General features: G+C 39.5%; 1 protein-coding gene across 7 annotated transcripts; it reads left to right on the top strand.

Moving 5' to 3' along the window:
- The first annotated feature begins 68,795 nt into the window (after positions 1 to 68,795).
- NCKAP5 (NCK associated protein 5) lies at positions 68,796 to 487,197 on the top strand. 7 transcript variants are annotated; one of them, XM_069861526.1, is made up of 20 exons: positions 68,796 to 68,872; positions 118,416 to 118,550; positions 223,855 to 223,932; positions 266,005 to 266,064; positions 293,839 to 293,972; positions 342,251 to 342,341; positions 358,722 to 358,871; positions 383,297 to 383,365; positions 388,866 to 388,904; positions 394,974 to 395,093; positions 417,464 to 417,568; positions 420,749 to 420,940; positions 421,455 to 425,308; positions 426,003 to 426,180; positions 430,462 to 430,540; positions 451,271 to 451,585; positions 453,758 to 453,894; positions 455,976 to 456,105; positions 458,744 to 458,931; positions 485,590 to 487,197. In XM_069861526.1, the coding sequence occupies exons 2-20, from the start codon at positions 118,482 to 118,484 to the stop codon at positions 485,869 to 485,871; spliced, it is 6,270 nt and encodes a 2,089-aa protein (XP_069717627.1). In that variant the 5' UTR covers positions 68,796 to 68,872; positions 118,416 to 118,481; the 3' UTR covers positions 485,872 to 487,197. The 7 variants fall into 7 exon arrangements, with proteins under 7 accessions (XP_069717627.1, XP_069717633.1, XP_069717629.1 ...); XM_069861528.1 differs by lacking the exon at positions 68,796 to 68,872 and adding an exon at positions 98,116 to 98,282 and having other exon boundaries at positions 342,251 to 342,332; XM_069861529.1 differs by lacking the exon at positions 68,796 to 68,872 and adding an exon at positions 98,116 to 98,282 and having other exon boundaries at positions 426,060 to 426,180.
- Positions 487,198 to 489,589: the final 2,392 nt, after the last annotated feature.

Genomic DNA, 489,589 nt, shown 5'->3' with positions numbered 1-489,589 from the left:
TCTCCATTCTGCAGGGGCAAATTCCTTTGTGTAATTTGGTTCATTGGTTCCTGAGGCAGATAAGTCACTGTTCCAAGTGGATAGAGACAAGGGAGTGCTTCTAGGTGGGGCATGCTGAAGGAAGTATACCTGCAGAGAAACATGGCAAAGAAGGTGAATGAGCATTGCTCCAGCAAGGTTTGTAGAGCAGAGTATGAATACTCCTCCAAGAACTGCCTCAGTGACCTGGATGCTTTCCTTTTAAACATGAAAGTCCAGTTCCAGTGGAGAAAGTTAAGTGTATAAAATTAAAGTGTATATTAAAGAGTATAAAAGAAGGATATAAAAACAGGGAAAAAGGTGAAGTTGCAGGAATATTGCGTCATTCTCTCTAAGTGTACTATTATAGATACCTTGGTCAGAGATGACAGCAGCAAGCCCTTTGCCTCTGTATCTTCTAGACTCTGTGTATAAAAATGCACGTGCTGGAATATCACTTACTATGGTAATTTTATTTCAAATAATCTATTTCCAGGGTTCTTCTGATGAATCAATTATACTTAAAGATAGCACTGGTGCAAGTTACTTCTTCAGTCTCACAGTCTGGATCGAACCCTAAACTGCTGTTTATATGGTATTCCTACTTTGTTTCCCTGCTACCTAGTCCTTTGGCATAAACTATTATATGAAACAACATCTTGAGCTCCTAAGAGTGCTCTGAAATCATATTATTGTCATGACCACCTTCTTCAACTGAGCTGCCTTTTTAGCCTAACAAAACAAACAAACAAAAGCATTCTTTGTCTTGTAAAGGATCCCCCCAAGCCATGATCAATGCTGGATCAGCATCGTGCTAGTCCATGGATGTTAGTGGTTCAGTTAGGCACTGCATCTCTGGAGTACCATGTCTTTTCCAGTCATTGTCTCTTAGTTTTCTTTTTAAATCAAGCAACATCTCTTTCTCATACAGATAAAATTTTGCCAGATAGCCCCAGTTTCTCTTGCTTTCCATAGTTCTGAGGCTATAGTTTCTATAGTTCTGAGGCCCTTGAGAGTTTTCCAAAATGCAGTTTTGATTTATAAAAACCCTTGAAGGCTCTAGAATCTATTACTGTATTTTCATCAGAAGAACTTCTTACAGAATCTTCTTCATGTGCAGCAAATCACCATTTTTATGGTTTGGGCAATAGTATCTTATAATAAGAAAAGTATATGAACACCAAGTTGCAGACCTGGAAGAGACTTGAGGTAGAACATGTTATATTTACATAAACTTACCTGTTAGATAATTTAGAAATTGTTATTATTGTAAGAATTATAAACAGATTTTAGGAATGGCCTAGAGCACCACAATTAGTATTAAAAGGAATTTATGTTGAAAGCAGAAATGTAATACTGGAGAATGAATAATAATGAAGGTCCTCAGTTGAGGTATTAACCAGTTTTATTTCGTCTTTTTGATAAGAACTAAGAGATAAAATGATACCCCAAAGATAGAAAAGATTGAATTCCCCAAAGAGACTTGCAAATGTATGCAAAGAGCTTGCTTGTAGAAATGGAATTCTATTTAGTGATATAAAATGCAAAGTCCTAATTTATGTAGATAAACCCAAGGTTTTCTGCTATCAGCTGGGAGATGTCAGCTGTTCAAAATGTCAATAGCAGAGAAGACTCAAATATTAGTAACAATATAACAGAACTGACTGTATGATGCAACCATGAAAAAAAAGTCTGTTATGAATTGAGTGGGTAGAGATGAGGAGGTGTGGATCCATTCTGTAAGACCTGGGTACAATACTATATGTTGTTCTCACTATCTACAGGTGATCCTGTTTGAGAAAGATTAGTTAATAGTGGAATATAACCCAGAAAAAACTTACAAAGGCAAACAGTCTATAATGGAGTCTTTTTATCCTAAAAAAGAAGGAATAAGATGACTTGGTTTGTTTAGCTTACCAAAGCAAAAGCTTAGAGGAAATGCAGTTACTGCATGCAGATGTATTGGTTGAAATACACCAAGGAGGGAAAACAACCCTTTATCTGAAAAGCAAATTTGGCATAAGAACAAATTGGGTCATCATTACATTTAGGCAGGAAATCAGAAGTTTCTAAATGCCAGATGTTTGAGGTTCTGCAATGTCCAGGAAAAGTAATGGGAGTAAAAATCCCTCTTTCCCCGGCTGGTTTTGGGGATATTCTTTAATCAGCTTATGAGGAGGACTGTGTGACATAGCTGGCTGATGGTGGGGGCTGAATTTGTTAATTTAAGAACACTGTTCTAGTATCTTGTCATGCGTATTCTTCTGGCTGCCAGAAGCAGGTAAGTGCACCGTATTAGCTGTATAGCAGGTATTTATACTGTCTCACCAAGAGCTGTCATGCTGTCAACATTATCTGTAATGAAACCACTCGTCACTTAGAAGGTTCAGAAATTGCAATTGTAATTGTTATAACTCAATATTCAGTTTTCCACTGCTGGGAAGAGTGCCTTATCTTTAGTACTTAGCATCTGGAAGCTTTTAGCCTAATCAGCGTGCTTAAATGAAGTGTCATTTCTTTTTCAGTTTTTCCATTTTTCTGGCACATTGGACATTTTGCTTCTAAAAGAGTCTGAGAGATACAATGGGAGATGAGGATTCCATATAACCAAGGAGGCAACTGCACCTTTTCCATTTAGTGTTTTAGTCAGACTTTTCCTTGGAAAGTACAATCTGTCTTAGAAGGCCCAAGATAAGCGCACAATGGCTGAGGAATGTCTTTCCCCCGCCTTCTTTTGTTTTTTTTGTATTAGACTCTTCCTTGTAGCACCACTGTTTAGTAAACTTCGGAAAGCAATGTCTGCTTATATGTACAGGGAGAGATTTACCTAAAAATACCTAAAAATCCAAGGTGACTAAACACAAATGCTCTCGACTTATTCTATTATCTGTGCAATAAGTTCAGTTATTTTCATCAAATGCTTTTCAGAGAGGAGCTGATGCCGGGCACCTTTAGCATGACAGTGTTCCAGAACAGACAGTATGTCTGGGCTGAGGTCTTCATCAGGCAGCAGTTTGAATATCCTTAGAAATGATCTCAGTTATGTAGATGAATGAGGGAAAACTTGTGAGTGACTAGGCAACCGAATTGTATTGTCTGGGTTCATTCCCCTCTCTATTAGAAATTAGCAAAGCAGATTTTTAATAGAATGCTTTTCTATTAAGATGTTCTGAGTGGAAGCACAATCCGTTGTGCTAAAGAGGTTGATAGAAGGTGGAGTGTGTATTCGAGGAATGTAGAAAGCGTTCTTTGTAGGTGCTTGTCAAGAGAAGCTACATTACTTTCATCTGCTGGTTTTTCCCACTAAGCCGTCCCTTGTGATCAGAGCAAATTCTTTTGCCCTGTATTTAAGTTGGACATTTGGATGTCTCGTCCACTGGGGTAACTTGCTCATTAAGTTAATTTGCTAATGGCAACTTTGCTTTAGTCAAGGGAGAGATTTTTTTTTAAATATGTAGTTCAGTTTATATAAGTGGCGTACATTAGATAAGGGGAGAAAGAAGAGTTAACAGGTACATAGTCAGGTGAGGTTATTCAAAATACAAGCTTTATTGGAAAGTAAGAAAATATTATCAGTGGCTGTAGTCAGGTAGCACAATGCTGAACAGACAGAAAAATTGACTTGTAAATAGGTCTTTGAGAGATTATAACTCAAGTTACATACATTATTCATGTAGTAATAAAGCCTGGAATCTCCATTTGGAGATAAATATTTCATTGTGCAAGGCACTGCACAGGTGAAACACGGGCGGGTGTCCTCTTTCCTGACCGCCTTTCAATCTAATGAGAAAATGTATGTAACAAAGAAACAATAGGAACATTTTGAAATTATATTTTAAAATTTCCAAAGACGTGGTAGTAGCTTAGGAATTTTTGTTTCTTTTAGCATTATGTATGTCCTGTTAGTGAGCTGTGTCTTTGTTTTACAGGAACTAAACAAAATGTACCTCAAAGGATGGCCAGGTGCAAGCATGATAGGTGTTTCCAGGTAGGTGATCTGCAGAATACCTATTCCTTTTAGGTCAGATTTTTTAGAAAATCCAAGTCCACATCTATTGGCTTTGATTTAGTTCAGCATATAGATGGGTTATCTTTATTTCCTGAATCATTCTAAATCCAGGGAACAGATAATACAGTGTGAGTCAAATGTGCAGTGACCCTGCAGAGTGTGATTCACCTGCTTATATTCTCATCTCTCAATGATTTGCATGGATATTCTGCTAAGACATCACCTGGCAGCCAAATAATTTAATCCTTGTCATTCATTTTGTGGCCTGATGGATGTTAAAAGGGAAGGGAAAATGAAATAAGAATGAAAGGAGGTAAGAGCTTTGGTTTTGGTGGCTTATTTTTATTTCTTTCAGCTACTGTTACAAGTATTTTATTATTCAGCCCAGGCAGCAGAAATTTGTAATTTAGGACCCATGACAAGGGCTGACAGGTAATCTACATAAGAAACACACGGCATCACCAAGAGTACATTCTATCTATAGTGATTAATACAGGAAAAATTACAAAGAAGTAGACCACTATCTTGGCTTTACCTCAAGTTTTTCATGGGAGAGGCACGTCAATAACCTAATTTTTCACTCACCATCTCTTTCTGTTAGCGATCATTAAAAGTAGCTTTGGGTGATAATTTGAAAGTATAAACACTACTAAAACACAGAAGCTTTTTCCTCCTTTTCACCAGTCTGTGGGAATGGTTCAGGTGAGTTACCTAATTACATTTGAGTAAGCAAGACTGCAATCCCTCTGTCCTCAGTTAGTAGTGGAGGCTGGGCAAGGGTGATTGCAGTTCATGGAACACTGTGTGTTAATGCACTCCCTCCTTCCATTGAATGGCTTAGGGTGCAGGGATTATAGGGCAGGAAAATGAACTCCTCTCTTGATTGCTGCACTTCAGTGTTTCTCTGGGGTACTTATTACACCAGAAAATACAAACCGTAATCCGAGAAATATAGCAATATAAATAAATCCCTGGAGAAAGCTTTTGCTGTTGTCTGCAAATAGTGCTATTATCCATAAACGGAGGAAGTAAATGGAGACTTGCATGGGTGAAATACTCTGAGGTTTTTCAGTTTTAGCACCATGTATGCCTATCTGTTCCCAGTCTCTGCCACGATGATTGCAAGGAGTTACTATGAATGAATCATCAATTCCTAGATATGATTGAATGTGACCAGTGTAGGGAGCAATGTTGATCATTTGTCTATCATGTGTTTCATGGCAGTATGAGACCATGAAAAGAAAAAAGATGTGGGTTTTTTTTCCTTAAAACAAGACACAAAGATAGCTGGTACAAAGGCATGGTATCAATTACTCTAGTGCCGTGGCAGCTCTATAAGTTTCCATTTAAAAAGCTTTTGCGTCCACTCACATGATGCGTAGCTGGTAGTTGTTAGGCAACTCTTGCAGATAAAAAGTTATTTTGTGCTTTTAACTTTTCTGTTTTTCAGGAAGAGGCATAACCACATGCCTCCATGAAGCTTATTTTGCTATGCTGATGGCTCATACAATGCTGCAAATTGTTCTATTTACCGAAGCATCTTTGGCCTCAGCATCTGTGGGCTGCTGTCAGTGACTGGCTGCATGAAATATACTTCAGTGATAACATCAGACTTTCTTCTGTTGTTTCTAATTTGGCTGATGTGTACTTACAAATGCCCTGTGACATTTATACCTACTCACAACTGCAGAAGTTGTTTTCAACTATATCAGAGATACTGGTTTAAGTAGGATTGGCATAAAGCCTTTTGGATAGTCTTTTGAAACTACTTCCAAGGTTTTTCCTGTAACAAAGAACAGAGCAAACAACTTCCAAGTGTTCTAAATGTAGCACAACCATCTGTTGACTTCAGAAATGAGCTTAGTAACGGTAATATCTTTTCTGCTAGATGTCCCGGAACCAGAGAATGCTTAAATTGCTTTTCCTTTTTTTTTTTTCTTTTCCATTTTTTTTCTTTTTTTTTTCAAATTTCAAGTGAATTTTGATGCCTGTATTTTGGATTTGAACACATGTCAAGGCGCCCTTCAAACAGTCATTTTAGCTGTGTCTAGGAAAGGAGATAGAGATTGGAAAGAGGGGTGATGGGTATAGGGAGGGAAAGAACAAGATTATAGTGTCACTATTCTGGTCTGTAAAAATCTCCAATCGCTGACTATTTCTTGTCTGCCTCTCTCCTGGTAAATGTCACTGTGCAGACACTGAGCAGACAGTTAGAATGCTTAGTAGTTTATTTCGAGTTAATGGGCCGATGGAAGTCGAAACTGTGCAATGTGATTAAGAAAGCTATTTTTCTTTGCAGAAGCATCAATTATTCAGAACCTGGTCACACCTTAGGAAAAGAGGAAGAGAAATGGACTCAATTTATGGGAAGCTCCTATACACAGTTGCCAGGAACAAGGACGGAGAAGAAAACAAGTACAAACCCTATTTGCAAAAGTGTGTTTTGGTGTACCTTCCGTATCACAATGACTGTAGCTCCATATAGAATTGATTTACACCATCCATTTGAAAAGGAAACCCTGGAGAGTAAGCATACATTTTTTTTTGGCCGAATGTCCCAAAACACTGCTGATAAGAGACTTGGATAAAAAATTCTGTATACATCCCATCATCCTAAAGGCAATGAAATATCAATGAGAGTAATGCAGTAGAAACCGTGGCTTGAGAGGAAAAAGAATATTTCATTCAAAGCTCATAAGATCTCTTCTCTATTAAAATTCAGCACATTTTCAGAAAACAGACTGAAGAAGGAATCAAATAGAGTTTTATGACTTCATAACTTTTACAAGTCTCTTTAAAGCTCCCCATTATTATTCATTCTTCAAAGAAGGTCTATGGCATTACAGAATATCAAAGGAGCAGTCTGAAAAAAAGCAAGCTTTGAGAACCAATTACTAGCAAGTGATAGTACAAAATGCATTTAGTGGTTAGCTTATCAAGACTCTGATACAAAGATTGATTCAGAGAGGAGCAATGTGCCTTCACGACATTCACTGATGATAAATCACCCCTCAGAAGTCCTTGGGGAACAGACCTATAAAATTAGTAGACAAATCCTAGTACAAATGACGTCTGTGGCTAACGGTGGTGGAAAACAATGTGCTTACGTTGCTGTGTCTTTAGATAAAGTCAAGGTAAGTAATGTATGCCTGCACACCCTAGAGTCCCAGATTGCCCCTGAACTGTGTAGTCTCTGAATAATATCTTGTAGTTTACCCAGCACGAGAAGTCCCTAAGAGGACTACACGATATCATCCTATTTCTCCCCTTTTCGTGGCCAAAGCTCTGCTTGAGAAATTAATGTGGAGTATGATTTTGCCTTCAGTTTTTAAAAATTTTTATGTGCTTTACTGCAATGCTCTAAGGATTCCATTGAAAATGTGTTTATTCCCTTCCCCCCACTCCCTGCTTCATTGCCCCTTGCTGTAGATGTGTTTGTGTCTGAAGCAGGGATTGGTCAGTATTGTGGGAGTCATTCATGTCATGGGTAGACTTATTTAAAGGAAAGCTTCCAATGCCATCTTCTCTAAAGATGCCTGGACTCTGAAATCATCTGATCTCCTCTACAGTATTCATAGCTGGATCCTTCTGAAGAACTGTAGTCTATCCTTAGCTCTCACGTATGTCGTCCTGACCTCTGAAATCTGTCTTATAAGTCAGCCAAATATAACACCTTTAAAGGAAAGGTTTCAGTAGCAGGAGGAGCAACGTAAGAGTATATATGCATGTGCATGTGTGTGTTGTGGGAGACACGGATCAAAGGAATTAAGTGATACCCAGTCTCCTATCACGAAAAGCAAGCTCTGCATGTCTCAGGAGCTACCTTCCAGCCCTTTCCGTATTCCTAGTTCGAATGACAGCTTCATCTTACAATTCTGTAAAAACAAACATTGGCATAAGGTTACATTTTTTTAGCACTAGCACATTAACACAATCATAATAGCAGCTTCCTCAGGGAAGTAGAAGTCTTTGTTGCAGAAGAAGCTGATTCGTGCAGTTTGCTGTAGTGACTGACAAATGGATTGACTGAGGCAACAAGAAAACCATTTGGGAAGAAAAGTTTAGAAAAGGAGAATATATTGCTTAGACTTTTATGTCTACAACCCTTTGACATCCACTGTTCCACCATGTGCCAGTGGGGCAGGGAAGGAAGGAACAAGATGAGATTGTCCCCACTGTGTACCGGTAGCGTAGCCAGTTGTTGGGCTGTAGGATGAGCTCTCTGAAAAGTTTTGTCTGTAGGATCAGAGCTAAGGTCCTTGGAATGCTTCTAGGTGAGCGTGGCTCAGCTGGTGGCCTGTGCAATGCTTTCATCTGGCTTATCACCACTTCTCTGGAGGAGAGAGGGAGCATATTGGGTGTGGAACTGGGTTTGGTGGAGCTCAGAGACAGCCATGTCTGCAGATAGGCGGGTGAGGAGAGCCTTACTCCCCAAACCCTTAATCTGGCCACAGTAGAGCTGAAGGCTGGAATGCTCTCTGCAGTATCCTGCCAAATGTGTCTGAGGAGACAATGTCATTTCCGTTCTCTTCTTTTGTCACATGGCCCTGTCAGACCAACAATCCTCACAAGTAAAAAGAAGCCCCAGGAGGTAAGTCTTGACTGACTTCTTGTGACCACCGATTAAGTAAAGGCAATGGACACTGCTGATCTGTGCACAACCTGTATGAAATCAGTGGGAATCAAGGATTTGACACTGCATGACTGATTTTCCATACTTCTTGCTTTACTACAACGTGGCCAGGGTAGGAGCCTCAGCTGTCAAAATGGTTTCTAGAAGGAAGAGCCTACACTTTAAGACATCTCGTCCTTGGTGTCCAAGAGTCTTTTTTGCTCTGCTTTGCTCTGCTTGTGCTTGCTAAATGCTAGACTGTAATAGTAATAGAAGCTGTTACACAAAGACATGAATTTGAGTGATTCACTGTGGACTTACTAGGGTCTTGTGGAATCTGTGCACATCCTGAAGCTCCAGATCAAGGTAGATGACAACAGTTGCTGTTAATTAAAAATATGAATCCAAGACACAAATGAAAACTCCTCTTCCATCTGCAATCTGGACTGGGAAACTAAAAATGCGGAAAAAGAGGAGATATTGTTTTCTACTTAATAACAGGACAAATACTCTTGGCTGTTTGACACAATTATTTGTTTTCCTTAGTATTCCATAGATATTTCTAAACCTTTGAACAAAGGGCTTGATTGCAGGTAGCTTTCAATTATAGCTCTACACATTATGAACAGCAACATCAAGCACTAGTCAGATGAAAAATACATAGCTCTCTATTTATTTTAGACTTACACAGTCATATTCACATGGTCAGTCCTAATAATTACCTGTATGTGCACACGGATATGCTATATGTACATAGATTGTATAATGTTATATCTATCGACTAGCATCACAGCAGGACTGAACCCACTGGATGCTTTGCTACTTGTAGCAACATCACTGGTTTTATTATAAAGGATTTGAAAGGCTTGATCTTTAGGCTAAGAAAGGAAGGAATTAAAATTATCTTTTGTTTCTCCCTTCTTTTCCTCCCTCTCTTCTGTCTGTCTCTTTCTAAGGATTTATATTCAGATTGGAACCATAAGTGGTTTCTTTCTGCCCTCAGATCACCCTGCCCTAGAAATACCGTGGCAACTCACAAAAGCTTGAGATAAAGTGCTTGCATTCAATAGTGCTATAAATTAGTGATGCATTATGATAATAAAGAATAAGGGATGAAAATTGCATGTGTTAAAAGAAAAATAATAGGAAAAAGTTCTCAGATCTAATAAAACCATTGCCCTGGCACAGCCCCTGCGTCCGTCTTTGAAAAACAGGAAAGCTAAGTCCTTTTACTTTATAACAGTTTTTATCTAAAGTGAAATTGCTATAGTTATTTATTTCATGACCAGAATGTTTTAATCCAGTGTATGATTCATACGGCTTACAAAACAGACAAGTACTAACTCCCTACCTTATTAAATAATTTAGAAATCATTTTATTAACTTTATAAATTAAACAGTAACAGTGCCTTCTGCAAATAGGAAAATCTCTTTAAATTCCCTTTGGGAATATTTCCTACAAATTTATCTGTTTTAGTCATTCCATAACAAAAAATGGTCTTTTACTTGTAACCAGCTGCCACATAGAGTAGTACTGAAAGCTGCTTCTAATGTTTCCCAAAGTTGTTTATACACCAATGACTGAAAAGAAATCAGTCCTTTGTGCCTATCTCAAAAATCTATTTTAGATAATGTAGGCTATATATATCTATATCTATTTATATATATTTTACATAATAAAGATATAGATGACTCTGTCACATTGTTCTAGGTTTCAAAGATAGTCATCTCTCTCTCATATTTCCAAAGCAAAAGCTTTATCTGGCGATTTAAATAGAAGTAATGTGTCTTCTTTTAAGATCTTGGTCACCAGGGTGTTAAGATTAAGCTTTGAACAATTCCTGTAACTTTTGTATGCACAACAGTTTTAATTGTCTTACAGAGTAATTTCACAGTATTCATTTTCCTATGCACTTACACTGCAGGTGGCACATATTTAAGGATTATTGTTTGTCTCTTCTGCTGCTGTGTCAATATATGGGAAGAGTTTTCATTCCACCAAATCAATCCAAAGTTTACTGGAACACTGGCAGTGAGACCTGAATTTTCCAGGATCAGTAGCTCAAAGGCAGACCTGCCAGCTATGCAGGCTTGGCAACCCTGAGAATCCAAGCAGACTTTTTTTTTCCAGAGACCTCAGGATTTCACTGGGAAGCTTAAGAGCCCAGTTCTAAGTAGCCAGTAGCCTAATGCTACCGGGAGCAGACAGCTTATTTCATATCTGAAACCTGTTTTATATTATTTCTGAAACAAAATTACTGCCAAATTTCCATAGTTCAGGATTCTTGGATTTGGTCCCAGTGGGCTGAAATCTTGCTGCAGAAACCAAATGCATCCTAAACCTTTGTGTGTAACACAAACTTTCCTTCTCAAGCTGCTCTGTTTCTGCTTTGGAAGCAAATACAGCTGTGTTGCCTAAGTCAAAAATCTCCTGTCACCAAGTCAGTTGCATCATCCAAACTAGACATACATTTCTTCCTTTGGATTTTTCATTAAATGCTTAGAGATTTTTTTTCCAGTGTCTTAAGATTGGAATGGCTATGTTTAAACAATCTATTTAAATTAGTACCAGGGGACTTAATGCTTATCAGCGACCTCATGAAAAAGGTTGCTTTATGATCCCTTAGTTTTAAAGTCTGTAGCTTTCTCTAGTGGACAATTATGTCTTCTCTACCCTTCTTCTTGATGATATACCCTGCACGCTCACCCTGGCTTACAAACCTGCCAGCCTGGTTTCTTTTCCTAACTCATGCATCCTCAGTGATTCTACTGAAAATATGTAACCCCAAACTAAATGGAGGTTGCAGCACTAGCCTTGAAGGTCTGACAAAGTTTGCTGGTAACATGTTAGGGTCTTTATCTTAAAGCTGACTGGTCACAGGCTTCTGTGGAGGTACAACACACAGTAGAATTCTATCTGCTTAATTCACAAGGCTGCACAGGGTGTTATGATACATAGTTCAAAAGAGCATCAAGTGATTTAGTCTGCCAGTTTGCCTCAGCTGTCAGGGTCAGACTTCCTATACAATCTGTGGTGAGATATAGTCCTGACACCAAAACTAAGCCAGCCAGACATGGTACTTAAATTAGGCACTCCAGCAATCCTGTATCCCTAGTTAAGAAGCAGTGACAAATATGCTTCCTGTAGGTTTTATTTATTTGTGTTTTGGAGACAGTATTCCTCAATGCATGTGAATTACAGAGACATAACCTGCTGAACTGGGTGGAGAAGTCTGCACAGATTGTTTGTGACGTCTTCCAAAAGTTAGTTTTGAAACATTTTTTTGTATATTTTGTATAGAGATATGAACTAAGAAATATGTGTGATTTGTTGATTTTTTTCAAGTTCTGGGATCCATCCTGAAGCCTTCATGCAGGAACATTTCTAGTAGTTTTTGTTTGTATGTGGGAATTAAAGTTCACCAAAGGTAAAATGGTCCTACAATATAAATTTAAGTCTTTTTTTTTTTTTAGCAAAATAATGTGAACTTTCCCACTGTTCTGCTTGGTAGAAATGCCTCAAGCTCAAATGACTTTTAATAATATTTTGAAGTGACCTGGGGAAGAGCAGGGAAAAAGAAAATTAAAATGTACATTAAAATTTAAGATCACATAAAAGTACTTAAAATATAAATCATTGAAAGATCTATTCAAATTTATATAGAGAATGATGATCTCTATTTGTGGCAATAAATGAACACTGTGGGGTTTGTAGCATCATGGCCCTGTCAAATACAGAGCCACAGAACCAGAATCACAAAACTGTTCAGCAAATCCACTATGAACAAGCTCCTAAATCACAACTAATCCAAAATTATTGAATTATTGCAGATTATTTTGTTTATTAATATAGATGGAGGAATCCAGAAATTGAAGTCCTATTTCCTTTTTTCTCTAGTGGTATAAACTGATAAAAATCCTAATCTTGAGACCAGTGGGAATTTTACTGTTGATTGCAGCAAGGTTATGGATTTGCCCCTGATTCTTGCTGCTGTGAAAGGGCCTTAAGTCCTACTGAGTCCAGATGCTGGAACTGCCCAGGCAACAGTGACTGTGATAGAATTTCTGAAAATTGAGCAGTTGGAGAAGCACTCAATGAGGAGGAGAGACAGGCGTAGAAACTAGCAGCTGTTCCATCGAGTAGATGGATGCCTGAGGAGGGACGGAGAAACTAATGTGTTTTCAAAAGAACTGAGCATCTTCCACTGTAGGTGGGAAAATAGGAGAAACAAGTTTGTGAGAAAGAATCAAAACCAGTCGTTTACATTCTCTCTGGAAAGTCAAGAAGTGAAAGCAAGGAGAGAGAAGTAAAGGAAGGAATAGTGTATTATAAAATAGGAATAGTATATTATAAATTCATTATAAGTTAAAAAAAAGGGGGAAAAGGAGCTCCACTTTTATATAGGCAGCAGTGAAATATTCTGTGGGAAACAGTGCTATGGAAGGCTGAATTTCCATCTCTTTATGTTTATACCAGCAAGCTGTCAAAGAATGTTTAATCTAAAATAAGAAGCAAGGATTTGATCTTTCTTTTGGGTGGGGTGTGAGGGGAGAGGGAAGCCACAAGAAGCTTCCTGTTTGGTTTATTAAAGTGAAAAAACCCAAAATACTACTTCTCCTAGTTGAATCAGTCCCACAAAAAAATTGTTGCTAGAAGGGGAGTACCGTGGGAATCACATTCTTAATGAAGAAACTAAAATTTCCACCTAATGATGTAGAGTAAAAAGCAGTAGCTAGAACTGTAGACATGATGGCATTAAAGATTTGCTTCTGCAAGAGGGTTGTCTAGAATGCTCTCTCAGGGAGGAAACAAGCTTAATTGCCTTGACTTCTCATGAAGTGCCTAACCTCCAAGTGACTATGTTGTAGCTGCGACTGAGCATTCCTGTTAGGAGATAGTTTAATAATTTAAAAAGATGCAATTTCAACAGTGGCTTTTGTGGTGCTTAGAATGAGATAACCGTGGCAAAAGGTTCAAGGTAGACATTTTATAGGTGTAGAGTGATATTCAAAGATTTTAGTACAATGCATATGAGCCACCTTTGACTGACCATTTTGTTTCCCATCAATACTCTACATCAATGAAGAATGCATGGTGCTAGCTGGGAGGACCTGCATGGTGTTGACCAAGCTTACTGACAAGTATATTTTTATCTCTGTTGTGTTCGATACATTTTTACAGTGACATCTAGTGACTGGCTTAGTTAAATGCAGATACGTACTGCAGATCTAATTTCTGTCCTTGTTAACTGTGCTTTACCTCCACTGAGGTAAAAAGTCCATAATCTGAAGCCAGGGACTTGCAAAAGCACTGTGGTTTCTCCTTTTCTGGGATCTTCCTCCTTCCTCCTCTCACTGCCTCTAGATGGATGCTTTGCAGAATATCTGGATTTAGCAAATTGGGCTAGAGCTGCATCAGGTTTTTCACAGTCTTCACCAAAGTCTCTACATTCTACATTAATAACTTGTACTACCTGTCTAGTGTAAATACATTTAAGGAGCAAAGGAAAATCATAGAACCATAGAATAGTTTGGGTTGGAAGGGACCTCAAAGCCCATCTCGTTCCAAACCTTCTGCCATGGGCAGGGACACCTCCCACCAGCCCAGGCTGTTCATGCCCCATCCAACCTGGCCATGAACACCTCCACTGGCACTGATTTCAGAAAGACACCCCTCTTCTTTCCAATAATATAAGCAGTTATAATATCTTTTTCTTATCTACCTAGTAGTTATTCTTTTAGTCTCAATTTATTCCACTTTGATAATTAATCTCCCTTGAGGCAGCAAAAACAATTCTTGGTTTTAGTCTACAGAGATTAGTTCCAATACATTGAGCTTGTCTAAAAAAACTGGTATCTTACTGAAGAGTCGCTATGGGCTGCCACAATCTAACTTGATAAAGCCATATTTTCATTTACCTTTCTGTCCTAGATTTACTTATTCTACTGTAATGGTACCAAAGTCTTGCAAAATTCCAGTTATACCTCCTCACTTGCTTCTTTTAAAAATGCACATAGCATTTTTTCTTTTTTTTCTCTGAGTATTGCTGTCAAATTATAGGAAAAAAGATCCTATCTGCTGTACTGGTGATTTTTTTTTACACCCTTGGATGCAGGCTATTTACCACTTTATTTACAGTTTTGTAGTGATTGTCCAAATTTTGTTGTTTCACAGGATGTGGTAAATGCTTCACTCCCAAGAGATGCTATAGGCGTATTCTCACGAATGCAATGATGGCTGTTGAAAACAGAAGAAAAGCCGTATTTCATTGCTAGGCCAAACCTAAATTATCCTTTGACTCCACTGTGGTGTGATTGGGTAAAGGCCTTACTTGTTCCCTCTATAACCTTTCTCTACTTATGAACTTAAGAGCCAGGATTCTGTTTTCTTTTTCAGTCCATCTGAACCCTTCTGTGTGTGTTTCTGTACCTGTCATGTCTGAAGAAGGCTCTTTGCCAATGAATCCCCTTTCCATTCCTGTACTAGCTCTCTACTTAGTCATATTTTATATTGACATGTCTATTTTGATGAGTTTTCTTTTGAGATTTTATTTCAGTTTTTTTCATTATTTATGCACCGGAGTTACTCTAGAAAACCTTGCTGATTAGTTTCCTCAGCTTCTCAAAGTCTGTGTTTTAGAGACAAAAAGGTAATAGTAAACTTATTATCACTTATATTGAAATTTTAAGATATATTGAAGCAGCTGACGATTGCTTCATTGTAAAGGAATGTGGATGCACCTGAAAACAGAACCATTTTCCTGGAAGTGCTTTTAGTTATGCATTGGCAATCCATTCCTTATTAGAACTAGATTTTATATTTTTGATTTTCAGGTCAGGGGCAACACACAGATCTGCTTGGGCATCTTCCTCTTGGATATCATGCACTAGCTTACAAGGACTTGCTTACAGTCTTTCAAAGTTATAGAAGCAGTGTAGTGACCACAAGGCAAGTTGTAGGTTTAGGAGTGGGAAGTGTTATGAAAGAGAAAGGGAGTGGGAGACCACCACCAAAACAAAACAAAAGTATAATTCAGAGTGGTATCTCAGGTGTGTCCTGAATGCAGAGAGACTTGAGATAGCCCATAGGAAATGATGTTTGTATCTGAGATCTTTGCCCTTTTGTAGGGATATTATGGCATCTGAAGAAAGCTGATGCCCTGAAGTTCACAACATTCTCCCCCGTAAAGTTGCCAGTGACTTGAAGGTCTGTAACTTCCCAGTTCTTTTTCACCAGTCTTTCAGCATTAGGCTGAGGAGAGAGGAATCTCACACACAGTGTGATTTTCCACATTTAAAAAGGGGCTCACTGAGCAGTGCTCCTGGGGCCAAGAGGAGATCAAACAGATGAAAATCCCTGTGGCACCTAGTGTTCAAGGTGCTTGGCTGGAATGGGAAGCTCCTGGGTCTAGACTCTGCTCTGAGGTTTATTTGTGGTGTTTTTTTATTTTTCTTTTCATCTAATGATTGTTTAATGTAAACTGAGTGCACAGTATTGAGAGTTGAGACTAGGATCAAATGGAAGTTGTTTCCTTCTATGTCGCTCTTTGCTTAGTCCTGCAAGTTCAGTGCTGAGATGTGTAGGGCAGAGCAGTCCCGTGCATTTGCTTTGTACAGAACCCTGGAGAATCAACAAATTATTGCTTGAAAAAATGGAATTTAGTGTTTCTGATTCTTGAGTAAGCTGTTCTGTATTAGAGTTTTTCATTTGAGCTGGTAAAATCTCTTTTATAGACCAAAATCTCACCACTTGCTTTATTTAAGGTATCTATAGATTCTATTCAGTTAAATTTTAACCTCCTAGGGTTCTCTACAGCAGTTCAATCCATAGGCATCACTCCAAATCCATGTTTCTTTAGACAGCTACTTTTATGAAACATAAAAGTATAGAGCAAGCAAAGGAGGACGTATTCACAACTTCCCAGGCTCCATCAAAACTTTACTTACTTATGACAGGCTCTTCACTGAAACCTTCAGGCATAATACAAATGCAGTTAATGCACTGTGGGTTTTGACAAATATAAAAGTTTCAAACTAATTAAGAATGCAAACTACAGATTAAAGAGTTTTTGAAGTGCCATATCAGTTTATGAATCATCTGCCCATTGGTCATAATATACAGGAAAACTAAATATTAGCTGAAGGATATTAATTAAAGAAGATTAAAAGAAAAATGCTACTTATCATGCAAGAGACTGGAATGTGCTCATTGTTGAAGTGAACCTCTAACACTTTAATATGTATATAAGCTTGTGATGGGTGTTTCACTCATTATTGCAATATCTGGAATTTTAAACAAGCGGAATATATTCCAGAATTGGCAATTTCTTACAGGATTGAGATTCTTTTGTCAGCAACTGCTTTTTGAAGTGTGCAGCCAAATTCAGAGCTGGAGACAAGTTCAACTTTCTTGATGGATTCTTTAGCTCAAGATTTTGAATAAAAAACGTTCTTACTTTATTTGCAGTCTTTTAGAGAGATCTGTCCATTATGGTGGGGATATTTTATTTCTATGTGAGCTCTTAAATATTATTGTATGTGGAAGCTTTTCATTTTATAACAGAACCACCCCCCTATTGTTTAGTGTCCAGAAGCAGAAAATCCTAGATGTTGTGGGCAAGAATCCATTTGATTTGGGGTGGTCAAACAGATAAACATTTGATTTCTCTGTTTCTGTTTTCCATTTGCTAAAATGGGATGGTACTATTTGAAGTATGTAGCAAAGGTGTCCTGGGTTTACCATCTCTCTATAATGAATAAATTTAAGTACTGCCGTCTGTTAAACCAACTTTCATTAAAGCTCCAGATAGCTTATAGGAAGGAAAATCTGTTTTGAGAACCTCTTGTGAGCGGGACAGAGAAGGAAATGAGCTCTTTTGGACACCCCTCCTTCTAGCAGTGTGGCTGTAAACTTTTTTTCCTGAGGAGTGAAAGATTCCCATTTGCTTCCCATTCATATACTTCAAAATGTTTGGAAGAGTAAATTGCCCTTACCAACAAAATCTAATACGTATTAGACCTGTATATCAGTGCGGCAGAATCAAACTCAGATCTTGGGTGCATTAGATAACAACAGGAGAAGCTGTGACAGATCTCCAAAACTAATTCTCTACACTGTATCTAGCACTTTTGACATCTTTTTAATCTAAAATGTTGAATCCAGACATACGGATAGGTGGTGGCCAGATCAAGCTTTATAGCTTCAGCACTGGTGTGACTATAGCTTTAGATCAATGGAAAAGCCAGTCAAGAAGACTGCCCTGGCTTTGCTTCACCAGTCTGTGCTGGACTGTATGTGGAGCTGGAGCGTTTGGAGTGTATGGAGAGCTGGATAGCAAACGTAATGCAGATACAGAAGCTAGTGTGACTGAGGCTAATGATAACACATTGCAGCAGAACCTGGCTGGTTTAAAAAAGCCCTGTTTAGTTCCCCCTTCCATAACAGCGCAGAAGGGTGACTAATGGAGGGAACTATTTCACCTATCCGCCTGCAGTGTGGATGAAGGATGGGCTGCCAGGCAAGGAGTGCTTGTCCCACTGCCACGTGACCTACTTTACATGCAATAATGGCAACTGCTGGATGCAGTAAAGGGTTCTATTACTGGTGAAATCTGAAAGGAAAGGAAACAAGAGACTGTTATGCAGAAATGCATGTCAGAAGGTTATCACTCCTTGCACTGCACGTCCATCTCATCCATTTCTATTCCAACATGCTTGTGTTCTGGGGACCTAAACACCTCTTCTACCAGGACAGTGACATTTTCCAGTAAAGGAAATGAAAATTGTACAAGGTCATAGAAAAACTCATGACTAAACAGGTAGATAATTCTAAATTTCTTGTATTAGGCTAGTGGTCTAACTGGTGCCCCATGCTACCTTGATGGACAGGAAATATCCCACAGATATCTCCCTCAATATCATCTGGGGAAGGGGCACCCAGAAAATTAGCACCTCTGTAATTGATGCTGATTCAAATCAGTGAAGAGTCATTTCCTCAAATGGAACATTGCTTGCAGAGTGTGAGTTGCCAGCAATGTACTGGTTTGCACTGAAGGAGCTCTGCTTTTTGGACTCCTGCAGCTCTTACTGCAACAATCTATAGAGACAACAGAATACCTACAGGTTTTCCCATTTGTCTTTTTCACTGGTAATAAAGGGCTGAGAATGTTGCTGTGAATCAAAAGATTAGCTACAATCACACAGCTGTCACAGTGAACTGCTCTGCATCCTGTTGCAATGGGATCGCTTTCTGTTGGGAGAATGAGTTGTGACGTGCAGGGACAGGTAAAGCCTGTTGTTGCTTCAGAATAAATGAAAGTGCTTACGCATGAGTTGGACAGGTTTCCTGGATTGCCAAGGAAGGGAACAAATGAGTGGTAAAAGAGAACTTTTCTAAAATATCTATGGCAGCTTGGAGAATTCTTATTTAATATCGTTATAATTGCTGAGACCTAGAGCTGGTTGAACGGTCATCCCATTTTAATATTTTGCCACTGAAAAATATTGATTTCAACAGTCTAGCTATATCTCTGTTTTTAATGTTGTCTGTGATATTTTTTTTGAGGCTACTCATCTGAATAAGCTTGTAAACATGCAAGAATAAAGTTATTTAGCTGTTGGAATATGGATATTTTCTATGGACTGTTTGGAGTGCTAAAAATATTTGTCTTGAAATAAAACATTTAGCTCAGAATTCTGAAATATTTTGCTAACCTGTGTGGGATGAAATTATATCCTGCAATGTCAAACTTTCTCTACAGATGTCTGCAATTAGAGCTTCCCTATAGGTCTAGATGACATTGCTCTGTCACCTCTCTAATAAGAAAATGAGCATGGAGAATATCAGGCTCTTCCCATCCTCGTACACACTTGGCCACAATCTCCGTGGATCTTGGTTGTCTGCAGTGCTGCTGTGTTGATGGGCTTCTCAGAGCTTTGTCAAGCGCTAATTTGAAATTTTTGGATGCCAAGTTTGTTTTGTGACAAGAAATTCCATTTCAGCTCATCAGAGGACTTACTGCATATCTGGCTTCAGAGTAGGAGGATGTACATGAGAAAATTCTGCACTGTTCAGGCTGTTGTGGCATTTCCTCCCTCCGATCATGAAGAGCCTTCAGTTTTGACACCTGGCTTTGATCCAGCTTCTCTCTATGCCAAACATATATCATTAGTGCATGTTTCCTACATTCAAAATTTATCTCTAAGAAAGCACTAGGGTATGCCGGCATGATTAGACAAAAGATGTAGTGATTGGAAGCTCCATCACACATAGTTATCAGTATACCTATGTGTTTGATGATAATATGTGTTAGTCTGTCTGCAGTATTAGTCAGGAAGTGGTCTCGGATCAAAGTCTGTCATTTCTTTAAATACCTTCCAGTTGCTTCTGCTTCTATGAGCCACTCTGTTCTCTTGCAGTTCAAAGAAAAGCTGGTTGCTTTTTAACCGTTTGTTGTTTGTACTGAAACAGAACAGAGGAAGTGATCATAACCCATTGCTTGTGCCTATTAATGGACAATTTTTGGATGGAGGCAGGTGTTACAGAGGCATCTCACCAGTACAAGCATTCTCATTCCAGTGCTGAGTATCTGTTCTTTCTAAAGAGTTTTTCACTATATTATCTGCAAAGCTGGAGCCCTTCTGAGTGCTAGAGCTGCTGTTAGTGCTGTCTGTTGCATTAGTCATAAGCTTTTTGCTGTCACCTTGTTACTCTCACCAATTGTCTTTCTCTGTATAGTTCAGCTGTGAGAACAATCAGCAGGCAGTTTGTGGGTGCCTTCCCCACAAGGTGTCAATCTAACTCCCCCGTGTCTCTCTCGCTGTAGTGATTCAATGTAAATATTATGAAACCATATCAATGCTTAAAGAGCTTTCTCTCCCCAAAATGCTTTGCTGCTTTTGAAATGTGCTTCCTCACTCTGAGGAGACTCCATCCAAGGTTAAGGACTTTTAAGGAGAAGCTTGGAGCCTTTTGCTGTCTGGCTTGAAAGAAGGATGTAAAAGAGCCATGGCTCTTGGTACTCTGGGCCAGGCTTAATTAAAACTATTCTTCTTAGATGTGAATGTTTAATTCTTAGCAGGAGTCACCCCAGTCACTCCTCATTTAAAATCATGTGAGACACCATTTAGTCTCTGAATGATAATTTTAGAGTTTCTTCAGTTATTCTGAAACCTTTTCTAATCGTATCTTGTTTTTCTCTAGCTAAATGAAGCATAAGGGGGGGCTGATATTCCAGAGAGAAGTTAGCTGGCCTACATTTCTTACATAGTGAACAGGTTCTAAGATAGGTCTCTGTGCAGTCACTCTGCAGCAGAAAAGCCTCACCAGGTGACACCATGCAAGTGGTTTTGGATCAAAAAAATTCCCTTCTTTCAAGAGGCTCACGAGGCTGTTTGCTCAGTGGCAGGGACTGGTCCCGGTACAGAAGTGTTACAAAAAAGGGGATGTTTTTGTCCAGCTAACATCTATGGCAGACTGTAAAGATAACTTTAGTGGCCTATGACTTTCATCTAAGAGCTTTTCTGTGAAGAACCCATAATATAAAGTCAGCCCCCATGGACAGATTATGGGACCTCTTTTTGCAAGCCCTGCCAAAGAACTGTGAAGCTGTCCAAGGCCTATGATTGTTCCTCCATGCTCCAGTGAGGGTGCAAGCACCTCTTAAAGGCTGTAAGTGAAGTGCTGCACTATAATGGGCAGGTCAGTTTTAGGAATTCCCTTGGTCCTCTGTCTCTGAGAGGGGCCGGGCTTCTAGAGAAGGTATTGTCCTGCTCTGCACTGTGCCACTGGGACATGTTGTACTCTTCAAGTATGCAGAAAGCTGAGATGCAGCAAAGGGCAGTAAGGACAAAATACGTTAAAAAGATCTGAAGTACAGAAGACTTTGTACTCAGTTTTCTGTGAACCCATGTAATTGCAGGAACTAAAATGATTGTGATGCATGCTGCTCCTTATGGTGAATTACTGGGATCCTTTGCGTGTGACCTGGCTTAGCTCTAGTTACTCCTGTGAGGTTCCAGGAATTGCCTATTATTTGACTAATCTGGCGTTTGAAACAATCACTTTATTATTTATTCATTTATTTATCTACTGCCTTCACAGTGAATGCCACTTCCTCTGGCAGCTGTCTCATGCTTCTGCTACATCACTTTGCTATCATTTTTAAAAAATTTTTTAATATATAGAACTTTCACAACAGCAAGAAGGGTACAAAATTTATGTGGGAGCAGTGGTACCTGCAGTCCAAAAAGGCGCAGTACATCTCATAGTAAAACATGGCCAGCTGGCCTGGCCATATGAGTCTGGAAATTCTTTATAAGCTTGTCTGGAGCAATCTTGAAGGTGACTCTGATGAAGTCCTAAAAATTAACACAGACTTCTTGCTGCAAAATAAACTCTTACCACCTTTTTGTTTCTTGGCTACAGAGCCACCTGAACTCAAACCAAGGTGGCTGTTTTCACCTCTAATTGGAAACCTCAGCTGAGTCACTTCGTTGAGGTCAATCATTTCCAACTTGGATAATGATATGATGCCACCTTCCAGCTTGATTGGTCACTTTCTCCATAGTAAAAGCACCAGTAAGTAACGGCTTTAGACAAGAGACTGATTTAACACTGCAGGTGCTATTTCTGCCTTCTGCAGAGAGCCCTGATTTTGTTCCGGCATTGCTGTTTTGACACAATTTTATCCAAGCACCTCCTGTATGCATGCACTAACAGCAACAGAAGATGGAACACATCAGACCTCTCTTTTGACAGAAGATACCTTTTAAAATCTTTCAAGAGAGTATTAGCCTTGCTCTGAATCCCTTAGCCCTCAAAGAGATGCATGGGAAAGAACCTCTTCTTTTAACCCATTCTTCTCTTCAGTAAAGTGAATTTTGTAACTCCTGTTTGTCCCTTTTCTCTTGTGCATGTGCATGGCATTGCATTTTTCTGAAAATAATATGTTTGGGGTTAATTTTTCCCGATTTTAAGTGTTGTGAAATGCTCCATCTCATCCTTGACCTGTGCCTTGCTGTTGCAAAATTGCGCTAAGAGCCTACTGCTGCCTGTGGTCCTAATGTGTCATTCTACAAAAAATCCCTCAGCAGGCTCCTGTATCATCAAAAATGCCTCCAATGAGGCTATCAGGTACGACCATCAGGCTGTGGGATGCCTGGAGACCATTAGCCAAGTGGCAGGAGCACAAGGACAGACAGACTGAGGCTGTGGTCTGACATCTCCCTCTGTGTAACCACCCAACCTGGGGTTCCCAGAAGGAGGTGGTGGATTTCTCGTCCCACCAAGCTCCCAGCCGCTGCATCCGCATGAGATTTTTTTTCAGGCAAACTGTGGGAGTTGCAGTCCTGCAGGAATATGTCCCAGAGAGGAGGAGGGAGGCTGAAAGTACGGATCCCAGAGAGCAGCGTACTGGCAGTGCCACAGCAGCTTCGTGCAGTGTCGGGCTGATCTGACACAATCCCAGTAGGGATAAACTGAGAAAAAAAGGGGTTTGAAGCAGTTTTCTTTTCATACTATCAAAACCTTCTGTTAGAGATGAGTGGACAATTCTAAATGTTTTGCTGGTGTTAGTAATAAATCTGCCACCCCTTATTGCTTTCATTTTAACCCTTTCAACACCAAACTCGCAGCGATAGTTTTTTACATTTCTTTCTCACTCTTTGGTTTAATTTATACAGCTAACAAGGAAGGAAAAACTCCTTTCCTTTGCTCTGATGTGGTTGGAGCTGCCGGTTGTTTTCTTGGGTGTTTGTTTTCTTGTTTCCCCGGTGCCGGGACCCCCGTGAGCCGGAGGGTTCTCACCACGTTACTCCTCTGTCTCGCTTCTCGAGGCTCTTGTCGGGAAAGCGCTGCCATTTCTCATGCAATAAGAGCAGACAGGGGAATGGAAAGCAGGAAAAGCAAAGTGTGATTAGTTTGAAAGGATAGCACAAACAATAAATGAAAATGATGACCAGTAGTGAGCAGGAGAAGCGTGAAGGACTGAGATGAATTTATACTCTTCAGGCTCCCTTCCACATGAAAAATGGGCGTCGAATCCTCCGTGTGCTGATTTGCATGCATGGGAAGAGGGGTTGGCTGGGTGAAAAATAGCCTGTAGCGCCCATCCCTCACTTGTGAAATAACGCAGGCAGAGGATAAGAGAGAGATTCATCGCTCGCGTGTTGCTACGTGAGCTGGATTAGCTCACGGCTGCAAACTGCCCCAGCCCCTCTGCACTGCCCCCAGCCACACCGGGGCCACCAGCACCGCCTGGTCCCATCGCGGTGGTCCAGAGCCTCGAAGGGACCCCCCATCCTCCCCGAAGAGGAGAGGGGACACCCAGAGAGGGGCAGCCGGGCGGTGCGAGGCGGCTGCTGCCCGCCGGGTGGCAGCAAAGGGCTGGGAACGCCTGGGCTGGGGGCGGGGGAGCCGGAGAGGAGCAGGGACAGCGCCTGCAGTGGGGACATCCGAGCCCGGCCTCGCTCCGCAGGGGTCAGAGCACCATTAGAATCATAGAATCATAGAATCACCAGGTTGGAAAAGACCCACCGGATCATCGAGTCCAACCATTCCTATCAAACACTAAACCATGTCCCTCAGTCCCTCATCCACCCGTCCCTTAAACACCTCCAGGGAAGGTGACTCAACCCCCTCCCTGGGCAGCCTCTGCCAGTGCCCAATGACCCTTTCCGTGAAAAATTTTTTCTTAATGTCCAGCCTAAATCTCCCCTGGCGGAGCTTGAGGCCATTCCCTCTTGTCCTGTCCCCTGTCACTTGGGAGAAGAGCCCAGCTCCCTCCTCTCCACAACCTCCTTTCAGGTGGTTGTAGAAAGCAATGAGGTCTCCCCTCAGCCTCCTCTTCTCCAGGCTAAACACCCCCAGCTCTCTCAGCCGCTCCTCATAAGACCTGCTCTCCAGCCCCCTCACCAGCTTTGTTGCTCTTCTCTGGACTCGCTCCAGAGCCTCAACATCCTTCTTGTGGTGAGGGGCCCAGAACTGAACACAGGGTTCGAGGAGCGGTCTCACCAGTGCCAAGTACAGAGGGAGAACAACCTCCCTGGACCTGCTGGTCACGCCGTTTCTGATCCGAGCCAAGATGCCATTGGCCTTCTTGGCCACCTGGGCCACTACTGGCTCATATTCAGTCGGCTGTCAACCAACACCCCCAGGTCCCTCTCCTCCAGGCAGTTTTCCAGCCAGACTTCTCCCAGTCTGTAGCACTGCATAGGGTTGTTGTGCCCCAAGTGCAGGACCCGGCATTTGGCCTTGTTAAACCTCAGGCCATTGGACTCTGCCCAGCGGTCCAACCTGTTCAGATCCCTTTGCAGAGCCTCCCGACCCTCCAGCAGATTGACACTTCCACCCAGCTTAGAGGACCATTGGAAGACTATTGGAGGACTGCAGAATCCGTGCAACGCTAAATGATTGCAGTGGCATCAGTAAGCATCATATTTATTTAAAAAAAACCCCAAACAAACCATTCATATTTATTTAAAAAAAAAAGACCAAACCAAACAAACCATTTCTTCATATATATTTTGATATTCTACAGATAAGATGTTAATGAGTTGCGTTTCTGGAGTGAGGCTTTCATCAGGACTTGCGTGTCACCACTGTAAATGGGAGCTCCTGGCACTCACACTCTCACAGTGTGAGAATCATAGAATCATAGAATTGTTTGGTTGGAAAAGACCTTTGAGATTATCGAGTCCAACTGCACCTCTCTGCTACTAAACCATATCCCCGAGCTTCTCATCCACCTGTCTTTTAAACACCTCCAGGGATGGTGACTCAACTGCCTCCCCGGGCAGCCTCTGCCAGTGCCTGAGAACCCTTTCAGTGAAGAAGTTGTTCCTGATGTCTAATCTGGATGTTCCCTGGTGCAGCTTGAGGCAGAAATACAGCAAGACCTTTAAAGTGCCTGTTTAAATCATAGAATGTTTCGTGTTGGAAGGGACCTTTACAAGTCATCTAGTCCAACCCCCTGCAGAAGCAGGGACTTCTTCAACTCGATCAGGTTGCTTGGAGCCCCATCCAACCTAACCTTGAATGCTTCCAGGGATGGAGCCTCCACCACCTCCCTGGGCAACCTCTGCCAGTGTTTCACCATCCTCATTGTAAAAAAGGTCTTCCTTATATCCAGTCCAAATCTATTCTCTTTTAGTCTAAAGCCATTACTCTTTGTCCTATCACAACAGGCCCTGCTAAAATGTTCCTCCCCAGCTTTCCTGTAGCCTCTTCAGGTCCTGGAAGGCTGCAATAAGGTCTCCCCAGAGCCTTCTCTCCTCCAGGCTGAACAAGCCCAGGTCTCTCAGCCTGTCGATTGCATGTGTCTCTGCCTAGTTGTTCCTAATGAAGTGCATGAATTCATAATGCATATTGAGATAACATTAAGATTTGTAGCCTGAAGCAAGAAAAAGTAGAATGGCAGATACTTGGCCTTTGCTGATGACTTGGTTAGTTGTAAAGGGAAGGTCAAAATTCATATGCTTTGCAATAAATATCTAGCAACTGTCAGCTGCTTCCCAAAACCTCATGTTGCACTACTTCCATGTGATTTTCATACTTAACTTCTACATTAAAGAATTTATGAGAGTTCCAAATCTCACTCTGCTAACCATGGGTGATGGGCTGTCTCACAGCTCTTTAATCCTTCTGTACCAGTCTGTGCTTTTCTTAAGTTGTGTAGATAGTTCTGTATTAGCATAAATGTGTCTGTTCCCGCTCTCCAGTCTTATGAGAGAACATTTTGGAGGCTGGACTGAAACTAAGAAATGCTTTGTTTTAAGAGATGCTCTGACAGGCACCACAATCACACATTTACAGATGTTTTAAAAATACACTATTTTTTTTTAAACCAGGAAAGCAGTAATGCCACCGAGCAGATATTTATTGAAACTGTTTATTTGCAGAAATTGCTTAGGTGTCTGGAAAGCTATCTTATTAGAAGACAAGGGTGATGAATAACCACTGTCCTGCATATCTACTTTTGCACCATAGCACTTTTCATTTGCAGATCTCAAAATGCTTTCTTTTCAGCAACTCAGGCACGTCCATTTTTCCTGTCTTTCATAGACAGTTGTGTCAGATGAGTGATTCCTTGTTAATAACTGTCAGTGCTAGTAGGAAATGGTGATACTGTAGGGTTTAGGAAGGCAAATTTCTCCCTTTGAAATGAAAATGCATCTTACTGTTGTCCTTGATGGGATATATCTTCTTTGAATGTGTTCATGTATGGTAAATTCCTTTATTTTCAATGAGCAGAGGGAGAAGTTAGCTGCTTACTCATTGACACAATCAGAAACCATTATTGGAGATCATTGGATAGGGCTGTTTTTGTGTGCATCGGGTTGTCATTCAGCCTGAAAGACTGCATGACAAACTCCGGAACAGAAAAATGACTTTGGGATACAGGTGAATCAAGTAAGTCAGCCTTCACTATGGTGTTCGGTTGTTTGTTTTCAAGAGAGCATTTCCCAGCCATGAATGTCCAAACCAGTGCTCTTTGGTACTGTATTGCACTATGTTGTGATTTTAAATATTTTAGATATGCCTATAAACTGCATATGAGTTGGAATGGGTTTGCACATCTATGTAGCCCAGCTGATTTCCTTATAGAGTTGCTGGGCAGGCACCTGGAGGCTGTGTGGCTGCAGGAGAGCCGTGATGATGCTCTCAGCTGTGCTCAACAGCCTCAGTGCAAACTGACTGCAGCTGCAGCTCTTCAGGCCCTGGCATCGCCTCACAGCTGAGAGCTGACTTGGGAGAGGTAGATATTTCCCTTACCGTAACTAGAGCTACGCGGAAGAACCTGGCGCAGTTCTTGGGACTCACAATGCATTGCTCTTCTTTTCCTGCTTGGCCAGGTAGCTTTGTATGTGGGTCAGTACATTGCAGTGTGGTACAGAGCTGTGCGTCTCTAAAGGGAAAGTTGTTCAGGGACCTCCTCTGTGGTTACCAGAGATGGAAGCAAGCCCCTGGCATAAATGTAGAGCAGCTGAGGTGCTGCCCTTGTCTAGGTGCTCCTGCCTTCCCTGTGGAGCTTGTTTTCTGTGGGGAACATGTCAGAACTTACTTCGATATTGAGACTTTTCACTAAATCAGTGAAAAAAAGAAGAGTTTTATCATCTTTCTGTAAGCAACAGGAACAGGGCTGTGTTCTCACATTCCCCTACCTAGCTTCCATATCTCTTCTGCTTCAGTCATACACTTAAGGACCATCTAATTAGCCTTTTGTACATATTTTTCATTATTTTTTGCTTAAGTGCTTTGCTCATCAATGTTTGCATTCAAACAGAGTCAGTACTTCAGCTGATCATTCTATTGATCTTCTCCAAAAGATCCGTACCACTGAAAATTGATTGAATTTAACTGAAGTGGCAGAAGATTTGGAAACAAGATGTAATGAGGTCTCAGCCTTTTTTCTCCCCCTCAGGTTTTATTTACTAAAATCCTAGTATCTTGAGTATAAGTGAGAGAAAGGAAGATGGATAGGAAAAGGAACTATAATGTCATAGAATTAGTTTGTATTTCCTTCATATAGCTTCTGTGGGCCATTTTGGCATCCTGCTGTGTATGTTTAGAGGATGGAATACCAAAATAAGCTGAGCTGTTTCCCCTTCTCATTGATCCAATAGGGTCCAACATAACCCATCACCTGTTCAAAAGCTTGTTACTGTGTTCCTTGAGTCAGCTGATACAAGCAGTTCTCCTGCTGAACGTGCTGATCCTACGAAGCTGTAAGTGATTTTGAATCTCCTTTTGTCTTAGACAGAGAAATAAGGACACATTTATCACTTCTGTGCATTCATGAGTTTCTTGGGGTTCACACAAATCAGTTTACAAATGAAGTGTAAGGGCAAGTATGGCCCTAACTTCCTTGCTGAATCAGTAGCAGTATCTGGTTGTTTGAAGGGAGGAGAGGAACAACAACTAATACTGTTCCAGGAGCACTGGTAAAAGGGGGAATCTTGGTAGTGGTACTGGGAGGTGTGAGCATGGAGCTAAATGGGAACACTAGGGGACAAGTAAACTGTTCCCAAAACAGAGTTGGCCCAGCTTGTAGCTAGCTCTGGCCACGTCTGTCATTTATTGTGTCTGGCCTCAGGGCAGCCCTAGGAGGAGGGTGGTCAGACCATGCAGAGGCCTGTGTGCCCGGGCACATCTGGCACTGTAGTAGGCATCTGGCACTTGTACTTAGACTCCAGCGTGGTTAGGCTCGTCTGGCAGCTCTGCAAGCAGGAGGCTGGCTCTGAGGGCAGGCGTGCCTACAGCTGTTCTGCAGTCTGCCTTGTGCATTCAGTTTCAGATCTGTTCCTGTTGTGCTTCCAGAACTACGTGCATCCCATCTTTGTGACTGCGTGTGAGATGAGTAGCTTAAAAGCAATGGGGAGTCAGCACTTTGTCTAAGCATAAAAGCTTGTATAACCGACTTTTAAAGGGCTTCCCAGTGTGTCTCTCATAAGAATCAAATAATGCCTGATGATAAGTCAGTTTTCACAGGGTTTTGAGGTAGGTATCGTATTGCTCAGAGACAGGTTGTTCTGATTACTTCTGCAGGGAATAATGTACATTTTAGCTACCTTTCTGCCAAGAAGCTCTGGTGGAAAACTGCATAGATGATTGACAAACTTGTGCCACTGGAAATCTGTGAGAGCTTGCCAGGTATTCTGTTTAGAGCAACGGCATTATGCAGTCTTGCAGCTTCGTGTGGTGGCTGCTAAAAATGAAACCTGACTGTTCAATTAAAATGTTATTAGATGGTATTTTCAGGCAAATGCTTGTCCTAAGTAAAATTGCAGCTAGAGGTCTCTGTTTACATGTAGGAGGCAGCAAAATGGCAGGCTAAAATGTGTATCAGAACTTGTTTGTCACTCTCGGAAGTTTGTCTGATTATGTGATGGAAGGATTTTCTGATTCCAGATAGGTAAAATACAGGCTTTATGTTTCTATGGCTTATTTCGACTAACACCTTTCCTTTGTGTGACTGCATTATACATCTACCAGCACATAACTGATTGTTGTGGTTTGTTGTTCATTGTCTTCTCTGGGGTTTAAGGTGCTCCTTCATGGGTTGCCTGGCAAGGAGGGGCAGGCTATGGCTGTGTAGTTGAGTTTGCTGTACAGCTGCCAACAACAACTACCACCCACTGTTGCTACTTTGCCTAGGAGTGTTTTGCCAGCAAGTGTAATCTAATGTGACAGATTTTAGCCCTGTGTTAGTGGTATAGTCTCTTTCTTTCTGCAGGTCTCCATATCTTTCCCGCTCCAGAGGGCTTACAGCCATTACAAAGACAGAGTCTTTGGCCAAGGCTAGTGACACTTCCTCTTTGGATAGTATTTGTCTTCAGAAAAACAGCTCAACTGATCAAAGTGCAATATTACTAATTGGGACCCGTTTCAGTAATGAAACATAGTGTAAAAAAAAATATATATGCACTTGTGTAGGAGTGAGATATGTGGCATGGGCGTAATTTGCATGGATCCAAGGCACAGACAGGAACAGAATCTCTGTTGCCTAATCTGGAGGTCAGTGTGGGTTTAAGAGAGGCAGTCTTCCCTGTTAATATCTCTTCCATAGCAGCATCTGTGTTTTCCAGATTGAAATGAAAATGAATTGTTAAAAAGTGCCTGCATTAGAGAATGTGATGAGTTCCCAAGAGTGAACAGAGAAGCCACGTAAATCTCCTGGATTGGTTTAGCCCTCAGTGGCTGAGATTTTTAAGGTCAAAGAAATGGAAAAGAATATAGAAGTAGGAACATGACAGCTCCCCAAATGTAACTGCTCCAGATTTCTCTTTTTGCAGGGGTGCTGACTCACAATGGAGAGAATGTGTTTGTTCCTTTCATTCTTTCTGTGTTTTGGATCTGAAGATTGTTAGCTTCTCTTTGAAGAGTTTATTTTATAGCTTCATGATGAGCTGCAGGTGGCTTGTGGAATCAGGGTGACAATATATCATTCATTATGACAACTTTTGCTGGCTAGGAGTGTCTTTTAAAAATTAATTGTTTGATTAATGTGCATTTTTATTAACATTATTAATTCCCAGCCTACTTTGCACATGGAACTGACCTGAAAGAAATTTAGTCAAAAAAGCATCGAAAATTCTATAGTAGCATAAAGTGAAATAGCAGCCTTCTCTCTGCTGCGTGCAGTCAGCGCAAAGGAACTATAAAACTTAGCAGAACCGGGTATTGCTCATTCTAAAATTAACAGTATAGTTTTTACTGAACAAGGTATGTGAGGAATAAACGTTTTATGTGTTATATGTGATCTAGCTCATAATAACTACAGGAGAAGTTATCCCTGTTACTAATACAGAATACATATGGGAAACTGCTGAAACAGTAATAGGGGTTGTGCCTGTTGTAACTGACCAACTCCTGCAAAGTGCTCTCTACTTTCCTTTCTCACAGAAGTCCATGGGAGTTGAAAGGCATGCTGCACTTTGCAGTAGGCACTTAGCACATCTAATCTAATCCATTTTTAATGTGACTTTCACTTTGAAGCATCATGCTGCGTATGAAAACCTGGTACAGCAATGTGATGTTATTGTTAATGTTTCTAGATGCAGTGAGGTCAGAAAGTAAAGTCTTATAGCGACTACCTCCTTTGACTCTAGATTGGGAGCTGTAGAAGTTAGCAAGATAGACAAAGTTGGTGGGGTTTTTTTCACAATTTTCAGCATGTCAATTTAGTTTAAAATATTCTCATGTCCACTTTGCAATAGCAGGATGACTTCCCTATCAGCAGAAAGTAGACTTGACTCTTCTTACACTGACATAAAAATACTTCTGTTCTTCACTTTGTTGTGGCAATTTTAAGCATTGCCTCTGATGTTTCTAAAAGATGAAATCAAGGGACTTGTATTTATAGGGTAAGACTGTGGTTGTACTATTGGACCTCTTCTGTTCATGCACCAGAGTACACTTACAGCCTTATGTAACTGTATTTTGTTTGTAGTCAAGGTCTTCTCTGTCTGCCTAGTTAGGATAAGTCTAATATAAGTGTTCTGGATGTACTCAGTTGTTTCCCCATATATTTATGGGATACAGGCAAGCAACAATAACAAACACAGCCAAAGATGGACTTCTTACTGGGATCCAGTCCTGCTGCCCACTGGTTAAAACATGCAAAGGTTGTACATATGTGGAGTGACATGCTAGAGGATTGGAGCTCTTTGATGTCTAGCTGGCATGGCTTTGTCCTGCAGAGTCCCCATCTGAACATAGTTTGGTTTCCCAGTCCACTGCTTCATGATGCTTTGAAGAAAAAGGAAACAGAAGCTTGGGTAATTATGAAAGGCTTTGTCCTTACTTCATTGCTCATAACTCTTCAAATAAGCTGCTTTTTCCAGCCTCCTTTATTGGTTGAAAAAAATATTTGGGCTTACCCTGCATTAACTACAGCTATCGTGATCATTCCTTGATTTGCAAGCTGGTTTCATAGAAACAAGGAGGGCCCATTTTCCTTTTCCACATCAAAGCACACTAAGCTTTTTGTCTGCGCCTCATCAAAGGAATGATTTCAGCACATGTATTCCTCAGAAAATGACAGGAGGAACTAGGGAACAAAATTGAAATGAAACATTAATTTAAAAGAACACAAGCATCCTAATTGGAGATTTACTTTAACAGATTTTTCCATATCTGAAAAATGATGGTTGGGAGCATAATTGAGTTTTTTGGCAGGGGCTGTCTCTGAATTGTTCATAATAACTCTTGAATCTGTTTGTTGTGATTTCGAAGTGAAATTAGAAGCCATCATCTGTGTGGGTAATCTAAGGGACCACATCTTGATCCTTTGCTCAAGAAAGATGTATTCGTTAAAACTGCTAAAACCCCGGAGAACAGAAGGCATGTCAAGGTCAGTATGATATTCTTGTTCTGAAATTACTGCAGTAGTCTGTACAGCACATATATAAATCATATTTGGACCAGCTAAGTTCCACGGACTCAGCTAATGTTACACCAGGGGTGAAGTGGCATAAGGAGTCAGTGCTTTCTGCAAGAAACCGAATATAAAGTGTCTCCAAATCATGTTCATCTCATACAGTTTGAAAACCATTGCAAAATCAAACATCCCAAATTCTCATTGCTCGGGGTGCGCAGTTGATATAAAGACCACTCCTTGTAGCTGAGGAGTATGGGCTGGGACAGTACAGCCAGCAAAGAGAAGCTGTTACTGCATCCTTTATAAAGAAAATAATTGTCTCACTAATATTAATGAAAAATACCCAGACACATTCATCTGGTTAAATTCAAGAATGTATTGTGAATGTTTGAATATATTGCAGCTTACACGTGCGAAGTCATCCAGTACAAATTCTTTTAGAATACCCCGATGATGGATTTTTGAGGGTTCATAGGCGAGAGATTAGAAGAGCCACGTGTGGAGAGTGACAAGGAGACAGACGGACAGACAAACACAGTGTCTGGGATGGAGGAGCGTTTATTAATAAAAAGAGACATCCGTACAGTGCTGACTGCTTGCGAGTAATGCACTCCCATGGAGTGGGTGTGAGTTTCCCATGGAATTAAATTAAGTTCCATTTAATCCCATTTATTATTTAATTAAAAGGCAGGGTAGCGGGAGACCTGCACCTCCTCTGCTGGAGCCCTTCACTTTTTAGTGCTCAGCTTTGTGTCATGCAGAACAAGATGGAAAGCAGCTGCCCAAGCAGTGTCCTGGATTTCAGGGCACAGTGACACTACTCTGTTCCTTGAAAGGATGCGTGTTATTGCATCTGGTTGCTTCATGACTAATGCTCAGGAGAAGGAAGTAAGGAAGGCAGACAAAGGACTTGTTGTTAAGGTGGACAGACACTGTGATCAGGCGGCTGTTGGTACTGGGGTTTCAAAAACCTCTGCTCTCACTTTCTTTTTTTTTGGACTTGGGCTGTACATTGATCCAGAGGTACTGCAAGCTCTAAATCTGGAATAGTGGCTGCAGCAAGGCTAAAATTAAGCTCTTTTCTCCATTGGGAGAAATAAAAAAAGGGGGGGAAACGGGTTACCTGGACTCTACAAGAGGATCAAGCGAACTTGATGTAGGCCTCTGAAGTTAGACTATAGGTGATGGATGGCAGGAGGCATGGAAACAGTGTTTTACACAGCATTAAAGGTCTGGAGGCTTATTCTAGGACTCCATCTGTTTCCTTTTGAATCTCTGTATTTCCTTAAGGAAAATGCTATAAAATGTCTGTGTTCTTTGGTGGGTTTCTGATTAAATTCAGGATCTGCAGTTTAATTTGAAGCAGTTAAAGAATCTTCCTATGAATTTGAAACTACTGCTGCAAGTACTTTAGCAAAGTAACATTTGCATTAGGTTTTTTTTTAGATATTTGAGCTTAGGAAGTTAGCAAAAAGGAAGTTAGTTTAGTTCTTCAGTACAGAGGACAGCTTGTTGTGCTACCTCAGTATGTGCTCTCCGTGTGCGCAAGGCAGTTGTGGATAGATGGAAGCACAACAAGCCTGGCAGAACAGAGTTCTTCCTGCTGACTGGGGTTTTTAGGTGCAACTGGAATGCAAATACCAGTAACAGGCTACTGCGACAGACAATGAGATATGTATCTGGACAGCTGGGAAAGCTGATCCACAGCGTTCACTGTCATCACAGTGCAATGATGCAATCTTGCTGCTTTCTCAGCACCTGATTTAGGGACCTGACTGAAAGCAAGCTTTTCCAAAGATTCAGTCAGACTAGACTGAGATGATGCAGGACAGTAGGACAATGTGGTAAAAGGAATATCTTTTTCCAGAGGAAGTCCCCTCCGTTAATGAAGTTAGCGGCTTAAGAGGTATTTTGTCTTTGGGAGTAACGGGAAGGTGCAGACTCCTAAGGCAGCAGAGGCTTGAAATTAGTTTGAATTTTGTTTGTCTTGGAATTTGCTGGTTTTTTTTTTATATACACCATATGATAACTGCCTGTATTCTGTTTGACCTCGGGATTGAAGATACTCTGGTCATTAGTTTTTGTGTGGTACATCTCTTTTTACTTCCTCTGCTTTGCTTTCTGTTTCCAAACACAATGGAAAATGATGACTAATCAGCAAAGCTGAGGCTACCTTACAGACTGTCACTCCCTTTATTCACCCTCTTGAAAGAACATCTGGGACTCTTCTTCCAACAGGGCTTTGATTTTTAGCTCAGGAGGAATGGGAGCAGGATGTTCTCTGTGAATCAGCCCTAACCCCTGTTTGTCTGACAAAGTAAAACCAAGTTTTTTGACCTCGTTGGCAAGTCTTTTCTGTTTATTCATGAATTTTACTGTGGTCAGGACATGGGAAAGATTTTTGGCTTTACATGTTTGCACTGGAAAATGCTCCTGCTTTTGTTCATTCAAATGGAGAAAAGGTTTTTGTTCTCTTCCTTGTACTGCGAGTATAAGAGGAAACTGCCTGTATTTCCATTGCTGTTTCTACATTGCCATGGGAACAGATTTAAAGTGCTGCATCCATTAAGTCACTTAACTGAAAAATGGCACGGTTAATCCATTCAAATGACACTTTTGCCACTGCTCTGTGTACGTCTACATGGCACAACGTAGTTTTTGAGCTAGTTTGGTCCCAAGAGCAGTATAGCTGCATTAACTGCAGTTGGGTATGGTGGTTTTGGTTGGGATAAAGAGCACGGGCAGGGCATCATGCTGACATAGCCATGCTGCCTTCTCAGGGTCCTGTGAGATGATTCAGTTAGGTATATACACTGACAGAATGTAATGCAATGTAACACTGTATTTCACTGCACAGGATTTGTCATAAGACCTCTCATAACACTTTGCATTCAGTTACTGTTTACTGGTACAACCATACAGTGACCTACCTCCTTTTTCGTTCAGTTTGAGGTTGATTTCTGATCCTGGGATGCTAAGTTAGACTTCATCTTACTAGAATAAAACTTTCAAATGCAATTCTTCTGCAGTATAGTGATTACTGCTTGTTAAGCATGGCAGAGTCAGGAGAAAGTTAGCCACAAATTGAGGGAAAATGAGGCTTCCAGAATAAAGTGCAGTTGCTTGTATTCAATATCATAAAATCCATCAAAACTGTATGAGCTTATGTATTCTTAACTAGTAGTGTGTGGATTTGTTTTTTTCTTTTCTCTTTTAAAACCTACCTCAATAAGGAAGAATAGAGGAATAATCTTTGAGTACGTTCATATTTCAAATGAGACTCAATTCACAGCCTTTTAACCTCATCTGTGGGATCTGCTGGTATGAGCATTTTCTATGAGGAATCACATTACTGTTTCAGGTTCTCCATTTGAACAGAAGGAGAATGTAGAATATCAATTACCGAAGTTTAGAGAGGGAGTTGTAAGTACTTGATAAATGCTGTTAGCATTCTGCTGCTTTGTGTTTGTCAGCTTGGTGCTGTAGGTGCTTCAGATCAGGTTGTTGGCCAGGTTCAAAAGGGCAGTGATTCTTCAGTCAGGTTGGAGAAGATGGGCTGCTAGGAAATCATACTAACATCAACAGAGGAGTCAAGGAAGGAAGAAAGGCAGAAGAGAAGATTTTTTCTTTTCCTTTTTGCCCTGCATTACTGTTGGCAGCTCCCTTTTTATTTTTTCAGTGCTGCCAGCCTGCTTCTAGCAGGCAGTGAAATATTATGTCTCTCTATCTCTTGGGCAGACACTTGTAGGTTAATTTCCAGATACCTGGCAATGATAAATAATTTAAAACTGCAGAGAATTGATGGTTTTTAAAAAACTGTTTAAGCAGTTACTTTAGAATTTATGAAGAAGGAGCTGAGTATAAGTGAGAAGCCCGGTAGTTGTAGTTAAGTATTGGAAAAGATTGAAGGAAGCTCATAGGATCCTAGAAGGCAAGAATTTAAAAACCCTAACCCTGAAATAGCAGTTGAAGTACTTTCATACACCCTGCATATTTGTCGTAGAAAACACGCATTACACTGATTCTAGAAAACATGGTGCATTTTGAAGTGTGGGGAAGGGCATGATTAAGTCTAAGCTTCAACTTTTTAACAACAAGGTGCAGGTTAGAGTGGTACTTTATGCGTGGTACAAACATCTCCTTTGAGCTTTCTGTAGTGGGCTCTGTGTGAGGGGAGTTACCTTTAGGAGCTGATGAACTGTTGCTCCTGTGAAATCTACTTGAATCAAGGTGATCCACAGCAGATATTTGTCATTAGCGTGAGAACAAGTGAGTGTTTGTTTTGGACATGTCTTCAAAAAGGTTTTATGGATTAAAATGAGAACTACCTGGTTACCCCAGTCTCAGTCACATTAATTTTATTTAGTGAGATGAGTCCTGAGTATTTTCCTTGAGGCTGTAAATGATAACCAGTGGGTTCTGTGACTATATTAGGAATAAGGGAAGAAGAAAAAAAAAACCAAACAACCAAAACAAAACAAAGGAAGAAAGGAAATAAAGGGTGAAATGGCAAAACAGATAAGACTGCAGTAGTCAATGCCTTCTTTTTTGGTTTTCACCAAAAAATAAATTGTGATCTGATGCTTGGTGAAATTAATTTTAATGACGAGATAGTTGTGCAGGCCAATGCAAGGAAAGAAAATGGTTGTGTTTCCTAGTTAAAGGACTCGATGAACCTCAGAGTTGGTCTAGAGTACCTCAGGAGATTGCTGGGGCCATTTCTCAACTATTAGTGGCTGGCTACAAGATTTTGTGAATTATATCCCAAGGGAGACATGAAAAACGAGCATAGTAATTATCTTTACAGTGGAAAAATGTGGAAGATTCATGGAATACCAGAGCAGTGAGTCAAATTTCGATTCCTTATAGATTCTGAGCTAAGACAATCCAGACTTTTATGTTGACAAATAATGTAATTGTGGCAGAATGACTGAACTACTGACAGTGTGGAAGCAGTACATTTGATGTATCTTAGAGTTTTAAAGTACTTCTTAGGTAAAGCTTTTTTTGACAGTCCCAAATGCTATTTCTAAGCCAACTAGGCAAGCTGCTCTAGAAGTCATTGCCATGACAAAATGGCCTTTAAAAAAGAAGCCAATTGTTCACTGGTCTGAGTGGTGAGCACTGGTTTAGTGTGGAAGTGGGAGGGCTTCTGGAGCTGGAGCAGACCAGATGTGTTGTATCCTCAGTTCTGGTCAGCATTTTCCTGTAACATCTCTGATAAAGAAGCAGCAAGTGTCATGACTCAAAATGAAGAGCAGGAGGGGAGTGAAACATGTTGAAGGATGGCATTAGAACAGAGGCTAAACTGGAAATAAATTGAATTTCTGGTTTTGGAAATACATATGTACCACAAGACTGCAGCTACTTATCTGTGTGCCAACAACATGATGCAACTGTAAAAAGGCAAGTATAATTCCAGAATGTCATAGGATGTAATTGCCCTGCTTGCCTCGTGCTGATGAAGGCTCAGCTGGAATCCTGCCTTCGGCTCTGGGCACCACACTTCCAGAAAGAGTTAGAAAGAGCTGAGAAAAGAGTAGTGAGAACAGCAGGAGATTTAGAAGACACGGGATTGGAGATAAATGGTGATTATTTCTTCCCCCTCAAAGAAAAAAGGAATAACTTAAGTTGCAGTGAAGATTTGCACAGGATTTGATATTTCTAGATTTCTAATTACTGTCTGAGGAGGGAGGCATTTTTAGGTAGAGGTGAGGTGGTGGAGGTGCAGCCACAGGCTCACTGCTGAAGAGCCTAACCCCTCATGGGATGACTTTCAACATGATTTTGTGGAGTTTGATTGGTGTCTGATTGCCTAAATGTACTGGGCATGGAGGACCATTTCATTGGTGCTTTGGTGGGCCGTTTAAATGACAGAAAGCCTGTGCACCTTACCTAGGGAAGATACGGTCATGTTTTTGGTTTTTTCCCTTGGAAAGATCCTAGGCTGTTCACAGAAACGTAGAATGGTTTGGGTTGGAAGGGACCTTAAAGATCAGCCAGTTCCAACCTCACTGCCACGGGCAGAGACACCTCCCACCGGATGAGGTTGCTCAATGCCTCATCCAACCCGGCCTTGAACTCCAGGTATGGGGCATCCACAACTTTGCAGAAAACATTTTCTCACCTAAGTTGTTCTGTACAGTGTAAAACAGATGTTCTTTTACAGTTTATATTGAACGTACAGGGTTTTCAGGTAGTACCTAAATTCACATTTATGTATTTAAACTGAAAAAGGACCTTGAAAGTATTTCTCTTACATACATATTTTAGTCTCACTTACCTATCCCTCTAGGCTAGGTAGGCTGTTACCGTTATCTCAACAGTTGCCATAGAAACAGTTCTATACTCTCCTTTCTTTTCAGTTTGTTTCTCTCAGACATTATCTGTCTCTTTAAAATTGTGGCCATGCTAAAATGAAAGCAAAAGTCTGATGATTAAGCATGAGACTTACTTCACCAGCTGATATTGAGCAAATAAATTTGTTAAAATCAGTGAAGCAGTGTCAAATGACAAGGTGAAAACCAATCCCTGGGTTTTCAACCTTTCCTCTCTCTTTTCCTCCAACATTCAATATAGAACTGCTTTGAGGTCGAAGCCAGGTGTTTGTAAGGTAGAGGTTTTACAAGTGATGAATGGGCTCTTTTCAACTGTGGTAGGTACATCTTCTTCATCCTGTTGCTGTTCCTGGGTAGTGGCAATGGTTTATGCAAGTATAACTGCCAAAAGTTGTTAATGATTCTAAATTTTGAAGAGTTTTCAATGAAGAGTTTTCAAACGGAAGATGTTCCACTTGGATAGCATTTAAATACTGGCATATGCATATGAACTCCACATGGCAAGCAAGTGTGAGTGTCCCTCACTAAACTGAAAAATGCATCAGAAACAGCCATAATTTGTATCCATCAAAGCAATTGTACAGACCAAAATGCATTGAAGGGGAAATGGCTTGTCTTCTCCTTAAAGCTCAGTTTTCAATAGGGAAATCGGACCTAACATGAAAGGATCAAGAAAGCCTGTATTTATATGATCCTTTATCTTGGGGGGGAACTTCTGCCAGGTCCTGCTGAAACAGGCTCAGTAATATCCCAACAAAAAGTTAGGACTGCATATTTGCAAGGTGAACTCCTAACTGTAAGGACTGTTTGACAGAAGAGAACTGTAGTGAAGGTAACCAGACAGAAAATGAGAGCCATTAGTTCAGCCTGTACCCAGTCTCAGGAGGACTGATATCCTTGTCTCGTGTTTCCTGATCAGGCAGTGGCATCATAGAATAACCAGGTTGGAAGAGACCCACCGGATCATCGAGTCCAATCATTCCTATCAAACACTAAACCGTGCCCCTTAGCACCTCATCCACCCGTGCCTTAAACACCTCCAGATAAGATGACTCAACCACCTCCCTGGGCAGCCTGTTCCAGTGCCCAATGACACTTTCTGTGAAGAATTTTTTCCTAATGTCCAAGAATTTTTTCCTAATGTCCATGGTGGTTAGTTATTGGAATATAGTGATTGCCCTTGTTGTTTCAGGTTTATCTAATGCCAGCCTTGTACTGTATCAGCATGATTCCAAAATAGTACTTTATGCAGCTTCTGCAAGGCTTAAGAGAAAGCAGAGACACAGCAACCAACCTTGACTGAATTTCTTTTTATTTCGGGAATAATTTTATAGTGCCTTTAAAGCTGAATGATACAAAAATGGGCTCAAACTACAGAACATGGCCTGGAGTATGTGTAGAACACATTAAGAATTAAGAGCAGGAGGCAGAGCTGAAGGTCACAAAGACGGATGAACTAGGGCTTGTTGGGACAGGTGCAAGACAAATGCTTTCAAGAATTACCAGTTATCACAGGGACAGCATTAAGGACAGAATACACACTGGCAGAGTCTGATGAGATAAATTTGTTGATGGGGCTAAAAGAGGTCTAGGACTTCTGGGCTTCTTGGGTGGTGGTATGTGTTGCTGGAGGTTAGTAATGGGCATCAGGTCTCATTTTAGGGCTGTTGCTTGACTGTCTCGACCACCAGTTTAGATCTAGGTTAGAAAGAATTACCGGAGTGGATAAAGGCAAAGCTTGGGCTGGGTTTGGGATTGCAGCTAGGGTTGTTACTAGTTCAGTAAAGCTGCTAGTCTGAGTTAAATATCTTTAGATCCTGCAGCCTTTTATGTGAGCATTATTTCATGCAGACCAAAATATGTGGCACTTTTGGAAAGAGACTGAAGTTCAACAGGTCATTCGTGTCCTTACAGCTGCCTTGTCATCATGTTGCAAAAGAGGACATAAAATAAATCTCTGCCATCAGATATTTATTTTTATTGCCTTTATGAATCTTTTAATTGGTATGTGACAGTTGCAGGTGGTATGCCTGCATGCATATCTGAGCTGTGCTGAAGTCTATTGATTTCAGCTTGAATATCTCCAGCTCTACAGTTACAGCTGACTTAATTTCTATAAAAATCATCCTGCCTTACCAAAGCCTGTAGTGAGACTGCATTGAAATAGAACTCTGGTAAAAGCTATCCCCACACTCCATACGTAGTAATGAACTAAACATCTGTTGGATTTCAGCAGGTTTAGAATTGTGTTTGAGGCAACAAAATTTTTAAGGCAGGATGATACAAATTTTGAGGCCATGCTATGTATTTATGTAAAAAAAGGAAATTAAAAATAACTAGTGCAATTAAAGCCTGTCAAAATATTTACAACAATGATAGGAAATATGACAATTTATCTGCTTATCCCTAATGTAAATGAGAAGACTAGGTAAGAAACTCAGCAATTGTGAGAGTTCTAAAAATTAATGCTCTAAAAAAAAAAGTCAGAGGATCTATCCTTAAAGGAGGTTTCTTTCTTTCATCTTCTTCTGACTATGTCTATTCATTTAAACTTGTATTGTATTATACAAACTTCTTTGTGTGGCGCAGTGTATCTCAATTAAGATTTTACTGGCCTGTCATAAAGCTTATCACAGGCTAAAAGTTTTCTTTTATTTCTCTTTTTGTGAAGCCTGCCAAGTTCTGTGCAAGCTGTCACTCACTGTGTTACACTCAGTGGGTGAACAGAAGTTTGTTCACAATGAAGTTGTCCCAAATTTCGCAGGGCTTTTTTCAGCCAATCCTATCTTTCTAAATCCTCTGCACAGAGCTTTTGAGTCAGAAATGATATCTCTGCGGTGCACCAAAACATCATACAATGGGCTTGAAAAAAAACCAGCAAGACCATCTGCCATTTAACAGGTATTTCTAGCAGTGGCTTCATTTTGGTGTCTTTTATACATGTAATTTATAATCCAAAGATATGGTACGTTAATGACCGAATACAGAAAAACTGATTCACCACTTTAAACTGTAAATATGGAATGTTAGGATTCATACTAAGAGTGCTGTCTCTTCAACCCAAGACTAAAGCAAGAGTTAAGAAATCAGTAATAGTTTCTAATACCTGTCATCCTGACATTACTGCAGTGACCACTCTTATAATGTGCCCCTGGCACCTGTAAAGCCCTAAACAGATTGCACCGTGTCAGTGATACAGGTAAGGGACACTGAGAAACATCTGCTTGCTTACGTGAATGTAGATAAGTACCTTGCAGAGAAGCTTACACCAGGTAATAGGTCTTTCTAGTGTCTTCATTCCTGAGGTAAATAACATTCAGTTGTGAACGATGGGCTCTGAATGCACAATGGAGGTTTTTTGGTGCTGAATTGCATGAAGGCATTAGGCATGAGTTACAATTTAGAGTATTACTAGGGAATTTGCATAAATATAAAAATATAAAAGAGCAGAGGGAGATTTTGACAAAAGGTTTACAAAGATGCTTACAGTTCTCTTTGGATACAATGGAATGTGAGTGCTCCAGCCCCATTGCCATAAATGAAGACACAAAGCCAGGTTTAAAACAAGGCAATATTTCAGTGAGAGAATATCTAATGTCCGAGGAGGGAGAATTTGTGAAAGTGTCATCTGCATCTGTTCTCTGCCCTCTGTTAAGGTGGATGAAAATGTAAGGAATTAAATGTTAAATGACTGAAAAGGATGAGTGGTCTTTCTCCTAATGCCAGAGTGCATTGCACACTGTACCCTGCAAGTCTTGTCTTGTGGGCAAATAATGTCTCTGATCTCTTTAGGTTCTCATTTATTTGGGTTTGTGCTGTTGAGTGTACGTGTACCATGGGGTGAAATTAATGCCCACATTGTCTAAGTAAGTTAAGCCATTTACAGTGTTTCATTCAACTAGTTCTCTTTTCCCAGCATTACACAGAACCATGTCAAAGAGCTGTTATTGGGACATGTTTCAATCTGGCTGTGAACGAATGAGTTGAAATGTGTTTTACAATTACAAAGTAGCAGGAATGAAAAGGCGTGCTGCAAAGATCTTTGCTAAACTTTTCTGAAGCTTTCCTGACATCTGTACCTGGTCTGGATTGGATATTTTGGTGTGATTCATTCTGCTTTCATCTGGAGCACATTGATCATATTCATTATTAGTGCTGAAAATCAACTACTTTTAGTTACCTTTGATTTTTGGGGGGGGTTGACCTTTTCTTTGTGTCAGCATCTCGGTGAGATTCAAGCTAAAATTCTGGTTCTTCTGAAGCTAAATGGGAGGTTCGGCATTGACGTCAGCATGTCCAGGATTTTCACATGATTTTTTATGACTGTAATCTCATTATACTTAAAGGTCATGAGGCTCAGCCTGATCTCAGCAAAGAGAGTTCGGTACTGCTGGAGTTTAGCAGTATGATTTAAAATTGAGAAGGATGATAATGAACAGGTAACCCTCATAGCTGAAACTTTTCCTTTGTGAGGACAGATATTAGTGTGCTCTGTATGTGCTCCCTTATGCACACACACAGATACTTGGGGTCACCGGAGCTGGAATAGTTCTTGTACCCTGAATGAGAAAATAGAAGAGGGTGTGCCTTTTTTTGTTCTTCTCCCATCCCTTGCCTGATGAGTTGTCAGAATCTGACTCTTGGCGTGTTGTCATAGTATGACTCAGGGCAAGTAGCCCTGAAAAGAAGGACTTGGGGTGCTGGTGGATGAGAAGCTCAACATGAGCCAACCGCATACTGGGCTGTATCAAAAGAAATGGGACCAGCAGGTCAAGGTATATGATTTTCCCCCTTCTACTCTGCTCTTGTGAGACCTCACCTGGAATATTGCATTCAGTTTGGGAGTCCTAAGCTCAGGAAGGTCATGGATCTGTTAGAGCAGGTCTAGAGGAGACCATGAAGATTATCAGAGCACTGGACCCCCTCCCATATGAGGACAATATGAGAGAGGTGGGCTTGTTCAGCCTGGAGAAGACAAGGCTGTGGGGAGACCTTATAGCATGCTTCCAGTACTTAAAGGGGGCTACAGGAAAGCTGAGGAGGAGCTTTTTATCAGGGATGAGACAAGGGGAAACAGCTTTAAGAGAAAAGCGAGAAGGTAGCGGGAAGAAATTTTTGACTGTGAGAGAATTGAGGCACTGGAACAGGTTGCCCAGAGAAGTCGTGAATGTCCCTTCCCTGGAGATGTTCAAGGCCAGGCTGGATGAGGCTTTGAGCAACCTGATCCAGTGGGAGGTGTCCTTGCCTATGGCAGGGGGGTTGAAACCGGATGATCTCTAAGGTCCCTTCTGACCCAAACCATCCTATGTTCTATGATGCTGCAGCAGACTGCTGAGATTCACGTGACAATTAAAGGACACACTGAACACACAAATGTTTATTTCTGCAGTTGCACTGCAAGACCGTGATCCTTGCTTGCACTGAAAGGATGTGGTCCCTGCTCTCAGGCTCATGCCGCACTGAGCTACGGAAAACTACAGTCATGTTCGCAGAACAAGTTTCACACATTGTGGTCACTTTGAACAAGTATTCAAGCAGAAGTAACCAAGTTTAAAAACAGTCAGCAGTAACGCTTCACAGGCACTCTTCCAAAACAAAACCATTGTGCTGTTAAATAGCATCTCCTGCTATCAGTTTTAAATTCTTCAGTGTCTTCTTTCTCTTGATTCCTACTGGAGGAATTCTTGAACAATTTATCATAATTTCTGTATTATTTCCCTTGTGAAAATCAAATGCCTGGTCAGGGCCATAAAACATGAGTGTCTTTTTTTTTTTTTTTTTTTGTTTTGTTTTTAAAACCACCAGACATTTGCTTAGGAATGAGAGCTGGAAATCAGATGGAGACTTCCCTCTTCAGTCCTTCAGTGTTTTTATTTCACACAAAGAAATCTATGGGGAAACCACATGCAGATTTGCAAGGTATTTGGGCTGAACTGGATAGTTGGGCTTGTAAGATGTTTGGGTGACACTGAAACCTGCAGCATTAAACTCTGCTGGGTGACAGAGTGTTTGGCTCTTCTGGGTTAAGAAGGCACATGAACTCTCTGAACTTGGGGACTGGGGTTTCCGTGGCTTCTCCCAGTAGGGAGCATGTGCTTAGTGCTGTCAGGGTTATTGCTGTGTTTGAGCTCTCAGGAGCTGGAGTTGCTATCCTTACGGGGCTTTGTGGTTCTGTGGCTGCAGCTTCATCCTAGTTTCTGTCTACAGAAAAGTGCTACGCACTCTTGGGTTTTCGGTTCAGGTGGACCAGTCAAGACTGAGGTCATTTGATCTCTCTAATGATTTGGCTTAGGACAGGAAAACATTTGTGAACTGAAAATGACACAGACAAAAATCCCCCTAGAGATATATAATTACATGTAGTAGCATTCTATAAATTAAAGTGTTATGCAGGGGGGATGGCTCTGAGCCATCCTCCCACCCTGGAAGAGAGCCCTTAATGATTTGGATGGAAATTTGTCGAAGAATCTGCATCTTTCATCGAGTAGCAAGAGATCTATATAAATGCCATTATTTTTATTTTAATTACTGATTATGATAAATGGGAGGTCTGTCTGGATCATTTTCCTTGGGCTTTTATGCTTCTTTAATTACATTTTTAATAGCACTGAAGTATCTAGAGGAGGGGTGCAGTGAGTTTCCAACCATGTATTAGTTGATAGGACTGACAAAAATATTTGAAGCTGTATTTCTTTAGTGGGGGATAATAAATATATTTTTTTACAAGAAAGATATTTTCCTGAAAACTGTTGCTCTTTAATATCCGTGACTTCATCCTAATTTCTGAGCATTAATAATGTGCTTTTTAATAATTCCACAAATATAATAAGAGTATAACTTAAAGTTGTAGATTTTTACATGGAATTTCATTTGGGTTTAAAATACTTTTAAAGAAGCTTCAAAAGGAAAACTACAGGAAAAAGCTTGTAAAAAAATTTAAAATGTAATTACCTGTTTTGGAAATGTAAAAAAATAACGTTTACAGACTTCAAAACTCTTAGTGAAGGTAAATTTACCCTTTAGATACGCAGCTCTTCTGTGAAAAGTTTGAGAGAGGCAGCACTTTACTTTTTTTGTGATAATCTCTATGATCAATACAGCTCACTTTGTCTTTACAGACTTCACTTAACAACTGTAATTCTGAAAGTGATTGCATGCGCATAATGACAACAATAGCAAAAGAAAAAAACATTCTGAATCCCATAAGGGACAATGGAAACAGTTATCATTAGGTGTTGCCTTTCATTTGTGCCTCAAGAACACTGAATTTCATTAGTAATAATTCTTTACTAAAAGTTAGGACATAAGTGGTTTTACTCTTAATACCAGGAATCTCAAGTTTGTGTTTTCCTGTGTTTATATGATGTAATTCTGTAAGATGTGTATCTGCATTATTTGTCTGCAGAAACTGAGGGTTCAAAGTGCAGCCTTCGAGGAGCCTTGCAAATAGGTTTTCAATATAATGGATATTTTTAAAGCTCTGAGATGAGAAAGATGATGTATCTTAAATTGATTAGAGAACATCTTTTACAGTTAGAGATGCTGCATGACCACTGAGAGTTGTGCATAAATCTTATTTCCTTTTGGCAATGATTTTTATATGTAGTTTGATTTATATTATGAGGTGGATGCCAAGAGACGAGCAACATAAATCATGGAAAGGAAGCAGCCTAATATGCAATAGCTAGTTACAAAATTCATACTCAGTATTAGATGAAATAAAGTGTAAATACTCAGAAGATGATAGAGTACCTTAATCTACAGAGTTAATCCAGCTCTGCATGCAGAAACTTGACAAGGTGACTGTGATGTCTCCTTTGGGCACTGGAACCTTTAGGCAAAGCCTCATTTGCTGTTAATGGACAGGTGGCTTCCCTGACGCCAAGATTTCACCTTGGACCATGATCCTTCCCAAGCACATTTGAACAGGAGGAGCAGAAAGACGTTTCAGTCCAACTGACCGGTGGAAAACAAGGAGCAGAGAATTAGGAAGAAGGGTTTACACAGAGGCTGTCTGTGGAGCAGATTTTTTATGTTGTATGGTGCCATCAGCCTGTAGCAGTTGGTGGTCTGTGGGGTCTTTCTCTGGGGTGAGTTACAGGAGGCTTTTTTTGCCAGGCTTGGCACCTCTTTCCTGCCTGTGGTCACAGGCTGTTTATTCGGGAGCTGTCTGAGGGAAAAGGCTTTGACAGCACAACAGACTGTGTTCACTGCAAGTCCAGCAGGTAGTACAGGCCAGCAAATTTTTGTATGTGTTGTTTTATATGAGCTTTTTTAGTGCCCATATCAATAAAAAGAATGCATCTCCACCTCTTTTTCTGGTAAGGATAAGGAAGATTGAAATGGCAGCTGTAGGAAATACTGAATATGAAAACGATATAGGCAAAAAAAGCCTGCAGGGTACAGGATTTATGGAATCGCGCAGCTGGTATGAAAGAGCACTTAATAAACCTTATGGGCAGAAAAATGTACGGAGTAGAAAAGCAATCAAAGAAAGTCCTGGGATTTCCAATTGGATTTTGAGAGACTATTGAGGCAGATGAGTCTGATAAGCCTAGAATTTGAACGTAGCTAATGTACAAGCAGATCTAAATAGCACATCCTTTTGTGAGGAGGCTGATAAATGGAAGAATGTGAATGTGAGGAAGGATATTGGAGAGATCAGCTAGTGCAGGAAAACAGAGCTAAGCTGGAGGCGATGGGAAAGGCTACCAGTGCTAGATGATGGAGTATCAAGAAAGAATAGCCTTTCTGAGGCAACAAAAATGAGGAATGAGGGAATTTCTGAAAGACACTGTCTGTGGAATGTACCAGAGAGGATGGTGGAGTTGAATGTGGTGTCAGATAGTATAGTAATCTGTAAGATTACAAGGAAAATAAGTAAAATTACTAGCTGTGCAATAATGGAAGACTTTCATTTCCCAGAACTGGATTAGAAAACTAAAAGACAGGACTGAGATGCTCCTGGACATAATGGGAATTAGGTCTTAACATTGAATAGTTAGTTAACCAACAAGAAGTGCCAATTTTGGCTGGCCATTGACATAAACCTGGGCTGAATCATCACAATTGCATTTTGTTCAATTTTAAGACAGAAAACCATATGCATAAACCTAAGGTTAAGTCCTGTGATACTTGTGGTTAGTGGTGTTTGCAGAACTAAGGAGAATAAAGGTACCAATCCAGAGACAGCCTGGAATTACTTCCAATTAAAAATAAAGGCATAATCTGAAGCTTTTAACCCAGGCAGGAAAAAAAAAAAGGAAGAACTGGAGAATGAGGCAAGTGTCTCTCAGTGATCGAGAACTTAAAGCTGGGCACTAAGAATATGGAAAGAAAGGAGAAAGTGTGAAAACCTGATTGCAGGATCTTGCACAGAGAATCTCAGTACAGATATACACCTGAAAGAGCTATGAGGGCCTGTTATGTGCAGAATTTCAAAGGCAGTCTGTGTGAAATCCAATTCTAAATGACCGTTTAACATTGTTTTCAAAAATATTGATGACATCCTTTAGGATAACCTACATAGTCTCTATTGTAGCATACTGAATGAACTAACAGATGACATCGTGTGGCCAGTAACAAGGATGTTTAATCAATGTGTAAATAGAGAAATATCTGTGTCTGGAATTTTCAAACACTCGGAAGAGGAGAGGAGGCAAGTGTCTGCACAAGCACGAACATGCTGTTCTGTACATTCAGACTATGAAAAGTCTTGGATTTTGAAAGAAAACTGTTCATGACACAGAGGAAAGTTGAATTTGGAATAGCAGCAGAAGCAGCTAGAAGATTTTGTTTAGCCGTCTAGTGCCAGCAATGTTTTTATGAGGTAATCATTCATACTTAACTTTCTGCCACGTCCATGCTGTCTCTAAATGTAGTTGAGGTCTTCTAGTTCAAAGGACACAAGGATTTACAAATGTTGTGTGGTTAACTTTATTTTTGTTTCGCCAGTACCTCATTAAGCCAATAGTAGAGATGGCAATGACACCATCCTTACAGAAATACTTGTTAGATCCCAGCATAAATATAATTTCAGCATCTAATATTTCAACCTCAAAGCCCCCAGTAGATTATCTCCTATTAAGGCTGTCTCAAATCTATAATGTGCAAATTATTTCTTCTGGATTGCTGCCAGCTTTCCTGTCACATCTTGCTCTTTCTCCTGTTTTGGCTCCTTTCAGGGCATAACCTGAAGACTTGTAGCAACTTGAAATAAACCAGACACAAAAGAGTATTTGTAAGACAAAGAATGAGAGATTTTCTTTTATTGATGAGATTTCAAATGGTAGGTGTGGGAAATGTCTCCCTTTCTTTTTTCTCTTATTATTTATAGCTGTTTCATTCCCATTTCTCCAGAGGACTGGCAAGCTTTGTGCCAGTAGATGCGTATTTTAGATATACACCATTGAAAATAACGTAGTTACTGAATGAATGAAAAATACACTGCATGTGTCCTGTGAACAGCTAAACACATGCTTTCTGTGGCTGACCTCTCTGACGGGACCTGTTAGTCAGCATGGGAGCCATTTGGAAGGGCAAGAGACAAACAGTTACAGGTTTTTGTGCCTAACCTTACTGGCAGGCAATATCCTGGAGACATTAATAAGATGTGAGATCACAAAACATCTGGAGAAATATCAGCTGACAAAAGCTAGCTGTTTCTGATTCATAAGGAATAAATTGTGTCTGACAAATCTGGAATTGGAGAAAAGCAGTAAAAACAAGACAGTGGATTGGCACTTTGAAAAGGCTTGAAGGGGAATTATGGCATGGATGTTACGTATAAAGATTTCAAAGTACAGCTGTAGAAGTGACTTTAATAGCCGTGCTCGGATAAGTCGACAGGCACTTGGTCTGGAGGTTCCTTTATGCACAGTCTTTAATAGCGTTTAATTAAATTAAGACTTTAATTCGTCTTTAATCCAGAGCTGTTCTGTGCTCAGTGGGCTCTGATCACTTCACTTGAACTATTTCTAAGTGGACAGTATCAGAAAATGCAACAAGTTAAGATGGAATGAAGACTATGTGATCTTAATTCTTTGGCTGAATACAGCTCTTCATGGACAGGGGCTTTTTGTAATCACTTGAACTTCAGAACAGGTTATGTTCCCCACCTATGTCAGGATCCCAATACATGGTCATTGTTTGTGTACCCACGAATAATGAAATTCTTCCCTGTGTGCCGGTGTTTCAGAGGAAATATAACCTCACGCAACCCACTAATGTCCAACCAGAGGGGAAAAAGTTATGTAGTTAAGGAGAGGGGATTATTCTGATTTTATATAATATCAGATAATCGATTATTATTCTGCAACCTGGAAAGAATTCCATATTGATGGTCAATGTATGTATGTTTGTAAAAGGGCCAAAATTAGCATTAAGCTATTCTGTAATTTGGATAAGTAGCTGATACTGTACTACAGGGAATTAATTTTAACCACCTACCTGCTATTTTTATCTTCCTACAGGAGGCTGTGGGAGATTTTCTATGGTGTCCAGAAACTTATAACGCAGTTCACTATCTATTCTATCTGCTTATCACAGGCTATAATTTATTAAATATGTATAATTTATTATTGAGATTTAAACTGCTGTGCATGTATATATGTTAGTGTTATCTATTTAATCTAGGAACTGTTTGTGGGGAATTATTATTATGCTGCAGGTGAAACATTGACCTGTTATAGAGCCCTTGTATAGAAGTTACAGAAATGATCCATTTGAGTCCTGTAAAAAAGCAGTGTCTCTCTGTAGGTTTTCACAGATGTGTTTGTAATGTTGATTCCCTGATTTTATCCTAGTGACTTCCTTCTTACCCCAGCTAGCAGATGATTTTGAGCAAGATTTGGTGTAAACCTCAAGTCAGTGCATGTTATTTAGCATAGAAACTGAATGGGGGCAAATAGGTATCTACTTTCTAATTTCCCTATTGATAGACATTTGGGAGCCTGAGCTGACTCCCATGAGAAACTTTTCTCTCTCACCCATGGTCCTAGATCAATAAAGTACTCGAACATGTGTTTAGCCTTAGGTAGGTGCCCTAGTCCTGCAGATTTTCATGAACTCTCAAGATTTGTTGTAAACACATGCCTTCTAATTGCAGTTGCTTTCCTTAAGCAACTCTATAAGTCCTGAAGTCTGAGCTTCAATTCCACTTCCAGTTCTGGAGGAGATGGGAGTTCCAGTCTTGCGCCTGCCCATGTTATCTAGTGTCTGAGGGATGCCTCCCAGTGGAGGCATCTGAAAATAGAGCATGCTTTTTTTTTTTTTTCTTTTCTAACTGTGGAAGATGACACTTCTTCTATAATGATGAAGTTTCTCCCATAAATTATAGCAAACCAGTAAATCTGGAGGTTTTTTTCCCCATGTTTTTTCTCCCTGAGAAAAACATCTGCCTACTTCAGATGGTTAGCATAGTTTTTGACATGGGGGAAAGCTTATAATGATGCTATGCAGCGGTAAGAGGGTTGTGTGGTATTTCTCCTTAAATAAGCCTCTGTGTGTCAGTGTTGGAGAAAGCAATTTTCTACATGTGCCTCAGAAAGGTAGTGTTTGAGGATGAATGTGTTTTCCCAGATGATTAAGAGTGAGTATTCGCAAAGCACTTCATTATCTTTGGATGGACAAGGATGAAAATTTAAGAATGCTGGCAATGATTGCTTTGAAATACTCACAGCGATTGTATGCAAACAGCATAAACCAACAAGTGGGACTATTGTTCAGGTAGGAGTGTAATTTGTGAATTTTTTTTTCAGATGATGTCATCCTTTAGGTCTTCTCTTGGTGAAACCACTCCCAGAAGACAAAACAGAGTTTGCATATTAAAGCTGTTCACTAGGTGTCAGATCTGACCATCTGAAATGAAAGCCAATTCCGCAAATGGTCACTGTTGAGCACGATAATTCCCAGTAAACCTGTCTTGACAAACATGCTGTAGTGTCGTGTTATACCCAAACATTAACTGTGCTGGCTTTAAAATCTGTGACACAATACCTACCATTTCAGAAGACCACATCCCTCCATTTTTGTTGCATTTATTCCTGGTTAAATTTCTCCTTCTCCTTTTATTCTCTACCTCGTTATCTTTGTATGAAGACAGTGGATGCCATTTTGTGTCATCATTACACTTTCTCTCAAAAAAGCAGAAATGCCTTCTCTTCTTTATACTGTGGGAAATCAACAGTTACACAAACCCAGAGCCAAAATAATCATATGCTGATAAATACAGACCTAAAATGCTTCATGGACAAATAATTAATCTGGATTTTTCCCCCAAATTGTTCCAGCAAGTGGAGGCAGGCAAAAATCGTGTAAGGAATTATAAATATGAAATGTTAGCTAACTGTTTGCTAATGTGCTATAATGTTAAATAAATAAGATATTAACATAAATTTTGTTTGAAAGTTATATGTCAGTGCTGTGATTTTGAATACAGATACAGTAAGACATGAATTTATTTGGAATTTAAAATATTTTATAACCTGAAAACAAAAAACTCTCTGTATTTTTGTTTACTTTAAGACTTTTTTGTGTAATTAAAAATTAAAGACTATTACATAAGCAAGTAAATTAACTGGCCAGCGTAGAAACCATACCCAGAAGCTCTAACAGGTGGAGTCCTTTCATATTATAGATGAGGGTAAATCAATGTAGTTCAGCGTCAATCTAGATCTGTCTCCAAATTCACTCTTAGGCTCAATATCACTAAAACACATGACTGTCTTGCAGAATCGTAGAATGGTTTGAATTGGAAGGGACCTTAAAGATCATCTAATTCCACTCCCCCTGCCATGGTTAGGGGCACCTCCCGCCAGACCAGGCTGCTCAAGGCCCATCCAACCTCCCCAGCTTTCTTGTAGCCCCTTCAGGTACTGGAAGGTCATTATAAGGTTTCCTCTGAGCCCTCTCTTCTTCAGGCTTAACAGTTCCAACTCTCTCTGTCTGTCCTTGTACGGGACGGGCTCCAGTGCTCTGATCATCTTTGTAGCCCCCCCCTTTTATACATTCAGCATGGTACAGTTACTGATGGGCGGACAGTAAACTTTATGGCAAGCTGGCTCCTGAAGTACTAATGTGTCCAATATTGCACAGTAACATGCACGTAACATCCAAATACATCCTGGTGAGGTGCAGAGTCTGTGTTCAAAGCGATGCATTTGAGAAATACACAGACAGTGGTACCAGTACAGAGATAGCTCTTTACAAGAAGTGTTTCTTGAGATGTATAAATTAGTTTTTCTATATAAGAACTGCTGAATGGGGTCTCCATTTCTTGTTGATCCACGGTGGAGGAATGACTGTCTGGAAGATATTTGGTAACTAAACACATTTTGCTGGCTGTATACAGAAGTGAGTGGGTGAAATGCTGGGGTTTTTTTTTTGCTGTTTTGTTGTTTGGGTTTTTTTTAAGTGCAGGTGCTAGATGAGATGATCTAATGGTCCCTTCTGGCCCTAAAGCAAAGTGCAGCCTCCACTTGACAATATTCATGGAGTGCTCTCAAACCTTTTTTACCAGGCCTTCGGGGAAGGAGGTTCCTAATGGGAAAGTATTTTATAGAGCAGAGAAGTGTTTGCCAGCAGAAATATTTGCTGTTGGCAGTTGATTTTTTGGGGGAGAAGGGAAGGTTTGGCAAGGTTTTCATTTGAAATGTCTTTTAAATCTTCATTAAAGATGCCTGTGGCAATATTCAGGCACGTCTTTGTGCATTTTGCCCTGGAAAAAATAAATAATTTTTTTTTTTTTTTCAAGTCAGAGAAACAGGAGTTCAGATATTATTTTATGGCAGAGGTAAATTTCATCTCGTATTGTGTGTCTCATGGAAAAAAAATGAAAGGAATATGACTAGCAGCTGTCTCATGTCACCTTTCTTGGAAGCAATGCTTTCCAGCTTGCTAAATTCATCCATCTCTTGAGCAAACTGTCAGAGATTGAGAGAACCAGAGCTGTGCTTTCATTAGCTCTGACTCACCTAAGAGGACTGTGCACTGCTCACGTTTGGAAATCATGGCAGTTTTTTAAAAGCAAGGCTAGAAACATTTATAAAGGTAGTACAATATAATGGTGAGATTTGTAGCCATGGATAAGTCATCAAAAACACAACCTGCCAGACAACCAAGGTATTAAAGAGTCCATCGTACAGGTTGCACACAGTCGCCAGCTGGCTCTGTATCTGCAAAGCAATCTGGAAAACTTAGGACAGCTTATGAGTAGGAACACCGACAAAATGTTTGCAAGCCTTTTGCACCGTTAGCACATTCATAATTTATAAATGATAATAGCTTCTTGGAAAATACTTTGCTTCTGACCCGCTCCATTCAGACTGATACTTTGAGCAGAAGACAGTGCGAGGAGCCAAGCTGTGTCGCACAATCTGTCATGGAACTGCATGAATAGTACTCACGTCAACCTTTTGTCCCTGGCCACAACGGAGACAACTGGCTCTCCCGTGTGTAGGTGCTGCTGGGGCGGATTGTCCTCCAAAGAGACAGATGTCATTAGCGAGTGATATACAGCAGGCAGTGCGGCTTGTGGGGCTTACAATGGCTGCAACATCCAAGGGCCATATGTAGTGATCTCATTAGTTTCTTGATTGCCTCCTCCACAGGCTGTTTGAAAAGTTTAAAAGTGCAAGTTCAAAAGGGAAAGTAATGTATCATGTTTGGATATTCTCTGTCAGTCATGCAAAGCAAAATATAGAGCCTGCTGAGTATGGAAGCTTGAATTTTTAAAGACAAGGCTACATCTTAATTGTGGGTCTGTTAAATGGCTTTGCTTCAACCTGTATTTCACCACCACAGTCAAAGAGCCCAAAAAGATATTGAAGACACGCAAAGTCCTTTGGGTATTTTCAACCTGAGTTATTTATCTGCTTTGTTCTGTTTCAGCCTGAGTGGATGTTTATCTTATGCTAGGAATTTAAGGGAGACATCTGCAGAATTCCTGGGATGTTTAGCTTTGGATATGGCTGTGAAGAATAACATATGATGTGGGTAATGATTTATCGTATTCATTTTAGTTTTATTTCTCTGTCCTTGGTTTCTAATGAGCATTATACGCACAGCCCCATTCTGCATCTCAGTGTGGTGGAGTGCTTTACCTGTAGTCTGCTTTGATAACTTTGGGGAACTTTTTGATCTTGGGGCTCAGCAGCGCTTTGTATTGTCTTTGCTCCCTGTTTTCATCAATGAGAAGGTCCCTTCTGGTCCACTTTTTAGCTTACTTAACTATGATTTCCCAGATTCTCAGATGATTCTTTCTGCCTGACCTGGGCAGCCCTTTTACATCAAACTTCAAGTGAAGGAATCTTCCTGGGCATGATTTTTTACAACAGCAACGTATTTGTTTTCAGAAGGATTTAAATTGCAATCGGTAGCTTTGAAACCACAGTAGATGCTTTAAATTGTAAGTGTCAAACCCAACACAAATACAAATTGTGTTTATTACCTATGACTATCTTTACAAATGATGCAAAGTAAAAGCAAAAGCACATTTGATATTTTGAAAAACAATAGAATCAGTAAGCATCTTCCTAATCTTGTCCTTACTGCATAATTTACAAGCTCTTAGATGCAAAGACTGTTGTTTGAGAAGTATGATTAATATTAATTGTTTAGTGCTAGTTACAGACTAGTGGGAATAGCATTCTATAAGGATCCTTTTGTTTTACCTTCATTGTCTTGCTCTCAGTTGATTTTCCTGCTATGTGTAATAGTCTGAAAACTTGATTTTGGATTCTAAACTTAACTGTTCGTGAGGAAGATGATGGTTGAATTGCTAGTGACTGAATTACCAGTTTAGGTTTTTCCTGAGCTTCACTATCTTCATAGCTCTGAGTTCAGAATCACTGTGGTCCTTATTGCTTCATATCTAAGGTCTTTCAGCACAGCCCTGGATTAGTCTCTTTGTTCTTCCCTGACAGTTTTTTCCAGAAGATAGCATTAATCCCTTCCACCCACTTTACAGTGCATTGCATTCCTCTGTCTGCAAATGAAAATGCCTGGGTTGACTGATTAGTATAGGAAAATGATGTGGTTTTATTGAAATATGATAAATAACTCTCTGCCTGGCATATTAATTCATCCTCTAAGTGTTATGTGCATGTGTCTAAGTTGTGGTTGCAGGCCACACTGGAGTGGCTTTGAAAACCATCACTGTAGTGGGAACTTCTGAAGTTTGTGTCTGACTGGCAGAATGCAGCTTAGTGCCCAAAACGTGAGGGGCAGCTCAGCCTTGCATCTTCCAAGTGATGGTAACCGAGGTTGGAGTCAGAGCCCTTGCGTGTGTAGGGATTTCTGGTGGGACATCCCCGGGCAGCGCATTAAGACTGGCTGCAGCATTAGTCACTTCTGGGCTTCTCTTCTCCTTTAAAGAAGACACTGCCTGTGACTGTGACATAAGAATAAATACTTTAATGTAAATATTTGTAATTATTATTAACACAGACAGTTCTGAAGGCAAATACAAACAACATGTGTCAGCAAAAACATTGTTATTAAGGAATTCAGACTTCAAACCACATCATGATTCATAGAGCACCTGACTGGTTTTATGCTTCTCAAGTTCTTTTTTTCCTCTTCATTAAATATGAAAATGTCTTATGGGGCATATTCAATCTAATTATGGATCTGACTGATGCTATACCACAGGATTACCAGAAGGCTTGTGTTGGTGTCTGGTAAACTGGAAGCACGTGGGAGGATTCCTTGGGTAGCGTGTCTGCTCGAATGTTGTGTAAGTGGAAGAGAAATAAAGCAGGTGATGTTAGGTTAACAGAAACTGGAATACAGCTGCAAAAGGTCCACCTGAAATGAAACTCTGTGGTGGGATGGGAATACAAGCGCTGCCTTTTGTTTTGCTATGAAGGAAAGGCTGCAAGGCTCCCCTTCAGTGAAACCGGATTGAAGCTTGCACGTTTTTGTGCTTTCTGGGGTGCAGCCTCAGCTGGGAGTGCCTTGGGTCAGAGACTTTCTGCATTCATGTAAGGCACCGAGAAGGTGGCGAATGTGATGGTGAAATGACGTAGTTAAATAATCATTAAATAAATTCTGATTTCCCTCTTAGTTTGTCCTCAGTCTTTCAGACGGTGCTGAGAAACTCTTGTGGGGAAGGTTTGAGTTTTGGTGCAGGTCTGAACTTCACTGGCAGAGAAGTAGACCAGGAATTCCTCCTGTTTAGCTGCTGCTGCTTTAGTCTCACTGTGCTGCAGAGTACTTCTAAATGTTATTTTTTTTTTCCTTCCCTAAGAATACGTTGCATGCAATCACATCAATATAGAAATAGATTTTTACACTCTTTGGAGTGGGAGAAGAAGAGAGGATGACAGGTATTAATTGTAAATAATTTTGTTTATAACACTTTAAGTAACTAAATTTGTTTGGTTTTTTTTTTTTTTTTTATTTAACAAATGAGTGTGCTGTGCCCTGTGATACCTTCCTGCCTTAGGTCTCTTAAATCACAGATGAATCTCTTTTATGAGGCCTAAGGGAAAGTCGAAGGTTATGTTCCTTGCTTTCTTTTGTAAATATGTTACAGCCCATTTCATCTAGAATCTGCTCTTTTCACAGCTGGTTGTTAAAGCAGTTCTATAGGCTCTACTGTGATTTAAATCACTTAATATCCTGTCTTTGGTTATTTTTTTCAATGTTTCTTTTCCAAATACGAAGAACACTAACATTCATGTAGATGTAGATCTTTAAAAGTACACTGTGGTTCACCAGTCTTCTGAAATGATGTTACATTTCCTTTATAGATCTAATACGTGCAAAATGGGAAAAAAAAAAGTCTTCATCCTAATCTACATTTTTAAACAATGACTACGTAGTCAGGCTTAAGTAGTACTCACATCAAACAATTCTTCTACTGCTTAGTTTGTATTAAAAATACAAGAATTTTGATCAGATTCTTCTCCATCTCAAATGAAGCAAGAGGACAGGAAGGTATATTAAGAATGATGCTTCTTTCAGAGAAATGTATGACTGATACAATTTTCACTGTCTAAATATCTTCATGTTCTTGTTTCTATGAAGTGATTTCCTTCCATATGCTCCCTCAGTGCTAATTAGAAAATCAGCTATCATCAGACCTTATGTGCAGACCCATAAAACAAATGGAGATTAATTTTATCATCTTGATGTTGGTGCAAACCTTATGATTTGAGGAGGTCAGGAATTTTGTTTTCTTACTTCTGCTTTCTAGTAGAAATCATTGTTTCCACAGATTTTGCAGGCTCTGTCAATCTAAACTCAAGCATTTTGCTTAAAGAGCTGGGTTACAACATGTTTGAAATCAAGCAGGTAATGAAGTCTAGAGAAGGAAATAATACCAGTCCACTTACTGGAAAGATCCTCTTAGCGCTTGGGGCTGCTTTACATCCATCAGACATACACTGCAACACTTACTCCTGTCTCAATTTGTCAAAACTGCTTTAAAGTTCTTTGATTCTTGAGCCAAATCCACTAGTTTATGGAGAAAATTGAATTTCTCAGACAGAAAAATATAAAGTTGATGTTTTTTCCTATCTTTAAGACAGAAGAAAAGAAAAAGGAACAGTGAGAAGCACCATGGTCTGGTTCCCAGGTATTTGCCAGCATTTGTAGGGATGATCTAAACTTTGCATGCTTTGCTGTATTTATCTATGAAGTCTAAACCAGGACCCTGTTTTATCTGCAGCTGAAGCTGACAGCTGGTGAAGGAGAGTAAAAAACCTTTGGGGTTTTGGCCCATCATTAACTAACTGCTTTACAGTCAAAGCTTCTAAGCATCTGAGCTTAAAAATGCAACATGTATTCTCCAGTAGTACATGTTTGTTCTTGATTCTTACATCTTTTATTTTCTTGCCAGAGGGGTAGGTGGATTTGCTGTGCTGGGGAAATATGACTGAACTTGGCCTGTAACCTAAAAAGTTGTACACTCTTTTTGCTTATAATTATTAAGCCACAGATTAGCAGATCTATCTTTACATCAGCAGCGACCCTGAAACTCTGCTTTCTGCACTAGGAGATGGAGCAGAACAGAAGGACCAGAACTCTTCTTCATGCAGCTCTGAGGAGCCCATCCTCCCTCTTGTTCATCTCTTGGAGGTCTTGTTTCCACTCAGGTCATTGCTTCATGCTACAGCAGTCTTCCAGTGATCCAATGTATTTTTCTAGAAAACACTGCTTTTCCACTTCTGTCTCCTCCCACATCCACTTTATAGTTCTATGGCTCAGTCAACTTTTCAGCATCTCTTTCTTCTATGATACGACACCGACTCCTACTAATGTCTAGTGTTCCGTTCTTGTACAGTCAGAATAAGTTGGAATTATGGCAGCCGCTCCTTGACAGATAAAATCCACCCCACAACTCAGAATGGAAACAACTCAGAGAACCTGGAGATCCTCAAAGACCAATATAGCTCCTGTGCTGCAAAGCTGTGGCATCACTTGTGCAGTGATTTGTAGTCCTGGGACTTCTCTGATCATTGACCGAATTAATGTATCCTCCTTCTATTATACTTTCTACCCAATGTGTACCTTTTCCATATAAAAACATTGCTAAATCCCTGTAAATTGCCACTGTGTAGCTGCAGGCTACTGCATTGGTGCTGTAGACAAAGCATATTGCCATTTTCCTAGGTGAATGTAACTCCTTATTCCACTGCAATTTGACTTGTTGACAATATCAAGATAAATTCCCTCTCCATTTCATTAGAGCTTTTTCTTTTCTTTTTTTTTTTGAGTACTATTTGGCATTCCCAGCCAACTTCCATCTGGAGTTTTTTAATTGGGAAGAAGGAGGTGGCAAATCTTTCCTTTTAATTGCAACGTGACATTAAAGTAAAAATAGACTATCAAATATGTTATATCTGCTAAGGTTGCTGAAGCTTATAGTCCGGGTCTTCATTTTCAACTGCTTTCTGTGCAATGAGAAGCAGAACTTGTCCTATTTCTTTCTTTCTTTCTTTCTTTCTTTTTTTTTTTTTGAGAAAAGTAATAACCAGAATGTAGTGATGATAGTTCAGGAAAGAAGTGCCATGATGCCATTAAGGCCCCAAGGAGCCCAGGGTCCAGTTACTGTGGGGAGAAAGTCCAAAGAATAGCGGCAGAAGAAGAGAACAATGCAATGCTCCCCACGTGCTCTCGCAGTAGAGACAAGTCAATCCATCATGAGTGCACAGCCTAGCATCTGGGAGATCCAGATGACACACTGTAGTTTTCCTGCATCAGCAGCAGTGTCTCAATTGTTGCCTTTTAAAAGCGCTTTTCTAGCGAGGCCTAGGGCATGATTGAAATGCTTGTTATTGCAATTGCTCTGGTTCAATCAATCTTCGTGCATGATACAAGGCCAGCCTGGGCTCAGCCTCTTTATCTGTCCCTTCTGCCTGCAATTGTTAAGAATGCACTCGTTGACCTAAGAGCTAACAATTTCTTTTATGTGAACCATATGCATGTACCACATAGTGAAGAGAACACCTTTTAATTGTGATTCTAATTGCTCAACGCAAAAATATTTGTTTTAACTGACTAAATCCCAGTCAAGCCTTCATCTTGGTTTGTTTATAGCTGTTTTTTTCTAACATACATTCCTGTGGATTATTTCACAAGCCATCCCATGGGTGTGTTAGGCACCCAAGCATCCTTGCAAACAGTTAGTGCAGATGCATAGCTATAATTCAGGTGAATCATCATTCCCCTTGTTAAAGTTTTATAGCAAAATATTTGGCTAAATACAAATGGGAGAGGTCTTTTTAGGGATCGGAATATAAAAACAACCTAGGTTTGTCATGTAAGGAAGAAAATTGCCTTAGACATGCAGCTTATTTAAATTTACTAAGTGAACAGCTGGACAGTATATTTAAATGTGCTGTTCTACTGTCAAAATACTCAGAGCCTGATTCACTGTCAGTGTGTATTGACACAAGACCCTCAAATAGGATTTCTGGAGTAGAAAGCTGGTGTAAGCAATCATTTGCAGAAACATAGTGTGCCTGAATCTCTGTTGCAAGTGCAGAAGGGTTAAAGTGACCTCAGCATACATGGTACTGACTTGGATAGCTAGAGGATGCATTGACCCAAAGCATTATTGCTGCGGCTCTGGAAACTCCAGCTGCAAACAAACCCCACGTTTGATCCTGGAGACATCCAGCTGGCCTTTCTGTGGCCTGCACTATGAATGTGCTTAAAAGTGCTTTGTCATTGGGAGATTTGTATTATTTTGAAACTAGATAAAACCCATTCATGAAAAGTTGTATGTGGGCTGTGTGATCGAGAAGGCATGGGGCAAAAAATGTCCTGGCACATACCTCATTTGATCTGGTGAATGCTTGGATGTTGTCTTGGAAATAGAACAGAAAATTTGGCTTCTCAGAAGGAAAAAAAATTCTTTAAACCTGCATTTCAGGTCTGGGAAATTGAGATGCTGAACTTGCTGCTTCTTCCCAGACTGTGGCTGTTTTATTCTCATCCTTTGCTGTCAACTCTGTTGCCTTTTTCCTTCTGCCGTTTGCTGGTTCATTGAACAAAATGCTGTTGTTCTGGTTGGGATGTCTATATACGCTCATGTCCACTAATTTGAGTAATTGTAAATACTACTGTCCTACGATAATTTCAGTTTGTTCAGAATTCAACCGCATAATTACTTGGTACAGGAGGATTGACTGTATCATTCTCTGCCATGTTCAGAAAGCTTCGCTGGCTTTTGGAGGAAAAGGGAAGCAATTGGAAGATCTTACAGCTAATATACAGAGCTCTGTGTCCTGCTTTATTTTTATGACCTCAGAAAATTTGGAATTGTTTACTAGTCATGCTGTAACTCCTTGTCCCACTATCTTCCTCAAGCCTCTATAAACAAAGAAAATTATGCTAAAATTTCACCTGTACTCGGAAAAATACAGCAGTGTGACTAGAATAGATTTTTTTTAAAGAATGACATTTTACATGTTTAATACAGTGTTCAGTTCCTGTAACTGCTTCCAGCAGAGGATTTCATAGATAAATTTCTTGCCTCCTGCTACCACGGTTATTTGAGGAAAAGGTTATCCCCATTCTGCAGAGTAAGGAGCTGGAAGGAGAGGCAACCACAGTAAATCTGTGGCTGACTGGCAGATATTAGTTCTCTTGTTTCCACCTCCTGGCCCAGCTTAGCCTTTCCAAGCTGGATTTTGCCTCTGCATCGCCCTGAAACTCAAACCAACATCCACCCCAGACCCTGTGGGGAGCACAAGTCCTCTGCACAGAGCTCCAGACACTCATGTTCATGCAATCCCAATAACAGCCACACAGACCTTTGCAAGCCAAGCCTAAAGCCACCTGGAACATCACTATTAAAGTTCATGCTTTAACACAGACAGGCTAGCTTTCAAAAGGAGTTTTTTTGACCTTGTTAAAGCCTTTCTTTAGTCCAAAGTATTAGTTCTCCAGCAGCCCTAAAACGGACGTAAAATAACCAGCCTTCTTGGTTATATTCCCTTGGCAAAGCCCATGGCTGGTCGGCAGTTTCAGCTGGTGAGGACCTGAGCCGGCAGACTGACCTTCCCTCACCCACCTGCAGCAGAGGTGGAGGTCTGCAGGAGGACCAACACTGAGCTTATATAGTGTTCAGTACTGTGGTGGCTGATGCTGCCTTTTTGGACGTACTTGCTATAGCTACAGGTACTAAGTGGTGAGTACTGCTGTAAAGGAACTCAACTGTTAACCAAGAAAGTTAAGTAACTTGCCCAAGGAGACACTTTGAAGTGGCTTGTTCCACCCAGGTGGATTTTTGTGGTGCACCACTGGAAGCAGGATAGTTTAGCATGAGCAGAAGGGATCAACTGTACGATCTTTTAGCAGTGTGCTGCAAAAGTCAAGTTTTCTCTGCTAAGCAGAATAGGTCCTGACTGTGTTGTTTCAAGGGATTAGAAATTAGTGCAGATTGAAATGGGAACAGATGGAAGCAAACCTTACACCCAACTGTTACTGTATTTCTCCTTTGTTGTAACGAGAGTCTCCGGTTGTGTAATCGTGAGGACAATTTTAGTCTCTTTTATACTCAAGAATACAGTAAGTTATGTTTTACCTGTCTATCTTTGGAGAAGAAAAGCTTTAATTAAATCTTTCTTTAATTATGTCTCATCTGTAGAGTACCTAAATGCACTACAAGAGTATGACATTTGCTATTTGCCTGCCTTCTTGGAAGGTTTAGATGCTGAATCCACTAATACTGTATAAAGTTCTAACTGCTATTATTAAAAGAATGTGTAACACGACTCTTATATACATTGTTATAATAATTGCTAAGTAACCTGAGTGATTAAATTATGATCTGGAACTTTCTTCTGAAAAGAAGAATTCTGTGTTCATATAGAAATTCCCCAACATCAGTGGTCCTGATGATCTGCTGGTACGGCTGCTGTCCTGGATCAGACCCTTATTTCACAAAAATCAGTATTTTACCAGTCTCATCAGTAGCACTGTGCATTACCATTCTGTGCTGTTCCAATACATAGTTTAATTAAAAAAACCCAACCAGTCTTTGCAGGCTGTCTTATCTTAATTAAGCTAATGAGATTGTCATAGTTTCTAATATTTATTGAAAATCATGTCCTTGAAATGAACTTTCAGGCATTATTATTTTACTAGCTGTGAATGCTTATGACCAAGAGATTAATAGAAATGTGTATAAACAAAACATTCAGTTTTCCTAGAGGTCCTTAACCTCCTGTGCTGAGTATCCATTAGTCTCCATCTAACTTAACAGGAATTTAAGCTGATAAAGGTAATAAGAATGAGTGGCCTTGGACTTCTCCATGTCTCCTCCAGCTTCTGTAGCTTAATCCTCAGTGAGAAGTCCTAGAATAGCAGTAGGTATTTTAAATATTTTTAAGTATCTACACTGAGGTGTTACACGTTACCTATGAGGGAAGAGTGACACATTGATATTTTTTCTATATATATGGCTTTTCTATATTCTTTTGTGTCACTTTTCAGGTTATTAAAGCTTGACATGTGAATCTGCTTGGCTATAAGGTAAGCCAGCATGCAGCAACTGAAAATGACATTTGTCTTAATGCATTAAAGTATGTATTGTTCTCCTGAAGATGACACTTGTCTCCAGGGCAGTGGACTGCCTCCCCTGAAGGTGAATGTGCATCGACGCAGGGTGCATGATTTGAATGTTTTTTGCTCCACCTCTGTTTACTTTTGCCCTCCAGTCAGTTGTGTTGTCCAGACCTGTCTGTAATCAGTTGCATTATCCCACAGACTTTGTGCCTTCTGCACACGTCTGTCTTCTGCCTTGAAAATTTGAACTCTTAGACCATGCCTTTGCAAAGGAAGAGTCTGAATTTTTTCATATCAACCATGTTTGGTCTTATTTTCTTCTTCATGAGCAGATTTCTACCTTCTTTGACAGCAGAGATGTGGAAGGCATATGACTCTAGCAATTCTGAATAGGAACTTGTATTTAAAATGCCTTTTCCCTTTTTCAAGTGGTATGAGGCAACAAGACAGTGGTAATGTTTTGCAGGGAAAAATTGAGAAGTGATGGAAAGAAGTCCATGGACACTGATATTACAGTAAGCTTCCAAACTGGTGTTAATGCTGAGTAATACAACACTCTACATAGCCAGATTAGCTGAGACTATGAATTTGGCCTTGGACACAAACTAACTGTTATTTTTTTATAAAATCTTTTCCATATTTAGCACTGTTTAGGGCCGACTTGGAAGCATGTAATAGTCCCATAAATACCTTGACGCAGGAGTGTGTGTAGTGGATAATAGTCCAACAATGCATACATCATAGCTTTGGGAACTGATCTGTCAAAGGGTGTCTCTCTCCTCTGCTCTTGGTATTTCCGTAACATGCGCTGGATTCCTGCTCCAGTATCAGGGGATCTTGTTCCTTCAGAGTAGGTACAGAAAGATGACATTTGAACTCCCAGCAGACTGATGACATGGAAGCACTCCTCTCAGGGCTGCTCACTGTGAAGGAGGGTGGTTTCTAACATTCCTAAATCCCTTAATGTTGCTCTCAAGAAAGTGAAGTTGTAGTGCACGTAGAAGGTGGTTTTGTTCTTCACCCATTGTGCTACTGCACAGTATCAAGGTCTTGTAATCAAGTCACTGCCATCTAAAAGAAAATCAGATCTCTCTTGTATACATTCTTTTTTTTACAAGGCCTTGCCTTTCTTATTCAGAAGTGTAAGACTCATTAATAATTGGGCTTCTTGTTTTCGTTAAGCTGTGTTTCCAAAGGGTGCATGTCAACATAAGTAAGCAGTGCAATGCAGCAGGAGTGTGGAGTATAATTATGCTGAGGACCTGGCATCTATGCTGTGAATGTCATGGTGTTTTTTATATGGTCATCATGAAGATACAGCCTATGCGTATGTAGGGCTGCGTTGGATGTAGTTCCTTCAAGGAAAGGAGTAAGAGATAGAGAACTAGTTTTTAAAAGCCTGTGATAAGCCTTATTTTAATACTTCCAACTACTGGTTTCTGGCGTGCTGGCTAGATGACATATTCTTTCTAGTGTTCTATTCAGAGACATCATTCTTCTTGTCTTTTGACACGTTTCACTAGGACTTTGCTGTGCTGCTCTTTTAATAAATCCTACATGCTTGCATTCTTATCCTGCCATACCTCTCTCATTTTTAACCAGGTATCAGTTACACTAATAGCCTTATATATCTCCTGAAGATGGTTCTGTTAGACTGGAAACTGGTTCGTTGAGGCATAGCATTTGCATGAGAGAAAACCAGGTTTTCATTCGCTGTGGGGTTTCTCCTTTGCCGTAGTTTGTTTTTGCTTGTGTGCACTACTGTAATGTTTTTTTTTTCTTTTCCTCTTGTCCAGCTGACTGCTGACAGCAGTTAGGAAAGGAAGGCAGCAAAGAATTGCCATTAGGCATGGTGAAAGTTTTCTTTACTGCTTGATGTCTCAGCTTTTGAAGGATTGATTATCTTTCCTTTGATAGTGCCCATATTTCTCTCTCTGTCTTTTTTTTCAATAGTTTCTGAAATTTCAAAGTAATGCTTTTCCTTTTCACTGTGCTTAGGGCTATTAACTGTCCTAATAGTAAATGTTTCGTATGCTTAAATTTTGTCAATGCAAGGTTTTTCTTGCAGAACTGCTACCAGAAAAACAGTTTAGTGTACAGCTTTTTGAGGCTTATTGTAGCTGTGACTTGAATCTCACATGAGGCTTGAAAATAAATCAGTCCCTCTCTTTTGAAAATCACACTGGTACCATTTGTTTGAAACATTTGCCAGTGTCTCACATTTAAATAATTGTGAAGATAGATATTGAAGCTAAATAATGGCCAATTGTCTTCGATGTCCTGTAACAATCAATGACACATCAAGGCTTCATGGCTGTCATCACGCAGCCCATGACAACGCACGGGATTCCCAGAGTGACAGCATGAATAGAGCGCTGACCTTTCTCTTCCCAAAGTTTACTGCTTGCGGCTTGGCAGAGGCAGGAGGACAGGAGCAGGCTGTTACGCATGCTGCCGTTTGCCCTCCTGTCTAGAACTCTTCTTCATCCATCACACAGTTCATATTTCCACTTGCCTGGATATTTACACTATAGCACTTCTATTAGGAAGGGGGTTTATTTTTTTTTTTAAAAACACATAAAGCCATGTGGGAAAAGTATAAAATTTTCAATGACGCATGAGTACAGATTCGAACATGGTGTAGTTTGCTTTCTTGTAACAATCTAGGATTTCTTTTCATTTATAGCTGAGGTCACAAATAGTTCTCCAATTCTTCTCGTCTCCCATCCTTATCAACTTTTGAACTTGGCGGGAGACTTGTCATCTGTTTTGGTAGGCTACAGCCTACCGTTACAGAGCAGCTCTTTAATCTTCCATTTCTGCTTGGATGAGGGTGAAAGGAATCTGGATTTAAGCCTTCAATTCTGTTTTCTTTGGCTTTTAAAGATCTAAGATGCTTCCTTGTGCTTTTTGGCTGTTAACGTGAGTCAGCTTGGGTTGTAGCTGCAATTGTTTCTACGTGGGACAGCTATAAACAGATGACCTAATGGAGGAAAGAAGGCATTGAGGAGCAGGGTTCACATCCCAGCTTGGTCAAAGGTATTGTGCCTTCAAAAGGAGGAAGACAAAAATATTTCTGTCTCATGAATATATTTGAGGATGAAATACATGAAATGAGCCCAATACACTGAGTTACCCTCAGAATGCAGAGTCTGGGTAGCTGATTGGCACTCTCAGTGAAGCAGGCTGTTAAAAGGTAATGAGATTGGACTTCTCATAATTTATCATCTGTTTTGGCCATTTCTGTGTGTATATTTGCTTTAAGTGCTACCTCCAGTTCTTCTAAGACCTCAGTACACTGAGTGTTTCCACTTCTTAGGAGAATAAGCCAGTTAACTGTGGAAATTTCCAGAGTTGCATGGAGTCAAATTATTAAAATATGCAGCTCTCCTATACTATAATGGTGTCTCTCTGTGGCATTAATCCTTCTCCTTTTCATACAATGCACTTGAAACACTGCTTTTCTCTGTAGGTGGCAAGTATTGTCATAACTCCACTTCAAGAACTATTCACCTTTAAAATGTAGAAAACAGTTCTCATTGTACTTCGGTTAGAGAATAATCCCTTTTCTTTCGCTCCTTCATCCTCTGTGGTACACTGATGATAAGTGAACTCTCAAGCAGTTACAATTTCACAGGAGCTTTCATGGTTTGCAGAGCTCTGGGTTTTTCAGATACCATGCATTCAATCAGTATCACTTGGAATGTCTCTCTGTTTTTAAATCTGACTTGTTAATGTCACTACATTAATCCTAAATATTGCATTTTACCGTGTGAATTCTTGTGATTCTCTTCTTAATGTCTTCTGATTATTTTTTTTTTTTTTTCCCTGAGCAGCTGTTGGTAGCTCTCTCTGCTGCTGTCAGCTCTTAAACCACTGCATTACAAACTGCAAAGTAGAGTGAACTCACTACATCAAACTAAGGCTCTGGGAAGCTGCCTTCCAATACACATCAGGAACCCAGAAGTAAAGAGAAATGGAAAACTGAAGCCATTCCTAATTCAATATACTAAACATAGTTTATATTTTGGTCCTGGAACAACTAGCAATTTAGAAGCTTTAAAAATAAGATTATATACAAATATCTAGCTGGTCGCACACTCTTGATGTGCTGCAGGTATTGAAACAATAACAGCAGTGTTTGAGCCACATCACTGTTCAGATCAGATAGGGAAACAGCACAAGGAAGGCCTCTCTCTGGAAACACAGAGACACTTGAAAACTGACATTGAGCATTGTAACTCCGCACACTGCCCAGTAAATGTATTAGTTGGTAATTTATTTCTGTTCCCAGCAGAAGCAAAAATTTAGCAGAGAATTATTAATTACATCACCACACCTATATAATAGGGTTCACTGTAGTTATGTAGGAGTCAAAGGTATTAAAGCAGTTTCTTTTGATGAAGTAATCGGGCTGCTTCTGGGGCCTGTTTCAGCTGCTAGGGGCGTGCTTCAAATGTAAATGACTGCCAAATGGATTCCTTCTAAATTCCAGCCAATTAAAATACATTTAAAGTGCAGCTGGTGGAGAGCAAAAGGCTTATAATTGCATAAGAAACGTTTGGGCATGAAAGAAATCCCTGAAGTTTGGCGAATGAAGATTATTAAATAATGCATTTCTGGAGAAGTAAAGCAGTCAACAAAAGGGCTTTCCGAAAGGGCAGTCAGAAGCAGAGACAACACTTTTACCACCACCTTTAAAAGGGACAAAGCAGGAGTGTGTTTCTTAGGGTGTCAGTTTTCTACCCTTGGCTCTTTAAACCATGCAAGTTTGGCAGCCTGCCCGCTGTGGTGCTGCATACAAATATTGACAGAACACTGTGCTATTTGTTATCCCCCCTTCTTGGGAAGCAAATGATTAAAACTCTGAAGGAAGATCTGAGAACCCCAGACATTCTATTTTTTTTTTTCCTCAGTCGCACTGTAATATTTACAGAATGAAACAGAAAATAGTGAATGGGGTGTAATGAATGACCTTCCTTTTCTGCTTTGCCTTGTAAGTAAGGACAGACTTTTTGTTTAATGCTTTAAATGTTATTATAAAAGAGATTTGCAGTTAGCAGCACTGAACGATGCCATTAGCACTTTTGATTTAACCTCATGTTTTGGGAGAATGCTCAGCTGATAAAACAGATGGTGTGAATAGGTGAAAGACTTTACCCAGGAAGTTCTGTGAGCAGTCACTGCTGATCCCGTGTCCAACTGATGCACAAACCTATGCAGACCCTATAATACACAGCTGTGTTTGCATGTTGGTACTTTTCAGACACGTTACAGTCATTCCTGCATCTGCCTAAATGTGAGATTTCAATTTTTTCTGCTTTTAATATTTGTGAAATTTTATATTAATTTGCTTAGTAGATCATTATGCCGGTTTTAGAAATGGAAATGAAGATTTTTATAGACAGAGTGGGTTTTTTAATGTAATATTTTGTCTGAGAATACTGTCTTCACTTGTTTGTTATGAAGCAAACTGCAAAAATTAGGTGCATGAGAATTGTTTCCTACGTTAGCTAAGGTTAGCTCCAGAACTAACAAGTGTTGGTTTCTACCTGTTGTTATATCTTATCATATGAAATCCATATGAACTGATTTGAAATTCCTCATTGCTTCCTATTCCAGCACATCATGGTCAGTCACTCTGTTTTGGCTTCGCTTTTGTTAACTGTAAGTAGAAACTCCTACAAATTTCATAATAACAGATCATATTACAGCAGTAGGGGTTTGGTTAAATGTGCCTTGTTAATGTATAAGTAGCACTGAGCACGTGCCAAAGGCAGGCTCGTAAGAAATAAGCTAATTGCCAAAATAAATGTCAATTAAATTATAAAATCAAGTTTTAAAGGCATTTGTCAAGAATCATAAACATAAGAGCATATATATTTGGAAAATATCTGTAATGCCGTTAAACCCAAGAGAATTCAAGAAAATCAACACTAAAAATCTCTAAATAGAGGGGCTGGATTTCTTTTTCGAATACCCTTATTGACTGGCAGTTATTCACAGAGGGATATCTATTGAATAAATTGAAACTACTTTGTTTGAGTAAGTCAAGTCCTGCTTATCACCAGCCACTGTTAGAAAATCAGGGTCTAGGAGCATTTGATTGCAATAAATATTATGAAAATAGAGAAGTCTGTGTGTTTATGAAATACACAGTATACATAAAATAATAAAAGAAATAATTGGCATAACTTTTAGTGGCACCTGGTCTATAAAAGCATTAAACATCTGATACAAGCCCAAAGGCAGTAGGAGTATAGATTAGTTGGGTGGTCACAAGAAAGCGGGATAGGCACAATCAGCTAAGGCTGCGATAGTTTGCTGATACTAAAACAAAATTCTTTTGTAGGCTATCTGACTTTTAATATACTGCCAGTTTAGGGTGGTTTTGAGATCTGCAGAACAACAGTGCAATACAAGTAAATTTTTTTTACAAAATATCAAATAACCCCTTTCTAAAGCTGGTAAATGAGGAAGATGATAACTGAATGTAGACCCACCAAAAGGCAGTGTTACTTGTCTTTTGTTGATGGAACCTCAGGGCTAACAGTGACAAAACTTGTTTCAAACTAAGACTCTGAGACAGGTTTGGCTCACTCACTATAAATCAAAAGATGAATCTAAGTCCTCTTGTGTAATAACATTTTTCATGTCATTTACTTTTCCTTTATGCATATGTGCAATGACGGATGTATCTCCTAGGTCCAGTGATTCATTTAATATACCAGTTTCCTCAAGGAAAGCAATAGAGATGCTTAAAAAGTATACAAACAAACAAGTGAAGAGGATGTATTAGCACTTCAGTATTTCCCTCTTGATCTCATTGCACCAGTGTTTGGCTGGGGTTTAGCTGTTTGCAAATCAGAGCCTCCTCTGCTGCACAATTAAACAGTGAGCAAGCGTCTCTTCAGGGAATTCACTGACCTGTAGGCCCATGGCTGCCTGGTCTCTGGAGCCTGGTGGAGCTTAAGTGGAGCTACATATGAAACTTTCCAAACTGCCCCACACTTCTGCACAGGTGTTGAGGAAATAGTTTGGGAATACTTGCAAATTTTTAGGTGTCCCCAAGGTTAAATATCCTCTGGAAAGCTGGCTTTCTGGATTGTTTCCTTGGATATTAGCTCTTAAATTCTGCCAAAACATGGGCAGGTTTCTATTGGGCTTTTCCCCAGAATGACTTGCTGAAAAGTTGTACAACTTCGCTGTGTCTCCACGGGGAAAATTACATAAGTCCAATTGAAGGGTCAGCATAATTTATAATGGCAAACAGATGAGAACTTTCCTGGACTTTTCCCCTGGGTGATATTATTCAGTGATTCTACTACAGTAAAATCCTCTACTACTTCATGTCTTTGGCACGTCAAACTCTAAAATCTTTGGGTATCTGAACATATACCCTCCTTTATTAAAAGAGTTGTGTGGAGTCTGTAATGGTAATACTGCCCATAGGACTAGAGAATGGCTATTCTGCTGGTTTCCGGAAAAGCAAAGTGCTCTTTGGTTTCTGCATTAACACATCCATTAATTTTAGGTAGAATTTACTATTTCTTCTGTTATAATTTTGCTGATGCTCTAGAGAGCTTTGGAGGACAAAACCTGACCTCATACTTACGGGAAATAGTACTGCACCAGAGGGATGTCAAGCTGATCAGTGGATAAAGATGAAAGTCTCACCCAACCTGAAGCCTAGCTTGTTATAGAAACTCCTTTTACATAGGCAGAAGGGGGATTTTTCCTAAATATATGATATTCTCCAGTAGCTGTGAGGATAGAAGCCATTGCTTTTCATGTTGTCCTGCATTCAGTTCCTTGGTAATAACTCATGTAGGATGTTCAGGAACAAGTCAAGGCATTGACCAAAGGGACCTGTTGCTGTGTGTCAGCCCTGATAACTTTGATGTTTATGCTTAGTTCTGTGACAGGAGTGCATTAACTGTGCTTCCTGACTGCTGCTTTATCTTCTACCATGGTAATCAGAGCTGGTCCTGAGGTCGAAAGTCCTCCTGGCCGAGGGACATAAGGACAGAGAGAGACTACAAGAGGGGAGCATGGGAGGAGTGTGTTAGCGTGGAGTATATTTGGAGCATCTTTCACAATTCCTTCCTTGTTATCATCCTGGCACACTCAGTCTGTCCTCCAACGTGAGACAGTGATGTACTGCTCTCATTGACCTGTGATTTAAATGTTAGCTCAATGGGCAATGGCCTAAAGGTCTTTATAGGGATCTGCTAAACGCTGGAACTCTCTTGAGTTGACACTGCACTCCGACCAGGTGATAATCACACCTGGCCATGCTGACTGGTGTCTGGGAAGGATCAAAACCCATTCCCCAATCAGTTAAGGATGAGGAAATCTTGGGGGAAGAATGAGAAAAGTGGTTGAAAATGCGATTGCAGCTCTTTCAAGAAACGGCAGGGAGTAAAGGGAAGCGAGTTCCTCAAGTCTAGATATTTTTCCATGAGTGCAGTGTAAACACAAATGTTTCTGTAAAAATGGGTCTTCAGCTGGGAATATAGAATCATAGAATGGTTTGGGTCAGAAGGGACCTTAAAGATCATCTAATTCCACATCCCCTGCCATGGATATCTATGGAATATGAAAATCTCTGATGTTAATTACCAATTAGAATTTTTCATTTACACCAAAACTCTGCCTGACAATTTGCTCATGATCTTGTGACTTGTGAACTCGAAGCAAGTGCAAATACTGCACTGTCTGTTTATAGAGAGGTTTCTGGAAGAAACTAGAATATTACTCATGTTTCTTCAGCTTTATCAACCAGTAAGTTTTGGTCTTCTGTGAAGTGACCAATTCTTTCCTCAGTTTTCTCGTACTAGTAATTTACTTGAAAAGGACAACAAAAGAACATTCCATGTCCCTTGCTGGTGGTACCCTAAAGCCACATCATGGGTTGATGTTGCACTTTGGATGTGTTTGAATTACAAAATAAAGCCCACTGGGATTTCATGGCTGGGGTTGGGGATTTGGTAAGACTTTTTAAAATGTTTTTTCTGGTTTGTTTCATCAATCATTGGTTTGGTTAGTGTTTCCTATGCATCACATGTAGGAAAGATGTGGGACAAGTTGCTGGGTGGACAATTATTTCTGGGAGATAATTATTACCACACATAGAAGTTGTGTAATATGTAGAGGAGAAAAACACTTAAGTCATATAAATACTTGCACCCTTTAGCATGGTTAGTGGAAAACCTGGATGAGAGAGTAGTGTATGTCAGATATGTATTTCACAAAGAGTATAATTTTAGCAGGGATGATTTCCAGCAGGATGCAGTGTAAGGTAAGTAGGGCAGATCAGAATGCATTGAAGGACATTTTTACTGGCAGGGCTGTGTGAGCACTCCTTAGTATTTGTGGAGCTTGTTCTTTGGTAATTTCATTCTTCATGTTACGGCTTTCTGCTGTAAGGATAAGGAGGTTGACCAGTAGTCATTGACTAGCCAATGGCAAATGATCAATAGTCAATGACAAAGCATGAGCTTAGTTTTCCTTCAATTTCCCAGATTATGGGAGAGGCAATACTGGTTCAGGCTGCCTTTCAAAACCTGAAAGCTGTAAGAGCTCTGGCAGATGTGTTTCTCTGCAGAACTTCACCAGAGTGGTGAATCTATCTCTTGACCTATAGTCTTTAAAGTTATTATTTCCAATCTCACACTATCCGTCTGAAAGCCTATGGATAAACTGAGATTAACCTCCTCGAAGTTGCTTATGCAGTTTGTTAGTGGCAGAACAGGCAGCTCCCCAGCCTCTCACCTAAGCAATAAAGCCATCGTGCATACAGTGAAATTGCTGACGATCCTTTCCTCTATAGAAAGCAATCCTAATGAAAACAGTGTTTCCGTTAGCTGGAATTGGACAGTTCAAGGTAGTAGTCCAGAACTTTAATCTTGTTGTGGTAAGTAGAGTTGATGAATGAGAACATTGCACTTAAATGAGATCTTAAGACCTTCGTGATCAGCACAGGTGCCTGTGGTTCACAAAATGGATCTTGGGCCTTAATGAAATTATTGTTTCAGACATACACCCTGCCTGCAGGACCGAAGTAATTTTCCTGTCTAAAGTCAAGTAGTTGTTCCATAGCTTTTCTCTGTGTTAGGAACCACCAAGCAGGAATTGGGGTAACTTTTACATGATGTCTTCTGTGGTAGCCCACATGAATGTTGGCTTTGTCACATCAACCCAGGAGAGCTCCAACTGGATAGGCAGCCAGACTCATTACCATTGGCTTTTGTTTCTCTAGGGCTAGGCTGTGTCTCTGGACACCAATTTGTATAAAAGTGATTGCTCCAAGGAAGGAACTGCCTTTATTTCCTTCATTTGTTGGAAGAAAAGTAATTTACTTCTATTTTCCAGCCTCTCACCCACACTGGCTCAGTTTTGTGGCTGGTCCTAAAGGAAAAGACCTTTTTTTTATTCTTTCCATATAGACCTCCCAGAGGAAATAACAGTAGCTATGTAGTTCCTACTCTTTCCACTCCATCCCCTCTATGCCCATGGGGGATGTATGCAGAGACACTATCAAAATAATACCTGTATTTATAGTCTTCCTCTTTTTTTTTTCAGTCTAGAAAGGCTGCATACAGCTAAAAAAGAAGCTGATCTACTGAAAAAGGTTGTACTGGGGACAAAAAGCGTTCCTGAAGCTGTGTTCATATTCAAAGCAACACACTTAACTTCGGTAGTACTCTGACATTGTGATGTGCAAGGAACAACTATTGCTGTGCTTGTTAATGCAGGTTACTTTTTAAAAATGATTTTCTACTTCCTTGACGCTCCCGTGGGGAAACACAGACTTGATTTTTTTTTTCTTTGCCAGTTTTGTTGCTAAGACCTTACTTTCAGTTCTGCAACGTACATTTAGCTCTTCAGAAAAGCATGAATTGTCACACACCCTTGTAACATAGGAGTGCACGTTACGAGGAATATTTAAGTGTAAAATTTCATGGTTTACGAAATCCTGCGGAGAATAACGTAATCATGCTTTCTTTTGCTATCTAAATCCGGTTGGGCTTGTAAGCACTCAGCTGGTCGGTTTGAAGGATTACCTGGGCTGTGCGGGTACCAGACCCTGTGATCCAACAGCGCACGCCCTGCTCTAACCCAGAGCTGCAGCGTACAGGTGGGATGTGCATTTACAGCTGTTCTGTGAAATAAAGTATTGTAAAGTGCCTTGTGATTGCCTGGCTTGACGTACGGGATGCAAACGTGATGTATCACTATTGACAGTAAAAACTGAAAGAAAATTTTATTGACTAGCTCTCAACAACAGAGTTTTATGAGAACAGAAAGCAAGTCCCCTGTACTGTTGTCAGTCCTCTCTGGAGACTGTGATGGAGTGCCAAATCTGAGTAGTTTTGAAACTAAATATCTGTAAATGGATTCTTTGTTCATTTAAAGGAGATAGAGGGAAGAGTATGGAGGCTTCTCTGGGGAATGTCACGGCTTTGCTGTGCAACACAAAGACTGTGTTTGAATCAAGATGTGCGTACTTCTAACAAGATCTTTTCTAGCAATGTGAGGCATGCACTACAATTTCTCAAAAATCCAATGTATAACCCTGAAGTTTGTATTAGCTCTTTGAGATTTCCTTCCATCTCTTCTTCTAGCTAACCTCTCCTCCATCATGGAGGGCCAGTTGATGAGCTATTTCTTTCATTGATTACTTAGAGTTTCACACAGGTTGTACTGTGAGCGAAGACATATTTTCTTTAATGTTGATCTTTAACTGTTGATCTTTCTGCAAGGCAGCAAGCTGCTCTGTGTGTCAGGACGTTTAATTGAAGGGATTTTTTTTTCCCCTACAAAGCTATTTCCTTCGTATACAGGAAAAAAAAAATAGAGGGAGGAGGAAGAAAAGAGCAGAGCAAATACAATGAAATACTTTATCTTTTTATCATTGGAATGGATCCTAAGGTGGGATTTGTTGTCATTGCTATATTGAACTTGCATGCTGAACCTCAGTGCAGCTGTGACAATTGGTGTCATCCAAGAACATGCTTTATTGACAGATTGAGGTGGCCTTAGAGATCACTTATTCTTCAGTATGGTTTAAGACATCAGAATTTAGATGCAGCTTCATTTGGACTTTGCTAATACTGAGAGGATCCAGCTTCATGCAGCAGGTGCTGGACAGCACGAGAATTCCTGCGGTGATACTCCAGGTGCTTGGTTAATAACTTACTCCCCAGGACACTTAATTCATTCCTGCTTGCACCAGTCAGAATGAACAGAGTTGGAAAAAAGAAAAAACACAGACCCAAATTGTCTTAATTGTTTGTGCTTTAGCTGCCACAACATCCCTGTTCCTCTAAGTCTGAAGCTCTTAACAAATATTGTTCATCATAATGACAGTCCTTATCATAGAACTTCTCCAAAGCTGAGCATGGGTTTGCCCCTTGACAGTTGCACAGATTATTTTCTTTGAACTATTATAATCCTTGCTTTGCAAAAGAAGAACTTCAAGAAATGAATGCTGATTGTATGGAGCTGCTGCTCTTTACCTTCCATAGAGCAGCGGCTTGTGGAACACCTGCTGAAGTTTGAGTCAACAGCACAGTTTGTCTTTTGTAAAGTATTTCTCTTAATAAAGAAAAGGGAATAAAACGTCGTTTTGTTTGACGTCGCTCGCTGGGCAGACAGCTGCATAACACATTCTGCTGTGAAATTCTGCTGATACTCCACAGTGGTTACTTAGGTTGTGCATTTGGTCTTAAGGGCCTAAAAAAGTCTCTCTGCAGTGGGACTACATTTGTCAAAAATTTTAGTTGTTCTGATTTTAGATGCGGGAGGATGTCCAGGAAGAGGGCAGAAATACTTCACTGGCTTTTGTGAGATCAGGATTCCACCACAAGCAGAAAACAAACAGCAATCTGAGAGGATTGTTTCACAAACCCGATGAGTCCAGATGCTTGGCCCAATTTCTCCCCTAGCTCTGAACCAAGACCAGTGCAAGAGCTCCTGCCTCCAGCACATGAGACAGTGGTCACTGCACTGCACCATGTGAGTCTTTTGCAAAACAGAGCTGCTGACACATGCTGGGACTACAAATACTTGACACAACAAGTCTTTTGGGGTCACTCATTATAACGGAAAGTACTTCTAAAAACCAGAAAATGTAAGGTATTATCAGTGGAAAAAAGAAAGAGGAGGTACTCTTGAATGAAATAGCTGGATGCAGTTAAGAAATACAGGACAAATTATACTGGCACAAACTTTTGCTGTCCACCTGTTCAGGGGAGCCAGTTTAGATCAGAAAGGAGCAGTCACCTCTATATCTAAAAAAAATTAAAAATAAAATAAATAAAAAATAAAGATATTTTTCCCACAATGAAATGTTGATCTGCAATTATCAATTGTGATTTTTCTTGGCTTGTCAGAATTGCATATAAAGAACATTGAAATTTCCTTATCTGCAAAATGCATCTTCCTTCATGCAGAGTGAGCAGTAGGAGTACAGGAGTGGAAAAAGTGGCCATTCTTCATAGGGGTCTACTTGTATTAAGATAGGTTTGTGATGCAGACATGGATGGTGGTAGTGAGTAGTGGCAATTTGCAGTAGCTCACCAATGTCATAAACATGATTTTTAGTATTTTCCCACTGAAATCTCTGAAAGAATGGTGGAACTGCTGAAGTTTGAGTCAACAGCATCAGTTGACCTGTTGAGTCCCTTGCTAATGTAAGTATGGTGTAAAAAAAAAGTTTATATGAAAAATTCAACTTGCACAGTGGAAGTTCATCCTTCCTATTTCTACATGGAACAACACATGTTACATAGACAATCTTGTTCTGGGACGTGCAAGGCATCCCATCTGTCTGATAGACCTTTATTGCAGAGCTAAGCTTTGTCCCATGGGTCAGAGAGCTTCCTACCCTCCTGGCCCCTTCCCCCCACCTCTACCCTTTGTATTTTTCTTACCATCTTGGGGAAAATCATGTAAACTGTTGTCCTCTGCAGAAACCCAGTATGCTTGTTTTTTTGACATTTTTGACCATTTTAGAAGATTTCTTGAACAGACATGATCAGGGAATAACAATCCTGAGAACAGTCTGCTGAGACCTCACGGGCAATTTTACTTTATGCACTGGAGGTGGAGGCTTCAAGCCTCTGGCAAAGGCTGTTACAGAACTCAGTAGGGTCATTTTTCTCCTTTGCTTGAGAGAAAACAATAAAATAATTATTCAGGAAAAATATTTGAGAGCTTGAAACACTTTTTCTTTATGTACAACAGAACCACAACTTGGCAAACAATAAACAATGGGAAAGTTTGTCTCAGTAATGCAACTCAGCAGAATAAAAAAGCTGGAATTCTTTCAATCAAGTATATTCTCTCCTTCTTCTCAGATATTGTGAAAACTGATGTCACTTGTAATTCTTCGGAAAGGAAAAAATCCCTACATTTTGCAGTATATCAATGCAGTCTTTTTCCCCCAACTAATCTATAAAAAGACATTGTATACGAATATTAATTTCTCTGCCAGAAATGCATTCCTGGAACTTAATAAAGACTTTTCTGTTGTCGTTCAGTAATTTGGATAATAGTTTCTCCATGAAGTTTCATAACATTTACTTATTACCATACATGACTGGACCAAGTGGTTTCAGCAGTTGAAGCTGGAATCCCTCTGCAATAAGCTTTCTCACTGAATTAATTTTGTAAATATTATGCCTAAAATAATTTCAAATGACAACTTTAAATGAGTAACGTGGATATGAAATACATCTGTAAAGCTCAGGGAATTTTAATGGAAGAGCCGTCAGCTGTGTCGATTCAATTCAGCAAAACTTGTTCTAGTCTTATTGACGGCCCTGGAGGGTTACAAGCATTTTGCATTTGGATCCATTAGATTGCAGTAGTTGTGACCAACGGCACTCTTTTCCTTTGTATCTGTAGTGCCTCAAGAATTCATCTTCCCACAGGATGAGGATTCAAGTTTCTGAAAAGTCCTCCTAGACTGCTGTGAGGCAAAGCCCACACCTTCATTTACTGGCCAAGCAGCAGCAGCAGGGCGCTCTACCTTGCAGTTATCTAAGGAGATCAGGAGTAGAGCAGCTTGTGAAATCTTCCTCTTTATGCATGGACTTGCACATCTTTTGGTGGTGTAACTTGTGGTTTTCCATGAGCGTGGCTTCTGTGCAATGCTGCAGCCGCCTTCCAGACGTAGCTGCGGGAGCTCCCAGAGCAGGTGGGAAATGGCATTTTCCTGTAGTCCTGGGTCAGGCCTGTTAGTTAAGGTGTAATAGAAATGAGTTTGAGGTGCATTTGAGGGGACTGTGCCTCTCATTTGTTTTGGGAAGTGTGAGGAAGAGAAGGAGAGGTGCAACTTGGCTTACTGTGTAAAATATATTGTGCTGGATAACATAAAGATGAAGGGCCTGATATTAACAAGGCTGATGTCTTTTGAGTTGGAATCAGTGCTTACACAGCCAGCCTTTGGGTGAATTACTTATAACCCAGTTTGTGTGTATATCTGCGCTAACTGCTGTTTACAAGGATATTTCAACTTTGCTTTCCTGGTCCTCATTTGTATATAACCCACTGGGAAGATGGTGGTATAATGAGTAAGGCTATGCCCTCTTGTCTTTACGCATGTGACTGCAAGGAAGTCAGGCAGAGCTCATCTTATCTCTCTCTAGTCATGTATCACTCAGGAAAAGTACTTCTGCATGTCATTGTAGCTGAAATTGATAGAATCATAGAATGGTTTGGGTTGGAAGGGATCTTAAAGATCACCAAGTTCCAACCCCCCTGCCATGGGCAGGGACATAATCCACTGGATCAGGTCGCTCAATGCTTGTTTCATTGGCATCTTAACTTCATGTGCTGGTTGTGGTTTAAATTGTTCTCACTGCAAGCATAATTGCTTAAGATGATCAGAACTGTGTGTATTACGGTATTTAAATTAAAGATGATGCCTGCCTGTTTTGTTTTTTCGGAGATCAGTTGTATTCCACTATTTCCTAGTGGTACTCATTTCATCTGAAAGATAAATCACTTGCTGATGGATTTAAGATCCTTCTTCTTGTCCACAAAGGTATTAAGCATTATCCCCCTTCAATCCAATGAAGTTTGAAGTTTTAATTGGGTTCAGGAGGCATGATGAAGTAGAGGTTTAACAGTAGTATATTATATAGTCTTGGGGACTCACTGGTGTGAGACAAGTTAAAAAAATAAGAAGGAGAAAACCCCCTAAACTTGTGTTATCTGTAGGGGCATTATTAATAAGTTAAGAGTGAAGGTCTGTGCATGTGGCAGGAGAGCCTGCGACTCTGGCATGACTCATTCATATCTGGAATTCAGGTAATGAAGAGCAAGTTAGATTTACCCTGACTATATTTTCCAAATGCCTAATGCAACCTGTAGCTGGAAATATTGTGATTATCATCACGCATCTCTCACAATGGTATTTTTCTTAGCTGGAAGCGTAACTGATATCAAAGTTATTGGAGGATGAATATGTTATTTCAAGTTGTGTTTTCAACTTTTTTAATAAAGGTTTTGCTTGATTCTTATCTGTAGGCATATTTTGCCATCGTTTTCGGTTTTATGTTAGTTGAATAATATTATTCCCCAAAGAATCTGCCTTTTTGCTTAAATCAGATGTCAATTTTAAATACATTCATGGAGGCATTTAATTTCTATGAGTGACTTTTAGGTCTTACCAGGCCATATGGGGCTGAGCGGAACGGGGTCCCTTTGCACTCCCTTGCATCTTGCCATTGACATCAGCGGCCGATGGCACTTGAAAGAGAATTAATCTACTGTGTCCAGAAAGTAGGTTACCCTGATATTTTTCACAGGCTTCCCTGGAGGGAGTTTTAGATGTGCAAATCCCAGTGAACTATCATCTCAGAGAAGTGTCACTGAGACGTCAGATAGACAGAGATTACTCCCTTTTCTTCTTGTTGAAAACTTTTGGAAACTGGAAAAGGATCTGCAATGTCCAGAGAGGTCAGAGTGCACGTGTAAAACGTTACTGTTTGCACATCTCGCTCAGTGGTATTCCTAAAATTTCCACTGGGAGAAAATGTTCTTTTTACCTTGCCATTCCAGGGCCATTAGAATATGAAATAAAAAGGAATGTCATCTAAACAGGGCCCCTCTGTAATTTCCTACATTATATTCTGCGTGGAAAGAATGGCATATTGCCTCTCCTTATAGCATAGAAGGATGATAAGCAGTCCATAATCCTTCCCAGAGGATGGTGACAGACACGAGTCTGGCCTGAATAGACAGCTGTATTGCTTTCAACTGGGTGGTTCCGTGTTTACTGAACAAGTGGTTTCTAGGTATTTTTAGTATGAAGAATTTAAATCCCTTTAAAAAAAGAGACACAATAAAGAGGAAGGTAGTTTCCACTTCTGTGAGATTTCTATCTAATCAGGTCTGTAGTCTAATGGTAATGTAAATCATTGGGAAATTTTGTAGATTTTACAGTGGGCTTTGGATCTTATCCTTGATATCCAGGAAAGCCTAAGTCACTTAGGCCCATATCCTTGGAAAGTCTTTGCTATCCTAATCCCCACCTAAATACTTTACCTGCTGCTCCTGGATGCTAAATGCACTGAATTCCATGAACATTTCAACTTTCCTTCACACCGGCGAGAATTAAGCCTTTTTTTTTCAGATGAGGTTTTCATTTAAAATCACCTCTAAATTGAAAAATTGCAAAATTTTTGAGTTTGGCTCATGTAACACACCTGAAGACAAACAACATAAGAAAAGCCATCAAATGATACATTTCAACAGATAATTAAAAACTGTCTCTTTCTTTCACTAAATGAAGTATTTTATAGTGAAAATCTTTGATGACTGAAGCTTTTTAGACTGTTTGGCTTGTATCATGTTAGGATCTTACTCTAGCCAGTTGTTGTAAATGTGTGTTTGTTATCCTTTTAATTATATTTATTCTTTCAATCGTAGGTGTGGTGTCTATTGTGTACATGCATGCAGATCTATTTCTGTGGCTGTGCAGAGACTAGAGAAACACTGAGTAGATACATTTTACGTATGAATTGTGTAGCGCTGCATTCTGCACAGGCGACATGATGTAATGAATTATCTCCTTTGTCAGTCATACAGAATAATGTGTTTTTAATCACCTGGGCTTGCAAAAACACCCGTTGGCTGTGTAAACCTGCTGGTCCAAACACCATCGCTGTGATGAAAATACCCTTGCTGTGATGCCTTCTAACCCATTGGTCTCATTTTCCCTTAGCCCCAAAAGCCTACTGTCATCTTAGTATTCACTTTCCTATCTACAAGTATAAAAACTTTCCCATCTAACAAGCAAATGTCAGAGCCAGTGGGGGCTACAAGCCTGAAACATAATATTCAAAAGAAAGCCTCGTGATGTTGTGGTGTCTGGGGTCTTCCTTTCAGCAGTTACAAAGGGCACATTAACATCTGATCATAGAAAATAATTCTGTTTTATAGTACTGCATATAATTGTAACAGGGCATCAGTCTGCTTTTATTTATTATTTTTTTAATAACGTACAGGTGTGATCAGTTAAGCGGCATCCTCTCCCAACCCTCCTGCAACCCAGCCCCCAGAAAACCCTTTAAAATGAATTGCTGTGATTGAACCCCACTAGCTTTGATGCATTTTCCAACTACCTGCAAAAACAGAGCACAAAAACATTAATAATAGACTAAATGCTGGCTGAATGTATTGAGCTAAGTAGCAGTCAGCTGAAGGCTGGTCTGACTGTTCTCACTGAGAGCTTTTGAGTAATAAGACCATTGGAAAAAGATCTGATCTTTTTCTGTAACTTGCCTGAACCAGACATTGAGGTGTTTTGATAATCGATCCCTTCATCTCCATCATAGTCTTCTGTGCCCTGTTAGTACCATGTAACAAATAATGTATTTTTTTCTCTAGTGCCTTTAAAAATAGATTTTGCTGCAGTTGAAAAAGTTATTTTGCAGTTTAATTTCCAAAGTCACAGGCTTTTCATTAGCATTGCTTCCTATGACATGAGTTTATTCTATGTGTAGTTGAGTTACATTATGGAAAATCACGGCAGTAAATATCTGGTAGGTATACAGGTTGCTGCAATCAGCCCCTGACAACATCTGTCAAAACAATGTGGGAAAATCCTGGCTTGCTTTGTCATTACAGAATGGGACTGTTTGTTTATTCAATAGAATAAATAAAGCATATTGAGAGGAGACCAGAAGAGTCACACTGACTTGGTTACTGAGACTTCTAGCTTCCAGCTACAGGATATTTTGGTTCCAGCATTTCACGTCAATAATAAACAATCTTTATGGGAACAGTTGAATGATAAAAATGAGATCATGAATTGGGAGCTAGGCTATATATTTTTGATCTGTTGTATGCTGGAGTTTACATTAGGGTTGCTCTTGAGGCTGAAAAGAGGCTCGTTCTGTATCACAGCATTTCAAATAAACGTTTGCAAGCTATGGGAGATACCATCAATAATTCATGACTGTAGTTCTTCCGAGATGGTCTGTTGATGCAGACTGTCAGAGCACATGGTAATAATACGAGTGTTTATGTGATTTACAGATCTACAAAATAGCAAATAACTAGAAATTTCTTCAACTGACAGTATGCATAGGCTCCGTAGCATCAGAAATAGTGTGTGTGACAGCTGCAGCCTGTATAAATCAGGGTTGACTATTTAAAGTGTTCTCTGGGTGTAAGTACATGCACTTACACTGGTGTCTTCATAGTCCATTTCCAATATCTGATTGACAGATTGTATTTTATGTAATTATGCATTTTCTTATGTTTTTATTAACTCTTTAATCCCCCAAGGTGCTCAGTGGTTAAAGTAGTGTATCCCGGTGAATAGAACTGAGAGAGCTCAAAACACAAATGTTTCCTCACCATGCAATGTCACCTGGACCTGTGGGGATTTTAGTAATTTAGGTCTTTGGCAAAGTACTGGGAGCTGTGTTGCACAAAGGGGTTTGTAATATTTTTGTGTGTGGTCTTGTTCAGTAAGAAACCTAGACATGGTGACTCATACAGTAGCTTATTTTTGCATTTTAACAAAATTCAGGTGAATTCTTTGGTTCCAGCTACATGAGTAAGTGCCAGCAGCCACAGGAAGAGCTTCCTCATGTCTTAGCTGAATTCCCATCTTTGTATGAGCCTTGGTCCTGGAGCTGTTCAGGTCTATACAGTGCAAGAAAACATTGCTCGGACAACAAACTGAAATTATTCCCACTTGCCCACAGCTTCCAGTTCTGTTGGCTGATATTTTAGCAGTGTAAGTCAATGTTGAATGGGCTCAGTATTTATCAGATCCTGTATGCAACCAGCTTATGATTGTGTGATTGGGAATGTGAGATCAGAAAATGTAATTACACTAAAAGGAGTGAGGAACACTGGCTTTTCTTTTTTGGCCTTTTTTTCTCTGGAAGTAGTGTGTATGTAGAGCTTAATTCATCTTTTTAGCACCATCATGGTTGCCAAGTGCTACAGAGGTAGAAAACCTATTCCTTAAACTGTTTTAAGGATACTTAGCAGCTTGAAGCATTTTTAAAAGCAGCATTTTTACGATGAAGAAAGTTCCCTTCTTCACAGGAGTATGTCCGCTGGGTGCTATCATTCATGCAGGAATGAAGAAAGAGAAGTGGGAATAGGAGGCAGTCTCTGGCATGCAGTTAAGGTAGGAGACGGGATGATATGTTGGATTTCCTCTTGTTTTGCTCTTTTCCCCTGTATAACCCCATGAAGGCATTTGTATAGTAATTATCTAACTGACTGAAAGCTGTAAATGCTGGACAGATTTCTGATGGTGCACAGGTATCCGAGACTTTAAAGCCAACCTGTGCAAAAGAATTGCCTATAACCCTTTTTCAGTGGGTATTCATGGGCTTGAGATGTCTATACACATGGCTCAGTATAGACGATAAATTTGATTTTTGTATGGGGAAAATGTAATAGCTTTATCTCTTTCATTATAGTAGGGAATAAAACCAATATTCAGTAGTTTGAAGGTATTTTGTGCAAGTGCAGCACACCTCAGTGCACTGAGTGATGTGCAATGGAAGATTCCTTAGCAGCCTTTTTCCTGGAAACCCACCTGAATGTTAACTTCATTTTAATCTAGGATAGCGTGGCTACGTATGCCAGTCCCGCAATACCCCACCATTCCCCACAGGTTTCTCTTCCTCTCCTTCTTTATAGTGTCCTGGAGTTGTGAAACCGCTGCCATGCCTCATTGTTTCTGCAGTTTTGTCCTGAAACAAAACTGGTTTTGTATGCCCTCCACGGTGTGCTATGGCTAAAGGGTTTGTCTGCCGTTCCCTGGAGGCTGGGAGATTTGCCATTGGAGACAGGACTGTGCGATAGGGATCAGCCACAAGCAGGGTGTGACTCGCCTCTGTGGTTCTGGGTCTTGTTTGGGGATGCTTTTGGTGGAGTGCCCCTCCTTTGGTGGTGCTTGGTGCGGTGCGGCTCACGATACCTTACACAAATCCCACGGAAGGGAGTGGATTCCCATGGACACCAGTGGCCTTTGGATCAGGCTTTGAATCGTGGTACAAAATATATGGACAAGAAGTAGTTTCTAAATATTTGTAATACAGATGCTAATGAAGCAAGCTCCGTACCTCCCATGGAGGGGCCTTGCCCAGCCCTGGTGTCTCATGGCATTTTCTGAAACTCTGGGCTGCAGGTCAAGTTTTTTTTTTTGAAAGGAGGGAAATTTCACCTAAGCAAGTGTGTAAATGCATGCCTTTAGGAAAGCTCTACTAAATAAACCCATTATGCTGTAGTTTATTGTAGTCTGTTGATATCTTGTTTTTAAATACGTTTTAGAGAGGAAAGAAGGGCAGGTTTCTGTTTGGGATTGTTGAGGGGGAAGCAGCAGGGCTGAAGGCAAAACCCATTAGTCTGCTTTGGGAAGGGCTGCAAAAAAAACCCGAAGAATTGCACTTAGATATTTATTTAAAAGCTGGCTCTAGGAAATGCTCTTATTTTGTTTCAGCATCCTGCTAAGAACAACAGAATTTCTGAGTTGCTTTCTCAGGCTTTATATAGGTTGAAGGTATATGTTTTGTTCGTGTTTTGATAAATCTTCCTTCCAGGCATAAGATGTAGAAACTTTTAATTAAAGCTTAAATTCTAGAGCAAGGGGTAATTGTTGTGGTAAGGCACAGACATTTGGTTGTTGTATAATTCCCATGCAGGAAGATAGGATTCCTGTGAAGTCAGTGCACAGCTCAGGTGGCTGGTTAGACTGCTCGAGCGTTCATGTGTACTCAGGTGGAAGATATTCCAGGTGAGGATCTGTCTCTGAGAAGTGTCTCTGCTGCTGCCTTGCTCCCAACACGCATGTTGTGTTCCTCAAAACTATTTTCAGAATATGCCATCTTGACAGCAAGACTTTTCCATAGAGGTATCCATAGAAAATGAATACTTCAGAGCTGGATGACGTGGCAGTGATCAGGTTGAGGTGGCTTCTTGGCACTCTGAGGAGAAGCCAGGCACTGCCTGCTACCCAGCCAGCCCAGCAGGGGGGACGGGAGCTGTGCTGTTTCTCCTCTGCTTTAGCATCATTTGGGACAACTGGTTTCCTAATTGATAGCACCAGCCAGCACTACTATTCTCTGTGGAAGCAAGGGAATTCCTATAAGATATAAGGCATGACCATATCCTTATTTTGGACATTTTGCTGGCTTGAGTGGCTTGAGAGACTTGTGCAGGGGTCACAAGTGCCTGCCATCAGATAGCCTTGCTCCAGTGCACTGCCCTGCCTTCCCCACAGCCGTGGGCAGTGTGGGCATCTCCTCCTAAGTAGCTGCTTGGATAGCGAGCAATTGTGGTTTCAGCTTTTGACACCAAATATCGCTGAACAAAACCAGCTCTGTAGGGAAGATCTAGTGGAGCTGTGAGCTAGAGTCATTTAATCTCTCCTTAGAGTTCGACTCTCCACTTAATTTGGGGAGAATTATGCCTGAGTCAGGGCTGTAGGAAAAGCTAAAATCAAAATTCTTCCTTCTATTTCTTGAAAACTGATGGTAGTATTTCGATAACTGTACAGAGAGCCTGAATATGTAAACTATTTTACAAGATGTATATAAAATGTATGTAACCTTCAAGGGACTTGATGGACGCTGTCACTTGCTAAATTGGTCATTCTAGGTGATAAAATCAAATCCTGCATATGTATTTAAAAATTGTTGTGGCTGCAGGGAAAATATTGGAGCAATGAGGACATTCTCACTAACCTGGAGATTAGAAAGACCTGTTTAGCAGGAAGAAAGTGTAGTTTGCTTATAGCACGTGCATATACTTGCATGTCTATGATCTTTTAGATTTTACAGCCTGCGGTGTCTATTCTTTCCTTGATACATTTGCAAAATTCATATGATGTTCTTCTGCAAGTTCTGTTGGGTGGAGAGGAAATACAGTGCCTAGGACAAACAGTTCCTTGTGAATGTTGCATTCCTACAGTTATCTGTCATTTAGAAAAAATGCAACTCAATGACCTATTTTTAGCATAGCTTCTAACAGTATTAATTAAATATATTTTAAAAAATCATAACATGTAATATTAAACCATTTCCTGTCATTATATTTACCACTTCTGGTACATAGTTCCCATTAAGTTAAAGTGGCATTTACTGTTTATCTTGCCAACTATCTGATCATTGAATCTTTCTGAGGAGAGGAGGGAAAGAGAGGAAGGAAGATACAAAGCTTGCTTGCATTCATTTCCACTATGTTTTAACAACATTGTTTCAGCTTAGTCCTGGTTTTAAATTTCTATTTTAATAGAAATTTAATGTAATGCATTTGAGTATTTTAATCCTTTCTCAATCTGTTCAGAGTACAACGGCCAGGATTCTGAGTGTGGTGGGAATTTTCAGGTATGTTAGGTAGCAGCTTGGAAACCACAGTTAGTGAAGAGTCCTGTTGGATCCAGCAAACATGCTAGGATTTAATTCAGAAGATTCCTAATGCTGCAGGTGGAAAAAAACAAGAAAAAAGAACTGTAGAGTTAATTAGGAGGCAGAGTCACCTTATCAGTTGCCCAGAACTGCTAAATAATCACGGCAAACTTCTCATGAACAGGGCAAAGTTCAAAAATTACTATAGGCATTTCAACTGTTCATGAACTGATTTTTCCAGGGAGAAGAGGTAACCCTGGAAGTCCTGCTAGATGAATAAGCTGTAATTAAGTTATTGATCTGTGATGTTTTTTAAATACTGTTTTTCATTGGTATCATTTTAAGTAAAAGCTTCTGAAATGCTTAAGCTTTGGAAATAGAAACATAGTTGTAGGGCTTTGCCTACATGGAGACCTTACTGCAAAATTAGCAGTGAATCACTACAGAATAGCTATTCTACATCAATTCTCTGTGCAGGTACTTCTAGTGCCCTCTAAGTGGTAAGATTGCACAGAGTGACAACTATACTGTCCCATCCTATTTTGCAGCAAAACTTTTAGGGAGACTAGCACAAAGACTAGGTCAACAAAATGACTGATTTGAAACCACACAAAGGTGTAATGCTGACTCTGAAATGGGAAAACGAGGAGTCTTCTGTTGTAGATATTTTTTGAACCTAAGTTGCCCATAGAATAAGAATGACAATTGTTACTTATGTTGATATTGGTTTAGGTAAGTTTAGTTAGATTATATCATGAAAGCACACATCAGCGTAACAGTTCTGGCTGAAATCCTGATATTTTTAAATCCTTTGAGCAGCAGAAAGTCCTAAGTATTAATTGGACCTCATTACAGAAACAAAAAGAGATCCTGATATGTCCTAAGGCTGCATAACAATAGTTTCCATCTGTTTAAAGACATGTGCCAAAGTTAGAGCGCTGCAGAAATTACTCATGTCCTGGACATTTGGAAGAACTCTGAAGGAAAATTGTCAATACTGTGGACAACAAGCAGAATGGGCCTTGTTTAAGATTCTTTAACGTTGTCCATTTACTTGTGGCATCATATAAACAACAGTAACTGATAATACCCACTCAAACAGAGTAAGATACACTTATGCATGCTGGGAACTGCAGTATGTGTCAAGTTGGATGGGTATGGAAGCAGCAACAGGGCAGGAGCAACGTCAGAGAAGCTGTTCCAGGTGTCTGCAGTTGCTGACCTCTTGGTCCATGTGCAAGACATGATCCAAGTCATTCAGCAAAGCAACCTAGACCGTAAAGCAGAAAAAGAATTAAACAAGGATTAAACTATAAAGTAGAACAAGGATTAAAAGTATAAAGGCTTTGTATTTTCAGGATGTACCCAGTATACTAAGCAAGCGGTTCTGGCTAGTACCAGCTAATCCTTTCATTAATATATCTACCCATGACTGTATGCAAGCTAAATGCATGGCACTTAAGTTTTGAAAGCAGGTTGGAGTTGCTCATTTGGGTTGCTAAGATTGTATTTGAAATTAAAGGAACACAGGGCAGGCACTAGCAGTGCTGGTCACTCTGCACTTAAGTTTCTCAGTCTTCAACAGGCAGACAGTTAACTGGCCTGAGCCCTAAGCCCTTCAGCTGATCAAAAAGCAAGGGTGATTCTTGCTTCATGTTATCACAGATCATTTCAAAGTTGGGGCTCAACCTCAGGGCTGCTTTTATTCTTCCTGCTAAGAATGGTGTTTTAGTATGTTGACTCATGAGCTCACACCATGATGAAGAAAGCCTTTTCACGTTGTGACTTACACAGTGAAGATAAAGCATTTTCCTAGTTTCTCTTTCTGAAAGCAGAACAGACACTTTTGATACTTCTGGTGGTCATATGGCAGTGTCATGTGAAGGTAACTGAGCTGGTGCTGGATCTGGTTGCTGAGCCAGGGCAGGGCTGTAACCACACCCGCGTAGGGCTCTGCTCGAGGTATTTCACGCGTTCTGCTCAACACCTGGGAGCTAATGTGGCCAAGTTGCTTCCCAGAACCAAATGAACTTATTCACAGCCATTTCAAACATCTCTGCAAGTCATTGCACCGCACAGTGTGAATGTCATCTAGTATCAGTCTTCTGCACTTCCGTGCACTTTCCATAGTCACACATGTTGGCACAAAGGGAATGGAAAATGCAGCTGAGTTGGCTTGCTAATATGCTACAGGACTCTATCATGTTTAGTTCCAGATGAACGAAAATTTATCACAGATCTACTGTTCTCTCTTAGTCAGCTTTGTGTTTATACTAATGTCACTGAGCAAAATTTGGATCGTAGGATTAAAGTAAACACTGAAGAACAAATATGCAGGGTCCTGTTGAAGGATTTGAGAAAAGTTTCATGTGAAATAGGGGACCAAAAGTTGGACAGTTATTTTATTTAGGTCTAATTCGCAGGAAGTCAGCGACATCTGATTGCATTTGTCTATTGCGGTTGTTTCTTTTAGCCATGGATTCCCATTAAAACAACTCTTTGACATCAAAATTATTTATTTTATTACAATGTGTGGCATTAAGTAAGCTGGGTGGCAAATTGTCTTCTCAAACAGATTGACTTGTTTTACCTGTGGGGGAGGAACAGCTGAACAGCTAGGAGGGAAATCTGCCGGTTCAGAAAATTTATTGTAACTTAGATAACAGAGACAAAATTGTTTGGTTTTGAATGCTAGTTTGCTTTTGATGCTTTTAATCTAACTGAAGTCTTTATCATACCATTTGAAATTATCCTCGGGGGTTGAGGCTATCACTGAAACTTGCAAAAGTAATTGATACTTATTCTGTGTTGTTCACTGTGTTTATATGATTACAAGATGAGTTTTTCCTCTTTTATAGCATGCAATAAAATCTTCAGTGCTGTAGTAGAGAAGGCAGTCTGATAAACCAGAGCAGCCTTCATTTGATATACCTGCCCCTTTCTACCCAGACAAACAGAACCGAGGGTTTTCTCTCACAGGAAGACTTTCTTCTCACAAAAATAATTTCAGGCTATTTTGTCATCCTTTTTGCAAAGATACATATTGGTCTCCTTCCCTGGAAGGTGTCTAACTAGCTGTTATGAGTTGTTATATTTCACAGATTTAAAGTACTCACAGCACATTGTTGAAATCGGAGTGTGTGTGCAGTTTATTACTGCTTTCTGCAACAACCCAGGATTTTTCAGAGGAGAGCAGAGAGGGGGCCTGAGGACTTGCACTGAGGTACTTTTGGGTAGGACTTCCTGGTATTGTCCAGGGTTGTGTTGACAGCACAGCACTGGGAGCAGTAACTCCTAGACTTTAATTTGTTAGTGGCTCCACTTGGGCTCTAAGCAAGAAGCTTAACCCTGGGACCATGGTACGTGTGACACGGATCAACTTGCTGTGGATCTTAGGGGTTTTAAGGGACCAAATGACTGGCAATGTGTTTTGCGTAGACTCTTCTTGATAACAGTCACTCAGAAAAACAGGATGCTTTTATCAACTTATATTGTGTATCATGATATGGAACTGTATGGCATTAAAATGAGGCATGTTGATGCAGCTCTTACTAAATAAGTCATATGCTGGTAGTGGTTCTGCCCTGCCCTGTTTTGAAGATGGAATTGAAAGACCCAAAGAGAACTTTAAATGATACTAATATATCTCAGATTTAGGATTGTTATTTCCTTACAGCCTTTGGGAAATGATGGAGCTGAGTGCCAATTTTGGTCACTCTGTTTGGCTACACATGACCTGGTGTGGTTGGGACTCACGATGACACTGACGTATCATTTTCACAGACATCATTTGAGCAAAGCTACCCGTGGGTACTGATTAACTGTGTGTGTGCTTTGCCAAATAGAGTGGATGATAGACCTGATCATATTGCTTCTACATCCTCATAAAGCAATCAGTGAAACACATGAAGGCAGGTAGTTGGGAAGGTTTGTCTCCACAGCAAGATACCTCAGTGATAGGAGCAGGACTTAGCCTATTTGTGCAGTTTCCCTGTTCTGGCAAAGGTAAAATTACCAGTAGTTGCAGCCCACAGAGTAAAAGCCTGGCAAGGGAGAACAGAGCCTACTCAAGTCAGTTCATTACTTATTTTATGCCATAAGCAGCACTATATGGGGGAAAAGGGGGAAGGATGTCTATCGCAGGGAGACACAGATTATAATTCAAAAAGAAAAGATAAGAGATGGGCTTACAAATGGCTGAGAGGTAGCTGGCAGCTTTTGATCTTCATGGTTTCCCTGTGAGAACTCCTTTTTAATATTGTGTTATCGCATTTGGTGTTATGAGTGCTGTCTGCTGATTTGTTCAAGGGAACTACTTGGAACTGCTTGTTGTAATGTGGATTTGCATAATATATTTAAAGGCAATTTTAATAAAATTTAATTCCAGTTTATGTAGTCTTCTCTGAAGAATTTTGTCTCTTAATAAGTTGATGTGCTGCTACCTCTGTGCTGCACAGCGTAAGACTAAAGCTTCCAGCCAGATTCTTATCTCCATCTGGTGTGTGCACATGGGAGGACAGTTTATAAAGCCATCTGAAATAAATAAATTGTGTTCCTTATTTGCTCTGTTTGATCTAATTACCATCTTCTGTAACAAAGCAGAGGCTGTGAAATCCTATGACTGAGGGATGAAGAAAGGTATTCCAGGGCTTGCTCTCACTTTGGGGTGATGACACTTCTGTTGGTGTGTAAAGGAGTCAGACTGAGCAGGGCAAGGTTAAGCATCAAGTCAAGAGCGCAGGGATGTATGGCTGGCAGAATCCAGGCAAGAATTTCTGCTCTGACATGTACAAAAATGTAACTGATGATTGTAATCCAGTGGCCAGTTCATTGATTAAAAGGGCAAACGGGCTTTCATCCAGGGCTGCAGCAGAAAACAAACAGCAAAGCTAAAATACAAGACTATTTAACCATCTGAAAGAGCATGGAGCCATCACAGCTGCTGCAGAACCTGTCATGACTTGGCTGCCAAGAAGCCAGATGCTTGCATCAGAGGAATGTGTGTTTCACAAGCTGATACCTCTGCTTCCTGACACACAGCGACACGTCCAAAAAGGCAGGAGGAGAGCACAAATTAGTCAGCCTTCCCATTAGGTGGCAACCTTGCTGGAACAGTGATGTTTTCATCAGAAATAGGTTACGGAAATAATCTCCTCTTAATAGAGACCACTTTCCTTTAACAGCAGGGGACCACTGCCCATATGTGAAGTTAAACACTGCATAACTGATTTAATGATTGGATCCACTGGAATCTGAATTTGCGGAGGCTACCCGTGTGATTAAGGAAATAAAAAAGCCCTTGAATGCACATTGTTTTTGGGCCTGCTCCAGCATCCACTAATACCATTGATTTCAATTAACTCTGGATAAGGTCACTGGTGGCTGAATCAATTGCTTGATTCGAGAAACAACAGGAAAGGCAAAGAAGGAATAACGGTTTAAGCCGTGGAATTAATGAGAGCCAGTCCTATGTACTTACATTTAGTAATCACATTTAAAACGTTTCTGAGTTCTCTCGTAAGTCTGAAATACAGCTTCTGCCTATGTCTTCCAGTTTCAAGTGGCAACACTCAAAACAGGATTTGTATGATTTGCTTAATGTTGTATTTTACAATGAGGCAATTTATAGTGAAAGCCAATGTCCTTTAAAGACAGCCCATCATTTTTCTCCAATGAATGCTTTTCATAGAATTCTACTAAAGCAAAAATTATGGAACTGAAAAAGATTTAGAAATTGATTGCAAATCACTGCGATGACTGGAAAATTCGTCTGTGCTCATTTTAGTTCTCAGCTCATCTAAATAGGTTACATTTCATTTTAGCCATTATTTTTCGTATGTGTCAGAATAGGTTGTCAAGGTTTCATCTGACCCTTAAGGACAAGATCTCTCATAGCATAGGATGTGAGTTGGAGGGAATGTTTCTATATAAATGTCCTCTTCCAGGAGGTAGAATATAAGCATTTTAGAGTGACAGATTCTGGGGAGCGTACAGGCCATTACAGAAAGCTGGGAGCTTGTGGAAGCGGGGAGCAGGCAGTGCCAGGCGTTGAGCACAATTGAAAAGGACAAACCAGACTGATAATATCGCATGACCCCCTCTGTTGCAGAATGGCCGATTGGAAGGCAGTTGTTGTTGTTATATGTTATTTGCTGCTTCCTCTGAAGCTTAAATTCATAAATGTGACAGAAGAGAGAGATATTGTTTGTTCCAGCAGTAAAACCTGCCTTTGCTAAAGACCTTTCCCCTATTCCTGACATGCGGTGAAGGTAAAAAGCTTTGAAAAATCACCTAGTAAGGTTAAAATCTTTGTGATCAAAAGCTTACCAGCTTGATCAAACTACTTCAACTGAAGGCCCCTTTTGACAGTATGTGTGGAGATTCATACACTGCCCCTCATGCTTTCTTCTATTCTCTCTATATATTTTTACTTCAGTTGTTTATCCTCTTTCCCAGCTACCCTAGACTTAGAAAAGCGTTTACTGTATTAACTTGTGATGGTCCCACATGCTTGTAGGTATTTGTTTTGTGCGACATACTTAGCTGTGATTTAAAAGTGGGAATAATGGTAATTTTCGAAGAGCATTTTGCTCTTCAGTACACTGGTGTCATCCGGGAGAAATTTCTGTGATATTTTAGGAACCAGCTCAAGACTTCCAACCATGTGCAATTCCAAGGAGGGGGAATTCTGCAGCCTGCGATTTATTTTACTGTTTTGTAAATTTGCCCTTCCAGTGATCTTTTATTGTGGTATAAAAATGTAACAGTTTATGATGATATGATATGATATGATATGATATGATATGATATGATTATCTTATCTTATCTTACAATCTGTTTGGAATGTAATGTTGTGCAATTTAGTCCTCCTAGGACTGCTCTTCAGTCTGTCAACTTGTCTGTCCTTGCCCAGGAGCAGTATTGGGGGTAAACCCAGGGTTTTCTGTGGCCTGCAGGCTCACCCTCTAAGGCTGTACTGAACCACATGGAACTTAAGGGACAGCTTGACATCCCTCAGGGGAAATACTCTTAGTTCTTACCACCTCCCTTTCAACTTGCCGGGCTGTGAGGCTCCTCATGCTGCCGCTTTGTGGGTCTGTAATGAGAGAGTGAGCCTGCAGGCACCAGGGTCTGAGCTGTTATCTGCTCTTGTGATGGGAAGAAGAGAACATGCATGTTGGGCGAGTGCAGTTGCAGGGACCTCTGCAGTGCTTCAGGAAAAATGGTCATTTTAGGCGACTCTATCACATCTATTTACTGCATTTTCTGAGAAGATCAGAATTTTGTTTTAGCTTCTTCAATGCAGAGGAACTTTCTAAGTCAGTAATAAAAAAGCATCAAATGCAGCCAGTGAACCTGAAGATAGTATAGATTTCGTGTTAGTGTGAGACACTGGGTCTTTAAGAGATCCTGGCTGGACTGTGATATGGTAATTGACAAAATTTACTAATATCTATGTTTTTTATGTTTCATCTTGCCTTTTTGCCCACCAAAAATGAGGCAGTATGAAGCTGAATTATTTCCTCAAATGCATGACTCGGTTCAACCTGCCACGCATTGGTGCAGGAGCAATTACTGCAGCTCACAACTTCAACTTCTTTTTCTTTTCACTCAACCTGTACCTAGTCAAGGACTGACTGCTGTAATGAATTTTGTTCTAACAAAAGCCACAGCATTCCTGCCAAAAATAAGCTGTATCTCTACAGCCAGTAGCAATGTCTTAGAATGACTTAGAATAGAAATTAGATGGATAAGTGCACTGACAGGGTAAGCTAATGGCCACTCCCTTAATAAGGGCTGTAATTTGAAGTATGCACAATCTGTTTGTCCACTCACATGGGAATTCTCCTCTTGGGAAGAATAACTTTCCGGTTAAACCCACAAATCTCAATACTTATTTCTCTGTATGTTCATTATTTTTTCAAGATCCACAAGTTCTGAAGTGGGTTGAGATAGAACTTACTTAGGATGGAAGTCTCCAAAAACTTGTTTTTAGGCAATTGAAGTCACTGGCTCTGCAGTGCTGCCTGACCAGAGAGAGGTGGGCAGTGTGTCTGCTCTCCTGATCCTGCTCACCTGGGTATGCTTAGCTTGGAAATGCATTAACATTGTCTAGAAAGTTTAGTAAATGCTAAATTTTGCTAAATAATCCAAATTCTTCCTCAGAACAGTCTGCAGTTTTCCTTAAGACTAGTCTTTTTCTTTATTTCATTAGATATTTGGCTTTCTCAATTAAATCAGTGGTTTCCTTATTTTATGAATCTAGACACTCATCCTATCTTCTATGTGCGTGTTTGCATTAGTGCCACAGCAAAAGCCACTTTTGTTATTAAGAGAGGGAATATAACCTGTGTTTTGCAATTTTATAAATACATCTAATGGCAGGGCAAAAAATGAATCTTATCCTCTGTCTGAGAAAGCAAACTGTAAATCAGCATTAAGTTTAAACAAAATCTAATTCTTCTGCTAAACTTATGGATGGGCTTGCTCCTGCTGGGATGAGCTGAAGCCTTATTGAGCTGTATATGTGAGCACATGGGCTTGTTCATGTTTGCTTAAATAAAGTAGCTGCACTTTGGCACTTGTGAAGCTGGAATAAAGCTGTATATTTTGAAATCCATGTTACCGAATATCATATGCTGGTACTTATTGCTCCCATAGCCCACTTCATCTTCAAAAAGTAGTTTGAAGACTTTCTGGATCAAACTAGCAAGCTCTTAATGAGCAAGAGATAAAACCTTGCTGACTGCAATGGATGAGGAATTCACCCCTGTATGGTTGAAGCAGGGTAGTAAATATAACTCCTAGTTACACAGCATGGTGTTTCTTGTGTGCTACAAGCTGATTAGCCACAGGAATAAATGTAGGGGGGATTTATAATGGATCTCCTTCAAGAGCACAAACTTATGGTTTAGAGGCAGTGAGCAGCAGAGGTAACGATTACCAATGTGAGCAGTTCCAGTGAGCTCAGTGGCACTATGTCAGCACGGTATTGCTGCCACTCAGGGCAAGTACCAAGAAAATCACTCTGTCATTCGGGTCACGCTAATTTTTCTAATAGCACCTTTGCAGGCAAAAGTAAGATCTTCTGCTGGTGCTGACTGCTGTTGTTCAGTGTCACTTCATCTAGCTTGATTTCCATCAGCTGAGGATCTGACCCCAAGGTCAATTTGCTTTCTATAAATACAGGCAGAATTTGGGTTGATGCTTTTCCATGTTGCAATTAAAACCATGGTAAAAACTTGGCTTCAGCTCATACTGAGCTCAAGTTTCGGTTGTTTTGTTGTTTGTGGAATGTGCAGTCAGGGGTGTTTGGATGCAAGTGGCCAGGTGTTTCCCAATATTGAACCTCTTTGCGTAGAAGTGTGCACAGATAACAGAGCTTAGTCTGTCAAAAGCCTTGGTGGTACCCTTCCAGCGTTTGAAGTTTGGACTTGAAAGGACTGACTTCAGAGAAATCAAGGCACAGAGTCCCAGCCCCTCTCTTTCAGCAGGAATGCTCAATGACAGAGGACAGATTCAGATTAGTAGCTGCACTAGTTCTCAAGTGAGTACCCCGAGCCTTGCTGGGAACTGAGTGGGTGTTTCAGCTCCAAAGCACTACTTAGCCTTGGACCTCCGCCTCTGAGAAGGAAAGGTCAGTATTTATGCCCTTAGCACCTAGAGAAAAACTATGTTTCATGGTGTTTCTTCGTTTCTTATGTTTTTGTCTTTGGAAAGTGAGAGAGTTGTCTTCAAAACACTTTATCTGAAGCTGAGCTGTCTTAAATCTTGCAAAGATCACAGCTCGTGATTCTGTAACTTTTAAAATTAGAAATAATTTGAAACTTTCATTTCAATTCACTAGGGTCCTGCACTCTGTGCTTTAAAATCCATGCAGAACTGCACCCCTAGTGACATAGTTTCAAATAAACAAAAGAATTAGGAGAATGCAGGGATAAATTCTGAAAAAGGCATGGCTGGGATTTTTAATTTTTCTTTTTTGCTCTGCATTCTTTCCATGTTGAAGCTTTTTAAGTTGTTCTTACTTTTCTGCTTTCCCTGCAAACAGTGTTAATTCATTTTAAGAAAACATCAGTTGGGTAAACAGAAGTATTTATATGTGTAGCACTGCAACTCCTACTAAGATGCAAATTGTGCTGCAGGGAAGATAGTTTGTGCTTTTCTTTCCTCTTTGCTTTTCTTTTTTGACAGTCGGTTAATAAAGACTCAACAATAAGCAGCTGCCTGTGATGTCATTTGGGACTTTGTCCACAGAGCTTGTATTTACAAGTACTGAGCAACTACATAGCAGCAGCAAACCCAACTATCAGCAAACTTCATGTCTGCTCTTACTGGAGGACTTCAGTAGTGCTGTGGATGGTGCAGAAAGCTAACTCTGTTCTTCTGACCACAGACTTTTAAAGCTTGGTAAATAAACACTGGATAAACTCAAGAGAATTTCTGGACTGCAAAGGCTTCTTACGGTTCTGAGTTCTCCAGGGCTGGCATGTTTTGACTGAACTGCTGCAAGTAAGACTTTTGGTGTTTTTTATCATCTCTGTAAAGATTATTTTCTCTAGGAGTGTGTCAGCATTGCTATTTGTAGTTTTGCTTTAATTAAAAGAGCAGCAAGTAGGTAGTTGTTAGGAGTAATTGCAGGCACACATCTGACTGTGGTTCAGAAACAGATTAAAGGACAAATGAAAACTTGATTCTGGCTTTTGTTTGTGATATTACTGAAGTGGCTCTCTCTTAATTCAAGTGAGGAAACTGTAAGATTCTTAAAATCTCGTGGGTACTGCCAGTATCTGAATGAAATCTAGTCTCTTAAGATTGTTCTTTTATAATTTTATAGCATTTATTTGAATGCTCAAAATTAATTTGAATATTAATGTAATTACCTTCCAGTTTTTAGTACAGTTTTCTTTAAAAATTGTTTTGCTCCTTACGCAGGCATTGATTTAAAGTAAAACTTGTATAATTTTACTTTTAGCCCCTATTCAGGTTGTAGGGGTGTATAAGTTTAAAATAAAGAATCCTGGAGTGCTTTGAAATCTATTGAAATGAGTTGTCAGTTATGTAAGAAAGAGTAATTTTTCTGAGTGTTTATGTTAGAAATCCAATAAATCCTGGGGCATCAGAGCAGAGACACTAGTACACTGGAAGCTGCTGTGAAAAAGCTGTTTCTGTGCTGCCTGCTGTTTGTGGGACAGAATGGTGTTTTTGACCACCGGTTAACTTATTTTCAGGACAACTAGCTGTGATTGTCATGGAATTACTCCTGTTTTACAGAGGGGGAAACTAACCCATTGATGTGGCTTATTAAAACTTAGTTTACCTGCTTCAGAAGCTGGTAACAAACCCCAAGCCTCCTTTTTCTTGTTTCAGTCCTTCACCAGAAGCTCATTCTAAATTACTGCAATTTCAGTCACAGTGGCTTTTCCAGGCAGTAACCTGATCATGGTACTGCGTGTGAGGAACTCTTTTATTGCTGTTTACCTCTCTTTAATGATCTGTCTTTGTGGAGACAAAGCACGTTTCTGAAGAGTGAAATCACAAAAACTATGATTAGGTATATGACAGTAAGTCAGTACCAATCAGTCACATAGGAATTGGAAGAATCCTTCTCAATTATTAGCACTATCAATTCTATTTTGATTTTCTTGCTACTGACTTTGTTTACAAGGCCTTTCAGTCCTACACATCAACTGATTTTTGGGGCTTCCCTTGAGGTTTGTGTGGCTACAACTGCAGATGGGCCTTTCAAGTGACCCTGTTTATAGTAGATCAGAACCTGCATCCCTTGATGTTATAATGTGGCTTGGCATGTCAAGGTATTGTGCATCTTAGAAGCCCTTGTTCTGCCTTTGGAACTGAAGCATATTCTCCTGGGGAGAAAACACCAAACAAACCCTAACTGTAGCTCTGTGTTGATGCCATGTGAATGGTAAAGGCTTTGGAGGTTTTAAACGGGCACTTAAAGAAGAGCACAAAGTTTTATTCTTTAGGTGTTCATCCTCCTTCTTAAGTAACAGCATTAAAGAAAAGTTGATGTGTTCTTTAAAAGGCCTTTTTCTAGCTCGGAAGCTTCCACTGCCTGCAAGAGTGGAGAACAGAGAATTGCGATAGAGCCTTTCCCTGGGGAGAAGGAATGGGTTTGAGGTTGGGTGGTTTGATCCCTACCACACTGACGCCAGTGAGACAATCTCTCCTCTCCTCTGGCACCTTGTGGCCAGTAATGGTGATCTACCATGGCTATGAACCGATAAGGGTGTTTACACTTGTGAAGCATTCAGGTATCCCATTGGCAAATGCCTACAAAAATCTTTGAAATAATTAGAACAAAGCAAGTTTAAAAAAAAATGTCCAGGTCTCACTTCTGTTTCTCACTGAAATTAATTTTAGGTGCAAGTCCTAATCTTACTAATGTAAATTTTACTGCTTCTTAAGAAATCTTCGTGGACTTCTCTGCTATTGTTCTTGTGCATGAGTTGTGTGTAAGTGCTTAGAGGCTTAGATTTAAACAAGTAGAAATCCTGTCCCAGTAAATATAAACTGGTAGGGTACAATTCAACTTCCACTTCAGACAAGAGCAAATCTTCAGCTAATTACCTTAAGAGCAGAAGCAGACTCTCAAAATATGATGAGCCTGGAGACATTTGATTTTAATTTTCCTCTCTTACATTTTGCTTCCCACATTTACATTTTATTTCTTAGATTCCAACGTAGCAAACAGAGCAAACGAACTTTTCAGTAGAGGGATACCTTGGATGAATTTGCCCTGGGTCTGAGAAATCTGCCCAAGGATACAGTGTATAATCTGATAACATTCTGGGGTGGCATTGAAAGGGACAATTGCCAGCAGAATGTCAATTCTTTGGGCTTTCTTGCCATCTGAAAAGAAACAGAATAAGTGCAGGCTCCAGCCTGTCATCATCTGACAAGCAGGGCTGAGGTTGGGATAAAAGCCACAGAACAAAGGTGCCAAAGGGAAGCACAGTTGGCTGAGGAGCTTTGCACAGCGCAGCCGGAGCCAAATGCGGCGCGATGCTCTGCAGCTCCTGTGTGGTTCTGCACTTGTTCAGCTCCTGGCAGGACTGGAGTTATGCTTAAGAAAACTCCAAGCCAAAGCTGCCAGAGCACCTTTGGAAGTTATAGCACGTAATATGCAGCTTTATTACTAAAACAGGATAAATGTACAATGTAAATAGAACATGAACCATTAACACTTGTAATGCTCTGTTCTGTGCTGTCTCATGAAACCACTCATGTAGCATGCAGAAACCTGAATTACATTAGGTGTTCCCCGATGGTTACATGAATTAGTCATGATGTTTTGGGGATGAAAAGTTAGATAGCTATTATGTGAAAAATACTTGGAATCTTTTATGATTCCATTGACTGGCATTCAGGTGGATCCCATAAACGTGTTTTTTGCAGCAGCAGAGGCTTCTGGAAACTGGCAGTAACATCATCTGTGAGCCCTGAACAATGCAGACCCTGAAAAGCAGGCTGGGTCATAAAGCAGTGGATAAAAATTATGTTGATTAAAAATGATCTATTAGTATTAAAACAAATCCTATTGTTAGACTATGTGTTTGATAAGCTTTCCACAGGACAACACTATTTGTTTCCCAGAGCCAAACAAGCATGTGTGCACAATAGGGCTGTGTGGAATCAAATACATGTCACAAATTACTTTCTTTGACAGCGCTAATTGATTATTATAATTAATCGTTATCTAAATTGTTAAATTCAACAGTTTACTGTATCCTTTTGTTTCTTTGTTGCTCAGACATAATAGAAATAGGAAGAGTTAATTAATGCCTGCGACAACAGAGGCAAATTTCATTGTCTGCTTCACTTTGATTGAAGCTGTGTTGAATCACCACTTGGATTTTCAGTAATGGTGGAGAAAAGAAGGGAGCAGGAATTCTTTTGCAGTGAAGTTGCTTTTTTGGTGGTAGTTAGCTTTTTTATTTTGAATAGAATCCTTTTTGCAGCTGGACTATATCGCGCTTGCTTTGCCTGTACTAAGTATTAGCTAATTGTGCAAACTGAAATCACATGTGTGCATTGATCCTGTTGGGAATGAGTGGCACTCCTTGAGGAATACGGCACAACTTGACATGAGTAAAAGGATTGCATTTGCTTCTACAATGACTTACTCCATCAGATGTGAGCACTTGGCTTTTTTTTCTTCAGTGCCCTGGGATGGCCAGAGCTGCATCTGCTGGGTGAAAGGCAGCAGTGCTCTTGGGAAGGGAGCTACCAGACTGATTAAGTGATGGCTTAATTTATGCAAATTCCTAAAGCTCCAATCTATGCTGCTATCTTTTAAGATTAGGTGTAACTTGACTATAAAATGTAGGATCTTCTCAGTGGCTCTGAAATGATCTGACAAAATGGTTTGTAGTGATAAGATTTTGGGGGGTTATTTTACCAGCAGAGGGCCATGTTAAACTGGATAAAATAACTCCCTCTTGGTCTCAGATTTTCAGTGAGCAACAGCCTAAAGCATATGGTTGTTTTCAAGGGCAAAATGAGTAAATGATTGGACTTTCTAGAAGCTACTGAATGATTAATTATTTAAAATCAGAATCACATCACTTCTACAGTACAGCACAGTCTGTGTCAGTCTAATTAAACTGAATTCTGGTCTTTGAAATACATCATACCTACCGGTTTATTCTAAACTGTTCAAGGTTGATAGATACAGCCCTAATAAGTCATTAAGCTGACGTGATATACAGCAGCAGCATGTGCTTTTGCTATAATGACACAAATGAGAAAAGAATTGTTTTTCAGAGGTACAAGCACGTTTGTTTTTGATATGGCATCTAAACCAGCAGTCATTATTCAGGCTCTAGTGCTGCAGGAGCTGACCTTTGGCAAAATATTTTGTTATCCTCAATCTTTTATACAGGCCTTTTGTGAACTCTGCGCAGCTCTCATTTTGCTGATTGCATTTAAAGTCATTTATTGCTCAGTGTTTGCCCTTCTAGCAGATGTTAAAGGATTCCCTGCCTCCCCCTTAAAGGCTACTCCTCCGCAGCATCTAATTATAACCTACACAAAAGATTAACAGATGTTATAATTGTCTTTACTCATTGATTAAATAGTTTCTGCATGATTTGCTCTCTCTTCCCCCCATTGCTGATTTGTGAGGTCTTTCTGGATGAGTCTCATGCATCTGCAGTTTGTTAACAGTGGCTGTCTTCAGTTTTTAACTTTTTGGGGTTGTGGTTCAGTTTGAGCAATTTATAGATGCTCCTCTGCACGTGACAGAAGCGTGTTAAAAACGGATGTGTGAATACTTGCTTTGATTCCACGCATTCCTGTTTTTCCTCTTCCTTTTAACCATTCTTTCTGAAATGTATGTACAAAGCAGACTAACCTTAATGTGTATGAATGGAGACTGGAGGGGTAAATGCTGAGATTTGCTTAGCAGTAGTGTTGTCCCCGTACTTCAGCTGCCACTTGCAGAGGAAATTAGTGGCTGAGGAAATGAGTTTTATTAAAAAATCCCTAGTAGGAGAAAAATTGTAGTAGAATTTCCCTATTAGGACCTGGTAGGTCTCTAGTAGGGTCATTAGAACACTTAGGGTTTGCTTGGGGTTTTTTTGTGTAGTTCTTTTTTCTTTTCACCTTCTCACAAAATTAAGGTTACTCGATTCTTCAGCTAACTCATCTCTGGTGTGCTCCCACATTGACATAAAGATGCTTTTCTTGGGTGGATCTGCACTCCTCCAACAGCACAACAGTGCCAAGCTTAGCAACCGTTCTTTTATTTTCTTACTAACCTTTTAATGTCCTGAATGAGGTCAGTTCTTTTTCAGAGAGGTGAAACATCTTGCACATGTATTTTCACTACTGGGGACTGACTTGCATTTAAATGTCCTTACCTAGTGTTTGCATTCCATATAACGTTTTCCTTACTGTTTTCATTGATACATATGTGAGTCACTAGCAAGTCCACATAGATTTCCTTGATAGTTTCTGAACATCCCACACTTCTACAAAGCTGCATCTGTCGCGGGGCCTCAGCCTGAAGTGTTCTGCCTTGCCTGGCTCAGTATTAGTATAAGAAGAAATCAAAGTTGACGGAGAGCGTTTTCTCACATATTCTCTGACAAAACTTCCATTTGGGTTAAGAAGAGAAACAGATTAAAGGTTTGAGGCTTGAATTATTTGCTTGATAATTCAAATGCCATAAAATATTGTGCTGTTCCCCCTGCCTATCCTGCAAATCCTGCTCAAACATAGAACTGTTGGCTTGATTCCTGTCTGAGAAACCATCTCATATTGATACTGGCCGTACCTTCTCCTATCAAAACTCTTTTTGTACTTCTGGCAAGCAAAAATAGTCAAGTTCTGTGTGAATGTCTGGGGATATTGACTCAATTAATGTAGATTCATGAATCTGTGGGAATGTCTTGGGTGATTCTCCTTTGTTGATACTATGTGGAACTATATCCTCTTTACAGTAAATACCACACATGGTGCCGACTGTGAGATTTTGCAGTATATTCTACAGAGCTCTAGGACTTTATCAGTTTCTAAAGTTAATCCTTTACTTCTAATTCTTGAGTTTTATTAGCCTGAATAATAATCTTTGCAGTGCACAAAATCATTTGTCTAAGGACTCAAAACTGCTTTACAAACAGAGGTACCTTGTTTGTGGTATTAACAAAGAACACTGTATCCTCCTTGGTTTTAAATGACATCTCAGTGCTCCTGAATATTTTCTATTTATGAGCTGGGGGAAGCAGTTTATATATTGGTGATAAGAAAACTCCAGGGTGCCAACTATGCTTCCAAAGTGTATTTTAATTATATAGACACTTGTCCACTACCAAATTGTAATATTTCATAGAGGTCACTGAACAGCCAGCTGATGGAAATGACTTTTATTCAATACCAAACTTGCCTGAGTTTGAAATGCTGATCTGGAGGTAAAAAGGATAAAATCCCAGTTACGAATAATCAGACCTCTCCAATCCTCCTATCATTGTGGCGTTAAAAGGCCTAGGTGCTCTTTGCAGTTGCACATGAGAAAAAATTAGAAATTACAACAAGATTGGCTAAGTCATTAAAGGTTTTTAACAGCCACTGCTACTGCAAGACAGTATTAAAGTGAAACCTAGTCTAAGGTTTTAATAAACAACTCTGTTGTGTCATTGGCTGTTAGCCCTAATGTTTGAGAATAAGATCTTCATCTTTATTTTAAGGTTGCACAAGTAAATGAAAGACGGCACAAAATGAACTGAAGAAACAACAGTAGCACAGTCTACAAAGTCTCACGTTGGCTGTCAGCCTTGTCTCTCTGCTTGAGAACCTGTAGACTTGTATTTAATTATGTGCCTTTCCTAAAACTAATAACTTCCTTCCCTTAAGCTGCAATTCTGTCATGGTGTTATTGATCAGGAATATATCACGATGTTCATAGGAAACCTTTTCTGTCATTTATATTTACCAATCTTTAATCAAGTAAATTGCTTTTCTTCTTGATTACCACAAAAATCTCCTGCCATAAGAAAAAGCTTTAAACAGACATTGATAAGAATTTATTGACTAGATGATTGTTCTCAGCACAGTCCTGAGGAAGGAATTGTTCATCAGGTACACAGCCATGGGCAGCGTGAAAATGCAGAGGCAGGTCTACACCACAAACCTTAGGAAATGTTTTCCTTGCTTTTGGCAGGGATTTAACCTACAGAAGGATCCTGTCTCCCTAGTAAAGCCCTACAGTTTCTCTTTCACCCACTGGCTATTGGCTGTCGTGAAAGCAAGTGATGGCAAGAAGACCCATGAAAACCCCACCTGGCTTTCTTCTTTCTTTCCTCATCCCTTCTTGGAGTCCCATTCAGAGGTTCTATTCTCTTCAGCGGCTCCAGGTAACATCACACAAAAGAGAAAACCAAAGGTGAACGGCACTGAAGGCTGCAGCATCCTGATTAAGCCCCTCAACCATTACAGCAAAAAGGGAACTCATTCTAAATGTTTTAATGTAAATGCTGCTTTAATGCTTCCTGGAAGGAATTGAGGATATATGGCTCATTGTCTACATAGTTACTTTTTGTTGAGTTTCATTCTGTCCCAGCTGCATTTCTACAGTCAGATTCATTTTGACAGAATAGTCAAGAGATGAATGAGAACTGAGTGTCTTCTGCTGCGTCACACAGAATTTGGAGAATCGTCCCCCTGTTTGGATGCACAGTGATGTACACATCTGGTAGACAGAAGAGTACTTGTGTAGAGCAGCAGCACTAGTAGAAAGTTTTACTACTAAAGACTTTGACATAGAGGTTTTATTCTGTAAACAGCACTTATATATACTATACATTATTATCTTCACAATATAGTGGAGAAATTGAGACAGCAGAAGTCAGTGAATCAACCTAAACCACCCACGCAAGAGCAGGGATCCAACTCAAAGTATAGGCAAACACTTAGGGCTTACCTGAAATGAACCAACTACACTTTCTTTCTTCCTTGCTTATGTCTGAAACAGTTTTTGACCCCCTCCAAATTAATAAAACTTATGCGGAACAAAATACTTTAAAAGCTTATATTTGATCTCAAAATGCACTTTAAAATTCAAAGTGGATCATTTAGAAAATGTGAGCATGTTAATGCTTTCCCCTTCCCCACTAAAAATTCTTTTTTTCCCACCAAGATTCAAGGTAAACAGTAATATTGAATAACTTCAGTTGTTCCATGACTGGAGGTGCAAAAACTATTATCTTAAAAGCTTTATCTAAACCTACATGGCGTTACTTCCAAGAAATTATCTAGGAGAAAAAAAGTTTGAGGCATTAACATGATTTCTATAAGAAAAAGTGGAAGAATAACCTTGCATCAACCCAACTGCTGTTACTGCAAGCAAAAATATGTTTCAGATTTTAGTGAATGATGAATTTCTGAAATGTCAGGTCTTTTTTTTTTTGTGCTACTTTTGGTAGTTTAAAGATATTTACTTTGCATTCTAAACAGGCAGATGCTTGAGAGATACTGGAGAACTGTCGTGGTATGCCTCCTCTCTTTCTAATATCTTCTGGATAGCACTGTATCCATGATCCCAGTGTGCTGGATTATTAGCTGTGATGGGAGACTATGAGTTCTCTCATTTCACTTGGTAGGAGTGAGTGCAGATGAGTTAAGGACTGGTTGAATGATATAAAACATAGGAGACTTATGAGCCTTTTAAGCAGGAAATTAATGAGTGTTTTTTAATCTGCATTTTTATTAAGTTCCTGAGAGATGGAAAAATTAGAAATCAGTGTGTGACAGCCGGTCTTCCCACTGAGAAACTGGAGTAAGCACTGCTGGCCGCTGACTGCACAGCAGGGAACGTGCAGGGGCTCTTCTTTTATTCCCGAAGTAAAAGCCTTTCACTCTAATTGCCTCTAATATGAATCAACCTCTCTCAGAGACTCTGAGAAGACAGGGAGACAGGGCTCTTTTCTTCCCCATCAGTGTCTTCAGACAACTCATTCATGGCTGCATCGTCTCTTGCAGTGCATTTGATTGCACTTCATCCTGCCTTATTTTTTCATATGACAAGTGTTCCTTTCATTCTCTGGGAATCAATCTGCATTAGATTTCACTTCAGGTAATTTCTTCTGATACTCAGCATCATTTTCCCCTCTTTATTTCTTTTCAGTCTGTTGTCAATAACCTAATCGATTCCTAACTGTCTCTAGTGTTGGTATGCGTCCCTCAAACTTGCGTAGATGGTTGTTCTTTCCCATTTTAGCCTCCTCTGTCATTGTTTGAAACTACTATGAAGGAACTTGTTAATAATTTCCCACAAAGTCAATACTTTAATTGTCTTTGCTGCTGTTGTCTGAGTTCCATCAAGTTTGTCTATATCCTTTTGGCCCAGAACTGATTTCAGATTGTGAGATGGGATCGCTCTACAATTGCAGAGAAAAGAGGTGAAGGGCTGTTCCATATGCCAGCGCTGCTCAGTGTTCTGTCATGATATCTGGAAGTACCGATAAGGACAGAACATCTTTCATTTTTAATGTTTTAGTAAGTTTTCTTGGCCATAAGCTGAAGATGGAGTTTAATCAATGTACATCTGTTCCTTTCAGTTTTATGTTCTTGATATCCCACAGTCATACATGCTCTGTCATGTAAGAGTAAAGTGAATTTGAATTGGCTCGGGGGATCTCTCTGGAGTCTTTCTTTATATGTGCCCATTGATGTATGGGGAATACATCAACAACAAAAATGAAGTGGTAGAGCTGAGTCGTACCCTGTTGCCTTTCTATTATGAGCACAAGCCTGAAGGAGAGATGTCAATGAAGTGTGTTTGGGAATGCTGGAGCTGAATTCCTTTGAGTCTGAACCTTGGATGATGTTAGGTTGGCTGAAATTAGAGTAGACTTCTAACTTCTGCGAAGGCTGAACAGCTGGGGAGCCAGCTGAAGGATTTCAGTGCCCATCCTTACAGGAGCTATGTTAGTTCTGGCACCTCCAAATTCAGCTCCAGTATTGCATCTCTTTAATGTGTCTTGGCTGTAGCAGTAAACAGAGGTGACCACAGAGTCCAAGGAGCTGCAGCTGTAGTTATAGCTGGCCTAACTATCTGGATTGTAGGACTCAGTGAAGGTCAGCAAAATGAGAATATATTAAGAACTTTTCTGATAAAAAACATGCACTGTGTTCCATGTAGTAAGGAACTGGAGCTGCTCAACCTAATGAGGCTGCTTGTTCTCGCTTCATCCCCCTGCTGCAGTCCATCCTGTCAAATCATGGGCTCGGTTTGGTTTGAGTGGTGCTGGAAGAGATTGGTGCTTTCTTGTTCTTCCCCAGAGTGAACTTGAGTCATGGTGGGGTGGAAGAGCTCTTCTCAGCTTATGCAAATAGTTGAGTTGAGCCCTTTCTCAGTTACCCTCTTCATGGATCATGGAGGAATGACATTTCACTGTACCTTATCTTCCCTTATTTTTCATCTGGCAAAGGGATTATGGGCTTGATTCAGCTTCTTTTTCTGGCTGTTATTGAACTAATACCTTCATTATAAAGTTATTGCCTGTAATGTAAGGATAGGCCCTGGCCCACTGGGAGTGTCTGTACAGCAAGGTGAAATGTGAGACAGCGTGTTACAACCCACAAAGCCCCAGATTCATTAGAAACAAATTCTGCAGTCTAGATGTTGAAATATTCCCTCTGATGCAAATTACTTTGGTTATCTAAGGAAGATGTGCAGAGCTGGGTGCTAAAGATGTTCCTGGTAACTGAGGGAATAGTTTTACAAGATTCACTTTATATTGAGAGTTTTCCTTTGAGCCACGTGCACATTTTGAAGTGTTACCCAGTACTCTGTTGAGTAAAACCAGATGTCTGAATGCTACCACTATGTTAAGATGGTTTTAACAGTTCCTTATAACCATTAGCTAGAATAAATCAGTAAATAAATGATCTGTCATTCCTTTAATCTCTGCTGCTGTGGAGGATCAAAACGAGTAGCATTCATTGGGGACGCTTCATTTCACAAAACTGCTTCCATTCACCAAAATGTACTGTTGGAAAAGGTTTGTAGCAAAGTATTGTACACAAACTGCAAAATGAGTTAATGAGAAATAAGAGGCAATAGTGATGAGAAGCTCCTAGGTATATTCGCTCTCTGGTGTCTGAGGGGCTTGCATTCGGATCACTGACCCACCCTGTGACCACTGCTGCCATCCTCCCCTTTAGCAGTGCAGGTGGGCAGGGTGGAGCGTGCACAAAGAACTGTTTTAGTGATCCCCTGGGACTGTGGTTAGGACAGATGGGCAGGCCAAAGAGATGCTGACTGGAATGCATCTGTCTCAAAGAAGAAGGGATCGTTAGGAACATTTCACAAGCTCCTAGTTCTAGTTTGAAAAATTGAGTTGATAATGTACCAGTGCTTCCAGCAGAAACCCCCATATAGGTCTTGCATTGAGGTTTGAAATCCATGGACTTTCTTGACTAGTGCTTTGATTTACACTTATGAAAGAAAAATGAGAAGGAAACACAAATCAAACTTAGTGATCTGTAGGAAACTTGTCTGTATTATTTAAATTCTTCCCTCCAGTTAGTGGGCTGTCAGATAGTTTCAGATGTTGATCTAATTGCATGCATGTTTTTTAGACGTGGCAACATATTAGATGAGCACATATGAATTTAGTATGTTATCTTTCTTGGTCTCTTAAGCCTCTGGTAAAGATTCTTAGTTCAGGGTTTAAAACCTGATGAGATTCCTGTTTGCCTTTCTATGGGAAACAACCAGCTCTAATAATGATGTACTCAATTATGGAAGTTGCATCCAGCATTTCATGTTTACCAGCCTTAAGCCACAAAATGCCAGAGCTGTCTTTATTGGGATGTAAAGGGAACATTTGCTTTTGAACCTCAGTATCTCCACATAGCCCTTTAGGTGGCTGAATTGCAGCAGTTCCACGAGTGAAATTTTCTCAGGTCCTGGAGTTCAGCTTCTCCAGGTGCCTGGAAATGCCTGTTCCCGACCTAAGCTCAGCTGCGGTTCTCAAGGGAGCTAAATGTGTGTTGAAGCCCCACAGGAAGCTGGTGTTGTAGCTGTGTTCAGACCATGTCTTCTGCAGACTAACAGCCTAAATTGCAAAACTTTGCTGGAAAAGGTTCAATTCTTAAGGCAATCCATCTTTACCATACAATAATCTCTATCATATAATTTATAATAATATATACTAATAAATAAAACATAATAATGAAAGGTTAGAAACTCACCCAAGAAATGGGACCTTTGGATCTAATGTTTCCTTTAGCCTGAATAGCCTCAGTTTTGCTTGGATGTCCTTTTCTTGGCTACAGGTCTTAAAACGCTCAGAAGGATTTGATTTCAGCGCAGAAAATAAGTACACACAAACACCATTGTCATAATCTATTTTTTTAATGTTGATAACACTGCAATATGTCTTTCTCTTCCACACTGATCAGTTGCTATCCTGACAACAGATTCATGCTTTCTCTCTGCTCATCCTTCATCATTTTTGTCTCAATAATTTTATCACCTGATATGAATGCTTCATATGTCCCGTAAAACCAAACAGGGGAGGGTAATCCTTTGACCTTTCCAGCATTCTTTGGTGTAATTTACTGGCAATTCTTCTCCTCCTTGCAGCGTGGCCCTGGAACCCCATGATAAAAATGGACAGCCAATCCAAACAGAAAACGCTGAAAAGGTTAAAGCTCTGATGATGTTACTCTATAAATGTTCACAGTCTTTTTTGGCCAGGAAGAAAATTAGAGCTGAAAATGGCAATGGATGAATCATGCTTATTGCAGAGTACGGAAATGATATCGGTTCAACCTGTTCAAGTTAATGCTGAAAGAACGTAATCTTGTGCCCTCTCTTTTTATGTCACGGCAACCCACCTTATCCTCTTAAATGAATGCATGCATCCATTTAATTAACCTGGTGAGATACTGAGATATAAATCCTTTAAATGCTTCTCATGCAATTCATCTTGACAGCTGTCGTAGTAATAACATCTTTAATGCCATATTCTTTATTTTGTGATTTATTGAAATTCCTGGTATTATTTTGAGCACACTGATAGGTTTGCTAGATTTAAGCCCTGAATCTTAACTTGTTTAAATCCTAGAAGCAATGCTATAGAAGGCTTTGCTTGTTGTTTAGTTTGCTGAATTAATGGAAGATTATCCTGCATGAAGAAAGCATAAATGTATTTAGAAAACCATGGTTGAAACAGGGTGGAATTTAGTAGCTGAGACCCTTTATTTTAAATGCTGTTTTTCTAGAACATTGTCCTAAGAGTTTGTTCTTTGCTGGCAAGTGATCACCAGTCAAATATTACATGAGACCATCCTATGTGCTTCACAGATTCCCTTTCAAGGGATGGATAAGGACAAGAGAGATCCACATTTGGCTCTTAAATTAGTTAACCCTCAGCTTCTCTGTAGACTGCCGTGTGTCAGTGTTGTCCTACTTAATTAAAATCACAACAAAGATGGGGAAGCTCCTTGTCTAGCTTCAGCCCTTCCCACAGTTCCTTGAGGGTACTTTATCATGACCTTGTGAATGACCACTGGGCAATTTTCAACCAGAACTAGAGGATCACTGGGTTAGGGAGTGGTTTGGATCACAAAATAACTTGCAGGGCACAGCTGGCTCTATGCACTTGCCAGTACAGCTCCAATAACCTTTGGAACAGTTTTAGAGATTGCAAGGAGTTTGAGGTGTATTAAAATTAATTATCCCACAGGAAAACAAAATAAGAGGACTAGGAAAAAGTCTTTTTCTATCTAGATATTTTCTGACTGATTTGACATGTCTTGTTTTAATGTTTTTTTCCAAAGCCAGTCAGAATATCTAGATGTGTAGGCAGAATGGCAGAGCAGTGCTGTGTGCGCTGCCTTATAATTCCCATAGTATTCTACTTATCTAAGCATTTTAGGTTCCTGCATTGGAATTTTTCTAATTTAATTAACTCATTAATGCTGGCACATGGCACATTCTCCTTCCTTCTCTGCAAAAATGTGGCTCGCTTATCTAAATAGCAACCTAATCCAGTGGGTGTGAATGTACAATGCATACATTAGTGCTAACAAACTGCTGACCAGGCTAAGCAAATACCTGGGAGTATTGGGCATTAGGCAGGCAGGCCCTTCTCGTAGCATCACTATGCAGTATGCTGTGGAGAAAACAAAAAGCATTTAGCTGTTTCAGGCTGCATAAACGCAGATGTCACTTGAAACATCAGCTGAGAGAGAATTTTGGAATTATTTGTTTCTACGTCATCACTTAAAGTCTTGACCAGGCTAAATACCATGACAGGGAGAGACAGGGGTGTGGCAAGGAAACCATTTTCATGGCTCACTTTTACTCACTAGGCAGAATTTTCTCATCTTTTGTGAAGGTGGGGTTTTCTGCTGTTAGAGGAGGACTTCAGGGGGTGCCAGTGGATGAGAAGCTCAACATGAGCTGGTGACAGGCACTTGTAGCCCAGAGAACCAACAGTATCCTGGGCTACATCAAAAGAAGTGTGACCAGAGGGTCAAAGGAGAGGATTCTATCCCTCTAGTCTACTCTCATGAGACTCCACCTGGAGTCCTGTGTTCAGTTCTAGAGTCCCCAGGACAGGAAGGACATGAATCTGTTGGAGTCCAGAGGGCCACAAAGGTGATCAGGGGCCTGAAGCACTTCTGCTATCAGTGATGGGCTTAGCCTTGGCCAGCAGCAAGCCTATCTTGGAGAAGCTACCCCTGTAGCACCCCTCACTACCAGGACCTTACCATGGAAGCTTAATAGTGGAATCTTTTTTTAATTTGAGTTGTGAGAAGGCCCAGACAAACAGCACCATACTTATTTCCACTCCTTCTATAAAGACCACTAAACTAGCAGGTGTATTGATGTTGATGTTAGCACCAGAACTGACTAAAGAAATGCAGCCAGGCAGTGACAGGTTCAGTTCAATTCAATTAGGTTCTCAGGAAACTGAATCAGTAATGAGATGCATTGATGAAAATTTTTACTTTCTCATAGCTGCTTCCTGACCTGTGCTAGTGATATTATTTTCCTTCTCTGCTTGTTGCTGATGGATAAAAAGTGTAATTCTGGTTATTCCCTTTTAGTCTAAGAGTGTGACTGTTGAGCAAGCATGGCTGTCGGAGTAGAAAAAAGTGCTCAAAGGTGATCACTATCTAACTTTGGCCTCATTCAATTACCCAACAGTTTGTTCACATCACAAAACCTGTCCTCTAGTTAACACCTCAGAAGAGGTGTTAACATGCAGGCTGCTGAGAGGAAATTTGTTGATGCTCTTGAGGGCAGAGAGGCCCTGCAGAGGTTCTCTGTGAATTAGAGAGCTGGGCAATCACCAGCCACATGAAGTATAACAAGGGCAAGTGCTGGATTTTACACCTGGGACACAGCACCCTGGGTGTACAGACAGACTGGGGAGCAAGAGGCTGGAGAGCAGCCTTGCAGAAAGGGATCTGGGGTTCTGGTTGAAGGCAAGTTGAATATGAGCCAACAGCGTGCCCTGGCAGCCAAGAGGGCCCAGGCAGCCAAGAGGGCCAGCTGTGTCCTGGGCTCTGCATCACGCACGCATTGCCAGCTGGAAGGTGGTTCTCCTGTCCTACTCTGCTCGGGTGCAGCCCCACCTCGAGTGCTGTGTGCACCACAGTATAAAAAGAGTATGAAGCTACTGGAGAGTGTCCAGAGGAGGGCCACAAGTTGGTGAAGGGTTTAGAGAAGAAGTCATGTGGAGTAGCTAAAGTCACTTGGTCTGTTCAGCCTGGATGAGAGGAGACTAAGGCTTCCTTAGTCTCACTGTGGTCTACAGCTTCCTCATGTGAGGAGGAGCAGAGGCTGATCTCTTCTGTCTGGTGATCAGACTGAGGGAATGGCACAAAGATGTGCTAGGGGAGGGTTAGGTTGGACTTTATGAGAAAGGTTCTTTACCCAGAGGGTGGTGGAGCACTGGAACAGCTCCCCGGGGAAGCAGTCGTAACGCTAAGCCTGACAATATTCCAGAAGCATTTGGACAATGCCCTCAGATGCGCAGTGTGAATATTGGGGTTGGACTCGAAGATCCTTGTGGGTCCCTTCCAACTCAGGACATCCTATGATTCTACGTTGCTGCTGTACAGATGTTTTGCCTTCTGGAAGCGTTAAGGAGTGCGAAGCAGAGGGTGTGAATGCTGCATTTTAGATCTCCTGAATTTAAATGAAAGGACACTAGTTTGCAGAGCTGTCATTTTTGTCACGTGTCATCACTACTAAATTTACATACTAATTTGTAAGAGACAGAAAAATAAATACAATCCGTTTCTAGTTACCAAAGAGATACACTGTGCGCTAGTTCCTAGCTGGCATATGTTGGCACAGCTCTGTTGAAATGTAACTGCAGTTTCAAAGTGTCTGAAAATATCTTGGATGCTTATCTAAGGAATATAATGTTATACATTTTCATCAGCTAAAGCAATATACATCAATCATCCTTTGTTACTACTAGAAATGAAGACGGTATTATAATCCAAGAAATTTCTTGCAAGGATTTTAGAGAGTGCTTTTCTATGTTAATCACACCATTTCTCCAGGGCATAGTTTTAGAGCCATCTCCAGAAGTAATGAACATTCTTGTACTGAGTACTAAAAATACTACACTTCGGGATATATAATCAAGATGATGCCTCTGGCTTGCTGGCTTTATGAACAGTGAGGGTATACTGTACTGAAAGAAGATCCCGCTTAGGTCTTCCCCCGAGAGTTTTTTTGTGTCCATACAATACCTTCTTCCCTGAGCTTAGTGCAAACGTGTGATACAGCAGGCAAACATCTGGGACCTCCATTCTCTTAGACTGATCCCCAAACACTTCTTGGGGATACAGGCTTAATTGCTGTGTTTCTCTAACTTCAGTGCCTTCCCCAGTATGCTCAGCACAGATGATGTCTTGATGTCTGTAGTCCCTTAGAGAAGATTCCTAGAGTGGAAAAAATTCCTGCAGCACAAAGACCTATAAGTTGTGCCCCCCAAGGTTTGGCAATGTACCTGTGTGAGTGCAGTATCAGTGGAGACACCATACGTCAGAAGAGACTTTGCAATAGTTCACAGTTCAGCCAAGCTACATGGGGCAAGAAGGGTCTGAATGCTGATCACTGGGGTCTCTGCTGTAAAGATATCAACAAACAAATTGGGCAGGGAATGCAGATAAATCTCTCTAGTCTGTTCTCTTGGTAACACCAAAATAGTATTTCTGATGATTGCGCAAACCGATTCTCAGTGCTTTTACATTTCAAGACTGTTCCATCTAGACAACCATTCTCCTCTGCTGAGCTGCCCCGGGGATGCGTTACCTCTGTTTTGAATTGTTGTTAGTCTTTTGGTTGGTCTCAGAGGAAGAAAGATTTACCTGTGAGGGAAGTTTTTTCTTAGTGACAAGCAGTATGATGCAAAAAAAGACCATCCCAAGATGGAAACTTGTTCTGTTTTTATTAAGTACTTCACTCTGATGATAATTTTTCTTTAAAGGCTTCTTGAGTTGGGTACTTTGAGACACCAGCATCTGTTAGTACAGGTGATGTATTGCACTATCTTGTCTGATAATTACCTTTGATTCAAAGTGTTAAGTGGGTTCAGCCTTAGGTTGTTAACTCTTCAGAAGAGATCCATGGCAGCCTGCTAATGGTAACATACCCCAGGATCTGAGCTCCTATGGTGTGTGGGGAAAGGAGAGGAGTCAGCAGGTCTGAAGCTGCTTCACCGTTACGCGAGTAGGTACACTAAATCCACTCCTTGAAGTGTCCAAGGCAGCATAGCATATAAGTTATAGGAGTAATTAATAATCCTTTGTCCTTTTGCATATAAAGTAGCTTTTGGGGTGGTTCAACCAAATACCTGCAAACAGAAACTTCAGGCACTTATTAAATACTTGACCTTCTATGTGGATAATTGGCTGCAGCTATAGCTATCACAGGCTCACGCCAAAGTAGTTCCATGCTTACCGATCAACAAAGATTCCCTTGGTGGAAGTCATGCTCTCCAAGCATGATGAGTGCACAGAAGAATGATATAAAGATTACGTAAGGTCTTTCTTTTGCTAATTTCTGGCATAGCCACAAGAACAACATAATACATTGCCCCTGTTTTTGTTCAAAACTATTGTGGTATTTCTTTTGAGACATGATAGCTAATGAGGAAACAATAGTAATTATTGATAGCACACCATCAAGATTCCTAACTAGCAGAATGAAATAGTGTGTGTAGCTTTAGGATTGGTGCTGCAGGAGGGGAGAAAGGGCTTAAAACCTGGAAAAAAAAACCACAAAGAAGGAATGATAACAGTGCAATAACAGAGATTTTCTTGCCATGGCGTGTACATGTTTCCATTGCATGTGTTCTTTAGATGAACGTGTATAAAGGCTGACTTTTATCCATTTTGGAGAAAATGGCCTGGCTTCTGGGCTTGCTGAAGTGTAAACCAGAAGTAGAAAACAAGTGTAGGAGATACCAGGTGTTGTTTAACAGAAGGCTGCATTTACCACTGGATGTCTTGGTAGCTGGAGTGATTACAGTTTCCCCATGGGAAGTGTTTTACAAGAGCAGTCCCTCTTGGGATGCCCACATTATAGCCAGTAATCCCAGTCTGCGTGCCTCTGGGAGTCCTCTGGATTCCATCTGGCTTCAGAGGCTTAGCCCAGGGCATCCTGCTGTCCTTGCAGGCGGCCTGCGCTTGGCCCGTGTTCAGACTCCTGTGTGCCCTCCTGGCAGGGCATTTGGGGACAACTTGGGAAAAGATTTGCGATGGTTTTATCTGCTGGGTATTGCCACGGTGACAGATGGGATCATTCACAGGTGCATGAGAAGTCAAGTCTATCCATCGACATGCAAATACATCTGGAGGGCACATACAAGGCTTCTTTTGGGAATGCCAGCTGCGTTACCCTACAGCCAAGCCCAGTGGTATTCATGCATCGCCGGCTGTTAATGACTGTAGGTGCTGTTTGCAATAAGTCAAAAGGATTAGAAGCAGGCAGATTTGTCTTTATTTCATCTTGTTTCTCAGTCAAATTTAATGAAATACTCTAGGTTTATCATTAAGTAGCGCTGTATGAATATCTCGACCTTACTAGAATTATGTTTATAACTAGGCTTCCACATAAAATCTTGACTAAAAAATGAGGACAGATCCTTGCAGGGAAATCACTTTGTCCTTACTGAGTGTTAGCCCAGATTAAGAGATACAGTTGTTCTCTGGTACAGTAAATGCAGTCACTATGAGATGCAAGAGACAATTCATGTGTTTGGTTCTGTATTTGTGAGTGTATCTGCCTACCTTAGTTTAGCCTAGATTCTGATTTCTCTTATAATTCTACTACTTTCTGTGAAACCTGAATAAATTTATTAGCTTTGCCCATGTTCCTCAATCACACACTCTTAAATAAAATAAAATCAAAACCTTTCAAATACGTATATCATCAGGAAAAAAAGGGAGCTGGTAGTTGTTACTTATAAACTGTGGCTTGATTTTAGTAGAAACTGCCAGGAATAACCAAAGGCTACAAAACTGGAAAGGCTAATTCTCTCTGTGACATCTTAAGGGGGTGAAGTTCCCCAGCCATTCTGTACAGGCAGGGGGAAGGTCTGATTATCACAGCAGCATATTTGACCTTAAAAATGTAAAGAAAGTGCTGAGGGCATTCGTCTCTTATTAAGGATAATGGGAGTGGAAAGCTTTTAGAACTCTTCAGGATTAGGTCCAAAATTTGTACATCATAGTAGCAGCACAGATGTGCCAACAAGCTTACTGAGGAGTGCAATTAATGTGAAACGAACTGTTTCCCTCCCTGCCTCCCCTCCTCGGCCCCAGGTAGTTCTTTGGCTCTGCAAACCCAGCTCCCAACCCAGTGCAAAGGAGACCAGGAAAACATGGGCTGTTGTGGTAAAGACAGGAGTAGCAGATATTTTTTTCTTTGATAGGTGATCCAAGCACGTTAGTAGTATTTCTGTCTGGAGAGTTCAGATCTTTTGGCACAGAAGATTGGTTCCTGGAACACAGCCGGCTATAGACACAAAGTCATTAGCTGCTGGGTTATTACAAAGTTAATGATGAAAGACAGGAACTGCTAAGTAGGATATTGAAATGTCTATTTAATTATTATTATTTTTTAATTTTTTTTTTCAGTGATTCTGGAAACAGCCTGACATTTCTAATTGACCAAAAGGAAAAAAAAAAAATATAACCTCAGCTATGGAGAGAAAGAGACAGCTACAGAAAAGGGAATTTGGGAAAAGACTTTCTCTGGACAGCAGTCTTGTGGTAAGGATGAATATTTACTGAATTTACTCAATATATCTTCTGTTATAAAAAATGTAGTTATTAAGAGGCAATGCTCATAATGAAGTACATTTTAAAGGTTCATCACAACATCATAACCTTTTGTGATTTTTAAGTTTCTCCAGAGCAAAAGTGCTAGAGAAATTTTACAGCATCCTAAATAGAAACATCATATAGAGACATGTCCCTGAATTCATTGAATTTACACAACAAAGCAATCCGGACAAATATACCAAATTTGTAATTAAAATCTTACTCAGCTTCTGTGGGATCACTCTCTATTGCTTTATACTGAAATATGTGAGAGCTGTAGGTAGCTGAGGTCACCTCATCAGAAATGCTTGTTTTACTATTGTGGATACTAGGAAAAATCTGTTCACCGTGGGGATATATAAAGTACTGTAATATTACGTGAAAGAGGAATCTAAATGCCACATGTTGTAAATTAATTGTTATTGCTGTGCACGAGATTTGGATTCATTGAGATTGTATTCTAGATTTATTTTTAGTTAATATTTTCAAATGCTGGCTGAGATTAAAAAGGAGTTTTAGTAGCTGTACTGTGACACGTGGCCAGAAATGCTCATAGTTTTTGAACAGTTGTGTAAGAGAGAATAAACAGCCAGTGTCAGGTACTCAGTATGCTAGTGTAACAACTGCTGAAACAGGGGAAACTGAGAGCCAAGGAAACCCATGCCGTCTCTTTGATTTTCACAGAAGTTGTCTTCTGAAAAGGAAGTTTGTTCCTGGGTGCTGATAATAGAGCTGCCTCTCTTTTTGAGTACTCGTATTGATGGGAATGATGATGGGAAGTGCTGGGTGCAGATGGATTTGACTTTGGTCGCTGCAAGGACTGGCTTCAGGTTCTAGGGGTCACTTAGGAGCACTGGTTTGGCTGCTGGCACAAAAGCCACAAATATTAAGCTTTGCCCAATGAACTGTGCTTCTTCACTCATAAATAAGGAGTCAAATGATTAATGAAAAAGTGCTCGGTTAATGGGAAGAAAGGAAGCAGCCAAGTACATTAGAGACTGATCAAAGGCTCCCTTCCAGAGTGTATCTATGATCATTTGAAGTACTCAGCTCTGGTGACTTCTTGAGCAGCCTGCTCTCATTTCCGTTGACGTCTCTTTACACACTGTAAGGGACTCTGGGGCCCCAGAACCCTGTTGCCTGCTATCCTGGGCAGCAAGGTCTCACCACGCCTGTGCAAACCCCATGGCATGAGCTGCCTACAGCCCACTCTGGCCAATTGCTCCTGCTGCACCTGCACTGCTGAGATGCTCTCCATAAAAAGGGCTACAAAGGCCTCCTAGAAAATGGAAACTCTCCTGTCTGATCTCTTTGGTCTGATTTCTGTAACCCCGTACTCTATTGTGTTGGCCCAATTTGTGGTGACCGTTTGTCTCGAGCAAATTTAGGATGTTTACCTTGAATTTTACATGTTATTACAACTACATAATTACATTTATCTTCTGCTATACCTGTGGGGTTTTGTTTTTTTTCAAAATTAAAAGCCCACTGACATGCTAAAAGCAGCAAATGTGGGCTGAGCAGGTTTCAGTCTGTCCATCGACGCCTTCCATCTGCGGCGCTCTTCATCGGGTGTGAGCAAAGAAGTCCCTCCCTTCATCACAGGTCTATTGCTCTGTAGGCTTTTGAGGACTCTGCTCTTCTCTCTTAAGCCTTAGCTAACAGGTCTGCACTTCTGTATCCACGAGCCAGTGATAAAATGAGCAGAGCACTTTTCACAAGGGTTCCATCCTTTTCCTTGGCTTTGAAACGGCCCTGTTCCTCCTAATGATTCATTAAATCTCTTTATTTTGAAAAATAAAAATAGTGAGAGGGAAATAAATGTGGTGAAGAGTGGAGAGTCCTTCCCCAGACTCCAGGGTGGTCCCAGGACCATAATGAGAAGCTGTCTAAGCTCCCTGCCATTCAGGCCTTGCAGCTCAGCACTCTGATGGCAAGAGGCATCCGTTTTCAGGTTGCTCAGCCTGCAGTGAATCCTACCTGCTCAGCTTATATGTGCTCAGCAGGCAACTTCATGCTCCCAGCGTTATTAAAGCTGTTCCAGTTGTCTTCTAGCTTGTGGGTAGAAAAGGTAGGTTTAGCATGAACTCACAATTTTATCTGAAACACTCAGAGTCAAACAAAATCTGGCAGGTTTTGTACACTCAGAAATGTGTTTATCCCCAGAGCCGACCTCTGTTATTAATTCTAGGCACACACACCCCGAAACAGACTCCAGCCCAAGTCCTGCAGCTAAAATACACTGCTGTGATACAAGCAGTTGGCCATGAACTATCAAAATCTATCTGGAAAGAAGAGGAATGCTTATAGAAACTGGATACTGAAGCTAAGGGAAATGCTACCAGTTGTGAATTTTGCACAAATATATTGCTTAATATGGCAAATCAGTGCTGCTTTTCTCTAAATGTTTTCACTGATGTAATGGAATAGATTCAACCTTCACTTTATGCATTAAGATAGAAATTTTCTTTTCCCTGAGGTGACAATGTGGGCTTGCTGTGTGGATGGTAACAAGGAGCCAGGTATTTCTCACTTCCAGTCCCACCTACTGCTTCTTTGAACTTAATTTATAGCCAAGATTGTGCACTATGCTTAATTCTTACCCTTTCCTGTCAGTAAGGGGGAAACAGAGAAAAACATTTGCCAATGTCATAGGGAGCATTATGTATGTAGAACCATCAAAAGTTCTTTGTGTAATAATCAGTGTTACTTGCATATGAAAATGCCGACAAGAACTGAATTAGTGGAGAAAGATAAACTGTGGCTGTAGGAGAAGGTGACGCTTTCTCCCTGCTCTTCAGCAAGTGGTAAGTAGGGTGGGAACTGTCTTCAGGCACTGGCTTGAGGTCAATGAATTTATATCAGTGTGTGCCAGCTGAAGATCTATGACCGATTAGCCCATACTGGTGCAAAAGTGTTGAAGTGAACATGTGAGGTAAAGAAACATTACAATATTTCAGTATTTTGAATACATAAACTCATCATACTATCAGGCTGATGTATCCAATTTTAAAACAATATCTTCTGCTATGCGTGGTGCTTGCAGGTTAAGCTTGCCTGCAGATTGTCTCCGTGTGTACATCCGTTTCCAGTACTCATGTGTTACAGGTCAGAATCTATCGAAGCTTTATATTGAGTAGAATATGTGTAACTAGATTAAAGAGTGTCATCCATACATTGAATTAGAAGCACGTGGGCGCTGCTTATTATTTACTGCAAGCTATTATTTCATACCAAATTGGGAGAGACATTTTGAGAATCAAGTGCCTTCAGTAGCATGTTAGTAAATCATACGTGATGATGCCTTTTGACTCCGTGAAATTCAGCTGGGAAAAACAAAGGACTTTGTGTTCCTCTCAATTTGCCCAAATTCCCATTCTATCATACCTCCTCTTAATTGCTGCCTTCACTTCGTATGTCCATATTCACTGCCTTTGTATCCACTCCATTACCAAATTCTATCTGAACACTATGTTTTAGTCCAGTCCCTTGCCTGTACAAGTCTTTAGGTCTCTCTTCTCACATCTCTTCCCAAAGGTTTTTTGTTTAACTTCTCAGGCATTCAGGGCTGGACACTCTACTTGGAAAATCTGGCCTTGATTTGCTCAAGAACAGCTTCTCCTTGTTTGGTGGAGTCTTCCAGCGTTATCACATCTCAGAAAGAATTCTGATTTCTGTGTGTTTAAAGGAAACATGTTTCTACTTTTGTACTCTGGACCGTGAGATACAAATAGGCGTTTCTGATAACATTCCTCACCCTGCCTGGCTGTGCTGCTTTTCCCGTCTGCATCAGATTGTAACCTTCTGGAATGCTCTTTTCCATGATTTAATCTGCAAGTATTGCATAATAATGTTTAAAATCCTTCTTCCTTCGTCATCTCTCAGACACTGCATATATAGTCTAGGATGGTATTTGATGGAAGAACTTGTTCTTCTGAAAAACTAAAGGCATGGCTTCAAATTCATTCATGGATCTGAACCATCAAAATATGACCACAAATTGCATCAGAGTATTTTGTATTCAGGTTTATCCCATCAAAGAAGGAGTTTCAGGCTTCAGATAAAGAGGATCCATCTCGGCAACATCTTTCAAACAGTGAGAAAATTTATAGACGTTAAAACACTCTCCTTCACCACAGGCACAGTAACTACTTTTTGATCACCTCAGACAAAGGAGAAGAGCTCGTGTTGTTTCATATCCTACTCTACTCATTTCTAGCTGCTGTCTTAAGGGAATAAGCTTTATAGTGAGGGGGGAAAAAGACTTTTTAAAATTTAAAAAAAAAATGCATGAATATGTTCATAGAATGTGCTTTATGGGATATATTTTTAAGTGAGTGATTATAGCGTTCATGAATATTTGAATAAATGCTATACTGGAAGCATCATAGAATCATAGCCATGTATTTTAACAAGATTCAGAATCCCAGCACTGTTAACAAACACCAGATAATGCAATCAGTACAACTGCTGCCCAAGTCAAGGGGGACTCTTGCTGTTTACTTCAATTAAATTAGATCCCTATCAGCTTTTAGTTATAATATTGCAAGTATTATTCCAGAAATCTCTAGTACAGGCAATGGCTGTTGTTGCTCTGTAGGTTTCCAATATTGGCAACAGGTTGGACATTTTTTATACACCCAGGCGCTCATTTCCATGTGCAGACCAGGCAAGTAAACCTGCAGTGACAATGGGGTTTTATAGCTTTATATTCAGGTCAAACAATTATGAAATATTAACTTCATAGAAATACTTACAGGTAATCCTATGAGATTGGTTAAAGAAAAGAAAATATTTGTAATTTCTGTCTGATATATAAAACCCAAAACATACCATCTAGGAAGGATATACTTTTTACAGTTTCAATATAATTTTATGCTACCCTATCGTTTCATCTGTTGTGCTAGTGATGTGACTGTATTCTGGTTTTACAAAGTTTTCTTCTGCAAATTGATTACAGTCAAAACACCACAAATCTGAAAATCAAACTGATTTAAAACAGGAGAACTAAAGAAGATCTCTGATTGTTTTTTGTTTCTAAAGAACAGATCTCCATCCCATCATGCTTTTATGACATTAGTTAAAGATAATTTTTCGTATAGGAGGCTATAGGGCAATAAGATAGACAACAATTGGTGAACAAGGCAGAACTCTATGTCTTTCTGGATTGCTGTGTAAAAAATTGAGACCAAAGCCATTGCTGTTATTGCCACGTTACTTCTGTTTAGAATTAAAATAAACTGCAAAATACATAACAGTGATGGAATATATTTATTTGGCATACATTTCTTAGCTATCACATACCTCCATGTGAGATTGTGTTCTGTTTAGACTGGGATATATGGCTATTAAAGAGAAATGGTATGAATATTTCATGTTTTAAAATTTTTTCCATGGTAAATCTTTCATGTCAGCATATGTAGTTGAAAATAACTAGTGAGTGAAACTAGGTAAAAACAGGACAGAATGGGATTTTTCTGTATTCTTTTTTCACTTCAGAATGACATATATGAAAAAAAATTAATATGAAAGCACATAGAAAAATAAAAATTGTACATCCATAAAATTAAAGGACATATTTCCTTGATATGCATATACTGAAGATGTTTTTGATGTGACAAGGTTTCTTTGGTAATTGCAATTTATGGTATGTGGGGGAGGCGGCTTAGACAGGGAATGCTATTAAAAAAGCTAATGAAAGGATTGATTGTATTTCAGGTTTTCCCTGCTGAAGTTCTTCAACAAAAAAAAAAAAAAAAGAAAAAAAGGAAAAAAAATCCAAACCTTAAATAGACCCAATCTCTTAAGTAACTTGTGTGGGTGAAGAGAGCGTTAGAACATAACACTGCCACCAGGGCCACACTGGGTGCTCTATTCACTAGGGTGCTCTTTGAAAATTATAAAAGCCCTATCCTTGGCTGATCCAAACTGTCCAGTTGTCTCCCTGACCCTTTTGATCAGGCAAAAGTCAATGTTTCAAGCTGTGCTCTTTATTTATGTGGATAATTCCCAGCCTGACTACACACGAGGTTGGCCCTTCCAGCTGTGGTGGCATTTAGCTGGGGAGATTTGAGAACAGAATATCTTTTTGAAGCAGCCAGCATTTATCAAAGTAAAAGTTTTTGTTTTATTTAAAATGAAGCTTCTACTTCTGAAAGCAAGCTGTGCTAAAGGGCTTCTCTGGTGGCTCGTGAACTGTGCCCTGCTGCTTTCATTCTGGTCGCACGCTCCTCTGGGGCTCTGTAGGATAAGCTTTAATGACACCACTTTGTTGTAATAAGGGTAGCAGGGTAATATAATGAATTGTACTGGGGCGTGGGAGCAATACCTCCGTGTCGTCTACCTGCAGCTGTATTGGCGTCGTGCGAAAACACAATGTTGAATTGGAGGACTTTGTTGAGCACTGTGTGTGTGTGTGTGTTATCTGTGGGTTATCTTAGAGCCAGGCGTCTGGGGGTTCAGCCCAACATCTGTGACCTCTAACCAATTTCTAACTCACTTTAATACATTTCTAATTAGGTTTTCTCATCAATAATTTGAAGGCTATAATAATTTCTTTATAATAATTTCCCCGGCATCTCCACTGGAACCCTCAGAAGGTTCTGCTTTTTACGGTTGGACTCGATGATCCGGTGGGTCTCTTCCAACCTGGTTATTCTGTGATTCTGTGATTCTTGCCTCGTGAGTATTCTAAGAACGGTATGTGTCTGTAACTTGCTTCAATATCTTTAAATGAAAGGTGCCACATAGAAAGCGATAATATAGCAAAGCTGTAAAGAGTGCTGTGCCAGCAAGGCTGGAGGGGAGCTCTTCGTATGTGGGAATTAAATTCAGTGAAGGGAATAGCCCTGAGTTTTTGCTAGTTGACTGTGACATTCACAGTGTGTCTAACATCACTCTGTAATATAACGTAATCTAGCATTTTGAAATGAAAAGTGGTATTAAAAATATTGCCTAGTCAGATGCTGGCTAACATTCCAGCGCTAGCAGCTTGATTATTTTCTTTCCACCTAAAGCTGCTGCCAAATTCCTTACGAATCTTCAAATATTTTCAACCTTTTCAAAACTTGGATTTTTATTGGTGTGTGAATTTATAATGTGGAATTTTGTTCAGCTGGTTACACCATCAGAAGAAAAGCATGTGCCAGGGGCATAATCAGGCACTGCAAAAGCATGAAGCAGCACTGGAAAAGACATGTAGAATGTGAGCCTGAAGCGAACAGTTTTCACAGCGTGTTGCAGGAACGTGCTAAAGCATCCATATCATTTAGTATGTACAGTGGGAGCATAAGGAGAATGGTTTAATAAAGGTGACGATGTGTTGTTTTGAGGTAGAAGGAAAACAGAATACAGAGACAACAGCAATGAAATACATGTAGTGTCACTAACTTAATAGGATGTTTGCACATTTGTAGGGAAAACCCTAAAATACAGAACTAATAAGGACTCAATAATTTGAATTGCTAAGGCAATAGCAGAGAAGTCTATTCCTTATGGCAACGTCAATATTGTTTGCACTGTTCTCCAAAGTTGCCTGGGCAAATGAAGTGCCGTCAACTGTCTGTAGAATAGACAGCCCTCAAACCTGCTTTTCTTGTGGAAAAAGAACATCCCAATGTGGATAGAGTGTGTAAAAAACCATCTAAACAGAAGAAGAATAGATTGTTTTTTGGGCACAGGCAGTGCCTTTGAATATCATGACTTTGCAAAAATGGAGCTATCTATCAATGTTTTGCCAACGGCACCTGCTTGTCCACATTTAGATTTTTAGTGAAGTGGAAATTAGAACAAGAGCCCTGGTACATCAGACACAAGAAAAGACACAAAAGAAGAAGTGTCTGAATGGGTTGGGTCACAGCAGAAGCTGAGAGATGAGGAGAAAAAAGAAACCACTGGTGTGGGACAGTAGTCCTTAGGCTTTACTGATATTAGCATATAACTAATGTTAATATTGTGGGAGACACTGTGGTCTGTGTGGGTTTAAGGACATAATGCACCAGCAAAGGAGTACATCTAGGATGCTAGAAGTAGAATCTACGTTAGCTTGGATAAAGACAGCATAAAGTCACTGGTTTCATGAAGTAAGACAGGTAATGGCACTGCCATGTAGCAGTGGTGGAGATGTCTGGTTTGGATTTAATTTGTAGAAGAGAGATTCAAAAAACTGGATGTCATGGCAGCAGTCAGTTAGTCTAAGTGCCACTCCTGGACTCTGGAGCAGCCTGACAAAACCTGACATCATAACTGAAAAATACAGAGCCGTGAGATCAAAATCACTCAGTGAACCTGGGAAATTACACTAGAAGAAGTAAATGTCAGGCCTGAGGTGAAGAAATGGCTCTATTAGGGGCCAGTGTCACAGAAAGAACTGAAATCTTTGTGATACAGATGGTGACCTGTTACTTTGATTAAAGCTTGTTTATACCAGGAGACACTAGTGAGCCTTTTCAGCAACTGGAGACATGGATAAACAGCGAGCAGTAGGTGCCTAGCAAGCTAGAGAAAATATCACTTAAAGAGAGAATAAAAGTAAAAAAGCTCGTCTGTAGCATTGAAAACAAGGAAATAGTGCATGGAGTGTGTTGTTCCTGAGCAACAGCTGGAACAATATTCCTGCTGGAAAACACCTCAGTGGTTTATTGATCAAAAGCACTGACACCAACACAGGCAGAAGTGTGCTCGGAGAGAGGATTATTTACCATTTGTTGCTGTGCAGCAGAAGTGACATCAATAGGTGTGTATGGCGACACGGTGACAGCTGAAACAGAACCCGAATCCCTAGAGAGCACGCTCTGACAAACTGCTGCCTTTTGCTTTCTTGCGTCTTTGGCACATAAACTTAAAGTGACAAACACGAGACTTGAAGGTTAAAATAAAAGCTTTAAGAGAAATTTTTGCAGCTGATCTGCCCTCGTTCATTGTCGCAGAACCTGATGCAAAAGCAGAGACATGCTAAGAATTCCGGGGAACAGAAGAGATGAATTTACTAGTGCCTGCAAATTAGCTGGCAGATGGACTGAGAAAAACAGAGGGTAATGATATTCTGTGGCCTTTAAAAAAGCAGAAAAATCAATCCATGTTGCTACAGAATCTAGCAAGTTTTGATATGAAAATATTAAATCCCACACAATTTCTGAAAAGTTTTAAGGACCCTGATTTGGCTGCAGAGAGGAACAGAACATGACAATGAAGGAAAAAGCAAGGCAAATTGTCTGCGTCTCTTTTGAGTTCTCCAGGGAGGAAACCTCAGCGTCATACAAAACAAAATTTGGGTGCAACCAAAAGAAATGGATATCAAATGTTCAAGTTGATGAACTCCAGAGATTGAACTATAAAAAGCTTGTGGTAATTTACAGTTGCAGATAGAAAGGCCTGGAAGGAAACAGTCACAGGTTCATCTCAGTGCAGAGGAGACAACTGGCTTTGCAGGTTTTCTTCGACACCATCCAGTTCGGGACATATTAAGGAGAAATCTTGCCATGACAAGGACCAGGCTGCACACACGGAAGAAAAGCTTGAGTGGTGCAAGCCTGCTTCTGGCCGTGATCTTGGGCTGCTCACTCCCTTTTCTCCTCTCCTCACCCATCAATTACAATCTGTAGCTGTGACAGATTAAATCCAGCCACAAAAGAGGAAAGGTCAGGGAAAGCTTTGGATTTAATGTGAATATGCACACATGCTGCGTGGTCGGCCACAGGATTGTGTGTCTCCCTGTGCCACAAAGCCTGCGTATCATTGGACTAGCCAGAGATAAGCAGTTACCAAGGGAAATGGATATACCAGAGACATTTATCTAGGTCTATTAAGCTACCAAATGCACCAGTATAATTGGAGCTTTGCCTGCCCAGATGTTAAGAGCAGAAGGCTGCCTGTAACAAGAGATCTGAGGAGATTGGGGTTAACTAAATAGGGATTTTATTGACAAACCTTTTAAAATGCTTCATGCCTTCAGCAATTAAACATAACACACCCTGAGAAGGACAGATCTCCTCTGTCTCTCACAGTTGCCTGATTGTGCTAGAATACAATCCTGGGGAGAAATGAAATTGTGTCCTGTGTTGGTTTATAGTGTTGATATAATTCCCTGCTCTGCAAGGCTGACAATGAATAGTGAATCTACCCTCTGCCAGTTCAGTCGTGGCATCCTCTCAAATGTCCTGTTTTGAATGTTGTTGCATCCCTGGAAGAATCTACATTTCTCCAAGGACTTCTGTGCATGTTAATGTACAAGTGGGAAAAAAAGGCTTTGCAAAAAGGATTGTAGGCATATCCAGATAGATGTAGTTTACAAAGTTTCCCCGCTGTTCTTGAGCTTTGCTTAGTTTGTCCATTTATTCCCAGTGAATGTGAGATAGCTTCAAATCAAAACAGGTTTGAACTGTCTGCAAACCAGAATTTCTAGCCTGTGTTAAAAATTGTGAGATGTTCATATTTGTTTTAGTCCCAGATGGAAAATCTTGGGTTTGTTCTAAAATATGTATTTATATATTGGCCCTCTAGATCATTTAATTCTATGGCTATAATAGACAGCGTACACTACAAGAGGTAACGTGTGCTGTTTTGCTTACAATTTTTGATCTTTAGAAGTGTTTCTTATGAAAATTTCCATTAAATCACCATACGTTTTGCCTTTATTTTTTTTTTTTGATTAAAAATCAAGCTGCCAAAGAACTGACTAAATCACATGGAAAATATTCTGCTTCATGCTGTCAACAGAGGTTTGCAAAACTCTGCAGTGTAAATATGTCTTTTGCTCAGGAACCCTGGAGGCAGGGACATTGAAGGGTAGATACTCGGATACCAGGCATTTTTCCTTTCTAGGGAGTCTGTAAATGCTTGTCGAGCCCTAATTGCTGTGAATGGCTTTGCTAGCAGTTCAGTTCTACCTGCTTCTGTCCTTGTGCCTCTGAGCTTGCCTGTCTGCTTTTGCTTTTAGGGCCTCCTTTGACCCAGATAGGAAGTGAGCTGGGATCATCGTGAAGCATTTAAAATAATTGGGTAGCAACAGCTGGCTTTATGGGAAGCTAACAGTGTAAATCCAGAGACTTTTAATGATTTCAGTGGGTATTTCTTCTTGTGCGCAAAGCAGATCCAAGTAATTTTGGCTGAGAAACGGTTTCCTAACTTATTTCTACAATAATACTTTGGAGTTTTTCATTATAGTGAAAATCTCTAGCAGGTCTGAAGGGAAAAATTACGTCCACTGTTTCCAGACACCTAGTATGTTTTCCCTTTGCTTGAATTTATGAGTTTTGGCAAAGATAACTCACAATATGATCATGTTTCAGGGTAGTAGTTTCTCGCACTGAATCCCAAATCAACTGTTCAGAAGGCTCCTATGTGTCTTTGGTGATGTACCCATGCGGGACATGGCTCTGCAAAATCCCACCAATCTGTTTTCACCTCCGGTGTGTTATTCACTGCACACTGTATTGCAACTGTTTTTTTTTTACGTGCTATTTACATTGAAACTTCTTTCAAAGTTTTCACAGCATAAAATGCAGCCCTAGTCAAAAAGAGCAAGATTTAACAAAAAAAATCTTTTGTTTGTGTTGCTTCCTAAGTTCAAATATAGCTGTTTTTCAAAGAGCTTTCCTGAATGACAAGTGCTTGAATCAAGTGACTCCGTGAAGTCTAATGCAGAATTTCTCTCAGATTTAAACATTAGACCAGGACAGAATGGGTATTTTCATCGTGGGAAATTTGATTCATTATTTTGACATTTTGTTTTTGACTGAAACTATTTTTTCACTTAGAAATGTTGAAAATATCTCCTTTTAAACTGCAATGCTGCAATGCCTTCGGCGATACACCTTCATTTATACACCTCGTATTCTCCTACTGCCCAGCAGCACTCTGGCACGCGTGGAGCACCAGGTTACCCAGCTGCCATCCTCTGAAGTGCTGTCTCTGGAGGGGAAGAAACCCCAGACTCTAGCTGGTATGTGAGAGGGAGGACGTAGGTAGCAGGTGAACTACAGTGCTCTTTGTGACCTTAAACACACCATGCTTGAGAGTACAAACAAACCCCTTCTGACTTACAGTAAGAGGGGCTCTGTTGGTGTATGCGTGTGCATTCAATTCATGAAAAATGCCCCCAGAAATTAAGCACTTTCTGTTATCCTAAAGGAAATCTGTTTGCTAAGAATTATATTGGCATTTTCCTTCAAAAATTCTGATTATTCTTGTGGAAACTGCAGCCTTCTCTAGAGTTGTCAATAGAAATACAAGATGATGCTTTTACCTGTAACAAATCTATTTATTGCCTTGTTCCAATTAGTAGAAATATCAATGGCACTAATTAGATAAATATCTCAGACTGAAAAGTATATCCTCCATGTAGGTTAAGGTGACAGCATCTGACATTGCAAGTATTTGCATCTTATTTCATTTGTGTCTTTTACATCCCTTAAACTCCAGGCACCTCAGTGGACTGCTTCCTAATATACGTCTATCTAAATTAGATAAGAATCAATGTCCTTTGTTTATTCTGTTGTTATTTTCATTCAAACATTTTTAGCATCTCATACCTGTTTCTCCTGCTGTTACTGAGGGTTGGATAGGACTCCTTTCATGTTTCGTCTTTCTAAATTGGATCTTCTTGTGATACTGAATCATGCTGGTTGTCACTGGCTAAGCAGCAGGTTCCCCCAAACCATCTTCCACATGTAGTTCTATTTGATGGGATTGCTATTTACTTTCCAGCCACCTTGTAATCTGAGTTTCATCTGCGACTTCAAGCTTTTCTTTGAGTACCGCATCAACGACATTGTCAAGGCGCTTTTTTTTTTATCCGTGCAGAAATTCAGCAAAAGCTCAGGTCTTGCTGTCTCAGCAGGACACAGAGAGTTTGATTTATATCTGGATGACAGCACAAGTTGAATTATTGTAGTAGCTGGCTCACAGAGTCCCGGATTGGCTGTTACATGGAATTGTGAAGTTTGTGCAAAATTCACTAAATGTGCTACAGGACATGCAGTTAAATGTGCTCAGAAATCAGCATGCCATACCTATACGTGACAGTGAATTATTTTTGATGTGGCATTGTTTAAATCTAGAAAGTTTTAAATATGCTTCCCTCCTCCCGTGCCTGTGTTCTGGACTATCCCATTGTTTCTATGCCATATGAATGAATTTTATGAGCATAACGTACGTCATTGAAGTGGGTTGTCTCCCAGCCTTTGCTCACTTACTGTCCTTGAGGGATTTTGACACTGCTGGTTATGTTGTTTTGCTGTTTTCCTCTAGTGTAGAAACTGTTTTCTTTCAAAGTTACTCCTAAGTGACCTGGGAATATCCTTCAATGGAGGCTGCGATGCAAAATAATTAAGTTTTCTTGCATTCACGAGTTTTATGACTACTGTTTAGCAACTAAATTATGCTTTTTGTTTATCAAGGACTAGTGACTGCAGGGGTATTGCTTGAGGCACTCAACTTTGGTCACGTATTTACAGAAATGATGGAAATCTTGAAACACAAGCCCCATTAAGTGGGACACTGGAAACTATCAGACACCTTAAGTCACCAGTTCCTTTGGAAGTCTTAACCAGTAAGTCTTCATGTCTCCAAAAATTACATTTACAAAGACATGTTTGACAGGGAGTTGCTTGCTGCAGAAATGTGAGCCTTACCTACCATGCCAAGGTAAAGATTTGTAATTATGCACAGATCAAAGTATTCTTCATCTGCCAAAATTTTGCTAATGCGGATTTGACAATTAAAACTCCTTTATTATCTATAAAGAACAGTTTATGTGGCACCAAAATTACAACATCTACTCTTTTGACTACAGAATTAACTTTCTGAAATAAGCAATTATATTAGTTAATTAATTTATACGTTAAAATTAATTAAAAAATAAATCCTTTAAACATTTCAGGACTGTAGGATAAATTTTGAAATTATATAGAGGAGTAGTACCAACTCTTTAAACTTTCAAAAAAGTCAGACTTACAGGAAGTACACTTAAATATTTTTCACACTGTTCTTCATAGCTAAAAGTTTCTTCTTCAGTAGCCTCATGCACAATATTCTTCTTTCTTCCAAATGGCAAATATGGGCTCCATGTTCTTCCACTTGCAGAAAGCAGAGGGCATAGGTGCTTTCTTGAATGATGCACTATTCAGAATAACCATTACATCCTATTGGGATAAGACAAGACTGGAAAAATGCTCGCTATTAATCCACGCGCACCGTGTCTTTGCAACATGCAGAGGATGGGCAAGGCAGAAGGTCAATTCCAGCACTCCTAGAGCTCGCAGTGGTTTAAGGGCAGGCTGAGCCAAGGCATAATGTGTACCATGTTGACATATCTCATATGTAACATCAGGCATTCCGAAGAAGGAAGCTGTGATGGACTTGTCTGACTGTTTTTAACTATAGGTGTTGCTGATATGGGGGCCAAGGACAGCGTCCCTCACAACTCCATGCAGCTGGTTGGGACTAATTTTAGGTCATGTAAAAGGAAGTCAAACACAGCCTGTAGCTTTCATACCCACCAAGTCCCCAGTGGCACTCACAGGGTGTGAGTTTCTGTCAAAAAGAGTTTTACCCCTTTGAGCCTGAATTCATGAGTTTTGAAGCAATCATAATAGCCTGTGCTTTGATAATACAGTGTAGCCAGAAAAAAAAAAAGTTTTGAAAATTAGAATAACCACATAGAGAGCTGTAGACAACACTATTGCTGATCACAATTATATGCCAAATGCTTTTTATTACTGGAGCTAACCTCTGGACCTCTGAGTTTTATACTCTAGCATGCATCTAACAACTCCTTACATTTTTTATTCTAAATGTGTTATGCCTACTTTTCAAGATAATTAAAACATTTTTGCAACACTCTTGCCTGTAGCCTTCTGCTGATAGTGTCACCTCTAGTTTTAGCCCTTTTGCACTGACAATTTAGTTAGTATAACTATGTGGGTCTGTGCAGATACGTGTCATGTGAGCCCTCACATGGGGAGCTCAGTTGATACAGACTCCGCAGGAGGGATGGAGATGGAGCGTCCTATAAGTTGTTGCTGGGTCAACACACTGATACAAACGTGCATGTTGCATTTGGTGATGTGTATCTGAAACTTCAACATACCTTGCAGAGACAGATGGATTATTAACAACCATAAATACATCCAATCCTTTTGTTAAACTGCCTCCCATATTTATTTCCACTATGGTCTGCAGTCTTGAGATGGTAAGTGTAGTCAGCCGAGGTTAATGGTACTGTTTGGTGGGATGTTAGTCAAGCGTGACCATTGTGCTTTGTGTGTTCTCAGTCAGATACCCAAGAGGAGGAAATAAGACACTTTCGGAAATGAAAGAACTACTGTGGATTAAAACAGTGTTGACCCAATTCCTTGGATCTAAATATTTCTTAGAGGCAATAACTAAGCCAATATATTGTGCCCCAGTGGAATTCAAGATTGCTGGAGGTTGCTGAGGCAAATACTGTGGAGGAACTTCTCAGTGTTCAATAATTTTCTGACCTTGTCTAATGGTGGCAACCATCATTGGATCTCTTGCTGCAGGATATAACATGGTCTCCTGTAAAGTCAGGAGGGAATTTATCCTTTCCTGGTACTTACCTGTCACTAAGATCCCAGGTAACTAGCTCAGCAGGTGTCTGGCTTGATCTGTGTTTTGTCATGTATGTTCTTCTAAGATTAAAAGATAAACAAACATTCACGAGAGAGAGAGTTCAGTGTTTTAATATGTAAGAAATAGAACTAAATTTTATCCTACATTTGTCTCACATTATGGTTAAGACTTAGGACATATTTTGGGAGTTGTCTTAATACATGGAAGTCTGGAGATAACAGGTTTCCAGGTGTACCATATCTGAAAATAGCAGAAAAGAATTCCAATTGTGTCACAAATAAATAAGGAGAAACGCTCTAACTCTTGTTTACCTTGTTTAGACTGCTTGAGTTTGTAATTTCAACCCTTTTCTTCCTTTAGATTGGAGACCGACTGGTCTTTTTATCACGGCCTGTTATGCTTATTAAAACACAAAGTTCTAAGCACACTACTTGCACTTTGAACTCTTATTTTCATTCACATACAATCATGTAAAATTTTGGAAAGTATCAGTCCCTGCAGGCAAGATAGGGAACACATAAGCATATATATATAATATATGTCTAAAATCACCTTTAATGTGATCTTGGAGCACCAAAAGCAAATGTGAGATAAAACATGCAACCAGAACCAGTTCTTGTTTATTTAAAGAGCAGGTTAAATGACACAGTAGGTTAAGACAGGCAGAGGGAGGGGAGGGCAGTTAAGTTCAATGCTAACTGGTATGCTCTCTGCCTTGTTAATCTACATATTACAGATGAAATTTTCTCTCAACCTTCTTTTCAAAATTAGGCTTGCAGCTTGAAGCTTCAATGTAAAGAATAAGGCCTGATTTCACCTCCAGAAGCTTCAGAGTAAATCAGGAATCATTTTAAGAATGTCAGTGGACCAAGCTTTTATGTGATATAAATCAGCACTGATGATAATCAAGATATTTCAGCTTATACTCAGTCAGAATCAGCTGCAATTAAGAGCTTAACAGTCAAGTAAGTGTGCCTAAAAACAGGTCAACAGCATAGACATCTGAAACTTTTCCTTTTGTTAAAGCTGTTTAAGGACAAGTTTAATGCTCTTCCATGAAGGGCAGGCTGGTGAGGTTCTTTCAGATTGATGGTGTCTGAGTGAAGGCAGGAACCTGGCCACACAGCTCTGTGAAACTGCTTTGTTCCCTCAGTGGAAATCTCATCAGCATACTCTTATCTCTGGTTTTCACAGAATCACAGAATCACAGAATAACCAGGTTGGAAGAGACCCACCGGATCACCGAGTCCAACCGTTTTCATGGATCTCTTGTCAGAGGAAGGAGTATTGATAGCTTAAGCACTTGAGCCTTCTTCAGTGTGTTGAACAGTGTGTTGAACAGTGTGTTGGCTTGCATAGCAACTTCAGAAATCAAGTGTTCAGGATGAGTATCCTTCCAGTCATCCTAGGGATTCTGTCAGGGTTCAATGTGTTATAACCCATGGGTTCTACAAGTTCTCTCCCGTATCAGTCAACAGAAAGCATGAATATTTTCACCCTTTTGGCTACACAGTCCTTGTAACAATTTACGGTCTCTTATCTAAACATCTTTTGCTTGGTCTCTGATGTGAGTCAGGAGGATCAGCATCACACAAGATATAAGATGTGTTAAGTTACATTTCCTTTGCCTTCAGGGAAAACCTTACCAGTTTCCAATTCCCTTAACAATGGTAATGATTAGGAAGCTTTATTGAAATAAAACTGAACAGATTCCCTATATTTTCTTAGAGGAAAATATTTCTTTCTTGTGGAAGGTATATGATTTTCAAAGATCAAAACTTTTTTTTACAGGACATGAATTCCAAGACTGTGAGTTGCAGCCACTGGGCTGGGCTTTGCCATCCCTCAGTGTCTGTGCCTCAACCAGTCCAGAGCTCTGGTGCTACTTGCTAGCTTGACATGGAAGAAAGTAAGAGGTGTCAAGATTAATGGTGCTAAATATAACGGAATTTGCTAAGATTTTACCTGATATGTGTCTGTGTTGGTAGGACACACACCATGTCAGATGATGCTATTTTATTTGACCATAAGCTTGACCTGACAAAGCCCTGTTCCCACGCAGTTTGCTGGTAAAGCCTTATCAGACTCCTGAACAGGCTAAGAGGCAGCTCCGTAGCTTTCTCCCATCCCACAAACCCCACAGTGGCAGGGAGCATCTCCCCTGTATCTGTTTTGCTTGTCCAGAGAGCCTGAGGGTTCACAGGATGAAGCTTGGAGCTAAACAGCTGTGATGCTTTCATAAAATATTATGTGTTCTGCATCGACGGGTTGAGCCCATCCCATGATTCTCGGAGGAGTAATACTCGGTCTTACGCTTTCCAAAGTTTATTTCAATAAGACCGAAAAGTAAAGAAATAATGCAACAATGACATGGTTAACATAGGCAAGCTTGTTGAATTTAACAAGTCAAGAAACTGGTGTTGTTTTGTTGCTCAGCTGGTGTTAAATATTCCCAGTGAGCATGCAAGACGTGTCTGAAGCATGTGGTAAGGAAGGCAATTAGTTGCGCAGAGTAGATAAGCAGTGAGCTGCTGCTTGTGTTTGTATACTTAGGGAACAGCGAGGTAATATAATGCATGCTACATTCCCACCTATAGTGCTTCTTACACCCACTAATTTTTGTGTGTTTAGCTTGAGGATTTTTCTTAAGAAACAGACTGATTCACAGGCAGCCTGGGTTTTATACATTACATCCAAGAGGGCTTTTGCACAGGTTGAAACAACAAAGCACAAGGCAACGCCGAATCCGCTGAGCACAAACACGCCTCAGTGAATAGCACTCCCTAAGCTTATTTAGCACTGTACGGTGCAAAATGTGCTAAACAAAGAACAAATTGCTGCTCTAAAGAGCATGCAGACATAAGAACCCGAATCCATATGATACAGTGAATAATCTGTGCCAGATAAGCCTTCTAGCTGAAATGTTCAGAAGAAGCTCTTAATTGGAAGGAGCAAGGGGATGTAAGTGGGAGTTATGTGTATATCATTAGCAAGAGAACAAATGTATCCAGCTTTAACTAATGTTGACTACAATAAATTAAAATAAAAAGGAACAAACTGACACTTTATTTGAAGCTTGAGATGAGTGCTAATTTGAATTTTCTTGCTGCACCTAGCTTGTTCCATAGTTTCTGGATTACTTAATTGGACTCTTTGTACTTCAATTTTTATATTTTAAGAAATGTCAGGTTATTACAAGTTCCAGAAAAAAAATAATGTAAAAAAAATTCCTTTCAAGTCAGATACTGTAAAAATTTGTTATTCTGTGACTTTGAATGGAGCTTGACTCACCCTGCCTAAACATCACCAGCTCAGCCTCAGCTTTTTTTCTATCTAAGCATTGCCTTCAGCTCTTCCTTCAAACATGTTGCTGCCTTTCAGCGTGTGGTTCTTTCTTGGGGATGATTTGCTGCCTTCAAGTTCAGCTTTTAAAAACACTGCAGAGTGGTTGGGGGGGAGGATTTGTGGGTGATTGTCCGAGGAATTCACATGCCATGTTCATGTATTGATGCTCATCTTTGATTGAGGGGCTGAGGGGAAAATAAGAAAGGATCCAGGGCAGGGAAAGTAAATTTAAATTTGAGCCGAAAGCTTTTATGTTACAGTGGCTAGTATAGCATTGCATTAGCATGCTTTGTTGATACTCCTCAAGAGCTTGTGTAGCAGTGCTGCTTAGCCACCCATTGAAATCCATTTTAAGGAATGCCAGGGAAATTATAAGGTGAATTATACTCAGTTAAAGTGCAAACCATTCAGAGTTTGCTTTTTCATATTCCAGTCAGGTAAGAAATTTCATTTTCTAGTGGGAAACAAAATTAACTTCCCTAAGACCTCTTGAAATCTCTTGTTCATTTAAAACTCGCATTGTCTCTGCCCTGATTTAGTGCTCCCGCAAGCTGCAGTTCTTCTCCTGCTGTGAGGAGGAGAATACAGTATTTAGGGAGACACCTAAGACTGACTCTTAACTCTTCATGTTTGGGGAGTCTGCAGGTGAAATGCTACGATGTGTAGTACCCAGCATTTATCATCTCAGCCATTCCCCTCACTGGACCTGGTCTTATCTTTTCACCATAACATATATCACAATGAAGGGTTGTTGTAGGTATAATAAGTCTCATGGCTGCTTTTTCCATAAGTAATATGAGCAACTTGACTAAATAATGTAAAAAATGTGACCTTTGCCCCTAATCCTGCCATTTTCAAAGAGCATTTTGAGGGGTATTTTTAAATGCAACATTTCTATATCCTCCAGAATTGTCAAATTTACAATTCACTCCTTCCTTCTGTAATCTTTTGAAGCAATAACATTGGGAGTTCAAGCAAGCAGAGTTATTCAGTTCTGTGCAGATCCTGGGATACAATGAAATTATAATGTCAGAAAGATTCAAGCCTTGCTTTAATCAACCAAAAATATTGACAGAAAATAAATAAGATCCATTTTTTTCTAGTGAAGCCATGCATCTTTTTCTTGTGAATCCAAGCATTCTTCTTGGATGTGATGATGTGAGTTGAGAACATTGTTTTCTCAAACACTCCAGCTGTAGAATTCCATATAATGCAATTCAAAACACATTCAATATTTCAGTTTCTTGCAATTTTCTATGATGTCCATTGTAGCAAATATTTCTGAAATAAACAAGCAATAAACCTGTCACTGAATGAATTCTGTTTGTTCAGAAATATAATGACTGTCTTGCTACAAAAGCTGTATCTTCAGCTTCACAAAAGATGAAACTGCAGAAAGAGAAATTGCACTCATAATATGATTCTGTAAGCACTTATATTTTAAGCCTAATGTTTTGACAAAGTGTATGTAACAAGTACTATACTTTAGAATAATTTTTCTCTAACGATAAAATACGTAAGTACATGAGCATAGTTTAAAAACTGGAAACTTTATTTCATTTAATTTATTTAATGTATTCATTCAACATACTATTGTGTTAGCTGAAACAGCGGAGTGCTTGATGGATATTAGTGCATGGTTTTGGAGAGTCTATAATTAGACCAGAACTGATGAGGTTAAGGGAGACTTTTGCCATGTTGTCTGTAAGAGCCACTGGGGGGCAAAATACTTAAAATTGGGTCTAAATCCATCCAGTAGAGACAATGATGTTTATTTGCCAGTAATTCTGCTAATTTTATGAGAGAAGACTTGTTGTATTGCAAGTTTTGCCTGTCTTCTTAGAATACAAAATATAAATTGAGGGGAGTTTATTTGGTGAGCAAGCTTTTTTTCTGGGATGCACAAATCATCGAGTCATAGAATCATAGAATCACCAGGATGGAGAAGACCTCTTGGATCATCGAGTCCAACCTCTCCTATCTGCCCCTAAACCATGTCCCTGAGCACCTCGTCTACCCGTCTTTTAAATGGGATGGGACTAGAGCTTTCAAAGGCTTGAGCTATTTTGCAAGTGGAGGAAGCCACAGAGATGACAGGTTGCCACAGGCACCGCTGACCAAAGCAGGCAATTCAATGCACTATTCACCTGACACGCTCCATGTGAGTTTTAAGTGTGCAATAGCTTCATTCGATCAATCTACACGTCCTTGCAGCTTCACGTGTGCAAGCAATAAGGAAAAGAAAACAAAACATCCAGCATCTGTGTAGGGGCTTTCACACGGCAAACAAATGGCTAATAAACCATTGCCCCAAACCGATCCCTGCCAAATGGGCGTGCACAGAGTGCATCCAACAAGTCACGGTACAGACAGAGGAAAGCCCCCTTTATAAAGGTGCAGCATTTCCATACATATGAAGAAGGAAGTAGCTGCAATATTTTAAAAATCATTCTTACGATTTTCTGGACAAGTACAAACCTGTGAGCTATACAGGAGGTGCATTTGATGTGGTAGAATGTAACATTTAGTCAAATTAGGAGACCTGGGGCATAATCGGTTATCATCAAGGCCTCTCTGAAAAGAAGTGAAATTAAGTATTCAGAGGAGACCCCTGGAAAAGTCGGGATGTCAGAGGAAACGCCGCTGTCATCGTAGGCTGCTGTGGGAAGGTGGTGGTTCTGGGATGCCTTGGTGCAGGTACAGGCATGGGGTTTGGAGGATTTTGCTGCCCTGGCAGAAAAGCAAAGGACAGAGTGCTGTGACATCTCATCCACTTGCTGCTTGTGTCTGTCCTCACTGCAGCTTTGGGACACGCAGGATATTTGGGAAATGGACTCTCCTGCTGTTCCTGCAGCCAAGGAAGTGTTTCCAGCTTGGGCATGGTGAAATTGTTCAGAAGAAACTCCCCAGGAGGGAATTAGGAAAACTCTACAGGGGGGATCTCATACTGGAGGGGGGATCTGTTGCAGTGGGCTACTGTTCATCCCCTTAAAAACACAGACGATGTACAGCTTAAGGTGAATCTTCTCATTTGATGAATTGGCTCATGTTCTGGAATGTTCAGCATGGACACTTCTATGTACATACTTAAAGGAGACTTTACTGTATTTTTTACTGTGATTTCTCTCCAGTAAATTTAATGCTATTAGTGTTTTGTTGTTTTTCATTCTGCTCATTCACTATTGTTTTACCCCTATAAAATAAGGATAAAAGTAATCATCAAAGTGAGAATTACACAATGCTTTTCTAGTATGATGTTTTTCTAGTAACTGAGATACAAATCCTTGCCAAATTACTTTTCAAAGACTAATTTCCTCCACTTTCTTTCCTTCCCTACTGAGATTTCTAGGCAGTGCAGAGCTGGGAGACAGGGGTAAGAATAGACAGTGTGTGGTTCATCCCCAGCAGGGTTTGGATCTTTTGCTTCTTCTCTAACTGTGAATAACACACATTTTACTTTCTTCGCTCATGACAAACAGGCAATGTGTGCTACCCTGGAAAACAGACTGGTGTTGGGTCTAGCCTCAGAATTCTGTCTTTGATAAATGCTCCCCTTTAAGTTGTATTTTTTATTCGACAGGGCAGCAACATTAAGTTCAAATGCAACTTTCTTACATATTCTATGATTCCAAAATTCCCAAACAATGTTGGGAGGTAAAGTAATTCAGAATATAAGGTAAATTTGTAGGGCAACTGGCCTTTGTCTCTGCACAAGGCTAACCCTGATTCAACATTACCAAAGCGAGATGCTCCAAGTCTTATTAGAGATGTCTAACATTTCTAGTCAGACCTCGTAGCCCTACCAAAGCTGCTTATATGATTGTGGCCATCTGTGACTTTCTGAGCTCATGGCATATGTTTGTGCATCAAATTTAAAATAGGCCATAGAAAAGTGTATATTAGAAGGGAGATGGTGAAAGGGATCAGCTCATCTCCTTGGTGAAGACTCCAGGACTGGACTGGACTGTGGTTAGGGTCAAGCAAATCTGTTGTAAAGCTGGCCAGTAGCTCAGGGCTCCAGAGTGATGGCTCTGTCCTTGTAGGTACAGCCTGGAAGAATTGATAAATGAGCAGAAAAATGAGGATAGAGACTTCTAAATGAAGTCTGCCAATTTTTATATCTGGACAGTACAGAGTTAACCTAGTTTATACTGTCTGGAATGGAGCTCCCAACAGATAACCTTATCCCCTTTTAACCTCGCTGCTACCTCAGCAGTCTCAAGAGCTGCTTTAGCAGGCAGAATCAAGTATCCCTTATTAATTCTCTCCACTAACTGAATTATGGAATGAAATTCTGTGGCCTTCATTATGCAGGAGGTCAGACTTGAAGATAATGATGGTTCTGCTGCCTATGAAATCTAGTACTTCTGCAGTTCTAGAGGGTTCAGGATCAGGAACTGGATTGTGGTCTTATGCCTTGTCATTACCTTTCCTTGTTTTTCAGCTCTGTGATGCCAAAAAGCCACAATATCACTAGTGTGGTTCTTGGAGGCAAGAGATTTGCTGCAGCTTATTCTTCTTTGTAAGCAAACAACTAGGGAAAGCAAGATCTGGCGTAACTTTTCCAAGATGATGGGCAAAGTAGTGGTGAAAAAGGGAAACCAGTAATTAGTGTTTTTTCCCACTAAGGGCTGTCCTTCTACCATGGCTAATGTGCCTCGGTTTTGTCACCAGTAACCTGAGGCTGATAGTTTATACCTTTCTGAAGTGCTTTGCAATCTTGTGAGAGTGCTCTGGAGGACAGGGTATCATTATGAGATGTCACTTCTGTTTTATGGGTAGAAGTGGCTACCAATAATTTGACGCATGGACAAACTTTCATCATCCCAAGTGGAAGCAGCGCATGAAGAGTAGCTGGAAACACTGCAGGAGAAGTAGCAAGGGAGGTTGTGTTAAGGGAAGCAACGATAGTGAAGGGAAGAACCAAGGCAGAATTGTTTTACCAGCTAATGCAGCAGCCGATTGCCCTGAGCTCCTCTCCTTTCCCTGACTTTGGGGACAGAGGGAAGAGCTAATGTACTTTTAATAGAAATGTACCAGCTTTAAAATTCCTTTAACCTTTTGGCCGGAGGAAAATGCTGTACTCAAAACATTAATTTAAAACCAAGAATTTCTATAAAAAACTATGAATAGTGGGTGATTTGATTCACCAACGACAGGGTTGATTCAAAGAACAAAGATGCTTTTATCTTTATTTTGTGGAAAGCTGGTTTGTAGAAAATCTGTCTCTTCCTGTTCTCTCTGGTCTAACGCATCAGATTGTGACTTGTCTTGTCTGCTTGCACTAATAGCATTGATTTATGATAAATGTTATAACACAATGTGACTCATCTGAGTTTTCTCATGCCTTCAGTGCAAGACTGCCCCAATGAAACCTTAAAGAATGTGTGTCTTTTGATTCACTAATCTGTCAGCATTGGGCTGATCCTCCAGCAATTTTTAGAGCTATTTGTTTTATCTTTGCTGTGTACTGCACGTGCTTTGCTTTGCTTTTGCTTTTAGCATTCCAATGGAATTTTCAAACTGATCTGTCAGACCAAGGTGATCTAGTATGAATAAAAGAAAACAAGGAGAAAGGAAGAAGAAAAGGGGGATGTTTCAAACGTGCCAACTTGTTGCATCATGTTCTTCACACTAGGGCCAAAACTCAACAGGGAAAGATGGGGAAAATCCACAGTTTGATTTTTAACTATGGATTTCCCAAGACAAAGAAGCATTCCAAGGAAGTCCTGGGAAAATGTTTTCAAGGACTGTCCCAACAGTGGAAACCACGTGATGAGGCTCAGGTAGATGCCTTTATCACATTGTATTGCATAAAAGGAATATAATTCATTCTTTTTATGTTGTAAAGTGCCATTTTAAAAATTATGATATTTCTTGCTGAAATGTATAAGATTTCTATTTATAAAGGTCTCTGTCATTTCCCGATTCAATATAGGAATATTCTGAAATCTTGTGTGCTGAGACATTTCTTGCCAAACTCTATTTGCAGTATTTGCATTCTCTTTGGGCTGCCTTAGGTTGTGCCATTGACATATCACATGGAAATTACATTTTTCCTATGAGAACTGGCAAAAAATGATGTGAACATATGCTGAAATAGGAGTTTTCTTCAAAGAGAAGCTATAGGACTCGAGCAGGGTGGATACAGAAACACAAACTAGGAGCTTATTCTGACACTGACTTTCTATCTAGTCATTCCAAATCACAGAAATGGTAATACTTAAGCCATCAGGACCTCTGAATCATATTCAAATGAAATTGCAATGTTTAAATATTGTGCCAGATTTCTATTAGCTATTTTGAAGTTATACATTTTTTATCATATAAAGTGTGCTAAAATTGGTCCAGATCTCCTGCTTGCCTGTTTTATTTTAACCAATGTTGACAGCTAGAGCTGGTAGAAGCACTCTGAATTAAAATTAAAGGTCAGTGCAAAAATAAACCCTAACTTCTTCTGTAAAATAATTAATTCATTTTCTTGATGAACTCCATTTGCAATGCACTCTAAGACTTGTTAAACAAAGATAACAACATAATGCATCTCCACAACATTCATACACCTGAGGTAGATGTTTCTTTATAAAAATCAGGGCCTAGACTGTCCTCTCATATTCTGTCTGTCCCCTTCACTTGCTGTACGTACACAGACACGCATAATTATAAACGACATACCATTTTTTTTCAGGACAGAATTTGGTTTTGAATTAGGTGTAAAGTATTTGTGCAACTAATAGCTATAATATTTCATTTGAAATGCTATACTCTGTCCTCTGTTTCTATTTTTTTTTCCTTCTATGTAAGCAAAAACATTTATATTCAACTGATATCAAATGAGACATTACTGTAACAACTGTATGAGATTAAAAAAACTGAAAGCTGAAGTTAGAATTTTTCTATTATCCTCCGCTCAGCAGCCAGTGCATGTACTGTTCACAAAAGAAGAAATCACTCCACCCAAGATGAGGCTGTTTAAAGGTCTCTCACATACAAGGTATGCATAAAAGTGGCAGAATAATTAGTTTTACCAGCAAAATAGTATTTTTGTCACCAAATCCTTGATGTTGTCTCTTTTGCAGTAATACTATTGCTCCTAAAGCTTAAATGTTAGACTAGTAATGCTTAAATACTGAATATCTAAGGGTGAAATGAAAATCGCGTGCAAGCATGGTATGTGGAGGCACTTTATGCACCTGTTCCTCTTTGTGTTGTAAGCATGATTCTCCACATACTGAGTTAAATATGTGGCAGTGTTTTTTCTGGTATCCTTCATGCACCAGGTGTTATATACAGTGTGCAGTGAAAGTTCTTGGAAAGGACAGGCTGGGAAATCTTCTGTCCCACAGTCTCTGTGCTGTGGTAGGCATGGCATCCCACGGCTGTGGGGATGTATCTGCGTGAATGCCGGGTTCCCCACGTCCCTGTGGGTTTCCCATTTTCAGCTGCAAAGGTGGAATAGATGCAGGATAGAGGAAAGGAAAGGAAACTAAGAGAAATCATCTTGGTGGGCCTGAATAGCTTCAGCTGTCATCGTCCTGTGCTAGTTACCACCCCAATATAGTGTACAGCACCCTGTCTGTGTTTACATGCGCTACTTATTATATTCATGCAGGCTAGAACAGTGAGTCAAGAGCTGCTGGGACTCAGAAAACCCATTTGGGCATTAAGTAATCCTGTTGTCTCAAGTGGGATTCAGCTCACAGTTGGATGGGATGCCAGAGACTCAGAGATTCTGTTCCCTGCATACTTCTGTCTCCTGGTTATGCTGTTTGGTCCAAAGTTCCTGTGGAACTTATCAGTGTAGCTCTGTGAAAGAGAGAGGCAAAGCACATGTAATAGTAATGAAAAGTTCTTCTTACCGTGGCCCTTGAAGGGAGTGTGGAATCTTACGTCTTTATCTTGACCCACTCAATTTATTTCACAGAACTTTAAAAGCTTATTTAGCCTCTTGTCCCAAGTGACAGGGGACAGGACAAGAGGGAATGGCCTCAAGCTCCACCAGGGAAGCTTTAGGCTAAACATTAGGAAAAAGTTTTTCACAGAAAGGGTCATTGGTTGGGCCCTGGAACATGCTGCCCAGGGAGGAGGTTGAGTCGCCATCCCTGGAGGTGTTTAAGGGACGGGTGGACAAGGTGCTGAGGGACATGGTTTAGTGTTTGATAGGAACGGTTGGACTCAATGATCCGGTGGGTCTCTTCCAACCTGGTGATTCTATGATTCTGTGACTACTTAGATCACTTCATTTGTGCTGAAAATATCTACATTTGCATTGGATGTATTTATAAGATATAAATCCATTCAAAACCACAAAAAAGTCTAACTGAGACATGACTTTTGCATCAAACAAATAAATCTGATTTATTTTTCTTCCTGCTTTATGATTACCTCCTCCCCATCTCCTGAAAGTCCTTTCGAAAGTCTCCAGACATACATCCACAAATTTGTACCTCCTGTGAAGACCCAACATCCATTGCTTGGGAACAGAAGGCACTGAGTTAGCAGACAAATGTAGGCTGCCGTCCGAGGCTGCACAACTGACAACCTGATGACAAGCCAATAGCCCGGGAGTTTAAATCTGGACTAGGTACTTCAAGGCCAAAGGAAGTCCATTCATGTGTGCACGTGTGTACATGCTGTTGCAATGGCATACTGCCTTTCTCTGTGCTAATAAATCCTCCAAGTGGGATTCTTCTTCAGTGAAAAGGGAATGGATGGAGCAAGGATGCTGTATGTTAGAGTGAAGCTGTCCCCTGGCACTCCTGCTCCTGTGGCATTTATGCTCTGTAGAAATAAATATGGTGTCAGCATGGAACACGTCACATTGACTTCCACAAGGTGCAGCTCACAGTCACCATTCAAATGATCCAAAGTCATTCCTCTCTCTTTGACTCGATTGCTTTTAGATATTCTTTCTTAAGGAGATAGAGCTGTCTGAAGATTTTTCACCCCTTTCTACTGAAATACTCTGTGTTTCACAGCCAATTTGTGTGAGTGCTGTGTCAGAGGATGCCACTCCTAGCTCCGGTCTACATTCCTCACTGAAGATCCTTCCCATGTCCCTGAAGAAGTCAGCTGTGCTGTAGACTTTTCTGTTTCTAATATAAATTTTATCATTCTTTTTTTTTCTGATACTAATTTGAAAGATAAATGCAGTAAATCTTCCTCTAATTGTTTCACTAGGAAATTGCTTTGGCAAAAGCTCATTATTGCCCATGGAAGAGGAATAAATTATTTGGTTGGAAAGATGATTTTAACTTGTTTTTTAAAAATTTTCAACTTAATTTGTAGTTTAAAAATTAGTTGAAAGTCATTTTTTCTAATTTGTTCTCAGCTCTGGATACAGATCCTGAGATCATTGCTCCATTACAACATCATTTTGCTTGGAAAATATTAAGCAGCTGAGGGTTTAAACTTTGTATTGTACATCTCTCTTGTTTTTCATAAACAGCTAAAAGAAGGCAAAATCTGTGTTCCAAACAGGTTTTTCTCTCTTAGATTTCTTTTCAATCAGGCCTGCAGTTTCATAAATGTATCAAATTAACACAAACTATCTGCCAGTTGTTCTTTTTCCTGTGCAGTTGGCTTTGTATGAAATGATGTTTCTATTGAAACAGTAGCTTCTGGAGTATCATTTTTACAAAAGCCTATTGAATTAGTGAACCTTGGACTGTGAGAACATGCTGTTAACAGTACAATTCTATAGAGACCTCCTACTTTAAAATATAATTGTCACAAAGCTTCCCTGTAATAATGCATGATATGCAGGTTTCACAGTCTTATCACAGTTCCAGAAATATGCAATATCAAACGATAGCAAGATTATTAGGTATTCAGACTACCACATTATCGTGCTAACTCCATTGCCAGGTTTGCAGACCTGGTAATCCAGACCTGCACTGGTGACCTTGTCCCCAAAACTGGGGGATGCTGCCTGTGCCCCTTCTCCACCACAAAAAGGTTGTGTTTTTTCTTTTCCTCCTCCATGCCAGCACTGCACGAAGGCAGAGCTCCGGCAGGGATGAGACCTGTCACTTCTGGAAGAGGCAGCGAAGGGGCTTTTCCTCCTAGGTGACTGAAGAAGAGGCAAATACTGTGACCTCCATCACAGGGAAAATTATTTAAGGGTAGGGCCCTGTCTTCCTTTCCTGTCATAAGATCACAAGGGCTTGGGACCACATACTGTGTGTGTCTTTCCTCACCTACAGTCCTCTAAAGCCCCACCAATCCCTTCCTCCAAAATGCCTAATGGAACTTCAATTATCCAATAACATTTTCATACTTCTGCTGTTAAAGACGTGTTCCTCAGGAGTAGCAGTTGTTTCAGTTTCCTAGAATTGCTGTTTAAGTCTTGCCCGCTCATCCCCCTAAACACTGATTTGGCTGGCGGCCTAGAAACCAGCAGGGTTTTCATGATTTCTGAGGCTGCAGAAGAGTGTGTGCTCAAAATTAGTAATCCGGGGCATAATTTCTTCCTGCTATCTAGGAGGACAGGTTCTGTGCAGAATTACTCGTGGCCTCTGTGCGGTCCATCACAGCTGCCAGTGTTACGCATCCACAGATGATAACTGATGGATAACTCTCCGAGGTGGAGAATCAGGCTTCAGCTAGAAGTCTGGAGCTGAGCCGAGCTCTAGACTTCACCCTCCTGTGGCTTTTAGTGAACTCCTGCCGAGGTTTTCTTTATCTTCTCAAGTTTCTGCTGCCTGGGTGAGAGGAGAGGAAAAATATTGTTGTAGAATAATGTGCTGTTGTAGAATAATTATGCTTTAGGGTAGGGTATGAGATAATCAATAGGATTAAGATACAGTCTTCCAGATGATACGAGGACGTTTCAGGCTTGTGTTTGTAAATAAGCAAAGAAGTTGTGTGAGGAAGCCTGTTGCTTAAGGAATTGTATGTTTGAAGGATAAAATGCAGAAAAACTGGAAAGCCCTCTTTTTTTTCCGTTGTAGATTAGGTTCAGCATCAGCAAGTTTTACCGACATTAGATAGTTAGAAAGGTGATAATAATTTTATTTATGCAGCAAACCACTGAATGCTGTAAATGAGGCAAGATTTGAGGCATGAAGCAAAATGTTTAATTCAATGGGTATTATGAAAAACAAATAGCGTTTTAGGAAGAAGTTGTTACAGGAGGCTACCTTTAAAGAGAAAACGAAATTACAAAAGCTTATAATGTCTCTTTGGCTAAAGTGAGTGCTCTTAAGAATGAATCAAGCAACGTTCAGGAATGCACAGGCCCACGGCAGAAGCAATTTCAGAGTCATTTTATAAGGGGAAAAAAAAAAATCACTGAGGATATGTACATCATCTCTCGCACTGCCCTGCCAATACAGTTGTTGCAAATGATGGGATTTGTTCTGGTGAGCCATTTAGTCGGGGCAGGGACAGTATCTGCAATATTTCTATGGTTTACGGCCAATGAACACTCCTCCTGCTGACATCATTGGGATCTATTTTTCACTGTAGCTTAGCAGTTCCTAGTTCACATGAATTGAGTTGCTCTTCTATTTCTAACCCACCTTTTTACTCCTCTTGTTTAAATCCATGTGCAATAATTTCTTTGTAAATAGATTCAAAGCAGGAAAGCAGATGATTTCAGAGCAACTCAAAGTATTGATTTAAAGCCGCAACCACAGCCTAAGACCGTGGTCCTGTGAGTGACGATTGCTCGAAGGCTAGAAACGCTGACACCAGTTGAGTTAGAGAGTTAGTTTGTTGTTCTGCCTGGTATCCTTTAAGTCATGGCAGTTTATTTCAGAAATATTGCCCAGAGCCAAAAATCTTGAAAGCACGGTGTAAAAAGTGACCTTTCCTGTGCAACTCTATAGGAACAGAAGGAGCTGAATGTTTTAATGGGACTTATCATGGGAACAAAATGGTTGTGGTTTTACTTGCTGTGAAGAACATCATCAGAATCTTTGTCTGAATGAATAAATTATTGAATCTTGGCACATCATAGTGAATTAAAAAAAATAATTGGCAGCCAGATTTTTTGTGGTTCTATGGACTCTTCAAAATTTCTGAGTATTTCAAATGCATTAATTATCTCTGTGCACCCCTGGGACCTCAGCTGGTCTCCTGTCTCCAAGATTAGACTCCTAAATCTGACTGCTGCAAAACCAGGAAAACATAGTACTCTTGAGCCTTTCACCCCGATTTCAGATCGATGTCTCTTAAAAGTTTGTGTGTTATGGTTTAAAAAAATAATAAATAAGATTGATAATATAATTCTTGGACTCATAGCAGACTCTTCCTCCCTTTAGTCATTAGGAAAATATTTTCTCTGACTGATCATGTTGTAAAATGTGTTATTTCAAACCACAGATATTGACAATTATTATAAATCAAGCTGAACAGGGATAATTAAAATTTAATTTTAAGTTTGTCAAAGCCTTTGGAAGCATGTCCTGAGGGCCAACTGTGTTATGGCTTGTTTCCAGCTGACTTTGGGCCAAAAGCTGACATTGTCCCCTTTTGAAAACAATTCCCAGGCACTTCAGAGAGTGAGCGCCTGTAAGAATGCATAAAAATTGAATGGAGTTTCCAGATTTTTTCCTTATATATGTGTTTGGGAAGAAATTGTTCTAACAATTGAGACAATTTTAACCAGTATCATTCTCTAATTACTTCTGATTTTCTTTCTACTGCTAACACATTCAGTGCCTGGCATTACTACCATGCATTTTCTGACAACTTAACTGCGAATGATGAAACATCGAGGAAATAATATGAATCTCTCAGTTTTTTTTCACTATGGTTGACATATGCATCAACTTGGAATTGTAGAATAAAAAAATGGTTTGAGTTGGAAGGGACCTTAAAGATCATCTAGTTCCAATCCCTCTGCTGTGGGAGGGACACCTCCCACTGGATCAGGCTGCTCAAAGCCCCATCCAACCTGGCCTTGAACCCCTGCAGGGAAGGGGCAGCCACAATGTCTCTCCAGTTTGGTGCCAAGAATGTCGTGCAACTTCATCTGCCAGTTCCCTCAGGACCCATGGATGCATCTCGTCGGGTCCCATGGACCTGTACACCTTCAGGTTCCTTGGATGGTCTCTTACCTGATCCTCTCCTACAGTGGGTGGTTCTTTGATCTTACAGTCCCTGCCTTTGCCTTCTGTGACTTGGACAGTGTGTCTTGGTGGTCATGTGGAAAAAAATGAGGCTGTATTTTGAGAGCAGGCTTACGTTCGCGCATTTGCCGTATACTTGTTTGAGCACCTTGCTGAACCTCTTGGTCACTTCTCTAAGACCGTCCCGCACTTCACTGCCTGCTCTTGTCCCACTGTTCAGATTGAACAGAGACAGCTCTTCTGTACCCTTGCAAGAGTATATGGCTTAAAGCAAAACATGATGTACGAGGACAGCTGCATGTAACCAATAAAGCATTGCAGTTGTATTATGAACTTGTGCTAAGATGCCAGTGCAGCTTTTACACTTTCTTTCTGAACCAGAAGTTTACAAAATGTCCTTGAAATGTATGTGGGAACGTACATTTATAGCAAATAGCAAAAATCTATGAGTTGAATGATATTTCTGTAGGCTCTCCTCCTACAAACTCTTATATGTGTTTCACTTCTTATTCCTTGTGCCTTTTCTCATTGACAGCAGCCAGTCTGTTTTGCAGTACACAAAAAGAAGTATGTGCTGCAGTCTGCAAGTCGAAGGCTTTACTGACTCCAGCATAGTTGTACAGATAATATTCTGAACAGGGTTGGCTCTAGGTCAAAGAATACACAAAGTAATTCATTGTAAGCTAAGACCTAAGCTGATGCAGCCCAAAGTCAGTGTAGGTAGATGCCTGTCTAGTTACTGAAGTATGTTATTTGTTTAAAAAAAAACACCCAAACCAACCCCCAAACCCTTCCCTGCATTTAGCTTTATGTTCAGTCTTGGCTACCTCAAGTGCTGATGTAAATTTTCCATATGAGTTTGCTTAGCTACTATTTCTTACGAGATGTAAGTAAATCACTATTATTATTCTTCCTTTTCATATGGGCGTAATCCTCCAATTCTGTCGGAAGAAAGTCTGCAAGCAGAGCAGGGGCACAACAACCTGAAACTTTCAATGGCTCCTGAGCATCAGTGTTTAGCAAGATATGTCTTAATTAATTTTTTTCACTTTCCTTTTGGTTGCGTTAGAACTGTTTATGACATACAATCAAAAAGCCAAGGACCGCTTGATTGAGAATATCGGAGCGTACCTGTGAGCTAATAATTCTAATGCCCACTCTGTGTTTTTGTTGGAAAAAGCAACAACCCAAGAAACCCTCAAAATTCTTAGAATATCGCTTTCTTTCTGCTTTTGAATGTCTGAAAGGAACTAAGAGATCATTGGATGTATTCATTGCTCAGGTATATTCCACCACTGCGTTTTAATTTTTAAAAAGAAATACAATTAATATAGGTGTTGGTGATTAGATAAAAGAATTCAATATATTCAGATGTGCATTAAGTACTATTGTTCACGAATGAGGTTTTATAGTTACTATGGATAGTTTAATGAAAATGTCAGCTCGATAGTCAGTAGCAATCAAGCAAGAAAATTGAATTTAGGAATTATTAGAGATGAATTTGAGACCAGAGCTGTCTGAAAGTGTCCTGTAAGTGTACGTTGATACGCTTGCCATCCTCTTACACTCTCCCTTGGCCATCTTCTGCTGGCCACTTTCAGAACTCATAATCTACCCAGTTTCTGATATTAGAAACTCAAGAGGTATTTTCACATAAAACACGTTGCTGTGAGGTGTTTATATCATATGGTGTAAGATTTCCTCTGATTCTTTTCTTCTTGATCTCTTAAAAAAAAGGATAAATCAAACAATGATGAAAGTAAGGAAGAAAGGGGATACCTCTTGTTGAAAACTTATTCCTAGATATCCTGTAGCAATTCTGGAAGAGGAAAACCACATCTGCACTAGAGGGTAATTTTATGGTTGTGATCAGCCCAACAGAAGTCAATGAAAGTTTTCCAGTGTATAATGTCTGCGGTCACTTGGATGTCTGCAGTAGCTTGTAGAATGCTTTTCAATTATTCTAATAGATAACATTATGTGCTCTTTAAATTTATGCACATTTTGTAGGTAGCAAATGTATGATTTAACTGGAAAGTTACCTTGTAGCAATGAGAAATCTTTATACATCTTATGGGTATTAATGCAATTTGAAAGAAACTCCTCTAAAGCAGCTGTTGGATGTGTTTCTCACACCCTGGATGTCCTGCCTGCAGCCACAGTTCATGTAGCAGAATGGTTGAGAATGTATTTGGTAGGGTGGGTCAAATGAATCACCCTTAGATGATTAAAACCTTAATTATTTTGATTAATGATTATGATTAATTCTACCCAGACTCCTATTGTGTTTATTAACTGTGATAAAATATCACACAGGATGGCAAACTGGTGGCTACTTCTGGTTTGGAACAGAAAGTCACGTATGAGTACATATTTGAAGATTAAGTTCATTAATAAAATCTGTCACCAGATAAGACATTAATGGGATAGGACGGCATCTCTGAAATCAGTGTGGTACAAGATTGCTTATCCTACATTGATAACTGTGCTTGTAACCTAAGAACTTTGTCAGCAGAATTGGCAACTTTAATTACATTGGCACAGCCATTAGAGTATTTGAGTGTCAGATGATTACAATTGATGAACCTTGGTTAATGAAAAGTACTAAAGGTTAGTCAGTCGTATTTATATAATTAAAGACAATCTCAATTAACTGATAAGGTTGCTTTTTTTTATTTTTAAATTTTATTTTATTACTCTGTTAAAGATAAAAGTAAGATTTCACTTTGTGTTCTATCCAGTTAAGAGGTTTATTTAGATGGGACTAGTGAATTAGACAGTGTTTTTCACTCCTTCAGTCATCAACTACAGGAAGCCTGATTATGCCCTTATTTATGCCTTGCATCAGCCCATGGGCTACTCTGGATTCATGTAATTGTACGTGAAGGAAGAGTATGGCTTTATAATAGGAATGACAAATGCCATATTAGTTTGGGACCTAAACTGTTGCCAAAGCGTGCGGGTGTTTCAGTCTTTTCATCGAGTTAACTGCTGTGACAGAAGCGGCAGACATGAAGACAGTAATTTTAGCAATTAAGATGGTCTGGATGTGAAGTGATTCATAATATGCTTGTTTGTATCTCATCAAAGCAGATACTGGGTGTTATTATCTATGAACGCTAAATATAGTGATTAATTACACCGGCATACAAGGAAACAAGATAGCTTGGATTTTTATGATAAGAAAATGCCGATTCCCTTTGTCACTGTAATAAATGGTTCTGTCTTCTCTTGCTTTCCTGTTTAGATGTATTGAGATAATACTAATTACTTTATAATTAGTTATGTGTACAAACGAACATAGACCAACAAATGCAAAGCATTTCAAAGCATCTCTCTTCAGTCCACAGGGAGCAGGGATTTGGGGCTATTAATCTAGATTCATAGAGAAAGAATAGAGAACTTAATACTTTTCCTATGGTGCCAGGTCTCCTGGCATATAATCTAAGTCCCTGAATACTGGAAGAATACTATCACATTATAGACAGTTCAGAAAAAATATAAACCAGCTACCGTCTTTCATTAAGCCACTTAGAAGTGGGGAGCTATAGCCACAAAGAGCTGAATCTGAGAGGCAGGATCCAATAACACTCACACCAGGCTGGCAGGAGGCCACTCCGAGGACCATTTGGGAAATCATGGCCCATCAGTCTTCCCTGGACCTGCACTTCAGCAACCAAAATTGTGTGTAGTTTACATAATTCATGCTGCCGTTGTGCAAAGTTGAGCAAGTTCTGCAGAGCTGGCTGGGTCACCTGCACAGCAAACTTATTCAGACAGGGAAAATGACTAACTTCTCTCTATTGAGGAGATTATGGGCCTGGTTAAATTTTAACTCTGTTCATATATGGGCCCCAGAAGGTGTTATTTTATTACCCTACAGATACCTCTCAGACTGGCTAGTGAGATTCCGGCTGCCTCTGCCACGCGGTGGGAGAGGAGTTGCCTGGGCTATGCCCACCACGGTGCCACCCAGCGCCTGCACTGGAGAGAAAGAGGCTTTGTGCGCTGCAGTTTTACATATTCACTAACCACGTAATCTTTATCTTTGTCCACCATCTAGTTTCTTTGTTAGGAACACGTACTAGAGCTGGTCTTTGGAAAGAATTCAGTTAATGCTATTCTTATGCATTGTATATCCATGGGAAGAACTTTGGTTTATATTCTTGTGGCCAGATAGGACTTGGCTTGCTTTTTATCAATCCATTGTCTGTGGAGGCCAATGTTTCCTGAGAAAGAGGACGCTTCAGAATTTCATTGTCTATTGGAAGGCAACTGTCTCCAGATCTCATTCACATCAGTTTGAAATACGTCCGAATCAAGGCCTATCTTAATAGGCATTAAAACCTTAATTTTGGATTTATATCTGTGAAGCTGAAGGGAAAAATAAAGCAACACCACAAGCAGCAAACGGACTATTTTGGCATGTGTGTGATGTGAGCTTGTTCTCTAAACTATGTCATGCCTCTACCGCAGACTCTCTTTTTACAAAAGATTTGTTTTAAAAGAGGGAAAAATATACAAATGAAGTCTATTAGCAAGACAAATAGCTACCAAATGCATGCTATGGATTTATATAAAATATATATATGTAGAAATTTACCATAATATACTTGCATTTGCAATAACAAATAAAGTGGCCTGGAAGATGACTGAAAATAGAACAATATGATTAGGGGAGTTAAACCCTGATTTGCATCTAAAAAATGTAGCGTATGCTCATTTATGTGCAAATGTAATGGAAAAAGGCTGCAGGTAAAGTGGCGAAAGCCTAAACAAAATAAACACTTAATTTTCTTTTATTGTACTTTGTGACTATTAATAATATTACGGTACTAAGGCAGAAACATTAAACTAAGCAGGGGAGCAATAAATGTTCCTAGACTGTGCAATGCTGTTGATATTAGTGGCTAATAGCTCCAGAGTTCACATAAAACGCAGATTGAAGTACAAAGAAGATGTTTAGTGGAGTCAGCAGTGGCAGTGAACTGTTTACAGGTGAAACTAATAACCAGAGGGCAGACACAGCAGGGGCATTTTCTGCAAAAGATATCTAAAAGGAACTTTTCAAAGCACTTAATCATTCTCTCTCTGTCCTCAGGGAAGAGATTTGATAATCCCAGTTTATTTCTCTTCAAAACTAGCTTCTGAAATCATTAATTATAATGTGCCATGTTCCTATTTATAAATAAAATGAAAAATGCAAGGACCACAGGCTATGTATATATAAGAAAAGTCCACAGTGATTTAAGAACATCACGCTGAAGTTATGAGAGATAACTTGATACCACACTGTTGGGCACATGAATGAGGAACTGGATTTGGGGTTAATGAACCGTAATTAAGTTCACTCACAGTGACAAACAGAAGAATGTAATACTCGGCAGTTGTCATATTGTGTTTTGTTTTGCCTTGCAAATTTGGACACAAACTGCTTCCCACATCTTTATTTGAGAGACCATAAAGAAAATACTGACTGTGGAAGAAATAAATAGCCATATATTCAATAGAAGAAGGAAGATCTCTCCTGTGTCCTTCATGCTGAGTGGTGATGGGCAATAAAGTGCAAAACTGACATAGTGTTAGATGATATTCATCCTAACAGTGATGCACTGTCAGTAGAATAACTGAAATTAAAATGGGTGTAAAATTATATTAATGTGGAAAATGATCATTTAAACAATGAAGTTAAAAGCAGTCAGCGGAAATATGTTTTTCTGAAGTGTTTTTATTCAGAACAGGTAATTTCTTTTGTGAATACTTTATTGACCAACATAATCTGTATTTATTGGCCAGAATGAGAAAGTATCATTGTTTTGCCTGAATATTCACTGCCTCTGATCAGCATATATATTTCTTTAGTTTCTTTCCCTTGATTTGATTTACGATTGGAAGAGTATGGGAAGTTACCGGAGTTATTAAAATAACTGAATGCATTTTAAGGAAACTTAGTTCTCGAGGCCTCTCGTGAAGCGTTTACTTGGCTCTCTGACCCACCATGAGTGTCAAGCTCAACTCCCCACTCTACCTGGAGAGGTACTGAAAGACATTTGTACTGCTTCCCAGGTCTTCCTTACATTTCAGAAAAACATTCCATCAATAACCAGAAGATACTTCACTGCTGTCCTTCAAATCTTTACTGCCCCATGTATTGAAAAAATGTTTTGAGAGGCTCCTATTCTGAAATCCCTCATTATCCCATTGCCCCAAATCCACAGCTTACACAGCAAGAAGCCAGTCAGGGTTCTGGATAATAAGCGGGTCTTCTAGATCCTAAGACAGAATAAAGAATTAGTAGTAATTTCATACAGCAGAAATGGAAACAAAATCCCTAATGGTGGGGGGAAAAGATTCCCGTTACTTTCAAGATCTGCTTCATTATCCTTTGGGTATGAAAACACATCCTGTTAAAAAGTATTTTGTGTTTCCTCAGTGGCAGAAGATTCTCCTTGCTGCCTTTCGGAAGTAGCTGGCTGTCCTTAGGTTACCTTGTGGCAGGACTGCAGTCCATTAAGTTTTTACAGCAGCATGGCAAAGAGCATTTCAGAGCTTCGTTACATGCTCTGGCAAAGTTCAGTTGCCTGGAAACTGCTTGTGAATTTGGGTCAAATTTTCCTTCTCATTTCAGAAAAGTAAAAAAAAAAAAAAAAGACATGAAAAAAAGTAGGAGAGCTGTATTATCCAGGGAGGAGGAAATGATTTTGTCCTCCTTTTGTAAGCTTCAGTTCTCTCCTCTGCCTCAGGAGCATTGTAGCTGCTGAGCAATAGGTCATTATGTTGCACGGGGCATTCACAGTCCCTTCTGTTGACTCTCTTCTATTTTGTATAAATAATTGACTGTCCACTGGTACAGGAATAAGAATGTAAATCTCCCATTGCAGAACAATAAGATCTTTCTGGCTAATTAAGTATTCTGTGCAAAGTGGGGAAGCTTGAACACAAAGGGAGGGAGAGGCTCATTCAAAAATCACTTGTGTCAGGCTTATTCAAATGATCAGTTCCGGCGGCGTCTCCTCAGTTCATCATTTTTGTGCAAACCACGCTATGGTCCCAAGCATGGGATATGTCCACCATTCCGTATCTTATCCTCTCTATTATTCTTTCCTCGGGGTATTGAAATTAATTTCTGGCCTCGCTGTCCATAGAGATGAGATGCTGACAGTGCTAGGCAGCTGCAACACACAATCACACCAGGACAGGGAAGCCTGAGTAAAATGTAATGATGAATATGGAACCGAAATCCACCGGGTTGTGGAAATAAAAGGTAAAGGATTCCTATCTATTTCATCACCATCTCCACCATCGTTTTGATTATTTTGACTATCAGCACAATGAATCTAATTTCAGAGCTCACAAATACATACGTATTTGCATCACGGATAAATGTTGCTGTTAATTATTTCTGGCAGTTGTTTTTTTAGTGTTTGAAAAAGTACAGAGTGGAGTTCTTTCCTGCAGGATTGTTGACTCAAAGGGTTAAAAATAATTGTTTTCTCGAAAACTTAGGCAAGTGTGAGCTCAGATTAAATAATTGGATACACAACTACCCTTACAGTAACTACCCTGCACTTCTTAGTCAAAGCTCCTGTCCTAAGCAACTTGGCAGTGAATGCATTTCAAAAGTCTTCTTGAGGACAGAGTTTTAAACATCTTTGACCAACTACGGAAGAGAAAATTTGTTTATCTCTTTAACATATAAATGCCAGCAGCATAGAAAATTTGGAGTAGTGGTATATTAACTTGCTGCTTCTTTTGCTTATGTATTCATCTTGAGTCTTGTGGCATCTCTGATTCCACATGCCTGGTGCAGCACTTTGGATTTACAGGTACGCAGCTGTGTTTGAAAGTTAGCAAAAGTGTGCTCTGTTATTTCTTACTAGATAGAGTTTCTGTTGGATATATCTCAGAATTGAAAATAGGTAGGAATGGAGACCAAAGCTGTGAGATATGACTGTGGTGTTTAAGTGAAATTCACCCCATGGAGAAGATGAGAGATAAAATGTCCATGAACCACTTACACCCTGCTGATATTCAAGTCTGAGGACAGAAGGGAGAATTTAAACACTTTCCTGCTGGGTTTTGTTAACATTGAATTTCTCACGGCTGAGGACTTTACACTGAACATGTTCATCATTTGGTTCACAGCTTCCCTTTCTACAGAGGTTTCTCATAATACCATGCAGCAAAGAAAAGAACTGAGGGGTTAAGCATCAAAGCAGTGGAGTAAAGGAGGAGGAGGAGAGAAGTCATGTTGGAAATTATAGATGACTGGACTCTGGAAGAATGAGGTGTAGCAGATTATTTATAGTTATACAAAACTGGAAGTCGAATACAGCCAGGAATCTGCCGTCACTGGCTAGGGAAACGGGCCCTGACCCTGCATGAGTAGACCACAGCATCCCATCACTGACTGAATTAATTCGAGTTGTTAGAACGTGGGCTGGCTGCTAAGTCTTTTTTAATTTTGCTTTTGGCTCTTCTGATGCCTTATGAGTCACAAGTCTTTTACTGGCCTCGTTTTACAGATCTGAGAGCAAGGGAGTGACAGTGTTTACCTACCTCATATGGAAAACTTGAGGCTCAATTAATGTTTGTAAAACCTGGTGGATCATCCACCAGAAAAGTTACATCTGTGCTGTGTTATTCTTACTCATTGCATAAAGTTCTCCCTCAACCTTTCCTCACCTTCTAATGACCTCTTAAAACTGAGCAAATATAATAGAAAATGGCTGAGTGTTTTATTTAACACAGATTACCTTGTTTTTCTGGGCTAGTGATGTGAGGGCAGGTGTCAATTCTGGGCCCAATAAACTTGCATTATGGTCCTTTTGTAACAAGTACCGTAAGTTGTCAAGCCCTGCATGAATTGTAGGATGGCACTTTGAGAGTACAAACTTCAGGAAGCACAAACCCGTGAGTCTGGGCTCATGGTGTACAAGCTGAACTCTGAATTCTGTGAATGAGAAACAAAACATGGTTTTTAAATTTCTTTATGCATCAAGGCTAAGAGTGGTTTTTCCAAGGTGTAGTAGAAAACAGGAAATTCTCGTTCAGGGGAAGAAATCTGTCTAATTGGTGTTACTGATATCTTGTGGAAGGACTTGAATTATTTATGATGGTAAAATTATTGTTTATACTGTACTCATAAAATGGAGACAAGGAAGGAAATACAGAGAACAGTGCTCCGTATTAGACACAATGACCATTTACTTTAGGGATATTCTTAAAGCTCAGAAACACAAGGTCTTTGTATCTGATCTATATTTATACATCCATGTGTACGGTTCAATGCACTAATTAGCAAAGCTCAGGAAGTTGTGCTGGCTGACACAGGGATAGAGGGAAGAGATTAATGTCTGACAAACCTAAAAATAGGGGGAGTTGCTCTCTATACACTTGTTAGTACCGTACAAAAAGGAGAATTGTGATTTTCTGCACCACCTTGGTTTGGGATACACATTCTGGGTATATGTGGCATCCAACAGTGCACCACAGGCATTTCTAAAACTCATAAAATACAATTTTCTACTCTTCAGATATCCCCCTTCCCCAGTGTGATGTGTTTCTATTTGAGATGTCGCTGTACTGGCTAAAGATGAATTAATCGCTGGACTGGAAGCTGATGGTTGCCCACAGACCAGTGACCAGATCCTAATTACATTCAGCCTGTGCTCAGCGAGGCCAGTGCCAACCAAGCCTGTGTCACGTCATTGCGTTGGAAAATTGTATCTCTTGTGTATGCCCGAGTGTGAAAGTCTTTTGTTACTGAGGAAAGCTGCCTAAACAAGCAGAGGGCAGGGCTGGTTAAACTCAGCACAGAAACCTTTGGACAATGAAATTAAGCTCTTTCCAAGTGGTGTTTTTTGTGCTGGCCTTACCAAGTCATTCCCCTTGACTGATCAGCTGAAACCACTGGATTTATGATCCGCCTGTGTAAACACTTGCATTGCAGAAGTCAGTCCTGCTCTTTCTTTTTTATTTTTTTTCCTCGGTGAATGAGCCCCGTGGGCCTCCTCCTACCAAACACCCTGTGAAATTATTGGACTATACTCTTTCAAACTGGTTCACGACTGTATGAATGGCATCTCTGTGCACCTGCAGGTGGGGCAGCTCATGTCCCCAGCTGGATTCGGTATAGAGGGAGAGGTGGCAACGGCCCCGTACCTTGCCCTGTGGTGGCTGAGCAGGGGCTCAGGGACAGGAGAATGCAGACTGTTTCTGTTTATTTTAAGGCTGTGCCTCTCTGATCCCCTGTCCTAAGCAGACTTCAGCCTTGTCTTGTGATGTGGGTCTTCTCCAGACGTGTGTTTTTCTTACAAGGTGGCCTATGTTCTAAGACAAACGCAAACAAGTGCTTAAAAGGAAATTATAAAATAAAGACCTTTAACTGAAACCGTGCTAAACAACTATCGCTGCTTTGTATCATTTAATAGGAAATATAGAAAGAGTGTCTTGTATTTACAGACTAGGGATCTTCAGTCGCTCATGAGGCTGAATAAATGTGCTGCGGTGGTGATGGGATTGCCTGGCTGATAGGGCTTGTGGGTAGGAGTGAACTTGGTTTTCTAAACCTTGAAAATAATGAATATTATCACACATTCATAGATTATTTAAGCAGGCTCTCTCCTGATTTACAAACCTTTCAGAAAGTCCTGATCATTAATATTCTTCCAAAAAGAAATTGAGGGATGTATCTGCATTGTGTATAGCAATTTTCATTATCCTCCTATTTCTTGGGATATAAATGATGAGTTGTTTTCAGAGAAGAGCCGTCACAGATAAATTCCACCCACCTCTAAGAGAAAGAGCAGAGACTGTTAAGGAGAGCTTTATTTCCCCAGAATGGTAATATGGGGGTTTATGAGCTAATCAAAGCCAATGCATCTATTGCCCTTTACTGAAATCCTTCCTGGCCTTTCAAAACAGATAAAATTATCTTCTCCTCTTTGCAACGTGCATTTTGCCCCATCCATCTGTATTTAGGCAGTTTCCCTCAGCAGATGGCACTCACCCGAGAGTGTCCCCACGGGCAATGCCCATTACGCTGTGTCGGGAACCCAGGCAGTGAATGGGGGATGGACGTGTACTCGCTTTCACTGTTGTCATTGCTAGGTGAACAGAAAGCATCCCATCTCAGGCAGGTACGGCAAATTGAAAATGTGAGTTGCAAAAAAGCATTTATATTTTAAATAGGAAAAAAGTCTTTGCATACACTGCTGCTCTTGAAGCTGCGGGTAATGCAGCTTTTGTCCCTTCGGTGGGGTAACCCCTTTGTAAGTGGAGGCTGGAGGCTGGTGCACAAGAGCACTTAAGGCCACAGTTAAGCAGTCAAGGAAAACAACAATGTTAGGTTACGGATAAAAAGAAATGATTTTCTTTTCTGGGCCCTGAGGACGTCATCCCCGTCCATACTTATTAGGATATGGCACGGTGTAAAATCTCAATAGGGAACTTTGATCTAAGAGAAGTTTTGATGGCCTTTGAGTGAGGCAGTGGTATTATAGCTAACAGTAAAGTACCTGTCTTCTTTCCATAATGTTCCTATAACCCTTTGAGGAAGAAAATAATCAACTAAGGCCTTTCACCTTGATTATGTCAGTCACCAAATTGTGTTGAGAACAGAGGATGGTTCATCGCTGAGATCTACCTCACTGTGTGTGGCAGCGTATCACTGACAGAGCAGAGTCTAATCTAGAAAAGCGATTCATAGAACTTCACCGAATCACAGAATGCCAGGTTGGAAGGGACCTCAGGGATTATCAACCTTTTAGGTAAAACATGGCTTAAATGAGATGGTCCAGAACCCTGTCGAGCTGAGCCTTGTAAGTGTTCAGTGTAGAGGAATCTACCACATCCTTGGGGAGATTATTCCAATGTTTAACTGTTTGCATGGTGAAAATTTTTCATCTTGGATACAATTGGAATCTCCCCAGGAGCAACTTACACCCATTGCCCCTTGCCTTTGACATGTGACTCCTTGTAATAAGGGAGTCTTCATTTTCTTGGTAGACACCCTTTATGTACTAGTAAATGGTAATAAGGTCTCCTCTAAGCCTTCTCTTCTCGAGGCTGAACAAACCCAGTTCTCTCAGCCAACAGGAAATCATTCAGGATAAGGATTTGTGCCAATTGCTGGGTGATAGGATGAGAGGGGATGGCCTCAAGCTGCGCCAGGGGAGGTTCAGATTGGACATTAGGAAAAACTTCTTCATTGAACAGGTTCGCAGGCATTGGAACAGGCTGCCCAGGGAGGTGGTTGTGTCACCATCCCTGGAGGTGTTTAGAAGACAGGTAGATGAAGTACTTAGGGATATAATTTAGTAGTGGACAGGTACAGTTGGACTTGATGATCTCAAAGGTCAATTCCATCCTAGGAATTCTATGATTCTGTGAAAACTTGCAGTGCAGTTGGTATGCTGAGATTGGAGGATCAGGCTCAGAAAGAACAAGTGTCAAAAAAAGATCAGATTTGTCATGGCTGTAGAGATGCAAATGGATTGAAGAAATGAAGTTCTTAAGCACAGATACATACTCTAGTGTGCTTGTGGTCCTGCAGTAAGACTGATCTTACACATATACTGCAGCAGATGATATTTGATGCCTTCTCCTTGGTTGCAGGAAAAAACCCTTTTACCATTTTGAAGTTTGACAATATAAGTCTTGTAAATATTGCCATATTTTTGAAAGAATTTGATAATTTTGCAAATGCTTGTAATTTGCCTTTTTTCCTGAGTTCCTATAAAACACACTTAGCTGGCCAAATAAAACACAAAGCTCTCAGTAGGGTGGAAGAAAATTTTCACTTCAGGCATAGCAGTGAAGATTGATTTTCTTTTCCTGAATCAGATACATGACTTGTTTTTTTGAGGGGAAAAATAATTATTAAATATTTTGTCCAGCTTTAAGTATGACTACAGGGGTGGCAATGTTTTTTTTCTTTTATTTGTGGAGAATATTGACTAGATTGAAGGTGCTGCAGCAAGAATATATAAAATCAGATCTTAAAGCAGCTGAAAAATCTTTTGACTGTATTCAGGAGCAAGCTCAAATAAAGCTCTCAACTTTGATCACGTAAAGGCTGAAGTGGAGGCTTTCAGGCTCTCCAAACTCAACTAATTGGGTTGGGAAATGCCTCTTGAAATTTCTTGTTTAGTCCACGAGACCAACACTGAGTCAATATTTAGACTGAGGGCTCAGTCCTCAGCTGGCAGAAAATCACAGTTCCATGGGTGTGAGCTGGACAGATTTTGCAGCCCCTCATTCTCATGTTTTTGTTACTTGCCTTTTGGTATTTGATTCCCTGAAACCTAGACTTGGGAAACGACATGTAGTCTCCGTTTGCATGAAGATGAAGTGTGACTAAGTGTCTTGCTGGTCTGATGTTAGAAAGAATCTTGAAAACAATAGCCTAGAGGCCCTTGAGCTATAAGGCAAATAAACCAGACCCCTGATTTATCATCTCAAGTAATATGGTTTATACTATGATGTCAAGGTTTTTGCAAACATAGGGCTAAAGATGCTCTAATTTATCCCAGTGGAGAATCTGATCCTAAATATTAGTCAGGAGTTAAAAATGAACTCTGTTTATCTGATATATATAACATCCCTCTCTTTCTCACTCTGTGTCTCTGAATTGACTGTTCCTATGGAGATTGCCAGTCTCTTCTGCAAGCTCATTTTATATTCTGTCTTAGATGGCTACTTACAGTCGAGAGCCACAGGATGTTGGCTCATTCCCATTTGCTTTGGAGGCAGCAAATTTTGGCAGCAGGACAGCCTCAAGTGCCAGTTGGCATAAGCCTTGACACAGCTGTTGTATTGGGAGAAGAACTTACTGACAAACAAATTTCTGTATTTGAACCCTGTGTTACCATCCTGACAACTTGTGAATGTACTGAAAGGTTTTTTTCTGAACTCAAGGGATGCTCCTGAAGCTAAGATTTGTATGACTCAGAGCTCCAGGAGGCAGCCAGTTAACAAAATGCTTGCTTTTCACTGCTCTTGATGTGCTCTGCTCAATTCACGTTCCCTCTCACAACCCCCTTCCACCTTGTAGGTGTTGAGAGACCCAATAGTAAAAATAGGTGTTTGCTTCACGCAGTTCTGTGTGCTCCTTATTGGAGACCTGGGTGTTGCAAGAATCAACAGTTTGCTTCTGATTGAAGGTGCTATGCCTGCTCTTACGGATTTATTAGTTCCTGGTAGGACCCACTGGGAAGAAGATTAATTATCTAGCTTTGCCTTACATGGCTGTGTTCTGCTGTTTAACTTGGGTGTTGTAAATAACCTTCTGTTTAAAAAACATGTGATGGAGAAGCTGGTGTTTTTGCTTAGATTCTGAGGCTAGAACATGGAAAGCAAAGGATGCAGATCCATTTGTGAATGATCAACAAGAAAAAATATTTCTTTTATTGAATTCAGTCAGTTTGTGTTAAGCTTGCTAAGGGCATTACAAAATATATACTCTAACAATACTGTTAAAATGCATATATTTTCATTGCCATGGATTTATCTCTCTTCTGCTGGATTTTCTAGAAACAAGAGATTAAGAGAATGCAGCTTCATTTAAAACCACTGCCCTGAGCTCAACCCACCCCTTCTGCTTTTGTTTCCCATTGGTAAACCCTTTGTAATCTGGTGAAGCAGCAGAGAGCCTGAACAAGGAACATTTTGTGTTAAACAATATATTCCATCCTCAAAGCTTCTTTAGCTTTCAGTTTTTAATCACTTTCAAATCAGCTTTTTTCTTTGCCTTTAAAGAACAATATTCCAACACTCATTTCTTCACATGGTAGAAGCTGTCCAGCTGCAAATGTTCTCCAGAGATTTGCAAAAAATCAGAGCAGAGCCCTCCCCAAAGGAAAGGAAAAAAAAAGAATCTGAAGTAATTGAGAAAACAGGGTTCAAATTTAGCAGAATTGAAAGCTTTCAGCTTTCTACTCTATAACTGCATGGTTAGAATCAAGAAAAGTTATAATTATCATTACCATGTCAGAAATGATAAAACTGATTTACAAAACAGGAGAATGAAAACATATATTTGAGATTTGTCTTGTTTGCCTTGTTGGCTCAGACCTTTTGGTTTGTGCACGGATAGTTTCATGTTTGCTGAATAACTAAGAGCCCCATATACTCACATGCCTCCCAGGAAAGCAGAGAGCAGCCTGCACATCCCACTCAGCCCCAGGAGCATGGGCTTTAAGAAAGAAGGCAGCTGTCACTAAACAACACCAAACTATGAATAATGCCATGTCTGTTCCATGTGCTTACTGTGGTTTTAGAAAATAGTTCGGTTTCAAACTCTTCAAAGAGTTCTGACTGGTCTTGATCTACGCTGCTGCAGAAACAATAGTCTGTCAGCTAGAGCTGTATTTATTTTTATATATAGGAATCCTAACTTAGAGACCTGTCAAAAGTCTGTCTAATGGACGTCTACTGGTTCCTCCAGTCCCAGGAAGCCCATTTTAAACCCTGTTTTACAGCTTCTTGATTCTCCCCCTCTCAAGGGCAACCTAATAGTGAATGTGGAGTGTATCATAATGGATGTTTTCCCTCACATCCTTCAGCATTAAATCCTTTATTTTTCTAATTCTAGTGTGAGTTCATCTCACACTTCCCCTTTTGTGGTATTATCTGCTGTCTATGGAGACCTAGATTAGATCTAGTAAGAAAGGACTGTGTGTCACAGCAGATACTTTACACATCCTTAAGGCCTTTACTTGGCAATAAACAAATAAACAAAGTCAGCCTTGGAACAACTTCCCAGAGAAGACCAGAATGATTTTGTTTTCCTTTTAACTTTGCAGAGAAGCCAAGGAAGATAATTCAATAGTAACATGTTCATAAACGGAATACACTGTAAACATACTGAAATCAGTGTTTATGTGAATGTACTGAATTTCATTATTTCATCATAGAGGCTCATTGCTCTTTGGACTGTTTCACACATTCTCCCATGATATCCGTGGCCAGAGGTAATAGATGCTTCTCAGCTGATCTGTTTTGGACTTTAACTGATCTTTCCTATTGTTCAGTAGCTTCTAGGGAAAATCAATCCCTTTATGAAGTTTGAAAGAGACACAATCTCAAAAAGACACAATCTGAAACACCTTCCAAAGAAGCTAATTTGTCCTCCAACTATTCAAGTGCATATCAGCATCTCATTTTCTGCAGATATGCTTGTGATGTGCAACTCTGACCAAAAGGTTCATGTTCCCCGAGTTTGTTTCACGAGCCTGCCATTCTTAAATGAATTTACAAGTTAAGTGTCTATAATCTTCTATCGTACAATAGATACAGATCATACGGGTCGTAAGCATTTACCTCAAGGGTTTAAATTCTTTTTCAACATTTGGTTTAAATCCTGCAGATTTCTACTCAGTCCAGCAGTGGAGATGAGGTTAGCATTTGTACTATCGGCAAGCATGGTTTAATTAATATGGGAGACAGTGGTAAAATTAAGCAGATCCTGCTTATTCACATGTTATTTCATGCCACAGTTACCTAATGTGTGACACAGCCGATGGTACCTGCACTTAGGTAGGAAAGCCTCCTCTACTCTTGTAGAAACAACATCCCAATCCCCTCTAGCTCCTGTGAAAGGTGGCTGTTCACAGTCAGCAGAGAGCCATTTGATAGCGAGCAGTTTCACATTTCTTGAAATATGCCTATAAAAGCTGGAAAAGTATCCAGGCCATTCCAGAAAGCTCAGCCTTTTTATAATATTTATGCTGTGAGTGCTCTATCCGGGTTCTGGGAAACTGAGAAGTATTGACAATAGTCACCCAAATGAACAGGGATTTTTTTGTTGTTTTTCTAGGTAATTTATAGTTCATTACTGCTTTCCTTGCACAAATTAGGCTCACTGTGATATTCAGCAAATCAGTTTTCTTTTTTTGAAACAAAATCTTTTAAAATCTGTGTGGTTTTCTTCTTAGTCTACCAACTGGTGAGTATCAGCCTTTCAGAGCAGAGAAAAGGAGAACTGAGGGACTTTCTTTCTGTAATGACCTTCAGCTGACCAACGTTTGATTTAAATTTTATGGGTATAACATGTTGTTAATCGCACAGCTATTTGCATTTATGGCCTGCAGCCATCCTTCCCTGGGCTGTGATCTCTTTCAGTCTCTCTTTAAGCCAAGTTTGGCTGGCCGGTATTTGCATGTTAGATTTTCCAGCCTTTCAATATATGAATGCCATGGGAAATGGTGTTTGTAGCTCTTGGGTGACTCACTCACCTCAGATCCACTACAGAACACCAGAAGGAGCCAATACTCACTCAGCTAGCTAAGATACTATCTCTTGGATGAGATTAGGGAAGCATGGGATGCATAGGGTGAGGTGTTGAGGAGATAAGCTTTTACAAGCATTGCTGCTCTTGGGAAACAGGCAGACATGAGTGGGAATGGAGGGGAAAGGAAACAACTGAGTTCCTCATCTTTCCCCCCTTGACATCCATGTATACAGAAAAACTGAGAAGAGCGAGGTCACAAGAGGGTTTTTTCCATGAGGAGCAAATGAAGATGCTTTTTCAGTGGAAGGCAATGAAGGGCAAAACCCAGAATTGCCCACTGCTCAGGGTATAGAGTAGGGTAGGGGGCAGCAGAAGTTTGGAAAGGACACGGTGACACTCTGCAGAGGAGGAAAGCAGTTTCCTTGTTTTCTCTGTTGGTTTAAAAAAAGCTTTGTGACCTTCTTGTGGCAAATGTCCTTAAACAGAAGAATGACCTTTGGGTCACTGCAAGCTCACAGGCAGAGTTCCCACTCCTGAGAGGGAATGCTGTGCTGCAGGACTAATTACCTTCTGTGCTCTGCATGTGCCATTGGTTTTATCGACATTGCTGCATTCAAAAATATTTAATGTTTCAGAGATTTTTCAACTAGTTGGTTCTTTCTGGAAAGATCAAAATAGAGGATATGGAGAAAGTGTTATGTTATTTCTGGAAATGCTAAACGTCCTGCTGCATTCTGTGAAAGGCAGGTATTTATTTTTTAGCCCAAGGTGATAGCTGTGTGTAGGACAGTAGTGAGGGTCTTCAATTCTTCATGCCTAAAAAATGAACAGTGGATGTTTGACGATGCTTTAAACCAGGCACTGGGGTGTCTGGGCCTGCTATAAGAAAACCAAAATATTTAGTGTGTGTGTGACATGTAGGAAGAGAGACTTTATTTTCACTTATATGCCCTTTTGACCATACATACTGAAAAGAAAGCTTGAATAATTGATGAACATTTTTTATTGTTTCTCATGAAAAAGTCATATTCGGTTTGTTGTGTGGTGGGGCAGACAGGGCAGTGTCAGAACAGCAGTTATGTCAGATGCTGCGTGGCGTGTGCTGTTCAAAGTTTGATGAGCACATTCTAAGACAATGAAAAACATTCTCAGCTTATCAAAAATTGTCGCTTCTTATTCAGCCTTTGGCACTATCTGCAATTTATTTAAGTGACATCGAAAAACAATTGCACTTATTCAGTCTCTTCCAACATCTACTGCAAAAGATGCATTGCCAGTAGAACTGATGGAGAAACCGGGTTATAATAGTGCTCAGGAAGGTATGTTGTTCAATACGTAAAACCTGCACACTTGGATTTTAAAATGCTTAATGTGAGTTTAAAGCCGTTTCCACGGAGGTCAATGGAAGTTTAATCACTGACTGATTTCACTAAGAACAGAGGCCAAAAGTAAGCACCTTTTAAAATCCCACACAACAATTGCTGGCATACAAATGTGGCAGCTACCAAGACAGTTAATTTTTCTTCCAAACTCAGAGCATAGTCAATTTTTATTTTCATTTCTTTTTGGACAAATTTCCACTGGGGGCAATGGAAGTTTGACAGAAGTAGTTCAGCAGTCTTTGTAAGAGAGTAAGACCTTAACTGATACCAGGAGTAAGTTGCCTCTTTACATGAGTGAAACCATTAACGTTAGCTAATGTGTTTCAAGAAAAGGATGAAAAATCTATAGTGAGATCTAAAGGTCAGAGTTTACTCTTATTCCCCAAATAACACAGAATGTCAAGCAACATAAATATAGCCCTCAAGGTCTCCGTTTAACTTAAAATATTTCTTAAGAACACAAAACTGGGGACTTGCGATGGAAGCACCGGGTAACTTCATGACGTGGGTGCTGTGGTGAAGTTTTGGAGGCAGTTGCCAGAAACCATATGACTACTGAAACAGCTGCTTTACACTAGGCTGGACTGCTTCACAGACCCATTTATTAAAGAGCTAATTCTGCTCTATGTGAAGTTTTTGGTGTTTAGCTCTGAATACCATCAGGGGAGAGATCAGTTGGCAGCAGATGTGGAAAGCTATTCATGCTGGCAACCTGAACAGCTTGGCTGGGGAAGCTTATGGAATACTTAAATAAATAAATAATAAATAACCAGCAAGAACTGCATTAAGTAAACAAAGATTTTTCGGTACCAAATTTGTAGTATTTTTTTCTGAGATTCATAGTATTTCATATTACTTAAGATACTAGGCAGTATTTGACTATTTTCAGGTTTTCTGCGCCTCTTTTCATTTGCAAATTTTGAATCCAATTATTTGCAAAAAAAGCAAAAAACACCTGAACTTCAACACAAGCCTGAAAACATAAGTGTTTCAGCTTCATAATAAAAAGCATTCTAGGCTCAAGAATTTAGTCTTTGCTAAAGACTTTTTGACCGCTAGCATTCTTGTTCGCATCTGCAAATTTAAGGTTTTAAATTTCACTCAAGTTACATTCAATTATAGTAGTTTTTTTTTAAATAGCAATTCTATTACATTGAAAAGGGCCTCCTGACAAACTGATGTGTGTTGTCTTGTGATCCCAGCAGGTAGGTCAGTGCCATCACAAAATACTCCTGTGATAAAACTCCCCCGTCCCCAGTATCTGCTTCCTCCCCTTGATTGTATGTGCTGATAGTGATGAGTTGATAGAGTTTCCCCAGTGAAAAAAAACATTTCATAAGGCATAACTGGAATATCTCCACTTTTTTTAACCCATTGTAACAGATGTAAAGAACCATATAAAAATCTGTCAAGTGAGCTCCAATGCATTTCCTCCTGTTGAGGCCAAGTGTGATGATCTTGTACTCAGTGATCTGAGAAGGAGTTTTGCTCTGGGATCCGGCTCGCAGCCCAGCAGCTGCGTGCTTCTAATGATAGTGTCAAAGAAAACTTCCCCATCGCATAGCTCCACGAGTTATGAAATATGGGTCAGCTGCTTTTGCTATCACTATTGCACGTCAGTTAATATTTATCAAAGACAAAAATATCTTGCTACAAGGAGAAGCATTTGTTCCGCTAGTTTCAGAGACCAATTGTGCGTGGTTTGGATTTAGAACTACAAAATCGCTTTTGACTGTTTGAGTCTCAGCATCTATTTCGGTGCAGGCTGTGAGTTTCAGAGAAGCACTAGGGAAGGGGCTGAGGAATTAAGTTGCTCAAGAGATTGTATATAGGTTAAGAATCCCCTTATATCTAGAATAACCATTTCTGCCGTGCGTATTGTATATTACATATTGCATATTTTATTACATGAACTCACTGGCTGATAACTGTAACCTGAAGGTCAGTTGCTGTCTATATGAATGGCAGATGTGAGCTTCTACCAGTTTTAGTGACTTGAAATCATGTCATACTGGACAAGACCCTGTATATCAACCCTGAACCATCTCGTGATGGTTGTAGACATGAAGAGTTTGTTGTCTTGGAGCTGGAGGTGTGGGAATGGCAGTAGGCAACCCTGAGTGCCTCCAGTGTAGGTGTTCTGGTAAAGCCTGGCCCAGCCCAAAGGTCAGAATACGACTGGGAGGGCTTCCAGTTGCTTCAACGGCCTTTGGGTCAGACACAGTTATAGTGATCTTGACCTGATAAGTTATTGTGAGAACTCAACGTGTACAACCGTGTGCAGATAGACCTGACTTAGTCATTAGTAATGGATAAATAACTTTAGATAACTTTAGATAACTTTACAGGGATGTAAATGTTCTGGATTATCAAAGATGTGGGAAAATGCCCAGCAGCTACAAATTTCCAGAAGTTTTGCTGGGAGATACTGCTCCTTCTTGTACCCTCTCTGCTCTTTGTGAGCAGTGTGGATCTCACTTCTCCCGTTATTTGGTTGAACTAGACTCTTTAGCTCAAAATATACCTTTTTTATTTTTGTGAAACATCTTGGAAGGAGGACGGGGAAGAAGAGATCTGTGAGGGATATTTGTATGTTATTCTGAATCCCTTATCCTTTTTGCATCCTATTCGTCTTTGGCATAATCAAAGTTTATTGTTAAAAGTCAGAATTTCCCCCCCTCCAACTAGTAAGTAAGATATTATAATGTTTCCTTAAAAAGTTCTACCTCCTAAGACAAAATACTACAGTGGACTGGTAATAATTGTCTTTTTAATGATAACTACTGTAGCCTGAAGCAGCATATGGGCTTTTTTTTCCTCGTTTTTGCTGCTTGATGTTATTAGTGCCTTTAAATGTGGAGAGAAAAACTTTGTTGGATGGTATTGGCAAATGATCTGTGCCTCAGAGACACACTTAGCCTGCAAATAAATGTACGTAAGCGGAACAAAAAAAATGAATTCTTGCAAGGCTGTTCATAGTAGTCTGTAGTTGCATCTTCAGTGAGCCAAAGAGAAGTGGTTTGTTTTCAATCAGCAGAAATAGCTCTGGTTGTGGTGAGGTCGCTGCAGGGAGAGGGCAGCTGCAGCTGAGGGTGGGATCAGCCCTGCAGAAGCACTTCCTTCTGCCTCCTTTAAAACAAACGTCTGGAAAACCATGTTATTTTACATGAGTCTGTTGAAAAGTATGTGCATATTGGAAATTCTGTTGCTGTGAATGATATTTTAGTATAGTCTTCATTCTGTGGCAAATAATCATGAAGAAATGCTGAAAATCCAACAGAATCCTTGTTTTCTGTGCATGTTGCTATGAACACAGAAATCCTGGCTCTTGTTTACCATGTTGGTTTCTCTGGGGCATTGGTTTGGCATCTGTATAACCTGTACATGATAATGCACTCCGGAAGAAACCTTTCAGGTCAAACAAATGACTTTGATAAGCTATCAATATTTGACTAAGGCTGCGTTGGAGCACACCCACTTAGTTGCAATTAAAGGAGTAGGATTTAGGACAGGCGATATAATCCAACTTGACAAACTAGTTAAATATTGACAAGAAGCGGAAGAGGAGCAACGCTCGGGCTGAAGAGAAAAGCGCGCTCTTGCTTTTCTGATTGAGCACAGGATTTCATGCTCAGAATGAATGACTGCAGGGACACGAAGGATCCAGCCCAGTGTAATGACCTGCGTGGCTTTTCATTCCTTCAGTTGCTAAAGGTGGGTCTGCTCTCCCAGGAAGGCAGCTCCTGTAGGCACAGCACCATGTGAGGAAGCTGGGTGGGTAACTCAAAGCTGGTTTGACTTCAAGGAGATGTTTTTATTCTGGGTCACGCAGCTGCATGCAGGCTTACACAGTTCAAAATTTAGTGAGTGAAAAATAGGCAATGAAACATAATATTGTACATTTTCTGCCTTGTAAATTGGAATGATTATGCACATATGCGTGTGTTCGTTTTAAAATGTTTATTTAGTTGGTAGAATTATTATAAGACTGTGTTTAAACCCGGCTATTAGCTAATGGAGAGACCTCGTTGTCAGGGGTATTAGAAGATTATGGCTTCATTTACCATAATGCACAGCGATAGGCCAAGTGTTCTGCTTTTTGTTTATGTGTTTGTTTAAATTTATTTACATACTTTAACCCATTCCCTAGCATTTTATCTTTCAACAAAATCCTTCTATAATCCAAAACATTGGGCAGAGATGCTGCTTCACATGATAACTGAAGAGCTATGTAAATAAAACCTGACATATTAACTGCCTCAGATTCCTGTATTTTCATATTTGGAAATAAGAAAATGTAGGGCAGATATGGGAAGCAGATTTGTTTGCCTTTCCGATAGTGTAATTAGTCAGCATCTGGAACTTTTGAAGCAAAATAACAGGAGCCAATCACCTTCTCCCTATTCTCACAGCAGCAGTGAAATTAGGATTGAGGAAAATAAAAAATATTTGGCATTTTGTGCTATTAGCACAAATGATTTTATAAACAAATAATATATAAACTAAATTGTACTAAGCATGCAAGAAAGCAAGCAATGAAATAGTCACTGTTTATGTTAACATGTATTCTCCTTGGAAGGCATTTCATAAACGTGGGATGATATAGATGTCAGATATGGATTGTTATGTACCCCCATAACGAGAGCATTGTACTGTAGAATTCCGATGTGCCATATGGCCTGAACATACCATGTAATTCATTAGTGAACATATTACAACTCTATATAGCCTCAGAGAACATGGCAACATGTGATGTAATGCTCAAGGACAGTAGTTTGTTGGCTCATTTACCAGTGCTTTAAATAGAATGATGCTGGGCACATTAAATTTGATGTTTGTTGCTTCTAAAGCTGGGCAATTCCCTGCATTCTTTCTTGTTTTTGTGAGCAGTCCCTCAGTATGACTTGCTATGGGAAAAGAAGAGAGTTATGGAAAGAGGAAAGTCTAACATATATATGTAAACTGATGTACAATTGACAGCGCCTAGTTCTGCAAACACTGGGTGAAACGCTGAATTCTTGTTTTGTTCCTCGGTGGAAATCACAAGCACATTGCTTGATAAAAAGCTTGGAGCCTGTCCCAGGGTGCTATAGCCAAGGTACCAAACTGAGAAGAAAGCTACATGTGACACTTTGATTAAGGATTAATATTCTGTGACTTCATCTCATTAGGAAAATTTAATCAATCCTGCTGCCTTATACCATGATTACCTTTAGTATCTCAAACAGCTTCAGGTCACTGATGTGTAAAGATCATAAACATAAAGATCAGCTTCATGTAAGTTTTCTAAGTGTACTTTGGCATATTGAATCCATGTCTTGCAGGATAATGCAGCCAGCATTTGGGAAAAGATGAAAAGCATTTGTTGATAGTGCTCTTTGGACACAACCAGAACCCCTCCACATGTAGAGCTGCCTCTGTGTGACTCACTGTTGTGTTACTGGAGTTTTCTGCTGCTACAGCTTTATTGAGATCAGGGGAGTTACTGCAGCTTAACCCAGAATTGCACAGTGGTGACATCAGCCTTGTTAATCCGGGAGGGAATTCTGCACATGGAAAGGCTTCCAAACTGAATATAGTTTTTCAGAAAGGGAAAATGGGGCTAGGGATCCAATCCAATATAAGAACTGACATTATTATATATAGCAAACAATGGAATGGCATCTCTTCTACAAACAAATCAGTGGTACAATTCAAATAACCTACTTCAAAGAATGATTAAGAATACATAAGAATACTAAAACCAAATGATTCAAGAATATATATGGGCATGGGGAAGGGCAGATGTGATTTAAGGAAAATGCTCTTAAGATACCATAGTAATCTTCATATAACTTTTGCATTCAAAGTGTTTGTTGTAGTCACTTGGGTTGAATTTGACCCTCTTGGCACAAGTGTCTGACTGTGAGTTATATCTGCTCTGTGCTGCTGGTGGTGACCTTATGTTCCTCCCTTCCTCGTGCTGATGCAGAAGGGAATGCAACTATAAATTTCCCACTGGGGATTCTTAATATAGAGAGGCTGCTTTCACGTGCCCTCATGCTTTCAAAAGGACAGTGACTTTCTTTAAACAAAAATTTCATGTAGAAGGGCAAAGAAAAGAAATAATCTTCAAATATGGGGCATGGGTGAAACTAGGAAAGAAAATCTGTAGATGAAGGATGAAGCAAAATTGCAATTTCTCAGGCATGTTCTTTGCCAGAGCACAACTGCAGAAAGGCAAATTGCTGGGAGAAGTGTTGACACAGAAGACTGTCTGCTGGGAGCAATGCACAAAGCTCCCACATATGCTCCCATGCATCAAAGCTGTACAAATACTTTGGAAACCTGATTAGAAAAAAACAGATTATCAGCCTGTTCTCCAGGGAGGAGTCACAAAGGCCTAGCAGGACAGTGAGTACAATGAGCAGTTACACTTTCTTTCGGCTTTTATTGAAGGAAGAAACATTTCTTTTGCAAACAAAGCCCAGCCGTATGGTGAGTGTGAGATATCCTCTATTCCTTCCTTTGGCAGTTCTCGCACAATGGTGCAATAAGCATTAACCAGGAGGAAGTACATATGTGGGTGGACAAAACATAGTTTAAGATGAAGTTGGGGCAAGATTCAAGTTTTTCTCATTTTTAGTTGCTGTAAGTAGAGGGAGTGTGCCCAGGTTTACATATCATAGGAAGAAAAGGGCTCAGGTAGCGGAGAGCTACTTACCATGAGACAAACTCCTTGCTTCGTGCCTACCTCCAAAAGGACCACAGCACACAGAGAGGTGCAAACAACTTGCAATAGCACCTCTTCTCCTTGGTAACGTTCTTCCCAAAGAGAGCCTGATCAGCTTCCGTGAATGGTTCACATTTTTTGGACCGAGATATCCATCCCTGGGTCTAAAACTGTGTGAATAAAGAGACAAAGAAATCAAGAAGTTGTTCTGAATTGGCAAAAAATGAAGGGAAATATCAGGAGATTTCTGTCAGTTAGAGGAGTCTTATAAAAACCACTGTAGGGACCTCATTCCATGCATACTTGAATTTTAGCTCCGATTCGGCTTTGGATCTGAATGCTGACTCCATTCTCATCCTGAATCCAGAGCCCAAATATATATTCTCTATCCCATTTATTTTCCCAGGCCTTGTTAATTAATAAGATCTGTGTGCATTCCAGTCCAAGCTCCAGAGCTTGACATCCTATGGACTTCAGCTATTTAAAGCACAATTCCCATGAATAAGTCATAGCAAACGAGTCAGCAGGAAGTTATCATTTGCTGCTTAAAAAGTAGTGAGTGCTAAATTAAATAAATACCATGGCTTTTAATGTTCTGTCACACAGACTCAAATCATAGAGCTTTTATTGAATCTGGCCCAGAGGTTATGAAATAAAATAAATATAATGAAGTTGATTTGATTCTCCTGTTCATCTCATGGTAGCTGGAGAAAATGTTTGCTATGGAGGCACACGAAACACTTAGAACAAATCCAGAAGTGCTTTTAATCTGCAGCTCAGGAACTTGTAACAAAGTATTGTAGTTTGGGAAAAACTTAACTTTGAATGATCAGACTTGACATAATTTTTTTAGTCAGTTGCCACTTAATATCATTCCTCTATTTATGCAGTGAAAACCCTGGAGCTGTTTGGTGTGATTGAGCTAAACCAAATGTTTGGCAGAAGAATGGGTATTTTCAAAATTCAGAGATGCTTCTTTTGGTGTCTGGTTTTCTTTAACTATGGAAACAGAAGCTTAAGAGGAACAAAATTTTACTTCGTGATTAAACGGGTGAAAATCAAATTGCATGTAAAGTCTCCTATATGAAGCTAGGAAGTTTGAGTTTTTACACTAGTTTGAAAGGGAATGCAACATCTGTTTTGGTAATGTTTTTCATTGTATTTTTTATCAATTTAAACAAAGCCAAGGAGAAGAGCAAACATGTTGTAAGAACAGTTTTCTAAGCCAAGTTCACAAATTGGCTTTAAAAGTGATTAATAACCACTCATCACAAGCAGGCGATATAATGTAATCACATCTGGGTAGGACACAAGGGGTTTCATCAAGCTCTTCTTGCAAATGCTACAGAAAACAGTTTTATTTAGTTACATTTTGTGTTTCTAGTAAAGTTCCCTTTGGCATCAACAGGAATTCTGCCCTGGAGATGAACACAGATTTTTCCATTAATGCCCTACATGATCATCATGCAGAACCAGCCACCTTCCCACGAATAGAGAGGGATGTCTCCGGTTCTGTGGCAGTGATAGAACACTGATCCAGTTGCTGCACTTTCTTGATATTCCAGGACTGTGTAGTTCTCCCTAATCATAATATCTCTGTGTAGGATATAGTTTCAACTCAGGCTGAGTTTTGAGGAAAGAATCTTGCAACGTGTATTTTCCTTGGATTGTGTTCTGATCCTTGGCCCTGCCTAGGACAGAAAACAAATCACATGGCAACTCCTCCCTCATATTGGGGCTTTAAAATCAAATTTGGGGATTCCAGTTTTGAAATGTGACTTGAATCCTTCTCAAACTTCTCCAACTACTAAATGTGTTCATTTCTCCTATGTAATCCACTATTCAGGCTCCAAAATCTGACATAAAATGATATTTTTTAAAGATGTATTACATGGAATATACTCAAAACTTAAAAGGAAAATAAACTCTGGAAATAGCTATGTGTTTTTAGAAGCAAGAGCAGAAATGCAGATGTTGGCAGTGCATAATAAAAGACACTTCTAAAAATAAAAAGGATGGAAGATTTATTTATTTGTTTGTAAATAAATCTTAACTTGTACTAAGGACACCATATGAAAGTGATGAATAGCTTTGTAAATTATTATCTCATTTATGGAAAACAATCAAGTAGCACCTTACAGGTAGAACTGTTGTCACAAATAACAATCTGACCCTTCAGCATTTTATCCTGGCTAGTGATGGTCCCTTTGTTACCGCAGTTTCCTGTGATTCCATATGGTCTATCTGCAAACTGCCAGACATATGGAAAAAGAAAAGCTTGGATTGCACATACAATGACAGGCCAGCAAAAGCCTTTGGATATTCTGCAGTAAGGTCCGGTTGGCTCAAAGGGTTTGTTTTTCTCTGCATCATGTTTGAATGAGCTGATTGTCAGGTGAGTCACTGCAGACATTTTTAACCTTATCAGCTCATTACTGTATATCTCCTTTTTTAATTCATAAGTATTCGAAAGCAGAGAAGTTATTTACTCATACAAGCACAGAAATCAATCTAGTTCCCCCATAATTTTAATCAAACATCTGTTTGGCAAAATATTTACCAGTCAATGCCAGTACCTAATAAAGCATATAGAGAAAACACTGGTTGAAGGAATTAATGGAAAAACAGGACAGAAAAACAGGACAGAAAAGCAGGACAGAAAAAGACATTTGGTGCATGCAACTGCTAAAAGGTGGATGTTCCCTGTAAATGCTTCTGGTGTTTGGGGACACAATTTTGAAGATGCTTTGGTAAATAGGAAGGAAGTGAAGAGCTGTGCTGGTCTGCTGATGGACTGGGCTGCATGACACAGCAGGAGCCTGCAGACCTCAAAGACCGTGGTGCCCCATGCCCTGTATATGCTCAGCTTCACTGGCATTTAAATATTTTACATCTTTTTTCACCAAACTGAATTTTTGCTTCATGTAATGTAATAGATGTAATGTAATATATGTAATATATTCATGGAAGATGGCACTGATATTATTAATTTTCTCACTCCATTTACCAGGAGCAGTGGTTTTCACTTGTGTATGTTATAAACTGAAGCAATGTGAGATAAAAGTCTGTTCTGCAGAAGGTTGGAAGTCTTGAGGAAACAGGACAGGTAGAGAGACCTGATCTGGGCAAAGAAATTCCCCAATTTAAAACATTTTTGAACTAGGAGCAAGAGTCCTTGCTGGCATGTTTGACAGAGCAATATTCAAAAGTAGACAACTGTAATTCAGACAGGGAAATCTCTTCTGAATTATTTCCTGCTCCAATCCTGACTTACCTCTAAATCCTGGATTTGTCTCTGGTATATAAAATGTGTTTTCAAGAACATTATTATTTTTATGGGTTTTTTTTCTTTTGCAGTCTAAATTGTATAGCACTGCCAGTGCTAACGGCTGTACATACATGCCATTGGGTTCCTGGATGGAGCTCCCGGCATGGCACTGCACTGTACTTCCAGCTCGTGCTGGAGAAGCTCCATGCAGGCATCTCCCTCTCTTTCATGCTTGGTCCTTGTTACCTTTTGTCTCTCATGCTTTTCTATAATTTTTCCTCTCTTATTCCATGTCTTGTGTTTCCTGTGGGATCGTTTTTCAAATTGACATCCTGAAATCACATTTCTGACATCAGCTACACCTCTTTGCCCCTCATCACCTATCCTCACCATCAGTCACCAGCACAGGGAGCCGTGCTACTCGCATTAGTCCACTTCTTCCTTGACTCACATCAATTTACATCAATTCTCTATGTTGCACAAAGTTCAGCTGCGGCTTGACATAAGACACTTATTTAGAAGCCACCAGAATATCTATGAACAACTTTTCTATTAAATATTTTGTTGTGGTAATCAGACCTTCTTTATCTTTCCAGGAAGGCATTAGGAAAGCCAGCAGACCTGCTAACGTCTAGATATTGTGTTGTTTGAGAGATGAGTTAATGCAATGGCATTTTAGATGTAATGACCTAAATACTCTTTCAGCTGACTGTAAAGTAAATGAACAAATGAAGCACATTGTTGTTTATGCTTCATTGTGTAATGTTTTAATACTCTGTCATGTTTGGTGACAAGGACTGCAGCTTAACCCGTACTTTTAATAACTTAATTGAAAATATTAATTAGAATTTTATAATCCTGAGGAAAATCTGTCAGGTAGCTGTGTGTTTTTCAGTAAGTTTGCTGAACTCACCAGCTTGTGATAATAGTTGAGAAGTGCAGTGCTTCTGCTGGGCCAGGGTACATCAAAGGCTGAGCTAGAGCTGAACTTTTCAGCCGGCTCTCAGCACTTAATGTCACTTTTCTGTCACCAGCCCAGGGATGTGTACGGATCTTCTGTCGGTTCCCAAGTGAGAGCAGCCGGGCTTAACACCTGACCCTTAAGAAAGGCTCAGTAATGCCTCATGTCTTAAGTAGGGAAATACATCCTTCAGCTCCTGCTGCTGTCTGAGCTGGGGCTGCAGCAACAAGGATCAGCTCACGCTGAGCTTCACAAGGGAAGGAGGAAGATCTGTTGGGTGAAATTTGCTCCAATCTCCAAGAGGGCATTTAAGTTGGGGACCCATTATAATCCAGGCTGTTACAATGTCTGACCTCCACGGCTACGGAGCGTGGAGAATGGCACGAAGCATGGGGTACTGGGTGCAGCTGGAATAAGGAGAAGAGGTGCCTCATATGGGGCTGCAGAGTAGCCAGCGTGCTGAGAATGGAGGTGCCTTGCTCTACTTACTGTGTGTTGAGGCAAGCACCATCCAGGCACATATAACCAAGAGTCCAGAGCTGTCTGGGCATATTTACTAATTGCTGCCGGTATGTAACAGATTGGTACTTTATAGTTCTGCTTTGGAGGTTTGGTTTTTTTAATTCCGTGGTTATCTAAAGCAAAGACTCTGGCTTGTTCCTTGTAGCAGAGCATCCTCTTGCTCAGGTCCTGCTAACAGGACCATGTTGCATAGCAAACTTGCTGTCTGTTGGCTGACCGAAACTCCCACAGGTATCCATAGTTTGTGATTTTACCTATAAGTTTTAACCCTCGTAAATGCTTCATGGGTTGTAGCAAGGGAACAATCAGTGTAAGAACTGTGGAGCTGGGCTCCTGTAGTAAAATTTGTGTGAAGTACAGAACGTCAAGGATTGACACATTAATGATATATATAACTATAGCTAATGCACAGTATTTATTGGAACATGTGTCAATAAATCTTCCTTTTATAGGATATATAACTAAAAGGAGAAGGGAGAGTGGGAAAATTATAAGTGGAAAGTCTGTTATTTGCCAGAGCTCTGTGTTTTAGACATCTTACATAGTTGGTTATATACTGTACGAAGACAGACTAGGAACTGAAAATCTGGCGAGCATCACTAGGGTTTTTCTGTTCTCACCTGACATTAATCTGTGCATTCTTCACACTCCGATTATCGGTTTTCAGTTAATTTTTGTGCTCCCAGCCTGGAATTAAATGCGATGAACCATGTTTAAAAAGCAGAGTTAATTCTGGTAGACAGATGCACTGGTTACTCTTTCTGTACTGTGCATGAAGCCCTGTGATCTGCTCGGAGGTGTCTCTCATGAGCAGAGCCAAGGCCGCAAATGGATCTGTGGAGCTGAAGATGTGAAGTTGAAGATACTGCCTGTTTAACACCAGAAATAACATGGGCTATTAATAACACAGGTCGCATATGTTATTAATGGTTTCCTTGGTTCCCTCTTAATTACACAAAACAGTCACACATGTTCTGGTCCCCCAGTCCACAGAGTAATTTACAAGCATACAGTCTTTTAGACTGTTTCAAACTCTGCTGCACGAGTAAATAAATGGTGGCAGCTTTATAAAACCCTTGTCACTGTTCCAGCATTTAAAACCTCTGTTTATCCAGGATTCAGCGAGGACAGAAATTACTTTCATGACAGAACTCTAGTAACGCTCCCCGCTAAAGCTCAGCTCCTTGAGATACCATTCATTAGCTCTGAAATTTATGTGTACTGTATATTGGCTTCAGGCAGAATAAGGCAAACACTTTTAATGAAGGAGAACTGGATTCTTCTCCTTGATCCATGTAAGTCAGCGTCTGATGTTATCTTGGAGATAACTAACAAACATTGAGTTTAAAATAGAACGGCAATGAGCTGCTCCCCTCCGGTCAGAAAGCCCTCCAGAGCTTCCCAGTGTGCTGCTCTGCACCCAGGGGGGTTACTCTTCAATGTGAATGTAAATATGTCCAGGGAATTATAAAGAAGAGGAAGCTTAAATGTAAACAAAATAGTAAAAACTGCACAAATAGCATGGCAAGTTACCAGGAAATGACAGTATTTATAAAGAACATGGAAAGAGGAAAAAGATGGAGAGGGCGCAGATGAGTGCAATGTGTCAGCAGACGTGACTTCCTATGGGAAGAAGGATGAGGGTAGGATGGGAGCCCTGAGTCCAACCCTTCTTCCTTGCCCATCCCAGTGACAAGTTCTGTATCCCTGCATGCTTTAGGGAAGCTTTGGTTTTATTTACCGAAAGTGCCCTTATATTTTAAAAGCATGTGAAACTCTAAGTGGTATCAAGCTCACAGAGGACAAATGGATTAAAATGAAAACTTAAAAACTATTTCTGTTTTTGGTGTGCTGTTCCTCAGTTTGGAAGCCATCAGACTTTTGAGGTTAGAGAGCAGTTTTACCTTTGCTAAGGTCAAAGACCTCACCGTAAGGGTCTGTGTGTGCAAATACAAAATAAGATGCAATATCACCATCTCACAGCTAACAAAGTTGTGGTAGCACGTTATGATGTGAGTGTATGCTTGGGAATGAAAGGAATGCCACAGAGTAAAACAGTTAGTTCTTGTCTTCAGAACTTGTGTAAGTTCATTGCAGGCACATTGCAGTGCCTAAATATTGGTTTTAGGCTGAAATAAGTTGCATTTTTTTCTGTATGAAGAGCAAAAGTAAGACAAGTGATAACTTAGAACTCTGTTACCTACTGAGGAAGCGTCCTGTCTGCCTCCTGGAGTCTGGGTCTCCTGTGTGCAATCCTGCCATTTAGTTCAGCACAGCTTGCGGTGATTTTGCTCCCCAAGTACCTCCTGTCGTGTATTTAAGCATCTCACCAGTACAATGTGTTGCTTTGGTTGAATGGCCATAGATCCTGGTGCATCAACAACATTGACAGTGCTCCAGTCACACAGCAAAGGTATTAAATACCAAGTAGGAGGTGACCTTAATAATGAACCATACATACCACAGGATTCAGATTAAATATAAAAATCTTCATTTGATAGCATAGGTAGGTAATGATGAAGTAACTCCTGTGTACTGTTCTGGAATGCGCCAGCAGGCTTTGCCCTGGTAAAGATAGGCACATCTGGATCCCCCAGCCATATTTATCAGTTCACTGATCTGTTCTAACCTGGATAATGAGAGGGTTACAGAATGAGACTGTTTTATATTGAAAATAATCGACTCCATGATGAGTAACTTCTCTGTTCTCATACTGTAAATTATGAGTATCTATGTCAAAACATACTCTACTCATTACAAGTCATAGAGAGACTCGGCAAGTTCTCTCTTAATGTTTTAAAGCACTATTTCAGACATATGTAAACAACTATAACCTGTATTACTGGGTCAGATCTGGTATATTATTTTGTAGAGTAAATAAATCAGACTACAATGCTCTGCAGATGAATTGTGATAGTGGGGCCAGTCTTAAGCTAAAGCTACGAAGAATATCTCCTGAAGTGTGTTTCAGACTGCACAAAAGGTGTGACCTCCAGAGGAGCACGGTAGCTTTACTTACTTTACATTTTTCTGATTTAATTTGAATGAATATGACCAAGTATGCAGTTACACTGAATATGCATGTAATGCTTTTTGAAATGCTGTGTACATGTTTGGTCCAACTCATCCCAGGGCAGGATAGAGGACGTACGTTACTTTGGCTGTTCTTTGTGCCCTGAAAGGTGCTCCTGGAAAGCAGACTGACAAATCAGATCTGTAACAGAGGCTTTGTGAGCTTTTTCCAGCTGCTGTTTGGATTTTTACTGAAGAAAAGCTTGCATGCCTTGGGGTTTTAGTTATTTGTGGCAACCAAAACTCAGATGCTGTATTATCCTGTGCTTGCTTGGCTGCCTTTATAGGAATATTTGTGAGCTTGGCACACCTTTCATTTGAAATGAAGTGGAAAATCTCCAGCTCTGAGTCTAGTTTTGGGTTTCATCACACAACTTTCAAGCTACCATAATCTACAGTGAATGTTCGCTAAAATAAGCTACATATTTCCTTGGAGTTAGTGAAGAGAGTAATAAAATCTGGATTAGCTGCTAAAATCTCTTATGAAAATGTACCTTCAGTATGTGAAAGGGAAAGAAAAGTATTGCTCTGGCTTCATGATGAAATGGAGAGAAATAATCTTAAAATCAACTCATTCCTTTTGTCTCTATATCTCTATCATCCCTGGTACTCAGCACCCTTTGTACTAGTGTCAGAAATAGAAACCTCATGAATGATGTACCTTTGTAGGCACAGCTGCAATGGCTTCAGCCCTACGTGTCTTCCTATGAAGGCTAAATAAATAAAACAAGCGGTCAGTAGCTAGTTCTAGAATTCCTGCTGAAAACCAAGATTTAACACCCTTTCAGCAGTGTAAGGTTGAATTTATTACAAGAGAACTCTGTGATAAAAAACCCCAAACTTTTCTCAGAACTACAGAAAATGAAGATTTTCAGTTCCTCAACTTCTCACAAAGGTCTTGCCTAACTTCAAGAAGCACTGGGCAGTTTTCTATATTTCAGCCTGTCTCAGAATTTTAAAAGATGCTTGGATAACATGTTGCACCTCGCTGTTTGTGGTGATGCCATTAGGCGTTAAAATAAAGTAACATCTTAAATTTGAACTATTTCCCCTTCACAGATCAGGGATCAATCTACAAGCAGCAGAAGCTGAGGTGTCCTACTGGCATTCTTGCTCCTTTGCCTATAAGTTTTCATTTTGTTCCCTTTATTTTTTTTTGTCCTAAAATCCCACAAAGCACCTCCTGGCAATGACAATGCTGTTACACCACTCTTCTATGAAATATCAGAACAATATCATCAGACAGCTGTGGGATCCATCAGTATTTCTTTGGTACCCTTTTACACTAATTTTCTCTGCTAATACACTCTGAAGCATGAAATAATTGCAGGTTTTCATGTGTCCTGATATTACAGGTCACTATAATTTTCTTCTCTCTACTGTGTTTACTTCAGCTTTGTTTGTGAGAAAATTTGACCATAGTTGAACTTATATCAAAAAGAGCATTCAACAAAGCACCACTCGTTAGCCCTTAAATTCGTTGTTTGTTAGCTGACTTACATTCCTGCGCAGCAATCCAAGCAGACAGAGATGCACAGAGGAAGCCTTGGCAGGAATGAAGGAACTCTGCTGGATGACTGATGAATGCACAATTGAGGCTTTCTACAACAGCATGACGGCCTCTTATTTTAATTGCACTCCAGTGAATGGAGCTGCTTTGTGGACCTTTGAGAAGTGCTGTCTGGCAGGTAATTTTTAAGCTTCGTCTGCAACCAGTTCATAGGTTGCAACCAAAGCTATTGGACATACGCTTGGCTAACATGATGTACACATTCATGATTCATAATATTGATTATCACAGTACATTAGATAGAGGAATGAAGCCAGATAGCCTCAAAAATCTACAAGTGGAGAACCAGTTCACATAGCAACACATGTCATTATGGACATCGCTTTGGTTCTCTGTTCCCTGTTCTAATGCTCTGTTAAGCGGACAGATCAGTCCAAAATCTCAACCCATCATACTTAAAAAACATCTGCTTACTGGCTTCTGCTGCCTTTGAGTTTGCTTCCTTTTCCATGACTAACATCTTCCAAACAACATGTACTGGGTTTGCATGACAATGTTTTGGTAGCAGTCAGGGTATCAGTGGTGGCTTCTGTGAGAAGATACCAGAAGCTTTCCCTTTGTCCAGTAGAGCAAATGCCAGTCAGCTCCAAGACAGACCTGCCACTGACCAAGGCTGAGCCCATCAGCTGCAGTGGTGGCACCTCTGGGATAACATGGTTAAGAAGGGAGGAAAAGACTGAGCAATGGCCCATGGAGGTCCACAGTGGCACAGATCTCCACCTGCAGACCACAGAGGACTCCACACCAGACCAGGTGGATGACCAAAGGAGGTGGTGACCCCATGGGAAGCCCACACTGGAACAGGCTCCTGGCAGGACCTGTGGAGAGAGAGGAGCCCACGCTGGAGGAGGTTTGCTGATAGGACTTGTGACTCCATGAGACACCTGTGCTGAATCAGTCTGTTCCTGAAGGACTGCACCCTGTGGTAGGGACCCATGCTGGACCAGGTCATGAAGAACTGCAGCTCATGGGAAGAACTTACATGGAGAAGTTAATGGAGCATTGACTCCTATGGGAGAGGCCCCACACTGGAACAGGGGAAGAGTGTGAGGAGTCCTCCCCCTTAGGCAGAAGTAGTGGCACAGAATGTGTGATGAACAGACCACAGCCCCCATTCCCTGTCACCCTGCACCATTCGGGGAGGAGGTAGAGAAAATCAGGAGTTAAGATAAGCCTGGAAAGAAGGGAGGGGTGGGGTGAAGGTGTGTTAAGATTTGGGTTTCTTTCTTATTATCCTACTCTAATTTGATTAAGCTGATTTCCCCAAGTTGATGATGGTAATTTCTGAATGATCTTCCTGCCCTTATCTCAACCCAAGAGCCTTTTGTTATCTTTTCTCTCCTATGTCCTGCTAAGGAGGGGAGTGATAGAGCAGCTTTGGTTGGAACGTGTTGTCCAGCCATGGGCAACCCTCCAAACAGCTGCATCCCAAGTGAAGCTACTTTTTACCATGGGAAGTTTAAGACTGTAGGAAATACAATTTTTCCAGAAGCCATGTAAAATAAGGATAATATCAACTCTTCCCAGAATTAAAGGTTAAGTTTGTTTCTTCAGTTTTAGATTTACATCAGTAATTTTGTCCCACATGTAAGTCACTCAGCTCGCTCAGTTGAGCACACAAATGGACAAGCAGTAAATTAAGCTGTTTCTCCTACGGAGATGGGAAAGTGGATGGTTTATTTTTTCATCTTTTACATGTCCTGAGTTTCTTGCACAAGCTGGTGGAGGGCACCATGGAGATTTCAGCTTAGGGATGGTGTATGACAGACACCAGAAAGAGCTGCGGTTGAGTGGTTTTCCATGATTTTCAATTCCTACCTGTCAGTGGGCATATGTGCATGTATGGTGTGTGAATAGGGGATGCTAACAAGTCTGAAGAGTGCTTCCTTTCCTTCTTTCTTTCATTCTTTCTTCCTTTCTTTCGTTCTTTCTTTCTTTCTTTCTTTCATGCTTGCTTTCTTTGAAGCTATATGTGTTGCATCACTGAAGACAAAAATATCAAGTCTTGCAAGCAAATAATACATGTAATCCGTTATTCTTTCTTAATTAACCCAAAAGACTGAACTGTGGAAATACTTTCTCTCCTAGTGACATTGACCTAGCAATACGACTGCAGTCTTGACTGGCAAAAAATCTCATGTTTAATTAGAAAATATTTAACCTGCTGTCCTCAATAAGGTCAGTCTCCTTGGATCTTCACGGCAGGGAAGCGCCAGGCAGAAATCCGCAGGGCTGTCACCTCCGGGATAACAGCGCTGCCTATCACCAGGTGCCTAGTGCCACATTGCAGCTGGCATTTCAACATGAACCTTGCAGTGGAAATGTCAGTCTCCATCTTTTCTTTTGGGATAACAGCTAGTCAGAGACTGGCAAGGTGGTCATTCGCAGAGATCTCTCTATTTGGCGTGTGCGTATAGCTATACAAGGTAGGAACACAAAAATATGGTCTCAAACCCCAATTTTGGTGCCCACATATTAGGCATGTGATGTGTTCAGTGGTGTTCAAGTGTTCATTTTCGGTTTACTGCATCAGAGCTTTGTGTAATTCCAATGGAGATAGTGAATCCCCGTACATTTTGGAAGTAGGGTACACGTGTGGTTCAGGCCTCTGGCTGAGCCTGTGTGACATGTGCAAAGACTTCTTTGCTGTCAGTTCGATTTTGTGATTCTGAGGTTTGGAAAGATGATGCTAAGGGACAATGATGCATCCCAGAATGATTGTTCTGTCGTGAGCAACCTAAAAGTTGCAAGATGTTATTAAAAGCTATGCTCTTTTCCAGGTCAAATTTAATGCATATGCAAAATGATAGCCAAAGCCTTTAGCTTCTCCTTATTGTACTCAAAGCACTGAGCTGTGAAATAATGTTTAGAATTGATCACAGAGGCATAACACAGTCCACCTAATGTAATAAAACTCCTTTTGGTATAAGGCACAATTACACAGAACCTGAATGCAAGCACACAATGTGTGTACTTTATAAATTGGTTAATAAAATAAATGTTCGTTGTTACTTTAGGACTCCAGTGTTATTCACAAGTGTCTATAGATCTTAATGGAATAAATGCAGTGTCTGAAGGTGGAGAATACTAGAGCTTATTTTGGCATAAATTGCTTGATTATTGGAACTTCCTAGTACACTTTCCTGTAAAGCTCATTTATGGAAATAATTAGAAACAAACTCTTCAGATCCACTTTGCCAGGCTAATCTTCTTTACAAATTGCCACTCCAAAGTAATTTCTGTCTCTCTGTTCTGAGAAACTTTATCACAAGGAAGAAATGCAATATTAGGTTTGAAAATTAATGTATGATAATCTTCTGATGAGTGTTGGACTGTGCGTAATGAGCTTAGGCTTTCGTAAGCAACTGAGTGAGAAAATATTGCTGAAATGAAGGAGGAGAGCTGGGATGAGTCTAGGTCCTTTTGAATTAAATTTCATACCTTAGAGGATACTTAGGGCTTTAGTATCTGGTTTGCAGTTAAACAAGGCAAATAGTGTTGTGACTCTTTGGAAAGGTATAATCAATTTTTAGGGAATGGGGGTTGAATACAAGTGATAAAGAGTAGATTTTTTAGAGACTTGAAAGAATACTAGAGGGCTGTTCCCTGCTTCAGACTGACTGAAGTATAGAGCCAGAAGTGCTATGTAAACTATTCTGTTCCTGCTGAACACCTTTGCAAATGTAGCTAATTGGAAATGCTGGATACTAGAAGATAGATAGACTTTTATTTTCCATCTCCACACAGAAATACAAAGGGTCAATCAGTACTCAGCTGCAGAGCCACCTTCTTAAGGCACTCACTGCTTGCTACTCTTTTATGCCAGCTTTCATGGTCAGGGTTCACTTGGCTCATGGGACAAAAAACTGAAATACCTCATTTAGAAACAAGTTTCATTGAAATACTGCTCAGATGTGTCTCTGTAGTATTTAACATCTTTAATAAAAATCACTTAAACCTAAAATATTGACTCTCTAATGTGAGTTTGGAGTGAATGTGATGAATAGGTTTTCAGGTGAGATTGAGCATTGCTGCATTCAATGTGGTGAGCACAAAACCGGGTTCTACCTTACTTTTATTTGCTTATTTTTATTAGTTTATCTTGAAGCGTAAGTGTAGATGCAAGTGTACAGCCCTCGCCATAGATAGAATCCTCATCAACAACTTCTCATATCTTATATTTCCTTAGATATATTCTCATAACAGCTAAGTAATTGCCATTTGCTGCACAGCAAAACAAAAGGGATCTGATACCCAATGTAAGATAAGAATTCCAAAGCATAACTGAGTATACCGCTTGAGGAGGAGAAAAGAGTAGCAAGCAATATCGCTGTCTGAGCTTTTAAGGGAATACAGATCTGAATTCTTTCCTTGTTAAAGTGTAGGTCTGTGATTGATGTCAGCGGGTAACATCACTGTCAGTTGCACTGTAACTTAAAACAGACATCACCAGGAGATTTTAAATGTCATTTTGCTTCTGCAGTCATATCATGAAGACCAGTGCCTTCCAGAATAACAAACTGCCCTCTTCATTTGTCTCTGGCGCTCTTCCAGTGTAGCTATTGCAAATCCTTGGCCGTTCAAATTCAGTCTTTCCCCCCTCCTCCCTCCCAGAGCATAGCTTACTTAATAAAAGGTAAATAAAATAAACTTGTGCCATATTCAAGACTTTTTAAGGGTAGAAGTGCCCAAAACTAATTAGGAAAAAAAAAAAAGTGTGCTATCTGGTGAGATGTGCCAAGAGAATGGCCCAAAAAACCTATATCCCCCTATTCAGGGATGAAGTGAAAATCTGAGGTTATACATCTACCGTAAATACCAGGATGATTAAAGGTGACGTGCAAGAACATTTCCCAGACTGACTCAAGACCCTTAATAAAAAGCTCACTTGCTACTGGAGCTGAAGTGAAACCTCTGGTTTCTGACAGCTGGGGTGTCAGCTGTAAACAACCAGTTTTAAAGATTTATTTATAGACAGTGGGTAAACACTTCCCAGAGCCACAGTTCAAATGGGATCCTGCATGGTCCTCACATTGCCTAACTGCACATTACCTGCCTGCAGATTTCTTGTTTAGCGTGGAGCTCGCTGCCTTTCTGTCCTCCCTAGATGTTGGAACAGACTTCAGAGCCTGGATGTCCATTCAGGTGGGTAAAGCAGAGGGCGAGGCTGTCCCTTTCACTGTAATCTGGAAACTGCTTCAGTAAATGATGCAGTTTGCTATAAAGTGAAGAACAAGAACTTCACTTTATAGGGAAGACTTATGATCAGCCAGATAGACTCTGCTTGTGGGAGGTGAGGACAAGACACAACACTGTGACCTTGCTGAGGCCAACAGGAGCTTTGGACATTGATCTATGCAGGGATCAAGATTTCATCCTTAACTTCCAGTAATTCACAATTGCTGACTACAGAAGTAATTTCTGGAGCTGGGGCAGAAGTGGCACAGCCGGTACCTGAAAATCACAACAGATATTTTCTGCAAACAGATGTTGATGCCAAACAACGTACTTTTCTCATTTCTTTACTGTAGAACTACCCGTGACTTAGGTTAAATTATTTCTAATGATGTGTAGATGCCTCTTGTTCATAACTGATTTTCTGCTCACAACTTACTCGTTTAATTTTTTCAATCATCAAGTGACCAAGAATTATTTCTTGGAAATGCACAAATAATATCTTCTGCTTAGAAGTGTGGGAGGATTTTAACTCATAACTTCATTTCTTCATTGGAGGTCAGGATGGGTCTGCTTTCCTATATGAAGGTGCTAAAGTGTAAAAATCCACTCCTGAAAACATGGATATACATGAACATTTATCACAGAATCACAGAATCACAGAATAACCAGGTTGGAAGAGACCCACCGGATCATCGAGTCCAACCGTTCTTATCAAACACTAAACCATGTCACTCAGCACCTCATCCACCCGTGCCTTAAACACCTCCAGGGAAGGTGAATCAACCACCTCCCTGGGCAGCCTGTTCCAGTGCCCAATGACCCTTTCTGTAAAGAATTTTTTCCTAACGTCCAGCCTATACCTCCCCTGGCGGAGCTTGAGGCCATTCCCTCTTGTCCTGTCCGCTGTCATTTGGGAGAAGAGGCCAGCACCCTCCTCTCTACAACCTCCTTTCAGGCAGTTGTAGAGAGCAATGTTTATTTAACATTTGGCCAAATACAAAGCTTTTCCTCAAGGATTTTTTATCTCAATAAGATGACAGTAATAGGATCTGAAAACTGGAAACAATAGATTCTTCAACCAGGCTTCCAAGGGTCATATGGACATATTTTTCAATTGTTGCAGATGAAAATGATGGCTCTGTGCTTCTCATAGGTTTGTTTATTTAAGCCACTGAGTATTCCACAGCAAAGAGACATTCACAATGCAGTTTTAAAATCCTCCAGAAAATATAAATTTCTATTAAATTTCATGCTTTTTTTCAAGAGAGCTCATTCCATAAATGGGGGGCAGGCAAGGAGAATATTAAGGAAAAGGAGCGTTAAGACCTTTTCAGGAAATTAGACTTCAAAGCACCAAATATACATTACTAAAACTTAAAATTGGCTTCATTAGCTTCTCTAAATTATACAGGCAATAATAGGATTCTTATTATTAATTCACATAATTGTTTATACTAGCTTTTTGATAGGGTTTTATATGTTTATTTATTTATTTATTTGTGCTATTCCAGCACTGCATTGATGGGACTCATTAAATGTAATGGCATTTGGCAATTTATCACACAGATTAAAAGCCCTTTCCAGATCACCTCTACTCACCCTTTCTTTTGGAGAACATATTTGGCGTATATCTGGGACACAGAGAATTGCACAATTTTCTTGTACCCAGCGTTTCAAAACTTGTATGCCTGGGCTGTATAAGGAGAGTATACAACTGAGTCTTTAACTGCTGTTCCTTCCTTTTCTCTCATTTATCCTTATTTTGACTTCTGTGTTAATTCTAACTACAAAAAATGTGCTTAAGGATGCATACAGTATTATAATAGCTTTGTTAAAGTCAATAATTGGCTTTACCTGACTGTATTTTACCAACTCCCTTCAAAAGATGCCGTAAAAGAGCTTTTCAAATACTGAAAAGCTCCATTATTCAACTATTGTAACACTAGCAATATACAGAATAATCTATTCCCATTTGTGCATAATGAGGTGGTAAATTCCTTCGAGGCTTCTGGCAACATTATAAACCACAGAGCAAACTACTTTTTTTTTTTTTTTTTTTAATCTCACCAACCAAAGTCGGGACAATCAATTTATGCAGCTTTTGAAGCAGTTATTACCTCTTCAGAGCATGGTAGAGCAGCAATCAAAGTATTGCAAACATCAGCCAAGCTGATCCGGTAAGCGTGCAATCTAGGGCATGGGAGATACAAAAGAATCATTCAAAGTCCTGTTGCTTCTGAAGTCTAAACCGCTGAGTGAAAGGGTGTCATATGGATTATTTTTTTTTTCAAAGACTTGGCTGCAGTTGTTATGTTTTGTAACGAAAGTCAGATTTTAATTAAGGAGCCTCTCCATTTCGGATACATTCTGCTGCTCATAATCAGCAGTCCTGAGCAGTTGCTTAATATCAGATTATGTGGGGAAGGCAGCAGTTGCTGTGCATAAAGACACAGACACCTCAGGGTGTGTTTGTCCTTCTGTTACATGCTGATTCTTAATGTTTTTTTTCTGTTACTGATGATTCGAGAAATGCTTAGGCCAGCAAACATCCATCACTAATTGCATAAAAGTAAAAATTACAAGGTGATGTGTAGAAGGGCAGTAAAAATGATGAGAGTCACTTATGAGGAATGAAAGAATGCCAGAAGATGATGAATGTTCTGAAGATTTTAAAGATCTCATTATTTTTCTGCATCTATACTTTTTGCCCCTTCCCTTCCACCCAGAGTTACCAGGGTAGTAAAGGACATCACACCTGAAAATTTCATGGCAACCACAGGATGATGACCTGAACTGCAGCGTCTGTAACCGTACGAGGCTTTAGATTTTACTTTAGAGTTGTCACCTGAACAGGTTTTTTAGAACAGCTCCTTGCATTACACTTTCTTTATGAAATCCCTGCTTCTGTGAGTACATTTCTTCACTCCCAGGCACTTGTTGTGTTTTGTGTTCTACCTCTGTGTGAAATGGGAGGGATTCTCCTACCTAATCCCTGTAATTTCTTTAGTTGGATCTTCCAGGATGGAAACGCTTAGCGTGTTTCTGTGTTTTCCTGCCTGCTTGCTATGCACATAGGGATGTTTTTTGTGATGGTCCCAGCCTGCGGAAGGAGGAAAATCGCTAGCTGGGGTGAGGAAGGACTAACCCATGACCTTGGTTGAAAGCTGTGTGTAAGCCTCTAGCTATTGTTCAGCCCAGGCTGGATGGTGTGACTGCTGTGCAGTCATCAATCACGCTGTAAGCATTCCCAGCTCCGAAAAGGATACAGCGCAAGGGATGGAGAAGTTAATGATTCAAAGTCCTGTTGTCTACATAATTTTCAAAGTTCTGTCCACTAAACTGTATCTAGTTTGAATTTACACTGCTCTGTATCTTCTTCATGGGAAAACATGAGTATTAACCAAAGATGTTTCTATTAAAGGGAAAAATTAACTTTATGGACACTTTAAAACTTTCTCTGATGCGTTCTTCAAGAACATAGACATCAACATTTTTTGAAACCATGACCTTGCACCAGTTCATATCCATCTGCCTAAAAAAGCTCTTGTCCGCTATGCAGAACACAACCTTTTCTGTTTATAAACTCTCTCGTTTGTAGCTGTGAACAACCAGGCAGGTAGTTCCTAATCCTCAGGGCGGGGGAGAAAGATTTGGCAGTCATTAGCGTGCAGAATTATCTCCAACACAATAGATTTTCCTCATGACAAATCACACATAATCTCCATAGCAACCTCACATAATTATGCACAAGGTTTCAATGTAGCAACAAAAAATAAGCATGGCAGGAATTGTAAAGAACAGCTATATAGCGTGAGACAGATGTGGGAGTAGATGGTGTGTGGAAGACTGAAATGCAACTGTTCTAAGATGTAAAAAAATGAACAAAAGACAGAAAGATTGCCTGCTTTGTATGGAGGAGAGCGGTGATTAAGCCAGTACATTATCTGGAAATTGGAGATGATGGGCTTAAATATCGCCTCATAACATAGAGGTTTCTGATAGTGCCACAACAGTTTAAGGAATGCCATCAGCAGTCCCCCCCTACTTTCACAGGATTATTACAGCTATAAAAGTGATCTCTGAGTTAAGTTGGCAAGCAAGCAGGGCTTGGGTGGGTTTTTTTTCCAAATTTTGTTTCAGTCTGTTTGGACAGATTGATTAACAGGACCTTAAAAATATTATGTAGAGTTTTGTCATCATCCTTATTGATTTCTATCTATGTATCTGTCTATCTATCTATCTATTTATCTGACTGTTCTTTGGAATCAAAAGATTGCTGATACCTTCCACTTGAGCAGGTATCTAGTGAAAGAAGGGCCTTTTCATAGTTTTTTGTTTTCAAAACTGGACATGGATTTAGAGAGAGGATGGGAGCGTAAGGGAAATTATTTTTTTATTCATATGACACTGTTTTATTCTCTCTTACTATGCTCAGAGTACATTGCATTGCATCCTAGATTAACAGCCAACCCACCTGTGAATGTAATCATTCTGTATCAATAGCGAACACATTAACCGTGCAAATGCAACACATAGATTATATATTCTGCTTTTATATTCCTGTGCTGATTAACACAATGATCCCATTGCCGGAGCAGGTCCATCTCAGGAACAGGGGCATCTCAGAGGCCCTAAGTACTTTCAGTTTCAATAGAAATTGAGAATTCCCAGCAGCAGATTCAATAATTAAATTCACACTTCAAGGGCAATAATCCTGTGTCAAGACTTATCTATGATTAAATCATTCTGTTGGTGATTTCCTGTTAATTATCATGGCCTGATCCAGAGCTCTACATCTAACCTAGCCCTTCTGAACTCAGTCAGGTACTTTGACATTGAATTCAGTCAATTTTTACTGATATCATGTAAAAAAATTGGTATAATCACTTTAATTAAAATTTTGGCCTAAAAATATGAGAGAAGATGATATACAAAACTGATCCATACAATTTCATTCAACAATTTCCATTCAACTAATATTATATGCTTTGTTTAAATTCATAGATTTATTTCAATCCAGAACAAATTTAAGCCACAGGAACTGATAACTTACATTTAATATTTTATGCAACAGCACAACTTCTTTCCAAGCTTGTCTTCCTCAAGCAGCAGATCGCAGGGGTAGTAGGGACAATTTTAGTGTCACTCCATTAATGCATACACATTGCTCATTTGACTTGCTGAAGACTCTCAGTTTTGTTGATAGATGAGAAAAGTTAAACCAAAACCTGATCATGATTCCTAATCCTTGCTTTTCTTGTTCCTGAACAATTAATATTTTTTCAATTTGAATATTTTTTAATCCCATGTGGAACTCCCAAGAGAGAGTGAAATATGTCTCTGCCCTTACACTTTCTAGTGTACAAGAGACATCATGTTTTCCTCTTCAGGCCTCCTTGATCTTTCCTTTATTTAAAACCCAAAGGTCTTGTCTTCCAAGAGCTGGTAAATATCTTCACTCCCCTTATGGCTGATGGCAGGTGGGCTGTCACTTTTGGTACCTCAGAAACAAATGTCATAGGATGGCAAACTACAAAGCATCTTCTATAAAAATGAGTAGTAAGCTAACCAAACATTATAGGCAGGTAGTAATAAAAGAGTTGCTTGGACTACTCATGAATCTTTCATGCAGGTGGAAGCAACTCCCTTTTTATTTTGTTTAAAATATCTGAAAATTATCACCAATTGTCTGTCACCATGCAGCCAGGTGGCAGTCCATACTTACATATACAACTAAGACCACGGACAAAGTTTAAATTCTATGTCTTGCAATTCCTTCTTGTCATGGGTATCTAAACATTCGCATGACTGAAGTGTGCAGTGCTGAAGTTGAATACCCTTGGCTGTCCAATGAGGAGCTATGCTAACTACAAGCAAGGTTTGTCCCAGGATTCTCTGCGTTTTGATTCTATTGACTTGCACTAATATGAATTACTTCATCTTAATCCTCTTTTATAGCGCGTTTGAGATTACATTAGCTTCTATTTTCATGTCAATTCTATTAAATAGGTTTATTAATATTAAGTATTAATGAGTTTTAGATATTTTTCTTGCATTTGACGTATTGCTTTTTCTTACTGTTCAGTTAAAATCCTTTCCACATGAAGCAAAGGTGACTAACAGAAAATAATTGAAAGCTTGGCTAAGATTTTCTAGAAACAAGGAAGCAAGTACTGCATCCTGTTGAACTCTATTAACATTTCATACCACAAGATGTTCTGTCTGCTAATATAAAACATAATAAGATGATTTGTCAGGAGATAGATGCCGAACTTTTTATTCCTCTCTCAGTCCATTTTATTTGCATATAAAGTGGCACATTTACACTCAACAATAACTAGTCCTGAAGGAATGATATTTAAGAGGAGAATATAATTAATCTGTTCAGGTCATAAACATTTTCTTCAGGGCAATGGGCAACCATCTAAGACAACCTTCATAATCATTCATGTACATTATTAAAACACTTCAGAATGAGATAGCAAAGCTGGAAGTAGACAGAATGTTGTCGGTTTATTCCAAGGAAATGTTTATGATTATCCTACTGAGGATTTTGAGAATTACCTTAACAAAAGAATTCCTCTGTATTTTTTATATTTGGCTTTGTGTTGACACTGAAGTCTGTTGCATAGTGTGCTTAAATGATATGTGTATTACATTTCCCAGCATTTTATTTCAGAGCTCAAAAACCATATAGGATTTTTGCTGTTTTTTCAAATATTATGAATGATCTGTATGGAATTTTAGAGTTACAAAGCTGCTTAGCAGCTCTAATTATGATAAAAGGCTTTCAGCAGGTCTGCCAAAAGAGAAGGCATTTTCTGAATACATTTTTAAGCAACTTTGTCTTTGGGGTCTCGACACTTTTGTTTTATAAACCTTAACTATTTCTGTTTTTTCCAAATGTTATATAGATTGAAGGGGAGAAAGAGAGAGGAAATTTAACAGTGTATAAAGGACCACTCTGGTCTGCTGCAGTATTCTATCTTCTTGGAGGATTTTCCTGTCCTCTTCACCAAATGAATTAACTTAAGGCACAAGGAATATTCATATTGATTGCAAACTACGTAAAGAGCAAACTAGCACATAGAGCCAGATTTGTATGGGCATAAATGAGATCCAGATTCATGTAATTTTTCCAGTATTCCACTTGCCACACTTGCTCTGGAGAGCAGTGTTTTGCAGCGGGATCTGATTTAAACCTTCTGGCCCATTTCCATAACTCCAACTTCATAGTTTATAGTCATAAACTAATTCATATTCCAGGAGGAAGGATCAGAATATCTGCAGTTCACTCAGCACACTCGGTCTCTGAACTGGAAGACAGCTCTCTCTCCCTTTGCAGGCTGAACACATCCACTCTTTTCCACTTTTAGTTCCTAGCAGATACAAGAACAAGGGCCCAGATCACGTGCTTTTGCAAGGAGGTCTCCTAAAGTTCAGTCCCGTCTGCTGCCACTCACTATGCATGATCTTCGAGAATTTCACAGAAAAACCCTTTACTTCAGTTCTGCTGCTGCTGGCGCTTCCAAAATGAGGGCTATTCGTTCCCCAGGAGGCTATGCCCCTGTGCCAAGGGGAACGTAGCTTGGTAACAGATGGGGATAGGGGGGTAAATAGGCAGAGGGTGTGTAAGAAAACATGGAGAGGCTGTCAAAGCTACTTGAGTTTGCCAGTGTACCAAATTTGATATAATAATAGACATAAAATATGTTTTTAAAAGGAAAATAATGCTAAGTAGTCACAAAAGTCCGTAGTCAACAAAGTGTTTGCTTACACCACTGTCTTCCCATGGAATGGGCTGAGGTCATCATAGGATCATAGAATGGCTTGGGCTGGAAGAGACCTTAAAAATCACTAAGTTCCAACCTCCCTGCCATGTCTATGCATTCAGTTCCCTTTAATGCCAATGCAAATTGTGTATGGAGCTTTGAAGGAAAAGAAAATGTTTTACTTAAAAGAGATTTTGAATACTCATTTTATTTTCTTAAGCATAAAAGGGCCAACAGGTAACGTTTAAGTTCAGTAAGCGGACAGCCTCAGAGCCACTGCTGAGGCACCATCATTACCCTAAGATAGACTGACCTACACCACAGACAAGTAGCAGTCACAAGAGTGAACCTGAAATAACTGGTAATTACTGATCACAGCACAATTACAGATCTTTCATACATTGATTAGCCATAACTAATTATGTGACTTTATCATCTTTATAATCTATTTTCAATATTACATGGAAGTAGCTGACAAAAACAACCCTCTGCATTTATCAGCCAGGAACCACTCAGTTATTGCAGATGCAGCAAGCAATTCAGTCATCTTTAAACTTCAAATTTGCTTTAATCTCATGTTCCCAATGAATTCATACTGCTTTTAGAGCAGCGTCAAAGGACCCGCCACAGCAGAAGATCAATTTGTCATGCTTTTATTATCACTGCGCTTAAACTCAGAGGCAAGCAGAGTTTGGTTTGAGCTTGATAGACAGAGGAATTGATGGCTGTATATCTGTGTCATAAGGCAGATGGATTGGTGTTAGCATGTGCATTTTGCTCTGTGAGAGGAAGAAAAAGTGTACAGTCACTGTATATGAGTCATACCATTTTCTTTGTGATTGGATTTTTAATAGCCAGAATGTAATTGGCCAAACAGACGGCTGCTAAGAGGAAAATGAGAAGGCTGTAGGGACAGAGCTGCCTTTCTGAAGACCACACATCCATTTGGGACTTAAGCCTTCTCTGAAATTGTGTTTCTAATTTTGGCATATCAGTGGGAAAGAAATTCTGGATGGAGTGAAATGTTTTACTTTTTTTAATATATATATAGGGTTCAGGCTCTTGAGTTTTAGTGGCTTTTAAAAATGTAATCACATTTATCCTGCAAGTTCTTCAGGTTCTCTTACACTTAATTTTCTACTGACACCCATACACCTATCTCTTAAGAGGCAGGACGATGCCACTCAGCACCTCTCACTGAGCAGGTGTGCAGTTCCGATACGGCTCATCTCCCGTCAGCGGAGCGACTCAGATCCTCTCATCCTTTCCCTGCTCTCTCTTCTGTGATGGGTTTTTACCTTCCTGACCAAAAATCAAGCCCTCGGTGGGAACACAGTGGAGTGAGTTGCAGGGAGCAAATGGCAGACCCAGTAAGGAGAATGGAATGGGATTTTCTCTTAACTCCAATTCTGCAAATTTCCACTAGGATAAAGTGAGTTTCAGCAGCAGCAAAATTCATTGCATCTGGAGTAACCTCGCAGGAGGAGGCTTTCTGTCTGCGGTATGACAGGAGAGGATGGCCTAGAGAAAATCAATGATGAGGCAATTGAGAGCAGTGAGCTGTTCCTGTAAAGTGCAAACCTATCACCATCGTGGGAGATAATAAGACTCGTTTCATTTACACTGTAGAAACTTGTTCATGGCAGCAGCAGAGGTGTAATAATGGACTTTGCTTCTGGAACTGACAGGAGGGATTGAGGTAATCCTCAGGCAAATACTGGTCCCTGCATTTCCCCGCCTCGTTTTATGAAAGGTCATATTTCTTTCCTGAAACCTCAGGCCTTTTTGAGCTTCTTGAAATCTTGAGCCTGCAGTGAAAGGGCTGCATGAACCAGTGCCCAGGAGTGCTGACACCTCCCGCCTAAAGTCTAAACCTACTCCACATCATTGCCAGCAACAGAGCTGGAGCTTGTAGGAATAAGCCACCTCCTCTTTGCCAGCCCCAGTTCCCCTCCCTTGATGAAAACAGCACAGGCAGATCCAGTTGCTGTAGCCCCAGTTTATTCTGTTCTTTCTCGGGTGGAAGGAGAGAGCAGCACGCCATGCATTGGTGCCTTAGAATGAACAGAAATTTTTGACATGCTTGGATAAAAGGTAAAATTCAGCTGGGTTCAGTGCTACCTTCTAACTATCACAGGCCCTGCAAAGAACCTGTTCTTCTCAAAGATCTGTAGTCAGTACTACTGAAAACAGAGGACCTAGACTTCTCCAGCTTTGTCCTCTCTTCATCACACTTTTTATGCATTTTAATTCAAATAAATGGGAAGAGATCATCTGGCACATAATATTTAGGGAACAGAGGAAGATGGAAAGCTGTCAGGTCATTCCACTTGGAAGTTTGGGGCCAGCCAGAGGTTAAAAGCCTTTCGGAAGAGGTTTGCTTACGTGTGACGGGGTTCTCTTGAGTAATGTAAAGTTGTTCCTGAGATCCTGATGCTCTGTCTTCAGTGTTTCTTCCCGAATGCCTGCCCTTTATTACCTCCTATGAAGATCCCAGGGCTCCCAGTGAAATTTGTTCAACTGTTTGCAATCACACCAAACCATCCACCCATCCCCATGAAGTCATGCACAAAAATTGCAGGATGTCAAATGTCATTGGCATTTCTTCATTGCCTCTGGAGTCCAAGATCCCTCTGCTAGCCCTGACCCAAGCACAGGCTTATTTATGACTTACAACCAGGGCAATGTATTTGTTTTATATTAAGAAAAAGCCCATGAGATCAGTTTTAAAATGAAACTAAAAAATGCACAGGAGCCTAAATATCTGTCATTTTTATAATGTACAAGACTCTCCAGCAAGTCATAATGCAATTGATATGTTGCACAATTTATGCTACAAACTAATCATGTCAAGATGGCTAAAGCGGGCTGTTAATTCATTTATATCCTTTCTTGCATTGTCAAGGAACTAATACACTCACTAACTATAATAAGGATGAATTGCATAGTTATTTAAAAAAGGAAACCACTTTTATTTAATCAAAACAATCTGGCTAAAGTACATTTTTTGAAGTGTTTATGGTCTGGATGGATTGCATGACTGCTGCTACTGTTCTTGCTGTTTCAACCATTTTACTGTTAGTGGAGTCAATGGCCAAATCTGCCATCAAGCAAAACAGAAATTGGACACTTGAATTATTTCTTGTCAATTAAATCGTTATTATTTGTTTTAAACATATGGGTTTGTTGCATGTTAACATTTAACCTAACACTAACAGCCATCAGGATGTAATGAAATATTCACAGGACTCAGCTAATGTGCTTCAGAACCTCACAAGAAGACTTACATCTCTAACTACTGCAGCAATAAAACCTGCTTAAAACAAAGAAGTTCAGAAATATATCCAAAACGGTATTGAGTCCAGATCTTACAAATTCTTGCACGTACTTGTGTTTCTGTTTCTGCAGTTTTCTGCCAACACGGGACAAGAATCTGCCTACCTGGACTAAATGATCCTAAAATTGGCAGTGTCTCTGATTGCTGCGGCCCCCTGACTCCTTCCTCCCCATATAATGATTGCCATGGAAGAAAGGAGTTTTTAATCCCAGGGAAGTGGCCATTCTGTAATTCCAAAGTTTAAGTATCTGACTGGAAATGCCTTTATGAGCCCTAACTTTCGTAACATCTAGAAGTAACAGAAAATCAGATTCATTTAAAATGTTCCAAGTTGTCATTCCCAGAGTGAAAACTTCAGTATCACTCACTCTCTGCTAATGGAAAATTCTGTTGGTGGCTTCTTGACCTGCACAGTTGGGCGGTGGTGGTGGTGCTGTAAAATTAGAAATTTGTATTAATAAATTCTTCTTTCACGGGCCTTATGAGGAACGGCTGAGAGAGCTGGGGTTGTTTAGCCTGGAGAAGAGGAGGCTGAGGGGAGACCTCATTGCTCTCTACAACTACCTGAAAGGAGGTTGTAGAGAGGAGGGTGCTGGCCTCTTCTCCCAAGTGACAGGGGACAGGACAAGAGGGAATGGCCTCAAGCTCTTCCAGGGGAGATTTAGGCTGGACATTAGGAAAAAATTTTTCACAGAAAGGGTCATTGGGCACTGGCAGAGGCTGCCCAGGGAGGTGGTTGATTCACCTTCCCTGGAGGTGTTTAAGGCACGGGTGGACGAGGTGCTAAGGGGCATGGTTTAGTGTTTGATAGGAATGGTTGGACTCGATGATCCGGTGGGTCTCTTCCAACCTGGTTATTCTATGATTCTATGATTCTACTGGTGTACACAAATTCATGTATTTGTGCATATCCAACTGCATCATAAAATAACAAGACTACTTATTACAATATAAGGATTTCTGAAAGCAGTTGAATACACTGGCAAATTTGTTGCCCAAGATAAAAAAACTAGCCTTTGGTTATGCTATATTTGAATAATATAAACAATCTCACAGCTGTTCCCTAAGAACATATTGCTGTTTCTTGAGGGGATAGTTGTCTGCTGTAGCAATTTCCAACTGGTTTCCTATCAGGCTGGGCCTAAGCAGACAAAAAAGGAATGTGGAAGAACTTTAGCTAAGGGAGTGCCTTTGTATTTGCTCCTCCAGCTTGCTTTTAACTCTTAACACACTCTACCTGTGCTTGTCACTGTGTGAAAATTGTGGTATGATGACATGTGGCATCTGCATATAATTCTAAATCTAACAAGATTCATGGAGTTGAAAGATCGTGTGAAATAATGTAACTGCAGCCTAGACTGACTACTCTTACAGGTATGAGGCTGCGTTTTGCCTCATATCACTGGAGTCTTCTTAACTTCTGGACATTTAATGACAAAAAAATTACTGCAATGACATTGTCATTTACAAACTAGTAGAAATGTTCTAAATAATACCCAACATCATGTCATGGTGTGAGTTTAAGCATCCACTTGTTTATTTATGAGTAATCAACTGAACAATTAACATACAGAATGGCAGTCCTCTTGCTTGCACTTTTGATGTTAAATGACGGGGCCAATAATGCATAATGAATGGAGATAAAGCCAAATGAATTCCTGAATTTTTTTGTAGATGAGTACATACATCAGACAGCCATCTGCCCATATAGAAAGGATTAGTGGTCTGGTAGCTTTTTTAACCACAGCTGAGAAAAGAAATATAATACCTCTCTTCTGTTGTATCCAGTACAAATCTGTTGTAGATATGACTGTGATACAAGTTGTGACTCAACATTAGAAGACAATACAAAGTTAGAAAGCAGAGGATACAAAGTGCTATATTCAAGAGCCAGAGTGAACCTCACAAACTTTTGGAGGGCATTCTGACACGGCTGTGATTCCCTGATCAAAGCAGAGATAGTAATGAGTCTGGAATTAAAATTTAGTTTTTCCAGAGTGTTTTAAGAAAAGAGAAACAGAAGAGAAGTTAATTGAGTAAAAATAAAATAAAATAAAATAAAATAAAATAAAATAAAATAAAATAAAATAAAATAAAATAAAATAAAATAAAATAAAATACATATGCTATAGATTTTGCCAACTCATATACCAAATGGTTTGGAAAGAAAGTACCCAGTCTTGTGTTTATATTATCACTGAATCTTTTGCTACGTCTCGGCAAAGACCATACACTGTATTTATTTTCAAAGTCACGGATTAGAAAAGATTTTATAGGTCAAGCTGTTAAATACCATTTTATTTCACGGGCTGCAATTTCAAACAGTTACCTATGCACATGCCACAGTGAATTTGGTCAAATGCTAAAAGCTCTTGTTCTAGCAGATCATGTAAAGGAAATAATGACCTGTGATGTGTACCCTCTGGTTTTTACTGATCTGTTTCTGAGCTTCTGATGAGAAACTCTATAGTGAAAGAGACAAGTCAGGGGAACAGAAAGTTGCTGTTCAGCATGGTGATTTTCCTCTGTCTTTCCTAATAATAAACTGTATTAAAGCACAATATTTAATTTTGTGATAAAAGAATTCACTTAGAAAGGTGTTAAGTAGAACAGAAAGGGAAAAAAAGGGTCAATGTTGTGTATACCCTGTCAGACAATGTTGCTTCTTTACCTCAACTTAATTCTTGGCCAGCAAGAACTGGTTGCTTTTGGAAAGTAGATGTTGAATGTACATGGAGCACCACATACATTTGTGGTCTAACAAAACAGAGGAAAGGCTGTTCATAATGCAAACACTGCAAACAGAATTTGGGATATTTTTTTAAACAGATGAGACATATCTAGCATTCTTCATACAGTTTTCGTTGTATATTTAGTGTAACATATTTATTTGAATCACGGAATCATAGAATCATAGAATGGTTTGAGTTGGAAGGGACAGATGACCATTACTATTATTGGCTGGGATCATACAGTAGTAAAAATTGAGAGCACTTTTATTACCTGAAATAATGCTTAATACTGAGACTGCTGACCCTTTCCCTAGAAGTTATTCTAGACTCACTTCCTTAGATCCTAGGACAGTGATCAGCAGTGTTAGAAACTTCCTCTCACAATCAGTGAAATTTTTTTTTTTTCCTTGAATTTAGTCATATTTGTGCTTTTCCCTTTCAAGAGTTACTATGTATTTTCTTTGCTTCTGTGGAAAAAATAATATTTAAATAGCAGTAGACTCAAGAGAAACTAACGTGTATTAAAAGCTTTCATCTCTTATCATGAACCCACACATCCTTTCATATCTGTGTGTATACATATAAATATATATATACACACAAATATTTTGTGAGTTTGTTTCTTTTATTGCCTTTGGCCAGCTGCAAATGGAAATGTCCAGTTACTTTATTCCACATTTTGATTATAAGGCTTTTCCTGTTTGATAACAGGAGATTGCACAGAGAAATAGTATCTGACAGTGTGCAAATAAAATACCCGTCCCTTTGGCAGACAGGTTTACAGTCACATAAAAACACACAAAAGGAGTGAAAACAACCACACAAATGCGGGGCAGACATAAATCTTGTCTGAGTAAAGCTGAAAAGTATAATCTGACTCCTGGAGTAAGGTGGGAGAGGGAGAATGTAATGTTTTGAGGTGTCCTGTGCAGGAACTAAGAGCACATCATTCACTTTTACTTCCCATTGATTAGACGCAGTTACGGGAAAGGCACTCGGCTTTGGCATCTTTCCCTGTGCTTAACAGGCGCTGAAGGTGACATCCAGGGGGATCCCAGCTGGGCTTCTGAAGTGCCTAACCACTTACACTGGCACAAAGAGGGATGTTTATATTTCAAACTCAAAAGCTCTATACAAATAGGCCCACGATTCAGCGAGAACACAATAATTGCTTTCCTTTCAACAGCAGGTGACACGTTTCCCACTGAGAAAAATATAATCCTGCTGCTTTTAGTCATAACAGGAGCAACAGGAGGAAAATAGACAAGGAAGTGGGAAATGTCGCCAGTGGTGTCTTGTAAAAGCCATTTGCAGGCATGAACAAGCCTCCAAGTACACAAAATTAAAGCATTAATTGACAGGTCTAAGTTTATTGTCTGTGAGCTGCAAATCCCCACATGATATTATTAGTAATTAATTGACATCTTCCAAGTTCAGAGAATGGTGTGAACTCTTTACTGTTCCTTTTCCTTGCTGGTTTTGCCCTGGGTAGCACACCTTGATTGAGCAGGGAGAATGTGTGTGGCCTGGGTGGCATGAGTACAGGCAACAGTCCACAGTCTGGTCTGGAGAGAAGATGAGCATGGAAAGGGCTTTGATACCACTCTTCACATTCAGCAATGCAGACACGTGCTCTTTCACTATTTTAAATGACAGCAGTAATATTTTACCTCTCTTACTGATTATCCAATATTGACATCTGATGGCATCCCTTTTTCTGTTGTTCACATAGACCTGGAACCTGGAACTCATTTCAAAACTCATCACTATCTGCAAATCTGGTTAGGCTGAGGTTTCCCTGGGACCTTGGAGTTGGCCAAGGCATGAAGGGTGCTCCATGTCTGTCTCTCTGGGAGCTAATATATGATGATGAAAATAATGTAAAATGGTAGTAGAAATGGTGAAATCTAGCCTAATGTTGTACTCCTGTGTTGCTGGAATTGCAGTGCTATCCACTGGAAAGTGGCCTTGTTTACAAACATTCCTAAAACTTTGAGGGGATGCAAATAATGAGATATCATTGTGGAACTAATTAGTGTTCCCATATAGATTATTATTATATGTTATTATTACAAACTTCTGGAGTTTGTAATCATGTTCAAGAATTTCCTCTTGGTGGATATCGGTATGTGTCTCATATCTCTGATGTGAGTAACCCTTTTTCAGATAAAGCAGTTAGAGAATATCAATGCTATAAATTAAAACTAGATGAGAAGGAAATCCTCAGATCTCCCAGGAGAATAGTACATTTCCACATTACTCCAACTCCAAGCTATGTTTATGATGTACTATATCAGTTAAGAGTTGAATGCTGCCTTTTTAGAAACAAAGATTTTCCCCATGTAGCACTAATCATGGCTAAATGAATAATTACTGATCTGTGGAAAGCAGAAATCTCTGCTTTGATTAATAACTTAGTATTAAATTGGAAAGAAGAAGCTCTAATCAAGAGCATTTTAAGAGACAAATAGTCTAAATGTCTTTTTCATCAAAATTTAAAAGATAAAGCAATTCAATATGGCTTGAATTCTATCAGCTGATACATTTTAGCAAAGGCAGTACAGTCTGTCAAAGCAGAAAAAATCACTTCTTGAGCCATCGCTAGAGCTGAGTGCATAGTTCTCTTTTGGAAAGGGCCTCTCCAGTTTTCAACACCATAAGATTGAGTCATAGGATGCTAACTAAATCCACACTGTTAGAATCAGCTTATTTTTCATACGTGTGCATGTGAGTACACGTAATGCACACACGTACTTGGCATGTTTCTGATGCCAGGTTAGGGAGACGGGTGCAGTCAGACTAAAGGACTGGAAGGACCGAGGACAGCTTGCTTTCTGCCACGGCCTTGCCACAGTGATTCAGAGAATGGGACTTGTTCAGTGACTCAGTTTCCCTCGGCATGGAGATCAGTCCAGTCATCGTTGTGAAATTCTTCGCTCTTTTGGCATTCCAGGAGAGCCTGAAAAGTTTTGCAGTCTGCAATGGCAGACTCATTTGCTCTGTCTTAATCCTCCCCTTGCACCATATTTACTTTGTGGCTAGACAGATATTCTCATATTCAGCACGTCCTCTGGCCCCAGGCATCTGATGCGTGAATGCGAAGTAATATAAGGGGGAATTCAGCTATCCACATAAATGATTGTGTCTTTCAAATATGTACAGAGGAGAGTTTTTTAACCTTATGTGGTATGAATGCAAGTATCAAAGGAAATGAATTTATATGCTGGGCTTCCTTGGCCTCCCCCTCTCAGAAAGAGAAAAGCAAAGCTGTGGGATACAGCGGAAGGAATGGGGAGACAGATTTGAAAATCTATAAGAAGTCTAAAGGCATTTAAGAAATCTCCAAGGCAGCAGAATGAGCACATTCTCATTAGAATCATTAAGTGCCTATCAGCACCTTTAGATGTTTAAATGTGCCATCCAACCCATTGCTGTTTTGATTCCTTTGTTCTTTGGTCTTCTCCCTTCAACAACTGGAGTGACACAGGTAAGGGTGGCTGGACTGATAGACCTAGGCTGTATTGAGCTCTAAGATATGCTTGTTTAAATAAGCACTGCAGGGCTGGGCATAATCTGATATCCTACCTGGAGCATCCTCATGAGGAGAGACTACAGCAGGAGAACTCGTTGGGATGCCAGGTCCTGGACCTTTTCTGCAGGGAGGCTGCAATACCCACAACCTAGGTGCATGGAAGAGGCATTCTCTTTCAAAGACCTAGTCCTTCACTGCTACTGCAAAAAACTTTTGGTCAAACAACTTGGTTTTACCGGGCTCAGAATTATAAAGGGTGCTTGGAAGAAAGGAAGGTGAGACAAGAGAAACAGCTCTGTTCACCGGCAAAACTTTGAGTGTTTCCCTATAAGTCTCCAACTGTGTAGTGAGGCATCTTCCTGCTAGGAGTGTTTGATGCGCTTTCATAGAATGCTACCATTTCCATATACAAATAGGGACTTTGTGACACTTGAATTTGTGACACTTGAATTTGTGACAAAATTTCCATTGCATCCCATCCGACCAGAAGAGAGTAATGGTGTACAGTGAGGATGTTTGATATCCAAACAGAAACAGTTGGAAAGGAGAAGAGTAGGTATGTTATTATCCAGTGTAAGGGTCTTTTCTTTAAGAGGGGGATTGCTGAAGTACACGCGGTATGCATTTGTATAGAAGTAATTGGAAAGCTTTATTCTGACTAGCTTGCTTTTGTTCTTGATGCTTTTGTAGATGATTTCTGAAAAGTGTTATTTCTACTACTTGAGCATATGAAAAAAAAGCAAATTATCTTATTACATTATGAGGACAGCCAAAAGAAGAGTTAAATGCACCACACGAATTTCTCTTAAAACATTAATTTTCTTGTGTTGTCTTTAATTCCCTTGATAATGAAACGTTCACAATAGCCACTGGGTATAACTGTACGAAAGATAAATTAGATCATTCCCGTCAAATGTAAATCCTCTCCTAGACTTGTCATCAGGATATGATTACTGTAAATTTCTCTATGCATGTGAAATGCCAATCCCAGAAAACATCTCCTGTTGGAAACCAAGAGATTTAAGAATCTTTTCATTTAAATACTGTCAAGTAGATGGCTATGGAAATGCTTTTTAAGTGAATGATTAAGGACTGTATCTAAAGTCTGAAAATTATTTTTTCTCCCCTGAATAAGTTTATTTCTGCAATATCATTGAGACTTGCAGATGCCCTGTACTTTCCACATGGTAGAATCATAGAATCATTAAGGTTGGAAAAGACCTCTAAGATCACCCAGTCCAATCATCAGCCTTACACCACTATGCCTACAAAACCATGTCCTGAAGTGCCACATCTAAAGGCTTTTTGAATGTCTCCAGGGATGGCAACTCTACCACTTCCCTGGGCAGCCTGTTCCAATGTTTCACCACTCTTTCAGTTAAGAAATTTTTCCTAATATCCAGTGTAAACCTCCCCCTGGCACAACTTGAGGCCATTTCCTCTTGTCCTCTCACTTGTTGCTTGGGAGAAGAGACCAGCACCCAGTAGGCTGCTCTTGATGTGAGAAGTGAGAGCTGAGAAGTTCCTACCATTTCTTCAGACTTCCCGTGGGAGCTGGACACTTGCAAGACCTGCCCCACCACCTCGGGTATGGCCTGGGGGGGCTTTCGCTGCTTAAGCCATGAGGCCGGGTAGAGCCTTCAAGACAAATCAAACTTTTCCATAATAATACACATGAAATGCATACTAGCATGGATGACTGAGATTTGAAAGGGAATGCATACTTTATTCTTTAGCACTTTCTGGGCTGGAATCTTTCTTAACTTTTCAAGTTTCTAATTTGTGTGCTTATTTTTCTCCTGTGATTTAATATATGCTCAGTATTTCCAATCTAGAGTATGCATGCAAACATCTTAAAGCTTATGAAAATTAATCTAAACCATCAGCCCCTGCGAGGACAGTACCGTAAATTGTCTGTGATTCATGCATGGAGCACCTACACAGTTCAGATGCAGTATTTCAACCCTTCTGTTGTATATAAATTTTTGCCACTAGTTTTGAATACTCAGAACATGAGATGCTTAACAAATGCTAGATGGCAGCAAGAGGTCAGAGTGGATATGTAAAAGCATTAGTATACCCAAATGACACTTTTTAAAATCCAGAGTTTAAGAATCTTTTTGTGCAATTACTCTAAAAATCACCCATTAACAGTAGAGAGGAAAAATTATTACTTTTGTTTATCTCATCTATCTTCATTTTGGACTGACATGCTCTCAGTTAAATCCAGATGAAGCTGACACATCCCACCCTTACACACTGGTAAACAGGGTGTCACTTTTGTGTGAAAATAAATGCTTTTAGGTACCAGACTGGTAAGAATTTTGTTTTAATTTCTCCTCTGTGTCTCAGACCAGTGAGAACTAAAGCTTCTGCAGGAAATGGTGTGTATGTCTCTGATTCTCCAGAGACAGACGCAGTAACTAAACATCACAAAGTCAGCAGCAGAGCAGCAGGTACACTAGCAGCACTTGTTGCCGTTGATTTTCCAGATGATGATAAAGATCTTTAAAATGTAATTCAGTTAAATATTGTAAAGAGCTTTTCCAGTAAGTCGCAATTAATGACAAGAATTAGATTAGCAGAAATATAAAGGTTTGAGCTTGTCTTCTCGCTGTTAATTCACATTAAGTTCCTCGTGGATTGAAAGGTTCATGTTTAAGAAACATGGACAACCAAACATTTCACTTGCTATTTCACACATAAAATTAAGGGCATTTTTAAAGTCACATTTTTTGAATGCTAACTGGCAAGACAGTCTATAAAACAAAAGCTATCATGTAATCTGAATTGTTGCTATATATTCTTCCTAGCAACCAACAATGAATATTTATATAAACAAGTATTTTCAAGCCTTCCACGCTACAGTTCATGTTTGTTTCACTCTTATTTGAATAAGCAGAATGTTTAGCAATAACTGTAACTAATATCTCTAGGCACATAACATTTGAGATGGATCTGCAGTTCAGCGCAGCAATATTCAACTGCAGAAAAAATTATTAGCGTTAACCAGGAGCTAAATTACGGCTTTGATTTTGCTGGCACTGCATGGTACCTGGGCATCCTGAAATGCTGAAAGAAATTAAAGGTTTGCTTTAATTTTTTAGAGAAGAAAATCTCTTTAAATTGAGTACTGTTCACTTTAAATTGAGTAGTGTCACTATATTTGTTTAGCATCTACTGTATGTAGCATACTGAAGTTACAAGTGTTTGGAGGACAAAACATTAATTATGTGTTAGGCTTCCTAAAAGCACAAGATAATAATGATAATTAATACAATTGTTATATGCAGGAATTGAAGGGGGAGTTCTAGGCTTTGTTTGGAATATAAGCAAGCAGGAAAACCTACCAATTTCCACTCAATGAAAACCTTTACATTATGCTTAGTTCCTCCTACATATTTAACTCAACAATTTGCATCTGTGTTCACCCAAGTGCAGCATCTCCCTGCACCACCTCTGACTGCCGGTCAGTAAGGACCATTCCCCAAGATCCCATCTCCATGCATCGCAGCCGCTCTGGGAGCATGGCTCTAGTTCTCAACTTCCCATCAAAGCAACTTTTTACACTCGCCTTCCCTAGCCGGTGCGCAGCTCTCTCAGCCTTTCAAACAGGCACAGAGGCTCTGCACAGCCACTCACAACAACACCCATCACAGAGGCCAAACGAAGAGCAGGAGCGTTGTGTTCATACCAAACCCCCTGCCTGCAGGGGACTGCACCCGAGCAGCACTCGGTTGTGTCCTTTGGCATCCCATTTGGTCCGTGTGTGCCTTAATCTCGCAATGCATCTCACTGAAACTGCTGCCCCAGACTGATATGCACTCTGTAAGCATTTATATCGTTGGGAGGGATGACAGGGTTAGAATTGCAGCCCAGAAAGAAATTGTGCTTTCGGCACTTTTGTGCTTCCTAGTCCCTTCAGAATTTACTGAGAATTAGTGGATATAACTAAACACCCTGCTTTGGCTTAAGTATTTAACAGGCCTACACAACATAAATACATGCTTGTATGCTGTTTGCTGACACAAATGTTCCAGCTTTTATTCCTTTTCTGGGACTTCACTGAACTTTCTGCTTATAGCTTACCATTAAAGTGAAAATCTACTTTCATTAAATCCCTGATATACTTAAAGTTTATCTCCTGCCAGTATCACATGATGCCGTCCAGCCTATACACTACTTAGGAAATGCCAAACTTCTTACAGTTAATCCCCCGACCCCAGAAAGTCAGGTTGCACAGCGTGCTTCCCTTCTTTCAGGGGGGCTGTGAGCTTCTCTTAGAGCAGCAGCAGTTGGAGAGCCAGAGCAGTTGGGATCACAAATCCTTATGGGAAATCTGTTTTGCAAAACTGTCAGGGAAGGTTTGCTTCCTCACAGGCACTGAACTGCACAAATTGTTCCAATTTGTTCCAATTCTTCCAATGCTTCGCCACTCAGAAAATAATTTTTTTCCCGATATCCAGGCTGAACCTCCCCTGGTGCAACTTGAGGCTGTTTCCTCTTGTCCTGTCACTTGTTGCTAGGTTGAAGAGACCAATATCCACCTTGCTACAACCTCCTTTCAGGTGGTTGTAGAGAGCGATAAGATCTGCTCTCAGCCTCTTCTTCTCCAGGCTAAACAGCCTCTGTTCCCTCAGCTGCTACTCCTAACACTTGTTCTCCATCTCATTTACCAGTTTTGTTGCCCTTCTCTAGAAGTGCTCCAGACCCTCAATATCTTTCTTGTACTGGGGGATCCAAAACTGAACACAGTATTCAAGGTGCAGCCTCACCAACACTGAGTCCAGGGGCACAATCGCATCTCTGCTCCTGCTGGCCACACCACTTTTCATACTAGCCAGGGTGCTGTTGGCCTTCTTGGCCAGTCTGCACAAATCAATCCAAGTAGGGCCAATCCCATTGCACTTATGAATGGTTTTACTTCCTTGAATAGCTCATGGAAATTAGCAGGAATTCTGGTTGAAGGAAGAGCGTCATTTGAGCAACAGTTTACAGGTGACTCATGCCTTAGACTTCAGTGTCCTGTAATCCATTGATACCTCAAAGTGAACCAGCTGCAAGCCCTGGCAATGACAGCTGACAATGAGTGTGCCTTAGGTAGACCATGAGCTGACAGTGCTCCCCACAACCAGGGCTGCTGGTTTGTTTGTAATAAAATTACAAATATGCATAGGTATATTTGTGTGTTAGCTTCTATTTTGTTTCTTTCTTCCCTATACAAACACAGAGCGAAAAAGCAAATCAATGAACAGGGGATGTTTAGGATATATTTCTTTGCATGTTCCATCATTTATCTGTGTATGTGTTCGCGTATATGAGATAGATGGATGCAAGTCAGAGTATTTCCACTGAGTTCAGCATAGCAGAAGGAGGCAGCCTTGAGATTTCCTCAGCATTGCTACAGTTTTAACGCTGAGATGAATTTTTCTTGTCTATAAAAATGCAGGTGCAAGGCCTTGTGAGCAAAGCCATCGACACAGAGATTAATTTTCAAACTGTGCTATAACAAATTCCCTCCTCTGTTTGAAAAAGTCTGGGGTTAGAGCAGAGCGTGCCAGCAGGTGGGCAAGAAAGGGATGGTAGGAGATAGAGAATGAGACCTGTCTGGAAAGGAGTTGTCAGCCTCTGGGGCTGCACATTGTCTTCTCTCTGCTCATCTCCAGTTTCTCTGTTTTCCATCCATACAAATCTTACAGCAATGATAAGCTGCGTTTTGCTAAGCCCCAGGTTACCCTAGTGCTTAGAGCAGGGGATGGAAGCTGGAAATCCTCAGAACTTTTTCTGGCCTTGTTTTGCCCAGTGATGGTTGGAAGCACCTTGAGATCATCAATTCGATATCCCTGTAAGATTTTTATGTGAAGATACACTTGATTCGTGTGTGTGCCTGTGTACATTGCCCTTCATGAGAAGTTACCGGATTACATGTGAGGAAATTGATAACAAAGCAATGAAAGAAAATGTTAGAAAACTTCCAGTCCTGAGGTATTTCACATTAGGATGGATGACAGTGGTTATTCCAAGTGAGTTTACATGTCTAATACATAATGAGAATGATACATCTTTATCTGTAAATCCCAAACATCTGTAATAACCTTAGAATTAGATTTCCTCAACTCTGCAATAGATCCCATGAATGGTTTTCAACCCAGGTTATTACTTCTTCTCTTCTTTAGTCAGTGTGAGTGCAAGTACCATATGCCTACGCACGTCAAATGCCTCCAACCAGCAGTGCTTCTGTGTGCTGTGGCTGATTTATATTCATAAAAAACAACCAAGAAATGATTCAAATTGTAATTACCTGGTAATGTCAGAAATTGATTAATTAAATGCTCCAGTGTTTACTCTGTATCTGTATGGCTGCTAACGTTTCTGGGCATTTTCTTACAGCATCAGTGTCTTTGCTGGGTGAAGTTTATTAATGTAAATTGGATTTGACATAAACAAGACTACAGCTAATTATTTCATGTAAATATGCACATTGTGTAGTAGCAAACTCATAAAATCTGCACATCTTCTTGCAGTCATTTGTCTTGACTCTGAATGCCTGGTTTAACTATAGAGCAAATTCTTATTGCCCTAAATAACACTGATGCCTATTCATTTGTGCAATTGCTGGGATATAAACGTTTCTGTCACTCTTGACACCTCCTTAACTTACACATGGTCATCAATATCTTTGAACAACCAGGAACTGTCACATGTACCACTGTGCTAAGCTTCACTTTGTATGTACATTTTGTATTTCATTGTATAGAGAGGTTTTATACTGACTGAGGACAAGAATTTCCCATATGCTGGGCTAACTGGGAGAACAGCCCCCAAACCTGCCCAGAAGGCACGATCAGGGTGCTGTGGTGCAACCTGCTCGTCCATATGCATTCCTCTTCATGGTAAAAAGCCAGGTTTTCCCCTATTCCTTGACAAATTCTTTGTTTCCCCCCATTCTTTGACAAATCCTTGGCTGCTCCAATGACCTAGTTGATTTTTCTTGTAATTTAGAAGCTTGAAGAGTTCTTGGTGCTTCTCCTTCCTTCGGGACTAGCGTGGGTGAGCAGAGCCCATAATCTTGACCATTATCTGCACCTGCTGTGGCTCCTGCTCCCTGCCTGCTGCTCAGGATCGGGCTCTAACAAGTCTGCTCAACCACCTTCAGAGGGAGCTATGGGGGACAGATGGGGATCCATGGACACTCGACCTTTGTGCAGACTGATTACCAAAAGGATCTCGCAATTTGACTCCAAACACTAATCAAGGGCATCCACCTGCTGATGTTGTAGGACACACTGCTATATGATCTCGGGTTTTGTGTCTGCAGTAGCAGCCTGTACCCCTGAAGTTCTCTTCAATGCCACTGTGAACTGGTGATAAGAACTCCATGAGTCAGAGGATGCTTAATAAATTCAAACTTTTCTGCTATGATATCATCCTTTTTCTATTTTCCTATTCTCGTAAATTCCAGTTAATGCTTTGTATTTGCTTTTACTGATTTATACTTCTTTCAGGGAAAGAAAATCAGCTAAAAATAGCACAGATTTGCCTGTTGGACAAAATGTCCAGTTTCCTTTACTTATACAGCCAAACAGAATAATTTGCTCCATATTTAGTAGAAATGACAAAACTTCCTTAGCCTATTATTTGCATAGAGAGGTTTGGACCCAAGGAATGCTAAAGTTTTGGAGTAAGTGGTATTTGTAAAAAAGAAAATCTGTCATGTTCTAGATGTGTTCATTGTACTCACTCACTCCTGTTGTTCCTCTCTCTGGTTTTAGTTATCCCTTCCTCTTGTATCTCATCCATCTTCTTGGCTTCTGACTTTACTCCCCGCTATCTTACTTTATATCCTCTCTTATTCTGAAAAATATTCCAGTCTGTCAAATAAGCACCTTTTTCCTAATGGATCCCAGTCTGAAATCATCTGGCTAAGTGCCTATTTTCTGTAAAATATTATTTTAATCTATCTGTTTGATCTTTGGAATTTATCCTAGCACTCACCTACTTCATCTTGGGCTCTGTTTCATTGCTCTGAAAGAGGACAGCTGTCACACTGCTTTATAAATTGACATTTGTCTTTTAATCCAGCTGTTGTTTAAACCATTAAACTGATGTGAGATCCAGGTCGGTGGTTTTACCACTGCCAGTGATTTTCTAGGGCCATGGAAAATATAACAATCTGCTGGAGCTCCTCTATTATTTTTACCTTGATCCTAGTGGCTTGGGATACAGACATGCAGCTTCTAAGTGACATTGCAAGGATTGCTGTGAGCTTGGCTTTATCATATGGTTTTGGTGAGGAATCAGGACACTGAGAAATCCTGTACCTTTGAACTGAAGCTCTGTGTTCTTGCTAGAGGACAGCAAGCATTCCTTAGAAGATACAATATTGTATTACTATGAATTTTGCAGCATCCTATGAGATTACAGTGTTCACTTGCATCAAAAAAAGGCAGAGTTCTGCAGAGCCATACTGATTCAGTCCAGCTGAAAACTGCTCTGCTATTTTTTCTGCCTGAATCTGTCATTGGGTTTCTCTTTGGAAAGCTGAAACATGTATCGCTGCCTTTTTAGTTTCACTCTGCAGCATCATGGGGTATCAGCTCTGAGATTCTTTCCTCCACACCCACTACCAAGATACTTCATTGATGTAACACAAATCTACTTTAACGTAATTAACTTCAATTAGGTCAACTTTTTTTGCTTTGGCTCTTCCAGAATTTAAGTCCAGCATCATTGCTACCCTCCTACCTGCTATGACTTATCCTTCATGTCAAGTCTCATGTAGGTTGTAGAACTAATGTGTAAAGCCCCTGTAACCCTTAAAGCGTGATAAACTCAAACCAGCCAAGCATCTGGAAATCTGAATAGTGATGGTGGTTTTCACCAAATCTGTCCTTCGCATTCCAGCTAAGGTCTACTAAATCAGGGAAGAGCCCTCATGGAATACTAGTCCATACATGCTCCTGCACATCTGCCTGAGCCATGAGACTTCCTTGTAGAAAATGTCTTACTAGAAAACATATTTTATAAGCTAGTGAGAGATAATGTAAAGCTACAGCATTTTCATAGAATCATGGAATTGTTAAGGTTGGAAAAGACCTCTAAGATCATCAAGTCCAACCATCAACACAAAACCAACACGCGTATTAAACCATGTCATGAAACACTCCATCTATATGTTTCTTGAATGCCTCCAGGGATGGCGACTCCACCACTTCCCTGGGCAGCCTGTTCCAATGCTTCACCACTCTTTCAGCAAAGAAATTTTAACTTATATCCAATCTACACCTCCACTGGCACAGCTTGAGGCCATTTCGTTTTGTCCTATAACTTGTTACTTGGGAGAAGAGGCCAGCACTCACCTCGCTACAACCTCTTTTCAGTTGGTTGTGGAGAGCAACGAGGTCGCCCCTCAGCCTCCTCTTCTCCAGGTTAACAATCCCAGTTCCCTCAGCTGCCCCTCATAAGACTTGTGCTCCAGACCCTTCACCAGCTCTAGACATGCTCCAGCAGTTCAATATCTTTCTTGTACTGAAGGGCCTCAAACCGAACACAGTATTTAAGATGTGGCCTCTGTTTCCCCGTGTGGGAAAAGGACGAACATCAGGAGTCACTGAGTAGCAGGGTACTCACATTGTTATCCCAGAGCCTGCACTTCCTTGGGGACAAACTGGCAAAAATTCAAACGCAGCAGGGCTCTGGATGCCAGCTGTGATTCTGGATAGCGATCCTCTGCAAACTATAATATATCTGCATCCCTTTTAGAGCACACTGGGTGCAGAATCTATCCATTAGCTAATGAGCTTGTGCTATTTCAGGCTTTATTAAACACTGCTGTCCTCTGTGGATAGGGCCATTTAGTGGGGTGCGGAGCAGAAGCCAAGCAGAAGCAGGAGGAAACCCCAGCTGAATTTTTACGAAAACAACTGGCTTCAGATGAGTCGGTAAATCAGTTTTAATCATTGCAGCTGAGATGTAATATGAGCTGTTCACTGAGGCTTAAGTGATTTTGAACAATTAAGAAATTTGTTCAACGTATTTATTAAAATTATCATTATGGGTTTTACGGTAATGGTGTAATTCCACAGTATGTGCACAAGGGCTCTTGCCAGCCGTCTGCTCCATTGCAGAGGCTCGAAATGTACATTGTTGTGCCAGTCGTTAATAAAACCAACATGTTGAAATCAGGTAGGAAAATTATAAATCAACAGTAATGGCAGTTTTGAAAGATCTTCTTTTCTTAAGCTGTCTGGTTTAGCTTTTATTGCTGTTCAGAGCCAAAGGTGAGCAGTCTAGCCAGGTGTGGTAATGAAGGAAGAGACAGAAACATCTAACGCAAAGAGGTTATATCTTTTTTATACACCTGATCTATTTTTAGTGTGCAGCTGAGTAATGTTGTATAACAGGCAACTCATTCAAATCCTCCATTATAACGCTTTCAGACATGCAAAAAACATGGTCCAGACAAGAATACATGTATATATATCATCTTGGGCTGTGGGAAAAAAAAAAGCCTATTTTCTATCATGGGTTTATGCAGCAGGATGATAACAAAAATAAATATTTTACAAAAGCTATAATATTCTCTGAAGGCACTCACTCTAGATCTAAAGCTTTACCCCAGGGCATTCTTCCAAGATCTTTCAAAGATAACTTATGTCTCTGCACTTAATGTAACAGCTTAGATCTCCCCCTCACAGGTCAATCCTGTCCACTCTTTGCTTTGCTAACATAATTTCCTAATTGCAACAGTCTGCTGTTTGGCTGCAGACAGCTTTGTTGTTTGATTTCTAACAACCTTTCCCTGTGAAAATACGACTTTCCGTATTGTGACAGATGATTGCAGGCTCTCTCTGTAGCTCCCTGTCTCCAGGGCTGGATGGCTCCAGGTACTCGCAGGAACTTGTCTGTGCATTTATGAGGCTGTTCACTCCAAGTTTTTCTCTCCTCCCCAAGGACAAACATCCTCCTCTGTGAAGTGTGAGAGCCCAAATCCACGCTGATGTTTTCCTGCCTGCTTTCAAATACAAATGCTAGTGGAGTCAAGGGGTGGTGTTGCAGAGCGCTGCGTTAGGGCTGTCTGCTCAGCGTCGGTCCCAGCTGAGCCAGCAGTGGTGTTAGATGTGCCAGAGGGAGAAAGCGAAGCTTTGGACTCTGCAAGGCTGTGTATGACTTTACCTCCCAGCCTTGTTTCAAAGCTGGTCTGCAGGAAGATGAGTGCCAGCCTAGGATTTATCAGTGAAGGAGGAGGAGCAGGTGCTGATCTCTTCTCTCTGGTGATCAGTGATAGGACCCGAGGGAATGGCAGGAAGATGCGTCAGGGGAGGTTTAGGTTGGATATTAGGAAAATGTTCTTCACCCAGAGGGTGGTGGAGCAATGGAACAGCTCCCAGGGAAGCAGTTGCAGTGCCAAGCCTGACAATATTCAAGAAGCATTTGGACAACGCCCTCAGACACACAGTGTGAATGTTGGGGTTGTCCTGTGCAGGGACAGGAGCTGGTCTCAATGATCCCTGTGGGTCCCTTCCAACTCAGGACATTCTATGGTTCTATGATTTAAATTTCCCCATATTTTGCACACTGCGGGTGTCTCAGTTGCGCACCCAGCTCCTCTGCTGGGAACTTGTGCAGAAGAGGGAAGGTATCACCCTGCAGGGCAGCTGCTGTGTCCCCATATGCCCAGTTGAGGAGCACGGGTTTCGGATCAGAGGTTTGGAGCTGGTTGCAGGAGCAGGATGGCCCAGTCCCACCAGAGCGCTGCCCGCCTGCCAGGGCCCACTGCCCAGGAACAGCTCTCGAGCACATGCTTAACTTCTGGCACATAAGTAGCCCTATTGAATTAAGTACGTAATCAAGTGATTTGCTGGATCAACGACTGTATCCTTAATCCTTTTCACATATTGCTAAGCTCATTAAACTCTCTTTGATACCAAGCTGTGCAAGTTCCTTAAGAGAGGCAGCCGCTACACGCTATTTCTTTAGCTTAACTGTATCACCTCCAGCTTCCAGCGAGGGACTCCGGTGCTCGAAGCCCAAGGTTGCCCTAAGGGTTTGCTCTGTAACAATGGATGGGAAAATGTTCTGTGTGCTCTATAAGTTTTGATACCCTGCCCAGCACAACAACATGGATGTGCCAGAACAAATACCCACGTAACCAACTAAAATACCGAGCAGTGGATCCCGGGCCTCAGTGGAGGCGCTTCATTTCCTTTCTTTCCCTCTCTCTTTCCTGACAGCCGTCCAGCTAACAAAAAAAGGAGAAAAAAAAAATAAAAATTAAGCATTACAAAGCTAGATATTTAGTTCTGTCAATAAAACATAGGCATAATTGTAGGCTTGTGCTTCAGCTCAAAACAGCAGCAATTTGGGTAAAGCAGTTCTCTAATGCTCTCTAAATTAGATGAGCTTGTTCATGACATTTGCATACCAAGTCCTCCTGCATGCCAGGATCTACGCAGCTGTTAGAAAGATTTTCTGCTTGTTTAAACATATTACAGAAGTTTTTTTTCTTAAAACAGTAAACTTATATAGGATCACAGGATAATAGGTGAAGCAGTGAAATCCTCCTGGCTGGAAGCTTGTTAATGAAGAAGAAAGGGGAGAGTTTTCACCTGTTATTCTGAAAAGGATTAAAAAGATCTGCAACCATGGACTCCTCAGTAATCCTGCAGGGTGGGAGGAATTTCTGGACCAAGACTCAAAGCAGAGCCAGCACAGGTCAGGTTCCTTTGTGAATAACAGCATGGACGGCGATTCCACAGTCAGCCCTGTCACTGTATAATATCATCAGATTTATGAAAATGCACTGATTCGGAGCCAACTTCATTAAAAGTGCTGCACAATTTTGGAAATACTGACTTGGCCTTACACAGCCTTACCCCTTCTACTTTACAGTTGCTCAGTGTTTAGCCTTCACTAGGAACAGGCAGAATTTTAAGCCACTTTTGAAACTCTGGGGCCACTGTGCTTCCACAGCTTTCTCTCCAATTTGATTGATCTTATTAGTATCTAGTATAAGTATCAGTTGTGTCTACTTGCATGATTCTTATCCTTACTCAGTTATTGGATCTCATCTCTTTTCTCGTAAAGAAAAGGTATTTTTCCTACGTACGTGTGGGTCACTTGGATTCTCCTTCCAATAATGCAAACTCCCAAATTGGAAAACAATGCTCCGTGTGTTTTTTCAGACTCAACAGTTAGCTGTGCTACTCAAAACCTGCCTGGTGCAAGCATTCGTATAACAGAGCTCCAAGGAAGCTACAACCTTTTTATATTACTGCTCTCAACGTGATCAGTTGGGTACTTACAAATGTCAGTACTCAACTGAATTGTATATATAGTCTTTGTGAACAAGCGTGATTACTACAGGGCTTTTCTTAGATGTTATGCTTTCACTGAATGTGCCAAGTCATTCTAAATCACAGAGTTGCTCTAAATCTCAAATGACTGTTTGCTATTTGCTTCATGTTGACAAAATGATAATACTGGGTTCTGATCCAGGGTTTGCAGAATTTTGTTTGTTTGGATGGCTGGTAACAGAAAAGAGAAGAAACCTGGGCTTGGGAACAGAGACCTTGCCTGAAGCAGATGGCTTGTTTTGGACACGGCTGGCACATGGATGTGCCACAGCAGCACAGAACAAGGGATGTACTTCTAATCATGATGCTACTATCAAACCACAGCTGATTTTTGGGTTTTTTTGCATCACTTTTACACACTGACTGATTACACAACCCTGAGTTACAGGTCTTCAAAGAGAAATAGAATAATAGTTCTGATTTTTCACAGGAAAACCTTAGCATTAAGGTAGCAGTAACATAGGATAAACACATTGCCTTCTTTTTCCCTACAGTCTTTATTTCTAGACAATACTTTTAAGAAAGTTGCTTCGGAATAAGTTTTTTTATATTATCATGGTAAAATTATGCTGAATAAAACTGCTGATCCTATCCTTGCCTGTAGGGCAAAGTGCATGATGAATAAATCACAAATATTATTTAATATTACATTAAAACGATATAAAGGTATTAATACTAATTTATACCAGGTTCAAGGTAGAAAAATGTATTAAGTAAAAAAGGCAGCTTGTTTAAAAGCACTTGGTCCTGCAACTAATCATCATTATATGGTTTTACAGCATAATTTTTCTAAATTGTAATGTGTTTGTATTACAGGGTGGCTTTACTTGTATTGGCTTAGAAGCAGTTTGCTGCTTAATTGTCATAGTGTACTCCAAGTAAAATTCAACTCAGTTGAGTAAGAGCTGATGCTGAAGCCAGCATCCAATCCAAACAGCTCTGGTAGAAAAGTGATATTAATGCCACTGAAGTTCATGGAGTTTCTCAGGATTTACATTATTTAATGTTTTCTGAAAGTAACACCTACAAGATACATCTACTTACAGCAATTAGATGAAAATTTAAGCTTGGGGCCACCACAGAATTTAAGGGAAAGTTTCACAATACCCACAGGTTTTCAAGCAATGCAGTTTGAACAGGATATGGCTGAGATGCATTTGCACAGGCTTCTCAGGAGAAGTGTCTTACTCTTCCTTCTCATCTGCGCCAAGGACCATTTCTTTGTGTCACGACAGCCTCTTAGGAACCAGTCTCTCTCTCTTTCTCTCTCTCAATCAGAACATAAAAGTAATTACTGTGGAGAGAAATGCAGAATTACTGAGAGCAATTACAGTCCTGGAAAATAAAAATGTACATTTTTATATAAAATGTAACCATTAAAATCAACTGATATTTATATTCACCTTGAGAAGACATCATGATGTAGTCACTGTAGTAGGTATCTCATATTCCTGGTCGTGAAGATAAATGGCTCAGAAGGACCAACTACTTTGAAACAAAAATCCATGTTTGTACACAAAATAAATAATAATACTAAAGAAACAAGTCCTAATACAAACAAGAACCTCAAAAAGTAGTTTTTCGATGAATCCAAAGCTAAAACAGTGGTGCTATAGAAGCAGAGCTTTTGTCTCCACAAAGTGAAGATGGATTCTTTTCCATATAGTACTTGTTATTTCCTGAAATATGAGGTTTGAAAAATAGCTTTTGCTTTGGTGAGATATTTCAAGAGAGTTATTTTATTACTGGTAGGCTTTCAGAATAATAGGAATGTGGCTGTGTTGGTATTGATGTCATACAAATAGATCATATCACATCACATGTTATTCTGTGGGTTCATTCTGAAATATTTTATATAAATAACACTAAAGTTACCATCTTCCTTGAAATGAAGTTATATATTTCTATTACTAAGGTGTTTCTCTGCTGAGAATAAATACCATCTTTTTGCACTGAGTTTAAAGAATAGGCTTCAATAAGAAAAAAACCCCACATTGTTCATCTGATCATGATTCTTTACCAGAAATTCTGTCTAGACACAAATACAGTAGCTTTCATACAGCTGATATTGCAAGTTATAGCATCTGCAAAAGTTGAACTGAAAATTATATAGGAGCTGAGTTATGGTTTCATTTTCAAATAGGGTACATGCTATAATATTTTTCATACCATCCATGAAATAAATATTTGAGTCAAATATTCAGTTCACTTTGATTTATACGGAAAGTAAACAAAATGTGCACCAGAACAGTGATGGCTCTGTTGAGATGTTATTTTTCAGTCTGGATCCAGGGAAGATAATTCTGGGCTTAGAATATAAATATGTATTTATATGTACTCTAATTTATTTGTGCTGCTTGCATATCCTCACCGTCATTTGTCTTCCTCTCAAATAATCTCTGAAAAGTGTATTGGGCTACTGCCCTGTTCACTTGGTATGAATCCAAATTTGGCTTTAATCTAGATTTTTACCTCATTGTCATTTCTGTGTACATGAGGTAACTGTGGGTTCAAAATGAAAATGGACTCCACAAACTCTGACTGTCTTTTAGTCAAAATTTTACAAATGCTTTGAACACTGAATATTAAACTTTTAATCGTTTTTCATTTAGGAATATATGGACTCAAACAAATACATAGAGCATTTGGTGACTCAGCTGGAAGAACAACGCTGGAATTTGTGGAGGCAAGTACTATGCACACACATATTTATTTCTGTTGCTATTTTGGAAAAAAATACTTCACTCCATAGTTTTTATTCTTGAGTTCAAATAAATGATACAGTATTCTGTTTCCCCATTTTCTAATTCTTTGCAGAACAGCAAATCTCACCTAAGTGGAAGAAATAAGGCATCACACACGAGCTGAATCTTGCCTTTGCTAATCTGAACAATTACACACACGCACAGATAGTCTCATGTCCAATTTTCTAAGCAGTGGGTTCTAACTCTACTTCAGATTCTTTTAATTGGACTAATTTAGGAAATGGTCTTATTTTTTCAAGTGTAAGTGTTTTCCCTGAATGGCATACACACTGTAGCTAATACCCAAGCTCAGCAGCATGGGAAAGTGCGAGATTTGAAACTAAAATAAACATGGTTTTAAAAGTTTAAAGTACTCTTGAGGGTGCAGAATTCCTATTTCTGCTCTGTTCCTACTACTCAGGGCAAGCTGCTCAGACGTGACTCTGGTCAAAGCAAAGCAGTGATTTCCACAGGCTAGTGTGCAGCTAGTGGGCATCTCTAGTCTGCAATACAGCAAGTGTGGTAACTGCCTGAGCACTTCTGAGGATCTCCTCAAACACTGCATCCCTCTGGTAAGATGGCTCATAGTACCTTGCAAACCTCTGTGCTTTCCTCTGATCTAGTTATCGTTGTCTACTCACAGGTGGCAGCCGTCATCTCTCTCCAAAAGATGCTCACTTCATTCCAGACATAGTTTCCTCTTTACAACAGCAATTTTAGTACATAATGTATTTCAGCAGCTTTGCTGCTGTGTTACTGTTGATTTCGTTTGCTCGGACAAGAGGTTCTGCATTGCTTGTATCTTTCCAAAATCTACCGAGTGTCATTCATAACAGTGACATGATGGCAAAACATCTAACTCTATAGATTCTTTATTGTATTTCGGCCATACTGTTCTTTAGCTGTTGTTTCAGGGCTGTTCTGGTATGAAATGGTAAAGATAACTGAGAAATTACCTGATCTTCAGAAGCCTCAGAAGTCTCTCACCCTTAATGAGTTAATTATCTCTTGATCATTTTAAAATTCATTCTTCCAGACTTTTCATTTGTGTAAAACTGTTATTATCACAGCTGGTCTAAAAAGTCTACATCACAGCACTTTGCAGTATTTGCTTGTACTTTATATTTTCAAAGTATTCAGTACCTATTTATTAAATGCTTACTATCACTGTTATAGTTACCAGCTAAATTCCTATCTGGGATAACAGAATAGAGAGGAAATGGACAAATATCCATGATGAAACTCATTCAACATTCACAGCCATATATTTTTTGTAAATGCAATATTTAACTTTTTTTTTCTGAAGGCATATGAGCAGTGACAATCTTTATTAATATAGTCAAATATAAAGTGATCTTCAGGGAATAATTTAATCTTCATAGACTAAAACCTATTTCCCCTTAGTTCTGATCAAGGCAGAAATAACGATCTGTCTGATTTTTCAGTTGAATGCCTCTCATGTATAAAAAAAGTAGCTTTGCACATGACAGCACTAGTTGGTATGCATCTCACAAACTTCTTAGCCTATAGGATATAAAGAAGTATTACAGCATTTACATGATACAGCATTTATGATATGGAAATAGTCTGATTTGCAGGTAAAACTCAGAAACTTTGTGTCTATTCCTCCTTTCTTTTAAAAGTAGCCAAAATAATTGGCACAAAAAAAAATGAAGTTTTCACTTGAGATTACAGAATTTGAGAGATTACTTTGGTAAGAGTGAAAGGGATAACATTCTATGTGGATGACACTACTATGGTGAAACATAAATGAATAATAAAAAATGAAAAGATGAAAAAGTCTTTGAAAATTAGCAGGGGTAGTGACTTTATATTATGATCAACAGACATTCAGATGTGTTCTGAAAATTCCGTGGGTTTGGAAAACTGAAGACAGTAATATACTTTTAATATTATTTTTATGGGGTATTGACATAAAAAGTTAAGACTTAAAACGAGCACTACAAGATAAACCCTTCTGGGTTTGCCGGCCTTCTTTGAACACTTTATTTCTCTCTTCTAAATCTCTAAGATGTTTCATGGTGAGGATTATGCTAATGGTTTGCACTACGCAGGGGCAGTACTGGCTGTCTACAGCCAGACAGATGTCCTAATAAATCAGCATAGCCCTCTTCTCAGACTTCATTATGCTCTTGATTTGTGACTACCATGATTTTAACCCAGTGGGTCACTGGGCACTGAACCTGACATTGACCGATAACCCCTGCTTTACTCTAGGCGAGCTAATAAAAAAGACAGACACAAATTCTAACCATTTAGCTCCTTCAGCATTACTCACAGCCGGGACAGATTTATAGCAGCTGGGCTAAAACAGAGGAGACTAAAGCCGATGTCATGGTGCGCATATCAATTTTACATTTCCTTTACATTTCCACACATACAATGGGACCCAAAAAGACATGTAGGGGCAAAAATTTCTTTTCATTTTAGAGGATGACTGTTTGTACACGGCATTAGCATCTGCTGCGGAACATTTATTGCTGTAACTGCCGTCCCGGGAGAACTGACTGTGGTTAGGTCATGTTTTATGGCTTTCTACCAAAGGAGACCTCTAGCCCAGCTTCAGATATTCTGTTCTTTAAAATATTTACAACAAAAAGGGAGGGTACCTCACTAGTACATGGAGACACAGACTTTTTTAACACAGCTTTTCTTACACTGAACATTTTACAATAATTATTTTCACACGAAGAATGATGAAGATAATAGCTTTTTGACTGGTCAGTGGTCCCCCCATTTCTCAAGTTAGAACAAAATAAATTTATCCAATGTGAGACAAATTTGACCCCCGTTGAAGTAAATCACCAACATTTATCACTGGAGATGATCGCTATTGTGCGTCTTACTGCATCAGCTTGAACCAGAACACTGGATTATTTTAGATTTCTCTGTTCTACCCTGTCTGGAAATAACTTTAAATAGGACAGAATTGGGTCAGGGGTAGGGGATATCCCTGCAGCATTGTTTCTCACACAGTCATTTAATGCTCTATCTAATTCAGCTAATGTGTATTACCATGTATAATTTTTATGGCAGAATCACATGGACAATCAACATGAGAAGCAGAAATTTGCTCCTGTGGTCTTTGCTAATTGACCCTGACAGAAGATCATAATTTTTATGTCTTGACACATAGATCATTGACAGTTAATTACCAGTTCCCTTAACAGAAGAAAGAATTTGTATTTCAGGACAGGATGCTTGCCTAAATATGCAAGAATCAGACCCAGTTCTTAAGATTTTTCAAGGGAATTTTATCATTAGTGCTGCTGGAACCAGGACCAAGACATTTAGTGTTTGATAGGAATGGTTGGACTCGATGATCCGGTGGGTCTCTTCCAACCTGGTGATTCTATGATTCTATGCTTTGGTGAAAGCATTAGGATATCCTGCTTTTCAGACATGACAATCATAAAAGGAAGGAAGAGGCATAGAATCATAGAATCACTAAGTTGGAAAAGACTTCTGAGATCATCAAGGACAACTGTACCTGTCCGCTACTAAATCATATCCCTAAGCAAAGGATCAACAGCACCTCATTGCTTTATTGCAGTCATGAAAAACACAGAAGGGGGAGAACCACAAATGTGCATGAGGACTGTGTGGCATTTCTCCAACACTATTTTAAAACCAGAGTTTGTTAAATAGATTTGCTATACTTTCATCACCAGCATTAGCACGCTTCTATGCTCCTGGGTTTAATGCTTGTATACTAAAGAGGTGCCAAGTATTAAACAGGTTGCTTTTGCTGTAATCATAAACTTCCATTGGGAGACCGTAATTGCTAACAAGCAAAATAGCTCTGCGAGAATTCTTAATGGTGAGCACAGATTAAAATAACAACTGTGATTAGCTGTAAACTGCTTGACTAGAAAAGGACTAATCTTAGGGGAATAAGTCGCATGGCAAGCAAATGAAAAACCCTATGTATGATATTACAGTAATGAAGGCTGTGAAAAACCACTAACGCTACTCCAGCTAAATAAGGTCATGCTCTGCACAAGTATCTTTTTCTTCTTGGGGGTTTAGCAACTTGGCCTGAGGGGACTTAAGGTCAAAGCAGCCAAGTTTTGGGGCTGAAACCCCATTTTAACCCTTTCTGGAAATTTCTGATAACAAAAGTGCCTCTGGTCTATGATGCTATTGTGAGTTACAGACTGTATTTGGAATGAGTTCTCCTGCAAAACTGTTGTAGCCCTGGATCAGCAGGCAGAGGTTGGTTTGGTTTGGTTGGTTTGGTATGTTAAAGCATGAGGTGTCTTCTTCGCTTCTTGATATTCAGTCTACCCGCACTGCCACACCAACTTGCCAGTAGATAAAGCCAGGAGAAAGGTGTTCAGTGCTATTAACCACTAAGACCTGCCTCTCATCTCTTTCTCAGAGTTTTGATTTGCTGGGGGGTGAGCGGGGGGGTGTCGGGGTGTTGGTTTCTACAATTTTTTTGCTACCTCTCTACAACACTGCTGGATACGGCTGAATTTGTGAAAACCATGAAAACATTGATATATTCCTTTCCATCTCCTTAGTGTCTGGAGGTGAGGCTGGCTGAGGCAAAGCAGAACGGAGTTTGGCAATTAGGAGTCATTGTCACCACAAGTACTCAGATGTTTCCAGCTAACATTATAACATCGTGTGTGTCTCTCTAAAGCTGGCGCTCCTGGTTTGTGGCTTTACGCATAGAAAAAAATCACAGAAAAATATAAATAAAAAATATATATGGCTACCAAGTTGGCCAACAGACTTGACACGATAGTTTCAGACACACATTTCAACCAAGGATTAGTATTTGAATACGCGCATTAGTATACCAATTAAAAATGTATCTGATTTTTGGCCAAATGTGTTTTTTCTTTAGCTGAGTGTAAATTTGGACGGTTCAGTGAGCAGTGCAGACGTAGTTACAGGCCACAAAAGGCACCGCCATTGTATTATCTGTGAATGAAAAGCGCTCCCTTCCTTTGACTCCCCGGTACAATGCCTATCTTGTTAAAGATACCTTTTCATGACTGACCTGGGTGAGAATAATACGAATAATGAGTATATTGAAAGCAAGTGTTTAACTGTTTGCCTTATAAATCACATTTTTAACAGGATCACAGAAAAGTAAGAGAAAATAGGTTACAGATGACAAGTGAACCTTGTGGACTACCTAAGTCCACTGTAAGCATGGAACTTGTAACCAAGGGAAAAGACTGAATGGCCGCTAGAACAATTCTTGCAGTTGAAGGAAAAGCAGCACGTATTTCATAGAATCATAGATTCACAGAATCATAGAATGGTTTGGGTTGGAAGAGACCTTAAAAATCATCTAGTTCCAGCCCCTACCATGGGCAGGGACACCTCCCACTGGATCAGGGGGGCTCAAAGCGTCATCCAGCGTGGCCTCGAACTCTTCAGGGATGGAGCATTCATGACTTCCCTGGGCAACCTATGCCAGTGTTTCACCACCCTCACAGTCAAAAATATTTTCTTAATATCTAATCTAAACTTCCCCTCTTTCAGCTTAATAGTATTGCCTCTCATCCTGACCCTGCACTCCCTGATAAAAAGCCCCTCCCCAGCCTTACTGTAGGTCTCCATTGAGTACACTTTATCTCAATGTTCAAATCGAGATCGATCATTGTCTTTCAAACAAATAAAAACAGATGCCTTACAGAACTTTACACCTATTCAATTTTTTTATCATTTCCACTAATTTGCCATATAAAATAATTGTCCTCAACTGATTAAAGTTGATAGTCATTTTACATGCAACTCTTTCCCCGATCAATAAGTAAATCTCCTTCAACAGTGAGTCATTTTAACTCAAATAGGACATATTTTTGTGGAGTATTTACTAAGCTGACTTAAAATTAGGCTCAAATTGATGTGTTGTAGCATATAAAAAATATGACCTGGGATGATTTTGGCATTATAAATTCATAACAAGTATTCATTTTAAAGAATATGACTCTCAGCCTGTTTCTCTCAGTCAGAAAAAACTCCCATTAACACTGCCCATCAGTGCCGCACGAGTCAGGAGTCAAGTGTCAAGTCTCAGTTTTTGAAGTCATTGCATAAAGGATTTGGAACTATCTGAATGTAAAATAATTTTGATTCAAGCAAATGTTTCCTATCTATGCTAAACTAGCCAGATTTTAAGACTGTAAGCAAAAGATGGAAAAGCAGTCCTTAAAAAGTAACTTCATATGATCCTGCTTATAAAATTAAATAAATTAACAAATGTTAAACTTCAAAATGTTAATGACATCTTGTAATTAATTAGGGATTGGGGTATTTTTGCACAGATGTATACTTGTCATAATAGCGAGACTGCCAGAGCCATGAATTGATTTGTTTCTCTTAAATTAAAAAATAGAAGGCCTTCAGCAAAATATATTCTTTAGATTTATTTGGTATAATAAGGATCACAAATGTTCCCTACCAAGTTGAAAGGAAAAAAACCTACAGCAGGGAAGTATGTGGAAGGTCTATATGACATATGGATGTTTGTTAAAGCAAAATGCAGGAACAGCCCAGAGTAAATTAGCTCCTCATTTGTATGCTGGGAAATTAAATGTATAATCTTGGCATGGTTCTCTGTTTGGTTTAGATTTTGTATGAGAACAAACTCTTTTGTGTAAGCAGATACACATACTCCTTTAGTGGCAATTTAGGGTTAGGAGAAAAAAAAAAGCTTTGAGCTGATTTTGTCTGGAGCTTAGTGTGTACGGCACGGGTTTGTCTGTGTCTCCTGAAGTGCAGCCTTTGGTTCGAGAAGCAGGTGCTGGGCACACCACGGACACTGCACAACCTCTCCACCACTGCAGGGGGAAACCCAGGGCAGCCCAAAAGGACTGGTATGTGGGGAAACCTCAGACCACCTACTCATCCTAAACAGCACCCTGGTTTTCAGATACGAATCCAAATAACAATACAGCATAACAATGCACATGATATGGATCAGGGTGAGAGGAAATGGCCTCAAGTTGCACCAGGGGAGATTTAAGTTGGATATTAGGAAAAGATTGGATATTACAGAAAGAGCGGTGAACCATTGGAACAGGCTGCCCAGGGAAGTGGTGGAGTCACTGTCCCTGGAAATGTTCAAAAAGCCTGTAGATGTGGCACTTCAGGACATGGTTTAATAGGCATGGTGGTGTTGGACTGGTGATTGGACTGGATGATCTTAGAGGTCTTTTCCAACCTCAATAATTTTATGATTCTATATGAACACAGCCCTTTTTAAAAACCCAAAGATTTCCAAATGGGCACTGTCTGAAGTCTCTTTATAATTTGATACTGAATTTAGTCTTCCATCCTACTAATGCCTAGACACAGGATATGTTTCTTGTTGAAACGTATTTTATTCCTCAGATAATTGCAAAGAATAATTCTTGAGTAACAGTGACATTGCCCTGAAGTCTTCTCCAAGGCTGAACAACCATATCTTTACACAGAGTCTCTCTTTCCTATTTGGCAGAGGGAAATGCATGGATTTACATCAAAGCAACAAATGAGAATTGGGGTCTAACAAAACCAGGATGTCAAAATGTATTATAGGGATGACTAATGCGCAAACCCAGGCTGTGAGATGGGGTTTAGATGGAGTGGTGGGTTTAAGGAAGGAGAAATGGAGAATTTATGAATGTATTATTTTTAAAAGAATGGTACATCACTGATGTGTTTCACTAATGAAGTCTGCAAACAGGGCAGTGCTGATGGCAGTAAGAAAATGTATATGAAGTCATGCAAGTCAGGTTAGCACCTTTCCCTGTAAATCAGTTTCACTCATGAAAGTGAAGTTAAATAATCAAGTTTTGCATTTCTATTTCATTCTGTAATGCTCAACCATTTATAATTTTTCTAAATTACATTACAGCGAGACCTTAAGACCCCAAGTGAGAACAGGGTCTCAGGTGAGAAATGGTTTTCATCTCTTCAGCCCCAAGGATGAAACAAGAAATAACATAATTCCCTTTTTACAGAGAAAAATAAAGTTGTGAATATACTAACTAACAGAGCTTATACAAGACATCTGTCTAAGCCAGAGTTTTTCTGTGTTCCAGTTCAGTGGAACATAGAAATAATAAGGTTTCATTTGTCATGTGACAACACTGTGTGTTGTCAGCTTGTTCACTTCAATTTGGGGTATGAAGTTCCCACATAACTGGTGGAATCTTTAAAATGTTTTAAGCCTTAAAGCTAGCTTGGTGGTAGTCTTATCCTGTGCTCTGTGATGGGAGAGCATTTTCTTGTGTTTACAGTTTACGGCATGACGAGGGGTGGAAGAGTTGACCTGTCATTGGAAGTGTCCTCTCAAAATTCTGTCCTTGGTCCACGGTATAAAAGTCTATGTAAATGATCTCCTCTGTCAGGGGATGGGTAGTGGCAAGGGGAGGAGGAGACAAGGGCTCTGCCCTGTTGTCTTGAGGCAGTTTATTTTACAGTATACTGGTGTTGCTGTGCTGGTGCAACAGTTTTTAATATAAACAAAACCATGGCTGTAGATACCTGTGTCATCCGGCTGGGGCTATTACAGGAGAAATACTGCTTGAGTTGAAAGCAGGACACCCGTGCAGCCAAAATATTCCTGTGACATCACCTCTTCCCCCTAATGAATGTTAAGTGTGTGCTGATCCATCACTGTCATCTTCCCACTCTCTACTGCGACAGTCAGCACCTCTCCCCAGGCTCTGCGTGCACTTGGCAACTCAAGATCTGGAGGTACTGGAGTGTATTTTTGCAAGGAGCAGAGTTTAAGTCTGCAGTTAGCCTTACTGGGGGGCTCACCTCATCTCCTGCTTAGCTCTAATGGTAACTATAATCAGGCTGGAAGAGTTTGGGGAGGTACTTCACAGCTTTCTGAAAGTTTCCCTTAATTCTGTAGGATTTGGCTGGCTTCTTGTCTATGCACGTCGCAGGAGATCAGGGTGCACTTCCTATCAGTTCTGCCTGCTGTATGGAGCGCATTTTATATGAACAGATTATATTTTACATTGCTTTATTTGTTAATAAAGGGGCATAATGATATCTCTAGCAACCCATATTCTGGGATATGGCCGATTCACATGTTACATTTTTGAATAAGGAGTAACTTCCAACGTATTCTGCCGCAGGGAAAGTATTATGCATTTATAGCATAAACCTGTATAAACATTATTGTAATGGGTTCCACTAGGGACAAGGTTTCAAATATAAGGCAGCATTCATCAGCCATTAAAGACCGGAGCATACTTTTTTTCCTACTTAGATCAGCATAGCTCAAAATTTGCAAACTCTTGCTTATGTAGATATTCCCCACAGATTTTAAAAAATGCATAAAAGCTTGAAAAATACAGATCTCTAAGTTTTATTACCTCCTGATTAGCTAAACAGAGTCTAGAATGTGTAACTTAAATAAGCAAAAATAGAAAATCTAGATTGATCTCCAGCAAATGCTTAGCGGTAAGGAGATAGCAGCTTTTTTTTTGCAGGATATTTAGTCTGATGTAACCTACGTAGCACCTTTAAAGATGGCAGAGGGATAAGCCTACCTGCTTCACATGCTGCCAGAATAGGCACATACTTGTACTGCCCAGTACTTGAGCAGGTTTGATGCTAATTTGATGCTACCTCTCAAATGCTTCCCAGCTCAGTTGCTGGTAATGCCACAATAAATACAATATTGGTTTTCATTCAGCAAATTCTTAGTCTAGGCAAGCTGAGAGCCTCTTAAGACCTTTAAAGAGAAACAAGTATATATGATGTGGTTCCTGTAAGGCTTCCTGTATTTTTATGATCTTCCACTCTTCCCGGTTGGGGAAGAGTGATCAAACACAAAGGAAGAACCTGTCTTCCTGCAGAGCCCTGGGAGAGATTGGTCCGGAAACACAGATCAAGAGTTCTGAGCGCTCTCAATCCTTCTTCTCCTTTTCTATAATAATGTTGTTATAAGAGCTTGAAAATATAGGCAAATTCTGCCCTTCTCCCAGTGACAGGAACGTCAGGATTTCTTTTTGGTTTCTGCAATGTGCAAATGAGAGCACTTGGCCCTTTCTTCAGCCAATTCAAAAGATGCTCAGAATTCCCATGAAGGATCTAAATCCTGAATTTTCATTGAGATCAAGAGAAAACTCTTCTAGTATCCTTTTTAGGCTGAATGCAACCAGCCGCAGCAGGAGCTGGCGGTAACAGATGTCAGCATAAGGCAGCAGTCAGATTGCAAGTCTTCATGTAGTCCTGCTTCACAGTCTGCACTGGAAAATATCAACATGGTTACTGGGGACCAGTTTGTTTTGTAACCTCTCGTCAAGCGACTGATCTGTGATTTTCTCTGCCAGCACAGGGTGCTCAGGTGCCCAGCAGCTACCATTTCACAGCTTTTTGGGCAACAGCCTTCCTGACAGCTTTTGCAGATGCACAAGCAATCATTCCGATATCTGAAGTCCCCAAAAGGGCAGCGCTGCCTCAGGTCTCACTGAACAGTGTCCTGTGTCAGGCTGGAAGAGCAACTGTTTCTATGTATGACTTAAGTATATGCGATTCCTACCCCACTCATTTAATAGAGTTTTGGAACACTGCTAGTGTTCAGTGCCAGTAATCTTTAGACAGAATATCTCAAAATCTAATATTACATCATAGCGTCAGTCCTAAGTAAATAAATCACTATTAAAAAATGGTCAAGAAGTGAGTTAAACTTAATAGCTGTACACTTCTGGAGGTTGCTCTGCCAGATGTTTAAATACAAAGTTTCTCCCTGAAGAAGAATTGCTTACTGTGCAAAACAGTCACTTCCAGCTTGTCAAAGTATCTGTTCTTGTCCAAGTGTCTCCCATTTTAAAGGGCTGTGGAATGCATCAGTGGGCAGATGTAGATCACCTCCACAGGCACATCAGGCCAGTTAAGAATCAGACGTCAGTTTAAGAAGCATCTGTCTCTTCAACAGGAGCTTGATGTCTGTAAGGAAATGACAAAATTCCTATACTTGGCAATTTCTGCATTTGTCAGTGCCAGCTGTTAGGTTTCTATATTTAAAACTATGGCTACCTTTAATGAACTGAGCTAATGCTATCATCTACTGCATTTTAGTGTTTTGAAGTACAAGCATTAGTGTTTTCAGTGTTGTTCCAAAGCAGTGGTAAGCAAAGTTACGAATTTTGTTTGCAGACTATTGTATTGTCTAATAAGTGTCTATGCTAGACAAAATTGCGCAAGCCTAGGGACCAGAAATAATTAATGATTTGGAACATGTACTTATTGCTGTGCATGAAAGCGAGATGCTATTAATCGTAAAGAGACACAGAAGAACAGTATCTCGGCTGTCAGGAACAGTACAGCTCAATATGCATAAAAAATACGTTCAAGTTGTAATTATAGCTTCAATTCGTAGATAAATACTGGTTCTTTTTAATTCTAAATCACTTCCAGTTACAGAGTAGGAGACCAATTCCATTGCTCTTGATTTCAGTGGATGTAAGCCTGGGCCTGAAAATAATTACAGAACTGGCAATACATTTTTTTCATTCCTGTAGTCCTGTTGATCTAGCATATCTGGTGAAATCCTCAGATGATTTCACTAGGAATTTGCGAAAGGAAATCAGTGGATAGATGCAGTCTTTAAATAAAAACTTTATATGTAACAATTTATGGACCAATAGATTTGTTGACTAGGCTAGCACAGCATTTTCAGATCTGCAGTATCACACTTACAAAGGGGTCATAATTATGCTGGTGATTTTACTGCATCTCAAATACCACCTGCAGTTGAGGTTCCCACTCAGAAAAGGTGCAAAAGAACTGGAAAAGTTCAGAGGAGGGCAGAAAAGATAATCAGAAGCACAAGATGGTCTTCATTTATGGAACAACTGGGACTCTTGAGGCTGAAAAAGCAGCCACTTAGGCAGGGGAATGACAGAGTTAAAAACGTGAATAGCATTGAAAGAAGCAGATTGTCTGCTGCTTCTTTCAATGCAAGAAATGCAGGGTGCTGGGTTAAACTAACAGTTGGCACATTAAATAAAACAAATGAAAAGACGAGATTTTTCATGTAAGCAACGTTCAGAGCATCTGCAACAGGGTAGCATAGATTTTAGTAGTGTACATGGGGTCAGCTGGAGAATGGACAAAGTCATGGGAACAGTCTAGTGAGATGAACCAAACACAGAGAGGGCAAGCGTGGACATCCCTGAACTCCCAGGTGGCTCAAGCATGGAGAAGTGTTGTATCTTTCCCTGGATGTTTGGGGTTTGCCACTGGAGAGAAATGATACTGAGGTACACAGACCTTTTGGGCAGATCTAGTCTCAAATGTCTCAAAACCCATTCACCGTTAGCAGTTTCAATCACTATTTATAAAGGAAACTGAACAGGTGATTTAGGTTGACTGTGCAAACAACAGGCATTATCATGTGTTTGCATTTTATTGGGATGTTATTATTCCTATTTAAACACAAAAAATGTATTTTAAAGTCAGTGATTAAAATTAGCTCTTAAGAGAGTTGCTTAAGGTGTTCCCCTGCGCAACAAAGCAATTAAACAGGTCAGTAGATATAACTTCAGCACTATGTGACAGCTACATGGTTTAAACCATGACAACCCCATTCTAATGGTGAATTAGGATCCAGGCAGAGACCACAAATTCTGCTGGATTTGGAAACTCTGACCTTTTAGCTGCTGTTCTGCCTAGCTCCTTTCTCATACTTCTTTGCAGCTTTCTTTTGGAATTCAGAACATTGCTGTATCATTTACTTTGATTTACTTTTGACGAACAGCTGAGAGAGCTGAGGTTGTTTAGCCTGGAGGAGGCTGAGGGGAGACCTCATTGCTCTCTATAACTACCTGAAAGGAGGTTGTGGAGAGCAGGGAGCTGGGCTCTTCTCCCAGGTGACAGGGGACAGGACAAGAGGGAATGGCCTCAAGCTCCACCAGGGGAGGTTTAGGCTGAACATTAGGAAAAAAACTTTCATGGAAAGGGTCATTGGGCACTGGCAGAGGCTGCCCAGGGAGGTGGTTGAGTCACCTTCCCTGGAGGTGTTTAAGGGACGGGTGGATGAGGGACTGAGGGGCATGGTTTAGTGTTTGATAGGAATGGTTGGACTCGATGATCCGGTGGGTCTTTTCCTGGTGATTCTACCAAACCGTTTGGTAGGAAAAGATCTTTGAGATCCCCAAACCCAACCATACCTGTGCACCACTAAACCATATCCCTTAGCAGTGAACTGCTGGGTTTAGCAGTTAGACTCAATCCTCGAATCCTGTGTTCAGTTCTGGGCCCCTCACCACAAGAAGGATGTTGAGGCTCTGGAGCGAGTCCAGAGAAGAGCAACAAAGCTGGTGAGGGGGCTGGAGAACAGGCCTTATGAGGAGCGGCTGAGAGAGCTGGGGGTGTTTAGCCTGGAGAAGAGGAGGCTGAGGGGAGACCTCATTGCTCTCTACAACTACCTGAAGGGAGGTTGTGGAGAGGAGGGTGCTGGGCTCTTCTCCCAAGTGACAGGGGACAGGACAAGGGGGAAATTTAAGTTGGACGTGAGGGAGAACTCCTCGGCAGCAGGGGCTCTCGGGCAGGGGCTGCCCAGGGCGGGGGTCGGGTCACACGCCGGGTGGACGCGGCGCTCGGGGTGTTCAGCGGCCGCCGGGGCTGGTTGCACCCGATGATCCCAGAGGTCTTTTCCAACCTGGCGATTCCACGGCGCCCAAGGTCCTTCCCCGCGCGGCGGGGCAGCCCCCGGGCCGCAGACAAAGCCGCCCCCCTGCCCGAGCCCCCGCTGCCGCCGCGGATTTGCCGGAGCCGCTCCCTCCCTCCCCCCGCCCGCCCTTCCCTCCTGCATTCAGCCCCCGCGCCGGCCGCGGCCGCGGCAGATGGGCCGGCGCTGACGGCCCCGCCGCTCCGGGGGCTCCGCGCCTTCGCCCGGCCCTCCCCGAGGCTCATGCCGGGCGGCGGCGAGCGGCGGGGCGGGGGGGGGCGGCTCGGCCGGGACTCGCGGCCCCCGCCCCGCGCCGCGCCAGGTAAGAGCCCTCCCCGCCCGCACCTGCCCGCCCCGCCGCCGTCTCCTCCCCCTTCTCCCCCGGCTCCCTCCGACGCTTCTCCCACCCCCACCCCCCCCCCCCCCCAACACACCCCCACCCCGCCCCGGGGCTGCGCGGGGCCGGGCGGGGGGAGGCACCTGCCGCCGCTCCACGCCCCGCGGGGAGGGAGCCCGGGGAGCGCCGCGGCGGGGACTGCGCTGCCCGGGACGGAGGAGCCCCGCATCCCAGCCCCGCAGCATCCCAGCTCCGCATCCCAGAATCCCAGCCCCGCAGCATCCCAGCCCCGCATCCCAGAATCCCAGCCCCGCGTCATCCCAGCCCCGCGTCATCCCAGCTCCGCATCCCAGAATCCCAGCCCCGCATCATCCCAGCTCCGCATCATCAGCATCCCTGTCCCACACCACAGCCCCACGTCCTCCCAGCCCCGCATCATCTCAGCCCCGCATCATCCCAGCCCCGCATGGCAACCCCGCATCCCCGACCCGCACCACAGTCACGCATCCCAGCCCTGTATCATCCCAGCCCCACATCCCAGCCCAGCACTGCAACCCTGCATCTTAGCCCTGCATCCCCACATCCCAGCCTTGCATGGCGACCCCGCATCCCAGCCCCACATCCCCGCATCATCCCAGTCCCTCATCCCAGCCCCACATCCCCGCATCATCCCAGCCCCGCATCCCAAACCCACATCCCAACTCCGCATCCCAGCCCCGCACTGCAACCCCGCATCTTAGCCCTGCATCCCCACATCCCAGCCTTGCACGGCGACCCCGCCTCCTAGCCCCACATCCCCGCATCATCCCAGTCCCTCATCCCAGCCCCGCATCATCCCAGCCCCGCATCCCAACTCCGCATCCCAGCCCCGCACTGCCACCCCGCATCCCGACCCCGCATCCCAGCCCCGCATCCGAGCCCCACAGCCCCGGATTGCAGTCCCGCAGCCCCGCATCCCAGCCCCCCACTGCAGTCCCGCACCACCCCAGCCAGCGGGGAAAGTGATGCAGGCGTTTATCCCTCCTTTCCTCCCCGGGAGCCGCAGGGAGGGAACCCGCAGTGCCTGCATGGGAGCCCTGTTGCTTCAGAGGCAGCGGATTCCCTTCCCGTGCGGCGGCTCGGGCAGGAGCATCCCAACCAGCTTCAGTTCTGTCTCCTTTTGATTCCTGTTTGTTTAGGGATTGACTCTTCCACATTGCCCACATCACCGGGAGGAGGTGGTGCTGATGCACTTCTTCAAGTGCAGTAGGCGGAAGAGAGGTCTTGTTGTTGTTAAAGTAGACAAAGCAATAGGATATAGAGTAAAAGCAGGTCACTGAGTGACCCGCTGCTCTCGGGCCAGGCTCTCCATTGTTGATTCTGGTGGCTTTGGTACGATGTTAGATCCACTGTCCATCCTCTGAGGTGGGTTTGCCCAGAAATTGATTGATTAAAGGCAGAATAAGTGTGACCGGGCCTGTGTTTTTCTTTAGAAAAAAAGCAGAGCTGCATAAACATTACATCGTTGCTAACCTTATATATGTGCAATTATTCTTCTCCATGTAATGATATAAAATTGACTCCCAAATTGAAATGGTTTATAGGCATCCGCTGTAACCTTTTGCATCCCTTAAGAATTGATATTCCAGATAAACCCCATGTTTATCATTAGAGAGCGAGCAAAGTTTTTAACAAGAGAAGTTAACAATAAATAGGCGAGTGATTTACATCCGAGGGATTGACTGTATACATCACGGGGTTGCAGATAAGCTATGTAAGTAAACAGAAGCGCAGGGCTCTGTCATTGTGCAGGCTATGGAGATGTCATGGGACTTTTTTGCTAGTTAATAGCATAAGGCTTCGTGGGAACTGTTTGATCTGCAGGACTTTTGCTTGGCAGTAGTTTACTTAAGGTTATTACACTCTGTTTGGAGACTTGTATTTGCTAGCCATTATTGCATTCTTAGCTCCAGGCTTCCCAGAGTTACAGGTTAGTAGGTCAATAAAAATTGCACTGAAGTCCTGGAATGGGCAGCCTGGATTTTTACATGTGGTTGGGGAATAGCTATGCAGTAATCATAATGCTGAGGAATTTATTTCAGTGAATTTTGATGCTGGTCATTGGTGATGAACCAAAAATACTTTTTTTTTTTTCTCTGAATACCACAAATGTTTTTCCATTTCGTGTTAAAAAAGGAAGGAGATCATACAGGCTAAATACAGTATTCCCTTTCAGGATAAAGCGACCAGGAGTTGAATCAACTCTTATTTGAATTTACCTTGACTTGGTTCCTTTTGCTGGTGCGCGCTGGGATTAATGCCACTGGCATTGGATGAGGCTTGCCAGTAGCAAGAATAAAAACGTCATCAGGTCTTTGCTGTAGATTTACATGTTTCTTTTCCAGCTTGAAATTTGCTTTGCTCTGCAGAGTTATAGTATGAAAAAGCACATGATTAGATTGTTATTGCGTTAAAAATACTCTAATATAATTTCGAGTCGTCCAGGTTAAAGCGCTCGCAGAAGTTGTGACCCAGTGGATTTTAGGCATGTGGAACAGAAGCCTGAGCCTGACTTTGTGCCGTGCCTGTCTAAAGCCCTGCTTCTTCGCAGAGCGGCTGCAGCGTGCAGTGTAATCCCCATTCTGCCAAATCCTGGAAGCTGGTGATTGACTGAGTACGTGGAGCAGTTCCATTCATGTCACAGGGTACAATTTACGCGGTTAAAGTGAGCCATATGGTGCGTCCTTCCCCCCTCAGCACGGTGGTGCGCTGATCATTAAGGATGAACTGGAAGCTAGGTGCTGAGCTCTGATGGAAAAATGAAAAAAGATCAAAACTTCAGGGCGGCTTTAGCATCTCTCGTGAAGTTTCCTCTTTCACTGAACACTGTGGACAGGAACTTTATATCCTCTAGCTCAGTAATATTGTATGTTGTACTTCTGAGCTTTTTCAGTCTGGTATGTTTGTACCTTGGTGTTTTTAGAGAGTTTCCTGGGCATAACATTCTTGCTTGAGCCTTTTCTTATCTGCATCTTTGCTATTAATTGCTTGCACCACTTATTGACAAGTTTTTCTTACTGGAAGAAATCTCCTTAACCTTCCTTCTTAAGCAAAGAACCTCCCTTTCTGTAGTAAATATTGATGGTTAACTTCACTTCTGTGCTATTTAAGGGTAGTTAGAACTGTTGTAGAGCGTTACTGCTACACTACTGCTTGACTGCCAGGTAAATCCCCACCTGGATAAGCTGAGCAGAAGCAGCCAGGTGTTCTGCATAAATTCACTTTTTATACTGATTACGTTCCATTTAAGACCCTGATTTTCCAATCAGTTAGACACCTGTTTAACCGTAGAGTTACAGCACTGAAATAGATAGGCTGCTCTGTGTGTAAATGTTAGCAGGTGTGTAGTTGTTCACAGGATTAAAGCTTGCAAAGAGAGGCTGTCTGAAAAACACTCCAAGCAACCCAAGCTCCTTTTACCTTGCTCTTCAGGGATTATGGTAGGTAGCTGCTCTTAGTTTGGTGACTTGGGCAAATGTAATCACAGGGTGTGATGAGCTGATTTGGAGTTGGTATTTAAGACATGGGAATTGCGTTTCTGCTTTTGGTTAGTGTTTCCATAGAGGTTTAAGGCCTGTTTTTCCCATTTGAAACCGCCCCGTGGTGGAGTTGAGGTTGTGAGAGCACTAACACATGATCACCAGTGCTCAGAAATCAGATGCTGAAAAGGTTATTTTAATAATATTCATGTTAAAATATCAACTAGAAGCCTGCTAGGTTTTGCATTTATACTTCCAGTCTGAAGGAGGCTTGGAGGGATTAGTACAGCAAAATTCTGTTTATTGTTTCTAATTCTTTGATGTTTAGATCTCATGTAAAGGAAACTCCTAGGAATGACCAATATATTGATAATATTCAGATATTAGATGACAAATACAGTCCCAAGCTGATGTGGATGGAATTTAAAAGAATTTTTTTTTATTTTTTGCTGAAAATATATATTCAAATGATTTAAATGTTAAGAGAAAGTCTGTGTGTTCTATAAGCAAGATTAATATGTGCAAAATTCTTCTAAAAGTCAGAGACCCTGGAGTTCTCTATTTCTTTGAGAATTTATTTTTTCTTCTACACCTATCCCTTGAATTGAAAAGGAGAAGGTTTCTTTTCAGGAGAGAATCTTTAAAATACAGAAATTAATAGCTCATGAAGGAGAGTCAAGTACTTCTACCTATTTTACTGTGGAGTGTGACTGACAGTTCACATCTGAAACATAAATTATTCCTCAGAATAGTCAGATTGCAAGTAAGATCGGGAAGGAAAAACCAAGACATGGAATAAAAAAGTTTGATACATCACCAAAACAAAGTTTTCAACACTGCTGTATGCTGTGACAGAACAAAAAGAGACTTTCTTCTTTTCCTCACCTCTCTTAGAATTTCTTTTCAATACGTATGGCTCTGAGTATCTGAGCTGAACATTTACCAGTTCCTTTCCATGTGCATCTTTGTTCTATCTTCTAATAACTTTCCTTGCATTGTGTATAAATCCCTTTAAATAGACTCTTGGCTCCTGGTGGCCTGTGTTGTTCTAAACACAATGCAGCTGCTCTCTCATTATGTTCACTTCAATCCTTTGGACTTTGCAGTTCTTCTCCGTGCCAAGATTTTGCCCGTGTTGTTGGTCTAAGCCACTACAGGAAGCAAAAATCCTTATCCCATTGTATGTTTGATGATAATAAAGTTACTTGTGACTGAGTATACCCCTTCCATATTCTGAGCGATTCTATTTTTCTGAAGATGAATTATATTCTCTAAGCTTTTAGAGTGGTAATTTCAGGTTTCATTGTCTTTGTACATCTTGGCCTTATTTACATCTGCAGATGGATGCCTCATCCCTGGAGGTCTTCAAGGTCAGGCCTGGTTGAGGCTTTGAGCAACCTGATGCAGTGGAAGATGTATCTGCCCATATCGGGGGGGTTGGAACTGGATGATTTTTAAGGTCCCTTCCAACCCAAACCATTCCATGATTCTGTGAGTCTGGATGGCTACTGAAAATGAGATTGAGTCACAGTCGTTCCTGTTGGTGTCAACGGGAATCTGACATGCCAGCTTTCAAGCACAGAAAAGTACTTTTTGATGTAAATAGCACATGCGGTAATGCAGGGGACTGCTGGGAATGCCTTTGGAATCTAAGTTCTAGATGGTATTTGTAGTTTATGGAGCAGGAACAGTTTTGCTCTGTTTTATGCAGGGTTCTCTCTCATGTATCTTTGGCTTTACCACTACTGCTAGAGCTGGTATCTTGTAGATGGGTAAGTTAACATCAGTATCCACTCATTGTTTTCGGAGTTATCTAATGTAAATGAGTAATTACAGTGTTGTAATATTCTGCTACGGTTTGCTTTCTAGTTTTTGGGTTTTTTTAATACTCTTGTTAAAACAAGTATATGTACTTTTGTGTTGGCATTGTGGTAAGGGTCTCACCGAGGACTCACTAGGTCCAGGACCACGCCTCCACTTTGTCTCCCAGTTGGCCTGAGAGGTTGTACTGGCTTTATCCTAAGTATACACCAAGGATTCAACTGCTAGGACCCTTGCATCTGCATTTTTTCTGGGGCACTCTGGTTATTATCCTGGACCTTAAATGTCAATGCAAGACAAGTTTTCACCTAAAAAGTGCCCTCAGCACAGTAAATTACAAGTGCAAATGCACTGAGTGAATAAAAGTATGATCAGATAAAAATGACTGGCCCCAAAACCTCACAACGTATGCGTGAAAGGTCAGCAAGGGATCAGAGTAGTAGACTAGAGAGTACAAGCGAAAAGGTGGAAACACGAGTCAGAGAGCCAGAGTACGTTTCTTTGGAAATCAAGGCTTCTGTTTGTTCTCAAAGTTCAACATTCTCACAAGATCAGATGTCCTTCAAAACTGCCAAGACCGCTATGGCTGTCAATGTGTCTTACAGGTCTGTATCTGACCACTTGGTAAAAGGAGCCTGCAAATGCTGATGTCTCCTAACTTGTAAACGTGAACTGCCTGCCTCCAAACTCCATATCTGAAGACCAGAAAGTCCCAAAACATCCTAAGGTTTCCAGCTCTGGACTCCACGTAAAGGAGCTCCTGGTATGAGCTAGGATTTCTGGGATTTTATGGTTCCCTGATGAGTAGCTAAAAGTTGGTTCCTGGAGTCCAGCCACATGGAGGGTTGAGTGCTGGTTCTGGTATTTTGCTAGGAAAGGCATGGTTGACAAAGGGTGAGGATGGGTGCAGAGTAGACCATGATCAGTGATCCCAGGAAATGACATAGGCCCAAGGATGACTTATTTTTTTAAGCCAGGAAAGTAGTAGGAGACCTGTGTGGCAAGGAACAGGAACCAGGGGCAGCAGAACTCTAAGGAAGGGTAAATTGGGCAATGTGAATGGTTGAGAGGAGGGACTGGGAGGTCAAAACCATCTTGGCGGGTGAGAAGGAAGAAAATGGCCTTGTTGGATTTTGATTTACTTCCTTTTGAAAGAAAATGGTAACGTTGTGTTCAGGAAGACAACTGCACATTTGCAGGAGTTAACGAAAGGTAGAAAGTACTTAACTGCAAAGGGATCTTCTATTAAGTTTGGAAAGCTGCAGTAGGAAAGTGTCAGGACTAAAGGAATAAAAAAAATATTGTAGTGGAACAGCCTGCCAAGTCTTGAGATTCATGATACAGCTGTTACAAAGCAGGAGTGGAGAAAGATATTGGGGTCTGCAACAGCATGTATTTCAGTGAGGGGGGGAAACGAGCTTGTAAAACTGGAGGAGATCAAGTGTATTATTAACAGATGTTAGAAGTCTTCTGTTTTACTGGAGATATTTGCATCAAAGAAAGGATCAAATATTCCATAGCTAATTAAAATTATTTTTCATAAAAGCTAATGCTGTCACTCTTTGGTGTAGTATGTGCTTGACATAAAGCAAATGATGGCAGTGGTCCCTGATGCATTTACTTGGTAGAGTGATGAAAACATGTTTGGGTGTTTATTGTGGATTTTATTGCCTGATTTGGTATTTTCTGCTAGGGCAAAGATTGGGTAGGTCAAGGTGTATCAAAATGTGAGTTTCTCTCTCCTTTGTCATGTAAAAGCTTTTCTAAGGAAGATATTTATAGCAGTACTTAGATAAATATTACTAGAGTCTGGATTAATCTCCTTAACATCTTCACTCAGTAGTAGTGTAGCTATGATAGGCTTAAGAATGATAAGTAAGACAAGGTTTTCAGTCATGGGTGTCTCTTATGAGATTACCATGGGAAAAAAGTCAGGCTTTTGGCACGTAAGCCCTATTGTCTGTCCTTTCAATTCTGTTAATCTACTCTTTTTCTTATGATGGCAGCATGGAACACATATTTTTGAGTCAGTTCCAAGTTAGTTGAGACATAACCTGCTTTGTTTAGAAGTAGCTGGATCAAGTAGCTGGGCACATAATGAGTAGTTCTGGTGTGTTTTGCTGCAGTCTTACACTGATAAATCTATGTGACGGCAATCAGTAAATTAATGAGAACTATTATTACATCTAAAATATAACCTATAGTTGCAGTCAGGCATGGCTTTATTGATGGCACCGAGGGGTTCTGAGTGTGGTACGACCCTCTTCCCTCCAGTCCCCTCAATCAGTATTTCAGATGCAGCGCTCCTACATATCAGGATAAAGTCATAGCTCTACAGCTGGGTGTCTACACCCTCGTCCTATTCAGATCATTACTGAATTTCTCTCTGCCTTCAGAAAAATAAAACAAACCAAACATGTCAATTTTTTGGTTTTGTTTTTATAGTGATATTGCAAAATAGTCCGTGGGGTCTGGGTAGGAAATGTGAAAGCTCCTTTCCCAGATGGTGAGGCGAGCAGTCAACCCATGAAACAATTTGGATTAAGACTACATTGAAAGTCTTAATTTATTTCTTTGACTGCCTAACATGCAGTGCAACTAAATATGTATTTCTGAGAGACTGCATCTGCTGCTTGACATGGTACTATTAAAAAGAAGTACTTGTTAAAAAGAAGGAAGGACATCCATTGCTTCATCTTTAAAAAATATAGCTCAAAGATCTTTTTCTCTAGTAACAGAAAGAAGCTTTCATCTGTGGAAAGTGATGCTGCACCTGAAAGACCAGTGAAGGTCATGGTTAAGGTTCTGAGGAGACAGACTGGAGTCTGCTGCAGTGCTGTGTGGGCTTTCCCTGGGGAGCTCTGGCCTCTCTGCCTGTCCACCCCAAAGGAATGGCTGTACCACCCTGGTGAGGGACCTGCAGGGTTCATAATTTGATTGCTAGTTGTGAGTGAGAGAAAAAGCAATAAGGAATGTGGTCATGACCTGCTTTTATATTTATTATAATCCCTGTTTGACACGTGCCTTGCTCTTTAGTTATCTTCTGCTGACAGACTTTTTTGCATGTGACCGCGACTGATTTGTGGATGCTCAGTGGATACTTTGATAACTTTCTAACAGCCACCCCAGTGCCTCATTTGGTACCTAGGCCTGCAAATCGTACACTTATGTTTGTTTTTTTGGAATGTGCTTCAGGGTACCAATGTTTCAAGACAGATCCTTCAAGATGTTGCTTTTCAATAGCCCCCTGTAGACCCTCACCCAGCTGGTGTCATATGACGCCTGGGAGAATTTGGCTCTTGATTACATGACAACCTGATCTGTATAGCTCTGTCCTGCCTGGGGAGTCTCCATCAGCCATTTAATTAAGACTTGCTGGTGTGGGCAGAGTTTTTTCCAGAAAAAACTGGAGAAAGGTACCACGATGTCACAAAATCATAAGGTTAAGTGGAATACCAGCCTCTGTAAAGATGGAAATGTATGTATACCTAAGGTGTATGTGTGCTGTGGCTTCCTTATAGGTAGATATCTTAATGACTGAAATCTTTCAATACTTTTTGAATGCTGTTCTGGATGAAAGACATATTTCTTCAGAAGTTTGAAAGCCTCATTGATCACCTGTGGTTGCTCTTCTACAGGAACTCTTCCATGGTTGGTGATGGAAGTTTCCACATGCATTTGCAGTAGTCAACTTCTGGCTCATTTTTGTCTTCCCTTTTGAGGGAAAAACTCTTAATAATCTCTCAGTGTTCATAAAAAGTTATTTTGTCAGACTATTAGAAACCACAGCTTTATTCAGGCTGGCTATATGGGATAAAACCCTTATAAATGGATAGGAGTTTCAGGTAGTAAAGTGTGACAGTTAAATAAGATTTAGGTATTTCCTCTTTGGCTGCAAGTATTTACTTGAGGATAAGAGTAAATTATTGCTATTGTGATAATTAACAAAGTATTTTCTATTAAGAAATGGATAATTTGCACGTTGATATTTTTATATCTTGTCTAGTTTCATATGTTTTAGATGTTCTTTGTAAGAAGTTACCATAATAATTATCAATATGAGCACAGTTCATAAGGCTCTTTATTATAGAAGTCTGTGATAGTACTGTAATGTCATAATAGCTTTGCTGACAGCAAAATCAATGAATATTTTGCTCTAGCTAACAGGCAGCAACCTTGTAGAGGTTGACAATTAAGACTGATGCCACTGACTAACCCAGTGAAAGTAACGTTTTGATTTTTTTGTGTTGTACTGGGATGAAGGCCAGTTGGCCTCTAAAGATAGTTTCCATAGCTACTGTCCTACAGAGAAAGAAAATGCTGCCACAGCATTTTTCCTTTGGACCTTTATAGTTTTTATGCAAGCTGTCAGGACAATTAATTTTCATCTGATGTGTTGGTTATTAGCTGTTGAAAGCAGGGGGTCATGGGTGGGTACATATGATGAAAAAAAGCATTAAACTAAGTAAAACATCAAGAGATTTCTTTATGTACACAATATGAATGCGTTTCAGATTTACAAAATCCCATTACTGCAGCATCTGATATGCCAGAATGCAATCTACGCTCAAAAGACGAGGTCCTGAAACTGCTCAACTTCATTTCTGAGAATAAGCGAGCCCAGCATTGACTTTCGCTGTTGCTTCGTGTTGGATGTTGCGATCTAGACTTTTTAATTCCTTTTAAAAATGAAATGGAAAAATATCCCACGAACTTCTACCTGTCAGAATAGCTCTCAAACTTTCACTAGTTTAAAATAAAACAACTTTTTGCACCTGTTATGTATGGAAGAGCATAGAAAGGTCAGTTAATACTGTGACAGTATATTGTGTAAAAAAAACCAAACAAACAAACATTGAGTATGAGATTACTTCTTGAGGTTAGCATGGGTAATATCTTCATTTTACTCTGCAGTGTGGCTTCAGGGCACACTATTTCGAAGTTGAGACTGGTTCTGGCAGTCATTAACCTGTGATTATATTACCAACTCAAACTGCACTTTTCCTATAGAGGCAGAAATAAGTATTTGGGTGCTCAGATCATAATAGTTGAGCAATTTGTATAAATTTATGACACCTTTTCTCATTCTCTCTGTGTAAAGTAATGGAAGGAGCTCTGTTTGCTCTCTGTAGCTATGGATCTCTCTGCTGCTACCGTGCTCTCCAACAGCCACCATGCTCTAAACTCTTCAGAGATCTTTGTGCCAGCTCTCACTCCCCAGGTTTTTCCTCTTTTGTGCTGTTTAGGGACAATATACAGACATTATTACATGGCTTTGACCGTAATACTGGAAAGGAGGTTGTAGTGAGGTGTGTGCTGTCTCTTCTACCAAGTAACAAGTGACATGATGAGAGGAAGTGGCCTCATGTTGTGCCAGGAGAGGTTTAGATTGGCTTTTAGGAAAAAATGTCTTTACTGGAAGAGTGGTGAAGCGTTGGAATGCGCTGCCCAGGGAAGTAATGGAGTCTGCTTCCTTGGAGGTGTTAAAAAATAGCATAGGCAGGGTGGTGTTGGGCTGATGGTTGGACTGGATGATCTTAGAGGTCTTTTCCAACCTTAATTATTCTATGATTATTGACTTCAGGGTCAAACCAAGTTTGCTTAGGAGAACTATCATTGAAACATGTATATTAGAGTTGGTGAAAACTTGTTGGCTCAGCAATGTAAAAATACGAGTGAAAATGTGGTGTGCTTTGAGAACTAGAAAAAAGAGACAACGTGGAAGAAATAAAATGTAGAAATAGAGAAGGTGGACATTGGGAAGTACAGTTCAGTGGGTGAAAGCATGGTCCTGTCCTTCAGTGTGGTCATTTGATGTTTGGCCAGCGAACTCCTGGGAAAATCCTCTGGCTGTTAAGGAAGAGGCAGTTTTACAACCTGGAAATGAAAAACTGCCTCCAGAGCGTGGCAGCATCTGGAGGCCTAATAAATTAAAAGTCTGAAGCATCAGAGGGGCTTTGTATCTTTGTGGCAGTGAGGGCATTTTCTTCCCCTTCCCCTCTAGCAGAACCCTACCTGTCTGATTTTTGGCTGGCCAGCTAGGCACTAGTGAAAGGGACTGGATGTGCCCGAGGCTGCTGGAGCTCTCATTGCCAGGATGGCAGGCGCTCAGGAGCCTGCAGCGTGTTGGGATGGTAATAATGAAGAGCTCAGCTGGAGGATCAGAGCTGAGGCTGCAGGAATGTCCTGCTGGTCCAGCCTGAAGTGATTTCTACATCCTGCTGATCTCTGGCTCTAGCTATCCTGGTCTGTCGTTGTCCGTCTCTTAAAAATACGGGCTAGTTATTTGTCTGTGGTAACTCAGCTGATTAAATACATGCCAGTGGAAATGGGCTGACTGAAGGCACCACCTGGCTGCCTGTTTGAGGTGTTTAATTGCTGCTTGGTACAATGGGCATCATCTTCTAGGGTTTTAAGTACTTTTCTTCATTGATACCTTTGACACTGTGAGGTACTTGGGTGTGTTTACTTGGAAACCTTTTCCTCATAAAAGGAAAGTCAGTTGATGTTGTTGCAGGGAATGTTCTAAAAGATATCAGTGTTATTAAAGAAAATACGTCTTTGAGAAGCCTCGTAAAGCATGACATGTATATAGGGGAGAATAGAAGTGATTCAGTATCTGTCCAGAAAATAGTTTTTGCTATCTGCTACTTGCAGTTCTGAAAGTAAAGGTTTAGTTTTTAGAGATGCAAACTGAAGTATTGCCTATAAACAGGTAAAGTTTTTTTTTATAATGTTCTCACTAGACCATACTGGGGGAAATTACCTGTTAAAATATGACCTCATGTACCTTGAGAGTTTATCTTTTCCTGCATCTGAGGTTGCAAAAAAAGCACGAGTATGTTGCTGCAGGAGAAGAGTCAGAGATCACTCAGAGTTGAGCTAGTAGTTAGTTTACTGAGTTCTAATCAGTGGATTTAGGTATGTAAATTATTTCGTAAGTATGGTGGATTGGTGGTCAATAATATTTACTACTATGCGCAGTAAATATTATGTTATTGCTTAAGCTTATTATGTCTCTCTTAAATGTTACATGCATGCAAAAAAATGTCATTTACAAGACTGTTGATGCCCAGTGTCAGGTAAGGGGTCTCTCTGCCTTGAGGGGTAACCCTGAGAGGCTTCCCTACTCCTAGGGAGATCCCCACCGCACCCCCCTCTGCCCCCCACCTTTGGGGAGAGCTCAGCTGCCCCTCATGGCTTCAGAGATTTATAGCATGAAGTGGTTGACTTGTAGTTGGATTTTCTATTGTGTTAATGTAGTTTTGGCCACCTATCAGCCCAGTGGTGTCCAACAAAACCATTCTTTTGGGGAGGCGAGGGATTGGTGTGGAGTTCTCACTGACAGCCTCACGCGATAGGATTAACTTTGCTTAAGCCTGCTTGCTGAGCATCTGCCCAGACTGAAGTTCAGCTCTTTCAAACAGGGGAACGGTATTTGTCACATACGCTAATGAAAATGATTTTGAGTTTAGCAAGAAGCTGTATAATGGTTTAACATGCTGGGACACTGTGTGGATGCCAAGTGAGAACTTTTAGAGGCTGCCTGAAGAGCTGCTGATGCAAAGTTGTGCCTTCGCAGCCAGATCCAACAGCAGGGTGAAGACTGGTGTCCTGATCACACGTTCTCACTGATGATGTTTAATGAAGGGATGAATATGTGGATATTTTGTGCAGAATAAAATCCTAACATTTAATTTCAACTGAAATTGGATGATAACAGCTTTCAATGTCACCTATGAAAACTGTTATTATGGGATATGCAGTAATGAGCAGGTACTGGGTTTATAGTAAGCAATAACATGCAGTCTGAAAGCATATGGGCTTCTTCTGCTTGACTAAAAAAATCCTTAACCTGTCTTCCTGATAATCTCCAACTGACAGATGAAACTAATTAAGACAATAGCTTATTAAGAAAAATATGCCAACATGGAAGTATCTTAGCGTATCAAAATATGCTTGTTCTTGGAGCATGATGAAAAAAGGAGAAGAGATCCTGTTCTGCTTTGGGGACTTTGAGAAAGGAATCTCTTAAATATCGATCCCCTGGGTTGGAAAAGCTCTGAGCACCTGTGTGGCAGCTTAGATCACTGATAACGTATAAGCTTTAGATAGATGTATTTTCAGTTCTTTTGACGCTCTTGTGAAATGCTGTAAGAATGACTTAAAATTTTGCTAATGAACCCTGGAGATTGCTTCTGTTGGCTTTCTCTATGAAAATTGCTAAGTATTGGGGGTGTTCTCTTAAAGTAGGTGCGTGTCTGATCCTCCGAATTCAAGACATTTAAGCAGCAAAAATTCACAAATGCCCATGTATGTATTTTCTGCCAGCTGTTCTGATTTAATATAAATGAAAGGTATGGCCATATAATGAGGTTTGCCTTCAAAGTTTACCACTGTTTTATATATTGCTGTTTTTCTTCCTGTTCTTTTAATGTGGGTACTTGAAGCATGGTTCTAGATCTATGATCTCTCATATCAAAGTAACAAAATCTTAGTTGGCAAATGCCCATTGCTGGATTTATTTACTTGATATAGCTTTTGACTGGGGAATTAATTTTGAAATAATCAATATTTTGGTTTGAAACTGACTTTTTCCTTGTTCTGAAGATGAGGTCATCCTTGTGATGGTGCTCTGTGAGCAGTGTGTGTGATTTTTATTTTGCTTCCTACTACAGGTTATGTAGCTCGCTCTGGCAATGACTGTAAGTTGTCATTTCAGAGCACAGTTCATTACCCAGATACAATACTGGAATGTTTCAGCTGTGTAAAATGGCAAGGAGCTTTAGTCAAACATCAAATTGGTTTCAAAACATACTATTTATTAGGGAAACTGGAGAAATGCAAATTTGCCTAAGTATCTGCTTGATGTTTGAACTGCTGAAAATCTTTCCATTTTAATACTTCAGTTAATATTATAAGTATTTCTTAATATATATTTAATATGTTTGGAAATGCCTGAAGGCTTAACTGCTTTTAATCCTCATTCACCCATATCTTTCAAATTACTTGTTTTATTTGCTAAAGTTGAACTTCCATTGAAGTTGGTGCTGTTTGAGCTTTGAGAAGTTGGTCTTGGTCATAAAGCAGATCTGGCTGATGTCTTTGGGGAAAAAGACTTAAAACGCCCCAAAAGGGTTTAATTTCTCTGGGGTTTCTTGAAGGTGTTTGCTTTCCTGATTCAGCTTTTAAACAGAAAGTTGCTGGTTTTAGGTAGTATTTATCTGTGAAATAATGGCAGTGCGCTTTTGCATAATAGGATTTTCAGACGCATCATCAGTTACTGAAAAATTTGTAAATAACAGTCTTTCCCAACTTTGTTGAACTGTAGTAGCTGAAAGGCCTGACAGTACCCAGGTTTCATCTGATAATGTTTTTCATTTAATATTGAGAAACCAGGTTTTAAAGGTGATGTATTGTAGCAAGTTCAGGCAAAAATAACATCAGCAACACAAGTAGTGGATCTTGTGCCCATTGCTATTCAGTCTCCTCTGTTTCATCCTCAGGCAAACACTGGGATTGTGATTTGACTATGTGTGAATTTAAATGGCTTAATAAATATACACAAAAATACTGTCATTGCTCCACTAATGTCTGATGTGCTCTGGATTTCATTTTCAGTGTTATCAAGTGTTGGACTGGTATATTAAATGGTAAAGCTGTCATTAGTAACTTAGTTTCTCCATCTCTACTAGAACATGTTGGAAAGCATTTTGCATATATTACTGTACAATGTGTCCATTTTTTAAAGTGTCAGCTATAATTTCTGTATAAAAATTAACCTGTGTGGATGCCAGCCGCTGTTTGGTTCAGTACAAATAACTCTGAGTGGCTGTGTCTGTCTGGGCTGGGGTCCCTGCAGATCCATGCCCTTTCAAAAGCAAAAGAAGTCTTTTCATCTCCTCTTTTAGGTCTACTGAGACAACAAAGCTTGAATTTGAGCTTCCAGTTAATCATCTAATTTGTCAAAACACATAATCAGCCAGAGGCCACTGCGTTTGACTTTATCTAGTTGTTATTTGTAGACAGAGTGATAGAAGAAACAATTATATCATTAGCGTGGAACTGATTTTGTTGCTGTAAGGCTGCATGAATATGAATTCGTGTGTTGGCTTACTGAAGGATACTTCAAAGTGATTTTCAACATGCTGTATTTTTTCTTTCTGGCATAGTGAGACATGGTGTAGAGAACATTATTTTGTTTAAGGCATACTGGAGCATGTTCCCTGGCCTCGGGAAGGGGCGAGAAAAGGCCAGCAGTTTAGAACTTTTTCCAAGGAAGTTTATTATGGTATTGCTTTTAAAATAATAATAATAATAAAAATCCCTGTTATTAGCTTTCCTCCTTTTTTTATCCCTTTACAAAACTAGTATTTACTGACATTCACATACATCTATAGACAAGTTTGAACTACCTTCTCTCTTCAGATCTTTGCAGTCAATAAACAGTATCACATTCCTGAATCCAAAAACTAAGTGGCAATTATTGGGTACAACCAAAATATTTTTTATGTAGACATTTGAGAAATGCTCTCAAAATAAAATGATTTCATTTATTTTACCTGTCACTTGCTGGGACTCCTACTGGAACACTCCCCAGGGTCTGCATGGATTCTAAGCACGTGCCCTGCATGACATGTTCGTGCTGGTGGCAGTTTACAGGTGTTCCAAGAAACAGCTATTGCACATCATGAAATGACCTGTTGCTTTTAAAGTAACAATCATCCATTTTACGTTTTTACCAAGAGCAGATAATTTTACAAAAGATCTTGATGGAGTTTATCTGAAATGTCCTTCAACTATGAAACATGCTTTTTAGTTTCAGAGTTATGAAAAATGGATGGATAACTGAAATTATTTTCATAATAAGCTTAATATTTTTTTTCCGCTATTGCACTATAAATCCAGATGATTGGAAATAGATGCAGTAATGCTTTTAATAATAGAGATCAGGGATATATACATGTAATAAAACCACATAGCTGATTTCATGTCATGTTGTAAATATGGCAGATATTGCATGTCTTTCAGTATCTGTGCTGAGTTTTGATCAGTTACTAAATTAGATGCTGTGAAACATATTTCTGTTATCTTAGTAGCCTTTTTTTTCTCTCATATTGGTTGTTGCTTCAAAGTGTATGTCTTTTATGCATTCATTTAGTGTTTAACTGCACTCCTTTTGCTCCATTTTCTTATTGGGCACCCACAGCCTCCTGTATGTGGTTTCTGTACGCTATGACACAGAATGGAAAGTCAGAATTAGAAATATGGGAATTTTGTGGTTTACATGTGGCTGCTTTCCCTTGTATGGAGAGCATATATATTTTTATATTTATGATAGACTGCTTATGTACTTTGGCCCGTTCTGATGGTTTCCTGAGTATGAAGTGCTCCATGTTGCTGCTTTGTAATCCTAGTGCTCAATCCAGAGGTGCACAGGAGATACCTGTGTAAATTGGTGCTGCTGTACCCAAAGGTGTCTAGGGCATCTCACTGCTCATTTTATCTGATTTCCTGTAAAGTGATTTGCAAAGAAATTCTCTCATCTCTCGGGTGAGTTCGTAGAGGAAAGCAAAGACGGGTTCCAGCACAAAATGCTATTCTGGGAGCCTGATTTGAGTTCCAGCCACCTCTTGCCTTAAAAGAGAGAGAGAGGTCCCAGCAGAAGTACGTCCCCCTGACTGAGCAGTATTTCTGTGTCTTGACTGAATAGTATTCTTATTCCCAAGGGTGCAAAGCGGAATTACAAGGAACAACAAAAAAACAATTTCAGCAGATAAAAAATGGACTCTTTCCGAACAACTGTGATTTTCTTCTGTATTTTTCTCTTTGATTGGAAGGTCATTGTGGATTTGCCAGCAATTTGTGCCAGAATACTGAAGTATTGAACAATTATATAAAAAAAATCAAGAGAGAGAAGTCTACTGAGTGAAACAGAATAAAATCACTTAAATTTTGTTCCTTGTCCACAAAAAGGTATGTTAGTGTTCAATTAGAGCAAGACCTGAGTGGCAACTGGAAGATTATACAGTGTGCAAGAAATGTAGCTCAGAGAGAGAAAAGACATAGTACAGGCTGTTAAGAAAGCCAGAAGATTCATGCTGTGGGCTTTCTGGGTGCATAAAAATAGATCACACTGTGTAACAGCCTCCCCCAAAATGAGATTGCAAAGAATACCAGGAATGTGTTGTGATGATCTGGGAACAAAGGAGTAGAAAACAGAGGTAAGAGGTCAGCCAGTAATAAAGCAAAATCAGATAAGTTCTTTGAATTGTAAGGGCAAAAATGAAAAGATTTCTGGAGAATGGGGAGAAAAATCTTTATAAACATTCTCACAAACAAGTGAGAGCTGGATGTATCACTCAGGAAGAGCAGAAGTTATGAAGAAAGCAGTGTGCCTTGTACTCTATTCTTCTTCAGTTGTGCATTTACTCCTTTTCTAAAGAGATGTTCTCCTGCCTTTTTATTCCCTTCAAAACACAAGATGTGTCTCAGTGGTGCATTTCTGGGACCTCTGGTTTGCAGACCCAGTTATCGATAGCCTTCAACACTCTTTCGAATTCACTGTGTTTCAAAAGGTGGCAATTTACTTATAGGGTGTGGAATCAGCACTGTGCATGAACGCTACCCACAGAATACAGGAGTGAAGTTAGTAGGATTAAGACTGAGCAAAGATCTTTAAGTACTGGTAAAAGGTTTGCATGCAAAGGAAGAACTTCATTAGAAGTAATAGCAGTCTGCTGCCATTTCTTGCTGTTAGTTTATGTCCAGGTAATTTTGGACTTGAAAAAATGTTTCCATGATTTTCAGCCTTGTGTGAACCGGGGCTTCTGACTTATTTTTGTAGAGGACAACCCCTTAAATTTCGGCTAGCACCCTCTCAGGCAGCCTCAGGGGATAAGAGTGAAGGAGTAAGAGTTCTGTGCTTTGATGCATTGGTGGGAAAGTTACACTCCCGTTAAGTGTGATGTATTTTATGCTAATAAACAAAGATCATTAACTGAAGACTGAAGTGCTGCCAATCCTGAATCTTTTATGAGCAATAAATTCTCATTAAAAATCCTTTAGGGAAATGCATGTCGGTTCAAAAGAATTTCCACAGCACATCATCTCCTTGTGACAAATCTCCAGAGAAAAAAATAGATAGGAGCAACCAGTGATTGTGGATGTGTTAGGTCAACTCCCAAGTCCTTTGCAAAAAGAAAACCTTCTTTGCTTGTTTTTGTTTGGTTTTCATCTTTCAAGATGTTCTTAGGTCCAGGCTTAGTGAAGAAAAGAATTCAGTTTTTGCTAGAAATGGCTGAAGGGGTTTGGGATTCACAGTTCTGTTTGGGTCACAATCCAGAGAATTATTCATGTATGAGAAGATTCTTCTGCATTCCAAATACTTTTAAAGAAAAGAAAGAACCAAACCTCACACAAGTAACAAATGTAATAGAAGTGGTATAAATCAGTATGCTGAAAAAATCTAGTACTTCAAATCATACAGAATACCCCAAGGACTGAGACTCCATCTAGCTTTGGGGATGACTTGAGCCAACTTAAATGTGAACAGCAAGACACCAAGTTAGAACTTAGATGCTCATAAGCTGAAAGACACTTCTAGGAGCAACTAAACTGAGGAGAAACGGTTAAAGTTTCTGTAATGGTGATGCAGTGCTAAACCCACAACAGAAGACTGGTTTTGAAGCTGGAGTAGAGTAGAAATGCTGAATGCAGTGCTGAAGAAAGGCAGGATGTGAAAAGTACCTGTGCACAGACTGGTTTCTTTCTAGTCCTTGCTCTGTCTCTTCTTTCTTGAGTGTGCATTGAAAAATAACCTCTTGGTGATTGTGTGGAGAAGGTGGCTGTATTCACATCACTGCTGTTGCTTGTTTCACTGAGTCGCGGAAATCAAAATCCCTTGTGTTGGCGACTGTGGTGTTGCCAGGCCACTTCATCTCAGTCAGCTCCACTGAACAGCCAGATGTCACCAGCTTTGGTACGTGCAGCATTGAGAACAGGTGCATTTGGGGATCAGGACCAAAAAAAGGCATCTTGTGGGCATGTGAAATGAAGAGTGGCAGCTGTATGTGTTGGACATGAGGGGTAAAAGGTGATGGCTTAAACTGTTGTCTTTCTCTCATTGATCAAACTGCCATGTAGTGGTGACCCTGTGCCTCTTTACCCACTTTGAACGAGTTGCGCTATTGAGCTAAACTGGAAGGTTTTTAGAAACCTGTCTTACTGTCCCATTTGAAGAAGTGGTGGTCCTCTACCGTATTCTGCTATGGGATGGTTTTAGTGGTGTACCAAAAGGGAAATGTGTCAGTGTAAAATCTCTTTATCCCACTGATGGGTACTGGAGAAGGTCGTAAGAATGATGCAGTCGCTCTCAGGATGCTGTCTAAAAAGATGAAACCTACTGTTTTGTTTTAATTAGAGAAGTGCAAACTGTACGCTTTATATTGTGAAAAACATTCTCAGAAAGAAATGTGGTGCCGTTTCGGGGCATTTTAGGGCTTTTGTTAATCAGATGCTTTCATTTGTGTAAGATATTTTAAAGTAGCATCTGCAAAGCAGTCATTTTTGTAGTAAAGGATGAGGATCTGTGTGCAACAGCTGCTTACATTTAAGGTGTTTTTTTCAGAATTAATATTTCAATTTGACTTCTGTTTCTCCTCTTCTGTTTTTCCTGTTTGGATGTTGAAGTTATCCATGATGTCTTTGAGAACTTGGCAGCTTGCTTAATCATGCAAATTCCCACTGTATGCATCTTGGATTGCAGCGTATTGATAGAAATAATACAGCATTAAATGCAAATATGACTGTTATGTAACATTAAAATTGATATATCAGTCACATCAAGAAATTATAAACTGCAAGAGCGTGAATTTGTCAAATGGCTTTTGCTAGATACTTTATGGTTTGGATTGCGGAACAGAGACAATAAGGTTTATGGTTAATGTTGCACTTTTAATAGTAACAGTTTTGTTGAACAGTTCATGTTCTCATTTATTTTTGGTTGTGTGTTTTTTGTCATTTAGGGCATATATTGAATCAATAGGTTTGAATAGGGAGCAAATCTGTGCAGAATTAGGCCCTGCTAAAACTTTATCTATGCTTTTTGATACATGCAAGGTTTATATAATGGATGGACTGTTTAATTTATAATGGGAAAACTTATACATTAGATGTATTTCCGAGGGCAGTTCTGTAGTCTGGTCTCTCTTGGCACTTAGAAGTTTGATGTTTTGTATGTGATGTTGCAGTAAAGTTGATAGCCAGGTGTAACTCCCTTGCCTTCTGCAGTTTATTTTGTGCTCAGGCTGATTTTTAAAATATCTCTTTAACTATCTCTCGCTGCTGTCTGGAGGCTTTAGAAATTACTAGGAAAATGTTAATTTTTTTTTGTCCTTCATTTTTGTGTTTCATAACAAAATTCAGCTTTCTCTTTGTACCTGTTTTCTTTTTCCACCTGGAATCTCAGCATAGAAGAAAGGCTTCAGAGGAATACATCTGAAAAAGCGTTGCAACCAAATGCATTATGTGGTGAATAATGGTCGTAAGAGATGTTCCAGGAGACTTGTTAAATGATTACTTGGTATAATTCATAATTATCCTGATGATTTGGCATTGTGTCATGCTGACATTAGTCTTTTATCCTACAACTGAATTGGTGCATCATGGGGAAGGAATCGTCTTGTTTTGCCTATTTTTTTCTTAATCAAGAAACTGCATTGATTGTCATCGTTGGTACATGCCTCTGTGTCTCGTCAAGGAAATGAAAGGGGGGTTGGTGGCTCTATTTATTGTCATTATTTAGCAGTTACTAATATACATTATTTAAAGATCTCTATTTAAAAATTTTGCTCTTTATTTGCCAGCTTTTCTACATTACCAAGGTTAAAAGCCGTCACAAAGCTTGTGAGAAAACAACCCTGCATTTTAAACTTTGGGTCTAGACCTCCATAACAGTGTCTGATCCTGTTGGCCAAAAGGTATACAGAATTTGTGAGGAGGGCTGTGTTGTGGAGTCAGCACCAACAGTGGAAGGAGACTCCCCACCCCAGCATAAAAAAAATACGTGTAATGTTGTCTGAAATACCTGTGAATTGTTAGTGTGCAGTCTTGCATCCAGAACTCTAGTGCTGAAAACAATAAATGTCAATGAAGATATAAAGATTAGCAATGTGTGAGAAGGTGGTTCTGTTGAAAAAAATGTCGCTGTCTATCCTCATAGTCACGCTTAGGACAGAATTACTGCGCTCAAGTGCCCAGCTGACCTCGGCTGCCATGCTGGGAGAGTAATTTGTCATGAAAACAATCCTGTCATATTTTTCCATGGACTCCTGATAACCTTTCCTTTTCCATTTCTCTGTCATGGCTCTGCCCCTCTTTCCTAGCCAAAGGCAACCTTTTTGCTTTTCTAATGACTGCTCTGTCCTGACTCAGTTTCTCTCTTTGCCTCCTTCTCTCTGACCAGGGATGTGACTCAGCCCTGCATTATCCTGTGTTCTTCCTCCATGGTATTTCTTTTGTATTTGGTGTCTGGTTTGGATGCTTCTGGAAAATAACTAGATGATCTTCTTTGAACTTCTTTTTCAGATTTCATATACATTAAAATCCACTGGAAATTGTGCAGGAGCCTCCGGGGATTGACAATATATATTTTAGATTAGAGTTAGAATTCATGTGTGGTGGGTTTTTTTTTCCTTAGAACTTAGTGTCACTCAAAGAAAATAGAGTTTAAGTAAGTTATTACCTGTCTTGCTTGCCTGCATTTGGGAGTACCATATCCTGTAGAAGAGAAGTTTCCCATAAATGATGTTTTCTGTATGCTTATCTTTTCTTCAGAAATGAATGCAAATAAATTAGCAATAGAGAGGAGCCTGTGCTTTGCTGGTGGCTCATCCTATCTATTCTGCTTCTGCTTGACAGCGTTAGTGCTTCCATTATTGCAACTCCAGTCTTTGCAATTATTGTAAAAATAATTAAATAAAGCTTGTACATTACTGAGCTTTAAATTTGCAGTGAATATTTCTTTGCTAGATGACTCTTTTATTGCTAGATCTAGTTAAACCGTTGCGACTCTAAAAGACCGGTTTCAAATGCACACAGCGCTGACATTTATAAAGCCCCAAATGCCTTCATTGTTCCTGATCTTTAGCAGGAAGGAAGGTTGCAGCATTGCTAACCACTGCGATCTCAATAGGAGCTGAAAGAGGCACATTAGTTCACTGCAGCCATTCCACCCTCAGCTGTTCCCTTGTCAGATCTCATATACTCAACGGGGTCAAGCCTGGTCAGCATTGGGATTGGAAAACTCCCTGTAAAAGCAGGAGGTGGAGGAGGCTGGGCTTGTGGCTCTCTGCATGGACCAGTGCCCTGCCCCTCGCTGTTGGCACTGTGCTGGAACATGGGTTTAATGGATTTTACTGGTGGTTTTTCTGGTTCATTTGAAAAACAATGCTGTGGCCAGAAGTTATAATGAGGGTGCAGAGGAAGTTGTAGAGAAATTATTTTGATGGGTCATAGAATTGTAGAATGTCCTGTGTTGGAAGGGACCCACAAGGATCTTTGAGTCTAACTCTCAACCCTTCACGAACAACCCCAATATTCACACCATGTGTCTGAGGGTGTTGCCTAAATGCTTGTTGAGCGTTGTTAGGCTTGGCACCACGACTGCTTCCCTGGGGAGCTGGTCTGGTGCTCCACCACCCTCTGGGTGAAGAAGTTATTCCAACTATCCAACCTAAACCTGCTCTGGCACATCTCTCTGCTGTTCCCTCAGGCCCTATCATTGGTCACCAAAGAGAAGAGATCAGCCTCTGCTCCTCCTCCTTCCCTTCTGAGGAAGCTGTAGACCACAATGAGGTCTGTCCTCAGTCTCCTCCAGGCTGAACAAACCAAGTGACTTTAGCCACTCCATATATGACTTCCTCTCTGAACCCTTTACCAACGTTGTGGCCCTCCTCTGGACACTCTCCAGTAGCTTCATACCCTTTTTATATTGTGGTGCACACAGCACTCGAGGTGGGGCTGCACCAGAGCAGAGTAGGACAGGAGAACCACCTTCCAGCTGGCAATGCCGTGCGTGATGCAGAGCCCAGGACACAGCTGGCCCTCTTGGCTGCCAGGGCACACTGTTGGCTCATGTTCAAGTGGTTCCAAGGCATGGTGGTTAGGGACACCTTGAGTCTGTGTTTCTGAGTCTGTCTGTGCCACTTCTATGTTTTTCTGCATGAAAAAGTGTTTCTTCACCTTCTGAATCTCACAGCAACAGCCTGCAGTGGGAAACTTGGAATTTCCCTGCTCCGAAGCAATCTGTAGAAGACACAGGACTCGCTGACATATTGCTTGGCCACTCTGGTCAGACACAGTCACCAAAACCCCCCCAAAAAATGTTAAAAATGTGTTTTCAAAGCTTGACTCTCTCAACAAGTCAGGTGGTTGTTTTCTGTCTTTACAAACAGTGCATGTCATAAGTTGAAAGTAAAAGCTGGGTTTCATTTTATAGTGCAGAATCAACTGCTTCTGAATGAAACCTCTTTGGAGTGAAAGTTAGCAAGAAAGGGTGAAACCAGAGGAAAACACTTTCCTGTTCATAGAAAAAAAAAATAGAGGCAAGTAGAGAAACAATTAAGTGAGTAACTTAGGAGCTGCCATACCTATTAAATTTTATCCTCATTAATTCCTTTCAGGGGAAAGTAATAATTTACTTAGGGGAAAGGTAGTAGGTAAAGTGTTGATGTTTTTTGGTCTGGTAGTTGAATGAGCCTAACTAACGGGAAAAGGAGGTTGGAGAAGAAGTTGTAGTTGAAGCAGAGTTCAGAATCCTCAAGATTATTTAGTACATTTATGTTTTTCTTGGGCTAAAATGGGCTTTCCTCAAACTGTTGTTTTTTTTAGAAAAAGCTACTGCAGTATCTGCTAGTGATACTGAGACTTGAAATGTATCTTTCTTCCATCCACACAGTGAATACTTGTGTGCTTGGTTCCATCTGGAAAGGATATAATTGAATCCTTGTTTGGCTCCTTTAATTATCTCTTTGCAAAGTCCTTGGCTGGGAATTTTGCCACTTACAATGCAAATATTCAAACTTAAGAGCATAAACTGTGCTTTCGAAGAGTGTTTTTGTAAACCTTTTATCATTTGGTGGCTTTTCAAAAGCGAGCATGAAAACTTCTCAATGAACATGTTTTAATTTTTTAAATCCTCAGAGAAGATTTTGTTTTCTTGCAGGTTTGCTGTAGTTGCTAATTAACTTTTTTAATTAATCATGCTATAGGGATGAAACATGCTTGATTAAAATAAATAAAACCACGTAGCAACAAAGTAATGCTACTGATCTTTCCTACTTAAGAGCAAAGATTAAAACAACAAGATTAACTTTGAAATGCATGTCAAATGTTCTTTGCATTTGAAACATCTGAAAAGCTAAAGCAGCTAAAAGCTTATTATTATTGCAGCTCAGTTGTGTAAAATGCCTCTCTGATTTTAACACCATGTTAAAAAATGGGGGCTGAGAATAGTCACTGAAGGTGCTGTCGTAATCAAAACTGCCCGAGATGGTGGGTAGTAACCAACAGGTTTGTTTGGTTGTGCTTAGACGTGAAGGTTCTCATTCTCTCTTGTCACGTATCTTATATGAAAACTTCCAACGCTGCAGATTGGTATGAAAAGCTTTTGGCTCCTAACAGGCTTTTGACACCATTTCTCACCCATTTTTTTGGCATATGTTTGTGCAGAGGTGGTGGGAAATGGCTCAGTGCAGGCAACAGGCCAAGTGCTTCACAACTGAAGCTCCTTGGAATGATCATTGGGTACTGGAACGGGCTACCCAGGGAGGTGGTTGATTCACCTTCCCTGGAGGTGTTTAAGGCACGGGTGGACGAGGTGCTAAGGGGCATGGGTTAGTGTTTGATAGGAATGGTTGGACTCGATGATCTGGTGGGTCTCTTCCAACCTGATTATTCTATGACTGTGGTCCAGAGGCATGTGGAGCTTTGCCGTGCATCCTGCCTGGATGAATGTCAGTCTGCAGAGGTCTGGCTGTGAATGCATGGCTCCTTCTTCAGGAGAATGCAGGTGGGAGGGGGAAGGTGCCTGTCTATGCTTTTCTTTTCTGGGAAAATTGTTAAGGAAGCCCCTTCCTTAATCTCACCTGGCCTGGCAAGACCTGGCCTCCTTGTTAGGAGGAGCCCTCTTTGCAGATGAAGCTTGAATGGAATTTACTCTGATAAAATTCCAGAATTGCGGAACTGATTCCATGTTGGGGAGAGGAAAGTAGGAGTTTTCCTCCCATGGGAGGAATAACAAAATAAATCTCTGCAGACCAGTGGCAGGAAGTATGTGGAGGAGTAGTTTGTGGGGGTCTTTTGTTTGTTTATTTCTACCACCTGCCTGCATCTTTTCCCAAAATCTCTTTAGGCGCTTGTTTTGTAATTAAAAAGTCAACCTCCCCCTCAAAGGATATACTCGCTTTTTCCACTGAAACATATTAGGGCACTGAAGCAGTGCAAAAATGCAACGGGCTATTTCCAGCAGATGAACTATATCCTTAAAATAGGATTAACCAGTTTTGTAATTTGCCTGTGATATTATCTGAATGAGGAAGAGGGAGGGCGGTACATGACTTTTAGAAGCTGTTTTTAGGATAGTTGTGTTAAGGCTGTCAATGCTGCACCAATGCCACTTCTCCATCATCAGTAAGTTTTCAGATGCGCAAAAGAGGATCTTGAGATCACACTGAAGTACCACAAATGCAACTTTTGCTGGGCTGTGGCTGTATTGTCATTAGGTTTTGCCAATATTCAGTGGTTTCAACAGTATCTACGTTTAGCAATCACAATATTAGCAATGCCTAGTATTAATGCAATAACTGTGCCTGCAGGATACCACCAGCCGGCTGCACAGTGTTATGGGGTGCAGCAGGCAAGTGGGAACAGTTCACTGTTGGGGATCCTTAACTTAAATGCGAGGTCTGCTACTGAAATTGAGAGGGGGATCTGCTTTAGTGACCCAAGCATGCGTTGAGCTAGCAGGTATGTGCAGATCTCCCCTCCTCAGCAGGAACAGTTCCTGAGAAATTGTTGAAAGGCTGCTTTTATTGCAAGATCAGGAATAAAACATCATAGAGCGTTTAGCTTTTTATGCTGGATGGGAGTGACCCAGTCAATGACAGGGGAGGTTATGGAGCCTAGGGAAATTGTAGGTTGCCGGGTCCTCCCTCACCCCTGGCTGGGCACCTTTGCAGGTGTTTGAGGTGACAGGAGTTTCCAGCCCCAGCTCCTCTCTGCAGTGAGACGGCTGGGAGATGCGTCTCTGTGTTTTCAAGGCTTGGCACTTCACTGCAGCGTGCAGCAGGAAGGTTTTCTTTCCTGAACTCAGGAAAGCCAGGTGGCATGGCCAGTGGACTTGTGGCTGGAACCCTTTGTGGGCAGCGTGGAGCCCGTCCTGCTGCTGGCTGCCCACTGCCCTCTCTCACAGCCCTGAGCCATTAGTGCTCTCATGTTTACATTGTGCTGAGTAGTCACTAAGGCAAAGGTTTTAAATATCCCAGGTAAGTGCCAGGATGCTGCAAGGGGATGGTTCAGGTTTTGTTTTCCAATTACACCAACTAGAATTTCTGAACAGAACATGAGTAAATGGAAAATTTCAAGCCTGATAATGGATATATTCTGATTTAAATATCTTTTTGCTGGAAGTTTGCAAAGTTGACCGTCTTTTTAAAATAATTTATTAATCTGCAAATTTATATTTTGTTGTTTACTGATGAATTCATGTGCTGATAAATTCCTCTGACGTTTCTGTGGGATGTTTCTCCTTAAAAAATAGATACTCTTTAAAAATAGCCTATTTGGAAAAAAGTCTTTATTTTTCTTAGATCCTTTTAAAATCATGGTAGGTTGCTTAAGTTCCCCTTATTCTGTAAAGTATTTTCTGTTTTGCTGAGTTTCTGGAGCAAGTTTTTTCTCTTCCTGTACCCCTCCTGTACTGGTTGGTTTCTGCAATACCTTCCACTGTCTAGGTTTTGCAGTTCATGAACTTGGTATCTGCTGCATTTTCCCAGTCCATACACGGTGAAAAACTTTCTTTTTCTCTGTATACTGAAACCCTACTTTCATTGTGTTTTACAACTTTCCAGGTGAAACTGTGTTGCGATCACCAAATCTTAATTAAGTAAATAAATTGCTACTTGAGGCAAGACAAACATTTAGGTAAGGATCTTACATGAAAACAAGGCTAATTAAAAAAGTAATCAATTCAGTCGTTACAAAATGCAGTGCAGTATGTTTAGGAATAGAACAGATTTTAAAAATTTCACTTTTATGCATACGTTTATTGATAATCTGTCAACCCTCCAACTTGTGTTACTGAAGTACAGAACAAAGCTGATGTACAAGGCTATAGGAAAATAAATAACACGATCTGATGTGCATGATCTGTTTCCGTATCACCAGTGATGAGCTACTTTGTTGTTTGAATGGAGCAAATGATGGTTAGATTCAATAGATTTATTGACAGTTCTGTCAAACTGCCTGAATATTACAGAGAAGCGCGGTGAGGAGAGAGGGATCTGCTGGGAGAGCTACCCGAGCGATGTGCAGAAATGCCACCCCGATGGGCAAGCGGGGTGTTCTCCCCGCCAGTGAAAAATGAACTGCTAGTCACATGTTTTTCTTTCCACAGGGAGAAGCTATCTGTGGCTCGGCTGCAGCGAGAAGTTGCACAAAGTAAGAGCGAAGGAGCAATGGTAAGCTGCAGCAGCTCGCTGCTTTGCGATTCTTGTCTCGCTTCTTCAGGCCTTAGGTGTGCTTTGTCTTGCTGAGGATGCTCACCAGAGCAGTAAGGCTGTCTTGGGCAAAATGATGGGTTGCCAGCAATGTATTCATAATTCTGAGGAAACTCAAGGCTCTATGTTGGCTTCCTTGGAGGAGTTGTGGTAGAGGAAAGCTGTTTCTATTTCCCTGCTGGTAGTGCTTACAGGAATTGGAAGAAAGGCAATTTCAGATCAAAACGTCTTCATTTATTTGCCTTTTAAATCTTAGCCAACTGCACAAAAATGGAAGAATACAAGCGTAGAAGCTTAAAAAAACTCTCAGTCTGATAATTTTGTAAAACATATGATGCCCCTTGTATCTTCCTCTTTCATGTAGCAATTTATGAGATTAGGCTTGTGAGCAAAAGTTGAAATGGCAGATTTTTGCTTAACCACAAATCTCAATTTATAGAGTGCCTTATCCCTTCAAAACAATTTTCTTTAGGAGCCAACATGTGCTGAGTGTGCTTAATTACTTAATATCTAAGGAACTCTTCCCATCTGTTAAGGAGTTTGTTTGTCCCTGTCTTCAGATAAAATGTCTTGGGCTTCCCTAGGATAAAAGCAGACTTGTTCAAAACCTTTAAGCCCCAGATCGGTTCCCTTGAACGTGCTCATGAAGCTGCTGCTGATTTGAGTGAGTTACATAGTTGGCTGTGAGAAGATCTGGTCCGAAGTTTGTTTAACTTAGCGGGGAGAAGCTGTAGATGGTCTCTGGGGAGTGAATGCTTTGTAGCTGTGTGATGCAGGATCCTTCAAATCCCACCTGCCTCCAGTGAGCGCATTTTATAAATCATTGCTAGTGATTAACACAATGAAATGAGATCTGGAGGGATGCAAAGGGTAGGTGGGAGACACCAGCTCTGAACCTGTTGCTCTCATTGTGGCTGCATACAGGTCCAGCAGAGCCTGGGGTGCCTTGGGGGGGCTGTGCTGGGACTGGGGCTTCTGGGCTCTGTGTGTCTTGTTGTGAAGGGAAGGAAACAAGTCAGGATTGTGCAGGCAGATGCTGCTGATTTGCCTCTAATTTCTGCTACATGCCCAGCTCAGCTGTGGGAGCTGTTGCCCTCTCCCATCCCAGCACCACCCCTTGGGTCTGCAGTGTGGCTGGGCTGGCCACCAGAAGACTTTGAGTCGGAGTTTAAGCAGTCAGGAAGACTGGCCACTGGGGAACGTTGAGTGTATTGGGGCAGAAATCCTGGAGGAACCGAGAAACAAGCTTTATCAAGTTAAGCTGCTGTCCATGAGTCAGCGGTTGAGATAAAACTCCTGCTGACTCCAGGAGGAATTTTGCCTGAGGAAGGATGGCAAAGGTCAGGCACTGGATTTGCAATTGCATTTTAGTTTTCAGTGTAAACAATTTTCAAAATCTGGGAAGAGCGGTTTACTCTCTTTAGAATGCTTCCTTTAATTTTTGTTAAACTTGCTTTCCCTTGGAGGCATATAAATGATATATTGAGTGTAAAATATACTTAGTGGAAAAATTCAAGACTTTATGAAACGAGCAATATTGATTAACCTTCTAGATCTGGTAAGGATTTTAGTATATGCACACACCTTGTAGCTTCGTCTCGTGCCAGTCAGAAATTTCTGGTACCTTTTACTATGGGCTTGTGGGATTAATGACATAGCACTGCTAACCAGAGGGTAATTTTGTATAATTTCTTGAGCGGCTGAGTGTTGCAACCCATTAGGAGCTGATAGGGGCTCTCCAGGGGTGCAGTTTTCCCCCATGGTAAATACTAGGTAGTTTTTCCCTCTTCACCAAGGGGTAGTTTCCACAATTGTCCTGCAACTGCAGCCGAGGACGAGCGTGCCTGTAGAGACAATTGCTTTGAAGCTGTTGATGTATGGAAACTTCTTTGTGTCTCAGGGCTCAGAACCAGTGATTTTAATATGAAACACAGCAGTCATTAATTAACATTAATGATCTTGCTTGGCTGCAAGCAGTATGAGAGCAGTAAGGGTCCAGGAGATGGAGTATTTCAGCCCAGGGGAGGCCAGGGATGAGGTAACTTGTTAACTGCGTTCTCGGGGCGTGCGGTAAGGAGCCTGCAGCGCATATCAGCTTTGGGCAAATACTTTAGAAAGATTCACAGCAAAATTTCACTGGGGGATTCTGAGCAAGCAAAGCCTTTGGCAAATGGCGAGGCTTTCTCCAGAGAAGTGCTGGCAGCCACCAGCATGCCTGCAGGGTACTGAATCGCATGTGCTGCTCTTTTTGGTGTGATGGACATCCCCCCGGAGACAGCGCGGCATCCTCTGGGGCTAGCGGCGAGGACCAGGCAGCGGTACCAGTCAGCCACAGGGCGCCCGAGGGGTTTTGCTGTGCTGTCACCAGCTGCAGCTCAGGATAAAAGGGATGGCAGCCCCCTTGCCAACACAGTCAGTGACAGGCCACAGCTTTATTTAATCACTAATTAGCTAATTGCCTTTGCTTACTCCTGTTTCTTTTTTTGTTTGTTTGTTGTGCTACTTAGATTGTTTTTCAGTGAACTTGTTCATTTGAGAAAAGTACAGGTACGCACATGCTGCCTTTAATACCATGCTTGGTCTTGTGGAGAGCATTTTATACCAGGTGTGGACTGGGGCAGAGAACAGAAAGAGTCATGCTGCCACGCGGCTCAGGATCCATGGAAAAGGTCCCGTGAGCCTTTAGCAGGATGGCATCTTGTTTAATACTGTGCTTGTGGTCCTTGCTTCTGTTTAAAAAATAGATTCTATGTGGGTTTTGTGGTCATAGATAGGTCACGAGGGTAAGAGGTAGCCACACTATGTCACCCCACACCTGTTTTTAGGGGGAGTAGAATCAGTGAGCAGGATAGATGTGTCCTGTCTGTGTGTGTGCTGCCCTGCCACCAGCGCGCTGGAGAGATGTGAGGTGGTAGGTTTGCCGTGTCCTTCCAGCTTCCTATTTGGCACCTTTTGATCACGGTGTGAGAAGGCTGTGAGTACTCCTCCCTGCTGCCTTCCCAGCACAAATTAAGGGGAAAATATGCTATTTAGGGTTTGCTGCCCTGCACGGGGGGTTGTCAGTTAGCATTTGCTGTAACCTGTAACCAGCTGTTGCCTCTTTGCATGTGGTCCTTGGAAGTGATGGGGAGGAAGGGCTTCTGGTGCTCCAGTTCACCCAGCATCACAGGAACTGCTGTAGCGAGGCGGATGCATCCATACAATCAGTAACACAAACCAAATACAAAGCATGTGATGTAGAAACTACTTATACTGTGGTATCTTTGCTCAAAAATGGGTTTGCACATCTGTATAAAAAAAATACGGTGAGCGACGATGAAATACAGTCTTACAAGGAGACTTTTTTCTGAGGAGGCTGAAGCTGAGACTGAAGATCAGGCGATATGTGCTGTGTGAGACACCAATGTGTCTGCCCCACAGAGCTCCCCATAGGAAATGGTATTTTTTTTTGGAGCTTGTCCTAGAGTTACATTTCTCATGACTGATTTATTATTTGAAGTAGATATGTACTGGAAGGTATTCTAAAAGTTTAGGTTAAGATATTTCATTTAATGATAAATGTTTATTACAAAAAATAATGTGAGTGACTTGTAACGTGTATGAAAAACCTCATATACAGGATTAAGCGAGTAAGTATTTATAAATTAGTTGAATTAGGAGGACTAAATATATTCAGATTTTGAATACCTATCAGTTGCTCAGGTTTCTTTACTTTAAGAAACACCATCAGTAAATAATGATTCTCCATTACCAAAATACACAATTATGCTATTACCAATCCATCTACTGAGCTTGGGTTGCAGAGTGGCTCTTCCTGTCATTTATGGCATTTAATTTCTTAATGTGCTTGTTCACAATTTTCTTAGTCGTGTTTCTTCTGACTCATCAAGGAGTAATGATTAGTCTTTTCCTTTTGTAAAGATGATCACTTCAGATGTGTACAGTTCGTACTGCATTTGATGTGGAGACTGTGCAGGTGTCTGTGGTGACAGAGATTCCATTATTAAAATTAATAGCTTTCAAAATAAGTCACAAGTTTATTTCAAAACATAGTAAAGGCTGAAAACGGCTTTAGTCATCAAAGTCTGGGGTTTCTTGGTTTTTGTTTTGGTGGGGGTTTTTTTGTAACTCTTAAGTCCATGACTTTGGATGTTTAGGACACAGAAGAAGACCAGGTAAAGCGTTCATTTTTGTGAAATTTTATTAACAGTAAACAGTACCAAGTTAGCAAAAGCAGGGAAAAACGCTGCTACAGTTATGTAGCAGAGTCCCCATGGCAGATTAAGTGCTGTGTTAGTATAAACTTGATTAAAAACCTAAAATAAACCCCAAGGGTATACAAGTATGTCATATTTTAATGACTTGGATTCATTTAATGATTACCCAGAAAAAAATATTATTTTTATTATTTTTTTACCTTTATTTATGTTTAGATTATATAGTTTTGCTAGTTTTTACTTCTGCATCCAAGTGCTTTAATTCTACTCTGTTTTCCATTAGTTCAGTGGCCTGTAACCTACACAAAAGAAATTGTACCACTCTAGCAATTTAGCTGTGAAGGTTAAAGTGGGATGATATTGCCTTTTATATCTACATGGATTTCACTTAGGGGCCCTAGGCTCTGATTTACCATGTGTCCTACTGTGTCTTTAAGTGATGCAAAGTGATTATCATGGGCTCTTCCTGGTACCCGTCTATTCCACACCTGCACCCTTTTGTTAAAAACCCACCATGTTAAGTGAATGTGAGGTCCCCAGTGAATAGGTTTCCACCCTCTGGTAATCCTTGTGCATTAGATTGATTTATGAATGTATCAGATTCTTTGTTAGCATGTAAACCACTAATTAATTTAAAGCTCTCTGTGGAAAAATTAAAGCCCTGGTTAAGGCTTTCAACAGGCTCAGATGGTGCTAATAATGGAAAAACAAGTTATATTAATGAGTTTTGATGTGATCAGCACAATTCTTGCTTTACAAACAGTTTTTGCTATGAAACAGTAGAGACTGCAAGTTTTTAAATAAAGAGTGGAAGAAGTAAAAGGGAAAGGCAGGAAAAAAAAATCACACTGTCAGTAAGATACCCTGCGATTCCTAGGAACTGAGTCACTTCGGCTTGTTACAGCTTTTTTAAATGTAATGTATTTTGATGTACATAACTGCCTCTTAGAAAACCACAGGAAGAGCAAACTGATCTTTTTTTCCAGATTGAAACTGAAGTTGTAATGTAATCAGCTTTGAGAAGACCTTTGCCTCTTTTCCTCATCATGTGCTGGAGCCTTCGCATGGTGTTGGAGTGCAGGAAAGGCCTTGATTGGAAGCTTATTAAAATCAGTTGAAAGTCTGACTGTATTCTCTGCTTTTCTAAACTCCATAGTGTTTTGTATGTAATGTTAGTTGTTTGCTCTTTTGCTCCAATTCAGTTTTTTAATGTGCGTGCTAGTTTTGGGCAAGGAGAAAGAGGAGATCAGACTGCGGCTTGACAATGCTTTGCTGAGCTGACTGAAATAAAGTTGAAAATAGAAAGCCAAATCTCCATCGTCTTTTGTAGGAAGCTGAAAATGCAGTGTTACAGTGGCAGCCCACGACTGTAGGAAATGGTGCTTTTCCCACGCTTCTCCTGGGAGCTGCATTTACCTCTCCTGGCTCTCAGCACTGCCAGGGCACTAAGTCTTGGGCCACCATCCTGGCTGTGTGGCTGGCACCACAGCCGATATTAATGCCGCCCCATTAATCAGATAGCAGGGAGCCCTCAAAAGCAGCGTGGTCGGCATTTTCAGAAGCCCAGCTCCTACCGTCTGCACTATGTACCTTGGTTTTATGGAGGAGGGGGAGTCCTGAGGTTTCTCTTGAACTGGGTCTTACAGATGGCAGCACAATCTACTGCTGCTAGCGCGGAGGCACGTTCTGTCACCGGCGTGATCAATCTCTGCAGTTGCCTCCAGCAGGAGGCAAGGCTGTTGTTGCAGAAGCACCGGGGTCATTCAAAAATAGATGATATTTAGCAATAAATGAAGTGTTAAGGATGAGATATAAAGGGCTAAATTGTCTTTCCCAGCTTCCGGGTCCTTAACATCTATGAAAACATCTATCTGCGGCGTTAATTAGAAAGTAGCGGAGAGAGAGAGGAAGGCAAAGTCGATGTTTTAAAATGTCTCTTTGAATATTAAGCATCCTAACCCAGAAAGAAGCAGTCTGACCTTTGTGCTATCTTCTGTGTGAAGCTGTGTATTTATACACAGCTGGCTGTGCTGTCCAGCTTCTTCTTCTTAGAAACTTAATCATGTGGCCCTTGCGGAAGCTTCGTGACATTAGTAGTAGTTGGCATCAATAATGATTATTGAAATTCTTTACAAGCCTAGTTTAATGCTTCTGGACCTCATTAATTGTTCATACTTCATTAGACCAAATGTCCTCATTTGACCAGATGTCCTCATTCAAAACTTTGTAGTTTTATTTTCAGTGAGTTTAATATAGAAGATTTTTTTTAGTTCTTGTGTCCTGATTATTTTTTTGTTGTTTGCTTCAAATCTTCAAATGTTTTCAGGATTTATTTTTTGTTTTATTTTTAAAGCTTTTATGAATCCACTGGTTTTTTTATTACTTAAAATTGCTGAGATCTGCCAACATTAATTTTTCCAAAGAAAAATATCAACCCAGTTCCTACATATTCCTGAAACAGAAGTACAGCGAGCCTCATTGCCTCTGCCTTTTAAAGCTTGTGTTACTCTTTCCTAGTTAATTGATTTAAGAGCCGATTGGTTCACCAAATTCTGCAATAAATCATTAAAATCGATTTTCTTCCATCCCATCCTTGTTCAAAGCGCAGCAGAAGTTGTGTGAGCCTGTCTGGGAAGGATGCAGGGTGCTCTCCAGGCTGGAGGTCTGTCTGGCTTTTACCAGGAGAGGGAGCTGCAGGCATTGGAAACAGCACCCACCTCCACAGCCCTGGTGGAAAATTGACACAGTCCTTCCTAGCTTCACTGGGAGTGATTTGTGCTTTGGAAGGTGTTAGCTGCAATATTTTCAAGTATACTGGCTGCTGAAGAAGCTGTTGGTATTTGTCATAGAATCATAGAATTGCCAGGTTGGAAAAGACCTCTTGGATCATTGAGTCCAATCATTCCTATCTGCCACTAAACCATGTCCCTGAGCACCTTGTCTACCCGTCTTTTAAACACCTCTATGGATGGTGAGTCAACCACCTCCCTGGGCAGCCTGTTCCAGTGCCCAATGACCCTTTCTGTGAAAAATTTCTTTCTGATGTCCAGTCTGAACCTCCCCTGGTGGAGCTTGAGGCCATTCCCTCTCATCCTGTCCCCTGTCACTTGGGAGAAGAGCCCAGCACCCTCCTCTCTACAACCTCCTTTCAGGTAGTTGTAGAGAGCAATGAGGTCTCCCCTCAGCCTCCTCTTCTCCAGGCTAAACACCCCCAGCTCTCTCAGCCGCTCCTCATAAGGCCTGTTCTCCAGCCCCCTCACCAGCTTTGTTGCTCTTCTCTGGACTCGCTCCAGAGCCTCAACATCCTTCTTGTGGTGAGGGGCCCAGAACTGAGCACAGGATTCGAGGAGCGGTCTCACCAGTGCCGAGTACAGAGGGAGAATAACCTCCCTGGACCTGCTGGTCACGCCGTTTCTGATACAAACCAAGGTGCCATGGCAAAAGCAGTGATGCTCTTGGCTTTGATGTTTTCTTGGTCCACTTGCCAAGGATGTTGTAGGCACTGGCACTGTAAGGAGGACCATTATTGTATCCAAAGAAGTGGAAATAAGTTTTGCCGCCCCCCCTGCTGGAACTCGCTAAAGGGGTTTGTCTCTTCACAAAGTTTCTGCAAGTATTTAGTCAACACCAAAAAGAGTCAAACAGAATTATGTAAGAATCACTGAACACAGAAAAAAATACTTAAAAATGCATTTATATGTGGTCTGAAAGTGAAACAGAAGCAATCTGTAGAAAGTATGTCAGAGCAACTAGGTTGCCCTCGAGTACAAATTGCCATTTATACATTAGGTGACAAAGGCAGGGATGCTGAAGTACAGAAAGGGCACACGAGTCTCACAGCATCTATGAGTGTGCACAATATTAGAGTGGCAGTTGGCTTCAGCATGAAGCAAATCCTGCTTTATGACTAGAAACAGATGTATTCCGCTCTAGGCAATACCTCACTGCCTAATAGGAGTGATGCGCCCATGCAGTAATAACAGTGAATTGCAGCCATTTTCATATCAAAGGTTAAGCTCTGCAATCCTGAGTGCCTCCAGGCAATGGCAGGAGCTGACTGGAGGAAGCCCCACTCTTACTGGTTTAATATTTTTGCAAGGATGACCTGAATAGAGTCGGTGATCTGCAGGCTGAAGAGGCAGAACATTTATGGTTGGGTTTTATCTCATGCAAGAATGGGATCTCAGCTGAGACAGAATTGTAATGTCTGAGGCTCTGGAGAGGAAAGGTGAATGTATGCATTGGGCTAACAATTTGAATTTAGTGTGAATTAGGAAGGTAAATTTATATGGATTAATAGCAGTGAAACTGCAGTAACGTTCTTGGCTTTGCAGATTTTTTTCTTGAAGTAACTGGGGAAATTTCTGCGTTGTAAGTAAAATAAATGACTAGATTTTGGGTTTGTTTGGGTTTTTTTGTAGCTAGTACTTAAACAGTGTAGAATCTACAATACTTACCAGCAACTGTAACTTCCATCTAATAGGTTTGTTTGCAATATTAGTTCTGGGAACAGCAAAAAATCCATTAATTTGTCTTCTGAAGACTTCGTCATGCTTATTTTTCAAAAATAAACCTCTTTCCTAGTATTTTTAGATTTTGTTCTTAAATCTTGTAGGCCCACTTGTAAAACCATATATAAACTCTTGTTTTACTAGTTTAAGTTAGTTGGTTCAAATTTGATCACAGCATCCATTGCAGCAGTTCCAGCTTTTTCCTGTTGTTTCCATACTTATATCGGCTCTTCTGGAAGTTCTGTGTTGTACATTACAGTTGCCTTTGTGGTGATTTGGGCTCATTATTGATTTCTCTTGTAACGTGTAGCTAAAGCAAAAAAAGATGGGACAGAAAAGGTTATCAAGACAGAGAGAAAGTTTCTGTATAAAGGAGGACAAAATTTACGTACCAAGAGTATTGCTCAGTTGTGCTGCTTCCATTAAATGTCCATTTAATGGAAGGTTACAAAGATGATCAGTGGGCTGGAGCACCTCACATTTGAGGACGGACTGGGAGAGTTGGGCTTGTTCAGCCTAGAGAAGAGAAGGCTTAGAGGAGACCTTATAGCAGCCTTCTAGTACTTAAAGGGGGCCTACAGGAAAGCTGTGGAGGGGACCTTTCTCATGCAGTGCAGGGATTGAATCAGGGATGATGGTGTTAAGATGAAAGAGGGGAGATTTAGATTAGATATGAGGTAGAATTTTTTTGCTGTGAGGGTGGTGAGGCACTGGCACAGGTTGCTCAGTGAAGCTGTGGATGCCCTCTCCTTGGAGATGTTCAAGGCCAGATTGGATGAGGCTTTGAGCAAACTGATCTAGTAGGAGGTATCCTTGACCATGGCAGGGGGGTTGGAACTGGGTGATCTTTAAGGTCCCTTCCACCCCACATCATTATATGATTCTACGAGCCTGTGTTCTTGGAGCCTGTACCATGAAGTTGGTGCTGACCCTGGGAAGTAGTCGGCTCAAGTAGTGCTTTAGGTTGCCTCACGTTAGAGTAGAAACTCTACACCAACAAGCCTTTGTTCAACATCTAGTGTGATGGAGCCCTGACCCATAATTGCTCCATAACACCAAGACGGCACAGTAAGGTACTGTTGTCTTATCCAGTTCCCTCTGGGAAGAGACAAGATGTGTATATATATATATTTATATATAGAAAGTAGTCTGTCAGAGGTAAATAAAAGACAGACAGTAGAAACTGGAGAAAGCTGTTGGCTATTTCTGACCATTGAACACTTTGCATGTTGACATGAAAACTAGTTGCAGCTCATCCAAACAAGATTTGAGCCTGTCAATATTCATTCTGCTGTTAAGCCTCAGTAGCTTTGTTGTTTTTTATTCTTGGCAGAGCATGATTAGTCCTCTCTGCAACTTCTGTTTAAAATGTAAAAGAAATACTAAAGCATAGTAAGGAAATAACGTCCTATGCTAAACCTATGCAGCTTTATTTGGATCCATATAGCTTGAGCTAGCAACTGTGATTCTTCCTTTCTTCCCCTCCCTACTAGAGTCTCATAAACTTTAATTCAGTTTTTGCTTTGTCAGGAGTTTGCTTTTACATGCTTTCTTTTTGTTTTGGCTCTGTGTCCATTGCATTATGATAAGGCATCTTTTGATATTCTATGGGATCTTTCATAATGAAGATCTCATGAAATAGTTTTCCAAGTCTGGAACGGGTGATCAGACTTGCTTGCATGTCCAGCTAGAGGAGACTGTCTAGACTGTGGGAATGACTGTGATGTTTGGATTGTGTTATTTCCATACCGCTTGGCATGATGCATTCTGTAGTTACTCTGGAAGCTAATAAAAGTACTGGGCCTCGTACAGGACCTTACCTGGCTGTGAACTGACTGTCACTTGTTCTCCGAGCTGTACTGATCAGTTGTGCTTTCTGTGAGGTACACTGTTGTGTGATTTTTAAATAACTACCTGCTTAAAGCCACAGTTCATTGTACTCATTAAGGGTCGCAGTCTTTAACTCTGGTGTCCTGCCAGGCTTGTTACTACTTTTGCCACCTAAATAATTTATAATCTTGAAAAATATTTAATTTCTGATTTAAATTGCTCGTTTGTAAGCTAGACTTTATTCTTACTCTTCTGCTGCTTGTCTGGTTGCTGGTGTAGGTGATGAACTCTTTGGGGAAGAGGCAGGATCTTACTGGGCATCTAAATAGTGCCAAGAGCTGTTTGGAGCCTGGGGTGCTGATGTGCCGTGAATAATCACAGCCTGGCTACTTGGGATGAATACTGAGAGGGGATTTGGCTCAGTGTGCACAGTCCACATGACTCTCACTTTGTAATTACATTTTTACGCTGCACATTTGTGATCGGCATCCATGGTGACACTGCTTATTTAGAAATGATTTCTGAGTGCTGGAGAAAAATTATTATCTCTTGGGAACATCACGTTCCTAGTCATATCTATTAACAAGTGCCCTGCGGACTAACTGGCAGAGTTTTGCATTTAAGGAACTTTTTCCATGGCCATCGCTAGAGGAAGCAGGTCAGAATTGGTAGTTGTTTGTTGGAAACCTCTTGTTATTTATTATTTCCTTGTTATTGAGAATGAACCACCTCAGAAGGGAAAACTTGTGATGTAGGAGGGTACCACAGGAGAATACATGCCTTAAATGAGAAGCTGAAAAATAATTTCATTGTAAAACTAGACTTTGAGAGTTGCTGGCTGTGATAGTCTAAAGGCAGGTTTCCCCGGGTGCATCTTCCATCAGTTGGCATGGGAAACCTGTTCACAAACTGGAAAAGGGAGGAGGAGGTGAGTGGAAGTCAGGGTGTGAAGAACATGTGCAATCTAACGCATTTCAAAAGAGCTTTAGAAGGAACATAAGCAAGTTAGCAGAAATATCTTTGTGAACCCTCAGGAAACAAGAATATATAATCTAACAGAGAGAGGAAGGAGAAAGTTTGCTGTGCTTTGTTCTTTTTCTGTAGCTGCTGACGTACATCTAGATGCCAGGGCTGTGGCCCGACCAGCAGAACTTGAGGGGGTTTGTTCCCCTGCCCTCACAACAGCTGAAGAGTTGAACTGTTTGTGCACCCTGATTCCCCCAAACCCAGCTCTGCTTGCGTTTGCTTGCATGGTTAGAGCAGCTAGGGTGTTTCTTTCCAGCCTTGTTTAGACAAAGATTGTTCACATTTCACCTGTATTGAATTTGATACCAAACTTGCTGTCGTAAGCGAGTGATAGGAAGTTGTTTGTAGTAGGAATATATCCTATTCTGCACATGAACAGCAAAATTTCTTTCTTGCCAAAGCTTAAAGACTCTAGAACGACAAAGAGTTTGCTAACCCACTCTTCATGCTCTTTGTACCAAATGGACAGGTAGATGGGGATGGCTGTGATCCAGAAAGTGTCTAAAGGGTTGTTGAGCTGTTCTGATTCAAGGAGGTCACTCTCTTGCTTTTACAGAACATCTGCCACTTTGAAAGACAAGAGCAGCATGTGTGGAAGTGACGTGAAACCTTGGTGTGCTGGCCAAACTACTAAAAATTGAGAACTCCTATTTTAGTGATCTACACAGTAGGGGATGCACAGGGCAAGTTCTGCGTGTTGATCACATGATTATGCGTTTTAATGTCCAGGAACAGAACTTCTCCTCAGCCTCATGGTTGCAACTACTTCTGATGCATTTTTTTTCAACCAGTGCTAAGGGTGGAAGAGGCAGAAGAGAGGGGAACTGCACACTTGGGTTGGTATTTTCTGTAGAGAAAGAAACATATTTTCCTTTTCCTCTTCAAGAAAATGAAATAATTCTGATTGTCAACATTTGTTGTTAAGTTGAAAACAAACCCAGCAGATTTTTTTAGTCTTGTCTTAGATGAGAGATGCGTGCGTGGCAACGTGTAGCTAACAGTTTAGAATAAACTGTGGTTAGAAACAATAAAACAGTTACATCCTGTGTAAAAAGATAAACATGGAAATGAAGACCAGAGAACTAAATGTAAGAGGCTTTATATCTGGTTTTGATTTTCTGCTGTATCTGGTGTATCTGGCCTTTTGGTTCTAGAAGCAGTAGTGTCTAGCTGGCGCTGAAGTCAGCTGGATTTGGTCTCTGGAAACATAAGCAGACATTAAAGTGGACTAGTTACTGAAAAGTGATACTGCAAAATGTAATCAGGTGGAGAGAGTCTTTCAATTACTTGGATTTCACCAGTGAACAAAATTAAAAAGTCATGCAAGCTTGTTATTTTATTTTATTTTCTTCAAGTTCTCTCGGGTTCCAGGCTTGCAAACTCGATCTTGGCCCTGAAAGTTGAGTCACTTCTTCTGCATGCGTGCATCATCAGCACTAACAGATCTTGGAGTGGCAGCTCCATTAAAAATACCACTGAAGATGCGCCAGCGAACAAAAAAACCCACTGCATTTTCCTATTGCCTGTAGCTGTGCCTGCAGTGGTAAAGGAGTGAATATGATAAAGAGGTACATTTGTCAGAAAGCTAAAGCGACAGGACTCTGGAATACATGCAAGAAGCTGAGTAAATAAGGTATCTCTTTTTGCAGTTACTTACCAACCATAAATGGACTCTACAAGTGAACACAGAAAAATTGTAATAAGATCTGACATGTTCATGAGCAATGCTGTAAAGAGCCTGGGAAAAAGAGATACTGTATGGAGAGATAGCTAGCAGCAAAGTAGTGATGCCGGAGGTGTTGGTGTGTCAGCTGAGAAAGGCAAAGAAATCTGTGTGTGTGTGTGAAAACTAAAATATCAGCATATCCTGGATCCGTGGGGGTCTGGTGGCACTGCAGACTGTTCTGAGCCACTTCTCATGACTGGCACGGTTAAGTTCTACTTCTTCCATCTTTTTGTTTAGTCTTACATCTATTTCAGTTAACTTCTTGGTATGCTGTATTTATTAGCAGGAAATACAAATACATTCATAAGAAGTGCAGAAAGTGAAGAAGTCCTAACCCTTCCCAGCATCAGGGCAAGACACATGCTAATCCTAGCTTGTGAGTAAATCCCAGAACTCCCTGGAGCAATGAAGCACAGACCCACCAGCTGATCCTATAAAGCCAAATCAAACTCTTAGAAGTGTGTTTTTTTTTCTACTGCTTCTCCTACGTGTGTCCTAATACCGTCTCACTAATACAGATCCAAGTGGGAAATGCTTGGTTCAGCCACATGCCCATTTGTTCTGTGAGCATCCAGTCCTTTAGATAAGAAAACATTTATAACATCTAAAGAACTTGTTGGTCCGTTACAGAGGAGAAATCCATTCGCTTTGTGTGCAGGTGCATGGGCATTGCAGATAAGCAAAAGTCTTTTAGGATGTCACTGTCTCCCGGTTGGGGGTTATTGTCCCCACTGTGGAGTGAGTGGGATTATGCTAGTTCTTGGTCTTCTGCTTCCCTGAACGGTTCGCCAGGTTACCTCAAAGTGTGTCTGCCGTGTACCCCACCCAGAGACTCAAGCAGTTTTCTGCTGACTTGAAAGGCTGGTGACCTCCAGCTACTGATCAGGGGTGATCAAACCGGGGCAATGACCTCTTCTTCCTTTACTTTTGGATCTAGAAGGAACTTTGTAGCTGGGCCCTCCTTGTGACTGGTGCACTGATACACTGTCCCTTCATTGCATACTTTGGAAAGCGTAAGAATAAATACTGCAGATACCATATTGCTTCATATGAATTCCATAGGTTAAAATCAGTACCAGGTATAAACCAGCGTAGCTTGAGTGACATGTCACCTTTCATTGTCTTTTTATTTGTCCTTTGTCTTCTTAATCTCACTTTCTGCAGACTGTGCTTTTTTTTCTGGTGGGGCTCTATTCCATTGCAGCAAATCTCCTTAAATGGACAGACATTAATGCTTCAGAAATTAAAATCCATCATGACCACAAATTCTTGGTTTCTTTCTCCCCCCTGTCTAGACTTCATAGCCATTTGCAAGTGTGCTAAAAATACTGGTTTGCAATAATCATGGAGTCATAAAATACCAGGTTAGAAGGGACCTCAAGGATCATCTAGTCGAACCTTTCTTGGCAAAGGCACGTTCTAGACCAGCCTTTGGCCCAGCATCCTGTCCAGCTGAATTTTAAGTGTCCAGTGTTGGGGAATCCACCACATCCCTGGGGAGATTATTGCAATGGCTGATTTGTATAGTGAAAAATTGGCCTCTTGTGTCTAATCAGAATCTTCTCTGGACTAACTTGCACCCATTAACTCTCATCTTTTCCATGTGACTCCTGGTAAAAAAGGGAGTCTCCATCTTCTTCATAGCCACCCTTTAGGTAATGGAACATGGTCATAAGGTCTCCTCTAAGCCTTCTTTTCTCAAGGCTGAACAAACCCAGTTCTCTCAACCTTTCCTCATCTGACAGGCTTCCCAGTCCTGTGATTGTCCATGCACTCTGCACCTTCTCCACCCTTCTCTGCACCCTCTCCAGCCTGGCCACATCTTGTTTTTGCTTGCAGGGAACAGAGAATTCCAGGTGTGGCCTGACAAGTGCTGAGCAGAGTAGGATAATGACTTCTTTACATCTGCTGGTGATCTTTTATAGAGGCTCCAAACAATGCAGGCAGGATCTGGAAACTGCCTCCCTTTTAAAACTGCCTTTGAAAAATCTTTCTTACATTTTTGAAGGGGTCTCAGCTGTGGGACTACACTGGTTTACAGAGCTCAAGGAATCTCTTCCTTCTTTCCTCTTCAAGTCTATATCTAGGCTGGAATTTCAGCCAAACTGACAGCAAATATCTATTACTTAACTGTAAAACAAAACCATGGCATATCAAATATTAATGTGATCTCAGCAACTGCAAATGTGGAAATCACCATAAATCATATGGTTTAGACCTCATCTCGTGCACCTGTAACTTACACAGTTGTTTTGAAAGCATTGTTGAAGTGCACAACAAAGTCCAAAGTATGTTAAATGCATTTGAGAGAAATTTTACTGAATCTTCTAGCCCTTGCTGCAAGTCAGAGTAAGTTCTAATGTCTTAGATGTGCTTTTAAATAGCAGAGAGCTGTTTAGGCAGGGAAGGTGATGAAAGATGTCCTAGTAATTTGCCATGGTATCACCAAGGAGGTTAAAAGTGGATTGCCATTTTAATGTGCCCTTCTGTGCATGTTCTGTGTGGGTGAGTCTTTGGGTTCAAATTACAAGTTTTTAACATTATTTTTGTTTGTTTGGAGTGGTCAATTTGCTGCATATCAGCCTCCTTTATTAATGGAAAAACTGGCAGACTTCTCTCCTGATCCAAGGTGGAATTTCTGATTGCTAAATATAGGCAACATCCCATAGGATAAATCATTTGAACGTGGATCCTTTTCTAAATCACTTGAGTTAATTTATTCCTCATCTTTGTGCTGTGAGTGAAGAGTTCAGTCCCATGTCCCATTTATTTATTTATTTATTATCTATTATCTTATCTAGTATCTATTTGAGTAAATTTGCTAGAGAGTGACTGAGGGACTTGCAGTTCATCATCAGTGGAATGTTCAACTCTGAGTGTAGCTCTTCAAGTCTGTGAAGTCTTTAGAAGTTTTGATTCAGGCTATAACTGTGTTACTACTTAATGTTTTGGTGTCACTTTTATTTGTTCAAAGGTTTCATATTTTTCTGATGAAAAATTCAAATTGCAAAACCTCAGTTGTATTTCTGTGACTAGGAGCTTTTGTTTCGCCAGGCAACCTTACCTCCTGAGTTTCATACTTTGCTACATTGACATCCCTTTAGGAAGTGTTCAAGAATTGCACATCTGATATAAAATTGTAGGTGAATCGAACAATTGACCCTTTGCTGGCCCAGGTGGGTTGGCTGTATTCTCTTGCAAGTTGTCTACATACACACTTTTGTGCTGTGTTATGTTTCAAACACCATTAATATACAGTTTCTTGAATCAAACAAGTGGGGAACACAAACTAGCATAAACTAGGGATTTTTGTTTGTTTGCAACTGAATCAATGAAAGTTCATTGTAAACAAGTTTACTTTGGTTATAAAGCTTTGTTTCTGATAAAAGATGATTTTATATACCAAATAAACAGCTTTATGCTTTGTTAGGCATCTTAATGTAATGCAAGTCACCTTCCAAAAAAGAAAAACCTGTAGCAAAGGGTTTGGAATTACAGTTAGCAATCATAATCTAAGATGTTTAGGGGGGAAAAAAAATTACATTATATTACTAATTAATTCCACTGTTTCTCATTTTGGTATTGACAGAGATTTTTTTTTCCTTACGCTGCTGAATATGAGGTATTCATACGAATTGTATCTGTCTTAATATTCTTTCCAGGTTTTTATTTGATATTGAAAAACTTTTCATTATGTTTAATTCAGAAAAATGAGATTTCTTTAATTACTGTCCGTAGAAGCTATTAGAAGCTCTATTACATTTGTAAATTCATTTTTTAAAAGCGTTACCATTTAAAGATTAATAATTAAAAAAAAAATCCGTGATCTGACTATGTGGGACTTTCAAATTGACAAAGTATTCTCTCTACACTCCTCCCCCACAAGGAAATAATGTCTAAAATGGGAAAATTAATTATCCTTGGAACTGTAGATCAATACATGTCTTTGAAATTGGGCTATAATTGTGAATTTGAATGAATAGCAATAATGTAACTTTGCAGCCCAGAAGGCCAACCGTATCCTGGGCTGCATGTGAAGTGTGGCCAGCAGGTTGAGGGAGGGGATTCTGCCTTCCGCTCCACTCTGGTGAGACCTCATCTGGAGTACTGTGTCTAGGTCTGCATCCCTTAGCCCAGGAAAGAAATGGAGCTGTTGGAGCGGGTCCAGAGGAGGGCCATGAAAATTATCAGAGGGATGGAACACCTCTTCTGTGAAGAAAGGTGGAGGGAGTTGGGGTTGCTCAGCCTGGATAAGAGGAGAGAACTTATAGCAGCCTTCCAGTACTTAAAAGGGGCTTCTAAGAAAGACATTGACAAAGTTGTGAGTAGGGCCTGCTGCAAGAGGATAAGGGGTAATGGTTTTAAACTAGGGAGGGTAGATTCAGCTTAGGTATAAGGAAGAAATTTTATACAGTGAGAGTGGTGAAACACTGGCACAGGTTGCCCAGAGAGGTGGTAGAGTCATTCAAGGTCAGGTTGTATGGGGCTCTAAGCAACCCGATCTTGTTGGAGGTGTCTCTGCTCACTTCAGAGGGTTGAACTAGATGACCTCTAAAGGTCCTTTCCAACACAAACCACTCTATGATTCTATGATATATTGCTGCCATGGATTCTGTGTAAACACTGTGTCTACACGTGTGTCTCCAGGAAAAGGGTTAAAAGAGGTCCACAGAGTTGACTTCAGCTCATAAGTTTCTGGGACGCTATAAGTGGGATTTTTTTTGTCTTGATTTTTTTTTCTTACAGGTGACTCCAACTTTGTGTGGCCTGTCATTGTGTGTTTCATGGAGTTAAGGGGTTGTTGGCCACCAAGATCTCCCTTTGAGAGGGCTGCCCATGCACCATAGCTGTTGGGCGCAATGGGCAGGCAGCATCGCTAGCCATCTAGCTCTGTACTGAAAGGTTTTATGGATTATTTAGCTGGGGTATTTTTACTGTAAAATAAATGTTGTCACAACTCCCAACTATATATACAGCACTGCCTATGTAATAGCCTGCCTAATTCAGATTAATTGTAGTCTTGTAATGATAAAGGAGCTTCAGCACAGCAGTTATTCTATTGTACAGATGCAATTAAAACCATATCAGTGCAATATAAATAATACTAAATTAAGTTGCTTTCCTGCCACATGGTGGCAATTTTGAGCTAGTGCACAAAGAAAGCTAGCATCTTAACTTTATTCAGAAGTAACTACAGCAAGAGAGTTACTAATTTACTTGGATTGCTCTGGAGCAGTGTTATCACCCAAGAATATAAACTGTGTGAACTACTGTCACTACAATATCTCTAATAATAATAAACCTTTCCTGTTTTGCTATTCATCTTGGAGCTGAGCAAAGCCTGAAGTTTACATCTGGTAGTCACAGGATACATGTGCTAGCCTGATATGATGCCACAGAAAGAGATGTGCTAGCATATTACATTTCATATTAAAAAATAAATTATTTCCTTCAAGTTACTTACTCTAACTGTTTTGAAGGCAATTTTAGCAAATGCTAATACAAATTATTTAGCATCATTTATATTTTCCTGGTTTATTTGGGCAGCTTGTCATTTTGGGAGGAGAATCTTGTTCTGAAGAACCATCATTTTTTCTTACTGGAATGAAAAAGCTAGGAAATACCAGCCTAAAATTAGGATACTGCTTTTAAGACTATTTATATCTTGCTGTTGCAGAGATTTAGTGGGAATAAGCTTAGGAAAAATGGTTACATCATGAAATAATTGGGGGAAAAAAGTAGAGGCCTAATATAAATCAAGGAAATTTCTTCTTAAGCCTCTGTAGTACAAATTTGTATCAGGGGAAATGATAATTCATTTTGATTATAAAACAGCCACAGAGCTTCACCCTTACCTTTCTTATTTTGAAGAGATGTGGAAATAAAGCTACCTCTCCCTCCCTGCACCCTCCAAATGCTTATGTTATAACTGTTTATACCTTAACGCTTCCTTGTGCTTTAAAAACAACTATAACTTCATCCCTGGGCAAGCCTGGAGTGTTTAAGGGTATTTGTCAGTATTCCCAGTATAGCTGGAAACATTAACAAGGGACAAAGGCATATTAACTGCCACTGTTGGAAAGCTCTGGTTTCAATAGCTGGCTAATTTAATAAAGTCTTGTTACAGTAAAATGATTCAGCTGTAAGCAGCCTGTAAAAATTGTAATAAGCACAATAAGCAATGCTCTTCTTTTTTCCACTCTTTGGAGTGGTGCTTTTTCATGCTGTCAAAGTCCACTACAGGGAACGCTGCAATGTGCTGCAAAGTTGTTTGTCAGTGCCTTGGTTTATTTTTGCAGAGAAGTATTGATTACAGAATGAGAAACATTTGGTTTAACAGGGATCGATGAGGAGCAAACAAAGGACACTCTGAAGTTTGATTCATTTTAATTTGAACGAAAATACAGTACTTGGTGCATTTTATGATAAAATAAAAAATGATACCTGCTCTCTGTTCTTGTAATCGCATTTCTTTCCTGTCATCTGAGAGTGAAATAAGTTTAGAGGGACAGGGGACTGTAGTCTCTTGTATGCTGGGTTTGGGACCAGGCTTTGCAGGAGGGTGACAAGCAGATCCATCTGCCTCTGGAAGTGACCACACCAAGGAATTTCACCTACCTTATGTGTGAGATAAATGAGGGTGAACCACCTTGGACTCCTTGACCTGTTTTGTTTGGGTTTTTTTTGCAAGACCCAAACATGAGCTCTCACAAATTATCTGTAATACAGAGATCACTTGTACTTCCATTAACCAACAGCTTGGGCCGTGGGCAGCTGAGACTCAGGTGTGCTCTGTGGCACTTGAACAAGTACCATTTGATCACCCTGTATTATGCCGAGGGAAGGAAATATTCGTTGTGTTGGAAAAAAAACCCAGTTACTTTGTTGAAGTAACCAACTGGGAGACTACGTTGCAAATTCCACTTTCTACTTGAATTGATATTTACAATTAATTCTTGAAAAACAGAGGTTTAACAAGGCCAAATGCCGGGTCTTGCACTTGGGGCGCAACAACCCTGGGCAGCTACAGACTAGGAGAAGTCTGTCTAGAAAGGTGCCTGGAGGAGAGGGACCTGGGGGTGTTGGTTGACAGTGACTGAACATGAGCCAGCAGTGGCCCAGGTGGCCAAGAAGGCCAATGGCACCTTGGTTTGGATCAGAAACGGCGTGACCAGCAGGTCCAGGGAGGTTCTTCTCCCTCTGTACTCGGCACTGGTGAGACCGCTCCTCGAATCCTGTGTTCAGTTCTGGGCCCCTCACCACAAGAAGGATGTTGAGGCTCTGGAGTGAGTCCAGAGAAGAGCAACAAAGCTGGTGAGGGGGCTGGAGAACAGGCCTTATGAGGAGCAGCTGAGAGAGCTGGGGGTGTTTAGCCTGGAGAAGAGGAGGCTGAGGGGAGACCTCATTGCTCTCTACAACTCCCTGAAAGGAGGTTGTGGAGAGGAGGGAGCTGGCCTCTTCTCCCAAGTGACAGGGGACAGGGTGAGAGGGAATGGCCTCAAGCTCCTCCAGGGGAGGTTTAGGCTGGACATTAGGAAAAAATTTTTCACAGAAAGGGTCATTGGGCACTGGCAGAGGCTGCCCAGGGAGGTGGTTGAGTCGCCTTTCCTGGAGGTGTTTAAGGCACGGGTGGATGAGGTGCTGAGGGACATGGTTTAGTGTTTGATGGGAATGGTTGGACTTGATGATCTAGTGAGTCTTTTCCAACCTGGTTATTTTATGATTCTATGATCCCAGGCTGTTCTGTGGATGCTGCCTGCAGCAATCTTTCAAAACTGATGTACGAGGCTGGTAAAATAGTAGATTTGAGTATTTTGAATACGCATATTTATTAATAACAGTATTGGGCTTTGACTTGCTAGAAAAAACAATTTTAATGTACTTCCAATAGTTGCTGTTTGTTTGCTTAATTACATTGCTGTTGTTGTTGCCTACCATTGTGGTGGTGGCAGTGTCATCTACTTTTGTGGCTGCTTGATTCTCTCTGGCTCGTAGGATGTTGAGTTATAGACCAGGCTACCATTGCATTATGACCTTTATGCTGTGGTATTGGATGCATAGCATCAGAAAATACATTAAAACTTACAGAAATATTCAGTTTAGGTTAGCGATGATTTAATGGTACTTCAAACTGTAAACAGAAAAAATTTGTATTCTTTTTTTCCCCTTATTGAAATTCATTGCAAAGTATCTCTTTGAAATCAATATTAATTACACAGAAACTGTGACCCTCTTTAGCAAATGCTTTAAAATAGTTGTTAAAAAATTAATGTGAAGGTTATTAGCCTGATTTTGAGCAACATTAAGCCTGCGTTAAATATTCTCATGTAGACTTCTTTTGGCAAAATAGTGCTCCCATGTTAGCATAATTAGTAGTACCATAGTAAAACCTTTCTTACGATACACCAGGGAAGCAGAGAACACATTCAGGAATACAGAAAAATCTTTTTTCTATTTAAACACTAGCCCTTTTCACTACTTACAAGGTAAACTGAAAGAAGATAAGAGATTACATTTGCATCCTTTTAAAGACATTTTTGATGTTTAAACTAATCTGTCCTAGTGGTTCTTAAGAATTGCTTTTCATAAGACTCAAAATCATAAGATAAACAGAAAAAGAATGACCAGTTCCTATGTAGATGTTGGGCTGGCTCCCTTATGAATAGCAACACCCTTTCTAGTATGCATGGCATAGTATGCTGAATCCCTTTAATTTTTCACTTGCAGTTATTTTGTTTAAAATCTTGAAGCACAACCATATTTTTGTTTAACATATAGATAACATTATTGATCAAAGAACTAGTAAGATTTTTATCTGGATGAGAAATTAAAAAATTAAATACTCTGGTGTGGTGAGTGGACCAGTTGCCTATCCAGCTGCTCTCTCACTCCTCCTCAACAGGATCATGGGAGAAAAAAGATGGAAAAGCTCATGAGTTAAAACAAAGACATGGAGATCACTTACCGTTCACCCTCAGAGGTAAAACAAATTGGCTTGTGAGAGATTAATTTAATTTATTAGCACTTAAAATAGATTTGGATAATGTAAAACAGGCAAATTTTAAACAACACTTTCCAAAATGTGGTGTGGGGAGTCCTGATTCCCCAGCTTCCCCTGCTGAGCAGGGCAGGAGGATGGGCATGAGATTGCACCATGGCAGTCCCTCTCTGCTGGACCTTCCTCCTTACAGGATTCCCCAGCTCCAGCCTGGACTCTCCACAGGTTACAATACTTGAGGAAATGTTTTTAGGTGGAGGGGCAAGGAGGAATGAGCTGTCAGCTCAGCAGTTTTAACAGGGAGAGCACAGAATCATCAGCACTGATGAGGCAAGAGGAACAGGGTCCAGGATAAAAGAGTGGGATGAGGGTAGAGCGTTGTGGAATAAGAAATCTGCTTGAGTTAGTTTAATGCTTGACCCTTTTGGAGAGAATTCCCTGAGTATATCTCTGAGAAGGTATTGTCATGGAGTTGGTCCCATCATTCAAACGAGACATCTACTGATTTTATGTGCAGTGACAGGTAAAGCAGTTAAATGGCAAGTCCTTGACATGGAAGTCTCGAGTGTCAACCATGTCTAAATTTGAAGTTGACAGCAAAATAGCCCAGAAAGGAAAAAGAGGTAAAGTGGCGGTCTTTCTGTACAAAACCTTAAGGTGCTACACGTTGGCTTTGCACGCTAGGTGTCAAACTCTGGCCAGAAATGTAGGACCCGTACGGCAGCTCCCAGCCCCGCAGCACCATGCGCTGCCATCTGTGGCTGCCACCTGCCACATCCACTTCCATTTTTTGTCACATCTCTGTTTTCTGCTGGCTGTCACAGTGCCAGGGGTCACTCAGGGGAAGAGGTGTTTGCACTTTGGTAGAATGGGAAAGAACCAGGTGCTGATGTTTGCAACGCATCCCGAGTGAATTAAAGGAGATGTAAATCTGAGCACCTCTCAGGAGACGCTTGCCGCGTGGCTGCTCTGGGTCAGTCCTTAGAATGAGAGCATGACTATTAACCTGTAACTCTGAAAATAAGAGTTAGCACTGGAACAGGCTGCCCAGGGAGGTGGTTGAGTCACCTTTGCTGGAGGTGTTTATGGGACAGGTGGACGAGGCGCTGAGGGACATGGTTTAGTGATTGATAGGAATGGTTGGAGTCGATGATCTGGTGGGTCTTTTCCAACCTGGTGATTGTATGATTGGTCTCCTCATGCTGAGGAGTGATTCAGATATTTGTCAAACGCGTGCTATTTTCAGTCTAGCCATAAATAGTATTCATGCGTTTTGTTTTGCTCATGAGTATCTCAAATTGGATTCCTTCCTTAACTTTGAGCAGACAAGTTAATGTGTGGTACATGTCCCTGACTGGATGAGAAATGAAACATTTTGACACGAACATTTCTGCAGCTACACAAAATGGAACGCATTGAAGTGCAAACGCTGGCTTGCGAGCATCATGAGCAGCTGGTGAAACTTGATTGCTGAAATGTTAATGAAAAAGTAATTGCAAACAGTATTTGTTCAAGTGTTAAAATATTCCAGTACTTGCACAAAAGTATCGGTGGAGTTTGCTAACCCTGTCTTTCACTCTAGTTTGTTCACTTAAGATTTTTGCATATTTGGAAAGTTATCAGAAATTTGACAGGGTGATGTGATGAAAGTTAGGCTGTCTGGAAAGGCTGAAGGAGGGAAACAAGAGGGAAGTAAAGGTTATACTTCTAAGAGGAGAAGGTTATAGCAGCGTGGCAGAAGGCAAGGAGAGGGAGCAGGGGAAAATAGTTTGAGCAAAGCTCATGGAGAAAAGAAGCTGCATCTAAAGAGCAATTGGCAAGTGGGAACACGTAGCTTCATTGGAAGATGGCAGTGATTTTTCTGGTGTTGAAACATACTGATTTATTTCACATTTTTTTTTTATTTAACCTTCTCTCCGCATGGCATGCTAATTGTATCCCTTTCCAATAAGCTTATATTCACTACAAAAACCTTGGATCATTTCTGGCTAGTTCGTTTCCCTCCACACCTTTATTTTGCACAGGAATAAACAGGGTTAGAACAGAGGAGCTTATAAAGGGGGTTACAAGAACACAAACTTTCTGGAGAATTCAGGGATATGTTACCTGCTTTTGTGAGAGTAAAAAGCAATCTCTATTTAATCCTGGCCTTCCTGGCTTACTTCTCTCTTCTGACGCTTCATTATGGCTTTTCTGGGTTTGAATAAAAATGAAGTGGTCTTTTCTTGTAGCTAAGATCACCTCTGCTAGGAGCTACTTTCCGTGTGCAGTGTACATTAGTGTTTTGTGTCCTGGAGGCTGAAAACTTTCCGGATGTGGGTGGTCTCTTAGTCATCTTTCCCCTCCCACAGTATTTCATTTCTGTGATCTGGCTGAAAGCAAACCTGCTTTCTACCTGCAAGAAACAGCAGGAATTCCTCAAGGTTGCCAATTAATTTTTGTGAAGAAGCACGTGGATGAAGGCTGGTGGTGTTACTGCTGTGTAGGCATCCTGGGGGCAGTCTTCTCCCCAGTCAGACAAGAAATATTTGGTAGCTGGGGAAAGAACCCAGAATTTCAGGGTCATAGGTTAGTGCTTTTGTTTCTGGTCTTGTAGCCTTCTAACTTGATCATTGTTCATCCCTTACTTTGAAAGGAGCATAAGTTTTATACAGCAGCAGTATGTCCTCAAATAACTAATACTGTGTTGTAATGCATGCCCATGAGTGGCTGAACTGGTACTAGACATTTAACTCATTCCAGATCTTTTTGTATGGGACAATAATGCAGACTTTCCACATGGACAGGAGTAAGTGGTAGCAACAGCATTCTCTGACTTATCAGGAAGAAGTAAATGAAACCTAGAAATAGCTTGTACAGCTGTCTGACCTGTAGGGGAAAGTCTGAATTTGTGAATCTCTGCTGTATATTTGTGCTGTGCTAGAAAATGTGGTTTTGTGAGCAGCAGCAGTGTGGCCATACATGTAGATATGGCACATTCGTTCTGCAGGACAGTCTTTAGAGCTGTGTGCAACTGCAGAACCTCCCTACAGTGAGGTGGAGGACAGGGTATCATCTGCATTTTCAAGTGTTACTATTTGTCTCTCCCTGCCATGGAGATCTGGCTTTGTTTTAATGCAGAAAGAAGGTTCGTTTGAGGACCGGTGTGTGGTCAGTGCAGCAGGCATATAGAGGTAGTTGCTGTATCGGAATAAGATCATCGTGGCAGTAATGACACTGAATGTGTGCTGAAGGCATGGCTGAATCTCTGGTCTTTGGTCCGTTTTTATAGTTAAGCTGTTTCTGCGTTGGGCAGCTGAGGCGCAGCCTGGTGCGGTGAGTCGCCTTGAGCGCTCAGGGTTCATGGCAGTACCTGATTTTCCTCTACAGAGCCTTATCAGTTACTTTAGGGACAGTTACCTTGTTGGTTAAGAGCCCAATTTCTGTAGACACCAGTATCTTCTAAAAGCTTGTCTTAAGCCCTGATTGATAACTATATATTTCTCTTATGTCACTTTTCTTGCTGCTCTCTGACTCTCTGGAAGTTCTAGATGTCTCTTCAGCAGCCATTAAATGCTTCTTTAAGAGAATATGCTAAAGGTAGTCATCAAGGGCCTCTGGAACAGTATCATTTTGAAGTTCATGTTGACAGGATCTAAGCTGGAGAAATACTAACTGGTTTGAATATTCTTCCCATATCATAAGCCTGAGTTATCCTTCATGAGCCATGGTCTGTACAACTGCTGTGTACCTTCTGCCTGGTGCTGAGCGCTCTCTGCTCTTCCTAGACTGGCAGAAACCAAGGATAACTCCACACCTGGGAGGACATGGTTGTGTAACAGATAATTTAGATAATTTAGTTAGGACAATGTATTTATTTTCCAGTAATTTATTTCTTGTTTTGCTGTTTTCCATTTTCTAGAAATTACGTACGACCACCTAGACAGATGCCCTGCGCTCTCTGAGTAATTCCCCATATTTTTTCACAAGCATATAGATATTTCATTTAATCCTTTGCAGCCTCCCTTTGTGGCATCTGCTTATTAATCACTGTCTTTAAGCTCCCTTTTCCACCTGGTAATGTTCATATTTTTGGTCCCTTGGTTACTGCTATTGTAAATTATTATCCAGCAAGATTTATAGCTGTGAAATTTGTACAAATAATCTGTCTCCTCCATTTAATGACTTAACACTAAGATACCTTTGTTATTTTCTAATGAAACTGTATGTATAATTTCCAGTTAAATGTTTTGCAGGTATATCAAGAGAGTTTAGGCCAGCAATAGAACTATATTGGGCTGTCTGAGAGGCTACAAATCACACTGCATTATCAGCAGAGATTTTCAAAGTATATAGGTGGTGAAACCGCTGTAGCTTTATCATGATTTAATCTTTTCTTAGACAACTGACAGTAGAACCCCTTCACTGATGGAGTATAGCATAGTACCAAGTACAGTGCTTGGGGGTTTTTATAGGTTTATTGTCTCATTTAAAAACACAAGGAATAATTTAATTTAATTTCATGTCTGTTAGAGTCACATGGAAAGGACTATATATGCATTTTTTTTAATTCAAATAGCGTTCTTTTATAATTTTTCAGTTCATTCCCCTGCTCCTTCTAAATTGCATTTAGCTACTTTTAAAATGTGGTTTAGAAATCATAAGATATCCTTTTATATGACGTTCGCATATCTGGAACTGAAGTTAAATAAAAAAAACTAGGCCATGACATCTGGAGACCTCTGTAGGAAGTGCATTATGTCACAAGATGTTTTGGGTTGGGTTCTTTGGTCCTGTGTTTTAAGAATCAGTAATAACCATGTGCTACTTGCCTTTGAGAACTGTTAGTAAAATTAATGACAATTGTATTTCTCTCATATTTGTTTGATTGGTAGTCAGTTTTTAAGAACATATTCTTTGCCATAGTATTTCAGTAAATAGATCTGAATAGAGACTGTCCTACTGATAGGGATCCTCCTCTCAGGCAAAACAAGAAAACCAGTGGCTGCAGAATCAGGTCCTTCTCTTCTTGTGAGGCTGGAACATAAAGGAATGGGTGACAAGTTGTCCTCTTGATGTGTGTTCCCATGTCTGTATTCAAGCCAGATAGAGCGCAGATTTCAAGTATAATTTTTTAAATTTGTTTTGACTGGAGAGGAAGAAAAAGAGCTTTGAAGGAGAGGGTGTATGTTTGTTTTTAAGTAGGCTGAATTCAGTGAGTCTGAGCCGAGTAAGAGTAGCCCAGAATGACGGTGATGTTCTGAAAGGCTTTCCTTCTCTAGTTTGTTATTTTGCATAGCATTAGCTAGGCAAACCATGGTGGAAGTGGATACTTAGGGTAATTGTTTTGATCATTTGATGGTTTAAATTAATTAATTAAATCTTAAATTTTTGCCAAAAGTATGTTTTAGGTGTACAATTAATGAATAACCTTTTATATTCTTTCAGCGTGAGAAGCTGATACATGAGTTGGAGGAAGAGAGACATTTGAGACTTGAGAGCGAAAAACGATTACGGGAGGTGACACTGGAGTCAGAGCGTAGCAGAGCTCAGATGCGCGGGCTGCAAGAACAGTTTTCCAGGTAGGTTGCGTAAGTCAACTATGTTCAAAATATAGGAAGAACATACTGATCAGATTGGTCAATAGCTTGAGTGGATGGAATCCAAGGCAAAAACTACTCTACCTCTGAAACTGTAAACATAGCAGGCTTTTGGCTAAATCATCGTTAACCTCCTGTAAAATATAAAAGGCTTACACCATCACGCTATGCAATGGTGATAATCTCCATTTCTAGAGATTTTGCATTTGTTAGAATTCTCAATAACTGTCTAAGTTCAGGTTTTCACTTCCAAAAAGTGTATGGCATTTATAGGTCAATACTTGATGGCTCGCTTGTCTTAACAAACAAGAATGGGTTTGATCAATCTGAATAAAGGAACAAAAAATGATGCCTTTTACCAGCTGAGTAATCCTCCTGCTTGGGCACACATTGAATCTCCTTTTGCATTGACGGGATTGGAGCTTTGTGCTAGAGCAGAGCTCCACTTACAAGGGAACCATCTTAAAACCAGGATTTAAGACAAACTACTCATTCATATGACTACAGTGAGGATTTGAGGTGTTTATTGTTTCCATGATGCATGATGAGTTCTTGTATATCAAATAGAGTTTCTTGTTGTTTTTGTCACATGAATACAAACAAAACAATCAAAACAAAATCAAAAGAGACAATGGAATTTTATGTTATATATTTTCCATCAAGACTGAACATTAACACATTCCCTCAGGACCCTGAATTATTGAAAAGTTCAAGTTCTGTTTAATATGTTGAAAGCAAGCTGTGGGGTGCATTTTTTCTTTGGTTATTTTTTTGTTGAGGTTTTTAGGGTTTTCTGTGTTGGGCATTTTTGTGGTTTTTTTTCCTGTGGTATCTGCCATGCTGTTCCTCTGATTTGAGGCTGGGTTTCTAGGCAACGCTGCAAAGGCGGTTAATAGCAATAATAATTTTTTTTGGATCTGTTATTTTGTTTTGGAAAATTTCCATTATTGCTCTTAAGATTTTAAAAAAACATCAAAGTATTGAGATAAGTCTGAAACTCTTTCACTGAAAATGCTAAGGATATTTCTTCTTTAGTTTAGTTGTTCATGTTCTGTGATCTTTGATTTCAATTTTTTATTATTCTGATGAGACTCCTTGAGTAATATAAACAAAATTAATCCACCCTAGGAGTATTGTTGGTTAGAATATTTTGCTTTATTATATATTAATTTCTGTTTATGGAAGAATTTCCTGAGGTCTTGTTTTTGAATGGTATTATTGTTACAAGAAGTAGAAGCTTTTGAAATAAACTTTGAAGGTGATGCCACCATGGTTAAGAAAAGGAGTGAGGGGAAGCCAGTCTCCAGCATAATGCACCCAATAACTTTTGATCTGTTGCATATTCAGATCCTTTCAGGATTACCCTTTTTTATTCCCATGAATCTGCAGTCAGCTGCTTGGCTTCTGCAGTGTTCCTGAATAGAGTAACTATATTATTAGTTAGGATCCCTGAAGTCCGCTATCTTCAAATGAATCCATTCTTTTTCTTCTATTAGTATTTGCAGTCTAGCTTGTTCCGACATAAGAAGAAACAAGAGGGCCACAGGTTCTTCGAATTAAAATTATTTGTCTCTTTATTTTTGTACCTCTGATTTAGATAAAGGGGGATGCCGTCTAGATTGGCATTATGTTCTTTGTAAGGCTGTCTGCCCTTTAGCTGTACTCTTTGAAGGCAAACTTAAATATTGCTTTGCATTATTTCACCTGAGGTTGGCTCTGTTATTGCACAATGATGAAAACTGCTGTTGGCTTCATCAGTCTGTAATTTTATTGTAGTGTAGAGCAGATACTGGGAAGAGAATGCATCACTTAAATACTTCATTTTCTTTTAAAATGTTATGTTTGTTATGATGAATATTAGAGGTTATTTTTTCATATGTTTAGTAGAATATTAAGGTATTTGCTTACACAAACAGGCTTTCTCCATAAATGAGTGGATTTCTTATCCCACTGTGTAACTGGATAATCTTGTGCTGCCTAGAGGTTCTGTATTGTTTGAAGGATTTAAGACTTTTTACTCAAGTTCAGAAAAATTAAATGTGACAAGACAGGTAGTGATGGGAGGAGATATTAAAAACAAGAGAGTTGGAAGTACTTTGGAAGAGGATGGTTAGAGAGTAATAGGTTGAGCCTAAACACTGTGGCTTTCAGATCCTGATAGACTGACGTAAGGACACCTGTTGCAGTGTGAATTGTATAAATATGTCTAATTCTTGAACTGAGTAGATTTCCATAGACAGTCCTACATATACATGCAATGAGCTAGGTTAAACTGTGATTTGGAGGATTTTTTTTTGCATGTCAAAATATTTTCTCTCCATCTTTGAAAGAATGAAACATGATATTTTTTGGAAAACTGTAAGTTGACCTTTATAATCAGGGGAGAAAAACTGCCTGTTCCTATCTAAAACTGTGTGAAAACTTTAATCTGTCGTTTAAGCATGTAGTTTGAGATTGAGGAGTTCAAAAGGCAAAGGGTTTTTTTATTGATTGACGTTTCTGTTCTTACCAAGTAAGCAATATTCCAGGCTAGGAGTCTGAAATAAATCGAAGTTCTCTTTCTTAACGTATGTATAAATCTGTCAGAGCCTTAAAGGGACACAAATGGTTAGTTTAATAAATATTTGACAGTTGCTATGGAAGGAGAAAGAGCTTTTAAAACAAAATTTCTTTTCCAGAATTGTACCATGGTGTATTTGCTTTTGGAAGTGAATATATTGTAAGGTGTGGAAAGATTCTGAAGGAAAACCATTTAATGCTAAAGCTGGAATTTCACACTGTGGCTGAATGCAGTTATTTTTGCATTGCCATAGTATAATCTCACCTTAAGGTGAAATCCTTGGTGTTTTCTTTCTCAAAACCACTGAGATCTGTTGCTTTGTTACAGCTGTTCTGTTAAATTCTATAAAGCCCTTTTTGCCATGACAGTTTATAGATGAATGCTGCTCAAATGCACAAAGACTAACCCTATCAGCACAGTTTCTTCCAAGACAGTGTCATGCAGTCTGACTTTCCTGGTTTGATTGTTGGCAACTATCGTGTCTTTTTTGGTTGTTTTTTTTTATCGCTTGCAGTTTAACATTAGTTCCTCCTTGAACTTCTTATATTTTGGACATTAGAGAAGAAAGCATCTCGTATACCTCCTTGTTCTTGGTTTCAGCTATACTTTTCTTGCGTTCAGCATCTTCCTACAACAACAGGAACAGAAATGCAGTAACCCTGCCCGAAGCAGTTGGTGCAATTTGTAGTATCACTCTAAAAAACACACTAATACACACAATATAAATTGATTACATTTCTCTTCTGTACATCAGTGAGCAACAGAAATTGTTGTCTGTTGAGCGCACACAATACGTGTGACTCCAAACTGGGATTAAATGTTAAAGCAGTAAAAAAGGTAGCTTTATTTAAGTTATTTTGATTACTGTTTTGGTCTAAATGAAACAAGCTCAATAAAACATGTAATTGTAAGTTATATCTGTAAACAGTAATTGAAGAGGCTGGTATCAAATCTTAAAGCCCGCCTAGGGTGAATTTCAAAAATTCTTTCAGTTAAGATGATTTTTTTTTATAGGTATCAATGTCCATGACTGGAAAACTACCTCAGGCTTTTAAGGATGGATGTTACTGGAAAAGTAGGAAATAGTCCTTGTTTGATCTGCCAGGGTTCTGTGAATGGAATGAGTACAATTCTCATTAGATTGTATTTCAGCATTGACCTCACATTAATATTGACTGTAGGGTTAAGCCTGTCACTTCTGACAGGGGGAAAAATGACTGCTATCAATCTGATAACACTTTACATAAAAGGGCTGCATGACCATTAGTTTCACTACATGCTACTTGATTTTCTCCAGTTATTGTTAAGTCCCCTTGCTCCGTTCTGGCTTGTAAGCAGGTGAGTGGAAATGGTAACTAGCAGCTGTGATAAAGAGATTTTTTTGCATTGCATCAGCATGTTGATGTTGGTCATCACACCAAAATTTCTAATGCTATAATCTAGAGGTCACCACCTGCTTGTGCTCCTGTGGCCTTGCTGCCACGAATGGTAATCCATACACAACAGAGATCGCATGTGGAAAGTATAAACCAGTAGGACGCCTCAGTAGCCCCTGTGGTCAGTCAGTTTGTCTAATGCCCATTGAATGCCAAGTTAAGCCATTAATAACATTTTAATCTAGTTTCTGGGGAGATTAAAATGTTCTCCTGGCAGCTGCCGATGGTATTCCTTTGATTTTGTCATAGCAGGGATAAGAAAAATACTATGTGGGAAATAGCTCCTTGTCTCTCAGAAGATTATAGAAGGAGCTGTCTACAGCTTTCCTCTTTTCTGTAGTTCTGCAGTGATCTATTATCATCCTCCCTCTGTGTAGGGTTATTGGGGGAGGCAGATTGTCACAAAGATAGAGATTATATCAAAGACTGACCTTGCCATCTTGCCCTGTGATTTTAGATACTGCCAGATTTTATTAGATGTGTGAAACGTTACAAAGCAAACTAGTGAGTAGGTATAAAACACGACTTGCTGACTTGGAAGTGCTCCACATCTGCTGCGTATCTCCCTTGTACGCTTGCTGTCTCCTTTGCTGCTGACTCCTAAGCTGTCCATCTTCAAACATGTGGTGGGTTGGCCTTGGCCAGCAGACAGCTGCTCACGTAGCCACTCTCTCACCTGCCTCCTCATCAGGACGTGGGGACAAAAGAAGAAGAAAAGAAACGTGACCGATCAAGAGGAGACAGGAGATCACTCACCAGTTACCATCAAGAGGAAAACAGACTGAATTTGGGGAGGATTAAATTAATTTAATTTATTGCTGATTAAAAATAGTACAGGATAGTGAGAAAGAAAGACAAAACTAATATCACCTTGTCCCAGCCCTCCCGTTTTCCTAGACTCAGCTTCATTCCCCCATGAGGTCCCTCCCAGCAGTGTGTGATGTCAGGGAGTTGAGGCTGATGTCTGCTTCACAGGCACCAGTTTGGAGATGCTGCTCTCAGTGCTGGGCAGAGTGCTTCTACAGGAGGACTATGTGACTCTAGGCTGGGCTTTCTGAGCCTCAGGACGCAGCGTGAATACTGTTTTGCAAGGGCTCTGACCTAATGCTTGGGATATTGATCTTGTTGTTTGCTTAGAATTCACAGAGTAATAGGATGAAGTTTCTTTCAGGTTGATACTGATGGAGTGAGTGTTAGTAGGTTTTTTTATGTCCAAATACGAAACTTAGGCACCTATTTCATCTGTAATCCTTGCTCAGAAGTGTCAAGCACTATTTTAAGTAAGATCAAGGAGCTTTTTGTGAATAGTTTCCATCTGGGAGAAAATAAAGGAATGATTTTACTAGACCTGTGAACTTAAGCCCAAAGAGGCGATTGCCCCAAGCCGTATATGGAGTTTGATCCCACTCAGTTCACAGGTTGATTTGGACCGAACATGCTGCTGTCCTATTGTCCGACCAACAAGAAGGAAAAAAGAAATTTTGTGATTTTTCACACTAGGCTTCATTTTTTTTCCACTCTTCCATTTAGTGTATGAATACAGTGGTTTTGAAGGTACATACACATGAGAAATATCTTCAAATCACATGCTATCTCAGTTTTCTCAGTTCTCATTCTGATGTTAGAAACCATCAGGTTGAGTTAGGTGTTTCATATATAAACTGAGAAAGAATGCTGAGGGGTATGGTTTAGTGATTGATAGGAATGGTTGGACTCGATGATCTGATGGGTCTTTTCCAACCTGGTGATTCTATGATTCGATGAAAAGCCGTGAGATCAGAGTGACTGTAGAGGACTGCAGAACCAGTGTAAACTCAAAACACAGAAGTCATGCAAGGACCAGAAATTATAGCAGACTATACTGCATGATGTATATTGACTTCCTTAGCACTGTTAGAGAGCAACAGATTGCTGTGCTTCAGACATTGTATTAAAGTTGCATGTAGTGGTACATGCGGTTTTGGATCTGTGGACTCTTCAGGCCCTGGAGCTGCGTTAAGAACCAGCTCTATTTCAGTGTCTTGATGCACTAGTAAATCGTGTGGTGATGTTTCATGGGAGCCCTGAGCTGCTGAAAGCTTCTTTCAGCATGTCCAGGGATATAAGTAATTTTTATCTTCCATACACAAAACCGTGGCAGGGTGCTCAGAAAATCCTGGGATTGGTTTGTATTTATTTATACGCAGACAGTATGCATCATAATTGTATTTCTGGAAGGTTGTGTCTATTGCTTTTCACTGATTATACAGAGCATGAAATAATACTCTGCTTCCTCTGTTCTAGCTAGTACTACAATTTAAAGAATATAATGTCTTTTCCTTTGCATAATGTAAAGGATTAGTACCAAAGTAGTTCTAGGCTGCAGTGTAATGCTTTGGTTTACTTTTGTATTTTAAAACATACAAGACAAGAACCTAACATAAAAACAATAGATCAATATTTTCACTACAATTTAATGGTAGGTTACCAGTGCCCATATACAGGTCCTCACGCAACTTATAATTCCCTCCATGCATTAATTTTTTAAATAGAAGATTGCTTTTCCTTTAGTTTATTTTTACCCTTAAGTCAAGCCATTTGATTTTTCTTCATGGCTTGCCTTGGTGCCCCCTGATTCCCCCCTGTATGTGAAAGACCAAAGTCCTTGATTCTTAAGTCACCTTTTTATTTGCAGGTATGATTGGTTTGTAGATGGATTGATTTATATATAACAACATTTTTACAAAGATTATGAAAGGAAGAAAAGTAGTTTTAAGCAGAAAACCATGTGGAAGATAGGAGACTAGAAAGGCACATAATGAACGGTTGGACTCGATGATCCGGTGGGTCTCTTCCAACCTGGTTATTCTGTGATTCTGTGAATGAGAAAGCAGGAATGCTTAACAGCTGTTCTGTCTTAGTCTTCCCTAAAGGAAAAAGATAGCATACCTATGCCAATACAGAGTGACAGGGGTGATCTGCGATCGCAAGATAGAATGCGAAAGGTAACTGGTTAAAGAATTAAGATAAGCAGATTCAGCCAGGAGTTCTTCATCATACTCCCAGGCACCAACTGCAGTCAACCAACCACTGACAGTTATATGTGTAGGCAGTTGAACAATGAGTGAAGTCCCAAAGGAGTGGTATTTACTTATATAGAACTAAGAAATTGTGTAGAGAAGGTTAGACTGATTTGTTGCTAATAAAATTTAGGCATGGTTCCATAATAGTCTTCATGAAGAGGACTGAATAATTATGGTCCCACTGCTCAGCTCAGTTGCCTGTGCTCCAATAAGTAGCTTCTGATAAACTTTTTCAGGAAGAGTTTTTCTATTAAATTTAATGTGTTCAGAGAAGAACTGCTGCGGTTAACAATGCTCTGTATTATTTCTCTTGAAGTGCTTTTGAAGTTAGAACATGGCTTGAATCAGATGCAACATCCTTGGTGGCAGCTACAGATGATGTGCTTGGGGAAAACTTTCATGGTGGAAAGAAGTTGTGACATCCCCATGTCCTTACATGATGCATTAGGAACGCCTTCTAACCAAACGTATTAGAATAATTTTTTGATGTTTTGCAGAAAAGGTGATAATAGGCAATATATTCAAAGGTGACGGGCTTCTCTCTATATTTCAGTCATCAAATCAGAAATCATTTTTCTGTATTTGTTGAAAGTTCACGTGTTTTAATACCAGTAAAATTTAAGATTACTTTTGCTTATAAGACCAACTTATTTTGTCAATTCTGTGTACTGTTTCTCTCTTTGCTAATGGACTTCAATACTGACGTATTTTGAAGAAGCATATAATAATGGCTCTGTATAACTGAAAACTCTTGTATTTTAAATAAGGCCTTCCATATAACTAAGTGTTTTTAAAAATATCAATAATTCTTTCTCTTGTGTCTCCTACCAAAACAAATAAGAGAGTGTTCTATTCTTAATTTTGATGGGATGTAAGCCTTCAAACCAGATCCATCCTTCTGAACCTGAACATGGAAAAATTCTCTCCTTCAGATTATACACATACCTTTGTCTTTTAAAAATATTGTCTTCATTTTGTAATATCTCTATAACGAGAGAGTATTAAAAAGGAAATGCAGGGAATACATGTGACAGAGGGACAATACGATGATAAAGATCTTGAATCCTCATGGTAGAATATACTGCAGAGAATCACCTTTGAAATGGTGCTGTCATTTACATTTTTTAATCAAGTAATTCAAAGAGATCTATGTAAATGGAAATCATGTCCCACTGAAATGATGCGAGAAGTTAAACTCACTAAAGAGAACAGGCAAGAAGAAAGCTGGCAAAGAACGAATATTACCTTAGGGTCTGTCATGGGTGACTGTGGTAAGTCTTTTTAAAATCTGATTTGAGCTGCAGGATTGTATATGAGCGTTGTTTTCTACACCAACATAATGAATCAGTCTCTCTTTAAAGTCTTCTCTTTCCCTGTTTTCTTGGGCAATGGTTCCTTTTATTCATTACCCCTGCCTGGGAAGGGAGAGGATATGAAGTAGAAATGAGAGGAATGGTTTGAAACCTCCATTGCATGTGGCTTTTGCAACTGGCAGTCTAGCATGTGCTCATGCCCTGTGCACACATCCTGTCCACGCTTTGAGATTAATTTCCTTAAAGTAAGTACTTCTTTTGGAGAGTCAAAATCCACAAGTTTAAAATCTGCATGTATAACGTTACTTAAGACTGATCCTCTGATTGAATGATTTAAGTCACTATCGATGATCATGGTTGGACTCGATGATCTAGTGGGTCTCTTCCAACCTTGTTATTCTATGATTCATATAATATGGATTTATCCCATTTTAATTTGCTGATCACATCATGCTTGAGGTTTCTTTTGTTATATGGTTGTAAACCTATACTTAAAAGCCATATCTGATAGTTGATTTGTAGGTTACAGACTGTTTCTCCTCACTAATGGGACAGAGAGAAACAGGCTGCCCAGGGAGGTGGTTGAGTCACCTTCCCTGGAAGTGTTTAAAGCACGGGTGGACAAGGTGCTAAGGTTTAGTGTTTGATAGGAATGGTTGGACTCGATGATCCTGTGGGTCTCTTCCAACCTGGTTATTCTATGATTGTATGAGTTTATGATCACAATTTTTGTGACTGTTTTTCTGTTAGTTGCTTGAGGTGGCTTGTATTAATAATTTCCCTGTATTATGAAACTCCATTAATGAACAGTGGTGTATCTTCAGATGAATGGTGGTAAGTACAGAGCAAATTAAACCATGAGGGAATAGTAGGATTAAACAGCTGACATAAACCCAAACGATCTTGATAGTGATACTTGACTTTATGAGCATGATTGGAATCTTCAAAGGATCATTGGTTGATTGAGTCTAAGTTTTACCTTTAGAATTTTACAACAAACTAAAACACAGAGCCTACGCTTCTACTCTAATTGCAAGCAGATAAAATCTTTTTAAGATACTGGCATGCCTTCTGCTCTCATTAAGGGCAGAAGAAAAGGAGTGTTTTAGGTGCCTTTGAGAAGTTTGGTGCCTTGTATAGTACAGACATATGGATTTGTAGTATGGGGATAAGAACATGAAATCCTGAATGCTATTTCTCTGAGCAGAGTAAGAAGGGGATCCTTTGTCTGGTCTAGATTTCAAAGCAAGGCTTTCTGGTTTTCATGTGTGTATGAAGCAGGGAGGAGGAAAAGGTGTTCTCTGAAGTACTCTAAAGGAAATGCTACAGACAATTGCTGCACAAAATTGTCCCTAAGTTTATATTACCTGTTGCAGCTGAAGGTAGGCCCTATAGATCGAGACTTTTGCTCTGAGAAGATGTTGTGGAATCCTATCTTTACTCAGTCTTTGCATAGCTGGCTTTCAAATACTGGTGTACAAATACAGAGCTGGTCTCTAAATGTGACCAATAAATAATTTGTAAATATAGTCGGTTTGTCGTCCTGCTCTGCACAACCTCTCAAGTACCTGCACTAAATAATGAAAGTAGAATAATTTATCTGCCTGCCTTAAGGTGGTAATATATTTTTTTCAACCTAGTAGTAATTTGTATTCTACATAGATTGCATTGTTTCACAGGAAAATTATTATGGCAATTTTAATTTTATCTTAGAACTTATAATTTTTCTACAGTGTTGTTCTAATGTAACTTGCCATGCAGTAGTTCATGTGTTTGTTGGTGTTCAAAACTGGACAGAGCAATTCACAAATTTAGTTTCAGTCTTTTATTAAAATATTTTTGGGACTTGTTTTCCTCTATGGGCACATTTCAAATAGGATTATTAAAAGTTTCAATGAGTATATTTGTAGCTGAAAAGCTATTAAGTGCAAACTGTTTTGGTGTTTTGCTTCTCAGAGCATATGATAAATGTTAAGAGAATAGGATGGGGTTTGCTTGTCTTGTATAGGCTTATAGATCTAGCTCTTCTAATTACTCATCCCTTACTCTGATACTGCATTTTGTTAGATACTCTACAGGTACATCCTCAAGGATTTATGCCCTGAAGGCGTAAGAAGTTTGTTTCAGCTGAATGTATGTTGCTTCTGCATTTGCTTGATGTATGTAATGGAAGTTGCTTAGAGCTAAAACGGGATTTAAAAAAGAAAAGGTGCTTCATTTTATTTCATCGGCATCAGTAAGGCCATCTGTGAGGTCTTTCTTCACTCCTGTCTGAAGGAAAGGCTTAGGATTCTCACTGACTTTGGATCTAGACATAGCAGAGGGGATGTTTCCTGGAAAGGAACAGGCATTTCCATTGTCCAGGATGAAGAAAGCATTGAAAGACAAATGCTACATTTTTAAGGCATCTGACATGATTCAAACTATTCAAATAAATAAGGAAAATTGGCAGGCCAGATCTCCAACCAGCTTCTGAAAGATGCTATATGACTGCACTAAAAATGCAACAGTAAGTATCTGGCTGCAGGCAGGAACAGATCTAAGTAATTACCTTGAGCTTTGCTTCTAAGGGGTTTATTGCTTAAAATCTTGATATTTTTTGCTGTGGCATTAATCATGTTGTAATTCTGAACTCCACAGGGATTCTGTTCCAATTCAGCAACAATTACTGTCCACTATTGCACAGCTTTTATTACAAAGCATTGCCAAAAAATCTTAATGTGGTTATCTTTGGTCATAATGTGTGCTTCAATTTGCAAATAGTGTAAGAAAATGTAGATTGATTTGAATGATTGTTTTGGTGTAGCATCGTTTTAATTCCATGTATAGTGCCTGCTTCATAATCTCAAATCTTACGAATTGGGCGCTGCTACTCTTCAGTTGAATTATGTATTGAATAGCATTAATTAAATATGTATTTCAGAAAGCATCCATTATCTTCCAAGCATGCAGTGTAATAACTACAGATAGGTTATTCTGAAAACATTGTCTGAAGGATGTCAATAGAACATTGCGTTGTGTAAAACAATTAGCTCCTCTTGTGACAGTCAGATAATGAGGGGTGTGCTGCAGAAGGATGCAGAGAAATACGTGTCCTGTTCAGAACAAATCACGTCGTAGAGAACACTTGAGTATTTGAGGCTGTTAATACAAACTCTTAGTTTACATATACCTCAGAGAAGATTTTTCTTCTGCATCATGCTGTTTCATGATAAGTGAACCCCAGTTCAATTGCCTTCTTCAGGATAAGGGATTTTACTCTTCTTGGTTTTCACCACCATTCCAGATAGGAAGGGAGAAGTGGCATGATGAGGAAGAGTTGCGTTTGTCATGAGAAAAGTGGTTAGGAAGAGATGTGAGATGACAGGGCTTAGCGCTGTGAGGGAACAGAGATTTCTGTAGTTTCTTGTTTTGACATAGGAGGTTTTGCTGTATTTTAGAATTGAAATACCTTTTTCTGCAAGCATTTTTAGTCCTCCTCTTTGTTCTTCTATATTTGCAGGATATAATTGTGCAGTTTTTCCTGCCAAGATGTAGCAGAGAAATATCATCTAGCTGTACATTGAGCCTGCATTGGAAATCCAAGTAAACTGTGTGTTTTGAACAGAGTTTTCGTTCTGTAGGAATACAGATTAGATCATTAAGTCATAGTGCCCTTATCGCTGTTTTAAAGCTGCAGAGTCTATTAATTGAATGACTGTGGCATGGGTTGATATACTGTCTTACCTGATTAGAAAGTAACCTTTTTTGGTCTTTAGCCACAGGTTTCATCCTTCATCCTAAAGCCTTTTTAGAGGCACTGAGTTGATTGTGGTTTTGTTGCTGCATTCCATTTATCTTCAGTTGGCAGATTCCTTCCAGCTTGTATCTATTAACCATAAGAAAGCTAATAATGTACGTATCATGTATAGATGATAAACAAGCAAGAGTAAGCCTTTGTCTATAGTCCTTTTTACTGGAAAAATAAGTAGGAAAACAGAAAGTTCTGACCACTTGTACTACTTTCTGAAAGGCAAGTAAGGCAGAGCGAGGTGATCAGTAGATTAAGAAGGCAGGGAGTTGACTGGCTTGAAAATTATGGTTGCAATTATGGTATATCAAAGTGGATCTGTGTTAAAAATGGTCCACAGTAGAGATCCCTCCCCTTGGCTTGTTGTATGGAAGTAGATCTCAGAATATGAATTTCTGTTCAAGACAAAGTATTTCTTAATCTTCTCAGATACTGTAAATGTCTGCTGCTACTATGCTTGTATTCTCATACTTAAGAGAAAAAAACAAAACCCCAGCCCATCTGTCGGTGTCTTACTTAAAAGGCAAATGTCTGTCAAATTCAGTTCTTGCATCTTAGTCTCAACCCTTCATAGAGAAAAGAACTCATTTGTCTAGGAGTGTGCAACAGTGAATAGTGGGAGAGTATATTATATTGTGTGAATTTAATGTAAAACTGTTAAAGAAAGAATGAGGGAAATGTGCATTTGAAAAAATATACGTGAGTTTCACGGAGGCCGTTTGGATCCATTTCTAAAATATTTGTTGAAGACAATTTTAGTGTATACAATGAAGAGTAATGGGTTACTGGTTTCACTAGTTTCATAGTCCAGTGAGTATTCTTGTTGTAAAAATACTTTAAATATTCTAGGTTTCATTCAGCTCTTGTAGTCATATACTGAATTGCTGAAATTTATAGTATTGCAAAGTAACAAGCAATATTTTCCCATTCCAGACTTGCCTGCATTTCGCAGCAAGCCCTCTGTTGCATATTTTGTGACATATTTACTGTTTATTGCAGTGCTGTATGTATTTTCTGAAGCAGTGTTTTTGTAATAGGACAATTATACTGACAAGTGCAATGTGAAACACATACGTCATGATCCATTGTAGTGCTGGCAGGATGAGAAATGTCAATTTGGGGTGTTGTAAGAGATTTCCTAATCCTGCTGAACTATGGAGTGAGATTCTTTCTGAATCATTGCCATCTGGAGTATATAAAAATGTGAAAAGCCCTTTTATCATGAGTTTGGCACATGCTACTGGAGCAGTATTGGCATTGATGAAGTTCTAATGTAATGAAATATGCATTGAGAAAAACTCACTGCTTCATTATTTTGTCTAGGTTCTTCAGAACCTACAATATATAGAAGTTGTTACTTAGTTAATAATGTTTTAAAGCTAAAAGACACAGAATCTTTATTTACAGTAATCTGGCATCTCAATATGGATATTAATCTGGTTATAAGTACAAAACAACATGCGTGCGGTGGAGAATAATTTGTCATGCGTACTATAATCAGGCACTGTAGCTCATTCTTTCAGTTTTATTGACTTGCTCTACTTATTTGACAGTTATTTATTGCCCATAAATTTTAGGGTCTAACATTAGGCCAAAAGGGTTCATCCCCCACCTAGTCAGAAGTAATCATGACGAGTAATCCTTCCATAATCTGATTGTGCCCACTGCAGAACAGTTGTTCTGTTCAACTGTTGCTATTGCACGACTGTTCTATACTGAACCACTTTTATTTGCAGTCCATAGAATACCGCTCAGTTTATGCATATTTGTTCTTATATCAATTTGTAAATACCTACTGACTAACCCTGTCCCCACTGAACCTTTGCTTTACCAGGCTTACCTTGATTAGCGTTTCTAGACTGACTCTTGCCTGTGCCTGTTGCAGTATAAGTTATATTGAAGATGGGTGATCTGAACATGTCTTGCAGGTGCATCTTACTGATTTATAGGTATTGTATGTCTGTTACTGCCTTCTTCCTAGAGCAGATGCTTTTCCTTACATTGAACTTAGTGGCTCATGATAGATGGGAGGAGAATATTGCCCAGAAATGTAGTTGGAACCCAGTGAAATGCCTTCAGGCAACCCTAGTGACTTGTTTGAGAGTCAATGTCTGGACTTTCTTTTGCAATACCCTTACAGATAGCTCGTGTGCAGGCTGGGTTCACACTGACAGTGTTCACACTGACTCTACGTCTTCCTTCCTGTTCTGTTCTATGACCAGCAGGTCCAGGGAGGTTATTCTCCCTCCGTACTCGGCACTGGTGAGACCGCTCCTCGAATCCTGCGTTCAGTTCTGGGCCCCTCACCACAAGAAGGATGTTGAGGCTCTGGAGCGAGTCCAGAGAAGAGCAACAAAGCTGGTGAGGGGGCTGGAGAGCAGGCCTTATGAGGAACAGCTGAGAGAGCTGGGGGTGTTTAGCCTGGGGAAGAGGAGGCTGAGGGGAGACCTCATTGCTCTCTACAACTCCCCGAAAGGAGGTTGTAGAGAGGAGGGTGCTGGCCTCTTCTCCCAAGTGACAGGGGACAGGACAAGAGGGAATGGCCTCAAGCTCCGCCAGGGGAGATTTAGGCTGGACATTAGAAAAAAATATTTCACAGAAAGGGTCATTGGGCATTGGCAGAGGCTGCCCAGGGAGGGGGTTGAGTCACCTTCCCTGGAGGGGTTTAAGGGGCGGGTGGATGAGGTGCCGAGGGACAGGGTTTCGTGATTGATGGGAATGGTTGGACTCGATGATCCGGTGGGTCTTTTCCAACTTGGTGATTCTATGATTCTATGAAAGCTTATGTGGTTAGGGACATTTTTAGTTAAACATACCGTCTGAGTCGGATGCAGAATCTTAATCACTTTGCATCTTCAGTCTGTGCCTTACATTCTCATTTTGAAGGGTTAATCATCCTGGAGTTCAGAGAATGAGATGACAGTCATCTTTGCTCTTCAGATTAAACAATGTGAAGGCTGAGAGGTAGGGCTGGATTTAGAAGATGAAGGATTAGGACTGTTTAACTAATTCTTTTGTGGATGCAATTTCATTCTATTGTACTCAAGTGAAGTGGGCCAGTGATTTTGCGATCCCGTAAACACAGTAGATGAGAATATATTTTATTTTAAGCATCTTGTTTATTCTTCATATATTCTTATGTAATTCTAACATAAATTTATGGCTTAAGTATTGAGATTAATTTAACGTTTAAGAAGTGCTAGCCAATTCTTGTACTAATTGTGTTTATTTCTGCTATATAGGCAAAACCAAAACATTGCTGATTTTTTGTAAATGGTATGGCTATCAATTTTATAAATGCAGTGGGAGCATCGTATTCTCTCTTATTTATTTCTTTTTTCTATTAACACTTCTCTATAACACCTCTAAGTGCATCTGCTGCTATATTTTATGCATACATACTATTGCTCAAGCTAGTAAGAATGCACTTATAGGCATTCTGAGAGCACACTTGATTTACCCGCTCTGTTAGGGTGTTTAAATATGGGTGTAGATTTTACGGTTAACTAATAACCTGTAAAGCTACAGAAACAAATTAAAAAGCAAAATAGCACTCCTCTCCCCACCAGAGTATTTAGAGACAAGTCCAAATTGTGATGGTAGCTGACAGGCAAGTATCTGAACTAGTATTCCATGAGTTACGCAGCACCTGAAATACTGTGTTAGTGAATTATCTAAACCTGCCTATTCCCCTGGTGAGGATTCTGCTGACGGTCCTGCACTGAGCTCCTTGATGTAGTGCTCTTGGTTAGGATCTAAGCCAACTCCTTTAAAGTTAGCTTGGTTATTCAAGCTGCAGAAATGGCTTTGATGAAGAGCATGCATCTCTTGCAGAAATAACATTCAGCAAATTATGTTAGGCAGATAAGCAGTGCTTCCAATGAGAAATAATCACACTTTCACAAATTTAAAATCTGCATTTGCAAAATACATCAATTTAAAAAGTGGAAGAAGGATTATCTCATGGTGCTAATAGTGTCATTGCCTTCCTGGTCCATGGAAATTGAGAAGATTTGTACAAATGGGTATTGTCTTTTTTTTTACGGAAGCTGATAGAAGTCTAATAAGCAATATTATCTCTTCATAATAATTCAGTTCTACTTTGCTTGAAATTTTCTGTTTCTGACCTGAAGAAACACTTGCGTTAACATGTCTCACACTTCTTTTTTCCATATCTAAATCAGTTGGCTTGAAAAAGATTATGAAAATTATTCAAAATCTCTTAGGATTTGTTTCCTCTGTTGGCTGCTAAATGGAAATAATGACGTTTTACAGCTAAGCAAGCAGATAAATTCTGAACAATTTACTAACTAACAGTGCTGTGAAATTATACATAGCACTAAGAAGCAGAATGAGAAATATTTAAACAGTGAAAATAACTGCAAATCTGATCCATCTGCATGATAAAAAAAGGATAGATGTGCAAATGAAAGACTCAAATGAACTATCAAATGTCAAGTCTTTCACTGGCAGATTGCATTTAATGGAAACCATATAAATGGTTCAAGTGGCTCCTGACCCCATTGTTCCTAACTCCATGCTCAGCGACAGGACATCAGACCTGATGTCTTTCAAAGTAGTTGTATGTCTGTGCTCATAAAAAATCTGCCTTGTGGACCTCTGAGAGAGCCCTGTACATATTTAATCTCATCTGCTGTTTGGTGTTGTGTTCTTAATGAATTAGAAACAAAGAGCGCAGTCCACTTGAATCGGGTACGATGAACCAAAATCTCACATTCACATTGTGAAATGGGATCCGTGGGTAGAGGCAGTGATTATACCATGCCAAATGTATGACTTTGCGCAGACCCAGTCGACTCCCTTTTAAAGGATCCAGAGCAGCCAGTACTGAGTGAGCTGAGTTGGAGAAAAAGACTCTTTCTACGTCTTGTGTCCCTTCCCAGAATCAAGAAGGGTTCAGTCAGGTAACTGGTGCTTAGTGAGGAAGCAAATACCAAAATGCTTCTTGTCAAGAATTTTAAATAAATGATTGAAAAAACCTATTTGTAAACACAGCAAGGCCAAGCATTTCTCACAGAAGTTTAGGTTTGATGATGGTTCTTTAAGAGAATTCATAGCAAGGACACAAGAGCTTCCTCGGGAGTTTTAAATTAAATTCCGCAGTGGGACCTGGGTAGGACAGGGTCTTACAGCTAGGTCTCGTCTCCTTTATGAAAATAACCTCACCAACAAGCTACACTTCTCACCTGCTAAATGTGTGTGGGTTTTTTTTAAGTGGGGGGAGGAGATGAGAGAGCGGGAGGCTTCCTTTTGTCACTTTTTTTTAGGTGTGAAAAGTTAAGAGTGAAAATTCTTGATTTTGTTACAGTATTCATCATGTATTCACCTTACCTGCTTGGGTTTCTGGTGCAGCAGGTGTAGCTGGGGCATTATCAGGAGCCATGTGAGGTTGTGCAGCTGTGGGAGTTGAGAGACAAATAACCCCGTAGATCTCCAAGACGGGGATTTCAGTCTCCATTTTCACATGTCCTGTGGAGTCAGCAGAGCAAAGTAGAATGAAGAAAAACCCAAATCTCTGTCTCACATATGTGTACGTTTTTATACTTGGGACTTCTAATCTGTAGACTTCACAGTGTTGTGCAAAGTAAGTTTTTGTTTATTCAGTAAAATAAAGTCATGCCTGACCAAAAATCCCAGTCTTGACTCCAATGAATTTCATAAGGTGCATAATGGGATTGAGTTCATCAGGCACTGGATGCTTACCTAAAAAGCATAGTGAGATAATAGTTGAGCAAGCCTATTAAGTAGCATTAAATTAATTAAAAATAATGCCTAAAACATTATAATTACATATGAAAAATGGGGTAGGTTGGAGGTAACAATGTTGTTGGATATCAAGGAACTGTTCCTATGTGAATTTCCAAGCTGTGTGGTCTAACCACCTTTTGCAAACAGATTTTCTAAAGGGAAGAGGGGTAACTAAATTGAAATGTGCGTGAAACACATCTCCAAAGATGCCTGTCCAGTGTAATGTAATTTTCAGTCAGCACCAGTTTTCTCACTAATTGAGAAGATGAAGGCTCCATTGCCTTGTGCTCTCGGTCTGTAGGCTCCCAAATCAGCTTAAGAAGAAAATCTTTGTAAAGAAAAAAAACCATAAAATCCAATGTATAATTTTCAGTTTCAAAATTTGATGTGGTATAGATGATGGTATTTCTGTAAACAAGTTGCATGTCCAGTACAGAGTATTACTTATTGTAAGCACATTCTGATTGAGTTCTGTTAAAGCTGATTTAAAAGGTTTATTGTATTAAAAACTACAATGGAGATACCTAGCCCTCTGATAAATGGAGTACTGGCAGATTATATCGTTGTAATTTGCGAACATACATTATTATAAATGCCGTTAATTCACTTTGATATCTTTTTGCAAAAAGAAAAAAAGGATATGAAAAAGAAGTTGGGGAACAAGAATGTTAAATAAAGGTGGGGGCAGGAATAGTGCTTCCCGTCACATGCCTGGCTTTCCTGTTTGGGGTTTAAGAAAGTCTGGCTATTAGGATGTGGATTAGCGGAAGATTCATTCTTCTTCATGATGTAGGTCAGACACTAGCAAACATGTGGTGAAGTAAAAGCCTGTTTTCCCCAATAGCAAGTGGAAACAGTAGCTCTGCGGACTTTGAAATGGAGGACCAGACAGAATGATTAGTTTTGGTGTCCCATGTGCTGTGCAACAGATTTGAAATGTATGAGTAATGAAGGCTTCATGCAGAAGAGTTTCTGACTGCACAGTGTGGGGCCACGTTAATGCTTTTTTAAAAAGCAGCTCAGTTCCTGAGTAGCCTTTTGTGAGAAGTCATTTGTCCAAGTCAGAAAAAGGAACTGGCAATGTCCCGGAACATGCACAGGAGGAGTGTCCCCGGGAGAGCCTATTCACAGGAGCCTGACTTTAATTTCATGCTAAGAGAGGCTGTTTGCAGGTACTGCATCTTTCTGGAGAAAATTTTCTTATTGATTGTGTTAAGTCGGAGAGAATTTAAGATGCATGATACAGTGAAATTCATAAAGCTGATTATATACTAATAGTTCACACTTGTGTGCAATCAATTTGAAGAGGTCTTAAGACCTTTTTTACAGCATTTTAAATGTTAGTCTGAAGAACTGTTTCTTCTTTCAGTGTTTTCTGTGAACTCTCATCATTTTTCATGCCATGGAAAACATGTAACTCTGATGTGTAGTGATGTGTGATTTATGCAAGCCACAAATTTAAGTGTCGTTTACCCATGTTTTTTAGATACTTTTATTGTATTTATAATAGTTTCATAGACTTATCATGGGCTAGTTCCATTGCAGCAAAAATGCTCAGAAGGCTTTCTTGATGTCATTTGCAAGTTGTGATAATTCTGTTGTTGACTTAGGAATGAATTTCCAAATTTTAGTAGTCTTCTGTCTTCCTCTTCATTTTTAGCTTCAACTTTAACATTCTTATTATTTAAAAACCTGTCATAACAATGACTTCTGAGAACTGCCTGCACATAAACCTGCACCTCTGACTGTGGATTTTTAGAAGTATTGCCTTCTTTATAGACAAATGCACATTCATCATTGAGCATCCATCCTATTTAGGGTTTTTTTATGTTTTCACTCTTATAGTTAATGTTTACATTGTTTAGATTTTTGCTGCTCAGTCACATGTTTCTCTCTTAAGGGCTTATAGTTAGAAACACAATCAAAGACAAGGTATAGTTTTAAGCAATTTAGAAAAAAACACACTAATAAACCCAATACTAAGCATCTTATTTTTTTTTTATTTCTTGCTCTATTGTCTTGATGTTGCTCAGTTTAGTCATCAAAGGTGTAGAATAAAAATAGAGCATTTTTATATGCTGCTAATTCTCTAAGATTTCAGACTTTGAGATCAAGCGAAACCCTTGGTGCTTAGGAACAGGCAGTAAACACATTTGTAAATTGTATGGAAGGATTGCCAGAAAATGAAAAGTTCTTGATACAGAACTGTGCAGTCTTTGTAAGAAGCAGAAAATCTGTCAGTTTGTACCTTTTTTTTTCCAAGTGTCAGCAACTTAATTTTCCAGCCCTGAAATGAAGACTTCAGTTTCAAGAGTAATTGAAACCATAGTCAGGATCAGATGATGAAATCATCATTATAATTTTTCTTATTTGGCTTCTCCAATGTCCTTTGGAAGGATGCCTCCTGAAAAGGACAAGAATGGCTGAATTTTTAAAAAATGAAAGAATTAGAAGTGGTAGATTGTTTTTTGTCAGTTTTGCTGATCAAATTAGTTGTGCATTGATATTGTTGTAAAAGTGGTCTCTTAAACATCTTTGAGGACTTCTTGTGAGCATTTTTTATTGTGGAACATTTTATCCATCAAGTATAAGTGTTCTCATTTGCAGGTGATAAACTTTGCTAAGTCTGTTGATGTTTTAGTATGTTTTCATACCATGTAGCTTCTAATAAGTCACTGGAAAATGCATATATACTGTGATGAAATTAGCCATACCCATCCAGGTTAACTAAATACCTTTGTCACAAAAAAAACCCCAGGTTTTCCTCTTGTCAGCTCTTCTTTCAGGTACCTCACAAAATTATACTGAATGCTATTATTTTAAGGACGTTTATTATGGAAATCTTGGTAATGGGAATATTGATCATATGTTCAAAATGTGACTCTTGGAATCTTCTTATTTCATTTCTAAGGAAAGATTATATCTACCTCCTGCAGGCATTTAGTAAATAATCTGGATGAATAAAATTCTTCCTGCTGAGTGTAATTAATTTTTAGACCAATCTAGTATTTTGTAGACTGCTTGTTTGGTATAGATCAGCTTGATTGCAGTAATTCTTCAACTATGGAATTTCTTTCTGGTTAGATCAGCCAGCAGAAGACACCTGTCTGTCTGTCACTAGATGTGTGTGTTTCTGGTGATGGCATAAGGAGCCTATTTTCTGCACATATGTCAGAAAACACTGTCTCTTTATCCTCCTTTCTGTCTCCTACCAGTACTCTGGGAGGACAAGACTGATGTAGAGCTTTTGGATGTTTCCTTTCCTTGTCTAGTTATGACAGGCACTTTCCTGAGGAGATTCTATTAATAAGTTTAAAAAAAAAAAAAATCAACTTTGGCCATATGAAATATCTGGGGATATCAAGAGCCCAAGTCTTTTATCTGCAATGTTATCCTATGTAAAATTAGTTGACTAGATGGTGAGAGGATTGTTTAGACTACAGGCTCTTTACAACTGGGATTTTCTTTGCTTTTGCTAGACAGTTGTTGATGGAGAAATATTTAATAAGATGTTCTAATTCCAGGAATTATATTCTTCCCCATTAGCCTCTTTAAATTCAACTTCTGCAGCTGCTTTGACGCAAAAGTCAGTGTTGGTCATAGAGCAGCTCCGACAGTGCTGCTCGCCTGGGTATGTTCTGTCCACTTCATGTAACGCAGCAGTAAAAGGGGAGAAATTATCTATAAGCATTTCTGTATGTCTCAGCACTGCATGAAATCCTAGCAGAGGAATTCTGTGGTAAGTGTGCAGCCTTTCAATCTAACTGGTGAAGTGTATTCTGGGGGATCGTTTCAGCTACCACAGTGGCTTTTCTTGCAGGTGAAGTTAATGGTTTCTGACAGGAATCACTATATAGGCTTGTTTTCCTCAGTTTGAGCTCTCATGTGTTAAGCTTTCACGTGTTGGATTTGCAAGAACTTATCTGTATTTGAAACTCAAAAGAATTATAAATAGGACAGTTTTTGATATTGCCGTTCTGAGATGATTTTATTAATTTTCTGTTCTTTGGTGGTTTAAGTTTGCATTTCAGTGTTCATCTGTCTTCTGAATCATAATTTAAGCCTGAGTTAGAGATACTCATTTGCTAAACCAAATTCTATCAATGATGAATTCTCATGTGCTTAAAATATCATGAATATCTTTTGCTCTCACAGGGGAGTTATCCAGTATAAAATCTGATGTTTAAGCATTCCATACTGCAGTGCTGTGCTCAGGAGATACTTCGTTGACTATAAGCCTCTGTCAAAATATAGCTGATGGTGTTCAGCTCCAAAGATGAAGAGACTATATAGGGGAAATCCAAATTTATCCAATTAGTCATACAAACTCTTTTCCAGTTAATCCCACAAACCAAAAGAAAACGTCACAGATTTTGTCCATAGCTGGGGATAGGACATCTGTAGCTTGTACTTGCTGAAATATGCACATGAGGAAAAGGAAAAGCATGGCGATGTCTTTTGTTTATATAATTTCTAACTTCCAATTGAAAGTGAAAAAATCAGAAGTACTTTATGCAACAGGTATAAAGTTTGTTGATTGTATTAAGTATCTTACAAATACAGTAAAAAGCAAGAAAAAGTCTTTGTTGCGATGTTCTGCAGTTAAATATTCTAGCAGTGATTCTAAACTGTGAAGTTGAAGCTTAGTGCAAAGTCCTAACATATTCAGATTTTGTGGAGGGTTATCGACTTGTCCAAAGACAGATAGATGCTTGCATCTGTTACTAAAGCTATGGGAGAGTAAAAATGAAATTTGTTTAATTTGTAGCTTCTAGAAGTTATCTCAGTGGATGCAAAAGAAACGTGTAGGGAAGGTATTTGTTGATAAAGAAGTTGAGCACCACTGTGGCCATCTGGAGAAAACTAAATCAAGATACATAACCAGAAAGAACAAATAATGCTGTCTCACATTTCACATAGGAACTTTCTTTTTCGGTGTTTTACTCTTATGGATCTGCTATGTAATTAACGTAAATTGAAAATCCCCCTGTAGCAGAATACAGACCTCTTCTGCCAACACGCCTGTGGAAGCGAAAAGATATGAAGCTACTTAACAGCAATCAGAACATAAATTGTGTGAATTGTGGCTGTCACCCTTCTACTGTGAAGCCATACTGTTAGACATTATGTGAATAGAGGTAAGTAGATATTCTATGATATATTTTTTGGCTCTCCTTGCACTTACATAATTCATAGGCATACATTAACATGCACATAAACCAGTCTTCCATAATACTTCAGAATCCCGTCTTTGTACTGAAATATATATGCAAATATAGATTGTAACAATCCCTGTGGCTATGGCTGAAGTGAGGAAGTTGCGAGTGAGGAAAATAAATGTCTTCCAGCTGAGGATGAATGTGACGGCTGATGCTGGAGTAAGTTATGTTAATATATGGTTCACATTTAATTTGCTGCCCACTGTCATCTTTGTTAGAAATCCTTAAGCAAAACCTTTGCCATGTACAAGGTAGTCGTATCTCGAATACTTCTTGTGATTTTGCATATGAGCCTGATATCCTTACTAGATTTTTGATATTCTTATTACATCTTTATTCTATTGAGAAAAATCTCCCACTGAATTCAACAGAGCTTCACGCTTCTGTGATGCAAGTCCTTCCCCGTGACTAGTTACAGTTGTAACATAAATGCTGTTATAATTAAAATTACGAAAAATTATTTTACTTAAAACTTACTGACCATTTTAGTGGCTCTCAGCAGTTTGTTGATCTCGTGTTCTTTATGATTGCTGTGATATTGATGACAAGGAAGATCTCTTCCAGTTACCTGGATTTGCTCAGCCTAGCCCCAGCCTTTTGCCTCTGCCATTGAGCTTGTTTCATGGGGTGACAGGCACTGGGTAGGGGAGTTACACAGAGTGAGAAAGTCAAACCCTATTGTCTTGTTTTGCTTTTTAATGAAAACTTCTATTTGCTTTTATTGGAAGAGGCAACTTTATTCCCTTTAGAAATCTGATCAGCTTGCTAGTGATAGCTCTCATACAGCAGAAATCACAAGCACAATAAATACCAAGAGAACTCGTGGCAGTCAAGTGTGTTTTCACTCAGTATGTTCTTTGGTGATATCATAATTTGTTTCTTAAAAGATTTATTTAGCTTTTTCTTTTAAAATTCTCAAGTCTTTTCCAAGAGCTTCCAGTTCATCTCCTCTAAATTGCATGCTGGTGATCAGCATCTCTATGCCTTCATTTCTAATTTAAAAAACAAACAAACGAACAAAAGCTTAAAAATGCACTCCTGGGAGAACCTTAATATTAAACTTATTATTTCATATGGTGTTATTTAATAATAGCCCACTGGAAGCATAAAACTTAAGTCTTCTTCTTTTTCAAGCTTGTTTTTACTACTGAACTTGCTTATTACTGGATTATATGATTTTCCTATGTATTGGGTAAATGGCAGTTTTCTTGAAATACCTGAAAATTTCATGTAGTATTTTCTGAGTATCTTAAGGTCTAGCATTTGACAAGTGTATTTCTTTCTATAAACTTTATCAAGGTCTAAAGAGAGTTTTGTGCCTTTGTTCTTATAGATATACCGTGCTCTCAACATAGACTGTCTTTCTGGTTTATGAAACTGCATTAATATCTCTCCAGCCATCGGTGTCTAAGTATGATTCACTGAAGAAATGTGAACGAGGCAATGTCTGTCTTGTCTGTCCCACACCCCTCTCCAAGATACACATGGATGTGTGTGTCACTCTTCAACAGAGGAAATTACCTTAGAACATATGGTTACAATAGCAATGTTAAGTCCCTATTCAATTTATTAGTTATTTCTTCTCCTGGAGTGGGAAGCATGTATCTCATGTTCCATTTCTACAGCTCTGAGTACCTCTGAAAGTTAGAGAGAAAGAAGCAGGCTGCAAAATTCCAACAGATAAATCTATGCTTGGGAGTGGAAACTGGTAACTAAGACAAACCTTGCCTTCAAAACTGATCGGTGTTTTGCTCAGTCTCTGAAGTATCTTGCATTAGCATCTTTCATGCTATAATTGGCATTAATAATGTGTTGTGATAGAATTGAAATGCCTCATTGAGCTGCATGCTCTCTAAATTTTTAGTGGATGTCCCATACCATTTACTTCTGGAGACTCGTAATGGCTCCATGCTGATTCTGGGTAGTTTAAAGGAGTTGCAGCACTAATACAAGGTCACTGTGAGATTCTTGGACTTATTTCTCTTCCATTAGTATTTCACAAGCAGGAGAGGACAAGAAATGAAATGTGTTTCCTAGCTTATCAGAGCTATGAGGGGAGTTGCTATTAATTACCAGAACGGAGTGATAATATTAATATCCTTGCCTGGCTGCCCCTGTACGCGCAGTATCAAATTAAATGGAGTAAGAAAGTGCTTGCTGTCTTTAAGGAACACAGGCATGAATTAGTTCCACTTTCTCTGGGCTTTGTCTGTCTTGTGTAGCTGGAATATAATATGAAAAAGTAAAGGACTTTCAAGTGAAGTAAAAACATAGCTGTAAAGGGAATAAAAAAGCCAAAATTAGATGCTTGGGTTCCCTTTATAATGCATGGAGAAAGGTGCTTCTGAAGGGTGATTCGCAAAGCCTTCGTGCTGAGTGAGAAACCAGCTAGAGCTGAGGGAAAGGCTTATAACTCTTCAGAGAACGTATACCTGTTATCCAGTGCTACAGGCAAACTGCTCAGAATTTATCTTTAGGCTGGTTGGAAGAAGAAATTATGGTGGAGTGGGTCCTCTATTCTGACCACTTCATGAAGGCAGCACTTGAGCCAGAACTGGAAGACTTTGTGTATGCACTGCTTAGACTGAGGGAGTCTATCTGCTTTATCCTGTCTTTCAGGAGGGTGTCTTCTAACTGGAAAATGGATGGCCTCTTCATAGAAATATTCTCTTTTTTTTCCCATAAAGCTGGGCTGCTTCCAGAATTAGTTCATGGATCCATATAACTATGCAGTCATTGGATGAAAATTGCCCCTGTCTGCTATCTGAGTATCCCAGCCGTTAATTTAGAGACCATTTACACTGTTCTACACATTGGCCATGACCTGTTGTTGGATGTGTGTTCCAGCTCCAGAGCTGTAATGTGGAAGGTTAACATCAGCTGTCTCTCTTGACAAATTGTGATTGTTTTGACTATGTTTTAAGACTGTTTCATACTTTGGCACAAGTGATAGCTGTACTCCCAAGTGCACGCACTGCATCTGGTGCTCTTTGGCAACTCTAGTGCTGCTCTCCTCCATTCTGATTCCACAAGACTCAGCTCTGTCTCAGATACACAAGCTTGCTTGGTGATCTGACTCACAGTAATCTTAGTGATGAAGTCCTGAATTGTCTAGGGCATGGCTGGGCTTTCTCCTGTATGAGTTGAATTTGGCCAAAAGAATCAAAATTTCCTGCACTGCTTAATGTTTCCACCTTTTTTATATTGTGTGCAAACCTCATTGTGACTGGATTGCTGACAGCAGGGAATATAATTTGTTAAGTATGATATTGAGTTGGTTTATACATTCACTGGTAGCTGTGTACTAAGGGACTAGTCTCATGCATCAGATGCAAATAATATTAGATAATTAGGATGTGAGGCAGCTGTAAGAGTATGCTAAGCACTGCTGAAATTAGGAACTTTAAGAAAGTTAAAATCAAGTATAAGCAAAAGAACTTGAAAATTTGTTTTTAAACCTACCCTTTAGGCAGCTTAGACCATGAAAAATTCTCCTTCAGCCAGGGAGAGTTTAGCAAAGAAAACTGAGAAGAGATTCATCAGGCAAATGGTGGTTGTGACCTGATGACCACATAGTCCTGAGAGAATGCACAGTTTACCTTTTTGTTGTATTATGCCTGCTTCAAATACCTGCAAGGTTATAATATTACCCTGGGAAAAATGAATTTGAGTGACCTGCAGCTAAGTAGCGACACCAGAAGTGACAAGAGATGATAGGTGCAATGAAGAGAGAAGGATTCTTGCTTCATCACTGAAAATTATTAACTGGATATGTTACAGTATATTTAGTTCAACAACTTGGTTAACACTATTTATTTTCTAACAATTCATTATTCTGTGTCTCACAAAACCATTACCTGGGCACACTTAGTCATGGAACAAAATTAAAGCTCCTGTTTTCATACTTTACAGTGTATCATTTTCTAAACGTATTATGAAATTTTCATGTGTAGTAGTAATGCAAATGTATGGACAGTTACTGAGCTTAGTCTGTTATTGCTCATCATAACTACCCATGTCATTGAGGAAGATATAATGTTTGAATTTATATGCATAAGCAGTGGAAAAATAGCTTTAACTATCTTACCTTTCTAAATTTTTTTATTTAAGTTGAAACACATAAACTGCATTTCTCTTCTTTTAAGTACTGCTATTGCAAGATACTTGTCTTGGTAGTAAAGTTACATCATCCAAAACATCAACTTAAAGCTGGTTGTGTTCCACTGAGCTCAGTCAGAGCCTCCAGTTTTGTCACCTGTATCAGCATCATTGCCATTTTGGGCAGCTGCTCTAAATGACCTCCCAAATGCTTTGCAAGGAACAGCAGAAAAAAAAAGAACCTCTGTAGTGGCTCCCAGACAATGGCTCTATTAGTAAAAAGTGAAAACTGAGGATGAAAACTGAGCTGAGAGCTTCCAGACCAGACCTGACCAAAAATAAGATCTAGGAACTTGATCATACAGCATGTGGATGTTGATGATTTGGAGAACCTAATGAGCAAGCAGTAAGAGTAAAGTGTTCTGTGATTGTATTGTCTTAATGCTAGTCTGAAAATAACTTTTTTAAAGAATAAAATTTCATTATACTTGAGGAAATGAATATATGAATGATTTTTTGATAGTCTGTTGCAACTAATGCAGGAGAGCATATGGCATGGGCAGTACAGTTGGTGATACTTCAGAGAGAGGGATCCCATGAAAAAGCCAGGTTTACTAGTAGTATGTTTTCAATAAGGATTTCAAATAAGGTTTTCAAGTATTGCTGATTTCTTTTTCAATTGTTTACTTGGATGGGAAAGCTGTGTACTGACCTACTGCTGAACCCCAGGATTTAGCTTTGGCTGATTTCACAGAAGTGCTTTTATACAATGGGCTCCTGTTCATGCCTGAGGTCTTGTTACATTTGTTGTCATCAAACCAACACATTTAATATGGTAATGATTTTGATGTTGCAAAAATATCCCAGGTAGCAAGAAAAGAAGCATATTTTGCTTCTTCAGATGCCAAGATTAAAAGAAAAATTTATTTCATTGCTCAATAAATTCCCTTAATCAGAGTGATATGTCACAAACACTTGCTGTTTATTCTGCAGCAGCTTGGTCTTGTCTTACAAGAATTACTCAGAGAAAGACAGAAGCAGAGTGCTTAAGATGGGCAGGGGGAGACATGGAAGGGGAGAAGAAGAAAAATGGAACAGCCATGCATGAAGGATTTTTTTCCAAACAACATTCGATTGTACTGTGGCTTAGGGCGAAACAGAAAGACATTGCAGTTTAATGTATTGCAGGTAGGCAGTATACTAAAATCAACCTATTGCTGTTGCTGTTGAGGTCAAAATATCTTTTTCTTCTTTATTGCAATGCTCTACTTCTAGCAGGAATCCAAAGAACTTAAAGTCTGTTTTGTTTGAAGAAAACAGTGGGAATAAGCATCCCCACAACACAATTACTATCAGAAATGAAAAGTAGGAGGCAGCAAAGGAAACAAAAATTACCAGCAGTGTCTTTCTCTTGTCTGGAAGATCAGATCTTCCTTACACAACTGGAGAACATTTTTTTTTTGTTTTTCATTATTAGTTACTGTTTTGAATTGACTGTAATAACTGATTATTCTGAACTGTTAGAGTGAACATAAGGCTGCTGTGATGGATAATGGTAAATGTTGTCTTACCGGTCCTGTTTGAAAACAACTTGACTGAGCCATTGTAATGAGGTTTTCCTGGAGTGTGTACACATTTCAAATAATTAAAATTAAATTGAATCTTGAGTCTCATGTAATTACAACTGAATTTATTTAATTATATTCCCAACAAGGAGGATAGATACAAAATGTTTCAGTAATTGTAAAGCTTCTTGTAGTTTGTAGGTATTATGTCTCTGTTCATTGTCAGTTTTGAAATGACAGTGGAAGTTTTTCTGGAGTGCTTATGCCATCTTTTATCATAGTTTTCAGCAATATCCATGTATTTCCAGCTCCTGTTTGTCATTTTCTAATGATGATTGTGTGCAGTGAGCTTGTGGAAATTTGGTAGCACCCTGTGATCACAAGGTGAGAATGGACCAAAAGTGGGGCAAGCTTTTTCCTCATGGATTTGAGCTCTTCAAACATTTTTAGTAATTTTTTTTCTTAACATTCAATAAGTCAATATCTGCTTATAAATGTGAAAGCTGGACTTGGGAGAAAAGGTAGCAGCCTCCTAGAGCATTTGTGTATTGGTGATCAGTTCTACAGTGCTCCTTACAGGTGACATCTGAGTGTTTCTGTTTATAGCAGAATGTATAGAACAAAACAAGTCAGCAGTAATGGAAATTTATCTGTTTTAAAAGTTGTAAATTACTGTTAAACTGGTGTGAATGGTTGGTTAAATTGGTGTGAATGTGTAAACTTTGAAAATTGCTCTCCACTGTTTGTTGGACTGGACCCATAATAATACAGTGATCAACAAAGGAATAATCAAAGAGAATCTTAAGGATGATGCAGAATAGGCTGTCAGAGCATCTCCTGGAGAGTATGTTATTGAGGTTGATTGTTATTCTGCGTTCCAAAGTAAAGTATGTATGCATTATCTAATTCAGAAGTTAGAAAAATATTGCTTTGAGATCCCTAAGCTTGCTTTTTATAGTGGTGGATGTACTCAGCCAGTAGCTCTAAGATAAAAAGAAAGTATAATCATGAGTTCTTGTAAAAGTAATGCTAATTCTCTGAGATAACCATTTTCTTAAGTGAAGAAATAAAAGCAGTCAAAATATTTATGGAAAACTGTCCAGCAGAATTTTTAAAATTACAGTCATGGGAATTCTTTCTTTGCCATTTCTTCCTTTAATTAAACATTAAGTTCATCTGAAAACTCAGAGTAGCTCAGGATTTCAGTAAATTAAATCTGCCTATTGCATCTGTAGCAGTATCAGCATTCGACATACTAATCTAACCCAGGGACTGCGCTTCGATAGAGATTTAAAAATAGGACACCAGGAAGAAAGCCCTGAAGCCAGATGGATAATGCACCCATGTAATGTAAATAACATTCAGTCAAAATGACAAGAAACTCTAAAGTAGCAAAGGTAGAGTTAAAAGATTCTCCTTCATAAAAAAAAAAAGACCTAGCATTTCCTGACATTGCTCAAATGCTTCAAAACTTGAACCATTTAGCATCTTGCCTTACCCCTGTGTCTTCCACAAGTACAGAGTCAGGCAGATCTTTAATGTTGCCGATGCTGTTTATTGGTGAACGTTGCCTTTCTTTTTTTTTTTTTCCAGTAGTCACTGTGTGAATTGAGCTATTTAGTCACCCATCCCTAGTTTTGAACTCTTTCTCACTGAAGAAGGTTGAGGGCATGTTTGAACTTTACTAAGTCTTGTGATATAGGAGATGGCCTGGATTAGGCATTTAATTTAAATACATATATCAGTGGCTTCTTCTGCCTGTCATTCCTGTTGTGTCACAAAATACAAAGACCTAAATGCAGGCACGATCACACAGAAAACTCACACAAAAATTTGATATATTTAGTGTAGTCAAATCCACATTTAATGTGCATTTCTTCTTATTTGAAATGCAACAACTTTTTCTGAATGTGTTTTCCTGTCGCTACTTTTCCATACAAATGGATGTGGAATTCCCCACAGATTTTCCACACAAAAGGCAGAAGTTCTATATGCTCTCACTGGAAGGTGTGCCTTCTTACGATGGTGAGCTCAGGGACCTCTTAAAAAAAAAAAAAAAAGCAACAAAACCAGGCACTGCTAGATTAAAGTGAATGCTTTAAGTTTGTTCATATTACTGGATCATATAAAACGCTTGTGTACAAGTGGTATTGAAAATCATGTAATCATTTTGGAAGACCTTGGCTCAGAAGATGATTTCATAATTCTTTGGAGGATGCTAGTTTCAGCAGTAGCTGAAGGAAGCATGAGCATTTAGTAGTACGACATTTTGAGAAGTCTATGTGAGAATGATTTGCTGTATTTTTTGGTGTGGTTTCTTTTTTTTTTTTTAATATGCAGTTTATATTCCCTGGTCATTTATGGTTGTGATTCACAATGCTGTCCAAATGTCAGGTTTATCTTGCAGAAATGAAGTGCTACTGACCTTGTGTTTATAGTGCATAAAGCTTTAGCTATCATTCGTTTATATATTCTAGCATTTTATCTTAATTTCCATAGAATCATAGAATCACCAGGTTGGAAGAGACCCACCAGATCATCGAGTCCAACCATTCCCACCAATCTCTAAACCATGCCCCTCAGCACCTCGTCCACCCACACCTTAAACACCTCCAGGGAAGGCGACTCAACCACGTCCCTCGGCAGACTGTTCCATTGCCTAATGACCCTTTCAGTGAAGAATTTTTTCCTAATGTCGAGCCTGAACCTCCCCTGGCGGAGCTTGAGGCCATTCCCTCTTGTCCTGTCCCCTGTCACTTGGGAGAAGAGGCCAGCACGCTCCTCTCCACAACCTCCTTTCAGGGAGTTGTAGAGAGCAATGAGGTCTCCCCTCAGCCTCCTCTTCTGCAGGCTAAACAACCCCAGCTCTCTCAGCCGCTCCTCATAAGACTTGTTTTATGTAATGTGTGGGCAGATAGATTTTGTATAAGGTGACCATTCACTAGTATATATGCTTGGAAGTTTTAATAAACTCAAGTGTTATAATTCAGTATAATCTATTCAGTCTATGAGGCTCAAAAACCTCAAGCAGAATTTTCATCCCAAAGTAAACACAAGTGCAAAAATAGGCATCGATAAAATTGTCCCGTGCTATTTTAAAAATAACGAATGGTTAAAACTGTCCATTCTTTAGCAAAGTTTAAGTTCAACTTCCATAACTTGAATAGACAGCAATTTATGAATATTCTTCTACAAAATCAGCCTTTCACATTTACAATACTATCACATTTACATATTACTACACATTCATATAGAATAGATATTTAAAAAAAAAAAACAAACCCCAGATTTTATATATTGTTTCCCAACATTTATTTATTTTTGGACTCTGAGGGTAACATGTTCATTTCTACTGGCAAATGAAATATCTTTTCAGTTGTTCAAAAATGGAACATTTTCCCATAGGTTTAAAAAGAAAGTGGTTTTAATCCAGCACTGTGTTATGTCATAAAATATTAATTATCCCAGATCTGTACTGAAGGTAAGTGTTCAAAGCCCAATTCGAAAGGAGGTGAAGGGTTTTTAATGCCTTGTTTCTTCTTTGCCCAACATAAACCTTGCCAAAACATCCTTGCTTTCACAAGGAGGTAGTTTATTGCTCTCAATCCTGTGCCTGTTTAAAGAAAAATCAGAAAAGAAGGTATTTACAGTCCACTTGCTGGTTTTGAAAAACTTCTGTAATGAGTGGATATTTGTATACATGTAACATACTGTTCAAGCACAGAGTCATTAGCTCTTGGTGCCTAGAACGGGAAATTGTTTAGCTTTTTAACTGTGTGATTATAATAGTGAATTAAGTTATAAGAATATGTGGGGTTTATTTACACAATTGAAAACTGTTGTTTATTACAAGGGACGTTTGTACTAGAGGTACATTCTTCCTTTGTATCTACTGATAATATACAATCTTTTAGATGTATTAACAGTTTTTCAGCTCTTAATGCTTGCTAACATTTGGGTTCCTCCATTTTGTATCTGTCCATATATTGTTTCTAAGCAAGTCCTTAAAACACCTCTCTTAACAACAGCGGCCACTGATAAAGAATAAATAATAATAGTAAAATGAGTAGATGATTGGATTACTTACATTTTGAGTTAATAATAACTTTTTTCTCTCTGTAGTTTTCCAGTAATCATAGATGGAAAAATCATTTGGACCTAATGATTTTAAAGGTCTTTTCCACCCTAAACAATTCTGATTCTATGATTTGCTTCCAAACTGAGTTCACAATCCAGACGCTTTCCACTTGCTCAAAATGGTGTGGCTATAATCTATAAAATCAAGATGTCTTTACTCAGGTTCTAAAAGATTTGTCATTGGCAAACAGTGTTAGGAGTCAAATGCTGGAAGTGATTACCCCAGCATATATATATTTGTCTCTCTTCCTCCCATTGGACCATTTTCCATTTGGAGATGCATCAGTAGAAATATCAAAACAAACCAACAAAAAAAGCCAATGTTTTAAAGGATTCCTTATTGTCAAGTGAGTTGCCATATTCCTTCAGCAATTCCAAATAGTGTTGGATTTATAATTTTTACATTTCCAATAAGTTTACATTTCAGCACGTTTAATTTATGCCATTTACAGGCCAAGCAATTTCTCAAAAAATACAATGTGCTTAGTGGCATGAAGAGCAAGTGAGGGTTTAAGATGATGAAGATTAACCAAATCTATTACACTTCCTTTTAGTAGTCTGAAATTACTTTGAAATGAATTATTAACAGTGAGCTTAACAAAGGTATAAAAACACTGTGCTAGCACTGTGCTAATAAGAAGATTGTCAGCATCTTTATTTTGTAATAATCTTGAAATAAAAATGCTGTTTAGAAGACACTAATAAAACAGGCAAATATGGATAATTTACAAATTACTATTATAGAAGTTATTTTAGAAATGAACGTGAATGATCTAAAATAATACAGTTTCATTTTAGTTTCATTTTACAGTCAATGCCAATATTAGATTTTCTGCAAGATGACATTGCATGTGTTTGTGTCAAGCAGGTTTGTCTTTGCTATGAGGACAGCCAGCTGATAGATCTGCGCTGTAAGCCCTGATCTGTAATATAACAGCTGTAATATAACATTGGAACATTAAAACTTAAGTGAATTATTGTAACTGTGTTATGAAACATAGTCTAACTTTGTAAAAAAACAAACAGGAGTCTTAGATGTCTGCTATACCCACAGGTTATATCCCCTTTGGATAACTGAGTCCTGCCTTTCCACCTGTCCGACTATCAATATAAAAGGACCTGGTGTAGCTTGTCTCACGTCATTAGAATCCTCTGTCATGCACAAAATTTCCTGCCCCACGTAGCTTTTTTGCTCATGATGAAGGTAAACTGCCCTTCCTTTCTGAAGAACAAATGGAATTTTCAAAGCTTTGGTACTGTGAGATGCTGCTGTTCAGCACTTGCCCTGCATTCTCTGTGTGTCCAACCCAACCTCTCTTTCATGTATCATTTCGATTTATTCTGTTGTTATTGCCCTTTCCCCCTCCTGGACATGGATATCTAAATTGGTTTTTCGGAAATCAATCTCCTATATTGTAATGGTGTGTTATAAGATAATGATTATTTTCTTTCAACTTTTTATAATATTTAATTAAGGATTCAAAAGGATCTTTTTCTTTGTGTTGGTTCTTGCTTAAGGGGAAAAAAAGTCCCTCAGGAGAACTACTAAATTATTTCTTAGTAAGCCAGGCTCATGAAGCTTTGTTTCCACCAGAATAGCTGAAAAACATGCTATCTGTTCACTTAAGTCACAAAGGCCCCGGTTCTATGAAATGAACTGTTACGTTCGATGGACTGACTTCCATCAATTTTGCAATAATTCATGCCAGTAAAGTTTGAAGCTGTTAGACTCAGTAGTTTCTAGAGTCTAATATTCCTGCATTCCACTGACATAAACTCAATCTTGCAAAATGCTGAATATCCTGTGTTGCAGGTGTTTTCTGGGGTTTTCTGTCCAGTATCTGATCTTTAATTCCACGAAAAGCAGTGCTTAACTAGTTCAAGACTGAAGAAGTTTATTTGCCAAGCCTAGTTCTAAGATACTTTAAAATAAATGTATCTATGCCTAAGGTCTAAGATCTTCCACTTCCACAACGGCACAAAATGCTTGGGCAGCTAAAAGTAGTAAACTGGTTGTATTAAATCTAACGTTCATTTCTGAAGCCAGAAATACAGGATTTGTCTGTTATGTTTGCTCTTCTTGGCTAAACTTTTGCCTAGTGAATGTGCCAGCCTTCTTTTCCCTGCAGTTACGCTGTTCTGCTCCGCACAGATTGAAAAGGTTGAGAATCTGCTTCCTGAAGTGGAAACCTCTGAAACTGTATGTAGCTGACCGCATTTGGTTCATATTCCAAAGGATAATGGAATAGGATCTACCGTTTGGGTGCATGAAAGCTGGTTAAAATTGCATCTTTCTGGTTTGATTCTGAATGCTGCTTCAGAAAGGGGAAAGCACAGAAATGAAGTTATTTTCTTTGTAGAGCATGGGTGGCAAGCATTTACATTTCTCAAAACTTTCCTATTATCTCAGACCTGATCAGGGGAACAGCCCTTCTCCTGAAGGGAGAGAGAAGGAGTTAATATTGAAGCATTTTTTCTGTATCCAATGAATCTTTGATTAATGCTTCACTGATATTTATTACCATCATAAAGCTGATATGAAATAGGAGCTGTTAAATCAATTTTCAGAGGAAGGTTTGAAACAAAGCCACAAAGGTATCCTGTGACAGTGCCAAGTCTTGAAGATGAGCTTCTTGAATCTTAGACTGATGTGTTAACTGCTGGATCTTCCTTTATGAAGCAAATGTGGTCTGAGTTGATTTTGTTCTCTGTTTTAGATGTTATGGAAAACATAAGTCCTAAACAGTCACATTAAATATTTTTACAGAGGAAAAATATCCCCACGGGAAACACTGGTGAGCTTCCCAATAAGTACTAGTTTTATAAGTGACCTAACCTTTGTTTCATTTTAGTCACGTCTTAACAGAAGTAAACAGGGAGATGTTCTACTGGTGCATTATTTAGAGATTTTTTTGAGTACATTTTGAAAGCCTCATACAGAGCTGTGTCTGCAGGATTCCCATTAAATACAATGGGAGCTGCGTGGCTAAAATCCTGGCAGAGCAGTTTGAAAATGTATCCCGTGCTGTGCTGAAGATAGATGATTAAAGAGTGACTGCTTAAACAGGGAGGAGGGGGTGATGTGATTCTTCATTTAGGGCTGTAGTTAGACTGAAAATCCTCCTCTAAACCCTTCTTAAATGATCTTCTGTTGGAAGTCCTACCTAATAGCTCTTCTGTTTCTGCAAAAGAAATACCAGTACCTTAGAAATAATTAAAATAAGCATTCACGCCTTAGAGATGTCCTGATTTCCTTTCAATTCTCTTCATGTTTACCTATTTTATTCCTGTTCCACTTTATTCTTTTTCTGGTTTCTTACATCTTGCTTATATTTTCATGTTATTTTCTTTCTTCTTCTCAAAGTTCTCTTACATCTTTCATGCTACTGTTGCCTTTATTTCTCGTCCTTAGGTTTTGTGCTGTTCTCTTCCTCTCCATTCACTCCTTAGAGGGCTTTTTCGTACTTTTTTCCTCTGCTTTCCTTCTGTGTTCATAATTATTTCCTTCTCTCTTCCCCTAATCCAGCTCTTTTTTTTGTCCTGTTGCTTTAGTTCGTGGGCCAAAGTAGTGGATATAACTTTCCAGATGCCTTTACTCTCCTCTCTGTTCGTTTTGTTTTCCTTGTTGACAGCCGGCCATCCCACCAAAGTGTCCTTTCCTCTTCTCAACACATTTCTGGCATCATAATGCCAGAATCAACAAGGTGAGAGAGATTTCAGACACGGCTTTGGATACAGGGGCTCCATTCTGCATGGCTTCATCAAGGGGAAATGGGAGGAGGCAGCAGTGGAAGCACATACACGCAGCAAAAAGCCAATGCTCTTTCTGTTTATTGCAGTGCAAATCCTATGTACAGAAACATTCCCCTACTTTTCTTCAGTTTGTCCCCAGGATAATGCGGTTTAAAGAGATGGGCATAAATAGTGATGGAGTTGGCATCCTGAGCCTGTGTATTATAGTGTGGGTTTTTTCCTGTTGTTAATTCATACAATGGATAATGACTGTGACAGGGTAATGTGCTTGGAAAGATGTGGGGAGTGCTTTATGGTGCTGAAGACGGAGGCGTGAAAGTGTCCCTGCCTTTTTGTTTTCTTTTTGTTTTGCAGCTGTTATTTCTTTCTTCTTGCATCTCATTTACACCTTAATATTATTATTCTTCCCTTCTTTTTCTTTTCTTCTTTTGCTTTTGATAGGCTTGCACATGTACAGAAAAGAAGAACATTAAAACCTATTAATGAAAAAATATATATGGATCCTTCTTTATTTTTTGTGACCAGTCCATAGATAGTTTAATTCAGCCCTTCTTCTTCATTGTCATCAAAGCTGATGATGCTGTGTATGATGCTATTCCTGCACTCTTCTGTGTGTGTTGCCATGTATTTTTATTGCCTCATTATCAACTGCCTGGTTGTAGAAGAGCTGTCAATCTAATTTTAGACAGACTACCACTACTTAATGATACAGGTAATTAAGCCCTTGGAGACCATAATTCTAAGCATATATTACTTGTTTGGGCTGTTTTCCTATACTTCTAACATTTGCAAATGCACAGCTAGTAAGCTTTCGTTCTTATGTCTCCAACATGACTTAGTTTTGTGGTTGTTTTCAAACCACCTGAAATTTAAGATTGGAAGAATAATTACTTCTGCATCTCAGATTTCTTTGGCAGTCAATATGTATTGCTCTTTACTGACCCTGTCCTCCAGAAGCATAAACTCCTTTTGAGCTGGCACCATTAGAATAGGGAAATGTGTTATTCCAGGTCAGTGCTGCACAAAACCCACACGGAAGGAGACATTCTTCAGGCTTAGGAGAAGATCCTTGGCAGTCATTTGTGATTTACTTTGGGAAAAAACACATGAAGACGTTTTATTTATACGTTTTTCATTCCATAAGTTGGCAATTTGGAGGGTAATGTGGGAGGTTTGTTGTGTGAGAAGGTCCTAGTCACACAGAGAAGGCATCAGGGCATCATCTCTTTATGAAGGATAGAGAAAACATTCATCATAGCAAATTGACCAGGAACTGGCTTATACCTTCTGTTTGTGGATGCCTGTTTGAACTACCAAAACAAGCTCTCTGCTGAAGAAAAAGGAGGAGAGACAAATGCTAGATATACCTTCAGCAGCACATTATCCCCCTTAGGAATTAAAATGTTGTCATGTCATATTTGTAGCGCAGACATCACTTTGAATATTCCTACACATTCTATCCATCATTGCTGATCTTGCATGTAGAGGGTGTCAGGAAGTCACAGCTGAATTGAAAATCTCCATTTTTTTCTCTTTTCTTATGGTAGTCTTTATGAGCTGGAATTTGGAAGGGCTGGAGTCCAGAAAGTCAAAAGAAGTTATTAATACTCCAAGTTGTCTTTAAAACTGCCTTTAAGCAAATCACATGCCTGGGGACCAGAATCATTGTTTCTTGCTGTTCTGTGGTTCTTGCTGTTCTTTTTTATTGGTGAAAATCTGAAGTGACCTATTTTAGGGGAGGGATCCAAGTTCAAAGTGGGAAACCTCCCTGTCATACTTGAGTCCTCTGTAGTTGTGTTTGCAGGAGCTTGACCCTTGGGTCTCTGCAGTTGGCTGTACAGTGTCATGAAAGGACTGGTGTTGTCTTGTGAATTTGATTTTTGAAGTAAGATTTAAGTTATTGAACCAAACCAGGAGCAGTTTCTTGAATGTTTATTTATTAGCTCCATTAGTAGATAGTTTTTTAAAGGCATTAAATTCACAATTAGCATTGTAAGGGAAAAACAATGCAAGAATTTAATAAACTTTACAATCTTTGCCTCTGAAGGCATCGGGACTTGTGATATTGTTAAATATAATGAACTTTATGAACAACTTTAATGGTACACATACTTAGTCACTTAATCAAAAGAATTATATGTCTTTCTGTACAGCAATAATATGCATGCTCACTAGCTACTTAATCAGAAGAATTATATGTTTTAAGTGTTTTGCGTATAAATGTTTGACTGGGGAGTCAGAGAGGCTGAAAACAAATTATGATAATTTCTGCAGAAGGTAAAAACTGAAGTCGCTCCTCTTATTAGCTCTCCTCCAGCTGCGGTCTGTGCTCTGGGCAGCACAAGTTGGTGTCTACCACAGCGCTTTGCAGTCTGAGCTTGAAAGCTCAGATGGGCTGTGTAGCGTGAAAATGCAGAAGAAAGACTTGTTTGCATGGTTGAGGGTTCTGCAAATGCTCCTTGGTGACAGACCTAATTTCAGTCTTGCATTTCACCTGTACCTACTTCAACCCCAGAAAAACTGCCTCCCTCCACATGGTGTCTTTGCTGTTCGTAGAAATTTATGTAGTTGTGTCAAGGTGGTCTAGATACCTCCTTGAAGCTGTGACTCAGAATTGAACAAGAGCTTTTTAGTTTTGAGTGGCTTTACATTCCTATAAGTGACGTAAAACAAGAGTGGTTTGTCTGTATCAGGATGCTTATGTGCAAAATTAAATATGTGTATTTGGAAGAGCTGGAAGATAAATCTATCCATGTATCTATGCATTTGCAAATATGGAAAGAACCAATATTTGTTTAAAATGTTGAAAGCAAGGAAAAAACCGTAAAAAATACCACGTTAATTGAAACTGGAAATATCTGTGATCTGATTGTATACTTGTCTTTAATTTTTCTGATGTTTTTAGTTATGCTGAATAACTGTACCTGTTACTGGAGCCTGCAGCATGAATAGGGTTTGAACATAGGAGCATATGTTTAAGCTGACATGAGAATTAGCTTTCTATGTATATCTGGTTCTGTCCACTTATAGTTAATGAAAGTATCTTCTGTCCTAAGGTCCCAAATATGTTACTAGGGAATTGTAGGGAGGACAGTCCTTCCATTTGAAAAATCCTTTGAATTGCCTGTGAGAAGCTTTTCTGTGAGGCTTAGTCTTAAACTAGTTTTTGTTTAATCATCCATGCCTGTAGCTTACAAAATCATGTACGGGGCTGGTGATGGAAGACACCCATACAGTCCATATGGCATTTATCTACCTGTCAACACAGAAATAAACATTGCCACTGGTTTCTGTTGCAGTTCAGAAACTTTTTTGCTGCAGGTGTGAGTTTGATGAGTGAAATCTGTATGGGTGAAAGAGACAATGGAAACATTTCCAACATTTCCTGGCTCAGATGGTAGTTAGAGCAGTCTCAGAGAAATGTCAGGTCTGCCATTGTGTGATAACGGAATTCAGACTTGTGTGGGAGCAGCGATATGCCAGTGCTGAGGTCTTTCAAAATCCTGAGCAACTTATCTGAGTCTCAAGATGCATTATTTTAAGGATACCTTGAAAATTTCCAGTGGGTTCAACAGTCAGTGGTTCAGCTGCCTAAATGCTGTGGTCAGTTGGTCAGTTCTGTGTGACCTTTAAGTGCTGGCATGGTCCAGATCGGGTCATCCACTCAAAAGAAGGGTCCTCCTCCACTCATGTAAACAGAGTTTGAGATCTCTTTCATTCCAGCACGGTCTTGCCATAGTTGCCCTCATCATGCACGAGACATGCATATTTATTTTATGTGCTGCACTTCTTTAGATAGTTTGCCTTTCAGGCAACAGTTAGAGTATGCTTTGAGTATGTTTTTAGAAGGAGGGGTTAGCAGGAGCACGTGAAAAACCATGGTTTGTGCCATTTCATTTTGCCACTAGCAAGTGCCAGAGGGTTGAACTGGCTGCTCAGAGCCTGCAGTGAGGAAAGGGCTATGATGGTGCTGCAGTAGGAAAATTGCCTGGATATTTCTGGATTGATAAGCACCTGTACTGATATATTTAGAAAATAAGAATCATAAATTATACATTATACGTGTGTCTTTATGTCACTATTGTGGAGGATATTATTACTTTTATTTTCCAACTGAAATATTAAGAACAGATATTGTGCTTTCTGTAGGCTTTGACCAGCACGCTGCTGTAAGGCATGTACCCTTGTCATATCCTAAGTAGAACTGAAAACGTGGAGAAAAACCCTTGGGGTTTAAAGCCCCAGTGTTTCCCATCTGTCAGTTCTCTTTTAAGTTTTATCACATATCTGTTTTCACTTCTCTCTTTGATTTTTCTTTTTTAATCCATTTTCAATTTCTAAATTCTTTGGAGAAATTTGTGTCTGTCTCCTGCCTACCTCCCCATTTGAAGCAGTGGCCTAAGAGCACCAGGGTCTCTGCAGCGGGTGCGCTGGGAACATCAAGCTTGGGCTCAGACCTGGGAAGGAGGGTCCACTGCATCTTGGGGGTCACTGTGGCTCGTGGAAGAGAGCAGAGGGTCTTTGGGCTGTAGGTGGGGCTGTCAGGTCCCCACGCAGTCTGGCGATGAGCCTGCAGATCAGGGGGAGAGCTGCAGAGAGCCAGCAGCCTTGCCTAGAGGTAATTCAAAACCTCAGGAGCAGAGGGGAGTAGGTAGAGTCTGCAGGTCAGAACAAACACTGCTTGAAACCAGATAGAAGGAAAAAGACTCCTGCAAGTATACAGTGAACAGGAACTATTATTTGATAAGCTCTTTTTGTTTCTGTTATATCTTGTAAAGCCCATCTTTTCCCTGTTTAAAAAATCTGCTGTTTAAAATCTGGACTTTTTATTTGTTTGGGAGGCGGTAGTGATGGTGGTGTCTCTTTACTTTGAAGCTTTTTGAGGAATTCACTGTATGGAGAAAGTCTAACTTGATCCATTTGCAGAGCTTTGAAGGGAATGATGTGGGAAGTGAGATGCAGGTAACCCCAAACCTGAGGTTTGAAACTCAAGTTCAGAACTTACATATGAGTGAGCAAACAAATTTATCTGGGAGCTGAGTCAGGCAGAAGCTTTTGAGTTGGTTGATTGTGGGTTTGGAGAGAGAGATGGGAGGCTTGGACAGAGGCACAGAAGTCTGCCACCAAAACCAGACAGACTACAATCCCCAAAGATACAACTAAAGTCCAGCTGGCAGAAACCCCGGCTGGTTCACAGCTGAACCAAGAGCTGAAAGAGCTGAGAAACCACATGAGAACCTTTTCCTTGGTCCATGATCAGTTGGTACATAAGGGTCAGACAGCTCAAGGAGCTGAAACATCTCCAGGGAGGTTATAACTAAAAATAGAAGTCAAGAGGCTTAAGCCTGAGACTTCATGGGAAGCTTTCTTCTCTCACAGAGAGGAGCTGCAAGAAAATACTCACTTGAGGATTTTGATTGCACAGAGGTAAGTTAAGCTGAAGATGGAGAAAGATCTGTTACTGATATTTTTCTCTAAGACTTGAAAAAGAGTCCTGCACCTGCTGCATGGCATGGGGAGATGGAAAAAAAAGCTGAAATATAAACCTTAACTGTTTCAGTAAAACTGTAGAAACTTTTAGACACTTCTCTAAGCCTGTAAGTCAGTATCAAGTTGAAGGAATTCTTGTGACTTGAATTTGAAATAACCACTGAGTACTGTCACCTTAGCTTGAGGGTGATGAAAAGGGAACGTGGTAGCACCTAGCAAAAGGTAGCTGCCAGCCTGTGGAAATCTTGAAGGAAGTAGGTCAAGGGAGAAGGGGCTGAAACTGTCATGCACCTTCTAGAGCTGGAAGAACTGTGTGCTACCTGTCTCTTGAAGGGAGAATTGTAAAACAGGCTGTGTGGGATGGGACTGAGCAGAGCACAAGCTATAGAAGTATTTATTCCCTTTGCTAGAAGGAGAATCAGAGATCAGGATGTATGGGAAGGATTTTTTTCACAGAAAGGATTTAGGTCTGGGGAGATCAGACCCCTCTAAGGGTTATGCTACAGAGGACTGGAGAAGAGAATGTTTCCTTTTCATTAAGCCAGGGCATAAAGGCATGTTCTACACAGTAAAGAGATTGGTCAGAGAAAATCCTCTTCACCTGTGAAATTACTGTGGTGAACTGAGAGACACATCTCTCTCAAGGAAGGGAACAAATACACTGAACTGAACAGGGTCTGAAAGGCCTTTTTAGGAGGTGGAAAATACATCGAGAAGAGTCAGCAGAACTGGGAGGCTGAGAGAACTTTCATGCCTCCTCGAGTTTACTGTGTTTGAGAGAAGATTAATTCCTGTATGAAGAGGAATTCCTTAAAATCTGTTCCCAGGGAGGACCCCAACTTAATAGCCTATGTCTTTGTCCACTTGCAATGGCAGAACTGGGAGGGGCTCAAAGTGGGCAAGTTTTCTAACCGTGTCCCAGCATTGCTGGCTGATGGCACAAAGGAGGTACTCGTTTGTGAAGGTGGTGATCCTGAGAAAATTCAGAGGAAAATTAGGAATCTGCCTACCAGTGACATGTAAACCCCAGCAGCATCTGTCTCTCCTGGCCTGGATGAAACTGTGCTGTGGCACGTGCCATGAGTTGCAGCAAGTGGGGCCAGGCAGATGGAGAGCTGTCAGAAACATAACGTAGAATCATAACGTGGTTTGGATTAGGAGGGACCTTTAAAGGTCATACAGTCCAGCCCCTGCAGCCCTGTCGAACCTGACCTTGAATGTTTCCAGGGATGGGGTTTCTACCACCTCTCTGGGCAACCTGTGCCAGTGTTTCACCACCCTCACTGTAAAAAATTGCTTCGTAATATCTAGTCTGAATCTCCCCTCTTTTAGTTCATAATCATTCCCCCTTGTCCTATCGTAACAGGCCCTGCTAAGAATTTTGTCCCCATCATTCTTATAAACCCCCTTTAAGTACTGGAAGGCTGCAGTAAGGTCTCCTCGGACCTTCTTTTCTCCAGGCTGAACAACCCACGCTCTCTAAGCCTTCCTTCATAGCAGAGGTGTTCTACTTCACTGATAATTTGTGTGGCCATCAAGAAGTTTTAAAAGCAAGTCTCCTACTGTTCAGTGGGTTCTTGCAGGCAGGTCCTGCCTTCCAGACAAGATTTGGGTAGCAGCAAAAATACAGAGTAAGTTTCCTTCTGCCATGTTGGATGCCTGAGCATCTGTGACCTATGTGATGCTCCCTGGGCAGGCAACAATACTTTCTCCTTTCCAGAGATTCCTCTGGCCCTCTTGCCCAGAACAATACACAGAAACAAAGCCAAAATAAAGAACTATACGTTACAGTTGGATTGATTGCATGGTTTTCTTTCAAAAGCATAGGACAAACTATTTTTTTTTTTTAAATGTAGGAAGGACTGATTGTTTTCCAGGAGAAATAGCAACAGGGACCGGTGGATCATAAATTTAAGTAGTTGGCTCTTGATCCTGCTCAGCTCTGGCTTAAAACTGTTCAGGTTTCTCATCCCATTACTCTACCTGGCAGGCTGGTTCAAAATCTCACTTCTTCAATGATTAAAAACATTCTAATTCCAGTCTAAATATAATTGTAACGACTCTGTTCCCATCTTGTTTTGTAACTCATTGGCCCTAGGTTGATGTAGTTTTCTTTCTTGTTTTACTTTTTCTCACTGATTTTTTTTGTGGAAGTCATACTTATGTAAGCCCTTGGTCTCTTAAATTTAGCAAGATAAGTTGTTCAGTCTCTTCTCATGACATGGACTCTCAATTCCTCTAAACGACCTCAGAGCTGTCTCTTCACTGAATCCTCTCTGAATGAGCTGCTCCTGAACACTGGTGATTGTAATTGCAGATAATATTCCAGGTGAAATCTTGACAGTGCTGTCCACAGTAGCATTAATATTTTATGTTCCTTAAATTCTTGTACTCCATGAACAGATTCTGGTCTCAGAGTGCCTCATTTCTTCTTCTGTTTAAGGCTTTGAGTAATTTATGCTTAGGTTAGGACTGATGGAAGACTGTTCCCCTACTCTAAATTGACATTTTGTCAAGAACCTTAAGAGGCTTTTATCAAACATAGATTTCATTTATTTTTCCCCTAAAGAAAATAGCATTTTTGAGAAAAGGAAAAGCTAAAATGAACAATTGAATTTTAAGAAAACTTCAATTTTCTATTCCAATAGTGGATGTAACTAAAAATTTAATGGTACTTACTGAGATGCTTCAAATAGATAGACAGTAAATAGAACATTAAAGGAAGGGGAAAGTAAATGTTCCTAAATAGGGATTGAAGAATGTAGACTGGGGAATGGTGATCTTTAGAGAATGTTTTTGCAGATTGTAACAGCTTGATGGTTACATAAGATGCTCAGAATCCTTGGCAGAACAGGTTTTTTAGCATAGGCCAGCAAGCAGGCAGAATACATGCGTGGGGGATAGCTGTTGTAGTTGTAATCAGCAAGTGCTTGATGTTGGAATAGGTCCATCTAGGATATTAGAATCATGACCCAGAGAAGATAACCTATACTGGTAACCAGAAGGGGGGAAATATAGGTCAATGTGCAGAAGTGGGTTTTCATAAAGCACCTAATTTTTCTACTTCACTTCCAAAATGTGCATGTCCTTTGGAAGCTTTGTTCGGAGAACAAAACATAGGATTTTGAGTTGAATTTATAGAGGTTCAACCATTCTTGCATTCTTTAAAAGAATTTATACTAAATCTTTCTAGCATCTACTGTCACTGTGGAAATCATAATATAACAATCACTTTTCAATTAAGGTGCCACTAATTCATGCTTCAAATATTCTAATTTATAAGAAAAAGGCTTGATTACTATCCTGTGCTGTGTTTGGTTTAATGGTCCTTCCTGAAAATGGATAACTGGAATGCTGGTAAAGAAGCAGCAGTTCATAAACTGCAAGAGCAGTGGTCATCAGAGCTTTGCAGGAATTGAGACTCTAAGAATATTTCACCTCCTTGTTTAACAGAAAATAGTTTTCTCTTTCATTTTCTAAATATTCCATGGGTACCTAAAGCTTGTGAGACTCAGTACTGGTTTTATAGTGATATGGCCACACAGTCAGAGTCTCTGTGGTGCTTGTGCTTCACCTTTATGGCTCTTAAGTCTTACAAACTTTTATAATGGCTGCAAACGACAAAAGTTCCAATTCTGTTTAACTGAGCTCTTCGTCCTGTTACAAGGATTATTCTGTTGCATAGAACTCTGAGTGCTCTTGGGCAGTGTTGTTAATTGCCCTATAAAAATGTGTGCTCACCAGTCCGTAATCTGGCTGTTGGACAAGATGGGCCTCTTGTCCAAAGTGGACAATCTGAAATGGACTGAAGATGAAATGACCTATTGAAACTAAGAGTTCTTTGTAATTTTTCTGACCTAGTTTAACTGATGGTACTAATATGCGCTAGCTTGTATTTCAATACTATTAGGCCTAAATTAAAAAAAATCTGATTTTGGTGATAGTTGAATCTATTCTTTCTCCAGTTTTTGCTTGTCTATTAATTTATCAGAACTTGATGAAGGTCTAGAGTTCAAACTGTGTATGCAGATATAAACACAATCATTAAGAACCCTATTACATCATTAACTTAAAAATGAAATTATGAGCATGTTAAGAAATGAAGTTGTGTGGTGAAAACTGCACAGGGATTTATATTAGGAACCAAAATTATTTATTCTTTTGTGTAAATGGCATCTGATTAAGGTCAACCTGTGAGCAAAAGTGGTTCCAATCCGCAACTGAAAAACTACACCACTGTCTGCGCTAGAGATTAGAGCTGGCTTGTTTTTATTCACATTTGGTCAACAGATGGTCCAACTATTCTGTGGGCATTCTGGCAATGTAGAAGGCTGCACATCGATGACTAAAAACCATCATATGAATAAGTAAAATGCCAGTGTTCATTGGAGTAGAATGAATACCCGGTGTCGGCTTCTCGGAAAGTGGCATAGGTGGCTGACTTGAAAGGGGGAGACCTAGCAAAACACATTATTGCTAAATTGGCTGATACCGTTCCTTCTGATAAGACTGAAGGAGCAGAAAGACTATGAAGATTACATAAAAGATAATGTTACTGGCCTTTGGCCACAGCAGTTAGCTAATTTTTGCCGTCTCTGGATTGTTACCTTAGAAATAAAAAAGAAAAAAAAAAAAGCCAAAAAAAAATGATATGCTGTGAACAATTCTGCTCAATTGCATTTGCAAGGAATGGTACACAAAGTCATGTTTCCCTTAGCACAGTAGAAATAAACAACAGCAGGCAGTTTCTGGTCTGATATGTCTGGGAATACCGGCTCTTTTTTCAAGGTCACACTTCTAATATATAGTGTTATCTGGCAATACAGCTTAAGGTATTCCCCTCTCTCTTGCCTTTGCATCACCTGTGCCACAGCAGTTTTCCCTGTTCCATCTGGGTTGTTTTTCCCACTATGTCAAGGGATTGAGACAGCTTAAAAGGAAAAGAACTAGAAAGATGAAAGGCTGTTGTATCTGCACAGCTGAAGAATAAGCTGTACAGCGGCAAAAATTTGGGTGAGGAAATGGGGAGTGGGGAGAAGCATGAGGACTTTCAGCTGGAATTGGCACCCAGCATTTTTTATGTAAAACCCAGCATTTTTGTTGGTGTGTCCATCACTGCTTCTCTGACTTCTGATCCCTTTCTTCCCTCAGAGCTGAAACCAGTTATAGAACCCAGACTGTTCACTTGAGGTCGACCTAGGTGACATCTCCTAAGCCCATGGGATTCTGTTTCTGATCTGTGTTGAGTGGGACCTGTGTTTCGTCGATGGCTTGTGTTATTCCCAGTGATCCTTTTGCGCGAAGGAGCAGAACTCTTTATTCTGTTCAGCCTCCATGCAGGAGGGTTTGTGTTATTATCAGTTTTGACAAGCTTGATGAATGCATGTAGATCAAAGACAGCTTTTGCTGGTGTCTATTAACACCTTCTGAAATAAAAAGTGCAGACCTTCCTTCTTTCACTGATGGAACTGAAGTTGATTACGTTTTCATGAGGTGGTAGTACCAGATTGTAGCCTACACTTGCTTTTTACATCCCTTTGAAAGGGCAGAGAAGGGTGAATTTGTTCAGCAGCTGTGCCTCTATAAACAAACGTACTGGCACACACTGCTGCACCTATAACATAGAGAGTAAATACTAGTAATGTATTTGCTAGTCTGTCGAAATTGCACTAAACTGACAATTGGCTAGAAATACAACAGGTTGTGGCTTTGGTTTTTTTATTTTAATCTGAGTGATTTTGTTCCTAAATAACATTAATTTTACCATGGTGTTTGGTTGCACTGTTGATAAGGTGATGTCTTTTGCCACATTTGTTTTTATTTTTTGTAACTGAGCTCCAGTAGGATTTTAACAATACAACTAATTACTGTGCTTATCCAAAGGATAAAAGAGTGCCCTTAATGTGTTATTCATAACATGGACATTATAAGGCCAGGATTGTCTTTAAATATTAATTTCGTGGTAGCCATGGATGCATTAGGCTCATGTAAAGAACAAAAACAGTGAATGCGACTCCTAATTGTTTTTTTCCATACAGTTGACTTTTATCAATGTTTTCGTTCTTTAGAATGGAGGAGACAGTGAGAAATCTGCTGCAGAGCCAAGGATCTCCAGGCCAGAACGGCGAAGGAACTGTCAATATCATGAAGGTATATCAGGTATCAGTGACTTATTACATGTTTTCTTGTGATAGAAAAGTTATTTAAAACAAAAATTACACTAATGAGATAAACATGTCTGGCACTTGTAAGTGGTGGTTGGCACCATCTATGTTTCTGCAGGTGTTCTTTCACCATGGTTTAAGGTTTTTCATTTTTATTGTTATTGTGTTATCTGTAGTTGTTGCTCCTCACAGGGGATACAGGAACTAGTTTTGAAGACTTTATTAAAGCACTTAATATTTTAAGTAATACATTTTTGACAACACGCCCTTCAGATTGTGATGAATAATTTTATCCAATCATATTCTTATTGAGTGTGAGGTTTCCATATAAAGTTCCATGGTTTCTTATTGCTGCTTATGGTGCGTGCGTTTTATCAGCCTCACTTGGAGCAGAGAGAACCTCAGTAGGAGAGCAAAGATTTTAGAGGTTTTTTGAAGGGAACCAGGTCTTTTTATGCTGTTTGTAAGAAAGGAGAGTTTTACATTTTTGTAATATACTGCTGTATTCTGGGAGCAGTGAACTTGAGGTGCTGCAAAGTCTTTTTAAGTTTCTGGAAACAAGAATGAGAAACATCCCAGTTAATCAGATATTCTGCAGATGAATTCTTAAAAAAAAAGTGCCTAATGAAGTCAGTTCTCTCCTATGTCTTTTTAAACAGAATGAGCATTCTTTATAAAGATATGAAATGCTAAACTAGTATATTGAAGTCTATACTACGTAGTAGTCCTTAAGACTTTTCAAAAATTCTAGTTATATTAGTCCATTCTTGAAACCAGTGGATCAAAAATACAGTCATATAGCTAAACAAAAATGTATATTAAAGAGTATTTATCACTGTAATTACATTTTCATTTTAAGTTTGGATTGAAGGGGAAAGAATCTTTTAGTTTAACCTTCCAAAACAATATATTTCCCTTGTTAAAATGATAGCCTGTAAAATTTAATTTCAGGACCAAATTAAACTTTTTGTTGAATTTATAATAGAACATTGAGCTTTTAGAAACTGCTGATGAAAGTGTCTGTATTTCACTCACTGTCTTTTGGGGATGTAAAATACTGAAACTGGGTTCCCTCCTCTTGGTTCAGCATTTAAATCTATCCTTCCTGCTCACTCCTGCCTCCTTACAGTGGATGTTCTGAAGTGGGCTTGGTGTCAGTCTCTCCTTCGGGGGAATTACTTGTCTGTCTGTTTATAACAGGCAACTGGAATCATTTTATTATCTACTTTTCTGTATGCTGTAGTACCTTGCAAACTGCAGTGAGGTGGTACCACAGTTAGGGTTAGCTTTTGGGGGTTTTGGCTTTTGGCTCTGCACTTTCTACAAGAAAAGCAATGAAGTATTTGGGTTTCAGTTGAACTAAGGGTTTGAGTGTTATTTCTCTTTGTAGCTGGAAAAAAAGTTAGCTGTAGTCTTTTTTGTAAATTAGAAATTGTGTGTGCTGCTGTCCTAGAGGGGAGATCAACTGGTAATTCCAGTTGCAGTGCTTATGTATTTCTGTATGAGTTTTCCCGCATGTTTTATTTGTTTCTTAAGTTTTTTTTAAAAAAGAGATAATTTTGTTTTCCTTTACTGACATAGTTGTCTCCTGCCAGCCCAGAGAATGGGTACCATGGTGTGATTAGTGTAGAATCTCCTAGGTTTATTTTATGATCAACAAAAGAACAGGGCAGCTCTGCTCAGTTAATAACAAGAACAATTCTTTTTTTCGCTTCAGCTCTAGCAAACAATCTCTTCCACCTAGCAAACTACTGTCTAACTCTTTTTTTCTCTTTCTTTCTGGATATGGGGGTTTGTTCTGAACTTCCTAGGTGTAGTCAGGACAGATTCCCCAAACCTAAGCTTAGCTGTTTTATAGTGTGAAGCTATCTCTGTCCCAGGACCTTAAACCACACAAATAGCTGTTACTCTAGGATTATTTTTTATCTTGTACTCCACATTGCATAATGACTTCCTTCTCTTCCTGTTCTCTTCTTGTTCTTAGGAACATATGTGCTCATGATATCAAAGTCAGGCTCTTGTTTAGCAATCTTCGTTTCTCCTGTATTGCTAAGATGCAATTTTCTTTGTTTACGAATTTCTTTTCCTAGTTTATGACTCAAAAGCAATGGCTTTTCCTTTCCTGGAGGAATAGTTAGGCTACTGTGTCATATACCAGTCTGTGGCTGATAAAACAGTTTGAAAATACAGAACATTTCCGTGAATGTTGTGGTTTATCTGAATGTCTCTTTGCATCTTTCATCCTCACATCCCGTTTGTTCACTTTTATGAAAAATATCTGAATAAGTAATTCATTTTCTGGAAATTTCAAGGAATGGCTCTGTTCACATTCAAACAAGCACATTCCTGGCCTCATATGGCTACCTGCTACTTAGGTCATAAATGGGTTCCCTTGGTTTCTGTTTGTTATGCAGTCACATGGTACAAAAATGGGCAGTGTGATTTAGGCAACAACTACTTGTTGTTCCCCAGGATCAGTATTGAGCCCAGTGCTGTTTAATATCATCATAATTACCTGGATGATGGCATCGAGTGAACCCCCTGATGGTGTTCACCAATGATGCCAAACTGAGTGGGGAAGTGGGCACTTCAGAAGGGAAAGCCACCCTGCAGGAAAACCGGGGTGAGCTGAAAGAGCGGGCTAGCAAGACTTTATGAAGTTCAACAAAGACAAGTGTAAGTTCTTGCACCTGGGAAAATATAATCCAGGAGTGCAGCACAGGCTGGGCTCTACCTGGCTGGGGAGCAGCTCTGTAGAAAGGGACTTGGGGGCTCTGGTGGACTAACATATCAAAATGAGCGAGCGGTGTGCTGCTGCAGCAAAGCAAGTGAGCAGAATGCTGGGTTGCATCAATGAGGGCTTCACCAGCAGAGATAAATAAGCCATTATCCCATTCTACTCAGCACTTGTCAGCCCACATCTGGAATACTGTGTCCAGTTTTGGTCCATGGTATGCAAAAAAAAAGATGTTTCCAGGCTGGAGAGGCTGCAGAGAAGGGCCACAAAGATGAACGAAGACCTAGGAAGCCTGCCAGATGAGGAAAGGCTGAGAGAAGTGGGTTTGCTGAGCCTTGAGAGAAGGAGGCTTAGGGGAGACCTTATCATGATATTCCAGTATTTAAAAGGTGGCTACAAAGAAGATGGAGACTCCCTTTTTACCTGGAGCCGCATGGGAAAGGCAGGTGGTAATGTGTAGAGGTTAATTCTGGTGAGATTACTGGACAGAAGAGGCCATTTTTTTCGCAATAACAATCAACTATTGGAATGAATTACCCAGGGAAGTGGTGGATTCCCCAACACTGGACACTTTTAAAGTGCAGCTGGACCGGATGCTGGGTCAAAGTCTAGTCTAGACTGTGCCTTTGCCAAGAAAGATTGGACCAGGTGATCCAATCTATGATTCTGTGATCAGTACTTGGTGCAAAAGAGTATCAGATTCTACTGCATTTGCACAACCGTATCTTTCATAACAAATGAGGACATGATTTAGGCAGTATCCGATGTGATTTATCAATGTATGTCATATTCTCTGATACCAAGGTAAGTGAAATGTAGTTTGTGAAGCCTGTTCAGATTAATATCTGGGTAGTCATGAAAGATGCCTCCATGCAATAAATGCTTTTGAGCTGTTGACCATTGTCTACATATTTGTTTTTTACAAATCCAATTATTGTTTTGGGATGTATGAAACTGAGTTCTTATTATAATATAAATATTTCTGACCGCAAAATAAATATTCTTGCTAATGGACATTAAATGTCACGTAGTGATCACGTTGGAAGAATAATAATAAGATGGAGTTCAGACCATGCAGTATTATTGCAATATTGTGTTAGGTCTTCCCAGGATTCTCACTTGGAACAAAATATTCTACCCTGTAGAGCTAGCTGCCCTATGGGAATTTAATTTGCTGGACTTGCAGATGGATGTGATTTCTTTAGGGTAAATGATTTTTCAAGGAGGATTGTAAATAAAATGCTCTTCTCTTATCATTTTACATAATAATAACTGAGGAAAGTTTTATAATGAATGCTCATGAACATGTAGGCGAGAATATGTGTGATTTGAATTGCCGTGATCCATTGTATTTCGTGCCTAAAAGGCTCTAGTCTGTAAGAGCTTTTATGATGTTTCCAAGAGGCATTGTCCACTTAAAATTAAGACTGTGAAAGGCCAAACCAATACCTCATATATTAATATTACTCTCATTCAAGACACAAGAACTTTATCTAAGAGAGAGAGTGATCCCCAGAAATAATTGCGTGCAGTAATTGAACCCAAGACATTAAAGCGAGCACCCTGCAGGCTTTATTTCCTGAGTTTATGGTTAGAGTCAATGATCTTAAAGGTCTTTTTAAATTAAATGATTCTATAATTTTTTTGATATCCAAAACTAGAGTCCCTCTTCTGTTTGGTCACAACACTGGATGTCTGAGTAGAGTCTTACCTGATTACAGATCACTCAAAGTCTTCCAAGTTTTATCTCCTTTTGACTTTATGTCAGTGTACAGTGATGAAAACAGACGAGGGAGGGAGTTTGTTTTAAGTTCACAATTTGTTATGATTCTGGAATTGTCAATATGTGCACTAAAGCTCAGGACAGACGTGGTGCAGTCACACCAGAGAGGAAGGACAATCTGCAGCTTGAAACACTGTGTTTGGGAGACTGGATTTTGATTCTTTCATTTGCTACAAATTTCTCCATTTCCTTGGGCAAATACACTTTATCTGTCCATCTTTAACCTTTCTTAATAAAAGGTTGATAACATACCATTTAATCTCACATATATTTAAGATGTCATCAAAATACACATGAACTGCTGCTTCTGTGTTAACAGCAACTGTTATAAACACTGAGCCAGATAATGAAGAGATTAAAAAAGAAAAAAGGCTTTTCATATTTCCTTGTAAACTTGGAGAAAAAAGCTTACTCCCCCAGGGAATGTGTTTAACATACAAATACTTTTAATAGAAAAGGAATCAAAGTGAAGCATGGATGATCTTCAAGTGGGGCTATCGTCTCTTTTATTAAAAAATATGGAAGTGAGTTTTTGCTCTTGGGAATTTGGGGATCTTGATACATGACTTTATATGAAAAACGTAGGGAGATAAAAACTTGTGACTGCAGGGGTTGTATCCTTTTTGAACCCCGCTGTGATGCTTTGAGATTTACACTCCAAACAAATACTACTGTGGGGACCAGGCATGGTCTTTTGGTCAGCAGAAGCTGAAACCCTGGCTTTTAAACAGCCTGAAACTCACACTGTCTAATGTCACAGGCCCAGTCATCCCTCAACTTCTGTGCTAGTGTGGAGTGTTGCTGACTGCGCTTGTTGGCCAACTGGCGTGGCCTAGACCACTTTTTAGCAGAAAGGGTTTTCATCGTGGTGGACAGTGCAAGTCTGTACAATTCAAGAGAAGAAAGGTATAAGTAAGAGGTCAGAGTTTGTAAAGGAGAATGATCCTTGTGATGAGGTCAGTGCTGTTAAGTCACCACCAAGAGAAGCCTGGCTCAAATACTTAATGAGGATTACAGGTAACCTTAATGGTAGGGCACTTTTTCAGGTTTCTTTGGCCCTGGGTGCAATGGAGAAGAGCAGCTTTGATTCCTTGCTCAGTTCTGCATCCATCTGACTACACTGACATCAAAGTGGTGGCAGACAGTTGGAGGAACTGCAGCCGAAGCATTTTGATGGGCTCGTCTCGCCGAGTAAGAGCTGGCTGGATGACTGTGGTTCAGTTCTGTTGTCTTTGTCACTCGGGGTGGGGGGTGGTGATGGCAAGATTTTGAGAAGGACGGACTTCAGAAGAGATTTCTCAGGCTTTAGTGTGCACCATGAGAAGAATGGCACACAGCTCGATGAGGGACATCTGTCCTATTTTCAGGGCAACACCACCAATGCAGTTGTTAATCACACTGCAGCTTCATGGGAGGAGTTGCTTTGAACATAAGAGAGTTCAGTTCCTTTTCCTACCCTCTTGCTGGATATAAATATTTTTACATGTACCTGCTGTATCCAAAACTAAGAAACAAGATTTATCTGTAAAGACTCAATACTTGTAACTTCAGCACAAAGATAAAGTAATTTCAGCCCTACACGTCTTCTTGCTCTCAGTCATGAAGGCTGGAGTGTTTTGCCTATTGTTTTCTGAAGCAGGCATCAGAGAGGTGTGACTACATGAGTGATACAGACACATTTCAGGTGGTGGTGTTGGCCAGATAGACCAAATTTTTTGCCTGCATGCTTTGTGAGACTGAAATGTGGAACAGTTGTTGTGACTGTCACTTCTAATTTGCACAGCCGTTGGTGTCAACAGCTCTTTCATGAGAAGGAAAACTGTATCTATTGGCAGTATAATTTTATCTTAACAGAAAATTATACAAGCTTAATGTTCAGGCCATTGATATGTAACACTTTATAGATGGGGCATGGCCGTGAATTGAAAAAAGGCACTAGTTGAATTCCCTAGCTGAAATCCACACAGGATTTTTAGTGCTAACTTTTATTGCAGAAAGTGGAAGTACATCGTTAGTATTAAACTTATTTCTCTAGATTGGAATTGCACACAGGAGACAGCATCAACCAGGTCTCCTAAGCTACTAGGGAGAGTATTACTAGGCAGAGCTTTGTGTCTCCCAGAAAGGGACAGAATAGGAGCCACGTGCAGTCTTTGGAGCTCCACTGGAAATCACGGACTGCCAAGGACACAAGCATTTGCTTTTCTGTACATAGAAATACAAGGCTAGCTTGGTAACAACTAATTCCTCATGGCTTTTCTTCTGGTAGTTCTCCACCACTATGCAAAGATTTTGATAAGTATTTGTTTCCGTATTTAGCTAAATTGAGACTGGATTCCTGCCCTGAAAGGAGAGGGATGGTGCTTCGCAGACACTGTTCAAAATTACAGTTTTGTTGCAAGGAACATATGTGCAAATATTTTTCCCTCTTTGATTATTTGTAATGGAGTAACAAAGCAATGAAGTTATGTTTAACACAACCAAGTCTCATAACTGAAATGTGCCATTTGTGTGCCTGTTTGCCAGAAATTAAGCTGTTCTTTCCCTTCCCAGGATCCTCTATATATTTACAGTATGAATCAGTGAGGACTGACTGAATTGATGGTACTATTATGTATCATACTGGTTGTGTTTCTACATTCAGATTTTTCTCTTCAATGTAGTGTTTCTATCTTTTGCTCTATCTTTCTTCTTACTTATGGAATGAATCCAGAAAAATCAGCCCATATACATTGCCTGAACCCTATATATGTGAAACACAATGGAAATTCAGCCTTTTGGAAAGCAAGGTCATGATGCGGTTCACAGCCAGACTGACACAGGTCCTGTAGATGCATAGCAGGACTCCCCATTTATGCACAAGTTATCTATAGCCTTAATCTTGCCCTTAATGGCAGTGTTCTGGTTGGGTTTTTTCTAATTTAGGAATGTATTTGAGAAAAAAGAGTATAGCTCTAACTTGTCCCTACTTGGTGGTCCTAAGCAACTGGAGTAACCTCCTGGAATCCATAGTAAATATCAGTTTTAAGATAATCTATCTGCTGCTTGGAGAGATGCTGACATCTTTGTGTGTGGAGGCCAACTTATTGTTCTCTATCCGCATATATTCCTCACACAGGTCAAATCAGGGCTACCAGCAGCAGGGCTGTACCAGCACGCAGAGTGGGACCCGTGCCACTTCCAGCCCTGCTCTGTTTCTCGGCGGAACAATGAGATCCCCGGGGAGCTGTTGTCATTTCCCATCTGGCAACTTGCAGGTCTGCAGTGTGTCTCCTGGCTCTTGACCAAAGGAAGATTTTAATCAGGGAATCTTGCCTATCTGTAGCCTATCCAGATCCCTGTCAGGTTCCAGACACGCTTTGTTGACTGGCACTGTGTTGCCCATCCTGGGCTCGTATTGGAGAGGTTCTGGTTGGGCAGCAGGCTCTGGCAAGTAAGAAGGAAGCATCTTTAGCTGTCTAATCCTTTGCGTTTTCTGTGAAGGGATAATGAATAAGAAGTAGTAAATAGAGACCATATACTGCAATCGGCTGTCTAGTGACAGAAGCGTTGGACAGAGAAACTGAAAAACCAGCTTGTTTTCGTTGTTATTCCAAGTCTGGGTCTTATATGTGGCCAAGTCACTTACTCTCTCACTATCTTCACATCTCTGTAAAATAAAGTTCACTTTGCATTTTAAACCATGATTAATTTATGTTTTCAAACCAGCAGGAAGCAATAATACTTTATAAATTATAAGAAGTTTTAAAATATATTAAAATTTTGATTATTTTCTGAGAAATGAAAAGGGAGATTATGCTGTATTCATAAATATTCAGCCTCTGAAGATATTTTTGACGCAAGAGCACACTTACCAGTATACCAGTGTATTTGTTCTGGAAAGAATTTGCACTACTGATCAGGAAAAGTAATTTTTATGCCTGTTAAATATATTTAATATGAACCATAAGTAACGTATTTGAAAAGTTGAGGTTTTGATCTGATCCAGAACAGTTGTTCCTACATTACATTTCTTTTGTGAAGATATATTGTGAGATTCTTTCAGAAGATTTCCTGACAAGATTGTGAGAGGAACCAGCTATTTCCTGGCATTTGGAAAAAAATTACCTGGTTATGTAATGATATACTCATTTTTTTTTCCAGATCTCACAGGTAACTTCTTAGGTCAGCTTCTGCAACTGTATTTATGATAAGAACTAGTTGGTTAATACATTGCTGTAATTCCAAAATACTAGTTAATGCTCATCTTCGAGTATGTCCTTTAGAGCTTCTTTGTTGCGTTCCCTAAAGAAACCACTTACAGAAAACTAGATCAACAAGTATAAGTACTTAGGAGACTTTCTCATGGCAAAATAAGAGTAATTTGGCCTTCATCCAAGTAGTGAAAAGACATTATTAAAATAAAAGTGAAAGACCGCAAAGGGAAGGAAAATTGCTTATTTCTAGTAATTTAAATCCAGAGCAATTCTATTGCCTTAATTGCTGTGACATAAAATTTATCTAATTTCATTTTCAGAATAGACTGGTTTGTTGGTACTTCAGTCAAAGTTAGATATTTTAATACTGGCAGTTGAGTCACTTTAGTGTTAAAGTGTAGTCACTTTAATACTTAGGAACTCCTTCAGGAAAGTTTAACTGCTGTGTATAGGTTTCCTGGGAGGAAAGATGATTACTTTAAGCATGATACTATAATGAACCAATTTACAAGAGTATATATGCATGAAAAATCACACCGCATCTTCTCATAGTATCATACATACCCATGTGAAGAAGGAAAAGCGTAGATCCTAGAACAACTTGTTTTCTGCTATCTTTGCTATTGATTGTAGCCGAAGTGTTCCATTTTGAAAAGGCAATAGAACAATAAACATGATGAGCTACTGCCTCACTGCCCTACCAGCAGCGAGCCTGAAACCTGGCTTGGAAGAGTCACTCACAGAATGGTCAGTCTTTGATGGATGAAGTGTCAAAGATGAGGGTGCTGTTGGGAATGGGAATACCCATTCACTGAAGACAGGACGGTGTCAAGAGCAATATTTGGTTGCTAAGTCACCATAGTTCACTTTAACACCCGGGTCTCATGTTCAGCTTAGGACCTGGAGACAAGAAACTCCATCTACTCTTACTGATCTGATAAGCACACCTGATAGTGAACTTAACTGTGAAGGTTTTCTTCTACAGTCCTTTTGGGTCTGAAATTTTTCAAAAGAAATAGATGTTCCTGATGCATGGAGCAGCCAATAAAAGCATCATCAGGAAATTTATTAATATTACTGCAGAACTGTGATAGCTTGTCCTAGTAAGGAGTACTCAGAGTGAAGAATAATATGTAGTGCATTCAGATTGATATGCGAGTTGTAGGAGGCTCATAACAGAAATATAAAGAAAGCGCTTTGTTGTCTTATCCATCACATGTATTTAATCTAGGGAATGTTATTGCTCACTCTGTTTGCTTTGTCAGATGAAAAAGAAGAATTTTATATGTTTTTCACGACAATGGTAATGTTAAACTGTGAACAATTTGAGGTGTTTCTGTAAAATTTTGTGATCTATGTGCATCCCTCTCTTTTCCTTCAATATTGGTCAGCTTGTTCTAAACAAAGGCTGTTAGCTAAACAAAAATATATTATTGCACTTGCTGATGTGCTATCTAAAGCAAAGATTTATTTTAGACTATCCTTCCACTGGGAGAAAATAAAGCAGGAGAAAGCAGCTGAATACATAGGTGAAGTAAGCAAGGTAAAAGGAGAAGTCATATTTGTAGCCTTATACTCAGAGATCATTTAGGTTGCACTGTTGAGTTGTAATGGGTTTTTGCATTCTGACACTTTTGCTCAGCTATGGGTTGGGGAGTGAAATCAGACCTGCTTCATGGTGTTTAATGAAATTCCCATTAGCAAATAAAGGAGATCTAAAACCAAAAATTGCAGATGGAACAGGCATATTTGGATCACAGTGGTGTCAGTGACTACTCCTGTGCTGTGTCTTGCTGGAAAGACTTTGTGAATTCATCAGTCTTACTTTGCATTACTCTGGCTTAACACACAGTGTCATAGAATCACAGAATGTCTTTTATACAGCTCAGGTTTTGCTGTATGAAATAGGCTATAAAGCATATCAGACAGTACCACAAAATTTCAAAGGGCATATTAAAGAGGGATTGAGCCACAGGAAACAAGTGTTAATTGTAATTAAGGATAAAAAGTTCACAGTGGGAGGAGAAAGATGAGCAAGGTGCCATTGAAACACATTTTTCACCTTTGTGGAATTTTGAGTCCATAGTCCTTGGAGCAACTGCTGCCTTTTTCAGCTTGTGCAGTCAGACTGACCTGCTTGTGCATAGCTTGGGGCTGTTTTCTCATGCAAGTACAAAGAAACACTCATCTACAGTTTTTATCTGCATCAACAGCCTGGAAATTCTCATTTCATATTGCTCACTTGCAGAGAAGAATGGTACTGAGCACTAGGAGGTCTGCAGTGGAAATAAGACTAGAAGTACATAATCTAAGGATACATCAGGGTTAAAGAATGGCCTTGCAAGAAAAGAACATTCACTATTTATTATTATATAAGCAATTCTATATATGGATTTGTAAATTGCAGCTTGAATTTGGAGGTCAAGAGTCTTGCTTTATTAGAGCAGGAAAGCATATTAGACGTGTACTGTAGTGTACCACGATCACTGGATTCAGTCACTGAAATCTCAGATAAGTGTTTAGTAAGGTATCTTATTTATAAAGTCCTGTGGAAGCTCCTGAGAGTGTACTAAATGTTTTGAGATGCTGAGTTAGCCACTTAGCTTGGATTCTATATTGACTGGATTCTTGGATGCCTGTTACTGTTGCCTCTATACATTAATAACTGCGTTGTGAATAATTTTGAGGTTTTGTTCCTCCAATAAGTGGTTGTGAACAATCATATGCACTGTTTAATTATATATCCTACATGTGTTTTATTCTTGCGTTAAATCTGTGATTAAAGTGGGGTTTTGGAAAATTGCAGGCATGACTCTCAGAAGCATTTGAATTTGTAATGATTATAAAACCTTTGTCTAATGAATCTCAGAAGCTGAAGGAAGCAATGAAAGGAATTCAGAAAAACTAAAAACCCACTCAGGCATCACAATCTGACACCCAGAATCGAAACAGAGATCGTTTGTATCTGAGGGATCTTTACTGCATTGCATCAGAAACACTTCACTTCTCTGGAGGACTTGTGTTTATCACATGAAAATGATCTTTAGCTTCTATAAGCAAAGGTGTCATCTCTAATTATTGCTTATCATTTTCCAGACAAGCAATTCATGTCATCCGACACTCATTGGGAAAATCAGCATTTCAAAGATCTTCATCTTTTTTTAACTTTGTTTTGTTCAATCAGAATTTTGTCACATGTCCTTGTGAAAGATTCGTGTTTATAATCACAACCGATGAGCCCAGATCCAGTTCTGTGAGGATTAAGTTATGCTGTGTTGTATTACTATTATAGCTACTTGTCCAGTAAGCTTTGCAATATCTCTGTCATTCAGGAACCACCCTGCGTAGCCTGTTCCAGTGACCATAAGACCACCCAGATTGGAGAAAATACAAAAAAAGATTTTCTTAATATCTAATTACAATTTCTCATATTGCAAGCTGTATCCATTCTAAGTGGTCTTTTTATCTTACCACTTCCAAGAAGTCTGTCTCCATCTTCTCTCTTCCCTGCAACAGACATTTCTATGCAGTTGGCTCCCAGCCTCTAAAGGTGCATGAGATTATTCCTCCAGTACAGGACTTTGCATCTCCTGTTTCTGAGAGCTATGGCAGGTGCTGTGCTGCTGCTGGTTCTGCCTGACCTTGTCCCATGGAGGAAAATTTTACTCTTTTTTGTTTGAAATTTTGTATTTACAAATTGAAATATTTTAAAGTGAGCTCATTTCTTTTTCTGCTTGTTTTCACTCTTTGTGTGTAATACAATTCCTAGAAAGCTTCTTAAGAAAGAAGAAAGGTCAAAGAACAAACAACTGATGATACTACCACTAAAACTTTAGAAGTACAACAATTTCTGAAATAATAACTGGTTAAGAAATAACTGACTAAGTGTCCCTTTGACACTTGTCTGTTCCTTGACAAAGTGATGAGTCTTAGAGGAAAGGCATCACAATGACCAGCGCTGTCTCAAGAGGGTCAGCAGCCTTTTACCTTTTTTGGGTGAAGGAAGAGGTAATTTCTGAGATAGGCAGTTTGGTCTTTTGAAAGCTTCCATATGATCTTTTCTATCAATATAGTTACTCCCTTTGTTTATGAACAGTGACAGCACTTGTTCACTATTAAGAAAGGTAGGTGGGAGGGAGAAGATTCACTTTATCTTCTACATATTTCTTTGTATTCTGCAAATTCCAAAGAATTATCATTGGGAATTTCAGGTGGATTTCATGCTCTCTTAATTTATGTACTTTTATTTATTAGTGAGAAGAGGGAGTATTATACTGCTCCTTCCTACATCAGCTAACTGAAAACAAGTTTCCTGATAAGTCTCAGTCAGGTCACTGCATTGTACAGCTTCATAGATCAATGTCTTCAGTGATTTATATCTTCCCATTGATTCTATGGAGCTTGCCGTTTCCAGACTGCAGCGTCTGTTTTCATCTCTTGTTTTTTATTGGCTATAGGCCCTATAGTGTTTGATCAAAGGGTTCATCACCAATGTACTATTTGTTTGATTTATAGAACAAACTGAATACTTAGAAATAATGGTCAGGGCAGGATGTCACTTAAGATTTGCAAAGTACTGTTGCTTTCAGAAAAGCAATGACAATTTAAACCAGCTTGAGAAGCTTACACAATGTGGAACTCGATTGTTAGTTTCTCAGTTTCTCATTAATTTTCATCCAAATAGGTCTACTTTGAGCAGCATAATCCTGGTTTCCTTTCAGTAAGATTAGAATATTTAATATTTTTATTGCCTCTTTGTTGACAACAGAGATGTAGATGAACTTTTACTGCAGGATTCTCATCAGGCTGCTGTGTTTGCATCCTCTGGTGGTACTAGCCTGTGTCTTGAACTCTTACTGGTCTGAGGAGACCAAGACCTGGGTTGTTGCTTTTTCTTTTTTTTAACCTGTCCAGCTTACTTCCAGAGCATCGTTTCCATCTGTTCCCTTTTCTTAGAAATGAACCTGCACTGATAGCAGGATAGCACTTACTCTGCTTTTGTTAGGCTTCTGGCTTGGAGAGTATTTTGCTATTCACCATCAAAAACCTGCCTGCCTTTAATTGTGCAGTATGCAAGACCTACAACAGAGACTGCTTAGAAGAATCAAAAGATGATCTTTATTTGACGTAACACGGGAGTCTAAGGCGGGAGAAGGAATAAGCTACTCTATGCCATTGTTTGCTGCCTTCAGCCCGCTCACTCTGGAGCTTTCTGTTGGTTTTGATCAACATCATACAGGAGGTGCACGGTTCCTCTTGCAAGTCTCCCTCTGCCCCTTCCTGCCTCCGTCCAGCAGGCAACTGCCTTTGATACCAGCAGATTTTTCACTCTTAAGAGGATTCTGTCATTCCAAAAAAACTTTGTCATCCTCCTTCTTACTTGACTTTAGGCACAAAAGGTGTTTAAGGAGCAGCTGTTTGCTTTGCTTTCCTGCTGTGGGTTTTCCACTCTCCCCTTACTGTGCAACAGCCAGGTAGAACTGACTAAAGTGATGGGGCAGTGCTCTCAGCAAATTGCATGCTGAAGAGTGACTTCTAAGATTAGTGTTGTTTTCCTCTATTCTGCAGCTTTTCCAGGTAGGGTAGGTGATGTATCAGGGACCGTTTTAGTCCACACCTGAAACACCGAAACTCTTGTATTGTTACTCAGTAATTAACTACTTTTGAAAATAACGTGATCTGTACTTAAACACTGAAGCAGGGATAACTGTAGTAAAGTGTTTTGAGCTATTCTAGTGCGTGCCATAGGAAAATGGGATGTCATGCCACCAGTTTGCAAAGTTCAGCAAATTTTGTGTTTGGAAGATCAATGGGTTACTTCTTTAGGTGACTGGGAAATGTTGCATTACTCCCCTTTCTGAGGTGGAGTGTCATAACCTGTGCTTCTACCTGTCTTTTGAAATTGCTGCCTTCTAGTTTGGGCAGAAACGGTGTCCCTGTGCAGATGTTTATATTTTCTTCCATTGTTAGCGACACCTAATTCATGTCACGTTCTCTCCTTAAAAATGACTGTGTTTGAATTACATCAAAGAGACACCTTTGTTAGTTTTTTTCCCCTAAGTTCATCAAAGTGTTTTATGTCAGTGCACTCCTCAGGGCAAGCTGAAGGGAAAATGGTTTAATGGCTCTTGTTCTGATGCTTGCTCGTTGCACCAGTGTGTTGCAAGCAAGAAAAAAACCCAACCCAACTACTATATTTATGGTTCCTTTGTAATCAGGATAGCACCAATGCTGGAAACCTGATGGAATGGCTCTTTGATGTCTATGTTTTGGGGCTCAGAATCATCCTGTGCCTCATGGTTTGTGTAAGAGCATTCAGTGATTAAGCCCACAGCTTATAAAATTGATTCTTGATTAAAGTTTTAACATAGTAATAGTCAATTTCTAAGCTAGTTAATATTTTAAAAAGACATAGTTAGAATGTGATTCACAGTACTGATTTTTAATTCAGTTGTGTTTATGGGTTTTAATTAAGATAGTGTCTTGCTGTTAACTCTGGAAGAGTTATATTTGCACGGTTATTCAAGCTGGATTAGTTCTTCATGAAAATACATATTTTTTTGCTCAGAGTTTGTGCACTGTAATAGTTATGAGTAATACATCTCCCTTATAGACTAAGCCAAAGATCATGAAAGTCTGTGCCTTAGAATATGAGAATTATCAAAAAGGCACACGAAGAAAACTACGTGCTTATTAAAGGACTTTTCTAGATTTGTGTTGACACCCATTATTTAATGTTGATTTACTTCACAGTTTCCATCCTTAATCTTCTCATTAGTTGTCACACTGCATTTACTTGTATATTTAGAAAATGTGGTTTGCAAGGTAGACACTGTCCAGTTTGTGTTGCACTCAGATGATAATTCATCCCATGTGCTGTGTAGTTCTATTTTTTTCCTTTATGCTTGCCTGGACGTTTTGGGCAATATACTTTGCCTACTTGTGGTCCTGGAGTTTTGCTTGCTCAGTCTCATTCTCTCTCACAGCACAGAACTTGGACACATAATTAATGGAGTTAGGATTCAGTGTTTAATCCTATGATTTTTATAGACCTCTTGTGAAACTCAGCATCTATAGTCCACTCAGCAGCAGCGGCTAATAATAACCCAGTCTGACGGACTTGTAATAGATTGGGGCACTTTGGAAAATTTTGCTGTCAATTTGATTCTCTCCAGTTATGTATCAGTGCGGATCTTGAATCTGTATTCAGATGGTTGCTTGGTTCTCAGCCCATTATTTAGTAATTCATATATTAGCTCTAGATGAAGAAAGGTGAAATATATTAGGCATGAACATATGTTAGCTTTTCCTCAATAAACTATTTTATATCTCAGTGGCAAAGCGCTTCCATTGAAAGCAATTTTCATTGCAAATTTTAAAGAAGACAATACAAGTGATTTTATTAAAAAGATGGTGAGTTTCAATTTTTAAAAATCTCAAGTAAATAGTAGCAGTTAAGTTATGCATACACTTCTGCAGAATTGGCATAGCTGCATGTTTAATAGACCCTTCATGACTCCACTTATTTAGTACTGTAATCATGTAACTAGCAACTTGCTTTGTCTTTTTTCCATTCCTGTACAAGGCAGATTTGAAGATATTTGCATAGTTAACTTCATTTTCACCTGTAGGTAATGACATTTTTAAAAATTGTTTCAGGAAAAGCTGTCAGAAGACAGTAAGAGATGTAAAGAAGGCATGGAAAATATTCACACGCCAGCAGATGAAGATTCAAGAAGTGAAAGCAGCAGCGCTGAAGAGGAGAAAGAAAAGACCAAATTGCTACTGGAGCGTTTGAAAGCTCTGGAGGTAAGAAGTACAACGGTTTCACACATAAAAGACCACCCTGCCACCTGCCTCATTCATTTATTGGCACGGAGTCACCCTGCAGTGTAATCTTTCACAGTTCACCTGAACTCATGTTAGGGGGTATTTTTGTTATGATTCATTCACTAAGGATGAACAAGAAGCTTAACCTCAGAACCACTGAAAGGATTCCTCTCTAGTGTTAAGCATCAGATATTTTTGAAAAGTAGTTTAAAAAGAACTTCATAATTATTTTAATTCCGTTGAGACCATTTAACAAGACAAATCATTATAATTGTTTTTATTTCAATTATTAATACTATAAGACTAATACAAGTGGTTTAATAAGTGTCATGAAGCCAGAGTTGCTTCATTGTAGTTCATTGCTCGAATTTTAATTGCTGGACTTCTTGCTTGGAAGAGCTCAGGTCTTTTTACTGCTAGATGTTAGAAAATCTATTTCCTTGTAGACCACATGGAGAACTGCACATTTTGAGTGCATTTCTGGAAAATTAGGGTGTGGAAAATAATACACCTTGTGGTAATTCCCAACCAGAAGAATAGCTTTAAAGTTTTCTTAGGCAGCCATGAACAAGGTGCAAGTAAGACCGTAACCGCTGTATATATGAATTTATTTTGAGCTCTCTAATAGAAGCATACGTTTCAAGGTGTATAAAAAATAAGACTGTCCATATTTTAATACAATTTTGAACTAGTACAATGGCATATTTTTAACTTACAAAGTATTTTCACTGTTCTCTTCTCCTTCAGGTGTCATTGTGGTGTTGTTTGTATGGATAAATGAGCACTTTAGAATGATCTTAGTGGCATTTTGCCTATGTAGTGTCTCAGTAAACAGAGACTTCATCACTGGGCCTGTACATTTTTTGTTAAGTGTGAAGGCTCTTTTGCAGCATACTTTTTATTTTGAGTTGTATTCTGATTGAATGTAAATGCTGGATTTTTGTTCTGGAGGACTTTGTTAAAAGTAAAATGTGAACAGTTATAGTCATGCTTGTATCTAAGTACAGAACATGAAATCTGAAAGGCGTAGGCGACCGTTGCAATTTTTCTTTCATTTAAAATGTTATGTTTTTTGTAAAATGAACACATTTCATATTAATTAACTCTGATTTTGTCCTGGGAAAAAAATCAGAAGATAGTAACTTTTTAAAGGCCCATAAAACTGATAAATGTACAGTTTACTTTAGTCATGCTTTGTCTGTCAGTGGAAAATGACTGCAGGTTCTTCGTGGTCTTTTATTTCCATATATGCATGATTTGTCTTTGCTTTGCCTTGTTCTTAATCAGTTTGGATGACAATTGCAGTTCTTTATGTCCTCAGTTGCCAGGAAGTTGTTCAATAATATCACTACCTCTTATCAGTTGCGGCAAATTTCCCATTTACATAATGTAACGTTATGGACAGACAGAATTCAGTTCTGGAAGGTCAATGAATAGATCTCCTCACTGATGTCAGTCTTGTGCGGTAGCTTGTTCAAAAACACTTATTAGTGAATGCCAATACTTCAAGAATCAATCTACATAAATAGCCTAAGGAGCTATAAAAGTAGACAGATGAACTGGAGGACTAACATTAATTGTTGTTAAGATAATTAAAGCAAAATGTTGTTAATTGTATGCTTTTAATCTTATATATTCTTGCATTTGACTTTTCTCTCGAAGAATATAAATTGCCATGTCAAAGACTACAGTTTATTAATTGAGACATAACTTTTTTAAGTTATATGCAATTAACAGTTCTAATCCTTTACTATTTGCAGAGTAATTATTCTAAATATTTAATTAGTTATACAGAAAGGAACGAAAAATTACTGTTTGTTAGTTCCTGTGCTTTGGATGTCAGAATCTTTAATCTTACTTTACATGATTAGATGCTACTGTATCATACACAATTAATAAAATCAGCAAGGCTAATAAAGTGCTCACTAAAATTGGTTCTCCATCTGTGCACCATAGAATCTGAAGACTGCATATAAACAGATCCTAGTAAAAGTAATATCTAAATGTGGGACCTAATCCATTAATGCCTATTAATATAATTCCATGAATATCAGCGCTTCTAAAAAATCTTTTAGTACCTCTTCGTATTAGTTTGTTACTCAATAGTAGCTCATGACGAGATGCAGCCTGGTCTGTTAGAGCCTTGTACAATTATTCCATCCTCCTTCCTACCTATATTCATTGTCTTACTGCTAGAGTGAGCTTCTCTAGAAATGAGGGGCCATATGTATGTATGTCGATGTATGTATGTGACAGTGCACCTCTAGGGAAAAGTTTGAGCAAGTGGTGTAATGTTTTCATTATGTAAAAGTTTAGATTCAGCAGGTAAGTCTTTTTCTGGTCAATAACTTCTCTCTACTGATCACTTTAAAATATACAAAGCTGGATAACTCTGAGCTAAGTTCCAAGTGAATAAAGTACCAAAAGAGAAAAGCTATCCACCAGCACAGCGATAATTGGGTAGTTTAGCTGGTACGTATGCAATATAAAAAAATTATTTAGTTTATTTTATTTGAATATATATATTGGAAAAGAATTTCTGTTCCATACATGAAATAAATTGTTTCTGCCCTTTCTGGAGTACTGACATGGTAGATTTGAGTTGAGTGTTGGTTTTCTTCAGGAATTTCTGGCAACTTGAGGAAAACTAGTCATCGTTTGATATGGACCAGGAAATTATCAAATCTAAGTGTGAAAAAAGGGATGAGTCTTCATTTTCACAGGAAACTTCCTTTAAATGGCTTCCATATCTTTGGAGCTGTTATTTAACATTTCTTTCTTTTTTTTTTTCCTTATACTTGGGTGCTGTCTAATATATTGCTGTGCCTGATCAGTTGTGTTGTCGTACCTTTTAGGCTTTATTAACTTCTGTTTAACCTAGACATTTGCTCACTGAACAGTACAAATCGGTATAATAATGTGTCTTTGTAGTCAGCCCAAGTGAAAGCTATCATATACTTTGATAAGAAATATATATAGATATTCTCTCATTGCTCCTTTTTAACTATAATCTTTTTACAACCTTTCTAATATAAAGCAAATGCTAGTTCCACTCTGCTGACTGATAAACGCTGTATGTTTCTAATCAAATGAAACAGATGACAAATAACGAATGGTTCATACCATCTTGTATCCCATTTTATGTAGTTGAAAGTAATTGTAATTTCCTGGATATCAAAACTCCTTTGTGCCTTCAGCATTTTTAGTTGGCTGCTCTTGAAATGCCACTTAATTTACTTGAGCAGTCACGATCAAATGCCTTCTAACTCTTACAAAGCAAAAATCCCAAATTCTCTAATAACTTCTCTGTGCACTTAGAGTGCTGCAAAAATGAAATATTAATGAAGTATGGTGAATAACCTATCAGTTCCTTGGAATTTCATTTTTTAATCTGCTTTCATCACCAGAAGAATTGCATTTTTTTAAATGATAGCCAGAAATGTACAAACCCTATAATTTATTCTGGACATGTATCAACCCCCATACAATTCCAGGTAAATGTAGGTCTGTACCCGATTAGAGTGATACAATAATGTTTTATTTCCAAATAAAGTTGTAAATTTTTCACACAACCTTTGCCCTCCTGGGTACCTTAGGTATTGTCTGCACTATCGTTGCCAGATTTTATAGTATTTCTTGTTTCCAGCCAGAACAGTCACACAGTCGCAGTGCACAGAGAAAAAGAGGAAGGCTTTGAGAATAATCTATGTTTAAAAAAGAGTGTCTGTGAAGGCCTTACAGCTGTCCCAGAGCTTCACTATCCAATATGGAACTGTAGTCTCTCTGCCCCAATTTAGCCTTGAATGACTGAAATACAGGCTGCCCAAGCACCTGCATAATTGCAAGTGAATTAAACTGATATACTGAGTTAGTGTCAGTCTTAATCTAAACATGTCTGTAAAAGCCATAGTTACTTTGATTTTAAAAATTTAATCAGTGATAAATACTGTGTCAGCTTTGAAGGCTTATTAAAGTCTGTCATTTGCTCAGACGTTTATGCAGTGAGGATAATTCAGTATGAATTAACGATGTCTAACTGTATGAAACGTTCCAGCTCTTCTGGACTTACGTTTTTGCAACTGCAGTAATGCAACCTCCTTAGGAAATGTTTGCTTTTAGTTGATTATGAAGAAAGTAAGCTGACTGAATAAATGACCACAGAGTACTTAATGGTTATTTTGGTTGGTGCTCTGCTTTGCCTTTAAAAAACGGCTTCTGTAAAATACACAGATTTTGTTGGTGGTGTTATGTCCTTTCATGTGCTGCGTGTTCTCTCAGTTCCTCAAAAAGAAAGGGGAGTGTGAGTTGATAAAGATTCAAGAAGACTGGATTCAGTTTCCATCTCAGCTGTGAAGTTCCTGCATCCTTTACAGTGTTCCATCTATTTGTGCCTTGGTACCACATCTGTAGACAGATAAAGAGCTGGAATGTGGCATGCAGTTGAATACCTTGGGAAGCAGGCTGGTTTCCTCTGGCTTCTTCCATCTGAACGTATTCCTATACTTTGACTCAAATTGGAAACAATTCACAGCAGAGGGCTGTAATGGTCTGGTTTTATCTGGTAGGGTAACGTGTTTTACGCAGGAAACAAAGAGGAAAACAGTTTACAGAAGAGATGGAATAAAGCTTTCAAGTTTAGATGGATCTATCCAGCTCTTAGATGCTGAGTTACCATATTTAAGGAACATTTAAACTATAGATCCTAGATCCCCTCTGCAGGAAGAAAAGAGTATGGATTGCCCCTACTCACTCCAACCCTCTCTCTGTACTGGTTGCCCTATGAAGTTAGGCACGGGATTGGCTTCTTATCTGCATTTCTGAAGGGCCCACAGCTCTTCCTCTCAGAAATCACTAAAATTCTTCCAGGTAAGCAGAGTGCAGACGTGCTGCGAGACTTGTAAGTTGATCTTTATGGCAGGAGTTGGCGTGTATGTTGCACTCTGTCTTATAACAAGGTGTCCATGTGCAATTGGATGATTAGTGCCTGCTTTTAGGATAGGAAATATTTTTGCTAGCACCTCTTCTGTTTCATTTGACCACACGTGGTCCCATTTCACACCGAATTAATATAAACATCATCCACAAGGTAATGCTTCCCCTGGTTTGCTGAGTGTTCCCCTTCCCCCCAAGAAGTTCTACAATGGACACAAGATCCGTTGGCCTCAAAAAAATGATAATTGAAGGCTGCTCACAACTTTGCAATTTTCACCAAAGAGCAAGCCACTAGGATAGCAATACATTGTAATGTTGAAGTTATCAAATCAAAAGCCTAATTCATGTGTGAAAAATCTCATTGCTTGCGGGTGAGTGAGGCTCAATGGAAGTTTCAGTAAACTAAGCTGCAGTAGAAGCAGTATCTGCTCGGGAAGAGTCATGAAACCACTTTAATTTTAATTATAGAATTTTGCCCTCTTGCCCTTTGCAGTTCATCATGGAAAGATGTGTTTTGTTTTAATAAATTGAGCTTTGGGAGAAAACTCACTCAGGATAATAAGCTAAATGTTCAGATATATTAGAGGGGTAATTTCCCTTGTATCATCACCATTAAACAAATGAGGAAGTATGTCAAGTATTTCCCATATTATGTTTTTACTACCCTGCAGAGGAGGAAAGACACGATATCAATGAGCTATAAAAAAGATAAAAAAGAAATGAGAAGGGTACGTATTTCCTTTGAGTGAATTGAGAAGATAACTTTATGTTTAGTGGGGTGCGGGTGGGTTTCGTGTGATTTTACATTATTTTCCCGTTTTGGTTATTTTTTCCTCATTTTCCGTGTACTACAATGTAAAATGGTGAGAAAATTAATAATTATTTTATTTTCCATGGAAAGACACGCACAGCACACAGGGGCAAAGGGGCAGAGTTTGTGAAAATAACTGTGAGTTAAAGCGTTTTATTATTGAAAGTCAGCTGCTTCGCTTTGGTTTATAGGAAATTTGAATCATTCTACTTAGATGCATAGGAAAATCATGTAACATTTAAGTGTTCTGTAGCAGCATTCTAAATGTTTTGTAGCAACCAGTCTTGTCCCAGCCAATGCATTTAATCTGATTCAGCCAGAAGCCTCTTCTTAGCCCAGTGCCTTGGCCGTCCGCATAACTAGATTCATTATGCTGATCACTCACCAAAGGCCAGCCTACTTAATCCTAATTATTGGATTATTTTACTTTTAAATCTTTTCTGTGGGAGACTTTTATAATTAGTTTTCTGAACTGTGCCTAAGAACTCTTGTTTGTTTTTCTATTTATCGCCAGGGATCAGACAATGAGGCAGGGAAAGTCTTATTTCCAAACTTACCCAGTGGCTGATAATGAATCAGCACTGATTGCATCACTGGCTTCAAGAATATCCCAGTTTGTTCCAGCTCTTTGCTGGTAATAGTATTGACAAACAGTTCTAGCTTCCCAATAACTGAGAAAATTTTAAATTAAAACCAAACAACTGCTATCAAACGGAATGTATTCTATAATCTGTTGAACTCTTCTGCTATAGGCATTCTGTGACTCAGTTGTTCCTAGTCTCTGATAAGTAAATCTCATGGTGGGTACCAATTTCTCCTCGCCTTTGTGCTCGGGGCGCTTTCCTTGTTGCTATCTGTCCTCACCCACTCCTGCTGCAGTGTTTAAATGCACCACTTCCCTAGCTGTTTGTTCCCTCCCTCCTGCCAGCTTGTGCCCTCCTGCTGTTCAGATCTTCCACTGTGACTTTTCCACCCATGCTACACACTGTCGACGAGTGCATGAAGCTGCATTCGCTGTGGCTGGCACAGACACTGAATGGCTTTCAGTGGTCAATGCACTTTATCAGTTGAGATGTTAATAGAAATAACATCTTCATATTGAAAATAAAGACTTATAGAAGCCTCTTCTGGGCAGAGATCTAAATTCAGTTAGTAAGTGATAAGTTTTTAGGAGAAGAGAGTATACTTCTTGCAGACATGTAAGGATCTAAAAGGGCTTTCTTTTTTTCTTTCTCATTTTACACTTTTTCTTCTAAGCCAATCAGAATTCATGGCAATTTATTTTTTTGGCATGCAAAAATCAAGATGATCCAGTAGGGATATGAATTTACAAGTCTATGTTGAAAATAGCTCTGCTCACTGGATGTAGGAAGAGCTGTTCGGATTTGCTCTGTTTCTCATTGCTGTAACCATTTGCTGCTCTCATTAGAGAGAGGTGGCTGATTCTACCAAACAGTTCCATCTCCTGAAATGGGAGAGTGCCTTAACGTAAATAAGCCTGTACATTAAGTCATCGCCTCCATGACTGGTGGAAAAGGCCATATATATATGAATTTTTCTGGCTATTCAGTTCAATGGAAGCTTAAAATACTGAGTTTCTAAAATCAACTGTGATGCCTCCTGGGAATTCTAGTCGGAGTAACAGATGGTATTGTTTTCTTTCCTAACTAAGTCTAGGGAAAAAAATAGAATATTGAATTGCATCTCCTATGAAAGACCACAGCAGTGGTTCAGAAGTTAAATGTTTTGGGTCACAGCATGCAGACATTCTGAGCTTTTGACACATGATGAAAAAGTAAAACCTTTCAGATTGACTGTTTTCTACTGTGAGATACCCATGAAGCAGTAATTCTGTCAAAATTTGCCAATTCAGCTAAGAGCTCAACAGAATGTACATTGACTGATGTTCCTGTTCTGCTAAGTTTTAAAACTGTGTTTAATTGTTTTAAGTGTGACATCATGTCATACCCCATCAACTACTTGTATAAAGGGAATTTTGTTGGGCATCAGAATTTTTCTCTTTTAGCCTGCTCATGCAGTCAGCTTAGGTTTTCATGAAAGTTACTAACTATCTAGCATCAGATATTTCAATGCTTTTATCATGCACATCACTCTGTTAAAATGAGGTACAAGGCACATTGAGAAGGCAGAGTGAGTAACTTAAAGCTCTTCCAAATTTCTCAAGGTGGAATGACATAAAATATTCTTTTCCGGGGCAGTGAATCCAATATCTTGCATATGGAAGAAACATGTTCTATAGGCAATTCTTAATTCACATTACTATTTTAGTCAGGATACTGTTCAGAGGATCCTTTAGTTTACCTATAGTGTTGAGTTAATGCTTAAATAATGATGCATGCACTTGTAAGAATTACAGGTGAACTGTAAGACCCTCAAGATACTATATGGAGCTTTGGAATTTTTGCCAAAAAAATAGAACCTAGATAAGCATTCAATGTTCATTTTAGCACAACCAAATATAGTTTCATGTATATGTTATAATTCAATTTTTTCTATGATATTCCAAATTCTGGTACAATGGCTCTGTTCTTACAGTTGCACCACAGTGGTACTTACTTGGCTGACATAACAAATGCTCTTTAAATAGTTTGAAGTATTGAATGTGGCTACACGAATAATGATTTGGTGCCAGAAGGTCTGAGAAATAGGTCTAGTCAGTGAAGAAAAGGTAAGTCACAGAAGTCAAGGAAAATCGTCTTGGTTTTATTAAACCTGTCAGATTTTCTCTATTGAAATAAATGTTAACCGTGTTCTGCAAAGAGACCTTGCTAGGTTGCAGTGAAGGAATCTGATATTTCAGTCTGACTTTTATAATTTAAATAATGATAGTTTTTCGGTGCCCTTCTCTCCATGTATAGTGCCGTCTCACACGTAATCAGTAGATAATGTAACTTACCCTTTTTAGCAATCAGGCATGTGGTACAATTGAAAATTCACTCTCCTCACTGAATGAAATGAGATTTCCCAACGCTGCGTTATAGATCTAGGTGACTGTGTTTATCACAACACATCTATCATTTCAGAGGGTGAGACTCAGTAGGTTTTTTAAATAGTTTCTCTCAGGGATGCACTCTGGGCTAGGTTCGACACCAGCACTCTGTGAGCCTTCTCACTGCTCACAGTGGCACTTCTTCTGGAGGAAAGATTCTATGTGACAGAGATTTGAGAATGGCGCTTTGTATTTTTAATTTACATACTAATGCATGCAGTTTGGCTGACAGTAATGACAGTTGTATGGTTCATAAACGAAATAAATAGCTGCAGTTCATGTCAAACTAACACTGTCAAGAAGATCCCGGTGTTCTGTGGACATTCTCCACTGGCTGTATAGGAAATCCCAATTAATTTACCTCAGTTGTTAAAGCAGAATCCCTTACAAAATAATTTCTCTCTTCATTCCTCTTTACTGGCCTTGGAAAGTGATGAAAGAGTAATGAGGTCTGCATGGTGATCCACTTTTTTTTTTTTTAATTAAATAGGGATTTCCTTTTTGTTCGTTGTGTAGAAATACAGATTTAAGGATAATAGCTGGTGTTCTGGGCAGGTATAGTTACACTCATATTACTGGAATCACTGGAGCTGTGCTGGCTTTGGCATGTAAGAGTCTTGCCTCCTATGTTGGCCGTATGTTTAACTACACATGTGAAAGCTATATGATTAACATACTCATGAAATTCAATATTCAGTGGCTTTATTATGCAGCCACTTTAATAGTCCACAGCAGAAAATGCTCAAATGATTCTTTTTAAATCTGCTTAATCTGCCATGGTGACAAGCGCAGATTTTAAGATTAGTTGTAAATATATGAAAAGAACAGATAAATCAAGTGAGCGAAAGTCTGACTTTGGTCCATTACATTGACTCTGATGATTCCAGAGATACCTGATTGCTCGCTAACCAATTATTCAATTTCAGTTTATGATCAAAACAGGTATACATGGGTACAGTATAACCATATAAGAGTGGACGTGTGTACCTACACAGACGCCTACATGTTTTAATACTGTACATTTGTCTGCTTAAGATCTGCAGTACTATTGAATACCATATGTTAGGAGAGGATTGTTTTTTTAATAAGGTCAATTTTTTTTTTTCATCTTTTTTAATCATATGTTTTCACGTGATGCCCATCCCTGCCAGGTGTAAGCTGCCTTTCCCTATGCAGGGTCAGGGAGATCCTCCATTCTGCTTTGTCTCTGGCTGAGCATCTTTCCTCTGCTTCCCACACTGAACACCGAAAGCAGGGTCTGTGCCCCAGGGTAGCCTCCATTCTGCTGTTTTGCAGCGTGCAGCTGTCACCTTCCCATTGAGACCCAGAACTGCCAGCTGATCTTTTTGACGTATGTGCCTCTGTTTCCTGTGCAGGTGGAGAAGTGATTAGATTGCCTGGCAGGGCTCGCCACTCGCATCTGGGATAAACAGGCGCATAATGCCATCTAGAGGGCTGAGTTCCTTCCCTTCCCAGAGGAATACCTGTGGTAACCGCTGGCCTTCCACTGTGGTGACAGTGCTCATTCATCTTTGTGATTCATGCATTTTCCTATTCCTCTTCTGGTTAGTAGGTACTCATACAAGGCCGAGACTTGGAAATTATTTAGGCGAAGAGAAACACTCGATTAGTAGTTACAACTGTTTCCCTTTAACAAGCCTACTGGTGTCCTTTTTGTCTTCAGTCAGTCAAATGGTCTGTTCCTCCAGAATAATTCTTCTATTTTTAAATGCTCTGGGTCTTAAAGTTCTTAAGGCAAAAGTTCTTTTGAAAAGAGGAAGCAAATAAGACCTAGGTTTGTCATTTGGCTTTTTGGTAAACTGTAAGAAAAAGAGTACTTATGAATTCTTTGCTAGACAAAGTCCCTGTAAAGTTACTGCAGCAACAGCTTTAGGTCAACTGAAGAAATGGGACTGAGCGTTGTTCATTATGTGAGACTTGTGCGTTTAAACAGAAGAAACTAAAGTCTTCTTTTGCTATATTGCATCTCTTCCACTGAAATACTTGGTTAGCACCTCTCTTGTCACCTCATTGTAAGCCAGAAATGAGAGGAGACAGGAGCTTCAGCAAGGAGGTCGTATGGCTGAAAAGCTGAAGTTTCTTTTTACCTGCCTCCAAGTGGCTCATTCTTTTTCTTCTTTTAAATCTAACGGAATTTGCTTCTTTAGACCTTAGTGCCAGAGAAAAGCCTATTGCCTCCTCTTAGATACTTTCCTTTAGTCCTGTATTGCATTTGATTTCACTATGCTTTACAAATAACAACAGTTGTAATATTCTTTTTCCTAAATAAGCAATGAATGTTTTTTCTGTAACCTTAGTCTGATCTTTATCATGACACAACCTATTTTGTTAGACATCGTAGCATCTCCCTAGTGCCGTGCAGAGATAGCTGTTTCTTATGTACATACACTCATTTGCTTAAAATAAGGTAGGTTGAGTGAAACAGAGAAAGAAGCTGTTTTACAAGCTTTATAAACAATTTAGTCCTTTTATCTAGTGCCCTGCAAAATAGTTGAGGTAGCAGAAGTGGTGCAGCTTCATAGGATAGTTCTGTTTGGGCTGATTATATCTTCTTGAAAACCTGGGTATTGGCTCCAGGAGAACAATGCATTAGCGACCTGAGCCAGCTTTACAGAAATGCTTGGTGTAGTGTTGAATAACTTCACTACTAAGGAAACAGCTTGTGTCTTCCTCTTCTCTCCTCTTGGTGTGGCAGAATACATTTTTTTTTTCATTCCAGTGAGATAAGGACTTCTTGTGCTTTTAAGAAACTGATTTGCCCTGCTAGTGACCTCTGCCAGCCAGGAATATTTCCCAGTTGCAGGCTGATCTGACAGAGCAGTGACGTGATTGATCCTAGGCATATATTACAATGCATAGTATTTCATACATTGATTCAGTTTTGTTCTTTTCTCCACGTTTTCCCTTTAGGCCAATTGATTAATCACTGATACTGCTCTTGAACAACAGCTTGGAATAAGATAAAAGCAACATTTCCTCAGTTTTAGTGTATTTGGCTATTAAATTTGGACATGTGAAGGTGGGTGCAGTTCTGCTGGTTGCACTTGAGTTGTGTTGACTTATGTGATGTGAATTTGGCTCATTATGTAGATCAAAGCCAGGATGTTAGGCTGCTGCTGCTGTGTGTTTCGTGCTTGAACTTCTTGCTGGGGAACCACTGAACCCACCAACTTTGACTTAATGCATCTTGCATATGAGACTCTTATTGTCATCCGAAGCTTGTTTTCTTAAGAAACACTCCCCCAAAGCATGTAGTTTAGGGATTTTCTTCATGTAGTTTACCAACAAATATAAGTACAAAGAACAAAATCTGAGATTAAATTCATATGATGAAGAGCAAGGTTAAGGAAATAATTGGAACATATTTGGTATTGCATAATAACAATAATATGTAATTAAAATAGAGTTTCCTTTCCACTTAACTGGCTTTAATGCATATGTTTTGGTATGCTTTCATATTTTCTGTTTTCAGAAGGTACAAAGCTGTAAAATTATCCAAGTAAAAAAATGCCTCTGACACATCTTTGTTGTATGTAGAAAAGAATCTTCTGAATAGGCCCATCTTTTACATTGGTGTTAGGGAGATACGTTCTTGTCCTGGCAGTTGACTTCCTTAGGTCTGTCACTATATATATAGGATCTGAAGACAGCCTGTTATAGTTACAGTGGTTGTAGTTCCTCTTCCAATTTTTTGTAGTATAAACCCAGTCCAATGACTCCAGGGTCACACTGCGGTGTGAATTGTTGCCTGGCAAGTGCACTGATCAGAAAAATCACTTGAAAGGGACACTCACTGCTCGTTGAAGCCGAAAAAGTCTGTGTAGATGCACCTGATGTCTGCCAGCACAATAGGAGACGTTTTGTATGACTAGTTAGGATAACATTCAGGTACTGCCGCATCAGACAGTTTCTAAGGGATCCTCATCCCTCTACATCCATCTTCTCTGAATGGAGCACAGTCTGCAGGGCAGAAAACACAAGTCCAAACTGTTGAAGCTTTTAAGAGAGGCAAAATTTGAGATCTAGGTTGTTGTTCTTTTCAGCAAAATACAATTGCTCTGCAAATTCACTCTTCCCCTCTGAAAGATTAAAAATGAAATGAGTCAGAACTTTTAATTTAACAAATGTCAGTGCAGAAATCAACCTACTGCATATTGCTGTGTGGAGCAAGGGGCACAGTTCGCTACTTACCGTGCGTGTAAAAACAAGAGAGGAAAATGTTCAAAGCTTTCAGGAGAAGCAAGGTGATGTTTGCAAATAGCGTTTTATTTCAGTTAGCAGGAAATGAACAGTAATTTTGTGATTCAGGTATTAGAAGTTAGCTACTGGCTACAAAACAAGTGCTGCACGTTATATGGCATTTGATCCTATTCGTAATGCAGCACCGATACCTGTTCTGCTCGCTTTGCTTCCCAACTCCTTAGCTGGAAGGAAGAGACATAACTGAAGCCATCAAAAGAAGTTCATTTTGAAATACCAGGGGCAGTTGACTTATGGGTGAGTTCTGATGAAGAAAGTGAAATTGCAGGAAACATTGCCTTCAGAAATAACTCAGCGCTTCCGTGTACTTAAAAACAGAGAAACTTGTTATAAATTTATGTTATGAATTGTGAAATAGTTGACATTAATAGCTTATTGCAGTGGAAACCTTTTAACTCAAAGTCTTTAAAGGAATAGAGTAAAATGATTCAGCATAGGAGAAGAAAAATAATGTACTTTATATTTTATTACATTTAAGAATACTTTGTGACAATATCTTTTATACCATCATATAATATTTTAAAACTATTGCATACTATAGCAAAGAAAGGTCATTCTTTTTCTCCAAATTCAAATAAAAATAAGCTCAAGGGATATTTTTAAAAAGGAAAAACAGTTGTATATTTTGTTCCATTTCATAAAAAGTCATACATTTTTCTTTGGAGAAGAAAAAAGTGAGATTTTCTCACTTAAAGAATCATCGGATAACAGGGAACCAGTATGAGTTTTGCATCACACAGCCACTCAATGTGACATTTAAGCATATGGGATCAGTGTTTTCCAGGCTGGCAGTTTAGATCACTTCATTCCATAATTATTTTTGTTGGAACTACATGAAGAAACTTAGAATAAATAATTGAGAAAAAAACGTTTCTTGATAAAACTTCAATGTCCGCTTTCTCTGAAGACAGAGCAAAACATCTGTTTCACCTTCCAGTGGGAACCAAAATAACTGGTTATGAGAGACAATTAATAGTGTTGTGGTTATGCATTAAAAGACATGTAGGGAGAAAAGAAGGAATACATTAAAGTTTTGAACCTTCTCTTTCTATCATCAATCCCAAGCACAGTCAACTGCTTAATTTCCCAGGGGAGGGGAGCGCATGCATGTGGAGGAGGTTCCTGTTGGTGTCCCTTGAAGATAGTGCCAAGTTTAGCTCCAAATCTGAACTGTTCACTATCATTTAATAACAGCCCGTCAGTTCATGTGCATGGAGAAGCCTAGAAGTACCCATTATGGCATTAGGGCCAGTTTTTGCATTGACCTATGAAATTATATTTCATGTTTATTCCACCAGCATTAGAAAAAATATATGAAAGCCACTTTAAAGGAGAAGAGCTGCTCTTGATAGATAGAATTTCTAGAAATTAAAAGAAATAAAATTCTTTTTATACATATGTGTAATCCTTGGCTTCCTGGTAATTAATTTCACGTTTTTCTACTTAATTCCATTGACTTTCTTTTTAAATTCATTTTAGATTGTAATGGAAAATGTGTCATAATTTTTTAAAATTAATTAGATTCTAAAATTATGTTCTATTCAAGAATTGAATATTTTGGTGTGACCTGCCAGAATTTTAAAAGATAGATTAAATTTGCTAAAAGGGATAGTTAAATTCTTAAATTTCAGCTTTTGAAGAAAGTTAGCTTAAGTCCTTTGTGGTTTATTCCTTTATTTAAATATTGTGTGTCCTGTAAAGATGAACCGTTTGTCTCTTGGGCTTCTTTTTCCATACCCGCCTCCCAGTACTATGAATTGGTACTGGCATTGCCTGTATTTAATGTAAACATCTCAGCTAGACAAATAGGAAAGAAATAAGAAATAGGATAAAGTTGCCCAAAGATTAATTTTCATACATAGATCTGAAATACTCTATTCTTTTCAAATTTTACATTAGATTAACCTTGAAGTATGCTACTCAGGAAAGTGTGAATGGTGGAATCACAGAAAGCAGAAAATGGTCACTGTGTCAGTAACATCACAGTCAAAATTGCTAAGGTTTGAAGGATTAACTCACTTAAATTAAATTCTAAGGTTGCCTTTCTTGAAAAACTGTCCTGAAAAAATAAAAAAAAAGAGAGAGAGAGATATATATGAAAGGTGTTGAGTTTTCCTTAGGATCTGAATTTAAAAACAAACAAACAAAAATCTTCTATTTTGTGATTAGGAAAGTGAACTTTGTAAAAAGTAGTTCTGTACGTATCATTTCAGAAGGACTCAAAGCCCTGGAAATATTTGTACTGGTTTTAATGTCACTTTTACATTTGATCAAAATCTTCTGCAAAATGTTTCTTTTCAAATCAAAGCAAGTGTTTTCTTTGCAAAAGGATGCACTGAAAGCATTTTATTGAGCTTCAGCACTGGATGTGTAGGTAGTCAATGGCTTTCAACCAGTCTTTACTAATTGCAAAGAATTAATATTTCAAAGAATTCAAATTTTCCCTGTAGAATTTGGTCTTTTTGCAAGAATTGAAACAAATGCAACTGACTGAATATGATAGGATTAATTCGTGTACAAGTTTTCAGTGCAAAGGTATTTATGTATATGTTAAATACAAGTTGATATTAAACACAAAATGCCCTTTAAGACTAATCAGGTTCGCACCATTTACCTCTGTTAATTGTAAGAATCTTGATTTCACTTACGATTTCAGGATCTCATCCTTTTTTCATGGGCCAGGGATTTTATTTTTGGTTCTTTGATAGTGGAAATAAGTGTCCGTTAATATTGCATGGGGAAGTGCAGTAGTTTGTCAGGGTGAAATGCTCTCAGTTCTTATGGGAGAACAGCTCCGTAAGGGAAAGAATCATTTAAAACAAGAGAAAAAGAAAGGAACAAGATGGAGCAGCTGCCTCTGGTTCACAGTTTGCAAGGCGAAGCATCCCTGGGTGTAAATATTGGAAAAACAGAAAATAAACAAAAGTGTACACACTGTTCTTTGCATAAAAATTCAGTATTATGTCTTTCATTTGTGTGAATGTCTTTCTTATTTTACCCCTCATTAATAGCAGCTGCTTCAGTTTAGGCACCTAGGGATGTTGGTTTAGGAATCTCACTAGGACTTCTGGTTCTCCATGCCTGTACTTCTATGCTTTATCAAGTATATGTGTTACATACTCCAGCATGTGTAGTGTGTATGACTTTAATTTCAGCAAATAACACAGCTTTATGCTGCCTGTCTCTGCTTATTTACACCTGTTCTAGTCCTCATCCTCAAAAAATGTTTTATATGTGATTATTTGGTAGAATCCTAGGGGTAAGAAAAAAGGGATCCTTCATAATTTTAACCTGTTCCTTCAAATCCTGTATTGACAGTGCTTTACGTGTGGATATGTTGTAAGTCTATTATAATCTATGTACATAATGGTAGAATTTGCTGTTTGCTGCAATTTGCATGCAACTAAGCATGCAAAGCTATTTTTGATATATTTGTTGGTAGCCTAGATATTTCTTTGCTGGAAGATAAGCTTAGGCTTATAATGCAGTCTGCTTTGCTAGATCTATTCCTAACCTTCTCTTTAAAATGTCAGCTCCAGACATTTCTGTGATGTCAGAAGGGAAAATGTTGAAGGTTTTAAAGGCTTGTCATTCTGAACTACTTTAGAGTTAACCAAAATAAAATAGACGAATATTGCCATTCTTGAACCAGTTAGAAATTTCCAGCTTCAGCTTCTGAAAAATAATAATAAAAAAGAAAGATAAAAGTTCTTCACAGTAGAATTCCCAGGAATTTGAGGATAGTTTTAGTCTTTTTTAGGAGACAGTCTCATCAGCAGCATAGGAATCTCATTTGGGTGTGGTTTGATTCAGCTCCTGAAGTTCATATGTTTTAAAGGAGGCTTTCATTTAGTTTGGACACCCATTGTTTCCTCTCATGAACTGGGAAACACTTGAGAGGTAAGAACAGAGATGTGTGGTTATGAGCCCTATGTGACCCTGGGTGAGAGTCGATACCTGTGATCTGCTGCAGGTCTGCAGATAAATGTGAGAATCTTGTTTTCTGATCTTTGGCAGTGTGAAATCCATACAATTTTTATATCTGTTACATAATTTCCAGTGTAAATTCATGTTTAAATACATGAATCAGCTTATCAATAATTTGTAAGTCATCACATGCAGCTGCACGGATCTTGGGCTTCTTGTTGTTAGGAACACTCAAGCCCAAGTTTTTACGCGATCTTAAAGAGATTAGCTTTCTGATGTTGAGTAAATATCTCCTGATTTCTAGTAGGTGTTAGATGGAGAAGATTATACTGCTGTCTGTGAGGCTGCAACCCCTTTTTGTTGGTAGCACAGCTGTAGCGTGTCTGGGGGACAGACTGCTTGTGAGAACTGTTGGTGGCCTGTTCTGCTCTCACTGTATTTTTGTGCTAGTAAAGAAATAAAAAATGTATTACTGAAATTTTGAATTTCCCTACCAGTGCTACCCAGTAAGGTTTAATATGGCGTTTTGGTAGAAAGAGTTATAATTAACACTTGCATGGTTCTGGATGTTATTATTTACCACAACATATGTGTTGCTTTTATGCCGTGTTTGACCAGAATGTGAATGATGCAATTGAGAAGGCTAAGGGTGCATGTGTTTTGACACAAAGGTGAGAAGTTGTCATATCACTACTTTCTCCTCTTTGTTTTTTTTCTCCTCATCTCCATGACTCAGAATAGTTAAGACTAGAATATTTGAAAAAGTAGTATTTTGTCAAGTATTAGTCTGCTGAGTGCACTGCTTGCTTCATCAGTAGCTAGAATTCTCCAGTCTTAGTTACTGCCGGGGAGCAGAGCTGTAGCACACGGGCTGCAGTTCAGCAGGGAGATGCTCTGCGGTTTCTCCAGTGTTGTTTTGTTGTGGAAAGCATAAAGCAGGAGGTGGAAACATCCAAATGTTGACAGGCAGGTCGTGAGGTGCGGTTCCAATTTTACTCCTTGCAGAGAGCTGTCTATAGCAGTATAAAAGCAACTGGAAAGTAGCCAGTGGAAATGCTTTCATAGTGCTAGAATTAAATTACAGCTTTGTCACTATAATTATGTTGCACAAATGTAATTTTCAGTACTTCTCACCAGCATAACTATGCTGCTACACTTTTCTCTGAAAAGTTGTTGGGTTAGTCTTTCAAAGGACAAATGTTTCTGTCTAAGTTGGACAAAATAATAGAAAGAGTGGCCTGTGACCAAAGATATGCAGATTGTCCAAGTGGTGAAACCTTCCTAGAACAGCAGCAGTTTACCAAAAAAAAGTGCCGTAAGGAGCTAAAAGGAAATCTTAAGGAAAGACAATATTAATCCTAAGAAAAGATTGCAACAACATTACTTCTTGCTTTGCCAACAGCAGGCTTTGACCTAGGTTTTGACCTCTCATGTGCCCTGTATGAAACTGTGACCAGAAAAATATATAAAATCAGAAGCTGAAAGCAGGAAAAAATTGCTGAGTGCATTCAAAGTGCTTGGACAGCTATTAATGCACTGCACAGGGCATGACAAATGAGTGTCTGTGTAAATCAATAAAGCTTTCTATAAATGGACAAATGGTTTAGTATGAATAACAAAGAAGTGCACATGGTAACCGTGTTGCAGTGTTCTGTCAGGGATTTTAAAGTTCACTGTCATAACTTTGTTCCTCTTGACCTTTATTGATGATACCTTCAGAGCATGTTGAGCTGCTAACTTGACGTACAACCTTTAGACCTTCATCTCCTGCCCATGCCAGGGGGGTAGACTAGGTGATCTTTAAAGGTCCCATCTGATCCAAACCATTCTATGATTCTATGGTCTCCTTCTCCTGTAGTGCAAAATGCATACTACTCTCCTTTTCTTCTCTCTTCCTCTTCTTATTCTTTTGTTTTGTCTCAACTCAACAATGGTTGAATAAGGAAAACTGTCTTGTATGTGCTTCTCTTTTATTCATGCATTCTAGTAGAAAATTCAGTGTTTTAATTCGTTTAATTGTGGATATGAAAGTCCAGAGGAGTGTTTGCTGAAGACTTCTTAATAGGTACATGAAATAATTTTTCACTTAAAGACTCCAATGCACCAAATATTTCCTAATTCATAAATTGTTGGAACAGGCTTGCTAGATAACAAAGTGTTGTTGTTCCTGTTCTCTTGACTTAATAAGTCAAGGCACAGAAAGGTAAAGGTTGAGCTTTTTAAAAAACCCTTTAGGGATTTAAACCCAAATCTTACTTTCAAACACCACTTAAACACTTTAGTTTGCTTTTACAAGCAGCACACAGAAGTGGCTTTTGCAGGATGTTACAGGTGTTAAGTGAAAGTTGTCCTCAAGTGCCGCTTAGAGAGGCAAGTCTGGAGGACACATGGATATCTCATGGCATTCTCAGGCCTGAGAATGTGTCTGCCACTTATATCAAACACAGGTAAATGTCGATCAGAGTGTAGTAAAGAGACAGTCCTTAAGCCAAAGTAATGATCCTCTCTAAAATGACTAAAAAGGAAGAGGAAGAGAATGAAGAAATCATCCTAAATATCTGTATCGACGTAGGAATGTCAGTCTACGTTTATTTCAGCTATTTGTAGTCTGGTGCTGTTATTTCTCTAAAAGGTGCCCTGATCTGTGCATGCAGGTGAGGACTGAACTCCTCAAAAAGTCTCAGATTTGGCACAATGAGACTGGGAAGAAGGACTGTGAGCTGGACAGGAGCTGAGCACTTTTTGGCTCACATCTTACTGATAATGGATACTTCTGGATAGACATTTCCCTCTGTTTTGGGGCAGGAGAGCAGAGGGACTTGCATTTGTTTTGTTTTGGTTTTTTTTGCTCCTGTGATGCAAAGACCTGTAGTGTCTTTTGCTGTTCGTTAACAAAGAGAAGTAAATGTGACCACATTAAGGATGTATTTGAGATGTATTTTAGACTTCAGATAAAGATGTGTTTTCACAAGAATTTAAAGTTTAGGTGGCTGTGCTGCCTGAATGGATGCTTCCCATGTGTTGGTGTTAAGGGTATTCTGAAGTTCATTACCGTGACCGTTTTAGAATTTGTTTTAAAAACTACGAAGAATTGGCCTGCCTTTACTGGTCCAGTATGTAACACGTTTATAGAAACATGAAAAAGGCCAAGGCTGCTGTCACTCTCCTTGTTCCTTCAATAATAGCACAATGAACGAATCGTCTTGAACCAAGGAATTTCCTCTTACCACAAAGAAATTTTAAGGAAACATTGTGCACCGTGAAACAAATACAGTTTGTACTATTGCACCTGACTTGTGGCTACATTCATGGGAAATAAACAGCAGATTCTTACTGACTTCATGGGGAACTGTACTGGACCTCAGTGCATCAGGAGTCTGGCTGTCTGCTGCGAGCCTGGAATGAAACGGTGCAAACAGCTGCCTCGTGGGAGACAACAGAGTGTTCTTCAACATCTGTGAAGAAGAGAGAAAGCTCTTACCTGACAGTAATCTTCATCATTACTAGGGCTATGTTTTCCACCTTTAGAAGGGGATTAAAATCAGACCTGACAAAGTCCTTTGTAATGACTGTATCTTGGCAATGGTATCACTACAAGGCAACCTCTGCTTTATGCAAAGTAGTCTGAAGTTTTTATTTTCAAATTGATTTTCCATAAACTCAGCCTCACAATTCAGAACAAAGTTGTCTATAATGAAGGCAGTTGGAGGCTGTTTAGCATTATCCAAGTCATGATAGAAACTTTTAAGTTTTCCAGTGTTTAGAGAGACTTTTGTGCAAATGCTTTCTTCCAAATTGGAACTAAGAAATATCTCTGTTTTGTCATTTGAAGAATCCTCAAATCTATAATGTTCCAAAAGCAACATGCAATGTTACATTAGGAAGCACTAGAACTGGCTGTCCAGGGAAGCGGTGGAATCCCCTTCGATGGAGATGTTCAAAAATCACGTAGTTGTGGCACTTCAGGACATGGTTTAGTAGGCATGGTGGTGTTGGGCTGACGGTTGGACTTGATGATCGTGAAGGTCTTTTCCAACCTTAGTGATTCATGACTCTATGAGTTAATGGTAAGTTATGCCTTGGTTATTTTTGGCTGACTGAACAATATTGTGCTTTGAGAGCCGATCCACCATTGTGCCTATAGGCGAGGGGTTGAATGTCACTTGTTGGGAGTGATTTGCTGGGCTGCATCACTTTGAGTATTTGTGAGGCTGAGGACAGAGCCGGTTTATTTCTATATGTAATGGAAAATATACATAAATTCCTAGAGGACAGTTATATCTAAAACTAGAAATCACTGTAGAAATCAGTTGATATCTAAGAGAGTACTGTTCCGAGTAACCTGGTTTTCTCCTGCATCGTCCCCTGCTGGGTTATGTGTGGGAGAAGTGACTGCATTAGGGGTCAGTACTTCTCTCCCACTGCCTCTAGGTGCCTGTAAGTGTTCAATAGCTCTCATGCTGTGAGAATCTTGGGCTTCTTATTGCAGCTTATCCTAGCATAAGTACAGCCTGAAAATAAAAATGAAAATAAAATGTAATAGTGGTTTCCTCCAAGGAGACCTACTTTGCTTAACTGGCAAAAGATGCCTAGAATATGCAATACTGGAGGTAGGCAGATCCCTCTGAGCAAAAATTAAGCAGATTTACAATAACATCAAAACCCAGTGGTTTCTGCTAAATAAATGGAGGTTTGAATTAGGAGGCAGGAGTTTGAGATCACAAGTGCTATTAAAAATTTTCCAAATGAATACTTCTGGGGAAATGGGGATTATCATCAAATATGGAGTATAGAGTGATTTAATATATCAAGTGCTGGTTCTCCCATGTTGTGGGAACTGGCAAAGGATCTTTAAGCAAAGCCAGTCAAGTGTACCCTCCCAGTCTTGTCCTCATCAGAAAAATGCCAAATAAATGAGCATGATTTTTTTGGCAATCAAGACACACAAGTCAAGCTAACATTGACTGTGTTGCATCCTTTCACTACACTTTTGAAGCCTCTGCATGAAAAAGGAGTTTATTACAGAGCTGTTTCTACTGTGGCTTAGAATCATAGAATAACCAGGTTGGAAGAGACCCACCGGATCATTGAGTCCAACCATTCCTATCAAACACTAAACCATACCCCTTAGCACCCTTGAGGTGCTAAGGGGCTTGATAAGAGGGAAAACGTAGCATTTATGAGTAATGTTGTCAGGTTCTGATTTCCTAATTTTGGTAGCCTGTTTCTAAAAGCTCACTAAAATCAGAAATTCAGCTAACAGAGTCAAGAAGACTTAGCTTCCATTTTATAGCCTCACAGCATTAAAAAAAATGGAGTAAGAGAAATTCAGGGAGCTCACTGGCCATTTTGAGTACTACAACTATGTGTTGTAGTTCTTTTAGACATCTCTATATGGGAGCCGTCTGCCCAAACTGTTCTGGGATAAAATCATACAATATCTTTTTATTTTGGTGAAGATGAAAATTTAAAAAAATTAAAGCCATAGGTATAGCAGCATGCCTCAGTTAAAGGCTGTGCAGACTAATCCTGTAACGACTGCTTCAAAACAGAAAGAATAATTTGTTTAGGGTGATATCCATAGAGAGAACATCTTAAAATCTTTAATTCGTAGGAATAGGTTTTCATGTAGCAATAACCTCTTTATTTTTATCAATCAGTCTGCAGGAATGTGTCCTGTAAAAGCAAACTGATAACCGTATATGGTAGCCTCTCTGGTGCGGAGGACTATTTACCCTCCAGCGTCTGGTTTCTTACTGCTGCTTGTGCTTTTGCAGCTTCTGCTTCTACTTTGCTACTTACTTTGCATCTGTACTTTCTGCTGCCATATCTCGCGGTGCTCTCTGCAGGATCACCCATAGACTTTTTATAGCCATATGTTGACTCCATTGGTAGGTGACATTGTGAAAATATGATGCAGAGCATTTTACCACCTTTACTGGCTTTGATTGTACCCTCAAGATAAAGCACTGATTCCATACAGTTGTTTATTTAGAATTGTAAATAAGTAAACTTTGTATGCCCTTGTTTCTTACCTCCCTTTTATTCTTTACTCCCTTTCAATATCCTGGATAATTATGTAAGTTTACTTTTTCTTCCTGATCTTACTTTTAGGGTTCAGTTGAATTTGAAATTGCAGTTAATGAATCCATTTATTGGACTTCGGGATTTTCGTATTGTTGAATCATTGACTTTTCTTAACAAGGAAGAGAGAACTGCACATCTTTCCACAGAGTCTTTCCGTGTAGTTCATTGCATTAAATTTTTCTCTAAAATTACGAATGTTAACTATATTTATGACTGTTGGTTTTTATAACCATTATTCTTTTGAAACTGCGTTTGTTTAACTTTTATGGGCTGACAGAAGGTTAAAGTGTAGCATGTAAAGTAAACCGTATAATAGTTGAAATTGCATGAATACATTGATTCTTGTGTTACGGTTACGTGATGTGAAGTTGTGCATCAGAGGCAGAGAGGTTTCTGGAGCTAGTTTTAACTTGTAGAGTTTTATATATTGTTTTAGTTTCTCAGTCTTCAAGAAAAGCCTATTTGAAACTTGCTCTGATGCAACTGTGCGCAGCACACTTTAGAGATTTTCCTACTCCCATACTGAAAGGATTCTTAAAGTCAAGTCACGATGTATAAAAGATACATAGTTTTACTGTGATCTAACACACCAGACTGCCATTTTGCAATTAGCACTATGTAAGAATATGAGTGAAATGGAAATTAAAGGTAGATGAAAGGCACTACTATACAGGAAACTTTTTTATATATAAATTGACATATGTGAGATAAAAGCTTTCTGATTTTAAGATCGCATTTAGGTGTAGTAAAACATCTCAGTCTTGAAATGACAGGAATTGTTTTTTAAGTGAGGACTGATAAATTTATCTGGTTCAGTTAAGAGCTGTAATTCACAAATTAGTTATTGGGAGACCGGAGCATCTGGAGTTATCCACTGCAGAAGCCAGGCCAACGAAGAGCTGCAACAGTTGAAAGGTTTAAAAGGTTTACATAAGATGCCTTTTGTTTCCTTTTGATAGTAGCTGCCTCTTTTTGCTTCCAAGTGGCTTTTTCAGGGAACAAGTTCACTCTAAACTGAAAAAGGGGAGGAAAAAAGATGTACCAGTGTCTTCTATAATGTTTCATTGCCAGTTTTGTTGTTTCTGACAAGATGTGATCGCACACATACTTGGGATATCTGTTCTGATATTGTTCTAAATTGTAATGCATGGTGTGAATAATCTCATAAACGAATGTCGCTTCTGTTTTTACTCAAAATAGCAGCTTGTAGCAAAATTAATCATATGGTGCTTTTTATTCTGGATCATGAAGAGGTGCACAAAGTAAGCACCCTGAGAATTTTTATGAATCGTCATGTAGTACAAGATACCCGTTGATTAATTTACATATTTATTTATTTGTTCTGTTTTACTGCAGGCAGAGAATTCAGCACTGGCTCTGGAAAATGAAAATCAGAGAGAACAGTATGAAAGATGTCTTGATGAGGTAAGGTAGATAAAAAGGTTGTTCTTACCTGGTACTATAATTAAATGAATAGAAATGAATCTCTCCCTCTCTTACAAGGTTGACATTGTTCTGCAATTTTCTGCTGTTACCTCATTCTAATTAATGCCAAGAACATGTGTCTGGCAGTCATAGATATTGTACTGCATGACCTCTGCTGTAAATCCTGTTTTGACCACATCTCTTCACCGGAAAGTTCATATCTCTGTGACCAATAACTGGAGCTGGTTTGATTTCATTAGGAGGAGAAAATTATGGTTTTCCCATTAGGTTTTGTGTACTCTTCTGTAGGGTGGAACACAGGTGGCAATGGTGTCTTCTGTCAAAAACCTCCAGATTTCCTATATAACGTATTCTGTAACCAGGGAATTTAGTCTCTCGGCAACCTATTAGGTTTACATACACCGCTTTTTATACTGGGTTTTATCTTGCTGTTGCCTCACAGCTCAGCTTCTGATCAGACCTTCCAGTTACACCTGCAGTATAATTCACACACATTCTTACCATTCCAGAAATATCTAGTATCTCCTGTTGTGTTCAGCTTTCTCCATATGTATACCAATTCTTACACGTTGCTCCCATTTATCCTGAAATAAGGCTATTCAGCATACATAAGAGCTTAAAATAGTTTTAAGACTTACTAGCTCAAGGAGTACCAGCAGAGCCTTGGTCTGCACTGGCCTGAGCCACTGCATTCAGTGCACACTTATATGATATTTGGATAGCTGGGTAATAAGGATGAAAGTGTTATATAATTGCTAAGTTTATAAATCACAGAGCTTAACTTAAAATTATTTTCTGATTGTCTAGGACAAAATCCACCTATATAATTCATTTTGGAAATGAGTAAAGCACCATAACTGTCCATTCCAGCAAAACGCTAGATTTTAAGGACGGAAGATAGGTTTTTATTGTATTTGCAGTAAGAGAATGGATTTCTGATCCAGGGTTGTGTTTTTCACATGCTGTTGCAGTTTAAAGAGTGAATAATTATATCAAACTATGCTCTGAAGTTTATTATCTTCAACATTATGTTGTCTGTTTTCAGTTCGTACATATTATCACAGCTGTATCCATCTTCTCCCACTGTGTCAACTTTTTCAGGAGAAAATGCTTCTCAACACCTGTGGTTTTGTTCTTCCCTGCTTTATTTCTTGCTTCTTTATCTTCTTCCTTTTTTGGTCTTCTGTTTAGCGCACAGCGTCCTTCCCCATGGCTTGGCATAACTTTTTTCTTCTCCCTCCCCTTTCAGCCCCCACAATGTTTTGGCAGTGGCAGTGTAACCAGCATTTTAGCTGACACAAAATCAGACCTAACCTTTCTCATCACTGAGATGAAGAAGTTATTGCCAGTGACTCAGAGAACAAAACCATATTTAATAACAGCAGGTTCTGCAAGAGTCCCAGATTAGCACCCACCTTGGTGGACCTTCACAAGAGATCATATGTTCTGACCCTACTTTGTCGTAGTGACAATAAAAAGAATAGGAGATAAGACATAAATTTAATTAGTGAATAACCCAACCAATGATTTTGAAAGCATTCACTTCCAGTCAGAGTCTTCTGAGGATGTGTTGTATGTGACAAAGTTCTTTTCAAACAGGGATTCCCACTGGAGATCTTAAGAAAACAAAATACTTTCCATAAATATTTTTATGGGATAAAAGATGTATCCTCTGCACCTCCATTCTGCCCCAGGGTGACCTGTTGTGTTTAAAGGCAGAAGTTCCTGAGAACTTCTGTTCTGTGTTCCTGAGAACACAGAATTTCCTGAGAAAATGAGGCTGTGATCACACCCAAACTTGAGACAACTAAGCCTGCTACCAAAAATACTGAGTGCCCACTACAACCAGTATTTTAATTTTGCCTCAGCAGACCAATTAATTGTGAGTCTGTTGAACTTCTCTTGGGCTGATACACAAAGAGTGCTTACCTCCAAAGTTGATACTTACCCATTCTGGTTATTTACACGTTTGGGGTGCTTGACAGGGACTTGAGATAATGAAAGTTGAGAACATTGATAACCATTGGGAGAATGCTGCCATCTTTCCTTCATCATTGAGCATCCTCACATTGCAGCTGACCTCCCCTGGGTACAGACAAGCTCTGCTCAGGGCACTGAAGCATCATTTAATCTGGCTACCCTGGCAATAGCGTCCCTGCTCGGTCCCTCAGGGCTCTCCAGCAACATGATAAGGACGTTTGCAGGGCACAGTGTGCCTTCTGCTGAGGTGGTGGTGGCCATTAAGCTGCGTATGAAGGAAGTAAAAATAACCACTGTGATTTTTCTGTCTATATGTGACAGGAAGGTACGAGAGATGAGTTTTTAAAACTATGCCTGCCATTATTTTCTCTCGTTTTCTTTTTTTTTTCAATTATTTGACATAGATCTTCTCATTTATATGATGTCCTGCATTTAATATTGTGTGAATGGTTGCACCTGTGACTTGAAGAAATGCATGATCTGTAATCTTTTCATGGTAAAACTCAATGAAACTGCTATGTTGATAGAGATGAAATCTGAAAAGAACATGGGTCAAGCTGAAGTGAGTCCTTTATGAATTTCAATAAATATTCACTGATTTTTAAAGTAGTTTTTCATCTCTGAAGTGTACACATAAACAGCCTTAGAACAGTATGTGGAAGAAGGTGTTATTGAAATATTCCAGTACTTTGTAAATAAAAAAAGAACTAATTTAATTTCAGAAAAACTCTGCAGACAGATGTTTCTGTCTCTGAAAAATGTAATGCAAATTGCAGGATTGTCTTTTTATACCTTTGGGGTCTGAGGTTACCATGCATAAGTCTAGTTTCCTATCTTGGAATTCAGCTGTCTGTTTATTGGTAAGTGGGAATGTCATGTTTATTCACATCACTGTGCCAGCTGAGATTTCTATCAAGCTTCACCATACTTACATGCAAAAAGTTGTTTGACTTAGGGTAGGTGATACTTTTGATGATGTATTATGAATTAGCTAGTCAAAAATACAAAGTTATCTTAAAAAGGCATTGTATTTTTAAGATCTTAATAAAATGTAAGACCTTCCATTTTAGTACACTTGAAATGTCTTTGTATGAAACCATGCGATAAAGGCAGCTGGGTAAATTCTCAGTACTTGGAAAAGGTGTACTAGGTGTTATAATAGGGTCTCTTTTCTTTGATTCGTTATTTTATACCTTTTCTATTAAGACCACTTTATAACACGTATATGTAAACATAATTGTGAAGGGGAGAAGTGAAGCTGGTTCTTTTTTCTCTTTTATTGCAATCCACAAAAGGAAACCTCACCCAAAAATCTTGGTTATTAAGTTCAAAGGAAAAGCAGGCCGTGTGAAGGCAAGCAATGTCATCTCTTACACAATAGCAGACCAAGAAGCCAGCCATCTCTATTCTATTTCTTGTTTCACCTTGATTAACTGCATGAATCACAGGTCAAGTCATTTTACAACCTGCTTTTTACTGGGATTGAGCAGCAGTTCTGCCTCATATCAGAGGGAATTTCACATATTCTGCATCTCAGAAGTCAGTCTCTCTGCCTGCAATGGCCCGTTTCCTTCATTTTTAGTAATTGTGACTCGGTTTTGTAGTGCTGTCTTATGTTGTTCATTTATAGCCATGGTGCCTCTTGATACCTGTGAGTAAAAATTAAGTAGATCTGCTAGCATGGCAGTTTATTTCCATCTGAACAGTAGCACTGCTGTAGGAGTGGAATGGCAGCCTCATTTGAGATGCATAAGTTCCAATATGATTCCTCGTATTGACTGCTAAATTAATTTTAGTAACTGTAGAACATATCACTGAAGGCTTCCCACCTATGTTCCTGCTGAAAACAAAGAATACAGACCTTAAAATCTTTGAATGATAATAGCAATGCAGTTTGCCAAGTTGCTAGAATAAAATAACCTCATTTTATACAGAAACTAGTTGCATATCTCTCTTATTGAGAGCTATGGGAGCTATGGATCACTGACAGGTACTTTCATTTAGATGCCTAACTTCATACACTCAAAGCTGGAAAATTTGTCACATATGCATGGGCAAGTTCAGTTTTTTCCCATTTGGAAGATTATGCCACTTACACTCCTCTGTGCAATATATAAAGCTATAGGAGTAATTTTGTAGGCTATTCTGTTGCGAGTGACTAGTACACACTTCAAAGAACCTTTTAGTTCTTCCTTGGTAAAGTAACTCCATGTCAGAAAGTAAAGAAATAATGTATTCTGTATGGTTTGTTCAATTTTCAGGTAGAGCAAACAGACGTTAAAAGTGCATGCCAGAAGGGACACTGTCGGATGTAGATCCTGAAAGCCTGTAGAGCAAGGCACATGGTTTTTCAAAACTGTAACATATTTACTTCTGTTGGTTATTACCGTTCTAATATTAGTCTGTGTCTTCTGTTAAATCATGTGTAGAGCTTTTTTATGGGACCATTGTTCCATGGGCTGCCTTAAGTTAGGGACCAGTTTGGAGAAAAAAAATTGATATGAGGCAATTTTATGAGAGTATGAATCAAATGTAACTTTTGCATGTAACAGAATTGAATTATTTACAGAAATGAATTAGCTTCAACTCCTTCGTCACAAGTCAGTTCGCATCAATGGTGTGGGGTTTATTCTTTTATTTGCCAAGAGTAAGAAAAATCAGTCCAGATTTGGTGGTGTCTGCATATGCTTTACTATAATTTCTGAAAGACAAAATCAAACCAGAAATGATAACCACTGTCTCTTTCTGCATGGAGTGAGAAGTCTAATTGCTGTCACTAAATGCAAGAGCAAAAATATAGGCAAATGCATTGAGTGATAACATATGCATGTATTGTTTTAAATTACATTAGCAATGTAACATACAAGTTAGACATCAGCAGCAGAAAATCTTATCTTGGTTGCTTTTTCTGTCCCTCCTTGCTCCCCTTCCCTGCCCTTGTGCCTGCTGGTAAATGTAAATTAGAAAGGATGTGTAAAATAAATAACTTCAAAAATTCCCTGTTGAATATATAGTTCTACTAATCAATGGTGTGTAATCTCATTTGAGTCAATTACGCCGTGTGGTGTGAATGCCTTCCAACCACATTCTGATGACAGTAGGTACTTTAATTTTCTGTGGCACTTTATGGTTTCTGCTTGTCATGATAGATGTACCATTTTGTCAATATTGAATCAAGAAACAATTAAACTTCATGAAAATGTTCAGGACTCCAACCTCAGCTGGTAAAAATCAGCTCTAGTGAGTGCAGTCAGTCCACCCTGATGCATACCAGCAGCACATAGGACTGTGAAATATTAATCTAGTTGAAAAAATAGATGGCAGAAATTAACCAAATGTCTTACTAGTATTATCTGATGAAAATGTTAATGAATACTGAAAATGCTAGAATTGGTGGTGGTTGTAGATGCAAAATGGAGTGTAAAGCCAAAAATGAAGGTATTGTTATGCATGTATACAGATGATAACATAGTTTACCTATTTTATTTATTTATTTCAGGTAGCTAATCAGGTTGTTCAGGCTCTACTTACTCAAAAGGTAAGTTGTGGTTTGGGGATTGTGGTGTAAGGTAAAGTTTGCAGGTGTTCATTGTTCATTTGAGACATGTATATTCTTATATAGTATACATTTTTTAAAATCATGTATACACATTTAATTACCAAGGCTGCCACATGTCAGGCCCAATGTCAAGTTTTTTGTAATCCAAGTCAACGAAAATCCATGAGACCATACATCTTTAAGGCTTGAACGTATAGGAACCATACCCATTTTTTATTATTTACTTGTATTGAGACAATAGCAACTGAAAATCCTTTATTTTTCCATTCCCTACCTATAACAAGTTATGTTGTTCCCACAGTCCTTTACTGTGGAACATAAACCAGATAAATTATGGTGCATGTCAATAGCTGGCACACTCACTCACATTGAGTAGAAGGAAAGGCTTCCTGGCATGGGGCTGTGCTTCCCCAAGTAAAAGAGAAGGCTCCACATATAGAGTGGGAATTCAGCTTACTCTGCTTGTGGGCTGGGGACCAGCAATAGAGATAGTGTATTTTGTCTTAAAAAAACCTTTCTGTGTCCTCCTGCTCCATTCCTGTGGGTAAGCCAGGGAAGTACTGCACAGGTAAAGTTCTTGTAGGGTGATTGCAAACCTGGCAGAATGAGAAGATTCACTATGGCTTCTATAGAAGGCTGTTCTGGATCAAGTCATGTCTGAAGGCTCTGTTCAAACTCCAAATGGTTTGGTATGAAGTATGGTTGTTCAGAGAGAACTTAGTGGGATGAGTCAAATTAAAAATGAGCAGCTAAAATAATGAGATGATATGGAAAAAAAGGTAAGACTAAATTAAAGAGAGAAAAGCCAGGTAATATGTAAAAGCAGAAATAATCATGGGCCCAGAGAGGGTAGGGAACAACCGGTAGGACAGTTCTACAAAAGGTGATCTTTGAATTGGCATGATTCCATGATGTCATTTTATGGAGGGAGGTAGGATGGGGACAAACAAAATATAAAGATCTATAATAATAAGCTCTGAGCCCTTCAATATTCATGAAAGGATCCTCTGAGAGATCTAGACCACTTGATGAATGTGGCATTATTAAAATGCTTTGGATCATTTAGCTTTAAAAAGACGAGTCTGAAAGAGACATAAATACAGTCTTTCAGTGCAGATAGTGCAAAGAAGAAGATAAACTGTTTTGTCTATGCTGAATGACAAGGCAAGAAATAATGTTCTTAAATACAGCAAGAAAAACCAAGTTAAAATAAACAAAAACCTCTGCCACATGCCCAAAAGCTTTCTAGATGCAAATGCAGTGAAGTACTGGAATAGATCTTGAGGACTGGCTCCAGAGCCCTCGTTGTGGACCACAGAACATCGTTTGGAATGCCTCCCACAAAGGGATGAGCAGGGACTAAGGGTGACAGTGAGACAGATGGGATGCTGAGCACCAAGTGTCAGTGTCAGGCCAGGAGGCAGTGATCAAGGTCAGCCTCTTGTCATATATCTGCTGGGCAAGTCCATGGGGAGGAGGCAGGTGTGAGTGGACCCAAGCCAAGGGGTCAAGACACAGCTCGGGATCAAGGAGGCAGGAGGCTTGGTGCAGGCGTAGCTGCAGTGTGGCTGCTGCATGGCTCAGAAGTGACAAAATGACCTTGAACTCTGCCAACTGAACTCCTAAAAGCGGGGTGTGTGCCCTGACAGCAGGATAGACAAAGATCCCCACCCATAACTATCTGTACCTGAGTGAAGTTTAAAGAGGCGCAGGAGGTTGTATCTGGCCTTCTGCACTTCAGAGAGAAGGCCGGATCTCCTTCGCAGCTCCTTACTGAGCAGATTTTCTGTGGATCAATTTTGTGACATCCTGAATACATTTAAAGATGTGCAGGGAGATGTTCTGACCCCATTAAGTCTGCTTTTGGGTATCCTGCCCTGCAGACAGAGATGTCTAGGTGACCTGTAGGTGAATGATGCAAGTCACTGGAGAGTGCAGTTGCCAGTTATAGAGATAACACATTACTGTGGCCCGAGCTAGCATCAGGAGTCCAGAAGTAATAATTATTCCCCTAGATCTCTTCATCCAACAGCTGGTGCCACAAAACAGCCACACAGCTGTTACCACGAACTAGAGTTGAAAGTGTCATTGTTCAATCCCATGGGTTTTGATGCACAACAAAGCCTTTTACTCTAGAAGAGGGATATTGCCTTATAGCAACTTGAAATGGTGTAGCTTGGAGGTGATTTGTGCAAACCATAATGTATGGGGAAGCTTGCACTGCTGCTGTCTGTGCTGTATGACTCTTCCTGTATGTACTGTATACGTCTGCTATATGGTCTGTGTATCATCTGAGGACTGCAGCCTGCAGAGCTATTGCGGTAACACCTTTTAGAAACATAACTTCAGCTATTTTTTAAAAAATCCCAGCTGTGTTTCAGTAGAGCTTAAATGGAAGTGGAGGCATTTTCTCACATTAACACACGCAAAAACCTTATCCGTATTTTGTAATAGAAAACCATATGTGATTAAATATTTACCAGAGGGTTATTCTCAATATATTAATCTCCAGTTTGAGAGTAATATGGTTGTTTCCCAAGTGAACAGAGAAGCTTCCCGAGTCCCTTTACAAAGGCGTCAGACATTTTGATGACTACATACTTTCTTAGTAATGAATCCTCCCAAACCCATAGGAACCAATGAGTTCGTATGGATACAATAAAAACAGATTTGAATACATTTAATAAAGTGATTTACTTGGTATTGATGGGATTTAACAGCTGCTTACCTATTACTGAGTAATAACAGCTAATTTAATATCCAGAGAAAGAGAAAGGAGGGTACTCTTCTAAATGCTAATGAATATTAACTGTTACAGTGCTCCTGACACCGTTCATACAATTACTTTTATAAGAAAAGACAGGAACACAATAGCATACAATAAAGAGGAAATTGGACTCCTCGCACCATTCCCAAATAGGTAGATATCAGAATCCAAAGAGTAACTGGTAAACAGATAAATCCACCATCGTTCAGCTGAGCAGTAAGACAGAACCAGTCATGGCACAGTGAGATAACACACCTCTGGGGCATAGTGAGACATGAAGAAAAGCTGAGAGCTTTCAGAAAATGGAGAAGAGTGATTTTGTACAGTAACGCACACTGCGTAGGCTTTGCTGTGAATTTGAAATTGTCCCTCAAGGACTAATTTTTGTTTAAATTAAGTACATGTTGTAATGTAACGAATAAAGCACTGTGTACTCGGCAGTATGTGGAAAGACTGTGATTCCACTGAGAGATTCTGGTGACACAAATTGAGTGAGCAAAGCTTGAGTGATTTATCAATGTCACTGAAACCTTGAAATGGAATTACTATCTTAAATGCTCACTTTTCAAGTATATAATTTCTTACAATGCATATAGAATTTCCCTAATATGAGAGACTTATTTTTACTGCGACTATGGAGAAACTATATTAAGTTGAGATTTGTGCTGAATTAACAGTACAACAAAATTTCAGAATTCTATGTAGCAAAATTATATGGATTTTTTACCTCTTACTAAAGGAAAAATTTACCTCTGGGAAATTTAAGAAGTCAGAAAAGCAACAAAATTGTTTGAGATGAACCTCTGTGACTTGATACTTACTGGAAGCATCCATTCTTTCTCCTTCCACCCAAAGACTTCTATCACATGAGGTGATAGGAGTGCTGGGAACTGGATTTTTTTTTTATCCACCTAAAACCTGGATCAAGAGTTTAAAATTTGAGTTACACCTCTTAATGGGATTGTTTTGCAATCTGAGTTTCTGCTGTTTAAGTATTACCCTCCTCCACAGGAATGTATTTGGAAGAATTGTTTTTCACTCTGGGTTCTGTATGAAAGTTGCTTCTTCTCCATTTTCATCAGTGAAATTAAAAGGAAGTGAATAAAGTGTTAAAACAGAATAAGCATCTCCAGAGTAAAAGGACTGTATTTCTGGAACTTCTAATGAGCCATTGAATCCCATTTTGAAGAAGAGTGAGTCTCATACTGAAGATAAAAAGTAAGAATAGAGAGATGTTTAGATGTTACTATAGTGAGACCATAGGAATACCTGAGATATTTGGGAGATTACTGTCTTAACAGCTGGTCATTTTGCCCACAGGAGAGGAACTACATACTTCAGGCATTTGGTAGTTGTATTGATTGGTAATTTTAGGACTTCAGCTTTCTAAACTCAGGCTTTATTTTACCTGAATACTGCTATCTTAATGTGCCTCATTTCTCCTCTGGACTATGTGTGACTTTACTGTCAGCACGGTTTATAGCATCTGGGTGGGCAATCTACTGTCTTATATTTCACTTTTTACAGAAAGTCTAAAGTTTGACACATAAATCTTATGGTTTTAAAAGTGATGGGAAGGTTTTGAGCAAAGGCATTGCTAAGATTTAATTTTTTTCTACACTGTCGGTTTCTGTGAATCATTTTTCCCTTTCAGTGCGCTTAATTATGTTGAAAAGTTAAACGCTGTTGTAACAGCTAAGACTCTGTTTTAAATTCTCTGATTATTTGTGAAAGGCAGATAATGATGGGTCTTGATGCTTGCAGTTTCCTAATGGAGATTGCCTTGTGTAAGACCAGAGATGGTAAGTCTCATTGACAGAAATCAAAGCTTTAGGGCTTTACAGAACATCAGACTCAAGATTTTTGGAAGTCATATTGGGAAGGCTCCAGCAATTTTACTTAAACAGCCACTTGACAGCCACCTAAAACAAATATTAAGAAACTATCAAGAGAAAATATCTGCATTCATCCAGTAGCATCATAAAATCTAATACATACTATATGCCTAAAAAGATGTTTACAGTTTTCTGGTAATCTCAAGATGAGCTTATTTTGTTGTGTGTTCACCTCTTATAACCTTAGTGCTGGTTGCAGTGAAGACTAGAACAACTGTAGGCAAGAATTTAAGCTACATATGACTACAGTTTCCTTCTCTGAGTTGTTTTCTCATAAGGCTAAGTCATCATGTTGATAATGGTATTGACAGGACAGCATATGGGGATCCAGAGCCTCTTTCTCCACCTTCATATGTTAGAAAGTAATATCAGCTAGGCAATACCACAGGGCAGCAACTGTCCTAAATTTAAATATGGGAATGTACTTTTTTTAAATGCAGCTAGATATGGCTGCAGCTTATTATTTTTATATGTAATCTTTATTAGGAGACAGCTCTTCCTGATCTATGAAGCGCTTGAACCTCAAAATGGACAACTGCACAAATTATGCTGAAAGGCTGAGTGTCAGATTCTGTTCTCTCTCCAAAATCCTCCTTCTGATAGAATCTTGTATTCCTTTCAAGTGACCAGGACAAGCAAGACTTACGTTGAAGATAGATATTTGCTGTATCTGAAAGACAGTAATGGTTTGTTCATGATGAATCTTACTCAGCCTTGGCTAAAAGACCTGCATCTCTCTGTTTCCACAGTAATATCCTGTGCCTTAATGTGCAGAGATTTTACACTCCACCTCTGCTTCTGATGGCCTATTTCAAGGCTTCTTGTTGGAAGTGTCAGGCAGGATCATATTACCACATGTGTCTGGTGCATCCACATCTTACTATGACCTTGCCAGCTCTGCAGTGGCAAGTTAGACTGGGGAAGACCATTCACAAAATGCCAGCCAGTAATGCTGACTTGTTGGTTGTTCAAGAAAAAGCAGGATCAGACGTCAGAAGAGTACCTTGAAGGCACAGTACTGCTTTGAACTTCTTCCTGGTTTGTTATAACTGATGCTTTTTGCTTAGCTTATGCGTATTACAATATTCATATCTTAATTGCTGCTTTCTACTTTGTGTAGGCTGCAAAATGAAACACGTTGCTAGCAAAGTAACTTTTATAGTAACAGAAAACTCCAAAAGAATGTGTCAACCGTTTCTCTTTACAAGATTTTTTTTATGTTATCCTGTGATGATCAAACAAGCAGAGAAAACGAAGTAGCGCATTTTTCTCATTTTTAGTATTTTAGAACCTGTTCATGTATTTCTTCTTAGTATATGACATTATTTAGAGATAAGTGCTTCTGTTACCTGCTTTCTAATCTTCCTGTGTTCCCTTGTGCTGCAGGACCTGAGGGAGGAATGTATAAAGCTGAAAACGAGAGTTTTTGATTTGGAACAACAGAATCGAACATTAAGTGTCCTTTTCCAGCAGAGAGTCAAACCAGCTTCTGACCTCCTTCTTCAGGTGGGAAATGGTCTTTGCAGAAAGCAAGCTATGAGCTTTGTATTTCTGAAAATTATAAAGTATTTTTCTACTTTTTAAGGTCATGTCAATAAGCAGGAAATGACAGTTGTTAGATTTCATATAGAAGAATATCTGTTATCTATAATCTAATACCATTGAAACTGGAAGTGTATGCCAATGAGCTATGACTACATATTATGTGCAGACGTGGAGAAAGGAGCACACCTGCAGAGTAACTTACTCTTAGATGCTTCTTCACTATGATAAATGGAATTATACGGGTTCATTATCCCTCTGCAGGGGAGAAGCTTGAATTCTTTAACATTCTGCTTGATGGTGAACGGTGTAATTTCCTGTGAGAAGACAGCCCATTTATTTAACTTTTGCCATATGTGTTACAAGGACTTAAGTACATCTTCACAAGCTTAGAGTGATTTTTTTTTTTTTCCAACATTTTATGGTATGTTATAGCTGAGAAGCCAATTGACTCATCTCCCACTCCTTTGCAGTTCTGGAATAATAAGAGATGTTCCAGTATCCCTTTTCACTTGGCAAAGTCCATTATTGTGAATTAATCCATCGCTTTGTCATCCTTTTGTAGAAGCAGAAGTGCTCTGCAGAAGTTCCAGGAAATTTGGCCATGAGCTAGGAGAACAGTAAATGAAGACTAATTAAAACTTGCCAGGTTTCTAAAAATAGGGCAAATTCTGGTTCTAGCAATATATGCTATTTCTTATTAGAAGAAAAAATCATTCATTTTGGAGGAGAAATTCAGGTCATGTCAGCTAGGTAAGTGATATTAAATGTGTACCTTACTTAAATCCTCTGCTACCATGCGTCTGTATCTCAAGGCAAAATCTAGCCCTTGCACTGTAGCCTGACAGCTGGGGGCTGCTATAACTCTCATCAGCTCGGGCTGTTTATTGAGGAAACACAATCTGCTTACCAACTGGTGCTTAAGGGCAAAGGAATCCCCAAGGTGAGGGCAAGTAGCTGTACTTACTTACTGTGAAACACTAAAGCATAGGCAGAGTGCTGCCAGGTCACCATCGCAGGGATCTGGGTTCTTGTGTTATCCTCAGGTTCTTGTCCTGTCTTTTGATCCTGATTTAGGTATTGCTAAGCCAGGACTTTTCTGAGCTCTTCTCCCTTGCTTCCTGTTTTCTTTCCTGTTTGTTCATCCTTTATAGACTCCTGTGTAGGACTGACTTCTCTTTATTTGTTCAGAGCTTCTGACGCATCCACCACAGTATGGACCTTTATTGCTCAGGTCTTCTGCTTTTGACAGTCACATCACCTGCTCCACCTCATTGCGCTCAATAACTACCTGAAAGGAGGTTGTAGAGAGGAGGGTGCTGGCCTCTTCTCCCAAGTGACAGGGGACAGGACAAGAGGGAATGGCCTCAAGCTCCGCCAGGGGAGGTTTAGGCTGAACATTAGGAAAAAATTCGTCACAGAAAGGGTCATTGGGCATTGGAACAGGCTTCCCAGGGAGGTGGTTGATTCACCTTCCCTGGAGGTGTTTAAGGGATGGGTGGACGAGGTGCTAAGGGGCATGGTTTAGTGTTTGATAGGAATGGTTGGACTCAGTGATCCGGTGGGTCTCTTCCAACCTGGTTATTCTATGATTCTATGATTCTTCCTGGTTTTCTTTCCTTCCTTCCATCCATCCATCTTTCCTTATTTTTTCCCTTCTTTCCTTCCTTCCTTCTTTTCTTTCTTCCTGTTTCCAAAGTGTCTGACTCTGATCTATGCTGGTATTGCACAACGTTTTTTACAGATATGGCTCTTCTTCCCAATTCCTTGGCCAGCAGCAATAAATCAAGGTTATTCTGTGAATGTTATTGAAGTGTTAGATGGCATCTGAAAAGTGGGATCAATGCTTTGACTTGTGTTCCTTGAAACTGAATTCTGTCACAGCTGTGAAAGAAGTTGAAAGAGATGGGCCTGTATCAAGTGGAAGAAAACCAAATGATCTAGCAGGTTTTCCTGAGGGATTCAAACTGTTCTACATCATTGTCCCTGCACAGTTTGGCAGGGACTAATGTGTATAGATTTCCACACACACAATTTTACTTGCTTTGTCTGTATTGGCTGAAGAAAAAAAAGAGAATTAAGATCATTTGCAAAGTCCAGGTCTCCCAGACAGCAGCAAAATTTGCTGTTGTGTCCCTGTGCTTGCTATCAACAGATTTTAATCCCCTTGGAGGGGGAAAAAAAAAGGCAGAGAACAAGTTGCAGTGCACAGCAGAAACGAAGAGCTTCTGTTAAAATGCTTCATATGTCATTTTTACCAAAAAAGAAAACAGTAATTTTATGAGTTTCCAGAAATTTATTTATCCTCTAACTTTATTACAGGCTTGACTAAATGCTGTGTAGTCTGCGATCTTGCAGTCTGTGATGTAAAATCTGAAGAAGGATATTTCCTTAGAACTGTAATTAAGCAAGTATTGTTCTGTGCCTGCACAGCACTGAAGCACAGTTTGGATTATGTCTTCTTGGAAGTGCATACGTCCCAGATTTAGAGCAGTGGCTAAATATTTGTTTAAATCTTCACTGGACAGAAGAGTCCTAAATCTGTGGTTAAGGATGTTCCTGTTAAATCATCACCCCAATCAAAGTGAATGGGCAAATACTGTGTGAACGTGGTGCTAATTTCACCTTTCCTGTACTTCTGATACAATATAGTTCAGTTTTATTTACATGCTGATCTCATCCTAGGAGCATTCACACTCAATGCAATTAAAAATATTGAAGACTATTTGAGAAGAAGGTATAAGCTAAAAATAAATAGTTTTAGTTTTTCTGCATATCAGCTTCTGTGATTTGATCGTATATTGCCATCAGATTATTCTGTAATTGACGTTAGAAGACTCTCGTATTAGAGAGAAGGCTTATTTTTAAACCATACACATTCTTGATATCTTAAGGTTCAACAAAAACAAATTTCTTACAAAAAAAAAGGTAACCATTGCCCTATTTTAATTTTTTTTTTGTATATTTGCTTTTACACGAATAATACATGATTCCAGTGTCATCTGCTTAGAAATCAGATCATTCACATTTTGTTCAATGTAAAGACTGGTACCTGTGTTCTGAATTTGACTGCAGAATGATGGCCCATATACTGTGACAACTGCTCTGTGTTGGTTTTCCTTGTGCTTCTCACACAGATCAAAAGAAAAACTGATTGCTACCAATTTAAAAAAAAAAAATAAATCATGTATTAGGGCTTTCATGACTGCTTCAGGAATCCTTCACTGTGAAACTATTATTAAAAGTATTACATTTTCATGCATTTACAACAAGTGTAAGTACTCATGAAGTCAAAGGGCCTAATAGTATTTTAAAGAAATATGCATGTTTTCTTGAGGCATGCGATTATGCATATTGCCATAGAAGTTCTTTGCCACTAGAAATTCTGGTGTGCTTACTGCTTGTAGGGAAAGTGACACAGAGGATATGTCACTTCTGTCAAGAAAAGATAAAGTAATGCTGATGCAAAATGTAAGGAGGAAAAAGAGAGAGCTCAAGCTTTGGGTGTTTTGGTTTTTTTTTCCTCACCTCTTTTGTACTGTAGATTATTTTAAGAACTACCCTATCTTTCTGGGGACTTTCTAGCTGAAGGATGTGCTTTACAGAACCAGTATTAGGGCAGATAAATAAAGAGCAACCTGATCACCTTTTTTTTTTTTTTTTGAAAAAAAAAGTACTTTATATAGCCAATCTCCTTTCTTAAAATGAAGAGGCCTTGTATAAGTGTTCCTGTCTCAGCCCATCTGAGGAAGAGCAATAGTTTTAGTTAAAAAAAATAGCACAGAGGAGTAGCTTCTACCCAAGCAGCCTTTATTTTCCTCACTTAATGTGGTTGCTAAAAAAGAGATGAAATTCTGCCTGTCATAGCAAGAGAGGTTTGGAAAAAGAAAACCATGAACTCAAACCCATGAACTCCATTTTAGTGCACTACCTTGCATTTCATCTGGCTGTGGGAGAAATGGGTGGGAATAATAGACTTAAGGTTTAAAATTGGTTAGAGAGAAACTGGCTGGAAGTGCAGAGAGAGATTTGTGGAGCTGATATACAGCAGGCTGCTGAAGGGATAAGATAAATGCAGAGAGGATATAAGCACTTTTACTTTGCCCGTGGCCATGTATAGCATCTATGAAATATTTTCAAATGTAAATGTCGGTATCGCTGTATTTCTGTCTTTACCTTATTTTTCCGAAATGGTGCATTGTTTTCTTCAAAGAAACTTTAAGCTACTAAAATACACACATTATGGAGTTTTGCCTTTTCTTAGCTATGTTGTCTCACAGAATTATTTTGAATTTATCTGATATAGGCTGCTCAGTTTTGAGACAGACCTTTTCCTCCTAGTTAACCCCTCTATTACCACTCCTACCTGAAAATATAACTGATGTTGAACCAGATTCTGATATTATGTATCCTCCTTTTACAAAAATGATGACTTGTATAAAATTACTGATGATAACAGGGGTCAGGATTTGTGTTCTAATAGATATCGCAATTATTTATATTATCTCTGCTATGTATCTCTGCTAGGATAAATTCAACATGTTTGTGAGCTGAATTCTTCCTGCGGATGAAGATTTGCTTTCACATTTCACCCAGAAGTTTTCTATCACAGTTTTTTTATAAAGCATACAGGAATCCTTCAGTGAAAGTGTTAAAAAGTGGCAAGTAGCAACATCTATTGAGTTGATTTATTTGATTAAATAAGTAATAAAATTTTCATAGTTGGAAAAGTATAAAATATTACTTATAATCAGAAGATTTACAGTACCTCTGATCTTAAACTATATTTTCATTGCTATTTTATGTCCATCATAAAAATTCTACTTTATCAGCTGCAAAACAAAGCAGGGAGGACTCTTGAAACATCTATTTTCTCCTTGTGTTTCTCCAGCTTGATTAGTTTCATTTATTACTCATAGACCGTCCACAATGTTTAATTTTATGTCTAAAATTTTCTCTATAATGCTACAGCAGAGTCCGCTGAATTATCAGGTCAATTTAAGTAATAGCTACTTTGTTATAATTGCATTGATATTAGTCCTTTTAATGACCTGACAACTGTGCCCTGACATATGAGATAGAGTGTAGCTCTACATACTTAGATGGAAACAGTTGTACAACTTAGCAGGAAGGGGTAAATTGCACGTGTGACATTATTATGTATGGGAAGGAAAAGAGGGTAATTAATTGCCCTAATACCTGACAAAAGGAGATGGAATATCTGGCCCCAGAGTCTGACCTCTGGTTCAGACATCGTTAGACATGATGATGTCTGAAGGAGAAGGTTAAAAGTGAAGTTGCATTGCTTTACAGCAGTCAAATATATGAAATATTTAAGTATTTCAGAAGGTATCTGAAGGTTTGAAATTAAAACTGAGCATCGTCACACACTGTTAGAAAACAGTTTGTCAGCAGTCCAAAATATATTTAAATAACTGGATTGTTATATGCTGAGCAGCAGCTTAATTCCCATCTGACAGAAGCCAGCCCTTGTGCCTCTGGGCTCTTCAGAGAGCAGGCAAAGTTGAGAACAAGATCAGCAAATTGTATTTGAAGTTTTGAAACTCCTGCAGTTGACCTGCTTATTTTCTTACTTCACATTTGTTCCTTTGCATCTATCAGACTGTCAGGGTACTCCTATCCGCAACTCAGAAAAATTTCAGCTCCAGAGGAAACTCTGTCCTTTTCTTCCTAGTAAATATATACACGTAAATCAAGTGTCACAGTATCTATCTGCAGTGATACCTACTTACTCAGGGACCAGGACTGGTGGTTTGAAGGATAAATCAATTTCAGATCTGTTAATTGTTTGAGCAGTAGTGGATAACCGCTTAGAAGTTTCTCAAGGACGCTATCTAGAGACAAAAAGGTAATCACAAATTTAAAACATGTTTGAGATATATTAAGTTTAAATGAGTACATTAAACTTTGTGCAAGATTTACGTTGCCAGTAAAGCATAAAATAAGAAGTGAGCTCGTGGGTTTTACACCGTTTGCGGTTCTGAACAGATTTCAGGCTGTAGCCCTGCTGGAGTGTTTCTTCAGATCAAGGCTACCAAAGGTGCGTAGTTACTGTCCTGAAGGTACTGTCCCAAGGAAGAGTATCCAGTCTTGTAGCAGTCAGAAATTATAAGAATGCTTCTCTGTATCAGGAATCAAGATAGCGATTTGCGATCTAGTAAGGAAGAGTCAAAAAAAAAAATGCTGAGACTTTCAAAAACAAATGAAAGGAAGATTTCTTCATGTGAAGATGCCGATGTCATTATTTCCTATCTTAAATAATCTCAGTAAACTGGTACCTACTTTCTACTTCTGTCATGTCCTCTCTCACCAATAACATCTGAGAACACAGAAATACAAAGCTTTGAATCTCTGTATTTCATCTTAGCTTAAATCATAAACACGTGATAATATATTATAAACCATATATCTTAATTTCCCAGCTTGCAACTCCCAATATAACATTGCAGCACTTAAGTGCTCATGAGACCCTACTGTTAGACAGATGGGTGAGCAAATTCAGTGATGGGAGAGGGAAAAGAAGTACCCCCCTCTGAAGAAAATTATCTGACCTCCCTAAGTTAAGCCGTATGAATCCTACTTTTGAATGAAAAGCAGCAGCATAATACCTGAAAGGATGAGGCTGGTATCTGATATGTGGCCAGCTCTGGAAGGAGGCTCTGAGATAAGACTTTTGGGAGTGCACTGAGAATCACTGCATGTCATCTGCAGCTGTAACTCTCTACTAGCCGTCTCTAGTTCGAGGGACTTAGGCTTGTAAGTATGAAATTCACAGCTGTGGCGTGTAGACTTCCAAGAAGCTTTGTGAGATCCCTTGAGTGAAATGGCTGAGGCAGCTCTTCTTGTCCCTCAAGAGCACCAGTCTGTAACATGGGGTTGCTCTTTTCTAATGAGGGAAACTTTCTTAAGCTAAAACATTTGCCAAAATGATTTGCTGGATCTAAACCTAATTCAGGCTGATAAAGGAGCATCACAATTTTTTTTTGTTATAGGCTGTGGCATGATGTATGAGAGGAGAGGTAGGGCAGTATCCCTTGCAACGTTTAAAACCAAAGCAAACAAAAGGCAGCTAGAGGTTCAGTGGAGAACGATATTTCATTATGAGGGAATTAGATCAACTGACCTGATAGGTCTGCTCCATCTGTAATCTGTGTTTTGGTGATCTCGCTGCTTGTCAGTCTGTTGTCCCTTATTTCAGCACCCGAATTCTTAGCTATTTTCTCGCAAGCAAAAAGAATTACTTGGAGCTCACTAGGCATGTACTTCTGATGAGAATGATAATGCTTTTAAGAAAGAAATTACGCCCAACTGTGAGAATTTTGTGTGTCAAAATACTTTACTAGCCCTGAGAGGCTCCAAAGAAGAGCACTGAATGGCTTTCCATATATACACAAACATGACGTTTTGTGATCAGATTCTAAATACATAATTTTCAGATATGAGATCTAAAAATTAGCTTTTCCTGTTTTCCTAATGATAGTAAATTGCTCCAAAGATACCAAAACCAGTAAATGAAATGAGAAAATAGCCTTTAGGAAAGCCACAAGTGATCTTTGGTGAAGTATTTATGAATTATTTTGGCTGAAGAGAGCTATGTTCTTTTTTAAGTTTCAAACAAATGCATAGGCATTGTTCTGAAGAGCAAAGACAGTTTTTCAGAATAAGCGTGTGTTGAGAAAACCAGGAGGCTGTACTGATATGACAGACCTGAACAACAAAAGTAAAATTCTACTGTCAGTTTTTTAGACAAAGAAAAATATGCAACTGACACTGGATGAACCATAGATTTCTCTTTATTTTATGCATAGATTTTTATTATCAGTGATGGTACACATGATGGCAGGAATCCAATATGGCATTTGAAATCCTAAGCAAGTCTGTGGGCAGACTTATTAAGTATAAGAATGTTTTTCATGGTTTTTCCTATCATTCTGTGCATTCAGTATAGGAATAAATCTAGAAAAAAGGAAGGGGTTCCACAGTATGAAATAATATTGTTATATTCCTTTCCAAACTTGTCTTGTACTTCAAACTTCTAATAAGCCTTAAAAAGATAAGTGTTTTTATTCCATGCAGTTATATTTAATCTATAACAGTGCTTGACCTGTTGGATGCTATTTCAGCCTGCTCTGTTTGCTGAATATATTAGCAAGAGGTATTAGCAACTTATCATGTAAAGCCCTGCATAAATGGTCAAGTGTAAGTAAACAGGCTGGTTAGAGGTAGAGTTTGAACTTCATGAAAACTCTGTGAGTTAGTTGTGTGTTTGTGTTTTCTGTGACTGAGTAATCCATTTTTTTCCTGTTATATGTATATATATATATATTTATGTTTTAAATCAAGAGTCATTCATTCTGGTTTCCTTAATAAATGGAAAAATCTTTCTCACTGATATTCTGATGGCAAAAACTAGCATGGGTTTGCTTTATAATATTATCACAGTATGTGGTGTGGCAAGTACAAAACATGTTACATTTAAAAGTTTAAGTTCCTGTCGCCGGGTCAACTTTTAAAGCCTCCCCATTTTGCATTTCACAGTGGAGTAAAATAGTAGCCATTGAAAACGCTGCTTAAATACAACATGTACAAACAACAGGTGCACTAGATAATTGTTTTCTCATCATGGTGCATATTTCACAGTCCATAACCCCTAAATGAAATACCAAAAGAATGCATAAAATTAAATGATTCAAAGATTTAGAGGGCCGCTACTTTTTATGGTAAAGTGGGAATCTATTGAAATTCAGAAATGGTATAGAAATATAACCATTATTATTACAGATGTGTCATTTTCTTCTTATTGCACTAATGGAGCTAATTATGTAGTTTGTTCTTGTTTTCTTAAGACTTTGAAACTTAAGTGAAGGTCAACAGCAGAAGTGTGTGCCTGTGAAAAAATAACAATAGATAAAGGATTCATTTTAGTACACTCAATGCATATAGAACTTCACTGACATTTTACTTTATAACTGTGGCTTTATTACTGTTGTTTAAGTGTAGTGACGCTTTACAGGCATGAAGTAATATATGAGTTTTTTACTTAAATATAGGTGTGCCAATAGGTACTCTGTTTGGTAACATTTAAAATGTTCCGATTATATTAGGTCAGTGCAATTTACTAGTATATTCCATCAAATGAATCAAACTAACATTATGCAAAGGGGTTCACAGCACACAAGATTATTCAATAGGTATTTTCTGTTGCCGTCTTTTATGAAAAACATAATTTTCCTATGAAATACGTTGTCCATTTTGTATACTCTTATGGATACTGCACATAGAAGAGAGGATTGGTAATTGGAATAAAATGCTATTTGTAACGAATCATACAACACCTGCAAAACCTACCCAGCCTTTTAGTATTGAGTTTTACTAATGCTCTCCTTTGTTTCCCAAACGACCTCTCTTCTTTAATGATAGTTTAGATACTGGTAAGATTCAAATCCTCATCCAAAGGCCATGACACTATTGACTAAATCTCCGTTGACTTCGCTGAGGATGTGAAATACTGTATTGCAAGATAAAATCAGCACGTAGGTGCTCATTGAAACTGAAGAGTCCATTAGTGCCTTAACTCTTAAATTACCATCTAAGTATCTTGATAAGGACAAGCTAAAAGGAAAAGTTACCTTTGTCATTAAATCTTTAACGATGTGATATTGACAGAGTTGAGTCTTTCTGTATTTCTAGCATTTTTAGACTGCATTTATGCTCATTTCTTCATCTGGATGTGAGCAAGCCATATTTCATTAGTCACCAACCGATGTCTGGGTGCAGGGAAGAGCAGTGATTTGTCTGTGTCCTGTTTGCATTACAAGAGCATCTTCAATATTATGAATTAAACTCCATCTTACTGCATTAAAAGTATGGAAACCAGACTGCCAAAGTAATGGCATCTTGAATTAATATCAGTGCTTTAATCATCTGAAATATACACCCACTCTTCAGTTCATCTTTCTGGTATACGTTTCAGAGATGAACTATTTAATTTTATAGTGTTTTGATTCTAAATTTTTTATGTTCAGTCATATTTTAAAACCAGAAATGCTTCGTCTGTTTTCTTTAAAGTTTCCTATTACTTACTCTGAACTCCCTTTTTTTCTGCAAGCAAGCCTTTTGTACTTTCCCTATTCTGTAGGTACAGGCAGACACCCAAGCACAGTTATTATGGACCATAGATCCTGCACGTGTGGACACGAATCAGAGATTAGCACTGTATTTTAGAGGCTCGTTTAAATTTATTCCACTAAATGGTTCTTGGGAGATCTTGACAATAATTAGAAATATGGGTACTCCCAGCTCTGTTACCAGTCTTCACCAGTTCAGGGGGGAATAACTAGTAGAATTAACCTTTAATTTAGGTACTTTAAAGACTTTAAGTCTTTAGGTACTTCATGCACACGGGACCCGAATTTCAGGTGGTCAGGCATTGTGCTGAGCTATTCTAAAAATCAGGCTACTTATTTGGAGCTGAACTGGGAGCTGACCCCTTTTGAAATTCCTATATAATACCTCCTAAGCCCTGCTTTTATCTATTGTGAAAAAAACAATCAATTCACAAGGGCACAGATTCCTAATCAAATGTTGGCACTGCTTCTTCTGAGCACAGACACTGCCAATAAAGGTCTGAGGCTATAAGCTGTCCATCCTAGAGGTAAAGCTCCCAGCTGCTCTGGTCTGGGGCCAGGCTGCCTCTGGTACTGGCTACAGGGTGAGTGAGGGCACTCTTCAGTGTCACCTTACGCCAGGACCTGGCGCTCTCAAGGCTGCTCCAGGTCCTGAATTGTGCTTAGAGGGCAATGTTCCTTCCCTCACAAGAGCACAGTGTGGCCAAGGAGCGATGACTGACTTTTCTTGTTTTCCATTTCCCGGTGTTCCTCCTGGTTGCAGCAATAGGAGCAAGGTGCAGATGAGATGGGCAGTGCAGGTTTGTACCCTCTTCTTGTCCAGTAGCATCCACCCTTCTTGTTGGTACCACCCTTCTCATTGTTCCATCTTGGCTCTGTGGCTCTTCTCCCTCACCTCAGCTGTGCTAAGATTTCTTGGCTTGCATGGCCAGGCTGATTGCCAGATCCAAAGTTCTGGAACTACAGAGGTCTGAAGCCAGGATTTGAGATGCTTATTCAGATCTACGGGTCTACAGAGTTGTACTCTGTCCTGCACACAAACCCTGTGGATTTTGTATATCAGAAGACACGTTGCAGAACTTGACCTGCCATTCAGAGATCTTGTGTTCAGATCTGAGACTTTCAAGAATGAAATACCACATGCACATTGTCTCCCTCTAGAAGCTTTATTTCTCAAAGGCGGCAAAGCTTTGAGAAATCTATGAGGCAATTCCTGACCTGGCACAAATTCTTTTAATTTCAGTACAAGAAGTGGAGCCAATAATTCTCACCAGCTGGGAATCTGCCCATTATTCTCTCTAAACCTTACCTGAAGTAAGTGCTTTGAGGAAAAAGTGTAGAATAAAGTACTTTGTATCCACATATTCAAGAAAACCTTCTTTACAAGTCTTTCCTTATTTGAAATTATTCTGTCAGAGCCAAAACCAATGCATTAGAGTTGGAGAGAAAATATGTATGTAAAAGCCTTAAATGAATGATAGAACTATTTCCAGAAATCCTCCTCCTACTTTTAAACTCCTTTCAGTTCATCTGACATTCTAACAATATTACACACACATAAAAAAAAAAAATAAAGAGAAAGGGTTGAGGGATGGAGAAACCTTTTCAGCGCCTGGCGATGAGGCAAGGAAAATATGGCTCGTTCAACGTTAACCTTGAGAAATTCGTGCTCCTGTCATATAAATGAATGAAGCTTTCCAGTGTCAAGCTGGCTGAACCTTGGAAACAGCACAGAGGAAGGACTGTAAAAATGATGCTCATCTCTTTTAAATTATTTTTCTAAGTAAATGAATGATTTCAATGCAATCCAAATAAGGATGAATCTACTCACTTGAATCACAGTTTCACAGCCAAGGAACTTCCATGTGAAACAGTGCTTACCCTCCTCCGTTGCCATGTATCGATCTCAAACATCTTCCCTGAGCCTTTTCTCTCCTTTTCCTCCTACAGGCAAAAGGTTAGAGTTAGATAATAGTATTAATTTTCCAGACATCTGCACATGTTTTAATAGCCTTTAGAAGGTTTGAAATGGTTTCTGTTTGACCACCACAGGGCTAAAATGCCATTAAGACCTAGATTGTAGCAATACATAACAATCATAGCCCTGAAGTTCAACCTGGCAATAAAAAAGCTAATTTATTTTATCGGAGATTTAAATTAATGTGACGAACTCCTCTCTCAACAGGAGCTGTAACGCCACTCTTACAAAAATGCCATGGCCCTGCATGTTTTCAAAACCAGATGAAACACTTGCGACAAACCTTTTGTGTGTGTTTGTTCTGCGTGCCTTTTACATGTGTTTGTGTTTTCACATCCTACTACTTACCATTCCTGAGACCATTTTGTTTTTTCTGTCACATTTTCATTCTTAGCCTCATTTTTCGTTTTCTGTCATTTGACTCATAGACCGAGGGGAAGAAGGTGATTGATAGATACAAGGCAGTCTCCATTGTTAGCCTTTTTCTTTTTTTACCATCATGAGAACTGGAATTTTCTTGTGGGCAAGGATTATTGCTGGTTAGGTAAACTGAGTTTAAAATAACTTTTAAAATAAGTGTATGCAGTTAATGAGGACATTTTTGAAAATCTGTGAAAGGAATATTTAGAGCTCAGGCAGTTTTCATTTCTAGCTATATGCTAGAGGAAATCTTCAGCTTATCCCATTATAAAGTGATAAAGCAGCATTTGATGGCAGCAGCTTCTGTGATAAAATGATCATGGCAGCGCTGAGAACGAATCCAATAAGGGAATTGATCTGTAGATTCCAATTCTGTAAGAGCCAACATCGTTCAACATAAATGTCAATAACAACACCGTAGTGAGGTCTGCCTAATTCCTTTAGATGATTTTGGGGCATAGTCAGAAAGTGAATGTGAAAATGAATCTTAAACTGTAGGAATCACTAAGACAAAGATCAGAATTATGTTGTGGTACCAGGAGTATTACTGCCTGTCATCATATCGGCAATCTAGCCGCATGTTGAAATTAGTGAGCGGCATTTAATCAGATAATGATTGATAATGCAATGCCTGTTTGGTGGTGAGGCTGAAACATCAGTACTTTTACTCTGTGCTTTCATCTTAAAGCATATATTAAATACAGTGAAATAATAAAAAACAGCCCACCTTTTTACTGCTAAAGCATATATAGCATGTATAGAGCACGCCATAAAAGATTAATGCTGTAATTGCTCCTTGTCATAGCAGTTCAGTGTCATGGTGTTTCCTAGACTGATTCTGATTATGCTGAAATGTTAGGAAAAAAAATGGTTTTGTTTGTGAGCAATGGAACAAGAGAAGGTGTCGTGATGGGCAGGATTCTGCCTTTCTCTCTTCGATATTCTCGTAATTTATAGCACCTACATTATGTCGGCACACAGTTAGCAATGTGGAATTAGCATATTAATTAGCATTAGATCAATAAGAAGGTGTTTGGAAAAAGCATTTACTGTTTTGTACCAAATTAATAAGAAACAGAACACAAATATGCACTAATAAGAGGGTCAACTTTTCTGCAGTACTATTCTCACAAAACTGGTGTTCTAGCATACTCTGAGGAGTCTTCCATGAGCTAGCTCATTGAAAACATTTATTTCATTAATTATTTACCTTCTGACTAGCTGATTACCAGATCATTGATGTAAAGTGTTGACTTTAAAGTAATTACAAACCACAGGGAACTTTATACATACATTCTCCTAAGAAATTAAATTAGCTCATTTTATTATTACTGCAATATTTACAGACTCCTACTATAGTGCTATTTAAATGAGAACTAATGCTTTGGAGTCTCAGAGCTTGAAAACATTGATAGAGTTATAAAATGAAAGCTAGGATCAGAGAGGATTACTCTGCCTTTCAGTGTAACTTTTATTTAAAGCAGTTTATAAAAATTAATAAAACTAAAGGATTTGGAACAGGAGTAATTTTAGGCTTGCATTAATGTTGTCAACTCTCTGAAGAATGCAGAGAGATTATGTTATTTATGTTTGTGCATCAAATGTCTGCCTAATACCTCCCAATTTATACCCTAGAATGTAAGTTTCCAACCTTCTGAATTACTCTGAGATCTGATTCACTGGCTTTTGCCTTCTCTGGATGGCTCGATAATAACAGAGAGTAGCAAGCCTGGAAAATCTGAAGCAGATGCCAGTGAAACCTTTGTTTTATTTTTTGTCCTGGATTTGCCTTGTTAACAGGATTTTCTGATGTAGTTTTAGCACCCTAATCTTCCATACAATTGTTTGTAGTATCACAGCCTTCTACTTTGTCTTGGATGTTGTCAGTTAAGTCTCAGTAAACTCTCCTGGAAGATTTGCCAGCAAAACTGACAAACTACTATTAATATTGGGTTTGAATTTAAAAGTTTAGCATCTTCTATTTCACCACCCTTCTAGGTTTTTTAGTGAAGTCAGCCCAGTAGCAGGAAAAAGAAAAATGTGGAAAATATTAAATTAGAACTTTCATTGAAGTATATTTATTAGAAAATGCAAATCCACTTGACTCAAAATTTCTGGAGTAGCTGGAAACTTCCTTTTTTTGTACTAAGAATTGATACAGCTTACTGAAATGTTTTTTACAGTTAATCCTTTAATATTTATTTTATGTATAACTCTTTTTCCTGTTACCACTGAGCAATACTGCACATTTGTGAGAGTTTCCTATATTTTACACAGCTGTAGGCAAGACCAATAAATAGCAGTCTCCAACTGTTTGCTCGTACCACTCTTAAGAGTTATCTTGGGGTTTAATTACTGTGCATTAACACCCTCCTCTCACCAAAAAATAAATCCAGCCAACTACAGTGGTAAATTTGCTGTGATACAGCTGCTGAGAACCCTCGCGGCAACATGCAGGGCAAACTGATTGTAGTTAGTTTGTCCGACAGCCCTTGAATGAATATTAAATATGAAAGACAACCTACACATTCACAGTGAGTACAGTGGGGTGTAACACTTCAGAGTTGCTTTGCCTGTGCCAGAGTGAGCTGTATAATGTTTCATGTTACGCAGTTTTGCCAGATCTCGAGTGTCTTCATTAACAGCTTGATCTGTTGGAAGTGGTGCCTGTAGCAACAGAGAAATAGAAAACAGAGCTTAGTGTGTTGCATTAGCTTTGCAGTCAGAAGTTACATGTCCTTGCCTGCACAGACGTTTATTACAAACTTCTTGAGGTCTAAGTGGTGATGAGCATATAATTATTTTGGGTAAGGAAGCGGTATGTTAAAAGGTCAAATGCTGTTAGTGTCTCACTCCAGGTTTAGCCCCTATCCTGTCCATGGTAAAACATGGTCCAACTATAGGAGAATGTTGTTCCTTCACCAGGTGACTATGTATCGCGTGTTCTCCTAGATGTCTCCTTTGACAAACTCCTGTTACCCATATTGCAGAGGTGAAGGATGTTGAGGCTCTGGAGCGAGTCCAGAGAAGAGCAACGAAGCTGGTGAGGGGGCTGGAGAACAGGCCTTATGAGGAACGGCTGAGAGAGCTGGGGGTGTTTAGCCTGGAGAAGAGGAGGCTGAGGGGAGACCTCATTGCTCTCTACAACTACCTGAAAGGAGGTTGTGGAGAGGAGGGTGCTGGCCTCTTCTCCCAAGTGACAGGGGACAGGACGAGAGGGAATGGCCTCAAGCTCCACCAGGGGAGGTTTAGGCGGAACATTAGGAAAAAATTTTTCATAGAAAGGGTCATTGGGCACTGGCAGAGGCTGCCCAGGGAGGTGGTGGAGTCACCTTCCCTGGAGGTGTTTAAGGTGTGGGTGGACGAGGTGCTGAGGGGCATGGGTTAGTGTTTGATAGGAATGGTTGGACTCGATGATCCGGTGGGTTTTTTCCAACCTGGTGATTCTATGATTCTATAAATGTTCTGCAGCAAAAGAACAGGACCAGAAGAAAGCTGTGGTAAACCCATTTGCTCCTATGCTTCAATCATACTTTACCATTTCCTTATCCCTGGCTGCTTGATGCAAACTTTTGATGCTTAAGGAAACGCACAGGTACAGGCTGGTCAGTCATGGTTGCTATGAGTACAAGTGAAAATATGAATCCAAAAATAGATTGCAAAATAATCTTATATAGTCAAACCTGTAAACATGTAACAAATTTTATAAAGGAAAGATATAAATCTAGAAGAATTGTTGAGCTGACATGTTACTACAAGTGAACACTACCCTAATGATGAGAGCAAGAAAAGCTGGTACATGAACCTAGTGTCACTTCCTTTGAAAATACTCAACTTCCCTCCACCCAGTGATAAGAAGTTGTTTTTTTCTTATTTCCTCATCCTTTAAATTTTGATCTGTTTTGAGTGCACCTTTTGAAAATTTAGAGAGAGATACACATATATGGATGTTAATGCAGATTAAAAGACAAGGTCCTGTTTTATTCCTGGAACTGGCACCAAAAAAAAAAAAGAATTAAAAAAAAAAAAAAATCACATTATTAACCGTTTGTTTCTCGGCAGAAATGCAAAAATGTTAATTGTGCGCAGAGGACCTTATTTCATGTAAAGGCACTGCTGAGAAGTGGCAAGAATGACGAGAATGCTTCTTGAAGGCACACTCTACTCTGCAGCTGAACCACCACTAAAAGAGATGAAGTATTTGTGAGAAATAGCCACAGTCAGAAGTTAATTCACACTATTAGGATAAATGATGATTGCAAAGCAATTTATTAGAGAATTGGAAGGAAAAAAGCACAGCTATTTCCACCATGAAATGTCCTTGAAATTACCCTAAAGGATATAGGAATAAGAAGGAATCTGGGGTGGCATATACCATGTGCAGGACCTCTCATGGGAAACTGCCTTTCTTCACATGAAGTAAGCAGCTGGAAAGATGAAGGCAAATTCCTAATCAAACTGGTTAACTAGTGGAAAGTGCTCAGTATGACAATTGCTTTCACCATTATAAACTCTGAGAGAGGAAAGAATAATTTTCTTTCACTACAAAGTTAAACAGTGATGGCCATGAAGTTCTGTTTATAGGAAGTGACTAGTAGGAAAGTAGGACATAATTCTGCATTTTCTATTAAATATAGACTTCCAAGAGGTGAAGACATCATTATAATTTTATTTTCATGGCATCACTTTTATACAATAACCCATCAGGCATTGCTGTATGTGCATAGTATACCATTGCAAGTACATTTCCCATGTTAGTAATTATTAGAATTCAATAAAATGGAAACATCTTTTTGCATCTTTCACTTTTGCTTCATATTTGGCTGTTTTATGTTGGTAACCGCTTGTTCTGCTCTCTTTAGAAAGCAGAATTACCATATGTCAAAAGCATATGCATTACAAATTCTAATTTGCCTAAAAGCAAAACCTATTTCTACTTTTCAGAGGGTTTATTACTTTTTTCTTACACTTAACTTACTCCTTTATTTCGGAGTATATAGTGCATGAGAAGTTCACATGTTCACACTTTGAATAGTGCATGTTCTTAATGTAGAAAACTTCTGATGGTATAGGTGAAGGATGTCCTCTCATCTCCAGCTGTACAACATCTCTGCCATGTATCTAAGAACTGAAATTCAAGCTTTAGTTTACTGACAGATAATATTTTACGTATACTAATAGTACATAAATTGCATATCTAATCATATTTTTTCTTTCTTTCTTTGGTCTGCTGTCTTCTGTGGTGTAATGGAAATGTAGCATAGAGTACTATTTCCGTAAGACGTTTGAAACTGAAGCTTGTCCTAGATATGATTGTTTCATAGCCGCACTCTGCTTCTGATAGATACGACTGTTAAGATGAACAAGGGAACAGGAAAAGAGAGACAGCTCAGGTGATAGTGAAAAAAAAGTCAGCGCTTGTCTTCATGGGCCTCTCACATCTATAAGGAGATCCCCGTATCAGCTTTCTTCTTGTGTTCCACACTTTTTTTGCACATTTTTGGTGGTGTTACTAGGGCTTAACTGATTTAGTACAACAGGGGTATAATTAGAGTGGTGGTGCTGATGACTGTGGACTTGAGGGGGGTCTTCTTTATTATTAAATATATTAAATATTATTAAATTATTATTAAAAACTAGTGGTGAGGAGGCTGCGGGAAAGCTATTCCCTGCCAGCCCTATTCCCGTAGTTGGGTTATATAGCACATCAGGCCAGAGTGTGCCCATTCAGGTTTGTGATGCCCTGGGTAACAACATCGATGGGAGGAGACCACACTCGCCAAACAAACATTCGCAGCTCTGGCACCGAGTACCAGGATGAAAATGTCTCTTTAGAACCTAGAGAGAGAATTACTTTCTTGTGAATGATAGACTTTGGCTCATGTGAGAAAAGCAAAGCCAATTGATTTAATAGCAATTAACTCATCCAATATTGGAGAGCCGCATACAGTTTGGCATAATTCATTGAAAATTGTTCTGGCAATGCTGCAGGCCATTAGACGTTTCAAAGAGGAGATGGGAACTGATAGATATTCTGCATAGAAACACTCAAGAGGCACAATAGCGAGGGAAGTCTCTCTGTAATATTGCCTCATGGCAGCAGGTAGTAGCCTTTTTTTATCCTCCTAGAAAGCCTTAATAAGGATGCTGCTGTGGGGAGGGGGAACTGTTTGATGGATCGGTTATCTGCCTGCCAGATAATTGTATTTCCTATTGCACTTGATGTAATAGCTTTCCACCTAAATTATCAATTACTTTGTTTGTATTTTTCATGTGGGTTACAGGAGTTAATCTTGACGTTGAGCCACAAAGGGCATGGCCTTTTCTGCATCAGTCTCACAGGTGAAGGAGGAGGTTTTTTGCTCCTGGTCACAGGCAGCCACAGAGAGGCCCTTTCTGCTTTTTCCTGGCCTCTGTACCTCTCAGCATCTGCTTATGTAGAGACCCAGGTCCAGTCTAGCTAAGACACTACAGATTTTTTAGTCCACACCTGCCCTGCCACAGCTCAGTGCAAGGTAATTTCCAAGCAAGCTGGCCCAGCCCACGCTGTATGCAGTTCCATAAGGGTTTTCTGTTCTGCAGTCCAGTGCTCTGGGTGGTTTCCTGCTTCTAGAGGGGCCCGGGCATCCCCCACCATGTACAACTATTGCCCATTTTCCCTTTATCGTTATATAGGGCACAAAGAAACGAAGCAGGTGACTTGCATTTATAGTTGCAACTCTTCCGTTTCATATTTAAACAGATGCAATCTTTTCTGTGGAAGTCAGTCTGTTCTGTGGTCTGCCTTTTGTTGCTTTGCATTGTGATAGCATCAACAGTGATTTTAATATTGTACAATTTTCAAGGCAGCAGTAGCTCCTTGATCTAATTATGTGGCTGTCTTCTGAAAATAACCATAAAGGACACAATACGTTTTGCATATCTGAGAAGAAATCAGAATCAAGATACATAGTTAGCACAATCCATTACTTGATTTTAAATGGATCATTAATGAGGTTTTTTTAACAAATGGTAGTGTTTTCCCCCTTTTTTAATTAGAAAATGGAGAATGAAAAAGAAAAAATAAATGAAAGAAAAACAATTCTCTTATCACTTTTCTTTTGTAATTGGATGACTTGCTTCAGTGCTGTGTGACTATATTTAATTAATGATCTCAAACTTTCTTACTTGTTAACGCTAGTCATTGTGCTGGCCGTGTGTCTGTTAGCTTATTTGCATATGTGTGGGGGAGTATTCCCAATGTGGTGATCTTTTGTTTGATACAGAAATATAATCACATCTTGAGGAAACACTTTCCTTCTTTGTCAGTCATTTTAGTCTGCTGATTCACCTTTGTTATTAGAGTTTTATAGAGTCGTATAGTTTAAGGCTGGCAAAGATGGTTCAAACCCTGCATGACCCATGTGCAGCCCAGCCCTTCTGGTGGCTGTGCTGGTGTGGAGGGACCCCCTGTATCTCCAAGCCATTTAAAGCAATGTCTTATCACTGGCAAAAATTATTTCTGGTTTTTGCCTGGTCTCACTGGACCAATCTGTGTTTTTAAGTCTGAAATGGACAATAACAGCAGCAAACTAAATTCCATTGGATGACACTATAGGAGTATTTTTAATTTCCCTTATTGATATATATATTTTTTCCCATTTCAGTAATGAAGTATTTAAACTGCCTTGCTGGAAAGATAGGAAGACAATTTTACAACTATAGAACTTCTATAGCAGTATTTCTAGGATACATTTTTACAGGAACATAAAAGCTGAAGTATAAAAGTTCATCCATCTCAGATGTCCCCAAACATCATGTCTTCTGCACAGATCTGGCTGTTGTAACTTAGCTAAAGTACCTCTGGAAGCAAAAATCAGGTGGCTGGTTTTACCTGATCAATTAGTTAATAATTAATTCCTCTGCAAAGAGCAAGTACACTACTTGTTCATTACATTGGTCACTCCTGGTTCTGAAAACGGTGGAATTCTCTGGTGGTTCAACGATGCAGTTGGAATTATGGTCAAGAATAACACGTATACTAAGTCAGTAAATCTGTGAGTTTGGGAAGGCATTTTACCTGGAGCTTAAATCCTGAGCAAACACCTGACAGTAACTCTAGCAATAACACTTTAAAAGGTGCTTGCTGTACCTAGGCGATAGGCATCGCTGATGTTAAAAACTGCATGGCCATGGGTAGTTAATATTTATAATGAAAAGTATATTGGATACTGAGTGCTTGTAACATTTTCATCTATTCAACAATACAATGGACAAAATATGTTTATACTGAATATTGATCTTTGAAAATATTTTCCATAATCCATTTGCAATGGTATCTCCTTAAGAAACTTGCATGAATGTGTAACTCTTGAGAAATGACTCCTAAATTTATAATCAGTAGTTCTTAAAAAAAGAAAAAATTGCTCGATTGTCTGAAGCAGATGCCTGAAGCACAGCATGCAGATAACAGAGGCTGTAGGAATGGCTGCCTGCTTTGTTCTCTGGCAGATTAATTTCTGCAGTGGGTACCAGGAGAGCAGGCTGGGGAGTAGCTGGGCATAAGATACTGCATGACTGATGTTTCAGGGCCCTGCAAAGAGCTGTCTTGCCATGATTGCTGCTGCATGGAAGGGATTTTGTGGCTACAGATTCTTTTTCCCTCCTTGACCAGGCTTTTTGGATGGACAGGGTGATGTGCTGCTCATGCAGCCTGTCCAGATCTCCACGGTTTGTGTCCTTTGCAGGGTCCCCCTGGCAGCTCCTGCACCATTTCTTCTTCCAAGCTGAGCGCCCCAGTGCTGAGGAGAGGGTAGATGTGATCTGCCAGATTTCAAGCCTGGAGAATTAATAGGAAAATTAAAAGAGCCTGATTCAAAGTCTTTTTGTTTGGGGGAGGGGAGTGGGAGGAGTGTGTTGGGGGTGTTAAGTCCTTCATTGATTTGAGTGGATGATGAGTCAGATCCATACCGCCTGTTACACGATATGTTGGTCCAATGACTGACAAGACTGCAGATATTTCTTCTTTTGAAGTCATTGACCAAGGCATTCACATAAATCATGGATTTTATTGAAACTGCAATTAAAGCGAATCAGGCTTAATGCGCACTGAAAGCCTTAGTAATTAGTATACAGGTGAACATGGAAGAAAAGGCACAAGCCTAGCCATCCTTCCAAGCAAAACTGAAAGAAGAACTGTGTATATAATCGAACAGCATGTGAATATTAATGCACAAAATCCTCTGAGTCCCTAGTTCCCTGATGCAATTATTTTCTATTCACATTAATTGTTCCTAACAGATGACATTAATGACTTTGAGTTAAAATGTGTGCAAAGGAGGCCTTCAGCAGATCAATGCTGTTTAAAAATAGGGTCGCTTTTGCAATCATTCACTCAAGGTGTAACAGCTCGTAAATAAAACAACATTAACATGTTGATTGATTTATAAATGTTAATTTTGTAGTTCATTTTTATGCTTTTTTTCCTTAAACATGTCAAACTCTATGGATAGTGGTGGAACTCGTTTTCATTTGTCATTGTTGCACGTGAAGTAATGATAAGTTGCAAAACAATGACTAGGAGAAAAAGTAGAGTTTGTTTTGGGTGAAGAACAATCTGTTCTGCAGACAGGAAGTCCTGGACAAAGTGAACACAAAGAACAACATTTCAAATAAGAATAAATCCTCTTTCACCTCAGGGTCTTCATTTCTCTTGAAATTTAACAGCAGAGCTTGGACTTTTAAAAATGCTGATCTGCAGCGTATTTGACAAATGCTTATGCTTTGCTCATTCCCTTCTGCCCCTCCAGAAACTCCATTCACGCATCTTAGACCTCTCGTCTGGGGATTTGCTTTCAGAAGTAGAACGAAACAGAAGCCTGATGCAATCTCGAACTGCTGATGCTCAGATGCAGGTGAGGTTTTGTGCTGTCCTTGTACCCTCACTTGGAACCCTCCTTCTCATCTCTGAAGTCTGATGTCAGGGATGAGCCGTAAAGCTGATCTCTGAATTGAAACACTGTTGAGGTAGATAACAATACTTCTTCTTCCTTCTGTTCTCTGAAATTCAATATTGTGTCCTCAGTTGATATAGTAAGCAGATAGTGTCACTGTGCAAAAAAGCATTAATCTTAGCAGTGTCCCCAATATACCTTTTTGGGTATTGATTACATCTCACAATCTCTGAGAAATGGTCAAGGAGCTTTTTATTAAAGCCCATACACAGTATTATTCATCCTACTTTTATGATATATTATGTATGAACTTTAAAAAATTCATGGGCTCTGCATTTTTTTTTTTCAGATGGGGTTAGCTTTGTGCTTATTTGGCAAAACGTTAACCAGTGTGGCTTTCATGTTTCATTGTCAAAGAGAAAAGCAGCTTAAAAAACAAAAGTCACATAAAGATAGAGGGAAACAATGAGGAACAGAACACTGAACCTGTGTGTACCTTTGATCTTGAAGTATAGTAGTATCAACAAAAATGTAATCTTCTTTGTAATACATACTTTGATGAAAAGGCATTGTTTCAAAGATTCACAAAAATGCTAATGACCTTTTACATTATGTGTAATTAAACCTTCAGGTTAGGTTTTTCTCATATAGAATTTTGTGTCTTTAATGGTCTGATTCTCTCAATTTTCTGTGATTTTAGCAAAAATTATGTATTTAAATTGTAATACTACATTCAAGCCTTCTTACTCTAATTTCATTAAAGACTTAAGAGTCATGATTACAAAAAATTAAATTTCCATCGTGTCAGTTAATAGACCCATATGCAAGTTAAATACATTTAATTAGTGCATCATAAACATCCTATTCAAAGTCCTTTATTGGATAATTTAGAGAATAAAGGCAAATTGTGGGAGAAAATTCCACTCTCTCTTTAGTGATCTGAATGCAATCTAGAAATTTGGTATACGTCTTACTTCAGAATCTTTAATGGCATGATATTTTTTGCAGGTTTTCTCGTCTCTTAAACAATGAAGGTGATTACAGTAATATACTGTTCTTTTGCTTTGCTTGGATATCTCCATTTTTCCCATTGCTAAAACTGTAGGACCAAATGCCTTTCTCCTCTCTATGGGTGCAAAGGAAAGACTCTCAGAGTAGAGGAAGATGACAGGAAGGGAAAACGGTGCTTGTCAGTCTGCTGTGATCTCCTCTTTTCTCCTCCAGGAAAGGTTTTTACAGGCATCATTCCCTTAAACGCTGTGATGACTGGGACGTGGCCTATTATAGAGGGCAGGAATTTGACATGATGTGTTTTCCCGGTGCCACAGCTGAAAGGCACCGAAATAGCCAGAACATGCAGATGCTGCCATTGGCCTTTATGCAGCCAACCTTAAAGGGAATAACACCATCATAGCTGAGGAAGCTGATGAGAGGAGGTCTCCGATGGGAACCACAGTGTCAGAAATAGTAATTTATCTCAACAAAGCGAGAAAGTCTGTTTCAGAGCCAAAAAACATAGGCATCAGGCTGCCTCTGATGCTGAAAGATGTATTCTTCCCAGAGCCAGTGGATTTAAAGGCTATTCCTCCTACATCCATTTGACTTCCTTGGAGAACATGTACCAATAACTCCCAGAGGTGAAATGTGCTCTTGCTACCTCTAAATGATTTTCCCATTCGTAGGTTTTGCCTGTGACAGAGAATAATGATTTGCCCTGTAGTTACGTTTGTCAAAACTAGAACATTATTATGTCAGTTGAGCAATGAACAGCTGTACTGATGAACTCCTCAGCAGTAAAAATCCTGCTCTCTGCCATTTAACTGAGAAAAGGTTCAACCCTAGTAGTAATAAAGAGGAGGACATGGGGGAATCAATGGAAGAAATTAGCAGAAGTTCAACAAACGTGTTAGTGTATTAGAAGTGGCTACAAACTGAGCATTTCCCAGCAATTTGCATGAAGAACCAGTGTCTACTACATATAAAGCTTCAGGAATTATTTTGTGGGTTATATAATTTTAGATTTCTGGTGTCTTTGCAAATATAAAGTTAAAAATTTTAATGTAAACAAAATTAATTTGGGCTGTATCTACATACAAAAATGAATAAATATTGTTTGAGCTTGCATGCTTATATTCTGCCTTAATGAAATCCAAAGCAAAGTTTTATGCAACAGATTCATGTCACTCTGTCTGGTGTTCCTGGTAATTAAAAAGACGTCTGGTTCTGTAAGGAAACTGGAAAAAAGGATAACAGAATGGTGCAGGCACTTAACATTAAAGAAGCTCAAAGACTGTTAGGCACAAGAATATTAGTTTGAAAACAAATTAAAGGTGTCCTAGATACTCCAACAGAGGTTTAATATTTTACCTAAAGTGCTATCTGCTCTTCATTACTCTCTTCCTCAAAGCTGGCACTTAGTCACAGTCAGCTGAAATTGCATTTGGAGAGGGGTGATAACTACACAAGTACTAAAGGCAGCCATAAAGTGTCAATAAATTGCATAAGCAAGAGGCTTCAGCTGTCTGCGAGCGACACGAAGATGGATTGTCCTACGTCAGAGAGTTTCTTAGACAAAGCTTTGAACTAGATAGGAAACCAAAATTAGACTGTAATGGAGAGATTCCATTCTCAGTGGACATTCTGGTTGGGATACTAAATTAATTTACCTTGTCCAGTGTGTATAGCCTCATCTGTTACCTTGTAGGGCTATAATGCAGTTGTCAAGATGTACTTGCATTCTTATAACTTTGTTTTCTGTATCTTACTGGAGCCCGTTGCTTAAGTACAAAGCATAATTCAAATAGAATAATCTTTAGCAAAAGAAGAGCAGAATAGTGGTTTGAGAATAAAGAAGAAAACATGGAGGATTGTGGATTTTCCCCCGACAAGTGCAAATGTTAGCGATTTTTAATTTAGTTCTCTATATTATAGAATCATAGAATAACCAGGTTGGAAGAGACCCACCGGATCATCGAGTCCAACAATTCCTATCAAACAATTATATTAACTATTATATTAACTATTGGCATAATAGGAAGGTGTAAGTAGCTTACTTGTTTTTCCTTTGTCCTTCTTAATCAAGGGGAAGTGAAATGATCTTTCCCCACCCGTAAGATATTTCTGTTTCTTCTCATATTTTAGGAATGCCATCAGAATGTGAAATCAAGTACACCTGTCTTGAAATGCCAGAGTCAGTTAAATATGACAGGTCCCAGCCGCCTGTATCCCCGGAGCAGCTGCAGTAGCAGTGAACTCTCCCTCTCAAGTGCTTGCAGTGAATATTCCAGTGGTTCCTCCTACACTTGGAATGATGGAAAGACATGCAGCAAAAGGGTAAACGAAATTAATTTTCTTAATTTATTACCTGAAATTAATCTGAAACAAGACTCATTGAAAAGCTGCCTGTTTCAGAATTTTTTTTCACTTTCTTCTCTTTTATAGATAAAATGGTTGTCACTAAACTCAGTAAGGGTTCTCCCCCGATGTCTCCTCTCGAGGTCTCCTTCCTTCTCACTCTCCTCCCTTTCAATTTTCTTTTAAATTCTTTATCACTTCAATTTGTTCACACTTTCCTCATTTATTATGACATTCATTGCCTCTTTCACAATCCAAATTGTTGTTGTTCTTTATCTTAATCCTTCCATTTATGTTGTTCTTCCTGCATTTTTTAAATGCACTGCATCCTTCACACTGCTATTAAGTCCTTTATTAAAAAATAACTTTGCTATTAATAGTAATGGGTGAAATGTAATGCCCTATGCAACTCCTAGAACTCTCCAATAAAACAGTAACACGTTTTATTAACAGCACTTGTGAGTACTATGTGAGTTTTATTTTCTTTCAACAGTCATCTGTGAGCTGGGATAAAAGAATAAGCATTGGTTCTGCACTCGCAAGCAACCTCTCAAGTCCTGCAGATGATCTACCTCCAACTCGTATCAAGGAAAACCATATCTTAGAAGGGCTGAAGAAATTACAGAAGCAAAAACTATTACTTGAATCACCTTCAGTAATATCAAAATGGGGTTACAAAGATTGCATGAACTCTAATGAAGGAATATATTCCCCTGGAGTTAAATGTGGCAGCCATAACAAACAGACGTGTTGTAAGCCAATGGAAATAGGAAGTGTTTGCATTGAACATAACAAAACTTTCTCTTATGATTCAGATTCACATGATGATGCAGATGATGACTCTTCCTGCTTACTGTTGCTGCAGGACGTGCCAAGCAAAGACTGCAGGACCTGCTGTAACAAATTAACACACAGTGTTTCTGACAGTCTCTTTGACTGGGATCCTAATAGGAAACGTTTGCTAGAAAGAAGTTCGTACTGTAATTCAAAGGAAAGACCTGAAAAATTGACTAGTTTTGTCAGTGGATTTCAGGCAGAAGTAAAATCGTGCACCAGAGCAAAGCTGCCTGAGTTACAGTTAAATCAAAGCCATGCTAATATAGGCTGGAAGGACCTTAATTTTCAGCTTTCAGATACTGATGACAATGAAGTGTTGGATGAATTGCATATAGAAAGCAGTGATGAGAGAAGTCCATCGGATTTATTAGCAACTCATTTTACTGAGAAGTGCACGAAGACCTCTGACATGCTCAAAGTCATGGAGAATTCTCAGCTTGTATCTACTGACAAAGAGGAAAAAGAGATATCTGCTCACTCAGACATTAGGCCAAAGACATGTAATTTCATTAAACAACAAAAGGTTATAAAAAAGACCTCTTCTGAAGAGTGCATTACAGTAATATTTGACGCTGAAGATGGTGAACCTATTGAATTCAGCTCGCATCAAACTGGAGTTGTCACTGTAACAAGAAATGAAATTTCAATCAACCAGCCACGAACTAGGTCCAGTGCAGAATATACTGAACTTATACCTCAGGGAATAACTCATTTGCAGACAGGAAATGATGCTATAAATTACACTGCATTAGAAAGACCTGAAGATGGAACCAAGAAACAGACTCTTGAAGATAATACTGGAAATAAAAATACAGTTGTCCCTGTGACCTGCAGTGAATCTTCACACTGCAGAAGAGTGACACTGCAAAATAATCCACGACAAAAACTAGTGAAGCCCGCGTATGATGTGTCATACAAAGCCAATTCAAGCTCCACTGTGCATGCAGGAATCAATCAAAAGCCAAACTTGACTAAAATACCCAGCAGAAGTAAATTTTCTCCACAAAAAACTGTGATGACGGAGAGTGAGGAGACACTTGTAGCTCAATCAGTGAGCCCTGCAAACCTTGAAAATCCACCTGCTCTGCCACCTGTAAAGCTTTCAAGATTCAAAAAGGCACAAAGTCCACCTCGTAATTTTGACTCGAAAGTTGTCTTCCAGGTTCCAAAGCACCCTGACCAGCACCTGCCGGGCTTGAAACGTCCAGGTAGAGGTGATGGGTCAAAGTATCCAAAGAGTCAGAGTCCAGCATCACCACTGTTGCCTCAGCACCTTATAGAGCCCAGTGACTATGGAGAACCTCCAACCAGAGACTTCCATTGTGATTTAGCAACTGTGGAAGCCCGATCACCATCCCCACCCCTTCCTCCAGGCAGGTCAACATCCCTGTTAATTCGCCCCAATTATGCTCATTCACCTCCTGTAGCAATAAAGTTAGGAGGAGCTGGTCCCAGTGAAACAGCAAAAAATGTACTGAAATCATCACCATTAAAAGGAACCGTGAACTCTGGCTTTCATAATCAATCTAGTCATGAAATTCAAGCAAAAAATGTATCTTCTGGATCCAAAATTGAATTATCTTACCTTCAAGAAAATGCAGAAGAAATTATGCAAAATAAATGCATATCTCAGCAACCCCACAGTGCTTGCCAAGGACTTTCCAAAGTTTCCACAAAGCAAGTCTGCCCAAAACCACCTAATCAGCTGGATCTCCACAGGAATCATGAATTTTCCAACACAGACTTGCAAACAGCAAGATCCTTTTCTCTAGGTTGTCCATCATTGGAAACAACTTCTTCACAAGACATATATTCCAGCAAAAAAGATGTTTCCAGTGACAGTGGGGTAGGTCAGCCAGAAAAGATGCCAAACATTCTACCTGCAACTCCTCAAGGTCATACGACAAGCACTAGTGAGCCTCTACTGTCTCAGGTAAACAATTCCCCGTTGTCAACACTGTTTCATGGTAGTGACACTACACATGTTATGGAAAACTCTAATGAGAAAGGAATGAAAACTCGTCTCCCTGTAGGACTGAAATTGTTTGTCAAATCTCCCCAACTTCTCCGAAAGAGCTCTACTGTACCAGGGAAGCAGGAAAAAGACAGTATAAACGCAGCTTCCAAAAGTAATGTGAGTTCAACTAAGTATAAGCAAAATGAATCTATATGCGTAACCACCAGATGTGCAGCGGGCGCTCAATTAAAAGACTCTAAGTCCGATACTGAAGTAAAAAATAATTTTACTGTGGGATTTAGTATGGATACAGCATCACCTCATTCACATGAAAACTGCAGCTTGGTGGTCGACAGAGCAGATGGATTAGAAAACAAATTAGTAAAGAGATCGGTTTCTTCTAGCAGCAAGTCACACTTGAAGCCAGCTCTGGGCATGAATGGAGCAAAAGCTCGTAGTCAGAGTTTTAGCATTCATACAGGGGAAAAGCCATCTGCCCCTGTGACAGAAGGTCTTGGAAAAGTTCGTACTCAGATTATTACAAACACTTCTGATAGAGGAAATTCTTTAACAAGGCAGAACTCAGCCATGGAAGGACTTCAAATCAAAGCCATTCCTGGCTCGACAGTGACACCAGAGACTCTTTCATGTACTCCTAAGCCCCCAGAAAATTCTTATTCTAGACAAGGTTCTCTTGGAAATATGAATAGTTGCAATAGCCAGCATGGAAGCCCAACCAAACTGCCTTTCAGATCATCTTCAAAACTAGACTTGTTTCACAACACTTCAAGATGTGATGGAAACAAACCATTTTCTCAGAAAGATGCACGTAGTCTATCTATCCAGAGTGAGAAAAGCACTGAAAGTTTTAAACACGAAGCTGTAAGTAAAAGAAGTGTTCTGCCAGCAGAATCGGAGTTAGAAGCATCAGCTACTGTACCTTCCAAACAAATGTCATCATTTCAAAGTTTGAATGGAATAAAGTGTCCTCATAAACTGGAAGCGGCAAAGTCACGAAGACAGCAAATGTCCTTAAAGTTAGCAGAAGCCTCTGACAAGGTTACTGACATTTTGACTTCACCAGCTCAACAACCTACAATAGAGGAGAAAGTTATGTTATGCATCCAAGAAAATGCGCAAAAGGGTCAGGGACAAACCAAATTTCCCACCGTGGAGACTAAACAAAAGACTGGGCCCTCTATAGCTAGTTGGTTTGGCTTTCGAAAGAGTAAGCTCCCAGCACTGAGTAGCAGGAAAACTGATGTTCCTAAAACAAAGGTAGAAAAAAAAGATGCAAAAGTTTCAGGATTTGGAATTAAGCAGGCAAAATTAGAGAGACGAAAAGAAAAGAAGAAAACTGAACAACACTGTGAAATAGAAAATGAAATTAACAGGAAAACGGACGATGGTAACATGATAGCTGATGTCATGGAGAGGAGAATTATGAAACCTTCACAAGGCACACCTGGTGAGATTAAGTGTGAACAAGTCAGAGATTCCACTACAGCCACATGTTCACCAAAAGACAGTTTTATGAAAGAGCTTCTAAACAGGTAAAACTCTGGAATACAATTTGGAGTGTGTTGTTATACACTGTGGCTTTAAAGATGCTCAGATGTTACATGCAATGTATGTTTCTTTTAGACTAAGAATGCATAATAGGAATCAGTAGATACACTATCAGGACTTCAATCTCTACAGAAAAAGACATTAATAATGAGATAATAACTTCATTTGTGTTACTGTCTTACCAAACCAGTGGCCTTTGAAATTAAAGAATGGCAAGTTACATCCAAGTTGATAGAAATTCAAATGATGCCAGAAATCCTGAATCTAGGCAGAGGGTGTATGAAGATAGAGGATAATTAAGTACATGTTTTCATGTATTTCATCTTCATTTATTGTAACCAGCAAACATATTTGGTAACCAGTCAGAATTACTTACATTTCTAGCTACCACAACCCTTGGTCACAGATGAACTTAGCAATTGCAATAGCATGTTTTCACATTTGCCCCACAGCTGTCCCAAATATAATATAAATCATTACATGTGAAAGACTAAATTGATATACTACCTGAAATTGCAAGTGACAGATTTGATCAAGGCTAGTTAGAAACATTTATCACTCAAAGGTCTAGAGACAGAAAGATACAAAGAGGTTACTTTAAACATTAAAGGAATGGGAAAGTAGAGTGATTGAAGAAGGGCAATGTAATTTATCAGAGGAATCACTCTCTACCTGCAGAGTTGATAAGAAAGCAGCTCAGCAGACAGAAAGTGGATCAAATAATGTTTCCTACAGGAGTGTGTCGAAGGGCAGCTCCCAGGGCTCCTCTCTTCACGGCAACTCTGTCAGCTCTCAAGGAAACCACAAGAAAAACAGCAACACAGAAGCTGATATGGAAATGCAAAATCAGACCCTGGTAAGTGCTTTAGTACATGAAAACACTATTACCTTCTTTTTAACTTCTGGATGTGTTCCTTATTGCCAGTACAGGCAAACAGGATAATAACTGTTTATATATGATGGAAAGATTTTGTGTGGCTGGAGAACTGTGAATTAATACAGAAGTTGGCAGCTTGACTATAGGCCAGATTATTAGTCATGAAGATCCCACTGCTTCCGCTGGCAGTTCAGTTCCACTGGAGATGTATGCACAACAGTGCTATAGTCATACTATAGTAGAGTGAAATAATAGGACCCTTTTCTTTTCTTTTTTTTTCATTTTTTCTATTTTCCTTGAAAATTGCATGCCAGTGTTGAACATTCCTCTGAACAGTATAGAAATCATTAAGCCTAGAAAGTGCACGGCTGGTGGGAAAAAGGCAAAGAATTTGACCACATTTGACAATATTTGTCACTTAAGTGGGACTCGCTCAAAAGCGAAAAACATATATTTGACCCATGCCTCTCTTTGTACCATGGAAAATCTCCTTGCTAATGCCCTGCAGTTAGTTCTATGCTTCAATAAGGAACTAACTACAGCTGACACTTTAATTTACCCAGAGAGTAATAATCTTTCAATTTAGAAGAAAAATAATTTTGTTTTCTGTTAGCTGCTAGATTCTGGTTCTTGAAAGGTTATGTGAGTGGCTAATTTTTCTGCATCAAGAAGTGTGCACACAGAATCTAGGATTGTAGCCCAAAGTCAGACTGAATGGGTACGCTTCCTTGTGCAGCTTCTAGTTAACCTTTGAATTTAGTGAGCAATTTCTTGCCTAGCGAGGGCCTTTCTGACGATGTTCTAAAGTCCAAACATCAGGAGGACAGAGATGCTTTAACTTGATGAGCATTTTTCTTTCAATCCTGAAAGTTGTCTTGGCCATATTATTATCATGATTATTAACAGTTATCACAATTTTTACCAAAAATCTGAAAACTTGTGCAAAATATAATACTGAAACATGAAGTTGAAGCTTTTGCTTTTTTTTTTGTTCTGATAAAACTGGGTTACTGAAGTACAGCACATGCAACTGTTTCATCTGAGAGAATCTGAAATACAAATCTTTGGGATGTGTTTCAAAGGTAAAAAAAATCAAAAAGCTTCATAATGGGAACTGGAAAAACTCTTAGCTTAGTGCTGACATTTAGGATGTTTAAGGTCAAAGTATCCCACACATGGTTTCAACTTCAGGCAAATGTTTTTTTACTTTAATGCAGATGTCTTTCCTAAGAACAGCTGCAAGGTCATTTTTTAAAACTTACGGGGAACGTATGCAGAATGAATGCGTTTGAAAACTTTTTCCTCCTGATTCCTGTGGTATCATCTCTTCTTTGAAAATGTAGATGTCTCCTGCATTATAAAACCACAAATTATAAGCATATCTAAGGCTGTCCTTGTAGTGTCACTGAAAGGAAAGAGAGAGAATGAAAGTCTGGAAATGTGCAATATGCAGGAAATTCAATCCAACTGATCTAGAACTTTGATAGCAAAACAGAGCCCCTTATCAGAGCCACTCAGTTTAACTATGCCCCATTTAATATGGTCCTGACAGCTTAGGGTATATCTTCACCGTACAGAAGTATAAAAAACTCTACTCATTGCTTCTACAATTCCTTTCTAACATATTATTTTCTAATGCTGCAATAATTTGCTGTGCTTTTTGTCTGTCATTTTGTGAAGTCTCTCTAAATTCAGCAATAATAGTCATTTAGGACTTTAAGTATATCTTCAAGAAACACACTTTGTTTTATCAGAGAACTACAAAGATTGTCCTTAATATACATGAGTAATGAAGAAAGGCTAATTACACTATTTAGCCTTTAAGGACACATTAGTCCTGGGGAAAAGGCATCACCTGTCCTATACTACTCATTTTTTTGTTCACTGGAAATGGAAGTATTTTTTATGTTGTTTCTGAAGATTAAGTTACATTATGTGTGTAATATTTTTGATTTTCATATTCTGATTTTTGTGACACTTAATTCCTGAAAGAAATTTTTTAGTGCCAAAAGGCTGAGGACATCTAGAATAACAAGATTAAAAACATGTTTACAGTTCTTAATGCTGCCTTATGAAAGAGACAGATATACTTTAGGATTCCATAGTATGTGATGTTATATCTGTCCTCCAAATTTCTCAAAGAAAAATAATGGAAAGTCATTAAATTCAAAGTTTGTGCATCTTATTGCTATCATTTCCAGTTAGTCTTTAGCGTCTGCTTACTTTGAAGCAGATTGCAAAGGACTAGGAGGTAGCTCTGACTGAACATAGTCCCGTGTAGTAGAATGACCTGTTGCACATTTTTCTTCTTGTAAAAAGACAAAATGAATGCTTTTGGAGAAAACAGCATAAATCTTTTAAAAACCTCTGAACTACGGAGATGTCTTTGTTTTTGAACAATGCGTTCAGTCATATGAGTTCAGTGCAGAAGCTGCTATATTTCAGAACCACATATCATATATATTCTCCTTCTTTAAATCCTGGCCATAACATTTTTAACATTAATTTTCTAGGAGTTTTTCCTTTAAAGCCTATTTAATTTTTGATGATTAATTCTCTCTCTTACGATGTGCCAGGTAAAGACTTGGGGCACTATTATGCCATAACATACGCACCAATTACTTCTGATTTCTGTTCATGCAAAGAACAGTATTGCTTGATTGCCGCTGAATTTATGGAAAAGGCAATGTTCTACCAATGGCAGCCTTGTGCATTCACCTTCAGAGGGATATGCTTCCCGTTAGTGTTCATCAAAAAAGCACTTTGCTCTAAAGGCCAGCCAACAGAAATACATAATCTTTTAGTCCACACCAAGGATATTCCCCACTCGCCGATACTTTTTCATGTCCTTGGCTGGAGCTTAAGGTGAGATGCAATCATTTTCGTGCTGCACTGTTTCATTTCATCTTTGTAATTTTATTACAGCCCGGCGTAATTTAGAAAAGCCATGGGCTTTACTTTGTAAGGTGGAAGTGTGGCACCAAAATCAAGATGCCAGGAGTTCTGTATAGCACTGCCTGTCTGCAGTCTGTGTGTTTGGGGAATACCCGGCGATCTATCCTAATATTGTGAAATGTCACATCAGCAGCAAACCACAAGCCGCCATGCAGTCTGCAAATGTGAGAAATTGTTACCTGTAATTCGATGCCAAATGATCACATAATCTCTTTTTCATTTCCCATAGCCTGAAGAGACTCATTTCAGAAGAAAAAAGATGTAAAAATCTCTGAGATTAAGAGATTATAAATGCACTTTTATAGATAGAGAGAGAGAGTCTTCCATGTCTCACTAAGTCTCACTAAGGCTAGTCACAAGAGGTCGACAGGGCTACTTGTGTAAGCCAGGCAAGCAGAGTATATACTGTGATCAAGGATGTGTCACATGGAAATCATGATAAATTCTATGTGTTTAGGTTATAGAAGATACTTAATGTTATTGTGACTGTGCAGTAAATGGTTTAAAGTGTTAGAGAGTGATTAACAGATAAAGTAAGATCTCAGATATTGAAAGTATTTTTTTCTGCAGTGCTGGCTTTCCTTCTCTTATCACCCTGAAAGTATCTTCATTCCTGTTTGATTCACAGAGCATGGCAGAAAATTATGTTCCTGGGTCTGAATTATGGCTGCTGATGGCATGTAATGGAGGGGGTTTTTACTGTGTGTTAGGGAGATACTCAGGTTATATACACACTTGGGAAACAGGAGTGCAGAAGAACAGAGCAAAAATATGCCTTCATCTAAAAAACAGAATAGCTATGGGATTTTAATAACACATACTTGAATAACATACAGGCTTTTAGTGTGCACTGCAATTTTAAATGAAGTTTTGCCTCTCTGTTTAGCTGACAAATGCTTTTAAACAGAGATGGAAACAAAAATTTTCAGCGTTCACCAATTTAACTGGAGAGTTACCACATCACCTATCAAATTCACATAGAATCTGAAACATGTTATTTGTAGAGAGAAAGAAAGAAGAGGTCAGGAGACCTCAGCATATTTTATTTTAATGCAGAAAGGCTTTTCCTTTTGAGAAGCAGTGTCTTCCAAGAGTACTTTTTGACTGCTGCATATTGTGACTTTGAATGAAGTTAGAATTATTATCCTCAGATGTCATTTGTAGAATGAGGCAGGGTAAATACTTCCACTCTCAGCTGCCCTGTAACTTTACTGTAGTTTATTTCTGAAAAGATGTTCTGTAGTTATCATGAAGCAACATAAACAGAGTTACAGATATTCTTCACTTTTGTTGTACTATGTACAGGCTAAAGTAGTCACAGAAAACCTGCAAGAAGAAGAGGAGGACACCATGACAAGGACTACATGTCAGAGTCATGTGATAGGTACAAAATTATGTTTTACACTGGATTTTGTTGCTGTCTCAGATCTTGGAGAAAAACATGTTTAATTCTCATTTCTTTATTTGTTTTCCCACCTACTGTCAGCTTTAGCATTCATTTAGCTCTATTCCTGGATTTCCCCTGTTCCATATTTCACCAACTATGTAAAAGATGAGTGCATATAATTACCAATGTGGATCAATGCAGTGCTTGACAGAAGGGCTTTTGAATCTGCTTATGAAAGATCATTTCAGCCAACGAAACTAGTGGGTTACAAATAGTGGCTTAATTCAACAGTTATTTGACATGATACTTGCAGTGGAAATAATACTGATATATTGTAACTCTGTCATCTGGCCTTGAATTAGTAAAATTAGTAAAATCTGAATAAAATTCTGAATAGCAGCATAATTGCTGTGGTAAACTAAACCAGGAGGAGTGGCAAACCAGCTGACTCTTCAGAAGTCCTTAGAGTCATTATTGAAAAAACAAAGTTGCCTTTGCTCTATGCCTTCAGGAGGGCAGCACCATCTGCCCTGCTGCTCGATTGGCGCATACTCATTTGTAACCTCAGTACATGTTAAAATATCTAATAGGTCATGGAGGACAGAATAGAAGTCTGTCTGGGATCTGTGTTATAGTGGTATGTCACGAATATAAAGAACTGACTCTGAATGAAAAAGTTCCTCCTTTAGCAAGTTCCCTTTACAGGCAGAGACTGCTGCAATAGTTAAAATGTGATCCAGTGCTTTCAGGACACTGTAAGTGATTTTGCTATCCAGAACCTCTTTCATTTCACTAATACTGTCGACCTAGCAAGTGGGGCTGAGCAGAGGTATCATGTCGAAACACATTTCTGTTTGAGGTAGTAGGGAAATGTTTACATGCCTTATTGACTTGTACATCCTTTTCAGTCCAAAATTCAGCCAGATAAACTCTGTCTGTCATACTTGCAGAAAAATTCCCTAGACTCTTCCATCTCTAAGAACCCAGCTGTAACTTGGCTCCATTACAGCAACTAAATGACAAGAACTTTGAACAATGCAGTGGAAGACTCTGGGGGGAGATTCTGCGACTGGGTAGACACTAGCCCTGCATCTCTGTGAATATAGAACTTACTTTCTGCTACTAGAAATTGCTCAAAAGAGAATAACTCGCTTAAGATTGCCCAGAATTATTTCTCCTGAGGCTGAAATGGTTATTTTTCCTTCAGCCCAAAAATTCTGGAAACTTTTATTTGAATTGATATGGAATGTTTAGGTTTAATTTTTTTAATCCAGATACTGAACAAGAGAAAACAACTGTTTGGCAGAGGCTTTTTCTGAAAAGATTCCAGTGCTTCCTTGGTATTTGTCAATGTAATTAGTGATTGTGGCTGAAACCTCCTTCCTATATACTTCAATATATTACTTTGGTTATATTACTATTTTATGAGTTTTCTAGTGCCTTAATATTTTGCTCCTCTCACAGGCACAAACCTGAGTCTCTGACAAGACATAGTGGTTACAGAGCAGTTTGGTTTGCATTCCCTAAAGTCAGATTTCAGTTGTGCCTTGGGTTCATGAGGCCCTCAGTTATCTGGGAGAGGTCAGCATTGTGAGTCTAGCCCTCCTATGCAACAAAGTCCTTTATTTTGCAAAGAAAAGACCTTTTTCTTCACCTTTTTCAGAGCTGATGACTTGGATGAAGTGACAGGTAGGTCTGTGGCCCAGGTCTGTATGAGCCCACAGTATCTCGTGCTGCAAAGACACCAGGCAATGCTGCCCTTGGGAAATTCCTATAGCTCGTACAAAGACCATTCCATCATCTGAATTACTCTAATTACAAAAACATCTTTTGCCTAGACAATGCCATCTCTTAAAGGCTCAACAGAGGATGCCAGCTATCCCTGTTCTGCCTTGTCAAACCATCTAGAATAACTCAAAGAGTTTTCTCTGAAGATCTAATTGTTAATGTCAGGAAAGTCTGATGATGAGAGATATTATGTGCAATAGGTAGCACTGGCACAGCAAAAAAAATAGAAGTCTAAGCAAATTAGTTAACATTAGCACAGTGAGTGCTAATACAGAATGTACCAGTCATTACTTATTTCAGCAGGACAAGTCCAAGCCTGGGAAGTTAGAAGCATGGATCTAAGTGCACTTCCTGAACACTCCTAGATCAGTATCATGCTGTGTTTTATTCCACTCTCATCAGGCTGGTTTATCTTACATTGGTATTTTTGCAGCTGTATGGCTGTGTTGCTCTTTGTGGATAGCAGGCTTTCATAGGCTTCATTCAAATCCTTTACCAAATTCCTTGATAGAGGTTCAGGCATTTTTCTGATAAAAAGTTTTTCATAGAAAGATACTGATATTTTCAAGACTGAAACTCTGTACAGCTTTAAGAAACGTTTGAAACATTTCCCATGCCAGCTTGTGGTTTTCAGTCAAAACCATACACAAGGAAGAACTTGTGAAAATTATTAAGAACCTTTTGGTATGGAGAATTACCCAAGATGTGAGTGCGCCAAATTCAGCTTTCCCTGTTATCAGCTCCTACACTTGTGGTTGTCAGAAGCAGAAGAGAATAATACAGGAAGGCTGGCTCTGTAAATGCTCTGCCTTGCTGCCCTCAAGCACCTGATAGCAAACCAGCTCCTTAGTGGGATTAAGAGGGCTGTTGCTCTCTCCCCTGAGCAGTTCATTTCCTAATGGAGGCTTTTGGTCTATTGTTTTCACGGCTCAGTTTTACAATGTCGGGGCTTCTTCCAGAACAGGAACATCTTTTTGAAATCTTGAAAATTTCAGTGAGCTGTAAATTTATTTATTACTACATTCTTCACCATCATAAGGAGTTGTTTTAAGAAGACAGAATGTACTGTGCTTTTGTAGCTGTACTTTAATGAGTTTGTTCTACTGGTTTTGATCTAAACTGTTAGGAAAATAAAGCTGAATGTATAGAAGACTAGAAAGGCTGTGATTAACCAGGAAAAATGTTCTTTAATACATTGAAGAATAATATGAAAAATAGGCATTGCTGTAGTTGTCGCTGTAACATACCTAAATTGACATCAGTTCTGCCTAGTCAGCTAATAAACAAGCTACAGGTAACTGAACAGTCTTCAAGGGAAGACTATCATGTAAGACAGTGCTGGTTCATCACTTTCTACTAATGAGATACTCCTGGGTGTGTTAAACAAAAACGTGTTAAATGCCAGTTGCTAGGATTTTAATTTATTGTCAGTTGTTGATATAAACAAATTTAAGTATTTTGCTGACTCTTTGGATTTGCTAAATTGAAAGAATGCACAGTAATATAAAATTTCCCCCCTAGTATACCTGTATCTCAGGAATACATATTTCCTATGAAGCAGTCGTTTATATTGTGCTATGCTCTACTTAAACACGTATTTAAAACATTTTAAAATTTTTCAAAACAAAAATACGTTATACTCTGGTTACATTTACTGTACTGTCAGTGAGGATGCCAAAGGCTGCCTGTACTCCCACCTCCCATGGAAAGGAGACCTAAGAGTCCAGTATCACTCTCAGGTTATCTTCAGAGCTCCTTCCACAAGCCCTTTGTGATAAGGTAGGTGGGTTTTCAAGGGGCGATGAAGGGGGAAATGGTAAAGTACCTAATAAGAGAAGGACATGATAAAAAGTTTGACTTTCCTTTCATGTCATGAGAGATTCTCCAGCTCAGGCTGGTACAGCAGGGTCTCCAAATATTCCTATAAATATATTCCTTTATTGAATGCAAAGATGATGTGTCAACCTCCTGGCAGTATTGTTCCCCCATAAACATAAAAAAGCCTTCATTTTATAGAGGAAAAGATTTCTGTTTCCCCTAATGGAGTAGAAGAGTCAGTGTTTGTCTTGAATTTCCCTGTTGTCAATATGGCCAAAAAAATTACAAGACAGTTATAGATGGTAACTTTACATAGAGAAGTTAATAACTGGGCATCTTGAGAAGAAAAAAGCATTTGTGAGAAAGTTCAAGGTTTCATATTTTAGATATTGTTTCAAATTAGCAGTCACTCCTGGAATGGTGTGATTGTATTAATTATAATGTTTAGAGTTTTCATTGATAAACAGCTGCAAGGGAAAAGCCAAAAATCCATGGCACAAGCAAAGTAATACTAATTACTGAAGACTTAATTCTTGCAGACAACTTCACATGAGAATACTATGGTGCACAGTAACAGTCATACCAAAGACAGTTTCCTTGATTAGAATATTCATCTGCTGTGGCTAAAATACAGATGCCTTGAGGGATCAGAAGTATTTTTGGCTATACAGGTCCGTACAGAAATGAAAGGGTTCCTGACCTTGTTTTCTCTTTAGGAATATGTATATCACTAATGAAGAGGAAAGTTAGTCATAATTAATCATAACATTCTGCAGTGTTGACAAACCTGTGCTGAGGCTGAAGGAGGAAAAAATGAGTGTGCCATTTCCTCAGAAATCAGCAATCTGGTGACCTACCAACCCCGATGTTTGAAAGCTGCATGGTAATCACTTCTCTGGATCCAGTTTCCTTTTCTTTTTTTCACCCCAAATAGGTGTCAAATTTACTAGAGAAGTGAGTCAACGTTGAATATGGTTTTTGCTAATGATGCACTCAAGCTTCACACAAAACACAATCTCAGCATATATTCACCAGCCTGGATAGGCTGATGAGAGGTGTCTGAGAATGTGTCACATCTATTCTTAAATTTATACTTGTTTCAATACAAACAAAGAGGATTTCTTCTTTTTTTGTCACAGATATTTCTATGTGTAAATATGTTTATTCACTGTAGCGGATTTCCAGTGGCTACTCTATCCTTAGCAATTCCTAACTGAATCAAGCAAGCACTTCTGGTTCAAAAGACTGAAGTTCATGGAGTACATGAAAACATGGACTGTTCATCTAAAGGAATTATTTTCTTGAACTGGAAAGATTTTGTTATCTTTAATATGCTACTGGTTGAACTAAAAGGTCAGATTCATTCTTTAATAAAAGCCTGTTGACCTTTGACATCAGGGACATCACTGCAGGTAGGCTTAGCCTTGGAATTGCTTCACTGGTAAAAATAGAATACATAAAAAATCTGAACAGATCTGCAGTTCGCTTGAGCATCCTGGGTGCTCTAGAGAGCAAATACTTGATAACACAAGAATTGTTGGTAGCAATACAAAATTTATCTGAGCATTGTTGGTAGTACCTACCCCACTGGAAGCACCTACTCCACTGGAAGCACAAGGTACTACCTACTGAAGTTGTATGGGAGGTTAATTCCTAGGGGCAGGCTGGGTTTAGAATCCACAGTAGAAACATTCATGGGTCTTGGAAAGAAATACCAAACTGTGGTATTGACCTGTATTGTTTGTTTGGAGTCCTTCAAGTGAAATTCAGAGCCAGGTGAAGATTATGAAAATAAATATAGCCAGAATTTTTGAAACTTTGAAGAAAGACTTGAGTCTAATTTTTGTTAAATTTTCATTAGAGGTCCAGGTCAGTTACTCGAAGTTGAATCATCCAGAATTAAATCAGAACGTTGTAGATACTGGCATTTCTATAACACAGAGAAAATGCCTGCAGGTCCTTAAAGTGGTTTTGAAAAGTCTCTAGCTAGATAGAGGGTTGGGCTTCCATGCTATCAAAGCGATGTTAAAAGTGCATTGTAGACTTTGCTGCTTTGTGCTAGAACAAAAGCACACACTGAGGTCAAGGGATTCTTTTGTAGCTCTGCTATAGCCCAGCACTCAATTCTATTAAAGTTCTTGATAATCATCTGCCTTATAGCAGGCTTTATCATCATTTTTTCTACTTTACAAGTTCAGCCTTGCAGAAGTGTTTTGCAGTTTAATTTAAAGGCAATCTGGCCAGAAAAAGAAAGGTCTGTCTTTTAAACAACTTCTTGGAGATTCGTCTTCTTTAGAGAATACTTTTGAATCCCTTAGATACCTAATGTTCCAGAAAGCAAGTGTTGGTATTTTATATTTTGTGTTGTGTTTTAAAGTCCACCCCTTTAAACTTTATATGCAGTGAACAAAAAGTGATCAAACTACATTTTCAGTGGAAACCAGAAACATTTCTACATTTCACAGCAAGTTTTATAGAAAGTTGCTAGCAACTTTTTAACAATTTTACAGATATGCTGATAGCAAACGTAGGAAATATAACTACATGTTGTAGATGTAAATTGGTTTGGCTTAAAATGAAATGTCAGCATTGTACTTATTAGTGTTGAAGTATGAAAATACTACAGATGATAGGCTTATCTGTATATTCTGATACTGTTTGGTTTAGTACACAGCAGCCATACAATTAAGTTATATGATCAATAAAGGTCTTCATAAGTAGACTTTTCTATGAGGAGAAGGACCTCCATTCTTTCTAGTACCCCAGGTAATTTTGTTTGTCTCTGACTCCTCTTCTTCTCTTTTCTTTATGGTCCTTCTGTGTGGTTTTCCCACAAATATACTCATTTACTGACAAGATATTCTTTTCTCACCTTTCCCTTCATGTTTCTTCACCTGTATCATTTAAAACTGGTGGTCACTCTTTACTGCTTGTGTAGTGCCCCAGTATTGCTCATTATCTGACTCCTCACAAGTCTAGACCACAGTACAGACCTGCCTTTTTGTTTCCATACTGATACCATGCCTAATCAAGAGATCCTTGCTCCGGTGTTATCTGCCTTTCTTTTTCTCTTGGTTTCTTTCTGAAATCTAGGTCTGATGAACACTAGAACTGAAAAAAGTATGTTTCAGATTTTGTTTCTGAATGTGCCATTTAGTGTACATGCTAAAAATCCTCAGTTATATGAGTTATCCAATGTCTTGTTCCAAAGCTCGAAGAAAACGATAGTAGTAGATCTGCCTGTCTAATAAGCTTGCACCAAGATTTAAGTAGGAAGAAAATATACTGAATATCTCCCTCTGCCAAACTAAAGATTTGGTTTTATCCACCATCATGTAAACTACTAAAACTTTGGGTGTTTTTAGTGGAGTGCTAAGTAAATAGCTACTGAATTCATGTTTTCTCATTCTCAGGGAATGAATATAGATGTGAAGGAAACAAGACTGCTTAATGCGGTAAATACATTAAGTCTGACATGCATCATCCTAAAACATGTCCATTATGCCTGACATATTTGAGCAAACACATTTACATTACAGAACCCTTAAAACCTGGAGACAGATTAGGTGAGGTCTGTAATGAATTACTGAGATAAATGTAACTGAATAAGTGACAGAGGAAAGATGGTGAACAAATTGATCTGCGCTACAGCCTGTTCATTCAATAAAGAGAGGTGATCTACGTCACTGTGGAGAGGCGAAAGGATAATACAGAAGTTGTTTAAATGTCAGGCAAATCCTTGGATGCCTCTAATGCACTTAATGAAGAACAATATTCAGCTGATAAAATGTCTTGACCACAGAAGAAATCCTCTCTTGTCATGAAGCCTCAATGCCTGAGAAAACAACTTATCACTGTCAGTGTTGATTCCTTTCATCAGGACATTGATAGAAGTTGAGAAGAGCCATTTGGCAATTATCTTATCACTGATATAGCAGTTGAATCATTCATTTACACATGATCAGATAAAGGAAAAATGTTTGTTTTATCTTCCCCATTACCACCCAGGAAAGCTGTGGAATACCTCTAAGTCCTTACATGTGAGATTGCTGTCTGTAAAAGCTGTCAAACAAAACCATTTATCACGAATCCTTTTTCAACCTGGGTCTGTTCCTATTTTGAATCTGCAGGCTCAGAAATGTTGTTTTGATATAAGTTTTGCTAAGGTGTTCGATTTTTCATGAATCCCCCATGAATGAGCGGTAGTACAAACATGCGTGCATGTATTTGTACATCAGTAACAAAGCCATTTTCTGAAGCTCTGTGTGCATGTGGAAGCTCAGGTGTTGAATCTGTAGATGTAGGCTGTGTTGCTTTAGTGAGCATGCTTCCTGGCTGGAGCTTTGGAGTGCGACCTCAGTGCAGCAGGCAACTTAACGACATGCTCATTTGCTGTATCTAACCGGTTTGGATGTTAATCCAAAGGACCAGGTTCCCAATTGCTAGAACAGTGATTAATTAGTAGATACTAAAATAAACTGGTTTCCCCTAGCAACATCATGATCCAAACTTGTTCATAAAAAAAAAACAAAACACCAAAGAAACCTCAAAACCTTGGGTCATAAGGGGCCTGGAAGATATGGGAGAGGCCCTTACAACATCCTTATCCACCATATCCTCAGGATACTTCAGACAGGAGGCATGCACAAACAGAACTGAGCTCAGCTGGGTAAAAAGCAGTTACGCTTGTACTTCCACTCACCTAAATGCCACTATCAGTTCCTCAGAGTTTATGCCATTTCATACCCTGAAGACTGTATGTTTTAATACAATTATCAAGGACTGTTCTTCCCCTTTTGTGCTTCAAATTCTTCATTTTCTGATCCTTCGATACCATTTAAATGACCTGTGTTTGTAGTTTACTTACTTTTCTGAAACAAAGGAGCTAAAATGAGTCATCACTGAGGGGAAATCTTGCTTAATGTGGTTTAGCAGGAATTGCAAGAACAACTGCTAGTCTTGCGAGTAGAAAGGTACCCCAAGAAGCACATAGGTTGGAAGTCTTCCTATTCAGGGACTTCATCAGTTGAATTTTTAATATCTTCAAGGATATTGTTCTAAATCCATCCATGACCAATGTGTCATTTCTGTGGGAGGCTTTACACAATATTCCTGTGTTCTTACAGTGCAATATTCATGTTAGCAAAGATTTGGTGTGGTGATGCTGTTGAGTAGCCTTCCAGGGAGGTGTAGAGCAGCATTCTGCGATGCCTCATTTACCTTCCCAGGACTTGCTCATCAGAAATAGTTTTATCTCAAAGGTCTTTTCCAACCTAAATGATTCTATGATTCTATGATGATTCTGTAAAACTGATTAAATATCCTCTCCTTCTACTGAGCTGCTCTCCTTCTTTTCATTGGAATTTTATTAGTGTGTGTTTTTTGTACGGGTGAGAAGATGAACAGGCTACTCTACAGAATGGAGAGAGCTGTGAGAGGAACAGCATTATGTGGATTTGGGCCACTAGAAGTGGGATGAATAGCATCTCCTGTGCTGTGTTCTTGATTCTTCTTTGGCATTAGTGTATTTCTGCAGGGATTAATTTTGAAATGATGGTTTGAGGGAGCCTTATTATTGATAATAGAATGAGACTTTCTTTTAATTGTTACTTATGTTCATTGAAGATGATGGAGAACCTTGTCAATGTGAATAATAAGAAAGTAACGTTCATTAGTGTTTTCTAATTTATGTCAGTTTACCTTCTTCACAGTCTGGCAAAGACGAATCATTTCTTTGTACTTTAAAGATAGTACGCATAACACTTGTCTAATTGCCAATTCTTCTGCAGCACTGCTGCAGCCTACTGTCTAGCTTGTCTTCCTTCTGTGGAGAGAATTAATGTTTTGGATCAACACTTCCTTATTAGCCACAGTGATTTGCTGTTAATTTTCTTCTTTGTCGTTACATTTATTCACCCAGAAATACCAAATTTTATCTCTAGAACAAGAAGAAGTGATACTCCTCATACATAATATATAGGATACAGTCTAATTATTATTCAAGATACTGAGAATCTGCTGGTCTCATTCAGGCTTAAAATGTCAATTAAACAAGATGGCCAGGTTCTTCCACTCTGAAGTTAATGCTGCTGTGTTGATTTACACCACTTTACAGTCTGGCCCAATCTATATTCATTCAAATCAGTACTATGCCTGATTATCACACTTACTACAGGATAGTACATGCCAGTATTCCGTATAATGCTATGAGTCCTATTTAAAACTTTTCTACTTTACATGTTTTTGCTTCTGGCTAGAACCATCTGTAGATGTGTGCACAGAGCTTCAGTCATGCATTTCCTATTAACTCTAATTCATATACCTGAAGTACAACTGAGCAGACTGAAAAGCACTTTGAATGAGCATGTGTTATTTTAAACCTGTGTTTCAACTGTGCTCACATGGACACAGGACTCCTTTTCTACAGTGACATATAGTAGAATTTTTATGAAAAAGACACTATCACCTGAATAATCTATTGTATTTGAGATGCATTGACATATGCCTCATCAAATTCTCATTCTGAGGATTGATGCCTATTCTTAAGTTTATTATTGTCTTTGTCATTTTTAATTGATTCTGAGGGGCTTTGGTTGAGGAGCCTTGATTTGAAATGTAGGAACGCTGTTTGAGTATGCAAGGATGCAATGGGTAAGGCTAAAGCCCACTTGGAATTAAATCTGGCAAGGGTCATCAAGGACAACAAGAAGGGCTTCTTCAAGTATGTCAGTAGCAAATGAAAGACTAGGGAAGATGTGAGCCCACTGCTGACTGAGGTGGGTGCCCTGGTGACAGAGGATACAGAGAAGGTAGAGTTGCTGAATGCTTTCTTTGCTTCAGTCTTTACTGCTAAGGGCGACCCTCAAGAATCCTAGACCCTGGAGGAAACAGAGAGAGTCTGGAGAAAGAAGGACTTTGCCTTGTTTGAGGAGGATCAGGTTAGAGACTGTGTAGGCAAACTAGACACCCACAAATCCATGCGCCCAGATGGGATGCACTCATGAGTGCTGAGAGAGCTGGCAGATGTTCTTGCTAAACCATTCTCCGTTATCTTTGAAAGATTATGGAGAACAGGAGATGTACCTGAAGGCTGGAGAAAAGGGCAAGAAGGAAACCGTAGGCCAGTCAGCCTCACCTCCATCCTTGGAAAAGCTCTTAAAAGAATCACTATAATAGAGAAGTAATACCTGTAGAATTAGTGCATTGTTTTAATATTAGTTGAATTCGAGAATTTCTCAGTGTTTGGACAATCCACTGTGAGGAAAAGAAAGAGAAATCAACAAATACATTTGTAGTAATTTCCCTACTTCCTATCTTTAACATGCAAAGATGCCCAGTATGTTGTTTGAAAATTTTCATTCTAATGGTGTTTTTGAAATGCCATGTAACATTGCGTACAGGGTTGGGTTTTTTTCAGAAAAACAGACTTCCTGAAAAAAATCTCACTTCATTCTTCTGGCTTTAAATCATGACTGTTTCTTACCAGCTTCTGCTTCCATGCAGTTAGTTGGAGGAGTTGAGCTTAAGTACTGAAATGGAAAGGTTATAGTTCACCTAGAAGTTATTCAAAGCTCTCTCTGCTCACTCTGTTAATGAGTTTTCACTTCATTAATTAAGAAATAAAATCAGTTTGGTTCAGGTGTGCATGTATATTTGAAACTGTTTATTAGTAATACCCTTAAGTAGAGCCATCTGCAGGGCAGAACTGAAAATAAATTATTTAAAGCTTCATTTAATATTCATGTGGCTTTAATTTCAGATTTTTTTTTGTACTAATAAACAAAAAGCAATGCTGTTACTAAAATAAATATAGTACGTTCTCCTGTGCATTTGCAAAACCCAGAGCTTCCTATGCACTTATAAATTGGACAGTAGTTATGCTTAAAGCACTATCATTAGTCCTATCTGTTGGGAACAGAAAATCAAAGAAAGTATCTCAACGTGAGTGAAACCAAACTCCAATATATAAGAGAGTTGCTTAAGAACAGGCAAATCAGTGGTTCCATCCCGTTGCCCTTAAATGCTTCAGACGCGCTAGTCAGTGAACAGAAACCCTCAATAGAACAGCCAAATACTGGGGAAAATGCTTTCCCCGGAAAATGTAGGCGTGCAGCCTGTGCATCTGGGATGCTGAGTGTGACCTCTTCTCTTTTGGAACCACCCTCTAAGGCAGTTCTTTCCAAACTTAAGTGAAACCGGCTACCTCTAATAATAATAGCAAAAATAACAAGCTTAATGCTTCCTGCGAGTATTTTGCAGCCTGCTATTAATTCCTGAATAGCCTCCATAAAGCCTAGAATAAAGGTATTTCTGCGCAAACACTATGATGTGTACTCAAGCAATTGCAGGTTGGTTACATACAGTGTCTGCCAAACTCCTACATTGTGTTATCCTCACGTTACCACTGTGTAATGGGGAAGTGTGATTAGCTCTAGGTTTTAATAAGAAGAACTGAGGCATAAAGAGAGAAAGACGTAGGTCTGTGGCTACATGGAAAAGGCATGGCTGGGGCTAGCACCTGGGTAAATAATAAAACCTCCTTTCTTGGGCTTTTCTGCTTATAGGTACAATTTCCGAGAGTTGGGACATGACTTTTCTTTTAGAGAACAGCAAATGAAGGGAAGCATTCATCTATGCCTTGAATGAGCAATCCCCAGTAAGATGTTCCTTAGGCAGTGTGCAATTGTTGGCTCCCAGCCTTTACTTTTCAGGGTGCTAAGGGAAACAGAAGGTTATTCTCAGTGAAAAAGCCTGGAAAAGTCACATTTCTGCATTGCGGCAGACCTGTTGCTTCCCGTGGATTCACACCTTACATCAGATGTGAGGACTTCTCTTTCTTCTCAGTTATTACTCATCTGTAAGGATTTCTTAAAGATAGCAGCAAATCTGTAGCGCTGATTGGCAAGTGCAGAAGTAAAACCAAAGGGGGGCATGCAGCCAAAACCGAAGAGGGACAGCTCCCCGAAGCCTACGCTGGCCTCATTGACAGCCAGGCTGCAGCTGGACTGCATTTAATTACCTTTTACACAGAGCTTAAAGTTGCTTTTCACATGAACTCTAAGTCTCAATATTACTTTTCAACTAGGACTAAAATTGCATCTATTTCTAATATCCTGTCTCCTGAAAACAGTGAGTAGGTTTTCAGAAAGAAAGTATAACAGCATAATACAAAGAGATCGTTCCAGATTTCGGTTGTGGGACTTTCCCAGCTGGAAGCTGCATGTAGACCTTTGTATTTAATAGGCAGTGAGAGATGGGGAGTAGAAACTTTCAAGAATTATAGAATTTATTTTTTCGACTCATTTAAAGTTTTGTTCTCTGTAACAACCCTGTTCCAAGTAGCTTGCCACCATTCTTTCCAAGAGGAAGGGATTTAAATGCCTGGAGGGGGATAGGAAGCACTCACTAATAATTACAACTAATCTTTTGATTTACTAGTAGAATTGTGCGACTGGAATTAAAATGATGCAGCAATTATCTGTTTCAACTGAGAAAATACATTTCAAAGATGGAATTGTGGTCATGGAAAACTGTGAAGACAACTGCCATACTATTAGACAAATGACATATTGAAGGTGGTGGGGTTTCAAAAAAAAAACTTGACTAGGAAGAAGCAATAAAAGAACACTGAATAAGTTAGTAAAATCTCGTTTTATTGTGTTTGTAATTATTATTATAAATAAACATAAGTTGTAATCCCAGATTCAATCAGCCATGAATGAAGTTCACTTGTAGATACATTGTTTGAAAATAAAATGCATAGTCCTCTTCCCATTTGCCCTTCCTTAGTATAGAATCATAGAATCACAGAGTCAACCTTTAAGGTTGTCCAGTCCAACACTTCACCTAACACTGCCAACTCCACCACCAAACCACGTCCCTAAATACCACATCTACACCTCTTTAAAATGCTTTCAGGGATGGTGACTCAGACACTTCCGTAGGAGGCCTGTTCCAGTACTTGACAACCCTTTCTGTGAAGAAATTTTTCAAAATATCTACTATACATCAGAAATAATTCCCTTTCACCAATGCAGTATGCCTGGGAGCATCAGGGCTATGAAAACTTGTGTCTTTTCTAGTTTTACCTAGGATAGCCTTTGGGGTTTTTAGTTTCGCATACTGGTTATACTTCAGATCTAGATAGAAAAAAATAATGCATTCATCTTTGACTAATTGGATCAAACTATGGTGTAAACCCAGAAGGAATAATTTACTTAAAATTGATATTGATTTGGCAGAAATACATTCAATTTTTTTTGTGGTTGCTTTAGCATTACAGATGAAGAGAAGGATGTGCAAATAAAGAGATCTGGTTTGCCATCTGTAGTTTAAGTTCTTTCTGCCAATGCCACATGTAGCTTAAAGATGTTTATTAACTGATAAAGAAATTTTGCAGAGACCTATTTACATTTGAAATGTTATTCTGAAAAAAAAATTTATTAATTAGTAATTTGGCATGTTTCAAAATACTAGAAAAATTATACTCCATTTGTGTTTGAGAAGAAAACAACTTACATGTTCTCTGGTTCCCTATGTCAGCTTAGTAGAAAGTCTTAAACTTTCTAATGCAAAGAAAGGTAACTTATTAGAATGTGTGTTATCTGTTACCGATGGGAATTATGCCCTTTCATTTTTAGTGCCCTAGATACTCCTTGCAGAAAGCCCATTTGATCTTACACATCTCAAAACCTTCTCCCAAGGCTTAAGCAAGTCTGTACTCCTGAAAACAGCTTGCTGGAAATTTCCCAGTGAAACTGTTCTTGATACAGAGCTATTTTTGACTGATATTTTTTTCCCTGAAAATATCTGCTTTTTGTGGAAAATTCTGGTGGTTACTCAAAGGTTTCAGCTGAAATTTATGTCAATCATGTGCAGTTTTGTAGGCCAGAACTTGAAAATTTATGTGAGGAAGTTCTCAAACCAGCTGTAGTGGTGAGCACAGGGTAGAATTCCACATTTTTCATGAGGTAGGATGCTGCTTTGAAAAAAAAAAATGTCCCTGTGCTACTAACTTTATACATAGAAAGCCTACGGTAAGCAGAACCACCTGTGATCTTCTTGACCGAAAATACAGTTGTCGTCTTTGTTGCTGTTTATTTTTAATGTTACAATAGATTGGCCATCAGAGTTAAGTAACATCCATGCTTCTGTAATTTTGCCAACTCCAAATAGAAACTGTATGTGTCAGTTGTTTGAACTGGAGATAAAGTCTGCTGGCTGTAATTGCATCTGGTATCCATCAGTATGTTTCATTAGGACAGGAGAAGGGGGAATGGCCTCAGGCTCCACCAGGGGAGGTTTAGGCGGAACATTAGGAAAAAATTTTTCATAGAAAGGGTCATTGGGCACTGGCAGAGGCTGCCCAGGGAGGTGGTTGAGTCACCTTCCCTGGAGGTGTTTAAGGGACGGGTGGACGAGGCGCTGAGGGGCATGGTTTAGTGTTTGATGGGAATGGTTGGACTCGATGATCCGGTGGGTCTTTTCCAACCTGGTGATTCTGTGATTCTATGTTTCTACCTGATAGGGACAGGCTGAGGTTCTTCAATTGCTTCTGGAAATGCTGACCCACCTTGGGCAGCACTGAGAGGCAGCAGTCAGTCATGACACAAGTTGGTAGGGAGGCCAAACTTTACTTAAAACACAGTAGGGCTATAATTATTTCCTCTCGGGACGTTTGTGTCCGTCCCTATATGCCTCCGTCCAGATATGTCTCTTATGTTTAATCCAAAGTGAGTGAATTGCCTGACCATTTTGAATGACATTATATCTGCATGTAAGACAATATACCAGCATAACAGAATTCCTGACTGACACTTTATTTTACCTGTGTGGGTAAAACCTTGGATCTTGTGGTTTCTAAAGATTTTTATGGATTATTTGATCAGAATAAAACTGACAAATTGTTTTAGCTAGATGGTCAAAATCACCATGAGTGAATATGTAGACTTCATAAAAGACTAACAGTCCTTGTGTAATAAAGTATGTGATTTGTGAATAAGCATCTGTGAAACTCTTTTTAAGATATAATGTTAAAAGTCTTTATTAGAATGTGAATCTTTACTTCACTTGAGGAAGCATTTTAAAATACTCTGCAGTTATTCAGTTAAAGGTTTGTTTACAATAACGTATCATTATATCCCTCTTAGTAGAAGTATTTTCTCACATTATTGAAGAAATGTCTATCAGAAGCTCTGTTTAAAAGCTATGTTGTCACCTTTGCCTTCTATTGTATAAAATTCATGAAATCTCTTGGATACGTGCTAGGACTGGACATAGGTTTACAGAAGTTCAACATTTGAAAGATGAACATGTACCTAATCTCAAAGTGGGATGGATTTTCCTCCATTGCTTATTTTGAGTGATGTCCTATTTTGCAACCATCAGTGGGGAGGTCAGGGGAGAAGAAACTCGTGTTTCTTCTGTTGTGCTGGAAGCAATTCCCTTCACAGTAGCTGTTCTATGTTTTCTTTTATTTTTGCCCCAAAATTGATTTCCCTTTCACACACGTTGTATAACAAGAGGAACAAAGTAGGCTGCTACATAACAGTGGAACACAGCATGGTATCAGGTCAGACAGAACTCCTCTCACTCTCATAGTGACCGATGCCAGTGATTCTGAAGGAACACAAAAGCAATGTCAGCAGTCAACTTCCCTGGGTATTCTCTCCCAGTCTCCAGTGATTTGTACCAAGGGTAGTTTCTGAGCTAGAGGTGGTGTGTTTGTGGTATCTTTGTAGCAAATGTTTCAGAAGAAATAAAAAAAGTTGAAAAATAATTAGGTCTAATGATGGTATTTAGGATGCATTTTTAGATGATCTATGCTCAGGAGAATGCCACAAAAGACTTTAATGCATTCTGGGTTGTCAGTTCTTGTCAGTGGGCTATGTTTACTTCTAACTCTCTCATTTTTCCATTTCAGAGGAAGATGTAAAAAACCCCACAGAAGGAGCTGCTATTGTAATTTTCCCCAGGGTTGATCTCATTTTTAGAATTCCTGATGCCTACCGGCCTGAGTGTATATTCATTTTCTATTCTCCACTTGTCCATACCCTCAGAATAGTGCACAGTTTTCAAAGATCCTTTTAAATCCATATAATTTGGGTTCTGACTCTATGTTGAAGAGGTTTTGGTGATCTTCTGATGCCAAATCCTGCCCAACTATACAAATTACCATTGTGTCCAGCTGATGTAGGACATGAACTCCATGATCACCTTGCCTGTGAAAGTATCAAACCTGAAAACTAGTGAGGAGAAGAGAGAGATCAGAAAACCTTCAGAAACCTATGTACAGTGTCAAATCCTTTTGCTTAGTGACTGAGAAGCTTGTCAATACTGAAGGTCTTCCTCAAATTGTCTACTAAACTCTTACAACACCTTGTCATGAAACGTTTCCCATGCAGTTAGGAGTTTCTTGATCACCAAGAAATTTCTCTACATTCTTCCTTATTTCTGTTTTCTATTTTGAGAAATGTTCCTCTGCTGTCCTACATTTGGACTTTGATTTATGCTCAGGCTCAAATCCATATGATGGGAGGGAGAGAAGGGGTTATTTTGGTATTTCAGACTTTTTATTCTAGTCCGATTATTCAATCAGATGGCAGATAGTGAGTCTGTCTATGTCCACTATAGAAACTAACACCATAGTGTAAGCTTCTTTCTTCCCTGATGGGGAAAGAGGCAAAAAAACCACAGAATCAGGCAAGGAATTTGGCTTGTATGCCAGGAAGAATTTGCAAGCCATAGCAATTAATCTCATATATAAGTCTTTTCAGACTTTAATGTTTTGCAGAATCGTTTTTCATCCGTTGAGTAGTACTGTCACAGCACCAGAGATTTAGCTTTTACATATTTTCATTATGTAGTCTTGTGCAGCTCTCGCTGATAACAGTCATTTGAAGTGTCACTGCAACTGATGAAATCAGATGGGCCATGAACGGTATGGTTTGAAAGCTGTCACTGAGCTGTAGAACATATTTTTTGATTTTACAGTTGCTTCATAAAAGTTTAAAAACACCGCAAGATAATGTATATTCAGTCATTCAGTAATACAAATTGTCCTGAGAGATACTTTTTTGTTTGTTTAATATAGCTTTAGGGGTGCATTAGTTACTTTTATTAGTTAAAATTAACATCCATGAAGAATTTTGTGGTGTACTCTGTGGATTTAGGGCTCCTTTTTTGAGGATTGCTCAGTATAGTTGAATCACAGGATTTTTCAAAAATCTGTCTTTAATTGTCACAATGGGAGCTGCTGAGCTTTGAGCACTTTGAAAGCCAGTCCCTTCTGTGGTAGTTCGGAAATAAAAATTAGTGAGCTGTTCTAAAAATCTGTTTTCCACCTGATCTATTTCTTTTATCATGGATAAAGTCTCCATGAAGGAAGACTATAATCGATTAAAACTGTTTTTCCTTTAATTAAATGTGACACTGCTGGTGTGCTTCTCCATCATTCTCCCAATTATTTTTGGGAACAGCAGGAGACTGTATTTTTTTGGAGGTATGGCCCTCAGTATTCATTTATCTTGATTTTATGCATTGCATTCATGGTCCATTCCTATATGTACATGAAGTAAAAGTGGGCAAGACAAATCTTTACATGACTTTAAGAAATATAATCTTAGAAAATAAAATAGTACTAATCTTCCAGCTCACCCTGAGCAAGAGACTGCTTGGTATACATTATCAGTCCATTTAATTTTCCTGTATTAATTAGGAGGGGATGACTTCTTACTTTGTTAGAGAATGCTTGAAAAGGAAACAGTGCTACCAAATCATTCAGATTCCCTATGGAACTGGCTTGCAGAATCAGGCCCAGCATTTACTATACAGAGTGTAGAGAGGAGACTGTTCACATTTTTGTTTTCAGGATGTTCTTTTCTACGGTGCTTCCAGTTCACTACGTGTCTTTGCTGAAGAACTCTACCTCTCCAACATAATCAGTGTTGCACAAATGTCTTTCTTCTGGTCAAGAGGAAACTAATGGAAGTTCTTTCTTATTCTATGTTTTCCTTTATTTGCTAACTCTGTCACTAATAGTCATTAGTTAAAACATTGCCTGTCCATGAGCTAACACACTGTTTAAGCTTGATTATCTACAGAATAAATTGCAAGGGCAGACACTTAGCATTTAAACTTGCTTTTCTGCACTCTGTTATATCCTAAGAGGAACAGTTCAGCCCCTTCTAGCTAGGTATTTTACTGTTCAAAAGCAAAGCAAAAATTATCTTGGGGGAAGGATAACTGGAATAAGAGGGTTCACAGTGGCTGGGATACCTCCCTTGGACTCAGCAGAACCAAATATAATGCTCTTATTTTCACATTTTCTGGATAACCTCTAGCAACTTCTAAAATCATTACAGCACATTAGCTCAAAAACGTGGTGGAAAACGTAGTTTCCAGCTAGCCATGGCATCCACACCTTATTTTCTTTAACGTATGGAAAGAAGTCTTTGGGATGCAGTATATGCGAGAGAAATCAGAGTCACTTGTTGCCCTTTTTAAAGATAGCGCATAGTTCATTTTGCTCTTGCTAGGCCCTGTGAGGTTAATGTGCTCAGTATGACTTTCAATCTTTCTTTGATCCTGAGTGACAAGGATAAGGTAATGAGCACCATGTAAATATAGACTGCTGCTCTTTTGACAAGAACCAGGGAATGTAAATAGACATTAAATTTATATGTGAATAATTTTTAACTTGCTATCAAATAAGTACCATTGAGATTAAGATAGTAACAGAAAATGACCATGTTAATGTCCCAATTTAAAAACAAACATGCAAAGCCCATAGAGGAGAAATATTTCTGAATTTCTCAGAGTATTAGAAGTGCTGCAGAGGACAAAATAATGAAAATGACTTAACAGACGACTTCTAACTACAAGAGGCTTTAACAACAAATGGGCACATCATAAAAAAAAAAAATCAATACTCAGGAACACAGAAAATGGAGATGGAAAAGATATATTAGGTCATATTCTGCATCTTCTGCTAGAGTACAGTTGCTCACTGCAGTATATCTTTTACCCAGTGTAGCCTTAAGTTGTTCAAAGCAAAGGAAATTCCTCTACTTCCTTTGGGAGTGTCTGCCGCAGACTGGAGATCTCACTGTCAAGGGATGTTTCCGGATGTTTAACTTAAATTATGCTCGTTTTCCAGCCATTAGTGCTGAAGTTCCCTCCTTGGTGTTTATACTTTCATAAGCACCTTGCCATCATAGTCCCTTCGAGATTGTTTGCTCATTATACAAACAAAAGGCAACTCTGGAAATCGATAGAAAGCAGCCGGGCAGGGTGGTGCTGTTAATCCTAGCTGCTAGAATAGCAACGTGCACGTATCTACACTTGCATCTTTCTCTGTTCCTTGATTAGTAGAGCACCTTTCTGGTAGGATGAATTAGCTGGAGGGCTGTGTTTGACTGCACTGCTTCCAAACCAAGTACTTAAGGTATTGCTGTCTGGCATTGTGTTGGAAAATATATACTTACCCAGATTGGAATGTGCAGAACCAGAGTGTAACAAGGTAAACAAAGCCATGGCTGTTGCCATCCAAGTTTTTCGGGATGCTTTGAGAGATGACTATTTCTAGAAAATTCTGTAGATCTTAATTTTGTGTGAGAGTAAGTTATACATTTTGATTAACACCTTCATTTAAGAGAAACGATGAGGAAAGATGGGATGTGTAGAAGCCAAGCTTTTATGGAGGGAGGGTTTGTGTAGGAATACTTTGCACTACTCAATCCCTCGCATTGGTACTCTCCAAAATTTCTGTGGGCCTTCTAACTGAATCACTTAAAAATTCCAGCTGTAATCGCTTCACAGGACATGCCCTTCCCATTCGTTATCACATCATCACTCTGAAGCAGGCCAGTTTCAATGTTTTGGCATCTACAAGTTCATTTAATTGTACCTCAAAATGGTATTCCATTGTGTCCAGTTAGATGGATGTATTGTGTTAAAAGCATTCAAATGACATATAACAGCATATTCACAAAATGCAGAATGCTTTTCTTTCCTTGAAACCTTCCCTTGAGGATGCCTTTTTTTCCTATAGATCTTTTCACTGTCTTTTTCTCCACCACCACCTTTAGCTCCACCCTGTCACACAATTTTCCTGTGTCTTAGAGTCTTGCTGCCAGATGAGGACGCTGGACAGTGGGATTGGAACCTTCCCCCTCCCTGACTCAGGGAACCGATCTACAGGGCGACACATTTCTAAGCAAGAATCAGCCTTGGAAACAGAAGTCCTTACACCATCTGAGCAAGTTCTTCTTTCAGCTCCTTCAGTAAAAGCCAAAACTCTTGAGCGAGAAGTGCCTTTGACAGCTAAGAGCCAGGAGCCTGTGGAAAGCATAATTAGTCACTCAACATCTGATCCAGCCATGACTGCCAAAGGTATAAGACCTTTTCAAAGTCGCCTTCCAAAACCAGCTTCCTCAGGTAAAATGTCAATTACACTGAAAATCATATTATTTCCGCCCTGACGTCTGTTTTGATTAGAGAGAAGTCCTATAATAGCGATAATAGATAACAGAAAAATTAAATGCAGAGCAGAAGATATTCTTTCTATGAATGCATAAGGTTAACAAGTTTGTGACCTGAGCGGTATGGAAATTTTGTTACGCATAATGCTTATCTGAGGAAGAAAATTGTGTTAAATACTTAAATCCTTTTCTCAAGAAACAGTACTTGAAGAAAAAATGTATGCCAGCCCTGGAATTTGACTTGAGTAAGAATGCAGATATTCAGGATCTGACTTTGTGGCAAAGCACAAAGTATAGCCATGTTGTGGCATAGAAAAGGTATAATCATAAAGATTTGCTTTTGAAACCAGATTCAGACTAAAGACTCATTTAGCCTCAATGCCTAAATTCTGTCCCAGTGAATATACGGCTTTGACAACAAACAAGATTTGTTACTTTACTGCATTATACAAATACATTTCTATATATAACGTAAAATACTTTACTTTCACTTATCAGCTACATGTGTGTTGAAACTATATAACAAAAGTTCACTGGGGAATTAAAGTACTAGCAATCCACCAAAGCACCGATACATAACTTCATATGAGTAAATAGTTCCATTGAATTCTGTGCAGTTTCTCATAAATGCACACTGACCATTTGTATACTTTTTTGAAGATTTTTGAGTTATTAATATGTATGTGGAAAACATTAGAAATCATTACATATGGAATTTAAGATGGAATTTTTCATAGTCAGCATGATAGATATGCTACAAAACACAGTAAAAGCAATTGGTTTAATGGAGAAGGGTATTGTTTTATCTTGAGAAAATGCAATGTCATGCATTTATTTGGGTAATGGTTGTTAGCAGTTTATCAGAATAAGTATTTATTGCTCCTATAGAAGTTGTGAGTGTTTAACTTGCATAAATCTGAAACACACTATCTGTAAGAGAGATTCCATGTAATTAGCATGTAAGGGTAAAGTTTAGTTTAGGCCATCAAATATGTGTTCTGCTAATGAGCTCATATATATTAAGCCTAGGAGGAAAGAATCCTCTTTTATATGTTCACAAGATGCATAACAGAAGAATTCTAATTAAACATCTTAGAACTTAGTTGATATAGCAATATTCCCAGTGCAGTATTGTAATGGTATAATAGGCAGCAAACACACAGTGTATGCTTCATTGCAGACTCCCCTACGTGTTTCAAATCAAAGCTAAGTAAAAGGTAAATTAATACTTGGTATTTTTTAAATAAATATACTGTTAATTAATGGTACAGCTAAGAAAGATTCAGAAGAGAAATCTTAGTTATAGATTATATGCTACGTGCTTGAATAGCCACATGTGTGACCTCAATTCAGCAGTGTGCTACAGAGCCCGTGATTAAACACTGTCATTATAACAAATTGAACAGAAGCTGCAAGCATTGAATTGTTTCATAAGAACTCTGTAGCAGTAAGATTGTTCTGATCTTAATGCTAATATTCACTGCACCAACCTTGTAAGGTTTGTATCTTAATTAAATTGTCATGAGGAGATGTTAAAAAAAGAAGTAGTATACATCAGATGGTCGGGTCAACTCATTCTTTACTGGAATACTTTCATTCGATTCTTCTCTCCTTGATGTTCTCATCCAAATTACAATTATCACTTTACTTCATATGCACCATATATCTTCTTTGATGTTCCGATTTTACATAGTTGCAAATATAGCAAATAAAAAGCCTAGCTGATATTGAGAATTTCTGTTAGAAAAGTACTTCTAATTATATTTATGTTAGCAGGCTGTTCTCTCCCTGAGAACGTAAAACAGCGAAGTAGATCCTACAATGCCTAGGAGTAGTAATTGAATGTTGTTTCTTATTTGAAAGAGTATGTATTTTAAAACTATTAGAGGGATTTTAATCCATGCCTTTCTCTTCTCTTGTTAACTAGAAAAGGCTTTGAATCAAATTCTGCTGGACTGGCTAGGATTATTCCAGTAAGTTAGGAAGTTGTTCCTCTGAGTAGTAAGATATTATTTGACATAATGAATGTATCATGACATGCCCCTAGTTTTTACTGAATTATAGTTGAAACACTGTCATGAAGATGCTGGTGAGACCTACAATTTAAATAATGTCTCTCTTAATTCAGGAATAATTAACCTTGCAAAGCAAAGCGAACAAGTACCAAGTTCTGTGACCTCTGCCTCATTAGAGCATACAGAAGGGACTGTGGAAAATAGAAAAGTTCTTCCGGAGTGGACCACTAAGAAAACTGCCAAAACAAAGGTATAAATTAAGAAGTGTCATTGATTAAATATGAGATATATTTTGTGGTGTAAAGAATCAGAAATGGTGAATGTTTATAGCATAGCAGGAAGAGTAACTAGCAGTCTAACGGCTACATTTACTGTCTTGCCCTTCATATGCAATCTAGTTATTTATCATTAAAAATAATAATACAGCACTTATGGTCCTCGTGGTTTACAAACATGTTTTAAGTAAAATCCTCACAGTCATTTTATAAAGAAGGAAATGGAGACCTTTTACCGTTTTTCTCTTCAGGAAACTTGAGCCTTCTTGTTTGCTTTCCATGAGATTGGGATTCCTTTTTTTCCCCGTGCCTGAGTTTCCTTGTCTGTATGGCTGTGTAGTAGGAATGCTTGAGCAGGCGTACTATGAAAGCAGCGTGAAAGGGAAAATACTCTTCTTAACATGTTTCCATGTGGTTTTTGTTAATCCCTGCAATGGTGTATCTCTCTTTCAATCTCTTCATGAAAACTACAAAAAGAGCCAACAGGCTCTTTTATGCATATACCTGTGTAAAAGCTACTGCTGATGGTTGTCAAGTTTTTCATATTCAGGAATGCTAGGCTGTCAAGCCCCACGAGGGGTGCAGGGTCAGCAGGTTAGCACAGAATGAAAATAACTGTATCAAGAAGCTGGGATTCGAGCAAGGAAATTGTCAGGCTGCCAGCTAATAAGCTTTATATTACAAGAGGCTAAAAACATTCTGTTGTGTAACTTTTTTGCGTGTCTGCTTTATCCAAGTTATTTATCAGCTGGGGTATCTCACGTTTGTATTAGAATAGAAACAGAGTGATAAAGTTACTTGTTTTGTTGCCAAACTGGTGGTGAATCCTCTGTAGCGCAATAATATTGGTTCCCAAGTAACAATCTCACCAGTGTGGTCTTCACCTTGAACGGATTGTGACTGACCACCTGCAGTCCCAAAACCATCTAACACATGGTACCTGTGTTACTGCTAATTAGCCGGCCCAACAGTCAGAAGATCAGTGTGGGTGAAGCTAGCATGTACATGTCTCTAAATGGCTTTGGGACTACAGCTGACTTCCACTTTCCCAGTTCTACAGGTAATGTTGGAGATACCTGGCTACATGCAGGTATCCTCAGATCTGGTCCACTCTCCACTAGTATGTGCTTCCTATGGATGTCCTTCTCCATTAGTAAAAACTGCAGTGTGGATGGGAAGATGGGGAAATTAATACCAGTCTTTGAAAAACAGGATTAAAAACCGTACTGAGCTACTGCTAGGCAATTGAGGTTAGGATAGCAGGTGGTATTTGTACCTGTAGATGCCAATAACTGAGCAGTATCAGCCTTAACTTCCCTGTTTCATGGGGTTTATTGTACTGAGCTGCTGCTCCTGAAAGGTTTACGCCTTCAGGCCTTCCATGATTAGCTGTCCAAAGCTGTAAGCACTCCTCCTGACTCCCAGAAGTAAATCATTAGTGTTGCTTCCTGAAGATGAATGGGATGGGAATCAGCTGGGAATTAAGGGCTCTCCAGCACTGTAATGTAAGTGCCAGGACCAGGACGTGAATTTAGGAAGAGTTTAGGATTTACTGATACAGAAAGCATGAGTATTGTCTATGAGCCATCCTAATTGTCTCTAGAACTGCTTGCAGCACAATATTTGTTGTGTGATAACTTTGCACGTTACAGATGCACTGTATTGAACATACTTGAGAAGTTTCAAAATTGAACTTGGTGGATCAAATTACCTGAAAGTGTTGGTAGATTTAAAAACAATGTTGCAGTGAAAAATATGGTAAAATCTAGACTGTGTCTTCCAGACTAATGCAAGGAACTTAACAGGACAAGTATGTGTTATTTCCCCATGTCAGACTGATAATTACTTATTTGAGGGATAAGTGGTTAGTTAGACCAGTAATTCATACTCTTCCAGTTGAACTATCCATTTTATATATAATTTTATATAATATATATAAAATATATACACACACACTGCATGATGAATATAAAGTGTTCCACTCCTAATACCATCTTCAGCATTATTTTGATATATATGCATCATCTGAATGACTGCAATACCCTTATTTGTGCAGGACAGAGCTCTGAGAGTGTGTACTTATTCTGGAAGCAGCAGTGACACTGAGCCGGAGCCAGAGTATGAAACAAATTATTTCAGAACTGCAGAGGAGACCTATATAGAGTTAACAAAGAACAACAAACAAGGTAATTGAAAATTTGTACCTAAAAATGTACATCCCTCATCTCCACTCTGACTCAGCAGCTGATAGTGTCCTTCATTGAACTTTCTGTCCAATTTTCACTTTCTAGCCCTAGATCTTACTTCAGACTAATTTTCCATTAGCTTTTTATTATGTTTTGCTTTTTGTTCGATCTGTGTATCTTTTTTCCTTTCTTCCACAGTTTTGCTAGCAGGGGCTTAACTTGTAGGTTTTTATGCATAAATCCCTGCAGCTAAGTAAAAAGAAGTCTTCTGTTACATTATTACAAAATTTAAAAGGTGACTATAAAGATAGTTTCCCTTTTTTCTTTTTAATTATATTAGCTAGTTGAAATAACCCGATGATCAAGGCCAAAGTTTTCCAACCTGCCACAGTGAGGTCTCTCTCGTTGTCCTGCAGGTACATGTTGCAATTTCCAAGTATCAAACCTTTTTGTGAGAATTGATGGCAATGTGAAATTTGCTGAATTCCGGTAGATAAAAGCACATTAAATGAAGTTCTTGAGATAATAGTTTTTTTGTGTTTAATAACCCAAGAAATTGCTGTCTTGTCTTGACCACCAGCTTGCCCATGCCGAAAGCTGCCTTTGAGTGCAGATGTGTGCTCTCTGGGAGGAGGAAGAGAGCGTGGCATATATATCCTTGCCCACACAGCTGATGGCAGACCTGCAGGAGATAAATTCTGATGAGTGCAAAGGCCAGTGCAAGGTCTCTGCACCACAGAAGTCCTGAGAGCTTAAGCGGTACTTCAGTGATTCATAAGATTTGTGCTGACCCTCTGCACGGCAGCGAGCTTGACCCAGCAGAGATTAGCACCTACAGTAGACAGCACAGGGATGAATGCATTAAAAACACCGTGGATGGCTGGATACTGTTGACAGACATACTGTGCTCTTTAGTGTCTGCTGGGAGTTGGACTTAAACATTTGGCATTTTCAGAGCTAATCCATTTTTTGTGATTCCACCACAGTGAGAGCACAGTAGAAAGCTGGGACTCTTTATTTATATTAATCCCATAACTTTATATTTTTAAACTGTACTAAATATTGCAAGTCATTCAGCTCAGCCCATAAACACTTCTTTTCACAGATTTTGCTTTTAAAAAATCATATTCTAATACAAGTGAGATGTATTAGAGAGGTAGATAAGCATATTTTTCTGAATTGATCACGATTTGCAAAGAAAAAGAATTTTATCTTGTCTGAGTGGTTGCATTAAATGGCAGCAAAATCCAAGTTTAATGATACCTAAGCATGACTTGAAGTCACCAGTTTACATAGAAAATCATTAATCTTGTGTGTATGCCTAATTCAGGGGCTGGTTACAGAAATGAAATTAATAATTGTGAGTAAAAGTAAATTATAAAGCATTATTGCAAAAGTATATTTGCTGTGGTCATCCCTTATGGTCAGGATTTCTTTTCTGTGCTCTATATATACAGTTCTTACATTCTATTAATAACAATACTTTATTCCATTCTGTGTTCAAAAAGCTCCCCTTCTTTATGCACACAAGTGATATAACCTCAAAGATCCACATGAGGTTGAGGCAGGGGCTGCAGCAAACCAATTCATAGAATATATTTCTGTATTTATACATATTTATATTTATTAGAAGAGTCCCCAAAATATTAATGAACTTCCACTGGTTGCACAATTCTAATGTCGGAGTGATTTTCATTTCCACTTATGAGCAGGGAACAGAAAGACTGACAGACTAAGTGCTGATGCAAAGGGTATTAAAAGTCAATGATAAGACTTTCATTGATTTAGTGGGCTTTGGATGAGATTTCTAGTACACTGCCCAATCTCATGGAGAAGGTCAGTAGATTAGCAGGGAATAAGTCAAATACTCCAGGTTCTTCCATTTCAACCATGGAAATGTTTTTATTCCAGTTTCATGAAGGTTTTATCCTGATGTATGATCCTGTTGGAGGCACTGGAGACAGAGGCTCATCTAATGCTTTAGTTTATAAGGTAGAGTTGAAGTTTCTGTAGAAGGAAGTGTGCAGGAAGAAGCTAAGGGTCATGTAAGCCTCTGCCTCCTGTGCATTTTCATGAAAGTACAGAAATTTCTTTGTTTATGTTTTGGTCTTATGATTGAGTTTTCAGACTTGGACTTGGAAACTGAGGAACATTCCTAATGTTCTCGTATTACTGTAGGATCTATAACAAATGGGCAGGGGCTGTTTCTTACATTACTAGTTGTATTCATTAGCTAAAATGTAGCGAAAAAGAAAGAATTATCAACTACAGTCAAACTGAGAGGCATGCTAAAGGGACTTAGCACATCTGCCATGTAGGGCTATTAAGAGAGAAGAACAAAACCTTACAGCAGTAGAATGGGGTCAAATTCACCATCTCATCTCTGAGTGAAAGAAAGAAAGGAAACTAATTCTGGGTTTCTCCTTCACCTTGCATATTAAGCATGAACAATCCTCTGTATATGCTTTGATTGGAGAGTTTGGAGCTAGAATGTTACTGCTTTTATTACATTGACTCTCAGATAGCTTAAAACATTTGAAATACATTTAAAAATTCTAAAATTACAGTACAGCGCATGTAGATTGCATTTCATCAATTAAATATGCTATGATAACATTATTTTTAACATCTCTTACAGCTAAGCAAGAAAAACAAAATCAGAGAAAGTCATTTCTGGGGAACCCGATGTCAATCTTGGATTTATACCAACACAGTCTCTATGGCCATTTTGGAGAGGATGGACCTGAACAATTAGCGCATTACAGTTTAATTGAGCAGCTGAGTGGAGCTTCCAGTAAAGACAGCAAAGGCAAGGAGAGCACAAGTGTGAGTTACTGTGATTTTTATCTTACTTCTTATTTTCTTCATAATTATTTTTGCCTCTTGTTGTTTCCTCAGTGTCCTAATGATTACAAAAAAACAGGCAGACTTGAAAAAAACAACTTGACCTGCAGAAGAGTAAAGACCTAAATGTTTTTAGAACAGAATGTTACATTCTGATGTTCATTTGTCATAGAATTGGACTTCCAATATTGACAAGTAGAGACAGACTGGAACTAGCACTCTGACATTAGACAGGAACTGAAATTTAAGGCTAGCAAGAAACCACAGAATTTATCTTTTAAGGTCATTCTTTTGCGTATAGTTAGATAATATATATAGCACAACATGTAGTAAATGACTTAAACATCTGAAGTAGTATTCTGGAAAATTCAAATGAAATGATGCTATGGAAGTCGGCTATCTTCTATCTTCTTTTGAAATAACTTTTGTTGTTTGCTCTAAAACTTATGATTTGAGAGTTTTAAACATGATTTTGATGAAGATCAGTCCTGATCTGATATTTGGATCTTGACACTAAACTGAAAGAGATTTGTTTTCTGCGCTTGGTTCATGTGAATCCATTTGCTGTTTCTGCCTCTAAAAACATTGAACCTGACATCATGCAATCTCAACAACCCTGAAAAGCCACTTCTTGGCCCGCTCTTTTCCTTCCCCATTCTCATGCCTTCTCCTCTCATCATCACACTTCTTTCTGACTTTTTCTGTCCTTTGCTCTAACAGGCCTGTTGTTTTGAACAGAGACACCCAGCCATGATTCACTGTAATCATTTTGCCTCCAGATTCAGTCTTTCCCCAGATCCTCTCTCCTTTTTCATGATGAAAAATAATTTTTATCTCTTCCCAAACCCGAGTTTTCAGGTTCAGAAAATGATTGTGCATTTTAACTTCAGAGGTGATTAGCTCTACCCAAAGTTAGACTCTTACAGCTTTTAGGAATCTGGGCCAAATGTGCAGAAGGAATGTGTGGAACAAACTGGCAATGCCCCTGTTTATCCCAACTGTGCTGGCATGAAAGACCCGCTTAACTGAATATTAAATTGACTCACACACTTCAAAAGAAAAGTCCTGAAATGTATCTGCCCCATTTCCCCATCAACCAAATTTTACTGCTACCCAGAATATGATTCAGTTTGAATGGGTCGTATTAGAAATAATAATTTTAAAGAATCTAGGTTCATAGTTGCAAAGAAGAAAAGGAAAAGAAGAGGTAGCAGAAGAGTATTCAAAAGGACAGATGAAGGAAAATAATTCGAGCATTCACTTCATTTCTCATCTTGAACTTCTAGAAATTCATTGATTAATTGTGCAGACAAGATTAATTATATAAGTATTCATATACGTGTGTGTGTGTATATATATCTATATAAATCAATTCTGCTTTCTGAATGCCAAGGTCTTTCGCTATTAATAGAGAAATTAGATTTGATTCCACTGTAGAAAAGTAGCTCAGAGTTGCATCTACTTTCAATTCATTCTTCTTGTGCATTTCTTGTAGATGACACCTCTGCTATGTGCCTAATCAGCATCAAAACTTAAACAAAACTTATTGAAAAAAAACCTTAGGATCCTTGTTAAAATCCATCATTAAACTAGAAGGCATCAGGTATAACTCAGCATTAGAATTTGTCATGCATTGCTTTGGGGAGCTTTTGAGATTATTTTTTGAGGATCTGAAGTAGCTCTCAAAACAGCATTGCCTCTCAGTGAACAGTGAAAGCTCAAAGTACTAGAGATTTGCCTATTAGTATTAAGCTTTTTAGAATCACGAGTGAGAAGCCGGAACCATGAAAAGCAGGTTGCCCTGAACTCCTTGTTTGAACCAGCATGGCATTTTTTTCTCTGCTGTAATTTCTCCAACCCAAGAAGATCCACGGTCTGTTTAAATTAGAACTGTGTGATCTGGAACATTACTCACAAAGAAAGGGGGACACCAGACACTCAGGCACTTATGGTCACAATTCTAAAATAAAACAGATGCATTTTGACAGGGGAAAAAAAATGTAGCTTTCATGCAGAATATCTGGCGTTCTGAAAAACGAGATGCTATGTGCTTTGAATTTCATTTCCAAATGGTGTGTGTGAAGTCTTTTAAAAAAAAAAACACCAACCAAGTGTCGTGATGGACAGAATGAGTTTGCACTGCTTGTCGGAAGAGCAGTGTGCTGTATCAGTCCCTCAGCCCAATTAAATTGAACTGTACAGCACCAGTACGACAGTGTCCTCAGACTGGGTGCCCTAATGAGACGTTCTGGCAGAACGCTCTGCTAACCCAGACTTATTGTCATTTGAATCATCTCCTTCTCACTGAACATATCCACCAGTCTTACCCCCAAGGTAGATACACAACATGTTTTATCAGCAAACAAAATATTGTACAGAAGGAGTTTCAGAAGGGAAACAACCAACGGGCAATCACTATGATAAAGGGGCACTGAATGCCCTGTTTGAGGAATCAAAAAGGCTTTTACACATTGAAAGGAGAAATAGTTGTTGTTCTGGTTTCTCATCTGCCAAATCTTAAACAGCATCCTGAATAAATTCTCTTGGCAGTAAGACCAATTTGATGTCATTATTTTGACCTGGGAAACATACCCTGCAATAATGTCATCCTTTTGTACACAGCAGGATTTTGGACAAGAAAAACTAATGACAATTTCAAAGAAAGGAATAAAATGCATTGAATCTTGGACATAAAACTTTCACTGAAATTAGCAGCTATGGTGTGTTTTTCTCTATAGGATGTTGAAAACTAGAAATAATATTTTTTTTATGTATCAATGGAATTAATTTTAATTTAACAGCAACTTCTCTGATATGACAAAACACATGAAGCACCTGATCCAAATTCCACTACAATCAGCCCACGGGAGACACCAATCCGGTGAAACTTCAGTGAGGCCTGCATGAAGCAGCTGTTCCTCTTCCTTGCAGCACTAACTGGTAGTGCCTTGAGCAGTTTGCTGATGTCATGAGTGCTACTATAATAATGCAGTGAAAAATTATTTCACATTTCAATTAATTTACTGCTTAGACCTTTAAAGCTCAGTGATTTATTTTTTCTTTCAAGAATTCAGAAAACATGATACATTTCGCTCACTCAGGCCTATTGTTGATTAACTCATGATCAAACGGCACACAAGACTTTATTTTTATTGTCTTTGGTCTCTAGAAGTAATGAGTTCGTCAAATATTTTGTTATTTAATCACTCTTATGATCCCGAAGCATCATGGAAAATTTGTGTTCTTCTCTATCCTTAAGCAACTATCACATACTTCTCTTCTGTATTACAGCCCTTCTTGCTTTCTCTTGTTCTTCTGTGTTACTCAATTTGAGTCACCATCAAGGCACGTTTGTATTTTGGGGTGTGACTTGAAGAGCACTTTAAATAAAAGATCCTTTATGGAAGGGGTCAGTCCCCACCACAAGTTTCTAAATCCTTTTGTTTTGCTCTGGTTATGATGAGAAATCTGCCATTTCTGTCACAATTACAGCGTTAGCTGCATCAACAGTTCAACTAGGGGGCTCACTTAACAAAAAAGGCTTCTATGTGCAAGGTGAAGTTATGGTCTTATTCAAAACTGCAGTTTTTGTGTTGTGCAGATGATTTATGAAGATCAAATGTTCAAATCACCATGCCTTGCAATTCACATAGATATTAACACCTGCTGGCAAATACCGGAAAAGGAAAAATTGTAGAAGTCACTGCTCTTTTGGCTACACTTACAAACAGGACTGACGTGGCAGCATTCCCAAATAAACTCAAGGTTGTTAATGGCAGAGAAAGCTGATTGGAAGTTAATGCCATATGATTGACTCATTGTGCTCACGAGCCTTCTAGTGCATCATACTTAACAGATTGGGTATCCACAAAAGGACCAGAAACAAGAACAAGGAAGTAATTGCACACGTGCCATCGTCAAGGATCCCAGAGCATTAACCTTATGCTGTAGAGAACGTTCCAGGATTCCTGAATTACAGCAATAGTTAAAGCAGCCTAGACACCTCAGCTAGCTATGCAAAACAAGAGTAGGGGGTAAACGAAGAAAGGCATGAGCTTCTTGTGCTTGTGTCTCATCTCCCACAGAGATCAATGAGTCTTGAGCTAGGGTACAAATTAGCAGCACACTGGACATTTTGCACTGTTCTCCTATTTATGCAGCTCTTGGGGAACATGCCAGCAAAGTTTATGTGCCTGATTTGGGTTATCTGAGTCACTTTCTAAAGGTGCCTTAAGCTCGTAGGCTCTTAAATGGAGACCCTCTTCAAAGAGACTCTCCATATTTAAATGTCTGAGGTAGTTTCAGGGAGACCGTGTGCACTCTGCTTTCACAGAGAACTAATTTTTTTCACATTATAAGATATGCTTATGGAGGGATTCTCCTCATCATGTGTGAAAAAGCCTAAGATAATTACTCCGGTCCAATTAGCTGTTAGAAGGAGCTGCATCCTGAAAGTGGGAGGTTGGTATTGACCTGTAGAACCACTTGCTCCCTTGCCATGACCAGAGAAAGGAAGCATAAGCAGCTATCCTGTACTGTGTCTTGATCTTTCAACCCAAAGTTGAACGTTGATGAACGTTGCCCCAAGCTTTCCTCTGTGGCCAGCTAGTAAAGAGCAGCTATTGTAGCCACCATATGTGTTTTGGAGAGTGACACTGCATCTCAGTGCACTCTCAGGTTGCTTATACTTTCATAATAACAAGAGTTCCTGCAGCTGGGGCAGCACTGGGTGATATTTGGCCAGTTGCTTGGTCTCAGGATCTCAGTTTCACTGCCTGCAAATTGGGGACAGCAATACCTGTCTCATGTTACAACCAGAAACAAAGCAGCAAGTGCTCTAGGTGTCCTAGGTCTTGTCCTAGTAACAATATATGAGTTACTGTGGATATAGAATTCAAAGCAACTCTTACAAATTGTTATACTAGAAAGAAGATAGAAGGGGGTCCCTTGTCAATAAGAGAAAGTATCAAGGTGGGCTAGATCAAATCCGATTACGGTTTTCTGTGCACTGATTGTATAATTCAGTTATTGTGTATCAAGTACAGAAACCTTGCACCTTCTTTGCTGTTTTCTTTGCCAGGCTTAAGACAGAGGAAGATGATGAAGTAAGGAGGGAATCAGTTGTATTTCCTTTCCTAGTCATATTTCAAGAAAGATACTGCATTTGCACAATTTGTAGATAGGGGATAAATCTGCAAACTCATTCACCTGGCTTTTCTGTTTTAAGATCAATAGTTTTCTTTCATACAAGGAATTAGTGTTTAAAATTGTTGTATATGTTTAGGGAGGTGGTTTATTAATGTAAACATTAGGTGATGCCAGCCTAGAACCAGACGTTCTCATTCAGTCAGGATCAACTATCCTTTTATTTTCCCTGAAACTGAAAATAATGTTTACGGTATTTATGCTTTTGGATTTGATCTTCAAAACTCAGATCACATTGGCACTGGGTGCATAAATATTAGAAAATCCAGCTGCAGTTGTAGAAAGGGCAGTGTTACAAGGGGGAATTAAACTACCCAGCAGACTCGTATGTCCATCTAGGACTCAGCACCTCTGTGCTGAGAGCAGAGTGAACTCACTTACCCACAGAAAAGGAGCAGATAACTGAACTGGAGTTAGCTAGGACCTCAGCCAGAAGTGTCACAGTGGTGTAAAGCCAGGCAGATGTACCCGCTCAGGTCAGAGCACGGTCTGTTCGTGCAGCCCTGAAGTGGCCCCGCTGGAGCTAGGCTGTCTCCAAGCTCGCCTGCCTCGTGCGTGCGTGCTCAGAGCTGCCCTGGACCTCTGCCTCCACAGCTGCTGCTGCTGGGGGAGGTCGCTGAGACCACTCGCATGAGGCAACGCTGGGCATGGGCTGCACTACTGTAGCAGCTATTCTGCACCGCAGCCTCCCCACGCTCCTTAAATGTGGTGCGTATGAAGGTCTTTAAGCTGCACGGTTCCATTTCCATGTGCCAAAACTGTCTCAATAGAACTTACCCACTGACAGGCTCGGGGCTGTGAGACTTCCTTTCTATTTAATCAAAGGGTTTTGATTCTCAGATGAATGATGCAATACTTGTTCCATAAATGCAAAGACTGTCTGAGTAATTACACAAGTTGATGTAAGATCTATTGTCAGGGGGATTTTATGGGAGTATTTGACAATGTAAGTGACAAAAACCACAGGAGCATGATCTGATAAGAAAACAGATTTTACCATAGCACCCATGGGACTACTGCAGAATTAAAAATATTTTTTTCTAGCCTCAAGTCTGATTCAGCTCGTGTGGGGAAACGTGAAATTAGAAATAGGCCAGGAAGTCTCTTGACATCAACAAATCCCATGTCTCTGCATGGTTTTTCTTTTTCCCCTGCATAAGGCAAGTTCACATTCTGAGATCTGCTTCCAAGCCTTATATTCCTAATCAGGTCTTATAGTTTCTAGTATCTCACCATCAAAGTTGCCTCCAAAAAGTAAAGTGAGAGATGGCAAAACAAACAATTTGAAGACTGCTAGGCAGTCTCCTGGGACAAAGTCTCACTTGACATGTATCACTTAAAAGAAACGTTGTGTAGTGTGGAAGAACATTCTTACAGTTAGCCTGAGGAACTAGCTTGGCAACAATAAAAAGCTGCAGTTATACAGAGACTCATTTCTCTCCCTGTGCCTTCTAGGTGAAATGACTGAGGCTTCTCACACTGCTGAGGGCTTTAGTAAAAAATCATGCAATGGAGAGTGGCTCAGCAAGGAGGATGATAAAATCCTCCATAACTTTTTTAAGTTTTTAAAAGGCTTTGGCAAGGCAAAACGTCATTTGGAAAGCAGAGTCCGCCAGAGAAAATAACTTTTTAATGGTATGCAAGGGATATTTTTAGGAAAAACATACCCTAACAAAACTGGAAACTGTTATCTGCTGATACAGTTCTACTTCTAGCACTAATGGACTCAGTAGTTTTAGCACTGTGCCACCAAATCCCATTCTGAGTAGCCCTCCAGCTGGAGTAAAGGTTCTCTCTATTTTGTTTGTAGTAAGAGTATTTATGGGGATGGGTAGGTGGCGACATTTTAACTCAAATATCTTTTAGCACAGTGTTTTAAAAGAGTATTTGGATATTGGTGAGGGACAGAAAGTCCTTGGCATAGTACAGCAGGCTGTGTGGCATTTAAAACACATGGTGTGCAAGGCTAGCAGGAGATAAGTTGGGATTTGAGTCTGGGGGAAGACGTGGAGGAAGTGAAAAGCTGTAGCAATGGGAGGAAAGTTAAGGACTTGAAGCACCACTGGCAGGTAGGTGCAGTTCTAGTGCCTGCGGCACAGTGTCATGTAAAACTAAATCCCCAAATAACTCAGAGGGCTGTGTGAAGTGTGCCCGTGTTGTTTGTCAAGTGCCAGATGCAGATGTGTGGGCTTGTCTGATTCCAGGCAACACGCTGAGCTGTCCTGTGCCCCAGCCAGAGTGCTGTGCTCACTGAATATGACCCCTCTGGCACTGTAAGGAGGGAAGAACTTTGCCCTTTTTGAGTGGAAAAACTTGATCACTGGAGCAGAAACCCCAAATCCCACCGTCTCAGCAAGTAATTTCAAATTACAGAGAGAACCTCGTCTTTTCAGCACGTAAGAGCTGCACAACCACATTACACACTGGCCTGGATGTCGCAAAAAGTCCTGCAGCTCATTTGCTGGAGTCCCCCAAGAAATGGTCCAAAACCATTTGTGTACGAATGCCCAGAGCAACGCAGAGCTGTACAGAGCTAATTTACAGGGAGCCTGCTTGGGCACGGTGTTAGCGCAGCTCCTTATGGCTGGGTTACTCCAGGCTACTTCTCAGCAGGGCTGGGTAGCTGAAATAAGCAGCGTGTTGAAAAGACCCCACTGCGTTTAGTCCCAGCCCACCCGGCTTGCTCACCAGTATCTTTGCATCACACTGCGCTGTGCCTTGCAGACGCACCCTGTGCACAAAAACACCTATTTCCCTATATAACTGAAGATTACATAAGTATTTAACAGGCACTGGGGCTCTTAGCTTTAGGTAGATAGTTCCTTTAGTCTAATCAGGACCAGAAGACAAATTGAATAAAAGTATCATTTGCTAGTGATTTCCCTGAGTGGAAAATGTTCTGAGCTGTTTTTCAAAGGTTTGACAGATGGAGCTGCTGTGATTTGCAGCATGGCCCAAAGTGCACTAGTGTTTCTACCATTTGTAACCAGACGCTCTCCAGTTCCTCCATCTTTGGCAACAAAGCTCTAGGTTTCATTTCTCTCTGTGTTGAATCAGAATATTACAATAATACTGTAGGGCAAAATGGAATTCAGGGCACATTAACAGCAACAAATGATAAATATTAGTGAGCTTGTGAGACAGTGTAATTGTTGTAATGGTAGAAATGGTACTAGTAATAAAAGAAAAAGCTAAAAAATAAATTGGATACAATAAACATTGGATTGACTCAATCAAGAGAAGAGCAGTAGGGCAGAGAGGTATTCAGTGAGCTGTGTGTTTTCTGAAGCTGGAAAATATTTTGACACCAAGAGGAGCATCTGATTAGCAGAGTTAAATGAGATGAATAATGCTCTAATATTTTTGTGAATTGTTTTTCCAGCTGAAACTTGCCTTTCCCATCTAAAACAGCAATATGTTTTGCATAAAGCACTCAAACATCATGCGGAGAAGGGTAGAAAATAGCTGATCTTCTATAAGAGTTCTGATCTGAGCGGAATACTTGAGGAGTAAGTTAAACGGCTGATACCAGCAGGAGCTGTGGCAGTATGCTGAAAAAATGTTAGTAAAATGTTTCTTTTTTTAAAAGGATGCTTTTTCTCTTTGCATGTACACAGACAATAATATCCTAATCAGCACACTCGTTGAGAAGAAGGCAAATATCTGCAAAAAATTGCAGGTTTTTATAGTTTGTTCCACAAGCTGTTTTCATCTCCCCAGAGTGATTCACCTGATACCTGAATGAGAAGTTATACTGGATTTTTCTGCAATAGGACACACAGATTGTCTAAATCCTTAAGAAAAACATTGATTACATATTTTCTGTGAACTCCAACACTCTCACTTACAGCAAGTCCCCAAGTGAAATGTTTTATTTCTTACTGTATCTTCAGGCCCCGGTACGTGGCTTCCAGGTCTTATGCAGCAGCCACATCATTTTCATGGAAAGTAGTAGTTGTATTTGGTAGGAGAAAAAAACATGGGATTTAGCAGACATTAGGTATTAAGTGGCACAGGGAAGTTTAGGAGTTTTTTAAGCTATAGGTATGTAATTTAAATGTTAGATTATCTTTTACAAAAGCTAAGAAGAACGATATAAGTTTCCATTGGACATGTAGAGTCCTCTCAGCCTGAACTGCACTTCAATCCATCAATGACTGAGATACATCCTGATGGCTGCATTCCCATTAGTGCCGCCTTCTCTGGACTACTCCGTTCTTTGCCTGGTCATTAATAGAGGTCACTAAAAGTTTTATGTACTATAAAAAGCTGTAGCCTTAAGAACTTCCCTTAACTACTCTAGCGTTATTCTCAGCAAATAAAACCACAAGTGGTTACTTGAAGAATTACCTGAATAATTGCCAGTCAAATATTTAAAAGTTAGGGGTTTTACATCCTATTATGTTTGCACATATCCTGTAGTTTACTCAATGCTCTGTAAAGCAAGCTCTAAAATGAGACCTCAGATTGCTTACAAGCTGGAATTTCTATTCAGGAATGGAAAGAAATGAAATGGAACAGAATGGAATAATAGAATCTTTAGGTTTGCAGGGACCTACAACTGTCATCTGTCCAACTGCCTAACCAATTCAAGGCTGACCAAGCTCCAGCATGTTATTAAGTGCATTGTCTAAATTCCTCTTAAACACTGACAGGCTTGGGGCATTGACCAGCTCTCTAGGAAGCCTATTCCACTGTTTGACCACCATCTCAGTAAAGAAATACTTTGATGTCCAGTCTAAAGCTCCCATGGTGCAGCTTTGAACCGTTCCCACAGCATCCTGACCCTGGATACCAGGGAGAAAACATCGACATCTCCCTCTCCTCCTCCCCTCCTCAGGAAGCTGTAGAGAGCAATGACGTTACCTCTCAGCCTCCTTGCTTCCAAACTAGCTGCTCCTTATAGGATGTTCCTTACAGCCCTTTCATCAGCTTTGTTTCCCTCCTCTGAATGCATTCAAGGACCTTCAGATCATTCTTAAATTGTGGTGCCCAGGACTGCACACAATATTTGAGGTGAGGCCACACCAATGCTGAATATAGAGATAATCACTCACTTCTTTTGATCGGCTGGTGCACTACTCTCCAGCCACTCCTCTCCCCCTTGAGACTTGTGCCTGGCATTACTCCATCCTAGGTACAGATTCCAGCATTTCAGCTTGATAAATTTCATCCCATTAATCATAGCGCAACGCTCCAATCTATCTAGATCCCTTGGTACCTCCCAGTTTGGTATCATCAGCAAACTTACTAACGGTGCGTTCAACTCCTGCATCCAGATTGTCGATAAATGTATGGAATGAGACTGGCCCTAGAACTGAGCCCTGAGGAACCACTGGTGACCAGTCACTAGCCAGGTGTAGCCCCATTCACTACCACCCTCTGAGCTCTGCCCTTCATCCAGTTCTTCATCAAGAGCACTGTGAACCAGCTTATCCCACAGCTGGACAACTTGTCCAGAAGGGTGCTGTGAGGGGCAATATCAAAAGCCTTACTAAAATCCAGAAAAACTACATCCATTGCCTTCCTTTCATTTACTGGCTGGGTGACCTTATCGCAGAAGGATGTAAAATCAGTTAGATAGGACTTTGCCTTTATGATCCCATGTTGACTGTGCCTGATGATTGCATTTTTGGATGGATTTGGGCGGATGAACAGTAAAGCAGAAGTGAGTGGGAATGAAAAAATTAAATATGAATATATTATATTGCTGAACATTACAAAATTAAAATGTTAATCATGCAGTAATAGTCTGTGATATTCCTTATAACAGGAGTGTCTAAACTTCACCAAGACACTGTATCCACTGAAAAGCTACCAGATTGGGAAACTTGTTGGTGATACAAGTACTAAGATGCAAAAAATATTTGAAATGTGAGAGCTTTTCAAACAATGCCCAAAACTAAGGAAACTGAAAGAACTGCAGTCTTGCTTGTGCCCCCTAATCAGTAAAAATATAAGTTAGGTTTTTTCAAGCTTCATTTCCTAATGGCTGTGCCTAAATTCATATTTATAAATTTCAGCTGCCGAGTTTTCAAGGGTGCTAGAAATTTGCAGCAACTGCCAATGTCTCTGACATTCTCTTATTTGAATCCTGTGAAAATCATGGTGTTCTTGTAGGTTCTTGAAAGTAGATTTAGATATTTTCCCTCTCTGGCAGAATTTTGATCTGTATCATCCTGCTTCTGTACTTTGGCTCTGTGAGGAATGTCATGGAATCTTAGCAGGCATTTCCTCCCCCCTCCCCCTGAGTTAAAAGGATTATGAAGTTTTTAATCTGGTCCTGCAAGGGTATAGTTAAGATCATATCATAATGAAACTCTTTGTACTTTTAAACTTATTTCTTTATTTCATTTTCCATACCATTGGGGTATAAGCAACTGGAAAATGCTAAAACTATCATACATATAATTTTATGAAGTATTTTCACTATTACTGTTATTGGAACATCATCTTTTCTTTTCATGTTTCTGAGAACCACTGTAACAAGCCAGGGTACCAGAGAGTTCAATATTTATAATACAGCATTTCTATAAATGAAATCAATTGTAAAAACATGGAATCTATATTATGACAACAATTAGGAGGACAGTGATGAAAACACAGGCAGCAGAGCAAGCCAAAGAAGAGCATTCACCATGAAAAAGAGCTGTGTAATGTGAAGAGCTGTAGGCTTTCTGGTTAAATGCTAAAGACTGAATAGTCTTTGGAGGTTCTGTTTTCTCATCATAGTCTCATCACTTGTAGTGGTGATACTAGGAGATTAAGCCTCTGGCTATGTAGAAAATTTAGGTATGAAGACAAACACCTTCTTGTCTTGTTCTACAGAGCAAATACTCTTAGGTTTTCTCCTCATGTTCCATAATTAGTATGTTTTCTAAGTAGAAAGGGAGCTAATGCTGACGGCACCCACTGGCGTCATACGCACTGCATTTAGCTTAGCAGTGTCCTTCTGTCCCTGCAAAAGTGTTTGGGAACCCACACGTTTTCCATTCACAGCCAAAAACTTCTATATGAAGTAGGGAATGCTCTGGACTTGGGATTTCGGTTATCTCCTGCCATTCCTGTGGGAGACAGAGTTTCTTTTGCCTCCGTATCCTGTTCCTCCAGAAGTCCGTGAGGCATGGAGTATGGATGTCCAAAGACAGAAGAGTCCAGATTTATGAGTGCATCATTATATAGATAGTTACCATTCATATTTACTCAGGGACAGTGTCTGGACCTAGGACACAGCATGAACAGAAACACCTCCATAGGCTGCGTAGGCTCTGGATAGCAGAAAACCCCTGAGCTTTTATGCAGGGCAGTCCGATAGAAATAAAACCACAGATGACTCCAACTGATACATCAGAGGGCAGCTTGCGGTTGCTGGTGGCGTTAGCATTTGCTAACCTGTCCTAAGCCAATTTTGTGAGACATTTGGGAGTTTAACAGACCTATTTGAGATTGTATTTTGGAAGAATCTCAAGCGTGGGGGAAACTGGTCATGTTCTCTTCATTGCAGCAGATGGTATCCCATTTGGTGTTTGTTAGCTTTGTTTGCAGCTCAATATTTTGTTTCTAGGGGAACTCAGTAAGTTAAATAATTTATCTCTCAATGCATCAAGAGTCTGATCCAAAATCTACTGAAGTCAGTGCAAAACATTTGATTAACTACCACATACACTGGATAAAATGCCAGGTTCTGTGTGCGGAAGAGCATTTCACATGCTTTCTAGTGAGGAGAATGATACAAGCCTTTGTCTTTCACAGAGTCTTCTGCCTGTAAAGCAAAAAATAAACATTCAAATTGTGACAAAAACTTAGCAATTATAAGAGTGCAGGGCTGTGGACATCAGGGTGATGTTCTGGCTGACTGTCCAAATTGCTAAACCTCTCTTGCTATTAAATTCCCCGTTTTTAAGTAAAGAATATAAATAATACCTTCCAGCTGCATTAAGAATTTAATCCAGTACTGTTAGCAGCCTGCTTTGAGGGCTTTGAAGGCCCTGCAGCAGTGCTAAGCAAATAATCATTATCACTTAATATTCTCATCAAGCATTCTTATTCAAGATGGGATCTTGCACTACAAGGGATAACCACAAACACATCAACCCTCTACTGAGGAATTTTCAGAATGTTAGAAGCAACTTCACACCCTGAACCTACAAAGAGTTTTGCATGAGCAGAACTATACCGCTTTCAGTGGTCCTGCTGTCCATCCAGGGCTCTTAACAACATCTGTGAATGGAGAAAAATTTTATTCCGTTCTTACAAGTATTTGAATCCTGAATAATCTAAAACATTGAAGAAATCAACACTTTAAAGATACTTTTTTTAAATTCCAGTAATTATCAAATGCTTGTTCATTTTCAGCAACACTTTTCAAATTATTTGTTTGCTAACGGGTCCTGGGAACTGCTTTATTCTGTATTTTTATCCAAGTTTCCTGTTTGTGTCATCTTTGGTCATTCAAAAAATGAGTGCACGTTAGCTCTACAAGGTGTCTGCGTGAATTCCAGTTGTATTTTAGTCCTCCTAGTGGCCTATCATATTAACGGTATTATAATCTGTATTTTAGGCATAGCAATATGGTCTGTATTACCAGTATCTCACAACAGTTTGCAGTGTTAGTACTGCAGTAACACTTATGCATTCCTAAAGTCGATAAATCTTCCAAAGCATTTCTATTCATGTGGCTGGATTTCACTTCATATACACATTTCTTTCTTTATACACAAATTGTAGCAAAATCAATACAAAAAGTACTACCTTATTCTGTCTCTGCAGGAAGGCCACTGTGAGAACAGAAACCTGTCCTCGTTCCCCACGTCGAATTTCTTCTTTGATCTTTCCCAGCAAAGGTTTTCTCACAGCCAAACAGGGAGGTCAGACCCCACAGAACTGGTGATCCCAATACATATTTTTACTGGGCTTCCTTTCTCTGAAAAAACTTCCAAGCCTTATCAAAATAACACCTCTCATTCCAGAGGGACTTTTGTAGCCCAGGTGGACTCAGCACAAACGTTCTGAGATCCTGTTTGCAGCTTAACCTGAACCTTGATGGTGTCCAGGGAAGGCAAAGGTGGGAAGGCAAAGGCCTGTCCAGCACACTGGTCCTTGTCTCCTTTCTGTTTCGAGCCTGTGCCCCTCACGGAGAGCTCACAACCACTAATACCTCCCACCAGATCCAAGTGAGATACATTTTGTATGCCTGGGTGAACCGCAAAGTAGTACGGAGGTTCTCATGACCAGAAACAGATGCATCTAAAAGATGAGGCAAACAAATCTAAAACCATAAATTTACTAAAATTACCCTTGGATCACAGCCAAATGATATGTGTATTAATCAAAATGCATGGCACTGCTTTGATTTTGTGAGGAGGCAGGTTGAACACTTCATAAATCTCCTGGCTCTAGGAACTTCCATCTGCATCTCCAGCAGTGGTCATCTTGGTGCCCAGCCTTATTCTGCTTAATTCACAATGTTTCTTTTTGATTATCCTTTAGAGCTGGGCAAAGCAATACCGTCTACAATCTGCATTTATGACATGAATTACCTATTCTCTGCATGTAGCTCTGTCTCTCTCGTTTCCTTCAGGATTAATCCACTTGGTCACTGAGTCACAGCCCAGAACTGTATCCTTGAGTTGTCCAGTAAACAGGAGATTAGTTACGAGCCATATTTTTTCCATCAAGATACATATTAGTCCACTGGTTAAATTATTAGGTCTAACCTTAGCCTATTTCTTTCTATTCTCAGTGTTGTCACCACAAGGACAGGCATAGTGCTTTGCCCTGGTAACCATGGCAGACATCCAACATAGAATCATAGAATCATAGAATCACTAGGTTGGAAAGGACCTGCAGGATCATTGAGTCCAACCATTCCCATCAATCACTAAACCATGCCCCTCAGCACCTCATCCACCCGTCTTTTAAACACCTCCAGGGATGGTGACTCAACCACCTCCCTGGGGAGCCTGTTCCAGTGCCCAATGACCTGTTCCGCGAAAAGTCATTCTTGCTCTCCTCGCAAGTCGTGCCACGTCCTACCACATGCTGTAGTCTTTGCTCCTTTGTTGTCTCAGTTTATTCCCTAGTTCAGCAGATGTTTCTATGGTTCTTGTTCAGCTTCTAGCAGGAGGCACCCAGCTGTAATGCCTTCTTACAGTGGGCTTCTGTGACAATAAAGCTAGGCTTGGGTCACAGAATGCTTCCCTGAGCCAGCAGCACATCACTCTGGGGACTTTCCTGGGGCCACGTGTACAAGAAGATTGCTAACTCCTTTCCTCTTCAGCACCTTGAGTGGGGAAGCCACGCAGGCAGACACCTGCAGCTCCCCATGCGTTCACAGGGAATCCGGGAGCTCCTGCCAGCGGGCCTGAGTTAACAAACACATCCTCAAGTACATCTGAAACTCAGCCATGCGTATCTCAGCTTTTAAATTACATTTTTTACTTGATTATCTTCCAATAGGTTTTTTTTTTCTAATTCTTGATTAATTTTGGGTTGGCTATTTAATACATTGTTTGGTTAACTAAGTCATGTAGCTGTTTATAATTATTGCCTTACTATAAAATCATCTTAATAGAAGGTTGGTTGGGGTTTTTTTGTTTTCTTTCCAGTAGAATAACAAGTTATTTTATTATTCAAACAAGGCTTACTTCCTGCTGGTTTCAATAAGATTTTTAATAAATATGTAAATTTAAAAATTAATTTACTGCATACGTTTGGCAGCATGATTCTTGAACTGACAGAAGTTTGATGGATTGTAAAATTATCCTCCATAAAAATCATCAGTCATAGTAAACAGAATTTATCAACCTCTGGTAATTTTACAGCTTTTTCTTCATCTTATCTTCTGTTAGGAACTCACTTAAAATTGATTATAGTATAGTATGTTTCTAGAACTGTAATTCATTCATAGATTAATTAGATTTTAGGTTAATATCCTATCATGGTACAGGACATGAGCCAACAGTGTTTTCCAGTTGTTACAGAATCGCAGTAGAGAAACCTTGATTACTGTTCCCATGTGGTTTAACCGTCAAGACTAATCACTAATCAAATTCAAACGACATAAAATGGAACATCCTTCATAGCATTTATTTTCTAGCTGACTTATACTACAGGCTCTTTATTGATACGAACTTGGTGTACTGGAATGAACCAAAAATTGCAAGAGGGTTTATCCTTCTACTTTAATTTTGTTCTGCCGTCTATGGCTGAAACTCTTGCTCAGATTTTTGTGCATGTTGTGCCTCTGTCCCTCAAAATATTCTGCCCTGCAGCAAAGATAAATTGTTTGCATAAATTTAGAAAGTACATGTAAATAACTGTACTGTTATGTAGGGTTTGATGGCAGATGAACTTAAATATAGGGTCCCATTCTGCAGTTCGTGTTTTGCTTGAATCAGGACTGAAAATTGTGCAGTTCATAATGTCAGCCGAAGAGGTGACAAGTGCGGTCGTGTAACTGGCATCATTATTTGCATCTCTCCTGTCCCAGTTTTCTCTGATTGCAAAGGAATGTTTGTAGTCTCATTGCACAGGGTCAGAATACAGTACACGCATAGCTCAGGCTGCAACAGGTTTACTGGGAAAGTGACCTGGGCTCCAGCCTCTTCCTCTGCCGTCTTTTGAAGCACTTAGTGGTGCAGCATGTGGTGTGATTACCCAGCTGCATCCCCAAACCCTCACTTAGGGCAAGTGCTATCCACATCCTGATAGAGGAGGGCACGCCTGGTGGGTTTCATTAGTGCCTTCTCAAGGCCACCTGTCACAGGAGGGGAAAGAAAGGGCCATGGGGCTTGGTTAGAGTCATTAGAGGTAAAAAAAGTCTGACATGTGGAGAGTTGATTAAAATCTGGAGTGGAAAGGAAAATGGCAACTTCAGGCTCCTAAAATAAACTATTTTGTTGGAGTAGGGCTTAAGCATGCTAATTCAGTCTTTTTTTTTTTTTTTTTAAGAATAATAACAATCCCTCTTCAAAATATGAAAATTATCACCTTTGTATTTCTGCTTGGTGAGAGCTTGGAAGAAGTATCATTCTGATGTGCATGCACCACGTATGGGAACACAGAGGCTCCCTCCACAGTGGCTTAATGTGCATTCACGCAGAGGCAGACCGATGGGTCTGGAAAGATTTTTTGTCTCTTCCCAACTGTCCTCCTCAAAGGCTAAAAATGAGAAAACTATTTGCTGTGGAGCTCACTCCTATTTTAAAAAAATTACCTGTGTGAATCATCTTTAAAACTTGTAAGAAGGGACATTCCGTTTCTTTCCTCTGCAGGCCTTCCAGCAGAGATTCATACTCTTGAACTCCCCTGCAAGTCAGCACAACCCTCTCAATGCATACGACAAGCCAGTTTCCGTAGCTGGGAGAATTATTTCTGCATGGTTTCTTCATACTGCTGATTTGCTCTTGATGCTGTCACATAACATTGCTCCTTCTCTTTCTGCCGCTTCCATCTTTTTGCCTTTAGGTCAGCTGGTGTACCTTGATAGTCACAGGCTAACTGGAGGTAGATCTGGTCCGGTACTTAAAAGAGGGGATTACTAGTGTGAGAAATCATTACCGACTATCAATTACCATTTGTAGTACAGTCTTGAAATGCAATCTCATTTTCCATCAATATGGTCGGTGAATGACATACAGACATTACAGGCTAGGAACTCAGACATCACTAGAGAGTTAGAGGATAAGCGGCCAGTGGCATCTTGGCTTGTATCAGAAATGGTGTGACCAGCAGGTCCAGGGAGGTTCTTCTCCCTCTGTACTGGGCACTGGTGAGACCGCTCCTCGAATCCTGTGTTCCGTTCTGGGCCCCTCACCCCAGGAAGGATGTTGAGGCTCTGGAGAGAGTCCAGAGAAGAGCAACCAAGCTGGTGAGGGGGCTGGAGAACAGGTCTTATGAGGAGCGGCTGAGAGAGCTGGGGTTGTTTAGCCTGGAGAAGAGGAGGCTGAGGGGAGACCTCATTGCTCTCTACAACTACCTGAAAGGAGGTTGTGGAGAGGAGGGTGCTGGCCTCTTCTCCCAAGTGACAGGGGACAGGACAAGAGGGAATGGCCTCAAGCTCCGCCAGGGGAGGTTTAGGCTGGACATTAGGAAAAAATTCTTCACAGAAAGTGTCATTGGGCACTGGCAGAGGCTGCCCAGGGAGGTGGTTGATTCACCTTCCCTGGAGGTGTTTAAGGCACGGGTGGACGAGGTGCTAAGGGGCATGGGTTAGTGTTTGATAGGAATGGTTGGACTCAATGATCCGGTGGGTCTCTTCCAACCTGGTTATTCTATGATTCTAATTACCAAAATAAATAGTCTTGCCCAAAGAAGCCAAAGGTGGAAGATGAAGACAGGTAAGAACACAGCTGATACTTAGGAACAGTAGACTGAGAATAGTTCAGCCATACAGAAAAATGACCCTGATCACTGAAAATTTCAGTAACATTATATGTTATATGAGTATGATCCTGCATTTACTGAGTTTGAGAGGATTTTTTTTGCTACAGTCTAATGTGGGATATGATCTGTCCCTTTAAGAACTGCTTTATGTATTAGATTTAGAAAAATCTTTCATCAACTATACTTTTTCCCCCTTCTTGATTCAGTTATGAGTAAGTATCCCAATTTAAAAAATGAAAAATCCTCCAAAACCTCTAATTTAGGATTAAATTGTATCCCTTTTTTATAAAGCCCCTTCTTTATTGGAACAATCAGCCGTACTTTCATCAAGGTGAGGACAACTACTTCCATTCAGGAAACCTCTATACTTAAATGCTATTTGGTGAAGTGCAGCCTGATGAAGACTGAAATGGGGAAGTTACTTCAGACTGCACAGTTCTGCTACCGTTCGGTAGGTTATCATTGGCAACACAACATTGGCAGCGTTGGCGTTGGAACAAAGCTGCTCAGGGAACTGGAGGAGTCACCATCCCCAGAGATGTTACAGAAACATGTAGACATGGCACTTCAGGACATGGTTTCATAGGCGCAGTGGTGTTGGGCTGACTGTTGAATCTGATGATCTTAAAGGTCTTTTCCTACCTTAATGGTTCTGTGATTCTATGGTAGCCCTCAACGTAATTCTGTCAGGGAAGAATATTGAACTTCATATGGTTACGTCGAGTTCAATAACTTTGTCAGCAACTCAGTATGATTTTCAGTGTGATTTTATTTCACTGTGATTTTTTTCCCATTACTAGAAATCAGAACAATTTTAGTTTTTTAAGTCCCTCTACAAGTAAAGCTAAAAGGATCTCTGAAACTTAAAGTGCATCTTGTTCATTTTCAATCTATCAGGTTCTAAAAAACTGAGTATCAGCTTCTTTTCTCACCATGGGTATTTCTTCCTTAATGCCTTAAGATGAGCCTCTGATTGTAGTAAGCATTGCTTTTAGTGGGTAGATTCTCTCTGTGAGAAGCAAACTTGGTGATTCCACCAGTGTGAACTAAGTGAGGTCCTGCTTTACCTTCTGGAGAAAGTACCAGTGTTCAATTGATTTTCTTTTTAATAACTCCCCTCAATACATTGACTGAGCACCCACATTGTGACCATTTTCCAAGCTATTGCCATTTAGAATTATAGTTCCTTGGTCCATTTTAAATAAACTTTGTCCACATACAGTTGATGCATCCAGTGGCCATTCTGAGGCACTATGAGAAGACAACCATATTTGTGGTATTTGGTTCATGACTGTGCAGAAGGTAAAAAGCTAGATTTAGCTGAAACTGGGACCTGAGAATCCTCATTTATTAAATTCTGCAAAAGTTCAAAGGGTTAATATATACCTAATCAGGTCAAACAGTCTTACTGTATCCACAAAATAATCATATGCATTGCAAATGATGATGATGATATTCTTGGCATTAGAATGCTGAATGTACCTAGTCGTCTCATCATTTGGAGATCATAAAGCTCAATTCATTAAACTATCATTTATCTCCTAAACCATGCCAAGAATCCCAGCTATACACAGCCTAAGTCTCAACTCCTCAGTCACTTATTCATTACACGATAGCTGTTTTGTCCAGATTTGCAGACAGAAATCATACTCACCCTCATCAGCTTTATTTCCTCTAAGGTAATTTACTTACAAGTCAGGATCATCAGAAATGCTCTCCTTGTGACACTAAAACTTAAATATATTCATAGATTATTATACTCTTAAATGCAGTAGGCATGCCTTGGTTCTGTTATCATTGTTCTATTACCCATAATGCCAAAAGTGGATGTTATGTATATATATGTGTGTGTGTATATGGCTTTCCTATAAATTGCTGAACAGACTAATGAACTTAAAAATGCTTCATATGAATGCACTTTTTCCCAAGAGAAGAAACTGGCACTTGCTGTTTATCTTGAAAATCTGGTGGTGTGTCTTTGAGAATGCCTTTGTCTGCTACAGCAAAATAATCGTGGGATTTCTGCTCAAGTAGAAAAGAAAAAAAGTGAGTCATTATTTCTAAAATTATTTTACTGTCAGTCCAGGAAATAGATGAAGGCTTCTGACAACATACAAGGGAGAGCAAGGCTTAACTTATTATTTAAGGTTATGCTTTAAAGAGAAGGAAGTTCAAACATCACATTTTTAGCTCAGCTGTAATACAGCAGAGGTCATGCAGTTACAGCTTTCACCTTTGTAGTTTCCTGGATGTGACTGTACAGCTGTTTTCACCGCAGAGTGTTACCTGTCCACCTGAAGTTAAATGAGATCCAGAGACTATTCACTTTCCAGAGAAAGTCTATGGTTGCATCCTGTCCTGGCTAGTGGATAAAAATCTACAAACTGGTAACTCAAAACCAGCCCTTTTCATGTTACACCTTTCTACTGCAAACTAGTCACGTAACATCACTGAATTCCCACCACTTCCCAGTAGTGGGAAGCCACTTCTAACTACACCAGTGTATCTCTGATCAGTATTCTGCTCTATATCTCAATGCACTTATTTTACATAAAGCTATGAACATATTAAAAGTGTCCTGTTAAGCGGGTTATAGACAAGCAACCTGTGTAATGCTGCAGCTGCATAGCCCACTTAGACCCATTGTGTCATAAACATAAAGCAATTATAGAAGCAGAGGATATCTAAGCTGGCAAAACCCTGAATTTAAAATAAGAAACAGTGGCATTGTGTGATCAAGTTTACCTTGAATGTTTGCAGACAAAGTGACTAACAATTTTTTAAAAGGTAAAAAGCTACAAAATTGGTTTCCTTGACAATAAAGTTTTAAATAATAACTAAAAAAATAAAAAAGTGAACATACTTTGTATCTCCTATTAGACATCAGATCTGAAATGAAAGACCTTGAGTTATACAATTAAATATTGATTTTGTTGATCTATATTTAATTCTCATAGCAATTTAGTTGTTTTTACCCAATAGTGTTTTGCAGTTATACTTCACTTGAAGCAATGCCCTTCTTGCTTTTGTGTTAATCTAAAAACTAAATTGCCCAGTGCATGAGAGACATAAATAAAGTTCATTTTATTCTTTTGTGTAACTGATTCTGAACCCTTTAAAGTGCTGGTTAACTAAACTTAGACAGCTGGAAAATACATTTATCCTGCAGAATGGTTCATTGCTAATTCTGGGCTCTGGCATGCCTTATAAATGTAGCCTAACCGCCAGGCAATCAGAGCTTCTGCATGTTACCGTATAGAAGAAATAGACTTGCTGTTGCATTCCTTTCTGCACGCCAGCTGTGGGTTCCTTTGCACCTGTGAAGCAGCCCATCCTTCCCTGCCTATCCCTATTAGACCTGCAAAGTCTTTATTCAAAGCATCTTCAGTTTTGACCAGTCCTTGGTCACACAGCACTGAAAATGCATTCTACCCACATGTAACCTCGCATTTTTAAAGTTTAAAAAAAAAAAATCTAATTGGATGTATTATTGTAGAAATAACACCTATTTATAATGTATCAGTGTAACTGCAGGCTAGTTTTGTTTTCCTAATTTGCTGTGCTTGAAGTGACATGCCAGATTTTATTGCATCACTAATGGGTTTTAGTTATTCCCTTTAGGATGTTGCCCACAAGGAAACATTATTCTGATTCATGACTCATGAGTTTATTTCAAAGTGATGTGATTCACGATGAATGTCTGTATTGTATCAGATAGAGTTTCTCCTCTCCTGGCAACTGTGGCTGCTCTCAGGTGGTATAAACCACCCCATACTGACTGGCTCAGAAATTCAAGTGGTGGGAAGCTCTCCATTTCCACAGAGTAGAGCAACAAATGCTCCCCATACCCTAAGGCTATAACAGCATGGATTTTCTATACAAAAATGGATTTAGTATGAGTAAACCAAGCTACACATTGATCTGCTTTAGGACAATGGGCCAATGCTTTTAGGGAGGGACTGTGAAAATCACAGCACTTCCCTGAATTTTTTATTTTTGCTTTGACCAAAGCCTTTGATAATGTTGTTTTATCTTTTCCCTTAAGATAATACTTAGGAAAGCATCTAAGTGACCGCACTGAATGCAGCAGACACCTTATTTATTCAGAGAACAGATGCAGAATAGTCAGAAAAGTCAACACCTCCAGGCTGAAGTAGCATTAAGTATAACTTCTGAGCAGAATCCTGTGTGAGGGCAAGTGCATATTGTTGGTCCCATCTTGGCTTCTCTAGCAACACTGAACAGAATCACCTTTTTTTTTTTTCCTGTGGTGATAAAACCACCTGTTCATCATGCAGACAGTCACTGCTGAAACAGGAAGGATTTGGTTGGAACCCATGACGTGGAGGTTCAGTGCTCTCTACACTATTGCCAAATCTCACCCAATTCTCGTGGATACAAAACGCATCTGATCTGCTGCCAAATGTTTCTATCTGCAGGAAAAGCTACTGATGCACATTAGTGTGTCTCTCGAACACGTTAATGAACTAATTACTTCAAAATGCACAGAACTAATATCTTTGGGCTAACTCTTTGTTTTTGTTCTATCTGTGACTCTGCTGTAGTCGGTAACAAATCTACGTGAACAAAACTAAAGACACTACTTAACCATGTACACCATTTATCAAACAATTTCTAATAATAGTTGCTTTGGTTTTGCCTTGTGATTCATCTAGCAGCTGTTGTGACTGCCATGAAAAATATGAAACTTAATTAAGGATGAATCTAAATAAATACTCTTTGGTAATTTTTTTCCAAATTGTATCCATAGTAACTACAGAAAAAATTCTTAAAGAACTTGGATTAAGATTTATTTTAATACACTCAGTTTAAAGAAATTATCAGTGACTTTTCAACTCTAGAAATGTACATAATTTTGTTACCATGGGAGAAAACAATTTGTTGCTTGTGTAGATTCTTACATTAATATCTCTGGTTAAAGTTTTCTTTATTTTTGCTCATGGAGCTCAGGATGTGAATGAGTTTTCTTCTCTATGTTTAGGACTAGAACATCATATTTTAACTTTCTAATGACATATATTTTTATTCCATACACAAATTAACAGAAAATTCAACATATTTAAGTGCAGCTGTACTAATAGAATTGTGAGATAAGACCGTATTGTACATATTGTACATCTGAGTACAGTTCTAGCATATTAATATTCCAATATTCCCCACCAAAAGTCCCATCCAGATGACCCCACATTCCTACCTGATTATAAAATTAGCAATAGTAAGTGTCCCTAGCTCCTAGAATAATAATATGATGCCTGAAGCAGTGAAGTGTAGCCAAAGACATTACACCTACATCGAATGAAAAAAGGTGAGATATTACTTTCCACATCACACAAGTGTTATCTTGGCATACTTGCACACTATTGCAATAATGCATTAAAAAAAGGAGAAGTGACGTTTTTTTCTTACAAAAGAATGTAACTGGGCATTAACATGTCTAAAAAGGACAACTGTATATTCAAAAAAAATATGCATCATTTATTTTTGAATTCTGCCTCAATAACAAATTGCTACAACTATTAGAATTAGGGGGTTATTCTTTATGTATCATGAAGGTACTGTTCACTGCTCTGTGCATCTTTTTCCAGTGGATTTCACTGGTGGGCTTCAATTCACTTCAGTCTCACTTGAGTCAGTGATTTTACTTCAGATTTGTAGAGAATACTTCTATTTGGTGCAGTGTCTCTAATAGAAACTGTTAGCCATATATAAAGTGACAAACTAGGGTGTGATTACAGTAGGATTGCAGGCTAGGTTGTGCTTGTAGGGTATTAATCATAGAATCATTAAGGTTGGAAAAGACCTCTAAGATCAAGTCCAACCATCAGACCAACACCACCATGCCTACTAAACTATGTCCCAAAGTGCCATGTGTAAATAAATTATTGATACTACATACATCCAAGAATATACTGCTGAATTCACTCCAGAATGTCTTGTGGCTTAAATCTATCCTTCAGCCAGAGAAATATCCTGCCCATATTTTGATACTTCATCTGAACTGCTCTATGCAGCTAATACCCCAGTCCCTGCTTCTCCTACCCCAGAGTTGAAATTGGCCCTGTTTGAGTCAATAGAAGTTTTATCATGGACTTTACTAACACTGGTATTGACTTCTTTTAGCCCCAAGTCTGTGCTAAGCAGCCACATTCAATTTATCTAAAGAAAAGCTGTGAAATGGGAAAAATACACACAATGAAAAATCATTTAGTCTGTCATATAATAAAGTATTTTAGGTTTAGTACTCTGAAGAGCAAAAGGTGCTAGTTTGTAAGTTATTGATGCCTTGTCTGAGAAGTTTCTCATCTGGCCTACAGAGGAGTAAAACAACTGTTTTGGTAATATATTAAATGAGGACAAAGGTAAGAACATCTTAACCTAAAATTGTGGAGAATTTCTACTGAAGGGTGCTAACTTCGTGTTTCTTCCCATTACCAATGGTTATATTCCTCTCCTTCAGAAAGCATCATAATTACAGATATTGAAGACCTTAGTTGTAACTGTCATCTAAAATCAGAATCATAGAATCATGGAATGAGTTGGGTTGGAAGGGACCTTGAAGATCAGATCGCCTAAAACCTTTTACACTGGAGATACATTAATGAACCAAGCAGAAAATTTTCATTTCTAGGACTTTAGCTAATATCTTGTCGCTTTGCTTAAGTTTGTTTGAAACGTTTGATAAAAACACTAACCTGATCCAGGCAGTGTTAGCTTATGAAATGTGACAGGATCACAGCATAAACAGGCATTGGATTGACATTTCAATTCTTATCTAACTAGCCATAAAAATGAGCAAACAAACTGTGTTATAGTTTGTCTTCCTCTTGCCCAAGATTTCCAAGGGAAGCAGCCCAGCATGTACAACATTTGACTTACTTGAAACTTGAGTTTTCAAAAAAATCCTCATCACCCTTTACAAGTGCCTTTGTGATGACCCACATCATCCATACATCTGGCCGTGTTATCTTTTCAGTATGCTCAAAATATCACTTCATTTTCTACCTGAACCAAAACATTAATGTCGTGGGTTGACAGTAATTTACTGATTCAGTCTTCGCTATCTGATGGCAACACCAAAAAGGAGGAATAGCTTGCACTCTGACAGCACATCTCAGATTTCTTGCATCTTAACTCTCTGAGAGGTGGTTGAATATTGAATGTAAAATGTTGAACGTTATCTCATATTCCTGTGATAATATTATCTGTAAGAGGAGTTAGGTGCAGAGATTTTGAAATACCCTTTATATGAATGGTGGGTCTTTTCTTTATTGAACTGCACCCTATGCAGTTCCCTAACTACTCCCTGGTCAAATCTCTGATTGAAAATACCGGTAGCTAACAAAGGGATAAAATTACTCCCATATAATCCTACTGTACGTTTTTAATATCATGTGCTAATACATCATCCGGTGTTCCAGCAGAATTACAACACCTCTCCAGGTAGGCCTGGCCAATATCTGATTGATTCTGGTCAGCGGGGATCGTCCCAGTTCAGTATAATTTCCTGTCTTGTTGCTTTCTTGTCTGTTACAGAGGGTTTGGGTCTCTGGAAATCAATAGGCTTACACAGGCAAAACGTGAGGTTATTCTCTAGCAAGTTTCATTTGCGTCTGTAATTTATGGAAAATGGTCTTTTCTCCTCTGAACATGTCTATCCACCTTTTTTGTTAGCAGACTCTAAGCTCTACTTAAAACAAAGACCCGTTTAAACATATCTCCCAAAGTATCCGTAAAGGCAAAAATGGAATTTACAGTGAAGGTGCTTAACACATGCACATCCAGGATCTGCTACTTCAGATGTTAATAGCACTTAACCATTTTGTAAATGGAGCCGTATTTGTCTCAGCAGAATCATTAAAGTTATGACTTATCCTGAAATGGACATTAAAGTTCTATTTAATTATAACAGATATTTAAGCATCTAACAATCTATTTCCTTTAGCCCTGTGAACTTTGGAAAGATGGTAATTAATGTTAACTTTATTTTTGTAAGAAATATGTTTCTAATATTTCCCTCGCTTATTACAGAAATCTAAGCAAACTGAAGAAAAAAAAGAAGATTCCCAGAATAGATTATCTAAAATTTCCCTGGAGTCTCTCAATAAATTTAACAGCAATAATGTACTTTTATTAGAAAAAGAGAAGAACTGTCTGAACAAGGCTGAGGGACAAAAGGAAGAAAATGGAAAGAAGGAAGAAGCTTCCTTAAATAGCTCGGGTAGGCACGATGTGGACAATTTGGAATCCTTGAGTGATTCTCTATACGATAGCTTCTCTTCTTGCACCAGCCAGGGCTCGAACGACGTATAGAGACATTTCCCAGTGGGCTGTGGCTGCGGCACGAGATGGAGCTGACGGCGGACGGGGAGTGAGGGGGGAGAGGAGAGAGCTGTTGAAAATTCTCACTCCAAGTCACTGTACGCACACAGTGGGGTGTTCTGGCTTATCATCACACAGCAATAAGAAAGGCAAGACAGCACCCATCGTGATGCGTGGGACTCAGCACTGAACACAAGGAATAGTTACATAGAAAAAAAAAGTCTTAATTTTGCACTTTTGTGAGTATTTGTACAGATGTAAATATCTTGGGGAAATATATTTGTAGGGATAAATGACAGCAATAAATATTAAATTGGTGCTATGCTCCTGTAATGGCAGATTACTAACTCAAAGAAATTAATGTTAACAAGAGAAGTTAGTAGGTTTTTTTAAAAAAGGTTTATAATTGTCCTAGTCTTAAAGCTGTTTGTAGAAACACTGCATTGCCATAAACCTTAGCCTGCCAAATTGTCTGTAATAAACTTCCTCGGACTCCCTTTTACAAAGCATATTTTATTTTTTATTTCTAGTGCAATTCCATACAGGTGTTCTAGGGAAATGTGCATTTCAGTTATTGCAGCTTCACAACAGGTGTCTTATTTCAAAAGGGTTTTTTAACTTTTGACATGGCAAGAAAATTAATAGATTAAAAGGCCTGATGCTGCTGGTGTTGACTTCATCAATCATGTGAGTAACTGTTGGAAAGAGCAGGGTCAAAGTAATTCACTGCTGATACAAGCATAAGTCCCGTAGGAACGAGAACCATACAAACTGCCCTTTACTTCTGCCTACAACATGGTTTCTCTACTTCCACCCCTCCATACTTGTTTCCTATCAAATTTCTGAATGTCCCCTGTTGTGTTATCGTCTGCAGTCCCCGTTTGCTCTGAATTCAAATTGTAAACACTGAAATAATTTTTTAAAATCAAGACTCGACTCCTGTTCATGAAACACTTAACGAAGATGTTGGTGCTAACGAAACATATCTGGGAGCAGGGGGGTCAGTGTGTAGTGGGTGGTTTTGTTTTTTTCTACAAAGGTGGTTTATACGTAAGGGAAAGTCTATTTCAAAGGTTTGGTGTATTTTTTCTAGCTGTGAAGTATTTATAACTGCTTTTTGTACAGCAATCTGTAAACTAGATATATTTGGGATATTTCTAGACTCTACAGTTTCTTTAGCACATGCCTGTTAATCTTTGAGATATTGTATGATCAGTGTTAATATTTTGTGCAATTTGATATATCTTAAGTCATTTCCACCGTAAATTTGCATCGTGTTTTTCAACTTTTCAGTAATTTTCATTGAAACGTCTTTCGTAAATAAACTTTTCTTGCATACATGTGCTTCCAGAGGGACTTTTGGAAGGGGTCAGTGTGACCCCCAGAGGGGAAGAGTGGGTGTAGTCTGGACAGTCACACCAGAGAGGCTAAGGTTGGATGCAGTTGGTACAGCTGCAGCAGCCACCTGGGAAGGGGCTTGGTGCTGGACTGCGGACCACGTCCCATCAGAGGGTAAGGATGGGTGAAGGCAGTACGGCCACACCAGCCGCATGGAAAGATGCTCACACTGGATGGTTGGACCACATCCCTTGGGAGGGGGATGGCACCAGGCCACATCTCTTCACACTCCACTGTGGACTCCCAGCTCCAAAAATGATGCACTTGCAGGCAGGAGATGAATTTGTGACACGGTGGCTAAAAAAAGTTTCAGTTTCAGGCAGCACTGTACAGCGATCAAAGAGGAGTACACGGTTGTCCAGGGTTCTTGGGCTGGGAGAAAACAAGGATTGTTCCAGCATCCACTGCAGCACCCTGTAAGGACTGACCTGACCCACAGCCCCATCCCACCGCTCCAGCTGCTCCTCGCCTGCTCACCTGCCCTGGTGGAGAGGCGACAGCGCACCCCAGGAGAGGGATTATAGAACGGTTTGGGTTGGAAGGCACCTTAAAGCCCATCCAGTTCTAACCCCTCTGCCATGGGTGGGGACACCTCCCACAGCCCAGGCTGCCCAAAGCCCCATCCAGCCTGGCCTTGAACACCTCCAGGGATGGGGCACCCACAGCTTCCCTGGGCAACCTGTGCCAGTGCCTCACTGCTCTCATTGTGAAGAAATTCTTCTTTATGTCTAGTCTAAATCTGCCCCTCTCCAGTTTATCCCCATTCTCCCAAGTCAACAGAATCATTAGTTTGGAAAAGACCTTTGAGGTCATCAAGCCCAACCATACCTGTCCACTACTAAGTCATATCCCTGAGCACTTCATCTCTAAACGCCTCCAGGGATGGGGACTCCACCACCTCCCCAGGGGAGCTGGTTCCAACACCCGAGAACCTTTCGGTGAAGAAATTTTTCCCAATGTCCAATCTGAGCGTCCCCTGGCACAACCTGATGCCCAAGCTCCGTGGGAGAGGCAGGGATCGCCACCCGGACACACAGGTGGCCACTCCCGTTTGCCCTCCATTTTTTCCTCTTGGGTTCCCTCGCAGGGAATTCAAGGGGAGAGGATGCTCCAGCGCATCTTTGGAGCCATGAGCCCCACATGGAGAAGTGGGGGGACTGGGGGGGGGGGCTGGTAGGGACCCCCACTTGGCAGGCGTCATGAGGTGCTGGGGGAGGGAGGAAAAGAGGGAAGGGGGGCACAGAGGGAAGGGAGAGAGAGAGGGGCAGAGGGAGGGAGGGGGAGGAGGGGAGAGGGATGGGGAGAGAGGAAAGGAGAAAGAGAGAGAAGGAAGAGGGGAGAGAGAGAGGGAGAAAAGGAGGGGAGAGGTTGGGGGAGAGGAGGAGAGGAAAGAGGAGAGAAGAAAGGGAGAGGAGGAGGGGGAAAGAGAAGGAGGAGAGGAGAGGAGAGGAGAGGAGAGGAGAGGAGAGGAGAGGAGAGGAGAGGAGAGGAGAGGAGAGGAGAGGAGAGGAGAGGAGAGGAGAGGAGAGGAGAGGAGAGGAGAGGAGAGGAGAGGAGAGGAGAGGAGAGGAGAGGAGAGGAGAGGAGAGGAGAGGAGAGGAGAGGAGAGGAGAGGAGAGGAGAGGAGAGGAGAGGAGAGGTTGGGAGGAGAGAGGAGGTTGGGGGAGAGGAGGAGAGGAAAGAGGAGAGAAGAAAGGGAGAGGAGGAGGGGGAAAGAGAAGGAGGAGAGGAGAGGAGAGGAGAGGAGAGGAGAGGAGAGGAGAGGAGAGGAGAGGAGAGGAGAGGAGAGGAGAGGAGAGGAGAGGAGAGGAGAGGAGAGGAGAGGAGAGGAGAGGAGAGGAGAGGAGAGGAGAGGAGAGAGATGGAGAGGAGAGAGAGGAAGGGAGCGAGGAAGGGGGAAGGAGGGAGGAGAGAGGAGAGGAGAGAGAGAAAGGGAGAGAAGGAGAGGAGAGAGGAAGGGGGAGAAGAGGGAGAGGGAGGAGAGGTTGGAGGAGAAGAGGAGAAGGAGGAAAGAAGGAGAGGAGAGAAAGGGAGAGAAGGAGAGGAGAGAGAGGAAGGGGGGAGAAGGAGGAGAGAAGGAGAGGAGACAGAAAGGGAGAGAAGGAAAGGAGAGAGAGAGAAAGGGAGAGAAGGAGAGGAGAGAGAGGAAGGGGGGAGAAGGAGAGGAGACACAGAAAGGGAGAGAAGGAAAGGAGAGAGAGAGAAAGGGAGAGAAGGAGAGGAGAGAGAGGAAGCGGGGAGAAGGGGGAGAGGGAGGAGAGGTTGGAGGAGAAGAGGAGAAGGAGGAGAGGAGAAAGGGAGAGAAAAGGAG

The sequence above is a fragment of the Phaenicophaeus curvirostris genome, chromosome 7 (assembly GCF_032191515.1).
Source record: "Phaenicophaeus curvirostris isolate KB17595 chromosome 7, BPBGC_Pcur_1.0, whole genome shotgun sequence".
Lineage (NCBI taxonomy): Eukaryota > Metazoa > Chordata > Aves > Cuculiformes > Cuculidae > Phaenicophaeus > Phaenicophaeus curvirostris.
Note: the sequence above shows the minus strand (reverse complement) of the source record. Positions and strands in the feature narration are given on the sequence as shown.

What these genes read in the sequence shown, in the direction of transcription:
- NCKAP5 (XM_069861526.1), top strand. Translation starts at nt 118,482, where the DNA reads ATGGAGAGAAAGAGACAGCTACAGAAAAGGGAATTTGGGAAAAGACTT. An exon ending in GCTGGAATTTGTGGAGGCAA is followed by an intron (nt 223,933 to 266,004) that starts GTACTATGCACA and finishes TTCCACAGGGAG; the next exon opens with AAGCTATCTGTGGCTCGGCT. An exon ending in GTAAGAGCGAAGGAGCAATG is followed by an intron (nt 266,065 to 293,838) that starts GTAAGCTGCAGC and finishes ATATTCTTTCAG; the next exon opens with CGTGAGAAGCTGATACATGA.